The 576,716-nt window shown below is 40.2% G+C and overlaps 2 protein-coding genes and 1 non-coding gene across 4 annotated transcripts; 2 read left to right on the forward strand and 1 right to left on the reverse strand.

The window, feature by feature from the left end:
- Positions 1–84,840: 84,840 nt before the first annotated feature.
- On the forward strand, positions 84,841–387,641 carry dgkb (diacylglycerol kinase, beta). Its single transcript, XM_042332421.1, has 25 exons — positions 84,841–84,990; positions 115,323–115,399; positions 130,222–130,242; positions 136,871–137,003; positions 137,315–137,322; positions 140,763–140,910; positions 151,676–151,725; positions 152,722–152,796; positions 155,139–155,258; positions 158,407–158,524; positions 160,347–160,435; positions 160,533–160,649; positions 166,566–166,664; positions 176,107–176,223; positions 180,173–180,246; positions 182,079–182,153; positions 187,233–187,318; positions 194,198–194,287; positions 196,327–196,487; positions 260,224–260,288; positions 311,329–311,419; positions 319,777–319,972; positions 351,774–351,894; positions 353,391–353,451; positions 386,630–387,641. Exons 1-25 carry the CDS (start codon positions 84,903–84,905, stop codon positions 386,723–386,725), a joined length of 2,376 nt encoding a protein of 791 aa, XP_042188355.1. The 5' UTR covers positions 84,841–84,902; the 3' UTR covers positions 386,726–387,641.
- trnat-ugu lies at positions 199,777–199,848 on the reverse strand. The gene has a single exon. It is a non-coding gene; the product is annotated as a tRNA-Thr (tRNA).
- Positions 387,642–404,617: 16,976 nt separating the features above from the next.
- On the forward strand, positions 404,618–475,712 carry etv1 (ETS variant transcription factor 1). Of its 2 annotated transcripts, none has more exons than XM_007899712.2 (12): positions 404,618–404,873; positions 405,401–405,530; positions 406,690–406,777; positions 407,862–407,909; positions 416,178–416,231; positions 438,653–438,782; positions 440,521–440,709; positions 444,060–444,307; positions 461,774–461,842; positions 465,537–465,706; positions 470,732–470,833; positions 471,715–475,712. In XM_007899712.2, exons 2-12 carry the CDS (start codon positions 405,474–405,476, stop codon positions 471,934–471,936), a joined length of 1,377 nt encoding a protein of 458 aa, XP_007897903.1. In that variant the 5' UTR covers positions 404,618–404,873; positions 405,401–405,473; the 3' UTR covers positions 471,937–475,712. The 2 variants fall into 2 exon arrangements, with proteins under 2 accessions (XP_007897903.1, XP_007897904.1); XM_007899713.2 differs by having other exon boundaries at positions 405,401–405,521.
- The last annotated feature ends 101,004 nt before the right edge of the window (positions 475,713–576,716 follow it).

Consider the following 576,716-nt stretch of genomic DNA (forward strand, 5'->3'; position numbering starts at 1 on the left):
ATCTACATCCCCATCCTCCCTCCCAACCAACCCACTACCCCCTCCCATCCCACACATCCCCCTGCCAACTGTCCACTCCGCATTGAACTTCAAAATGGCAACTCCATCTCCATCAAGATCCTGGCCATCAATGAACTCATCCTCGATGAGAACATTGACATCATGGCATTAACGGAAACCTGGATCACCCCAGGTGACACCTTCCCCCACACTGAGGCCACACCAGCCGACTACATCTACCACCATGCCCTACGCCCCAACTGTCGTGGTGGTGGTGTGGCCCTCATACCCAGGGTGTCACTTGCCCTATCCCCCTACTCCACCGGCTCATTCGCCTCCTTCGAACACCTTACCTTCTGACATCCCTCCCACCTCTCTCTGAAAATTCTCTTACTTTACCGCCCCCCAAAATCCTCTCCCACCTTCATCTCTGACATCTCCACCCTCTGCCTCTCCTCCGACCGCCTCATCATCCTAGGCGACTTCAACCTCCACTTCACCCCCTCCTGCTCCACCTCTTCAGACTTCTCTTCTCCTCTCTCAACCTCTCCCTCCACATCCACTCTGCTACCCACACCCATGGACACCCGCTCGACCTGATGATCACCCGGGGCCTCAGCATCTCGGATGTCACCATCACTGACAAATCTCTGACCACCATTTCATCTCCCTCAACTCCCATATCCCTCTCCCCACTGCCTCCAAACCTACCACCATGTTCTACCACTCATGGAAGAAGATCTCCCAGTAATCCTTTCCGCTGCACTGGAGTGCTCTGAACTCCTCCCCCTCTGGCCCACCTCTCGCAACAACACACTCACTACACTCACTCTTCTTCACAGCACTCTCTTCACCACGCTCGACGTCCTTGATCCCCTCCCCTACCGAACTGCCTCCTATTCCCAACCCTCACCCTGGTTCTCCAGCCATCTCCGCTCGCTTAAGGGCCGGGTGCGGGCTGCCGAACGCTCTTGGCTCAAATCTGGCCTAACGATCCACTGCCATATCTGGCTGGACCTCATCCCGCTCCGCTCTCGCCTCAGCCAAATCATCCTTCTATCCTGGAGGCGAAGATTAATCCCAGGCTCCTCTTCTCCACCACCAACCGGCTCCTCCGCCCTCCCCGCCACGCCTCGCAGATATTTTCCTCTGACTCTCACTGCGAGAAAATGCTGGACTTCCTCGAGTCCAAAATTAAGGGAATCTGTTGAGCTGCCACTGCCCTCCCAATTTCCATCCCCTCCCTACCCCCACCCTTCACAATTACTCATCCGACAATTACCCATCCTCCTTCCACACCTTCGAACCTGTCACCCCCTCCTCTGTCTTCAACACGGTAACCTCCATGAAGCCCACTGCCTGCTCCCTCGAACCCATCCCCACCTCTCTCCTTAAATCCCTGCTCCACGTCCCCCATCTGGCCTGCCCCACCATCGGCCATCGGGCCTTCAGCCTCTCTGCCTTCACGCTTTGGAACTCCATCCCCCAGTCCCTTCACCTTGCTCCCTCCGTTGCCTCCTTCAAGGCATGTCTCAAAACCCTCCTCTTCGACTATGCCCTCGGCCACCCTCCCACCCTTGCCCTCTCTGCCCACCACCCTTCCTGATCCCAACCCGCTGCCTGTGTTCAACTCTCGGACTGTCCAGCGCCTTGGGACATCCTTACAACATGAAAGGCACTGTACAAATGCAATTTGTTGTTTTTAGTCTCACTTTCTAAGTCCATTTTATCTAAAAATGTAAGATCCCATAGATTTGTGAGCAATTATTAAACAACAACTTGGATTCATACAGTGCCGCTCACGCAGCATAACATCTCAGAATGCTTGACAGTGGCGAAGCCTTACATTTGAGCGAGGGTAATGGGGTTACCGTATACATGATCAAAGAAGAAGGTCTTCAGGCCTGAACATGGGGAAGGAGAGAGCAAGGTGGAGAGATTGAGGGCGAGTGTATCAGAGTTTTTCTTTGACTGTGCCTTCAGCTCCCCTCTCGACTCTCTACCCCCTCCTCGCTCCCTCCCTTCCAGGGGAAGGGACAAGAGATAAGCAGGAGGCCAGAGCCAGCCAAATGGAAGCGGCGGGTGGTGAAATGGGGAGCAAGCAGGTCAGACAGGTAGGGAGGTGCTAGAGTATGAAGGACTAAAAGAGAGGAGCAGAGGATCCAACAGCGTGAGGATGGAATTGATCGAATCGGAGAATTCTGTTAGGGAATTAGGTAAGAGTGGGAATTCGGTGCAGAGGGGGAAAGAGGTGCAAGTGAGAAATTGTTTTGATAACCTTAATAATAATAATAATAATAATCCTTGCATTTGATATAGCGCTTTTCACGTCGGGAGGACGTCCCAAAGCGCTTCACAGAACACACTGTAAAGTGAATTGACTCTATATATGTGGGCGAACGCGGCAGCCAATTGCGCACAGCAATGTCCCACAAACAATCGTAGATTGAAAATGACCAATTTAATTATTGTTTTTTGTTTTTTTGGAGTGATTATTATTAGGCGTGTGGAGTAAGGAAACTTGCCCAAGGTTTCGCCCTGCCTGGAATTGAACTCAGATCTCTCACTTGCAAAACGAGTGCTCTAACCACTGAGCTACAGAATTCCACGACCTTGTAAAGGAGAAACAGAACCAGCGAGAGAGCTCAGTGCGGGAGCCTTTTCGGGGCCTGCAGGAGATCGGAGAGCGAAGTCAGGTGTAGACAACGGGAATTTTGTTGGTCTAGACACAGGGGCGCCTAGACTAAGGGTATTATTCCTGGGAAGTAGGTGTTAAGAAGGTGTTAAGTATTAAGGTGTGTGAGCAAGGGACAAAAGGTGTGAAACAACTTGTTTACTTATATACCATAAAATTGTTAACAGTAAAATAGATTAAGGGAAAAATAACTAAAAACAAATAAAAGGCAAAGTTAAACCTTGCAAATTTAAAAAAATATATAAATAATTCTAAACAGCACAGAAACAGCCCTGGTCATAGTGACAGATGACATTCTGCCCATCTGTAACCAGGGCTCTCTCTAGCTCCTCGTCCTCCTTGACTTTTCTGCCGCCATTGACACCGTTGACAACTCTATCCTCATCCACCGCCTCTCCTCTCACCTCAACCTTCATAGTTCTGTCCTTGAATGGTTCAGATCATACCTATAACACTGTCTCCCCTTCATCTCCACAAATGGCTTCTCCTCTAGCCCCTGCACCATCTTGTGCGCTGTTCCTCAGGACTTTGTTCTTGGTCCCTTCCTCTTCAACATCTATATGCTCCCTCTTGGTGACATCATCCGCAGACATGGGGTCAACTTCCACATGTATGTGGATGACACTCAACTGTACCTCTCTGCCTCCACCCTTGGCTCCAGGACCACTGCTGTCCTGACAGAATGTTTGTCAGATATCAAGTGCTGGATGAGAAATAACTTTCTACAGTTGAACGTCAACAAGACCGAAGCCCTTCTGATTGGCTCCAGTCAACGCCTCCTCACCTCAGACGCTGACAGCATCACCATCCATGGATGCACATTCCACCTTCCTAAGCCAGTCCGGAACTTGGGGTCTTCTTTGACCCTCAACTATCCTTTCTATCCCACATTTGTGCCATGACTCGCTCTGCCTTAATAAGTTATTAATATGTAATAAGTTATCTTTTGCCCACAAAATATATAGTCAATTCACTTTAGAGTATATTCTGTGAGGCGCATTGAGATGTCTGTAAAATGTGATGAGGTGCTATATCAAATGCAAGGATTATTATGATTATTTTTATTTTTTTGCTAATTTCTTTTCAATATTTAGCAATAGTTATGAGAGTACAACATTTAAAGAAATTCAAGTATATTCACCAAGATTTCTCAACAACGCATTTTTACAATACATCCATGACCTACTCTGCCTTCCCCCACCTCCGAAACATCGCTCGATTCCGCCACTGTCTCACATCACCGAGACCCTCAAACACGCATTCATAACATCCAGGCTTGACTATGCAAACTCCCTGCTTGTTGGCCTCTCCAATTCTTCCCTCCACAGGCAGTAAATCATCCAGAAATTTGCAGCCTGTATCCTCTCCTGCACCAGCCTCCACGACCCTATCACCCCCAACCTCGCCCAACTATAATAATAATAATCCTTGCATTTGATATAGTGCTTTTCACGTCTTCTAGACATCTCAAATCGCTTCACAGAATATGCTGTAAAGTGAATTGACTGTATATTTGTGGGCGAAACACGGCAGCCAATTGCACACAGCAGTGTCCCACAAACAGTCGTGGACTGAAAATGACCAATTTATTATTGTTTTTGTTTTGGAGGGACTCCATTGGCTTCTCATCACTCAGAGGATACAGTTCAAGATTCTGGTCCTCACTATCAAAGTCCTCCATGGCCTTGCTCCTCCCTACCTCTGTGACCTTTACCATCCTGCCCGCTCCTTCCAGTCAGCAGGTTCCAGTCTGCTTCACATCCTCAGCCTCGCACACCCCACCATTGGTGGTGGACCTTCTGCCACTCTACCCCTACCTTCTGGAATTCCATCCCGCAGGCCCTCCACCTTGCCCGCTCCCTTGCCTCCTTCAAGACCCATCTCAAAACCTCCTCTTCGACCGTGCTTTTGATTTCCCTGCTTCACCTCCCACCCCACCCTCCCGAATCCCGAACCCCCCAGCTTGGGTCCAAAACACTGACTGTCCAGCACCTTGGGATGACCTCCCAACGTGAAAGGCGCTATACAAGGTAATTTTGCTGTAAGTGGACTACAAGCTAGAAAGGGATACTGGCAATACAGGTAGTTTGTCAAAGCTGCAGTATGTGGGAATTTGTGGACAGTAAGACTGTCCTTGATGGTCACATCTGTGAGAAGTGCAAGTGAGTTGAGTAACCACACCAGATAGAGAGGTACAGGAAGAGGATTGTGAGATTGATAGCTAGCAGGGTAGCATTTATTTAGTAGAGGCAGAGAAATAGGCACTGGTCCTGTCCAACAGCTGCAATGTACTTGCTACATTGGATGAGGGAGAAGTTTGTGGGGAAGGAGGCTTGAATGCAAACCAAAGCACCATAGAGCAGAAGGCAGTGCAAGCAGAAGAGTAACAGAATAGAAACATTGTAGTTATAGGGGATTAAATAATTAAGGGGATCGAGGGTATCCTCTACAGTTGAGATTGAGAGTCCAGGTAGGTTTGTTGCCTTCCTAGTACCAGGGTTAGGGATATTTCAAAGCAGCTGGAAAGGAACTTGGAAAGGGAGGGGAAAGAACCAGTTGTCATTATACATGCGGCAACCGATGACACAGGAAAGAGCAAGGGGGTCCTGCTAAGGGAGTATCAAGAGCTCGGGCTAAATTCAAAAACAGGACCTCGGAGGTGGTGAGCTCCAGATTGCTACCCGAGCCGTGTGCAAATTGGCATAGAGATAAAAAGATCAGGGAAATGAATGTGTGGCTGAAAGTATGGTGTGAGAAGGACGGGTTCCATTTCATGGAACACTTGCACCAGTACTGGGAACGGAATGAGCTGTACTGCTGGGATGGCTGCACCTGAACAGGGCTGGAACCAAGGTACAAAGATAAATAGGAGTGTAGAAAACACTTTAAACCAGTAAGGGTGGTGGGTGGGAGGAGTGGTCGGCTGGAAACAATAACCAAGACATAAGTCAAGGAGAGGATGAAAACAACGGTCAGAATACAAATAGTGATAAAGATAACAAATAATACAGGAAAAAAAGGTAAGAGGAAGTTATCACAAAACAACAACAATTTGGATTTATATAGCGCCCTCCATGCTGGTTGGCATCTCAGAGCGCTTCACAGTAATGGATCCTGGGGCCGAGCCAGGGGGAGGAAGATGACTAAAGGCGTGGTCGAAAACAAAGGTCTTCGGCCGAGACCTGAAAATAGGAAGAGAGGGGGAGAGGCGAAGGGAGTGAGGAAGGGAATTCCAGAGCCTCGGAGCATAGTGGCTGAAGGCACAGCCGCTGATGATGGAGCGGAGGATTCGGGGGACAAGGAGGAGGCCAGACTCGTAGGAGCGAAGGGAACAGGCATGGTTGTGAGGAGTGAGATGGTCAGAGAGGTAGGGGGATGCAGAGGAATGGAGGGCTTTGAAGATAAGAGTGAGGATCTTGAAATCGAAAGATGTAACAAGTCAAAAAGTGTGAGAATAACATTGTTAGGGTGTAAAGGCATGCTGGGGACAGCTACTCAAATAAGAATTATATATACAAATGGATGCAACATAAGAAATAAAACAAGTGAGTTAGAAGCACAAATTCAGCTTAAAGGGTAAGAAGTAGAGGAAAAGCTCCAATCGTATAGTTAAGCAACGATGGTGGACAAAGGAGGTTAGAGACTGTATCAAGCTAACAGAAAAGGCTTACCCAAATGCAAGGAAAAGTGGGAATGCAGAGGACTGGGAGAACTACAAAAGGCAACAAAGGAATACAAAGAAAGTAATAAGAGGAGCAAAAAGGGAGTATGACAAACAACTTGCAAGGGATATTAAAACCAATTGTAAAAGCTTTTATAAATATATTAAGAGAAAGAGAATGGTCAAGGGGAATGTGGGTCTATTAAAGACAGATGTAAGTGAGACTACAATGGAAAATACAAAAATGGCTGATTTGTTAAATAAATATTTTGCTACTGTTTTTACAGGAGAAAATTAGGACAAAATACTAGCCATACAAGGGAACCTGAAATAAGTCAAAGAGAAATCTTAATAAGATTAATACAAATAAAAAAATGGTAATGGAGAAAATAATGAGACTCAAGATAGATAAATCTCTAAGACTTGTTAGTTTCCACCCCAGGATGTTAAAGGAAATAGGAGAAGAAATTGCAGATGCATTCATCATAATTTTCCAAGCTCACTAGTTTCGGGAATTGTGTCCTTAGATTGGAAAATTGCAAATGTCACCACTTTATTTAAAAAGGGAGGGAGGGAGAAACCAGGAAACTACAGACCTGTAGCTTGACGTCAGTTGTAGGGAAAATACTGGAATCCATCATCAGGGAAAGAGTGACTGAACACTTGGACAAGTACGAGCTAGTCAAAGAGAGTCAGCATAGGTTTATGAAGGGTAAGTCGTGTCTGACTAATCTAGTTGGAGGTAACCTTGTGACGTGGCTTGGTAATTGTTTGGGAGGCAGGAAATAGAGAGTAGGGATAAAGGGAATGTTCTCTGATTGGCAGGACATGACAAGTGTTTGCCCCCCAGGGCTCTGTACTGGGACTCCATCTATTCACCATATATATATGACTTGGATGAAGGAATAGAAAGTTTTATATCCAAGTTTGCAGACAACACTAAGATAAGTTGTGTAGATGGGACTGGGAAGTTACAAAAGAACTTAGACAGATTAAGTGAGTGGGCAAACCTGTGGCAGATGGAGTTCAATGTAAGGAAGTGTGAGGTCAATCACTATAGACCGAAAAAAGATAAAGCGGAATATTTTCTTCAAGGGGAGAAATTAAGAAATGTGGAGGAGCAAAGAGATTTGGGTGTCCTTATCCAAAAATCACTAAAACCTAGTTCCAGGTGCAAAAAGTAATCAAAAGGTGAATGGAATGTTGGTCTTTACCTCAAGGGGCCTGGAATACAAAGGGGAAGAAATGAAACTTCAGCTGTATACAGCGGTAGTCAGACCCCATCTGCAGTACTGCATTCAGTTTTGGGCACCACATCTCAGGAAAGATATATTGGCCCTGAAGGGGGTGCAGTGCACCAGAATGTTACCAGGCCTAAAAGGGTTAAGTTATGAGGAAAGACTGCATAAACTTGGATTGTATTGCCTTGAGATTAGAAGATTGAGGGGTGATTTGAATGAGGTATTTTAGATGATAAAATTTTCGCCCACAAATATACAATCAATTCACTTTACAGTATATTCTGTGAAGCGCTTTGAGACGTCTAGAAGACGTAAAAAGCACGATATCAAATGCAAGGATTATTATTATTATAAAGGAATTCGATAGGGTAGATAAGGAGAAGTTATTTTCTCTGGTGGGAGAATCCAAAACAAAGGGGCATAGTTTTAAAATTAAAACCAGGCCATTTAAGAGTGAAATCAGGAAACATTTTTTCACTCAAGGGTGGTAGAAATCTGGAATTCTCTCCCCCAAAAGGCCGTCCACACCTTCAAGAGTCAGGTTGATAGATTGTTGGAAGGTCAGGGTATTAAGGGATATGGGGAGAAAGCGGGAAATTGGAATTGAAAGGATTAATTGAGGTACAGATCAGGCATGATGTAATTAAATGGCGGAACATGCTCGAAGGGCTGAATAGCCTACTCCTGTTCCTAAAAGGGTCAATGCGATCTGCCATATCAAAAAGATATAACCAGAGGTACAGAAGAAATGCAAAGATCTGGAAAGGATAGCCAAGGTACAGTTTTAACACAGGACAGAGAAGGAATAAGGAGTAAAGGGAGAGGGAGGAAGTTTAAGAGATTAGCTCTGTAGAACATGAGGTGGAAGAGAATAGAGGGGTATGAGAGAGGAGGTTTGGATGGGTGAAAGCTCATGTGAAGTATGAACACCAACACAGATTATTTAGGCTAATGGCTGGTTTGAGAACAAAAAGATGGCTGGCACATCCCAAGGTGTTGTGTAAAGGTCCTTCCACCACGCTGTAGGCAGATGTCCATCAAATAACTGTTGAGGGTATTTCGAGGCTTGAGGCAACAGATGCTTGAAGGTATGACCTGGAGTCTGAGATTGTGAACACACATTTGTACATCCAGCACTTGAGATCCACCTTGACTGACCTCCAGAGAGGTAAACAGCTGCTGTTTAAATTCCACATTTCTAATTGGTGGAACCTTTGCTCAATGGGAAGGGACATGTGGCTGAGCTGCGGACAGGAAGATGGTGGTAATCCTCTTACACATTTCATGCTGAGCTCGGAAGGAGTTCCTGATACCCGCCATCCACCTAGTGAGGGCACAAACCCACACTTGTCAGATGTCAAATGAACAACTAGTAATTAGTCTACTGGGGGGAGGGGTAAGGCAAGCGGGGTCTTGTTGAAGCAGAACTGGCTCCAAGGTGACAGATTTGGCAAAGGAATGTCGGAATCAAGCCAACCCTCTGTGGCCATCTTGGTAAGCCAGCTCCTGAGCCAGGTCAGACAGGTCCATAGTACTCTAAGGCACTGCTGATGACAGTACAGCCAGGCCAGTCACTGGGGAAAGGGACTCTTCCTACTCAGCTCCTGTTAACCCTGCAAGCCAAAGCCAAACAGTTAGGATGGTCCTAGCTAGACAAGCAGTGGGAAAGCTTGACAGGCAGTGCTCTCGATGACAAGCTTTTAGCTGGTTAGATTCCAGCAGTACCCCAATGCACACTCTTTGGTCCACAAGCCTTGGCTCTTGCCAACCTGCACTTATATTTTCTGAAATTTGGTAACGAGTGTGCATTTCATAAACATCTCTGGAATTTCCATATGGAAGTAAGATACATTGAACTCTCAGTTTGGTTTGGATTACCAAAAAATAATGGGCTGTTTTGATGCTGTAACAGTCTGGGAAATACTACATTTTTCCTCCAAAATTCCATTACTTTCAAAATATTACCTTTGAATCCAGCAAGGAATTTTGGGCCAAGAAAGCCTAATAGAAAGATTCAGATCTGCGTTACCAACACCACATGGTCAGGATGTTCCACACAGTTAGTGTTTGTGCTGTCTGATTATGACATAATCAATTGCATAGTTACTAAATGATAAACAGTTTTGAAAATAACATCATGTCTTCAGGATGCTTAAAATTGGCAATATCATGGCACTTAGATTATGTGTGAATATAATCAGGCTGAGAGGACAAATGAGACCATGGTAAGTACTGACACTCCATGCTTTTCTTATTGCATTGAATGAGCCAATATTCTCCAAGACTCGGCTCACTGGCAACAATACCACAGGCACAGATAGCCCTTCATTATCTTACCATAAGACCATAACACCATAAGACGTAGGAGCAGGAGTAGGTCATTCGGCCCCTCGAGCCTGCCCTGCCATTTAATAAGATCATGGCTGATCTTCTAACCTAATTCTATTTATCCGCCCTATCCCCATATCCCTTAATCCCTCTATCCTTTAGAAATCTATCAACCTCAGTCTTGAATATGTTCAAGTACTGAGCATCCACAGCCTTCAGGGGTAGAGAATTCCACAAAGTCACTACTCTCTAAGTGAAGAAATGTTTCCTCAACTCAGTTCGAAAAGGCTGACCCTTAATTTTGAGACTATGACCCCTAGCTTTAGATTCTCCAACCAGGGGAAACAGTCTCACAGCATTACCCTGTCATAGGTTTCTGTAAGATCACCTCTAATTCTTCTATATTCTAGAGACTATAGGCCTAGTTTACTCAACCTCTCCTCATAGGTCAACCCTCTCATCCCAGAAACCAACTTAGTGAATCTACGCTGCATCCCCTCTAAGGGGAGTATGTCCTTTCTTAAATAAGGAGACCAAAACTACACACAATATTCCAAGTGTGGTCTCACCAAAGGCCTTATACAACTGTAGCAAGACTTCCCTACTCTTGTACTCTAACCTTTTGCAACAATGCCAACATGGCATTAGCCTTCCTGGTTGCTTGTTGTACTTGCATGCTAACTTTTTATGACTGGTGTACAAGGAAATCCCCCAAACCCTTTGAACACTAACACCACCTAGCCTCTCTCCCTCTAGAAAATAATCCGCTTTTCTATTTTTACTACCCAGATGAATAACTTCACACTTCCCCATGTTATACTCCATCTGCTACCTTCTTACCCACTCACCTAGCCTGTCTATTTCTCTTTGCATTCTTTGTGTCATCCTCACAGATTACTCTCCCATCTATCTTCATATCATCCTCAAATTTAGATATGTTAAGTTCTATTTCCTCATCTAAATCATTGATATAGACTGTAAATAATTGAGGTCCAAGCACTGATTCTTGTGGCACTCCACTATCCCATCCTGCCAATCTGAGAAGGACCCGTTTATCCCTACTCTCTGTTTTCTTCCTGTTAGCCACTCTCCAATCCATGCTAATATATTACCTTTAATTCCATGGGCTCTAATCTTATGCAACAGCCTTTTATGTGGCACCTTGTCAAATGCCTTCTGGAAATTCAAATACACCCCATCTACTGGTTCCCCCCTATGTAACTTGCTAGTTACATCCTCAAAAAAGTCTAAAAGATTTGTTAAACATGTTTTCCTTTTCGTAAAGCCATGTTGATGCTGCCTAATCATGCTATGATTTTCTAAGTACCCCACGACGATGTCCCTAATTAAGGATTCTAGAATTTTCCCTACCAACGATGTCTGACTAACTGGACTATAGTTCCTCATTTTTTGTCTCCCACCCTTCTTAAATATCGGAGTTACATTTGCGACCTTCCAATTAATGGGAACCATTCCAGAATCCAGGAAATTTTGGAAGATCAAAAACAATGCATCCACTATGTCTGCAGCCACGTCTTTAAAACTCTAGGATGCAGGGCATCAGGTCCAGGGGATTTATAAGTTTTTAATCCTAGTAGTAGCTACTTACTCAAGTATTGATTACTTATCTAAATCTAACTTTTTGTTGGTCTCAATATTGCTAGTTACAATAAAGATATTGATCCTGTATATCTAATGGAGCAATCTCACTTACTCTGTGGGATAAACCTGCTTCTTAATAGCATCCATTTGCTTTCTCTCACTGGACAGCAGAGAAGAGAGATCAATGCTGCTTCCCAGCTCTGGTCATATTAGTCATCAATGCAGGCCCAGAAATGCGTAGATCAGCAAAAAGCAACAGGCGAAGGGAAGGTGGGTTGTAAGAGATGTTAAAATTCAATCTGATATAAAGATTCTCAACCCACAACACTGGTGTATTAGTTAATTCCTTTATTCTCAAGTGAAAACAATCCAATAATCCAACCACCCCCCCCCACACACCCCACCCACACTGCCCCCCACAGCAGGTTTCCCACTGCTTGTCCAGCTAGGAGCATGCCACCCATTAACAATTTGGCTTGTAAGTTAATGGGATCTCAGTAGGAAGAGTCCCTGTCCCCAGTGACTAGTGTGACCTTCCAAATCTTGCCAATAGGTCAGCCTGGCTGGGCTGTCATCAACAATGCCCTAAGAATACTGCAGACAAACCTGGCTCAGGAACTGGATGACCGAGACCTTCACAGATGTTTGGCTCAATTCTGGCATTCCTTGGCCAAATATGTCATCTTGGAGCCAGTTCAGCTCTAAGGAGACCCCACGTACCTCCCCCCTCCCCAGGAGAAAAATAATTTTGTAACTTAGTAACTTTGGAAATTGAAAACATTTTACTTGGAAAAAGTTGGATAAAGGGTACGGCAGGTTAAAGAAGATGTTGTAGACATTATTGGATGAAACTAGGTACAGTTTTTTGGAATAGCAATACAGTGCAATTCAATAGCTGGAGGTACTAGTCTTCAAATCCAATGATTTCAAATTGTCCTCTACTGCTCTCAGCTTCTGGTCCTTGAAAAGCAAACTCAGCAATTCCTCGCTTTCTGGGTGCTCTATAGCCAATGGAATATGGAGCAGGTTCAGTCTTTGCTCCAGCCAGCAGGTTCTCGACCTCAAAGCCCTTTTCAGAGTTACAGGAAAGTTTTTTTTTACAGTATCTTAATTGATCAGATATCTGGTATAATATAGCATTTAAATCTACTCTGTTTGAAACCATTCTATATATTTCTTTCTTTTCTTGGACCTATAAAGGTTAGAATTTTCACTGCAGTAGTTGTCAAACACCAAACTTTTCTTTTTCAAAAAAAACTTTTAAGGGCAGGATAGGGTGGATGATTTGCCTACAAACTACATTTCACAGTATATCCTGTGAAGTGCTTTGAGACATCCTCCTGATGTGAAAGGCGCTATATCTAATGTGAGGATTATTTTCATTATATCATCGCCATGCCCAATAATCTCATTGATAATTTATTTGTGGGACTTTGGACATCTGTTTACGAACTACTACATTCAAAATGTTACTCCAACACAAGTTAAGAAAAAAAAACTTAATTGCTTTATTTGATTAGAATTTCCTGCAAAGAATGGAACAGGTGCCTGTTTAATCACATTGAACATACGCCCTCTGATGGCTGTTCAGAAATGTGATCAGGATTCTGTGTTTTTCTCTCTCCCCCTCCCACATTCAAGCACTGCTTTGTCAGTAGGGACCAAGCTTCATTCATTGCGAGGTGCAAAGGAATCAAAGGTAAGTGGAGCATTATAAGATGTTTTTGAAGTGTGCTACATTCAATTGCAAATAAGGAAATTCTAAAAACATTTGTTCGCAAAACATCCTAAAAATATCTTGCTCTGCAATTGGTTATTAATAATAATAATCCTTGCATTTGATATAGCGCTTTTCACGTCGGGAGGATGTCCCAAAGCGCTTCACAGAACACACTGTACAGTGAATTGACTATATCTGTGGGTGAACGCGGCAGCCAATTGCGCACAGCAATGTCCCACAAACAGTCGTAGATTGAAAATGACCAATTTATTATTGTTTTTGGTTTTGGAGGGATTATTACTATTAAACTTGCCCAAGGTTTTGCCCTGCCTGGAATTGAACTCACGTCTCTCAATTGCAAAGCGAGTGCTCTAACCACTGAGCTACAGGACTCCACAGGACTCCATTACAACAACAACTTGCATTGATATAGCGCCATCTACGCCGGGTGGAGTCCCAGAGAATTTAACAATGATAGAGCCCAATGCCGAGCCTGGAGAAGGCTCCCTCCCTCGTCTCCCTCCACATCAACTCCACCACACACAGTCACGGCCACCCACTCGATTTGGTGATCACCCGGGGCCTCAGTGTCTCGGATGTCACCATTACCGACAAGGCCGTCTCCAATCACCACTTCATCTCCTTCACCACCTCCACCCCCCTCCCCACCTCCACTAGACCCACCACCATCTTCTACCGCCCCTGGAAGAAGTTACCCCCACAATCGCTAACTGCTGCCTTGGAGTTCTCTGAACTCCTCTCCCTCTGGCCTTCAACCCTCACTGACCCGTCTTCTCCTCTCACCCTCCTCCACAACACCCTCTCCTCCACACTTGACACTCTTGCCCCCATCACCTCCCATACTGTCTCCTACACTCGCTCCTCCCCCTGGTTCACCACCCACCTCCGCTCACTGAAGAGCCAGGTGCGGGCCGCTGAACGCACCTGCCTCAAATCTGGCCTAACGGTCCACCGACAAATCTGGCTGGACCTCCTCAAAATCTACCGCTCCACTCTAGCCTCGGCCAAATCGTCCTTCTACTCCAGGATAATCCTAGAGGCGAAGAACAACCCCAGGCTTCTGTTCTCTACCACATCCCAACTCCTCCGTCCCCCCCGCCACCCCGCGCAGGTCATCTCCTCCAACCTTCACTGTGAGGAAATGCTGGATTTCCTTGAATCCAAAATCAAGGGAATCCGCTCCACAGTCACTCCCCCTCCAAATTCCACCCACCCACCCCTTCCCTCCCACACTCCGACTCCTACCCATCCTCCCCTACACACCTTCGAACCCATTTTCCCTACCCTCTGTCACCAAACTCATCCTGTCCCTGAAACCCACCACCTGCTCGCTTGACCCCATTCCCACTCCACTCCTTATCTCTCAGCTCCACCTCCTTGCCCCACATATCACAGACATCATCAACCTGTCCCTCTCCTCTGGCTCTGTTCCCATTCCTCTAAAAACTGCCACCATCACTTCCACTTTGAAAAAACCCTCCCTTGATGCGTCGCAGCTATCAAGCTACCGGCCCATCTCCAACCTCCCCTTCCTGTCCAAGGTCCTTGAAAGAGTTGTCGCCTCCCAGCTGCGCTCTTTCCTCTCCACCCATTCATTATTCGAACCCCTTCAGTCGGGTTTCCGTGCTGCCCATAAAACAGAAACTGCCCTGGTCAAGGTCACCAATGACATCCTGACCATCTGCGACCATGGCTCCCTCTGACTCCTCGTCCTCCTCGACCTATCAGCAGCATTCGATACGGTCGACCATGCTATCCTCCTCCACCACTTCTTCTCCCACCTCAACCTTCAAGGTCCTGTCCTTGAGTGGTTTAGGTCGTACCTCTCCCACCATCTTCACTTTGTTTCCACGAATGGCTTTTCCTCCAGCCCCGGCACTGTCTCGTGGGGTGTCCCTCAGAGCTCTGTCCTCGGTCCCCTCCTCTTCACCCTCTATATGCTCCCCCTTGGTGACATCATCCGCAGACATGGGGTTAACTTCCACATGTATGCAGATGACACCCAACTCTACCTTTCCTCCTCTACCCTCAACACGACCACCGATGTCCTGACAGCCTGTCTGTCTGACATTCAGTCCTGGACGAGAGACAACTTTCTTCAGCTTAACGTGCGTAAAACGGAGGCCCTCCTGATTGGCTCACGTCAGTGCCTCCGCACCTCAGGCGCTGACAGCATCAGCATCCAAGGCTGCACTCTCCACCTCTCAAAGCCGGTCAGGAACCTCGGTGTTCTGTTCGACCCTGAGCTGTCCTTTCTTCCTCATATCCGCGCCACAACTGGCACCGCCTTCCATCACCTCCGGAACATCGCCAGACTACGGCACTACCTCACCCCTCACGCTGCTGAAACTCTGGTCCACGCCTTTATCACCTTAAGGCTGGACTATGGGAACTCTCTCCTCGCCGGCCGTCCCGGCACCTCTCTCCACAAGCTGCAGGTCATTCAAAACTCTTGCAGCTCGTGTACTGTCCCGCACCAGGGTTCGTGACCACATCACTCCCACCTTCACTCGCCTCCACTGGCTCCCCATCCCCAAGAGGATCGAATTCAAGATCCTCATCCTCACCTACAAGGCCATTCACCCCCTCGCTCCCTCCTACCTCTGTGACCTACTATCCCCCTACCTACCTGCCCATACCCTCCGTTCCTCTGGCTCCGGTCTGCTCCACATCCCCCGCCCCAACTGCCCTACCATCGGTGGCCGGGCCTTCAGTCTCTCAGCCCCAAGGCTCTGGAACTCTATCCCCCAGTGCCTTCGCCGCCTCCTCTCTTTCCTCCTTCAAGGCCGTTCTCAAGACCTTTCTCTTTGAACGTGCCTTCAGCTTGCCTCTCAACTCTCTACCCCCTCCTCGCTCCCTCCCTTCCTTCCCCTCACCCTGACCATTTACCCCCTGCTCGGGTCCTGACGCAACTGTACAGCGCCTTGGGACGTCCTCTCGACGTGAAAGGCGCTCTATAAATGGAATCTTGTTGTTGTTGTTGTTGAAGAGAAAGGTCTTCAGGTGCAATCTGAAAATGGGGAAAGAGGGGGCAAGGTGAAGGGATTGAGGGAGAGATTTCCATAGCTTCAGGGTGTAGTGGCTGAAGGCACGGCTGATGAGGATGGAACAGAGAATTCGAGGGACAAGGAGGAGGCCGGAGCTAGTAGAGTGGAGGCAGCAGGTAGTGCTGTAAGGAGAGAGAAGCTTGGAGAGATAAGGGGTTACAAAGGTGTGGAGGTATTTAAACACTAGAGTGAGGATCTTGAAGTCAATCTGCTCTGTAATAAGGAGCCAGTGGAGTTTGGCAAGGCCAGGGGTAATTGATGTGCGGAGTTTAGTGCGGGTGAGAATGCAGGGTGCGGAGTTTTGGATGAGTTGAATTTTGTGAATAGTGGAGGAGGGAGGGGAGACCAGCAAGGAAGGAGTTTGAGCAGTCCAGGTGAGTAGACGACTGGTGACGAAAGCGTGGCCAAGTATTTTTGCAGCTTGTGGAGTGAGGTATTGTCGGAGATGGCAATGTAGGAGAGGTGGAGGAAAGCATTCCTGGTCTGGAACTGGATGTGGGGGAGGAAGGACAACTGGGATCGAACCTAACACTTAAGTTGTGCACGGGTTCAGAGAGAGTCTTGTTGATGTTTAATTGTAAGAAGTTTGCGCTCATCCAGGCCTGGGGTCACAGCTGGAGGAGGAGAAGTAAAGTTGAGTTTCATCCGCATATTTGTGGAAGTTAACCTAGTCTGTGGATGACTATGAAAGGGAGCATATAAATGAGGAAGAGAAGGCGGCCAAGAATGGAGCCTTGGGGTAGCCCGCAAGTGACCAGGCAGAAGTGAGAAGAAAAATCATTTGCGGAAATGTAGGTCTGTAAGGTAGGACTCAAACCAAGTGAGCGGGGTGTGGGTGAAGGAAACAGAATGAAGGGGTGGTAGGCGACATGGAGCAGGAGAATGAGGCTGCCAGGCGGATGTTTTCTATTTTAGAGGTAAGGAACTCCATGACCTCTTCATACTTGCCGTTTGATGTAATGATTGAGAGTACTTGAGGGGGTGCACAGAGGAAGTGCTGGGTGGTGGAGAATAGGATTTTGGAGTTATTTTTGTCCTCCAGTATGATCTTTGAGTAATACTTTTGTAAGGTATTGTGGAAGGTGGAGGAGAGGCGATCATGGAGCAGCTTGAAGGCTGCATCAGGGTCGCTGCATGTGGAAGGCCAGAGGGAGAGGAGGTCTGAGATTGAGAGGGCATCTGTAGGGTCTCAGGGGAAACCTTTTCCATGGGCGGGAAAGAATAGTAGAGAGGCTGATGGAGGGGAGAGGGATACGAAAGGAGAGGGAGATGAAGAAATGGTCTGAGATGGCCTTGTTCATGTTTATAGAAGTACAGCCATAAGGATACATATTGGTATTGCACTTAATGTTGTTAATATTGATATATATTGATATCACACTTAATGCAGGATTACTGTCAGTTTCACAATCTTGATTGTAAAAGTCAAAGTCTGTAACTGATCAATTTAAATAATTGTCAACTTACTGGATGAAGATCTCCAGCACAAGATAGCTTATAGCAGTTTCCATTCCAGAAATTGTCAGAAAATCTACCATGAGGGATCTGGCTGTCTTATGACTTACTTGCTCAGGGAATATTCTTACAAATGTTGTTAACTGTTTTATCTAAGGCTGGTGTCATTTATATCTTTGTAATCTATAATATATGTTTTGTGTTCTGCAGCGACTGTTAGAGGGAATTACTGTCAGCAACAATGTCATCACAGTTATATTCCCTATGCTGTGAGGCAACAATACACTGTACTTGCACTGCAATATAAAGGTAAAACATACAGTAAACGGGACACTTCCAGGAGCAGAATGTCTTACGTTGTGACAATCACCAGGTTTCATTCACATGGTTTCACTGTTGCACCCAGTGAGGTGTCTGGCAGTGCCTTTGACCCTTTAAAAGTCAAACTGAACTGGTATTCCCAAACTGGCCCTGAAACGTTGGCATCTGTTTGGTGGCAGCTGCTGGTTGCAGTAACCGGCTTTGAACAAGACCATATCAAAGTTGGGGCGGGGGGCGAAAAGAAGTGTTTACCCGTGGTGATGATCTGTAACACCCCAGAAGTTGTATGTCCCACAATGTGATAATTATGAGTCTTGTCACACAATGAGCCTTTCACATCATAAGGAATGCTCCAATAACCATCCCACGAGCAGGTTTGACAGATACATCCTGGTCCACATTATCAGTGGCATTTTAAATTGCTGCAAAGAAGCTTTTAAGGGAAAACTAGATAGATATCTCTAATAGGAATATTCTACAGGGGTGTGGGAGAAAGTCAAGTAAATGACCTGACAGGATTGCTCTTTCAAAGAGCCAGCACAAACAATGAGCCAGACAATGCTATTCATTTCTATGGTTAAGTGTTCTTGAGATGTATTTTAGTTTGCGAGTGTCTTCATTTGGAAGCCATTTAAAAAAACATACCTTACAGTTTATATAGTACCTTTCACTTTGTGGGGATGCCTCCAAGTCTTTCACGCAGTAAGCTGGGAGGGGGAAAAGCGTGATGGTGTTGAAAAGCTAAGTATGAAGGTCAGCTTTAAAAGTGGGTGAGGCAGAGACAGAAAGGCTTCAGTTCACATTGAGTAAGTGGAAGGAGAATATACATCACCTAATAGGCAAACACCATTTGGCTACAGTTAAAGGAAACCTAGAAATTTGCTCAGTCTGGTCGAGGTGCCTATGTTTGGGTGGCCTAGAAGCCAATACATTGGGTTTAAATTCAATTCCATGTCCTTATTTAAATGCCTTTCTGAAACAGTTGTCAGTTAAAGTTCAATGAACATTAACAAAATAATAATCCTTACATTTGATATAGCACCTTATCATGTTTTCGAGACATCTCAAAGCTCTTCAAAGAATATACTATAAAGTGAATTGACTGTAAATTTTGTGGGTGAAACACAGCAACCAATTGCACATAGTGTCCAACAAACATTAATTGAATTGAAGAATTTATTATTATTTTGTTTTTGAAGAAATTATTACCCCCGGAAAAGTGATCTGCCAATTGACTAACAAACTATAGTTCCTGCTTAAAATAAGTTAATTAACAGATTATCACTGAGCAAACTGTGGGAAGTAATGAACTCCAGTTACTCATGTCATTTACACTGTCTTCACAGCCACCATTTGCCACATGTTAATTTAAATCATGTATTTGCAACTTGCAAGATTAAACCGTGTTGTTAATGTAAAATAGAAACAAATTTGAGTACATGCATACTCACAGTCTCATTCCAATGAAAAATAATTTGGTTTATGGTTTAGAAAGGCGCTGTAAGTATTGGTCCTTATATAATTAATACATCTTCAGCTATTTGATAATTGCCTGGCTCCCCTGTGCTGTTATATAACCTTAAGCAACAACAACTTGCATTTATATGGCATCCTTCACACAGAGTGGTATCTATAGTATACTAAATTGGACCACAGAGATGATGGATTCACTATGGAAAAAGTGAACCACAAAGATTATGGGAAGAAATTTCAGTGTTTCATATTAGATTTGAAGCAATAATCTGTTCTGAAATGACATTTTTGTATCCCTTACCAACAACTTACTTTCACTATTTTTTTATTTCTGTTCACAAGGCAAGCAAAATTTGTTTAACTATGATTCATCACAATTTTTTCAGCCTAAGGTAAGAAATTTGCAGAAATGATCATGGAGTGTGCATAACTCCATCTGTTCAGATCTGAATAATGAGTGAGCTCAACCGACTCAACTGACTCTTCTCAAATTCTATTTTGTTTTATTTTAGAACCATGCAAATAGCATTAATTTCCAAAAGAAAATCTTTATTGTTCAGTTCACACAGTTATCTGGCATCATTTCTGTAATATAGATTATTCATACTTTATTTTCCAAAACAATATTTAACAAGAAGGGTTTGAGAGCTGGATGCTGGATTCATTTAAAAAAAACAAGTTTATGTGTAACCCAGCCGGGGCAGTTGGCTGGGTAACGCAGTAGGATGAGAACAAATGGGCCAAAGGTCCTTCTTAATCCATACCTGTCTTCTCCTGATGTGTGAACATGAATGTATTGTAACATTCTGAAAGTTTATAAGAAGCAGACTGAATATGTATGATACACCATTCATCAGCATTTCGCCCACTGACATTATAAAAGGTTATTCAGTTCATCGTACCTGTGCTTGGTCTCTGAAAGTTATCTATTTATGGTTAGCAATAAATAATAATAATTGCACTGTAATTTCGCTTTACAGAATATCCTATGAAGAACTTTAGGACGTCCTTGTGACATGAAAAGTGGGCTGACAAATGCTAGATTATTATTATTAATAACAATAATCATCATAGCATTTGTTGTAGCTTTTTCACGTCGAGAGGGCATCTCAAAGTGCTTTACAGGATATATTGTAAAGTATAACGACAGTGTAATTTGTGGTCAAAAACAATAGCTAATTTGGTGCATGAACATTTAAACAAATGTTTGTGAGACTGGTTCCACATTCTGATTGTAGTGAGCAAGGTTGATAACATTAGTGATATCATCCTCGTCCTGCCAACTGCCCACCATTTTTAAAACATGAACCATTATAAGCAGGATCTGCTTTTGTGGACCTAAACTACTGCCTTATAAAGAGGTCTGGCAATAACTGCAAATTGTTGTGATGTTTTATTTTAGCATTTTGCAGGTGGAATTTCAGAAAGCGTGTTAATTGATGTATTAAAATAATGACTAAAACTGACCTGAAATGAGTGCATAAATATCCAGATATTCATGCTGTTGCTTTGAAGATTTTTTTGGTCAATCCCACATTTTTTTCCCATGGTATATGCACTTTTTTCAGCAGAAAAATTGCCGGACTCTGCAATCTTAAAACATTTTGGGTGAAGTCCCTCAGAGGCAAGGTTTATAGACTTGCAGCTAGAGTCAAATCTAAATTGAAAGCAACAATGTGCAGCAAAAAGATGTGCTAATGGGAGCGGCAGAACATATACTGATGTCATTGTAACCGTAGCAACAGTATGACATAAGGCAGTCATCTTGGACTGCTGTTGTGTACAGAACTGTCAATGATGTCTTTCCCAAGGTAGTATTATTTTGTATTCATGTACTATACAATCCCATTGCACTGATATTGTATAAATGAATCCAGAATTTCCCGAGTCTCAGGAGAGGTAAGGGCAAACATGTTTGGGACTGCGTGGTAGTTTTTTGCATTAGCATCAATGTTGCACTGTAAAGGACTGTAACTGGCCCAAAAATCACATACATTCATAATGATCAGCAGGGGATGAAGAAATAACTTACCATTCCTGGTTGCTGTCTGGTTTCATTAAACTAAATTAACTTCAACCAACTTTTTAGCCGACTCCAGCTAATACTCTCCCCATCACGCCTCTAATTCTATACAATCAATCACTTGTGTGTAAGTGATACTTTCCAGTCATCATTTTCTATCAAATTGTTGGAGTTGAGTCAAATGGTGTTGACTGTATCTTTGATCTTAAGCATCACTGAAAACATTCAGTTCAGCAGAACCTTCATATGTGTCCCAATATTAGTCAATACATGCATTGTGAAAAAAAAGTTGCTGCAATCTCTCTCCATTTCACAATTACAACTTTAGTAAAATTAGCTTTATTCCTGGGTGAGATATCACAGCAGTGCAGAATTATCCATAAAACAATGTACAGTAGCTACATTGGAAGCCTCCATAGAAGATATTGTTTTTCTTGTCATGTTGTGTCATGTTCTGAGCTCTACTAAGGAAGGTCAAAATGGTTAATATCTTGGATCTGCAGTTAGAATATACAATAAATGTTGTTTATACAATGTGGTCAAAGGGCGGATTTAATATCCCCTTAATACACCGTGACCAAAAAGTCATAACTACCCTATTATCTAAGAAAAAACAAAAATATAATATTTTCTTCAAGACTTGTTAGGTTACCCTAAATGGTATCACAACTTTTTGGTCACCCTGTATTACCAATGGAGCCTGAAAATGTGAAACAAAGGAAGAAGCTGCATTGTGTTTCAGAGCTCCAGAACATTAACCTTCTGTGTAAAAGTCAGTTTTTAAAGTACTCAATGGATAAGCTGTACACTTCTTTTAGCAGTCACACAAACAGCTGATCCAACTCCAAGAAAGTGTTGCCAGATCTGAAGTAGGGAAAAACGGTCTTTGTACAATGAATGATTATCTCCAGAGAGAAACTAGTAATGTAAAAGTGAATTGGACATGATAGAATCTCTATCTTTAACACCTGTCTGAAAACTTGTTTGCATTCTTGCGATTGAGGGAAGTCAAAATATTTCAAATTCAGTACTCTATGCATCACAAAATGGAAATTAGTTTGGAAGTGATGTTGTTGCTTTTCAGTTCTATACAGCTGGTCTGAGATAAAGGAAAGGTGTCCAAACATATAAAACAGTCATTTATATCCTCTAGTCACTGACTGTCAGCTTTTGAATGAAGAGACAACCATTCACACACACAATTATATCCTGAAAAGAAACATTACAAAAAAAAGTATTAATCAAAAGGTTGTAATTTTAGTTTTTAAGATATGCAGTTGCTATGTACATGAATTGTGTACTTATGCAATAATAATCCTTGCATTCCATATAACTCCTAATCACATCATTGAGATGTCTCTAAGCACTTCACCGAATATATTACAAAAGTGTATTTTGTGAGTGAAATAGGTTCCCACACAGTCGTGGATTGAATGGAATTTTTTTTTATTTTTTGGAGGGATTAGGGATACTTGCCACAATTTCAGAAAAGTTTCTTTTTTCAAGTTATAACTGTCCTTGATCTTATCATTAGGACGTGAGGTAGATGGGTGAGAATACGAACACACATGATACTGGCACACTTTGCAGTTCTTGCCCCTTCTCACATGCATAGTTTGATCCTCCAAATGTATTAGAAGTAATAGGCTCAATTTTAATAATCCTTGCATTTGTTATAAGTGATTATAATGTTGAAATCTCTCCAAGCGCTTCACAAAGTTTTTCAGTAAACTTTAGTGACACTGTATTTGTAGGCAAACATAGGAGTCAATTTGCACACAGCAATGCCCCACATTCCATAAAGTGATTGACCATTTTATCTGGGGATTTTTAGTCATGACTGTTGGGATTTCCGATCCCTGCGTTCGAAATATGATGCGACTAATCCAAAGTGGTGTAACAAAGTTTTATTGAACAATTAGTCAAATATAAGTATTTACAGAATCAAAGTATACTACCCGTTCCGATGACTCTGGGCAATGACCATCTGATCTCTATCCTTGTCTTTCCTCTGGCTGCTGCTGACCACTACTCTTTTCTCTTTCTTACTGGAAGTAAATTCCCTCACCCTTGTACATATACATAGATACAGTAGAATCAATATTAATTCTACTGGGAAGTGCGCTGACCCTCCACACAATTTCAACTATTTCAAAGTTACGTCTTTCTTTTATGTGTTTCTAACTCCACTTCCCCTTGTCACGGAGAGCCCCCATCTTCGCAGGCTGCTAGCGACCTTTAAGCAGGCTCTTTTCACATGGGAAAATATCTGATAAGGCGAAAGAGATATGGACAACTTCTGAGCAGCCTTCCACAGCCTGCTTGTTTCCCAGCCTTGAGATAGATAGGTATTGAGACTGTAGCTGTTTAATCAGAAGCTGACCTCAACTGGTCCAGCAAAGCTACTTTTAACCATTTAACTATGAAACCTTCTAGAACATTCGCTTGCTGTTTGAAATATACCAATGTATCGCAAGGTGATAGTCAATATATTTCAACACAACACTGGGAGAAACTCCTTTCTATTTTCAAATACAATACAATACTTAATGTTACTTGAACAGATAAACAGGACCTTGTTTTAAAATTTCATCTATAGGACAGCACCTCTGGTATTTTTTATTATTTATTAATAGATTTCTTATTAAAGAAATGTACTCTTTGCAGCAACTGGAAGTACGTCACAAACTTCATTCCGACTCAAGGGAACTCCTCCAAAAATAGAGTTAAAACAGTGCCGATTTCTTAATTAAGAAATAATGCAAAAATTGGCCCCAAATGTTTTTAGAGGGGTAATTTATATATCTAATGTCTTAGGCGTTTATAAGAATAGATGTGGTTTAGTCTTAGAAATAATAATGTTTCTCAATAAATCTGCCATGGTTTAGTGAAAATCAATAATCCTTTAGTGTGAACATCATCACACATCAACACGTTGACATCTGGTGTTGCCACAATTATCGTTTCAAATAATTTACAAGAAAATGTACAATTAACAGTAATTCCAGGCAGAAAGCTAATCTTGGAGTTCAGGTGACAGTTATAAATTATTCACATTTTGCTCTTGCAGTTTATGATTCAAACTGAATCCACAATTAAATATATTCAGAGTATGCAATTCCCCCATTACAAAGAGTAAAATAAATCCCATATTCTTTAGCTCAAGGCAAGACTATCTCTTGTAGTTTAAGCTATCACCTGAACCCTACAATTGTTCTCTGTGAGATACGTCAATCACTGAACACCAAATGATGTTTACGGCACAAAAGGAGGGCTTCTGACCCATTATGTCTGTGCTTGTGTGATCTAATACCATTCTCCTCCTCTTTCCCTGTATCTTTTAGTATTTTTGTTCATTTGTGCAACCAATTTCCGTATATAGACTCAGCTTCAACATACTGAGGACCCATCATTGATATTGTTAAGTTACTGATCAATAAGAGGCATCCTTCAAGAAGGGCAATCTATTTTATGCCATTCATTTTGCCTATTGCTGGGAATAACACTGTTATATTCCCCTTCTTCTCCTCCATGTTCAGTGCTTTATTGACAAGTGAAGCATAAGAATATAAGAATTACTAGATGAGAGAAGACCAAGGTTCATCCAGTTCACCTTCCACAATCCTGGCACTTATATGCACATGTCATGTCCTAAACTAAATACTGTATCACAAGATTTTTTTCGAAAATAAATCTAATTTGCATTTGAAAGAATCAACAATTTCTGCTTCTATCATTTCCCTAGGGAGTCTGTTCCATACATTTACCATTCGCTCACTGAAATAATGTTTCCACAGATTCTTTTAAAATTTACCCCCTTTTCAATTGCAGGCCATATTGTCTGCTTCTACTGTACTTTGAGAAATGTGTCCTGTATGAAAGGTATCAATTGTTGTTGCATGAGATCAGCATAGGCTATTTCAGTCATACAGTCCACCCAGAGGAATCTTGGAAGACAAGTAGCTCTGCATCCCTGCATACGTTTGCTGTGGGGACATCTACAAAGCGTCTTTGATGGTCATTACTGCTGTGTGGTCACAGGAAATAATGTGTGTGATGTAAACCAGAACTCGAAACCTTGCGATTTAAAAAAGGCTGTATCTAGGTTATCCCCTGAATGACATATGGCTGGCGAGACTTTGGCTTTGCTGAGAACTTGAGTCCTTCACAAAATCTTCTGAGTAAACTTGTTGCATGGGAGATTCCCTCGAGAAAACCCTGTTTACGTTGTTAGTATTTTTTCTGATGAGCATTGCAGCCATCATTTGGGCAGAACACTTGTTAACAACAACAACAAATTAGCGCTTTCACGAAGGATTGAGTCTCAAAGCTCGACACTGTGGCGCGGTTGTGTTCTGATGGAAGAATGAGGGAGGAGGCGAGGTGACATTAGACATGGCCCAAGAGGTCTTGAAGTGAAATTTAAAGGATATAGAGGGGTAAGGTGGTGGTATTGAGTCAGGGAGTTTCAGAGGTCAGGTGCGTAATGGCTGACGGTTCGGCCACTAATTGTGTTGTGGAGAAGTTGGGAGTTGTAGCCAGGGTTAGGGTTAGGGTTCGCCAGTTCAGCGAAAGGGCAGATAAAGGAGTGCTTTGTGTCAGCTCACTCTTTCAGCTTTTGCGAAACATTTGTGAGAACTCTGAATCAGGCAGTTGTACAGTTCACAGGCAGGAATGTCGAGACTAAATGCAAAGCTCTTAGAGAGGGCCAGCCCAGTTCACAATGAGTGCCCTCGAATGTGTCATAGCAAAGACAGAATACACTGAATATAAAACACTAAGTATGCACACACAATCCCAGAGGACATGGAGGCATTATTTGGCAGAAAGTAGCACTAATTTATGAGGTTTTATCACAAAATACTTGAAAGGATTTGTTTGTAGCAAACTCCAAATATGCCTGACCATCTCACTCTGAAACTGTATTCTTTATTACACATCTTTATGTGAATCTCACTATTTAAAGGAAGACTGATGCATTAGAGCAGAAATCTGGAGTTTGCCTGGAGTTTGGAAGCAAAGTGCGTTGGTTGGTTAAAGTAATGGGAGTTTTGGGGTTTGTATAATCATGATGTCAGTGTTCAGTGAGTGTTTGATTACATTAGCCTACTTACATAAAATGACATACAACATCACAGGACAGAAACAGACCATTCAGCCAACTGGTCTGTGCTGGACTTTATACTCCATATGAACCTTCATTCTTCCTCACTCCCTTTCCCAACCCCCCCTATTCCCTGCTCCTTCATGTATGCATCCTTTTAAATATGTTGTGCTTGTCGGATGTCACATGATCGTGTTTGAGCCCTCACCAGGTTGATGGCATAACCCAGGACCTTCCTGCGAGCTTCCTTGTCTGCAACACAGCTCAGCATGAAATTGCAAGAGCATTTCTACAATCTTCCTGCACACATCTCAGAAACACATCCGTTCCCACTGAGCAATGGTTCAAATAGTTTGAGGTGTGGAGCTTACGCAGCAGCTCCAAATATCCTATCCTCCTGGATGGTGGGGGAGGTATACGGGATCTTCTTGAAACTGAACTGAACTGGCTCCAAGGTGATATGTTTGGCAATGGAATGTTAGAATTGAGCCCACCCTCTATTGGTGGTCTCGGTAGTCCAGTTCCTGAGCCAGGAGGGTCTGTAGTTCTCCAGTGCACTACTGATGAAAGCACAGCCAGCCTTGCTCATTAGCAGGACTTGGAGGGCAGACAAGTTACTCAGGACAAGGACTCTTTTATCTCAGCTTCAGTTAACCCTCCAAGCCAAAGCCCCAATGGGTATGATATTACCCATACCCTACCCTAGCTGATACTTTTAAGCAAAATGATGGGTTTCCACGTGTGTCAACAAAATAATGCCTTAAATACGTTGATGCTTTCTACTCCAACTACAACTTCCACAGTGAATACCAAATTCTCACCATCCACTGCGTATAGAAGTTCCACTAATACCATCTTTTCAATTATCTTTTAGGAGTGGCCATCAAGTGTAAACAGCTTATTACCAGCCAACTTTAGGAGTAAAAAACTTGTAAAAAATTTATTCCTAAAAGTTGAAGAAGTTAATATTATCTCTGTAGTTACACCCACTACCTTCTGAAGAAGCAGTGAGCCCAACCCATGAATATTTATAAAGTGTTAAAAATATAAATTGCATCAGCCAACATAATAATTCTTCATTTTCTGCTCACACAACACATATTTTTGTTTGGGTTTCAAATGAAAGTGAGGCCAGGAAAAGGATTTATTTTTAATTAGAGGATTTGCAAATCCCTCTGCTACATATTGCAGTATTTCAAAAATATTGTAAATAAAAACAAGCCAAGCAAAAAAAAACTTCAGAATAAAATATAAATGAGCATGAAAATAAATTCCATGTTATAAAATTGCCAAAAAATGTAGAGAAATCCTCTGATTATAATTGATAATAATTCTCAGGTGTGAAAATAGAAATTTCCATTCCATGCATATGTGAAACTCACAGTAGTTTAGTTTGGAGACTCTTCAAGCACTGTGATGGGTTTCCACTCCCCCAAAACTGCTTTACCCCCATTATTCCCATTAAGTATCCCCAATGATCAATATGGTATCTGATGTTATAACCTATGCTCCTTGGAATGAGAAGGGGACAAGTGCTGGCTTCTGGTACTGCATATTGGCTGTAAGCCTTCTGTGCCAAGCTGCTTTCCACAAATTCCATCCAACCCTTTTTTCTTCAGTCAGCTGAGTATCTGACACATGCAGAAACCCATCACCATGATTAAGAGCATCAAAGGTCTTTCAAGGTGAGATTGTGGGGGCAGTGTCTAGATCCTCCATGGTTAATGATGCCACTTTAATGAAAAGCATAATCCTGAGGATCCTTCAAGAGATGAGCTCTTCCAAAGAACTTTGCAGGGAAATCTTTTTAAATGGAAATGTAAATTGTTTTAGACAATTGCATTCATTATTCAACTGGATTTGTTTGTTGTTTTACATTTGTAGATATTTATGGATTAGTGAGCACATATACTGATTTAATTCACAGAATTCAAATAAACATTATTTATTGCAGAAGTTTTTTGGGAAGTCTTACCTCCTACAATGCCAAAAGGTCTACAGAAACTATCTCTACCAACTAGCCAATCCTGCACATTTCCTGCTCATGGACTCTGCTACTGAGAAATTGGGGTGTAGAATGTGCCATTTCATAACAGATTCAAAGTGATATCACATCAAATCTGTTTTGAAATGCTGCAATTTTCATTCATTTCTAAAGACTGAATGTGGAACTGAATGCCTCATGACTTTGGCACAATGGTTTAGTCTGGTAATCATGTTTTTTAAAAAAATAAATCAGCTTACCTTGGCTCCCTTTAACAACCCAGGCTTTGTTTTATTAACCCTGGAGAAAGCTTTGGAGTACTTCTTCACAGGATACTGACAGAGGTAAGTCAGTATCCTATTTTTAGCTGCACTCAAATGGCAATCTCTGTGATTGGGAGCAACAGTGTGCCCTATGGGAGGAGGATAAAAGGAATGACAGTTATCACATCAAAGCTGTTACAAATCTATTATGAAATATTGTATTTTGCACCTTCATATTACAGCCCTAGTCACTGCAATAACACTACTGAACTATCATTGAATTGGAATTGAGATACAGATCAGCCATGATCTAATAGAATTGCAGAACAGGGGCTGAATGGCCTACTCTTGTTCCTATGTTCTTATATCAGAAGAAATTATTTTCTCTAATATTAAACAACACAAAAATAAGTACAATAACTTGCACTTATATAGTTATATATATATAGTGTCTCAGAGCACTCAACAGTGGTGTGGTTTGATACCGAGCGGGAAAGGGAAGGGAGTTGACCGAAACCACAATCAAAGAGGAAAGTCTTCAGGTATGATTTGAAAATGTAAAATGGAGGGATTGAGGCAGGAAGTTCCAGCGATTTGGGGCATTATAGCTGAAAGCACGGCCATTGATGGTGGAATGGAGGGGCCAAAGGAAGTGTAGAAGATCCAAGCCAGCTGAGTGAAGGAGGTAGCAGAATGGGGTGTGATCAGATCAATTAAGTAAAACATTTTTAAAAATGTTATCGGTGCTCACCTTTGTCTAAAACAGATGAATTTATGGCAGAAATGGAGAAGGAAATTTCTCATGGTATCCTGACCATCAATCTCCCACATAAAGATTGTTCATTCATGGCTATTTGTGAGACATTGCTTTGTACAAATTGGCTGCTGTGTTCCCTACAAATACAATGTCACCACTCTTTACAATAAATCCCATGAAGCACTTTGAGACATTTTGATGATGTGATAAGGTCCTATTTCAAATGCAAAAATTATTATGTAAATTACTGTAGATGAAAATAAGGTATTTTTAACTTAAAGGAACATGATCCCCTTCATACCCGCTGAACAATCCATCCCTTTCTACAGCAGCTTGTTGCAGGCCGACTTATCACAGCCATAAATCAGTGGTGAAATCAGCAGTGATCTTGAAACTATTTAATGTGACAGAGTTTGCAAGCTAAATTAAAGGTAGTTCTATACCTCATCCATTAATGAGGGCAATTTTTTTTACGGGGAAGAGGTTGAAACGTTTATGCCAAAAATAATGGCCTCTGATATTTCGCTAGGAATTTAACATTTGTGTTATTTTACTCTACAAATTCAGTCATTATATCTACAAATGTTTGAGCAGAATTTGGAACCTGATTTAAGATTTGTTTATCAAAATCTATAGGACTTGGATTTTGCTCACTTTCTTCTTTTGTGATGACCTGATGCAAATAATTAATTCAATACAGAACATTATCTCAGGAACATCTCAACAGCATGTGCACTTCTTTTTCAGCTAAAGTGCAGTGTCCTAGGATTGCTGCATTGTCAGAGTTGACATTCTTCAAGTGAGGCGTGAAATCCAGGCTTCTTCTGCTGTCTAGATGGATATTCAAGACGCTATTGCACGTTCGAAAAGAGAACATATTTTCTCCCAAATTCCCGGCCAACAATGCCCCTCATTAACATTTTTTTAATTCATTTTAGTACTGTTTATGGGACATTGCTGTGCTCAAATTGGCTTTAGCCTTTGCCCACTAAACACACAATCACTACACTTTACAGTATATCCTGTGAAGGGCTTTGACACGTTTTGACAAAGTGATAATAATAATAATAATAATAATCTTTGCATTTGATATATCGCCTTATCATGTCTTCAAGCACTTCACAGAATATACTGTACAGTGAATTGACTGTATATTTTGTGGTCAAAACACAGCAGCCAATTGTGCACAGCTGTGTCCCACAAACAGTCATGGATTCAGTGACCAACTTATTATTATATTTTATATAGTTTTGAAAGGATTATTCCCCCCTAGAAAAGCGAACCACCAATCGACTAACAACCAGGTTCCTAGTTACTGCTAAGAAAACAGAGGCATGTGAAGTAAGGAAACTTGCCTTCAGCTCCCCTCTCGACTCTCTACCCCCTCCTCGCTCCCTCCCCTCACCCTGACTATTTCCCCCCTGCTCGGGTCCCGACCCAACAGTCCAGCGCCTTGGGACGTCCTCCCGACGTGAAAGGCGCTCTATAAATGCAATTTTGTTGTTGTTGCTCAATGTTTTGCCATAGCCAGCAACCAAACCCAGGTCCTTTTGCTTGCAAGGTGAGTGCTCTAACCACTAAGCTACAGGACTCCACATGCTGCATCAAAAGGAAGAATTTATTATTATTATTATAATAAAAATGTCTACTTTTTTTTACTGGTATCTTCAATCCACTTTTCAATTGTCCTATTACACTGGGAAAGGTTAGCTATAGGAAAGAAGTTCAAAGGCACAAACTGGGCCAGTATTCCAAACTTCTGATAGTTCTAATCATAGAAGGCTGTATAAATAGGTACAATCTGCTTGAGTTGAGCTACTATTTAAGGATAGCACAGATCCATGTGCCCTTTGACTGAGAAGCTTGTTATTCTTCTGGATTCCCAACTCAACTTTTCTGTTTAAACAGAAAATTGTCTTTTATATGAAAATCCAAATTTTTGGGCATCAAGAAAAATGTTATAATGCAAATGAAAATCAATTCCATAGCCATTAAATGTGTATGAATGTAAAAACCCAATTATTCACAGAGGTGGTAAATTAACACTTATTCAATATTTCATCTAAAAATAATAGTAAAATGTTCAATGAACCAAGAATAGAATGCACTAAGGTAGATTGCTAAACAGTTCGATTGACCTAACAGTGTCATTTGAGGCTAAGTTTAGCAACATCCTGGAGTCTGAGTATTTCTGTTCATTCCATCAGCAACATCTTACTCACATGATATTTAACCTTGTTTTTATCCTTTAAATGAATTACAAATGATAGAATATTCACAAAGGTTTCTTAATTTTTATAATGAAAAATCAATAGATACATCCTATGGCGATTGGGTAGTTACCTCGTTGTTTTTCCACCCATTTAACTCCTATCTAAAGAGCCCGAGACCAACTGCAGTAATATACTTCCAGACCCATATTTGCCAGCTCATTTTGAAGAGGACTAGGTGCCAATTCTCCCCACTAAGCGAGGATTAAAGCTGGGTGACTGGCACAAATATATCTTTAAACCATACAATTGAACCTAGTCATCTATGGTGACCTTAAATCTTGAGTGTAAAATACACTGAAGTAGAAAGCGTTGCTTTGAAAAGTGTACGCCTCTTGATGAATGTTCCCAATTGGGATGATGGAAGTTGGGAAAGTGAAGGATATTCAAACACTCAAAGAGCATATATCATACTTATATATGGAGCAATTGGACAGGCAATCCCAGACAGTGTTGATGAATTAATTACACTCTTAAACACCTGGTGATTTGTGATAGATGACTCTTCAAGAAACAATTCTATCAAAGTAAGAAATTGATATCAGGTTTTGACGTTGGCATTGAGTATTTTGCAATGTAGGAAATTTCGAGCACAAATTATTCATCTCAATTTTTGCATGAAATGTATTTGTAATTCATTCCATTCCTTAAATATGCTTAAGTATTGCCTGAGATAGTTAATGAACAGAAAATGTGGATAAAAGGCATCCTTTCACCTGTCGTTAATGACTTTAATAACTAAACCCTCCTGACATTGAGCTAGTTTAGTTCCTCTTTCTTAGGTTCAGAAATGAATCACCAACATCTTTAATATAACAAAACAATAATAAATTGGTCATTTTCAATCCACGACTGTTTGTGGGACACTGCTGTGCGCAATTGGCTGCCTTATTTCGCCCACAAATATACAGTCAATTCATTTTACAGTCTATTCTGTCTAGAAAACGTGAAATGCGCTATATCAAATGCATGGATTATTATTCATTGTTGTTATTATTACAACACAGGAATTTTTGACTCTTGATCATAAGATAATAATAATATTAGTGACTAATAATAAGTACTACCCGATATAAAAATAAGATCTTAAAGAGAAACAGTGATCCAAAATGCTGATTATGCCCTTAAGCACCAGAAACGTTGATCAGATATTGTCATCACGTCCAGCCCTAGTGCAATCAGAGTAATAATAATAATCCTTGCATTTGATATAGCGTTTTTTACGTCTTCTCGACGTGTCAATGCTCTTCAAAGAATAGTCTGCAAAGTGAATTGACTGTATATTTGTGGGCGAAATGCAGCAGCCAATTGCGCACAGCAGTGTTGCACAAACAGTCGTGGATTGAAATGACCAATTTATTATTTTGTTTGAGGGATTATTATCAGGCGTGTGGAATAAGGAAACTTGCCCAAGGTTACACCCTGCAGGGAATCGAACCCAGGTCTCTCGCTGCAAAGTGAGTGCTCTAACCACTGAGCTACAGGAGTCTCTGATTTGACGTAACAATGTAGCTAAATATATTCACTGGCCAATTTATAAACACGTTTTGTTTGGTCAGCCGGGTGTCTGATGCATGCGGAAGTCCAAGAGTTGAAATCCAATTTGAAATTTCCATGCAGATGGAAATGTATGTACAGATAGAACTGTAATCTGTAACAAACCAGATATTATCATGAAGAAACAAATAGATTGTACATGCCATTTTATTGATGTGGTTATTCCAAGTAACCCATTCATTATTCGAACCCCTTCAGTCGGGTTTCCGTGCTGTCCATAGCACAGAAACTGCCCTGGTCAAGGTCACCAATGACATCCTGACCATCTGCGACCAGGGCTCCCTCTGCCTCCTTGACCTATCGGCAGCATTTGATACGGTTGACCACGCTATCCTCCTCCACCGCTTGTCCTCCCACTTCAACCTTCAAGGCACTGTCCTTGAGTGGTTTAGGTCGTACCTCTCCCACCGTCTTCACTTTGTTTCCACGAATGGCTTTTCCTCCACCCCCCGCACTGTCTCGTACGGTGTCCCTCAGGGCTCTGTCCTCGGTCCCCTCCTCTTCACCCTCTATATGCTCCCCCTTGGTGACATCATCCGCAGACATGGGGTTAACTTCCACATGTATGCGGATGACACCCAACTCTACCTTTACCCTCAACACCACGACTACCGATGTCCTGACAGCCTGTCTGTCTGACATTGAGTCCTGGACGAGAGACAACTTTCTTCAGCTCAACGTGCATAAAACTGAGGCTCTCCTGATTGGCTCACGTCAGTGCCTCCGCACCTCAGGCGCTGACAGCATCAGCATCCAAGGCTGCACTCTCCACCTCTCAAAGCCAATCAGGAACCTCGGCGTTTTGTTCGACCCTGAGCTGTCCTTTCTCCCTCATATCCGCCCCACAACTGGCACCGCCTTCCATCACCTCCGGAATATCGCCAGACTACGGCACTACCTCACCCCTCACGCTGCTGAAACTCTGGTCCACACCTTTATCACCTCAAGGCTGGACTATGGGAACTCTCTCCTCGCCGGCCTTCCCGGCACCTCCCTCCACAAGCTGCAGGTCATTCAGAACTCTGCAGCTCGTGTACTGTCCCGCACCAGGCTTCGCGACCACATCACTCCCACCCTCGCTCGCCTCCACTGGCTCCCCATCCCCCAGAGGATCGAATTCAAGATCCTCATCCTCACCTACAAGGCCATTCACGGCCTTGCTCCCTCCTACCTCTCCGACCTACTATCCCCCTACCTACCTGCCCGTACCCTCCGTTCCTCTGGCTCCGGTCTGCTCCACATCCCCGCCCCAACCGCCCTACCATCGGTGGCCGGGCCTTCAGCCTCTCAGCCCCGAGGCTCTGGAACTCCATCCCCCAGTGCCTTCGCCGCTTCCTCCCTTTCCTCCTTCAAGGCCGGTCTCAAGACCTTTCTCTTTGACCGTGCCTTCAGCTCCCCTCTCGACTCTCTACCCCCTCCTCGCTCCCTCCCTTCCCTCCCCTCACCCTGACCATTTCCCCCCGGCTTGGGTCCTGACCCAACTGTACAGCGCCTTGGGATGTCCTCCCAACGTGAAAGGCGCTCTATAAATGGAATCTAGTAGTAGTAGTAGTAGTAACTACAAAGTAAGAAATAAGGAACCAAAGATCAGAAAATATATCAATCTACAAATTGAATGCGGACGTAGGTGGCATGTTTTGTGGGCAAATGCAACAGCAAACCTGTGCATAGCATGCAGTGATTGATCAGTTTTATCGGGGGATTTTTCACCGAGAAACTCCTTTCACTTTTCGAATATTTCCATGGAATCTTTACTGTCCACTTGAACAGTAGACAGGACCTCGGTTTAACATCTCACCGGTAGGAGTATTAACTACTTTTATAGAGATTTTGTTCATTCACATGCAGAATTCTTATGATTAGGATAGATGTGCAGACATCAACATGGTATGCCGAATGAGAGGACAAAGCATCCTTTACCGACTTGTCTGGTAACCAGATGCAATGCTGGGCAGAACAGTATTCAGCATGACATACATTAAGATAATAACATTATTGGGCTGAAACTATGAAAAGTATTTCAATATAAAAATAGAAAAAGTGGATGATTTTGTTATATTTATAGTCTGTGCAACTGTAGAGAAATGTAACAACATTACACATGGAGCAAGAAAAGATTAATTGGTCTATCGAGCCCTCTGTCCAATAGGCCACATACAATTACCTTTATCACAGGCTTTCTATCGATTTACTTTATCTCCTGAAGGAGATGAATACCCACCTACACAATTGCCAAAGGTTTAGACTTTGACATTTTCCATGATTCTCCCCACCCCTCCGAGATGATATACTGAAAACTCAAGGATACGTCATTCAGCCCAATTAAGTGTAGCATTACCATTGCCATTACCCTGGTAAGACACAAATCGTAAGTCTGTAGAGTATTTTGAGACATTCCTACAACATTTAAAGCTATACATCAATTGTAATTGTTTTGTATTGTGTATATGCAGGCAAACATGACAGCTAATTTGCACATAGCAATGTACATTGAATGGGAATACAGCATGGAAAAAACAGGCCATTCAGCCCAACTAGTTTGTGCTGATGTTTATTCATCACAAGAACCTCCAACCCTTTTAATCCCCTCTCCCATAACTGCTATTCTCTTGTTCCTCTTATATGCATCAACAAAATGTTGGAATTGAGCCAGCTGTGGTGATCTTGGTAGTCTGGTTCCTGAGCCAGGCGAGTCCGCAGTATTCCAGGCCACCGCTGACGACAGTGGGGTCCCCAAGCCTTTGCTCTTGCCAACCTGCGCCTCATACATTCCGCAGTTAGGTAAACAGGATGCGTCCCTCCAGGGAGAGAGTGCGCATTCCATTTCAACAATCTATCTCTGGATTTTCCATGTGTAGGTGGGATGTATGGAATTCTCAGTTTGGTTTGGATACTCTTTCTTCAGCATGGTGATGGGATTCCACATGTGACACCCGGCTAATCAAAAACAAGCATAACATTGCCTCTTAAGAAGGAAAGTGAGGAACTATCTCGATATCCTATGAAGCAGCAATCACATGCCATCTATTGGGCTCAGATCAAAGCTGGACTCAGTTTTCAAAAGTCAAAAGTAATTTCTAAAAAAAAAACAGAGTGAGCCCACATCCAATGCACAGTATTATTGAATCACAGAAATCTCACAGCATTTCTGTATTTTAGGGGAATCTTAGATAAACGTTTTTAAGTTATTATGTTCTGTTTCTGGTGATGATTCTGGTGGTGATACATTTAAAATGCATCTATTTCTATTTAAATTGTACACTTGTCAAAGGTGATGAACGTAACACAATGGAATGAAAATTACGACATGTGATATGTTAATTGTCAACGATGATAATTAATATGTCACAAGTCACAATTTTCACCCCATTGTTGTTTTTCTTCCTTGTTGTGTCTTACAATTAGCTTGTCCATCATTCTAAAGAATCTCCAGGTGGTGTAGCTAAATCTCCCTTACATCCCACTGCTTTTAAAACCTTTCTAAAAATCTTCCTCTATCACCTCTCCTTTGTCATTTCCCTCCTACCTTCCTCTCTCCTTCCCCTCCCTATTTCCACCATTCCCTGCTCAGGCTCCCACTCTGTTTCTGTGAAGTTTTCCTAAATGAAATGCACAATTCGAAATGAGAATGGGGTGTCTCCTGACCAACAATTCTACAAACAAAATTGGTTTTCATTTCATGAGTTTTTGTGGGACCTTGCTATGGCAAATTGTCTTCCACGTTTGCTACAGATAAAGTCACTGCACTTTACGGTAAGTTCTGTGAAGCATTTTGAGACATTTGCCAACAACAATTTGCATTTATGTAGTGTCCTTTGCATAGGGTGGCATCTCAGAGGGCTTGAATTATTATTATTATATTCACAAGTTTTTTTTTGTATTGCTAAAACTGTAAACCACAGGATAACACACAAGAAATTAGGGCAATTTTGACTGGAGTCGTGTAAAAAGGAAAGCATTATTGCAATGATTTGTCCAGAGAATTAGAATGGTCATTTCATGCTTGTCTTCGACAATGATCCTCACTTTTTTTTAAAGAAAGTGTGAATTGTGAAGGTCTAATATTTCCCGCATACTTCTCCTTGACATCAGTTGGATCCCCAGCTGGCCTTCTTATGCCACATCCAGTTCCTGACCAGGAATACTTGACTTCACCTTTGCCACATCGTCCACCTCCAACCACACCTTAATGTAACTCAGCTGAAACCCTTTTCCATGCATTCGTCATCTCTCAGCTCAATTATTCCAATCCATTCCTCAGCAATCTCCCCAGCTCCATCACTCATAAACTCCAATTTATTCAAAACAGTTGCCCATACCCTTAATCATATTAAGTTGTTATTGTTGTTATTACTGTATCTTATATTTACGGGTATGCCTTTTCAACGCCCACAAGCAACAATTTGAACAGAATTTATTTAGAAATACTCTAATTTGACCCTTTGTTTGCTGGATAAATAAAGCCACTGCATAGTTTACACAATTAATGGTTTATTTATGAAGCAAGAGTATATTCTTCAAAGTTGATCCTCCCATACCATTCTACCCTGCTCATAAATCTCCATGTTGTTCAATAATATATGGTATGATTTACAAAATACAATGTCACACATAAAAGATAAGCTGAATAGAATACTTTGTTTTCAATTTAGCACAATATATCTTTAAATATTCATTGCAAAACCAAAATGTGTACCTTATCCCTGAAGAAGTATTTTGTAAATATTTGATGTTACTAGCGACAGGTTTCAACAGTGAATAGTGTTGTGTTACTAATAAGCATTATTGGTGTTAGAATTGTAGTGTTTATATTATGTGCATTATATGCATGATGACATACACACTGCCTGAGGTACACACTGCCAACACAACACTTATTGCGGTGAGTAAAGTTCAGATAACAAAGTAATCGGGGGTGGGGGGTATTCAGAAGAGGAGGAAATGAGTCAGGCCAATGCAGTATGTTAAGGTCAAAAGTTTGACTCACTTATATTAACTATGGCTGAATGCAATGAACCAAGTTGCATCAATCCATTTATGTCATAGCGTTTTCGTGTAAAGTGTCTCCTGGAATCAGAAACAATTTACATCTTGTTGTGGATGAACATGTTAGAATTGCCCTTTGCGAAGCCGGATAAAGTTGTTGTAGCTAAGATGTGATGTTCACAGTTTGCCAACTAGTGAATTCTACTCACAAGCCTCAACTTCTGTCACACCAATCCACAGGAACACTGTTCAAATCCAGAATATTTTGCTTCAGATTGGAGCTCCCGTGTGAGCCATTTCTGATAATCAAGCAGAGGTCACTGCTTGTGATTTAGAATTGTTTTTTTGTGAAAGCATAGACAATTTCAACACAGAAGGAGACCATTCAGCCCATCATGTCTATTTGAAGATATCACACGATGAAACCTACTTTTTGCTTTTTAAGTGTTTTAGGCAAAAGTGCCATGGGGCCACGTATTCAACATTTTTTTTTCATTTTTTATTTGTTTACAATAAAATAGTAAAATGAATTGAAATTGTAAACATACCTGTATTCATATAAAATAATATTCAATGTATTTGGTAAATCTTTGTGATAATAATAATCCTTACATATGAGAGAGCACCTTTCATATCAGAGGCCAGAACATGTCAAAAAGCTTTACAGGATATATTGGAAAGCATAGTGGCTGTGGGTTCTGTGGATTACCATGGCAGCCAATTTGCACAAAGCAGATGTCCCACATGCAGCCACAAAATAAAGTGAGTGACCAATTTTTATCTGGGGGATTGTTGGCCAGGACACCGGGAGAAACTCCCTTCTCTTTTTAAATTGTGTCATGGGAACTTTAAAGTTCACCTGAACAAGCCAATAGGGCTTTGGTTTAACGTCTCCATCAATGCAGCACATCCCTAGGACTGCACTGCAGTGTCATCTTAGACTATATGAGTTCCCGATGTGAGGCTTCAACCCACGGTCTTCTGACTCAGAATACTATAAACTGAGACAGGCTGGTTCAGCCACAGCAGGAATATTGTTTTATGGGTACCATACTCTGGAAAGAGCATTAGAATTATGGAGTCAATGTACCGTAGATTCATGAGGATCATACAAGAGAGAAAAGACTATGATGAAAGGCTGGATAGATTAGGACTCTATCTATTGGAGGAGCGAAGACTAAAGGTATTACGATAGAAATGTTTAAGATAATGAAAGAGATTTGAGAAGACATGATGAGAAATTATTTCCACTAGTTGATGATTCAAGGACAAGAGGGCATGAATTTTAAATTATAATGAGAACCTGAAAGGGGAAGTTAAGGAAAAAAAATGTTTTCCCAGAGGATTATCAGAAATAGAATTACTTGCTAGGGGTGGTTGTTGGAGCAGAGTTGATTGGGGACATTTAAAGTTATATTGGATAAGCACACGAGGAGGAATGGATTTACTGGGCAAAAAGGAAAAGTAAGGAATTTGGAATAGGACAGATTAATTTATTGGAGAAGTAAACATTATTAAATGGGTTGGATGGCCTTATACCAGGCTATGTAATATTTTCATAATAAATAATAATTATCCTTTCATCTGATATAGGACCTTCCTCAATGGGAGAACATCTCAAATAACTTAATGGGATTTACTTTTAATTGTAGTGACTGCATTTTGTAGGTGAACACAGCAAATTTCGACATAGCCATGTGCCACAACAATATCAACAACAACAACAAACAACAATGCATTTGAATAGTTCCCTTCACTGGGTGGCATCTTGGTGCACGTAACAGCAGTATGGTTTGGCACTGAACTGAAAAGGGAAGGGAGGCTACAGTTGAAGAGGAAAATCTTCAGGTGTGATTTGAAGATTGGCAAAGAGGGGGCAAGACAGAGGTATTGAGGCAAGAAGTTCCAGAGATTCGAGGTATAGTGGCTGAAAGCATAGACCCTAATTGTGGAGCAGAGAGGTCTAGTGACTTGCAGAATATCCGAGCCAGCTGAGTGAAGGCTAGCGGTTAGTGTGAGCAGATTGGAGAGGTAGGGAGGAGGTGCAAGGCATGAAGAGATTTTAAGGTAAGAGGTCAGATCTTGAAATTGATCCGTTCTGTAATGGAGAGCCAGTGGAGCCTGGCAAGAACTGGTGTGATTATGGTGCGAAGCCAGGCATGGGTGAGTGAATGGTAGAGTTTTGAATCAAACAACCATGCAGTGAATGAAAAATCTTTTCTGGAGACAAATGGGAACTTGGTTTAACATCTCATCCAAAGAGTGGCATCTCCGACAATGCTGCACATCCCCAGCGCTGTATTGGAGTGTCAGCCTAGACTGTGAGTTCAGAGTTCCAATATGGGGCTTGAACCAACAAACTTCTGACTCAGAGGCAAAAGTGCCACCAATTAAGCCAGACAGTGGGCCTATTAAGCTTCTTCCAGATAAACTCTTTCCTTTCTACATGAACGTTAACGGACATGACATTTTACACATAAATTCCACTGTCCACCTCAGAACTCTGATTATTACAGATTTCCTGTTCAGGGTTTACAGCTTCATCTCTGAGGGAAAGTCAAGGACTACAGAATAGTTTCCAAAAGCTCATTCACTTTGTTTCACACACTTGGATCACACTGCAGAAGAGGCCAAATACTATAATTGATCACCAGAATACTGGTTTGGTATTGCATGCCCTGAATCATTATCTATACAAGTCCATCACTATCTGAGCAGGTTCCACTGTAAATGCAGACATCTCATTACAAATATAGCAGTTAAGCATAGATTTATTCTCTTTTCTAAAAAAATAATGAGATGGGATGAAAATTCAATTTGCTGCCACATTCAATGTTCTTCCTTTATATTCTCTAAATTATTCAAAGTAATTGAATGCTAACCTGGCATATCTTTGTTGCATGTTCTAAACTTAAAAAAAACTGGAATGTGGATTATAACCACAGTGGTTATAATGCATTCTCTCTGTTCCACCCACACTGATGAAATAATAATGATAATAATAATCCTTGCATTTGATATAGCGTCTCCATGTCCATGTCTCCCGCCCAACCCGCCCTACCATCGGTGGCCGGGCTTTCAGCCTCTCTGCCCCCACACTCTGGAATTCCATCCCATGGTCCCTTCACCTCGCTTCCTCCCTTGCCTCCTTCAAAACCGGTCTTAAGATCCTCCTCTTCGATCGTGCCTTTGGTCACCCTCCCACTTCTTTGCCTTCCCTCACACCTACACCACCCCCCCTCCATGCTCGAGTCCCGACCCCTGACTGTTCAAGTGCTTTGGGAAGTCCTCCCAACGTGAAAGGCGCTCTATAAATGTAATTTTGTTGTTGTTGTTTTCTTATCATGTCTTTGGGATGTCTCAAAACACTTCACAACACGCTTTACTTTACAGTGAAATGAATTGATTGTATATTTTGTGGGCGAAAGTATTTTTATGCTTGTATTGACCACTTCTACTTGGTCCTTAATTTAAGGTGATGCCTTTTTTTTTAAAAGCAGGTTGAAGGTAGAAACAATTGTGGTTTCTGTTTTGCTTTCAAAACAGTTTTCTAATTATAAAAGAAGTATAATTGATACATTCCATTGGTATCATTAGTAAAAAATAATTTTTTGCTCATGAAATATACAGTCAATTCACTTTACAGTATATTCTGTGAAGCGCTTTGAGAAGTCTTGAAGATGTGACACGGAGCTACATCAAATGCAAGGATTATGATTATTTTTTGATAATTTCTTTTCAATATTTAGCAATATTTTCCCCTACAGTTATGAGAGTACAACATTTGAAGAAATTCAAGTTTATTCACCAAGATTTTTCAACAATGCATTTTTACAATACATCCATGCCATGACCCGCTCTGCCTTCCCCCACCTCCGCAACATCGCTCGGTTCCACCACTGTCTCACACCGCCGAGACCCTCATACACGCATTCGTAACATCCAGGCTTAACTACTCAAGCTCCATGCTTGTCGGCCTCCCCAACTCCTCCCTCCACAGGCTGCAGATCATCCAGAACTCTGTAGCCCATGTTCTCTTCTGAACCAGGCTCCACGATCCTATCACCCGCAACCTCATCCGACTCCACTGGTTTCCCATCACACAGAGGATACAGTTCAAGATTCTGGTCCTCCCCTTCAAAGCCCTCCATGGTCTTGCTACCCACAGCCTCTGCAACCTCCTAATCCACTGCCACCCTGCCCACTCCCTCCGTTCAGGAGTCTCTGGCCTGTTTCATGTCCCCCGCCTCGCCCGCCCCACCATTGGTGGGCGGTCCTTCAACCACTCTGTCCACACCCTCGAGAACTCCATCCCACAGTCCCTCCGCCTCGCCCCCTCCCTTGCCACCTTTAAGACTCTTCTCAAAACCCTCCTCTTCAACCTTGCCTTTGATTATTCTCCTTTACCCCTGTCCCCACCATCCCCAATCCCAATCCCCAGCTTGGGACCGAAACACTGATTGTCCAGCGCCTTGGGACATCCTCCCGACGTGAAAGGTGCTATACATATGTAATTTTGTTTTAGCATCTTGTAATTACTTAAAATTACAATACAAAAATTACATTTGTATAGTGCCTTTCATGTTGGGAGGATGTACCTAGGTGCTGGGAAGTAATTCTTAAATTCTGACTACATTTATATCCTGATTATTACTGCAGAAAGAAAAATAATTATGTGTTTGTAAAACCTCAATATAAATTTTTAAAAATTCTTATTCTAACTTTTTTAACACTACACTGAACCATAGAACTGTATGTTTTTTTGGGGTCAGTGTTCTCTCCACTATCCATTCCAATCTCAATTCTCTGCTCTTTCCCCATACCCTCTAATGTGCTTCCTCTCTGCCTGCGCTTCTTCAATCCTTCTCTAAATCTTGTTGTACATTTTGTTGTAAATTGTTCTGGGGTGGTCTACATTTTGGCATATGGTTGAGATGCATTTTTTTGTTTAAGAATTTTTTTCCAATTTTAAGAATTTGATATTCGATTTATTTGCTTTTTTGTCCTGCACATTTATATGACTCCTGAAGAACTTAGAATTGTTTCTTACTATCCAAGCCTTTGTAAGGAATTAATGACTGCAAAGCATCCATTCAGATGTTAGCTTTTACTGAACCGTGCGTTAATAGTAACCAATGAAGTATGGAAAGTGGCCCAATTCCAAATCTAGATTTTCAAACGATTACTGTTAATCAAATGATCTTACCTCAGGAAGTTTAAAGAGGGCCAAAAGCTTTGATTCCATTCTGCATGGTGGTAGCTTGAGTCCCCTCATGAGAGGCAGTGAGGACCTAAGGAAGATTTTTCATTGCAATGCTGTCAGACATAAATTTTAGTATAACAGGAATTGATGCCAAAGGTCATTATTCAGATTACTAAATCACAAGAGAGGTTTGGATAAAGAAGGCCCTTTGGGCCAATTTATCTAAATTCTTCAGATTACACAACTCTATTCTCTTCTCCATTAAAACATCAAGCAGTTTCTTAAATAAATGCAGGTTTCTAAGAAGCCTAATAAAACCAGAGGACACGCCCTGCAATTGAAGGCGGGGGTAAATTCAGAATGAATCTCTGTAAACACTATTTCAGTGAGTGAATAGTGAACCTGTGGAATAGGCTGCCTTAGGAGATAGTTGAAGCAGGAAGTGTTGATTCTTTCAAACACAGATTATAGTTTTCTTTTAGGAAATAACATTATGGGATATAGTACATAGGTAGTTTGGATATATGTGCATGCGACTGCCAGGAAAGTGGAAGGCAAACTAGATGGACTTTGGTCTTTTTTTGTCTAGCATTTCTTATGTTCTAATAAAAACCCTTCACAATCGTGAATTTATGCTATCTTGTCTGAATGGTGTGTCTGAAAGTAATATTCTGGATTTAATTTGTGGAATCCTATAGAGTATTGGTTAGAGCACTTGTCTCGCAAGCAAGAGGACCTGGTTCGATTCCAGGCAAGGCAAAACATTAGGGAAGTTTCCTTACTCCATATGTCTTTGTTTACCTTGCAGTAAGTATGAACCTGGTTGTTAGTTGATTGGTGGATCACTTTTCCAGGGGTAATAATTCTTTAAAAAATATTTTTTAAGTAAAACACATTTTGGTTACTCAATCCATGACTGCTCGTGGGGATACTGCTGTATTATACAGTCAAGTAAGACCGTAAGAAATACTAGATGAAAAAAGACCAAAGTCCTTCTAGTTTGCCATCCAGCTTCCTTGCGGTCACATGCACATATGTCCCAAGCTATTTACTATAAAGTAACTTTACAGTATACTCTGCAAAGCGCTGAAATGTCTTGAAGATGTGATAAGGCGCCATATCAAATTCTCTTTTCCCACTGTATTACTATAGGGAAATATTAAGCACAACAAAGAGAAATCAACTGATAGCTAGGTTTAGGCAACAGAGGTATGAGGAGAGTTAATAGAGCTGGCAGTCTACCAATTGGATAAAGGGGGCTTGAGGAGTATTCAAGATCCTTGGGGTATAGATAAATTGAACTGAATAATATTTTTTATCTTAACAAACATTGCAGTAAGAGGCAGGGATTCAAGATCAGAGGCCAGAAATGCTATCCAGTCTTTATTTTCTAATTTTCTCCCTAGCAATGGCAATTATGACTCTGCTCCTGTTCACCAGCCTTCTCTTGTTGGTGTGTTATTCCACAGATACTGGCTGCCCTCTGTTACCCTGTCCAAATGGCTATTGTTCAGTGTCGATGGGCCACTCGACAATAACTGAGCCTGATCTCTCCCCACCCAGCTGACACACAGACACACACGCACAGACAGCAGAGTGTTCTGAAGAGAGACAAGGGCCAGGAATTGAGTCTGATTTTACCTTCCTTAACCATGGATAGGCCAATTTAGCCTCACTATGGAGCCCAGGCTGAACCCAATAAAGTAATCACAGACAAGGAATTGAACCAGCAAATTCCTAGTCTGTAAGATACAGCACTATTTACCTTATGATCAGGCTGCCCCTGATATCTAACCTTTTTGGTAAGCCATTTAGTCTTAAAATTATAGAAAATTCTTTAATTCAGTTTGAAGCGCTACTCCTCATTGCTCCATATGTTAATCAGTGTTATTGGGCTAGCTAGAATTTTCACACAGGCGATAATATACGATCTGCATTGAGTTCTATGGAAACCAGCTGGGTACTGGAAGAGAAAAGTGTTATTGCGCCTACCATTCACACAGATTAACAGTAGGAAAGGGTAGAAGGGAATGAAACTTCATTTCTGAGTGTTGTATGAACCTGATTACTTTACAGACAGTTCTATAGGGACAGAAGACTGAAAGCAATGGATTTATGTCAGGTTACATCACTCCAGTTTTGCTTTCAAAGCAACCTCACACCTCTTCATTCCTTACAATAAAAGGAAACTCTTTTGATTTATTGTTCAGTAAGTTCCTGAGTAGGTTCCTAATCCATTTTATGTCTGGTGATAAATTAGCAACAGGCATTTGAAAAAGTAAAGAAAGCGATGGTTTGCACTTCTCAGACTTGGAACCCCAGCATTTTCAATATCTCTCGCTTCTAACCTCAAGAATATCAAAATTAAATGAACTGGACCACAATGAAGAGTCGCGGCAGAACATGGCAGATTAGGATGAAACTGATTTTATTACCATGGTTAAATATGTGGCTCACAATTACTTTGTCAATGTTTAAGAAAGTTAACAAAAGTGACCCAGGAAACTACAGGCCTTTAAATTTGACATCCATTGTGGGTTAAATTATGGAGACTTATTAAGTATAAAATCATGGAGCATCTAGACCAAAATAAAATCTTAAATGATAGCCAATGTGGGTTCATGAAGGGGAGGTCTTGCCAATTTAATTTACTGGTTTGCTTTGACAGTGTGATAAGGGAGCTTGATAAGGGTAAGGCTGTGGATGTTGTATATCTGGATTTCAGTAAGGCCTTTGATACAATTCCTCTTGAGTGGCTAGCACTGAATCGGTGGAAGTATATTATAATGGATACTTAACTGGTTGACCGGAAGAACCCAGAGGATGGTGGCACAGGGAATGTCATCAAACTGGGAAAGTGTCACCAGTGGAGTTCCACAAGGGTCTATCTTGGAACCTCTTTTGTTCAATATTTTTATAAATGATCTGAAACTAGGAGTTGCAAGCACAGTGGCTAATTTTTGCAGATGACACCAAGCTAATGAAGGTGGAGATTGCGAAGCTGAGCAAGATAGGCTACAGTAGAACTTGAACATACTGCAGATCGGTGGCAGATGAAATTCAATATGGAGAAATGCAAAGTACTTCACATGGAACAAAAAATCCTGGAAGGGACTATTATTTGAACGAAAGGAAAATAATATGTATGGAAAATGAAAAGGACCTGGGAGTTCTGATTGACAATAAATTGAAGTTCTCGCAACAATGCTCTGTGACAGTGAGTAAAGCAGACCAGATATTGGGATATATCAACAGATCAATAGCAAGCCGAAATAATGGGGTAATCCTGCCACTGAATAAATCATCGGTGAGACTGTATTGTGTACAGTTCTGGTCGCCGCAGTACAAAAAGGATATGGGAAATTCCAGAGTATTACCTGGGAACTAGGAAATAAAAGCCATTTAAGAGTGAAATCAGGAAGCATTTTTTCACTCAAATCTGGAATTCTGTACCCCAAAAGGGGATGGATGCTGGATCCATCCACACCTTCAAGAGTGAGCTTGATAGATTTTTGGTAGGTCAAGGTATTAAGGGATACAGGGAGAAAGCAGGAAATTGGAATTGAAAGATTAGGTGAGGTACAGATCAGCCATGATCCAATTAAATGACAGAACCAGGCTCGAAAGGCTGAATGGCCTACTGCTGTTCTTATGTTCCTATGTACCTAACTACAAAATGAATAAAAACAGAGAGACCTGGGAACACTCAGCAGGTCAGGCAGCATCTATGTAGAAAGGAGAGTGAGTCAACATTACAGATCCACGACCCTTCGTCAGACGTTCTGAAGAAGAGTCGTGGACCCGATACGTTGACTCACTTTCCTTTCTCCATAAATGTTGCCTGACCTGCTGAGTTTTCCTAGCTCTCTCTGTTTTTGTTTCAGATTCCAGCATCTGCAATATTTTGTGTTTAGTACAAAATGAATAAGTTCATCTCAAATTTACATCAAGCTTTAATTGATGAAATTGTTGCAAGCCACTGATTCCCATATTGATCCTCCTCGGCTCTCTGCTCAGGTGCCAAGCCAGGATTGTTATGTGCCTTGGGATGTTCTCTCGACGTGAAAGGCTATATAAATGTAAATTTGTGTTCTATATTGTGGTAAGGTCCTAGTTCCCCTGAAATTAACATTTCCTGGCACAATTTACCAATTTACATTTCAACCACTATAATGGGTTATGCTCAAGGTAAATCTATTTCATATTTATGTCTTATTTGCAGTCATCTACAAATGTAAACTTACCACGTTTAAGTCATGAAATCCAGCAGTCTGCTGACAGGCTTCTATTCTCTTAGTGTTCGCTGTATCCTACTACACACTGGGGTTCAGAGCAGAGTGAGCCCTGGGAACACAACAGCATTCCTCTTGACCCATTTACATTTTTATGTGGCACCGCGTATTTATCTGATTTGGATATGTCAGGAATCAGTTTTTTGCAGCACCACTTCACGGCATTTTAATTTCATATCTGCTGGATTAAAACAAAGCAGTGTTTGGTTAGAGTAAATGCTTAAGACATTGATGAAAATACATTCATTAAAAGATCAGGAAATCCCGCACTTATAAAGGTAACCCTAACCCTCTTCAGCTTTGTATCCTGCAGCTTTAACATGTGCATTGAGCTCTCCAGGTGGTCTAGTGACTGCCCTGGATAGCAATAAAGCATATAGGCCTGAATGTCTTAAATTCAATTTCCATGCACTGAACTAACTAATCTCACTCAAGGCTGCAGATGGGTTTGACAACTTTTCTCAGCAACCCTTGAGTTAGGACAGCTACCAGGATTCCTGAGTCTAATCACTGTCCAGAGGCTCTTCCTGGAAGCTTAACTTTGTGATGGAATTTTTTTTATCTAGTCTACAAAAGCTAACCTCTCACAGAGTGGATGGATGTGTGAGAGTGGAGGTGCGAGTCACTGAGAGTGGAGGAATATGTGAGTGAGCGAGAGTTGAGGTGTGAGTGAATGTGAGTGAGGCATGTGTGAATGAGACTGAGGTGTGAGTGAGATATGTGTGAATGAGAGTGAGGTATGTGTGAATGAGAATGAGTGAGAGTGAATGTGTATAATAATCCTTGCATTTGATATAGCGCTTTTCACGTCTTCTCGACATCTCAAAGCGCTTCACAGAATAGACTGTAAAGTGAATTGACAGTATATTTGTGGGCAAAACGCGGCAGCCAATTGCGCACAGCAGTGTCCCACAAACAGTCGTGGATTGAAAATGACTAATTTATTATTGTTTTGTTTTGGAGGGATTATTATTAGGCGTGTGGAGTAAGGAAACTTGCCCAAGGTTTCACCCTGCCTGGAATTGAACCCAGGTGTCTTGCTTGCAAGTCAAGTGCTCTAACCACTGAGCTACAGGACTCCACCTGTATGAGTGAGGGTGGAGAAGTGATTGAGAATGGAAGTGCGTCTTGCTCACCAACCATTTGTCAGACTTTCCAAGCTTTCAGGTTCCCCCCCCACCCACCAGCCCCAGTGGTGTGATGATCGAGCAGGAGACATGAAACAAGCCAGTGTTTGCTGAGCAAAGGGATCAGCAGGGACAGCTGGATTGCAGGAGGCTGCAGAGTTAGGGTGGACGAGACCATGGAGGGATTTGAAGAACAAGAACCTACTTTGTTGCGGTGATTATAATGATTATTAATTATATGTCATGAGTTCAAAGATAAATTTTGACCATAATTTAACACATTTAAGTGTGTAGAACATAGTATTTGTTTTAAAATAGGCTTGTGTTACGAGGTTAGAAAATAACAATGAGGGGAACAGCCACGCCGTTGTGGGTGGTGATGGGTCTTGTATAAAAGACATCAATACCTATATTAAATTTCAAATATGTCAATCATTACTATGTGTAGTTTCTCCCCTCTCCTTTTTATTCATGCAGTTAATTGAATAAATCTATTTATGGAGAATATAATTTATCGATTCCCCATTCTCCAATGGTATTAATCTGCTTCAGTAACAAAGCTTAGGTTTTGTAATAAAAATATTTAAAATTTTGTAATTCACTGACCTTTTGCGTGATTGCATTTTTTTGGTGTAAAAGGCTATGTTTCCATAAATAGACCAAACTCCAACACAAGGTATCATTATTCTGCTTCTTTCTTTTGAAAGCAACTGACATTTTCCCTCTCACAGTCATTCTCCACTAAATCTAATTCAAGCACATCTGCGATGTATGTAACACTCTGAGAGATCCAGGCCAACATCCTACTGCTGCATTGGTTCAGTCCTCTGGCACTATTGCTGGTATAGGTAGAGAAACTACTGTTGGGTTAAAAGAGCAGTAGGTAAGTGGCCAAGTGTGCTACCTGTGTTTTTTTTAAATGGAATAGAAATGATCTGATAGCAAAGCCCTGACTGACAATTTTGCTGTCTGCCTTGGATTGACTGCTCAATCATGAAGCACCTACTGTTGTAGTTAATGGGAAGCTGTGTGTTGCCAGGTCTATTCTATCTCTAGGGAGAGATTGCATTCCCCATTCCACATGAAGAGAGATTTTCATGCATATGTGGAACTCTCAGTAGTCTGGTTCACATATTTGTAAGCATGGTGATGGGTTACCATTAACTGGCTGCCCAAACAAAAAAATGGTTCAAAGCATCAGAGATTAAAAGAAATAAAAATAAGATTTATTTTTAGAAAAATCTAGCAAAGGGTTGCAGCACACCAGTAGCAAAATATAGCTTAATACCTGCAGTTCCACACATAAAGCATAATAATACAACTATTAATAATTCTATAGTGGCTTTCATGTCAGGAGGCTGTCTCAAAGCACTGACAGGATATATTCTGAAGTGCATTTTGTAAATGAACCACAGCCAATTGTGCTCTGCATTGTCCCACAAGCAGATGACCAATTTTATTAGAAGGGGATTATTAGCCAGGACAACAAAAGAAACTCCCTCCAATACTGCATTGTAGTGTCAACCTGCATTATATGAGTTAAAATTCCGACATGGGGCTTGAACCCACAACCTTCTGACTAACAGCTGACAGAGCTACCAACAGAGCCATACAGACATGTGTGCGGGTAATTTACTGTCCATAAGGAAGGAGGCACAATCACTGTTTGACCCTGGGATACGTTTGCAAATAATGATTGGTAATATTGGTACAGAGTTAGGAGCAAGCCACACCTCCCCCAGGATATGGCACAGGCCTGAGAAATAACCACATAGTATGAAAGCAATAATTATATTTAAAACTGTATGAATGCAATTTGTTATTTAAAAAAATCTTTTGTCTGAAAACTAATGTGGAACATGTACTCTATTCCAAAAGGTATGGGGTAAATTTGTGACATTTTCAAAGCAGATTTAACATAATAACTATGAAATGTCACAAATGTCCCTTTGTAGTTTTTGTCTTGGGTTCATAAGGGACTTTGCTTAGTCACCACCCATGGAAGAAGTCATGTCCAATGTCAAAAGTCTTATGGGTGCTTCCCAATATATCCCATTTAATCTGAATTATTATGTGATTGTTTCTTATGTGGATGTGCTAACTTCCGATTAAAGATAAATTACTGATGTGAAAAGGTCAAAAATGGCTTATTAATATTTTAAGTGGTAATTATACAGAGTTGTGGAAAACTTCTATATATTGATTTTAAAAATAATCCATTCTGTATATATTAGGAAGAGTAAAAAATGCTTACTAATGAATAAAAGCAGTAAGACCAGTTCAGTATTCTACTTGTATCTGTAGTCTCGTGTCATGGCTTGCATGGCTCATAATACCATCGGAACTGCTTGACTGAATTGTAACCCTCCTTTCAAATCTCTTTTGTTTTTTTTAAACCTCAGTCCATGACTGGAAATTCAAATATGAGAAGCAAAGATATGAATTTGAATGATATAGAAGCACTTTTTAAAAAGTTATGAATTGATAATATTGTAATGTGATGTTGAAATTCCAACATTCAAAGCTGCTGTCAGCATGGTTGAGAGTGCCACTGATATATGTATTTTTCCATAATCCTTGGATTTGATATAGCGCCTATATTGACGTGTCTCAAAGCACTTCACATGGAATTGCTGTCAAATATAATGCAATATCTGCAAGCAAATGTAGTAGTTAATTTGTGCATAGCAATGTCCAATGAACATCCATAAACTATAAGTCCTGTTTATCTGCTCCAAGATAACAGACAAAACTCCATTTTTAAAATTTTGAAGGAGACATATCTGACAATGCAGCATGTCCTTAATATTATCGTGTTAACCCTGATTTTGAACTCAAGTACTTACGTGGGATTTGATCCCACAACATTCACACAGAAGAAAGAGTGCTACAAGCTATGTCATGCTGACAAGTTGATCAATATATTTATATAAAGTCTCTATACACAGAGGAGCCGTTTTACTCCTACTGGCAGCGAAATGTTTCTTAAATAAGTCCAAAGTCCATTCCTTAACCACCCTTCCTGGAAACCTATTTCAGTTGTTAATTACCCTCTTAGTAAAGAAATATATCTTGGCGTGTGTCCTGAAATGGCCCTTTTTAACTCTAAACCTATGCCCTCTTATTTTATTGTCGTGTTGCATCCTAAAGTATTGTTCTGGGGTTACTTTTATCAATCCCATTTAAAATTGGCAACACCTCTATAAGATCCCATCTAAGATGTCACTTTTTAACGCTGAATAACCCTAGTTTAATAATAATAATTCTTATATTTGATATTGGCCTTCCCAATTCTTCCCTCCAAACGCTGCAGATCATCCAGAACTCTGCAGCTCATGTCCTCTCCTGCACCAGGCTCTATGACCCCATCACACCCACCCTTGGCCGGCTCCACTGACTCCCCATCCCTCAGATGAACGAGTTCAAAAATTCTCATCCTCAGCTTCAAGGCCCTCCTACCTCTCCAACCTGCTAACCCCTAATCAATCTGTCCACTCCCTCTGCTCAGCAGGCTCCGCCTTGCTCCATGTCTCCTGCCTGGCCCGCCCCACCATTGGCGGTCGAGCCTCAAGCCTCTCTGCCTCTGCCCTCTGGAACTCCATCTCACATTACCTTTGCCTCGCTCCTTCCCTTGCCTCCTTCAAGGCATGCCTCAACACCCTCTTCTTTGAACGTGCCTTTGGCCACCCTCTACCTTTCTGCCCTCCTTGATCCCAACCCCCCACTCGGGTCCTTATCCCTGTTCAGCATCTTGGGACGTCCTCCTGAAGTAAAAGGCGCTTTATAAATGTAATTTTGTAATGTATTGTAATAGTAATAAAAACCATTGCCATTGATATAGCACCCTATCATGTCACTGAGATGTCTCAAAACTCTTTGCAGGATATATTGTAAATTGGATTTACTGTGTATTTTGTGCATGAAATGTGGCAACTAGTTTGTGCACCGCAATGTTCCACAAACAGCCATGGTGTGAGTGACCTTTTCTATTTGGGGGATTTATTGACCAGGAAACCGCAAAAAACTCCCTTCTGTTTTTGAATGGTTCCATGGGATCCGTAATGTCCACCTGAATGGGCAGATGGAATTTCAGTTTAATGTCTCATCCAAAAGATGGCATCTCCAACAACAACAACAAATTACATTTGTACAACACCTTTCATGTCAGGAGGACCAACAATGCAACACTGCCCCAGCAATGCATTGGAATATCAGCACAGGCAATGTGATTCCAAATCTCAGTGTAGGAGTTTAACCCACAACCTTCTGACTTAGAGGAGAGAGTGCTACCACTGAGCCAGGCTGACGCACAGTGAGAAAGCAAGGGAATGAGAAATGAATTCAAAATGAACTTTGATTCTCTGTCTCTCATGCAATCTTTCTTTGATTTATTAAGTGTTTTAATGTGTGAAGTGTGACATCTATAATTGAAAGAAACAAACAATAAAGAAAACAAATGGCACTATTGCAAAGAAAAATGCTTGCGTTGTAAAATCCTGGTGAAAGGTAAGACATGAAACACTTCTGCATTATCCCATCCACTTGTACCAAATGTTTTTGTTTGTCCCATTTAAAATAGATAGTACTTCATCAACATGACTGTCCTGGATCATGTCCAGACTGGATGATACACTGTAAAACATCTCCCTTTCCTATTAACTTAATCTGAGACCAAAAACAAATAAGGATGACCTCACTGAACCTCCTTGAAACTGCAAATTTAGCTCACATAGCAGTAACTAATCCCATAATAATTGCTTAATTTGTTATACTTTGTTATTACGTGGAAAGCAGAGGTATCACAAATTATGTACCAGATTATTATAAAGTAGTTCAGTCCTTTTAAAACATGAATTTTCTTACAGATGTGGACAACTCTCTAGTTTAGTTTGGATGGTATTGAACATTGCCATGGGTTTTTTATGACAATAAAAAACAGTCATCAGTACTTAGAAACTCAATTGTATCTTAAACAGAATTTACAATAATCTCTTCAAAGTAGGGCCATCTGCAATATTGTCAAATTGTCTGCAGCTTTATATCAAAGAAATAAGAAAATACAAACATAGGAAAGAAGTAGATTAATCAGTCTATTCGAGCCTCCTCCACAAATTTATTGGATCACAGCTGAGCTTAATGTCATTTCGCTGCTCTGACACCCTTGATACCTTTGACTACCAAGTAGCTATCCACTTCTGTCTCAAATATTTCAATTGAACCAGCATCTACAACCTTTGAGGATGGTGAATTCCACATCTCCACAATGTCTGAGAGTTCAGCGTTTGCAAAGAAAGTCAACTCTGTGGATTGGCCTTGTTCAGTTCATTGCTCAGGTCTGGAAGTCACTGTAATTGCAACTCGAATCATTTGTGGTCATGCGGTGAATTCCTCAATCAATGCAATTATCCAAACAAATTATACAGGTGTGAATGAAATCAACTGGCTATCTTTCATGTTGTTAAGCAATTTACGCAATTATTTAATATGCATTTGAGTTGATTGAAGACAAATAGCAAAATATCGATACCAAGGAATTGCTATGCAATTAAATCAAATATTATCCTATATGCAATTAATTGGAGTGCACTGTAATTATAACATAATGTGCTCTTATTCTGGATTCCCCAAGCAGAGGAAAAGTTCCTCTTTAACTAGATTGTCAATTACCTTTAGCTTTTTAAGTCTTTCAACTATTTTAGTTCAAGGGAATATAACCCAAATTGTCCTAACTTCCCCATACAATTTAACTCCTCATTCTGGTAAATCTGCACTACAAAACCTCCAAGACCAGTACATCTTGATGTGACACCCAAAACTGAACATAATTTATGTGCCCTGCCTGCCCACCCAACCACCAGTTGTTGGGCTTTCTACACCATCCTCTGGAACTTCAGCCCTCTGCCTTGCCCTTTCCCTCTACTCCTTTAGGCCCATCTCAAGGCCTTCTCCTTTGACTGCATCTTGAGTCATCTTTCCCCCACTATCCTCAACTTCTTTACCCACCTCATGGAATATAACCCCAGCTCAGTTGCCCAGAACCTTAGGACTTTTCCTGATGTGAAAGGCAATATCAATGTAATTTGGAGTTACTACTCCATCCCCATCTCCTCCTCACACTCCTACCCCTACCCATCTCTACTTCCACACCTTCAAACCTGTCTTCATTGTCTCACTACCATCATAACCAATATGAAATCCACCACCGGCTCCCTTGACCCCATCCCTAACCCTCTGCTTACCTCTGAGCTCCTCCTCCTTTCCCCTTTACTCACAGACCTCATCAGCCTCTCCTTATCCACTGGCACCGTCCCATCCCCTTAAAAATTAGCTGTCATAACCAATATCCTCAAAAAACCTTCCCTGGACCCAATCCTGCTTTCAAATTACTGACCCATCTATATACTCCCTTTTTTTCCTTTCCAAGGTCCTGGAATGAATTGTTGCTTCATAGCTTTGTTCTTTCCTTTCCCGCCATTACCTCTACGAATCCCACCAATCAGGTTTCTGATTGTCACTTGTCACTTTGATATGACAAGTGACATTTTGTCAAACTGTGACCAGGGCTCATCTGTCTCCTTATCCTCTTTGTCCTCTCTGCTGCCTTTGATACCGTTGACCACTCTATCCTCCTCCCCACCTCTCGTCTCACCTCAACCTTCATGGTTATGGCCTTGACTGGTTCAGATCCTACCTTTCACACAATCTCCACTTTGTCTCCACAAACGGCTCCTCCTCCAGCCCCCACACGATTTTGTGGGGCGTTCCTCAGAGCTCTAATAATAATAATAATCCTTGCATTTGATACAGTGTTTTTCACGTCGGGAGGACGTCCCAAAGCGTACACAGAACACACTGTAAAGTGAACTGACTGTACATTTGTGGGCGAACGCGGCAGCCAATTGCGTACAGCAATGTCCCACAAACAGTCGTAGATTGAAAATGACCAATTTATTATTGTTTTGGGTTTTGGAGGGATTATTTGTCTGTCCTTGGCCCTCTCTTCTTCAATATCTACATGCTCCCTTTTGGTGAAATCATCCGCAGACATGGGGTCAACTTCCACATGTTTGCGGATGACACCCAACTCTACCTCTCCACCTCCACCCTCAACTCCAGAACCACCGCTGTCCTGACAGAATGTCTGACAAACATCAAGTCCTGAATGAGAGCTAATAATCTCCAGTTGAAGACTGAGGCTCTCCTAATTGGCTCCTGTTAATACCTCCACACCTCAGGCTTTGGCCGCATCTCCAACCATGGATGCACACTCCATCTCACTGAGCCAGTCCTGAACCTTGGCATCTTGTTTGACCCTCAACAGTCCTTTCGACCCCACATGGGTGCCATGACTTCCCTTCCCCATGTTCTGCCCACCCCCACCTGCGCAACATCTCACTAGCTCCACCACAGCCTCTCCCCTCAGACTGACGAAACCCTCATTCACGCATTTATTACATCTAGGATTGACCATGCCAACTCCCTGCTTGTCGGCCTTCCCTCCTCTCCACATCTGCAGATCATCCAGAACTTTCCAGTTCTAGGCTCTGTGACCATATTACTTCCACCCTCGCTCGGCTCCACTGGTTCCCCATCCCCCAGAGGATACAGTTGAAAATCTTCGTCCTCACATTTATGGTCCTCCATGACCTTGCTGCTTCCTACCTCTATGACCTGCTAACCCCATATCAATCTGTCCGCTCCCTCTGCTCAGCAGGATCCAGTCAGTTCCATGTCCACACCCAGTCTGCCCCACCATCAGCGGTTGGGCCTACACCTTCTCTGCCCCCACCTTTTTGAACTCCATCGGCCAATGCCTTCACCTCACTCTCTCCCTTTCCTCCTTCAAAGCACTTCTCAAGACTCGCCTCTTTGACCGCGCATCTGGCCACCCGTCTACCTCTACCCTCCCTGCCCTCCATCCTTCCTGGTCCCAAACCCCTGCTCGAGTCCAAATCCCTGACTGTCCATCGCCTTGGGATGTCCTCATGATGTGAAAGGTGCTTTACAAATATAATTTGTTGTTGTTCTTGCTGTTGAAGACAATATTCCAGATGAGGGAACAATGAATCTCCTCAGAGTATAAAGTATATGGTACACTAGCTTACAACTAACATACAATAATCGAGCATCCCTATGACTATGTACAACCTAAACCATGTTACTTAGGTTGGTTGGTTCAATAGCCAGTTCAACACTGGACTGCAACCAGCCCACTTTCCTCCTGCAGCTCATATCTCTTTTATATCTTCTATAGGCCACTCTGTGGTGATATCACAAATATTGTTGTGGCTGAAGAATAATTTCACTCAAAGATCAACCATACACAGAATCAGGTTTTCATTTCAATATTGATGTATTTGATAAAGTACAATAAACCTTCACTTTACAACATCATGGATTTATTTATCTTTTAATTTTATAGGAGTCATCAAATGAAAAAATTTTGTCATGATTTTTTTGCCTAATCCCTTTTTATCTCAAAGCATGGAACCAATTCCCATGCGATTGTAATAAAACACTCATTCTGCAAAATGGTGTCTACCTTAAAATTTTGGAATGTTCTACCAGTCTTTCACCATCTGGGTCCTGACGTTGTCTGTGTATGCCTGTTGAAAGATACTTGCCTGCTGCCAATTTATGTATTAAAATATTGCCCATTGTTAAATATTTATAATGAACCTTTAATTTCTCCAGTTTGTTCTCACGTATCAGTTGAGGTTTCTTACCGCACTTAATAATAATTACAATAATAATCCTTGCACTTTCACATGGGAGAATGTCTCAAAGCTGTTCACAATATGTACTGTAAAGTGTGGTGGTGTGAAGAGCTTTGAAACGGAAATAAGCCCATGAATCAGGGACTTCAGGAAATGCAGAAATTGGAGACATTTACGCAGAGTTATTAAGATATGGAATGGAGGCAGAATCCATATTAGCATTCAGAAGGAAAATAGATGGATATCTAAAAAGGAGTAAACTACATAGTTTATGGGAAAGAACAAGTAAATGAAAGGATTGCTCTTTAAAAGAGGCGGCACAGACACAATGGGCCCAATGGCTTTCTCCTGTGTTGTAAATTTCTCTGATTCTGTAGATATCACAGGTCACTGATTGCAGTACACCTGAATGATAGATAGCCAATAGAAACTGAGTTTATTTCTGTTTCAAACTGTTTCTGTTGGTAATCGCAAATGAATCACAATCCCCATTTATAATCATTTTTAAAATCCTGCATTTGTTAATATTTTTCATTTTGGGAGAACAATCTCAAAGAGCTTCACGGGATTTACTGTGAAGTGTATTGAATGTGTGTTTTGCATGTGAACACAGCAGATCGGCAGATTTGGAGTACTGTAGCTCAGTGATTAGAGCACTCGCCTTGCAAGCGAGAGTCCTGGTTTTTATTCCCAGCAGGACGAACTATTGGGCAGGTTTCCTTACTCCACATGCCTCTGTTTACCTAGCAGTAAGTAGGAACCCGGTTGTTAGTTGATTGGTGAATCACTTTTCTGGGGATAATAATCCCTCAAAAAAAGCACAATAATAATTTTTCATTCAATCCACAATTGTTTGTGGGACACTGCTGTGTGCAAATGGCTGCCGCGTTTCACCCACAAATATACAGTCAATTCACTTTATAGTATATTCTGTGTTTATTCTGTGGCGAGTGCTTTGAGACATCTAGAAAATGTGAAAAGCGCTATTTCAAATGCAAGGAGTATTATTATTATTATTACCAACATACCTTAGTCGGATACAGCACAGTACATAAAGTAAAGATCCATCTACTGTCTAATCTCAAAAGATCACCCTTAATGGACCAGTGTGACTCTTCTATTCCCCACATCAGTTATCCTATAAATTGGATCCCTGGTGAATTAGCGACTTTATGCAACACAATTTTTAACTGTAATGGCTATTATGGTCAAGGGCATTGAAATTCCACATGATAGACATTAGAAACTGAATGGGTGAGGCTTAGCCTCCTATAGCAGACAACCATTATTTTTTAGCTTGCCCTAAGATAATAAACAACAGTTACAATGTCAACTGGTTATTATTCGTAAATGCTGATAATTTCTTAAGAATACTTGTCCTTTTTCTACTCATTAGTTGCAATATGTTTTAGGAGTTCCAATCTAATCAAAGTTTGTTTATATACCAATTGTTATGATATCAGACTGGAGAGGAATAAATACTGATCAGCATTTTTATTAATAGACAAATAGCAAGTATACTCATCCTGTTCTGTAAATACTCCACCCTACATGTAGGACATCCCAAGATGCTGGACAGACAGTTACGGACCCAAGCTGAGGGTCGGGGTGGGGGAGGGGGGAGGGGAAGCAGGGAGATTGAAAGCGTGGTCGAAGAGGAGGGACTTGAGGTGGGTCTTGAAGGTGGCGAGGGAGGGAGCGAGACGTAGGGAATGTGGGATGGAGTTCCAGAGGGTGGGGATTGAGTGGCGGAAGGCCCATTCACCAATAGTGGGGCGAGCAAGGCGGGGGACGGGAAGCAGGCCAGAATCTGCTGAGCGGAGGGAGCGAACAGGGTGGTTGGGGGATAGGAAGTCGGAGAGGTGGGGGGATCAAGACTGTGGAGGGCTTTGAAGGAGTTTACCTGTTTAGATGGACATTAAAGATTCCATGACACTATTCAAAAATAGAGGGGAGTATCTCTTGGCCAGCCTTCTCTCGGATAAAAAAATATTCACTTTGTGGCTGTTTGTGGTGCATTACTGTTCATAAATTGACTGTTGTGTTTGCTTACAAAAATGCAGTTACCAGAAAAGCTCTCTTTGAGATGTTTCAATGGGCTAAGATCATAAATCAAACACAAGAGTTAGTATTTAGGATGTAGCCATATAGTAGACCTTTATAGGTGGGAGTTATTTAGAAAAAGTTAAAATAGAGAAATCAGATTCTGGGTTTCGTTTATAAGGACTTTGAAAAGAAATGCAAGGAATAGATATTACATGTTTAGAAAACATTGGGTAAGTGGCAATTGTAGTATTGAGCACAATTCTTATGTTTTATTTACTGTTCCCTTTCCAATGTTCCACTGTGCCATGTTTCAGTGCAGGGGATGTACATGTAAACAACCTCAAGGACTTTATTACTATGTAGCTGCTGTAGATCAGGTCCAGGACGATAGAAGGTTATTCAGTATTTTTATTTCTGCTCAAGAGATATGTATTTTGCTAATCAAAATTAATCTTCAGAATTCTCTGTCACATAATGATTTGAACACACACAACATTTGTAGCTAAGGGAAATAGCTGATTTTCTCTTAGCCCCCTCCTCCCCTCTCCACACCCACTGGGACAAAGAATTTCCTTGAAATAGCCCAGCTAATATCAGAAATAGTAAAGCAATTAATGCCAACTATTTTAAAATCAAGAGCATAAAACATTGAACAGAATAGAAGCCTCTCATCATCAAACCTTCTCCTTGCTAACGTATCACTGATGTCATACAACCACACTTGGGGAAAGCTCCATTCTAGCACATTAATCCAGCTTTGCCATTCAAACCTGGGCTCAATCCGTTCTTCTTATTTTTTATTATTATTATAATTTCTGTGCTGCAGGAGCTTTGAAGGAGAAGGGGTCGACAGAGTTCTTACAATTGGTTTAGTGCCTTTCAAGTCAGCAGGACATCTCAAAGTAGTTCACAGGATAAACAGAGTGATTGTGTATTTGAAGGTGAATGCAGTCAATTTGTGCACAGCAACGTCCCACAAACAGATGATTAGTATATGATCAATTATATCTGGAGAATTGTTTTCCAGGACACCATCATAAATTACTGTTCAATGCATCAAAGTATCTTGGCCTCCCATCAGAGGAAGGTGGAGTGTAGAAACCTAGCCACTAATTTTCTTATCAAATTTCCCCTCCAATCTTTCTCCTCTCTTGTGAATAATTGCCCTCTTTCTCTACTCTGGGTTTCACAAGTCCCAGTCATCCTCTGGTATCTCATTCAAGTAATCATTAACCACGTGTGAGCCTTTACAGTATGGCTAGAAGAATAATCAACATGTGCGAGCTTTACATCCAAGCTTAATACTGTACTAACTGACATCATGAATCAATGACCATCCACAACAATAATTTGCATTTATATATGCCCTTCAGGTCAGGCAACATCTCAGAGCACTGAACAATGGTTTAGTTTGACAGTTTAGTGCCTTGGGATGTCTTCCCTACTTGAAAGGCACTATGTAAATGCAATTTGTTGTTGTTGTTGACGCTGAGAAGAAAGGGGAGACGACCGTGTGCCCAGTGGAAGAGGGAAGTCATCAGGTGTAATCTGCATACGGGTGAAGAGAGGGCAAAGAAAAAGTATCGAGGCTGGGAATTCCAGAGGTTTGAGGTATAGTGGCCGAGGGATGCTCAGAAGGCCCAGGCCAGTTGAGAGAAGGGGCAGAGTAAAGGAATAGGGTGTGATCAAGTCAGAGAGGTAAGTAATTTGTAGTTGGGTATGAAAATTGATCCATTTTCTGAAGGAGCCAGTCTGGCCTAGCGAGGACTGGGATGAAAGAAGTGCAGTTTGGTATGGGTGAAGATACATGCAGTGGAATTGTCAATCAATTGAACTTAGTAAATGGTGGAGTTGGGGATTCTGGTGAGGAATGGGTTGGAGAAACCAAACCCAAATCGAGAAACTCAAGGACCGTTGATTGATTTTCCCCTTGTCAAACTCCTTGTGCTTCCTTGGCAGGTAGATGTTAGCTAACTTAATACAGACCAAGAACTGAACCTGAACCTTGCTGGTTTGTATGAGCCTGCTTCTCACTAAATAAACTCAGTGAGCCATCTGGGAGGGGCCATTTTACCCTTCGAGTTTACTAACCGAAGGAAGCTTTGTTCTCACCGAGATGAATAACAGCACAATTCAACTGCAGCATTTGACAGACCTTGTAACAATACTGACCCAGCCATTCCCTTTGCTCAATGAACTACTTCAAGACCCCCATCTTATCCACCTCATCATCATCAAACAGACTTTCAGGTATTCTGCTCCCGCTCTCTGGAAATCTATCCCAGTGCCCCACTGACTCGCTTCCTCCCTCCATTCATCCAAGACATACCTCTTTATGGTCATCTTTCTCCGCCCTACATCACTCCCACCCGCTCGGCTTCCACACCCAGCTGCAATTGTCAAGTGCTTTGAGATAACCTCCCAATGTGAAAGATGCTATAAAAGTGTAAATTGTATTGTACTATATTCTCACTGAATCATTTGTCAATAAGGCAATTAATTTTCGTGCCAAACAACCATAAGCACTGCTCTATTTAGGATATATATAAAGGAACTACACCGCTGCATTACATTGCACCAAGTCTTAGCCTGTAAGACCATTCTATCTTAAAATGTTTAATCTTTCGAACAAATAATCTTTTTTGGATTTCAAAAACTGGCTTCCAAATAAATTATCCATTAATCTGCCCAGTCTTACATTTCAGGACAAAATGGTCTTCTTGGGCTGAGACTGGATGGAAATTCTAGCATCAGATCCGTAGAAAAAACAATCCACCTGATGTAACACAGACCTTCACTTGAAAAGTAATTTAGTAAATGAAGCAATACTGGTGATTATCTTCTTGGGATCTCTTTATATGGACACCCAGTGTCTATTTGAATTGGAAGCCTGTCTAAAGGGGCTATTGTACCAGACAAAGGTAACCACTCATCTTTATTGCCAACTTGTCTGTTAGTAGCCTCTGGATAGTTACAAAAGCTCAATGATTCCACTGGCCGTACATTGTAGAATCAATTGTTTCACTATCTTGCTCGATAAATTACTTCACAAAGCCTTTGCATAAGAACAATCAATAAGATTAAAAGCGCAGCAGAGGTACAAAATGCAGAAAAGTAAACCTGCTCTGTGTGGACTGGCATCTTTCCCTTCCTTAAAGTCTGAGACATCAATCAAATGAATTCATTATAAGCTCCTGGAGGCCGAGTCTGACGTCAGTACTGTGGGAAATAATTACACACCCACAGTTCTTAGCACACGACTGCTTCTCTGTCTGCCAAGGTTTGACAGCGTTTTTTCACCCGTTTCGGAAGAGAAGTGGGTATCTGTCCTGCTTCTAAATTTTTCCCTAAAAGCGTGACTGTGGCTGATGCTAATGAGAGCAGAAATTTAAGGTGGTCGTGCGTCTCGCAATATAATTCAGGAACAACAGCTCTTCACGGTAGATGCTTTCTTCTGCAGCTTCTTGGAGCTCACATCAATAAGTTCTCCCGCACCTACCTACCAGATCATCTTGACAGGTAAACAAAATAATATATGGTAACAAGATTGCAATAAATGCTTAGCGAATAAACAGTTTGCTCAATATAATGCTGACATTTAAAATCCTGTGCCGATATAATTGAAATATCAAGTTATTTCTAATTGATTTTCAGAATTGCTATTTTAACTGTAGGATAGATAGAGCATGTTTTTAAAGCATTGAGAAAGGGATGGTGGCAAACATGATGTGTGTATGTGTGCTGGCTAGATACTGCAGATTAAACACGCAGGAACATTTGGGCTGATTTGAAAGAGTAGCTTAACATTCCACCCTATTTCACACATTGCCTAAAGTTTTTTTCCTCCAGAAGACAAAATGCATATCAAACTCAAATTGATTTTGTTGCAGTATGACAATTTCACAAAATTATAAGGATGTTAACTCTTTGCAATTGACAGTAAATCATTTTACGCTAGGACCTTTATTTTAATAATCATTTATATGGTAAGTTTCGAGAAGAGAAATATTTAACCCATTGAATTTAAACTCTTTCACTAATACTTTCATATAATTTGTAATGATACTTCAAACATAAATCGTTTCAGTTGCTAAATGTGTGCGTTTTCGGTTCAATAGTATTGAGATTGAAAATGTAGCACTAGCAACAGGATTTATTCAAATTGAATCATGCCTGTGATCAGATGCGCCTCATGCCTACATGCAGGACCTTCACCTTCATTTCAGTACAATTTTCTTCCCGAATAGTCTGAGTTCATACGGGTCAGAGTTACACCTACCCGGTTCCCTGGAAGAATCCATGTTTGCAAATTTCTGTTCTGAATGCTAACGCACTTCACCAAAAGTGTAAACTCAAGTTGAGTCCGCAGAGAAATTATTTTGGAAAGTTCCATTTTAAAACATGGCAAGTTGCATCAGCGTGTAGTAGTGACATGAAGCTCTGAGATTTTGTGTCCTGGAATGATACCACAATTGGCTCATACCAATAATTTTCTTGAGGTGGCTGAGCTTCTGACTTTAATTGTGTCATCATAATAATGTGCATCGACACAGTAATGAACTGAAGATCTGTCTATAACAACAATCTTCCTCTTTGACCATAGGCATTAAATTATATTATGAGAATGAGACTATGCAGGACTCTGGCACCCTATGCTGTGTGAAGGGAGCTACATAAAACAATTTGAGATGTTCCTCCATGAAGGGTGTTATATAAATGCAAGTTATGTTGTTATTCTTAATTTACAATTCATTCTTTGACATGATCTTAAGAATCTTAATGAAGAAAGTTCAAAATTAATTAACTAATTTCATATTCTTATGAAAATGTGATGATGACTTGTTTAAATAAGCTTATGGACATTATAGTAGAATAGTATTCATCTTTAAGACTGTTTGAGAAAGATTATCACATTTTTGTGGGGGTTACCATCAGAGATAGGTGCTGCTTATGTTTGCTGATAATTTTAAAATATATTCATGTGTTTAGTCTTGTGACATAAATGCAGGTCAATCTGTAAAGAACAGTTAACCTTACAACAAGTGATTGGTTTGTGGACCAAAAAACAACAGTGAATAATGAACAAAACACAAAATACTGCAGATACTGGAAATCTGAAACAAAAACAGAGAGAGCTGGGAAAACTCAGAAGGTCAGGCAGCATCTATGGAGAAAGAAAAGTAAGTCAATGTTTCGGGTCCACGATCCTTCGTCAGACGTTCTGAAGAAGAGTCGTGGATCCGAAACGTTGATTCACTTTCCTTTCTCCATAGATGCTGCCTGACCTGCTGAGTTTTCCCAGCTCTCTCAGTGAATAATGAATGTTGTCAGGTGTAAAATCATCTCACAACAAATCCAAATTGGCAATAAGTACCAATAATTATAGTCTGAGTTGTTTTCTTTTGAGAATCTCAATCAGCTTGCTTTGCAAATGTCATAAATCAAATGGCTTCTTGGGTTTATAAACTAAAAGTCGCATTTAGCAGAATAAATTACACCCCAATGTACTACTTATTACACATGGTACATGATAATGATATGACAAACTAAACAGAATACATAACACACAGATGATAGTTCTGAGATAAGCAAATTATTATAATAAAAATCATAGACCAGAACTGGCAGCAATGTATTGCATTTCTATTTGGGTTCTGTTTTAACTGGGGAAGGGGGTGCAAATCAGCTTTTTTTTATGTTGAGAAATCTGAGTTACTTGATTTAGAACAATGGCTGTACAGAGCCGGACATAAACCTCACAGATATTAGATGAGTTTTACTGCTGTGGTGTTCTTCCCACAGTCTTACTGAATCTCACTCCCATTTATAATTTGTAAGTTGCACATGGTTAAACCTTGACTTCTGAATTTGCATATTATATTTGCATCTGTTACATTTTTATCAGGTAACAAATGGGTCCCTGGAAGTACATTGTGCCAATCTATGGGAATTCTGCTCCAACACTACCTACTTCCGGAGCAGAGTTGCCATGGGTCAATGGAAATTCTAATGAGATTCCTTATTAAGTAATCCCATTGAGAAATATTGCAAATGAAATCCAATGTTCTTTGAAGGTACATTAAACTAATCAATCTCACTGCAGCATTTGCCTGATGTACAACATCAACTTGCAATTGCATATTATAGTGCCTTTCACGTGAAGGAAATGTGTCAAAATGGCTCACAAAGACTGAGAAACAATCTTGAGATGGGAGAGGAACAGGAAGGGTAGGGAGAGGTAAATGTAAGATTGAAAGACACTGACAGGAGCCGAGCAGGACAGCCTAGATTTGTGGATGTTGAGTTATATAATCAGTAAATGGCAACTTTTATAGCCTGATATCTAAGTATTTCTAGCAAGCTAAAGAGGAGTGGGGAAGAGGAGGAGGGGAGCTATATTTGGGCCAACAAGCCCATTCATTTCACAGATATTGATTAGTGGTACTTAAAATCTCCGAAGGTTTGAGCCATTGCAGAGTGGCATCTAAAAACTAGAACATAAATAACCATAATAAAATCAGAAAAGCTAGCATCTGAAAGAGAAAGGTAGATTAATGTTTGGATAAACTATCAAGGAGCATACTTGAAACATTAAATTGTCTGAAAGAATCAACCTAAATTGTCTGCTTTTATAATAGCTACACAGCAGGAACAAAAAAAACTATCAAGAAGGGAAATTAGGATCTGGAGTGTATAAATAATGCAATTGACTACAAAAAATTGGGCTACCAAGTTAGAATTGTATTGGACATTGGGGAGGGAACATCTGAAGTACTTTTGAAGTATGCACTCGATCCTGTGTGAAGCGTGTTATATAAGCAAATTGTTCTCCTATTGCAGTCTATTTTAGTGACTCAGTACAGCAAGGATGTCACCTCGATGGAGATTCATTAGAATGATAGCGAGTAAGAGAAAAAAATACATCTACATACATCTACATGAAGAAAAGCTGGCCAAATTTGGCATGTTTCCATGGAACAAAGGAAAACGAGAGGGGATACATGATAAGTGTTTTTTTTAATTCTGAGAAGGCACGATAAGGCAAATAGGTAAAACCAATTTCCTTTTATTGTGGAATTGGTGTCGAGAGGGAATGGTCTCAGGCTTGTTAGCAGTAGATTCACGGGCGAAGTTGGAAGAAGTTTTTTCACTCGGAGGGTTAGTGAGGGGTAGGATTCATTACCACAATAGCTTTCAAGTCTGAAGCAATATGGTCAATCAAAAGAGAATTGGATAAACTTTGAAAAGTAAAAATATAAAAGGATATTGTGAAAAATTTGAATGCAAGATTAATAAAAAAGGGCAGGTTAAACTGCAATACAGACACACTGGATCAAATGGTCTCTTTCTGAGCTGAAGAAGCTGTTTCTATCCTTCACAGTGATCTGACAGTTATATTATTTTCGAAAACACAGACTTACATATTCATTTGCAGGAAATTATTGTGACTTTTTAATAAACCTGCAGAGCTTCAATAAAGTGCACTGGGAATCCATTAAAATGTAATTGTTGCACAACAGAGCAACAGTCTAAATATTTTAAGAGATGCTGTTCCAATTCACAGCTGGTAAATTGCACGGAGTCTTCTACAACAACAGTATAATTATCTCGGGGCTATTAACCTCAGCAATTTATGTCCTTTATGTGCTCACCCTGCAAAATATTAGGGTGAAATTAAAATGAAGATCATTTTTTTAAAAAAAATTAAACATGTGACTGTTAAATATTTCAATGACATTCATGTAGCTCAGAACTACAGCAAATGCAGTTTGAAAATTATACTTTGGAGTAAATAAGGCTGTGAGCATGACGAGGTTTCCTGAGAGCAAGATGATCCCGCAAAGGGGTATAATAGACATGATTTCATTTTGTCCTATCTGTCCTATCAAAGCTGATCTGGAAATCATTTCACTCCTGCAGTTTTCCAAGTCAGCACTGAAATCAAAGGCTATCGTCACAGCTTATAAAAAGTATCAGTGAAATCACCTTTTTTTTATTGCATTTCAAAGAAACAGTTCAGAGAAGGTGTAATAATTCTCTGTACCGTCTCCTATTATCTGGTGTTTCCTGAGGCTGAAGATTATATTTGGCCTTTTCTGCAAACAATTTTATAAAAAAAAAAATTGCTGTCACAGACTGGGATAGGGAGCATCCATCAAAGGGTTGCCTGCCGATTTTTAGAGCACTTGCACAACTGAAAATAATGCGAAATGGTGTTGGGAGTGCTCAACACTTTCCTCATGAAATGCATAAAGTATTTCTCACTCAGTAGTTTTTACATGCACTCAAAGCTCAGTTCTGTGTTATTATCGGGTGGAGGGCATTAAACTCGGCATCTATCATTTCCAGAGGATCTCATGCAAATTTTTCAATCATCTTTCTCTCCATTCCCCCAGCTTGGGTGCTCATCCAGCTTGGTCAAGCACTTTAAGATGTCCTCCTGACATGAAAACGGCTCTATAAACCTTAATTGTATTGTATCATGAATGGACAATGAAAAATAATATTACAGGTTAGGTGGATCGACAGTGATAATAATAATAATCCTTGCATTTGATATAGCACCTTATCACGTCTTCTAGACGTCCCAAAGCGCATCACAGAATATACAGTAAAGTGAATTGACTGTATAATTGTGGACAAAACATGGCAGCTAATTGCGCACAGCAGTGTCTCACAAACAGTTGTGGCTTGAAGTGACCAATTTATTACTTTTTTTTGAAGGAATTATTATCCCCGGAAAAATGATCCGCCAATCGACTAATAGCTGGGTTCCTACTTACTTCTAGGTAAAACAGAGGTCTGTGAAATAAGAAAACTTGCCCAACATTTTGCCCTGCGCGAATTGAACCCAGGTCTCCCACTAGTGAGGTGAGTGCTCTAACCAGTGAGCTACAGGACTCAACAACAACAACAACTTGCATTTATATAGTGCCCTTCACCCGGGGTAGCGTCCCGGATCGCTTCACAGTGGTGTAGTGACAACGAGCCAAGGAGAGAGGTGACAGTAAGCATGATCAAAAATGAAGGTCTTTAGCAGGATTTGCAGGTGGGGATGGAGGAGGTCTGACTCACAGGAGAGAAGACGTTAACGGGAGTCAAAGAGTATGGCTTCCATCTTGCCGTCATTCGACTGCAAGAAATTTGCACTCATCTAGGCCTCGATGTCCATCGAACAAGCTGACAGGACATCAGCGAACTGAGAATTGCAGTTGGAGGAGAAGTAGATTTGGGTGCCATCCGCATAGATGTGGAAGTTGACCCCATGTCTGCAGATGACATCACTGAGAGGGAGCATGTAGATGAAGAAAAGAAGGTGGGCCAAGCATGGAGTCTTGGGGTACCCCGCAGGTGATGAGGTGCGGGGAAGAGGAAATACCATTGGCCAAGATGAAGTGCTAGCAATTGGTTAAGTAGGATTTGAACCATGTGAGTGTAGTCCCATTAAGGTGAATAAGGCAGGAAAGGCGGTGGAAGATTAGAATTAGAATATAAGATTAGAAAATATTTTTTTAAAAATCTTGAGGTAAATAAAATCTTAGCACATTGAAGTATCTCAAAGTCCCAAATAATTACTGTTAGGAGTATCATTTCTGGAGGCAAACACAACAACAAGATTACATTCGTATAGCGCCTTTCACCTTGGGAGGACGTCCCAAGGAGCTTGACTGTGTACAGCATTTCAGACCCGAGCTGGGGTCAAGGAGGGAGAAGGGAAGGGAGGGGAGGGGAAGGGGGGTGACCGATGGCGTGGTTGAAGAGGAGGGTATTGAGGCGGGATTTGAAGGAGGCTAAGGAGGGGATGAGGCGGAGTGATTGGGGTGTGGAATTCCAGAGGTTGGGGGCAGAGTGGCTGAAGGCTCTCCTGCCAATTTGACACAGCAAGATCCCACAAACAACCGTGAGGTGCATGAAGGATTGTTGTCGAGGACACCAAGTTAACTCCCTTCTCTTCTATTTTCAAAGAATAGCATGTTACCTTTAATGTCCAACAGCACAGGGAGACTGGATTCTGTTTTTATGTCTCATCTGAAACATGATATCTCTAACGATTTGTTTTTATGTATCATCTGTTGGCCTGGACTATGAATCCCAATGTAAGCTTTGAACTCACAATCTTCTGTCCCAGAGGCAAGAGAAAAAACAACTGAGCTAAACTGCAGGATTAAGCACTAGCACAATGTACTGAATGTCTTCCATCTGTGTTGTAAACATATTATATGATTCGACAAAGTATGGTCATTGGAAAACCAAAAATAACATTGCTTCTTCACCTCTGTTGAAATATTATTGCTATTGTTGAGAAAGATATTAGGAGAAAGCTCATAATATATTTACAAGAATCCCTTAATGTATTCCTTTAATATTTATAGTATAATAAATAGCTATAATAAAGTATGGAACTATCACAAACACACTCCAGTAGGCAACCAAGTAATGCAAACTATTCACTAGGAAGTCATCAAAGGATGAAGTGAACGACCAATTTTATCTGGTCAGGACACTGGGAGAAACTCCTGTTTCGAATAGTTTCACAGGATCTTTAATGTCCACTTGAACAGGCAGTCAGGACAGGACCTCAGTTTAGCATTTCATGTGTAGGGTGACACCTGTAGCAATGAGTTTTACGCCATCCTTCCCCCCAGCAGTGCATTGGAATGTTTGCATAGACTATATGAGTTCAAAGTAATGACGAGAGATTTGAACCCCCAACAATCTGACTCAAAGGTGAGAGTGCTACCAACTGAACTAAAGTGATACCTAAATCAGAGAAAAGCAAGAGGAAACTGAGATTGGTGCACTATTGTGAAATAGATCTATTATCTTCAAGAACTTCACATTTCAAATAGGCTTCTCCACATATGTTTGTTAGATTTATCAAAGATTCTCTTGCGTTGCTTTCATTACTATAGCACAGGCTGCACTTAGAAACATGATCACGTGACAATACTGACCCTGGAGACCTCCCATAGGGCTGTCACAAGATTTACATTCTACATCAAGTTTGTCATCCATGGATGAGTGGAACCTATGGCAACATTGCATAAATGGCCTAATGGTATCATTTGTTTCATGCAAAATCTGGAATATTTGTTTCCTCAATTGACTGACACAAAAAGAACACATGTAAAGACTAACAATAATAGATACTAATAAATAATCCTTACAATTGATATAGTGTCTTACAATCTCTTCAAAATGTTGTTCCTCTTAGTCCATATAGGGAGACAGTGTAGCCTGGAGAGGATGGCAATAATAGGATGCAAAGTTTTGTCTGGGTAGGGATATGAGTGAAAGAGGTTTGATTGAGCTGGGGCTTATGGACAGTGGAACAAGGAAGGTAGGCAACAAGAGCATTTGAAATTTTTTGATATGAATTGGGAATGAGAGAGTGACAGAGGTGGGTGATCCAACAAACATATCGTCTTGGTGAGCAAAAAAACAGCATTGTGAGTGAGAGAGTGACAGAGACGGGTGATCTAGCAAACATACAGTTTTGGTCAGAGACCGGATGTGGGGGTTGAATTAAATCAAATTCGAAGGTTGTACACGGAATCAGTGAGTTGGAGAGAGGCTAGGAAGGTTGAGAAAGTAGGAGCCAGATGCAAAGAGACATTGTTGGGAGTCGAGGAGAATAGTTCTGCCTTGTCCATGATAACGTGAAGAAAGTTAAGACTCATCCAGGACTTGACTTCAGGCAGACAGGCAGTCAAAACATCAGTAAATGTGGCTTCAAGGGTAGAAAGATAAAGGTAGATTTGGGTGTTATCCATGTACATGTAAAATCTAAACCCACGTTTGCAAATGATATCACCAAGGGGGAGCACGTAGATGAAGAAAACAATGGGACCCAGGATCGAGCCCTGAGTTACACCACAGGTGACAATGCAAAATTATGTCCTCATTTGAATCAATATACCTCAAGGCTAAACCAGCTCTGTTAGTGCTGCAATGGATGTTGTTCAAGTGCTAGAGGAGTCCTCTCCAGTCCCTGCTCTTGTTTCTTCAAGAACTGTGCATCTGATAGACCTTGTAAAGACAATCCACTTTACTGTATGCCTCACCAAACTGACCAAACAGAGGGCTAAATTCCACAGATGTCTCCAGACTGGCCCAGAGAATTCTGTGACATAGACATTGAGATCAGCAGTTACTCATAATGTGATTGGCAATGTTGTGGTCACCATAAAATCCTCAGATACATTCATGGCAACAGAGAACACAATTCTGTCTCTAGTAACAGTCATAACCTTCTAAGGCACTGTCGCTCAGTTAGCATTAGGTACGATATCTTCTTCTTATCTCTTATGACATCCTTTTATTAATAATAAGAATCACTGCATTTAATATAATGCCTTTCACATCAGGAGGTTTTTATTTTCAAGTATAGTGACTGTGTATTTTGTAGGCAAACATGACAGCCAATCTGCACCCAACAATGTCCCAGAAATTGCCTTGAAGTGAATGACCAATTTTATCAGGGAAATTGTTAGGCAGGATACCAGGAGAAACTCCCTTTAGCTTTTGAACCATGCCATGGGATTTTAACGTCCCCTTGAACAGGCAACTGGGACCTTGGTCTAACAGCACTGTGTTAGAGTGTGAGCTTAAATTGTAAATTCAAAATTCTGATGTTGGGCCTGAACCCACCACCTTATGACTCAGAGTGATACCAACTGAGCCAGGCTGATACCTCCTGCAAAGGATCTCTTCCTGCTCTCTGCTTTTTTTTTTAAATCAATTTGGATGAGAAACAACAATGGCCAAGATGATTATTTCCACCGTCACCACATGCAATCCAAATAATAATACTTGATATCGCACCTCATCACGCCATCGAGATGTCTCGAAGCGCTTCACGAAGCATACAGTAAAGTGGATTGTCTGTGAAGTTTGTGGGTGAATGCAGCAGCCACTTGCATACAGCAATATCCCACAAACGGGTGGGACCCTGGTGGGTGGGTCGCTAACCCGAGGACACAGGTTTAAATAGTTGTTAAAAGAAACAGAGGTGAGGGGAAATTTTTTCACAGCGAGTTGTTCAGATCTGGAATGCATTGCCTGAAAGGGTGATGGAAGCCAATTTGATAACTTTTATAATAGAGATAATTATTTCGGGAGGACACATTTGCAGTGCTATGGGGAGAGACCGGGGAGTGAGATTGATTCAGATAGCTCTTTTCAAAGTGCCAGCTCAGATACGATGGGCCGAATGGCCTCCCTCTATACAATTATAATTCTATGAAGCAGGCATGAAATGAGTGACCAATTTTATTTAGGGGATTTGTTGTCCAGGACAAAAGGAGAAACTCCCTTGTCTTTTCAAATAGTGCCATGTGAGTTCAGGTCTCGATATGGCATTTGAACCCAGAACCTTCTGAGTCAGAGGCAAGTGTGCTACAGTGAACCAAGCCTACACACAACTGACAAATTTATTGAAATAATTAACTGCCTTTGTATCAGTAATGAGCTACTCCAATATGGATAATTTACATAATTATAAATTTAAATCACTGCCAGCATTATGTTCTCAGAAATGTTCAGGCTTTGTTTTCTTATGCTCATTATGCTCATGCAAGTAATTTGTGAACGAGGCTCACTTTCTAAAATGCTAACAGATTAACTAAATAATTAACTAATTATTGATAATATATTACTGACCCATAATGATTATATTATGATGATTAATTATTACTAGAACCAATTTGCTTCTGTTTGAGAGGTTAATTGAGAGTTAACTACTTATTAGGGGTTCACTATTACATTTAAAGTAAAAATCTATCCGTTGGATGAGGTGTTAAACTGAGGTCATGTCTTCCTGTTACAAGGTAAACAAGTATCAAATATCTGTTTCTGATGTTGGAAACAGGCTGGTTAGATTGACAGTGAAACACCAATAATCTCATTCAAAGGTGGGAGGTTAATCTGAAGAAAAATATGTTGGATGCCTACTGCATGCTTAACAAGGGACATAACTCGGGATTGTGATTGAAGACTGAGGGGAGGATAGATGTATATTTATATTCATGTAAAGTGTTATTGAAATAGAGTGGTTTGCCACAAATGGATATTGACGCTAAAATCATAACAACATTTAAAAGAGATTTGGATAAACATTTGAAGAGGAACAAGAAAAAAGGGTAAGCCTGTCACCGATAAATCCAATTTAGCCTTGTTGTTAAAGCAATGGACTCATCCACAAACAGAGCAAGAGAAGAGAAAATTGATATTTTCCCCATATCAGTGAAACAATCAATTTGTCAAAAAGGAACGTATATATGATGCGTAATTTTCATTCAGTCCATTCCTTGTATATATGTATATTGTTAATATATATATACACAAATTTGTATCATTTTGTATTTATAGAAAAATGCATTTGGATTTCTTTTAGCCAAATGCTTAATTAGTCCAGACAGTCCCTATTTATCTTATGTCATCTTTAGGCAGCTCACATCAAAAAGAGTGTGCTTCATCACAACAATTTGGTGATATATTAGCTCAGGAAGCTGCCCTTTCATCTTTGGAAGCTAAGTTCAATGAAGCTCAGACTGCTGGAATGAAAGTATTCTCTTTGTCAACTATAAGGGCTTTAGAAAGCTGGGTTTTGGCAATCTTAACCCATTAATGGATGTTAATGTTAATGGATGTGCTCTTGAACCACATTACAAAACAATTTGACACTAAATTATTCCATTCTTACTCAGAGATGACAAGAATGGTTTATGTTCAAACTGGACAAATGCAAATTGTTTCAACAAAAGGGAAGGCTCTCTGTGTTTTGGAAAAGACATATTAGGGTGTAATGTATGGTTTCTCATTATGATTCCTCAATAAGGAATCCAGAGTCATACAAATTGAGACACCTTCCAGTCACCAGTTGTGCGTTGGGCCAACTCCCAAGAATACCACTCCAGTGAGATGAACGTCTGGAGCACAATTCCATTGTGTTCTCAGGAAATCTTACAAAATAGTATAACCATGAATACTGCAACTTAGACTCCATTGTTTTGGCAGAATAGAAGGTGCTTCAGTATAATGAGATAGCGGCAAACTTTCAAAAATTGCTTTATTGCTTTACTGAAGGAGTGCTAACAGGTACACACTGCTGCTGCCTCAGAATGATATCCTAGGCCTTGCAGTGGATCGTGCAACCTTTTACATTCCTGTGTGTTTGATCCATGCTATATCTGAGTTGAAAGTGGGTGATATTAATATTGTGTACATAAATTGAAAACAAGTTCCCTTCCATAGCACTGATATCTTTGTACTTGATAAGCTTGCAGGTTTGGCTGAGGTTTCCTGTCTGTTTTTCTTCCTAATGCTTGAGATAAAACTTTTACTGGTACACAGAATGAAATATATACTGTATATATAAAGGAACATGGCCCTACAACCAAATGGTTAACTGGCTTTCTGATGTTGTCCTAAAATTCAGTTCAAACACCAGCTGCTCAAAAAAGAAACCCATTCAACCCAGAAGCACAAGATTGACACATCTAGAACAAGTTTGTGCTACAGACTGATGTCTTTCACTTGTGCAGGATAAAAGGCACTGTAGTATTGAACAAAAAACATTTAACACTTGTCCGTTAGACAGAGTGTGAACTTGGCTTCATTTATCTTTGAACTCTGTGGCTGCTTTTGAACTACGTGCTCCAGTGGTAAAGATCATCTACTTTTATTATGTACTATACCTTCTGCATGGAGAGAGTAGCTAACAATCCTTCATAGAATCAGCGAGTCATACAGCACAGAAAGAGGCCATTCGGCCTATCACATCTGCGCCAGCTCCTAAAAGAGCAATCTAACTCAATCCCACTGGCCTGCTTTGTCTCCATAGCCCTGCAATCATGTCCTCCCCAAATACCGCAAGTAATTAGAGTTAGGTCAGAAGATCAGCCATGAAATGTGACATTTTTTTTTTTTTACTAATCTCTCCTCTGTTTCTTTTAACAACTACCTTAAATCGGTGTCCTCGGGGTTACTGACCCCATGCCAGTGGAAACAGTTTTTTCCGGTTCAACCTATAAAATCCTCTCATGATCTTGAAAACTTCTATTAAATCCCCTCTTAATCTTTTCTGCTCTAGGGAGAATAATCCTAGTTTCGCTAACCTCTCCTCATAACTAAAGTCTTTCATTCCTGGCAAGATCTAGTAAACCTCCTTTGCACCCTCTCCAATGCCCTAACATCTTTCCTCAAGTGTGGTGGCCAGATCTGAACGCAGTACTCCAACTGAGGCCTAACCAGCATTTTATAAATATTCAACATAGCCTCCTGACTTTTGAGTTCTATGACCCTATTTATAAAGCCTAGTATCCCATATGCTTTTTTAACAGCTTTATCTATCTGTCCTGCCACCTTCAGAGATTTGTTTATGTGGACCCCCAGATCTCTCTTTTCATTTGTCCCCTTTAAGATTGTACCATCTAGCTTATAATGCCTCTCCTCATTCTTCCTACCAAAATGCAACACTTTGCATTTCTCCACATTAAACCTCATCTGCAATGTTTCTGCCCATTTTACCAATCTGTCTAAGTCCTCTTGGAGTCTGGGCTATCCTTGTCACCATTAACTGCTTTCCTAGCTTAGTATTGTCTGCAAATTTGGAAATTGTGCTCCCTATATCCAGGTCCAGATCATTAATATAGATCAGAAAGAGCAGTGGTCCCAATCTGAGGGGCACCACTACACACTTCCCTCCAGTCAGAAAAGCAACTAATTTCTCCCACTCTCTGCTTTCTGTCTCCTAGCCAGCTGGATTCATGTTGCCACAGTCCCTTTAATACCATGGGCTTCTATTTTGTTTATAAGTCTCTTATGTGGCACTTTGTCAAATACCTTTTGAAAATCTAAATAACTTACATCTACTGCACTACCTTCATCCACCCTCTCAGTCACTTCATCAAAAAATTCTATTAGGTTTGTCAGACACGATCTGCCTTTAACAAATCTGTATTGACTGTCCTTTATTAAACCATATTTTTCTAAGTGAGAATTTATATTGGATTATAGTCTCCAGAAGTTTCCCTACTACTGATGTTAGGCTGATTGGCCTGTAGTTCTCAGGTTGGGAGTCCTGTAGCTCAGTGGTTAGAGCACTCGCTTTGCAAGCGAGAGACCTGAGTTCAATTCCAGGCAGGGCGAAACCTTGGGCAAGTTTCCTTACTCCACACGCCTAATAATAATCCCTCCAAAAAAAAAAAAAAAAAAACCAGAACAATAATAAATTGGTCATTTTCAACCTACGACTGTTTGTGGGACATTGCTGTGCGCAATTGGCTGCCGCGTTCGCCCACAAATATACAGTCAATTCACTTTACAGTGTGTTCTGTGAAGCGCTTTGGGACGTCCTCCCGACGTGAAAAGCGCTATATCAAATGCAAGGATTATTATTATTATTATCCTTCTGCCCCTTTTTGTACAGGGAAGTAACATTTGCAACCTTCCAGTCCTCTGGCACCACTCCAGTGTCCAAAGAGAATTGAAAGATTGTGACCAGAGCCTCCGCTATTTCCATCCTTGCTTCCCTCAGTAACCTAGGATGCATTCTGTTCAGACCAGGTGACTTATCTATGTTGAGCACCGACAGGCTTTTTAGTACCTCGCCTCTGTTGATTTTTATCCTTGAGGTACTTCCTCTTGAGCCAAAAGCAATACAATCTATGATAATCATCCTTCCGTTACTTGTGACACTGCCTTAACTCATTTGTGCTAAGACAGTTGGGATTTATTTGTTCTACTGACAGTACTGTATATATTCTGCACCCTATTATTTCTATTATCTCCCCAATTTTCTTAATACTCAAGCAGTCACTTCCATTTCACTCGTTAATTCTTAGACTGTTGACAGATCTGCAGTTTTCCTTTCTCTGTTGGCTGACCAGTTCTGTACATTTTCAGCTCATGTACTATTACTGTCTTAAGTGCAATTTTCAAATCTGAAATAAGGAAGTGGGAAATACAACTGTGTTAATGGGTTAACTTTTATTTCAAATTACATCAATTATGTAGGTGCTTTTCACCAAAGGAAAAAAGCAGCAGTAAGTCATCTCTGAATGAACTTTAATGGGACTGGTCATTTGCCAACTATGTCTGTGGTGAATAGTGCTTGCTAGAGAATAAAGCTAAAGGATGGATAAGAACATAATTAGAAAAATTGAAAAAAATCAGTTTTAAATGCACAAATGTCTTTCTCATCATTCCGCACATCTTTATATATTATGGTTGCAAATTAAGGCTGATAGATGGTTCAACCTCATTACAACAATCTGGTTTCTTTCTTAATAGCTTTATTTTTGCTACCACACAAAATTATACGGAACATTTAGCACAGCAAAATTATTCCTCAATATCCCATGATTTTCTAAGTCAAAAATGTGTTAGCACAAACACACATTGAAGTATTCTGGAATACACCAAGGCAAGAAACTATGGATGTGTTAAAATGTAATAATACGTCCATTTGATATAACATCCAAAACATAAGAATAACTCAAAGCTTGTCACAATGTTTTTGTAAAATATAATAATTGTGTATTTGTAGGCAACTCCACCAGCCAATTTACTGTATTGTCCCACACAACAGTCAGAAAGTGAATGACCAATGTATCTGGAACATTGTTGGTCGGGGCACCAGAGGAAACTTCCTTCTCGTACGAATAATGGAATGGAATTTTTAATGGCCAGCTGAACAAGCAAATAGGAACTTGTTTTAATATCATATCCAAAGTACTGCACCTATCGTCTGACAATACAGCACCTCGCCATCGCTGCACTAAGAGCTATAAGTCCTGGCATTGTGTTTGATCTCACAATTTTCTGACCAAGAGGCTGAAACCATGTTATATGGTCATTCATCTAATTACCTTTCATAAATTCTCAATGAGTCATATGTTTAATTTGAAATATGTTATTAAATTCATTTGAATCAGGTTATTTTAATGCTACATAATTCACTGGGGAAGCCACAATTAGAATGTTATTGGTAGCTTTGGGCATCTCACCTTCAAAAGGACATTGAAGCACAGAAAGATATCCAGAGAAGAGCAACGGAGATACTACAACACAAAGCTAATGATGTCAGGAAAGATTGGCAGAATCTAACTTCTTATGGAGGGGAGGAATATCAAGGGACAACTTGATTCAGGTTTGGAAAACAGTGAAATATATTAATGCTGTAGGCATGTAGACAATGTAAATGTAGGAAAAGTGTAAATTGTATTGTATATAGATATACAGAATCATACAATCATAGAATTTTACAGCACAGAAGGAGGCCATTTGGCCCATCATGTCTGTGCCAGAAAGAGCTACCAACTAGTCCCACTCCCCTGTTCTTACCCCATAGCCCCAAAATATGTACGTTATTTAATATAAATTATGAGTATCTCCCAGTATCCTGGCCAACATTCCTTCACACAAATTACACAGTCATTAAATGTTACAGTAAATCCTGTAAAGCGTTTTCAGTTGTCCTCAACATGAAAGGAGCAATACCAAATGCAAGGATTATTATTACAAGTGTAGTCCTGGCTGAACCAAATAATAAATGGAATACTGTGCAACTAATTCAATTCCCAAGATCATGGGAATGAGATGCATTAAGTCTATCTATTCATAGCAGACCAGGCAAAGAAAATTGTAATATTAAATTAGTAGTATGTAGTTTTTGTTCAATTACTTTTAAGACCAAGGGAAACATTCCACATTTCTACTTTATAGATAATTTTACTTGAAATAATACTTGCATTTGATACTGTGCTTTATTACATTGCTGAAACATCTCATGGTGCTTCACATGGTTGTACTGTAAAATGTAATGACTATTTGTAAGGGAACACGGCAGTGAATTTGCACACAATATCCCACAAACAGTCATGAAGTGAAACGACCAATTTTAGCTGGAGGATTGTTGAACAGGTCACCAGAAGAAATTCCCTCTCTCTTTGAATAGTGCATGGAGTCTTTAATGCTCATCCGAATAAGCAATTGGACTTTGTTTTAATACTCTTCAAAAGATGGTATCTCCAAACAATGCAGCACTCCCTCAAGCACTGCATTGGAGTGTCAGCTTTAATTATAGACAAAGTCTCAGCATAGGGCTTGAACCCACAACCTTTTAAGTCAGAAGCGAATGTGCTACCAACTGAGCGAGGCTGCCACATTTAAAGCAGAAATAACGAGGAGAAATCTCCTACCAATTGGTGTATTTATTTTTATTATTTAAATGTCCTCCTTCCTTTCCATAAGTAATTTGAATCAATTTACCTTATACTTAGCTATTAGCAACTCAACTGCTGCTCCAGCTGAGACCATCTACCACAAGCTGGGACTTGAACCTACTATTTTCATCTTATGGTGTAGTTTTGCATTATACAGTGCCTTTAATTGCTGCACCATCAGGGAAGCTAGTTACATCCAATTAGTGTCCTTGCCTTATAATGAATTTCCAAAATTGCTTCCATGTCCCTTTTTAACCTGTGGACATGAACCTTATGTCTTCCTGTTGCTAATCCACAAAACCGTTGCTTTTCTATCAACACTTTTAGTCAGTTTGGTTGCACTCCACCTTTTAGATCGGAAAGCACAAACAGTGGTCGTGGCGAAACTGGCGGTGGTTAATAAGATTTGTGCATATAAATTTAATAGGAAATTGAACAGAACCTGGATGGATATGCGATTTAGGTAATTATATGATTTATACATATCAGACTTATGCACGTTTTCCTCTTTCACTATGAAAGGAATTAAAAACAATTTTGAAGTGTGCTAACAAACTCTTGTTTGACCACATGGAGAATTTGATAATATGAATCCTTGCATTTGCACCAGTGCTTATAATGTTACTGTTTCAAAGTGTACTGATGATACATTTGTAGGTGATCACAGCAGCCTATCTGCATACAGCAAACGCCAGGAAATGAATGACCAATTTATCTGGAGGATTATTGGCGAGGATATAGGGAGAAACTCACTTCTCTTTTCAAATAACGTCATGGGATCTTTAATTTCCACCTGAATATACAGACAGATTCAATAAACCCAGATCGAAAATGTTAGTACAATTTATTTTTGCTTTTCAAGGAAACTGTGCTACAACCAATCGTAACTCTTAAGAGAACTGCAATAGAATCCTGACATTAAGTATTTTGTAGGAATATCTGAATTGAAATGACACTTATCTTGATTGAAAAAATCTTGAAACAAATTGTCAAAATGCACTATTTCTCACCTTCATGTACAATCAGATTAAAGATAGCATAGAAATACCTCCTTTTTCCTCCAGTGTTACAACATAGAATAATCGCCCACAAAACACACAGTATATCTGGTGAAGCGCTTTGAAACATTCTCCTGAATTGAAAGGCACAATGGCAACTGTAAGGATCATTATGATAGATTTGATAACATAGGTTATTTTGGCTCATCAAATTGTATCAATTTGTATCAATCACTGTATCAATCCCAATGGACATGATGAACCAAATGGCCTTCTGTAAGTGTTTAAAATTTAAATTTCTAAATTAATGCTGGTCCTTGCTTCTAAATTGGTCTGTCATTGTAATTTAAAATCCCTCTTGTGCGTTGTAACTTTATTTAATTTCTCTTAAAAATATTTATTTTTAAAATGTCTTTTTAATCTGGAGTATTTCAACTGATTATTCAAGATTGTTAATGTTATAGAACTGTACATTTTAATCTATCTTCCATTTTAGGGCTAGATGAGTAAAATGTAAATCTACCAATTTTTTCTCTCTACATAACTGTCCTTTAACGCAGTACAAAATTCCTTCTCTAACATAAAAGAAGCAATAGCAATTTACTGACAATCTTTTGGGGGAATATAATGATACAAAACTAATACTTGAATGTTTAAAAATAGCATTCAGTCAGATCCCCAGTGAAGACAATTTGAACACAGGGCTGTCTCAAAACATCTCCATCTGTAACAAAAGAGAAGTCAGTTGTAACCTAAACACAGAACCCATTTTAATCCACAATCACATTCACCAGGTTTGTACTTGAAATCCTTTATCACAACTACACTGGGCAACCAACTGAACCATCACATGAGCCTACTTCAATGGTATTGCTATTTGAGGTTCTGCAACACCTACATTTAACAGTTTAAGGTAAACACTGAAAAATAAATGTGTTAAGGTGAGCTTTTTGGAAAGCTCAGGAATAGTGAATGGATACTTTGCAAGTTTGGAACAAGAATGTATATACATGAAGCTAAAATGTTTATTGTAACCAAACCAGCTTCCCTAATAATGAATCTGCCGCACAGTCTGATTGACCTCCCTGATGCAAGCAACTTTACTGTGAGACATGGAATCCATCCCAATTGCCATGGGACTATTTTCTCGATAATTAACAGTGCAGAACTAATCCTGGATACAAAACTGACAACCCTTTGACATACTGAAAAACCAGTTCAGTCACTCCGGTAGCTCAGTTGGTTGAGAATAGACCCAGAAGGTTCTAGGTGTGAATTCTGGTGGATCCATTCAGCTCTTGGCCCTTTGAGGTCAATGACATTTTGAGTAGAAAGGCCCAAATTGGGGGCAGTCCCAATGCTGGAACCATCTCTTACAGAACAGGAGCTCCCTGATTTGAATCCTGGTCCTTGTGGTTTGCCAGGGCTGTGAAAAGGTAAACACAGAACAATACCTTCAGATGCATCAAGACAGTAGAAAAAGAGGACATGACTTTAGAGTTTTAAAGGGCAGTTTCAGGACAGATACCAAGAAGTTTTTCTAGTTTATTTTCCTTTTGGGCTCATCAATGATAATTTTAAATATGGACGTGCCCTCAAACATTCATGCCAAAGGTATGATGATTCTAGCTGGCAAACTACCATGAAACATGTCAATTTTTCCACTGAGGCAAAGTTACCATTTACCACACAGACACAAAATAGTAATTGATAGCCAATAGAATAAACCCACAATAATCCTAAACATTCAAGGACAACTCAGTGAACTCCATTTCCAAATTATTTCTAATCTTAAATAATTAGATCTTGTACCACACGACAAGAATCAGAAGAATTTTCTCAAACAGGAACATCAATTGAAACTGACTGAAATGTAAAAGAAAACAAGAGCAAGTTTATCGTGGAGGAATAAAATAATATTTATTTAAAAATTATATTTTGATGAGTTTGAGGACCATAGGCATGAAATCCCAAAGGTTCTTATGGTGAATTTACAATAATGGGGAAGTTGGGGGTGGGTGAGTGGAGGAGAAATCAGATGGACTCTGGGATGCCATTCCTGAGAACAGGGCAGAAACTTTGTTTTTCTACAGCCCCCGAAAAGCCTTAAGCTCAACCTTCTAACCCAACCACACAAGAAAGAATTGGTCATGCGGGCATCTTAAGAAAATTGTGTTCTTCAGCCATTGTTTATATATAAATATTTTTGAAAGAGGGTAGCATCACCATATTAACATAGAATTTAGGGAAGGTGAATCTAACCCAGGACAAAGACTCTATGCAATACTGGGTCAATCCACACACAATACTGGATGCAATTCACAAACAATGACACACTTTTAGTTAAGAAAGCAAAGAAAATTTCAACAAAAATAATTTATATTGATGTAGAGCCTTTTACATTGGGAGGACATCTCAAAGCGCATGGGGCACTGGGAGCTTGAAATTGGGGCTGGGGCAATAGTGGGAAAAGTGGCTAAAAGCATAGCCCAAACTTTAAAACAACAGGTCTTAAGAACGTTTTGAAGGCAGGGATAGGGCAAGACAAATGGACACTGGGGTGGCATTTCAGAGAATAAAGCAGAAAAGTCATCCGGCTGGTCAGAAAGGGCATGTCTGGAGACACAGGTCTTGTTTGCTTTAATATATTCCAAAGTAGTTAATATATTTTGCTCACAAAATACACAGTTGATCCATTTTACAGTGTATCCTGTGAGACGCTTGAGACATATTGACAACATGATAAATCAAATCAAATGCAAAGATTATTAAAACTAAAACCTACAGCGGCCTAAGAGATCAGCACCTGTTCCTGCCCCAACACTGTCAGGAATGGGCCTGTGAAATCCATCTTCCTCATTGCAGGGCACAAGCTTAAGAGGGTGACTGTTTTGCTGGACACTTTCCTGGGCTCGCGGTCACGGTGACAGCAAGTTTCCAACATTACATGGAAATAAAACACATGTGGCAAGTGGGAGGTGTTTGATTCAGCAGAACATACTATTCCAGGTAAAAAAAAAAAAACCTGCTTAAAATAACACTTCAACAATGAGGGAACAGCATCCCTTTAAAAATAGAGTGACATCATGTGTTATATTAGGAATGATCCTGGGGACTGAATAAAGAGCAGTTGTGGCCAGACCCAGACTGTTAGGGTAAAGGGTCCCATTCCAGATCAGTCAGGTGCAAGTCTGCTCTTCAACTCCAGCAAAACAGTCAATCCTCTTTGACAACGTGAATGACTGACTGACTGACTGACTGACTGCAAACGACCAGAAAAGTAACGGGTTTGGCTGTTCGATGGCAAACCCTCTGCTCGTGTGAGACCGACTTGCGGAGTGGTTTTAATCAGCAGTTTCTCTCTCTCTCTGTGTGTGTGTGTCTCTCTCTGTGCGAGTCTCGCACCGTTGAGATCCGACCCTGCGGGGCATCAGGTAAACTCTCAGCCGAGCGCTGCGTCTGCGGAAATAATTGCCACTCGTTCACTAAAAAAGCCATCGTTTGCTTTCATGTTTCAGGTACTTCGCTGGCGGTGCGGGAGAGGCGGGCAGGGCAGGGCAGGCAGGGCAGGGAGGGCAGGGAGGGCAGCCCGTGCTCTCGGCAGCCACTGCCCCGCAGACGAACAGCCACCGAGAGGGCTCCTCTCGTCGTCGCAGCTCATCCCGCGAAGGAAAAAAAAAAGCTTCGCGAAGCCCAGGCCGACCGGGGGGGGGGGGACACGCGGAGGGAGGACCTGTTAACCATCGGCTGCTCGGGAAAGGCTGAGCCGGGAATGCGGAGGAGATGAGCGTGAACGCCACCGCCACTGCCCGGGAGCAGTGGGTCACTCTGAGCCCCGCGGAGTTCTCCCAACTGCAGAAGTACGCGCAGTGTAAGTAACTGACGGTGTGAGCCCAGCGATGCTCTCTCTCCCTCTCCCTCTCCCTCTGTGTGTGTGTGTGTGTGTGAGGTCGGGTCTCCGGGTGTGGGTACCCGACCCGGTTTCGCTGTGAGAATCATCCACACTCCTGCGGTGCCGTCCCCGGGAGTGCGGCAGCAGAGAAGGGCGCACACACACCCACACCCACACCCACCCACCCACACACACTCACCCACACACACACACCCACACCCCCACCCCCACACACACACTCACCCACCCCCACTCACCCACCCCCACTCACCCACACACACACACCCACCCACACACACACACCCACCCACACCCCACACCCACACACACAGACCCCCACACCCCCACCCACACACCCACACACACACACCCCCACCCACCCACCCCCACCCACACACCCACACACACACAGTGGGGCCGTTTCCCGGTGTTATCTCATGGCCGTGGCATTGCTGTGAAGGCTGCAGGACGGCTGGACTGGGCTGGACTGGGCTGAAACAGGACAGTGCAATGTGTCAGCACAGCTTGTGTTGTTGGGGGGAGGGGGGGGAGGGCTGTCTTATCTATTCCTTAAATTCTTAAAGGCTAATTGCAAAACTCAGTGCTTTTCCTCTGGTATTAACGGTTTATGATTCACTTAATGTACAAACACACTACTTATTTTTTTTCCCATTTGAAACTCACCCCTCCCCTCCCTTCCCACCCATAAGCCTTTTTGCCTTTTGGTTTAGTGGTACATGTCCTAATGTCACTTGATTTGGGTATTGACTATCCGGGATCACCTGCTTCTTGTTCATGTGGCCGCGGTCTGGCTCCCTTTACCCATCTTTACTTGGCGCCAAGTGATTTGCTCTCTTGGTGCGAGTTTCACTTCTGACACCAAGTCTCCACAAATGCTGGGCTGTTGGATCAAGAAGGCCGGACGCTTTTTCTCATTTATTCCCCCAGTGAAACTGTAATAGTTCAGCAACTTGTCAGCCTCGAACCGAAGAATAGGTTGAATCCAAATTCTGCACAGAGTTAAACGACCCATAGCCTCATGAAAATCCTACCCCAGTTAATAATAGGAGACATCATTTTATATGCCGCATTTCATTGGATCTTGGTGTGGGACTTTTATAAATTGTGCCCTTCTTGCTAATATTTAATATTTAATGAGCGAGGCAGTAATATGTATGGTCAGCTTTTATGTGCCTTTACACCAAAATGTTATATAATGGGTTTAGTAGGGTCATTTTGTGACATGTTAGCATCCGTGTGCATATTTTTAATTTCCTGCTTAATAGGAGAAATCATGCCCATTTAATGACAAATGAAAGGAGATTAATATTGCTTAAAGGACAATGACTACCTTTAAATCCATTGGGCTGCTTGCAAAGCCAGTGCTATTTTTAACCTGTGCCTCAACATTTAGTGTGAATGAAAGAGAGAGAGTCTAGAGCACATGTGACATGCCCAAAGGGTACAAGCAAGGGTTTTTGCCTTTTCAGCTCATTAACTGAGTAAAGCTTTTTGACTGTTTGCTCCATTGGCTAAACAGTAATGAAGTAATGAAATGTTACTTTTAGTAGTATAGTATTCTCAATAGAGAAGAGGAAAATCAAGTCACTGCTTGCCTAAAAAAAATGACTTCTGCTGGATACATTAACTGACTGCAAATAATTCTTGAGAGGATTGGGCTAGATATTGGTCCTACTGAGTATTTTGCAGGGCTGTTCCATGATGATATGACAGTATTGTACAAGGGCAGATTACCTGCAGAACAGCAGGTACCAGCTTGGCATATTGAGATAATGAGATCTCGATTTTAATATTAATAAAAGATGCAGGGTATGTGATTAATTTACCTGAACCTCTCTTTTAATAATAATAATAATCCTTGCATTTGATATAGCGGTTTTCACGTCTTCCAGACGTCCCAAAGCGCTTCACAGATATGCTAAGCAGTGCTAATGAATCTAGTCTCTTAAATATTCCTATTGACACTTGCTGTGTTTAGTCAAATATTCAGGTCCAGAGCTTTATCAGAAATTGCCTGTCATGGAGGATACATTTAGTGCCTAATCACTTTGTCTGCCTCAAAACACTTCACATGGTTTATTATTATATTATTGATGGTTGTTCGTTGATTGGCTGATCATTTTTCTGGGGATAACAATTCCTTCAAACAAAATAATAAATTATTATGCTGTGTGCAATTGGCTGCTGCACAAAATATATACAGTCAATTCACTTTACAGTATAATCTGTGAACTGCTTTGAGAAGTCACGAAGACATGCGAAGGCGCTATATAAAATGCAAGGATTATTATTAGGATTTACTGTAAAATTTAGTAACTAAAAGTAGCTGAATTCAGCAGCCAATCTGCACACAACACAACAATATCTCACAAACTGCCATGAAGTCTATGACCAATTTTATTTGGGAAATTGTAAACTTGTTTTGGTGAATGGCAATCAATAAATGATTTTCCCAGGGGGAGAAATAAATGCTCAAGTTTTTCATTCTTGTCCACGTGCATTGCAGTCCTGCCAATTCATAGATGATTGGCTGCTCATAGATTAACTTTGAATCTGTGATGCTGCAGAGATAACCTTCTTGTCAGTAAGCTGCTTCAAGACACATTTTCAGTGTTGAGTAGTTTATTTGGCACCAGTATCCATCATATTTGATGCTGGCGATCTGGGAGCGAGTTATGCTGTGACATTTTGTGGATAGAAAGCACAAACCAATGTCAGATTTTACTGACTTTTAACCAGATTGGTCTGCTTTTTGTATCCATTTATTTCCCCTTCATTCCTCTTCCACCCCACCTGCCATTTTTGGTGCAGAAAAATAAACTGTATATATTTGCGGTTTTATTTTGTGGATTAAAAACACTTTTTCATAGTCCTGTAGGGTCCATTTTAAGTGATTACATTTCATCAAGGCAGAATGCAATAACTTAGAATGAGGCTTTGCTGAAATGCAGTCTGTTGTCTTATTTCACATTGTACAACTGCTGTGCAACAAGAAACCTTCACAGTCAGTCATTTCATTATTCTGAAAATCCTTTAGTGTCATAATTGAATAGATCATTAGTGATACAAAGGTATTTTTAGTTAATATACGTTGACTTTTTTTGTCTACGCTACCACAAAATAAATTCCTTATCTCTAAGTGTGGTACCAGGTTTTATGATTTGCCTCAAAATACACAGCCACTATAAAGGCATCTCAATTAAGTGGTAAGACACTACATCAAAATGAGATTATTATTTAATTAATCTTTGCATTCAATATTTGTAAAATGTAGTGACTATTTTGTGGACTTCATTCTAAACTTCTATTTAGACATGGGGCATTCATTTCCTTTCTGCTTTAGTCTGATTTAAAGTAGCTAAGCAATTGCATTAATAATCTTTCATTTGTTGGGTTGCAACAATTCGGAGTACTTCACACAAAACTAAGTGTGTATATTATGGGCAAATACATCAGTCAATCTGGGCAGAATCCCTCAAATGGCCAGTAAGTAAGTATTGGTGAGAATACTTAAGAGGAACTTCCGTTTGGAATAAATCCAAACTTTTTATTTAACATCAACATGATCAGGTGGATGGTCTGAAGAATGGTTCCTGGGTTTACTGTGGCACCTTTTAACCATGGCACTGCCCTGAACAGCACTCAAGTGTCAGCCTAATAATAAATCTTGCATTTGATACAGCATCTTATTACATCTCACTTGCTTCACAGAATATACTGTAACGCGTATAGTTACTGCATATACTGTTTATTTTGTGGGCAAAACACTCAATCCAATTGTGCACTACTATGCTACAGGACTCCACACCAAGCCTAGGTCAAGCTCAAGTCCTGACACGGGGCTACAATTTCCTGACCCACAGGCGAGAGTGCCATCAACCGAGCTAATTGGCATCTACCAACTACACACATATAACTCTAATTCAACAACAAAATTACATTTGTTTAGCACCTTTCACATCAGGAGGACGTCCCAAGGTGCTGGACAGTCAGTGTTTTGGCCCCGAACTGGGGGTCGGAATCGGTGTGGGTGGAGGGCAGGGGGGGAAGAAGGGTGATCAAAGGCACGGTGAAAGAGGAGGGTCTCGAGGTGGGTTTTGAAGGAGGCAAGTGAGGTGGCGAAGTGGAGGGACTGCGGATGGAGTTCCAGAGGGTGGGGGCAGAGTGGCTGAAGGCTCGCCCACCAATGACGGGGCAGGCGAGGCCAAGGACATGAAGCAAGCCAGAGACTGCTGAGCGGAGGGAGCAGGCAGAATAATAATAATAGTTATAATCCTTGCATTTGATATAGCGCTTTTCACGTCGGGAGGACGTCCCAAAGCGCTTCACAGAACACACTGCAAAGTGAATTGACTGTATATTTGTGGGCGCACGCGGGGATTAGGAGGTCACAGAAGTAGGGTGTAGCAAGGCCATGGAGGACTTTGAAGGTGAGGACCAGGATCTTGAACTGTATCCTCTGCGTGATGGGAAACCAGTGGAATCTGGTGAGGATGGGGGTGATGGGTTACGGGGACAATGAGGTCTTGTCGATGAAAACATAATAATGTGTCACATTCAAATTGGTTTCAATCCAATGTACTGGTAACTGACTAAAGCTCTTACCTTTCTTGCTGTAAAATGAGTGAGTATTTGCAACTAAATATCCATTTTGTATTTTTCTTATGCCTTAAATATACATTTAGAGTGGAATCAACTTCTGCTGCACTCCTGGGGCATTCTGTTAAAATGTGGTGGGATGTCAAGTAATGGTTATTGGAGCAGAAAGCTGTGGTTGTGTGTACAATTCTAAAGAATTATTAACTGTTGACTGAATGTATTCAGTTTGCAAGAAGCTCTTGAGCAGCAACTGAGCTGTACTTCAAACATATTATTTGAAGAATCAAATACCTCAATAATACCATTGTGAAAGAAGGGTGGCACAATGTAATATAGTAACAGAATAACTCATGATGGAACAATTTTTTGCTTTGCACTGTAGCAAGTTCATACTTTGGGTGATGTCTAATTATCACATGGTTTCCTTATCTGTGTTGCTTATGAAATCCCGTGTCCAGTTTTGGGTGCCACAATTTCAAGAGATACTGATCCATTGGATGGAGATCATCGAAAGCTAGAATTATAATTCTGGAAATGATGGTTGCAAGTTCGGAGTGGCTCTGAGTTGAATTTTTTTAAAAAAGAAAAACAACTTAGATCTTTGAGATACTAAGAGGCTTTGATGACCTCGATGGTAGTTGGGGATAGTAGCAATATATATTGATGATAAATGCTAACCCTTACCTTTCACATTGTGATAAAGTCTCAAAGTGTCCCAGGATATACTATAAAGTATAGTGACTGTAGGTAAACATGGCAGACCAAATCTAACACATCTTGGTCATGTATAGTACAGTACATAGTATAAAGATCTATCTACTCTCCAACCTCAAAACAATGTTCTTAGTGTGAAGAGGGAGATGAGCAGAATCTCCTTGGAGCTGAGGCAGCTGCTTGACTCAGTTCGAACATTCTATTGCCAATTTTCTGTGGTGGTCTCAGTAGTCCAGTATTTGGCCAGGCAGGTCCACAATACTCCAGCACTGTGCAGTAACAACCCTGCCAGCCTGGCTCATCAACAGGATTTTCTGAGGCAGTCTGGTCATTAGGAGGAAATATTCTATCTGCTCAGCTCTTGTTAACCTTAAAAGCTCAAATTGATATCTGGGCAGACAATGGGAAACTTTCCAGACAGTGCTCTCAATGGCAAACTATGAGGTTTTAGCTGATTAAACTCCAGTAGTACCACAATACACACTCTGGGGGCCCCCAAAGCCTTGTCATATATATCTGTATTCCTCCTAAATATGTAGTTGACCTGGTTTAATAATGGGATTGAATTTTACTGGATACTGGGATTATAAAAGTGGGATTAAAAACTTTGTGCAATATGATAATGCATGCACCACTTGGATTGGATGGTTGATTTGACATCTTAGACTGTCACTTGAATATTTTTTAAAAGTTGAGGAGGTACATCACAGTTAGGCTGTGATGAGTTTCCTCCCTGGGAAAGTCATTAAAAGTTTCCGCCCTTGGAAAATCACTCCCTACTGCACCCCCTCCCCCCACTCGGCACGACATTTCTGTTGGTACAAATTGTAAGCTTGTTAAACCAAGGGCTGTTTCTCAACCTTGGGGCATTCCTTGTTATTCTGAATCTAATAATGTGGCTGAGAGCAGCAGTCACTGTGCTAATTACTGTACCTCGAACATGTTTGCTGATGCCATGCCATTTGTCTAGTGGTGCTTTGTGTCACTAAGTCAAAGGTAGGTTCAAGCCCCACGCTGGTATTTCAACAACCCAGTCTAGGTTGGTACTCCAATGCAGTACTGGGGGTGTTACACTGTCAGTGATGCTGTCCAATGGATACAATATCAGGTCCCCTCTGTCTGTTCAGGTGACGCTAAGGATCCCATGGCAAAAGAGAAGGGAGATTCTCACAGAGGTTGAACAATAATTTCCCTTAAAAAATTGTTCAGTTGTTTCATGGCTGTTTCTGGGGCATTGCTATGTGCCTTTGGGGTATTATTTGCCTCTAAATACAATTAAACTATCTCGACCCTGGCTTAAAGTGCTACTACCACTTAATTCGATATCCAGCTGTATTTATACATATGCCTAACTGGATCCTCATCAATGATCTCTTTTCCCTTGGAGTGACAATTATCAGGAGTGTACTGTGGTCACTCCACTTCATGTTAAATCTCGTGAAGCATTTTAAGACACCCTCCCAATGTGAAAGATGCTATACCAAATGCAAATATTAGTATTTTTATTTTCTAGTGTGCTTTGTGCACATGTTTTGACCTACAGAGTGTGGAAAACACTAAGATATTTGAGTCAGTCCCTTAAGAGTTCTCTGAGAGCTGCCACAATTGCCTTTTAGTGAACATGGTGGAGGGGAGAGAAATTGATGTTGAGGATACCAGATGTAGTTACACTTGGTGAACAACTCCAACCAGGGTATAGATGATACTCTGTGTAAAGAATGTTCTTTTTGTAGGGGAGCCTGGATTATCCAAATAGGAGTATGCTCCTCTGGCAAATGGAGGCTTCTCGTGCTGAAGGTCTCTCTTGCCTCCCCTATCCCCAGGGTCATCTGTAGTTTGGAAACCTTTCTCCCCTTCCACTGGGCTCCAAGGCTTGCGGGCTCTGCTGACCCTCACACCCTGGGTGCACTCCTCATGCATTTTATGTTCCTGGGTTGGTAATGCAACCTGACTTGAGCTGCTCTCAAAGTGCACTCCACTGTTTCATCATTCATTTTATTCAATCAGGAAAACAGCTGTGTGAATGTCTCGTTGCACCAGGAAAAGGTACTTAAGGAAACAGCGAGTTTTTTGCATGCAGCATTATGTAAATTGCACCTGTCCTCCCTCATTCTTTTTTCTTCCTACCCATATAGAATAGAAAAAATGTGCCACGAAAGTTTGAATAACCTATCAATGTTTTGTATATTTAAACTTGTGAGTCGCAATCTCCCTAATTTTTGCAGTTTCTGCCAGTTGCCTTCTCATCTGTAATGCTTTGCATGCTACAGTCACCGTTCCTGCTGGAATGCTTGTCTACATCAATTTGATCATATTGCACCGATCAACTTAATGATGAGTCCAAATTTTGCTTCTGAGGCCCTTTCCACTATTCTAGCTATGCTATTGTTGCAATCTATAAATGTAAATTGCTTTTACAATAAAAGCTCATTATTATGCTTGCAGTGCTGCCAATTATTGTAAGATTATGTAACATTTTGGGGAGGGAGAATGGTTTAAAATGAATCATAGATTGAATATTACCAGGGAAGGGCATTGTAAAATGTATTGGCTGACTGTTAGCTTTCACAAGTAACGCACTGCTTGTTTGTTTCTATTGGTGCAACATTTGATGTTGTTGCTTTTTGCTCAGTCATTGACCCCAAAAAATGTTGTGGCTTTTTGCTCAATCATTGGCCCCAAAGGGAAACAGTTGCTGGGCAACATTTCTGGCTTAACCCAGCAAACTCTTTGTGAACGTATATATCAGCCCCCATTTTACTCACTAAGTCTTATTAACAGTGTTGAGTGACTGAGCACTGATTACCACTGTGTTCTTATTAAATGAGATGTTTGTTAAAGGAAATTAAGACTATCGACAGATCACACAAAGATTAGCAAGAGTTTTGTTTGGGTGCTTTGGCAAATTTTTACAATTTCTTAACTCATGGCTTGATTACTTCACCATATTAGATTTCATAAGAAAAGCATTTTTGGGGCAAGCTTACGAAGCATAACTACTTCACTGTAATAACATCATATCTATTATAAAATGTTACACATTTCTCCCTATTGTAACTAACTGGCACAATTTTAAACTAACTCAAATGCAAAAGGGTAATTTTGTACTAAGATAGGTTCAGTGTATATTGTGCCTAAATAATCCAATACTTTACTTTTCCCTCAACGTTTTTGGTAACCTTAGTATATTTTGTCTCCCCATTCAGCTTGGAACACACAATCAAAAGTTAACTGTACAGACGACTTGGGTGTGAGACAATGTTAAACCCTTGAGTGTGTAACTGCATGGGCAGAACAGTAATGAGCTTTACATTATTGGTCCCAGAGATAAGGATGTACTTGTGGGAATTGCTGTTTAAAAAGGTAATGGTCTTGAAAACTGCAACTGAACTCAGCTTCCCACACATTGCAGGTTGAACCCTACTCAATTCTGATGACATTCAGGTCGATTCTCTTTTTGCAACAACTTTGGTAATTTAATGAGACTATTTTTGAATCATTTTACCCACCATCTCAACCCTTTCCATTGCACTGAAACTCCTTACCTCAATCTTCCCTTCATTTTATAATCCACTGACTTCTAAAATGGTACCTAACCATTAATTCCTAAATGTTACGAATGGTCCTCTTGTTGAGTTTTACACCATTTGTGGTGTCCTCTATTATGGGTTTTCCTCTTTTAGCTAGGTTTCTTGATTTTTTTTAAATAAATATATTTTGGGTTGGAGAGATGGGTTTGGAACAAACATTCTATAACACATTATTTTCCAGGCTATTTTTCCATGGCTGAGTTCCATTTCAATAGCATTGTTTTGACAGTAGTGACAACTGTAAAATGGTAACCCTGGCTGATCCTGAATGGCTTGTGGTGTATGGCGGCACAATAACATTCTACATAACTTTTTTCTCAGGCTGCTTCTGTACAGCAATTGTAACAGTTAAAGCACCAGGAGCAACAGGATGATACTTTAGAATATTCAGGAATTGTGTGCCATTTCATCCCAAGCCAATTGCTTTTTAATAGCTGTAATTTGTCAGAAAATCTGAACAAAATTGTTACGGGTGTTGAGTGGGGTTGCTATGCACTAACTTTTTGCTGTAAGATTGCAATAGTCACTAAATCTTGAAATGGATGTGACATTAAAATTGAGGGGGAAATCAATTTAATGGGATTAATCTGGATGGATGCAATATCTTCTTTTGAAGTCTGCAATAAGAATTATTGCAATAACGTTTCCGTTATTTTGCCTGCAGTTGAGTTTATTCAATTTTTGAGTTTAATGTAGCTGCACATAATGTTAGAGGCCAGCCAAGCTCAATTTATTGTAAAAAGTGTGTATAGGCTGATCGAATCGCCGCTCCAACGATGGCTTAAATGATTTTTATTAATCGAGTCGTTGAATCACACACAGCAGGAACGGCCCCATGTTCCATCTCCGTACTGTGCTGAATTTGTTCCCATCCAAGCAGCAACAGGTGTGCTATAATTGATCTCAGTGACAGGAATAAGAATAATGTATCTTTTCAGGACTCCTGCATTTTAAACAGTTGGTGTGAATTGAATTCTGTTCAGCATTGGTTGGCCCAAGAATTTTAATGGGACTATTTTAAATGCAATCAACTCTTTTATTATAAACAATTTGTAGCTCTTTCTATGTGCAGAGCTCTAAAATTTGGTGTTGAATGTGATTTTACCATCTGGTTTGATGTGGATCATTGCATTCCTGCTTCTTGCTGAAGAAAGCAACCTCAAGTGGAGCTATATAACAGCATAAATGAGCTAAAAAAGCCAATTGGATGCATTTCTATGGTGAGATATCGAAAGTTGAGAATCAAAAATGGATCTAATTACTTTCTATTAAGTACTATTGAAGGATCACTGCTATATTAAAAAAAAGTTCCCAAAAGCGCAGTGGATAAGATAATCAAACTGTCTTTGCGACATCTCAAAGTGCTTCACAGAATATGATTGACTGCATATTATGTGGGCGAAACTTGGCAGCCAATTGCGTACAGCAGTGTCCCACAAACTGTCCTGGATTGGATGACCACATTTTGTTTTAAGGGATTATTACACCCGGAAAAGTGATCCGCCAATCGACTAACAGGCTGGGTTCCTACTTACTGCTAGGTGAACAGAGGTGTGGAGTAAGGAAACTCAGCCAACGTTTTGCCTTGCCCTGGAATAGAACCTAGGTCCTCTTGTTGCGAGGTGAGTGCTCTAACCACAAAGCTACAGGATGCTAGGTTGTATTTTAAGTGTGCATTTTTCTGTGAAATTAATATTCCTTGCATTTGGTAGAGCACTATTCACATCGGGAGGATGGCCCAAAGCACTACACAAGATTTACTGAGAAGTGGAGTCACTGTATACTTGTAGGCAAACACTGTAGCTCAGTTGTGCACAGTAATGTCCCACAAACAGCCATGAAACTATTTTTATTTTAGAGGGTGGTCGGCCAGGACACCATGAGAAACTCACTTCTCTTTCTGAATAATGCCATGGATTCTTTAACATCCACTTGAACTAGACCTCAGTTTAATGTCTCATCTGAAGTACTGTACTTCTGACAATGCAACACACCGCCAGCACTACATGGAGTGTTAACTTTGACTGTGAGTTCAAGTTCCGCCATTGGCCTTGAACCCAACCAACAATTGGTACGGGAGGAATGAGGGCAACGTTCAGTAACGTTTATACCAATGACCCATTCACAGAATCAGTGTTAAACAATAGATTGCTGAATATAACACTACAACAACAACAACAACAAGATTCCATTTATAAAGCGCCTTTCACGTCAGGAGGACGTCCCAAGGCGCTGAAAGGAATACAAGATTACACTGAAGCTAGATATAGATTTAACTTATATCTATAACATGTATTTCTTTGTATTTTGCCTCATTTTCTAATGTGTTTGTAGTTTCAAATTGTTCCTTTGCTTCAGTTAATAAGTCTTCATAATTTTCACACTTTGTTTTGATTTAGCTGGGTATCTGATGCATATGGAAATCCATCACCATGTATCCAAACTAGGCAGAGTTCTACCTATTCGTGAAAATATCATTGTGACCTGAATGGAATGTGCAATCTTCCCCCGGAGGGATGCAGCCTGCTTACCTATTTCCAGAATGTATTAGGTGAAGTTTGGAGTTAACAAAGGCTTTAGAGCACCAGAGTGCATGTGGCAGTAATACTGGAATTCAACCAGCTAAAGTCGAATTGAATACCTTTGTGTATGTTATCTGACGAGCTTCCTGCTATTCAGCCTACTTGTTAGAGATTTGGCTTGTGGGGTTAACAAAAAACAATTAGGAAGGATCCCTGCCTCCAATGACCTGCTGATGAGCCGGGCTGGCTGTCATAAGCAATGTTCGAGGACTGCGAGTGGAGCCTGCCTGGCTGTGGAGAATGTCACAGTGCATTGACTGACAGTTTTCTGTTGCCAATGAGCACTCTTTTGGAGCCAGATCATCTACTACTTAACTCCATTTTCTACCTCCAACCTCCAGCCCAGGAGGATGGTCATTAGTTACTCTACTCATATAATGTTTGTATAAACCTAAACTGCAGGTGGAGGGGGAGGAAAGAGGTCATTAATAACAATCCTTGGGCCATACTTGAATTGACCCACTATTAAATGCTCTATTTAATTCTTACAAGCTTTAAACAACCCAAACCAATTTCTTTCTACTGAACTGCCGCCTAATTTTTCCTATCATGGTTCAATTTTAACTTTATTTAGTTAATCTCTTAAGGGGAAAGTTCTGCACAATTATCTGAGGTATCAAATATTACTGATCTGCCCTTGTGTTCTAATGAATCCTATTCTCTACAGCTCCATGCTCCCAGAGGATTCCTGCTGTTATCCTTGATCATCTCAGCACTATTTTGTCATTCATCTTGGAAGTAAGGGCCACTTGTGCCAAATTATGTTCATCTCTGACTTGGATTCATAATTTTCTCTGTAATTAACAGCATAGATCATTGGTTGCTGTTTCTGATCAACCACGGACTTGGAACAATATGTAGACAATTCTTACAAGCAAATAATAAGGCTAGTGATTTGTATTTTTGAGCATTGATATTTCATCTCTGCTGGGATCCAATTCAATTCAGCCAAACTGATGGGTCTTGACTCTTGAGATTTACAAATGAAAGTTCAGCTAGTCTCGAGACAACTCCCAGTTGATTTTGTAGTTCTATAATAATGAATGGTAAATTCAACACTGATTGACCAACCTTCAGAATGGATTTGTAACAATATAATTCAATTAATAATGGCTGGAGAGGAAAATGGAAATACAACACAAGTGTAATAGACATTGAGTGCAATCAGTGTAAGATCTTATGTTGCTCATCTGAATGAGCAGAAAACCTATAATTTCCATGGTTCACCTGTAGGCCAATTGTAGTGCACCAGAGGGATGTCAATGCGAGTTATTTATATGCTTACATCATTATTGTCCTGTAGCTCAGTGGTTAGAGCACTCGCTTTGCAAGCGAGAGATCCAAGTTCAATTCCAGGCAGGGCGAAACCTTGGGCAAGTTTTTTACTCCACACGCCTAATAATAATCCCTCCAAAAATAATAATAAAAATTGGTCATTTTCAATCTACGACTGTTTGTGGGACATTGCTGTGCGCAATTGGCTGCCGCGTTCGCCTGAAAATATACAGTCAATTCACTTTACAGTGTATTCTGTGAAGCGCTTTGGGACGTCCTCCCGACGTGAAAAGCGCTATATCAAATGCAAGGATTATTATTATTGAGTGGTGTCCTTGTAGTTTGTTAAAGTATGAGTTGAGGATTTTTTGTTCCTCAGTCTCATGTGTTGATTGACTTTGGGAGATGCCCAAATTCAGGAATAAGAATGGTTGCTTTACATTAGTTTGTTTGTGCTATACTGTGTTCTGGAAAAACTTATTTTTATTGTTTCACAAATGGATGACTTCTTGAAATGGTATCTTGGTGCACTATTTTACAGTACTTTGCTCAAGTGAGATGTATTTGAGTCTGAAGTTACCATTCGTTGCGTTGCAATATATTACAGGCATTTGCTATGTTTATGTAGGAACCAATGATGTAGAAAAGAGTAAATGTTAGGTCCTACAGTGAGTACTGGTTTATCAATATTGCTGCTGACCAAATCTCAGCATTTGGACAAAAACTTGCATCAAACCCATCTTCACTTTTCTCTCAGTGAAAAAGCAGTTCAGCTTTCCTATTCTGTAATAACACTTGATAATTGCCCCTTTATTGAGTAAAGTCTCAAATCTCTTCACATAACTAGTTGCTTTGAAGTGTAATGCCAATCATGTAGCTGCTTCTCTATGCTGGTGACATTTCCCAAACTGAGATAAATAATGAAATTTCTTGGTTAAATGCTTTTGATTGTCACTTTTCTCTGTACTCAAACCATCTTGTGTCCTTTTGCAATTGCATACAATTATTTCAGTTGTGTCCTCTATGTATGATTAGAACATTTAGAAAATGTTCAGGTTTTTCATGAAATCATTTGAAATGTAACTCAGTATTTGATGTAACTTTTTTGATAGCTGCTTCATATTCCATGATAATTTGTTAACGGTTATTTCTTCATTAAGTATACATTTGCTATTTCTTATTTCAATATTCATTACCAAAACTGTTTCATCTTTCACTGGATTGACTATATATTCAATTATAGTACTTAACATGAATTCTTGGAGGTGTTGGAAACGGCTTCTCTTCTCCCCCTATAATTGCCCACCAAAAAAAAATTTCAGTTGAAGAGACGGTCTTGAGGTCAGTTTTAAAAGGAAGGGATGGATGGGGAACATGAAGCAGACCAGTGTTTGCTGAACTGGAGTGACCAGATCAGTAGGTTTGCAGGAGGTCTGAAATAGGGTGGGTAATGAATGTAGTGGATGGATTTAAGGACTAATAACTTAGAACAAAAGAACATAAGAATTTGCTAGTTGAAAGAAGACCAAGGTCCATTTAGTTCATCTTCCACTATCCTGACAGTCACTTGACATGTTTCCCAAACTATATACTGCATCCTAAAACATTATTTTCTAGAATTTTATATGCTGTGGGACAGAAGCCATCTTAGCTGTGAAGAGATCCCATTTCTCTACCCACACCCCAGTACAGTTGTGAATCTGATCCTTACTAATGAGACTCCCCAAACACAGTCTAAAGTAAGAAAACACAGGAATATGTGCATCTCACATATTTCTAATACCGGTTCTATTGCTGTTACTGTACACTTGTTCCTGTAATCTATTATGCAACAGCTTCCACAACTGGTGGTAGCTCAGATACTGAGGCTTTTTTCAGGTTTTTCAATTATCAGCATCCCCAGTCCCTGTGGGAACACTGCCTGTGCCCCTCTTCATCAGTAATTCATGGAATTGTCATGATTGCTTGTACAACCATGTTGTACATTATAATAGCCCTTGCTTATATTGCTAGATTGTGATAGTTCTTAACTGATTCCACTGCCCTTACTATCATTTTTACCTTTTCCGTTTTTCTGCTTGTTCTGTATTTGGACAATTCAGGGTGCCTTACTTGGGCTGTAATAACCTCTTTAAAAGGAAGAGTATATGAACTTGCAGCATCTTGGGTTCAATCCTAAAACATCAGCTGTTAGGGACAGACTCTTAGGATTTATCATAGTAATTGCAGTTTAGAAATAAGATGTTCAGCCAAGTAAACTGGTACTGGCCAACCACTGGAGCCACCCACTATAATTCTAATTTATTGGTTTTTCACCATTTATTTTTATATTCTTCATCTTTCCTATACCTGCTGTATCTTCCTTTTCAAAGCTTCTCATGGAAGATTTATGAATAATATGAAAATTAAAAATTGGGTTTCCTAAAGCCAGTGAAATTTCCCTAGATTCATCTAGTTTTGCTTGGTTGAATTGAAAATGTTCCTACCCCTTGATCAGAAATTTGAGGGTTCCAGCATTAGCCCTGCCATGTCTAAATGTGATCTTATTCTCGATTGATATTAAAGTTCAGTACTGGGCAACACTCATTTGTCTGAGAAGTGAACTTTAGGTGAAACATGGTCATTCACGTCAAGGTTGAATATGGGACTTTTCTGTGCACACATTCGCTGCTAAATTCATCTAAAATAGTCACATAGACTTCACAGAAACTCTGAATTGTTCAAGTGCTATACCAAATACATGGATTATTTATAAGGTTGTTTGAAGCAATATGTGGGTGCAAAATGGTGCGTTTCCTACAAAAAATGGTCATGGTGCTTCATAATAATTATCTGGCAAACACATTGAGACATTTAATGAAAGTTCAAGTTCTTTTTTTCTCTCTAATTGGTTGTGGTCTATGTTCCTAATGTCACAGTTATGTGGAAAAAAACTGCATTTTTTGAACAAATGAATATAATTCAAAGAAACTAGTCACTTAGCAACTGAGGTCAGGTCAAAATGTCATAAAATAGTGAAATATAAGGCATTGCATATCTATGCTAAGAATAGCGAATGGGAATAAAGCAAAGGATCTATAATTAAAGCGCAGCAGGATAAAGAGTTGATAAGATGTTGACAGCATTGGTAATTGCTGCCATACAATTGACAAGGCAAATAGAACGATAGAGTGCGGCATTTAAATTGTTCTGTTCAAAGTATTTTTAAGAAACATCAAGCCTTTAATAATCTACTGTTCATATTAATTATTTGTACCTTAAGGCAAAGGTGGTTGCAGAGTAGGATTGTTATAATAAATGGAACATGATCTGTACAATTTAATAGTGCTTTGTATTTTTGTGCATGATGGATACTTTTTTAAAGGCATAGTGGGGTGGGGGGGGTTGAATTGTACATTTGTATATGTTTTCGTCCACACGCATGCCCTTTCCATTGATATTTCTTTTGCTCAAATGTGAATTTGCCGATTTCAGTAGTTTTTTGTTGAATTCTTCCAAACTGTCATGTCTTTAATTTGTCATTGCCGCCCACTTCCCTTCTTGGGTTTTCTTCTGCATTGGATCAATGCTATATTTATCACCTAGACTGTTTGTTGAGAGAGTCTGTTCCACACATTTGCTTCTCTGGCATGGGGCAAACATCTTAAGCTTTGTTTATTTACTCCCTTCTCTTTTGAAATAGAACTATGGGATGTGTAGTCACTCAATGGGCAGACCAGATCTTGGCTCATCTGAGGGACAGCACCTCCAACAATGCAGCTCACCCTGAGCACTGCATTGGAGTGTCAGCATGAGCTATGAGTTCAAAGTTCCCATGTAGGGTGTGAACCTAAAATCCAACTCCTAGATGAGTGCTACAAACTGAGCCAGACTGACAACTAAATGCACACTAGTGAATCTGGCTGTGCTATTGTTCAAATTCCCATTTATTTATTTGTAGCTCCCTATTCTATCTGTTTTCATTAATGTAACTGATCAATTTTGCTCAAGTCATACTTTCCTTCTGCTATTCCTTCAAAACCCTTTACCTTGCCAGTTCTTAATTGGTAACTCTATTCCAAGTTTCTACCAACTCCCTACTGATTAACTTCTGAGCCATCTTCATGCTCTACATCCTGTTTGCCTGTTCTGCAGCTCCCCTCAGTCTATTCGTAAAAGCTTTGTTGATGTTCTCTGCCTTTCATCCTTTTTTCTATTTCCCACTAAACTCCTGCCTGAAGCACTGCTATTCACCTTAAGTACTAAGTGGTAGTATTGCAGGTCTGATAGTTGGCCTGCCCAGCACATAATAATAATCCTTGCATTTGATATATAGCGCCTTATCACATCTTCGCAACATCTCAAAGCACTTCACAGAATATATTCTAAAGTGAATAGACTATATATTTTGTGGGAAACACACATAAACAGTCGTGGATTGAGTGACCAATTTATTATTATTTCTTTCGAATAAATTATTACCTCCGTAAAAGCAATTGGCCAATCATCCAACAGCCGGGTTCCTACTTACTGCTAGGTAAACAGAGGCGTACAACATTTTGCCTTGCTGGGAATCGAACCCAAGTCTCTTGCTAGCAAGGCGAGCGCTCTACCCATTGAGCTACAGGACTCCACATGCGTTTTATGCTTCCCAGAAGCTGAAACTTTCATCAACTTCTTTGATTCATGGTTCACCAAACACTCTTCACTAACCTCCTCAACCACATTCACCACTTTCTTCCAAAGCTCCTTCATGTCACTTTCTACTTTCTTTGAAAATATTTTTGTTTGTCTTTCGTCAACACCCTTAAATTGTCTCCCTGAAGTGCATTGTAGATGTTCACTCTATGTGAAAGGTGTATTAGTTAATAGTTAATAACACAAAATTAGATTTCTAACGAACCTTTCATATCAGGAGGACATCCCAAGGCGCTGGACGGATAGAGTTACGGACCCGAGCTGGGGGTGGGGAAGGGTGCAGGGTAGGGGGGGAAGCATGGTTGAAGGGGCGGGTCTTGAGATGGGTCTTGAAGGTGGCGAGGGAGGGGGCGAGGCGGAGGGACTGCAGGATGGAGTTCCAGAGGGTGGGGGCAGAGTGGCGGAAGGCCTGCCTGCCAGTAATGGGGTGAGCAAGGCTGGATATGTGAAGCAGGCTGGAGCCCGCTGAGCAGAGGGAGCGAACAGGATGGTAGGGAGTTAGACGTCACAGAGGTAGGGAGGAGCAAGACTGTGGAGGTCTTTGAATGTGAGGACCAGGATCTTGAACTGTATCCTCTATGTGATGGGAAGCCAGTGGAGTCGGGTGAGGTTGGGGATGATAGGTCGCGGAGCCTAATGCGAAAGAGGACATGGGCTGCAGAGTTCTGGATGATTTGCAGCCTGTGGAGGGAGTAGTTGAGGAGGCCGACAAGCAATGAGTTTACATATTCGAGTCTCGATGTAATGAAACCATGTATGAGGGTTTCGGCAGCCTGTGGTGTAAGGCAGTGGTGGAGCTGGGCGACATTATGGAGGTGGGGGAAGGCAGAACGGGTCATGGCGCAGATGTGGAGTAGAAATGATAGTTGAGGGTCAAAGAAGACCCCAAGGTTCCGGACTGGTTTAGCAAGGTGGAGTGTGCAACCCTGGATGGTGATGTTGTCAGCGCCTGAGGTGAGGAGGCGCTGACGGAAGTAATCAGGAGAGCCTCGGTCTTGTTGTATACTATCAATAATGATAGTCATTAACATTTGGTGTAGTACCTTTCATGTCTGGAGGATATGCTGTAAAGTGCAGTGACTCTGTGTTTGTGAACGAGTGAAACAGCCAATTTGTGCACAAATATTCGTTAAATATGTTAATTATGATCCTCTGATAACTAGTCACCTTGGATATCTTGTAACTCATCAGGGTTTTACTTTAGACAGTGTTTCCGTGTAAGATACTTCTGATAACTAACGCAAAGCAAATCCCCAGTTGCAACAAAGCATAAACTGCTGAGCACTACAATTAATGATCGGATAACAAAATAATAATAATTTGGTCACTCAATCCATGACTGTTTGTGGGTCACTGCTGTGGCAATTGGCTGCCGTGTTTCGCCCACAAATTACAGTTAATTCCATTTACAGTATATTCTGTGAAGTGCTTTGGACGTCTCAAAGACGGGATAAGGCACTATATCAAATGCTAGGATTATTATTACAAGGATTAATATTAAAATATTTATCAGTGGCCACACTAATTACTAAATAAAGTACTGTTACAGAGTGGCCATGTAAAGTACAATTAATAGTGATACTTTGAATAACTTGTCAACTCTGATGAGTTGTCATTTGAGTTATTTCCCTTTGGGTGACAAGTTATCAGAGGTTCACTGTTCAATGATGGCTATTCCTTATGTTATGTCATTACTTCTGAGTCACTTCTTTTTAATTTTTTTTTATTTCTGCTGGTGCTGCCTTCCTCACTCTATCTGTCGTATTTCTGTTCAGTCAGTTATATCTCAACACTGCACAATTAATGTTGATTTGATGTGCTCAGAACAAATCAATGCTTAAAGTGCATTCGGTGAATCAAGTTTCAAATCACCAGTGTAACCTAGGGAATTGAATTGTGCATTGGCAGTGCAGTATAAAACAGATAATGCACTTATTTAAAAAATTATTTAAAATTATTATTTGACGTACTGGTGACTATACCTGAATGCAAAAGTCTAACATGATATCAACATCCAAGATAAACTCTATAGAGAGCTATGTTCACTGGAAACTTATTTTTGCCTAATCTGTTTGCCTGTTGCCTGCACTGTATGTTTGCACTTTGAGATGATCCATGATGCTGGTAACTTTTTCTAATGCATGTATTCTATATTCTTGGAAGTTTACACTCCATTGTCGCTCCCTAAAGTCTTCCCCTGCTGATTCATCTCTTACTGCTGCAAGTTGTTGTTGTGTTTGTTGGATGCAGTATTCAAACACAAAATACAGTCACAACATGTTGCAGTAAATCCAGAACAACTAGTTGGAGATGTATCTAAACAGATGAGTAATACCTTACAGCTGACTCAACATTAGCTAATTTCTGTAACAAAGCACAAACTGTTTTACTTCTCAATACGCTTTCAAATATGTTCTGCTTCGAGTAGGTTGCAACAGGTTGAACTGGTGGAAGGGGGAATAAAGGGTAATCCCTTTTATTTATTTATTCCTCCTTTCACTCAAATGAGTGAATAAATAGGAGGAATTACTTTTTATTCAAAATGCTCGTTTTAGAAAATACACTTTAAATATAATTCTACATCCAAAACACGTTATGGTTCAAAGAAGCTCCCTGTGACTATTCTCCTTCTTGATCAGAATTGTTGCAGCGGTGAATAAAGTTTGATGAGGGTGAGGTTTTTTGTGTGTGTGGTGTGTAAGAAGAAAGGGAGAGACAAAAAAAACAGCTGACTTTGGAACTGTGCAATCCCATGATCTGCCAAATATACAGGATTGCTCAGCCAGAGCGGCAAATTTCCCAGTGGGCGAACGGCTCCAGAAGGCCACTCAGCTGATCCAAAGTCATGTTACCAATAAACTCAATGGTGAGGTATGGCTCCTCCCTGCAATCTGCATTACTTAGGTGGCCTAGTGGAAGAGGAAGGTTCCAGGGAGCACCTTCAAGCATAATTTCTCACTTTTTGAGAAAATATTCTAAGTGCAATAATATACTCCAATTATACCCTCATTTCTCCCTCCTCCTTCTCAACCATCACCTGAACAAGCAGAGGACTTTGGTTTAATGCATCATCCAAAGGGCAGCATCTTCAACAATACCTTAATGCTTCCAAAGCACTGTATTGGAGTGCTATCTTATACTCTGGGTTCACCATCTCATCAAGCATCGTGAACCTACAACCCTCTGAGTAACCGGTGATAATGCTTTCAACTGAGCCAGACTGACGCACAAACTTGGCAACTGAAACACTTAGGTGTAGATGCTAATTAGGGCCTAGACCTAATGTGAGTGAAATTGGGTAATCAGGGTAAAAGTGAGAAAACTAGTGTTTTTTAAACAGTTTAAGAAATCAGTGATGAAATCAATGATTATGAAATAGCTCCTACCAAACTAGAATTGTTGTGCTAACTCACGTGCTAATTCTTGCTCTTCCATTTCCCCTGGCTTGTTTTACACATCACATCATTTCTAAAAGCTGCCAATGAAACATAGTTGCACTTGTTGGCTTAAATATTTATATAGCATAATTCAATTAGTGACAACTATACAATGCATCTTTTTTCCATTTTTAAGGGGTGGGAGAGAAAATCTTTTGAGTTTAGTTACTATTTCTTTGGTTCTAACGCCAGTAAATAAGAAATTGTTTGCTTAGATAATGTCTCACTCCATGCCAGTTTGGACTTGCTCATCCCTGAATCATTCCTGTGCACCAGCCCAGCTGAGTTAGCAGCACTGTTGCCTCTGAGTCAGAATGTGGGTTCAGGACCCCATTGGGACTTTGAACTCAGTCTCGACTGACACACCAGTGCAGTGTAAGGGGTATGCTGCATTATTGAAGGTGATGTCCTTCAGTTAAGATATTAAAAAGAAATTCTGTCAGCTTGTTCAGGTGGCTTTGGTAGATACCATGGCCCTATTTTAAAAAGGAAAATAAGTTTCTTCCGATGTCCTGGCCAACAATTCCTCCCAAAAAATTGGTCTTTCACTTCATGGCTGTTTGTGGGACATTGCTGTGCACAAATTGGCTGCCGCATTTGCCTACAAATATACAGTGACTACACTTTGAGATATTTCAATGATAAAAGACATTGTCACATGTAAGGATTATTATAATGACTAGAATTAGTGAGCTGGGGATGTTTCCCAGCCTTGCGTTACACATCAACTGTTGATTACAGTTCACACATTGATCATGTAGTATATTACGGTCCAGAGCAGGTGGCATGTTGCATGGTGGGATAGCTGCTGCTTCTTTGCCATCGATTTGAGACACTTGTACAGCCTCTCGCGGCATCAGTGCAAGTTTTCACACCTGTTACACCATCCATCCTGTATCTCTTGAGTGAACTTGTCAATTTTTAGTGTTGAATTTAGGGCAATTTAGTGCCCATGGCCAATTTGGCCTAATATCAGGCTGATCACTCACTTCACAGCTAGTAGACTTCCATCCCCTCACCATGGATTGAATCTGAGCCCAGGTCCTAACGGTTTGAGCTGCTGCTCTTGCCATTTCCCACTAACTTTGAAATTACAAAATAAATTGATTGTCCACATGCTGCAGGAGTGTAGTAAATTAAATATTCCAACTCTCTCCCCATGGCCTGGCAGGATGAGCTGCCATGCCCACAGGACCCATCGCATCTTTTGATCAGACCTCAACATGTGCAATTACCACACATAATAAATAAACATCACTATTATTACAATTGTAGTGTTCCACCTAGTTTCTTAATTTTTGCAAATTCATCTTTTTAAATTCAGTTTTTCACAGAGAACCTCTATGCAAACTGCTGAGTGGCTGGTGAGGCTGATTGACCATTCTATAATAATAATAATCCTTGCATTTGATATAGAGCCGTATCACATCTTTGAGACGTTTCAAAGAGCTTCACGGAATATACTGTATAGTGAATTTGCTGTAGTTTGTGAGCGAAATGCGGCAGCTAATTGCACGCAGCAGTGTCCCACAAACAGTCGTAGATTGACTACCAAATTATTACTCTTTTTTAACGGATTATTACCCCCGGAAAAGCAATCTGCCAATCGACTGACATTCGGGTTCCTACTTACCTTTAGGTAAGCAAAGGCATGTGGAGTAAGGAATCTTACCCAAAGTTTCACCCTACCCGGAAATCGAACACCGGTCCTCTTGCTTGCAATGCGCGTGTGCTATCCACTAAGCTACAGGACTCCATGAACTTCAGTAACCTATATTCTCTGCAATTTTAAAAAAATAATGTATTGGGAGGCAATCTACAAATTATAATCTTCAGGTTCAAAGTATTATTGCTATTTTGGTCAAGCTATATTCTCCTGAAAGAATAATGACTTTTTCTGCCTCCTGTGGATAGTCCAGTTACCCAGGTGTCACCGATGACCTCTCCAAATGGCCATTATTTTGTGTGAGCCTTGAAAGCAATTGTTACTACAGGAAAGCTCTGTCATACAACAGAAGTTTGGGGGAACCATGAGATCACAACCAATCCCCTTCTACAAATGTTGTGCATGTGAACAGCAAGATGGTTAACTTCAAAACATTGGTTGGCATTTTGCATTCTTTATTTAAAAAAANGGCTCTTCCATATAGGAAATGATAATAGCAGTGACGTGTTAACTCTGAAGTTGGCCAGTTCTTAAGTGTGCACGAAGCTGCCATTTTGAAGTGAGCCATCCAGATTTCTACATTCACTGTGGTTTTTGTGGTAAGTAAATAAATGTTGGATTCCCAAAAATGTGTATTATAACTGGTTCCAATGTAGTATATTCAATGTTGGGGGCATCACCTGTGAATGAATTTTCCATGCAACATGCCTTGTCTATCAAGGCTTTGTTGAATACTTACATAGCCAATAGTTAGAATGAGGCTGAGGTTTCTTGAAATTCCCGTTTCAAGACCTATTCAATATCTACTTGACATTTTACCTAATACAAGTCTCATTGACATTATCAGTTTGAGAAGCTGAATGTTTGTTACTAGAGATTACAAGATATACTGTAAAGTGGATTGAGGGTAATGTTCCAAGAGGTGGGGGGAAGCAGAACGGGTCATGGTATTTTATGGGTGAAACAAGGCAGCCAGATGCACACAACAATCTCCCACAAACAGCCATGGAAATAAAAAAAACTTATTTTATTTGGCCAGGACACCGGGAGAACTCCCTTCTCTTTTCGAATAGTGCCATGGTATCTTTAATATCCACCCGAACAGACAGATGGGACTTCAGTCTAAAGTCTCATCTGACAATGTTACATACACCCAGCACTGCATTGGATTGTCAGCTTAGACTATATGATTCCAAGTCCTGATGTAGGGCTTGATCCATACAAGACAATTTTTTTTAAGTTGCATTGAACCAACAAATCCAAAACCTAAGGAGTTTTTCCCAATATCCTGGCCAATAATTACCTAGATAAAATTAGTCATTCAGTTCATAGCTGTTTTTGTTACACTGTAGTGTGCAAATTAAGTGCTGAATTCACCTACAAATAGTCACTAAATAGTCACGACTTCGTAGTAAAATCCTGTGAAGCACTTCGAGACATTTTGATGATATAAGATGCTATAATCAAATGCATTATTGTTACATTAGGAATTGCAAATTATAGATTAAGACCCAGAGCTTCATTCTATTGGAAATTAAATCCATTCTTTTTATCTGTAGGTTTTGTAAAACCTGTAGGCAGATTTTATTATATTTATTGCAATTGTGGTTAAATAATACATTAACTGTTAATCTTTTGTACATTTAGAATGAGTGCTTGCAATTGATAAATTTAATAGTATCTAAATTTAAGGACCTATTGATTTTATTTATTAACGTTGCTAAGATATACAGTTCATATTTTGTATTTAGCAAATGAATGTACATTACTGTCCAATTAAGTTGTGGCCTAGTATGTTTTGCTCACGTTAAATTATCCAGCAATAATTTGAGCATTGTAGGTATAATCACATCACCTCAGGATCGCAAAACTTGTTCATTTCTGTATCTGAAAGAAGAGTTTATTTTTACATCGGGTTAAAACAGCACTCCTCAGGAAACTGGACCAACTAGTTCAGTTGATAGCACTCTTGCCATGCTATTGTCAGTTCAAACCCCACATCGGAAGTTTTGGGAGAATTGCTGGTATGAGCAAATTGGTTGCTGGATTTTGACTACAAATAGTCACTTTACAGTAAAATTCTGTGAAGCACTTTGTGGCATTTGAAATTGACAAGGTGCTATAACTATTAATATCATAAGAAATCTGGAAATATGCAATTTGTATCCACTTAGTGTCTTAAATTTGAGACTCTTATGCATCTAAGCATCCAACTCACTTTTTATGCTGTTTGTAGTGTATGGAAAAATACCTGGTCTGTCTGTTCAACATCTAACCAAAAACAGCAAAGTGTGATTGCAAAAATATGAAAGCATGCTTCAGGATGCTGAAGAACTTGTCAGCTGGGAATAGAAACATGTGGAGAATCTCAAATTCCAGCTATTGATGACTCTCGGAAGTAACTTGTCTACACCCTATGGACAGAAGAATCTATTATAGAAGCTGGGGCAGGAGAAAAGAAGAGGTTGGGTATTGTGTGTACAGTCTATTTGGGAGTTGGGGGAAGGAAGGAAACGATGTAATCTGTTGGAGGGGAGGCCTAAGAGATGAGAGGGAACATGCTGCTTACCTGTGCTTTAAGAACAGCACATACTATTCCATGTTCTCTGTTAAGTGGGATACAGTAATTGTGATCCTCTGCAGATTTGACAGGTTTGTATGAGAGAGTCTTGTTCTAAGAACTTCTGACTTCATTCAAACTTTTTAAAAAGAATATACAAGTTCTTGAGTATCGTGTTGGAGTGACATTGCAATATCATTCTCAGTGAGAACAGTTCATTCCAAGGCTTGATACGTGTGCCTGCTTTGATTCTACTTTGACCCTACTGCTGTTCGATGAACGTTGACATCAGAGGCTGCAAGCAAACGTTATTGACAGTTTTAATTTCATGGGTGTTGATCCCTTGTAGTACTCTGTCTGACTTATATTGCTTTGCACCAAAGTACATGCCATTTTGTCAAATGGTCCAGCCACTGCTATATTGAGGTACCCGAGTTAAATACATGAAGACCATATGCATTTGGCAATAAATTTTGTGGAGGTGCTGATGGATGGATGGATGGATGACTTGTGATAAAAGAACAGTTCAGGCTTTTGCAACAACATATTGCCTTGGAGCAGTAGCTATAACTGCAGCAGCCACAAAGAAACCAGAGATGTTGATCTAAGTTCTCCCTGTGCAGGAATCTTGATCACAGAATGTTATGGAAAATCATTTCTTAAAAGCAGTCAGGGTGGGATAAAGATTGAAAATGTACTGTGCACATTAAAATGATCATGTGAATGGGGGAATGAATAGTACAATAGCAGTAACAAAAAGTGAGTCTTGAGACGTCAGAAATCATTTATCGAAGATTATTTTGATTGCCTTTTTATTCAAGTGGTTTGAATTGACAGAACATGGGAATGTAAAGACCCCTGCAGTAATGATGGTTTAGCCTGGAGACAATTCAAGATTCTACTTCCAAGCAGACACACTGAATATTTGCAAAGGTGGGAAGTGCTTGTTTTGGCCGAGGTCCAGCCACTGGAATCAGTGGAATCAGTGGATACAATGGAATCATTGTAAAGTTAAAAATGAGGACAAGGATCTTAAACTCAATCCTCTGGGGGATGGGTACCTGTGAAGCCAGGCGAGGATAAGGATGATCAGCTCACGGAGCTTGATGTGGGAGAGGACACAAACTGCAGGGTTCTGAATAATCTGCAGCTTGTGTAAGAAGCTGAGAAAATAACCTCAGACCCAGAATAGGAATTAGTAAAAAAATACAGCAGGTGGAGTTGGCAGGGGAAGAGGAAAGCTAAAGAGAGCCTGGAGTGGATATGTTGATCTTCATTTAGAACCTGTAAAGTTAAAGCTGTTCTGAAAGATAAAATAAGGAATAACAAATTTAATGTTACATCACGGCTATCATTGTAACAATTCACAACTTGTGTAAGGAAGAACCCCTGAAACTGCAAATTTAATTTACCTCAGCGTGTAAATGTGTGTTCAGTTTAATGCCGGTGTCCATGTTGCGAAACTGTTCTTTTAGGAACAAAATTGACAAAAAAATTGTTATGCACCAGTAAAACAGTGACATATCAGATGTGTCGCTGTTTTGCGAATGCACAACGCACCTGCCTTGTCAGTTTTATTTCTATAAGAAGTTTCGCAATACGGAGTCTCAACAATTGCCTCATGGAGCATTCTTACTTTGGTTACACCTAACCCACTTCCGTCACCTATTGCCCCTTACTTTGGTTGCCACCCCATCCAGGTCCTTCTCCTACTGCGCAAGGTGGGGGGGGGGGGAAATCACTCCACTCCCTGCTGCCCCTTAGTCCTTCCTCCAGTAACTACCTTACTTTCTCAGTCCACCTCCTCAACAACTCCCTCTCTGTTATCTTTGCCACCTTGTCCCAATCAACTCCCGCACCACCTTCTACTACCACAAGTAGAAGGTACACCAGCCAACTCCACCCTATCACAGGTGTGTGTTGCTGAACGCACCTAACATAAATCCAATCTACTGATTTGTCTGGACTGCATCAAAATCCACCACTGATCGCAGCTAAATTGTGGTTCTATTCCAAGATCATACTGGAGGCCAAGGACCACCTCAGGCACCTCATCACCACAAACTAGCTTCTCGGCCCACCTTCCCATGTCTTGTCAATTCTCTCCTCCATCTGAGGAGGGATGATAGGACTTCCTCACGGGGAATCTGCTCTGCTCCCTCTGCCCTTGCTACCGCCACCCATCTCAACTAATCACGAGCTTCCACCTATCCCTTCTATCACATTTTTGATCCCCATCTCCCCCAACTTCCATCATTTTCTAAATGAAGCCCATCACCTGGTCCCTTGATCCTGTCCCTAACCTGCTACACCTCACTGAGCCAGTATGGAATCTTGGCAGCTTGTTCGACATAACTGTCCTTTAAACCCCACATTTATGCCCTGACCCATTCCGCCTTCCCCCACCTCTTGCAACTCCATGTCTCCGTCACTACGTCTCCCCTCAGTCTGGCAAGACTCATCTATACGTTCATCACATCCAGGCTTTACTATGCCAATCTCCTGCTCCCCGGACTTCCCAACTCTTCCTTGCACAAGCTGTAGATTGTTACAATGATAGCCATGATGTAATATTGGATTCACTATTCCTCATTTTATCATTCAGAGCAGCTTTAACTTTACAGGTTCTAAATGAAGATCAACATATCCACTCCAGGTTCTCTTTAGTTTTGCTCTTCCCCTGCCAACTCCACCTGCCCTGTATTTTGTTTACTAATTCCTATTCTGGGTCCGTGCTCGTTTTCTCTCTGGGTGCATGCTCAAGTTTATTTCTAGCCCCATCATATTTTTCTATCACCACCTATGTTCTCTCAATCTCTGCTTTGTTCTGCGGTCTCTCTACAAAACTCTCCTTCTCACACCTGAAATGTAATGTGTCTCTTGATCGAACTTTAATGCATGCACTTTTGAAGGGCACCTCTAATAAAATTTAGTTGTCTTTTTTTAAAAAAAAACTCACTGCAATGATATTTTCTACCTAATTTATAGATGACTGTCTTGATTCGTTCTTTTTACCTTTTCCCTGCAAAACTACCCAAATTCCATTACATTTGAATAGCGCCTTTCACATTGGGATGATGTCCTAAGGCGCTAGATACTCAAGGATTTGTTCCTGAGCTGGGGGGTCGGGATCGGGGAGAGTGGAGGGCAAGGAGGGTAGGATGGTGGGCAAAGGCTCGATCGAAGAAGAAGGTTTTTAGACATGCCTTGAAGCAGACAAGGAAGAGAGCGAGGCAAAGGGAATGTGGGATGAAGTTCCATATTTAAGGAAAGTGAGTGAATATTTCGGGTCCCTCGTGGACCCGAAACGTTGACTCACTTTCTTTTCTCCATAGATGCTGCCTGACCTGCTGAGTGTTCCCAAAGGCTTCTGTTTTCATTTCAGATTTCCAGTATTTGCAGTATTTTGCGTTTTGTTCCATATTTAAGTTTTCTTTACTCCTGGATAGTCAATTCCAGCCAGTGCATGTCCATAAAACTTCCTAGACCCTGGGAAAGGACTGAACAGCAAATTAGCTTTGTTCATAGAATCCGATAAGACTCTGCCGGTTACAGAAGTGCTTGGGGGAGGGTGAAAGCTAAAAAGGAAAATTCCTTTTCATCATATCAATTGGTTGCGGATAATGTTGCTAGCAGGTTGAGCTTTGAAGTGATCAGAGTTATAATAACATTACTAATAATAATTCTTGCATTTGATATAGCGCCTTATCACAAAAAAAATTATATTCGCATCGTGCCTTTCACATCTTCGAGGTGTTTCAAAGCGCTTCACTGAATATTCTGTAAAGTGAATTGACTGTATTTTGTGGGCAAAAGCCAATTGTGCACAGCAGTGTCCCACAAACAGTCATGGATTGAGTGACCAAATTATTATTTTTTTAAGGAAGTATTGCCCCGGGAAGAACGATCCGCCAACCGATTGACAGTCGGGTTCCTACTTACTGTTAGGTAAACAGAGACGTGTGGAGTAAGAACTTGCTCAACATTTTTCGCTGACCGGGAATCAAACCCAGGTCTCTAGCTTGCAAGGCGAATGTTCAACTGTTAAGCTACAGGACTCCTTCCATTTGATATAGCACCTTATCACATTGACGATATCTCAAAGTGCTTCCTGGATATACTGTAAAGTGCGATGACTGTATTTGTGGACAAAACTAGGTAGCCAATTGCGCACAACAATGTCCCACAAATGGCAATGGAGTAAGTGACCGATTTTATTTGGGGGATTGTTGGCCAGGACACTGTGAGAAACTCCCCTCTTCTTTGTTGAAGAGTGTTATGGGATCTTTAACATCTACCTGAACAGGCAGTTTAAAGTCCAAAGGTGGCACCTCCGAAAATGCAACCCCTCTCCAGGACTACATTGGAATGTCAACTTAGACTGTGATTCCAAGTCCTGATGTAGGGCTTGAACCTTCTACCTTCTGACTCGGAGGCAAGAATGCTAACACATGTTAAATTCATGTACATTTGAGATAAATGGACTGAAGTTCTCCAATGCTTGATGAAAATCCATGTACATTTTAAAGATTTACTGACTAAATTTGAAAAATTAAATTCGCAGGTCAAATTTAGCAGAATTAAGCTTGGTTGGTTTGAGCCTGTCATTCCCATCCTTGCTTTGCTGCACTGGCTCAGAATCCCCTGGAAGATCAGAATCAAGATTCTTGTTCTCACCTTCAAATCCTTTCATGGTTCTGAGCCACCCTACATCTGCGACCTCCTTAAACCCGACCAACCCTGCTGCTCCCTTTAGTGTAACAAACACTGTCCTGTTTCATATCCCCTGTCCTATCCAACCCATCATTGGACTTTCAGCAATTTTACCTCTGGTCTCAGGAATTCCATCCTGGAGTTCTTCTGAGGTGCTCCCTCCTGCCATTTGAGGTCTGTCTCAAGATATATGCTTTTCAACATGTTTTCATTCATCTTTTTCCTTCTCGCCTTTCAGCCCCCAGATCCCCCCCAGCTATATAAATGTACTGTTTCATTGACTTAAGGCCGTCGTTTTGGACAGCTCCCTCAGCCCTACCATCTTCCTTAAACCCCAGAGTTCAGGCTACCAGTCAGCTCTGAGAATCACTGTTTGCAATGTCCTCTCAATGTGAACGGCATAAATGTACAAATGTTGTCAATGACGACCCGGTCATTGTTATCTTGTTGAAGTTAAACCTAGTCTCTTTTCTTCAGATTCCACAAAGAAACTTAAAGATGTTCTGGAAGAATTCCATGGCTCTGGTGTGCTGGCAAAATACAATCCTGAGCAGGTAATCACATCCTTATCTTCCTTTAAAAAAAGTCAAATGTTTCTAATGTTCACTTTGCTGTCATTTATGTCTCTTGATCTGGCTCCTCTAGGTGGTACAGGTGATGGTTGTTCTTCAATACCCTGCTCAAGTGTAGTTTTTCATGTGAATGTTGGCAGTGAGTGTTGAAAGCCACTTAGCTATAGAGGGTGTCACAGGTGATCCTGTCCTCTTCCCACCTGCCTGTCACACATGCATGCAACCAGGAGATAGAGCTGTAGGGGGACCACAGCAAGAACTCTGGCTGTTTTTTCTCTGCCCAGCCATGGGAAGGTTGGAGCCAATCGAATCTCCCCATGCAACCCTGGCTGAGATTGGCAAACTTAGTATGGACCACGATTTGAACAAGTGAGATCCTATTCAATAAGCTGCAGCTCCATCCAGGGCATCATCAGGGCTTCACCCTACCCCCAATAGGCTATTGCTTCCATCCTCCCCAAGCCCCACTGGCTCACTCTCCTGCAGCAAATCAACTTTAGGACCCTCATCTTTACCCTGACCTTTAGGACCCTCATCTTTACCCTGATGCTTCCATAGCCCCACACCACCCTATTTTGGATATCTTATGACCCTAATTCCCCGGCCGTTTAGGTACTAGCTTAGTTCAATTGGTAGCACTCTTGTCTGATTTCAGAAGGTTCTGAGTTTGAGCTGTTCTCCCGGTATGAAAGATGCTCATTAGGTGTAGTTTAAATGGATGCTTTGGCAATTCAGATGGGTCTTTGTTTTCATTGCTTACAGTTGATACAAAGTGCTGAACCTAGTGGAAAATCTTTAGCTCAATCATTGTCACAGTAGCTTCATTATCTGTGAAATATTGGTGAAAATGAGCATTGTTCTCAGGGAAAACAGAACACGCCTAAGACTATATACTTTTTTACGGACGTGCAGAAATTTTTCTTTTTTTGGTGAGCGGTAGATAGAAAGAAGCATTGAATATCATTAGTGGTATTGCATACTGTATTTTTCCTCCAGTGAGTTTGAAATTGTTATGTAATGGGATGTTAAAATAAACTGTTGCTTTCATTACCATTTGTTGACCTGTGTTTTTTTTTTTGAAAAGTCAATACTGCCCAACAATCTCTTCAGTTTGCCAGCTTTTATATGAGCTAGGATATTGGAGTGATTAGATTAATTTCACAACATGTACTGGAAGGATAAAAAAGCTTCTGCTTCTGTCCCTGGAGTGAGTTCTGAACCCAGAGAACGGCATTGCATTTTGTGGAGTCTTTAGGCAAGAAGATTTATTGGAGCTGTCTGCTCTGCAAAGTCACTGGACCGTAATAATAAGATCCTTGCGTCTGATAGAGCACCTTATCATATCGTGAAGCTGTCTCATAGCGCTTCACGGGATTTTACTGTGAAGTGTAATGACTGTATTTGTAGGCAAATGTGAAAGACAACTGGCGCACAGCAATGTCCCACAAACAGCAATAAAGCGACTGACCACTTTTATTTTGGAGGATCATAAGCAAAGACACCAAAAGAAACTTCGCTTTTCGAATGGTGCAATGGGATCTGTGATGGTCACCTACGCAGGCAAGCGGGACCTCGGTATAACTCCTCATTTGAAGGACGCCACCTCCAACAATGCAGTGCACTGCCAGCACTGCATTGGAGTATCAGTCTAGACAATGAATTCAAAGACCCGATATGAGGCTTGAACCCGCAACCTTCAGACTTGGAGATGAAAATGGTCCCAACTGAGCCAGACTGCCGCTAGAACAATTTGTGTATAGCACCTTTCATATTGGGGGGATACATAGTTACTGACTTCTGCAGCAGTTGTTGGGCATGTTGGAATATCCACCTGTTTGACTTCCCCCTTCTCCCTCCCTTCTGTTACTGAAATTTTACGTCACTTGGCTTCTCCTCACCTACACACTGCCTGCTTCTGCAACTATCTCACCAGCCAGTCTGCCAAGATTCTCATCCGTAATTCACCAAGTCCAACACCCTGCTTACAGGACTCCCCGGCTCCTCCCTGCACAAGCTGCAGACATCAAGACCGCTGCAGCTCCTGTTCTCCCCTGTACCAGATCTGTGAGCCCATCACCGCTTGGGTCCACTGACTCCCCATCCCAGCAAAGACAGAATTTAACATCCTCGTCCTCAATTTTCAAATTCTTCCACAGCGTTGCCTCACCTACCCTGAGCCACCTACTGACACGGCTGCTCCCTTGGTTCTGTAAACACTGCCCATGGTGTCACCCTGCCCAATCAACCCCACCATTAGTCTTTGAGCTTTCAGCCATTTTACTCCACTCTCTGCAATTCTACCCCAGAATCCCTCCCTCTGGCTTTCTCCCCCGCTCCCCAATTTCAAAACTCATTTTGACCTAAATATTTAGTCACCATCGTTTCCCCCTCCATCGTTTTCTTAGATCACAGTTGACCAGTAACTCAATACCATTTGCTGACCTTTCCTCCCCACAAACACCCTGCTGAATTCATATTTTTCAATGTGCAACATTATGAAATTACCAGTCACTTTGCCATTAGATCCACCTTGCAGCATTGCTTGTCCTCTGGCTACCGACACCTGCCTTTTTCCTGCACCATGCAAGGGTCCCTGCTGTAGCTTGTGCGAGAAGGGAGAGAATGGCATTTGTTGTGATTTGGCAATTCTTCTGTGCAATGATTTTTTAATCCTTGAAATCCTTTACGTCAGCAATTAATTTTATATAATTGTCACTCAGAGGAGAGAGAATCATAGAATTTTATAGCACAGAAGGCCATTCGGCCCAACACGCCTGTGCCAGCTCTTTGAAAGAGCTAACAACTATTTCCAGTCCTCTGCTCTTATCCCATAGCCCTGTAAATTCTTCCTTTTTAAGTATCTATCCAATCCCCTTTTAAAAGCTATTATCGAATCTGCTTCCACCACCCTTTCAGGCAATGCATTCTAGACTGTAACAGCTCTCTGGGTTTAAAAAAAACTCCTCTTCTCCCATTTGGTTGGGAATTAGGGGGGAATGTAACAGGGTTTTGGGGTCTTTTATAGGGTTTTGGGGTCTTTTATAGGGTTTTGGGGTCTTTTATAGGGTTTTGGGGTCTTTTATAGGGTTTGGGGGTCTGTTATAGGGTTTTGGGGTCTTTATAGGGTTTTGGGGTCTTTTATAGGGTTTTGGGGTCTTTTATAGGGTTTTGGGGTCTTTTATAGGGTTTTGGGGTCTTTTATAGGGTTTGGGGGTCTTTTATAGGGTTTGGGGGTCTTTTATAGGGTTTTGGGGTCTTTTATAGGGTTTTGGGGTCTTTTATAGGGTTTTGGGGTCTTTTTAAGGTTTTGGAGTAAAAGATTTTACCGGAGGAAGAGACGTACAGACACAAATGGTTTAATCAATGGAAACACAGGATGCTGTGCTGAAGGAGGCTCAGGCACTGGCTCAGATCTTGGCATTGTCCAACCCCCAATTACCGCCAGCCACCCACCCTCAGCACACACAGTCAGCTCCTGGGGTAGGGCAACCAAGCCTGGAGACTGTTACAGCAGTTTCAGAACTTGCTAATGTTGAACCCATCTGAAAATCCACTCACTGTTCTCCTCGCTAGAGAGAGAAATCTGATTGTGGAGACAAGTGTGCAGCAAAGCAGAACTCCGAAACCCTTTCCGCTTAATAATGAGATTTTGATGCTTCTGGCAAAGCAACAGTTAGACGATGACTGGAGTAACAGCAAACTCTGTTGTGTGTGAGGAGCAAGAAGAAATCACTAAAGAACCAGATGGAAAAGGAGGAGTAGTAGCTGAAGGAGGAGATGGAGTTGGAGACATCGCAGTGTGAGGACAGACAGGATGATCAACAGAGATCATTCCACACCTTCAGCAAGAGCAGCTCCCTATTGAGGATAAAGACAGATATGGAGGAGTTGACGAGGAAGAAGGAACAATTGCTCACAGCCCTCAGCAACTTCCTGGATGAACATTACTCCCTCCCCAGCCTGGGGTGCAACAGCAGAAACTGTTCAAAGGTAGGGAGGAAAACTCACCCCCACTTCAGACGTTCCATGAGATTTTGGAGTTCCTCATGACCCAGACCTTAAAGATGCCCCAAGACCCCTACGTGGCGATGGACAATTCGTTCTGGCCTCCTTACATGGAAGCTCTACTCCGATATGGAATTGCCATCAGACATTATGAAAATCCAAACTGCATTCCGTCTCGAGGCAATCAATTAACTCATTTCCTCTCTCTCTCTCTCTCTCTCTCCCTTCCTCCCTCTCTCCCAATCTCTCTATCCCTCCCTCCCTCTCTCTCTTCCTCTATCCCCTACCCCTCCCGCCATCTCAGTGGTTAGAGCACTCGCCTTGTGAGCGAGAGACCTGGGTTTGATTCCCTGCAGGATGAAACATTGGCCAAATTTCCTTACTCCACACACCTGATAATTATCCCTCAAGAAAAAAAAATAAAATGATACTTTGGTCACTCAAACCACAACTCTTTGTGGGACAGTGCTGTGTGCAATTGGCTGCTGCATTTTGCCCACAAAATATACATTTTGTGAAGTGCTTTGAGATGTCTTGAAGACGTGAACAGCCCTATATCAAATGCAAGTATTATTATTGGTTCTTTTGCCAATTATCTTAAATCTGTGTCCTCTGGTTAGGAAACAGTTTCTTCCTATTTATGCTATCTAATCCCCTCATAAATTTGAACACCTCTATTAAATCTCTGCTCTAAGGAGAATAATCCCAACCTTTCTAATTTCTCCACGTAATTGTAGTCCCTCGTCTCTGGTATAAGATGAATTTCTTATTTTCCATTCTTGATTGAGGCTTAACCATGCAAGATATGATAGGTTAGAATTTCTACCAATGATTTCATTTCCTGAGAAAATATTAAAGTTTTCATGTTATCCCTTTTTTTAGAAAATGGGTCATGTTTTTAAACTGTAAAGTCCAGTTCAGTTCTGATGACACTCAACTCTACTTCTCCACCAGCTTTGAACCCCAGTCCTCTGATGTTCTGTCAACTTGTCTGACAGACATCAAGGCCTGGATGAGCGCAAACTTCTTACAGTTAAACGTCAATAAGACGGAAGCCATACTCTTTGGCTTCCGTCGACATCTTCTTTCTTGCAGTTTAGACAGCCTCAACCTAACCGACCTGTCCTTAAAACGCTTTCAACCTGTGCTCAACTTAGGCCTCGGGTTCAATCCCCAATTATCCTTCCTCCCCCATGTCCGGTCCCTGACCAGCACCGCTTTCCTCCATCTCCTCCACATTGTCCATCTCTGACAATACCTCACTCCACAATCTGCCGAAACCCTTGTCCATGCCTTTGGCACCTCTCGGCTGGACTACTCTAACACCCTCCTCACCAGTCTCCCCTTCTCCACTATTCACAAAATTCAGCTCATTCAAAACTCCGTTGCTCGCATTCTCACCCGCACCAAACTCTGCACCCCGATTACTCCAGTCCTTGACAAACTCCACTGGCTCCCTGTCACAGAGCGGATTGACTTCAAGATCCTCACTCTAGCGTTTAAATCCCCCAACTTATCTCTCCAATCTCCTCTCTCCTCACAGCACTACCCGCTGCCTCCACTTTACTGGCTCCGGCCTCCTACTTGACTCTCGAATTCTCCATTCCACCATTGGCGGCCATGCCTTCAGCCACTATGCCCCCGAAGCTGTGGAACTCCCTCCCTTGATCCCTTTGCCTGGTCTCCTCTTTCCCCATTTTCAGGTTGATCCTGAAGACCTTCCTCTTCAACCGGGCCTCTGGTCACCTTCCCCTTCTCCATGGCTCGGCATCGAGCTCCACCATTGTTAAGCGCCCTGGGACGCTGCCCAGCGTGGAGGGCGCAATAGAAGTGCAAGTTGTTGTTGTTGTGCCTAGGTATCAGGAAAAAGCTTATGGCATAAGTAGCATTTTCCTCCAGAGTGTCCCTTGCCTATATAATGCATGCTAGACTTGAACTCTAATATGAACTATGTTGCTCAGTGGTTAGAGCTTACTGACCCAGACCACACTCTGTACCCTCATCTCACCAGTTCTGGTCAGGGTCCACTGTCTCCCCATCACCAAATGGATCGACTTCAAGATCCTCACATTGGTTCAAATTCCTTCACTTTCTGGCACCTCCCTACCTCTTCGACCTCCTCACTCCCCAATCCACCAACCAGCGCCTCTGCTCGACTAACATTTGGTTCCTGCTCGTCCCTCGGCCCCGCCATTGGAGGTCGCACTTTCAGTCATTACGCCCCGAAACTCTGGAACACTCTCCCTTGATCCCTCCACCTTGCCCTCTCTCTCCCCTTTTTCAAGTTCCACCTGAAAACCTTCCTGATCGACTGTGCCTACGGTCACCTCTCCCCGGCTTGGGGTCAGGCTCCACCACTGTTAAGCGCTTTGAGACACTACCCAGTGTGGAGAACTCTATATAAGTGCAAGTTGTTGTTGTTGTAGAGCACTTGCCTCACAAGCGAGAGACCTGGGTTTGATTTCTGACAGGGTAGACTGTTGGGCATGTTTCCTTACTCCATATGCTTCTGTTTACCTAGCAGTAAGCAACCCAGTTGACAGTCAATTGGCGGATTGGTTTTCCGGGGGTAATAATTTCTTCAAAACAAATAATGAAAAAAATGGTCTCTCAATCCACAACTATTTGTAGGACACTGCTGTGCACAATTGGCTGTGAGTTTTGCCCACAAAATGTATCGTCAATTCACTTTACTGTGAAGCACTTTGAGACGTCTGAAGACCTGATAAGGTGCTGTGTCAAAATGCAAGGATTATTATTATTCTTCCATCCAAGCTTATCTCTCAAGAAACTAGGGGATTGCTTAGAGAAAGTTTTGTTTATGCTGCAGACTTTTCCCGGAGGGTGAAGAGTAGTTAGATGGCAATGTACAAATGTTGTTTCATCAATGATCTGAATGCTTTACAACTTAGAATTTTTTTCATATAGTGATGTACTATTTTCAGTGTTGCATATTCTGATTCAATACCAGGCAGTGGACTAGCTATTTAGAATTATATTTGGAAAGAGATTTTTCAGCTGAAAATATTATCTTGTGAAAGTCACTGCTCTGAAGTATTAGGCAAGTTTCCTGACTCCACACACCTCCGTTTACCTAGTAATAAGTAGTAATCCAGTTTTAGTCAATTGGCAGATTGCTTTTCCGAGGGTAATAATCCCTTTAAACAAAATAAATAATAACTTGGTCCCTCAATCCACGACTGTTTGGGGGACACTGCTGTGCACAATTGGCTCCTGTTTTGCCTGCAAAATATACAGTCAATTCACTTTAAGATATATTCTGTGAAGCGTTTTGAGACATCTCAAAGATGTGATAAGGTGCTGTATCAAATGCTATTATTATTATTAGTGAGCACCAAATTTCTGTAGCTTAACACAATCAAGACTGAAGCCCTACTTGGCTCCTACCAGTGTCCCCTCACCTCCACCTCCTCAACTTTTCCAGCCCATCTCTCAAATTTGACAAACCACTGTGCAACCTCAGCATCTGGTTCGATCCTCACTTGTCCTTCCTACAGTTTTGTCCTAAACAGGACTATTTTCCTCCACCACATTGCCCCTCTAACCCTACTTCACACCTAATGATACTGAACCCTTCAGCCACACATTTGTCACCTCCTGCCTTGATTTCTCAAAAACACTCCTTGCTGGTCTCTACAGTTCCATTATCCATAAGGTTCAAAACTCCACTGACCAGATCCTCACACACACCGAACTCTGCATACATCACTCCAATCTTCACCAGACTTCTTGTCTCCAAATAGATCGACTTCAAGATCCTCACCCTTGCATACAAATCCCTTCAATCCCTAGCCCTTCCTTAACTCTCTGATGTGCTCAAAACTATAGCTATAATTCTTGCATTTGCATTAGATACCTGCCCCCTTTGTTCAGCTAACACAGGCCTGCTACATGTCCCCTGAGTCAGGGGCCCTGACCTTCCACACCACCACTGGTTACTGTGCCTTTAGCCACTATAATCCTTTATCTCTCAAACTCCCTGCTTCAATCCCTACCCTCTATCTTGAAATCCCATCCAAAAACCTACTTCTTTGACCACAAATACGTCACCTCCCCTTTTACCTGACATCTAACCAGTGTATGATTCTGTATTCATGAAACTTCATTGATGGGTGTTGGCCATGAGTTAACTCCCCAGGTTAAAAATGAAAGGCATTTTTAATTAAAGATTATTTTTTGATAGTGCGGGACCTTACATTGTTCGACTGCTCTGGTCCATACAAACTTGTCAAAGTGCTGGTTGGATATCTATTAATGAATTTGTCAGCACACCACATAATAAACAATTCTATCCTAGTTGTTGGAGGTAAGTGGGGGTCACCTTAATAATAATAATAATAATCCTTGCATTTGATATAGCACCTTGGCAACAGAATAACAGAATTGAGTCCATCTTCTGTTGACTGTGGTAGTCTCGGTAATCTGGTTCCTGAGCCAGGCAGTTTTACACTCTAGACCATTGCTGATGATGGACCATACCTCTCTGAGGAATTGGTGGTAAACATTTGGTTTTGCCTGGTAATGGGTTGCTGCATGTGTTAGACACCCAGCTGACCAACCCCCAATCCCACAAATAACTCATTGTTATTAAAATAGAACATATTCAAGGGGAGGGAGAGGCAGCATAGATTAGAACTTCAAACACTTTTAGAAATATGCCTAGGATTGGTTAAACCGTTTCCTAACTGGAGGGCATTGGTAATGTTTTTATAGCTGTATTCTTTTAGAACAAGGTCAATACTGCAATGAAACAAACTTTTCCCTTTAAACATCTGTCTATCATCCAGACATCTGCCATTGTACAGTAATGGAGCTCTTTATGGAATTAAGCTTTAGAGTCGAGCTTCCAAAAATATTTGAAATATATTGTAGCTGAATGTTATACAATGTGCACTGTTTTCTCAATTTATTATACATATTCACAATACGAGATCAAGGTTTGCTTTCTTTTATGACAAAAGGAGGAGGGGAAGCTGTCTAATTTGACCGGAGCATAAAGAACCACTCAGATGATTACTGTGCTCTGCTCTGAATGCAGTCAGGTTTGATTGAATGATTGATGGCTATTTTCATGAGAGAAGGTGGCTAAGAGGAGCTATAATGCATGTATTTAAAACCAGGAGGTGTACTTACATCACATATTCATGAAACCATGAACAAAATATGCAATTTAGTTAGTTATTTTTCCGAAGAGTGCTGTGGGGTAAGGTGGAACGTGGTCTAATTTTTACAAAAATATATTTAATATATAGCAGTCAGAATAGAAGCTATAGACAAAAACGATTGGAGACATTATATCAATTTTTCCTTTGACACATTTTATAGCAGTTTTGGCAGTTTTTTTATGTGTCCGATTTGTTAGATGCAGATACAAGTTGCACTTGGTTATCGCACAGAATGAACATTTTATAGCACTTGATTGAGTGTAATGGTGGAACCGAGCAAGGATATGCAATAAACCCCCATCTTACCGAACTCTGGGTATCCAGGATTCGTATCCAGCTGGACCTGGGCAAAGTGTGGTTGATGAGGAGGGTTTTGAGACCTGCCTTGAAGGAGGCAAGGGAGGGAGGCAAAGGGAATGTGAGATGGATTTCCAAAAGTTGGGGGCAGAAAGCTTGAAGACCTGACCACTGATGGTGGAGCAGGCCGGAGCCTTCTGAGTGGAGGGAGTGGACAGGTTGATATGGGATCAGCATGGTGCAGAGGTAGAAAGGAGCGAAGTCATGGAACACATTGAAGGTGAGGATGAGGATTTTGAACTCTATCCGATGGGGAGCCTGTGGAACCGGGCGAGGGTGGGCGTGATGGGGTCACGGAGCCTGGTGCAGGAAAGGACACAAGTTGCAGAGTTCTAATCTGCAGCTTGTGGAGGGAAGAGTTGGGGAGACTGACAAGCAGTGAGTTGGTGTAGTCGAGCCTAGATGTGATGAATGTGTGGGTGAGGATTTCGGGGGCCTGAGGGTTGAGGCAGTGGCGGAGCCGGGCGATGTTGTGGAGGTGGGGTAAGGCAGAGCAGGTCATGGATGTGATATACAAAGGATAGTTGAAGGTCAAACAAAACCCCAAGGTTCTGGACTGGCTTAGCAAGGTGGAGTGTGCATCCCTGTGTGGTGATGCTGTTAGTGCCTGAGGTGTGGAAGTGCTAACGGGAGCCAATCAGGAGAGCTTCGGTCTTGTTGACATTCATCTGTAGAAAGTTAGCTCTCATCCAAGACTTGATCAACTTCAAGGACACAAATTATGCAGACTCATCCAAAACCTCTGATTGTCCAGTGCCCTGGAACATCTTTCCGACGTGAAGGGGATTATACAAATATTAGTTGTTGATGATGAAGATAATACTGTCTGACAGACATTCTGTCAGGACAGCAGTGGTCCTGGAGTCGAGGGTGGAGGCACAGAAATAGATTTGGGTTTCATCCGCGTACATGCGGAAGAAGATGTCATCCGCAGACATGGGGTAAATTTCCACATGTATGCAGATGACACTCAACTCTTCCTCTCTGCCTCCATCCTGAACTCCAGGACTGTTGGCGTCCTGACCGACTGCCTGTCCGACATCAAGTCCTGGACGAGGACCACCTTTCTCCAACTCAACGTCAGCAAGACCGAGGTCCTCCTGATTGGCTCGTGCCAGCACCTGCACACCTCAGGCGCTGGCAGCATCAGCCTCCACGGTTGCACACTCAACCTCACTAAACCAGTCAGGAACCTGGGTGTGTTGTTTGACCTTGAACTGTCCTTTCGCCCCCACATCCGCACCATGACTGGCACTGCCTACCATCACCTCCGCAACCCTCAGGCTGCTGAAACCCTCACCCATGCATTCTCACCTCAAGGCTTGATTACAGGAACTTCTTCCTCATCGGCCTTCCCAACTCATCCATTCACAAGCTGCAGATCATCCAAAACTCTGCAGCTCGTGTACTCTCACGTACCAGGCTCCGTGACCCAACACTCCCACTCTCGCTCGACCCCACTGACTCCCTATCCCCCAGAGGATCGAGTTCAAGATCCTCGCCCTCACTTTCAAGGCCATCCATGGCCTTGCCCCTCCTACCTCTCTAACCTGCTGACTCCCTACCAACCTGCCCGCTCCCTCCGTTCGGCGGGCTCCGTCCTGCTCCACGTCTCCTGCCCGACCCACCCTACCATCGGTGGCCGGGCTTTCAGCCTTTCTGCCCCCACACTCTGGAACTCCATCTCACAGTCCCTTCGCCTCGCTTCCTCCCTTGCGTCCTTCTAGGCTGGTCTTAAGACCCTTCTCTTTGACCGTGTCTTTGGTCTCCCTCCCACCTCTCTGCCTTCTCTCACCCCACACCACCCCTCCCCCATGCTCGGGCCCCGACACCTGACTGTTCAGTGCTTTGGGACGTCCTCCTGAGTGAAAGGCGCTCTATAAATGTAATTTTGTTGTTGTTGTACATGTGGAAGTTGACCCCATGTCTGTGGATTATGTCACCAAGATGGAGCATGTAGATATTGAAGAGGAGGAGACCAAGACAGAGCCCTGAGCTAGTACTGACTATGTCAGTACTAGAATTGTGATTATACTTAGCCAGAAATTACGGCTCGCCAGACTGGATCGGCCCCTCCCCTTCCCTTAGGCTGGCTAGCTGGTGTTTTAGTGTATTAAGGATACTGACCAAAGGCACGGTTTACGCGGGATTTTTATTTTTATTTTAAAAGCAGGAAGAAAGGAAATTAGATAAATAATATGGGAGAATGTTCCAGAAGACAGGGCCTGGCATGAGGAGAGTCTGATATTATTAACTAATTTGGGGTTAAGGAAAGTTTGATGGAGCTGAATTGGAAAAGCGGACGTTGTCAACATAAAATAAAGCAATCTGAAATGAGGACAATCTACACAGGACAGGAGTGGGTGAGAGGCTTGGAGAAGTGAGAAGGGGGTGAAGGAGACTGAGTAAAACAAGTCGAAGACTCAAATTCTGGAGACCAGGAAATCTTGGCTATAATTCAGCTGTACTATAAATTTGACCAGCACGCTGGCTCAAAACCGCCTGGCATCATTTTACTTGTGCAACCTTAATCTCCAGTGGTACAATGTGGAGCAATTGCTGTGTTCAATGAAGTCAGTCACCTTATCCACTTTCCTCTATGGTGTCAACATCAGTCGAGGCCTAGACCATTTAGATGCTGATCTTCTCATTCCTTTATTTACTAGATGAAATATACCAAACAATTACAATGTACAATTATAGAGCAGCTGAATGGGACCGGGAAGGGGGAAACTGAGGAGGGGTAGAAGACTGCTAAAAGTGGGGCCGAAAAGATAACTTTTAAGGTGGGAGAGGCAGAGAGACTCTGGAATGGAGTTCCAGAGAGTGGGGACAATGAAGCATTCCAGTTGGAAAGAATTTGTTTCTTACGGCCTACAAGATACTCCTTTAAAAACCTACCATGATGCTTTCAATCAACACCCTTCAAACACTTTCCCCACTCAGGGCTCCCACTCAAGATGTTCATCCTCTGTGAAAGGTGTTATGTACTTGCAGGGTCATTGTGGTTTCATTCCTTGTCCCTTCCTCCAGTTTGGGGTGTATGTACACAAATGGGTCGCACATCTCCAGATATGAAGGCTGCTGGGGAACCATTTACATGATACAACTGGATAGACCTGGTTAAAATGTGCCAAAAGGAAAATGCAGCAGCTTTATTTAGAATCATGGAAGCTTGCAGTGCAATTTTCATGAATTTTCCTGCAAGAAAATAAGCCAATTAAGTCTGGTGTTTCTTTAAACTAATCTGATGCTGGTTTAGAAAATAATTGTGTGGCTTAGAGCATGTTAAGCAGTTATAAAGGGAAATGTGGTCACTAGTGCTTTGTGCTGCATGTATTATTGGAAGGTACAACCAAAATACTGATTACCAAACACACATGCATGTCTCTGAGAAGTCACTGAGGAGTTTTGATGTGATCTTTCAAGGCAGAACCAACATGGAATCTCATCCATGCGGCTGCTAAATGGAAATGTACTGAATAATCTAGTCATATCAAACAGAGGAACAAGCTAAGAAGACTACATGGCTTTTTATAATATTTCCTTAGGCTTTTATTTTCCTTTGAACAGTAAACTAAATTTTGCATTACAATGGCAATGTTATGCTACCACAGAGCACAATCATAACCATCAGGATGGGTTATTAAATATTGAAACAGAATATTACAGCATGTTAATTATTGAAGCCAAGAGTCTCCAAGTAAACAAGGCTCTCTTTAGGTTCAGTGAGGTGCGATGATTACACCATAATCCATCAGGAATAAAACCGAGAAGAGAAACTAAATAACATCATCCTTGCCTTGCGCAGATGAGATTACAGACTAAATCCTTAGCAAAGTAGAAACTAATGATCTTTGAAAACCTCAAAATAGATGAGCATATTTTATTTAGAACTTGCCATTACTGAAATATGTTGGCCAAAAGGCTCATGTAAATGTAATAAAACACTCACAAGGAGAGATGTAAACAGTGGTGTCCCCAGGGTCAGTGTTAGGACCACTACTTTTTTTCTATTCATATGATTGATCTGATTCTGGTATAAGGGACACAATTTCTAAGTTTGTAGATGATGTGAAAATATGGTGTGTGTCTAACAATGAAAAAGATTTAAACAATTTCAGGAGGACATAGACAGATTAGTTGATTTGGCAGAGAAATGGCAAATGAAATTCAATGCAGACTAATATGAAGTTATACATTTTAGGAGGAAGAATAAGGAAACAAGTATATATGTTGGATGTAAAATATTAAGAGTGGAAGAGTAAAGAGATTTGGAAGTTAATGTACATAAATCCTTACAAGGTGGGAAGGCAGGTGGACAAAGCTGTGAAAAAAGCTAATGGAATCTTTGCATTTATATTCTATAAATTTATTTAGTAATCCTAAGCGATAATGCTAAACACATTTAAATAATTATGTTGGACTGCAGTTAGAATATTATGTCAGTATTGGTCACCCAACTTAAGAAGAGATGTCAAGGCAATAGAGGAATTGCAGAGGAGATTTATTAAGATGATACTGGATTGAGTGGTTCAGTCTATGAGGAGAGACTGGTTTTTTACTGAAACAAAGAAGGCCTGTAATACATGCTGACTTGATGGAGGTCCTTAAAATTATGAGGGTTTTTGATAGTCGGAAGAAATTATTTCCACTGGTTGGCGAATCAGTAATTGGAGGTCATCAATTTCAGATTGTTAGTAAACATGTAAAGGTAGGTTAAGAGAAATGTTTACACGCACTGCAGTTAGGATATGGAATGTACTGCCAGGAACTGTAGTTGAGCAAAATCATATTAGTATTCAAGCAGAACTAGACAGAAATTCAAAACAGTCAGCTACAAGGGTATGGAGAAATGGCAGGTACGTGGGACTGAAAGGTTTGCTCAAGGGAACTGGCAAAGACATGTTGGTGCTGAATAAAAATAATAATAATAATCCTTACATTTGGTATAGCGCTTTTTATGTCTTCTAGATGTCTCAAAGCGCTACTCAGAATATACTGTAAAGTGAATTGACTGTATATTTGTGGGCAAAACACTTAGCTCCCAGGTTTATGTGAGACAGTAGCAGGAAAGAGAAGAAAATACTATTAAAATGAATGCAGTTCTATAGGGACTATGCATATTTTTTAAATTCATTTTGTTAATGCATTGAGTGTAGGTGCATTTGTGTTCCTTGTTCTCTATCTAGTATGTTTTGCTATTTATCTCATCACTAATCTATTACCTTCTCTTGTGCCTCTTTTGCTACTCAGAAGCAGGATGTTCTCACTCAAGTAAGTAATGAAGCTTTATTTTATTTCCTAAATTCTAATCTCTTGTATGTGGTCTGTGACTGGTCTGTAAAATTTGCCATTCACGTCACGTTGGTTATTGATGTGTGCACATTGGCTGCACTTTACAGATTATCCTGTAATCTGTAAAATAATCCTGTAAAATAATTTTGAGATGACCTCCTGACATGAGAGGAGGAATAACAAATGTAAGTATTGTTGAATCTTTCTACAATTTCTTGTGCATTTCATATATGCACGTTTCAGTATGCCCATGTTTATATGCAGATACAGTTATAGCTACTTACAGTAAACCATTTGAGCTTTTTCAATCTTTTATGAATTTTTTTATTTAATGGAAAATTGATTTATAACCTTTCTTTCCTGATCTCCAGGTCTTTTGTTTCATAATCCTATCTTTTTGGTTTTCTTTCTGATTTTTCACTGCTCCTCTCCCTACTTGCTACATTTAAAGGCTCTGAGTTTGATCATTTTCTTGATATTTTGGACTCCCCATTAATCTGCAAGTGCTGGGAATTGCATAATTTTATTGTGAATGTATAAAAGTCTCTTGCTCTTTTGTGGTGTTTAATCATCTGCTTCTTCCTGTTGAGCACTTTCCTAATATCTGATTTGTTAATTGCTGGAAGTTGGATTTTAATCTCTGGGTTTATATGAAATCCATAAAACCTGTACTTTGCTTGTTGTCGTCCCAAAACAACTGAGTGACAGTCTCTTTGTTCCTGGTCAGCCCTACGAAGCTTCATATATCCAATAGATGTACTGTTTTGCAACAGCAATGACTTCTTCCCTGATGTAACTGAGCCAACGCTATATAATTGAAGACTAAAAAAAGTAAGACATAATCCTTCCTGAAATAGCTGATTGTGACACAGGAATGGGGTATTTATAGCCATGGTTGGCCTTTCATGCCATTAAATCAATGCAATTAAGCTTTTGTTATTTCTATTAAAGTCCTTTTCAAATCATCTCAGGAGTGGTGCAATAAAAAGAATCTAATTCCACACCTTATCTTGCCTGGAGTAAACCTAACTGATATATACTTCCAACAGACGAGGGATCAGCTCAGTACAAATAACCCCAACCATTTATAATCCTGCCACAATGGTCCTGAAACCAAGTGCAATATGAATAACGGCAGCCCAGTACCTTGTCACAACATCCTGACATGAATGTACCTTGTGTGGACATTCTTAAGCATGAATGAAAACTCCTCCCACACCTCATTCAAGGTCCATCTCAAGACCTACTTCTTTGACCGCACTTTCAGCCATCTTTCTCCTCACCCCCGTTGTCTCCCACCCTGAGCTTGGGTGCCAGGCTATTATTGTTAAGTGCCTTGGGACATCGTCCTGACTTGAAAGGCACTATAATAATGTGAATTGTTCTGTATTGACGCAGTGAGATATACGAATACAATAAAACTTGCATAAATCTTATCTTTATGAATTGTATAATCGTCCAACAAAAACAACAAATGACATTTGTGTAGAGCCTTGACGTCAGGAGGACGTCCCAAGGTGCTGGACAGTAAGGGATCTGCACCCCAAGTCATACATCCATCCGAGTCCCATTCAGTTTCCTATCAAAACTAGTTATTCCTTTGCACCAGTCATATTAATAATTTCCTAGCTCATAACATTGCTCCCTGTCTTCAATTACTCCCACACTTACTGGCTTCATTGAATCTCGGGAAAAGACCCCTGACTGTCACTGCATACCCAGCTACCGGTTGGCTGCATTGAGTTGCGGAAACATAGTCTTGATCCATCACCACGTGCACAGAAGAACGCTATTTCCCATGATTCAATGTAGTTACAATGCTTGCCAGTAAGTACCATGTGGTGACGGGTGGGTTAAGCTGCTTTGAATCGCAGGAAACATTCTTCGACCATCACCCTGTGCGCACTTACTGCTGCATTGAATTACACATGCGCAGTTTAAATTATTGATGAAATTAAATCAATTAAATGTAGATTATTGATTAAATTGTTTATGATTTATACACGTTTACCTGCAACTCAGACTTCGCTTAACTCACATTAAATATTATGATTTGGGCTGATACAATTTATGTGAGTTTTACTGTAGTGATGCTGTATAGTTGTGAAGTTTATACTAATTTTTTTTTGAAAGTGACACATTTGTTCAATATTGGACAATCCCCTAGCAGTAACAAGTGTGTTTTATGATGCACTGGATCTTTCTAATACAATATTTTGAGTTTGAGTTGATTTACTACCTATTAATGGACTGAACATCAGTAATCAATTATCACTGTCAATTATAAAAATGTCTCTAACATCTCTATTACCTATATCGTTTCTACCAGTTCAACAACTGTCTACATAAAGGAGGTGACATAGAAAGACTGTTTTATATCAATAATCACTGTGGGGAAGTACTTCCATAGAGCATTTGATGCCAAAGGCTAACTTTCTTGTGCTGTGTGTGCAAATGGCACCAACAAGCCTTTGTAAATCTTTGCAAAAAGCCCACGGCATCAGTTGCCAGGACCATCATAACTCTGGATCACGAGAGGCTTTTGGAATGTCATTTTTGCTACAGAGGCTGAACACCCAGCATATTCTCCCGTCAATCCAGCAATCAGCACCTTCATCCTCTGAAAGGCTTCATGGATAAGCAGATCCCAGGGGCTTTCATTCCCACCAACATCTTAATTTCAGATTCACAATAAAATTGTAGCCACTGCTCTTCTGCAGATAGTTGTGGTCATTAAACAGCACTTTCTTTCAATTTTTTCCTGCTTCAAACCCTAAATATTGATCTGTTGTAAATATTTCATTAATACTTTAGTGTATGATACCTGTTTTTTGGTCTCCAGTTTCTCACTGTCCTTTTCTCCCGAAGGTTTTCGACTCTTTATTCTACAGGGTTTCTACAGGGCCCAATTTCCTAGCCTGGAGTTCATTACTCATATGTGAGCCTCGACAGTTCATGATGGCAAACCTCTTCTTATCTGTTGATCACACTTGTACCTGTCCACCCTCTGACACCTTCCAGCAGAGTGCTTGGATAGCGAGGAAGAGTGGATGATGTATTGGAATATTTGATCTGCTGACTACTTTCTGAATTAAAATTATTCTTGACAGAGAGCTTTTTTTTCCCCTTGCTAAACCTTCCCTCTCCACCCCCCCATCTCAGCTTAGTTTGGATACTCTTAAGTATGGTGATGGGTTTCTCCATGTGTCAGACACCCAGTTATCCAAACCCTCACAAACTCTTCTCTGCTTCAGTTTATACATATTCATAAGCTTGAAGTGGTTTAGTTTGATAAGCAATAATTGGACGACCTAGGGCTCTTCAGGCTTGGGATGCGGGAGGAAAGAGACTTCTCAAAGGGGAACTGTCTGAAATAATCAAGGAGCATTGCTTTCAGATGCACTGAGATGTCAGAACAAGAACAAACAGGGTTAGGGTCACAAAGGACTGTTATAGGACAGATGCAGCTTTTATTTTCCCAGAGGAGGAAAAACCTGGAACAGGTTACCAGGCAGGTTTGTTGAGGAAAAATACTTGACTCGCTTTTTTAACAAAAAATACTTGTTCTGTGATGGGAGTACGGTGATATAGATATTGTAGAAGAATGAGATTAAATGGGCCGAAGGGTCTTCATTCGTCTGAAATTGTGATTTCATGCATTATGGAAGAAAAATGGTTACTGATTAAATTAAAACTATCTAGAAAGGTGTTTCTCTTTTTTCTTTGCCAATTTATTTTGGTCTCAGAAGGTGAATTATGGTAATGAGATTCAGAGTCCTAGACTGCCATGATATTGACTGCAGGCAAAATGTATTAGACCTCAACTTCAGATTGTGAATAGCATAACCAATGTTGAATCTGGAGAGAATGAACTGATGGGTTTGGCTGCTTGGGTTGAACGTCTTCATCTGTGAGAACAATTTTGACTTGCATTATTAATAATGGGTACAAATCATGAATGGGCAAAATAGACAATTTTATGTATTAAATGGTTATTTTTAAAAACAGTTTTGAATTTTAATAGAGAAGCTTCACAGATGCTCTTCCAACAAATTTTATGTCACAAATTTGTGCTTGCAGTTCTGTAAAAGCTTTTTTTTGCCTCTTGGGAGTGTGATTAAAATGGAAAGAATGTTTTAAGAAATGCTCTTATTCAGACTTGCAACTGAATCTTACTTTTTCTATTTAAGAAAGAGGAGCAAGTGAAACATCCATAGGGAATTACATGAAAAGAGCCATAAATGAACCATCTATATTCAAGTCCAGCGTACATTTGCACATTTCTAAGCTTCCAGAATTTAATATCATGAATAACTTCTTTGCTTTGAAAAGTACACTTAAAATAAGCAAATCTGGTGCAAATGCTAGGACAATGATTCCATCTGTTGCTGCTTATTGTAGGATTTACTGTAAAGTGTAGTGACAGTAATTCTGTAGGTGAAAGCAGCAGCTAATTTGCGCACGGCAATGTCCCACAAGCAGCCATGTGGGATCATTTTTTATCTGGGGGATTGCTGGCCAGGATGCTGGGAGAAACTCTCCTCTCTTACTGCAGTTGTGACATTGCCTTGAACAGGCAGATGGGATCATGAAAAACAAGCTATGGCTATCAGACGAATGAAAAATTTAGTTCAGTAACGAAAAACAGCACACAGAACTTAATGGGAGAAAACTGGCAAGATGCTGATAGTAGAAGAAAAATGTACTCGCCTTTAAATGAAACACCTGTTCAATATAAACATAACACAAGAAAAAGTAATTGTTAAACAATTTCATTACAAGGTGTGTTGGGGACACATAAGTGAGGAAGACTGCATAGCAGATATTGCCCATTTATGGAAGTGCTACATGGCTACATTTCCATTATTTGGAACATGTTTCAGTCAGAATTTGACTATCTTAAGCAATAGGAGTCACTTGATTTGGAGTCTCATCTTAATATTTCCAACTGTTTTGGATGAGACCTTAAACCAAGGTCAAGTCTTTCTGTTCAGGTAGACGTTAAAAATTCCATGGAATTTATCGAGAAAGGAGTTTCTCCCAATGTCCTGGCAAACAATGCTCCCAGATAAAATTGGTCATCACTTCCTGGATGTTCATGGGATGTTGCTGTGTGCAAAATTGGCAGCTGGATTCACCTACAAACGTCACTACACTTTACAGTGAAATCCGGTGAAGCGTTTTGAGACATTTGGACGATGTGGTAAGGCATAATATGCAAATGCAAGGGTTAAGAGTTATCTTTTATACAGTGGATAGAAAAGCTATTGGTCTCTTTCAATACACAATTTATTTTTATCTCAACCAAGTCATTCAGCAGCTATTGTGTTGCACTTGCTTCAGATGTCTGTTCTCTCCAGAATCTCTAACTTGGGGAATGTAGTTTCATTATTTACGTTTTCAAATGTTTTTTATGTGCTGATACTTAGGGAGTCTCGACTCAGCATTGCAAATGGTTCTGGATATTCCTCTTATAACTTGGCCACTGTCAAGGATGTGGCTTCACAGAGCAGAGGAATGCCTTTTATGTGTTTCATTCTCTCCTTTCAAGAGGAGCCTCTGCTAAAGTATAATGCTGTAACAAAAAATGGTGCTTCATAGCAGATATTATGTGATAATTCACATCAAATATTGTTAAATATTGTAATTCCAGTCTAATAATTCTCCCTTTCTCCCTCTTTTTCTCCCACCCCACATTAACTCAAATGTTACTTCCTTTTTTCAAAAAGGAATTTTTAAGCTCATCCTTGCTGAAACAGGGTATTTATATGATTAATAATAAAAACACCCAGAAAAATTGAAAGTGTTTGGCCGAATCAATTAATTCTGCGGTAGAGAAAGGAGTTCATACTAAAATTCCACTGTTTTGATAGATTTGATGTGAGAATTTATTGGATTGAAGGTGTTACGAAATGTCAAATCATCTTAATGATTCCTTAGCGAAAGTGATGGATCTGTAGAAGTTATTGTTTGTGGGATTTGGAACTAATTATGTAACCGCAGGGACGTGATCTGGTCCATCTCATTAAATGCACAAGCTATGAGTTTGTTCTCAGCAAGTGTCTCTCTGGGAGGTTTACTCTCCACCCCAGGAGAGAGAGTGCTGAAATGCCTGAGATATTGTCAGTCATCTCACTTCCAGCTGGCTTATTACTGATTTTTAGGACCAGATTTCTCGTTTTGGATTTAAACCTTGAGCATAGCAAGGAAAGGTGGTGTGCCATCCAGCTGAACAATTAATTCAAGCAACAGACCTCTTAAGTTAGTTTTCCTAAACACTGCTTATCTTAACCATAATATGTACAGTTTACCTTCTACTTTTTTAAAAGAAAAAGTTGACCAATTCACTTACAAATGATTTTATGTATTTTAGAAAAATCTCCTTTTTTTTAAGACTCAAAGTTCATGTGGCTTCATTTATTTGTTCCTTGAGTGATATAGCTCAGGTCCTCTATGGAACATGAAAAGATTGAAAGGTGCCATTGCAGCATTGCAAGTTCTGATTGATAGTTTAGAATAAAAATACAGATGGCTTGGCTTCAAAGACTCTGCATTTTCTTTTTAAAATTGGGAGTCTCATGTTCTTAAATTTGTTTTTAACTCACAGCCAATAGACTTTGAAGGCTTCAAGCTGTTTATGAAGACATTCTTGGAGGCAGAGTTGCCTGATGACTTCTGTCAGCATCTCTTCATGTCATTCAGGAACAAGTCCTCCCCAAGCCCTTCATCACAGGAGAGGAATTCCAACAGCTCTCAGCTCCCCGCTGGAGGTAAGCACATCAGCTCCTCTAAATCAGCACGTATCCAGGACTTCTGTTTCCAGACAGCATGAAGAGCTTGAACAATTCCTAAAGGGGCAAACTGTCCTCTTGATTTTAATGTTTTATGTGGTGCAAATGCTATGCTCTTCTGTAGGATGTATGCAAACTTATTTTAATGTGCTGGCAATGAGTTGGTGAGTCTTTGTTAATTTAATTGAGGCTCAATTTAACTTTTGCCTCAGTCAGAAAGTTGTGGATTCAAACCTCTTGTAACAACTTTGTACTTTGACCTCGCATAGTCTAGGCTGACCCTCCAATGCTGACCCTCCAGTCCTTTCAATGAGATACCAAGGTTTAGATGAATGTGAAAGATCCCATCGTACTATTGAAAAAGAAGAGAGTTTCTCCTGGTGTTCCAAATAAAATTGGCCATTCACTTCTTCATGGCTGTTTATGGGGCATTGCTAAGTGTGAACTGGCTGCTGTATTTGCCTACAATATACAATCCATGGATTTTACAGTAAATCCTGTGATCCACTTTGAGATCCACTAGCTCTTAGAGTGTCCATCAACTGTAATCTCAAGTGAGATTTGTTCAGGCTCTAGTTCCTATGCCCTTGGCACAATGGTAGAATGTGAAGTCCAAGGGAATCCCTGCTCTAAACATTTTTTTCCCCCTACCTGATAGTGGTATTTCAACATGAATGATCAGGAAGTCGACTAGATTTTCTCTACTTATTTGAAAGTGAAAATCTGCCGCCAAAACAAACTAAAAAATTTCAAGCGACCTCAGCAAGCAGGGCAGACCCACAGGTGAGCACAGCCGGGACTCACTTAGCCAATTCGAAGCAATTAGCACTCTTGATTTCTGCTTTCCCGCAGTTGATGGTTTAGTATGCTTGAGTTGCACAGCACTTCAATTGCTTCTTCATCGACACCCACCAAGTGGGCAATTTGGTATTGAGGAGTGCTCTGTTGGCTCCAGTAAAACAGCAAGAGGCAGCATGCCTTCAGTCCCATGGACAGGCTTCAGAAAAAAAACATAGAAACAGTTGTTTATGTGCTGGTGCAATATATATATATATGTGTATATATATGTGTGTGTATAATATATATACAACATTACATTGTATAGTGCCTTTCACGTCAGGAGGACGTCCTTATATATAATATCAAAAATATATATATTTCATGTTGGGATGACTTTCCAACGTTCTTCACAGTCCTGGTTTGACACCTCATCTGGAGACGGCAGCAGTAGTCAAAGAGGTAGGTCTCGAGATGGTCCTTGAAATATCCATATTCTGGTGCACATTTGTATCTGTAGAGGAGTCACCATATATAGAGGAAACTATGGCCTCGGTGGGATAAATGTTAAGATTTTAAGTGATCCAAGAATGGATGCATAGTCACCAGCCATGATCCAAACCTACTGAGTTTTGAACTTTGCAAAAGCTGGTACTTTAAGGAATGGTTTTCTTTTTCTGGATTGGAATCCGTTTTTTTTAAGCAGCCAAAACATTGCTCTTAGGGGTCTGAGCGAAGCACTGAAGCTCACAATTGATGCACCACTTTAAAAACAATTTATCAGGCTTTTTTTCTCCCAGTTTGTTTCCTTACAGCAACAAGCCTCCTTGTGCCGCGCTCTGAGCTATCTGCAGTTTGTGTGGCCTAAACTGTGCAGAGTAAACAGAAAGGTGTTTACTCAGCTGCACTTTGAGTAGAATTTGGAAAGAGAGGATATGTTCCATCTTCATTAATCACACAACACGCTGGCTACAAAAACACACTGATGCAGGGTGCTTGCTGGGATGGAAGGACCACGGGCTGTTTCTTATACAGATCTGGAACTGGTGCCCTTACAAACTGAACTTGGCCAGGTCAACATGAGGGGATTGTTTTGCCCTCCCATTGAGTTGGGTGGGAGCTGATTGATTTATAGTAGCAGAATGAAGGAGTGCTCCAGGATGACTCTCTACAAAGTGCTTATGTCTAAATCGAAAGTAAAGCAACTTATTTCACCAGTTCATTTTTTTAAAAAGAATCCAGTAAAGATGTTTTGGAAAACTCACTGTGTGCAGAGTTCTGATGTAGGCTGTCACATTTTGTCATTTTAACATGAGCTGCTGAAAGATAATGTAGTACGATGAGCATTTTTACTGTAATTAAATCTTTGATTGAAAGAGTGTCCTTTAGGACCACGCAAGGTGTGGAAGATTAGTTCATGATGTGCCTGCAAGGCACGCAAATACTGTGCTATTTTGGAAACTGTTAGTAAACCAAGTTTATGCTGCTACCAGGTGGTGGGACAGAGTATGGCATTTCTCTATCTTGTAGATTCGAGGATCAATGGGTATATAATACAAACCATTATAAACATCAATCTGTGAACTTTTTTCCATTTCTTTGTGTCAAATTTAATCTACAAGGGTAGCTACAGCAGCTTTGAGACATTTGGCTACTATTCACATTAGAAATCATCCTCTGTGGTTATGTGCAACCAAAGGTGTTGCTTTTAAATCAGGGTGGCTAAAGATTTGGGGACAAGTTCTTTGAAACAATTACAGTAAACGGTTAAACAATATCAGAATGTCCTGCAGATTTTGGGTTGTGCACATATGCACTGCGCAGTTACTTGAAAATGCCCTGGGACTCTAACCTGCGTGAGGGGAGCTATATAATACAAGTTATTATTGCTGTTGAATGAAATGGGATGCTTTAAAACAAACAACAGTGGGCTATTTGGCCTAAACCTTGTGCCCATTATGTCTGTGGAAGCATTAGGAGGGGTAGATAAGCAGAGAGATTGAGAAGTTCAAGTTCATGGATCCTAAAAATCTAATTCACAATGCAGAAAATAACAAAGCAGTGCAACCAAATGGGTTGTTGACATTTATTACAAGAAGACTGGAATATAAAAGTAAGGAGGTCCTTCACAAGCTATAGAGACAATGTTCAGACCTCATTTTGAGCAACGTATTCAGTTTTGAATATGTGATTTTAGTACGGAGATATTGGCCTTGGCGGGTGTCCAGCGACTATTCACCAGGTTAATACCTGAGTTGAATGGGCTCAGCTATGATGAGCAGGTAGATTGGTATTGTATTCTTTAAAGCTAAGAGAGTTAAGAGATGATTTGATTGAGGTATTCATAATAAATAAAGCTTTGACAGGTTAGATAGTAGACAGTTCTTCCCTTTCATGGAGCAATTAATTCCAAGGGGCAGAGCCTTAAAATGTTAACCAAGACGGACAGGTCAGGAAGCATTCCTTCCCACTGAGGGTTAGGAAAATATGGAATGTTCTGCCCGGAAACCTGTAGAGGTGGAATCAATAGGGATGTTTAAATTGGTGAAATAATTAAAGGATGGGGTACAGTGAAAAGATGGGGTATTGGGATTCAACTATCTGGCAAAATTTAACAAATTGGTGGAATGGCCTGAATAGCCTCTTCCTATTTCAATTTCCCATGTTGATAATCCATTTCCCTACTTTTTCTCCAAATAAATCTGCAGCTAACAAGTATCCTATAAAAAGCTCTTTCATGGTATTTCTGCCAAGATGCGTGTTGGAGTCTCTCTTGCCTGAGCTAAAGTTTTCCCCTCACCAATACCTACTCCCCACTCCATCGCCCGGCCAGAATTAGTGGAAGGGTCAAATAAAACTCCCAAAGACACTTGAAGAAATATAACTATGCACCATTTTTATTTTATAGGCCTCAAGAACTCTGACACAAAGAGTGGGCTTCAGGTGACTAAAGAAAGCTCGTCTCCGTCGGTAACCTCTTCGTTTACCAGCATCAATGAATCAGAAGTGGTCCAGCTGAAGGATATTGTCTGCTATCTGTCCCTACTGGAGGGAGGGCGACCTGAGGACAAGCTCGAGTGTACGTATAATGTGTACTCCGTTCCAATCAAATTCTATAGACATCTTTTGTACTTGGTCTATGCCTGCACTTTGTGACCATCAACTGAAATTATGTGACCGTCAACTGATATTATGTGACAGATCTTACATTGCAGTAAAGATTCATAACTGGAATCATTAATATTTTTGCCTCCCAATATACTGAGCTGTAATTTAACTCTCGCCTCCGAGTCAGAAGGTTATGGGTTCATGTCCCATGTCAACAAATTTGAACTAGGTCTTGAACGGCTAGCACTCCAGTGCAATGCAGAAGGTGCCTTGATTTGTTGGAGGTGCCGCCCTTTGGATGAACTGTTAAACTACATTCCGGTCTACTTGTTCAGGTAGATGTGAAAGATATTACATTTCTACATTTATGCAGTGCTTTTCATTATCGAGAGGATGTCCCAAGGTGCTTGACAGTCTTGGCTTGGAACTCAGTTGGGGTGGGAAGCCGAGGGGGTTGGGGAGCGGACAGATGATCAAAGACATGGTCAAAGAGGAAGATCTTGAGGCCAAACTTGAAAGAGGTGAGGGAGGAGTATTTGAAAGGATGAAGTTCCAGGGAGTGAGATTTTTTTTTGAATTTTTGTATTGAAAGAGAAATAGTATTTCTCCTGGTGTCTTGGCGATCCCGCAAATAACATTGGTCAATCATTTCATGGCTGTTTGTGTGATATTGCTGTATGCAAATTGGTTTCTGTGTTTGCCTCAAATACATGTACTATACAGTAAATTCTATGTAGTGCTTTGAGACTTCTTTTCAACATTAAAAATGCTATATCATATTATTTATGATTATCCCTCTCCTATTGCTTTTTAGCTGCATTGCATTCTCCCAGATGGTCCTCCTTTATATCAATGGCAACTTGAACAATATGTAGAACCAGATCAATGTAGAACTTCTGCATGAGTAGGCTACCATCCTTTTGTTGACAACTTTACTGTGATGCTCTAAGTCTATTATGGAGTCCCATAGCTCAGTTGTTAGAGCACTCGCCTCACAAGCGAGAGACCTGGGTTTGATTCCTGGGCAGGGCGAAATGGTAGGCACGTTCCTTACTCCACATGCCTCTGTTCACCTAGCAGGAAGTAGGAACCCAGTTGTTAGTTGATTGGTACATCGCTTTTCTGGAGGTAATAATTCCTTCAAAAAAAAATTTGATCCATTTCAATCCACGACTGCTTTGGAACACTACTGAGTGCATTTGGCTGGTGCCCACAAAATGTACAGTCAATTCACTTTACAGTATATTCCTTGTCCACCGGTTCAGTTCCCACCCCCCTAAAAACAGCCATCATCACTACCATCCTGATAAAAACCTTCCCTGGACCCATCCCTCTTCTCCAGCTACCGCCCCATCTCTAACCTCCCAGTCCTCTCCAAGATCCTGGAATCAGTTGTCGCGTCCCAGTTCTGCTCCTTTCTTTCTCACCATTTCCTCTTTGAACCCCTCCAATCCGGCTTCCGCGCTGCCCACAGCACGGAAACAGCTCTGGTCAAAGTCACTAATGACATTCTGAACATCTGTGATCAGGGCTCCCTCTGCCTCCTTGTCCTCCTCGACCTCTGTGCCGCCTTCGATACTGTCGACCACTCCATCCTCATACATTGCCTCTCCTCATTACTTAATCTTTGCGACCTGCCCTTGCCTGGTTTGATTCCTATCTTTCTCACCTTCTCCACTTTGTTGCCTCTAACGGTTTCTCCTCCAGCCTTCGCACTGTCACGTCTGGCATCCCCCAGGGCTTTGTCCTTGGCCCTCTCTTTAATATCTACATGCTCCCCCTTGGTGACATCATCCGCAGACATGGGGTCAACTTCCATATGTATGCGGATGACACCCAACTCTATCTTTCTGCCTCCACCCTCAACTCCAGGACCACTGCTGTCCTGACAGACCGCCTGTCGGACATCAAGTCCTGGATGAGGGCAAATTTCCTACAGTTGAATGTGAACAAGACTGAGGCCCTCCTGATTGACTCCCACCAGCGCCTCAGCACCTCAGGCTCTGGCAGCATCAACCTCCATGGTTGCACACTTCAACTCACCAAACCAGTCAGGAACCTACATGTCTTGTTCGATCCTCAACTTTTCTCCCACACATACAAGCCATAACCCGCTCCGCCTTCCCTCACCTCCATAACATCGCATGACTCCGCCACACTTCAGGCCACTGAAACTTGTTCATGCCTTCATCCAGGTTCGACTATGCAAAGGCCCTGCTTGTCAGCCTTCCCAACTCCTCCCTCCACAGGCTGCGGATAATCCAGAACTCTGCAGCCCTTGACCTCTCTCGCACTAAACTCCGTGACCCTATCTCCCCCATTCTTACCTGACTCCATTGGCTCCCTATCCTTCAGAGGATCCAGTTCAAGATCCTGGTCCTCACCTACAAAGCCCTCCATGACCTCGCCCCATCCTACCTCTGTGACCTCCTAAACCCCTCCCTCCACTCAGCCGGCTCTGGCCTGCTCCACATCCCCTGACCCACCCGTCCCACCATGGCGGGAGAGCCTTCAGCCATTCTGCCCCCAACGTCTGGAATTCCATCCCCCAGTCACTCCACCTTGTCCCCTCCTTAGCCTCCTTCAAGTCCCGCCTCAAGACCCTCCTCTTCAACCATGCCATCAGCCACTCCCCTCCCTTCTCCCCTCCTGATCCCAGCTCGGGTCCAAAATGCTGTACACTGTCCAGCGCCTTGGGACGGACGTCCTCCTGATGTGAAAGGCATTATACAAATGTAATCTTGTTGTTTATATTCTATGTGGCGCTTTGAGACATCTCAAAGATGTGATAAGGTTCTATATCAAAACGCAAGGATTATTATTTATATTAAAACTCAAGTAAGCAATTTTTTTTCCACTAATGGAATAATTGTGTACCTGATTTTTAGTCCTAATATCATTTGCTGAGAATTTGGGTAGTACATGGGCAGCATTGTAAACTACAGGCCAATCATATTTGAAGCCCCCTTTCCCCAAATAGAGTGTGGAGTCCACTTTGGACTCACAATAACTGGAAGTTGGATACACCTGACTTGCGTCATATCTAAAAAAGGCACATCAATTAAATCAATAAATTGAGATTATTGTATTTATTCAAAATATTTTACTTTTCAAACTAGGTATTTTTGTTGCTATTGCTATAAATACTCAAGACGATCATTTCAATGAAAGCTCTTCACATCAAAGTGAACATCTAAAGGGATGTGTATGTTTGAGAGGGTTCTGTTGCACAGTACAATTGAAACCCATGACAAAAGGCCAATTCCTGCTGCACCATTGCACTTACACGTGTAATTCTCATTGATGTGCCTATTTGTGAATCACCAGCTCAAAATAATACATCATTTCAGTAGGTGTGATCCATTTAGAAAATTTTAAATGCTTTCCATGAATTATGCATGTTTAGCTGGTAGTATTCATTTCTCTGGGTCAGTGGCTTGGAGTTCCAGGCTTACTTTCCAATGAAGTGCTGCACTGTCGGAGATGCTGTACGTTGAATAAGACGGATGGCACAATCGAAGAGGAAAGTCTTCAGATGTGATCTGAAGACGGCCAAGGAGGGGTCATGGCAGAGCAATTGAGGCAAAAAGTTCCATAGATTTGAGGTTTCGTTGCTGAAAGCACGGCTGCTGATGGTGGGGTGAGGGGACGAGAGACATACAGTGCTAGAGCTCAGCACTGCAAAGGCAGTGGGTAGAGGACTTAGTATAAACAGGATTTTGGGTGATGTGGAACCTCCTGAAATGTAATGGTTAGAGCACTCACCTCACAAGCGAGATGACCTAGGTTCGATTCCTGTGCTGGGCAAAACATTGGGCAAGTTTCCTTACTCTACACACCTCTGCTTACCTAGCAGTGAGTAAGAGCCCATCTGTTAGTCGATTGGCGATCGCTTTTCCGGATGTAATAATCCCTTCAATTTTTTTTAAAAAAATAATACTTTGGTCACTCAATCCACAATTGTTTGTTGGACACTGCTGTGCGTAATTGGCTGCTGTGCTTCACCCACAAAATATATAGTCAATTTATTTACAGTATATTCTGTAGCATTTTGAGATGTCTCAAAGATGTGATGAGGCTCTATATCAAAATGCAAGGATTATTATTGTATATTTATCATAAGTCGGGAGGTGCCAAGGCATGAAATAATTTGTACACGTGTGCGCATCTTGAAATCCTCCTGTTCTAAAATAGGGAGCCAGTGGAGCCTGGCAATGACTGGAGTTATGGGGTGCGGAGTTTGGTGCAAGTGAGGAAACAGGCAGAGAATTTTGAATTAACTGGATTTTGTGTATAGTGTTACTGGGGAAACGGGTGAGGAGGGAGAAAAATCGAGGTGGGAGGTGACTAATGGTGAATAAGGGTTTTGGCTGTGTATGACATATGGTTGGAGATGGGTGATGTGGTGAAGGTAGAGGAAAGTGTTCCTGGTTAGGGAATAGATATGGGAAAGGGAGGATAGCCGAGGGATTGAACTTGCTGCCTAGGTTGCAGACTGGTTCAGTGAATCTCAGGGATAAGCCAGGGAGTTTAAGGAGGTCAGAACCACAGAGAACCAAAGATGAGAAGACATTGACGGGAGCCAAGGATGATTGGCTTCCATTTCATCAACATTCAGCTGCAGAAAGTTGGCGCTCATCCAGGCCTTGATGTCTGACCAGCAAGAGGACAGAACAGCAGTGGAATTGGGATTGTGGCTCAAATGATACTATTTGAAAAGAGAAGTGAGTTTATTCTGGTGTCCTGGCCAACAATCTTCCAGATAGACTAAGTATTGCCTTCTTGGCTGTTTGTGGGACCTAGTGTGCAAAATTGGCTGCTGTTTACTGATAACTACAGCCATTATATGTGACAACACTTACACTATGAAGCACTTTAAGAAGTTATGTGATAAGAACTTTATCAATTGCAAAGCTTTATTATACGTTTTGATCTTGTTCCCATCCAAATGACCATGGAGTTTTTGTGCTGGGATTCTTTGATTATATTTAATACCTGAAAGTGAGCTAGAGATCTAATTAATCTCTTTCTAATCTTGAATATCCCTCCATGGGTATCTCTTTTTCTGTCACTCTCTCTACTTCACGCGCTCTTGCTCTCTGACTCTCGCACTCTTTTATTTCTTTTCTTCTCTTTCTCTCTGCTTTGCTATCATGTGTTACATTGGCTCTAATTCCACTTTCTATCTGCCTTTTCCAGTATTCAGAACTGGATTAAGAATTCTTGGGGCCCTCAGACCACCAATCACACCCCTCCCCTCCCCCAATCTATTGAAACACAAACATATAGTAAAATGCATGAAGAAATGGAATGTTTACACGCTGCATTAATAATCATGCAATCATTAAACAGTATGCTTAAATGAAAGTGTTTAATTTTGTCACTCACACAAAAATAAAATAACTGTTTGCTTTAGGAAAAACACACTGGTTGTGTGTGTGTCTGATAGAAATGGAAATTTTTAATAATACGATTATATTAAGTGTGTAACCAAATAGGAAAAAATACAGATGCACAAATAACATAAAAATGTATGTCTTGCCTTTTAAATGGTTGTTTTCTTCCGAGCTTCGTGCCAGAACTGTGATTTGAATGGAAGTGTGTGATTCGTGATTTTGTTCAAATCTGCACATTTGCATTTGTACACTTCCACTCAAATCGCAGTTCAGCACTGCCCATCCACATGCCCTCACCCAGGGAACAAAGTACATTTATATTTACAGGGAAGGCAGTACAAAAAACTATCAGGTCTCTTAAAAAGCGTCCAGGTGGCGACCCTAGGCCCATGGTGAGGACCTCATACTTGGCCAGGGTTCCTGGGCAACGGGCCCCATAGGCCCACGTGCTATTCCACTACTGCCAGTAATCCAGTTTTCCGTTTTTAAAAAATGGTTTGTCTCTGTGGATTTCTGTAATCACCTGTAGATGTATACTGCTGAGCTGCCAGCTGAATGCATACAGATATCCTTGTGCAACCTGCTGCTTTGGAAATGAAGTACTAAGTGTGGATTAGATCACTAGTCTTTTCATATGACTACAACAGTTGATGTACCACTCTATTCCAAACAGGGCAACTTTGACATTTACAACATCACTGCTGCAGTTTATTGATCAGTTTAATTTATGTTAAAGAAATTCATTTGGAAGAGCAGTGCTCAGAGCTGGATTGATTACCAAATATAGTTTCTGAATGTTCATCTCAATATGCAATCAGTATTGTGTGGGTCTTGGATCTGGTTTTCGGAGCCAGCCTGTTCTCAGTTGATGACGGTGAGCATAGGTTTGATTGTAAGATATACTGAGTGTGACAGCACATTGTGCAAATGACTCTTAACACGTCTGGAATGCTGTGGTTGTGGTATATGTTTTATTTGATATAAAATTAGAGCAAGTTTACAACACAAAAGTCATTCAGTCCATTCTTTGTGCCGTTGCTAACCTCCACGAATCCCATTTTTCTCTCAGTATTTCCCTTCAGTATTTCTTGAGTTAGTAGATAGATTGTGCAGAAATGCTGAACTAATCATTTAATTCCTCTTTTAAGTGCCATTGTGGATCCCGTTTCAACAACCATTTGGGGTAAAATGTTTCACATTCTGTCAACCCTCTGTGTAATTTTGGCAGCATTGTACCATCACGGGCCAGCAGGTGTCTTGTCTGCATGGATGATTATTCCATATTCTTCTGCAATCATTCTTTCCATTGCGGACCTGAAGCTCCTGACGTATGTGTTGCTGATGCAAAGCATGTCTTGTAGATCTAGTATGAGGGCTTTGTTCAACCCCAGAACATTGCTGCGTGGGTTGCTCATCATGAAACAGATCTGTAAGAATTTTGGCGACTCATTAGGCAAAGCGTTTAGAGATCCCGATAAGTGATACACTTGGCCTTGCACTTTAAATGTTGGCATATAGCCTGGCTCTTTAATTTCCTTAGTTGCGCCAAAAGAGGTCATCTGGAAGCATGAATTGTATTTCTTAAGGTTTGCTAGTAAATGCTTAGAATCACCTGATGTGCCAATCAGCAGATTTTTAAGCGGTTCAGGTGGCTCAGTGAGTCGCTCTGGTTTCACCTTGCCAAGCGAGCAACACATGGAAGGAACTTCTTTTGCTCATTTCATGGCTCCACAGTGGGCACACACGTTCGGCATATTCCCAATATGATGGGCGCCATTTGATTCGTAGTCTCTGCCTGGATCATAGTTGAGCGCAGCTAAATGGAGTGACTTCTGCTGCTGCGGGTCATTTTACCGTGTTCTTGCATGCCTTTCTTCATCCATGTCCAGCCGTGCTGTTCTTTGTTCTTCGATTTCATTTAATCGGCCTTCTCCCTTTAATCCGGCCTTTTTATTTGCCCTTGAAAGGCTTGATGTTCGTTTAGGCATCTTTATCTTGTTCCGGCTGCTTGGCTTTGTCTGAGTACATGCGTGCTGCGTGAGTACGTACGTGCTCTGTGACGCACGATGCCACAGTACCACTGGGAGTTGGTGCAACCATCAAGTGTAACTGCAGCGCAAAACTGCCATACATGTGTGATGAGTTTATTTAAGTCATCGCTCATGAATGATAAGCGTTCTCCCCCCAAATATATGCACATGACACTCTTACATGCGAGACCTTTCCGTTGAGGTATAAATAATGTCTCTACGTCAATGGTTATTGAGTTCTTGGCTGATACACAGACAGACATTATGTCTTTATCAGTAGAGAAGATTCCCATTCTGAAGAACAAATAATAATAATTCTTGATTTCTGTGTGGAGGACACATCCAAGCGCTTCACAGGATATAGTGTAAATTGTAGATAACATCCACTGCTGCCTCAACCCACTCCCCACCCAGCTTTTGGTCATTCATCTCCCCATCTGCTGCCCACTGCTGGCTGATGTCCTGTCTGATGGACATCAAGGCCTGGATTACCGCAGATTTTCCTGCAGCTGAATGTTGGCAAGATGGAAGACGTACTCTTTGGCTCCCGTCACCATCTTTACTCCTGTAGATCGGAACTTTTCAACCTCCCCGGGCCTTCCCTCAGACTAACTAAACCCGTGGGACTTAGGCATCAGGTTCAATCCCCAGCTTTCCTTTCTACCCCACATCTGTTTCCCTGACCAGCACCGCTTTATTCTACCTCCAAGACCTGGGTTTGATTCCCAGCAGGGCGAAACATTACTCCACACGCCACTGTTTACTTAGCAGTAAGTAAGAACCCGGTTGTTAGTCGATTGGCAGATCGCTTTTCTGTGGGTAATAATTCCTTTAAAAAATAGTAATAAAATGGTCATTCAATTCATAATTGTTTGTGGAACACTGCTGTGTGCAATTGGCTGCCGCATTTCGCCCATAAGATATACAGTCAATTCACTTAACAGTATATTCTGTGAAGCGCTTTGAGACGTCTCGAAGACATGATGAGGCGCTATACCAAATGCTAGGATTATTATCGTTAATTTTTTTAATATATATAAATATAATAATAATAATAATCCTTGCATTTGATATAGCGCTTTTCACGTCGGGAGGACGTCCCAAAGCGCTTCACAGAACACACTGTAAAGTGAATTGACTGTATATTTGTGGGCGAACGCGGCAGCCAATTGCGCACAGCAATGTCCCACAAACAGTTGTCGATCGAAAATGACCAATTTATTATTGTTTTTGGTTTTGGAGGGATTATTATTAGATGTGTGGAGTAAGGAAACTTGCCCAAGGTTTCGCCCTAACTGGAATTGAACTCGGGTCTCTCGCTTGCAAAGCGAGTGCTCTAACCACTGAGCTACAGGACTCCGCACCTTTCACATCATGAGGATGTCTGAAAGTGGTTTACTCACTAGGTGGCATCTAAGCCTGGGAGAGTGTGGAAGAGAGTGGGTGTGTGTGGGGAAAAAAAAATGTTCGAAAGAGTGGGAGTGTCAGATTAGTCGGAGAATATTTGTGTCTTTATTCTCTACATTTCCAGAATCAGACGGTGTATTGTACAGTGAATAGCTAAGGATCATTTGCTGCACTCTGATCAGAGGTCATGAGCAGCGACCAGAGTAATTGACACATGACTTGCTGTTGTTGGGAATGGGTTGATGAACAGAATACTGAATAACTGTGGCTAATTGATTAGTATATGAACAGGAGGAGGCCATTCAGTTCATTGAGCCCAATTATGATCCTTGTCATTAAAATAACGGTCTATGTGTCAAGTCACAATAAAAAAAATCTGCCACTATTGGCACCATTGCAGCTTTCAGCCAGTACTTGGATGAGCTCCATTATTTCCTATTCGTTTGCAACCACCTGTCAGCTGTGGGTCTGGTGCTGCATGCATGATGGAATACATAACTCAAGCAAAGAATCCTTCAGTGAAGTATGGTTGAGGTATGGTTGGAATTTTCTACCCAGATAAGTACTTCAATCCTCAATAAATCGAATGGATAAATATACCAAGAATAATAGAATTATTTTATTGCTATCATTTGCACATGTTGCAATCTAAGATACTGTTTGAAAAGTGAAATGGTTAGTGAAATTCCATTTTGTTCTATGCAAATTACATGAACTAAATAATTGCTGACAACAGAATGATTGCAAATATTGCACAATATTTTTTATAAGTCAAATGTACTAATGGTAAGGATATTTTATACATTTATAGATCAATTTATTAGTTTGGCAATAACTACCTGCATATTTGAGGCTAGTGTTAGAACATTGATTTAAATATGGAGATGTAGAACCATAAAAAATTTCAACCATTTGGCCCATTGTGTCTATGCTGGGCCTTTGGAAGAGCACTAAAATATAATGATCCTGGTAAGTGAGTGCAACAAGATAACTTTGGAGTGCTTGCAGAGAGAAGTGAGAAATGTATCTCCTGATTTTGATCGAAGTAACTTGCCCATTGCAACTATTCTCCATAGTTTGATTAAACCAAATATTCCCAGCATGTCTATTTTATTGTCAGCTATTCTCCTGATATATTGGACCCACCTTCTTTATAAAGCATACACCAACAATTGTTTATCTCTGACTTTGTCTGATGCCAGTAACAATGCTCTGTCATTTAAGAGCAAATATTAGTTATTTGATATTGACATTCAGGTTCTAGATGTTACATTTTTAGATGTGAAAGATACAATGCAAATTGACCTGCATGTATGTGGGATTTTACTTGGTGTGGTAACACAGAGCAGCAGGAAAGTGGCTCATGAGGTGTAATGTAACGGGTTTGTACAGACCCTGTTTCTACATTCAGACCAACATACTCCCAGTGCAGTCCAATTTGAATAGATGAACAATTGCCAAGTATGGCTCAGAGTTGCTTTCAAATGGAGTTTCAACAGCAATGATTTCTGGCCATTCTCACATCTTCTGGCTATCTCAATTGTAATGGTTTTTGATACCCATGAATGGAAATCTCAAATAGTGATTTGAATCTGGTTTAAAAATATTGCAAATTGGACACGATTATGGGAAAAGGTACTGACTGGAATGCCGTGATGCAAAATAAATGTGCATTCTGAAATGACATTTTTTAAGAGCAAACTCATTGAGCACACTTTGGTTCCAATGAATTAAATTTTCATGGACCATCATTTAGTTTGTTTGGATAACTAATAATTCAGACTGGACATTCTTTCTTAGCTCAAAATCAGAATGGACCCTTGAGTTGCATTGCAAGTGCAATCTTAGACTATTGTGTGGAGACAAATGACTTGATTTCTTTTTTTCTTTTTCCTTTTTTTAGTTATGTTCCGTCTTTACGACACAGATGGAAATGGGTCGTTGGATAGCTCGGTAAGAGGATTAGAAATCTAGCAGTGAATAAAAGAAAGTCGATCTTTTCTATTCTTAAACCCATTGTTTTACTATTCATATTATTTTTTTACACACTGCAGAAGGAAAAGTATGTTTGAAACTGTTTAGGCACTGCTACATGAAACCAGGACTGAAATCCTTTAGAACGGGGATTCTCAAACTTCGTCATAGTGAGCCTCCATAAACTAAGAAGAACCCCATAGCATCTCCCCTTAGTTTACAAAGGCAACACAACAGACTGTAAATTCTATACTTGGCAAGAATAAGAGCCCATTTAGAATTCTCCATAACTCAACATAACTCAATACTAATTAAGAAAATGCAGATTTACATTTATATAGCCCTTTTTATTTCGGGAGGGGATCCCAAGATGCTTAAAAATCCGAGCTGGCGGTGGGAGCCGAAGTGGGGAGAGGAGAAAGGTGATTGATGCATAAGCAGCTTGTGTAACATAGAGCCCTTAAATATTTAAGAGTTAATGGAGAAAGGGGTGAGGTTTGAAGAGAAAAGGAAAACCTGTGTTTGGAAAATTTTCATGTATGAAAGTCAATGTAGTTTATAGTGTGTGAATGTGCTGGAAAAATGTAAAAATAAAGCTACTGCCAAGAAATATCTGACCACAATCGTAAAGGTTCCAGGATCAGGAAAAAAGAATTTTCCAAATAAATATATTCATGTAATTTATTTTGACCAGTTTTGTTTCCTTTAAACCACAAAAGCTTTCCACACAGTATAAATTATGTTTATTGTGTCTGCTCTCTTGGCAATTGCTATCTTCTCCCCTACCATTGTCTTTCTTTCACCACCACCACTGCACCTCCCACCCACCCCCCCCACTCCACCTTTTGTGATTTTATTGTGATTGAAAAATGTCAGGATCAACCCTCTGGACACATTAATAAAGTAGTAAATACATTGCATTGTAATGGAAACAACAAAATAATTGTGTTTATTTTACAATTTCTCTTTTAACAGGAGCTTGAGCAGATCATAAGTCAGATGATGCACGTAGCTGAATATCTTCAATGGGATGTCACAGAACTAAAACCAGTATGTAATTCCAATAGTCTGTCACTTGGTGGTGCTATAAGAACACAGATTTTGTTGGGGGAATGTGAAAGCCATTTTTCTTGGCTATTAATAACTAACTGAAGGGATTTTTGAAAAGTTTTTTGAAGTGCTAGGTTACACATGTATTTTCTTTAAAATAAAGTCCTGACATTGGAGATGTCAATGATCATAACATTGACATTTGGAGTGCTGAATTCAAATCCGAAGAAATGAGTACAGAACCATGAAATAGAATTGAATTATTTAGTGATCTGTTTAGATAAACTGAGACACTTGGTGTAGGTTGCTCAGGGAGAGCTAAGCAGTACCCTGATGCTTAGTTAGATGTTAAAGGTGCACTGGGTCACATCTTCAGTAATTTAGGCTACAAATAATATCTGTCATAAAAACATTTTAGCTTTTTTTATTGTGTTTTCTGTAAATAGAATTTGCAGATAAATCCATGTTTTTTCCTGCCATTAAGAAGTTTAAGGGATGAACTGTACAGCGCCTTGGGACGTCCTCCCGACATGAAAGGTGCTCAATAAATGGAATCTTGTTGTTGTTGTTGAACTGGCGGAGAAGATTAAGAAGCGTCACAATAGGGTAAATAGTCACACAGTGAACCCCATTATGACTTGCTTGTGGGAGGTCCTATATCAGAGGGCATTAAACCAAAGTGTGAAAAAGTGGTTAACTTTTGGACCTGATGTCCTTAGGTTGGTTCCCCAATTCCTAAGTGAAGTGACATTAGCTGAGACATTAGACAACACTTTGGGGCAGCGAACCGAAGACCAACAAGTCAGCATTTTTTAGTCTGAAACTCTCAGAAAACCTGTCCTCAATTTTTAACTGCTTATGCCTTGTCACAGCATTAATGGATGGCTGTGTGTTTTGCCCATAAAACACACAGTCACTAAACTTTGCAGTGAAATCTTGTGAAGTGCTTTAAAACATCCTTCTAAAGTGAAAGATACTATGCCAAATCTAAAGATTATTATTATTATAATTATGATATTTTCTGTTGGTTGTTGAGTCAGTTATGACAAAGGGATTTAAAAGGGGGGGTTATAAAAAAAAATGTGTGTTCTATCTTGGCATCAGCTATCCTGCAATATGCTGAGCTACCCAGGGCACAAGTAAGGAGTAGTAGCTGAGGAAGCTTATTCTCACCTGCAGGGTTGTGACAGAGATGTGTCACTGGGCTTGCAAATGTCTGCAAACCATTCACCATTAAGCCTGAGGCAATATGTCCAATGAGAGACCAACTATTAGCCAATTGAGATGTCACACACACACAGATTTCCAATCAGGTTGCTCTGAAATCAGGTCACACAAAATGTGAGGCCACTACTCTATACTACCATCCCCAGCTTTGCTATCCACTGCTCCAATCTTTACCCTAAGCTTCTTTCTCATCAATATTTACATGCATCTGTGCTGGTGCTTTCTTCACTTGAGGTTGTTGACAGTTTGTACTTAGGTGTCTGGTGCTCCTCTGGTGTGGCAAGTGGTCTAACAGGTTCTTACATTCTGTAAAGAGAGCAGATGGTACATTATCAGTGCACTGCTCACATTTCTATTTGGTATTGTACAGCCCTCACACAACTGCAGCATTGACATTACATGTGCTTTGACACACTTGGGTACAAACAGTATGTATACATTCATGCATTGTTTCATGCAAATGTTATAATCGGTACAATACAATCTACTGCTAGTGTTTTATCCTCTTCCAAAGTACGTACTGATCTTATCAGTGTGAGCTGCATTTCCAATGACAGTCAAACTTCTAACATCAGTAAATTTACCATCAAGCAAATAATATATTCTACATTTCACTATTCCCTCCTCCTTGTTTTTCTGGTGATCAGAGATTTACCCAACTGTAACATCATTGTTGTGTCAGGGCAATGTTTTCAATGGAAGGCACAGGTATGTGCCTAGGCAAATTATTTCTGAACAGCTCTAATTTACATCACTTTGGCTGTTCCATTTGGTATTAACATGTAATCATTAAACAACACTGACAGTAAAAAGAAACCTATCTGCAGTATTCCCATGGTGGGAGTAAACTTTTGTCACTGCAATAAATGTAATGTGAAACTTGAGCAAAGGTATTCAAGTTTGTATATTTAGCAGAATCTAATAAGGTCGGATATGAAAGGATGGCAAATTGTTCAAATGTGAACTGGAATTTTTAATCCTTCAAATCTGGATTTCGGCATTTCCTCTTTGTCCTGAATTTGTTGATAAATGTAATTGTTATAAAACTGATCTTTAAGAGCTGCTTCACAATGTCTGGATGGGTGGTGCTGAAGCCTTTGCTTCTATTCTATCAGATCCTTCAGGAGATGATGGATGAGATAGATTATGATCATGATGGCACAGTGTCCCTGGAGGAATGGATTCAAGGAGGAATGACAACTATCCCCCTTCTTGTGCTCCTGGGGTTGGAAACGGTGAGTTCTTCTGCAGCTCTTGTGGTTCAGAGATGGTGAGGTAGGGCTGAAGAGATCTCATTTTGTCAAAATTGCTCCTAACTATGCATTGTTACTATATTTTGGCTTCTGAACTTTTAAAATTGAGGTAAGGCAATGTTTCCCCCAAATCATCGAAAATGCTGGGATCTGGGTGGTGTCTTTATGATGGTGTATTAACTGTGCTAATAACTGGATCAAATCTGGTGGTGGAAATGTCGGAGGATGCTCCTTCAGAGTAGTTATTATTCAGGACATTTCCAGGAGCATAATGTCTCAATATCAATTTCCCATTTTCGTATTCAGAATTATTAATACATTTCAGCCCATTTTTTTAAAACAATTCTGCTGAGTTAGAATGATCTATCCAATGAATGGAATGCATGAGCAGACTCTGAAGAAGGATTGGATGAGACGCACTTCCAAATCCAAGACATCATCTACGGTGTAAATTGAGGGCGACTCATTCAGGCTCTAGGGTTGTGAGTTCAGAAACAAGGATCCATCAGAATAATTACAAGGAATCAACTTTGCTTTCAGTCAAAATACTAAAACTGGTACCAAAGCTTTTTCATTGCTCACACTAAAATGGTCAATATCAATATATTCATCGATCTTCACTTCTGCTTGGCAAATCATTGATGCTGCTCTTCATGGAAGAATAAATTGGTGAATCATTCAATTCTAAGATGTGTACACAATATTCCAGACCTTAGAGCTCGCCTGTGGAAAATCTTATATAGCTTGCCTACTTGGTGTTGAGTTCGGGGTACCTGTTTTTTAGCAAGCAATAGTTAACGGATTGATTTCTGAGTGAAAATCCAGTTGTGCTTTTTTATGCAATAGATTTTGCTGATTTAGATTGCAAAGATAATTCAATGTTTCAAAGGTGTGTTCAATGATTTGTTAATAAAGCTAGCTATCTGGCATTAAAGATTAAAGAATATATTTTTGGAGAAAATTGTTGAAGCCCTGCTGCCGATAATTTCCTGATTTGTATTGCTACAGTAAAAATACATCAGTGTGGTTCACAGCAGTCTCAAAAGTTTCAAATGATCCCGTGCTCATTCAAAGAACAATGTTGTAATTATCTTAACAGCTCCTACTTGCATTAAAAGGCTAACTCCCAATTTTCAAGATTGGAAATCACAATTCGTGTTAGACTTTAAATTTAGGGGTGGTTATCTGGAATGCATTAACCAAGAGACAGTGGGGTAGATTTACACACCCAAGAGGGAATTGGGGAACTATCTGGCAAATTTTGAGGGTGAGAGTAATGCCTAAGTTTCATTTTGACTGGATTTTGTTAGGGCTTTTCCAGATCCTATACGTTCCCATGCTCCTATCTAAGAACTTGTGCTTTACTGCTTATAATAGATCAATTCAGGCTATCTTGATGAGTCTCATTCCTAGTTTACATAATAAGTTCAGGCTAAGTCACAGCCAGCAAAGTGCTTGAACCTAGAGAAAATTGGAGAAAATGGACAATACTGCATAATATTAGATAAATGTTTAGAGGGAACAAGAACAGTTTGAGTCTTTATAAATTGTACAGCAGCATGTGGATTATCATATAAAATGCTGTAATAACTTGTCATATCATTAGCAGGTGTTACTGTACATGATTTAATCAGACTAATTGGGATTTAACCAACCAGATCCAATCTGTAATTCATCTTTCTATGTCCCACCCGAGGGAAATGCCAACAATTGCATCTCTCGTGCCTCCTACTATCAAATATGATAAACAGAAGGTCTGGAAGCTGTGAAGAAGTCTGTAGCCTGTCTGCCTGTGCTCGCAGGTGGAACATCATTAACCAATGTAAACATCTGTATACACAGTAGAAGGGATTAAATGTGAAGGATTGAAATATTGGAAAATTCATATAGCGAGCTCCCATTTATTCTGTGCTACTTCATACAAGTTCTGTAAATGCTAGGCATGCAATACTATAAAGAATATTTTGCATTTATCCTTCCCTCTCCTGCTCTTCCCTCACCCTCTCCCCGCCCCAAAGCTCAGTTGCTATTGTCCTTATCCAGAGTCATGCAGACCAGGTTTGATCTGTGGCCTCTGCTGATTTAACATGGGCCATTAGCATGGATAAAGCTATTGTCCTTAGTTCTGGCCTTAGGGTGAAAAAATAGGCAGTGTTCCCTTGCTTTTCGTATGTCTTTTTAAGAAGCGTATGATCCTAAGTGAGAGAACCGTGCTCGTGTGCACATGTGTTACTTCAGCACAAAATTATGCTTGGCTACAAAGGTTCTTGGTGCTAGTGGAGGTTTATCCAGGTTTATATCATCCTATCAGTAAAAATCTGTCCAGTCTTGCTACACAGTAAACTTCAATTAGCAAGATTTATCTTTCTTTCTACGTCTGGAAATTATATCCCGACTGAAATCAGGGCCACATTATAATAATCAACTCTATGCCTCAGATATTTTGTTAGTGTTGCCAACTTTGCAAATATATCATTTCAAATATGGTAAACACAAAAAATGGTTATTACAGTAAAAATGTTCATGTGCAATAAAACTGAATAAGTATTTTATATCTTCCATCTGTTTATTCTTCTCTGTGGTGCCTCACTGAAGTGGCCAATCTTCATAAATGATGCCAGCGAGTAAGTGTTCAATAGCTATTTGAATGTGGGATTATGGCACAAAGCCCAGTCTGCCCTCGCATGTCGTCTACACATCCATACTTTCCATTAGGGGATCAATGGATAAGAGATGAGGAACGGGAACTCTAGTTGACTTTTATTCGGTTCAAAATACTGAACATTTGCAGCACCTTGACCGATATCAGCTCACGTGCAACATTATTTTTCTTGCAACTTCCAACCAACAAAGTCTGGCTTAACTCTCTCTTTTGATCAAATAATTTAAAATTGAGCAGGTCACGCTCCAGCATTGCTGAACTTTCAGCTCTTCTCATGAAGCATGAGAGAGCTTGGTCGGAGCCCAGTGGGGTTTTTTTTGGCTGAAAGAGGGTTATCTGCTCAGCAGCAGTGTGAAGGTTACATTGATTGGGACTCAGCCTCAGTCAGCAGTGATAACCGCGAGTGTGTGTGTGTGGTATTCAAATCACCAAAAATGCTCAAATTGTTGGATTTGTTGCCCCTTTTAGAATGTGAAAGATGATGGACAGCACGTGTGGAGGCTGAAGCACTTCAATAAACCTGCCTACTGCAATCTCTGTCTGAACATGTTGATTGGTCTTGGCAAGCAGGGCCTCTGTTGCTCATGTGAGTATTGTGATAATGTGAAGAAATAATGCTGTCAAACGCACTTCCAGTATGCAAATCTGATAGGGTATTATTGGAATAAGCATGCCTGATTATATAAAGAAATGTTCCTGCCAGCCCTGACCGACTGCATGGAACAGCGTTCTAAGGCATTTATTTTGTTAAGACCCAGCTAACATCTCATTGTTGACTAGGATGAAGCTTTTTTGTTCCACCCTCCCACGTGCACTCACACATACATGCCAACACACTCCTTATCTACTAAAATCCCAGGACTGCTTTACGTTTTGCGTAATCACCACAAACATTGCTGGATAAATGGTCATACCGTGGGTTTGAACTGTTCACTTTATTAGAAACCTTGTTAGGAAATGTGCTACAGTTTCCATTTCCCACATCAGCAATGCTTACTGGCACAACCAGGTGCTGCTAACCACGATCAATGTTAGAGCTTATCCCTCTATAATAAGACACCCACCCGGCTGATAAAAAAAATAACCTCCTCTTTAAGAGAATATTTCTGTTGAATAAATATATATTGCAAATTCTGAACAATTTTCCATCTATATTTAAGAGGAAACTTGATGCACATGTGAAGGAAAGATAATAGAGGAGATGAGGGGAGGGGATTATGATTATTATAAACAGCGGCACAGTCTTGCTGGGCTGAATGGCTGGCTTGTTTCTGTGTCATAACATTCTAAATTTTATACCTGAATAATGCTAGTTGCAAATGGAAACAGATAATAATCCTTACATTTGATGTAACGTCTTATCAAGTCTTTCAGACGTTTCAAAGCTCTTCAAAATGATAGCTAATATACTTGGTTCCAGTCAAAGAAATATTTAAAAATTTTCATTTATTAGAATTTGCATGTTCTTCAGACATAGCCTTTATCTTCTTTCTCTCCCCACCCCCCCACCATGGAAATTAATAAACTTACAGCAGGATCACCTTCAAAGCCCTCTATGGCCTTGCTCCCCCCTACCTCAGCGACCTCCTAACCCCCTACCAACTTGCCTGATCCCTCTGCTCAGGGGGCTCCGGCCTGCTTCACGTCCCCCACCTCGCCTGCCCAACCATTGGCAGGTGAGCCTCAGCCACTCTGCCCCCACCCTCTGGAACTCCATCCCGCAGACCCTCCGCCTCGCCACCTCCCTTGTCTCCTTCAATACCCGACTCAAGACCCTCCTGTTCGACTGTGCCTTCGATCACCCTCCTTCCTACCTCTCTTTTCCATCCAAGGTTCTACATTTTGTCTTTAGTTTTTTGCTCTGCATTGATTGGAAAGGTTAAGTTGGTTAATATATGTCAGTTGGTTTGAGTCAGAACTTTCTGGTTCTGGCCCCACAATGAGACTTTGAGCTTAGTCAAAGGCTGACACTCCAATCCAATGGTTCAGAGTGACCTGAACTGTCAGATGAAATGGCCCCTTCTGCCTGTTGAGTTGGATATTAAAGATCCCATGACACTGCTCAAAAGGAAAAAGGACTTTCTCTGCTGTCCTGGTCATCGACACTCCAGATAAAATTGGTCAAAATATACAATCCACTTTACAATATATTCTGTGAAGCACTTTGCGACACCTCAATGATTTGATAAGACAATATATTCTTATATTATGCATATTATATAATGCAAGTATTATTTACTTTGTGGCTGTTTATGGGCTATCGCTGTACACAAATTGGCTGTCACATTTGCCCCACAAATAGTCACAATACAGCAAGCTCTGAAGCGCTGAGATATTTTGATATCATCGGTGTTACATCACATGCAAAGATTCTTATTACTAACTTGTGATATTGTTTGTTCATGTAGTTTGCCATTATACAGTTCATGAACGCTGTGTGGCCAGGGCCCCTTCCTCCTGTATCAACACCTATGTCAAGTCAAAAAAGAATACAGCTGTGAGTTACCTTTGTTACTTACTTTTTGCCAAGATCTGCAATTTAAATTTAAATTGTGCATTTCCTCTAACATGTGTGACCTATGTGCCTCCCACAGATAATGCATCACTTTTGGGTGGAAGGAAACTGTCCAAAGAAATGTGACAAATGCCATAAAACCATCAAGTGCTATCAAGGTCTGACTGGTCTTCACTGTGTGTGGTGTCAAATTACTGTAAGTACTCTATGGCTTATCCAATCAAAGAATTCAAACGCTGAGACACTGGAGTTTAATGTGCGGAGATTTCTAATGGGAATTTTTAATGAGATATCCAAGTGGAGATTCCTTCTGGTGACTGGCAGCACGTCAGGTCGACCTAAGAGAACTCTGCTCTAAAAATAGATTTTTTTTCTATCAGAGTGGAATTCAAATCAGTCTCGTGACTTGCTCTCCAGTTTTCCCTCTTATTAAAGGAGGAACTTGCATTTTTATAGTGTCTTCTGAAATGTCTCAAAGCTCTTAATAATTGCCAACAAGTGTAGTGACTTTTTTGTAGAAGCAACAAAGGGATAAAATGACTAACCATAGGTCAATGAATTTAACATCAGTTATCAGCAAATTCCCAAAGCCAACAGGAACCAAGTAACTGAGTATCTGGTTAAAATGAACTGAGTAGGGAGAGATGGCATGTTATTTTTAAATGTTTTTTATATTGTATAGTTTAAAAGGAAAATGGCATTTTGCCCTGGAGAAAAATACTTTCCGATGTTTCCCACCATCTCTCTATCCTAAAGACATCTGATTTTTTGGGGTTACCCTCCAGTGTCTTGCCCAAGTGACTGTTTTTGTGGGCAATTTCAGCAATTTCCATATAGTGATATCCCACAGATGAAGCAAATGTTTTTTTTAATCTAGGATTATTGACTAATTCCTCCTCTTTTTGAAGATTCTCATGGAATCTTTAAATCCACTCGAACAAGGAGACAGCAGCTTGATTTAATATTTCATCTGAAGAATGGCATCTCCAATAATGCAGTGCTCCTTAGCCCTGGTATTGGAGTATTAGCCTAGACTATGATTTTAAAGTCCAGACATGGGGCTTGAACCCACGACTGAGGCGACAACTGACATCTCCAGCTATCAGTTATGAAACTGTGAAAACTGCCCTACTATGTAACTGGATATGTTCTACAGCATTGGGGAGCACAGTACACCACAGAAACAGATTGTTCAACTGATCAAGTCTATACTGTTGACGTTACCAAAGGGGCAGTGCATTCTCCTTTACAATTGATGCATATTTTCAAGTCGTTCTTCAATTTAAACACAGCATGTGATATTAAATAATACTCCTAACATTTGATGTAGTGCTTTTATATAAAAATGACTCAAAGTGCTTCACAGCTAATTGCTGTGAAGACTAGTGACGGTATTTGTAGACAATTCGCCCAAATTCCCCAAATACGACTGATATAATGCTGTCCTGGGCTTCTCTTTTAATGAACTGTCTCACTTTAAAGATTGCTGTTAACCTGTGATCTCTGAACACAGCAGAACTTCCCATATATTGTGTGGGGGACACTTTGGATTGATTATCATTACTCAGTGCTTTCTGCCACGTTTAAGCCCTGCATTCAAATTGTACGATTGCTGGATGCATCCCAACAATTGCAGCTCTGGAAATAATAAACTGCTAGCAAGTCGGAACGGGTGGTATTTACAGTGTGATGTGTATTCTTGCCTTGTAGTGACGCAGAATCACGTCATCCTTTTCACAGCGCATGCCAATCATTTCTGCTGCCTAACATCTGGTGCGGATCTTTTATCTGCGCTGTTTGATCTGCGTTACTTCCTGCCTTAGATGTCTTGTACCCAATGCAAGTGGGCTCCAGTTGAAAATAAGCAGTTCAAAGCAGCCTAGCTGATTTTTTTTAAAAAAAAGTTATTTTAGTGCCCTGCAGGTCTGAAGAAAGAAATTGAGAACCTGCTGTTAGATCTGTAACTAGTTTTTGATTCTCTCTATGTGGATAAGAACAAGACCCATTTCACGAATACAATCAGAGTTTTAATGGAGGGATTTGGTAATTTTTCTAGCTAAGCCTGCATGCTGCCGAGTTACTAATGCTAATTATGACTGCATTTCAATAGTTCAATGAGGCGCATTTATTTAATGCTGTATTGCCTGGTGAGCATTAATTAGTGTACAAGTAGCCGAGCCACTGGGGTTGGGAATTAGCGTGACAAATGTGTGAGATTACAATGCTACTGAATTGCACCACAATGAGGCCTTGCTGTCCTTGGCAAATTAACCCTAGTTGGATTGTAATTTTCTGTTGCTAAGTTACCCGTTGTGAGTGAACTTCTGTGCGTAGATGTCTGTGTGCACCAGTCAGAGGTCAGGCATTCAATTTGCGACTGAACCTTTAGTGCTAACTTGCTCCACAGTTAACAAGAACTCCTGATAAGACTGTGTTTAAGAAACTATTCAAATGCCCCTATGTTTGAGAGGTCAAATGCGTGCCCATCAATTTCCTGCAAAATTTCTGATCATTCTTGGTCATATTTATAACTGGAAATCTATAAAGACTTTAGCAAAAAAACTGATTGCTATTTTTGGAGATCAGAATATGTAAGCCTCTGTATGACTGCAGACGACTAACTTTATTTTTACGTCTGAGGAATTGTAATATCGATCATAATATTCTAAAGATCTTTAATTATTAAAAATGTTTCTCTTGCACTTTATCAATTTTTTATGCATTGGGACGTCCTCCCTATGTGAAAGGTACTAAGACGAATGCAATTTGTTGTTGTTGAGGGCATTATGTAGTTGAGCACCAAGTTTGAGACTCCCTCCTATATTAACTCACATATTGACCACTGGAAACCTATTGCTGTTTATCGTATGATAACCCCTAAATGCTCTTGAATATTTCTCAGGTCAGTCTTTAGCTTTCTCATGTTCTCACACTCATGAGGCTGAGCCCAGTTGCTTAGGAGGATACTCCTAGTTTGATAATTACCATAAAACTTGCTAATACTCGTAAGCAATGTGTTTAACATTTTATGTAAATAATTCTGACCAATTTGGAGCAGACTTTAAATCACAGACTTATCTCCACATCTACTTTTCAACAAAGGAAATGCACCACTTATCTCCATTTTTCTGGGTTGCTGAGCAACCTGCAGTTTTCTTTGCTTCCAAACTTGAGGTCATCATTTTGTTTTACTTTACTTGCATTATGTAGGAACTGGTGGCTGATAATTTTTAAAATATTTGTATTGAGACAAAGATGAATCAAGACATGTGGGGGGATTGTAGAGATTTCTAAAAGTATTCGGTTTAAGGATTTCCCCTTATCCCTTAATGCACTAGGGGGGCATTGTATTGTTACTGTTGCTTTTTGTCTTGGTTGTACGACCCAACATAAATCCTGGCTGCCCATAGGTCATTACAACTCTTGAGATCTTTACTGTGTCTCTGATCACCCCAAAGCTTAGGCTGGTCAAACATGCATGAGATTTTGTGCGACTACACTGGATTATGTGGAGTCCTGTAGTTTAATGGTTAAGGCACTTGCCTTGCAGCGAGAGGACCCGAGTTTGATTCCCAGGCAGGGCAACCTTAAGCAAGCTTCCTTACTTCACATGCCTCTGTTTACCCAGCAGTACGTAGGAATCCAGTTGTTAGTCAATTAGCAGATTGCTCCCCAGAGGTAATAATTCCTTAATAAATAAATAAAATAATAATTTGGTCACAATCCACGACTGTTTGTGGGACCCTGGCTGCTATGTTTTGCTCAGAAAATACACTCAATCCATTCACCAGTATATTCTGTAAAGCGCTTTGAGACATCTTGAATACATCAGACGGTATATCAAATGTAAGTATTAGGATTATTATTCCGTTAGATATTGTTTATGCCACAAGATGCTTTTTTTTAAAGTAGTGGTGAGGCATCAATATTATTACTTTTCTAAGATGTGCTTTCTTTTACCCACACTGTTCTCTCTTTCCAAAGGGTAACCTCTGATTTAGATATGTTAGTGTCACTGTAGAATAAGATTAACTGGTGTTCAAATGATTAAATATCTTAAAATTCAGGTTAATCACCTTCAAAGCCCTCCATGGCCTTGTTGCCCCCTACTCTGCAAATTGCTGACCCCCTACTAACTTGCCCGCGCTCTCCGCTCAGTGGGTTCCAGCTTGCTTCACGTCCCCTGCCTTGCCTGCCCCACCATTAATGGGCGAGCCTTCAGTCACTCGGCCCTTACCCTCTGGAACTCCATTCCGCAGTCCCCCTCCCTTGCCTCCTTCAAGACCCATCTCAAGAGGCTCATGTTTGACCGTTCCTTCGGGCACCCTCCTTCCCCCTCCTGCCCTCCACCCTCCCCGATCCCGACCCCAGCTCGTGTCTGAAACACTAATTGTTCAGCACCTTGGGACATCCTCCCGACGTGTAAGGTGCTATACAAATGTAATGCTGTTGTTGTATTGTATAGAATGTTACAGCACTGAAACAGACCGTTTGGACGAATATTCTGTGCTGCTGCTTATGCTCCATATTAGCCTCCACACCTCCTAATTCCCTTTTCCTATCTGTCTCCCATACTTCTCTGCTCCCTTCTTTCTCATACTTGGGGTTAGGCTATAAAAAGAAAATAATTCTTAACAATTTTTAAATATTGTCTATCAAATAGTGAAATATGGCATCGGAATATCATCTGTATCATGTAAAATGTGTAATTAATCTTGGAATACATGCTAATGTAGAACAGCAGCTCCTTGCTGTAGTGTTTTCAGATCTTTAATTGTTCATTTGAGGTTTATTTCATGGATTATGTAGTTGGAAGAGAGATTCATTCATCCAGTACTTGACACAGGAGACGTGCTTTGACAGCTTTAGCACAATTACATTACTCAAAAGGCTTGGATGAATACCTAAGGATCTGCAGTATTAGGATTGAAACGCTCATCTAGAAATGAGGGTTTTCATAACTTTAATAGGTATATGAGTGGGCTCTTACATTGGTTCAGTGAACCACAGTTCTGAGCTTTAGGTTAGCTGGGCTTGACTCTTTCTTCAGTAAAGTTAAATATGGCAATAAAGAGTTTTGCATATGCACTCTGAATGTGTATCGGCAGACTGAAAGCAAAAAAGATACGTGAGTTGGGTATTCCTCAAACCAGCGCTAAAATTCTGGGCATTAATTCCATTCACCTACAAATAACTTTACAACAAAATCATGTGAAGAGCTTTGAGATGTTTTGATAATGTGATAAGATGCTATATCAAATGCAAGGATTATTATGTTAACTATCTTATTAACAAATCTAAACTCTAAATAAAAACGGTAGGTGTGCTTGTAGGAATGGTGGAAAGCTTCTCTTTTAGTCTTGCTAAAATGCCACTAACAGAAACTCCTAAATTTGTGTTTGTGCTTTAAACTCCATTTGCCTTTTTAAGCTTTTCATCATTTATTCTTACACCATATTATTATTATTATTAGTCCAAGTTGTTCCATTTAATTCACTGTATGTTGCACTAAGCCAGGAATGTTGATCGCAATTATTCTAATATCAATGGAAACACGCGCATTGTATGCTTCAACTCTGAAGTAGAGGTTATTGCAGGACAATTTATATTTATATAGTGCTTTCATGTTGGAAAGATGTTCTCAAAGACCTTGACAGTGCTCAAAAGGCACCTGAGCTGGGGGTGGGAGCCGAGATTTGTGGGAGGGGAGAGATGTTGAAAGAGCTATAGTTTTGAGGTGCCTTGAACGAGAGGTGGTAGGGATGGAATTTCAGAGAGCGGGAGCAGAATGGCTGAAAGCCCAACAGCTGATTTGTGGGTGGAATAGGGAGGGGACATGAAGTAAACCAGGTTTAAGATTAATAATAATTAATCTTTGCATTTGATAGAGCATCTTATCACGTCATTGAGACATCTCAAAGCGCTTCACAGGATATACTGTAAAGTGTATTTTGTAGGTGAAACAGCCCAGTGCTCACAGCAATGTCCCACACAGCCAGGGTTTGAGTGATCAATTTTTGTTAGATTAATTTATTCAGTTAATAATTAGTTAGTTTAATTAATTATTTAGATAAATTAAGATTTTTTCCAATGTTATTCCTCTTTTTTACAGCTGCATAACAAATGTGCTTCCCACGTGAAACCTGAATGTGATTTGGGACCACTGATAGATCATATTTTACCACCGTCTTCCATCTGCCCGCTTGTACTGGTAAGTTGCTTGTGTTAACATCTCAGTGCTGGTCTAGCTTCCAATATCACACTGGTCAGTCCTGGATTTTCTTCATAGTAAAGAGATGGGAAAAAAATCTCAAGTTTTCACAGAAGACCAGTGCAGTAACTAACTGCGAGTTTATGGTGCAGAATTCACATCTGTCTATTGATTTGATTTAGAAGTGAAGTAAGCTTGAAGGCTGTTAACAGTTTCCCACGTCACTGAGCAGTCAGAGAGCGTCTATATATTATATTGAAATTTAATTATGAAGAAAGTAAATCTTTAAAACAATATTGACAGAGTAAAATATAACCTGTTGCTTGATCTTAATATTAATTGGTTCTTTCATCGAGGGCCATTTGTGCTGTAAACCATTGGAAAGTAACTGAACCCTTGTGCAGTTTTGATACGTGACCATGTCATTTGACATTTCCAGCAAGGTTTATTAAAGGTGGTTTCAGCTGTACAAGCACAGAGGAGGGAAGCAATTTTTTCCCACACATAAACGAGCAATGATTTAATATTTGTTTTAGTAACAAATTTGAGCTACGTATCTAACCCATTATTTGCTATAACATTGTCTGCTAATTCTAGTGAATTTTGCCTTCCACACTTGTAATGGAAAATGTTCCTGTTAACTAGGAAACTAAATGTGTGCTGACGCTAGTGAACAGTGATCATTGTGTGGGTTCATATAAGTTTTTAGGGTGGCAACAGTACTAGTGGTGATCAGCTTCCCCTCTCCTATATGTTGCCTGTTCTCCTAAAGACAGTTAGAAATACAGAATCCCAGCCAAATGTGGCTGTTGATTTTAAAACAATACAGTATTTTAATTGAATAGGAAGAATTTAAAAAAGGTGTGGGGGGAAAAAAAAAGTAGTGAATAAATTTAAATTAGATATATTCAGTGGAGGACCAGTGTAACTTCCAAAGGTTGAATGACCTTCTGTGCCGTAATTTCTACAAAGACATTGACTTCTACTGGGGGACCGTTTTACTCCCAAATTTCTATTTGCATGCGAGTCAGGATAATAAAGGTCTAAAACAAGCTATTCTTGACCTCATGGAAACCATCATCCTCTGATTTCCCCTTCCAACATTTCCTTGTTTCAGGCTTTGAATTGCTCAAGCTTCCAGGCCTCCCTCTCCAATTCAATGGTGCTCAGTTTGAGTCCTGGTGCTCAGTTTGACCCTCAGCTGTCCTTGTCCCCTCTTATCCTGTCCCTGAACAATAGCACTTTTCTTCATGTTCTCTACATCAACTCCTCCCATCCCTATGTCACCCCAAATGCAGTTGAAACTTTCATTCACCTTTTCATCATCTCCACACTCAACTTCTCAAATTCCCTGCTCGCTGGCTTCTCCAGTTCATCCCAAACTTTGCTGCCTAAATCCTTACACATATGAAACTTTGTCCCCTCCATCACTTCCATCCTCACAAGGCTTCACTAGGCTCAGAGGAGCTTTTTCAACTTTTCTATACCTGGGATTAAACCTTGAACCTTAGTTTTGAGCAGCTCATTTACACAGATGTTAGGTTTATTAACAATGATGTCTTGGAAGACCAACAGTTAATGATGAATAGTAATTAAAAATGAACAGCCCTTAAGTGCTCTGAGGTGTGGAAATGGCTCGAAGGGCTGAATTGTCTTTTTCCACGTTCTTTTACGTGCAAGAAATTATAAAAATATTCCAGTTATTTTCATGATCTTTTCAGAATATTTAATCAAAAAAATCACATTGACTTTTGTCAATCTTCGCTTTTCCCTTCCTCCCCCATCCACTTTCAGAATAACTTGCAGCACTCCACAGATGCCCGTGTGACAGAATTTGCGTTTCCGTTCCGGAGCCTGATTGAAACTTAAAGTAGAAGTAAAACCTTATCACACAGCCTTGCTGAAGTTTAATCTGCTCTGAACTCGATAGAAGAAAATATTTCTTTGCTAAAAAAGAAAATTGTTTCTGTGAATTCAGATGAAATATTAATCTCACATTTGATATAGCACCTTTCATGTCGTTGAGACATCTCAAGGCGCTTCACAGGATACACTGTAAAGTGGATTGACTATTTTGTGAGTGAAACACAGCAGCCAGTTGCACACAGAAATGTCCCACAAATAGTCATGGAGTAAGTGACTAATTTTATTTGGTGGATTATTAGCCAGAACACCAGGAAAAACTCCCTTCTCTTTTGAAATTATGCCATTGGAACTTTAATATCCACCTAAACACGCAGACAGGATCTTGGTTAAACGTATCAACCAAAAGAATGCACTTCCGATAATGCAGCACACCCCTAGCACTGTATTGAAGTGTTGGCTTAGATTATGTGATTCCAGGTCCTGACGTGGGCCTTGAACCGACAATCTTACTTTTTTTTAATGAATCTTTGAAATCCATAACAACATACATCTTCAAGGGCAGAAATATTTGTATACAATGTATTGCTATCGCCTTGTGATGTCTTTTTTTGTTGGAAATCTTTACTTGCACTGATACTAATCCATATTATAGAAGTGCACCTAGTGCACTGACCTATTAGTCCTGATTATAAATAATATCCCTACGCAAGTCACTACACTTTACGGTAAATACCATAAGCAATTTGAGTTGTGCTCCTGATGTAAAAGGTGCTGTATCAAGTACAAGGATTATTATTTTTAATATAACTGATCAAGATTCAGATATTGAATTATTGCAGAATGATTGTCAGATTTTTTTGAAAAAAGAAAACAACATGAAAGTGAGAAAAAGAAGTGGATTTTTGTAATGGTTGCATAACCTGGATATCTAATGATGATGATCATAAGTGCAGCCAGCTCAGGGGATTTCTGTAACTTTTTTTCAAAAACATTTCTGGCCATCTGCCTGTTCAGACCAGTATAAAACTGCATTGTTGTTGATCTTCCCCAGAGATTGCTTCTGTGTAACTGGCAATGTTTGTGGAATCCATTTTGTCATTTAAATTGAGTAAATAATAATAATCCTTGCAGTTGATATAGTGCTTTTCACGTCTTCTAGATGTCTCAAAATGCTTCACAGAATATACCGTAAAGTGAATTGACTGTAGATTTGTGAGCGAAATACAGCAGCCAATTGCACACAGTAGTGTACCACAAACAGTTTTCGATTGAAGTAACCGATTTATTTGTTTTTCTTGAGGGATTATTATCAGGCATGTGGAGTAAGGAAACTTGCCCAAGGTTACGCCCTGCTGGGAATCAAACCCAGATCTCTTGCTTGCGGGGCGAGTGCTCTAACCACTGAGCTACAGGACTGTATCAAATGTACCAATAACTTTGTATTTCAACATTCTTGAGGGCAACAAGAATGGTTTCAAGCAAAATCCAGAATAGCTTTTGAAGTGGAATTAGTCAAATATTTCAAAAAATATATATAAATAGGTTTGGGGGGAAAGGGCAGAGGTGTGGGCTAGGTCTTTCAGAAATACAGCATGTGCACGATGGACCGAATGGCCTCCTTCTGTGAGGTAAAATGTTAATGAATCTATTTCAATAGCTGCAGAGGCACTCCTCTTTCAAGCTGCTTAGTAATGTTGAAGGAAGTATAACTTGACCTGCCATTTAGATCAGCTTCTAATTAACTGAAAGGTCCAGACCACATGCATATTGGTGCATTTTTGGTGCTGTTCAAAAGGCTAAACACAACGTTGTTCGCTCACAGGTGAGGTGTGAAAAGGTTCTGAAATGTTTGCATTTTGAGCTAATCATGACTGGTTGCAATGCAGTCACTGAGATAAAATAATCTGTGACATTAAACTGCATCATGACCTGAAACATGATAAATTATATAGAAACGAATGGCTTGGTGTTTTCGAATTCTATGATAATGAGTGGATTTGGATGTAAAACATTATGATAATAAGCAGGTTTCACTGTAACATGAAACCCTAACTCCATAGAAATTACCAGGCCTCGGTATTTAATGTTACAACCATTAATGTAATAATGTTTCAATTAATTCAGGTTGACTGAATAATTGTGCGTTATAAGTTGATTTCTAATGAGGGCACATTTAGTAAAAAGGTTTTGTATAGTTCTGATATCCTGTGGGTAATTATATTGTAATTATATAGTAAAAAGAAAGTAACCATTATCTGCTGGTGCTGTTAGTTGGACTTAATTAACAATTGGAGACACCTAATCATAAATCCTAATGAGTATGACTGGCAGTTATTCAAACTCAATGGCTCTTACTCACAATGGGATACATGGTGAGAATACTAGTCATGAAAGTTTTTTATAAAAAGAGGTGGTGTGATTTTCAAAACCTCCACACTGTAGTATTCCCATTTAATTGGCTTCTTCACAGCTTTATCATGTCTGGAAAAGTGCTTCATCCATTCGGAAAGATGCCTCTTCCTGAAGGGTCTCATTGAAGAAGATGGTAGGTTCAGGGCAAGAGTAGGGGAATAAGATTAGAATTAAAAGCTCCAAACTGAACAGGATTTTGCAACCCGTAATACCTCCTGCATTAGACTCCGTGGATGCATCACTCTCGATCCACACCTAGCACAGCATCCCCCAGTGGATCAACTTCAAGATCTTTGTCCTCATCTGTAAATGCCTCCATGACCTTGCACCACCTGTCTTTAAAATCTCCTGTAACTCAACTCTACTGGCTATTTGCTCCGCTCTGCCAACTTTGGTCTGATCCATGCTTTCTACCCCAGGATCAGCAGATGAGCTTTCAGCCATTTTGCTCCCTTTAAATTCCTCTGGAACTCTTCAGATATCTCTTTGCCTCACTCATTCCCTCTCTACTTTAACCTACAAATCACTTCATGTTCTGGTTCTTTCCTACCTCTCCAACCTGCTCACAACCCCAATCCTCTACCAGTCCCCATTGTTACATGCCCTCATGTAGGGCACTATGTAAATTCAAGTTGTTATTGCTTTCAAATCCCACAGTAGATCTTACTCTTTGACCGTGCTTTTGGCTCCCTCCTAACTCAGGTTCCAGCTCAATCTCTATAAAGCACTTATGAGACATTTTCCCAATGTACTATTTTCCCAAGGTACTATACAAATGTGTTATTATTAATCATAGTCCTTTCTTTTAATATAGTACCTTTTACATCTTGAGGACCTCTCGTAATGCTTCATAGAATTTGCCTCAAAGTATAGTGGTTGTATTTTGTATGCGAAATGCAGCAGCCGATTTTCACATAGCAGCATTCCACAAACAGCCATGAAGTATGTTATTGAAGGAAAGTCACTTATCGATTGAGAGCCCTAGTGGGAGGGGGAATGAGATTAGAACCGAGTTATCATTGGGAAAAACCAACATCAGTAAACTCATGATAGGCCAAATAGCTCTCTTGTTATGATATGCAGAATTGTTTCGGGAATTTAACCCCTGATGCTATGGTACAAAGGGTTTGTATCTGATTTGATTTCCTTTGCGTGATCTCTCTCCTCTCTCTTTACTTCTCCCCCACCCCCATATTAACCATGAGTTGAGACAAATGCAATCAGGATGTGATTCAAAGTGTGCCAATTAATGCTGGAATCTGATCAATTAGAAGTTTATGCTTGAAGGCTTAGTTGAGGGAGGGCAGGAGGCTCATGTGGAGCATAAGCACCAGCATAGACAGTTGGGCCGAATGGCCTGTTTCTGTGCTGTATATTCTAATGTAATGTATTCTAATGTAATCCTTTGTGGTGGTCTTGGTAGTCCTGTTCTGAACTAACTCCATCCTGTGATCTTGCCATCCTGTGCCTAATTCTTTTCAGAATTGGGAAGTAGGGTGTGTCCCTTCAACATTCTAGATGTATAGAAATCTCGATATGTAAGTGGAACTGTCTGGTTTGGGTACTCTTGATCAAGGATGGCCAACTTGCCCACATGAAGATTCCACGCATGTCTAATGTACCCCACATGCGTCATGTTAACGTTTGCCATTTAGCTATCCATGCTTTCGAGTATGTTGATGGGCTTCTATGTGTTCGATACCCACCAGACCAAAGAAAATGTAACATGGATTTGAGGGCTTTTGCAGTATCAATAGTTAAGCTGATCAACTTCAAGATCCTCATTGTCACCAACAAATCTTAACATCCTCTTTCCCACCGACCTGCTCCCACACTCCCCCCAAACTCTGTCCATCTTTCCCAGTCTTAATCTCCTGCTCATCCAAATTTTGGGAGCTGTGCTGTTAATTAATACCTTCCATCCCCACTTGGCAGCTAACTCTTGGACAACTGTGCCTCTATCCTCTGGAACTCCTTCCCTAATCCCTCAGCCTAGACCCCTCTCTGTCCTTAAAATCCTCATGGAAAATCTTCTAGTTTGACCATGTCTAACATGTACACCATCTCTGCTCGAAGACCAGGGCTGTCCTTAGAAAGAACTTTGAGATGTTCTCCTAATTAAAAGTCATCGCATCAGTGTAGTCCTGAGACTGCGATAGAAAGTTTTTATGGTCAGGAGCATCAAGCAGAGGCAGAAATGATAAAACCAGACCTGGATTACATTGTTTCACATTTTCATCCAAGAGCTATCTGAGCTGAGTGTTATTCTTTGGAATCATGCCTAATGGGAGACCAGATTTGGTGGCAAAGCTATTTAATAGTCTGTGTAAAACATCACAGGAATATAGACTAGCAATAATGTTTGTTGTTGAGCTGGACTTGGAATTTCTTAATTTCTTTGAACATTTAACTTCTTCCAGTTAAGATCATTTATAGATGGAAACTGTTGCTGAGCTGAGAGTCATTTGCAGTATACTTCAATCATTTTATATTGATTGACATAAAGGTTCAATGTTAAATAGAAAACTAATAGCTATCATTAGAAAACATTATGTAAAGGGAATGAGAGGTGCAATCTTCTAAACTAAAGTATTAATGACATTTTAGTTTGGACCAGAAGCTTCATTCTTTATTCTATATATCTGTGTAAACCTGGCTCAGTTGGTAGGACTCTCACCGTGGAGTCAGAAGATTATGGGCTCAAACTCAATCTCGACTGACCCGTCAATGCAGTGCTGGGGACATGTTGCATTGCAGGAGGTGCTGTCTTTCGGATAAGACATTAAACCAAAATCACGCCTGCCTTTTCAGATCCCATGCACTATTTGAAAAGAAAGGGAGTTCTCCTGATGTCCTGGCCAATAGTTCCCTGAATAAAATTTGTTTCATGGCTGTTTATGGAACATTGCTGGGCACAATTGTGCTGCCGCATTTGTCTGTAAATACAAAGTCACTCAATTTCACAGTAAATCCTGTGAAGTGCTTTGAGAATCTTTCTGACTTGATAAGACATTATATCAAATGTAAGGATTATTATTAAATCAAGGACCCATCTGCCTATTCAGGTTGATGTTAAAGATCCCATGGCATTTTTGCTTTGCACATGTATTTTATCAGTAGCAAAGACTATAAACTGATGTAAATTTTATCTAACGTTTAATTATACCCTTTTGTAAACTCAAACACAACAGCCCAGTGCTTCCACTTCCTTTTGTAGTGAAGTCCAAATAAGCACAACATTTGCAATTCTTCCAGAAAAAGAAGCTTACAGTTCTTTTTCCGCAGGCTATTGCTGATCACCATTTAATGATGAGTTGGGTCTTGCATAATATCCCACTAGGATAAAAGAATACTGTTAAGCCAATTGGCTTAGTATATTCTTTGAACCTATCCAACAGACAAACTGTAAATCCTATACAATTAACTGGCTGTACGTGATGTGTTCTTGTGCCATATTAAAATGACCTTTCCCTTTGTTAATGACACACAACAGAAAATGTTTTTTGGGGGTTTTATTTCTTAAACCTGTCACAGGTCTAGGGAACTTAAAACCTCCCTGGACCAGGCACTTTTAAATGTTGACTAACTTTGCGTCCTGTGATATTTATCATTTACTACTAAAGTAATATGTATTTGCACACACAAATGTTTTTGCTTGCTTTGCCTTCTATTTTTTCTGACTTTTCACTCATTCCCTAATCTTTCTACCCTATTTTCATTTTACTTTTCCAAAAATAAAATCCTTTTTAAACATTTCAACATCTCAATGCACTTCACAAGGTTTACTGTAAAGTGTAGTGGTGTACACAACAGCTAATTTGAATAGAGCAATATCTCACAAACGGTCATGAAGTGAATGACTAATTTTATCAGGTTTTTTTGGGGGGATAGATCATTGGAAGAAACTTCCTTACTTTTTTGCACAATTCTTAATGTCCACTGAACAGTCAGATTGGACCTTGGTTTTCAGTCTCATCTGAAGCACATCACGTAAAGAGCTCATCCAGCAGTTAAATGGAGTGTCGACCTAGACTATGGGCTCAAAATGCACACAAAATGTCGTTGTAATACTTGCTGAAAAGGGCAGGAGAGAAGTGGAAGTAGGCCAATTATTTTGAGGGTTTTTTATTTGTGATTTGATAATTTCACACCAGCTGTCTTTTAGCATAACCATTTGCTGCACTGATGTGCTCTATTATGGTTGTTCTTGTCACATGGGTTAACCACACATCAGGTGGCTTGAACAGATGCTTGTTTGGGGACTTTTTCAACACCTTTAATTGCATTCACTGTTTAGGGATGCATATGACCTAATATTTCAAGACCAATGAGGCTTATAAAAATTGTACATTAGCTTTAAAAGGGCTGAAACAACTGAACTAGAACTTCCGGCAGTAATTTTCAATTAATTTTTGCCTCAGCCATTTGACACCCTGTGCAAATTTATTGTTTTGAAACCTCTTGATTTACCAGTCAGTTTCCACTGTGATATCCATTCGGAATAAATAGCTTTGTCCCATGCAGTGGGTAGGGTGAGGGGCTGAATGAAGGTAGTGGCCTTGGTGAAGTTTTGGGAGGTCACAGAGGTAGGCCGGGGGAAGATCATGGTGGGATTTGAAGGTGAGGACGAGGATCTTGAACTTGATTCACTAGACAAGACATATCGGGATTCAATACTTTTTGAGGATTCCTATAGATCAGTTCTGTAGTTTATCATGAGAATTAGTCACATTCACACACAAAATACATAGTCACTAAACTTTGTAGCAAACTCATGAGAAAATGTGTTAAGATGTCCTTTCAATATGAAAGATAATGTAAGGATTGTTCTTTTATAAGATACATATAATAGATCATTTTAGCTGAAATCTAACCAAACTGGGTAGAGGTTGATGTGGGTCCCATCTGATCATATCGCTCGTTTTGACCTTTTGTGTCAGGGCTGTTGTTGACCTTTGGGCTAATTTTACGTTTTGATTGTTTTGGGCATGATATGAATTCTGTAATTAAATGGATATAATAAATAAATTATTGGAGCGGGGATGAGGGGTGGGGGGTGTAAGAGATGGCATTTTTTTAGTTTTCAGAAAAACTAAAATTGCCCTTGAAAAATTGTAGAAATTAGATGCTTATATATCCTGCTTTTTGTTTTTAAATCATTCAGGATCGGCAATCCACTGTGAAAAGAAAAGACGGCACTTCTCTGCAAATAAAGAACTCAGAGGAGCGTAACAAAATGCAAAGAGCCAACTCGATCACTGTTGATGGACAGGGATTGCAGGTATTTTCAATTCCAAGATCCTTCTATTTCAATGGAATAAATAGAGGTGCCTTTGGATGTAAGAGCATACAGTGAAGTAGCCTAAAATGTAACCTCTGTACTAAATGCAATGGGCAAACTTGGCTGAGTGTCTATATTGAACTGCATTTAATCTACGTTGTGTGTGGCAATTATGAACATGTGTTTTCCAGTTTAGAGAAGATTAGACGAGTTTATGGCAGCTTGTTTCTTTTTCTGGGAGTTTGGTGTTGGGAGGTGGGGGAGAAGGAAGGAAGAAGAGCTTTGCTCTTATGTTATTAGCCTATATAGTCTAAATTGACACTCCAGTGCAATGCTGTGGAAGTGTTCTGCGTTGTTGGAGTTGCTGTCCTTCAGTTGAGATGTTAAACCAAGGTCCTGTCTGTGCCTGTTAAGGTGGACATTAAAGATCCCATTGCACTATTCAAAAAGAGAAAGCAATTTTTAGGGTGTCCTGATCATCATTCCCCCAGAGCAAATTGGTCATTTACTTCATGCCTGTTTGTGGGACATTGCTGTGTGCAAATTAGCTGCTGTGCTTGCCCACAAAATACACAAAGTCACAGCACTTTACAATATATCCTCTGAAGCACTTTGATATATCTTGATGAACTGATTTGTATCAAATAAAAGTATTATTATTATATTCCCACAAGTTGGCACTCTGTTAAGAACGTTTGTATTGTACTTAGAATTGAGTTTATTCCTATAGAAATTTCCTTCCAATATCGACCTGTTCTTGCAGAGATTCCTCCACCTCCTTCTATAGTTTCTACATATTTAGTATAGGAAGGCATCTCTCCATACATCCAGGAGTGTTTGGTGTTACTTAAGATGCAGCTTCTCAGCTGTTAACAGCATCACAAAGCTCCAGTGCTGCAGTGCTATAATACTTTAGCACTCCAGGTCAATAGTGCTATTTTATTTCAAATCCTGCATGTGCGGCACCATTGTCATTTCAAGATTTCTAAAGAACAATGCTGCTCTTTGGTTCTCTTTCCCCTGACCATAGGCTACTGTTTAGCAGAGCACAATCCAACGTGATGATAGATAATTATGAAAGTGCTGATGGAAGTAACAGCAATTTGCACTATTGCACACTCCATTACTGCTTCCTCATTTAAAACAATGGGAGGCCATGCCGCGCACACAAAAAAATAATTATACCCTTGAGCTGGAATCTTGAACATCACTGGTTAAAATACAGTCAAACCTCAGAAAGTCGTCTTCTGTTTCGCCTGCGGGCTCTCTTCTATAGGCACCAATCAAATTGTGAGTGACATTAGAGGTCATTGGTGCATAAATATTGACCATAGTTAATGTCTCTAACAGCAGCTCAAGACTTTCAGAAATAACCAGGAAGTGTATTGATGATGCCTGAAGCAGCTTTTGCTTTGCAGCTTACAGCTGTTGCTTCTGGAAAGTATTGGGTTAATTGGTATGTGACCAATTAAAGACTGAAACCTGCAACCTCAAAGAACTATAGTCTTATAATCGAGTTACAATTTTTATTATTGAAAACTTTTCTTTGGTCAAATGGCTATTGATCTGTCGGCTGAAACATGATCACAAAAACTTTATTTGCAACCCAGTTTTTTTAAAAAATAGTTTCTCCCAGGTGACTGCTTTAGGGGGTCATTATATTTGTGTTTCATTCCGAGGGGAAAAGCATATGGTCACTGATGGAACAAGCCATGATTGCTGTATTTTGACGTGTGCCGGCAGGCTAATGGTAGATCTGGTTCGTGTACAGTAAATTGAGTGTAGTTTGGTGTGTAATAAAGCAAGTGCCCTGTGCCAAACTCTTTGCATCCTGGTTTTGGAGGTAAGGCACAGACTCCAGGTTGAGCCATGAATCAACATGCTTGCAAGCAATTGGACATTGCCAATAATGGTCACGATTAAGTTATTTTCCACCTGCCAGGCTGTAGTTCAGCACCATTGCCCAAAATAACAATGTTCGTTTTATACAGCATTACTCCGGAAATGATTTTTAATTGCTTGGATTGTACAAATTGCATTTGGGTACTTTAACTCTTTGCAACGTTGTATTGAGAGGACCATTAAGCTCTCCCTGTTAAATCTGAGCTGATTAGCAAAGCCAATTCATATTTACCTCCCAAAGAATCGGAGCCTCTTCAGTGGAGGGGGAAAAAACCTAAAAGAATAAGTGCAGCACACTCTATAGATACCATGGCAACAAGAGAGACCTATACAGTTCATTGATGTCTATTAATCATGGTTAAGCACATTTATCTTAGTTCTTTATAGCTAACCAGCATAATGATCAGGATTATTATTTATAATTAGAGGAAGTAATAGATCATACATAACCTTTGGATGAGTCTCATTAATTTACCTGATTCCATCGGGACTTCATACTGAGGTAGTTAGGTACTTCATCTCTGTCATTCTGTGCTCCATTGGCATATAGTTAATGCTCTGGAAAGGACAGCAGCATGATCATGGAAAGGAAAATATTACACAATCCCAAGGGAATCTTCTGTCTGGTTTGTTCAAAAGTGGTGCGAAAAATGTAGGACATCCCTTTTGAAAGTTGAGGTGCAAAGTATCCAGCGACATAAGGGTTACCCATTATGTTAGCGGCTGATTCATTGCATTAGTTGATAACATTGTCAGTGTTAACATGAAATAAGAGCACAGTGCCAAGTGCCACTATGTCAATTATGATAACTATACTTAATGATCAGAGATTTACTTTCAATTAAATGTGCCGCTTAATTAACTGTGAAAGTTGGTAAGTCAATAAAAATTCAACAGCATATTTTATAGAATAAAACCTTGAGTTATGGGGTACTCATGGAAAATTGCTGGTTTTAAAATAATTCACAATGATGAGAGCATATTGTTTGGAAATACAACTACCCTGGTTTGAAAGGGTGTTGCTCTAAGGCCTTATACAGTCCCTCAGTTGGGTTTCCCAGAACGACTTGAGTTCCATTTTGTTCAATACTAACAACCAACTGTTATTAAATTTGAAACAATCCTTCCCCCATCAACCATATTTTTAAAAAATAAGAGTTGAACTGTATCTAGTTATTCCAAAGCTTGAACAGCCCTGAAACCTCTGTCATTGTGAAATTACCAGGCAAATGTAGTGGCATCAGAAACTGCACAGATCTGGACCTAAAGCTTCCCTTTGAATCAATTTTCATATGTTCTGTCTCCCCTGGAAATCTGGATGAGGAAAGTTTTTTTGAGTACTAGAATGCTTGTCCCATTTGAGATTGATGCACCTTAAGCCTGCTAAGACTCTAGGCAAGTGACGGTAAGAAATGTAATATGCCACTGTTTGCTGGACACCACTTTGAATGAACTTTTTTTGTTAAAGGAGAACAGTACTGACCCAACAAGTAACCCAGTAGGTCCTAATGTTTTGTCCTCTAAGAAATCCTGTGAATGTTAAACATGCGCTGTTTGAATCAGTCCAGACAATTGAATAAAACAAATCAGTTTTTGTTGCATGAATGATTCACTGATCTTTTGCATAAGGTTTCAGGATCTTCCTGTAAATGTTCTAAATACTGCGGACTGAAGGATAAGCAGTACAGAGGCAGTAATACCCCCAACATAGAAGGAAGTGGTACAGGTTCTAACCCCCAGATTCATTGCTTGGGGAGATATCAGGCAGAAACCAGACGTCTCGCTGCGGAGGTGAGGATTACAAAGGCTTGAAATGTGCTATTTGCACCTCTTCAGCAGCTTGTTTAAAGCAGCATCAGAAGCCTGGGAGTACATTGCTAACCAGCCCCCTAAGCATTGTGTGTCCTGGAGCAATAGAGGGAGGAGAGAGGAATAAATAGGGACATGATACCCTTGCTGAAATTGCACACAGCACATAAGCAAACTTCCACACTGATTGCTGAATATCTTATAGATGGGTTTCTCTGTTTATTTTTTTCTCTCCCAGATCACACCAGTTCCAGGTACACATCCACTTCTGGTGCTCGTCAATCCCAAAAGTGGTGGGAAGCAGGGAGAAAGGTGAGTGTCTGGTTTTGTCTACAAAATAAATGAAGTGACACGTGCAACTACAAACACGCATGATGACCATAAATCGTGACTTTCCACAGTCAGCTCATTGCTATAATTAGGAGCATGACATGCAGATGCTTTGAATGTAATTTCACTACATTACAATACTCAAATAGATTTCAGGTCAAAAATAAGTTCGAAAAAAAATCATTCCGTGAATTGGATCTTTGTGCAACACCTTTAGCACCAAATTTGCACACAAAATACCAATAAAATCGCTGTTATGGTTTTCTTTTTCTATTTGAAGGTTTGTCCCTGAAACTATCTTGATAAATTGAATATAAATCATTATTCAGTTTTATACTCCAGACAATTTTAAAGAGCCTAAAACAAAGTATTGGATTGCACCTTTTAAAATTTTTTGAAAGAAAGGTATACATTTGTTATTGGTTAACTGAAGTCTGAACATTATTAATCTTTCTTAAAACTTTCCCTTTTATCAGGCTACATATCTTCTTGTGGCAATTGCTCTTCAATACCCAGCCCAAATGGTCATTACTTATATGTAAGTTTTGACTCTGAGTGTGCACCAGCTATTTGACTGTGAGGCCCATCACTGCAGAGCTTGATTCTGCTCTCACCTAAGGTCCCAAATGCCTCATGTTCGAGGCCTTGAAAATATTATCTTAAAACTTATGCAGAATTTTGGAAGATGAAATGCTTAAATTCACTGAAAACTTGAAAGCTGATTCTCCTCTGTACCCTCCCTGGAGACCAGCTAATAGCACCACAGATTGGGAATTGAAGCTTGCGATCTTCCAGTCTGTATGACTCAGTATTATAGTCGGAATGGGGTAAAAATTTATAATTTTAAATTGCAAAGATTATTTATTACGAATTACCCAGATGTGGTGGAATTGCCCTCTCCCCCCACCACAGGCAAACATATTGACATCCAAAAGGTGGATTTGCACCTTTGTTTTTCAGAACATGGCCTCTGAGTGCCAGTTAGCAGCTTCAATACAATTCAGAGTAAAGCTGTGATTCCGCTAAATCAGTTGTAAGTTGTGATCCATGAACTGGAAAGCAAACTTCAGTATATTGGAATTCCCGATGGTATTAAATTCTACTTCCAGCTCATTTGGGTAGTTTACATTCAATAGTTGAGGAATTTCTTAATGCAATATAAGCTGCATTATCGATCACATTATTGAATTTATTTAGTGTGTTTGCATTTAAGATCCTTTAAAATTAGCAAAGGCTTTTAATCTTATCACCATTTTTTTGCCAATTTGGAAAAAGCAAACACGTGTTAAACACAGTTCTGAAATTGTATTTTGTCGCTACGAAACGCTGAATATTGTATGATTAGAGGTGCTACTCATTAAATGATTGAGGTGCTAGTCATTAATTTTGTGGTGAAAATAAAGTGTAGAAAACAAATGACCTGGTACAAGTGTCATGTCTAGTTAATATCTCCTGCAAGTGCCTCCATTTATCCTCCCATGTGACTCTGCAATGTTTCAGCATGTGATGCTGTTGAGAACGCTACGCCTGGGGACATTAATTAGGTGTGACACCAGTATCAACCTGACCCCATTGCTCCCTGGAAACGGCCTTCATTATAAATCATCATTAAAAAGCAAAATAATTACAATAAATACCACTCGCTTTCTTGCTATTAAGCGATAAGTCTGCACACATTACTTTGTATATCAAAAACTCATTTTTGCTTTATTAACTTTACCCTTCAGCAAACCCATGAAAACTTTAACATAAAACAGATTGCCTCGGAGGGAGTGGCAGAAAAATTAATATGATGTATTTGGAATCTTTTGCAGAATCTTCAGAAAGTTCCAGTTCCTTCTGAATCCGCGCCAGGTTTACAGTCTCGCCAATAGCGGGCCAATGCCAGGGTAAGTGTACCGCTAAAGTAGAAGCTGGGAATAATGTGCCGAAATGGGGAAAATAATCGGTTGCTACCGTAATTGATTCTTACAATATTCACTTGTTTGTAAAATAAAACAACCTGGTTCCACCCTATCTCTCTGTGAACCTACTGCCCTGGCTGCTCCTTCCATTTAGCAAACACAACCTGTTTTAGCCATTCTGCTCTTACTTTCTCTAAAACGTAATCCCGGAGGCCTCCCATCTTGCCCCTCTCTCTCCCTGCAAAACCAGCCAATCTCTTCAACCACACTTTCAGCTGCAGGTTACCTCCACAACCGCTATACCATTCAGCTGCATGAAGTGCTCTGAGCTGCTCTCCTGACTTAAAACATGCTGTGTAAATTATGCTAAAACCAGCTGGAGATCACCTTTGCTCTGCTGGTTAAGATACCACCAACTTAGACTCAATGGCATGACTATTGTACTTGATTTGAGGATTCAGAATATACAAGAAGTGTTGATTCATATTGATCGAACAACATATTGTACAAAGCTGCTGTTCTTCTGAAAAATAAACTTTTATGTTTTGCTGAGTATCAATAGCTCATTAAGAATAAAATGGGCACCATTGGGCTGAAAGTGCAGTCTGTGTTAAGTGTAGAAGAATTGACAAAGTCAGTACGAATGGGATTTTCCCCCATTATGATCTTGCTTTGGCCAAGTTAGTGGAGATCATTGCAACCGGAATATCAGTTCTTGACTTTCCCAAGGATTGGATTCATTGGAACTTAAGTAAGCATGAAATAAATGAACAATTGTGGTGATTTTGGTCATGGTGCTTTGTTCTTCACAGAGCATGGAAACAACAGCCCTGTCATGGATGACACTTTATCTCCATGGATATCTTTTTATAATCCATTCTTCTTGATCCAGAATGCTGGTGAGCAAAAGCTCCAGCATACACGTTCATTCCATCATTCAAAAGAAATTAAATTGGTCACTCACTTCATGTCTGTTTTGTGGGACATTGTGATGTGCAGATTTGGCTGCTGTTTTTACCTACAAAATAGCCACAATAGCTTGCATTTATATAGGACCTTCACAAGGGGTACTATATCCTGTAGAATTGTTTGAGATGCCCTCCTGACATGAAAGGTGCAATATCAAATACAAAGATTATTATTTTCAATCTTGCTCAGGTTGCTGTCTCTTCAGACCTTTATTCCCCAGTAAACTGCCACTACTTCCTTAACTACACAGAAACCATTGTCTTGTTTTTACATATTCAGCACAGATATCAACTGATCTGCCTCTATTTTCCAAAGCTACATAAGCAAATGCTTAAATTATTTGTAGGAATTTATAATTCCTCTTTCCTTCTCCTCCCACCCACCCACCCAATGAATTGGGCACTATTCTCATGTCTACTACTTTGTGGGGAAATCTTTCTTCTAATCTCTAAGCATAATTTTTTCTAAATCCATTTGTATGATGCTCTTGAGCTTTTTCCTTGTTCCAGTTGATAGTCTACCTGGGCTATCATTTCCAATCTAATGTAATTTCTTTGATCAAGGATATAATGTTGGCTCCAGACCTTGGGTACAGCTCTCTTTTTAGTGGAGCCCCTAAAATATGCTCATTTCTTCTTGCATTTTCTTGAGCCCCTATCTAATGGGGTGGGAGATGCTCTGCACTCAACACTAAACTAAAAATTGCAGCCTGTAAAATTGTATGTTGCATTAAGCGAATGGAAACCACAGTTGTTAATAGAATTTTCCTTTTAAAAAAAATCAATCATTTGGGCAATATAATTCAATATACCTTCATGGGCAATATGATCAGAAAAGTGGACTTCAGTTTGTGTGTTTCAGAGTTGCTACTATGTTAAAGTGAAGTAATTTAAATCTATGTAGAAACTATTGTGGTGCTCTAAGTTGACATATTTCATTACTGCTGAAGACAAATGGCAAAGAGCAGCCTTGTATGAATTATGTGCTGTGCAGCTTGTTATGATACCCTGTGTTCCCAGCAGGGTGGGATGTACAAGTTGATAAATCTTACCCTTACAGAAACATTACAAGATTGCAGGCAGCCTAAGGCTAGATAATCAGACACATCTGTTTCCTAATTCACAAACAACAGTATAATATCTTAAACGTCTGCTTTCCAATCAACCATAGAGGCTGCTTCCTGTAAAACAGAAACATGACTACAGTGAACAAATGCACTTTTACAAAAAAACTCCTTTCCAGTAAAATAATGATAGAAAAATTATATCGGATTAATAATTTGCCCAACATGCTGGAGGGTAAATTCTACCAATCCATCCTGCAATCTTTTTTTGGAAAGACATCCTGTTAGATATATAAATTGAGAAATAGTTATTTTAAAGTAACAGTGAAGTAACATAGAGCAAACTTTCAGAAAGGTTCTATGATTAATATCAATGTCCTGCAGTGATCTGAAGACTTCAAATGAGTACGGCCCTTGCTGATGTTCCCACTCAGTTGTACTTTGCCCTTTCCGTCAGTGAATACTAATTTAGGGATTTGTAAGGATCTGGATTGGGATTACCCTACACAGCATGTTTATTTCCAGCTTGGTTCCCAAAGTGATAGGACAGAGCACCAAACAGTCCTACTCAAAATAGGAATAAGAATATTTGAGTGAATTCACCTGTTATAGATATCTTTCCTTTCAACTACTGTTTGACTCTACTATACCTGATTCTCTTTTACAAGCAGGTTCAGTTTTGTCAAGATATCAGTTAGACTCTAGTTCAGAGTTGAATCCAGAAGATTTTAGGAGACTCACATTTCCAAGTATAATGTACTTTTAAAGGAAACACAAAGAGCAGGAAGATCCTGGATTCAACTCCCAACTGTCTTAGTTAGCTGACATTACACAGGTGAGAGAATGGATAATACAGTTGGTCTCAGTGCATTGAATAAAGGAGGAAAAATTTGAGTTTCTTGAAGTTTTACATCTCTCCTTCTCTGGATATAGTTCCATTTGTGCTGTTCATCATCCATTTATGTGTCAGCCTTTCTCAGCACTCTCACCTCTGAGTCAGAATGTTGTGGGTTCAATGTCAGGACTTGATCTTCCATAGTCTAAGCTGATACTCCAATGCGGTGCTGGGGGTGTGTTCCATTGTCGGAGTTGCCATCCTTCAGTTGGTGGATGTTAAAGATCCCATGGGACTGTTTGAAAAGAGAAGGGAGGTGCTCCTATTGCCCAGTGAAAAATCTGCAAGATAAAAGTAGTCATTTGTTTCATTGCTGTTTGTGGGACATTGCTGTGTGCAAATACAGTCTCTCCGCAGTAAATCCTGTGAAGTGCCTTGGGACATCCTCTGAAATGAAAGGCTCTATGCCAAATGCCAAATTATTATTGCATTGCCCAACTGGACAATATTCATGTGCAAGTTTTCAGAGTGAGGCATGGCAGGCTGTTCAAGTGGGGGCAGAGTGGGTGGTGTGCCACAGCTCAGCCTGATAATGTCGATACATGCAACTCTCAGAATCTCGAGATAGTGATCCACTAAACCAGTGGCTGCTTTTTAACCCTTGTCTAAACTTAAAGGTTTGAGACTGATTATAGCATTACAGCTAGACCGTTGAAATCAGTGAACTCTGTTAGGCCAGGGATTTGATCCTGCAATGTTAATCTACGGGAAATGCCTTTACTTGGGTGAACATAAAACATCTCCCACCCTCTTCAATTCCCCCATCTCCCAAAAATAGCCTAGCTTGGGTGCTCAGCAGGTTATGTAAAGTGTTTTAGGATGCCCTCCCTACATAAAAGGCATTATATAAATGCAAATTGTATTGTTTAATATCCCACTTCTGACCAAAAAATGTATACTGGCGTGGACTAGCTGGGGTGAATAGCTTGTTTCCGTTCTATATAAAAAGCTATTCCTGGGATGGTCCTACTTTTATTTTAATTCCAATAGAGCTGTTTTTTTGTGTGGCAAAAAGCATACTGAGGTATCCTACACTCTTAGCTCAATCCGATGAAAAATAGAAAGACTCCTTTTGAAGCCTGTGAAGATGTCCAGCAAGGTTTGGAGAGCAACATAAATGAATTGTGAGGTGTATCCCCTAATGAACCACTGCCATGGGACTGAGTATTACCGAAATTAATACATTTGTAAAGGTTATTTAAGTCGCATCTGTAGCAGACTCAGTGAGACCACTGGAAGCCGTTCAAACAGAAATAATGAATGCAGTTGTTTTGAATGTTTTTAACCCTTTTACTGTAGCAGATACTGATCATTGTGAAATTTATTTCTGCCTGGAGCTTTGCTCCCAATTTGTTAAGTATATTTTAGAGACTTGTTGGAGAAAAGGAAAAGGTCATTCTAATCCTAAATCAAAGTTCTACGCAGATTCCATCTCTAATCCTTAATTTAGCCCTAATGCTTGTAATCTTTAGTGTTGATAGATAATTCCCATTGCTCTATATTGAGGTTTCATCATTTGGACACAATTAGGCACAATTTAAGTGATTTTCACCTAGAACATTTGTTAAAGTTAACCACTTTTAATTCTGTTAAAATAAAGGTTGCTAGGTTGTTGGAATCATTACAGAAGTATGCATTTTTCAATTCATTTGAAGCATTTTAGGCACATTGTGATTATCGCCAATATGGGACTCCATATTTCCCAGCTCTGTTTTTCAAGTCACGAGCATGAGACAGCCAGTCACAAATCAAAAAGGGTGTTTAGGAAACGTCTTTTCACAGAGAGTGGTGAGAATGTGGAACTTGGTGTCATAAGCTGTGGTTGAAGCTAATAGTAGGAAGATATTTCAGAGGAAAATTGAAAATTCAGATAGCTTGAGTCCTTTTTTCACAGATTTCATGGCAGAACTGGTTCTGTAATTTTGTTTCTTCCATGCAACATTTTTCACCGAAATTGTGACTGACCTACATAGACATCCATACGACTGACTGATTGGTAAAATAATCCAATGGGGGTAGGGGCAATATTCATTCAAAAAAAGAGGGAGAAAAAAAGTGATTCCAATACTAGTTTGAAAACGCATTGTTTGGAACTCTTTATTTAAAATGATATATCTAAATATGTTTTCCTTTTTAGGTTAAATTTTTTTCGAGACGTCCCAAATTTTAGAGTTCTGGCCTGTGGTGGGGATGGAACTGTAGGATGGATCTTGGATTGTGTAGGTAAGGTCCTTGGCTATTGTGCTTCCCACAAATACACTCAGAAAATGGATGGTTGAGGAATATTTCTCAATCAATAAGAACTTTTCACCAAGAATTACACGTGGCTGAGAGTATAATTCGTGTCCATCCCATGGATTCACATGATATTAAACCACAAAAATGAAGCTCACATTACTTATTCGATGAAACACCAAGTATCATAGCTTGAACAATTCATAAATAACTCAATTTTTAAGTATATACTAATTTATCTCTTATCCCCATACCCTCCTCAATCTCTAACTGAGAGTGCTGACTGTAATGTTACTATTGTACATCCCTGTACCATTCCTATACCCTTTTACTCTCAGAATTTTTTTTCTCTCCCTCTATTCTCTCTCTTTCTATGACTTTAAATTGCTCTCTATTGCTTTCTTATCCCTTCCACAGCTCTAACCGTACACTGTACACTCCTGAAAAAACACCAGTCTCACATTGCCAGTTCACAGTTGCACTGGAACACTGAATCAAATGGCTGGGAGTCATGTGCAGTGCTTAGTTTGTTTTATTTGCTCTTCCCGACTCAGCCTAATGTGGATAAGGTGATGCATGGGTAGTCAGCGTGTAGTTACATGTACATTTGGCTATCAGAATTATATCCAGAATTAGATTATTGTATCTTATGTAGCTCAGTTGCTGCTTACCTATTATGCAATCAGTTCATCAAAATTGTAATTGGTTATGTTGGACTGTATTGGACAATTTAAATGCATGAGCTTGTCATGAATACAGGAGCAAGGAAGTAATGTTACAACAACAATCAACAACAATCCTTGCATTTGATATAGTGCTTTTCACGTCGGGAGGATGTCCCAAAGCGCTTCACAGAACCCACTGTAAAGTGAATTGACTGTATATTTGTGGGCGAACGCGGCAGCCAATTGCGCACAGCAGTGTCCCACAAACAGTCGTAGATTGAAAATGACCAATTTATTATTGTTTTTGGTTTTTGGAGGGATTATTATTAGGCGTGTGGATTAAGGAAACTTGCCCAAGGTTTCGCCCTCTGCCTGGAATTGAACTCAGGTCTCTCGCTTGCAAAGCGAGTGCTCTAACCACTGAGCTACAGGACTCCATGTTAAATTTGTACAAGAGATTGGTTAGGTCACTGTTGTCAGTGGAATACAGTAGAGCCCCATTATAACATAATTCGGGTCTTCTCCCAGTCTATGGTATAACTGGAAATGATTGCTAATTAGTGCTTCCCTGTTCATTGTGCATGTGTGCAGATAGCCAGCCCTGGCCTAGTTTTTGTGCGCTAAGAATGGCCAACTTCTGGGTAATCAGAGCACCACTGATCAATTCAACTGATATCAATTCCTGTGTTTTGTGAAAAGCCAGCTAGTATTTTGAAATTTACTGGCCAGCTTTCTGCACATATTTTAGATTTTCTGAAAAGTGAATGTCACGGTCCACAATCCAATAGTGCTATAATTGAACCCATGTTATGACAACACATGTTCTGCTCTGGACCAGTATTGAGCACCGAAAGAGGCATCACTATTGTGGGGAGAATGCAATAGAGGCTCAGCTCAATAAGATGAGCAGAGTGATGAGAGGTTATGTAGAAAGGTGAGAAAAGTTGAGCATATGTTCGCTGGAGTATGACAAGTTCAAAAAGGGTCTAAGTGAGGTCTTTCAAATTGTAAATGATTTTGGTTGGTAAATAAAAGGACAATTTCCATAAGTCAGAGAGTCTAACAAGAGTATAAATTGAGGGTTAAACAAATGATAGATGGAATTTTTTTGTGTGATAAGCTAGATGGTACAATCTTAAAGAGGGCAAAGGAACTGAGACACCTGGGGATTCATATAGATAAATCTTTGACGTTGGCAGGTCAGGTAGATAAAGCTGTTAAGAAAGCATACAGGATACTAGGCTTTATAAATAGGGGTATAGAATACAAAAGTCAGGAAGTTATGATAAACCTTTATAAAACATTGGTTAGGTCTTAGCTAGAGTATTGCGTTCAGTTCTGGGCATCACACTTTAGGAAGGATGTCAAGGCATTGTAGAGGGTACAAAGGAGATTTACCAGGATGGTACCAGGAATGAGGGCCTTCAATTATCAGAAGAGGCTAGAGAAGCTAGGATTATTCTCCGTGGAGCAGAGAAGGATAAGAAGAGATTTAATAGAAGTTTTCAAAATTATGAGGGGATTCGATAAGGTGAACAAGGAGAAACTATTTCCACTGGCGGGTGGGTCGGTAGCCCAAGGGCACCGATTTAAAATAGTTGTTAAAAGAAATAGAGGGGAGGTGAGGAGAATTTTTTCACAGCGTGTTGTTCGTATCTGGAATCCATTGCCTGAAAGGTTGGTGGAAGCCGATTCATTAACAACTTTTAAGAGAGAAATCGATAACCCTTTGGGGAGGACAAGTTTCCAGGGCTATAAGCAGAGAGAGTGGGAGTCAGATTAATTTGGGTAGCTCTTTTCAAAGAGCCGGCATAGACACGATGGGCCGAACGGCCTCCTTCTGAGCTGTATAATTCTATGCTTTTATGATTATTAGATTATGGAATGCTTTGCCTCAAATAGTGTTTGAAAGCAAGTATAGAACAACATGTAAAGGGTAGAAACACAGAAAGAAGCCTTTTTGCCCATAAAATCTGCACCAACTCTCAGATCAAGGAGATCAATTGAGTCTCACTGCCCCACTTTATCCGCATACACAACAACTTGCACTTATATAGCATCCTCCAGACAGGGTAGTGTCTCAGAACGATACCCCTTCAAGCTCTTCTCTTTCATATTGCCTGTCTACTTTCTTCTTGAAAGCTACACTATAATTGAATACATTCTTGAATAAAAATAATATTGAAGGATAAGGATAGAGTCAGAGATAGCAAAGGAAAGAGATTGGAGATAACTACACTTGCACATACAGGGACACCAGCAACTATATTTCGGTGGTTGGCCAATGTTGTGTATTATCACCAAAGTCTACGTCATTGAGGTTTGAATTAGATTTCATACATTTCCCACAATTGCCAAACTGAGGTGGCAATTACTATACGTTGGCCAGAGGGGGGCCGGGGTCCCGGGGATCAGGACCAGCGTTAGCCAGAGTCGGGGCGGATAACTGCCGGCTGGGCGGGAGTCTCGTGAACCTTGAAGTGGGGTGGGTGTCGCGGGGATCGAGCGGCGGCCATTACCGGTGAGGAGGGATGCCATTTTTGACTTCCAGTTTTTCCCCGCCATTCCACGTGACGTTACTTCCGCCCTCTAGGTTTGAATCCCTGGCAGCAGCTACAACACAGTACTGTACAGGACAGGATAGCCTGTACCAGTGTCTCCGTCCGTCCGTCCACCTGTCATTCCCCTGCAGGCTGCTTGTTGCTTTCCACAATGAGCACTCTTCCCCCCTCTGTGCCACCTCTAGCCCCCCCAGTCTCCTGCAGGCTGACAGTGTCCTGCTAAACCCACCGCCTCTTGTCCCAGCGTGCGCATCTTGACTGCCGTCCCCAACCCGAGCTGGCCCTCCCTCGAAATGCCCCCCTCCCTGCAACTTTCCCGCTCTGTCCTGCTCTATCTCTGCCCTCCCCGCCTCTTATCTCTGCTGGATCCCCCACACTGCCTCCCTCTGCTCCAGCTTGGGAATCCTCCGCCGGGCTCATCGCGGCACTCGGCGCTGGCTGTCCAGCAGCAGCCATACTGACTGCCCCATTCCCCACTACCGCCGCAAGTCACCCCGGACCCTGACCCGGGGGCTAACCTCTCCTCCCTCATCCGCGTCCCCACCCTCCCTCCCAACTAACCCACTACCCCCTCCCAACCCACACATCCCCCTGCCAACTGTCCACTCTGCATTGAACTTCAAAATGTCAGCTCCATCTCCAACAAGATCCTGGCCATCAATGAACTCATCCTCGATGAGAACATTGACATCATGGCATTAACAGAAACCTGGATCACCCCAGGTGACACCTTCCCCTCACTGAGGCCACACCATCCGGCTACACCTATCACCATGCCCCACTCCCCAACCATCGTGGTGGTGGTGCGGCTCTCATATCCAGGGCATCACTTGTCCTATTGCCCTACTCCACCAACTCATTCTCCTCCTTCGAACACCTTACCCTCTGCCATCCCTCCCACCTCTCTCTGAAAATTCTCTTACTTTACCGCCCCCCAAAATTCTCTCCCATCTTCATCTCTGACATCTCCACCCTTCCTGTTTCCCTCTGCCTCTGCTCCGACCGCCTCATCATCCTAGGCGACTTCAACCTCCACTTCACCCCCTCCTGCTCCACCTCCTCAGACTTCTCCTCTCTCAACCTCTTCCTCCACATCCACTCTGCTACCCATACCCACGGTCACCCGTTCGACCTGGTGATCACCCGGGGCCTCAGCATCTCGAATGTCACCATCACTGACAAGGCCATCTCTGACCACCATTTCATATCCCTCAACTCCCATATCCCTCTCCCCACTGCCTCCAAACATACCACCATCTTCTACCGCTTGTGGAAGATCTCCCAGCAATCCCTCTCTGTTTCCCTGGAGTCCTCTGATTTCCTCCCTCTCTGGCCCACCTCTTGCAACAATCCACTCACTGCACTCACTCTTCTCCACAGCACTCTCTCCACCACACTTGAGGTCCTTGCTCCCCTCACCTCCCGAACTGCCTCCTAGTCCCAATCCTCACGCTGGTTCTCCAGCCACCTTCGCTCGCCTAAGGGCCGGGTGTAGTCTGCCAAATGCACTTGGCTCAAATCCGGCCTAACGGTCCACCGCCACATCTGGCTGGACCTCATCCCGCTCCGCTCTCGCCTCAGCCAAATCATCCTTCTATTCCAGGTTAATCCTGGAGGCGAAAGGAAATCCCAGGCTCCTGTTCTCCACCGCTAACCGGCTCCTCCGCCCTCTCCGACATGCCTCGCAGATACTTTCCTCTGACTCTCACTGCAAAAAAATGCTGGACTGTCTCGAGTACAAAATCGAGGGAATCCGCTCAGCTGCTACTGCCCTCCAAATTTCCAACCCCTCCCTACCCCCACCCCTCACAATTACACATCCGACAATTACTCATCCCTCATTCCACACCTTTGAACCTGTCACTCCCTCCTCTGTCTTCAACACGGTAACCTCCATGAAGTCCACCACCTGCTCCCTCGACCCCATCCCCACCCCTCTCCTTAAATCCCAGCTCCACCTCCTTGCCCCACTCCTGGCCGACATCATCAACCTCTCCCTCTCATCTGTCACTGTTCCTACCCCCGTCAAAACAGCCATTATCAACCCCACCTTGAAAAAACCTTCCCTCGACCCATCACATCTATCCAGCTACCGGCCCATCTCAAATATTCCTTTCCTCTCCAAGGTCCTTGAGAGAGCCATTGCCTCCCAGCTTCGCTCTTTCCTCTCACTCCCTCCATGAACCCCTTCAATCGGGTTTCCGTGCTGTGGGTAGCACAGAAACTGCTCTGGTTAAGGTCACAACTGACATCCTGACCATGTGTGACCAGGGCTCCCTCTGCCTCCTCGACCTCTCTGCCGCCTTTGACACCGTGGTCCACTAAACCCTCCTCCACCGGCTCTCCTCCCACCTAAATCTTCAGGGTTCTGTCCTTGACCTACCTTTCACACCGCCTCCATTTCGTTATGACAAACGGTTTCTCCTCCAGCCCCCTCACTGTCTCGTGGGGTGTTCCTCAGGGCTCTGTCCTCAGTCCCCTCCTCTTCACCCTCTACGTGCTACCCCTTGATGATGTCATCCGCAGACATGGGGTAAGTTTCCACATGTATGCAGATGACACCCAATTCTACCTCTCTGCCTCCACCCTGAACTCCAGGACTACTGAGGTCATGACCAACTGCCTGTCTGACATCAAGTCCTGGATGAGGGCCAACTTTCTCCAACTCAACATCAGCAAGACCGAGTCCCTCCTGATTGGCTCACACCAGCGCTTCCGCACTTCAGGGAGGTGTCCATGGCTGCACACTCAACCTCACTCAGCCAGTCAGAAACCTGGGTATCTTGTTTGACACTGAACTGTCCTTTCTGCCCCACATCCGCGCCATGACCGGCACTGCCCACCACCACCTCCGCACATTGCCAGACTCCGCCACTGCCTCATCCCTCAGGCTGCCGAAACCCTCACCCACACATTTGTCACATCAAGACTCGATCACGGGAACTTCCTTCTCATCGAGCTTCCTGACTCTTCCCTTCACAAGCTGCAGATCATCCAAAACTCTGCAGCTTGTGTATTCTCACGCACTTGGCTCCGTGACCAATTCACTCCCATCCTCACCCGACTCCACTGGCTCCCCATCCCCCAGAGGATCGAATTCAAAATCCTCGTCCTCACCTTTAAGACCATGCATGGTCTTGCCCCCTCCTACCTCTCTGACCTGCTGACTCCCTAGCAGCCTGCCTGCTCCCTCCGTTCATCAGGCTCCGGCCTGCTCCATGTCTCCCGCCTGACTGTCGGTGGCCGGGCTTTCAGCCTCTCTGCCTCCACACTCTGGAACTCCATCCCACGGTCCCTTCACCTCGCTTCCTCCCTTGCCTCCTTCAAGGCCGGTCTCAAGACCCTTCTCTTCGACTGTGCCTTTGGTCTCACTCCCACCTCTCTGCCTTCCCTCACCCCTACATCACCCCTCCCCTATGCTCGGGCCCTGACATCTGACTGTTCAGCACTTTGGGATGTCCTCCAGACATGAAAGCCACTCTATAAATGTAATTTTGTTGTTGTTGTTTATTCTTCTAGTTATACAGTATTTTCAACCTAAAGTGAATTTAAAGGATTGATGTTTATTGGTTCAATTGCTAAGTATTCTAGTAGAAAAGCAGCTAAAATATTGTGATGCTTTTCTTTCATTTTGTTTGTAGACAAGGCGAATTTACTCCAACATCCTCCAGTTGCAGTTCTTCCACTTGGGACAGGCAATGACTTAGCGAGGTGTCTGAGATCAGGAGGAGGTGAGAGTAATTTTTCATCCATTGAAATGCATCGTGTCCACAGGCAATTGTGCTGAATTCCACAGCCATCAGTTGTATGACTGAGATCAATTCAACAATTCAAACACAGCTTTTTAGAGTCTTAAGTGTCGACATTTTCCCAGTGTGATGGCAACATTTAATCTGTAATTTTCTAATGTTTACTGAGGGAGTTCTATGTTGTTTGAAAAGGAATTGTTGTGCCTGTCACACAGTATTTGTTGACTGTAAATTGCTAGCTCAGCAGTTCTTGGAGAGAGCAGGATCTGTGCGATGATGCTGTCAAGAAGCAGAAAAATAATTAATCAGGTGGAGGGACTCCACTCGAAATGGTCCATGTGGCAAAAGTGTTTCTTTGGCAGCAAAAGTCACTACATTGGACAGTAAAAACTTGTGAATGGTTTGAGATGCTATAAGAATGCAGCTAATAGCTTCCTTTTTGCTTCTATCAAATATCGGCCTTGCTCAGTTAGAAGCACTCTTGGCTATAATAATAATAATAATCCTTGCATTTGATATAGCGTTTTCCACTTCTTCTAGACATCTCAAAGCACTTCACAGAATATACTGTAAAATGAATTGACAGTATATTTGTGGGCGAAACGCGGCAGCCAATTGCACACAGCAGTGTCCCACAAACAGTCGTGGATTGAAAATGACCAATTTATTATTGTTTTGTTTTGGAGGGATTATTATTAGGCGTGTGGAGTAAGGAATCTTACCCAAGGTTTCACCCTGCCTGGAATTGAACCCAGGTGTCTCGCTTGCAAGGCGAGTGCACTAACCACTGAGCTACAGGACTCCACAAGCTATGAATCCAAAGGCTGTAGGTTCAAGTGTTGCACAGTCCAAGCTGGTACTCCAATGTAGTCCTGGGAGAGCCTTTCATGTATAAACAAATGTCTCAGAAAAGTTTTGCAAAATGCACAGATGTAACCAGTTGTTAGGAGCCAAAAAGATTAAGCTTATTATAAATGAGAGCCCAAAAGAGAAAAGATGGTTCATTGAAACAGTATTCCTTTTAAATATTCTCATACCAGCAAGGTGTTGTATTCAAATGCATGGATTATAACAAATGCATGGATCGTTATTATATTATTATAATATATGCCCACAACCTCTAGAACTCCCTGCCTCTGTCCCCTCTCCGTCTCTAAAACCCTCTTTAAGACCTATCTCTTTGACTGCATGTATGATCACCTCCTCTATTCTGCTCCATGTACCCTACTTGTAGGTTTTACACTGCAGGATTCCGATCCCTTTAATTAATACTTGTGCGCTTATATATTTCTGTAATGCAACATTTAGCTAGGTAACAATCCAAGATGGCACGAGTTCCATCATATATCCGCTGAAGGAATAAAAATATTTTTTATGTAGTCAGCTACAAACTCGTTGTTAAATTACAAAACAAAATCTACAAGAAAAATCTATCCTTGCGGTGACTTTCTCTGTACATTTATCCCTACTGTGTCTTAACCGCATCTCAAATGAAAGCATTTGTGGTGCATCGATTCAATGGTGGATGCAAAATAGTTTGTTATAATGTATGCTTCACTCTACCATTCCTTTCCTGCAAGTTCCAAAGGGAGGACAGATACTTTCTCTATCAGCATTTTATCATAGGATGTTAGAACCTTTCAACCCATTGAGCCTGTTCACGAGTTTATTAGGTCATGGCAGATCTGTACTACCAATATCCTACCCTTTTACCATTTCCTTTAATACCTCTATTACTCAAGTATCTCTTTTTAAACACCCTTTTGATTCCGCCTTCAGAAATTTCTGAGGCCGCACATTCACATCTTTGCAATTCTTTGAAGAAAAATGCCCGATCTTGGTTTCCATCTTAATTCTGATTTTAAGAGAACAGTTAATAATAATAATTCTTGAATTTGATATAGCACCTTATCAGGTCATCAAGACATCTCAAAGTGCTTTACAGGATATACTGTAAAATGTCACCTCTGTCCTGGTGTTGGTTAGACACTAATGAACAGTTCAACTCTTTTTTTATGAAGGTTATGAAGGGGAGAGCCTGATGAAGATCCTCAAAGACATTGAGAACAGCACATTGGTCATGCTTGATAGATGGAACTTTGAGGTGATTCCAAGCAACAAAGAGGAAAAGGGGGATCCCGTGCCTTACAATATCATCAACAACTACTTTTCTATTGGAGTGGTAAGTCTATCAAAGGGGTAGGATATTATTCCATGAGCTCAGCTCCTGGAACAGCTGGGACACGATGGGATTCCACTGCTGGAGCTCCATATTGACAACATAGCAAACGGATGATCCCATTCTGATTTTACACCACGAGGATCAGTATATTTATCAACTCTGACCTAGATTTGAACACTAAGGTTGGTGAACTTGCTGATTCGCTGAGAACCGTTCCCTGTGCTCACAAGTAATCCCCAATTAAAACCGATGTAAAAGTTGTGTTTGAAATAAGGGTCTCTTTTTATCATTTGTGACTTTGTCATCTGAAAATTCTAAGCTCTGTCCCAAGAGTAGAGATGGGTATGATGTTCCAGTATTGACCTTTCAGTGTTGTAGGAGGTGCTGAATTCCTTTGTAATTTGTGACCTGAATAATCAGTGTGCTGGGAGATGTCATGCCATCTTTTACCCTTGCTACTCCAGAAGATCCAGAGTTATTGTGCATCCACCAAACCAGTAACGGAGGCTTAAACATATTTTAATTACACAACATAAAAAATACTGGTTTAATAGGGAAATATCTATCTCATTCTCAAGGTTCGGATCATAAATCACCATAAGACCTTTGCTGTCATATTTGTAAAGTGCTATCAGTAACTTTCAGTTTGAGTCCTGCTTGTAAACTGGTTCCTCCTATCTAGTGTTCGTTTTATTATAACTACTAAACCAATTCTTTGTGCTATGGAACCATAACCTCCCAATTTCTTGAAGTACTGCAGATGGTAACCTGGATATAAAAGCTAGTACAGCCTTATATATGCCCTGGAAATGAAGGCAGGTGTGTAAGCACAGGAGTAGACCAAAGTCAAATCTTGTTAATCTACATGATGTACAGGAGATTGAATGGAGAAATCAGTGTTTGTGTGTGGGAGACAACCTAGTAATGATTTTGCTGGAGTGATTTTAATTGTCCGTTTCCTATTTTGAAAAAACACTAACCACCTGTCTCTGTATACTCAGCTGGATTGAGTGACCAAATGTATTTCCCCGGAAAGCAATCCACCAATCAACTAACAACGGGTTTGCTACCTACTGCTAGATAAATCGAGGCGTGTGGAGTAAGAAAACTTGCCTGAGGTTACTAAATTTTAGCATTATGCATATATTATTATTATTAATCCTTGCATTTGGAGTCCTGTAGCTTAATGGTTAGTGCACTCGCCTCACAAGAGAGGGGATATGAGTTTGATTCCTGACAGAGCAAAACAAAACAACAACGACGAAATTACATGTATAGAGCGCCTTTCACGTCGGGAGAATGTCCCAAAGCGCTGAACAGTCAGCTGTTGGGGCCCGAGAATGGGGGAGTATATATATATATATACACATGTGGTGTAGGGGTGAGGGAAGGCAGAGCGGTGAGAGGTAGACCTAAGGCACGGTCGAAGAGAAAGGTTTTGAGACCGGCCTTGAAGGATGCGAGGGAGGAAGTGAGGTGAAGGGACCGTGGGATGCAGTTCCAGAGTGTGGGCACAGAGAGGCTGAAAACCCAGCCACCGATGGTAGGGTAGGTCAGACGGGAGACATGGAGTAGGCCGGAACCTCATGAACGGAGGGAGCAGGCAGGTTAGTAGGGAGTCAGCAGCGGCCAGAGAGGTAGGAGGGGGCAAGGCCAAAAAAAACGTTGGGTTTCCTTACTCCACACACCTCTGTTACCTAGCAGTAAGATGTGATAAGGTGCTATATTAAATGCAAGGATTATTGTTATTATACAAGCACTTTTCATATTGGGAGGACATCTCAAAGTACTTCACAGGATATACTGTGAAGTATAGTGACATAAAGCACCCTATTGCTGTATTAGGTGGATGATCTACAATTGATGGGACTATCCGGAGGTAGCAGGTCTTTCAAAAATCCTAAGCACTCACATCACAGCCCAAACCAATGAGTCTGAACTTCAGTGGTCTCTTTCAGTGTAGCTTGGGTCCCTGCAGTAGGGGATAGCCACAAATTGCAAAGTAAGTACAGTATGAGAGATTGCCAAGACATTATATAAAAAATTAACACCAATGTTTTTCCTCACCAGTGATATCAAATCAACTCATTACAGAAGTAACTGCTTGTTGAGCCTTGGCTTAATGAGGATTTCAAGATCTGATCACAGAGATGTAAGAATTTTTTTTCTCTGCTGAATTAAACTGCAGTTCAAAGTGAAATCTCATTTTGAATGCCAGTATAATTCAGGTTATGAGCCGGCCAGATGATGTGACAGAGTATGTAATGAGTTTGACTTGTGACATTGTTTTCTGGTGCCATTTCTATCGCTGCCTTCTCAACATATATTCGTGCTGGGAGTTCAGTTTGAATACTAATCCTTGAATTTGATATAGCACCGTTCACTTTGGGAGGATAGCTCACAGCACTCCACAGGATTTACTGCCAAGTAAAATGGCTGTGCACTGTGACAATGTATTTTTTGTAGGAAAAAGCAGCACCCAATCTGTGCACAGCAATATCCAACAAACAACCCATTAAATCACCCATTGCGAGCTATTACAGCCACTAAGCACTAAGATCTTTGTCAGTTTTCAAGCTGATCACTCCGAGTGGAGTGGGGGGATGAATATCGTATGTGACATCAAGAAGTTATTGGAGACATACTTAACTGCTGGAACACTCCATTGATGCTTGTGATCCTTTAATGTACTTTGGTTCAGTGACCCATATTTAATGCAATGAGAACAGTATAATAGGGTGAAAAATGTGACTTTCAATGTGTTATTCATCTTCAAAATACACAGTCATTCCTAACTTTACGATGGAGGGTAAATAATTGAAGCATTTGAAGATGGTTGGAACAATACCAACATCATGAGGGATTCTTTGGCCCCAGAGTTGCTTGTGACGTGCATCCTTTACACACTTGTTGGTGACTAGGCTCAACATCCTAATTTAATTGCTGCCAAAGCTATAACACGTCTAATAAATATCAACTGTTCTTGTCTGACCCAGGCAGATAGATCTCAGTAGCTTTGGAGGTCTTTCACAGGAGAAGATCAATGCAATGGAACACGTTGATCATCATATAATGATAATAATAATCCTTGCATTTGATATGGCGCTTTTCATGTCTTCTAGACGTCTCAAAGCGCTTCACAGAATAAACTGTAAAGTGAAACGTGGCAGCCTATTGCGCACAGCAGTGTCCCACAAACAGTCGCAGATTGAAAATGACCAATTTATTAATGTTTTGTTTTGGAGGAATTATTATTAGGAGTGTGGAGTAAGGAAACTTGCCCAAGGTTTCGCCCTGCCTGGAATTGAACTCAGGTCTCTCGCTTACAAAGCGAGTGCTCTAACCACTGAGCTACAGGACTCCATATATAAAGTCCTTTGGCTTGTTGGTGTGTTCAAATTCAGAGGAAAGTTTCCTGATCCGCTTGACCATTTGAAGCTTAAGTTGCGGATGTCTTGACCTGTACAGAAGCAAATGCAACTTTTGCACTAATTTTAAATTGAGAGCAAAGTCATGATGAGCTATTTGTAGAGCATTTCAGCAAATTCACGGTAGACTGGGATTAGTGCTAATTAATCAGTTTAGTCTGCCACAATCTTTGACCCAAGTTCACTGCAAAATAAGCCTTATTTTTGTTTGGTTTGTAGAAATTAAACTCAGTACAAACTGTGAGCACAGGCTCACATTGAACTAAGACTAGGCACACAAAAGCAAATGCCTTTTATGGTATGAAAATGAATGGGGATGTCATGGAGAGTCTTGCAACAAATCTCTGTGTACCATGGCTCAAGGTGGGACCTAAAATTGTGGATCTAAATTGTGACTTACACCAATCTGAATCTTCTCAATTGACCTGAAGTCAGATTTTCTGAAAGCTGATTGCCAGTGCCATTGAAGTTCATTTACTGCTAACAATTGTTTGGAACCTTAAATGTCCAAGAATTGCATCTACCTTTATCACTGTGGTGAATCTGAGATCAATAATACAATGTTTAACTCTTGATTGAAAATGTTCTTTGTGGTACAGGGGGAAATATATAGACAGTAATAAAACTACTCAAGTATCAGGATAGCTTTATCTCAGTGCAACATTAATCCTAGTCTGTTCAACTAAATGAGAAAAAAATTAAATTAACCTTTGTTGCCTCTTTTATTTCCTCTTTTTCACTATTCTCCGCCTGTCCTTCACTCATCAATTTTCTGCCCATTCTCAAACCTCCTGTTCTAACTTATTTCCTAACATTTCCTAATCTTTAAAAAGCTTTTTTCTTATCATTTCTGTCTTCCCTTCCTACTTTTTACAGGCTGGGTTTGCACTCAGTGTAAAATATGGCAGATTGAAGGTGACATAGATGATGCCCAGACATCATTTGGTCAGTCTGACATGAAGAAAATGCCGCACTGGGAAGAAGCCAGGAAATATGTCTGCGGAACTCTTAAGCCTTATGTTTCTAGGATTGCAAGAATTGGTTCATACTACAAGTAAACCAGCCATATATACGTATATATATATACACGCATACATCCTAAGGTCCTCAAAGATATTGTGTTTGTAGTCTTACTCAAGTAGTTTTGCATTGATTCTGAAGGCAAACTGGAGCTGAGTGGCAAGGCTTTTTTTTTTGCATTCATCAGAATTATTTTGCTGTTTTTATGAACCAAATGCAGAATAGTTGAATTGGTCCCGATGTCAGTCAAATCTATACAAGGAGTCAGTATCTCCTTTCCATACCAGAGAACAAACCATACATTTTCTCTGATACATATCTTGCCCCATCCCATTCCCTGCAGCTGGATGAGCAACTGATCACGTTCAGTGCAATGAGCAGCACTTATTGCTGTGAAAGGTTGAGGCTACCCACAGACAAACTCTGTGACCTGTCCACATTTGTGAATAATTATTAAGTGGCTCCATAGCTAATTTTAGAGCGAAATCTTGTATCTGTCCAGCTCTAGACATTATGCAGCATTGTTTTTTCATCTCATAGTTAGCAATAAAGAGAAGGTTCACCATTCCCAGTACTTTAATTTAAGAAATGAGTAAACTTAGAGAAATTGAACAGTGAATTTTCTAATAGTGAATAACTTGACTGCCTATTTTTTTCTCTCTTCTTTCTTTTACCCCCTCCCAACTTGGCATGATTGATCCCTATTAAAGACAACACAATCAATTCATCTTTATACTTTAGGGGAAATAAAATTCATCTTGTTTCAGTCATTTGGTAAAAATGCTGAATATCTGAAAAGCTCTATGTGAGATGCTACACCAATTGAAAACTGACAAAGTTTGAAGCGCAGCTGCAGCTAAGTGCTTTATGTCTATCTTAAAAGTGTTTGGCAGATCAACCTCTGGACAACAACAACAAGATTACATTTGTGTAGCGCCTTTCATGTCGGGAGGACGTCCCAAGGCGCTAGACAGAGTACAGCATTTCATACCTGAGCTGGGGAAGGGGAGGGAGGAGAAGGGGGAAGGCTGATGGCATGGTCGAAGAGGAGGGTCTTGAGGCGGGATTTGAAGGAGGGTAAGGAGGGGTCGAGGCAGAGTGACTGGGGGATGGAATGCCAGAGATTGGGGGCAGAGTGGCTGAAGGCTCTCCCGCCAATGGTGGGGCAGGTGGATCGGGGGATGTGGAGCACGTCAGAGCCGGAAGAGCGGAGGGAGCAGGTGGGTTGATAGGGGGTTAGGAGGTCGCACAGGTAGGGTGGGGCGAGGCCATGGAGGGCTTTGTATATGAGGACCAGAATCTTGAACTGGATCCTCTGAAGGATAGGGAGCCAATGGAGTTGGATGAGAGTGGGGGAGATGGGGTCACAGAGTTTGGTGTGGGAGAGGACACGGGCTGCAGAGTTCTGGATTATCTGCAGCTGTGGAGGGAGGAGTTGGGAAGGCCGACAAGCAGGGCGTTTGCATAGTCGAGCCTGGAGGTGATGAAGACATGAACAAGAGTTTCAGCGGCCTGAGGAGTGAGGTACTGGCAGAGTTGTGCAATGTTACGGAGGTGAGGGAAGGCAGAGCGGATCATGGCTTGAATGTGGGGGAGAAAAGACAGTTGAGGATCGAACAAGACACCTAGGTTCCTGACTGGCTTGGTGGGTTGTAGTGTGGACAGTTATTATATTCACCTTCAGGGGCAGTTGTGATTGGTGTTATGGGTCCAGGCGTGTAAATAGCACCCTTTGCATGCTGTCAACCAGAAATCCTATCAATCACCATTTTAATTAAAAAAAACAGTATTTCGCCTTACAAAAAGGCACAAATAGGACACCTGATATCTTTACAGGTTTGGAATTGTCGAAGCTTGCTGCCGTTTCCTCACATTAAGACAACCCTAGCAATAGCTACTAATCATGACACTGTTCTTTTCCGAGAGTTTGGTGCTTTGTATGTACAATCTTAGACAATAATTGGTGTATCCAATGGATTGAAAAACTGGGTTTAATTGCTTGCATTTTCAACAGTTTTTTTGTGAAGGTGTTGCTATCTTTCACCGGGGGGGGGGGGGGGGAATATTTCTCCATGAAAAATAATGGGGTGAAAATTGATGTGTTATCTATTCATTATCACATTGTTAAACACAGTGAATTAGGCCAGTCGCTAGCTATGCGCTTTGAACTTTAAGCCAGTTTCACACTCCAATGTTGTGCTCCCTGGGATGGCAACATAGTATGTCAAATGCAAGAATTATTATTATTAGCTCTTCCAGAGGCTTTGAGTCTGATCTTTATATGGGTGCAGGAGCATATCATTGAGCTTCTCGTGTTTTCTTTCTGAAAATCCATGTTTAATACCTCTAAATGTGAGGCTTGGCTCTGTTTCGTAGCACTTTTGTTGCTGAATCAAAAGGTTATGGGTCCAAGTCCCATGTCAGGCCTTTGAACTCAGGGTAGACTGACACTCCAGTACATTACTTAGAGAGTGCTGCATCTCCTCTTCCAGATGAGATGTTAAACCAAGGTCCTGTCTCCCTATTGTTAAAGATCCCATGACATGACTCATTAAAGAGAAGGGAATTTCTGCCGGTGTCCTGGCCAACAATCGCAAGACAAAATTGGACATTACTTCATAGCTTTTTTTGTGGGAAATTGCTATGCATCTACAAAATAAAATTGTGTATTTTCACTTTACACAAAATCTTGTGAAGTGTTTTGACATTCTCCTTGTGTGCGAGGCCTGTGCAGAGATTATTGAAAGAATGTTCAAAAACCTCAGCGGATTGCATATTTCTATACAGAAGCGAGCAGTTGCCACACATCTAGCGGTGATTAATTAATATGAGTAATATAATTCCTTACTAATCCATGATAAATTCAATGAAATGGGAAGAAAATCTCAAATAAATAGATATGTATAGCATTCAAATTTCAGATAGATTATCCTATTAAGCAGAGATTTAATGGCATTACGAAAGAACTACTAGATAGTTTTGAATCTAAAAGCCAAAGTTTTCCATCGAACCACAAAAGAAAGGAAAGGTGAAAGGAAGTGTGGCAAAGGAATCTGGAAAAGGGGATGATTATTTTCAATAGTTCAGCAAAATAATTGAACCTGGGAAATTCAGTGTTTGACAGGACAACCTCTACTTTATTATTATTAAACATGAATCACAAACATTTGACTACTTCAGTTAATTGATGCAGATGATTTATCCCATAAGCTAAATTTTTTTCTAAACTAATTGGGTGCACAGATAGGATACAGTCATTGTCATGTAATCCTTCCTATATGAGCTCTGGGTACTTAATTTGTGTATTAGTAATGGGGTCTTGAAGATCAAGATCTCTAGCGGGCAGGATTAGTACTGTGATATTGGTAAGTGCAATTATACCAGCTCTGTGATGAAAGCAAGTTTGCCATCTACTCGATTATTACTGCAGAAAGGTATTACAGTATTTGCAATCAAGATTTTTTTTAATGAAATTGTATTTCATCGGTCATCAAACAATGAATCAGGTGACCTTTGTTTATTGTGGTCCACTTGCCATCACTCTTGCACCCTTGATTCTCCATACAGTGGGCCTCTTGTTCAGGGATTTATTTTGTGAGAGCGTAACTCAATGGAAGCACTCTCACTTCTAAGTCAGAAGGTTGCGGGTTCAAGCCCCACGTTAGGACTTGGAATCATGTAGTCTGTGCTGACATACCAATGCAGTGCTGGGTGAGTGAGGGGCGGAGGTTACATTGTTGGAGGTGCTGTCCGTTAAATGAGAGGTTAAACCAAGGTCTCCTCTGCCAAAATCACATGGCACAATTTGAAAAGAGAAAGGAGTTTTTTCCAGTCACCTGGTCAGCAATCCCCCAAATAAAATTGGTCACTCACTCCGTAGCTGTTTGTGGGACATTACTGTGTGCAACTGACAGCTGTGTTGTGCCTGCAAAATACAGTCAATCCACTTTACAGTGTATCTTGTGAAGCACTTTGAAACATCTCAATAACATGATCAGGCTCTATATCAAAGGCAAGGATGATTATTATTATTAGAGGGAGGGAGAGAGAAATGAATTGGAGTCCAATTCAAATTGTGCAGCCCAAAACACCCTATAATACTCTTGATCCAGTAGTCTGCTTGGCTCCTAAATTAGTGAATTAGTGGGTTAATAATAATATAGCTAAATAAGAAATTAAAATAATAAAAGGGGGAAAAATTATTATTTAGGTAGCATTTAATAAGGCAAGCGTCCATTATTAAAATGGAGGATAACATGTTTGACTCAAAGATAATAGTCGTGCTTTGATTCAGTAAACGTGATCCTGAGCAAATTGAATAGTTACTATGAGTTGATTTTCGAGACATTTATGCTTTTGACAATAATACCTTTCTGCAGTAATAATCGAGTAGACGATAAACTTGCTTTCATCACAGCTGGTATAATTGCACTTACCAATATCACAGTACTAATCCTGCCCGCTAGAGATCTTGACCTTCAAGACCCCATTACTAATATACAAATTAAGTATCCAGAGCTCATATAGGAAGGATAAATGTTGACATAAATGTAGAAAAGAAACTGAGAACTTGGCAGTAATCTCGGTCATGCATTGTGAATCCCATGAGAACGCTTCACTCCGACTGGAGGGTTCCACATCAGTGAGGCAGAAAAACTGACCTGGGCATGGCTTCACTACCAATGCTGTTTGGAAAAAACAATTAAGGGTCCATCATTTTCTTGTTTCCTTTTCTTTCTCTCTCTCTCTCTTCCCTTCGCCCCCCCCACCCCCCCACCCCCCACCAACCCCCATCGAATAAAATGATTAGTTCAGTTCGCTCAGTTCCACCAGTTTAATTCCACCTTAAATTCTTTAAGCCGTGATTCTTGCTTTTTTTTCCGCATAGATTTCAGCAGAAATACCTGATAGGAAACGAGGTATTTGATAACGATATAACGATACAGTATTAACATTTTGCTTCCCATTGTAGGGGGAAGAATGCACTGCGTGGCAGCCAGTTTACGTGGGGAAAATTAGCCAAAAATGGCCTTCCGGGGAAAACACCAGACTTAATACAAAAATAACTGATACAATTTTGATATGATGGGCATTTAACATTTTATTACAAACGTTAACATTGAATATAATATCAGCATATCAGTTGATCTCGAGTATGAAGTTGAATATAAAACATGTCCACTTAAGACCATCCTAGTCCTTTGAGATTTTACCTTACATGGGATGATCTACTCCTCCAAGATTTATTGATCTGATTAACAGAAACTTTTTAAAAAGCCACTATCTGAAAAGAAGAGAACTTCACTTGATGCCCTGGAATTGGCCATTCAGTTCATGGCTGTTTGTAGGACATTGTTGTGCACAGATTAGCTACCATGTTCACCTACATTTCCTAATGAATTCTACGAGGCATCATCCTGACATGAAAGGATGTCAAATCCGAGGATTATTATTTAAGTGTGACTGAAAGATAACTATGTTTTTGGAAGCTTATAGCAGCTTTTCAGCAATTTTGAAAGGTTATTCATGGGCCAAATGTATATTGTGATATTGTTTGCCATATAGTGATGGCTTTATCAAACTGGTGGTATTTCCTAATTTGGCAATGAAAGCATGATCAGTGAGCCAACATTTGTCATAAAGGCACATGCTTGCTTAATGGCATTCAAATAAAAGTACTGACCAGATCAGGGATGCACACTTCCTGAATCAGCACAGACTACTCTTGTAATGAAAACATTAAAAGGCTCCAAACAGTCTCAACAACAACAACAACAAGATTCCATTTATAGAGCGCCTTTCACGTCAGGAGGACGTCCCAAGGCGCTGCACAGTTGGGTCATGACCCGAGCAGGGGGGAAATGGTCAGGGTGAGGGGAGGGAAGGGAGGGAGAGAGGAGGGGGAAATGGTCAGGGTGAGGGGAGGGAAGGGAGGGAGCGAGGAGGAGGAAGAGAGTCGAGAGGGGAGCTGAAGGCACGGTCAAAGAGAAAGATTTTGAGACCGGCCTTGAAGGAGGAAAGGGAGGAAGCAAGGCGAAGGCACTGGGGGATGGAGTTCCAGAGCCTCGGGGCTGAGAGGCTGAAGGCCCGACCACCGATAGTAGGGCGGTTGGGGCGGGGGACGTGGAGCAGACCGGAGCCAGAGGAACGGAGGGTACGGGCAGGTAGGTAGGGGGATAGTAGATTGGAGAGGTAGGAGGGAGCAAGGCCGTGAATGGCCTTGTAGGTGAGGATGAGGATCTTGAAATCAATCCTCTGGGGGATGGGGAGCCAGTGGAGGCGAGCGAGGGTGGGAGTGATGTGGTCCCGAAGCCTGGTGCGGGACAGTACACGAGCTGCAGAGTTCTGAATGACCTGCAGCTTGTGGAGGGAGGTGGCGGGAAGGCCGGCGAGGAGAGAGTTCCCATAGTCCAGCCTTGAGGTGACAAAGGCGTGAACCAGGGTTTCAGCAGCGTGAGGGGTGAGGTAGTCTCTCCTAAGTTAATGGATTGTAGTTTCATGAGCTCACTGTTCCATATGCTAGAATTCATGAATGTGTTAATTTCTCATCTAGAACAAGCCCCAATACAGTATTTTTATGTCATGTGCCTATATTTCCTGACACCTGCTCTCTGGTATCTAGTTATTGTCTTGCAGTTAGAGCATAAATGTTGTCACTGCAATGCACCTTATTTTAAGTGGCTTTACTCCTGTATTTGGCTACATCTGTTGTTTTCACCTTTCCCTGCTATGTATCAGTCAGAATGTCTTTGTTCTTATCCATGTATGTGTGTGCATATTGTGTGTGTTTGTTTGTGCAAATGTATCTGCTCATTTGTAAATCAGCATGCCCACTGGTACATTTCTTGTTATTCATTCAAGATTTCTGTATATTTTTGAGTGTATCTTTTTCTCTTCCCCCTAAGCCTTTATAAGATTACATCAGCAAAGCTAGAAAACCTTTTTAGAGATGTTAAAACCTTTGCCTCACTGACATCAGCCAATTCAGACATTGAACATGAGATCTTTCGATTTTGTGTGGCTTCCTTTCACACTCTTTATTGGCTTTGCTAACCAAGCATTGGGGCGAATCTCTGGCATTTTTGATTCATATTAACAAATACAAGACTTTGTAAAATTTCAGTGCAGCTGGGTCTAAATTTGATTCTGGAAAAATATTGTTATCATTACATTGTTGATCACCATAAATCATAGCTCTGCTTTGAATTGAATTTGCAACAGGAAATTCAACCATTCACATACTTTTTTTAGCGTAACTTCATATTGACCCACTTCATTGACCCATTATTTATTTTCAAAATAATTTTTAGACAGCTCGATCTGTTCCATGTTTTACTTTAAACAAACTGTGGATTGTTTAAAGAATACCACATCATTCAAAATTTGTCTAAGTTGCAAAACCATCCACTTCCTGCATTTAATGTGTTCAGGATAACAGTTGGAATGCAAAACCTATATATAGTAACAAGGGCTTATTTTATGTTTTCTATTAATGCATTATTTGCTAACCATTAATTTAGATCATAAAGTTTTCTTAAATGTTCCATCCTATAATAAGATATATTTGCAGTCTATGCTTGATAATTCAAACCTTTTAAAATTATGTTATAGTAGATTGTTCAATACGATTTACATTTATATACCATCTTTCCTGTTGGGAAGATGTCTCAAAGCGCTTGACACTTCTGGCTGGGCACTTGAGTTGGGGATGGGAGCCAAAGAGAGTGGGAAGGGAAAAGATGACGAATGGCACAGTTAAAAAGGTACGTTTTGATTGATTGTAGACATTCACTGCAAAATTAGCTACTACACTTTGCTACACTTAAATTATGTAAAGTGCATCGAGACATCCTCCTGATGTTAAAGGCACCATATCAAATGCAAGAATTACTATTATTTTTTATTGGCAGGGATTGTTATTGACAGGGCAACTACTCTATAGGATTCTGATAAGTAAAACAGACCAGCAAGTTTCCAGTCTTAATCCTTGGTCTGTGTTGTTACCTGAGCTCAGTTGCAAAAGAATATGGTGATGAAACATCAGGGAAGGTTCCAACTTTAGTCAAGAATCCACTTCCATGATCATTTGAGATAATACCTTCAAATCTTCTCACTGGTTTGCAGAGCTTGATGGCTGCCAACGTCTAGTTAGCAGCAATGTTTGATTTGTCAATGAGAATGACAGATGTCTACAACAACAACAAGATTACATTTGTATAGCGCCTTTCACGTTGGGAGGATGTCCCAAGGCGCTGGACAGTGTACAGCACTTCAGAACTGAGCTGGGGTCACGGGGGAAGAAGGGAGGGGAGGGGAAGGGGGGTGGCCGATGGCAAGGTCGAAGAGGAGGGTCTTGAGGTGGGACTTAAAGGAGGCTAAGGAGGGGGTGAGGCGGAGTGATTGGGGGATGGAATTCCAGAGGTTGGGGGCAGAGTGGCTGAAGGCTCTCCCACCAATGGTGGGGCGGGTTGGTCGGGGGACGTGGAGCAGGCTGGAGCCGGCTGAGCAGAGGGAGCAGGCGGGTTGATAGAGGGTTAGAAGGTCACAGAGGTAGAGTGGGGCGAGGCCATGGAGGGCTTTGTAGGTGAGGACCAGGATCTTGAAGGATAGGGAGCCAATGGAGTTGGGTAAGAATGGGCGAGATGGGGTCTCGGAGTTTGGTGCAGGAGAGGACATGGGCTGCAGAGTTCTGGATTATCTACAGCCTGTGGAGGGAGGAGTTGGGAAGGCCGACAAGCAGGGTGTTTGCATAGTCGAGCCTGGAGTGATGAAGGCATGAACAAGAGTTTCAGCGGCCGGAGGGGTGAGGTAGTGGCGGTGTCGGGCGATGTTACGAAGGTGAGGGAAGGCAGAGCGGGTCATGGCTTGGATGTGGGGAAGAAAAGACAGTTGAGGGTCGGACAAGACACCTGGGTTCCTGACTGGCGGTGAGTTGAAGTGTGTAACCACGGAGGTTGATGCTGCCAGAGCCTGAGGTGCAGAGGCGCCGGTGTGAGCCAATCAGGAGGGCCTGATCAGGGTCTAATGGAACAGTTTGATGGGAAAATGTCAATCAATCTGTAATAATTGACTAATTTGCTTTCATGTTCAGTGACACCTCCTGCTGGATCTTGAAGTGGTTCATTTTTGAAATTAGGCATTTCCAGATTTTGACACAAAGCTATCACCCATCTCCTTCCTCTCTGCAGCCAAAACCTCTTCCTACGTAATATCATACTGGAGGGCAAAAACATTCCCAATTTATTCTCCACTTACTAAGAACTAAACTACCTCCGATACCAACCCTCCCCATGACCGTTCCAACCTCTTTTCTGATTGAAAGGGGTGTGTTTCATTGTTGGAGATGCTGTCCTTCAGATAAGATGTTAAACCGAGGTCCCCATCTGCCTGTTCAAGCAAATGTTAAAAGATACTGTGGCAATAATTGGAGGGAAAAATAAGGGAGATTCTCCTCTTGTCCTGGCCAACAATCTCCCAATAAGAAAATGGTCATTTGTTTCATGGCTGCTTGTGGGATATTGTTATGTGCACTTGGGCTGCCGCATTTGCCTACAAGTACGGAGTCACTCCATTTCATTGTAAATCCTGTGAAACACTTGTCCTTCCGAGATGATAAGGTGCTATACCAAATGCAATGTAAAGTGTCCATGAATATTCTTGTCTTAAAAATCAGCCTCCTGCCCCTCTGCTCTCCCTACATTCCTCTTCTTCCCTTTGCCTTGCATATATTCTTCTATGTTTGCCTCATCTCTCACCGCACTCATCACTCACATGCAACCTACCTTTACTGATCACTAGACGTAGTCAACCAGAGATCGCACATAAATTATAACACCAATGAAACCTACTGTCCACAGATAATCAGATGCTATGTCCACCAATAACAACCCTATCTGTGATTTGAAATCAAGCATATAACTTGTGCTCTGTTGGTGTTCCTACTGTGTCTAGTGTTTCAGTCTTGTGGATTATAACATTTAAACATGATTAAGTAATTGCCTTGCAAGGTATTGCTAGCTATCAATTTTATCCTTTATATAAGTGGGAAGTTACTGAAGCTATGATCTATGGGCTTTACTTGTGGAGTCCTGTAGCTCAGTGGTTAGAGCACTCGCCTCGCAAGCGAGACACCTGGGTTCAATTCCAGGCAGGGCGGAACCTTGGGCAAGTTTCCTTACTCCACACACCTAATAATAATCCCTCCAAAACAAAACAATAATACATTGGTCATCTTCAATCCACGACTGTTTGTGGGACACTGTTGTGCGTAATTGGCTGCCGCGTTTCGCCCACAAATGCAATTGAAAAGCTATGTTATAATCCTTGCATTTAATGGAGTCCTGTAGCTCAGTGGTTAGAGCGCCTAATAAGGTCATTTTCAATCTACGACTCACAAATATACAGTCAATTCACTTTACAGGGGCATAGAGTACAAGAGTCAGGAGGTTATGATTAACCTGTATAAAACTGGTTCGGCCTCAGTTGGAATATTGTGCCCAGTTCTGGGCACCACACTATAGGAAGGATGTTAAGGTATTAGAATAGTGCAGAGGAGATTTACAAGAATGGTACCAGGAATGAGGGACCTTGATTATGAGGAAAGGCTAGAGAGGCTGGGATTATTCTCATTGGAGCAGAGACGGTTACAAGGAGACCGAATAGAGGACTTCAAAATCATGAGCGGATTTGATAGGTTAGAAAGGGAAAAACTGTTTCCACTGGTGGGTGTGTCGAGGTCACAGATTCAAAATCATATCTAAAAGAAGCAGAGGGGAGGTGAGAAGAAATTTTTTCATGCAGCGAGTTGTTCGAATCTGGAACGCATTGCCTGAAAGGGTGGTGGAGGCCGATTCGATAACTACTTTTAAAAATGCGGTGGACGGATATTTGAGGAGGATGAGTTTGCAGGGTTATGGGGAAAAGGCTGGGGAGTGGGATTGACATTACATTGCTCTTCTCAAAGAGCCGGCACAGACTCAATGGGCCGAATGGTCTCTTTTTGTGCTGTACGATTCTATGATTCTATGAAAGTGAATTGTCTGTATATTTTGTGGGCAAATGTTAGTGTGTTTGTATGGTTTTGTGGGGGAAATGATTATCCTGGCTAATATTCCTCACTCAAATTCATCCAAAGCAATTCAGGATTGTTGACTACTGGTCAGTTTGTTGAACATTGCTGGTGCAAGTTAGTTAATTTAGTTTGCCTATGTAGTATTCTCTTTATTTCTAATCATTCTCATTTTTTTAAGCATTTTGATGTGTCACTCAGCAAGAAAGGCATTGTATAAGCACGAGTTGTTTACTGCAGTACTTTGCTATTAGTAGCTAAGATACAACTCCACATCTCGTGGAAGAAAGCCACTGGGTGATATCAGCTGGCACAGGGATCACGCGGAGGTTGGTCATTTACTGTTGGGAGGAAGCTCAGCTGTTACCGAGACAAATCTGTGTTGCTACAGCTGTGAGAAAATGCAGTTATGAAACCAGTCGCTGAACCCTGGATATGCACCGTACCAGCTGATGCAAAGGGCATGCTTATCCTGGCCTAAATGGTTCTGATGACAGATTTGCTCTATTAAACTGAGATTTATTTGTAAAGAAGACAGTAAGTGCTTTGTCTCCTGTTAAAAATGATATCTCAATGATCGTACATCAGAAGCATTCAGTAACTTGAACAATTTGGTTACGTATGCCTCAAAATCCTGACCATAATGGTTCCCCAGAGTTCCAAACATTGATAAACAAAACTATTTTTAACTCCATGTGAAAACATAAAATTTAGGAAAAGACGCTCAAACATTTATTTTTTAAATTTACCTTTTTTAAAAGCAATCCCTCTATCAATTGTCATGTAATTTTTCCTTCATTCTTCTTCTGAAAGCTTTTAACTATTTTTTTCCTCCCATTAGGATACAGTTCCAGTGGCCTTTTTTTGTGCAACTTAAGTTTATACATCTCTTTGGGTCCCCTCTCAATCTTCTCTGCGCCAATGAAAATTGATCCTACTTTTCAATCTCTCATCGTAACTAAAGCCCCTCACCCCTGATATCACCGTTTAACCACTCTGTGATGCTATCCCACATCAAGGGTGCTATATAAATGCAAGTTGTTGTTCATTTCTGCATTTAAACACTTCTGTAATTTATTGTACTAAGGTTTGTGTAATTCTCCAAATATGATGTGCATGTGTTTCTTTGTGAAAGGATTTTTTTGACAATATGAGGTTTGTGTTATTTGGGAGCATTGCGCATTTTTCAAAATGAATGACATTCTGTTTGTGTATCGGGAAAGCGGGGGGGGAAGAGAGAGAAGAGAGGAAAGCAAACTATAATGTAAGTAGGAAATTGTCATCTGTTTTACATCCTATTTTTACCAAAGAGATATTTGATTCATCTGATGGAACCTGTTACATTACAAAGGGAGCTGCAGCCATTCAGTGTATATTTAAAAGGGTATTATTATCACAATGGGAATCAAAGGAGAGACTTTGTTCTGAGCAAAGGCAGGATCAAGTAGGTTTCCAAAAGTATTCTAATACAGAATAGTATTTGCTGCATTTGATGGGCTGTTTGCTGCACTGTGGAATATATCTGTAGCAGGTTTTGATTTTGTCCGTTTCACTCTTACATTTTCATCAATTGAAAGCTTACGGCGGTGGGAGGGATGGGTTGGCAGAGTGACATACTTGTTCTTTAATTATAAACTGGAGAAATTGTTTAGCAAGACCAATTTTATATACACATGTAATCCTTGCAATTCAGAGCACCTGAAGTTTAATCTTTCAGTTTTCTGTCTGTAAAGTGTCGTGACTGAATATGTGCATGTACACACATTACCTGTGCAGCATTAATTACAGGCTAACTGCTCCATTTATTTTCTGATTCATGGCACCACATGGGGTATGTGGCAAGGAAGATGAAAGCTAATGGTGGTGCTTTCCTTCAGGCTGATAGATAGCTCACTAAATTAGTGTGTCACTGCATGGGTTTTCAAGCGTGCAGATTTCCAAACATCATCCACTTTTCATGAAGCCTCTTTCTTTAAGATGCTCCATGTAGGTTAAGTAGGAGGATGCATTTTAAGTTTCAGCAACTCTGATCGCAAACAGTATACGCACCCTAAAGCTTGTCCATGGTAACAATCTTAAACTTCCTTGTTATGCAATTAGTGCACCAGAAACGGCTTCCCTTTCTCAATGGTTGACTGCCTCTCACAACAATGGTTCATTTGCCACATGATGGAATGGGTCTAATTGGGATATGCTGTAATTCTTTAGGTACAATTTACATTTATATAATGCCTTTCACAGCAGGGGCTGTCTCAAAGTGCCTACCAAGGGTGATGTGAAAATATAAATTCTTGCATTTGATACAGTCTCATATTAGGAGGATATCTCAAAGCTCTTCACAGGATTTACTGTAAAGTGTAGTGAACGTATTTGTGAGGGTGAATTGAGCAACTGTGTTCTGACCGATATGGCAAACGATAACCATGCTTAAAAGTGTCCAAACCAGAGTTCCATGCATGCCACCTACAATTTAATTTAATTAATTTAAGTATTAGGCACATGTTGGCAAGAGCCAAGGCCTAGAGTTTGCAATGGGGCCTTGCTGGAGATTAACCAGCTAAAACTACATGGCTTGCTATTCAAAGCACTGCCTGTCATGCTTTCCTGTTGCTTGTCCTACCAGGACCTCTCTACTCATTATGCCAGTGGCTTGCAGTGTTAACAGGACTTGAGCGAGAAGAATTCCTGTCCCCAGAGACTGGTCTGCCCTTCCAGGACCCCTTGACTGCCAATGAGTCAAGCTGGCTGTGCTGTCATCAGCAGTGCCCTGGAATTCTGGATTACTGAGGGACCGGATTACTGAGACCCCATAGAGGATTTGTTCCATTTCTAACATTTCATTGCCAAGTATGCCACCTTGGAGCCAGTTCAGCTCCAAGCGTCGTACAAGGTTTGAGCCTTCACTAGGTGGATGGCAGGTATCAGGAACTCACTGCGAGCTTTTTGGAGTGCAGTGCAGCTCAGCATGAAATGTGTGGGAGCATTGCCACCATCTTCCTGCCCACAGCTTGTACATACAACCCTACCCATTGAGGGTTGGTTCCATCATTTGGAAATGCAGATCTTGAGCAGCAGCCACTTGCCTCTGCGAGTTAATCAAGGTGGATACCAAGCCCTGGATACATTGCCACACCTTCCAGTAGCTGTCGCCCCAAGCCTCAGAGCTTCCTCATCAGCTATCTGGTGGACATCTGCCTTCAGTGTGGTGGGAGGATCTTTACAGGACAGCTTGTGATGTTCTTGGGTGCACGTCCAATGCGGTTCTTCAAGCTTACTGATTACCAGCTGCTTAACCCAGTCCTGATGTGAGAGGCCTTGGCAAATAGGTTTGCCCAGCATCAAGCCGTCTCCACCTCTAGGTGCTCAGTAACAGGTCAGGTTAGGTTGGAGCCAGCACTCCCTGCAGCTGCTTGTCACAGTACCGTAAGACAGTGTCAAAGTAAATATTGGTATCCACCCAGATACTGATGAGAATTGACAATTGGGACGGCTGCCACTTGTATCTTCCAATCCATACCCTCAAGATCACCTTATGAGCTGCTTAACAATAAGAACAACAACAACAACATTGCATTTATAGAGCGCCTTTCACGTCGGGAGAACGTCCCTCCTCAGTACTTCAGTGGAGCGTCAGCCTTGACAATGTTTAAAAATCAAATGCAATGTGAACCCAACCTTCTACCTGAGGTGAGTGCTGCTGGCTTAGCCAGGCTGAACACCAACTTGACATTACCATTGGAGTTTCTTTCTTATAATTAAATTGTGTTTTTCAGAAGTTGGGGGTAATTCCCTCAGAGCTTTGGCCTTGAGCAAGAAATTACTTGGATTCACTCTTGATATTCTTTTGAAGAAGCTTCCTTTGAATACAATTTGCGATCAGAAACTGTTTATATTTTATTTCAGTTAGCTTTGTGATTGTAAGCCATCAAAATTTTGTCAGCATTTGCTTCATTTTTGGTTGGTTGGTTTGCAAATCTAGAAGTGAGATAAAGTGATTTGTGGCAGTAAATCTGCAAATGGGACGTGCTTTGATTGTCATTGTGAGTTGCCTTCAATTTCTGAGATTGATAGCTTTGATCCGTTAGATGCAAAAACTTATATTTATACAGCACCCTTTATGTAGGATAATATTTTGGAGCACTTCACATTGTCCACATACATACTTAACCTTAATAATGATTTTTTTATTTCATTAGAAGAGTAAAGTCGGGGTTATGCGAAGTTGTACACCAATCGCATTTATATATGTTATCACGAGTCTTAGTATATCCTGTAGAAGTTGTAGAGCCTGATATTTACTTATGATATAAATGGGCACACATGCACAATGAATAAGGAAGTGCTGTGTGTTCCCATTTATATCATTGGCTGGAATTCTGTGCACCCCAAGCTACCACTTTATAATGATGCTCCTGTGTACTTAGTAATACCTTAAATCTCCGTGGCAAATATTTACAAAAGGTTAAAGTAATTGCTCTGTGTACAGAAAGACGAGAAAACTGTTCTGCATGAAGGATTACCATTTTCATGTATCCATGATTTTTCTGTAGATTTCTAACAATGGATATTATGAACCGGGATTGGAGAAGAGTACTGATTAATAGTTCTAAATACGAAAATTAACAAAAACTTTCCCTTTGTTAGATTCTTCTTGTGCATAATTGCAATAACTGTAAGAATGATCTCTTAAGGGAGATTTAATTCTTTCATCAATGTAGCAATTCAAAGAGCTGCTTTTCAATGTGTTATCCTCCCCAGCAAGATCAGCTTCATGTCAAATACAGTGACAACATCAATAAAGATGTATTACTAATAAGAATTCAGAATGGATGGATTGAATCTAGTCCTTTAAAACTGCATCTCCTTTGCTAAGGCTGTCCTTTCACTATGGTAAGAAATGCATGTATGTGTAGAGGGGCCAGATTTCATATCATTCAGATTCTGTCTGCATCATGCTGGGGCACTTGATGTAGTCACTGAGATGTGATGCTGTGCCCTAAGCTGTTGTCTTTGAGCCCTCCTCATTCATCGTAGTGATAAATACATTGAAGGTCTCTCTGACTGCCTTCATGCTGAACAGCTGAGTCATGATTCTAACAACTTCACAAACTGGCTGTAAATCACACCAGTCACAGAGTGAATGCTTGAATAACCGCAGTACATATATTTGAACGTGGGTTATGAATCAGAGGTTGAATTATAGTGCAACGTTTGGATCGTTGCTTAATTGAGGTGAATCTGTGTTTCTTTTAGGTATGGTGGTGTGGGGCAGTGTAAGAAGACTATAATTTTACAAAAACTATTTCATAAATTGTTGAACTTCTATACCAGCTGAGTTCTGTAAGTACCAGGAAATTGGATTAAATGTAGTTGTGATGTGATGCAAATGATTTTGTTTTTTAATCTTTGCTGAAAACATTCTTTATGTAAAGAGCATTATGTAACTGCAGGATTATCAGGTATGTGAATAAGTGAACATGAAGGATACCTGGATGTGATTACAGGGCAGTAATCCAATCGAGAGGCTCAGAGAACATAAATTGCAAGAAAATAAATTGATCAGTAACTAATTATCTGAAATCCAGTATTCAATTAGAGTGAAACCTTGAAATTGTCACAAAATGTGTATATAGATGAACAAGGATGCCTGGAAAATGTCCATGCGTACATGGTATGCATACATGGAACTCAGCCTGTTTTTTAAAAAAATGCATTTCAAGTCAGGAGGATCACAGGATTTACTGTAAAATGTAGTAACTGTTCGGAGGCAAACAGTGTGCCACAACAGCCATAAAGTGAATGATCAATTTTATTTGGGAAATTGTTGACCAAGGCATTGGCAAAAACTCCATACTCTGTTTGAATAGTGTCATGGGATCTTTAACGAAAGGCAGGTAGGACCTCGGTTTAACAGTTCATCCAAAGAAAAGCACCTCCAACAATGCAGCTTACCGAAGCACTGGATTGATAGCCCAGAAAATGAAATCCTGATGTGGGGTTTGAACCAACAGCCTTCTGACGCAGAGTAAAGAGTGCTACCGACTGAGACATGTTTGGGTACTCTTAAGCATGGTGAATGATTTCCACATAGCAAACACCAGACTGACTTAAAAAAAACACACATGCACAGTGTCTTTTTTTCGCAGTGTATATTTGTATGTTTCACAATATTTTTTAAGCTAATTTTTCACAATTGTGCAAGTGGTGGAAATGGCATTCACAATGTATAGTTGTGCCCTCATTACTTTTAAGTGCAATAAGAAACATCAACAATTATAGCCCCCTTCACGCGGAGCAACATCTCGGAGCGCTGAGAAATCTCGATTGCTTGGAAATTCTGTCTTTAAAGCAACGTTCAGAATTCTACCAACATAAAAACATAATATTCGCAAACTGGAACTGCTGATTTGTGTTTTCAGATTGAAATAGATTCATATTTTTTGAACAGGAATCACAACTGCCAAGCAGCAAAATATGGTAACAGCCAAGTAAACAAAACATTGTTTTCAGACTTTGCTAGCCTGACATTCATGGTTCATGAATAAAATTAACGCAATTGAATCTGAAGTTAACCAGTTAATTTATTTTCTGCTGTGTGCACAATACAAGGGGAATTAAAATTTGTGTATAGCTGTAGTGTGGGACCTGGGAACTGCGGAGGCTTGATGAATCAAATGGCCTCATCCACTGGTGTAATTTCTATAGCTTTATGGCTCTCCTGGTGTGGTAAACTTGTGCAAGAAAATGAAGTTGAGATTTTGGTCTCAATAGAGTCAATTTGAAGACCATTACATTGTTAATCTATTTTAGCAAATAGAATTGCATTTTGATTGAAAAAAACACCAATCTTTTGGATCTTTTGGAAAAAAACACCAATAATGGAATCAAAACTGATTTATCCAGACTTCAAACTGTACAGAGATGTTTTAGTTGTTGCTGTGTAATAGCTTAATAGGGCAAACTCCTTTTCTTTTCATTCCCTCCCAGGGGGGGTTCTAACTGATTCTATACACCAGTTTCGACAGCAAGTATTGGGAGTCCTTTAGAGTAGTGGTTAGCGCACTTGCCTCACAAGCGAGAGGCCCAAGATGGTTTCCCATCCAGGGCTAAACCTTAGACAAGTTTCCTTACTTCACAAACAGTAAGTAGGTCACTCAATCCACAACTATTTGTGGAACATTGCTGTGCACAATTGTCTGTGTCTTTCATCCATAAAGTATACAATCAATTCACATTACAGTATATTCTGTAAAACACTTTGAGATATCTCAATGGCATGATAAGGCACTATAACAAACATAAATATTATTATTAATGTACTGGATGAAGGGCAGAGCCCAGCCAATTTAACCTCATCCTAACATTCAGCATCCACATGAGCTCTGCTGAAGTGGTGTCCATAAATGATCAGCAGATTTCTTTTCTCTGGCCATGACATGATGGCTTATCTTAGCGTCTGTACTGCTCTTCTAGATCAGATGATTGATTAGTTGCAATGGTCATGTTTTATGAATCACAGTTTCACTTTGTTTAGAGACAATGGATGAGAAATGTGACACTTGAGGTTAACACCATTGGGCTTGTGTACATCAAACTGATGTCAAAGTAACAAATGAAGCCCTCTCTCTCTGTGACTGGGGTTCCCTCTGCCTCCTCATTTCTCTTAGACCTCGCCGATTGACACAGTCAATCACACCATCCTTCTCCACTGTCTCTACTCCCTTATCCACCTTAGTGGAACTGCACTCACATGGTTCGAGTTCTACTTAACAAACCATCAATACATCTTGGCAAATCTTTTTTTCCTCCCGCCCGGTCACTTGTGGGGTACCTCAAGTCCCCTTCCTTGGCCCCCTTCTTTTCCTTATCTATAATCTCCATTTCGGCAGTGTCATCCGCAGACATGGGGTCAACTTCCACATGTTTGGGGATGACACCTAAATCTACTTCTCTTCCTCCAGCTGCGACTCCCAGTCCACTGATGTCCTCTTAGCTTGTTTAATGAACATCAAGGCCTAGATGAGTGCAAATTTCCTGCAGCTGAATGTTGGCAAGATGAAAGCCATACTCTTTGGCTCCCATCAATGTTTTCTCTCCTGCGGACCTGAACTCCTCAACCTCCCCAGGCTCTCGCTCAGACTGACCGAACTTGTGTGCTTAGGCATCAAGTTCGATCCCCAGCTTTCCTTTCTACCCCACATCCGTTCTCTGACCAGGACCACTTTTTCCCATCTCTGTTTCATTGCCCCCCTCCATCTATACCACACAACCAAAGCAGCTGAAACCCTCGTCCACGCCATCGTCACTTCCCGGCTGGACTATTCTAATGCCCTCCTCGCTGGTCTCTTCAACTCCACACCACACACAAAATCCAATTAATTCAAGACTCTGTTGTGCAGATACTAAGCTGCACAAAACTCTACCCCTATCCACCAGTCCTTGTCAGGCTTCACTGGGTCCCAATGGCTGAATGGGTCGATTTAAGAATCTCTCACTTGTTTTCAAATCCCTTATGCCCTCACACATACCTACCTATCTAAATTGCTCATCCCCATTCTACCACCCACTGCCTCTGCTCAGCTAGCTCCAGCCTCCTGTTTTTCCCTTGTTCCCTCTGCTTCACCATCGGTGGCTGTGCCTTCAGCCACTACAACCCAAAACTCTAGAATTCTCTCCCACAACCCTTGCGCCTTGCCCCCTCCCACCCCACTTTCCCACCTAAGGAGAATGACAACAACAACTTGCACTTTTAAAGCGCCCTCCATGCAGGATAGTGTCTCAGAGCACTTAACAGTGGCGGAGACTGAAAAAGCCCTTACTTTGTGATCGTGCTTACTGTCACCTCCCCCCTCCCTCTTTCCCTGGCTCGGTGTCAGACTCTGCAACTGTCAAGCACTATGGGAAGCTACCCTGCATGCAGGGCGCAATATAAATGCATGTTGTTGTGTTGTTGTGCCTGACTGGGGATATTGACATCTATTTTATGCACCATGTGTAAACCATGAGTACAGACAGAATAGCAGATGCTCTTAATTAGATAATTAACCGACAATTACTAATTACATATTTAATAAATCGTATTCAAAAAAACATCAGGATGAAGGCATAAATTAAGATTAGATTAGCAAGATAGATTTGATTATACAGTACTAAGATAAAGGACAACAGTGTGAACTGAGTGGAAATTAATTTAATTTGAATCATATTTCAGGTGTGTTTGTGTTTTTATGGTTAACATTCCTGGAAAAGCTTGTCCTGATACTTGAATCACTTTATTTCTTTGTACTGGATTTTGTTTTTTTTTCTGTTTGCATTTTTTGTACTGTGTGTGAACTGAAACCCTAAGCAAATGTCTAGGCCAGGGTGAGTCTGACTTCTCTGGATCTGCTTGGAGGCTGAAATTAAAAAGGTGACCTAGAGCTACTTATATAAGGGCAAGCTCATGCTGTTCTCAGTCATGTTAACTGCTTAGTTGTGTAACTTTAGACTTCCATAGACAGTAAACATTGTGACTTTATACCAATGCACAGGTTATTCAACAAGAAGCTTGCACTTTTATACCACCTTTACAAAGGGTGTATGTTTCACCCACAAAATGCAGTCAATCCACTTTACAACTTGTGAAGCTCTTTGAGACATTTTGACGACATGATAAGCCGCTGTATCAAAGCAAGTATTATAATGTTGTTGTTATTATGTTCTCAAAGAGCTTTACAATGATGAGTGAGAGCCTGAGCTGGGGGGGGAATTATAGAGCTGTGTGGGGGGGGAGTGGGGGGGGAGAAGGTGACTGAAGGTGCAGTCAAAGAAAGGTCTTGAAAGCAGAGAGAGAGAGAGTGGGAGGGTGAGGCCTTGAGATTTCGTAAGAGTTTCAGAGGGTGGAAAGTAAAGTGGCTGTATGCTGATGGTGGGGTGAAACAGTCTAGTCCATGAAGCAGGCCAAAGTTGACTATATTAAGGGAGTCACCAGGTGAGTAGGGGGACGGGAGATTGTGGAGCAAGTTTGTGATGTGAGAAGGAGGATCTTAAAGTTGATTCATTTGGGATAAGGAGCCAGTGGAGCCAGACCAGGGTGTGTGTGTGTGTGTGTTTGGAGGGGGGTGGTGGTGGTGGGGATGGGGAGTGATAGGTTTGTGAAGCCTTATGAGGAAAATGATATAGACTGTGACGTTCTGAATGCCGTGCAATTTGTAAAGGGTGGAGCTGAGGCAGTGTCAGACTTGGTCAGAGCCAGGATGAAAGGTTTGAAGGACAGTTGACGGTCACAGTGATGCATCTATAAGTAAACCAGGGTAATCTATAAGTAAACCAGGGTAATTGGCCTTTGGAGATTGGTTATTGTTGGTCCTGTTGTCTTATGGATCACAGTTTGATGACTTTGTTTAGGGAAAGCAGGTGAGAAATGTGACATCTAAGGTCAGCACTATGGTGCTGAATTCCCAAAACTGATATTTGAACATGAAAAGCAGCATCCAGGAGCTGTGCACAGCTGATAACACACTTTAAGAATATGTAAATCACGGATAATTGAAGGGCATTTTCCCTCATCCTCGTACACAACCAGAAGTGGTCATTTAATTGATGTGTACACAAAGCCTTATAGCAGTGTTAGGATTTGTGAGAAAAAGTAAATAGTTTTCAAAAGTAAATCTCGCCTCATTGAGAATCGTCAAAAGTCCCTGACCACTGGAGGTTAATGTCAGTTGATCTATTGAGTGTTGGATACCCTTTGCAGCTTTACAAACCTTCTCCATCGATGGGTGGTATAACTTTTCAAAAGCTTATTTGTGTACTGGAAATGTCCTTCATAGAGCGAGGAAATGCTGAGAACATATTCCATTGGGACAGTGCATTCTAATCTGATTTTCTATACAGGTTTTATATTGTGGATAAACCATCGACAACATACAGTGTTTGTGCCACAGCATTAAAGTTGCACTGCAATGTCGATGCAAAATAAAGCAAAGAAAGTGAAATATAACACCTGTACAGAAAATCAGATTAGAATGCATTATCCCCAATGATGTAAATTCTCAGAATCTCTCAACCCTTTCCACTCTACACAAACTTTTTAAAAGTTATCCTTTCAACTGCGTGAGGAATGAACTTAGGAATTGAAATTAAAGGGAAAACAAATTGCATGATATGAATTTTATATATTTTAATATGAACTTCCAAAATATGAAATATTCTGCAGTGGACTATTGTATACTTTGATTTAAATTCATGCATGTGGGTTGATTTATTTTCATAAGTTGTCAATTGTCAGTTATCTGAACTAGCTTCAAAATTATTTTGTTCTCAAAGTGACTTGAAGTAGTACTTGGAACTAATTTTAAAATTAAAATATTTTCATATTTTATAAAAACGACCGATGGAAAGTGTCTTCTCTAGTTAAGATGGACTTAAGTTAAGCTTCTCTGAATGCATCATTATTTCTGTGTTAAAAGAGATCATCAGTGCCCATTTGTAGTGTGAGACTTCAGTGTTGGAGGATTAAAAAGACTGATGGCTAATAAATCATACTGACATAGTTAAAGATCTCCTGGGGCCAATAAGGACCATCAATAGATCCAGCGTAGATGTGTGCTTGGACTTTTCTCAGCTGAATGCATTATTGTAGGTGGGGAATCAGTAAAATGCCCTTGATACTGAGAATAAATGGACCTGTTAATTTGTTTTAAAGAAACAAATTTCTTGTAGCTGAACTAAAATCTATGGTAAAAAGAAAAGTTACGGATGCTAGAAATCAGAATAAACCAGCAAATGCTGGAAATCTACAGCAGCTCTCCAAAGATGTTAAAAATGTTTTGGTGTACAACCTCCATCAAAACTGAAACTGCGAGCCTGGAAGACAATAATAATCATTAATTATAATAATCTTTGCATTTGATGTAGATCCTTGTCACATCAATGTCTAAAAACACTAGAGTATCCTGTAAAGTGTAGCGATTGTGTATTAGTGAGCAAATACAGCAGCCAATTTGCATACACCAATGTGTTACAAACAGCTATGAAGTGAATGATGACTGTTGGCAAAGACACTGGGGGGAAAACTCCCTTCTTGTTTCAAAGAGTACCGTGATATCTATGACCTGAACTTCCAACACTGCACTAGAGTATCAATCTAGATTATGAACTGAAAATGCTGACATGGAAGGTGAGCCCCAAAACTTCCTTCCGTCTGCCTCATTTAGAAGAAGTTAAAAGACTTTTATCAATAAACAGCTGAATGTCTATGAACAGATTGTGAAATGCTGTTATTGGAAAGATGTAGTTGGGTAAACCAATGGTAAAAATGTTTAATACCAATACCTTAAAGGATTTGTTTTTTAATAAAATGATATAGGGCACAAACTTCCTTTTCTTTTCCTCCGGGACTCTTGTTCTCTGGCCTAAAGATATGTGTAAAATATCTTCAAACAATGGCCACACAACACCAAGAAGACAAAACTTAGGAGGAACATACATATTTGAGGTATCACTAGGTGAAAATAGTTACACATGACAATTGAAAAACATTTCAAGATGGGTATTAATTTGATATAACCAAACATGTCTGCTCAATCAACCCAAAGATTAGGCAAAGGTGAAATTCTTCCTGCTATTAAGAGTGATATTCTACAGTTATAAGGGGATCTTCCCTCATAATGTGTACATTATCAAAGTCAATATACAGTAACAGCTTTGCATTTATATAGGACTAGCTGTACCTGTTGCAGCTAAGTTTGCAACCAAAGGATCCAATATGGATCCCCTCACCCTGACCATTTCCCCCCCAATGCTCGGGTCCTGACCCAACTGTCCAGCGCCTTGGGACGTCCTCCCGACGTGAAAGGCGCTCTATAAATGAAATGTTGTTGTTGTGGAATGCAGATTGACACACAGACAGACATTTCATTTTTATACTCCTGTGGGAGGACTCCTGTGGGAGGACTTGATTCTTTAAAAATGTAATTTTATTGTTGTTGCCATGGCTTAACTTCGTCTGTGTTCTTTATTTTGTTCCCGCCGCTTGGCTCTGTGCATGCTCTGTGATGTAGGATGAGACAGCGCCACTTTGACTCAGTGGCCACCAGGTGTAATTGCAGCAAAAAATGGCAAACTAAAAATAACTCATGAACGATAGAAGATACCCAGAAACAAATATGCCCATGTCATTCCCAGAGGCAAGACCTTTCTGATGAGGTATAAATCTTGTATCTACGTCAATCTGTTATTGAGATCCTTCTTGAAGCACAGACAGACATGGTCGTTTTATAAGTATAAGAAGAAGATAAATCGAAGATAGATAATGTCTTGGAGTGCTTCACAGTGGATCAGACAATAAGCAAACGAGAGAGAGGAGATGAAAGAGGTAGGTTTTAAAGATAAATTTAAAGACTGATAGAGAAGCAAGGAGTTCCAGAGATTTTGGAGGGACGATGTATTTGGGGACAAGGAATGTAAAAGAAAGCCTCTAAATAATCCTATTCGGATTTTTGAAGTACTGCTCCGAGCTGATCAACAAGAAATAGCAGATTGACCTACGTAAAGGACTCTTGGAAAAGATGTCCAACTCATCATCGTTTCCTTAATGCAAATTTGTTAAACAGGTTTTAGTTTCATCAGCAGACAAATAATCAAGTTTATTACGTATAATTATGGGGCAATCAACGAAAAATCAAAGATCAAAGAGATGGGGAGAGATGAGTACATGAAGGGATTATAGGTAAGGGTGAGAACCTTAAAGTCAATCTAATGGGAGACAGTGGAGCTTGGTGAGATTTAGGGTGATGAGCGTGCGATGAGGATGCCAGAGTTTGGGAACTGAATCTTGTAGATGGTGGAAGTGGACTGCATTAGAGAAGTCGACGTGAAAAGTAACAAAATGTAGATGAGGGTTTCAGCAACATTCGCTGTGAGATGGGAGAGGTGGGCAATGTGGTGTAGGTGAACAATAGTGATCTCAGTCAGCTGATGTGAGGAAGATGGGAGAGCTGAGGATCGAACTAGATGTCGAGATTGTGCACTGATTTGATGCTTTTGAAAGAGAGGGTCTAGGAAGGTTGATAAGGTCAGAGCTGGATGTGAAGAGGCATCAGCGGGAGCCGAGGAGAATGATTTCTGTCTAATCTATGTTAAGCTGCAGCAAACTGATGCTTATTCAGATCTTGATGTCTGACAGGCAGCCGGGAAGAACAACAGTGGAACTGGAATCAAGAGAACCAAGTGTATGGAAACGTACACAGGCGAGCTCCAGCTGTGAGATTGAGGCTTCATGCCAATAGATGCTGCAGATATCTTGACATTTAAACTCTTACTGATTACAGTCTCTGGAGAAAAGCAACTTTAGACTCCAGCATTTTTAAAAATTAAATTTGGAGCTTTTGCACACGGATGGAACAAGCCAGCAAATCGTACAACACTGTATAAGTAATTTGCCTCAATTATATTTTGTCATATGGAGTAATTTTACTTCCCTGTCTTTAAAATTCATTAGATACAGAGCCTCAAGTCTAATAATCTCCAAGCCATGTGGGTCCTGGTCAGTGGTATATTTTACAGGTCATGCTTTAGTAGGACCCAGATTTAAAGCAGGATTCTGTAGTGACTGTAAAATAAATTCAAGTTTGGCATTTTACAATTTGTCAACCATCTTCTCTCATCACACGTGCCTATGGAACTCACACGGCTGGTGCCCTCTTGGGTCATTAACATAATTATGCAAACATTGACATTGTTTCAATTCTACAGCTATGCAGATGGCACTGAAACCGAAGACTGGAAAACTCAGCAGCTTTTTCAGCAACACCAAAGAAACTTGTGAAAGAGTTCCAGCAAGATGAACCTGCCAGATCTTAGCACAAGACGATTGCTAAAGTCTAGCTATAAATTAGAAGTGAATGGTGCCAGGTTTCCTCCTGTGTGATTGGCAAGTTGTGGAATACTCAATTTTGTCAACTTAATTTGGATACACATAAGGAATTCATTGTATTTAATATCTCATGAGCTGTAACATCAGAGGTTCAAAATTACAGAATCATAATTATACAGCACAGAAAGAGGCCATTCGGCCCATCGTGTCTGTGCCAGCTCTTTGAAAGGAGCTATCCAATTCAATCCCACTCTCCCAATGGCCCTGCAAAATTGTCCTCACTTTTCAAAATCGATCGGCTTCCATCACTCTTTCAGGCAAAGCATTCCAGATCTGAACAACTTGCTGTGTGAAACAAATTCTCCTCATCTCCCATTATTTTAATAATCCTTGCATTCTTACATCTTTGAGATGTCTCAAAGTGCTTTACAGAATATACTATAAAGTGGATTGACCATGTATTTTGTGAGCAAAACATAGCAGACAATTGTGCACAGCTGTGTCCCACAAACAGTCGTGGATTGAGTGACCAAATGTTTTTAAGAGATCCACCAATTGACTAACAATTGGGCTCTGACATACTGCTAAGTAAACAGAGGCATGTGGAATAAGGAAACTTGCCTAAGGTTTTGTCCTGCCATGGAATCGAACTCGAATCCTCTCGCTTGGGAGGCGAGTCCTCAAACTAATACATTACTGGACTCCACATTTATTAAATTCCACTGAGTCTTAATTTATAAGATAATGCAGATTTGTGGAAAATTCTTAAATTCAGTCTTAAATTTGGTAGACTACGTTATGGAGGTAGCAAAATGAACAGACTTCCAAATTGAGATTGAATTTGTCTGTAATTAAGTGATTTTGTTTTTATATATTGAAACAAAAGTCCTTTTTAAAAATAATTGTAGACCAAATAAAAAAATCAAATCCTCCAGTCTGATCTGTTTCTAAATAAGCATGCTGAAAAGGGCCCCATGAGTTTGGTTTTCATTTAAAATATGGGTCTGAAGGGGGGAAAAGAAGCAAATCTAAGAATTCTAGAAAGGAATTCGGTAAGAAAAAGGTGAGTAAAACAGCAAAGACTAGTTGAACTGAATGGCCTGTTTCTATGCTGTACAGTCTATGTAATTCTATTTACTTGATAATACTAATTATACTACTTATAATCTTTGCATTTGGTACAGCACATATAATTCCAAAAAGTCTCAAAGTGCTCATTGATATGTACTTTACAGAATTTCAATGCAATGTAGTCACTGTTATTTGTAGACAACAGCAACAACAAAATTACACTTGTATAGCGTCTTTCATGTTGGGAGGACTTCCCATGGCACTGAACTTACATGGGAGCCAATTTGTGACAGCAATGCATCCCAGAAACAGCCATGAAGTGTTCAACAATTTTTAGCTGACCTGTCAGGACACTGAGAGAAACTCCTTTCTCTTTTCAAAAAGTTTCATGGGATCTTTAACATCCACCTAACCAGGTAGGCAAGAACCCACCCCACTCCCCCGGCTCATCCAAAAAACAGTGTCTGACAGTGTAGTCCTCACTCCCTCAGTACTGGGGGGGTCAGCCTAGACTGTGAACTCAATCTGTTTAACACAGTTCTGAATGACAGTTAACTTGTACAAAGCATTGGCGTAACTGGGGTTACAAAGTGTTCTTACATGTTATTTCTCAACAGCTGGTTATTTAGACAGTAGAATAAACATTTGGCCATACAGAGCAGAAGTTGAGCATGCTTTAAAGTGCCTTGCGCAGGTGTCACACAAATACTTATCAGGCTTCCATTCAGGCAATCCACTGTTGTAACCTTGTGCAATTTTCTTTTACTTTGAATCGTTTTAAAAAATGCTCTTTTTAATCCATTGAATACATTTGCATTTGGTTAGTTAGGAGCTGTCATTTGTATTGGCCGCAGTAGCTGCAGCAACGGAAGATATTTCCCTTGTGGCTGAGTTTACACAGTCTCTCTGGGATATGGCTGGAGAGCAGAAAGTGTCTTATAGATGAAAGCTAGTAACCATGTAGGAGCTGGCCTAATAAAGGTGGTGAATAGGATTCTGTCAGATGCAAGCACATGCATACACATCATGAAGTGCTCAAATTGTTTCAGAATGTAACTGTGGTATTTATCCACAAGAATGGTGATCCTAACAAAACCAAGAACAACTGAGTAATTTCACTGATATGGCTTTTGAGGTAGTGCTTCGGGTCATCACTGCATGGTGTAATCAGAAAGGAACAGGTTGCATTCCATTATATTGAGGAGTGTCTGTGGCAAATAGTAGATTTGTTAATAAATAGGATTAATAAAAATCCTAATATCGGATATGATAATAATAATCCTTGCATTTGATATAACGCTTTTCAAATTGTGAGGACATCTTAAAGCACATCAAAGGATGTACCGTAAAGTAATAATATAATAATCCTTGCATTTGATATGAACATTTCATGTCAAGATGTGTATTTTATAGACACACTCATCAGACAATTTGCACACAGTAATGTTCCATAAACAGCTGTGAAGTGAACAACCAGATCTTTGACTGTATCTGGGTATTGTATTCCAGTGTAAAGATCCATATAAAGTTGATGAGACTCACTGAGCCTATCCCCTTTCAAAGATGGGTAAGGTAAGGATGTCCACTGTTACCCACCCTATTTGATATATTCATCATGACATGTTGGACGACATCATTAGATACAGGATTGGACAGTGTGTTCCAGGCACTTCCAGAAAAACTATAGAGCTTTACTCTGTTCAGAACAGTCAGTCTTGCATGTTGACAGAACTTGGAGGAAAATGCCAATCACTGGGGCAGGGATTCTTCCTTCTCTGCTCCTGATAACTCTAGAACCTAAAGCTCCAATGAGTATGGTGGATCCAGTTGAACAAACAGTGGGGAGCTTGCCAGTCATTGTTCACATTGGCTAGATGTATGGATTAGCTGACTCCAACACAACCCCAAACCAGACTCGGGGATCTGCAAGCCTTGGATCTTCCCAACCTGTGCCTGTGTGCATCCCTCTGAGAGGAGTACATGTTCCATGCCAGACAAATGGAAGGAGTATGTGGATGTGTGTTTGCTTTGGAGACTCTCGAGCATGATGATGGGTTTCTGCACATTTGACACTTTGATGACCTTTTTTGTTTGAACAAGTACATGTAGAATCCCAACATGTTGTTCAAAGCTGGATTGTCCCAGAAATCCTTGTTGAGAATGTTGTTTTGGTTTATGCCAATGTACATATAGCAAGGAAGCATTTACTGTGACCTGGTTTGGATCCAGACATCGTGTAAATCTCTCTGTGGGGATAAACTTATGCCTTCAGGGTTTACAGCACTTGGAATAGATTTTTTTAAGCTTTTCAATGTTGTATTGCAAAAGATTGTGACTCCACAAACAATTTGATGCCCTGCCAGCAATTACCACTTGATATACCCTCAAGCTCTTATTAGATCACCTTGAACGAAATTAACTGGGAGTTTATATTGTGCATGCAAGAATACAAGTGTTATCATGTATTGGCCTGCCAAAAGCAATTTGAAGAGCAATTATAACTCAGTTGTAGTTTGGATTAAATTTAGTGTCATCTTAAAATGGTCCAATCTGTATATTTCTATTAGAAATTTGTTGCTGAGGAAAGTTGCATTGGAGCAGATTTCCTTTTCCTGACATATTTTGGTTTGCAGAAGGAGTCCTCAACCTGGGCTTCTCCATTTCCTGATGGAGTCTAGTAAAAAGAAATAGAATACAATTTACATTTGTACAGCACCTTTCGTGTCAGGAGGATATCCTGAATTGTTTGAGCATTCTGGGTGGGTACCGAAGCTGAGGGGTTGAGAAGGGGAAAGATAACCGAAAATGGTCAAATAAAAATAATAATATTAATAATCTTTGCATTTAACATAGTGCCTTATCACGTCTTTGAGATAATAATAATCCTTGCATTTGATAGATCACCTTAGCACATTTTTGAGACATCTGAAAGATCTTCACAGAATATACTATAAAGTGTAGTGACTGTATATTTTGTGGGTGAAACACGGTGCCAATTGCACACAGCAGTGTCCCTCAAACAGTCGTGGATTAAGTGACCAAATAAATTTTTATTTATTTTGAAGGAATTATTACCCTCGGTAAAGCGATCTGCCAATTGACTAACAACTGGGTTCCTACTTACTGCTAGGTAAACAGAGGCATGTGGAGTAAAGAAATTTGCCAACCATTTCACCCTGCCCGGGAATCAAATCCAGGTCCTCTTACTTGCGAGGCGAGTGCTCTAAACACTACACTACATGACTGCAAAACGTCTTAAACTGCTTCACAGAATATATATTATAAAGTGAATTTACTCTATTTGTGGGTAAAAATAGGTCTGTTTGAAGACATACCTTGACAGAGGAGAGGGAAAAACAAAGCTTATGAAGATTTTATAGCCTTTTATGCCCATCACATTCATTTTCACTAATATTTCTCTACCTTCACTATTCCTGTATTCATTGAGTACGAATTTTGTCTTCATTTTTGACTGAAGGTGGCTTCCATAGTGCCAGAAAATTTATCAGAAAATTGCATATATTGGATTTAAACTCTGTGTCACATAATTATTCATTTAACTGGTGTATGCAAGCAGCTGTTGGCATCAATTTTCTTTTGCAATGGGCATAACTCATTGTTTGAGATTAGCAAAAGTTCAACAGACATGATGGCAGAGCAAAGTGGAAAGTAACCAAAAACTTTATATTGATGTAAACCATTTATTGCACTGCATCAGTATTTAATTATGTATCACGTGTCAGGATATTGGGGTAAAAGTACTTGAAAGGTAGCGTGCTTTTACACCAAAATCATTTTTATTCTAACAGCCCACGAGACAGTGTGGTTCGGGTACCTCTGGTAGGAAACGTTTGTGTGATCATGAGCTGTTCCTTGCTCACTTCTGCTTCAAAACAGGATACAGGTTTAAGGAAGGCATTGTCTTATATATTCACCTCACTTTCACACAGGATATCTGGAGCATTCCAGTGTGGGAGGAGTTTGTTTCCCCGACCATTATCTGGCACTGTGATCAGAGGCCAAAACGTTTTCTGCTGATACGGGAACGGGCTTCAAGACTCTCCAAGATAGTGGCCTAGTTTCAGGGACTATTAATTCAGATCCAGCCCAATGGTTCCTGGAGAGCTCCTTCCACCCAAATCTTGGCCAACCTCTTGGTCAGTCAGCTTCACCCCTGAAACCATGGCTAAAATGTACCAACTAAAAGAAATTAATTTGACAGGAGAAGCAGACATATATTTCCCGATGTGAAAACATATCTAGTGATTTGCTTGGAATTAGATGCAAATTAAATATACTTATTCAAATAAAAAGAATATACAGTAAACTAATGTGTAATTTACATGGAATCCACTGACTTTTTAAAAAGAAGCTCAATGCTGAACTTATTTCAAGAAAAATGAGGTCTTGCATAACAGTGAAGGATAATGTGACCCATGCCTAATAGCAAATTAATCTTTTTGCAGAAAAACCCTGGATGTAGATATTGGGGAGGGTATCAATATTTCAAATTTCACTTAAATAACACGTGCTTAATATCAAAAGGGATAATTTCACTCTGAGTTTAAGATCAGATCTGCCTGTTAATAATTGCCTTAATTGGTGGTTGAATTAACTTGTGCTTTTCAATGAATGTTATGTTTAATATTACATGGATGATGAAGAGCCGTGCCAATTATTGCTAATGTTGGATTATCACCCCCAATAATACTCTGTACTCCATGCCAATGGTTCAATAACTATGATGATTCAGCAGAACATTTTATCAAAAGTTGATGCACTTTCACCCGCCTACAAATGCAGTCACCGCACTTCATGGTAAATTCTGTAAAGTATTTTGAGACATCCTCCTGACATGAAATGCACTGTAGTAAATGCAAAAATTATTGTATTATTTGAAACAAAATATTCTGCAAGTTGCATTCTGTTTGATATAACTTTTTGGAATTGACATAAATTGGTTGATGCCGAGAGACTGAAACAATTAATACAAATTGCACACTTTGGTGGAGAGAGCCTCTGAAAAATCAATTGTTAAGCGTGTTGATTTGAGGATGTAGTAATGCTTTAAAGTGGGCACAGTAAATGATGGCAAGCACAATTTTCTTTTCAAAAAGTCAAACTGAATTAAAATGACCGAGAGTGACCTCAGATTGTCAGTAAATAGGTGATTTGCACTTTGGACTAAATCAATGGGGAGATGCAGCACAAAACTTGCAGATGCATTTTAAAAATAAATACCTGCTATGGTAACTGAAGGATGACCTGGCCATACAAAATGCTGGAGGTTGTGTTGCCAAGTAGTGATTAAGAAGTGTTGAGCAGTTGCTAAGGAAAGCAAAGTCAACAGCTTGTGGTTCGAGCTAAAACAACAATGTTTACAAAGTTGTAAACGATTCATGAGGAGTCATCAGTCTAAGTTAAGGACTAGGGTGCTTTATATCATAATGTTCATCAAATGAATGAAGAAATGATCATCAAATGAATAGTGCACAGAGACCAAAACACTTAATACAGATTCATTTAGGGGGAGGTTATAAAATGAGATGTTTGTTTTGTGCAGTTTTTGTGATTGTGAAGGTCGGAAGCAACCATATGGTACATTTTACCTTCTACATATTTTTAATGATTTAATTATTTCCATTTGATATTAAGTTTTACTTCTTTGATTCCAGTTAAAATGGTTTAACTATTAAGTGTTCATAATACATTGGTTTGTTTAAGGGTGGGGTTAGTTTGTCAATGTGGGTTATAAATGCAGGGATTATTAGGTCTTTTTGTTGTAGCACCATGGTTTGTACCCAGTATTGCTGAAATGTGACACTTTTATGGTGTAATTTTGCCTACAGCTCCTTGACTCTATTTAAGAAAAAGATGTCAGCCTGGCTCAGGCAGTAGCACTCTCACCTCTGAGTCAGAAGGTTGTGAGTTCTTGCTCCACATTGAGGCTTTGGCTGACACACTTCCAGTTCTGGGGGCGCACTGCATTTTAGGAGGTGCTTTCCTACAGCTGAATCATTGAGCCTAGGTCTCGTCTGCCTATTCAGGTGGATGTTAGATATTTTAGTGTCTTGAGATGGCCCCCCCAACACAAAAGGCACTATATAAATGTAAACTTGTTGTGGACATGAATAACTCACCTAGGCCTCCATCAAAATGTATCTTTCCAACTATTCTATTTCAACCTTTATTGCAGTTTAGTGTTAAAATAGTGTTGTCACGTTCTAGAGAAAAGCATTAAAATTGGCACTCTAAGTCTATAAACCTATAAATCCATATCATGCTGTTTAACCACTTATCAACATTTGTATTTTCTATCAATAGAAATATTTACTTGAACCTATTTTTAGGAAATATTAACAACAATTTAGAGGAAACCCCAGTGTGTTGAACTTTGTAAATGTCAAAATAAATATGGAAAATCTTTAACCACTTCCACTACAAAATTATCTAAACTTTATCATTTGGCATTCATGAACAATGCATATAAACATTTGTTACAAAACTGGATGAATGGTAATTACAGCACTGTTTTGTTAGCATGTCAAAATGCAACAAAATAATATACCAGCAATTGGAATGCCTGTTATGTTATGAAATGTTTTATGATATCTGCTACTCAAACTGATTTGCTTCCCAGGTGCTATCCTGAACACTGATTGTCAGTAGATCTTGAAGCACAACTATCCGAATTGTATGCAATTTCTCATGGTTTGTCCTCCAGTCTCTTGTGCAAACATTTTCAGTGATGGGTAAGGTAAGTTGAGGCCAGGCACCAGTAAGTATTTCTTTACATGAATCAACAACTGGAATGGGTGACCAGGTTAGGGGTGGAGGCCAGGGCACGGGCAGGATTCATTGAGAAAAAATGATGCAATGGAAAGATGATATAGCTGATATTCTGGAAAAATGAGGTCAAATTAACTGAACAGCTTCCAACTACTTTTTTTTGCAAATGGACCAAAGGCTTTATTTATATCTCTTGTGTTATGAAAATGGACATAAGAGCTGTTCAGAGAATAGCCTTTGGGAGTTTGCATGAATTAGAGAGTTCAGGTGACGAGTTGCTTCAACCATTTAGTGTGGATGTACGCTGGGTCATAAGATTGTGAAGAAGAAATGTTTATTCATTGATGGTGAATAAATGGTGATTTATTAAACATAGATTTACGTTTTCCAGGTGAAATTTAATTGATATAATGTTAAAAAAAGTCTCTTTCTGAGATGGCTTTTCCAGAGGATTTCAGCATGAGCACTGACTCATATTCTATTCAGTACTTTACTATTGTGGAGAAAAATATTCCATTCTTGACACCCTCCCCCACATTTTAATTAATACAAAAAGGAAGGAAGTCATTTGATCTTGTTCACACATGCAGTAAAGTGCTAAGATTCATTCATGTCAGAACCTGATAAGTACATGAAACTGGCAAGGTTTCAACTTCCAATGTGGGAGAATCTTTACTCATTGCCAAAACCATATTTTGAAATACATCTAACAACAACAACAAATTACATTTGTATAGTGCCTTTCACATCAGGAGGACACCCATTACTGATTCAGGCGATCAGTGGATTCAGAGGCAGCGTGATAGGTGATCTGTATTTGTATTTCCAGCAGCCTATTAAGTCCATAATCTATTTTTCATATAACTGAGTAGAGTGTTGATAATTTTGGCAATGAGTAAAGTTAAAGGGCATTGCTATTCTGGTAGACATCTTGGAAAAGAATTGACCTGCAAAATAGAGTATAACTAGAGGCCATTGAACCATATAATTTACAGCACAGAAGAAGACTATTCTTCTTTAGAGTCAATCATGTCTGTGCTAATAAGGATTGTGCTGGCTCTTTAAAAGAACATTCCATTCTGTCCCATTTATTTGGCTTTTCCCCAACCACTGCAAATAGTTGTCTTCTAGTTTTCTCTTGAAAGCTAATCACACCTGGTTGGGCATTCCACTCTCTGACGACTATGTGTAAACGTTTGTGTTAATGTTTCTACGTTGTTAAATGTCTTAAATTGGTGCCCTCTAGTTACTAATCCCTCCACTAGAGATACAAAATAAGGGATACAATTTTATTTAAAGCTACGTTGGTTGAAAGTAAAATTAGGGAATACCTCACATAAAGGCTTTTGAAAACATACAAAAGACATACAAAGACTATTTCGCAGTACGCAGTATGTATCCTGGATACCAGGTCAACTATTATAATAATAATAATCCTTGTATTTGATATAGCGCTTTTCATGTCGGGAGGACGTCCCAAAGCGCTTCACAGAACACCCAGTAAAGTGAATTGACTGTATATTTGTGGGCGAACGCGGCAGCCAATTGCGCACAGCAATGTCCCACAAACAGTCGTAGATTGAAAATGACCAATTTATTATTGGTTTTGGTTTTGGAGGGATTATTATTAGGGGTGTGGAGTAAGGAAACTTGCCCAAGGTTTCGCCCTGCCTGGAATTGAACTCAGGTCTCTCACTTGCAAAGCGAGTGCTCTAACCATTGAGCTGCAGGACTCCAAGCAGGAATAGTGAGGTAAACATGAACGGTCCAAAATATGTGCCGTCCCTCATGGTGGCTGTCAAAAAAAATTTAAGCCTTATGGGAGTAAAACTCAGTTAAAGGGTCAATCCCCTTTCAGACAGGCAACCCATTGGCTTGACTGACAGGTCCATCGGAGGGTGAGGATGCTGAACGAGCAGCCCACTGGACCAGAAGTGGGCTGGTGCTGCCAACACGTTGGGAGAGGGACAAGAAGAGGGCCTCAGGTTGGGGATGCTCAGAGGACTGGCTATGGTCCTCCTTAGAGCTCAGGACTTTCCCCTCCCAGCTCCCTTGTAATAATAATAATCCTTGCATTTGAAATAGCTCTTTATCACATCTTCCAGACATCTCAAAGCGCTTCACAGAATATATTGTAAAGTGAATTGACTGTAAATTTTATTATAGGCAAAACACGGCAGCCAATTGCGCACAGCAGTGTCCCACAAACAGTCATGGATTGAAGTGACCAATTTATTATTATTGTAAGAAAAAAGGCAAGTACTGCAGATGCTGGAAATCTGGTATAAGCACAGAAGTCCCTGGGAACATGCAGCTGGTCAGGCAGCATCTAGAGATGAAAATTATTATTATTGTACATAGATGTGGGAGAGAGGGCAGCCCTGTCTACGCCTAGCCACCTGCCATCTATAGTGTAAGGAAGCATCTATATCTGGTAGAGTGTGTACCTGTCCCTGGTGGTTTATCCAGTGTGATTTAGGTACAAATCATGAAATCTCTTCTCCCAGAAACTCTCCAGTTTAACTGTAGCACTTTTCCATTTTTTTTCCTTCCCCAATTTTATTCTTTCTACCTCCATTTCCATGTTCAAATTTGGGTTTTGATTTTATGACCTGTCTGTACAATTTATTTATTTTCTAAAGAAAAACATTTAGCTTTGGGCACTTTTGTGTACATATTAAAATTGCTAATATCAAAGACCTGAAATTCCACCTAATGTTAGCCTATGAGGCGGTTTTGTTTCAACATTTGACATTGATTTGTAGAATTGTGGAAAATTCTTAAATTTGACACAGGTTCTTTTAAGAACCGTATAAAACCGAAGACTTTTCGAAAATAATTTTGTACATTTCTGTTCAATGATAAAATAGCCTTCAATAAAACTGAGTTGAATTTGGGGTCTCTGACTTTACTTTAAACTACATTTGAGTAATTAAAGCAAGTTTTACATCAGGCAAGCTTTCACATGACCCAGTGGTTACATTGTCTGATGTAAAACTTGCTTTTGTCTGTTTTGACTAAGTTGTAAGCAATGAGTCAAATTAATAGAAATTGATTCCAAACTCCTGATTACATTTTGACTCCCAAGTATTTTGTGTATCATACTACTGAAGTTGTCTCTTATTTTCGCTCATACCCTATCGATGAAACCACCAAGGAGGTTGCAGCACTGCTCTGCTGTAAACTACCTGGTTTCAAAACCAAAACTGTGAGCAAATGATAATCTGACCTACTTTCATTGTGGCCACCCCACATGTGTTTGGTACTTAAGATGGGCCTTGTACCTCCTCCCTGTGTCCATTGTGTGAACAGTTTCACTTCTATTAAACATGCAGCACAGTTTCTTTCTGAACTCTGGTCAATTGGTATTAGATATTTTGTTTTTGCTCCTTTATCTGAATGATCGCTTAGCAGTTTGTCAAGTGCTGCAGAGGTTGATTGTGATTTAGCAGAGGTTAATCAGGCTGCAAATTGATGGTGTGTGGCATGATGGCCATGAGTCATAGGGCATGAGACCAAAATGTAACCAAGTGAGCAGATTTGTATTCCTTTAACTCTTTGATGATTCTTTAGTTCCATCCTCACTGTATAAACAAATAATTGATCACTTTTAGAGATTTTCCTCTTTCTGTAAATCCTTCTGCTTTCCTACTCGGTGCTGTCTAATGTTTAATCTCTTACTACATCTGGTTGACCTATAAATTACAAGTGTAGGTTCAGCAGTTTTCCTTCTGTTGCTTCTCCAGACCAGTCTCCTTAGTAGCAAGTCAAACAGTCCTCTGCTCATTTTACCTCCATCAGTGACATCTCATTTCATTTTTTTGTTCAGCCCACATGCATCCTTTGTTTCCACGTAACACTATCCCAATGTAATAATAATCCTTGTGTTTGATATAGCATGTTATCAAGTTGTAGAGATGGGTGAGGATGGAGTTGATAGAATCGTGGAGTCTAGTGGGGGAGAGAATGCAATTTGCAGAGTTCGGGATGATGAACCTGAGTGGTGGAGAAGGGAGCTTGGGAGGCTGACAAGCAAGGCATTAGGAAAGTTGAGTCTGAAGGTGGCAAAGTTTGGATGAGATTTTAGTTGTATGGGGTGGGTATTGAGGCAGGCAATGTTGCAGACATGGAGGAAAGTAATAATACTACCTACATTTGATTTGGTGCCTTATCACATCTCAAAGCGCTTCACAGAATATACTGTAAAGTCAATTGACTGTATATTCCGCGCCTTGGGACATCCTCTTGACGTGAAAGGTGCTCTATAAATGTAATTTTGCTGTTGTTGTATATTTTGTGGGTGCAACACGGCAGTCAATGTTACACAGCAGTGTCCTACGAACAGTTGTGGATTGAGTGACCAATTTATTATTATTTTTTAAAATAACTTTAAGGGATTATTATCGTCGGAAAAGATGTACTTGCCTTGGAGGGGGTGCAGCGTAGATTTACTAGGTTAGTACCAGGGATGAAGGGGATGAGTTACGAGGATAGGCTGACCAATTTGGGCCTATATTCTCTAGAATATAGAAGAATTAGAGGGGATCTTATAGAAACCTATAAGATCATCAAAGGGCATGATAGAGTAGATAGTGGGAGATTGTTTCCCCTGGTTGGAGAAACTAAAACCAGGGGTCACAACCTTAAAATCAGAGGCCAGCCCTTTCGTACTGAGTTGAGGAAGAACCTCTTCACTCAAAGGGTGGTGAATGTATGGAACTTGCTACCCCAAAGGGTTGTTGACACTCAGTCCTTGAACATATTCAAGACTGAGATAGATAGATTTCTTATTGCAGAAGGTATTACGGGATATGGGGATAAGGCAGGGTCAGGTTATTAGCTGAAGTTAGATTAGAAGATCAGCCGTGTTTGAATGGCGGGGCAGGCTCGAAGGGCCGAATGGCCTACTCCTGCTCCTACATGTTATGTTATGTTGTCCCCCAATCAATTAACAACCAGGTTCCTACTTACTGCTAGATAAGCAGAAGCATGTGGAGTAAGGAAATTTGCCCAAAGTTTTGCCCTGCCGATGGATGATATCAGAGAAATCTGAACATGGAGAACACTGAGGAACTCTGCCCTCAACAGTAACATTGTCCCACTTGTTACGCACCTTGAAATATTGATGCTCCTTAGACTAAAATACTCATCCTTAGATGATTCAGATCTAGGCCAGAATGGAAGCTTCAAAAGTTAATATTTACTCTTCAAAGTAAATGCATCTTCAGAGCCAAATGCTCCAAATTTCTATTCATCTCTGTTCTAGATCATGCCCTACATTGGTGCAAAAAAAAAGTAGGCCAAAGTCAACCAATTTTCACCTCAATCTAAAGGAAAGAAACTCCTTTAAAAGTTGAATCAAATTTAGAAAACATTTTCTGCCCTTTTTAAATATTTGATTACTGTTTGATCAGCTGTTTTTGAGAATGCATAAGAGAGAGAGATGGTCTTATACTTTGGGTAGTAGAGGTATTAAGGGGTATGCTGGTATGCTGAAAGGCCGGGGTATTAGGACTGAAGTCTGCCAATATCCACAAAATAGGTGGAACGGGCTTGATGGACTGGATGGCCTGATCCTGTTCGTGTTTTCCTACGTTACTTTGGCTGACAAAGCGCAGCAGTTAACTTATGTATTTAAGTGAGGTACCAACTATAGTTGCCGTTTGCATGCGGAATGGCAACCCACCACCTGCACACTGAGATTTACATGAATGAAGTTGCATTGCATTGAATTAAGTCACAAGCAGCCACAGACTTTATTTCTAGCCATCTGCACTGCTAGTCTATGTAAATGTCTGTGCATTGGTGATTCAGTATCATTGGTGTGTGCAAATCACATCCCAAGCTCTTTCAGCTGTTGCTTTGCTTCTATCTTTGCTTTTATATTTTGTAATTTCTTCCCCTCTCCCCTTTCTATATCTGCTTAAATGCTACATTATAAAAAAGAGCCAAGGACCCACTACCAGAGTTGTGCTTAATAACTGGATGTTAGTGAAGCCACAAGATAACTTTGAGATGAATATCTCTTACCCCACACCCCCTCCCCTTTCCTGTGGAAAATTGTCTGGCCTCTAACTGCTTCCATTTATTGCCCCCTTTATCCGAAATTGTCTGAAATTGATCTGTTCTTGCAAGTCCTTAATGGTGCATCCCATTGACCGCAGCAATGCTACGCCTCGACTCCATTTTCAACTGCCACCACTTTGGAAAAAATTTGGCTGACAACCAAAACAGATTGCTGTAAAAATCCCACTTGGGAATGACCATGCTTGCCCATCAGAGTAAGTTTGTTTCAGCAGATGGCATATCCAGTATACGCTTTAGGCAGTTTGGGCTTTTCCATTTATTTTGGGAAAAGTAGATTTGGATAAATATAATAATGAGAACAGGCGAATACAGTTGATTTTAAACCAATGGGAAAGTGTTGTTTAGTCCTTCATTAACAAGCTGTTAAAATGCTCTAGGAAAGAGTTTAAACTATCACCCCTGTAGCTGACTATTGGGTCAAAGGTACTTTTATCTGTGACTTGTCTTGCATCATATGACAACGTTTTACAGACATGATTCCTAGGCAATTGTACTAACACCTTACTCTTCAACTGCTCTTTGGCTTCCTTATGATTAAATGCATGAGAACTTAGCTTAGATCTTCATTGTATCATTGGGTTAGTTGTATGTCTGAAGCCATGTGGGAGAATTGCGGACAGTTCTGCAAGACATTTTGTGATGTCAAGATCTATCAGTCACATCCGTGATCAATGAGGTAACAGTTTCAAAAGAATGAAACAAAAGAAAAGCTGGCAAACTGGCTGTCAAAATACAGATGTTACACATTCCTACAACCAATGCATTGTTTAGGGGCAGCATTTGCGGATCACTGTGCTTTGTCTACAAATCGGTCCAGGCTCAAACAATCAATAATACACATCCCGAGATAAACAATGACATTAATGGCTTAAAAGTATTTTTTTTATGCCTTGATGCCAGGTTGCTCTGGCAACCAGTAATAGGAAAATAAGGGCACAGGGAAATTTTTACAAAGAGGTGAGTTGAGATGTAAAATAATTTAACATGCTATGGCACTTATCTGGCAGGATAGTAAAGAAGGCTGAAGGATCCCCAAGGAATGAAAGAAATGGAAGGTGACTCAGTCTGGCTGTGATGGGAAGGATGAGTGGCAAGTCTAGCACCCGTCCTTCTGCCCACAGATCTGAATGCGGTGTCGAAAGAGAGAATGAGAGTGAAAAATGCAACATGATGTGCTAATTCATACAGTGAGAATTATCACCTCACTGAAAATTGTGTTCAAGCCGGTCAGTAATTTATTGACTGACTGGCCTCAGGTGTGAACTCTCCTGACTTCAGCACAGTGGTTGGGCCCAAAGCCTCCGTCCACTACCATTGGCATTTCTGTGTGAAGTTTCAGTACTGCTTCATGGAAGGCCGTTCTTACTGCGATCTCACAAGGCGACAATCAAACACATACTTGGTGGGCAACACCTCTAGCAGGGGTGGCCAGAGATTTTGACTCCACTTTATTGTCTTAGTTATGAGGTGAAGAGGCAGTGGGGTTGTGGTGTTGGTGGGCATTCACAATCCAAATATTAATTGGCTTGATAAAGTTCCAAAGTCAGCAAAGATCACACCCGAGGCCAGTAGATCAATAAATTATCGACTGGCTTGAACACAATTTTCAGTCAGGTGATAATTCTTGCAGTATGAATATTAAGATTTATTTTTAACAGTGATTTAAGATCATGTGAACCTATTATATTAACATTGTATTATGTTAGCCCAATGTCATCACAAACATGAGTAATATTGACACAACAGAAAATCTGTTTTTGCTTTTTTTTTAAAATGTATTTTTAAATTCTGATCAGAATTTCTAATGCAAAGGGTGTTCTCGCACTGAATTCGCTCACATTGTCTGAGGTGCAGTTAATTGCCTGCAAGATGGACAGTAATGTGGGAGAAGGTGCACATTTGTCACAGCTTTTAGCACACGAGTGTCTGTTTCTGATACAAAGTGAATGCCAACTGCTCAATTGAATACTGATGCATGAAATCTAAGATCAGCTTCACGCTCATGATTACCATCATTGTTAAATCGGTCTTTGCAAACTGGGAGGTCTATGTGATTGCCATGTAGTGAATGTACTGTAAAATTTAAGGAGGCATGAAAGAGTGTTTAAACATTTCTTTGTTCATGAAGTGAGAAGAGGATGCCGAGCCCTGAGTCATTCCAACACGTTGGGATCTAAAATGTGCAAACTGGAAGTCACGTTATTTGTAAATGTATTTGTGATTCAAACCTCCCGCCAACCAAAAAAAATCTTGACTTTTGAATACCTAAAGTCAACAAAGTTCATAAGAAAAAGGCAAGTTCTTTATTTTCTGACTATTTGTCGCTTTTCAAGTCTTTTTTTCAGGCCAAAAGAACACATGAAAACAAAACATCAAACATGATTGTAAATCAGAATTCCTGCAGACTTTTGCCTTAGGACCTTTTCTCAGCCTTTGTTGACCATAGGGGTTTTATAATCGAAGTGCTTTTTGAATCTTAAAATTGAGAATTGGCAAAGTGGCTATTGCTAATAATAATAATGATTATTAATGATTGTATAATTATTAATAATAAACCTATCATTTTACAGCGCCTTATCACATTGCTGAAAAGTCTCAAAGCGCTTCACAGAATACAATATATTGTAAAGTGGATTGACTGTATTTTGTGGACAAAATTTATGTAACAAATCTGTTTTTTGAATATTGGATTTTACATCCTAATTTATGTGATCAAGTTATCCACTTCCAAACAAGTATAAAAAAAAGATTTTTCATATTTTCATAAAGATGTTAATTCTTTACTCCTTTTGTTGACTTGCAATTTTTGACTGGAGATTTCATTGTTAGAAAGCTGTTGGAGGATCGGTTTGATTTTTAAGTTCAAGCATTCAGAAAAGTTTTGAAAATTGTCAGCTCTCTCCAGGGTGGTTCATTGTTCACTAACATTTGCACATGCAAATGTGCACAAAGGATGCTGGTAACATCTGCTAAATGTACACAGTGTGCATGCCCTGGTACAAAATGCTGGCAACTTCTATGGCTGCAGTTCATTCTTTTTTTTGATCCAAATTCCAGACTGTCCAGCATCTTGTGACATCCTCCTGACAAATTGTAATTTTATATTGTATTGATTCATCTTTTCCTCTTTTTCCCCCTTCCTAACACTCATACTTTTTCGTTTTCCTTTTACTTGCTTTCTCCTTTTTTTCTTTCTGAGTGAGACAGTTATTTCTTGTTTGCATGACTTGGGCTAATTATATTTGGATCCGTAAATCGCGTCTAATTTTTGCCCTCTTCCTTATCTGGTAACTGCTGTGCAAATCCAGATTGCTGCCTGCCTCATTCCAGTCTCTGACCAAGGTTATCATTGCTCTTGACCTATACAGAGACTCCAAGGATGTGGGAGAAGTTTATGCATCTTTGTACTGTTGAGTCATCTCACCCACTGACTGATCTACCACCTTGTTGCTTCATATAAGTCAGTGTATGACTACCTAGTTTCTGCCCACAAAGAACACTAGGTTGGATCTGTTCTCTGACAATGGAAAATAAGAGATTTAGCACTTACAGATGAGGAAAATATTGTTGATTGGTGAGTCTGTAAGCTGCATATGCACAAGTAATTGAATCTGATGTGGTCAGTTCTGTAGAATACATGTGTAACCAAGTAGCTGTTGAAAGCATCAATAGCTTATTTCCCTGCAAAGCAGAAAGGGTCCATCAGGACAGCCTTTAAAGTGTTATACAGCAGAATGTATAACCTTTGTCACTTCCGCTCAAGACTTTTTACTGTAAGGGCAAACATCAGGGAAACAAACTTGTGCATAGCTCAAAGCAATTGAGTGGATCATGGAATGATGGCAACTCACACCAAGACTGAACTGTAGATTTTGTATAAGGCTCGCTCTAAATTTAACATTTAACTATGGTTTGACTGCCCATTTGTTTGTGCCACATCAATGATTAAAACTCAAGTCCAATCATAAGTAAATCGTGTTTGTGTGGTTGAATATGTAGCTCTATAGGAATGAGCCTGGGATTAGTTACATTGCTGCATTGTTTATTCAATATGCTGTAAAATATTTATGTGGGGAATTATTCATTATTTTGTAGCTAAATAAATGGTCTGTCACTGTTACTTCGAAAATGTGGGCAATTTAAATCTCAATTTATCACGACCACAGTGCTGAAATTGTACTGCCCAGAGGATCACATTGACAAAGTCTCGTTGTTTCTCTTGACATTTGACAGTTTCAACTATTTGTGGCTAGAGGCCAAAAACTTTTTTAGTGCAGATTTTAATTAATAAACAAAGCAGGACCAGCAGCAAGAAGGTTAATTCATCGAATTGATCCCATTGACTGAATACTTTGTGGAGAGTTTCCAAGCAACAGTTTATTATTATTATTATAACTTAATAATAATGGGACTTAATAATAATAATAAATAATAATCCCTGCATTTGATATAGTGCCTTCATGTTGTCGAAACATCTCAAAGTGCTTCAAACGATATACTGTAAAGCGGATTGACTGTATTTTGTGGGCGAATTAAAGAAATTGCAGGGCAGAAGAAGGCTGTTGTGCCATGTTACTTCCTCCTGAATCCAATTTATACTCTAATCCAATTTCCCTGCTCTTTCCCACATATCCCTTTCATCTTTAATGCACAACTGGCTGCTGCTTTTTGCCAACAAAATACAGTCAATCCATTTTATAGTATATCCTGTGAAGCACTTTGAGATGTCTCAACAATGTGATAGGGTGCTATATCAAATGCAACGATGATTATTATTATTATTGGTTAGGCTTATGAACAGTTGAGCAGCTCATAGATGTGTTTAATTAAGTGAACATAATTGTTTGCATTACTACCTAGTTCTGATGGGAAAGAAAATGAGTTTGGGTGTGATTATTAATCTGTCAATATTGAGGTGCTATTAACAGAGCTAAAAAGCCTTTGATGTTCAGGGCAATCTGGGGAACTCCCCAATATGCTTTCAGAGTTGATTCTCTCTGGCTGTTCAGTGTGGTTTCCTTGTGCATTCTGAGTCAGGTGAAGCACCAATGCATTCATGGATGATGTGAGAGAAGATGACCCAATTTGGATAACTTCCATGGAATAGTCTTCGTATCTTGCTATTGAAAATTACTGTTGACCATCTTGTCAATAGTAAAGGTTGTCTGTACTGTTACATTACTTGTCAAGTTTGAATTGTGCTACTACAGCTTTTACAGCTACACAGTAATTCACAGTTGCACATTAGCATATTTTTGAAGTGCCAATAATTCACAGAATTGAGCCCAACCAGCAGTTGTTTCCTTTAAATATGAAAAGTAACATAACATTGATAGTTATAAGTGAAATAAATGCTGATGTAAAGTTTGTCACATAACTACCCTTTCTTTTGAAAGAAAGTTGGTGCTTCACTTAGCAATAACTTGTAGACAAAGTGCACAAATAGTTGTTCAATACAAATAACACTTCATTAAAAATATCATGTTAGAAAGCAGGATGGGTAATTGCAAGCGCAAAATTAAGGATTACTTAGCAAATAAACTGTTCAAAACTGTAATCTTGGGAAAACAGGCATTTTTATTATGAGTAAGACATTTATTCAATATACATGGGACATCAGTTTCAACTTTGTCACCAACAGTGTAAAAAGTGCTTCAAAGTGTAGTTAATAATAATTGAATTTGCATTAAGTGGAGTGCTTCACATAATTTACTGTAAAGTGTAGTGAGTATTTATAGGCAAACATGGCAGCAATATCTACCAAACAGCTATGAAGTGAATGACCAATTCTATTTTGAGGGATTGTTAGCGAGGACACCAGGAGAAACACCTGTTTTATAAATTGTGTCACAGGATGTTTACTGAACTGGAGAGGCAGATGATTTCTGGGTTTAACATCTCGTCTGAAAGACAACACCTCCAACAATGCAGTGCACCCCAGCATTTCGTTGGAGTGTTAGTTAGACTATGTGTGATCAAAGTCCAGTGTCGGGCTTGAACCCACAGATTTTTGACTCAGAGGTAAAAGTGCCACCTGAACCAGGCTGACATAATAGTCAGATCGTGAGTAACAGTAGTTCCAGATCATGAGTAACAGTAGTTAGATGCAGAATAAAGCTTCATTTATTTATCCAGAGAATGTGCCTTAAATCCAGATTCAGGAGAGTGCCAATGGGTTGTGATTCAGACAAGCTGTCCTTGAGGTCTTTCTCTGTCATAATTCGAAAGGTTTCATTCTGCACACTTGTGGAAAACCAGAGTGGAACAATTCCTTTTAGAAACGTTACAGTTAGCAAAGTGAGAAACGTTTCATGCTATCAGTCTGAAATGGATTTGAATCCAGGTTGCAGAGTGAAAGTAGATTGTTGTAAATAATTAGAGTTCCCGCTCAGCTCCCTTTCCATTTGTCATTTACATGGGAAGTATAAAGAAGTTCCTTATACTTAGTTGTTCATATAAACTCAGTTGTTCATATCTTTCAACAAGGCTGCACTGTAACTACATTAGGCTATACTAATGTCAGCACAGAAATATTTTTTAAGGTTATTCTTTAATAATTAATGTTTTAGAGTTGCATAATTTCACTAGTCTGCTCTTATAAACTGTAGATAATTCCAGGTACAGTTGACTGCTTATTCAGTTTTTATGGATTTATTCCAGTAATATTGCATGTTTTAAGCAAGTTAGGGGCAGAGGTTGACCTGCAGTATTACCTAAGAGATTTGTACTTCATTATATTTTTTAAGTATTCTTTTTTTCCCCATCTATATTACTAGCATGAATTGCATACTGTATTTCAATGACATTAAGTGTTTAGCCTGCTTCAATTATGTCCATATAATAGTGTTCATTTGAAGAAATGTGAATTTTTTGCATTAAACCATTAGACCTGCTAAATCGCTCTTCCTGCTCTCCAGTTCCCAGTTACACTTCATTAGCTCATTTTAACAGGTTATTCTATCTTAGTAATAATCAACAGGACACCTGACTATGAGATGGTAAGTGTTCCAATCTTCCATGAAACCTGTATAAACCAGACCAAAACTTTTTTTTTCAAAATCAATTATGAATTTACTTTCTTCCTATTCAAACTTGAACAACTATGCTGTCCTTCAGTGAACATTTCTGCAATGAAGACACAAAATCCTGGGGTTAATGGTCCAAAATCCAGACAATCAGAACACTACTACCAGAAAAATAGATGGATTGCCGTTTATATAGGTTTCTGACAGTGGGATCAGTGTAGATTGATGATGTTTCAGAATAAAGCATTAAATAGAGCTCATGGCACTAAAGTTTGCTTTTGTCAGTAAAACCTTTTCATGCTCCTCGAAGGCATTTGTAACTTTTATTTTTTTTTCCCCGCAAGGGTTGCTTGGAGAGGAATTTGCCACTACAATATATTTCAACTATCGCTTTTTAGGCCTTGCAGAGAAACTTTTTTTTCTACAAATCTGGAGCCATTTGATTTGAAATCAGCTGCATCTCGTACTCTGGCAATGTTTTGTGGTTACTCCTCCCCTGGAAATAGTGAATTGTTTGGCTGTTTTGATTTATAAAATGGCAACATGTGTGCAAATTGACTCAGATTTTGTTGAACTCAAACTTTTGTGGCTACATGCCTTGCATATTTAATGTTTTTTTTGGTTTCATAACCAGTTGCCTCTTTTCACCCAGTGGTGTCCAAATTGCAGGAGTTGTAGAATTATTTTGTAATGAGTGAATCCCAGATGGATTGAGTCCGACCCTCTGGAACTCTGCTCAAGTGCCAACTTCAAACAGTTGAAAAACATCAACATCTAAGCAGAATTCCTGCAAGTTGATTGTAACCCATCCAGGGATTGCTAGCCACAAATTCATTTTGGAACTCCCACAATTTAGACTCCTTTCTTTTTTGGTCAGCCAGGTGTGTGACACAGGCAGAAATCTGTCATCATGCAATCCTCACACTCTGGGTCCCCAAGCCTTGTGTCTTGCCAATCTACACTTAATATTTTCCGGAATTAGGTAATTAGGATGCGTTCCTCCACGGGAGGTACATTCCGTTCCAATAAATATCTCTGGAATTTCCATGTAAAGGTGGGATGCATGGAATATGTTTCGTTTGTATACTCTTCAGATTTTTGAAAGGTTTCCACATGTACCAACCAAAACAAAGTCTATAAAGAAGGATGTTATAACAAGACTGCACTCCACTTGCATTTTTTTTTAAAAAAGGCAGCAATGGCACCAACACAAAGAGATGAATTATTTTGCCCTGTCCTGTTCTGAACATATCCATGTTTCAATGCCCAGGAAAATGTTCCTACCTGGCTAGTGAAAGATGCTTAAGAAAAAGTAAATTAAAAATAAAATGGTCAATACTTTATACCCAAACTTCTCTTGGCTCTTTTATCTGTCATACTATGTTTGCCCCAAACTCTGTCCTAATTTAACTTTACTTTTTCCCATTCATCATCTATTCTTTTTCTTTCCCTTTTTTGTTTCTTAAAGATTTTTTTGTAGTTTCTCCTTTCTTCAAGCTCTTACCAATAGAGGTGGAGCAGGATTTTATTTAACTGGCTGAAATCCAGCATTGCACACGGATAAACAAGTTCCAGACACTGTGATGAGCTAAGACTACCTCATGAAATAACATCTAATGGGTCACTCTGTACTCTCATTTTGTAAGCTGGCTACACAGAACAGCCCCTATCCCTTTACTAAATAAAGACGCTTTTTAAAAAAAACACACACACTGCATTAGTCCCAAAGACACGTAAATTGGAATGGTCTCAAACAGGAAGCAGCTACCTCTTTTGGAAGCCAATTTACAGAAGATCCAGACTATCTGGGCTCAGAACAAATAGATCATATTTAGTACTACAGAACCACATATTCAATCCAAGCAACTAAACATTGGCATCAGCTCACAGCTTAGTTCAGTGAACGACGTCCTGTTGCATTAGCCAAAAAGCAGTAATGTTTCAGTAAGTGGGAAAGATCAGCCAAGTGAAGAACAAGGAAGGCTGTTTCCATACAAATCCCGTCAGGAAAATACCCTGACAACAGCTTGCCAGAGGTACAAATCTGAAGTCTGCTCCAAAACTGTATGATTCAGACAGTCTTTAAGGACTAGGGGAATACAATCAAATCTGGTTCCAACATCAGATTCTTGCTTTTTGTGAATGATGATGTCTTGTCCCATTCCTCTGAATATTCTTGAAATTCATATCTGTCAAAAGATGTCTGAAATCAAAGTTCAGGCTCCAGGGGTTCTGTTAATGTGAAGCAGCTTAATCAACCAACTCAAAGTCAAGCATAAAGTTTAACATCTCTTTTTTGATGCTTGACAGAGTGTTCGGCCTCAAGCTATGGTTCACAAAGCCAGTATGAGGATTTAGTATCTTCCTTGACTTTTCTATTTAAATAATTCTTGACAACTAGTGTTGCTTCATCCAAGTAGCAACAGCAAATGTGCCTATTCACAAAAAGATCATAATCTGACCCTAATAAACTGCAGATAAACTGCCAATCTTGTCAGTGAATAAGAAGCTATTGCCCTATTTCAATCACAGAAACCTATTAACTGGTGGTTCAGTTCCTATCTCTCACACCATCTTTACTTTGTTTCTACAAACTGCGGTGTTACTCAGGGTTCTGTCCTCGGTCCTCCTCTTGGTGACATCATCCACAGACATGGGGTCAACTTCCACATGTATCCAGATGATACCCAACTCTATCTCTGCCTCCACCCCCGACTCCAGGACCACTGCTGTCCTGACAGACTCTCTGTCAGACATCAAGTCCTGGATGAGAGCTAACTTTCTACAGTTGAATGTCAACTAGACCGAGGCTCTCCTGATTGGCCCTCCTTCACCTCACTCCCTCCCTTGCCTCCTTCAAGGCACATCTCGAGACTCCTCTACGACTGCACTTTTGGCCACCCTGCCTTAATCCCAACCTCCCCCCACCTCCCACTCAGATCAAAATCTCTGACTGAGTCCCATTAAATCCTTCAGCAGGTGAAACTGCTGGAAAATCTGGAAAATCTCCAGCACCTTGGTCCGCCCTCCTGACATGAATGGAAATAATGTAATACTGTATTTATTATCCTTACCTCACTGTTTCAAGAACCCTCTTGGACCATAACTACTGAATTAAACACATAACCTCCTTCGAGAATGAAAATATCCAGCTACGTGGTTGTTTATCAGGAAAATCTCTTATTTATCATCTTCACTGGAGAACTCTTCAGATAGCAGCCCAATGGATGACAATTTCTCAGCTGCTGAGACTATTTTGGAGGTATTTTTTCAAAATATGATAAGGGAATGGATAGGGGATAAGGTCATATGAATATTAGAAATACACAGGACTGAAGAAATGATTGGATAATTTTCAAAGTATACCATATAGTGCTCTACATTTTATGCCCGTCACTCATTCAATACCTACTGTGTACATAACATGAGGCAATTCCATTATGCAGGACTTTGGTAGAGCACAAGTTTGCTTTTAACTCTGGTTTGCTGTGGAACTGCGAATACAGGAAAGCTGATGTGTTTATGGCATAGTCTTGCTTCCAACCTGGCTGGTTAGCTGTGGGATGGAGCATTTCTTGTGATATAAACATTTGACTGTGGTCATGGCTGACTGGATAACTTTATGAGTATGCGTGACCTGCTGCCTGGAATATTAGAAATGCACAGGACCAGAAGATTATTGGTTGATTTGATGGCCTGGAAGTGAGTCGAGTGCCTTATTTGTTTTTATTTTATTTGTATTTTTTTTGCAGACCATTTGAGGTCTAAAAACACCTAGTTTATCAATGTAAATTAACTCTAATCTGCTCATCTTCCACTATGTTTTACTGCTTGTTTCTGATGTTTGATGCACTCAGAACCCACTGTCTCATTTTAAGAATATCCAAATCAGATTACTGGGGTTTCCACATAGGCATAGAGATTTTTGTTTGTCTAGAATGGAGTGGGAACTCACTCTCCCCAAGGAATATAGTCTGTTTAGCTAATCCCCAAAAGTAGTAGATGTAGGTTGGCAAATGCCAAGACTTGGGGGGCCCCAGTGTTTGATTTCAGGCACTGTTGGAGTTTCACCTGCTGAAGGATTTAATGGATTGGGTGTAAATCCATCAAAACCCTGGCTGTGTAATGGACTTTTACTGAGAAATCTGGATGATCCAGGTGAATGTCAATTGTATAGTACAAACAAGATAAACCAAGAAGATGAAGCTGACCTTAAGGTGTGAAAGCATTGTTGATTGTAGGAAGAAGGAATGTTTGCTGGAGATGAGAGCCAAAAGTTTGCGCTCTGTGCTAATTAGCAGACGGTTCAAAAATTCTTGATTTCAACACAGAATGTGGGAGGAGGATGTAAGGTGGAATACGTGCATCTAGGGAGTAATCAGAACTGTACTGATAAAATAGGGAAAGTAAAGATGGGACCAATGGAAAGCAGATAAAGTTAAAGAGGTGATAGAAAAATGGGCTATCAAACCTTTGATAAATAAAGCCTTTGCTGTATTTGACCCAGGAATTTAAAGAAAGTTGGGGCCTTCCAAAATATGGAAGTTGCTATTACTTTTCAGATAGACTTCAATAGTGTAAAGAGATGAAAATCCAGACACTGTCTTTAGACAATGTCAAGAGATGTTAAGGATTTTTGTTGCATAAAAGAGGAAACTGAGCTTCCTTGCATTTGAGCATAGTCGCTGCTGGCTGAGAATGGGTGAAAATAGAACATATTCTCTTTCCTCAGCACTGGCCTCCTTTTCCTTGGGAAAAATTCTGTAATAAAATAGGATTCCTCAAATGAAACCCCACAGGACTAAAGCTAGTCTGACTTTGCAATCTTCTTGTGCACATGACTATATTGAACAACCTTGCAACTGTCTTTTGTTTTGAAACTACAAACCTGTTGACAGACTTATGTTCCATGGCCCTGGATATGTTCTTATTCTGACTTGTTAACCTCATGCAAATCATAGCCATCTGGTGTATTGTGCATCTATCCTTTTTGTATATTTACGATATGCAATTTCAATAGTGCTAGTTACTTGGCTTCTTTCTTCTGAACCTGTTTGAATTAGATTTTAATAACCATTGTTATGAAAAGCACACGAAAATATTTTGATCATAGTATTTGAGCATTTGCTACACATTTTTATTTAATTCTAAATCCTCTCTGATCAGATCTGAATCGAGAAAGAACTTACAATATGAATTATTCTTTTTCGATCAATGTTATGATCAGACTTGCAGTACAGAAAGAGGTTATTCTGCCCACCAACTTTCGCTGGTGTTTTTCTCCACATAAGCCACATAATTCAATCACACTTCAGTGCTTGCTCGTTATACCCTTTAATGTTTTTTTTAAATAAGTTATTTAATCAGACCCACAGTTTGGTGATGCCCTTCTTGAATGAATAGCCGTTTGTTGCTAATGATCAAGTTAATCAATAAACGGCATTGTTGAAGTTACTTCAGATCAGGATTTGATCCTGGTTGTTGATACAGCTATTGAATCTGATCAAACGCAGTCGTGCTTGAGAATGATCATACGAACAAAGGCAATTCAACCTTTTCCACCAGAGATCTCGCAGACCTCATTCCAGCATCATATTGTTCATAATGCTTTAAATAATAATTATTCTGGGTGCTTTTCACTGTTAAAATGGACAGGCACAATGCAACAATTTTACACTATTTTCCTCTATTGAAAATCTACTAAAATCTGAATTATTTTTAAGAAGTAAATTCATTTCATAAAGCAGAGGTGGAAAATATTAAAGGTAACTTCTTTAGTGTTTGTAAAGAATAATGGTCGCATTTATCCAACACTATCTATTTCATACTGCTACAGCTAAAAAACGCCAACTATCCAGTTCTGTAAAACAGAAGGCTTTCATAGCTATGTCAGAAATCCTTTCTCGTATCTCCCTGATGTGAACTGATGTAGCAGTGCTCCTTAATACACTTTCGGGTATCTGTCATTTTCCGACGTCTTCATCCATACAAAAAAAATTCAATTCCAAGCATTGTGGAAATAAAAACGGGTCTTAATATACAAACGGCAAAACCTCTCTGCAGCAAATCTAAATGTGAATAACTTATCAGTAATTCGGTGAATACATTACCATGTCAATAACACTGCCTATTGAAGTAATTCTTTCATCTTTTCCCACCTGTTTTGAAATATTTCTATAAATCTCTTTCACTTTGTTATTTTAACCTCTTTGTAGTAATTTTTCTCCCTTTTGCATTTCGTTTTCTCTTTTTTTCCCCCATTGGCTTTTATAATCTCTCTTTTAAGAGAATCTCAACCCAATGTGGTATGACAAGATTGAAATGTGTATTTGGCCCCATATACCCAGGTTCATTGTGTTTAGAAAAGAACTATTTCAGCATTTTACACTTCAATCAAATGAATCAGAATTCAAATGAATTAAATATAATATTGAATGGTACATGGGTTAGCATGTTGAAAGTGTGTCACCTGTAAGGTTAACGCATAAAATGAGTTTGGACCATCTCAATCAAGTTCTAAGTGAGAACAAATCCAGAGATCAAAACTGCCCATAATTTGCCACTAAATTTATGTCCCATTCAGTTGGGCCACAATTGTAGCTGATATAAAAATGTTGCTCTCGTACGCAGAAGGTATTTTACTGAGGCTGGAGAAGATACACTGTGATTGAAAATACGCCATTTGAAAATGCAAATTGGAATTTCTGGGTTGTGTTCGAAAGTAGTGTTTGGCTTTGTTGCTCTTTTCTTGAATGAAAAAAAAGCCTAGAATAAAAAAAAGCCTAGAGTGGGAAAGCAAAATACCAGCCACTAAATGGCCTTCACTAGCACTCAGGATTTTATTGTAACAAATTTGGTAATAAATTGCATAATTTTAGTAGTAAACTGGAAATGACATAAATTCAGGAACTTTGGTGTTGCAACGGTTGTATCTTTAACCCCATTTTTGAGGCAGAATAGACAAAACATTATATAGGGACTGTAAATAATTGGAACAAAATATTTAAAACATTAAATATACCCAGAATGTGCCTTGGGGTACTGCTAGAGCCCAAGCAGCTAAAACCACACAGCTTGCCCTGGATAGCACTGTCTAGCGAACTTTCTCACTGCTTGTCCAGCTAAGACCACCCTATCCGTTAAGGCTTTGGCTTGCAGGGTTAACAGGAGATGAGTGGGAGGATTCCCTGCCAACAATGAATCCTTGCCCAAGATGTGAATAGATTGTGTGCAAGTGTGCTACAGGTGAGGGAGGGGAAGAAGGAGATTGAAAACAACCACTTTGACCTGAAGGTCATTGACATTCAGAATAATAGTACTTGTACACAGAGGGAGCCTGAATGAGACCTACAAGAGGAACTAAAACATTTGGAGCCAAATATGGTTACTTAGCCAACATTCATACGGCTTTATTGCTTGATTAAATTACACCACTCCAGAACATTTAATCCTACAAAATTTTAAAATTATTGTGGTTATCAAGTGTAAAGATTTTGAGGGCCAAAAGGAAAGTGTTCTGTCTTAGGCTTATCACCTGCAGAATACTTTGTGCTATTTCATAAGCACATAAGAATTTGCTAGGCGAAAGAAAACCAAGGTCCATCTAGCTCAATTTCCACCATCACCACCACCTTCCAGTTATTTGACATTTTGTGTCCAAACCTATATACTGCAAACTCCTAATAGTGGGTATCTATACTTGGGTGACTTGTGGGGGGCCTAATTTGCAGTATTCACAGAACAGATTTGAAACATCATTTCCAACAGTTTGTCAGTGTGAAAATGGCTAGAGAGGGAAATACCACCTCTTCACAATTGTTACTGTAGGCATTTGCTCACAGCCCACAACCTCTGAAAATTGCAGACCCCATTTGCAGCCATACAAGCTGACCATAGAGGCTCCTACTGCAACAACTACTTGCATTTACACTTACACAGGGTAGCATCCCAGAGTGCTTTACAATGGCGGAGCATGACACCGAGGTAGGGGGAGGTGACTGTAAGCACGGTCGAAAAGGAAGGTCTTCAGGCCATGCCTGAAGATAGGGAAGGATCTTGAAATCAATCCATTCGGTGACAGGAAGTCGGTGGAACCTGGCAAGAACTTGTGTGATGGGGTACAGAGTTTGGTGCGGGTGAGTATTTGGGTGAAGGAGTTTGGGATTAACTGGATGGAGCTGCGGTGACCGTTGAGGAGGACATTTGAATAATCAAGGCAAAAGGTGATGAACGCAAAGTAGTTGGGCCTACACAAAACTTGTTGCGTTCCGTTCGTGGCTTTAACTGTTTTTCTTTCTGATCACCCCCTGTTGAATTAATACAGTAAAAGTAAGAACAGTGTAGATTGCAGTATAGCATTAGGCAACATAACCTCAGTGCTGAAGTAGTAAAAATAAATGTTTTGATTTGATTAATTTATGCTGTGGCATTTGTATGATTGTGTTCTGCACTCTTCACTTGGCTACGGTTACATAGTTAAAATAAATTTACTTCCACTGATTTACAGAAATTAAGATTGTAGGTCAATGGGGAATTTTGGGGGGGCAATGAGTGTCTGACAGTTGCGGAAACCCATCACTATAAATTGCTCATTCATTTCAAGGCTGTTTATTGGATACTGCTGTGCACAAAATTGGCGGCCCCATTCATCCACAAAATACAGTCGTTGCATTTCACAGTAAATGTTGTGAATTACTTTGGAACATCTTCCCATGTTTCACTGGAGTTACTGAGTTATTGTAAAGTGTAGTGACTGTAGTTGTAGGTAAATACAGCAGCCAATTTGTACGCAGTAATGTCCCACAAACAGGGAGTGGACGTGGGAGGGTGGCCAAAGGCACGGTCGAAGTGGAAGCTCTTTAGACAGGACTTTAAAAAGGCAAGAGAAGGGGTGAGGTGGAGGGATTGCAGGATAAAGTTCCAGAGAGTGGGGGCAGAGATGCTGAATGCCCGACTGCCAATTGGAGGGCGGGAAGTGTGGGGGACCTGAAGCAGGCTGGTGTCCACTGAGCAGAGGGAACGGACAGCCTGATACGGGGTTAGGAGGTCGCAGAGGTAGGTGGGAGCAAGACTGTGGAGGGCACTGTCTTGGAGTTTCAGACAAGATTATAAACTCAAAACCCCAATGTGAGGCTTTACCTACAACTGTCAGGCCAGAGTGTTACCAACTGATCAAGATTGACACCGCACTGCCCCATTGACTGATATGTCACTCCAAGTCCTGATGACAACCCAGGCTGGCACATGTGTCTTCAGCAGTGCCGTGGAATAGTGCGGCCTGACGTGGCTCAGGAACTGGACTAGTGACCGACCAAACAATTTCACTCGATTTGGAATCACATTGGAGCACGCTATACCTTCATCCTCTAGCCCTCCACCCTACCACTGGAAGATTTTTTTAATACTTAATATGTGCAGGTTTTAGGTCTTACTAACAAAATGGGTAAGTGATTCACTCACTGGGGAAATAAATGCAAGATATAAAAGAGCAAAAAATTTGTTAAAATTTGGTTTCTTCTGTTCCACTAAAAATAGAACCCGTTTATCTATCCGTTCCTTCTGGAAAATTAATATTGTACAAGATTATGCATGAAGATGGTTAGCTTCAACAATCAAATCTCTAAATAGTCTCTGGCAGACAAGGGTCATCTTGCTGCACTAATCCATTCTCATCCTGACCCATTTCCATTAAGGTACAAGGAATTAAAAGCTTTATAAAGTAGAACTCCCTGTATAACAGTTGCATCTGATGATGAAACTTTGATTAATGTGTGCTTGTCAATAGAGGTCATCATAACATACAACTATGACTTCCTCAGCAGTTCATACGGTGGACAGAACAGCTAGGATACTACCCATCCTGTGGTTGGTGGTGAAATCATGCTGTTGTGAGAAGTCTCAAAGCAGTTAACTTGGGTCTGGAAACAAAGCTTCAATTACCTTCAAATGTGTTCCCATATAAATGCCAAAGGAAATAAACATTTGGCTTTCCTAACTGAATTGAATAATGTTGACTTTCATGCATATTTCCAGTCAGTTATTAACACTTTTGCTTCTGAATCAAATAGTTGTGGGTTCAAGCCCCGTTTTTCAGGACTTGGAGTTCATTCTCTAGGCTGACACGCCATTGCTGGGGGTATACTGCATTGTCATTACGGTTAGACCATATGGTTTCCTTTTCCAACACCATATTTTGTGGTTGGAAATTCTGAGATTGATTCTCGTCATTGGAACAGTGTCCTTCTCTAATGTGTCGATGTCAAACACCTCACCTTATGGAAACTAGCATGGACAGGTGTCTACTCTTAATTGAGCCATTCAAAATGGGTATAGTTTAGAGCAATTTGGCACTGTAGGTGACAAGAGCAGTATTTTACTTTCCAAGGTAGAAGTAATGGAATACATCACAGTAGGTTTGGAGGAACTACAAAGGAACTAACACCATGAGCAAAAAAGATCCTTCATAAGGTGGTGCTCGCAGGGTCTTTGAAAATAATGGCTTGCTGGGGCAAAAGAGATAACTACAGATGCAAATGTTGATCAGCCAACAGATATCAAGGTGTATTCTTGCTGAACTCCTCAAGCCCAGCATATCACATGGTAGGGTGTCAAACCTGGAGTGGCACTGAAATGGTTAACTGCTAAATGATTCAGTGCTGGTAGAAGAAAAAACTGTTTTTCTTCAGATGAAGACATCCAAAAAATCTATAAACATGAAATCAGCCTAATTTGCAGGCAGCTTTGAGAAGTTGTTCTCTGTGAAGAGGGACTTTTCTGAATGTGGATTGTTTGCAAAATGTTTTTTAATCATTCTCTCAGCTTGTTTCACTTGCCTTCCCTGGTACTGCCAATGAACTCTGAAAATTTTATTTTTGTTTTTCAAACCTGAATGAAGGATCTTATTTGTAATTGTTTTCTTATCATTAAGAGTTACTTTGTGCTTCAAAGCTCTTCCATCCATTCCTTTGTCACAGCATTGATTGCTAGAGGGGATGTCAGCTCCCTCCCTATATTGTAAGCTTACCAACAGATAAGATTTTACAATTGGAGGTCTGTCACTGGGTGTTCTGAAACGGTGCAGACTGATGAATTTGTGTGTGAGCAGCAGTGGAACATTTGAGATAAAAAAGGCTATTGACAATTGTACTTTCTGCCTGAGATGCCCTGTGTGGTCCTTGCAAATAAACTTGTTTCCATGTCTAAGGCTCACCAAGAAGCAGTAAATAAACACTGGTGTTAAAACTTTTGAAAAGTACTGGCATCAGTGAGTAAACTAGCAGTCAGCCATCACCAAGCAGTTAATGTGGTGTAATTGATGGTTTTACAAGGAAGCTTTTTTAAAAAAAGGACCTTGGAATTTTACACCTAAATGAACACTTTTGCTCCCCATTTACACCATACATCTTGTTTAACATTAGTAATAGAGTGCTCTGAAATTGGACCCCACATTGTTAAAATTATGTAGGCCAGTCTGGATTTGATTTTAAAAATATTTGCTTTTTTACAAAGTTCCAATGTGACGCAAATATGTTGTATTGATTCAAAATAGTTTTATTTTGATAATGCCGGAAGCTGAAAAATCAAGAAAAATTAAAATATGTCATTGTGCTTTGAGAAATCCTCCTGACAGGTTTCTTGTTTTTTTATTATTATTATTGTTATTATTGAAACAGTGTGTAGTGTGACTAAAGGTGAGTGAGATGGAGGTGGAGGACCCTAAATACATGCTTGTAGTAAGAGACTCAGCAATGGGAGTCAAACAAGTGCTTTTACATGGGCAATAAGCATGGATAAATTATTATTACCATTGAAGATTTCTTTTGGGTTTGTGTCCTTCAAGTGCAAAAATTGTCGTAAGGGAAAAATATGAAAAATGAATCATCTATCTAGTGAAAATCGAGGGAAAAAAAATCGATCCATTTCTAGCATCGCTAATAGTATGCCAGGCTGTCTAGTCATGATTGTTGTTGACTTGCCCTGTTCTTGAAAAACACTGTGTGCATAGCATGAGGTTCCTCTGGAGTACCATAATTTTCCCACTCCCTTTACCTCCTCCCCCTCAATGCACAAATAACCGAACACTCACTGCTTAGGCTCATATTGTAAAGAATATCCTGAGCAGTTTGAGAATATACCTGAGCAGTTTACTGAAAATTATTCAGTGGAAATGTCTCCCAGTGGAAAGAAAAATTAGGGACTTTTAGGATCACTGTTTGCATTTAAAAAATAATTAAATTTGCAGATTAAACAAAATGTGTTATTGAAACAGCATGAAATATTAACCCAGGTCAGCACTTAGTCAATAGTGTTCTGTTGTATTGTATGTTTTACAGAAAACTGTTAATTTTACCATTCAGTTTAACATGTATTTTGTTTGCTCTTCTGCATTCAGGATGCCTCGATTGCCCACAAATTCCACATCATGCGAGAAAAACATCCTGAGAAGTTCAACAGCAGGTAAGAGAAGTTGAGACCTGGAGCACAGTGACATTCTTAATAACTTGGTATTTACCTGAAAATAGTTGAACTACTGTGTTTTGTTTGTTTCTTTGCCTTGTTAAAGTTGAATTTTGTGTGTAATTTTGTTGAGAATAAATATGGAGCTATGACATCCCTCTAACTCCTACTCTCCCTCCCCATGTTTAAAACTGACCTCACGACTTGCCTATTTTACCACACTTCCAGTCATCATTCCCCCTCCCTCTTCAGAACCCTTTCCAGCTCTACTCTCTTCCCCCCCGAACCTCCACCCCCAGCGTACAGCGCTTTGAGACATCTTCTTGATGTGAAAGGCACAGTGTGATTAGAAATAGTATAGTATTTATAAGCTGAATGTGCTCAGTGATTGCTGAGAGTGTTGGTAGGCTATTTAGCATATGAGGGTCATCATAACTCAAGCCCATTCTTTCTTTGCCTGAAGTTGATGGTCACATTTTCCAGCAATAGTTACTAGGTGGCAATGAGGAATAGGAATCTTGAATGAAATGTTTCCCTTCCCTCGGCCAGATCCCTGATGTTCATTGGTGTATTCTCAGTGAACCCCAGATGAAATGAACTAGTTCAGCACAAAGTAGAGAGCGAATCTGGGACCATCCAGAGCTGTATAGCTTACTTTCACACTATGCTGACAAAACCATTGGGGAACCTGAAAAGTGGCATTTTTAACTTGTGTAATTTTGTACAATGTAATTAATGTTTTGACTTTTTTGGGGGGTTTCATTTAAAGTATTTTATTTACAGCATCACGTTTCTAAAACACCACGTGCTGAAGAATTTATAAAGTAGTATCGAATGCATTCATCAGCACTTTTAATATCTTAGAAATCTGGGTTATCATACATTTTATTATACGCATTTGCCTCAGTTTAGACTCCTTATTTCATAATTAAGTGGAAGTACAAGGATGAGCATTGTTAGCTAAAAGCAGTGAAGTTTGAATTATAATTGTATTAGAGATTTGTATTAGAAGTTCAGTGAGGATTCCTTCAGAGTGTAATTATTCAAGGGTGACTCTAATTGTGAAAGCCTGAAGGTGCAGTTATCAATAATGCCAATATATGCTGGCGGAAAACAAGATTGATCACAACTGAATGCAGAGCAAATATGGAAATATCTGAATCATTCCAGGTTTGGATACAAATGTTGTACTCGACCTGAGGCAGTTTTTATTTAAATGACTGTCCTGGAGGATCATGAAAGATTTGCAGTGTTGTTTTGCTTGACTACAATAGCATGCCAGAGATTACTGAGGAAAACAGATTGTGTCTTTCATTACTGTTCTTACCTAGAAAAAGAGGCACTAAAGATCCTATCCACCAGTAAGGCAAATTGAGATAGATTGTAATCCCTTTGGGAAAGGTCTTTAGAGTTTAGCATCTAATCTAAATGGCAGTTCCAGTTAAAAATGCTGCAACAATTGTTTTTCACTTGGTTGGAAGAATTGCAATGTGGATAAGCAATTTTGACACAGGTTCAATACATTTTTATTGGCATTATCAAACACCTCAGCATTCATCAGGATGTCACCATCTTCTTCATTTGTGAAAAAGTGCAGACATTTATCAAACCCCCATTTAATATTGCTTGATTTGGATAATTCCAAATTACTTGGCAAGTGAACAGCAGCAGACCAATAATCATTACACGGTATTGATGTGTCGGAGAGGGGTCAGAGAAGAACAACATAAATGACTGATAGACTCAAGACTGCTATGCTATGTGGAGAGGCAATCAGATCTGCACTTGCTTTCATTGTAGAAAAGAAGATTGTGGGTTCTTTAAAATGCTCAAAGACATAGGATGATCCATTTGTAAGCAAATTATTTATCTTGGGCAGCAAGTGTGGAACTACAGGATATAGGTTAAAAATTAACCAGCCTCAAGCTACACAAAAGATTAGAAGGCTTTTTTGCCTTCTTAGTGGATCTGTGGGACTGACTTCCAACAAAAAACATTCACTACTGTGTCAATTAATTCCTTCAAAAAAAAGCACTGAACACATTTCCTGTTGGGAGTAGTATTGAAGACTATGGGGATATGTTCAGACTGAGGAAACCAAATGGTCTGGGGAATAAAATTGTGCTCTAGGGACAGGGAAGCAGAAATGTCTGTTGATGATGGCAGGTCAAACTAGAATAATGAATAGGTGAAATGTGGGGATGAATGAATGCAATCAAGTTTTTGTTCAATTATCCTCGAGAACCATAGAATGTTTCTGCAGAATTTTACATACAGAAGATTTGTGAGTGAGATGAAGGCCACAATGAGAAGTTTGCATGGTCTATGGAAGTTATGGTGTGGGATCAATTCATTGATCTTTGAGGGCTTTGTACCAATTCATACATTATTTTATTCAATATCTGCTAGCAATTACATAGCTTTGTTTGTAAATAATCCAGGAGGTTTATCCTATTCTTTGCTATCCAGACTACAATGCTCTATTGCTCAATGAAAGTGCTACAGGTTGTGAAAGCTGATAACAACAAAATCATCATCATTAATAATAAATCTCTAATAATACTTATATTTGATGTAGCGTCATTCACATTGGGACGACGTCTTTCGTTGTGTTTGTTGCATGTGAATGTGACAATAATGTCTCACAAACAGCCAGGAATTGAATGATCACTTTTTTTATTTGGGTGTTTGTTAGTCAGGATAATAATAATCCTTGCATTTGATATAGCGCCTTATATATCTTTTTTTTTCTTTGAGACATTCCCCTGACGTGAAAGGGATTATACAAATGTAATCTTGTTGCTGTTGTTATCACATCTTCAAGTCTCAAAGCGCTTCACAGGTATACTGTAAAGTGAATTGACTGTATATATTGTGGGTGAAACGAGGCAGCCAATTGCGCACAACAATTGCCTTGTCCCACAAACAGCAGTGTCCCACAAACAGTTGTGGATTGAAGTGACCAATTTATTATGATTTTTTTTAAAGGAATTAGTACCCCGGAAAAGCGATCCATCAGTCGACTAACAACCAAGTTCCTGCTCAGGCGTGTAGAGTAAAGAAATTTGCCCAATATTTCGCCCTGCCGGGAATCGAACCCAGGTCTCTCGCTTGCGAGGCAAATGCTCTAACAACTGAGCTACATTACGCCAACAACAACAATAAACTTATAGAGCGCCTTTCACATCAGGAGGACATCCTAAGGCACTGGACAGTCAGGGGTCAGGACCTGAGCATGGGGGAGGGGTGAGGGAAGACAGAGAGGTGGGAGGGCAACCAAAGGCATGATCGAAGAGAAGGGTCTTGAGACTGGCCTTGAAGAAGGCCTGGGAGGAAGCGAGGTGAAGGGACCATGGGATGGAGTTCCAGAGTGTGGAGGCAGAGAGGCTGAAAGCTCGGCCACTGATGGTAGGGTGGGTCGGGCGGGAGACATGGAGTAGGCCGGAGCCCGCTGAAGGGAGGAAGTGGGCAGGTTCGTAGGGAGTCAGCAGGTCAGAGAGGTAGGAGAGGGCAAGGCCATGGATGGCCTTGAAAGTGAGGATGCGGATCTTGAATTCAATCCTCTGAGGGATGGGGAGCCAGTGGAGTTGTGCAAGGGTGGGAGTGATGGAATCACGGAGCCTGGTACATGAGAGTAATAATAATAATAATAATAATCCTTGCATTTGATATAGCGCTTTTCACGTCGGGAGGATGTCCCAAAGCGCTTCACAGAACACACTGTAAAGTGAATTGACCGTATATTTGTGGGCGAATATTTGTATTTGTATTTGTGTACATGAGCTGCAGAGTTTTGGATTATCTGCAGCTTGCGAAGGGAAGAGTTGGGAAGGTCGATGAGGAGGTAATTTCTATAATCGAGCCTTGATATGATGAATGTGTGGATGAGAGTCTCAGCAGCCTGAGGGGTGAGGCAGTGGTGGCAATGTTGCGGAAGTGATGGTTGGCAGTTCCGATCATGGCGCAGATGTGCGGGAGAAAGGACAGTTCAGGGTCAAACAAGTTACCCAGGTTCCTGACTGGCTTAGTGAGGTTGAGTGTGCAGCCGTGGATGCTGATGCTGCCAATGCCCGAGGTGCGGAGGTGCTGGCGCGAGCCAATCAGGAGGGCCTCGGCTGATGTTCAGTTGGAGAAAGTTGTCCCTCGTCCAGGACTTGATGTCGGACAGGTCAGGACACCAGTAGTCCTGGAGTTGAGGGTGAAGGCAGAGAGATAGAGTTGGGTGTCATCCACATACATGTGGAAATTTACCCCATGTCTGCGGATGACTTCACGAAGGGGGAGCATGTAGAGTGTGAAGAGGAGGGGACCGAGGACAGAGCCCTGAGGAACGCTGCACGAGATGGTGCGGGGGCTGGAGGAAAAGCCGTTTGCTGTGATGAAGTGGAGGCGGTGTGAGAGTTAGGACCTGAACGAGTCAAGAACAGAACGTTGGAGGTTGAGTTGAGCAATAGGATACCAGGAGAAATTCCCTTCCCATTTTGAATCTTTAACGTGCATTTGAACAGGCAGATGGGACCTCAGGTTTTTTTCCCTGCTCTTTCACATTCTCTTTTGTACATTAGCCTGGCTTAGTAGGTAGCGCTCTCACCTCTGTGGTCAGGTAGTTAAAGGTTCAAGATCCACATTTGGACTTTGAACTCTGTGTAGCCCGATACTGCGATGCAGTTCTGAGGGTGTGTTCCATTGTCGGACATGCCATCCTTCAGATAAGCTGTTAAACCGAGATCCCACCTGTCTCAGGTGACATTAAAGATCCAAAGGCACTATTCGAAAAGAGTTGGGAATTTATCCCGGTGTCCTGGCCAACAATCCTCCAAAAATTTGGTCATGACTGTTTGTGGACATTGCTGTGTGCCAATTGACTGCCGCATTCACCTGGAAATACAGTCACTATACTTCACAGTAAAAGCCTGTGAACTTCACAGTGAAAACGCTTTCAGCTGTTTTGATGACACAAGGCACTTTATCATATGCAATTATTATTGTGGTAAAACTCGTATGTCTGATCTGTATTAATCGTATAATCGCCTAAGTCATCCATCTGCGTAACTGTCGTTGAATTTCCTATTAAAACCATTTAAATTTATCTGCAGTTGTCATATTAACAATCGCGCAACTCATAACACTGCCACTGTACTGCCTCTTGCTTTGAAGGGGACCCTTCACTGCATGTGCACTTACTTGCCTTGAAGCAGCTTACTCTGTGCTCCATGTGAGACAATCTTAGTAACCTATGCTGAAGGACCGCATTCCTAGTACAGAACAGTGAACAAGTACGGAAGACGAGGTTTTGACCAGCCATCATGGCATCAGACAATGCAGATAGCCCAACTTAACCAAATTAGTGACAAGGGCCTATCAGGAGAAGTGCAGCGTTCTCCAATTTTGCGAAGCAAATCCTGAAATAAAAAAGGGCATTGGCTCCAAATTTTATTTAAAGTCACAGACTTTGAATGATTGCCTTGTGGCAGAGTAATGTATATATAAACTACTTGCTTGTCATCCTCCCCAACTCTTCCCTCCGCAGGCCGCAGATCCCCAGAACTCTGCAGCCCGTGTCCTCTCCCACATCGGACCTCGCGACCCTCTCACTCCCATCCATGGCTCCTCTTACACAGAGGATACAGTTCAAGATCCTGGTCCCCACCTTCAAAGCCGTCCACGGCCTTTCTTCTCCTTACCTCTGTGACCTCCTAACCCCCACCAACCTGTCCGCTCCCTCTGCTCAACGGGCTCCGGCCTGACTGTTCAGCACCTTGGAATGTCCTCCTAACGTGAAAAGCACTATGCAAAATTTAATTTGTTGTTGTTGGAAAGTATGGACTACCATAGCTTTAACATGCATGGTTCAAACATGGTACAGAAACCTTGCCTTCAAGTCACCAGCCAGTTCAGAAATTGTGTATTTGTTATGCGTTAGTCATATAAAATCCAACTTATACATAAATTTAAATAAATCGTGTATGATATGACTTATACAAACTTCGTATAACTCATAGTTTGGATATTAAATGTATGGTCCCAACTGATGCATCTTGTGTGAGGTTTACTTACTATTCCTCTTAATATTTATCCAGTTACCTTTCAAACGTGGTTGGGCCTTTCCACATCATCCCAAACTCTAAGTCTTTTGACTGAAACAAATCACCTAACGTCTCACTCGACTCTTCCATGGACAACCATGAGCTTATGCCTTCTGTATGTACTTAAATGCCTTTTGCTATCACCCAGAAGCTCATGACCATCAACATAACTAAAAATTGTTCACGTCTCTGAAGTCAAATCATGTTTAATTTTACCACTTATTGGGGGTCAACTTTTGTACACCTCTCCATTTCCTGTGAATCATAGCTCTCCTCCACATATACTGAGGGTGGAGAGGGGTGCATTCAGCCTCCTGATGATCTCAATATGGATGCATTGCTGGGTCCATACCAGTTTCTTGGCACATGGGTAACTTCAGTGCCAGAAAGTCTAGATAGCGTTGATACATCAGAGGTTCTGTAAGTCTGTTCAGAGAGTCCAGCCCTGCCCTATCGGATCTGTCCCTCCTTATGTGCTAAATGTTCAGTTGAAAAATTAGCGAATCCAAATTTGGGGCTCTTGAAATCGTAACTCCAAATACTCATCTCTCCAGTGATTCCAGTGACACAAGTGCACAGTTTGTGATCCCTGTTACATCTTTACCAGCAGACTGACCTTGGATCTTATGAGGGTTGAGGCACATATCCTGATCCCAGTGGTCACTTCTGGATATCAGTGTATGTCTTTGCCTCCTGGCAGTAAGAAATCTAAAGGTAATGAACAGGTCTGAAGTTAATTGGCAGCCAGATTACAGCCTATCATTATCTAATCTACAGGAGGTCCTGGCTAACAGGATGAGAAGCTGAAAATTGTGTACTGTGCTCTGCCACATCATTAGCAAGTGATGAAATTTAACCAGAGTCCCAGCTCCTGTCTGTGTTCTGCCAGTGCAACAGTGTTATTCTTTGCAGATCAATCTGTTTGCTGCAGATCTCTATCCGGAGGTCAATGGAACCCAATTTTTTCTCTTAACTAATGTCAAGCTGGCAGACTCTTCATTTCAGATTGTTTTTCATTACCTGAAGTAGGTCAAATGCACATTTTCATGGATGTGTGAGCTACAGTATCTGAGCTTAATTAGAAGTTAGTCCAAGTATGGAGCTACATCTCTCAGCCGTGCTGGGCTTTAACTCCGTGAATACTCGTCAGATTTCTATCTTTAATGAATCTTTCGCTGAGAGTTCACTTTGAGATCGGATTCTATCAATAGGATCCACACCTAAATGGTCAGTGGGGTCGAATTTGACTTTGCAAATTGCAATTGTTAGTACTGTATTTGCAAGCTGTACTGTATTTGCAAGTTAGTACTCTATTGATGGGAGTTCTGCAACATATTGGTTAGAGCTCTCGCCAAACATGCGAGAAGACCCATGTTTGATTCCTGGGCAGGACAAAACCTTAGGCAAGTTTGTTTACTCCACACGCCACTGTTTACCAGCAATAAGTAGGAACCCAGTTGTTTGATTGGCAGATCGCTTTCCAGGGGTAATAATCCCTTCAAAATAAATAAAACAAAATTTGGTCTTTTAATTTGCAACTGTTTTGTCTTTCAATCCAAGAGCCAGAAAAACATGTCTTTATCTGGTTTAGTTTGCTAACTTTGGTTAGGCAAATACAAGCAAAAACTCCATCAGAATAAAAAGAGTTGTAAAATTGGATGAGGGACAAGAGGGATTCTGGCACCCACAGAACCATGAATTCTGTCCAGCATAAATTGTGGCTTTGAGAGTGAAGGCAAAAGATTTGGAGGCTCAGTTGGTAACACTCACTCTGAGTCAGAAGTGGGTTCAAGCTGAGGGAATTACTAGATGAGATATTAAACCAAGGAACAGAAACAGAAGTCGCTGGGAACATTCAGCAGGTCAGGCAGCATCTATGGAGAAAGGAAAGTGAGCCAACATTTCGGGTCCATGACCCATCATCAGAACTGGGGCATGTTAGGAGGGAGAGGCTTCTAAGGGCTAACAGAGAGGGGGGAGGCAAGCAAAGGACAAAATGGGGCAGAGGACAGGGGATGAAGGGTTAAAGAAGTGTTAATGATGCCAAACAAAGGGGGGGATTGCAACGAAACAGGGGAATAGAAGTGTTAATACTGCAGAACAAAAGGGGGAAAGATTGCAACAAAATAGGCAGACCAGAGAGAGAAGAGGTGTGTCTGGGACCCAGATGATGTGGTAATGGTCACAGAAGAGAGGGAGGGGGAAGGTGAGCTGTTATGGTCTGAAATTGTTGAAATCAATATTGAGGCCAGAGGGCTGTAAGGTCACTAGCAGATAGAAGAGGTGCTGTTCCTCGAGCTTGCAAAAGGACCTCTACCTAGCAGAGGCTGAATGCCAACTCTCTGACAACTCCTCCTACCTCCCCCTGCACCATGACCCCACAACTGAACACCCAGCCATCATCACCGAGACCTCTTCGCCTCTGGGGAGCTTCCTCCCATAGCCTCCAACCTCATAGCCCCCTGCCAGCCATGCACAGCCTACCTCTACCTCCTTCCCAAGATCCAGAAACAGGATTGTCCCGGGAGATCTATTGTTTCAGCCAGTTTCTGACCCACCGAACTGATTTTGTTATATCTGGACTCCATTTTTGCTCCTCTTGTCCAGGCCCTACCAACCTACATCTGTGACTCTTCTGACAACCTCCGCCACTTTAACAATTTCCAGTTCCCTGGCCCTGACTGTCTCCTATTTACAATGGACCTTCAGTCCCTCTACATCTCCAGGGCCAGGGCCCCAAATACAGTTTTCAAGTGAGACAGTGATTTACGTGTACTACCACCAATGTAATTTACTGCATTCACTGCTCACGATGTGGTCTCCTCTACACTGGGGAGACTAAACGCAGATTGGGTGACCGATTTGCCGAACACCTCTGTTCTGTCTGCAAGCACAACCCTGAGCTTCCAGTTCTTACCACTTCAACTCTCCCTTTCACTCGCACTCTGACCTCTCCATCCATGGTCTCCTACTCTGTTCCAATGAGCGCAAGCTCAAGGAATAGCACTTAATTTATCTGCCAGGGACCTTACAACCCTCTGACCTTCCCTCAGATGCTGCCTGACCTGCTGAGTGTTTCCAACGACTTCTGTTTTTGTTTCAGATTTCCAGCATCTATGGTATTTTGAGTTTTATTAAACCAACGTCTTGTTTGCCTATTCAGATAGGCTTCAAAAACCTCATAACTACTCAAAAGAGAAGGGAATTTCTCCTGGTGTCCTGACCAAAAATCCCCCAGATAAAATTGGTTATTCACTTCATTGCAATTCAGAACAAATTCAGAACTCTGCCGCCTTGTACTCACCGGCTCTAAACTTCATACATACATCACACCAGTTCTCGCCAGGCTCCACTATCACAGAACAGATCAACTTCAAGATCCTCACACAAATCTACAAATCCCTTCACGCCCTGGAACCTCTCTTCCCCACTCCACCACGTGACCCCTCCTCTCAGCTGGCTCCGGCCTCCTGCTTGTCCATTGTTCTCTCCGCTCCACCATCTGCGGCCATGCTTTCAGCTACTACACCCCAAAACTTTAGAACTCCCTCCCTCAATTCCTCCACCTTGTTCCCTACTTCACCTTTTTCAGATGACCCCTGAAGACCTCCCTGTGCATGCTTAAGGTCACCTCCTCCTTCCCACAGGCTCGGCGTCAAGCTTCATCTCTGTTAAGCGCTCCGAGACACTACTCAACATGAAGTGTGCTATATAAATGCAATTTTTTTTTACACACAGTGATTCAAATCTTATGTTGGCAGCACTCATTGGAAATTCTTGTAAAATAATAAAAGAATGACTTTACTGCATTGTTGGAGATGCCAACTTCATACAGTTTAAAAGACAGATGCATAAAAACAAGTGATCCACAAAAACGGAAAGCACTTGACAGAGCACATTAGGAAAACAGGACTGATGAATCAACACAGACTATAAAATGTATGAAAAGTCATTACATTTATTCAATCTAACTGTGAGACCAAAATAGAAAGGAACAGCAGTTAAAATTACAGTGAATAGACTTGGGAGTTGAATGAATCAAACTGACGATTTCAAAGTGGGTCTTTAGAGAAGTTCAAATGCTATATAAGTCTACCATAGTGTTTGAATAAACTTCTATCTTCATTACTTACAGTGAGGATATTTTTGAATTACCAGTTTGTGAATCAAATGCAGCATGGTTTGTTTCTCTAACCAGCAGGTTTTGATAAGTGCTTTTCTGGGATTGATCAGTTCCATTCTTTGACGGTCAAAACATCAGAACCTTGCATTTAAACTCGTCGCTACTAAGTGGTATGCTGCATTGTTTTTTAAGCACTCCGGGATGCAGCCTCGCGTGAGGGCGGTATATAAATGCAAGTTGTTGTTGTTTGGAGGTGCAGTCTTTCAGATGAGATGTTAACTGAAGGTCCTGTTTGCCTATTTAAGTGCAAGTTAAAGATTCCACGGCACTATTCGAAAAGAGAGGGGAATTGTTTCTGGTCAACAATTCCCACCCCCGAATAAAATTGGTTATTCACTTCATGACTGTTTGTGTGACATTACTCTACACAAATTAACTGCCTACAAAACACATAGGCACTCCAGTATATTCTGTGGAGTGCTCGAGATGGCCTACAAACATAAAAGGCACAATCGCTAATGCAATATTATGTATTGGCAACACTATTGTGATATATTCTGGTTGTAAATCTAACAATGTTTAACTTTAATCCCTGAAACACCTTGGGATGTCCTCTCGACGTGAAAGGCGCTATACAAATTTAATTTTGTTGTCGTTGTTGATGTTGAAACGGTACTGTCAAAGTGATAGATCAAGTCAAGGAAAAATTAAATCAGAGAGAGATAGGTAGAAAGGTTCTCTACATAGATATCGAAGCACCATTTCTATTTCTAAGCAATAAACTTTTCTAACAAACTAAACATATAATAATATAATATTGTTTCCTTTTATAAGCAAATGTACACTTGTAATATTAAAAAGAATGTTAATGTTTGGGAATCTATACAACTGATTGATTTTGTCGTGGAGAGGGAATGAGGAGTACATCTGATAGCTGAATGTCAAGTACAATGGAGAAAGCATTGTAAATTTACCCAATGGCAGCAGTGGTTTGTTTTGTTTTGGTATGGGCCAGGTGAAGGGAAGGGATGAAATGTATGATATTCTTGGTTATCAAGTAGATGAGTGATAATCATTAGCTCCTTGATGGTTCTATATGAAGAGGGGAATTATGAATCCAGCGCTTAGTCTATTGCTGAAAGATTTTTTCAGTGATAAGCAGGGGTCTATTAAATTGATATTCCTTGGCTTGTGGTCTGGCCTCATTATTAAAATCCAATTAGAGGATGTGAATATTTGGCTGTTAAAATGCAGAACAGAAGTCTAAACCTACCTTGGTTTACACCTATTTAGTTATTTTTCAGTCTGTTTTACATCTGAGGAGATTTTTTTTAACTTCCTTTCAGTAACTAGCTATTTTATGAAGAGAAATCTTCAATGAAGTTCATATCTTTTGTGAAAAATGTGGGTTTAATCCCTTTGAGCGAATTATTGACTTTAGAATATATTGCACTCTTGCGTAAGATCTACGTATTTAACCATTAATCAAAAGGAAAGGCATTTGAGGCCTGAAATTTCTAGTATTACCTGTAAGACCATTTATTAAGACCAAAAAATAAAATTGTGCAGAATTGTGAAAATTTCTTAAATTCAGTCCAAAGTTTCAAATAATACTAAGATGTTCCCATTAATATTGCATGACCTTAGCCTATAAGACAAATTTATCGTAAATGTTAAGACTAGGATCCCTATTAGTCTAGAAGGAAGGAGGAAAGGAGGGGAAGTACTGGATTGGAAATTCAAATCAAGGCAAAGTGTTTGTATGTTGGACAGCTGAATTTTTTTATTTGCTTCTCCAATTGTTTTGGTGGTGGTCTATTCTGTGGGTTTTGTCCCTTTGTTTAGTTTTTTCAGTAAAAGCTGGGCCGTTATCCTAAATACCATGGTGATCCACTTATGCCACACAACAAAGCTTTACCAAGAACAATTACCCCTTCCTGTGTAGTGGGGACAATCATTTTTTCATCACACTGAAAAGTTTTGCCTTATTCAGCCTCAGAGTTCATCCTTTAAACGATATACACTGTTGTTTAAAATGCCTTAGTTATACCTTTGTAAACATTGTCTCATGAGATCTACCACACAAACTTTCCAGGAAAGGAAAATAGTGACATAAACCCACATTAAAAATGCAGATAGAATTTAAATTGTCAGTATAATGGCACTACTCAGGGCTGGATTAGAAGAAAAAAAGTTGGTATTAAAACAATCCACATTGATGGAACGGTGGAGCTTCCACTTAGCCTTCATGGGCTATTTGAAATCATCAGTGTATAAATTAAGATCAATTTGGCAGAGGGAATAAAGTGGGATACTGCATGTGGAGTCCTGTAGCTCAGTGGTTAGAGCACTCGCTTTGCAAGTGAGAGACCTGAGTTCAATTCCAGGCAGAGGGTGAAACCTTGGGCAAGTTTCCTTACTCCACACGCCTAATAATAATCCCTCCAAAAAAACAAAACAATAATAAGTTGGTCATTTTCAATCCACGACTGTTTGTGGGACATTGCTGTGCGCAATTGGCTGCCGCATTCGCCCACAACTATACAGTCAATTCACTTTACAGTATATTCTGTGAAGCGCTTTAGGACGTCTAGAAGAAGTGAAAGGCGCTATATCAAATACAAGATTTTTATTATTATTGGGGTAATAATTCCTTCCAAAAAATATATACATATACAATAATAAATTGGTCACTCAATCCACGCTTGTTTGTGGGACGTTGCTGAGTTTCGCCCACAAAATATACAGTCAATTCACTTTACGGAATATTCTGTGTAGCACTTTGAGATGTCTCAAAGACGTGATAAGGCGCTATATCAAATGCAAGGATTATTATTATTAATATTATTATTATTATTATTGCCCTCAGTGGCAAAATCAAAGTTCTATATTTGTTTGCTGTTACCTTTACTTGTGGTCTCCCTAGCTCCACCATACACAAAATCCAATTAATTCAAAATTCCACAGCCGACATACTCATTCACCTTTATGAAACTCTGTACCCTAATTACACCAGTCCTTGTCAAGCTGCACTGGCTCCCAATTACCGAACAGATAATTTCAAGATCCTCTCACTCGTTTTCAAATTACTTAATTCCCTCAGTCCTCCCTATCTATCTGATCTGCTTACCCCCCATTCCACCACCATTACCTGCATTCAGTTGGCTCCGGCCTCCCATTGTCCCTTGTGCCCTTCATTCTACCATCGGTGGCTGACCCTTCAGCCACTTCGCCCCGAAACTCTGGAACCCTCTCCCTCAATCCCTCCGCCTTGCCCTCTCACTCCCCACCTTCAAATTCTGCTTAAAGACTTTCCTTTTTGATCATGCTTATGATCACCTCCCCCCTGGCTTATTGTCAGACAGACCCCACCAATGTAAAGCGTTCCGGGACACGACCCATATGAAGGGCGGTATATAAATGAAAGTTGTTGTTGTTGATGTTGTAGATGTAGAGTTGAGTCCAGGCTTTTCTTTCTAAGATACGCTTAACCCCTGCATTTTTATCACACCGCTGCTTCACTCTTTTTGTGTGTGTGATATCTCTCTCGGGGGCTGGCTAAGCATTGTTGTCTCCCTCCAGAGCCCAATGGACCACTGGGCTCAACTAAAATCAGTAGCTTTAATCTTATTTTCCCTTACAGCTGTAGCTAAAGCTATCTTGAGGAATGTGAGGTCAAATACAATATAAAATGCTGTACCTATCCCATCCCAGAGGATTTTGAGAATGAGCACATCTGAGTTCTCTGTTAATGTGTCTCTGGAGAAGTTGCTGTGGCCTGGAGAAGGGGACAGAAGCAGCTCCCAATTGCAGGAGAAAAGTCTGCACATCCCCTCCCCCCTTAATCGCACAATATAGCCAATAAGAACCTGTCTGGGACACTGATGTCAGAGTTTGCCCAGTGACTCTTCCAACCCAAAGGGGAGCCAGGTAAGAAAAGAAATGTACAAAGTAAAATGAAAACCCATGACAGAAATTCAGAACATGCATAAGAAGTGGTTTTTCAAAGGTCAAATTTATCCTAAACCTGAAAGAAGTCATCACCTTGTATGTCACAAATGTATGCGTTTTATTTGGGGAGAATATTTAAGGTTTCCTGCCTTGGGATGCTACTTCTGAATCATCCATTGGACAACAACAAAAAATTATATTTTGATTCAACTTAATTCGCATTTGATTAATGTAATTGAAGGAGCAAGGGAGGGAGCAAGACATAGGAACTGTGGATGGAGTTCCAAAGGGTGGGTAGTATCAGTTGAAAGTGAGAAGTTACACTATTTGTTTTCACCATTGTTGCAGAAGATTTTTTTTGTGTACTTTGAACTTTCCAAAGGGAATGTTTTGAAATTCTTACTCCTCTATAGAACATTTTGATAAGCTGCTTAAAAAAAATTGGGGTGAAACTGCAAAAGCAGAGAGGTTTTGAACTCTATTGAATAATCAGTTCTGGTTAGTTGAGGCGCTCTTAAAATTCTTTTCTTTCCCTTTCCTTCACAAATTGGAGTGGCTGTAATCTTTTGCATTCATCTTTTCTTTGACCATTCAAGTATTGGAAACAAAATACAGCAAAGAATTTATCTCTGATCCTCTTCATTGCAGTCTAGCATGTACTGTTGCTATCACCAGCAAAGCTTTTGTTCATTCCATATAATGTAATTTCCTAGCTTCAGTGAACATTTTAAGGTTAGACCCCCATTCACCCACAAAACATAGTCAATTCACTTTACAGTATATCCTGTGAAGAGCTTCGAAACATCTCAACGACGTAATAAGGCACTATATCAAATGCAAGGAATATTATTATATTCTCTCTGTTCTATGCATGTAAATGTTATTTACTGAAGTTCTCAGCAGCAAACATTTAACCAGATCAGGATTCTGCCTGCATTAAATTCCACCGTGCCTGATGCCGACACATTATATCACATTATTTATCGTGATAAATATCACATTAAGTCAGTTGTGAAAAATCAAGCTTTTCACTCATACATAAATGAAATATTTTAAGTTGCAGTTGAATTAAGTTGAATCATTTGCTTAACCATCTTCTTGACTATTAGTCACCTGTGATGTCAATCCCATGTGTGATCACAACTAGAACAGCAACGCATGAAATGTTAATACTTGGGGCCAACCCTCTGCTTTTATACCAGGAATGTGAGATACGGCTGATGGTCCAGTATCTCAGGATTCTGTCTCTCCAAGATCTGCAAGATCTTTCTACTCCCTAATCTGTGCCCATGCAGCACTTTCTGAGACAACATAATTCATCTGGAACTCTTTGTATCAATTGCTGAATCGGACTTGTTAGAACAGCACACATTCTTTAGGAGTTTGGGGCTGTCACAAACCATGAGGGCAATTTGTAAGACATTCCTTTGTAAAAGTTGCACGTACACTCTTATGTACCGAAATTATGTTTCTTATGTACCACTAAATTATCCTTTAAACCCCCCCACCCCCACCATAAGGAATTGAACATAAGCTCTGATTGGTAAAGTAGTTAAGCTCAACCTGTTAAAAGAGAAACATTTCACTTATCAGTTAAACTCAGTGGAGTGATACTTGCTGCACTATTACATGGAGCTTGACACTACATCCCTCAGTCATGTGAAGGAAACTAGGCTTGACATATTCAATCAGCAGTGCTTCAGAGGGATAAATTCATGGAATTAAGTGTCAACAGAGAATTAAGACCGACATTGTCAGAGAAAAAACTCATCTAGTTAAGGAAAGAAACTAACTTCTCAAAGAGATCCTGTCTTGAACTTCCAACAAGAAAAACAAAACCAGGAATGGATTCAATCAATGGGAAGATTGCCATAGAACCAAATTAATTGAGAATCCAGTTATATACATATGTTACATAACTGATAAGAACATAATATCCTGTGAATTGCAATGGAGTTTTGTGCCTTTGTCATAAAATGGTACAACAGTATACTGTTAAAGAAACTATCCCACTTGGGGTGGTGGGGAGGGGTGTGGAGGAGTTAAGCAGGGTTTCCTGGGAGCTGAGCTGGCTCTAAGGTGACTTGCTTGGAAATGGAATGTCAGAATTGAATCAACTCTCTGTGGCGGTTTCAGTAGTTTGGTTGCTGAGCAAGGTGATTCTGCAGTACTCCAGGACAGTGCTGATGTTGTTCAGCTAACAGGTCTAGTCAGCAGGATTTGGAAGGACAGAGTGGTCACTGGGAACAGGGAACACTCCCGCTTGTATGCTGTTAACCCTATAAGCTGAAACCATAACGGCTATATAGGATGGTCCTAGCTGAACAAGCTGCAGAAAAGCTTGCTTGTGATTTTAGCAAGTTAAACTGCAGAAATCACAAGCTGAGATCCCCAAGCTATGGCTCTTGCCAACCGGCAACTAAGACTCTCTGGAATTAGATAAGCAGTGTGAGTCCCTCAGTGAGAGAGTGTGCATTTAATTACAGACACATATTTCCATGAGTAGGCAGTATGCATATCTGGAACTTTATCTGCTTTGGATACTCTAGCAAGGTCTTCCATGAGCATCAAATACGTATCTCATCAGAAGAAAACGATACAAAAGGATACTGTCACCTTAACTCACTCTTGCTTCTCAGTCAAAGGTTAGTGGTTCTATGCCCATATTGGAACTTTAGCTCATGGTCTAAGCCAGCATGGTCCAATGGGGAACCGCGGGTTGCACCCAGCCCGGCAGGTGAATTTATCCAGCCCGAGACCATTTCCAAGACTCCAGCCTCCGATCCCTCCTTCCCTGGTGAATGTACTCCCTTGGAAGTGACAGGAACCGGCAGTTGGGAGGACACAGCGCAGTGAATGGAAATAATACGACTGTTACTGCAGTATGTACCCAAGCTGAGGGAAGGGCTCCCTGACAGGCAAGCGGGTCTCCTTATCCACCGCATCCTTGCTCCTGCTGATTGGGGGAGGGGGGTGGAGAGAAAGAGGAAGGGGGTGGGGGAGAGAGAGGTGGATGAGAGAGAGAGAGAGAGAGATTGAGCGAGTGAGAGGAGAGTGTGTATGTCTCTCCCCCTCTCTCACACAGTCTCTCTTGCTCCCCCTTTCTCACATCTCTGTCATGAGAAAGAGAGAGAGAGAGACTCTTTCAAGGCATGTCAAGTTAGGTAACTCTTTGACCACGCTTTCGGTCTTCTTTTTCCTTTCCCATTCCACCTCCCTTGGCTCCCATCTCCAGCTCAGGTACTCAGGCAGCAGTGTTTAGCACTTTGAGATGTCCTTCCAACATGAAAAAGGTGCTATGTAAATGTTATTACGTTTCTGGAAGGGAAACACAAAATATTGATTATGCAGCCCGCAGACCTTTCTCAAATAGGGAATCCAGCCCGCGGCAACAAAAATGTTGGACCATCCTGGGACTGGACTGATACTCAATGTCTGTCTGTGGTGCCATCATACTGGTAAGTAAGATACTAAACCAAGGTTCTGCCTGCCTGTTCTTCAGGTGGATACTAAAAGATCCCATGGGACTCTTTACAAAGTTTTTTTTAAGATATTCTGGTCAACAATCCAGATACATTTGTCATTTTGTGGGACCTTGCTGTGCATCAAATGACTACCTCTTGTCCCTGCATTTATTCCACTTGACTTCAAAAACAACTTGCATTTATATAGTGCTCTCCATGCAGTCAGCGCCTTGGAACCTTGACAGTAATTATCGTGAAGCTCCAACAATAATAATCCTTGTATTTGATGTAGCACTTTATCCCATTGCAATTTCTCAAAGCATTTCAGAATTTTCAGCAAAGTGTAGGGACTGTATTTGCATGGATTTGAATTTACACACAACAAAATAACACAAAAAGCCATGAAGTCAATGAGTTTTATTTTCTGGGAGTAATTTTTTTAGACAGGACACATGGAGACATTCCCTTCCTTTTGAAACATGCCATGGGATCTTTAATGTCCACTTGAATAGGCACTGTTGAGATTTCTCCCTTACTTTATGTTTCTTGTGTTTACTTTTACAATGCGTCTCTGACTTGTAATTATGTTTCCATCATTTCAGCATTGAAAGATTTCCTTTGAGACGCAGCAGCACCAAACTTTCAAACCTTCACTATTTTGTTCTGTTGGGTAGATTCTAGTTTCTCATATGTTTTCTTCTTTGCTGACCATTTGAACTTTTTCATTTGTAAAATTAAATGAAGATTTATAAGGTCCATCCCATTAGTTAGAGTATATGTTGTGCTCTCTTGCAACCTGGGAACTCCTGTATCTTAAATTGAGAGGATTTGCTCAATTATAATAATTATAATAATTATAATAATAGTTATTATTAAAGTCCCGAAACAGAAGCTCTCATTATATAGGCACAAGACTAGTCTATTACGACCCGATAATAGGAAATTGAACGGGACTTGAGCAGATGTACGACTAAGACGATTATACAATTTATGCAGATCAGACTTGTGCGAGGTTTACTGTATTTCTTAACAGGATTTCTCAACGTGGTATCCTATTGGCATTCTTATTAACCTGCAGAAACTCTGCTCTGGAAATAGATAGCTCTGCCTCAATCCCCCTGTCTTACCCTCTCCTTATCTGCCTTCGGATCACACCTGAAGACTTTCCTGTTTGACCGTGTCTTTGATCACCTCCCTCTCCCTGGTTTGGCATTTAGCTCCGCCACTATTAAGGGCTCTAAGATGCTACCCTACATATAACATGGTGCTATATAAATGAAAGTTGTTATAGATTTGTGGCAATTTTGCTCCAACCCAAACTGCTTTTGGAGAAAAGTTCCCACGAGTCAGGTTGCTGTGCTTCTGGTTACAGAATGAACTCCATTAGCTAGACTATTAAGAAATCCTATTTTGAAATATCACAAGTTAGATTTCATGAGGGCTCTGACTTTGCTTTAACAGTTAACATTCACCTGAAAAGGCAGATGGGATCCCAATTTAACTCCTCCAATAATACAACATTCCCCTAGCACTGCATTGAGATCAAAGTCCTGATCTCGGTCTTTAACCCATAAATTTCTGCTCCAGAGGCAAGAGTGTCAGCTGAGCCAGATTGAAAACTTTGAAATGTGAAGTGTTAGCACTGCACATTTAAAGACTCCTTTCTATCTAATCCATAAAATACCGCCACTCATCTTGAACAGCAGCAATGCGGCATTACTTTTTTTTAGCTCGGCACCCCAAGTGATGATCTCAATAACACAAGCTAAAATTTCACTGGGAAGTAAACCAAGCCATGCATTTGATTAATGGCATATTTTCTCTTTTAAAATGCAAATGTGTTCTATTTTAATAGCAAAGCCTGTTTCACATTTTCTTCTTCAAAACAGAACCTGAATTTTTCTAATGCCTCATTACATTGAAACAACTCCAAGCACTTCCAGTATTTACTGCCACGTGTAGTGACTGTTTTGAAAGCACACATGACAAACAAGTGGAAGAAAACGAGCAACGATGCACTTGTTTTTGAATCGTGTCATTTTAATGCCACCTGAAGACAGGCAGAAGGGACCTTGGTTTAAGAACTCACCTAAATGATGAAACCTCAAGCAAATCGGCACTACAGTGCTACACTGTGCTGTCAGCCTATAACCTTAAATATTAATGTGTGGCTTGAACCCACAAAATGCAGAGCCAGAGAAGAGTACTGACCCAAACTGACAAATTTTGTCTTAAATTGCTTGTATTTTAATGGACTTTAAAGAGATTGCCCCGTCCGTCTCGAATTTGCTTCTAAAGTCCCTCTGCCTTGTACTCCCCCCTCTCTGATTTCAAATCCTACCTGAAGGGCTAACTCTGCTTTTGGCTGCCTCCTCCTTTCCTTTCCGACCCACCTCCAGATCAGCTCCCCCTCAGTTTGTGTAAAACACTTTGTGATATTCTCCCAATGGGGCAGATGCTGTATATGTGTATATTGTTATTAATCATCTATTGCTTAATGTGAAAGGCTGGAGTACAAGCTATCCCCAGCTGTATCACAAATATGTGGCCAGTAGCCACCATGTGTCCTGACGTGTGCCCCGGGGCTGTGTGACCTCCACCACGTGACCGCTGCCATGTACTCTTCACCATCGTTAGATAATTTCATTGCTTTTCAATTTGTTCTGTGATTACTTTGAGTTCTCCCAGGTTATTTCTCACCACTGCTCCCTCTTTGATCTCCCTCCGATTCTCAGCAGCAGCCTCGCTGTTTGTTGTCCTGCAGTCGCTTGTAGCCAAAGCCTTCTGCAAATGGCAATTTGCCAGCGTCTTTCAGTTTGCAATTTATTACTGATGATGACATTCCCAATTGCTTTTGCTGATTACAGAGAATGTACCTCCACTTTGTTATGAAGACATGTGGAGCCCCTTTGCTGATCCCAGTACTATGGGAAGCAAATTGGTTTTACACCATCCAGCGTAGATAAATGCCCGTACTTGTACCCTGCTTACATACAGGGCTGTATTCACGCTGCGGCTCTGAGAACTCCGAGGCGTTGAATGCTGTTGGTAAAGATACCTGTGGAGCAGAGATAGAAGCTGCCAGCAGCCAAATTCATCCGCAACTCCAATTTGATTTATAAAACTTCTCAATCCTATTAGTTGGAACTTTAACTTCAAAAATATCCCTAAAAATGTGGTTTCATTGATTCAGACTTTTGTAAATTGGTGTGTTTAAGAGACAAATGAGAGTCACAATCTTTTTTAAATCAGCAATTCAACTCTTGTTTGGTACTATAAATGATGCATTGCTAAATGAAATGTTAGCCTGGCTCAGTTGGTAACACTCTTGCCTCTGAGTCAAAAGGTTGTGGGTTCAAACACCATGTTGGGATTTTGAATTCCTGTATTGTGGGCGGACACTTGAATATAGTGCTTCGGGTGTGCAGCATGTTTGGAGGTGCTGTCCTTTGGATGTGATATGAAACCAAGGTCCCGACTGCTTGTTCGGATAGACTTTAAAAATTTCATGGCCAGCAATCCCCAGATGAAATAGATCACTCACTTCATGATAGTTTGTGGAACTTTGCTGTGCTTCCATATTTGCCTACAAAATCCACAACAGTATATCCTCTGAAGCACTTTGAGACATTCTACTGATGTGAAGTGCTTTATATCAAATGTATTTTATTATTAGCAAAATAGCACACTTGGTTTATGTCTCAAATCAGAGTTCAGGTTGTTTGTGTTTTTCTCACTGTTTACTGACCACCTCTCCCTCAAACCTATGGTTTATTATATTATATCTTAGTTGTGTGCTGTTGTTATTGTTGTTGCTGTGGTGCAATGCCCGAGTCAAATTTATTCACTTCTTTCAATACCACAGTTAAACTAGCGTAAGCAAAGGAGATGATTTTATACCTCTGAACTAACATCAGAGTAGGCAGATTTGCACCATTTGCATGGTGGTTTCTACATTCAAAAGAGCTGTGAATTCAAATTCAAACTACATCCACATGTGTGGTTGCAATATAATTGAGGCAAGTCTCAAGAGGAGGTACACAGAATCATCTGACTATCACAGCGTATTTTTCCCCATGTACATGCAAAGCACCCCAGTGAATGAAGTGAAGAGTGGTTTTCTAACAATACAATACAAATCTTAGATTCAGCTAGTTTAAATAACTCTATTACCTGCTCTTTAGAAAAANTAATGCAGGTAACTGCTCCCCCTGGTGTGGTGCTGGGTGGTACAGACTAGCAATGTCCTAGGTTTGCCTGGTCTGAGCTGGGTTGACAGTGGTGCAGTTAGCCTCAGTGGCCTTGAGTATGGTGTGGAGAATAATAATTCAGGATTACTATTCATTGGTCCTTTGTGGAAAATCCTTGTGCCGTGGCTAACAGATGGGAGCAGAGTGAGGCTCGATTGCATTGTTCTCCATGATTGATTAGCTGCAAGACCTCGCGGTCTAAATCCATACACAACGCTTGGCTATTTAAGTGAGGCTGCACTGTTTATCCAATTGTCTCCAACAAGAGTCACTGGCTTCAATAGAGGTGGGAGAAAAGAACAAAGTAAAACGATGCCAGAGAAGGATGTAAGTTTGTTTCCAGAATGTATTAAACTGACTCTTTACTGTAATATACACTGGGATACAATTAACTTTTAGGATTGGATTCCTATGGATGCAAGGGAATTCTAACAGAGTTTCTTACCAAGAAACCTCATACAAATTACCACAGACTAGATTTTAATAATTGGTTTGATGATGGTAATAATCATCCAAATTGACTTTAGTTGCATATTTCGCAAGTATAAATTCAAATAGTGTGACTGTCCACTTTGCACCAACCTATGATACTCTTGTCTGAGGTTGATGCAAAGATTGATGCAGGTGAACAGTCAATGACTTATGAGATAGAAAAAGAAATGTGAAGCTAAGTCCCTGTCAAGATGCACATTCTTGTACTCTTACGACTGAGGAAAAAAAATCTCTGGAAGTACATTAATGCCCATTGTGGAAAAATAGTCACACTGGGTATCTAGTGTAAATAGGTTAAAGTAAATGTCTTTGGGCATTCTCCATCCTAGTCCCATTGGATATAAATCCACACACAAACCTGACTGCATATTATTCGGTATAATGCGCACTAATTAGGCCATCTCATTCAACTAAGAAGGAACAGATGAAAAAAAATGGAGAAGTCATGCTGGCAGATACACTGTGATATTTTCTAAGATGAGTTTTAAGCAAATTGTTAGGATAATCGAGTAATGCACTGTCTCTCATCTGGCAATGTTTGATGCTGCAAATGAGAGCACAGTTAGGAGCCTAGAAGCTGAAGGGCCTAGAATTTGGCTTCCTTGTAGGTGATTGAGTTTATGCTAAGGAATGTACAGTATACAAGTCCAAATGGCATTCAAAGCCACCCTGCTTATAATGGCACATAATAGCACAAGGGAACATGATTCAATTGCTGTTTTGCCAATACTGAACATTTAATTTTTAACTTGGCATTTTTCCCCTTGCCTCTCTTGAAAATATTGTTTTCTTCTTCCTCTGGATGGAAGATGGTATCAATGTTCTCATGCTATTGCATGCTGAGCTGTGTTGCCCACCTGGAAACTTGTAGGGAGTTCCTGGTACCTGCCATCCATCTAGTGAGGGCTCGAATCTGCACGTCGGATGTCAAAATGACCAAATAGTGACTATCCTCCTTTGGTCAACTTCCACATGTATGTGAATGACACCCAACTCTATCTCTCTGCCTCCACCCTCGACTCCAGGACTACTGCTGTTTTTAGAGAATGTATGTCAGACATCAAGTCCCAAATGAGAGCTAACTTTCTACAGTTGGACGTCAACAAGACCGAGGCTCTCCTGATTGGCTCCCGTCAGTGCCTCCAAGGATGTACACTCCACCTCACAGAACCAGTCCGGAACCTTGGCATCTTGTTTGACCATCAGCTATCATTTCTGCACTGGCATCATCAGCCTCCACGGCTGCTCACTCAACCTCACTAAGCCAGTCAGGAACCTGAGTATCTTGTTTGACCCTAAACTGTCCTTTCTCCTCCACATCCTCGCCATGACTGGCACTGTCTACCACCACCTCCGCAACATTGCCAGACTCCGCCACTGCCTCATCCCCTCAGGCTGCCAAAACCCTCACCCATGCATTCGTCACCTCAAGGCTTGATTACGGGAATTCCCTCACCCCCACACCACCCCTCCCCCATGCTCGGGCCCCGACACCTGACTGTTCAGAGCTTTGGGACGTCCTCCTAACGTGAAAAGTGCTCCATAAATGTAATTTTGTTGTTGTTATTTCTACCCCACATCCATGCCATGATCCAATCTGCTTTCCCCCACCTCTGCAACATCTCCCGGCACCGCCACTGTCTCTCCCCTCAGGCTGCCAAAACCCCCATCCATGCATTGATCACATCTAGGCTCGACTTCACTAACTCCCTGCTTGTTGGCCTTCCCGACTCTTCCCTTCACAAGCTGCAGATCATCCAGAACTTTGCAGCTCATGTCCTTTCCTGCAGCAGGCTCTGTGACCCTATCACCCCCACCGTGGCCTGGCTCCAAAATCCTTGTCCTCATCTTCAAAGTTTTCCATGGCCTTGCTCCTTCCTACTTCTGTGATCTGCCCCATATCAACCTGTCCGGTCCGTTTACTCAGCAGACTGTCGCGTGCTGCACGTCCCTCGCTCGGCCCGCCCCACCACCGCGGTCGGGCCTTCAGCCTCTCTACCACCACCCTTTGGAACTCCATCCCACAGACCCTGCGCTTTGCTCCCTGCATTGCCACCTTCAAGGCATGTCTCAAGACCCTCCTCTTTGATCGTGCTTTCAGCTACCCTCCTACCCTACCCTCCACCCCTGCTGACCCCAAACCCCTGCTCGGGTCCAAATTCCTGACTGCGCAGTGCCTTAGTGTATCCTCCCGATGTGAAAGGTGTTTTACAAATGAAGTCCTGTAGCTCAGTAGTTAGAGCACTCGCCTCACAAATGAGAGACCTGAGTTCAATTCCAGGCAGGGTGAAATGCTGGGCAAGTTCCTTACTCCACACTCCTCTGTTTACCTGGCAGTAAGTAGGAACCCGGTTGTTAGTTGGTTGATTATTGATTGGGTAATAATTCCTTCAAAGATAATAATATTAAATTGGTCACTTCAATCCACAACTCTTTGTGGGACAATGCTGTGTGCTATTGGCTGCCGCGATTTGCCCACAAAATATACAGTCAATTCACTTTACAGTATATTCTATGAAGAGCTTTGAGAAGTCTCAAGGATGTGATCAGGAGCTATATCAAATGAAAGGATTATTATTTATTATATTGTGCCTCATCGTGTTGTTGTCTCACAGCGCTTCATAGGATATATTGTAAAATGGTGTGACTGGCATATTTTATGCACAAATGCAGCAGTCAATTTGCACACAGCAAAATCCTACAAACAGCCATGAAGTGAATGACCATATTTATTTGGGGGATTATTGGCCAGATCACCAATTCAGTGAATAACATTCTGGAGCAGAAGCCTTTGGCTATGTTTCCTCTACCTCCCCCAACCTGGAAACCTGAGGCCAAGGTGATCCCACTGCTTGCCTAGATGTGATTAAAATAAATCGTGGATAATTAAACAGATCGGGCATGAACCTGTGAATTTACCTGAGTACATATCTCAGCTATTCAATGAACTAATTTGCCTAGGGAGTTGCAACACCTAATTTAAGGACGCTGACCTTTGAGCACGTCACTAAATGGTGATGGACAGCTTCTGACAACAGTCTCCTGATGCAGCAAATTTGTATGTGTGTATCTCTGTCTGTCTGTCTGCCTGCGTGTGTGCACAGGCACACACACACACACATATTTGCACATTGCTCTATTGTTCTCCCCAATGTCTCTCTGCCCTATTTATTTTTTTACTTTAAATTCAATTCAGCTTTTTTTTACTGATGTAAACTTGTGAGTCTAGTTAGAAATGTGATCCATGAATAGATGTTAAGGAGAGAGAGGGAGGTAGGGGCAGGCCACAGAGTAATGAAGTTCTAATGCATATATCTGTGGTCAGTGCTCTGAGGTTTAACCCTTCTCCTCCTGAGTAAACAAACTCCATATGGTTAGTTGTGCTCACCAGTTTTTAGAACTAAATAAAACAGGAAGAGTCAGTCAGTTGAATAAGTTGCTACATTACTTGTTTGCATACAGCGACAGATGGGAATTAATGAGGAAAAACCAGAGTGATCAATAAAAAGTTCAGAAGAAGTCAATCATTTGAATACTTTTCTACTCTGGCAAAAGAAAAAAAGATGTTTGTATTGGTAAACTATCTGTGTTAGATTAAGATTTGCTTAAACACTTCATACATTCTTGGAAACATTACTTGGCTGGTTTTCTAATTGTTGATAAAGTTTATGAGCTCGGTGGGCAAGCTTATCATACTCTTTACTGGTCAGTTAATTTGTTTACCTTGTGGAGCGTCCTTATGATAAAATCCCATTGAAAATAACAGGGCACTCGTTCAAGGAAACATGTTGAGCCACTAAGAGTCAAAAACAGTAGCATTTTAAAGGACCATTAGAGAATGTGACTGCTATTTAACCTGCCTTTTATCTCACAATTTAAGAGAGAATTTAACAGCAGGACTGCAGGAGTTGAGAATGTTGTTGGAAAACTGATTATTTGATATAAATATTAGAAAAGAAAAATGACTTTAAATTGATGTCATCTGACCTGTGTTGGTCTGGACCTTAGACCACTGAAGGAGGTTAGGATGAAATTGATGATTATATTCTATAATATAATGGACTAATATTCTAACTGCTTTGAAAACCCTAAATTTACCAAACGTGCCAAATGTTATACCCCTGCTCATTCACAAAGTGTCACGTCCTGTGCATGGCTTGCCTGTGCAACCCTGGACTCAGCCAATTTTGAGCTCACTGTACACCCGACTTATAAGAGAACTGGCAGTATAATGGGGTTCCACCTCATTAACTGGAGCAGAGAATGGTAAATGGGCATCTAACAGAAATGTGCACATTGTATGAAAAGTTTTGAGCGAGCAAAAAGTGAATTAATTTCTTCACTAGTTGTGGAATAAGCAATAACTCAATATTATTACCAGAAGCCTAAAGAGGAAGGTGAGAAGAATATTTTTTAATATGCCACTTTATTAGGATATAGAGCATGTTGCTACAAGTGTCTACTGAAGCTGGGTCAATAACAGCAGTTAAAAGAGAACTAGATAAACAATCAAATTAAAATACGAGTGTGAGGTAGGAGCAGGAAATAGGATTAAGTAAGCATCTGCAGTGAGGGTGTTAACATGACAATACAATTTACATTTACTGTATATGGCACCTTTCACATCAGGAGAATGTTTCAAAGCATTCGACATTGGTACTGGTAGAGTGGATCAAGATACCTCTTTCTGCTGAAATTTCTATTTTTAATTCAAATGCAAGTTTCTAAACAAAACATATGTCAAGTCTGCCCTCAAGATTTGTGGTATTTTGCTTTATGTATTAATTTGCCTAGCGCAGTGGTATCTTCTACGTTTATCTGTTTCTTTCAGTGTCATTATTGCTCTAACTAATCTTTAGACATATTCCGTGTTACTCAGTTTCAGTATTTGCTTTGTAGCTTTATTATTCTGCTGCTATTAATAGTACAGTATGTGTACAGGACACAGAAATTCCCAGTAACCATCTGCAGATTATTTCTCAGTAACCCTGCGGTAATTACATCAAACCCAGGCATTCTTTTGTGTGATTGTCAATGTACATCAAGGCCATGAAGCTACTGATGACATCTGTCAGAGCATAAAATCTGATCAAATGCATATGAATATTAAACCGTATATACCGTATTTGAATCAATATTAAGGCACGAATTTAACATAATCACAAAAGGAATCTAACAGAAGGTAAGAAAAATTTACATTGAGGGAGCTGGGAATATAGAATTTTTTGCCGCAAACTATTGTCGCAGAGTCCGTATATTCTTTTAAGAAATGTATTTAACAGATGAATATTGAAGACTCTAGAGAGTGAGCAGAAGAGTTTTATCAAAAAGTACTCATGTGGAGACACATCAGCGCAAACTTGAAGCACTCCAAGACACTACCCTGCGTGAAGGGCCCTATATAAATGCAAGTTGTTGTTTGTTTTTTGTTGAGCTAAATTGTCAGTTTCTGTGCTACCACTGGTCATGGGTCAAAGTTCGACCGAACCTTATTCTGTAAAATCATTTGGGCTTAAACTTTAATGTTACAAAAAATTGCATACGATACTTAAATTCAATCTCAAATTGGAAGTTGGTTTTCCACAGTCAATAAAAAGAACTGGCTTCCAAATTAAGACTTAATTTAAGATTTTTTCAAAATTCTGTACAGTATTAAATGAAAAAAAACAAAATGACCTTGCAGGTTAAAGACTTGGTGGAATTTTGTAGCTTATAATTCTATAATATTGGGGTATTATTTCCTGTTGAAGTCTAAACTTGGGATTCAAGTAATGGTTGTAAATCATTTCAGCATCATCTCATGGTTTACGATTGACATAAAATTCCTCCCAAGTATTTTTTAGTTTTTTTCTGCATAACTCTGAAGGAGGAAATGCATGGAATGAGAGCAGAAGTTGATCTAGGGGCAGAGAGGAAAGAAAAAAATGAAAGTGAGATCTGAAGGGGAAGGAAAGAAAATAATAATCATTCTCGTATTTGTTACAGTGCCTTATATGTCAACTTCTCAAAATGTTTTCTGCAAAGTGTAGTGACTGCGCATTTATAGGCGAATGTGGCAACCAATTTGTGTACAGGAATGCCCCAACCAGCATCCGTGAAATGAAATAAAAACTAATTTCATTTGGAGGATTGTTGGCCAGGACCCTAGAGAAATTCCCTACTCTTTTGAATAGTGCCATGGGATCTTTGAACAGTAAGAGGGCAGGCACTTGAACAGGCAGATGGCACCTCAGTTTGACATCTCAACCAAAGGACAGAACCTCCGACAATGTAATGCTTCCTAAAATTGCACTGAAGTGTCAGCCTAGATTGTAACCTCAAAGTCCTGACCTGGGCCTGAAGCCGCTATCTTCTGACCCAGAGGCAACTAAGCTAAACTAAGTATAGCTATTATCTTATTTTGGGCGAGATTTGACAATACCATTTAACCAATGATAAAAAATTATTAAAAATTTTAAAAATAATATTGTCCTTAATATAGCATTTATTTTAAAAGTGCATTGGCGTACCATTTAATGCATATTTCCTGGTAAAGACTTTCAGTCCAATAAAACCTATTAGTTATATAGAGTAACATAGAAACCATGTTATCACTGCCTGCACTAAATCAATTGAAGGCATGTGCTACAAAATGAAACATTGAACAATTTGGATTGAGTGACTGTAGCTCAAGCTGAACTGAATTTATTGCTGTAATCGCAATGAGGCTTAAGACTTATTTAAATCTCTTTTTTTAAGGGGGGGGAGAGGAGATGAAATATGAAAGTTTCAGGCTGTGGTAGGGTATAATAAGCTTGTTAAGGAATAATGTTTTAGCTAAGTTCTTCCGGTTAAGGGCTCTTATTCCAGCATTGAACTTGGGCTCCTACGGAGTTAGCTGTATTTTCCTTTTTTAAAAAAAATTGCTCAGTGCTTCACCAATTCAAGCAATGTCAGTGAATATCAAGAGCAAGAGATGGATTTTGTTTAGTAACTGCCTAGAGGAAAATATGTAGAGGGTAATTAGGGAACCTAGGTTGAAATGGGTCAAGGCAACTCTGTATTCGAGTCCCTCCTGTCTCTACTAGTGTACACATAAGCATTTAAAGGTAAGAGGCTTGCCTCGCAACACTGAACACCTTCCAGACTGCAAACCAAATGAACCAAATCTGAAAATGACTATTTTGAATTGTGAAAATATTATTCTTTCATGGTTGTGCTGCCAGGCGAGGTGACAAAACAAATTGCCTTTGATCACGCACACCAAATGTAGCAGAAAGATGATTGCGGATGACCTGCATGACAAATGCTTCACAGGCAGTGGAAGTGAAAGAGTTACATTGCTCCTCCCTGATACCCAATCTAAATTGTGTCATTACTGATAAAATAAATGCCAACATCTTCAACTCATTTCCTTTATCTTGGTCTGCCACAGCTGTGTTTAATTACCAGTGCCTCCTTCGTATTTTGATTTGCGGGAGGGGATCAAGGTTTTTGTCGGGAATCTGCATTTGTTGTTGTGCTAACAGCCGAAGCTCCTTCCATCACTTGTAGTTTTCCAAGTAATTGATTATATCGTGGCAGCTCTCCTGTGATGAAAGGCACCAGCAACGGTGGATAATAATAAGAATGAACGCAGGCTATTTTCAATAACAGTTGCTTGCAGCATTCTTTGTTTTCTTTGCTGGTTTGATCTTTACTTGACGACAAGTAACAAATTGACCCACTTATAGCATGGATTAAACCCTGAAGCCAATCCATTAAGAAAGTGTTAATTAAAGCAATGGATTAACGTGTAATTGGTGCCGTTCTATGGATGCTTCCTTGGAGCACAACTTCCTGTGAATCAGCTTTTAGGTTTTTCAGAGGATGAAAATCGGACTGCCTTGAAGGTGTAACATTTTGTATGTGTTGTTTAGAGTGTACAGGTCTACTTTTTTGTGGTTGTTCATTTTGGTCAGCCTGATGCATGCGGAAACCCATCACCATGCTTAATACTATCTAAACCAAACTTCGAATTGCATGCCCACTTACATACGGGAATCCCAGCGATAGATTGTTGGAATAGAAGGCACACTCTCTCCCTCGAGGGACACATCCTGCTTACCTAATTCTGAAAAGTATTTGTCAAGGATTGGCTACAGCCAAGGCTTGATGACCCCTGAGTGTGCATTGGGGTACTGCTGGAGTCTAAACAACTGAAATTGCATTGTTTGCCATTCATATCATTGTCTGGCAAGCTTTCCCACTGGTTGCCCAGCCCTACCCATTATGGCTTTGGGTTGTAGGGCTAACAGGAGCTGAATGGGAATCAGATTACAGAGACTGCCACAGAGGGTCGGCTCAATTCCAACATTCAGTTGCCAAACATGTTGCCTCGGAGCCAGTTCATCTGCAAGGAGGCCCCGCTTACCTCCCCCACCTCCTGAAGGTAGATTGTTGACATCAGGAACTTCCTGTGAGCTTCCTGGTAGGCAACACAACTCAGTATATGTGAGAGCATTGCTACTATCTTTCTGTCCACAGCCTGGGCACAGATTGCTTCCCCCAGTTGAAGGTCCATAGTTTTAGCTGCTTGCCTCTCTACAGGCCAATCAAAATGGATTCCAGGTCTGGACATACAAACGTGTGTTCACAAACTCGAACACCAGGCATCACCTTCCAGAAGCTGTCACCGCAAGCCTCAGGGTTTTCTTATCAGCTGATGAGACAGCTGCCTTAAGCGTGGTGGGTAGACCTTTACAGGACAGCTGGTGACGTGCCAGTCACCTTGAGTTTCTCGAGGTCGAAGTCCAATGCCGTGTACCAGGCTTACTCAGTACCAGTTGCTTAACCCAGGTCCTCACTTGAGCGGCCTTGGTAAGTAGACGTGCCCACTGTGAAGTCACCTCCACCTCCAGGGTGCTAAGCAACAGGTCAATGGAAGCTTGTGGCATATAAGACCTGTAGGCCTCTCTGTTGCATCCCCAGGAGCTCAGATCCATAAAAATGATTCTGCATATATTTCTGTATTCTTATTCAGGATGGCACTGGAATCGGGTTGAACCTATAACCTTCTGAGTGAGAGTGCTTCCAACTGAGTCACTGGTACCTTATCATTGTATTTGTAGTTGATAGTAAGTGAAATGGACAGTTCCACTGGAGTCCTGAGTGGCAACATCTGCTTTCAGTAAGCCTATTGTTAATTTCAGAATAACAACCCTGCTTTTATGCACATCACTTGGTGTGGATAACCAGTATTTAAACTGCTTTGTTTTAGCACCGACACTGTCTTTAAAAACTGCATTTAGACAGATTAGTTACTGTCTTTTACAAATAAAATGCACGTGAAGACACTCGCTGACATTTAGTTCTGTTTTCACACCCATGTGCACATTTGGATTTGTTTTCATAAACTTTTTTCATTTTAACTGACACACTGCACACACTAATAAGTAAGTTGCTTTAAGAAGCTATGATATTTGCCATCTAACTCTGAATTTTGACAGAATACGTGTGGATGATATATACCATAGGCAGCAGTGTGAACCTATAGATATCTGCACAATGACATTTCTTTTTTATATAAATTTAGTGAACAATTTTTTTCTAGTTTTCTTCCACTGGTATGCTGCTGCTCCTGGCCTCCTCCTACTGGAGTGTGGTCTATGTGAACTGGAGATTCTCCTACACCCTGTTCAGGTAACCATTGTTCATGTCCGAGTCCTGACGATGAGTGCTGGCAGAACACTCAGCTATGGAGGGCATCGCAACCAATTCTGTCCTCTCCCGACTTGGCTGTCACACACACACAGCCAGGGATTGGTACTGAAGAGGAAATGGAAGCAGGAATGCTGGCTGGTTTTCCCCTCCCTAACCCTAGGAAGACCAGGGTCAATTTAACCTCCATTTTGCAATCCTGAGTGAGTGCAACAAACTCAACCCAAACCTATGAACTCCTGGGCTATAATCTGCAGCTTCACTCATTGCACCACTGGGGCTAACCCTCAACTTGGATTCTTAGTGAAGAAATACCACAAATTTGACTCCATTGATGAAATATCTCCCAATGATATTGGCACCATTGGGTTGTAGCCAGTCTCATAAGTGGAAATAATTATCAAATCACAATGCTGCCAGATACATATCTGGTTGGAAACCAAACTGGAGTTTATAGGGATGAGAATAGATTGAGAAGATCTATTATTATACAGAATGGAATAGCTTCTGTGTTGGGGCAGGAGAGGAGTAATGTGGGGAGAGCAGATGGCTTTGGGCGAACAATGGAAACACAAGATTGATGAATTGTTGAGAGTTTTGCATGATAAGATGGGAAGTATTTATGGAGAACTTTCCTTTCGAAAATATCAGACGAGATGTAAAAGGACACAATAGGAAGAAAATTAACCCGAATCTCCCAGTGATTCAAATCTAAATCTCCCAGTGATTTAAAAAGCCACAGGGATGGTTTCAGTACAAAATAACTATACTGTGCTTTTTAAGCACTGATTGATTAAATACAGGACTATGGTATTTTGCAACCTTTCTCCAACTTTTTTGAAGTCTGATTTATTTTAAATGAGAGAGTGGGGTGATTCTGAAAAGGATTTTCCTATTTGGATTTGACAGAGATACAGTGAGCTAGCAATGAGATCTCGTGTGAATGAAGCTGATGCCTGTACAGCCACCGAACCAGGCAGGTCTTTGGCTTCTTCCTTTGCCAACACCCAGACTTTAAAATATGCTGTCTTAACCTTTCAAAAAGGCAGAGGGAAACCAGAACATTAAGAGATACTTAGCTTAATTATCTGTTTCTTCAAAGGACATGTCATATGACCCAACCCAGGCTGCCGCACTAGCTTTCATATTGCTGCGGGATACAACGCCTTGAGTTGCCTAATTGCTTGGTCCTAATTTGAGATAAAATAATTTCTCTAACTAGGCTGTCATCTATAATTCATGGCCACTTATGAGTGTAATTCATTGAAATATCACCTGTGGCCCAGCCTCTGCCACAGCAGGATCTCATTTAAATGCATTTTTTGTACTTTTTTTTAGCAAACCAAGCTTTTAATACATTGGTCTCTCCGTAACGGATTGTTCTATTATATATCAGTGGTGACTGCAAACCGTGTAATTTTTTTTCCTTTTTTTTCAGCATTGCTGGCTCTTCAGTCAACCTCCTATTCAATCATTTTCTAAAAAGTGCCAGATTTTATTCCTGTGGGTGTTTGGTGTTGCTTTTTCCTCCTTCTATTACCTTTTGAAAAGGTTGCTTCTTTCCTCCCACCCGTGCCCCCATTCTCGGCTGTAAATGTTCATGATGGTTTTTGAACCCTACAGAAGTACTGTGATTAATGAAGCGCTATTCACTTTCAGCAAGGTACTGGAACATAAAAACCCTTAATGGGCAGAAAGAAATCTTTAGAAAATTGGTAATCGCCAATCAGATGAAGTAGGTATTTTTATACCTCCTTTTGAGAAACTGCAGACTAGCTCCAGCTGCACTGCTTTCTGATGGAATCCAGTCCTATCACTTTGTCATAGAATGGGCAATGACTGCGCATTTTTCAGTCAACTCGTGATTATTTTTTCAGTCGGGCTTTCAAGAATCAACTTCAATGTGAAATTTTAGAAACCTATTTTAAATGAACGGTGACCCCCATTGTAAAAACTGTGTGTCACTCCTGGGTTGAAAGGGAGCGCAGTGCAATTCATGTTAACATATTATAGTGTGTTAATCTGATATTGATGTGATGACTTAAGTGCAGGTCTATCCATGACAGTGAAGTCCGATATGATCTTCAGAATGATGATGTGCCTAAAGAGTTTTAAACAGCTTTTATACAAGTGGTACCTTTCGCAACTCTTAAGCAACTTATTGTTGAAAATATTGAGGTAGCCTCGAATCTGGCTGTCACCTTGAATCTGCAAAGGTTTGTTTGCCAGCGAGCATTTGGCTAAAAGCCAATGCTTCCCAAAGTCTAGGACCATTTAAGAGTCATCTTAGATTAGGTGAGGGTCAGAGTCAAGAGTTGCAAATTGAGTTGCCCTCTGCTATCTAATAAGATTATCAGTTCAGTTTATTACAGACATTGAGGTGGAGATAATTCCTAATCGGTACTGGGCAGGAATTCTAACTAGGTCACTGCTACATTGTGAGCTTTGATACCAGGTGAGTCATAAGTATTCAGTAATGTGTTATACGTGAGCAAGAAAGTGATGGGTAAATTTCCAATACATTTTATATGTAGGTTTTTTAAAAAAAAATTAGGCAAAACAGTTATGATATGATCATTGTTTTCTGTGCTTCAGACATGATAATTTACGGCAGCATAATTAATAATAATTCACAATTAAACCTGCTGTGCCCCATAGTTACTGAATTACTAAATAATAGGATTTAAAAGTAGTCTACATGTTTTGGCGTATTGCCAAAAATTGTGTGTGCATCTCTTATTTTGTGTGTTTTATATAAGCTTAGCATTCGTAAGATGCACTTTTACCATTAACATATCAAAATTCTATTTTCACCAACATTAGTCATTGGAAATAATATGCGCTCTGAGATGCCACCCTGTGTGGAGGGCCTTATATAAGTGCAAGTTGTTGTTGTTGTCTTGATAATAATTCCTGCATTTGATATATATCAAGATGGACTTGTATATATATATCAAGATGGACTTATATCCTGTAGCTCAGTGGTTAGAGCACTCGCCTCGCAAGCAAGAGACCTGGGTTTGATTCCTGGCAGGGCGAAACCTTGGACAAGTTTCCTTACTCCACACGCCTCATAATAAACCCTCAAGAAAAAAAATAATAAATTGATCACTTCAATCCACGACTGTTTGTGCACACTGCTGTGAGCAATTGGCTGCTGCATTTCACCCACAAATACACAGTTAATTCACTTTACAGTATATTCTGGAAGAGCTTTGAAAAGAGGTGAAAAGCGCTATATCAAATGCAAGGATTATTATTATCACGTCAGTGAGATGTCTCAAAGAGCTTCACAGAATTTATTGTAAAGTGTAGTAAATGATTATTTTGTGGGCAACTGTATATTTTGCCCACAAAATATACCAGTTAATTACCATCCAGTTAATGGAAGCATCACGTAATGGGTAACCTTTTTTCATACATTCCACATATTTTCCTCTAAATGTAAATAATGTGATTGCACTTCCATTAAATGTCTGTGCTGTTACTAATATACAGGATAGTGGTTCACTTATCAAATACTGAAGTTCTCTAATCACCCATAATCATCTGTGCCCTGTGCTGAAAATTCTGGATTTGCACTGTAAATTAGTGACCAGAGTTGTGAACATTCCTTTTTTAAGATATCTTTTCTAATTGGGTGAGTTTATCCCATTAATTTGATGGATGGGATGGCTGTCAGAGGATGATGCTAACCTATTGTGTAAGGTATGCTGCTTGGCACATTCTAAACGTGGGTTTGCAAAATACTCGGAACAACCAGAAATCTGTGTCAACATCCTGTATCCTTATAACGCCTGTAGATATTTACATATCATTAAAAGCGCTAAGAACTTTAAGACCTCTAATAAGAACTTACTTTTGGATCAGCATCTGGTACTGTTTATCAAAGCCATGTGAAACATTACTCCTTCTGAAGCAACTGGTAAAAGAAATCGGATTGTCTTAGAATAATAATAATAAAAATAAAAGTAACATCCATTGATTTGTAAAGTGGCAGTGTTATTGGTCTGGTCGACTCATCACTGAAAATCATTGAGAAATTCCCTCATTAGAGTGATTTAAACTGTAATAAGATAATAATATTATACAAATAATTCCAGCACCTTGGGATGTCCTCCTGAGGTGAAAGGCATTATATAAATTCAATTTGTTATTGCAATAAAATAAAAGATTAGCAACTTCATTTGGAATGGGTAGTAAGTGCACTTTCTTTCACCAATGCAATCTGGGTTAAAATCTACCTCAATCTCTGACTGTCTATCTAGATCAATATCTTCTCTGTGATTTTTAAGGAATGCATTATGAGTATTCTATGAACTATTTAAGTAAAGATCATAAGAGACGTTCAGATCAAGAAGGTCCTTCAACCAGCCCATTTGATCTCATGCTTCCAAAAGGCACACCCTACCATACTGCATCATAACATCAAGCTGCATTTTAAATGAGTTCAGTTTCCTGACATCTGTCCTCCTTCTGGTAACCTGGTTCAGTTGTTAATTGGGTAAATAAATACTTCCTGGTACCTGTCCTGAAGTTGCCCTTTACTGTGTTAAACCTGTGCCCTCTTATCCTGCTGTCTTGGTGCCTTCAAAATTGTTGTTCAAAGTTTACTTTACTCAATCTCATTTAAAATCCAATTGAGCTCTGAGAAGCTTCCATCAAAGACTTAAGGTTTTGGTTGGTATCATATTTCTTAGTTTTTTTTCATTTGCGAATGTTTGCAATATTAAAATTGAATATTGACTGAGGTTTGTTTGGAGGAGTTATGTGAACTGAAATTCCAATTTACGGTTTCCCAAATGGTCGGTTCAAGATCTCAGTTTGACGATCAAGAAGAAGGTAGAGGGTGGGTTGAAAGGTCACAAGACACTTTATTTAACTCTGCTCACACACATCTCCTAGTGGCTTGTGATGGTACAGCACAAAAAGAAGCCTGATCTTCCCAAGAGAATGGAGCATGGGCAGAACAGGTGAATTGAGGGGAAGATAATTGCAAACATTTGAATTTTTTTAAAAAAGGGAAATTAAGTATAAAGCCATGTAATACATTGTAATTTTCATGCATATAATTTTTCAGGTGATTGCATAACATCAAACCCTGATTTAAAATTGCACTTTTAGATTATGTTGGTCAAGGGTTATTAAAGAGCTGTTTTCTGCTCTTCTTCCAGTCTATGACTGTGTATCTAATAGGGCTCATTTCCTTGAAGGTAATATAGATTGACTACCCATTCCTCAATATCTTGACAATGTGTTATAAATACTGCATGATCTCTAAAATATGCTCACCAGGTCAGCCAATATTAGCGGCAGGGAGTCAATATTAAGTGAACGTGGTAATTTTAAAGTTAACATTGATTTTTTTTAAGCATGAATTTCGGGTGCGATAATTTTCTCACAAATGTATATTAATTGGCCACATTCTATTTACAATGAAATAAATAGTCTGAGTGTTGCTTTAGTTGTGTTGTCCATGTTACAGACTATCTATCCATTCTTCCAGAAGACTGTCCATTGTTTTACCAACTCACAGATTATCTTTTGGTTGAGTTGCTGGTTAAGACTTTCTTGCTCTTAATTTCCAGATCTTTACTTACTGGTTTGGTACTACCCCACATGAAAAGCACTATATAAATGCATGTTATTAATGATCCTTACAATTGATATAGTGCTTTTCACGTAGAGGATATCCCAAAGCGTTTCACAGAATATACTGTAAAGTGGAGTGTTTGATATTGATGGTGGCTTTAGCTTTATAATTGAGATTGATACCTGAATTGTCTGGATTGTTTTCAATTATTCTGCCCACTGTTTTGCGAAGCTGGTTCCTTACCATCACAAAGCTAGAAAAAATGCACAGTCACTACACTTTACAGTAAATCCTCTGAAGTGCTTTCAGACACCCTCCTGACATGAAAGATGCAATATCAAATGCAAGGATTATTATTCAATTTGTGCATTGGGTTAACAATCCATGTGCAAAATTTGTACAAAATTTGTGATCACTCTTCAATTTGCGTCTGTAAATTCAAAAACGACTTGGATTAATTACTTGGGGAAGAATTCAATTCAGAGTCAAAGTAGTGTAGATTAATTTTTTGTTTTACTTAAAATCATCCAGGGGATCACAGTGGTCTTTTCTCATTTTGTAAAATCCTATGTTGCACTACATTCAGAATTTTTATATAAAATGTATGTGACTCGGAGAAATTGCAGGGATAATATTTATGATCATTTAGAGAACCATATATTGCAAACCCAATTACATTGGAAGTGGTGTTAATTTAAGAATGGTGTGCATCAAAAAAGAGTTCCTGCTTTAAACCAAAATAATTGATTGGTCACTCCTAATGAATGATACTTGCCAATCTGATGTCAGGCATTGCTGCTTTAAACGGAACCAGAGATCTAACGATTTTGAAAGCATTCCACTCATTGTTAATGATAAATCAAGAAATAGAGCTTTAATGTAGTGTAGAAGGATAGGTTTCCACTAATTACATATAATTTTTAGTGTCCACTTAATCATTACAGCATTAAACTGGAGAAGACAATAATATTAGTGGTATTGGGTTCTAATGGATATCAGCAGTAATTGCTGTCATCGTACTGCTTTAAGTGTAAAATAACTGCATACAAACTATTAAAATGAAAATGAAGACTAGAAGAAACAATGTTTATGTGCACAGTTATAATAACGTCAGCTGCTTATTGTATCTTAACATGTTTTTAAACATTTGCATTAACGAAGGAGAAGGAAATAGAGGGTTATGGGAGAGGGGATTAAAAGGGGTGATGTACTAGTTCCAATCTAATATTAAAAGATGACTTTTCCCTTTGGCCTGGTGTTGTTGGGTAATGTAGATTCCCTCAGAACTTCATAAAACGCGTATTGATGCATCTAAAATCTCATTTTTAATGATGTATTTGAATGATGCATATTTCTAATTTTTTTAAACACATATCTGTATGAATAAGAGGGGTTGATTGGCAGAACAGAATATCCCAGTTATAGTAGCATAGACGATATCAGCATTTATATTGTGTAGCAACTCGTAATAGAAACTCATGATGCAGGCTGGATTGCTTTATAATTTTCGTTATTGACTGAATCGTTTTAACTGGGATAGTCACTCATTAGACCTCGGCTCCAAAGCGGTCTTGAGAACTGAGATTTTACAAGTAAGTATGACATACATCTTTCTCTTTGTGAGATGATTACCATCATGAAGAGCTCTTTCAGACCATTTTTTTCCCTCTTCCCCCCCCCTTCTCGCTCGCAAATTGTGACTAATTTCTTCAAGGATAGAAACCAAGGATTTAACTGGCCTGTCTGCAGTTTTGCTCCTGTCTGCTTAGTGCGTAAAGCACAGATATGGTGAATTTGTTAAACATTTCTTTTGTGGCAGGAGTTGAACTCAATCTTAATTATACATATTTACTGAACAAAACTGTGTTGCAAAATTATTGGTGGGTGTACTTTAATCGACTCTGCTTCTTAATAATTTCTTTGATTGTAGATTTATTACTGGGGTGTCTCCTAATTAATTCACTGTATATAATATAATTTAGCAAAATTATGGCAGAAATAGTTTTCATGCCAATAATGCAATTTCACAATGAATGGAAAGTGGAGATGGTGAAGAGGTTACAAATAAAGCGTTGGGTCATCCTGCACAACGTGGTCCTGGAGTACGATGCTGCTATGTCATTGTTTCATTGACCCCCCCGCCCCACCATTGGCGGGAGAGCCTTCAGCCACTCTGCCCCCAACCTCTGGAATTCCATCACCCAGTCACTCCGGCTCGCCCTCTCCTTAGCCTCCTTCAAGTCCCGTCTCTTCGACCATGCCATCGGCCACCCCCCTTTCCTACTACTACTGTAGTCAACTTCATTATTTCAAAAGGCTCCAATATATATTAAACAGAGAAGCAGCAGAGAAGGACACTTCGGTGGTGGAACTCTCATCTAGGCAGTATTTTTCATTTGTCGTCTCATGCACAGAAGTTTAAAGATAGAATTTTTTTTAATTTTGAGGCAAATTCCTGGAGCTTGTATTAGAAAATGGATGACTTGCTGCTTGGTAACCTAGTGCAACATAAAGACTGTATCTGTTCTTGGCAAACACCATTCTTGTTGCTTGTCTCAAGCTGTAGTTGATTATATATGCTACTTGATAACCCCCCATAAAGTAATTTTGAAGTAAGCAGCAAATATCTTTCATTCTGTTGGCACTGCCAAGTTGGTATCTGCATATTCCACAAGTTACCATTTACTTTAGCTGGAATTAAATCTTTAAAATATTTAACATTACTAAAGAATATTTTCAGTTAATTTGCTGTGTATCCATGGAAATGTGAGAGTCATTCAGGGCCAATGTTTAGTGATAATTAACTGGAGATTAATTCCCCTTGAATGAATTATCACTTTGGAGTTCAGTGAAAATTCTCAAAGAATAACTGTGACCTTATCAAGTATTTTTAATGAGATTTTTTATGGATGCACAATAATACCTTGTAAACCAAAGTATCTGATATTGGTGCTTGAATTGAGTATTTGAGGTTTTCAGTATATGAAATCTGGAATATAGAAAGGAACAAATTGCATAAGTAATAACTTTATTTTAGGAAAAAAGTGGTTTCATAAATTTGCACTTAGCCACATTAATACATCTTCTGTGGTTTGCACCACATAGCATGAATTATTTGATCAATTGTCCTAGGGACTTCAAGTCTAAGGCTGTAATGAATAACTTAAATGTATTGTAACATATATTAATCAGATTTTTTTAACATTTTAACACATTTTTAAATCCTATATCATGAAATTGTTCAAACAAATGTGTCCCAGACAATAAAAGCAATTTCTGTTTAATGTAAATATAGTGTGACCATTTCTCTTTCTTTTTTTCTGCCTCTCTTCTGGTCCGGCTTCTTTTTGTTGGAAGGACAGTTCCACGAGTGCTGGTTCCCATCTGCCCAATCGATGACCATGGATCATTGTCAGTGATACTCTGCAGGCCAATTGACTGCACAGTCGAGCATGACATCTCCCCATCTCATTGCTACACATGCATGCAAACAATAGTGGGACCAGGAGCAGGAATCCTGGCAGGTTTCCTCCTCCAAATGTAGGAATGCATAAATCTGCATTTGAACCAGCAAACTTGAAGCCATGCAGCTCTATCCACTACACCACTGAAGGTGTCTCCCATCCCCTCCACGTATCGTGGCCATGCTTTCAATCACTGTGCCCCAAGACTCTGGAACTCTCTGCCTCAGCCCCTTCACCTTGTTCCCTCTCGCCTTCTTCGTAGCACACCTGAAGACTACCCTCATCAATTGTGCCTATAGTTACCTCCCTTCTCTCCCTGGCTCCACCTCAAGCTCTGCCACTGCTAAGCTCACCGAAACACTACCCTGTGTGAAGGACACTATTTACATCAAGTTATCTTCCCCTCCTCCCCGCCACCTCCAACCTACCCCCATCCCCCCCCCCCACCTACCGCATTGTGATAACAAATAAAGAAGCTTAGCATAAATTACCCACTTAATTTTAAGAAAAGTATATTTCTAAATTGTTGGCTCTGATAATTTGGAGAATGGCAACATGGTAGTTTGTGGAACATCTTCACCCCTGATGTGCTATACCCAAATAGCTGTATTTTTTGAGATAATAGGAAACTGCTCCAATTAGGGGGTGCATAAATTAGAGGCAAACTACTTTTTTATGGAAAAAAAATTGGCTCTTTTATTCAAGCTCCTTCTTAGGCTATTTAAAGTTCAGCAGTCAGGAGGGAATGGTCCTTTAATAAATTGTGGGTCATTTAAAAAAAAAGTTTGCATTTTGCTGAACATGCATTTTGGGGGGAAGTGGGGAGGAACATCTACTTGAGCTAACTGTAGCCTTAGCAGATTGTATTGAATTCACATCAAGCAATAGCAATGTTTGCTTCAAGGCTGCTCTCATATTTGTATTCCATTATAGACACAAAAAAAATCCAATCGGTAAACTGTAATGTTAAAAAAAACTATTTATACGTATGTGATATTTATCACCTATGATAGAGAAGAAATCAGTGCGAAAATAAGGCAGTAAATCATGCTGAAGGATGTATTAAGTGTCAAAAAAATCAATGTGGAACACTTTTTCGTGATTCTGTCAAAAACAGCTCACAGCCTCTTATACCAACAATCTGGTCGCAACTTATTGCAAGTATCCTTTTGACAGTTTATATGAAATGAAGTTCAGTTTGCTTTCCACCATCATGCACGAGGAAGAAGGGAATAGAGGGGTATATGGGAGGGGATTAGGAGGCTTTTGAAGGCTCATGTAGCGTATAAACACTGGCACGGACTAGTTTGGCCGAATGGTCTGTTTCCATGTTGCAACAGTCTGCGTAATTCTAGGTAATGTGGATCATTATCTGTGCTACATTCTGCCTACTTTGTTCTTAACAAAGATGTAATTACCAGAGATAACTGCCAAGATTTATATAACTTTTTTTCGAAGATACACTCTCACCATTATTGCTCTTTTTCAAAAAATAAATCCACAATTATCATTAATATTAACGTTCATGGCCTTTATCTGTTTCTGCAGGGCTTTTGTGTTAAATAGTGGTAGCTGGTAACATTTGAGAAGAGATCAAATTAGTTTCAGTTGAGTTGAACAGTATTGGGGAATTGCATAGAGAATACATAGAGGGGTGAAAATGCAATGTTTCACAACAGATTCAATAATAATCCTTATATTTGATAATATTTACTGTTTGATATCATGCCTTATTACATCATTGAGATGTCTCAAAGCGCTTCACAGGATATATTATAAAGTGGATTGACTATGTATTTTATGGGCAAAATGCAGCAGTCAGTTTTGCACACAGCAATCTCCCACAAATACCATGAAACGAATGAACAATTATATTTGGGCGATTTGTTGGTCAGAACACCAGGAGAAACTCCCTTCTCTTCAAATAGTTCCATGGGATCTTTAACATCTACCTGAACAAGCAGAACAGGTCCTCGGTTTAATGTATCAACCAAAGGATGGTACTTCCAACAATCTTTCATGTAGGAAGGACATCTCAAAGATTTTCAAGGAATTTCCTGTGATCTGTAGTGACAGTATATTTTATAGGAGTAGATTTAATGTCACATTGAAAAAGCAGTTGATAACTATTGTCTTTGTTTTAATATAAACCATGTCTTTGGCACATTGGCTGTGGGTCCAAAGTTTTAAACAATTGCCATTGTTTTGTTGCCTTCCATTATTCATCAGCCTTGAAAAGGATTTAAAAATGTGCATGTGATGAATGGGATAGGGAAAGTTAACCCACAATAACACTGTCTAATCCCCTTAAACAGTAGGTTGGTAAAGGAGATTTTTTCGGACAGATAACAACAAAAACAACAACAACTTGCATTTATATAGCGCCCTCCACACAATGGTGGAGCCCGAGCTGGAGCCAGGGAAACGGGGAAGGTGACCGTAGGCACGGTCGAAGGGGAAGGAGAGAGGCGAAGCGAGGAGGGAGTTCCAAAGTTTTGAGGCGTAGTGGCTGAAGGCACGGCTCTGTGACAAGGAGCTACTGTCGTTCACAGACACTATGAAGTATTTCTTTACACAGAAGGTAATCAAAGCTGGGGTTATGAGGAAGGGTGGTGGAGGACAGGATACTACTTCATGTTATTATGGGAAAAAGGTAGAGTGGGTACTTTAGAAAAAAATAAGATCAAATGGGCCCAAGGCTCTTCTTTATCCATACCTTCGCTTGCGAACGTTAATATGCAAAGATTTAGTTTAAAACTCAGTTTGCAAAGTATTGTGAATATGTGGAAACTCAGAGGTTGTAACAGCAGTGCGCTGAATCTGCTGATTTCAGTGTAGGATATTTGCAATGAAACAGCTGGTTTGTGAAATTAAACAAAAATAAATTAATTTGCCTGACAGTAGTAATTGTGCAAAACTCCATATATGGCTGGTGAGCCAGTGAAGCCTGTAATATACATCAGTAACTGGAAGATGATTTGATGCCAATAAAATTCCCATCAGGTGCTGGAAGTTGACGGGGCGTCCCAGTGTTCTGTCACCCGAAGCCATCATAAACAAGCACTGATGGGTCAATGACAATAATTAGCACAAGGCTAATGGGACATAGAAGATCACATTTTTCTTTTCAGCTGGAGAGAGTTGAATCTTTGCCAGTTTCTGCAAATTTGCTGTAACTTCCTAAGAGAAGTTTTTTTTAAAAATACTAAAAATGAACCAGTTCTGGGAATTAAAGGGGTCATATCCCACTACCAGATTTTTACATTTTTTTTAAAAAACTATAAAAATCACAGGTTTCATTTTAACAAAGGAACAAAGACAAGTTTATAATTTGGCTTGTACGAGTCATTCTCCCCTTGGCAGTAAATTTGTTTGGTGTTTGGCTGGAGTGATTTATTCTTCCCTTATCAGTATGTGGAGCTACAGTTGCCCCCAAACACTTGTGGGATTTCCCATTAATGGGAAGTGGAGAATAACCCTGATATAATGAAGGATTCAGTTTTTCTGATCTATTCAAAGCAATGACATAAGAATAATTAGACATTGAATTACATTTGAAATACATTCAGCATAGCACCAATTATTGTTACAACCTTTAGCAAGCAAATGTAGGTAGAAATCAGGGACAGGGATGATTGCTAGCAATGGGCAGGAGCTGTGAAAATGACAGGTCCGATAACTAAATGGATACAAAAAATTATATCCATGACGCTTATCAAGACTTAACAAGACATCAATTTTTACTTATTTTTAATTATTAATTATCAAAACTCGAACTCTGAACTTTTCATCTGTCGGTGTTAGCTTGACTGACTTTCTTTAACCTCTTCTACCCATTGAAAAATGAAATGCTGGAATATTCACTGTAAGTTTGGCTCAGTTGGTACAGCTCTTGCCTCAAGTTCAGAAGCTCTTGGGTTCAAGTCACATGTCACTACTTTGAGCTCATATGGTAGAATCCATGCTGATTTTACAATTCACTGCTGGGGGAAGTGCTATTTTATTATTAACCAAGGCCCTATCTGCTTGTTCCCAAAATGTTAATTGCAAAGCCACTATTTGAAAAGAGAAGCAAAATAAATCGCTTCCAAACCAAGTTTCCGTGTATTTACATGACGTACTGTTTGCTGCCAATGCGCAAAGGAAATTGCCTAATGACCCAGAAGTCAGTCTTGTAGCATGGAAAAATGGCCGACATGTGGGAGGTGAGCAGGCTGGCTGTGCATATGTGCTGTGAATGTGGTTAACAGGGCAACTGCATTGTAAACACATTTGTGCTCCAGTGAAGTGCTTCATAACAGCATTGTAGTTGTGCATGACAGGCTGCACTGTGGACTGCAATAAAATTGACAGAAGGACTGATTTTATTTAAAAAAACATTTACATGGTTTTTTTAAAAATACCAAAATGTCTCATTATTGTGGTCATCGATGATTTAGTAGAGAGAAGTAAATGAAATAAATTATAGGATTTTTTCCCCTCCTACATATAGATTAAAGAGGTCCATTTGGACAAAAAGTGCAATCGGCATGACAAATGTGTAATGAATCAATAGTCCATTCATTGGAACACGGTGACCAAAGCAAGATGCTTAGATGTTGAGATTGTGGTCTGCTAAGTAATTGCTATAAACTGAGGTCAGTTGAGTGATGGAGATTGTGTATTCAAACAGGTCAGAAACTTCTGCTCCGTTTGGATAATAGATTGCATAAGCTTTATGTCATTATTTCATTTGAGACGAGTATATTTTTAAAAAGATTTACTGTCCTATGATGTATCCAAAACATTAATCTGAATTAAACCACCTGAACCTCAATCGAAAGCTTCATTCATGGACTAGCGACTCCAAAGGCAGCCCCAGGCTAGCTTTGCGCCCAACCACTATACTACATCCAGGAGTCCCTCCAACTCAATCCCCTCTCACCTTGTTCAAGGTCCACCTCATGACCTATCTCTTTTACCATGCTTTTGGTCATCTTTCCCAACACGTCTCTGTGCACCTCGGACATCCTCCCAACATCAAATGTTGTATACATTTGTAAATTTGTTTTGTACTATACAACAACTTGAACTTATACAGCACGGTATCTTGGAACGCTGAAAATGTTGTGGGGAGGGTGGTAGTAGGGGTTTGGGGATACTCCTGCAGCTAGTTGATGATGATTTGCTGCACCTAATCCATATGGTTCATAATTGTGACTATCTCCAGTGATTGTTATCACATTTCACCTTGCAATTGTCACCCTGAAAGTGCACAGCAGTAATTTTCTTTATGAGAAGTAAAATAACCCTTTGTTAATATTAATAATAATAATAATAAATAGTAGCAAATAGTAACCTTGTGTTTGGTGTAGCACCATATATTACCATCTCACAGAGCTTCACAGGATTTATGGTATAGTATATACATATTTTACATAGCAGCCAATTTGCGCACAGTAATGTCCTACAAACGGTCATGAACTGAATGATCAATTTTATCTTGAGAAATGTTAGCCAGTACACCGGGAGATACTTACTTCTCTTTTCAAAAATTTCAAATTGTGCGATGGGATACTTAACGACCACCTGAACAGGCAGATGGGATTCTGTATAATATGTTATCTGAAGACTTCCTTAAGAAGATAACAGAGGAACAGGAGTAGATATTTAGTTTATCAAGCCTCATCCACCGTATTATTAGACCATGGCGGAGCTGTAACTTAATGCCATTTCCCTTCCCTCTCATCCTTGATACCTCTAACCAAATAGCCAAATATTTCAGTTAAACCATCATCTGCAACATTTTAGGACAGTGAATTCTACATTCCACTATTCTCTGTGTTTTCCGATTTCACCCTAAACTAGTTTGTCTCTAATTGTAAGATTATTTTCTTGTTCTGCATTCCCCTATCAGAGGAAAACTTTTGTATCTACTTCGTCAAATCCTTTCATTGTTTCAAACACCGCAATCACTTTACTGATGGTTTTATCAAAACAAGCTTTCTGTTTTTATACAAACATGAGAGCATGTGGGACTGTGAAAAGCATATCTCTGTATCTCACATAATCCCCAAACCACTTTGCCATCAACAATTTATCATATTCTTTCTTGAAAGTGCCGACATTATTTACCTCTACTACCTTGTTGGCAAGCTGTTCCCATGTTATCTACCCTATGCATAAAGTTAGTCTATTTTCCAGAATACAATAGTGCACATGTAGCTTTCTGAGAAATGTGACAGGTTCCGATAGGTGCACAGTTTGGACCTGTGGCATACAGATGAATAGCTTTCCATTCTACCATTTCTGACAATGGAACTAATTGTGGTGATTTGTAAAAGATTTCTAAATTTAGAATCTTACATGTACCTGAATGTGTTTTGTTCTGACCTATTGGAATAGAATGCATTTATATTTACTGTATACAAATTTATTTGTAAAAATAGAAACCGAGGTACCATCTGCATATCCAGGTGGATGTTAAAGATCCCATTAGAACTATTCAAAAACAGAAGGAAGTTTCTCCTGGTGTCCTGGCCAACAATCCCCCACCCCCCAAACAAAAATTGGTCACTCACTCCATGGGTGTTTGTGGGACATTGCAGTGTGCAAATTGGCTGAACTGAATGCAAAGCTATAGTTCACAATCTTTATACATATAGATACCAATAAATATTTCTCACACTTTAATTCAAATAAGTGTTCCTCATCTAATTGTGGTTACTAAGCTGAAGTAACTGCCTTGTAAATGCTATTGAGCATAGTCAATATAATATTGCTGTCTTTTTTCAAGTAGAGTACAGTATATTATAAAAAACTGAATCTACATTATCCTCAGTCTAACTCTGACTCAAATATTATTGTTTTGCTTATGAGCATATACACCTATTTTATAATTGGATACTTAATATTCTTCCAGTATTATATGTTGTAAAAGATTAACATAACCTTGTAAAACGAACATTTTTAAATTGTGAATTCAAATGTAATAAAATTGTGAAAGTTGCACACATTCATGAACATTGCAAAAAAAAAACACTTGTGCAAGAAGACGAACCTGCAGTGAGTGTAAACTAAAACAAATGCTGCCTCCAGGACCTAAAATCAAAGTTGAGTCGGGCATCTCAAGAAAAAAATTGACACATTTTGAAAAAAATAACAGCACAAAAATGCTTGCATCTTCCAGTCACAAATTGGAATTAATGGCAGACATAGTTAAAGAATGGGTTTAAACTTGTGGTCTTTAATAAATTCATTATAATAATCCCATCAAGTGTGGAATAGGACACTGCAAATGTTCACTCTACTAAATCCAGATGTTTTAACAATAATAATAAAAATAATCCAACAAATCATTAAAACATCTCAAAGAAGCTTCACAGGACTTTTCTTGTAAAGTGTAGTGACTGTGAATTAGTAGGTTGTATTTGTCCTGATTAAATTGTGGTCTAATTTGTAGATGGGTTAAGCATGAATACTGAGGAAATCACATGTAGCCTTAATCATTTATCCGATAACCAGTTAATGGACCATCTGCTTTGGACATTCCTTATCCATAGAGCTGTTTGGGTATCTTCTGATCTTTTATCGTTAAGGATTTATTTCAATTTTATACACTTACAGAAATCTTATTCTCCCTTTCTTGATTTGGTTTAATGACCCCCATCCCATCGCTTCCTTCCCCACCCTGACGTTGATTTACTTTCTTCACCAGATCCTGCCAGAGTGAAGCTGGAGATGTTTCTAGTCTTAATGATCTGGAGATGAAAATCCTGTTTCCCATACATTTAGTTCACAGTGAGAGATTGTATTGAGTTCTAGTCAAGTAAAACACGTGTGATCAAGTTCCATTTCCCTCCCCTATCTCCCACTACTTATACACATCGTCCAATGTTATCCCCAAGGTAATAGCTCACTCCTCTGCCTCCTTCCATTAGTGTTAATGGGCACTAACACCAGCATTTCTACCGTTCACTTTAAGGAACTCTAAAATATGAAGCCTAAAGTTGCTGAAAATATTATTCAGCTTAATTCCACTGTGACTGCAGTAAACAATTAAGATGCCATTGATTTGCCAAACATACAAGGCCACAGATTTGTTTTTATCCTCTATTACTTTTCCAGGAAAAAAAGCTGCATTGCCCCACTTGATTCATCTGGATATCTATAGGATATCAGTACACTGCTTGTGTTTTTTTAACTCCACAACTATTTCAGTTTGACTGTACCTTATCTAAGTAAACAAGAGTGACACCTCAGACTCTTTAAATCCTGTGTAGTGCCCAAAGGTTAAGTAGAATGTTGCTACCCTATAACAGCAGACTGATGACAAGTATAATCTGTAACACCAAGCACTGACGTGTACAATATCAACCACTTGAATGTTCAGCAGTGAGCTGGACTGTCCAGCTAACTCATTATTATCCTATGGGGGTTTCAGTACTCCCAAAGGAGCTCAGTAAGTCAAAGAAAATCCATACCTACTGGCTAAACAGTAGCCAGAAGGCTGACTAGAAATATTGATTTTCTTTCTAGGTCATTTAGATGGTATTTAATGGTGGAGCAATGCTGAAGTACTGTGCATTTTGTTGCCAAGATTTCCTTTTTTTATGGGAGGTTTAAGGATGCAAGCACCATAAACTGTCTTCTTACCTGCACATAATCACCACTTTGAAGGACCTGTGGCCATTTCTACAGCAGGTTACAAGTGGAAACTCCTGAATGGATTAGTTTATCTTTATTTGAAAATAGTAAGGCTCATACAGAGTCCAAGAGAAGTTGCAGTTTGTAAAGAATGTTGTAGAGAATGTTAAACTAAGAGGAGCTAATGGAGTAAGAGATTCTAACAGAGAGAGTGTCAAACTGAAGATGCTAGTTGGCACTGCATTTCAAAATTGGGCTCTACTCAGAATATTGGGGTAAAATAACGTTGCACGATGTGATCATTTCGTTGGGAGTTAAGCCACTATCTCAGGAATTGAGGCTCAAAACGCTATGCTCGGGCAAATTAAAAATTAAATTAAAAAGTGACGAGTAGCTTTAACCTTTTTGATATTAATGACGTTGGGGCAGAGGGGGTCCTGCAGCACAACTTGCAAGCTGATATTTCCTGTGATTAAATGACTAGTAATAATGATCACATCACATGTTACAATGTTTTATCCCATACAGCCCAAGGTAATGTTTCTGGAGAGGACTGGTCAGATCTGTACAGTCGTGTTGTGTCTGCTGCTGTGCCTAGGTCTGTTATTTCAGCTACCTCTATTTCTGCTGTTCTGGTCCCTCCTTCCTTATTGAGGAGATGCTATTGATAGCACTGTTCAACATTTTGCCAGGTGGACAATAATACTCCCCAACCATGTGACAGGAAATGTAAAGTGGACCATTGTCAACTGGCTGATTGAGAAATATTATACATTATGCCTTTTGCGTGTGATTTATGAAAGACATATCTTTAGTCTCAATTCTGGTTATTTTAATGGTTATACAAAGAACAGTCAATGATCCCCTCAACTTGTTATCTGAACAGTTTATCCAGCACTTTCGTCATTTTCCTAGATCGTTTTTTTTTGTACTGCGCAAGATTATCAACCATTTCTTCCCCTTCAGACATTACTCAAAATATATTTCCTACCTAGAAGGTATTGTGACTCCCTTCACAGCTCGGTTGGTAAAGGCACTATTTCATGTGACCTGAATTGTATAGAACATAAAAGTTACAGTTTTAATTCCCAGGGAGGGGGAGGAGATGAGGGTCAGGATTCCTTCCATTTATCATAGAGGTACCTCTGCCGGATTGTGTGAGTGTACCTGGTGAGGACAGTTTAGTATTAGCAATGATAACTCCATGGGTTTACTTACAAAAAACTGTTCCCTGTGGATCTGTACATTTAAACAGAAGAGGAGAGAAAGTGGAAAGAAGGAATTAATCAACTAATTTATATTCATTTCTTTCAGAATGAAGAACAAATTCTGGTATTTTGAATTTGGCACATCTGAAACCTTCTCTGCCACTTGCAAGAAACTGAACGAGTCTGTGGAGCTGGAGGTAAGATGGAGAAATGAGCAGTGTCTCAATCTTAACTGACCCTCAAACCTTACGCCATGGAAGACCTCATTCCCCATTTAGATTGAAGATTTAAAATGATAGCAATGAAAGAGTTCAGAGGCCTGCAATTTCACTAAGTATTAACTGTAGAACCATTGTGTCTTGACATTTCCGATCATGCTAAATCGTGAAGCTTTTTTTCAAAACTCCAGTCTTCATTTAGAAGCTAGTTTTGTACAGTTTTTTAAAAAAAGTTTCCAAATTATGATTGGATTTAAGAATCTGCCACAATTGTTTGTATTCTTAGATTTGAATCCAAAATATTCGTGCAGGCAAATACTGTGTAGAATTTTCTGCTTCATGAATGATACTTTGGTAATAGCAGTCTTCACTATTCAGTCATTGTAATTGCAATATATAAACTGTGTGATATATAGATAAATATATATTTATATATATATTGGAATATAGTTGGTAATTTAACCTACACTGACTGACATTTAATAAACAGCTTGAGCATGACCTTAAAACTGGCAAGGAAAAAAAAAAAATGCTTCATTTATAATAAAAAAAGGGGTATTTTTTAATCTGCCATAGCAGCAACAACAATAGCATCTTGCATATGCATAGAACCCTTCACATGGGGTAGTGTCTCGGAGCACTTATTCATCAGGAGAAACAAATAGTAAATATTATTTTGTGTAAAGATGTCAGTCTGGCACTGTTGATAGCACTCTAGCTGCAATTTTGCTGAGATTTAAGCTCCATGTCAGGATTTAAACTCACGTAGTCTCGGCTGATACACCAATACAATGCTGGGATGTATTGCATTGTTGGATGTGTCATCCTTCGGAACCTGACGCAACCTAGGCATCAGGTTCGTCCCCAATTATTCTTCTTCCCCACATCTGGTCCCTCACCAGCACTGCTTTCTTCCACCTCCGACACACAACATATCTGTGACCAGGGCTCCCTCTGCCTCCTTGTCCTCCTGGACCTCTCCGCTGCTTTCAACACAGTCGATCATGCCATCCTCCTCCACCGCGTTTCCTCTGTCATCCACCTCAGTGGGACCGCACTCGCCTGGTTCGAGTCCTACCTCAAAAACCGCCAGCAGTACATCTGCACAAACAGCTTCTCCTCCTGCTCTCACCCGGTTACCTGTGGGGTACCCCAAGGATCTATCCTTGGTCCCCTCCTCTTTCTGATCTACATGCTCCCTCTTGGGGATGTCAGCCGAAGACATGGGGTACATTTCTACATGTATGAGGACGACACCCAACTCTATTTTTCCTCACTTTGCCACCCCCAGTCCCCTGATGTTCTGTCAGCCTGCCTGTCAGACCACAGGAGCTGGATGAGTGCAAATTTTCTTCAGCTGAACATTGACAAGATGAAACCCATACTCTTTGGCTCTCGTCAACGTCTAAAATCTCACGGTTCTCACCTCCTCCACCTACCCGATCTCCGCCTAAAACTCTCCGAACCCGTACGCAAACTAGGCGTCAGGTTCAACCCCCAATTATCCTTCCTCCCCCACATCCGATCCCTCACCAGCACCGCTTTCTTCCACCTCCGACGCATTGCCCGTCTCCGCCAATAGCTCTCTCCAAAAGCTGTTGAAACCCTGGTCCATACCTTTGTCACCTCTCGGCTGGACTATTCAAATGCCCTCCTCGCCAGTCTCCCCTCCACTATCATCCATAAAATCCAGATTATTAAAACTCTGCCGCCCGCATTCTCACCACACCAAACCCCGCTCCCCGATTACCCCAGTCCTCGCCAGACTGCACTGGCTGCCTGTCCCAGAGAGGATCAACTTCAAGATCCTCACCCTTGTCTTCAAATACCTCCACTCCTCTGCACCCCCTCTACCTCTCTGGCCTCCTCTCTCCTCAAAATAGTGCCCGTTGCCTTCGTTCCTCTGGGTCTGGCCTTCTCCTCGTCCGCCGAGTCCTCCGCTCCACCCTCGGCGGCCGTGCCTTCAGCCACTATGCCCCGAAGCTCTGGAACTCCCTTCCTCCTACTTCGCCTCGCTTCCTCTCCTCCTATTTTCAGGTCTCTGCTGAAGACCTTTCTTTTCGACCACACCTTTGGTCACCTTCCTCCCCCTCCCCCTGGCTCGGCCCTGGGATCCGTTATTGTGAAGCGCTCTGAGACGCTGTCTGGTGTGGAGGGCGCTATATAAATCCAAGTTGTTGTTGTTGTTGTTGTTGAGACATTAAACCAATGTTCCATCTACATGTTCAGGGGGACGTTAAATATCCCATGGCACTGCTCTAGAAGAGAGGGCTTCTTCATTCCCCCAAATAAGATTGGTTATTCACGTTATGGCTGTTTGTCGGACATTGCTGTGCATAAATGGGCTGTTACATTCACCTACAAATAGAATCACTCCACTTCACAGTAAAATCCTGTGAAACACTCTGAAACATCTTCCCAACATGAAAGGCAATATACCAAATATCAATGCAAGGAAAGGAAGCGTTTGTTTTAAAAGCTAAAATAGTTTCAAAGATTTCAACTAGTTATTCACTAGTCTCATCAGGAGTGACCAATGCTTTAAATAGACTTCAAATAAAATGAACCAAACCTTACCACAAATGATGCACTCCAACAGAATCGAATGCTATTTTATAACAGCGGGGGGTGGTGGGTGGGGAAATAGAGATAATGTCTGCAGCACTGAATTGTTGTAAGGAAATTCCCAAGAATGAGTTGAAGGAAAATCTAGGGAAGAAAAGTAGGTATTATAGACTTGCTTTTTATTTTTCCAATATTCTCTTAGTGAATGTTATTAACAGTGCTGCTTCTTCAGCTGATAATGTGTCCAATACATCCTCAGTCTTCAAAGTGTGAAGGTAGGCTTAGTGAAATAATTACAGCAGAAACTACCTGCTGAGCCTAATATTGGGTGTTAATGGAAGTCCTACCCATCAACTTCTATTGTACAATACTCTTTTTATTTAAGTCATCACTGTTAGTTTAGGAGACTCCAGACCCTTTTAAATTAACCACAGGGAGACCTTGAAGGCGTTAGATTGCATATTTATTATACCTTGCATGAGACATGCTTAAATATGTATAAAGATGGCTCTGACATAAATTAGTTAGAATTCAAATGCTATTCACCATATTTTGCGATGGACCCCCTTCTGTTCGACAATTCTCCTCTGTCAAAGATCAAATTATTTTAATTTAGCTTGAAAATTATATGATAGTACGGCTGCTTTCTGGGAATTCCCTGCAGTTAATTGACTTTTGTTGTTCCTGCTACTTGTCAACGTAAAAGATATAATATGCATGCAAATAAGGTTAAAAATATATGTGTTGCCAATTATACAGTCTTTTCTAGCCTGACAAGCCCCAGACTAGGACAGTGGGAGTCCTGACATAGGTTACGCATATCATTTGTTGAGGCCACTGTGTATTTACCTAGGTGTGGTTCCCAGAATGAAATAATGCAGTTTTAATTGACCTTCAGCACATTTGTGAAATATTTAATTGAACCTAGAATAATGGTAAAATAAAGTATACCATGAAGGTGTTAAGCTTTTGCAGTATTATTTTTTTTATTTTGCGATGACTGAAAATTGATTGTATATTTTGCGATTTCACCCACAAATGACATTTTCAAAGAGAGATGCGCAATTGGCTGCAGCATTTTGTCCACAAAATCTACAGTTAATTCAGTTTACAGTATATTTTGTGAAATGCTTTGAGACGTCTCGACGATGTGATAAGGTGCTATATCAAATGCAAGGATTATTACTAGTAGTAGTAGTAATATTTTCTATCAAGGATTTTGTCCCATCAGATTCAGCCAGAAAATAAATCTGAGACCTTGTTGGCTGTACAAATATTGCCGTACCTTATTTAGTAAAGAGAACACTACTTTTTGATACTCAATTTAGTTATGATATTATTAGGAATTAATTCAGTTCTCACTTTGCTATTGAGTCAAAACAGCATTTGTGTTTTTTTAAAAAAAAGAAAAATGTTTTAGTGTAAAATGGATAGAGATTTAAAAGTTATCTGTTTGAAACCTTTCATTGCTTCTGCCTGAAGGCTGCTTCAATCGACCAACAAAACTGATGCAGCTTAAAAAAAAGCAACTGGAGACCTGTTTCCCAATGCTGCTCAATGATCAGCCCAGCAGGGATATGACAACAACAACAACAAGATTCCATTTATAAAGCGCCTTTCACGTCAGGAGGACGTCCCAAGGCGCTGCACAGTTGGGTCATGACCCGAGCAGGGGGGAAATGGTCAGGGTGAGGGGAGGGAAGGGAGGGAGCGAGGAGGGGGGAAATGGTCAGGGTGAGGGGAGGGAAGGGAGGGAGCGAGGAGGGGGAAGAGAGTCGAGAGGGGAGCTGAAGGCACGGTCAAAGAGAGACAATAGCTCATGTTACTAGTGCTTGTACTTTCCCCTATGGTAGGGTGACCATACATCCCCAATTTCTGGGAACAGTCCCCAGATGAGTTATTGTCTCTGGCTAAATTTGACCTGGCCCTGTCTTGAGTTCATTTAAAAACTGAGCAAGAACAACATAAAATTAGACTAAACGTTTAAAACTGATACTATATATCACAACATTTGGTCACCCTGCTCAAGGTTTAATGTGTGGGGAAATCTGAGAACAAACGTTTGTGCTGTGCCATGACTTCTCACACTGCTCTCCAGACTTGCTCTTTCTTAGTTATTTTTACTTTTTTTTAAGAAATCCTCTTTTATTTCCCCTCTACCGCTCTTGCTATAAGACTCATGCTGGACTATGGCTTCAAGGCATCAGCTTGGTATCAAGTGTACCACAACTGTTGACCATATCACTGGGAGAATAGTTACTCAATCAAATACATTGTGGGTTTTTTCAGGGGTTGACTTTTTGATTTCACTGATTTTCTACTCATCTGAATATGAACCAAATACAAGGAATATTCCCGTTCTCTGAAGGACTATATTCTTTGAACTAGGTATTAAGAAGTGTTTATGAAATGACTTTCAGTCCTATCTCCGCTTCTCTCCCCTCAACCCCCTCCTTTCCACAGGCACTACAACACTGGTTATATAGAATTCCTTTGCTTAAAAAAAGTTCAAATAAATTTGTTTTAGACACAATCCTTCAAAACAACTTTGCTTTTCAAAATTCACTTGATCTCAAGCTTCTAGAAATACCCACTCCAGCTTCTGCCGATTGAGAATCAAAGTTTTTCTTTCTTAAATAGCTTCTGAATTCTGGCCTCAGTCACCCTTCCTGGTAACACTTTCAAGACATTAATTGCCTTCTGAGTAAAGAAGTACTTCCTGGTGACTGTCCTAAAATTACCCATCTGAATCTGTTCCTCTTGTCCAGATGTCTCGTGTCTCCAAACCTATTGTTCCTGGGTTACTTCCTTCATCCCATTTAGCATCTTGAATGCCTCTCCAAGATTCTCACCAAAATATTCTCTCTGACAACTATAATTAACATTAATGTAGTGCTTTTCACATCAGAAGGATGCCTCAAAGTATTTCATACAGCCTGATTCGAAGCCTGAGTTGGGGAGGGAGTTAAGGGGGAGGGAAAAATGGCCAGTTAGCACTGCTGAAGGTAAATCTTGTCTTCACTCCATGAGACACTCTTGGAACAGCTTGGAAAAAGATAACACAGCTCTGTGTGTTCTGATCTGGACAGAATTCTAATTATAGTACCTTGCGTTTTCCTCTATCACCAAGCACTCTTTTATGTGCCGACTATACTTTTATTAAACAGCTGATTTGTTTTCTTGGATTCAAAAATAAAGCATGGGAAGTACAGTGTGCACAGAGGGCATTTGGCATAGGTGGAAACCAAATCCCTGCTATGATTATTACTGTAAACCAATAATCCTTGTAGGATTAGGGTTTACAAATTAACACTCAGCAGATACTCCATCATTGCTTGTTGGAAGCTTCAATCTTACACAAAGTACATTTAAAAAGAAATGACCGAGATATGCCCACTGCTTTATCCGCGAGCTCTACTGCAGTACAATTGTTTTGTTGCTCGCTCGCCTCCCAAATGCCACAGACTTTCTCTTTAACGTTTCTGTTCCTCTCCTGAAGATAAAGGAGTAGAAGCGCCTTGCCACAAGTCAAGTAGGTGTTACCCCTGGATGACACAACCAGAGAGTTTGCCAGAGTCGGTTGGAAATCATAGTGCTTGAGCTTCCTTCTGTCACTCGTCCATGATGGACCCCTGCAGAAGCAGTAAAGCAGGTGGAGAAATGACTTATTTTTGCCAAATGTTCAATATCTTGTGTGCATGATAATAATAACCTGCCAGCTGGTCAATTTTGTTGACTCATTCATGTGACAATTCTCGCTGATGATATATTTCAGCTCCAGAAAGCTCTGCTCTCTCTTTGTCTTGTTCTTGTGACCAGTCAATGGGTTACCCGTTCAGAAACTCTGGGACAAATGTTTATTTTATTGTGCCTCTTTTCATATTTCCTTTTAACATGTATGAATGGAAGTTGACAGGAAAAGAAAAGATTACTTCCCCTCTACCTACTTTTGCATCCAATAGATTTGGAGGCATTCCCTTGTAATTTGGCATTGCAGTGGCACATGCCCCAGTGCCAGCACAATAAAAATCCTGCTAAGACTTGGAGCTGGTAGGAGACCTGCCAACATATGCAGTTTGTGGCTTTTGTTCTGTTCTTGAATCTCTCAAAACAAGGGCATTCAATGACTCTACTGACCTGAAGTCACTGGTTTTGCTGGCGGAAAAGTATTGTAAAAATATAATAAATCAATATTGCTCCAGCACTTTGAGACATCCTCCCAATATACAAGGCAGTATATAAATGCAAATTGTATTGTATAATTTTTTTTTCTTCTGGGCCAAGCAGTTTGATCTCAGCTGAGAGCAATAGTTAAGGGTTCAGCAATTGCCCTTGAAGAGGCAACTTGGGCCTTCAAGATTCAGCTCCGGGGGTATAGCAAAAGAGCATGTAAATGGCACTGAAAAGATTGCTCTCGAGAGAACAGGCACAGACATGATGGGATGATCATTGAATATATTCAAGACTGAGATCGATAGATTTTTAAAACCTAAACGGATTAAGAGATATGGGGATAGAGCAGGTAAATGGAATTAGGTTAGAAGATCAGCCATGATCTTATTAAATGGCAGGGCAGGCTTGAGGGGCCGAATGGCCTACTCCTGCTCCTATTTCTTATGTTCTTATGAATGCCCTTTTTCTGTGCTGTAAATTTCTATGGTTCGAGCATCATCTTTGGGTTGGAAATGGTAAAATCAGTCTATGATCTCACTCCTTGATCTTTCTCCAGTGACCTCTGCTGGAAATGATGTCTGGGGATATGTCAGGTGAGGATAGGATTGGGCTGTGCCTGAGGTTCCCTTTGTGGTCAAATAATCTGGTAACACTAATGTGGCAGCCAATTTGTGCACAGCAAAGTCCCACAAACAGCTGTGAAGTGAATGACCAATTATATTTGCTGGATTGTTGGCAGGACTATGGGAAAAACACTCTTTTCGAATGATGCAATGTGAACTTTAATGCCCATCTAAAAAGGCAGATGGGGCCTTGGTTTAACATCTCATCTGAAGGACAGCACCTCCAACAGTGCAGTACACTGCAGCACTGCAATGGAGTGTCAGCTTACCCTATATGAGTTCCAAGTCCTGAAGTGGGGCTTGAATCTACAATCATCTGATTCGCAGGTGAAAGTGCCACCAACTGACACAGCATTAATGTGTGGAACGAGGAAAGGTCATTTCCCACATTAGATGAAGCAGACTTTGTGGAACTTGAACTGACCAAAGTTCTCTAGCACACTCAGTCTTCAAAGGAAACCGATTGTTCAGAGAGAAAACCTTCAAGAAGATAAAACTGAAACTATTCCTTATCTCCCAAAAATAAATCAAGACAAAATTCTTTCAGGCTAGAACCATGCATTATTCAACCCTTACCACCTGTACTCTATAGATGACATATCAATCATCCCAACAGGACCTGGACCACAGTATGTACTCTGTGTTCATCGATCTCTGTACTTGTGACTTAATCAGATATTTGTACCGTGCATTAATAAAGGAATCATTTAGCACAATGTAAACTATTCCTTCTTGCTTTTCCTTCAGTGCTAATTTTACATCCTCTCGAATGAAATTTGGAACTCAGGTCTTTTTAATAACCGCAGAAAATTGGGCTTCTAAGCTGAAACCATATTTAAGAACTTTTCACAATTCTGTGTGAATTTAATTTTTTTAGTGACCTAACAGGATAAGACTGAACATAATTTCAGTTGAGTTTTTATTCTATGTGTGCACCACTCTGTGAGGTCAAAATTTTTTTGATTCTTTTTCCAGGTTGATGGTATTTTGCTGGATTTGAGTAATATTTCCCTGGAAGGCATTGCTGTGTTGAACATACCAAGCATACATGGAGGATCAAACCTTTGGGGCGAGAGCAAAAAAAGACGGAGTTATCATCGAGCCAGTAAAAAGGCACCAGATAAACGGGGCACAGTTTTAGATGCTAAAGAGCTGAAGTTCTGTGCTCAAGGTAAGACTCTCTACAGTCTGTGCTATAAGAATATTTTAAAATCAATACATGAAGCCAGTTCTCTTGTACAATAGTAACATTCATTTATCTGTCCCCAAAACTCTGCGAACATATTGAACACAAATATGTTTCTTCAACAGAAGTAGTGACCTTGTCTTTAGCTTACCCCAGAATATTATGAATTAAGAAAAAAATCTGTTGGTTCATCCGTTACTCTTCATTAGTTCTTTGTTGCAACATTTTCCCATTAAAAGATGGGTGTTTTTGCAAAGCCAGAATTTTCTCTCAGTGCCAATGTATCGTGATACAAATAGTGCACGGCAGCATCAGAAATACAGCATTTGATCTGCAATGAGGTATTTTAACAGAATACAAATGCCAAGACACTGGACTCAAAAAGCAGCTTGATGCTGTGATGGGACAACGGTAGGATGTGTATTCTGAAGGGATGAGATGGACCAAAGGGCTACCTTCATTAAAGGTGCTAAATAAGTGTAAATTTGTGTCTTCTTCATAGAATTATACAGCACAAAAGGAGGCCATTCGGTGCATCGTGTCTTGTATTAGATGACGAGATAAATGTATTGAAGAAACCTTTTGGGAAATTGAGTAGATGGGTAGATGAGATGGATCAATGGTGGACTCTTATCTGAAATTGTTGGGACTATTCACATATCTTCTGCTCCATCAGTGTAGTCCTCTGTACTTGACATTTTAGCACCAGCAGAAATGTGGGCAAATATGGAGTAGATCTGGGTAATTTGTACATAATTGTATGTAACCAAGCTTCCAATGAACCTACTAAAAGGATCCAACCGGAAGGGACATGAATACTAATGCTTTCCTCATTTCAACATGTTCTCTGGGGAATTTGGATCTTTTTATCTTGATTAGAGACTTCCCATACTACATCTTCACTTGAAACACAATAGGTGAGTCTGCAGCTGGCTTCAAGAATGAATCCTTTGTTGCCTGAAGGATACTGGACAGCTTATCAAGTCGAAAAGGTGATTTTCACAAACAATCTTCATGGCAATCCACATAGGAGGAGGCAGTTGAAAACCTGCCACAGGCACTGGTCAATGATAGAATTCCTGCTGGGAATGACTTGTTTAGACAATTGCATCTGCAAATAAAAAGATACAGTTCATACGTTGTGTTTGTCAAAGGAAATATGCACTGAGTCAGGAGCACACCTTGAACAAGAGTTTTCTGCCTGAGGCAGCTGCTGGAAAGAGAGGCCCTTCTCTTAATTCCTCCTTTTCTTCATCTGGAAAGATGGAGAATTCTGCTTCAAAATCAATCACTCTCTCTGAGTGAATTGGCTGGAGTCTACATCCCTCAGGCACTGCATGAAACTGAAGCTGTGCAGGACTCTCTGACACTGACCAGAGTCAATACCCTGTGGCATGACTCAGTATGATTCAATGACTGGGGAAAAGCGACAATTGAAGATGATTAGCAAAGGGGAGGGGAGGGGGGGAATTAGGAGGAATGTATTTACACAGAGTTTAGGATGTGGCATGCCCTTCTGGGTATGGTGTTTGAGGCATATTTCATATTTCTTGTGGCGTCCTGGAGCTCAGTGCCTTCCAAGCGAGACACCTGGGTTCATTGCAGGCAGGGCGAAACCTTGGGCAAATTTCCTTACTCCACACGCCTAATAATAATCCCTCCAAAACAAAACAATAATAAATTGGTCATTTTCAATCCACGACTGTTTGTGGGACACTGCTGCGTGCAATTGGCTGCCGCGTTTCGCCCACAAATATACAGTCAATTCACTTTACAGTCTAGTTGAGACGTCGAGAAGACGTGAAAAGCTCTATATCAAATGCAAGGATTATTATTATTGTTAACTTTTGACAGGAGACAAGAAAGATATCTTAAAAAGCAATGTGCAGGAAAAAAGGATAGGTAAATGGGACTGAATGGGTTGCTTTTTCAAAGAACCAACACATACATGATGGGCTGAGTGGCTTTTATCTGTGCTATAATTTTCTATGCTACTAAGTATTGCGAAAGGAATCATGTGATTGCCTGTAGTGTCTCTCTGTAGGAGATGACTGACTGATCTTCAATTACGAGTAGTATTAATGTGACCCTTGCCTTCCAGGAATGGGAGGTTAACCAGGTTTGTAATTAATTGGACATTCAGAACAGACAGACAGGAAAATGAATAGGAGAAAATGTCAGAAAAAAAGGGTTAAACAAGTCATTTAAACCAAGCAACCCTTATCAGGTGAACATAGAGGAACGGTCCACTACTGTTGCCAAATTATTGCCAATATAATGTTGTATGTGTACAGGGTGGGTTGGGATGCGAAAAGTGAGTCAAATGTCTTCTTGCACACATGTGGCACTAAATGATTTTAAAAGCCAGCACAAGTGAATCCAAATTGTCTGAATCAGTAAAGAGCTCAGCAACAATGGACTTGACTGAGGCGCAATCCCTGAAGAGCTATTTAATGAGATCTGTGTGCTCAAGGCTTGCTCTGCTGCCAGTACTTGCACAGCTCCTCTTGAGCAGAAGGTGTGACTACATCGGCAGTGAGCTGTTGTGCGAGAGCCCAAGTCTGCTCAGCATGATCCCATCAGCAGGGACTCATCTGATCTCTATTCAAGCCACGTTCAGTTTTTCATGTGATAAAAGCACACTTCCTGCTTGTGTTTTTGCTTAATATGACAAATGTACAGTTAACAATATTGGAAAATATGTTTTCGTATAATTAACAGATAATAGTTGTGCATTACTGAAAAAAAATCACAAATGCTGTTTGAAGCATCTTTCAGTTCTGGCAGGGAAGGACTTTGCTATTCGTTTGCTAAGTTTAGCATATTTACTACTGTACTAATTCAGTGTTTACTGCACTAGGTGAGTCTATTCCACATACTAAGAACTTGAATCATAAAGAAGTTGAGCATAAATAAGTTAATTCCTGTTGTGAAGTTAAACTTGTGGCTTTCTCAGTGTATAATCACATTAGCTACTTTTATGCAATGTACCCCTTTTACATCCAACTTACTGCTTTATTTTTCTATTTGAAAAAACATGATATTTTTTGAGTTTTGATGTAGCACCGGGTGTCGGTGAAGGGCTGGAAATCCTGCTAAAATGTAAGTAGTGAATAAGACATTTTAAACCAAGAAAGTACTGTAGCATTTGTAATGGTAGAGTGTCCCAGGAGCAGAGCAAGTGAACCGTGTAAAAAGCGATGTCAGCACAGGCTAACCTGTACATTAACTCCACTACTGCTGGTATAGGTTCAGGTTCAGTACAGGCAACGATTGCACTGCTGCATGGTGTACGTCTCTGGCATTAGTTAATTTTTCCTCACTTTTCTCCTTCTCTTTCCTCTCCTGAAGTTAATAACTCCTGCTGGGTTCACAGTTCCATGCTCCCGGCAGTCATCCAGTACCTCATCACAGTGAGCCACAGCAGGATATTCTACCTCGTGGAGCATCTCGACTGAGCCCACACCTCCCTCCCCTGATGTCCACTCACATGCACATGGGAAGCAGGAGCCCTGATTCATGTGTTCACTCCTGGGCCAGGGACATTGATTGAGACCAATTATCGAGCTCCCACTGCTACCCCACTAAGCTCAGACAGCTCAATAGAGCACACGCTCTGATCGGTGCAGAAGCACATCAGACAGTGCAGTTACCCACTGAATCACTGGGTGAACTCCATAAGGTGATTATCCGTGGACTAGCAAACCCTGCATTGTCTGGGATCGTGGCACATTCTCCCAACCTGAAAGGTGCTATATGAATGCAAACTTGTTATCACACAGAGGCACAAACCATTAATGGTATTACATCAAATTAACCATGAAACACTAAAATCAATCCGATGGTAACTTCACGATTAGGTGGAATGAGAACATTTCGTCCAAAACGCTCAAGGGTTTGACCATGATAACCGTCATCTCTCCCCTCCCCACCCCCTTCGGCTCCCATGCCTAGCCAGCAGTGTGAAGCACTTTGAGACATCCTCCCGATGTGAAGGACACCGTATAAATGTACATAAATCAACATTTTGCTTTGATGTGATTGATATATTGACCTGCACCTCACTGGGATGTTGAGATGTGGGACCCCATTCCTTTGCATTGCAAAAACAGGGTAGGGCCGGGGCAGGTGATATCTATGCCATTGTTGTGATTTCAGTGTTCAATTGCTCCCCTTCATTTTATTTTGGTCCTCAACATTTGATTTCCAGTTTTGTTGCATGATTTGTACTCTTTGCCTACAAACTACACAGTCACTACACCTTATAGTAAAACCTGTGAAGTGCTTTAAGATAGTCCCCTGTTATAAGGTGCTATACCAAATATTATTTCTACTAGTGTGAGGGCTTTTACCCTAACTGTGACTCAATGTACCTTGTAAACTTTAGATCAACCAGTTTTTCCCTGAACGTACTCAGTTCTGAATATGGTCTTAAGGAATCCTGGTGAAGAAAGGGACAATACTATTTACATCTATCTAGCTTGACAGTACTGGATGGGCACCCAAGCTGTGGGTGGAAGCTGAGGGGGGATGGGAAGGAGAATGATGCCTCATAGTCATAGAGGTACATTTTGAGATGAGCCTTGAATGTGGGAAGAAAAGGGAACAAATCAGAGGGTCTCTGGGATAGAGTTCGAGAGAGTGAGGCAAAATTGTGGCAGAGGACACAAAGTAAGCCGATGTTCCCTGAACAAAAGGAGCAGCCAAAATGATCAATCTTTAGTGCCCACAATAGTTCACTCTTGTTTTACAATAGGATAAACATGGTAAAGATTTCTAGAAAGCGATCAAACCTTTTAGCCAAATAAAATCAGTTCATTGATTTCACTTTTATTAAAACCATTCTGTTTAATGCAGTGTTAAAGTTCTTTGACAGCTAGTACTGAAGTTAATTTTCATCGAAACTCTCCCTTTTCCCCAAACCCCACTCACACCCCGAATCTGTCTGGAACATCCAAGACCTTCCCATGTTCGAATGTTTCCTCCCTAGAGCCCTGAAGGGTTGCTTTTATTTTTAAAACCAAACTGTCTAGCAGTTTGCAATGATGTTTTCTTGGAAAAACAAAACAAAAGTAATGTGTAATGCCTTGGAGCTCTACCTTCTCTCAGTGACATGATCATTATTTGATAAGTGGTTTTAAAAAAAGTGCAGGTGAGAATTAGAATGGATTTTTTTTAATGGAACTTGCTGAGGCCAAGTCTGATATCCAGGTCAGCATAAACTGAAAGGAGTATTAATCTAAACAGGATTGTGCACGATGACACCTTACAGCCTTAAAGGTACAATCTGTTTTTTTCCTACAGTAAATTACATTTATAGTTTAAGCCGCACGTGTAATACGAGTTATTTCAAAAGTTTTGCCTTGGTTTCAGCTTGGCTCATTTGGAAGTATTCTCGACTGGATCGCAACCATTATAGGTTCAAGTCCAAGATTGGAACTTGTGCCCACAGTCAAGGCTTGTAGTGCTGGGTGGAATAATGTATCTCTTCCTTGTGAAGCACTCTGAGACGCCATTCACGTGCACAAAGTTATATAAATAGAAGATGTTGTATTGTTGGCGAGGATATGGTTCAGATGAGGCATCCTTGCCTGCCTGTTCACAAATGGATTCTAAAAGAGAAGGGAATTTTTTCTGGTATCTTGGCCAGAATTCTTCCATATAAAATTGGTCTTTCACTTCACAGCAGGTTGACAGAACTTGCTATATGCAAAATATCTCTATAAATCCTATAACCCTTGCATTTGATAGAGCGCCTTATCACATCTTCAAGATGTCTCAAAGCGCTTCACAGAATATACTGTAAAGTGAATTGACTGTATATTTTGTGGACAAAATGTGGCAACCAATTGTACATCTCTCTTTACCTGCAAGAAAATGTCATTATGCTTCACAATAACTGCTCTAAAGCCTTTGACGATGTTACTCCATAATAAGACATTATAGAAATGTAAGTTCCTTATGTATTGGTGAGTTATTATGTATTTTCACTTGTAACCTGAGATTAGTGTTGGCGTTAGCATTCTTGGCTCTAGTCAGAAGGTTGCAGGTTCAAGCCCCACATCAGGACCTGAGCTCATATTCTAGGCTGATATACTCCAATGCTGGGGGTGCACTGCATTTTTAGAGGTGCTGTCAGATAAGATGATAACCACAATCCCATCTGCCTATTAAAGATCCCATGACACTGTTCAAAAAGGATTTACTTCCAATGTCCTGGCCAGGAATTCTCCTAAAAAAAATCTGTCATTCACCTCATGGCTGTCTGTTGGGTGTTGCTGTAAGCTTTGAAATATTTCACTAATGATAATTACCACATCACAAGTTTATTTTTTTATCCACACTCTTATGACTCTTTGTTAAAGTGAGAATGAATATAGCCATGTAAATGCCAAATATGATCCGACAAATGAAGCATTTATATTCTTCATCTTTCCGATTTTCCAAATCAGCTTGCTTTAAAACAGCTGTAGAGGAAGATTGAGTGCACCACTGGAGATGATGTTCATATTTAGCTTACCTGAGGCCACAACTGGCATGATAGTGTGAAATAAGTGTTAGGGGTGCCAAGAATCTGCCATATTGAGGTGATGTGCCTATCGCTGTATTAATTGAACACATTCACTATAATCATAAATTATTTTGGTCTTTTCATACATTAACTATGTGTTAAAATATTCAGTGCAGTGCCAGGTTTAATGTACACATTATTTTGATTATAACACACATGCAAGTAAGCCAAATGTACAGTTGTGTAAAAACACAATATAACAACAACTTGCACTTATATAGCACCCTCCACACAGGGTAGTGTCTCAGAGCGCTTAACAGTTACTGTGAGGCCTTGTAAGAAAATAAAGAGATATAAATGTATTGGTTATGTTGAGGCCTCAAGAAAGAAAAAGGAGCAATGAATTATTAAATGAATATCTAACTTGTGGTATTTCTTAACAGATCCTTTAATAAGCAATTAGTTGCTAAATGAGAACTGTAGTAACTGGATGCCGACATGTAGGAATTCCAATTTGATGAGCTATACTCAATCAAAGGAATCTTATTAAGAAATGCCGCAAAATAGATCTCCAATTTAGTCATAATATTCACCTCGTCTGATATTGCACCTTATCACATTGTTGAAACATCTCAAAGAGTTTCATAAGATTTACTGTTAAGTAATTCATATTTGTGTATTAGTAGGTAAACAGCAGCCACTATGCACACAGCCATGTCCCACAAACAACCTCAAAGTGAGCAATTGATTTTATAAGGGGTTTGTTGGCGAGGATGTCAGAAGGAACTGCATTTTCTTTAAAAGTAGTTCCACTGAGTCTTTCATGCTACCTGAACAGACAGATGGGACCTTGGTTTAATGTTTCTTTCAAAGGATGGTTTTCAAGTTTACCATCTGTATCCAGCTACAGATTTGATTTTTACTTAGCGAAACACACAATAAACTCAATTAGATCTCTATTGCTGCCAATAACAACTTGCATTTATATAGTGCCCTTCACGCGGGGAAGAATCTCAGTGCGCTGATTCCTAACGAACAGAGAATTCACAGGTGATCACAGGTCTTTATTTGAATCAAGTTATATAACAGATAAGATATATATCTTCGCAAAGCTGGTGAAGATAATATTTAGCTTGAATCCTGAAATATATAGAAGGGGAGTAAATCAGTATACCTAAACACATTTCATGAATGAAGTTTATCAACAGAGACAGAAAATGTAATTAAATGTGTTCCTAAAACCAGATCTCAATGCCCATTTGGGGAGTGAACAGTCCAACTTCTGGACTGTTGTTTCCTCAGAAACCTCTGCAGATTCAGAATCAGCACCATGTTTATTTTAAATCTGATGAGGATCAGGAACTCATTTTATTGCTGAAGGTGCCAGTGTTTCAACACTGCTTCACCAGATCCAAGATTAAAATCAAGCCATTATATCCCAGATAGTACTTAATCATCTTTGTGTATCAACCAGGTGAGATCCATTTCTTTATATGTGGAATCTAAACTGGGTTAGCTGCTTGGAATAATTTGCTTTCAATCAAGCCATTTGCTCGGGTTCACTGTTGTATTGGGATCACATTTTTGCTTTTTTTTAAAAAACACATATATATAAAATCTGAAAGAAGTGACAATATTTTGAGATACAATGAGAAATTATCAGAACAAAGTATCTAATATAGTCAGTGTATTTTGCCTTTAATGTAACTGTAAATATGATCAAATTAATTGACGTGTATAATGACAAGGGCTGGGGAGAGCTATAGAACAGTCGGGGTTTGTGCAATTGCAGGTGATACTATGAAAGCATCCCATTTAGATGTTCTCACAAGTTGCCAAATTAATGTCGTCTGTGCTATTCTGTTAACAGGCAAGCAGAAGGAATTACACTTGGAGAAATTTTGTTTCCCTTTATAGTGGCACTTTCTAGCACCGTAACATCGCCAGACTGTGAGCTGATGGCTCATCACACTAAAGTGTGAAGAAAGCAATGTGCTACTGTACAATTGGGACATTACTGGCACATAAACCTCTTCATTACCATAATTATGGCACAGGATAGAACAAAGTATAATGGGCATTATCCTGATTTCCCTCAGTCAAAATTATAAAATAGCTTCATTAATATACTATCCACCAATGCTGTTTGATAGGGGTACACGGTTCATTTTGAAAGCTCAGTAGCTCATCAGTCAATGACCGTCTTTAGAAGTAATGATGGCTAATTGTACTCTATTGACATAGCCACATATCATGACATTTTATTGCTCTTTAGAAGTGGCAGGGACTGGCTGTGTATCATTACTCTGCAGGTATAAATAGTAACGTGCAGTCAGATGGAGGAATAAATGTGCAGCAGACTCTGATTTTTGATTCCCTGATCTTTACTAACTCTGTACCAGATTGCATACATTGATTATTGCGACTGCAATAAATTAACATTGCCACCTTTGGCAATAGAGCAGTCTCCAGTCAAAGGTTAGACTTTTTTTCTTTTGAGACTCGAGACAAAAAGGAAGAAAAGATCAAATTACATTGCTTACTGATTATTGCCTCCTGACTTGAATTCGTACTTCTACCAGACAGCTGCAACACCACAGCATTCACTTTACTGGTGTCTGCTGTGTGTTGAACAAGGTCATCATTCAGTGATTCTGATCTCTTGAACTTTACACACTCGGGAGAGGGGGAAAGAATTAGAAGCTGTTAGGGGGTGAATGCTTTTCAACTGCATTGCAATTGACTATAGTGCTGCAATTGGCCCAGTACCTCTGGGATAGGAAAGGGTTAATTCATTATAATAATAATCATGATCATAATCCTTGCATATAATATAGTGCCTTTCACATCAAGACTTCTCAAATCACTTTACAGGAATTAGTGTAGTGTATTTTATAGGTGAAAGCACCAGACAATTTGCATACAGCAAATGTTCCATAGATAGTCGTGAAGTGAATGACTATCCCACCTACATATGGAAATTCTAGAGATATTTATTGGAATGGAATGCCCACTCTCCCTGGAGGGATGAATCCTGCTGGCCTTCCGGAGAATATTAGGCACAGGTTAGAAAAAGCTTGGGGACCCCAGAGTGTGTGTTGGGGTACTGCTGGAGTCTAACCAGCTAAACTGAACAGCTTGCCTTCAGAAAATGAGGGTAGGATATTAAAAAGTTGAATAAATTCCTGACTAGATTCCTACAGAAAACATTCTGACTCAGTTTTGACAAATATCTACAATATTCTTTGAACAGTTCATTTAATTCAGAAAATAACAAAAACTGATTGGAGTTAATCAAATGTAATCACGAAATTAAGCAATGCCATTGCATATCCCAGGCATTTACACTGATGAAAATGACAATAATTTGTATTTATACGGCGTCCTTAATGCAAGATAGGGTCTTGGACCACTGAATAGGTCAAATGACAACCCGTAATGGCAGAGAAAGATTAAAATTATTAACAGTACAAAGCCTCCAGCAGCTAGTACACAGTCCTTTGACTTGCTTGTAGCTTCTTCAACTTCAAAATTTCAATATCTACTTTATATCTCTTCTAGTCATTAATTTACTGTATCCCATCGATTATTCTTTATCCTCAATGGTAGCAGTTTCTTACATCACAGTGTTGTAAAACTGGTCTTGGATGTCATACAGTCTGAAAGGTAGGGCAGGGAATTGTTGACTGAGTTTAGGATTGGCCATGGAAATTGTCTTATTCAACTTCCTATCTTACTGAGAGTTGTGCACAGCAGAATTCTATTTCATGCAAGTGGAACAATTGCCTTATGTGGCTTTTAAACTGTTCTTTCCTGTACTTTCATGTAATGTACCTTGAGCTGCAGAATAAGAATTTAGCTGCCATTGGACAGAAAATAATAAAGTTGGAGATAAATGTTTGATGGACAGACAATTGTAGAAGGGATAAGAAAAGAAGCCAGAGCAGATGAAAGATTAGTTAAATTAATTTACTTTCAAAGAGGTATTGTGTTTAATTGTCAAGCTGAGGTCCTGTCTGATCAGGTGGACGTTAAAGATCCCATGGCACTATTCAAAAAAAAGAGTTTCTCCCAGTGTCCTGGACAACAATTCCCCAGATAAAATTGATCATTCACACCATGGCTGTTTGTGGGACATTGCTCTGTGAATATTGGCAGCCGCATTCGCCTACAAAATGTACAGCCGCTTCACATTACTTTAATTCCTATGAATCACTTTGAGACATTTTGAGAGTTGTTACTGTTCAGTCCATTCTTTAAAAAAATCTCAAATAGTCTCATTTTGCTAATAATGTCTTTGATTGCAGTGCCAAGCTACAGTCAAAGGCACAGTATGATGCTACTGGTGCTTCCCTAATCTCAGAGATGCCACTGGCTGTGTCACCATCAAGTGTTGCAATCATCTCGATGAGTGCCAGACAATCTACACCTTTGATTGTAATTGTTTATGCCATAAATCAATAAATATTCAATCAAGAAAATTATTTTGTTGGCCAACCAAAAAGATTGGCCATCACTGGTCTAGACAGTGCAAGTGGAAACTCCTTCCATTAACCAGAAGAATGTTACATTATCTGATGGGAACACTGCTCTGAAAGCAGATCTCATCAGAGTAAAGTGTGATGTACCTCTAGTTTCTTTATTGAGGAATCGTGTTCGAAATTTCAAAATTACCTTGTATCAGATCGCAGAGTAACTTTGTGCTGATTTTCCCATCGGCTCTGAGAGTAATACGAATAGTAAAAAGATGGCATTAATGTCTCCACATTTATCATTTACTGTTGGAAATATTGGGCAGGTGGCCGGTATCTAGGTGGTCTATACCAATTCTGCAGAGGATTACCCAGAATTGGCACAAATTGCCTCTTCCCCTCTCCAAATCTCATTTCAAATGGGTTAAAAATAAAGGGCCAAAGTTTAATTAAATTTGTATTGAGTCTCAAAGTTACTCTGGTCCGTTTGAAAAGGGCATTGTCCCATTGCTATATGCAGACATTTCAGACAATCAAAGATGGAAAAGGGAATCCACATCTGCTGCAACTTTCACAATAGAGGCGACTTTGAACATTATCAAGCGTGCCATGTTCAGAGGCTAAAAAAGCTTCTCTTGTAAGCCAGAAATCCATGACGACAACATCCCTTTACACCCAAGCTCTTTCATTCAGATCTGCAGCTGATTCTGAGTGAATTAGAATTTACCATCTCCATGCAAACTGAGCCCCAGTTATCATGCATTTACCCTATGCATATTCCCCCAGCACGTTTAGCAATGTACAAAATAAATACAATGTGGGCAGTATGCATGCGCTGCTTGAGTTCTGGCCAATGGCCAGAGGAGTGTTGAATGCAGACATTTGAGTTAGTGTTCCAGTGGGAGCAGCTGCAGTAATAAAACAAGACATTCATTACAAACAGGAAAACTTGGAACCACAATGACAATGGCTTGACCTCCAAGAGTCAGTCTCCGAACCCTAGGAGAAACTAAAGGAATACATGGCTCTGCCGCATAACTTGAATGCAAAGTACTTTACTGTACGTTGGACAGTACCAATGAGAAACAACATTCGAAGATGGTCTTAGAATACAGTAGAAGATTTAGATCAGTTGAATCCAACCAAAACTGCTAAAGGTTTTTTTGCATTGCAATAGATTTTTTTAAAAATTTTACTCAGTAGGTTGTTAGAATGTGAAATGTCTGTCCACAAATTGAGGTTGAAATAGACTGCATTGTATTCAGAAGAAAATTATCTATTTAGTTAGGGAGTCCTGTCAATGTAGTGGTTAGTGCATTCATCCTGCAAGCGAGAGGACCTGAGTTTGATTCCCAGTAAGGGCGAAACCTTAGGCAAGTTTTTTTGCTCCACACAATTACCTTGCAGTAAGTAGAAACACAGTTGTTAGTTGATTGGCAGATCACTTTCCAGAGTTAATAATCACCTAACAAAAATAATAATAATTTGGTCACTCAATCCACAACTGTTTGTTGGACACTGCTGTCGGAATTGGCTGCAGCGTTTTGCCCATAAAATCTTCCATCAATTTACAGTATATTCTGCGTAGCAGTTTGAGATATCTTGAAGATGTGATAAGGTGCTATATCAAATGCAAGGATTATTATTATTAACAGTGAAAAAGCATTTTTAAAGAGGGCTTTATGTAAGAATTCAACTATTCCTCCAGGCCTGTATTATTCTATTTCATGTAATGGATAAAAATAGCTGGCATCTCACTGATGCAAATCTCTGCTAGAGCTGTGGTACAGATCTTGAATATAAGCATCTTCAAAGAACAGTATACAGAAACAAATAGACTTTATTTTCTAGGATTCATGGACACCTTTTTAAAAAAATTTAAACATAAGCACAAAAATCAAAGGTTAATTTACCATGTAAGTAAATAGTGCTAAGCATGGTCATTTTAAAATGATTATCATAATAGGTATGATCTGTCTTGAAATTTGCTCAAGTGCATTTGTATTCAAGAAATGATCTGAGCCTCTGGTGGAAGATCAGCCAGGAGCCATTGATGGATTGCCAGTTTACCCTGAATAAATAATGTAACCATTTAGTGAGGGCAAAAAATCCTTTAACCACTAACGCCAAAGGCAGGATTTGGGGACTAAGGAGTTGTAAGGCTGTGTAGCAAATAATTGACAGTATGCCTTTTGTAGGGTCTAGGTATGCATCCTGCACGTCAAAGCTATTTTCCTATAAATCATTACAATCGCTTCACAAATATTTAATCCCAAATCCTTGTTAGAGTTAGCCAGGCTCCATTGGCTCCCCATCACCGAATGGATCTACTTCAAGATCCTCACACTCATGTTCCAGTCCATTCACTCCCTGGTACCTTCCTACGTCTCTGACCTCCTCACTCCCCAATCCACCACCGGTTCCGCTCGATTGGCACCGGCCTCCTGCTTGTCACTCACACCCTCCACCCCACCATTGGAGGTCGCACTTTCAACCACTATTCCCCAAAACTTTAGAACACTCTCCCTCAATCCCTCTGCCTTGCCTTCTCTTTCCCCTTTATCAAGTCCTGCCTGAAAATCTTCCTTTTCGACCGTGCTTACGGTCACCTCGCCCCCTCCCCGGCTTGGAGTTAGGTTCCACTACTGTTAAGCACTCTGAAATGCTATATAAGTGCAGGTTGTTGTTCTTGTTATAGTGCATTTAATTGGATCCACCATTAAAAGAGCACAAAAAAAGTCTGACTCTAGATCGTCAGGTCACCGATAAAGCTATTGTGCTGGAGCAAGAGACTCCACTGATGATGATAATAATGATAATAATAAAATAATAATAATAATTCTTGCATTAATCCCTTCCTTCATGGTGTGCAGCATGCAGGAATGACATTAATACGTAACATGCAGGAAGGGATAATAATAATAATAATCCTTGCATTTGATATAGCGCTTTTCACGTCAGGAGGACGTCCCAAAGCGCTTCACAGAAGACACTGTAAAGTGAATTGACTGTATATTTTGTGGGCGAACGCGGCAGCCAATTGCGCACAGCAATGTCCCACAAACAGTCGTGGATTGAAAATGACCAATTTATTATTGTTTTTTGGTTTTGGAGGGATTATTATTAGGCGTGTGGAGTAAGGAAACTTGCCCAAGGTTTCGCCCTCTGCCTGGAATTGAACTCAGGTCTCTCGCTTGCAAAGCGAGTGCTCAACCACTGAGCTACAGGATGGTAGTTGCCTGACAACCTGAACGTCAAAGTCATTTCTTTAGCCAATTGGCCCACGTTAGATGCGGATTACATGTCGGGTATTTACAGGTCCACAGAGCACCTGCAATGAAAACAAACTCGTCTCTAGTGTGATGCTTGATAACAGGTTTGCCCTTTGCATATAAACCATACAACCAACTTAGAGGGGACCACATAGCAGTGTATAAAATTCTAAATGGGATTGAAAAAGCAAACCCAGAACAATATTTTTGTATGCACCAAGATGATAGAACAAGAGAACATAGGTTTAGAGTTACAAAGAGCAATTGCAGCATAGATACTGGAAAGTGTTTCTTTACACAGAGGGTAAACAATGACTGGAAAGGTTGCCAGGAAGGGTGGTTGAAGCCCGGACACTGGACTTATTTAAAAACAACTTGATACTGTGAGGGGTATAGTAGGCTGGGATAAGATTCGATGGGCTGAAGAACCTTCTTTACTCAAAGCAATGGATGCAGACAGGAAGATGATGGCTATGCTCTCACCCATTTCATGCTGAGATATGTTGCACACCGGCAAGCTCACAGGGAGTTCCTTGTACCTACCATCCATCTAGTAAGGGCTCAAACCCGTGCTTGTCAGATATCAAACATCCAACTAGTGACTATCCTCCTTGGCGGAAGGTAAGCGGGGTCTCCTTGAAGCTGAATGGATAATAATATGATTTTCTGATTCTATAAAGTGACATGCCTGGCAACGAAATGTCGGAATTGAGCCAGTCTCGATTGTCCGGATCCTGAGCCAGGCAGGTCCGTAGTATTCCAATGCAATGCTGATGACAGCACAGGATTGGCTCATCAGCACCTAGAAGGGCAGACTAGTCACTGTAGCAGGGAGTCATCCCACTCATCTCCTGTAAGCAGAGCCAAAGCCATAATGGGTAGGGTGTTCCTAGCTGGACAAGCAGCATAAAAGCTTGCCATACAGCAATATAAATGGCGAGATATTCAGTTTTAGCTAGTTAGACTTCAGCAGTGCCCCAAAACACACTCTGGAATTCCTAAGCCTTGGTTCTTGCCAACCTGCGCCTAGTACCTCTCACACTGCCTGCACTTCATCTCCTCAAATGGCTTCTCCTCTAGCCCCCGGACCATCTTGTGCGACGTTCCTCAGGGCTCTGTACTTGGTCCCCTCCTCTTCAACATCTATATGCTCCCCTTTGGTGACATCATCTGTAGACATGGGATCAACTTCCACAAGTATGCAGATGACACCCAACTGTACCTCTCTGCCTGCATCTTTGACTCCAAGACCACTGCTGTGCTGACAGAATGTCTGTCAGGCATCAGTCCTGGATGAGAGCTAACTTTCTTCAGTTGAACATCAAAAAGACCGAGGCTCTCCTGATTGGCTCCCATCAGCGCCTCCACACCTCAGGCGCTGAGAGCATCACCATCCATGGTTGCACACTCCACCTTGCTAAGCCAGTCCGGAAGCTTGGGGTCTTGTTCGACCCTCAACTATCCTTTCTACCACACCTTCACTCCATGACCTGTTCTGCCTTCCCCACCTCCACAACATCGCCCGGATCCGGCACTGTCTCACACTGCAGGTCGCTGAAACCCTCATACACTCCTTCATTACATCGAGGCTCGACTATACAAACTCATTGCTTGTTGGCCTCCCCAACTCCTCCCTCCAGAGGCTGCGGATCATCCAGAATTCTGCAGCCCGTGTCCTCTCTGCACTAGGCTCCGTGACCCTATCACCTCCATCCTTGCTCAACTCCACTGGCTTCCCATCACATAGAGGATACAGTTCAAGATCCTGGTCCTCACCTTCAAAGCCCTCCATGGTCTTGCTCCCCCCTACCTCTCCGACCTCTTAACCCCCTACCATCCTGTTCACTCGCTCCGCTCAGTGGGCTCCGGCCTGCTTCAGGTCCCCCTCCTTTCTCGCCCCACTATCGGCAGATTGGCCTTCCGCTACTCTGCACCCACCCTCTGGAACCTCATCCTGCAGTCCCTCCATCTCGGCCCCTCCTTCGCCACCTTCAAGACTCACCTCAAGACCCTCCTCTTTGACTGTGCTTTTGAAATCCCGGCGTCCCCCCCTGCCCTCCCCCCACCCTGACCCTCAGCTCAGACCCGAAACTCTGTCTGTCCAGCGCCTTGGGACGTCCTCCTGACGTGAAAGGCACTATACAAATGTAATTTTGTTGTAATACTTTTTGGAATTAGGTAAACAGGATGCGTCTCTCCAGAGAGAGAATGTGCATACCATTCTATCAATCTATCTCTGGGATTTCCATGTGTAGGTGGGATGCATGGAAATCGCAGCTTGGCTTGGATATTCTTAAACATGGTGATGGGATTCCACATGTGTCAGACACTCAACTGACCAAAAATATTTTTTTATGCAAAGCAATCTTGTGAATTAGCTTTTCTTTAATAATTCAGTTTTAGAAACTCCATGAGTTTAGCCAATAGGTAATCGAGTTTTACAGGCGAGGAATGTCACTGGTTCAATCACAGTCAATGTTGAGTGAACTGAGTTCAGTTGGGGCAGCAGTCACAGTTGAGAAAATCAACTAGGTTCATGCTTCCTTTATCTGGTGAACTCTGCTGGAAGGTGAGGGTGTCTTGCAAAGACAGTTAGGTTTGACTGTGGTGCTGTCTGCAGCGAAATAGCCTCTCGGCTATCATTGTCTAAGCTCACACATGAATAATGGCCACTTGGATAAGGTACTGGAGAGCGATCAGCACACATTAAACATTACCCCAGGAGATGAGGAAGGAAAATTGAGTCAAAATGCCTTTGGGGAGGCGAGGAAAAAAATTAAATACAAATTAACTTCCAGTGAAATGGTATGAATGAGAGTTAAAGGGTATGGAGCTTTCAGCTGTTCTCTGCCGTGTGCAACTGGGATTTTATTTGACTAAATGCATATTACAAAAAGCAGAAGAAAATGTGAAAGAACGCATTATGTAGATCCAGCCTATAGAGGCTAACAAAAACAATGCTGTCTCTCTAATAAGTATGTCTGTGCAGGCCAAAAGCAGCTCTTTAGTCCTTTAATACCTCTAAGTGATTTCTGCACTGCTGCAGGCCTGCGCAATGCTTTCCAAACTTAAAGAGGAAATGGGCTGGGTGTCTCCCTAGTGATTGCCATCCCACCATTAGCAATGAGTGTAACAGGTCAGCCCCCTCTGCGTGCCATTCACAAATTGCTGACATCAGCGTTCATTCATGAGACTGGGCCTTGTTTTCAGACTGCACTAATGCAAAGAGACGTGTGAAGCGGTTGAGTTTATAGAAAAGGGCAGGAGATGCTGGGTGCTGTGTACACATTCCCACACACTGCTAGCTCATTCACATAGAAAATAATCAGAGGAAACCAATTGCACTTTCCCAACATAGGCTCAAGGGTACTCAGTAGAAAGCATGCGGAAGTTTGCAACATCAGATTTCATTTTAATTTTTTAGGTTCCCTTGATAATTTTGAGACAAGATAAAGGGATAATTATTGTCTGAGGACTTAGATACATCCCTCTCTCCACCCTTAAAAACTCAGGAAGATTGTAAAGAAGCAAATATTTCTGTACCAGATATTTATCGTTTACCTGGGACGACAGACCATTGTTGTGGAATGTCTGCAAAATCAATTTTCACATTTTTCTTGTGTGGGGGGGAAACTGATCTTTCTATGTGGGGGAGAAGTGTTGACTGTTTGATGGAATTCAAGCCTGTGGAAATACATGTGTGTACGTGCACTTGTGTGTGGAGTGGGGAAGAAATGGAGGATCTGAACTCAGCATAAGATTTATAGTTCAGGACAGTGGAATTTCAGGATATCGGAAGATACCCTAGTCTTATCTGATTAGCATCATTGCTTTATTTTCATTCCTCCTATTCATAAATGCAGGTATACAAGCCAGCTGGGCTCAGTTCATTCCAAACAGAAGTATGCACAAGCACTCACCAAGTCTACAGTGGAGCATTGCCAGGAGACTGTGGGGAAGTCAGACTTCCTTGGTAAAACCAATATGTTTAACATATGGCATTGTTTCTCCGGAATCTTCCAACCTGCCTGTGCTTCCCTATTGTGTGGAGTTGCCAAATCCCAGACAATAGGGGAGTTTTAAACTCCTAAAATTCAGCTACGATTCATAAGAACAAAGAGAACAAGGGTTTATGGTTACGAGGATAAGTTTCAACAATTGGATTTCTTTCCACCAGAATGGAGAATGTTAAGAGTAGACCTAATAATCCCCTCTTTTCTGGGGATATAATCATTAAAAAAAAAATTTGGTCACTTAATCAACGGGTGTTTGTGGAACACTGCTGTGCGCAATTGGCTGACACGTCTCGGTCACAAATACACAGTCAATTCACTTTACAGTATATTCTGTGAAACGTTTTGAGATGTCTCGAAGACGTGAAAAGCACTATATTAAATGCAAGGATTACTCTGCACCCTCTCTAAGGTGAGTATGTCCTTTCTTAAATAAGGAAAAAACTGCACATAATATTCTAGGTGCGGTCTCACCAAGGCCTTATAGAACTACAGCAAAACTTCCCTACACTTGTACTCTAACCCTTTCACAATAAATGCCAATACAGTTGCTTGCTGTACCTGCATACTAACTTTGTGTGATTGGTGCACAAAGACACCCAAATCCTTCTGAACACTAACACTACCTAGTTTCTTCCCCTCTAGAAAATAATCCGCTTTTCTATTTTTACTACCCAGGTGAATAACTTCACACTTCTCCACATTATACTCCATCTTCTTGCCCACTCTCCTAGCCTGTCTATTTCTCTTTGCATTCTTTGTGTGTCATCCTCACAGCTTACTCTCTCACCTATCTTCATATTGTCTGCGAATTTAAATATGTTAAGTTCTATTTCCTCATCTAAATCATTGATATAGACTGTAAATAATTGAGGCCCAAGCACTGATCCTTGTGGCACTCCACTATCCCATCCTGCCAATCTGAGAAGGACCCGTTTATCCCTACTCTCTGTTTTCTTCCTGTTAGCCACTCTCCAATTCATGCTAATATATTACCTTTAATTCCATGGGCTCTAATCTTATGCAACAGCCTTTTAAGTGACACCTTGTCGAATGCCTTCTGGAAATCCAAATACACCACATCCACTGCTTCCCCCCTATCTAACCTGCTAGTTGCATCCTTAAAAATCTCTATAAGATTTGTTAAACATGATTTCCTTTTCGTAAAGCCATGTTGACGCTGCCTAATCATGTTATGATTTTCTAAGTACCCTAATTAAGAACTCTAGAATTTTCCCTACCACCGATATCAGACTAACTGGTCTACAGTTCCCCATTTTTTGTCTCCCAACCTTCTTAAATATCGGCCTTATGTTTGTGACCTTCAAATCACTGGGAACTATTCCAGAATCCAGGGAATTTTGGAAGATTAAAAAAAAGCATCCACTATCTTTGTAGCCACGTCTTTTAAAATCCTAGGATGCAGCCATCAGGTCCAGGGGATTTTTCGGTTTTTAATCCTATCAATTTCTCTAGTACTATTGCTTATGTTCATTTCTTTAAGTTCCTCACTAACATTAGCCTCCAGTTTCTCCTCTATTTTCGGTAAGTTTTCAGTGTCCTCTAATGTGAAGAAAGAAGCAAAATTATTGTTTAATGACTCTGTCATTTCTTTATTCCCCATTATAATTTCTCCTGTCTCTGCATGCAATGGACCCACATTCACTTTTGATAGTAAAATGGGAGGTTTCAAAATTCTGAAAGGTTTTTAGAGTTGACAATGCTTTACATTGGTTGGTAACTTAAAAGCATAAGACAAGGATCATTACTGAAAAAAAGGGCCAAGTTTGAAGAAACAACAGCTTATGTTGCCCTTCTTACAGGGTAGCATCTCGGAGCACAGAAATATTTTCACATTGAGATTTGTTAGAACACAATGCTTTGCCATAAGGAACTGTAGAGGCTGAGCCTATAACAATGTTTAGATACATTAAAAGAAATCCTTGCATTTAATATAGCCTCTTATCATAATATAATAATCCTTGCATTTGATATAGTGCCTTATCACACCTTTGAGAAGTCTCAAAGCTCTTCACAGAATATTACTGTAAAGTGAATTGACTGTATATTTTGTTGGCGAATGTGACAGCAGTGTCCCACAAACAGTTATGGATTGAATGACCAAATTATTATTTTTTTGGAAGGGATTACTAGCCGCGGAAATGTGATCGGCCAATCGATCCGCATGTCAATGTCTCAAAGCATTTCACAGCAGCATACTATTAAGCACAATGTAATATCTAGAATAGGAGAATATGAAAGATTATGGGGGTAAAGATGGGAATTGGAAATAGATTAGTTAGCTCCAAAAGACATGCCTGCATCGGCAAAGACTCTATAAGCCGAATGCCCATATTTTTGCTGTAAATTCTATGTTTCTGTAAGTAATAGAATAGAGCTCACTGAGTCCATATCAGAAGTACTTTGATGTTTCTTCGCTTTTCACTCTGGATGTGTTCTTTGGAGATGTGCACAAGTCCCTATCCATCATTCTCTGATCAACCAATTGTTCATTTCCAACACTCTGTTTTTACTTTAGATTTCCAGCATTTATAAAGTAACTATCCTTGCATTTGATATAGGGCCTTAACTCATTGAGACATCTCAAAACATTATATTTGGTAGCAACTTTCTCATGGGGAAGATGTTGCAAAGCACTTCAGAAGATGTACTGTGAAGTGCAGTGACTATTTTGTAGATGAAATGCACAGCAATGTCCCGCAAATGGCTATGAAATTAATAACCAACATTATTTTTAAAAATTTGGGGGGGGATTGTTAGCCAGGACACTAAAGGGTCTCCATTCTCTTAAGCAATATCACATATATGGCATCAGGGAGAGGAAATAGGGGCAATGCATTCCAAAATCATATTATTCTCAGGAAGAAAGAAAATATTTTCTCATGAATCCTAACCTTTTGCCTTCATTTTAAAGTTATGTTCCCGAGTAATTGATCAGTGTATGATGAAGAAAAGTCAACAAAATGTTGAACATCTCAGTTGAATCTTCTCTTGGCTTTCTAAGCTACAGAGAATCCATCCCAAATCTATCTCTCAAGTTCAGCACTGGTCCACAACCCTGGTCTTGTACTTTATCTGTAAATCTACGCTGCGCTCTTTCTCTTCCCATATATCTTTCTTGTGATGAGGTCCCAAGATCAAACACAATGCTCCAACTTGTGGGTCTTGTACAATTTTACAATACTTTCCTTCTTTTGTATTCTGTGCCTCTTACTATGAAACCCACCAGTCTGTTACAGCTTTTAATAGCTGGTGAACTAACCTGATGTTTTATTTACAATAGTAAATTCCCTTCGTGAATCAACTCCTTCCCTTGCCATATAACACATATGCGGCAGCCCCATTATAGCCCTTTCATAACAGTGCACTACCCTGGTTATATTGGATTTGAGCTCACAGAAAATGTGGTCCACCCAATTTTTGGCCCTGACTAATAATCGTTGTGTTTGATATAGTGTATAATCACGTCTTCGAGACATCTTAAAGCGTTTCACAGAATATACAATAAAGTGAATTGACTACTGTTTCTGGGTAAAACGCGGCAGCCAATTGCACACAGCAGTGTCCCACAAACAGTCGTGGATTTAATGACCAAATATATATATTTTTGAAGGAATTATTACCCCCGGAAAAGCGATCCGCCAATCGACTAATAACCGGGGTCCTACTTACTGCTAGGTAAACAGAAGCATTTGGAGTAAGGAAACTTGCCCAGTGTTTGGCCTTGCCGGGAATCAAACCCAGGTCTCTCGCTTGCGAGGCGAGTGTTCTAACCAACAACAACAACAAGATTCCATTTATTGAGCGCCTTTCACGTCGGGAGGACGTTCCAAGGCGCTGTACAGTTGGGTCAGGACCCAAGCAGGGGGGAAATGGTCAGGGTGAGGGGAGGGAAGGGAGGGAGCGAGGAGGAGGTAGAGAGTCGAGAGGGGAGCTGAAGGCACGGTCAAAGAGAAAGGTCTTGAGACCGGCCTTCAAGGAGAAAAGGGAGGAGGCGGCGAAGGCACTGGGGGATTGAGTTCCAGAGCCTCGGGGCTGAGAGGCTGAAGGCCCGGGCATCGATGGTAGGGCGGTTGGGGCGGGGGATGTGGAGCAGACCGGAGCCAGAGGAACGGAGGGTACGGGCGGGTAGGTAGGGGGATGGGACTAGCCTGCTTCCCCTACAAAAAAAAAGACAAATTTTGGGTTGTATGCTGCACATACGTGAGAAATATCTGTGGTACATCACACATATAACGTTTGTAATCAGTGCACAGGAAATTATGTTAGTGATGATTTTTAGTATCTTGCTTATAACACGGTCGATGAATCTTTGAGCACAGTCAATGTTTCCCTTTATTCCCAACTGCAATTTTTAGGTCCACACTGCAAACCTTGCATTTAGGCTACATTGACTGCATCTCCTATACTTCTACCCTCACATCTAATCTATCATTGCCTGTGATCACCAGCTCACTGTGTGGATATCTCTGGAGCATACCCCATTCACACCTTGCCACAAGAATGGCTTCTTTTGTACATTTCCACTCCTGAATATTCCACAAGATAAGACGTTAAAATGCTGATTTCTTTTGAAAAAATGCGTTGTACAAATTAATGGTGGGATCAGATTTGAAACTGACTCTGTGTCTAACAGATGATTAGCAAGGCATGTTTTTAGGTTTATTTTACTGCAAATCAACAATGAAAAGCTGTGAAGTGAAAGTTACAACCCAATTTTCTTCACTATTCAAAGCAGCATCACCCCACTGAGGGCCCACATCCGACCCATTTTATTTGATTAATATCATCCGAAAGCAAATTTCACCTCTGATCATTTGATAGCATACAGATGAACAGAGCTGCGATTTATTTGTTACTCAATGCTTTGTCTGTGTGCTCATCCCCTGCTGGCTTACATCTTTGTTTTGCACATTTGCATGCCACACATTTGTCCCAGATTTCACACTGATACAAGCAACTTACTTCTCTGTAACAACAGTCTATTTGAGTGACGTGAGCCATTATTTTATGGATTACACACTGCTTAACTGTGGAATAAGAAGGACCTCAGCCTCCAAAGTTTAGATTGTTTTAAAGAATTGTAAATCAAATACCACTGAATCCAAGACAGCTGGATTCGGGGATTGTAGAAGAGGTTTTTTGAACTGTGATGTCATTACTTTGGCCTCCACTGTGCATTGCTCTTCTGAATTGATACTCAGCAGCCAGCTGCAGCCTACTCCCACTCAGAGAACCTGATTCCATTGCCATCTGTAAACTGGTGTGAAGCTAATGTGGAGGTGTCCTCAGTGTTGGATGCACTGAGCACCAAACTGCCCAATTCACATTTGGATCATCAAAATTTCTCATGTTCAAGGTCTCATTTGTGGAATCTCTCATAGAGATCTCATAGAATCTCCACATAGAGTTCTTATTGATGCTCATTGATACAGTTCTCTTTTCCCACTACTGTTTGGTTTGTTTTGGGAGGGGCGTGGCGGGGGGGTAAAGACAAGGTCAGCCTGATGATATCAGTTGCAGTACCATGCTACAGTACCAGCTGAGATTGATTCTATGAAAGCAGAAGAAGGGTTGAGCATGCTGTTTTCATGATCTATATGGCTTTGTACAATGCCACTTGGTACATTTTTGTATTGACTATTACAGGAGCTAGATAGAGCTTTCAAAGCAACTCTTGAGTCCCATTAACCAGACTACCCTGAGTTAGATTTTGTTTAATTTTACCATTGCCAGGTGACAGAAAACTTTGGGTTTGAATTCATACCTGAATTAGATTTTCTCATGACCCTTTATGGTCATGTACATTTGACTTATGCTCAGAATTGAAGTCCCAAGAATGTTGACCATCAAAATACCTGAATTCAAAGATGTTGGATGTTGTAGTTGATAATGTAAATCATATGATCTTTATTTCCCATTCGTACGCTTCCAGAGATTACCAAAGATTCATCACTTTGTACACTTTAACAAACATTAGCAGCTTAGACCATAATGGGCAACAGAGGCTACCATGTAGGCTACCACTGCTGGCAATGGAAAAGTGGAACAAACTCATAAACTACAGTGGAATGCACTGTTTTCTCAAAAGACCTTAGAGGCAGAATTAATTTGGATATTTCAAAGGGAACAAGATTGAGCTGTAAAGGTATTAAAGGGTATGTTGAAAGAGGAAGAAATTGGATTACAAGATCTATTAAACTGTTGGATCAGGATCAATGAGTTTAGTTGTCTCCTCAGTTCCCGGTCTTATGCTTCATATGTTTTAATAATCTTTGCATTTGATATAGCTCCTTTTGTGCAGGAAGGATCCCTCAAAGTGGTTCACAGGATTCATTGTAAAGTGTAGTGACTGTATTTGGTTTGTGAATGTGTCAGATGATTTGCCCACAGCATTGTCCCACAAATAACCACAAAGTGAATGATCAATTTTATCTGGGGGATTGTTGGCCAGGACTAGAATGTAGCTGTTGTGATTTTTGACTCAGTGAGATTATTGTCTTAGAAATAGGTTTCTGGTAGTTGAGTGTAAATTATTTCTCGACAAAAATTTTTGAACAATAGCATCACAGACGGTAACCTTGAATGTGAATGCTGTCAAGCACGAATGACATGGCACACACCAGCAGTTGGCATTGGCATACCCAGCCACTCCTGGCACAGAAAGTGACCCAACTCTGTACAAATCCCATCTCTAAAATGAAAACTGCATCATACAAAATAACACATTTTCCAGAAAACTAGAGAGAGAGATCAGAAATATGTCTTTGTTTTGTAAAAAAAATGCACTTCATTATTTTGTAGTTTGCATTCTCTAAATACTTAGAAATAAACATATTTCCAAAAATTGTACTTTAGATCATGTCCACTTAATGACTAAGAAACGTCCAATGTAATTGGAATGTGGGTGGCAGGATGTATTTTGAGTCATGGATGGGTAAAAATTCCATTAAGTTTTGCATTATAATCCTGCATCGCCAAAGACAAAGTGTGTAATGTTCACTGGAATTTTTATACTAGTGAGTGCTCATTTTCATGTTCTTTTGAGTGGGGATGCACACCATGGCTATAAAAGGAAAGGGGTAGGAGAAGAATTGTAACTTAATTCAGAAAACTCATGGAACTACAGTAAAACTCATATAAGTTTGATTTGTATCAATCGTATAATTGCGTAAGTCGTATATCTTGCCAAGTCCCGTCAAGAGTTTATATTTTACGCAAATTTGACATAATTCATACTTCGCATAAATCATACTAAATGTATATCCCAACTGATACGACATGTGAGGTTTACTGTACTTGCATATGGTGCAAGTAAAATCAAATCAGAAGCCTTTTAAACAAGCATGATCTTTGTGTCCCCACATTACTTTCTGCACAACTTTGTAATGTGGTTGACATTGTTTTATAGTGTTGCTTCTGGAAAGAGCCTTGTATATTCCAGAGGATTTCTTGGCTGGTTACTATGTTTTATTCCTTGCAGCAAACATGGAATGAGATCCATTGGAAGGCTTGTCTGGGGTCAAGTTAAGATCCACGTTTATGTTATAAGTTTAGCTTCATGCTTTGCATTTACACCCGAATGAAAAGAAAAAGTGCCTGGGGGTGGGGCGGGAGGGGGTGGAAAACTAGGGTATGAAGACTCATTTATAGATGATCTCTGCCAGATACATACATTTACAAAAATGAGAGACACAGGACGTTTGATTTAAGATGGAAAAAAAACTCCATAATTCCACAGAATCCAAGACCAACAATGTGTCATTGTTTCTAATGGGATTCCTTAATGCTGAAACCAGAAAGTCTCTGAGAACGCTGCTCAGATTATAGTTCTTGCAGGTCAACGTTACGAGGTTGATGAACATCCGGTTACCAGGAGTTTCCATTCAGATTTCTCATTAAGGAAATTAATTGCTGCACATTTACCCAATGGGTGAAACTAGGGCAATCTGCACGTATAAGTTTGCTTGGAATAGAGTTTCCTTCCCCCCCATTTGTTTTTCAAACAGACAAATTTGGGAATGCTGAATGCAAATCTGCGGTTGGCAAATGTTGTAATTTATATTGTTTACTCTCTGCCTTAAATAATGGAGAGTCAATGTTTGCCAGGAGTGGGAACTGTCCAAACAGAAGACAGACAGAGGTTCATTCATTTCCACTGCTGACATTTATTTTGTATGTCTGCCTGAAATACTATGGAGTTCTGACATTCTGTATTATGTAAATGTTTTGAGAATACAGGCTCAGTTCATTGCCTCTTTCTATAAACTTGCCTATTGAATAATATAATAGAAGTGAAGAACAAAATTGGCTACTGGTGAAATACATTTCAAGAACTTGTAGCTGGACTTTTTTGGTGGATGCTGTTTTCAATTGAAAATGTTTGCATTTGATTCTAATGATGGCTTTTGCAGGTTCTAAATGAATCTCAGCACAGCAATACTGTAGATAAAATAGATTTTCAGCTTTTAATACTGAATTCATTTGACTCCTTAAAAAGAACTCAATGAATATCTGGCTAGCAATGCGATTTCAGTATTCTGCAGTTCTAGCCTGCATGAAGGGGGCTATATAAATGCAAGTTATTATTGAGAGTGAAAAGATAGCATGGCACTTTGTATTTTATAGTGTCTTTCATGTAAAAGAATTCTGACCTACACAAAATTAAATGAGAAATTAAATGAGAACAGTATGGACAAATAGATACCTAACCTTCACCATCAACGCGTCTATTAATATTGAACATTGAAAAGTGTGTCACAAAGTTTCTGGAAACTGTAATTGTAGGAAAATGTAGCAGCCAATTTAGATACAACAATATCTAACGAACAGCCATGAAGTGAATGATCATTCTTTTCTGGAAAATATTGGCCAGGCAAAACTCCTGAAAAGAGAAGGCTCTTTTCAAATAGTGCCATGGGGTCTTTAACGTCTACTGGAACAGGCAGACGGGACCTCAATTTAACATTTGAATAATGCAGCCAGTGTGATTTGACAGGCTTTCTCAATTGCCTTTCTTTCAAGGAACTAAGTGGGTTGAAAGAAAGTTATAGGGAAGTAGTTAGATTCTTGGCAGGAATAGGTTTTATGACTTGATGTTTCTCATTTCATGCTATAGTATGTACAGACTTGTATCTTGAGCAAAATATTCATTTAAAAAATAGCAACTTATCTCTCCTGATTTGAAAAAAGGTCCTATATTTCACAGGATCTTTGATTTCAATGGTTAGTTGTCAATGTTTGGAGTGAGAATTATATTCACTTGGTTCTTCCCCCCCACATCCGTTCCCTGACCAGGACCGCTTTCCTCCACCTCCGCCACATTGCCCGCCTCTGACCGTACCTTACCCCAAATGCAGCCGAAAACCTCGTGCATAAGTTTGTCACCTCCTGCCAGATTACTCAAACGCACTCCTTGCCAGTCTCCCCAGTTCCACTATTCAAAAAATGCAGCTCATTCACAACTCTGCTGCCCACACACTGATCCGGACCAAACTCTGCACCCCTATCTCACCAGTTCTGGCCAGGCTCCACTGGCTCTCCATCACCGAACGGATTCACTTCAAGATCCTCACATTGGGTTCAAATCCCTTCACTCCTTGGCACCTCCCTACCTCGCCGACCTCCTCACTCCCCAATCCACCACCCAGTGTATCCGCTGAACAGGCAACGGCCTCCTGCTTGTCCCTCGAGTCCTCCACTCCACCATTGGAGGATGCACATTCAGCCACTACTCCCAAAAACTCTGGAACGCTCTCCCTCAATCCCTCTGCCTTGCCCCCTCTCTCCCCTTTTTCAAAGTCCCGCCTGAAAACTTTCCTTTTTGACCATCCCCGAATTCATGGAGGCCATTATATAAGTACAAGTTGTTGTTGTTCTGGAAGAGCTGAGCATGATATAGCATTCAAGTGGAACATCAAGGTCTAATTTGAGGTACATGTCATACTTATCACATCAACAACAATAATGTATTACATTTATATAGCGCCTTTCACATCAGAAAGGTGTCCCAAAGTGCTGGACAATTGAGACTTTGCACCCAAGCTGGGGGTTGGATTTGTGAGGGATGGGAGTCAAGGGGGTGGTGGGAGAAAAATCTCAATATTTTGTTCGACCCTCACCTTTCTTTATTCAAACTTTAATCAAGTCCACTTTGTCCCTCTTCTGCAATATCATTCCACCTACCACACACACATCTCCCCACAATGCAGCCAAATCATTTGTCTAGCCTTTGTCACCTTTAGGCTTGACTTCTGCAACGTTCTGTTCATCAGCCTCCCAGTTATATGAGTGCAATTTGTTGTTAAATATAAAAAATCCTAGAATTTTGCTGCAGGTACTTCAGTATGTGAAGGAGCAAGATACCTGCCCACAGAGGAATTAGGATATGCAAATGCAAGATTGCTCTATAAATGCGAGTGTTGTTTTTAGCTTTCAAAACAGAATTAGATAAATATCCAAAAATAAGTCAACTACAAGGATATGGGGAAACGGCAGGTAATTGGGACTGAAAAAATTAGTCTTAAAATAGCTAGCTGCCTTCTGTACTGTGGATTTATTTGGTTATAAGGGTAATGATTTGGGTGCAGCCCTTAACTAGAAGTAAAAGAGACTTTAGGAACAAGTTAAAAGATGATTGCATAAATATAGTCGGTTAATGGACCATTATCAAATTTGAAATGCTATTAATGAGACATTTAGATAAAAAGTAAAGTGGATGATGAGCTTACAATTAAAATGGTTTGCAGCTCAATTTTTTAAACAAAATAAATAAAACCATTCTGTGAAATAGAATAAAACTCCATTCTAGTGAAACTCTGCATGCTTATCACCCCGATCTTCATTAGATTCCACTGGCTACCTGTCACCGAAATAATTCATTTCAAGATCATCACTCTCAAATAGAAATCCCTTCATGTGCTTGTACACCACTCACCCACAAAACACACAGTCACTTTACTTTATACCTGTGAAGCGCTTTGGGACGTCCTCCCGATATGAAAGGTGGTGTACCAAATGCAAGGATTATAATTTGCCCCACTCCTTTGCCTGCTCCTTTACCCAGCTGGCTCTTGCCTTCTATTCATCCCACAATAGCGCTGCTCCACCATCGGGGGCCGTGCCTTCAGCCACTAAGGCCCTAATTTCTGAAACTCCCTGCTTCAACCCCTCCACTTCCCCCCTCTTTATCTTTAAATCCTAATTTAACACCTAACTCTTTGACTGCACCTACGGTCATCTCCCACTTCTCCCTTGTTTGCCATCCAACCACCCTCTTCCCCACCCCCTTCCTTTGAGGTGCTTTGAGACATTAACCTGTTTAGAGAGCTTCTTGTTATGGTTTGTTGAAAAACGTGAGGTAAAAGCTGAGTTTTGAAGATGGTAAAAATTGATGTGCAAGGTTGAAGGTGTCCATCAAATTAAAAGGATCCTGAATCTGTCTTGGGCTTCATTGGAGGAGAGTAAGAATAGAGAATAGTGATGAGGAGTGGCAGTAATACAGAATATTTCACTAGGGAACCATAACAGTAAGGCTTTGGCTCAACCTTCTCCGATTTTGGCAGCAAATGGGGCCGGCAAATTCTAAGAAGGAATTAAATAGTTTTGATGACAGTCATAAGTCGTATAGGGGCTTTTTTTAAAAAAAAACAGCAATCTTTGGCACTTTCTCTCATCCTGCAGAATCCTATCTTCCCAATTCTGTTCGAATCTTTCACCCTCCATTTTGTTGTAAAATCAAATCTATTTTTTTCAAAAAGCACGAGCTATGACCCCAAGTGTTGGGATCAAAGTGATCATCAAGCTCTTCTCACATTAATAATAATTTGAATGGTTGTTCTTGATTTAGGAGTTTATTTAAGCAGTTATGGTTCTGTTAAAAAAAATTCTTGGATATGCAAAGGAATTGTCTCATGATTTACTAGAAACACAAGACATATTGGCTTACATTGTAAAGAGACCACAAGCTTTGACTCTTAAATGGTTATTTGGAAACACTGTCTTCAGATCAAAGCTGCACAACCACCTACATAACATTCCCTGGAATGCAATGAAGCAGTCTGACTCAGTAACAAAGTCTGCCACCGACCACAACAAAAGCATTCTACCCTGATTCTGAATGAAATGAAAACATTTGGTTTGCAAGTTCACATTTTTTGGCAGAATGTAAAGTTATACAGCTTCATCATTAACAAATTGTTCTTTGTCAGTTGCCTGCCCCAAAGTAATGAACTGAATTCCGTTTTATGGACTCGGAGTTGCTGTTGTCCCACAAGAGCGTGATTCTCTTCCACACATACCTAGAAACGTAGGGGCAAAAATTTGCATTATTTAACTCTTTCCTTGGCTTATTTAGCACAAAGGGAAACTGCTTGAGGAACAACGCAAATTTCTTCCTGTCCTTCAATTAACATTGTCCCTGGCTGTTTAAGACTTACCCTTACTTTTTGCTGTACTACTGACTGATGATTCCTTGAAGCTGTTACTCCCGGTCAGCCACTTGCCTGTTTCATAAGTAAAAAAACAGGAAACCCACTTTATAAACCTCCGAGCAACTCTGAATGTACATCATCTGGCATATGTTTTAGCTGGACAGAATCCATAGAACCATACAAATTTACAACAAAGAAGGAGGCTATTTTGCTACATTGTGTCTGTGCTGACTTTTAAAGAGCAGTCCTTTCAGTCCAGCCTGGCCAAGTGGTAGCACTCTCGCCTCTGAGTCAGAAGGTTGTGGGTTCAAGTCCCATGTCGGGACTTGGCATCACATAGCCTAAGTAGACACTGTAATGCAGCACTGGGGGTGTATTACTTTGTCAAAGGTGCCTTCCTTCGGATGAAACGTTTACACAACGTCCCTTTAGCCTGTTCAGGTGGAGTTAAAGATCCCATTTCATTATCCGAAAAGAGAAGGGAGTTTCTGTCGGTGCCCTGGCAAACAATCCCTCAAATAAAAAATTGGTCATTCACTTTATGGCTCTTTGTGGGTCTTTGCTGTGCGCAATTTGGTTGCACGTTTACTCATAAGGACATAGCCACTTTGCAGTAAATTGTGTGAAACGCTTTGGGGCCTCCTCCCGCCATGACCAGGTGCTATACAAAATGCAAGGATTATTATTATTATTTACCTGCCTTTCCTCCACAGCCCTGTGATTATTCTTCCTTGGATATCCATTTAGTTCCCTCTTGAAAGCATACCCCTATAATTTGCTCTTAATAATAAGAATCCTTGCTTTTGATATAATGCCTTTCGAGACTCTCAAAGCGCTTCACAGAATATACTGTAAAGTGAATTGACTGTATATTTTTGGGCAAAACGCGGCAGCCAATTGCACACAGCAATGTCCCACAAACAGTCGTGGATTCAGTGATCAAATTATTATTATATCCTTATATGATTGTCTGAATATTCAGTGTTTTTATGTTAAATCATTTGATCCATGTTTCATTTATGTTCCTGTGAATAAATGGATTAGTTGCTTATCATGTATTTTACAGATGTCACTGACCAGTTGTTTGAAGTGATTGGCCTCGAAGGTGCCATGGAAATGGGACAGATCTACACTGGACTAAAGAGTGCAGGAAAGCGGCTGGCTCAGTGCTCTTCCCTCATCATCAGGTACAAAGCAGTGTACCTCCTACACTATGTGATCACTCGTTGAGGATATTTGACTTTATTTTTTCCCAGAACAAACATTGTTCTGGAAAACATTTTACAGCACTGAAGAAGACCATTCAGCCCATCTGTGTCTTTGCTGCCTCTTTTGAAAGAGTAGTCCATTCAGTTCCAGTTATTTCCTTTTCCCCCATACCTGCGCAGATTATTTCTCTTTAGATATCTATCTAATTGCCTCTTCAAGGGCATTCCACATACTAGTAATTCACTGTGTAAAAAAAAGAATTCTCCTAATCTCCCACTTTTAGTCTTTTTATTATGTGGGAAAACAGGAATAGGAATAATGAAATCAGAGTTATTTAGAGTTGATTTTTATTTCCCTTCCATTTCTTCCACAAAGAAATTGGCCAGAATTAGTGTATTTACATGTATTTGACCCAAGCAGTGATGTGCCTTTCAGGTTCTGTACACAACATTAAAAGTACTATAGAACCGCAGAAATTTACAGCACAAAACACGACCATTCGGCCCATCGTGTCTGTGCCGGCTCCCACAAGAGCAATCCTTTCAGTCCCATTTATCTGCCATTTCCCTGTACTCCTGTAGCTGAATCTGCTTAAGATATTTGTCTAGTTCCCTCTTGAAGGCCACTTCCTGACATAAGAGTATCAATCATCAGATGCGAACAAATTGCTTGACAGTTAATTAACTATATCAAAATGTTGTTGAAATAATATATCAAAAGTAACAAAAAGAACAAGAAAATCTGTGATTTCTTCAACCCTTCCATTCCACTTGGGAGAGAAATTTTGAATAATATCCAGCCTGGGTTGAAGTGCTCATGTGACTGTCCTCGCGATGGGGAAAGGAACCAATGATGTTCTATCATATTATGTGGTCAATTGATCAAATTGACAGACTTTGCAAGTAATAGATTGGGGGTTAATAATATGAGGGCATAGGATGATATTCCAGCATTTTTAACTGAATTCCTTAGTAACCCAAGTGGGGATTCTTACTTAGAACTGGAGGTACATCCCTCATGTTCATGCTAAACAATGAGATCTCTGCTCCGAAAGTAAATTGCATTGTAACGGAGGTTAGCATGAACTTCTTCTGGTCCCTTATTAATGAATTGCACATCTCACAGCCCATAGAACAGGTGAAATAAAATGAGATGTTCATATTGTGATCTTATCTGTTACTGCTCTTATTCCTGCATGGGAATTGGCTGATGATTAAGTTAGGTAATTTCCTGACAAATGTATCTATCTTAATAAAGAATAAGAATTTCCTACCGGAGTAAAGAGCCTCTATTCTTTCTTTTTTTATTTTCAAGTTATATGACTTTACAGTTTTAGCAGGTCAAATTAATCTTAACTGTAATGAACTTTGTACATTGGCTCTGCTGAATGCACAATGAAAGTGTTACATTTATTTTGCAGCGAGTTTTAAAGTTCCTTGTGTTGTAGTGAATACCTTACATCTTTGCTCTCCAGAACCAGCAAGTTCCTGCCAATGCAGATTGATGGAGAGCCTTGGATGCAGACCCCTTGCACAGTGAGTGGATTTATTTTTTGATAACAGATTTTACAGGTCCAAGAAAAGTGTGTGTGGATGAAAGTTTCCAGTTCCCAGAACAAGTCCGCAATCGAATTTCTTGAGAAGGTATCCAAAAAGGTTGAGGCGATCACGGTCCATTTATCCTTCTAAAGTCTAATAACATGTGACTATGGGGGCACTTGGTCGACTTGAATCCTATAATCATCTGGACTGTTACCAGGAAATGTTGTATTGGGACAATGGTAAGGTTGACTTGTCATTACTGGAGACAAATAGCCTGCAGGCACTCATTGCCTCTGATCTTGCATGGAGAATGATTTTATCTAGGAGATTGTTTCTCAGAACACTGAGAAACTCCCTTCTCTTTCCAAATAGTTCTATGGGATCTTTAACATCCACATGAACAGGCAGATAAGAACTCAGTTTAACGTCTCATCCCAAGGATGCCACCTCTGACAATGCAGCCTTAGTAATTTGCAATGAAGTGTCATTTTGGATCTATGATCTCAAAGTCCCAATGTGGGGCTTCAACCCTCAGCTTTCGATCGAACTATCTTTGCTGATTTGCCAGTCTGAGGACTATAGAGTGAATGATTGGTTGAAGAGACAATAGTTCATGTGTTTTCTGTGCAGGTTATCTACAATTACATAACTTACACACCATCTGCCTTTACACAGCTGACTTCACCCGAATTCGCAAGCTGAATTAAAGGATGATTATACAGCATCTCACAAATTAGACCCTGTCTATTTATGACCTGCAAGAGTGCTTTGTGTCACTGATCTGCATCAATTGTTCAAAAAAAGTTTACGAAGAGCACCTTAATGAAACGGTTACTTTTTGATAAGGTTTCTATTCACCTCCAACAAAAAAATTAATTAAAAAGGCAGGATATTTTTCTGGTTTTCAATTATTTTCTCCAAGTGTTTTGTCTGTCTTTTGTGCGCTCTGTTTTGCTGTTTTTAAGATGATATCGCAAAACTGCCATGTTTCTCCAGATCCCAGAGGAATTTGAAATAGTGCTTTACAAATCATGTCAGCAAAGTGCATCTAATGGGATTGTTGCAAGGCTGAGACTCTTGAGAAATGTCAGCACTTTAATACCTCATAATCGACATGGTGCATTTAGATATTTAGTTTCTCTTGACTTCCAGGGCAGTGACAACTCAGGCAAGGGGCAGTGGAGTTTCTCTACTGGATTTCTGCCATCAGAATATTTTGGCTTGGAAAACAAAGTTGTCAGCTGGCCTGACTGGCAGCTATTTGATACTGATGCCTTAATTATGAAGGGCTTGGCAGACGTTAGATGCTGCTCTGGTGGAACACTGAAGCAAAGCCTCTATTTCTAATGTTTACTAAAATATGTTGGAGTTTTTTGTGACTGTCTCAAAGGGAGCTATTCTGCTCCATTCATTAAATGGAGCAAATTTGCCACTGTGCACTTATAAATAACTGATGACATTTTACATTTTTAATTTAATTTAATTTATAATTTAAAACTGTGTTACACTCATAAGTACATGGATTTGTTAAAGTTAAGCACAGAATAACCCATCAATATGTTTTTCATTTTTTAAAATAAAAATATAATTCATTGGATTTCAGCTTATAGCTTTAACTCTAAAAGATCTATCAGGCAATTCTGTTAGTTCCAGACAGTAACAAACTACACATAAATCAGTTCCTGCTGAATGTTTGTCAGATGTGCTGGGTATCTATAGTATATAATAGTTTGTTTGGTACTTTGTGCACAATGGAAGCATAATTGCAGTCCTGCAGACCCATAGAAATGTATGGCACAAAAGGAGGCCATATCATGCAAAACATGATCAAAAGTGATCAATAGTTAGCACTGGACAAAGGGGGTGTGATCGCAAATGACTGTTTTTTTGTTGTATTTTTGGTTGCTGTAATAATTATCATAAAATAATGATCCTTCCATTTGCTTATGGTGCAACACACGGGTATTTCATGCAAATTGGAATACATATTGTTATGAAGCTATATCATAATGATAATAATCCTTGCATTTGATATAGCACTTTTCACGTCTTCTACACCGATCAAAGCGTTTCACAGAATATATTGTAAAGTGAATTGACTATATTTGTGGGCGAAACGCGGCAGCCAATTGCACTCAACAGTGTCCCACAAACAATCGTGGATTGAAGTGACCAATTTATTGTTGTTTTTTTCTTCTTGAGAGGTTATTATCAGGCGTGTGGAGTAAAAAANTTTGCCCAAGGTTTTGCCTTGCTGGCAATCTAACCCAGGTCTCTCGCTTGCGAGGCGAGTGCTCTAATCACTGAGCTACAGGACTCCATGCTACAGAACTCATCTGCTAATATTACATGCTGTATTTCTCTTCCCCCCCCACCCACCCCCCTCACCCCATTTAATATTCTACACAGTTTTTATCTTTGGCTATTTTCTTCCCTGGGACAACATTCCTGTGGCCTCAACAGCTCAAGGGTTATAATGTTCCACACAGCATTAATATTCTGCCTTTGGAACATTCAGACCCACTAGCTTTCTCTCAATTCTAGTTCAAGATGTTAAAGACTGTTGTGCAGTTGCTTTAGCTGGGATTCTCTTTAATGTGTGTCCAACATAGAGCTCTAATCAACAATTACATAACATTGAAAGATCAGGAACTAAGTTACAAAACTAGAAAAATGAATAAGAAAGCTTCTGTAAATTATTATACTGATAACGATTGATTTCATGATTTGTTGAATACATTATTCTGAGGCTCTGCCTTTTGTCCTAATTGTTTTAAAACTGTTGTTTCCTCTCAGTGAAGAATGTGATTTTCATAATATTTGCTCCTCGTGCACACAGACTTTTGGCAATGGCTTGCCTACAGGAGTTTCCTTTTGGTCAGGATTAACCAATGTATAAAGACACAAACAGATCTAAATTAGATTTTAGGAAGAATTTCTTTAAACAGAGGGTTGTGAGAAGATGGAACTTGCTGACTTAAGCAAATGTATTTAAGAAGTAAATTGCAAAACATACATGAGGGAGAAGAGGAAAGAGGTGAATGGGCTAGGCTAGGGAAAGGACATTAGGATAGGTGGAGGCTCATGTGGAGCATTAATATCAGCACAGACTAGTTGGGCTGAATGGCCAGTTTTGGGGTGCTGTTGATTCTACGCAAGTCTAAACGATGAAACTTGGCAACAGCCTGAGGGCAGAAAATATTCATGTAACTTCTTCAGTATTTTGCAAAGTAAATGTATGAGGATTTGGGTATGGTTTTTCTTTTGATCGCTGTTGCTATTGCATCATTTTTTTTAAAAAAAGGCCTCGAAAATAGAGATTTTCAAATCAAAATCATTTGTGTTATAATTCTTGCAAGAAATCTAAGCGTTTCTTTATTCGGGGGCCCTTTAATTAGGTGTTTAGGGAATTGGTGTATGGTTCAAATAGCCGGGTGTGGTGACTTGTAGGATATGTAGAGTCTCACCTGATTTTAGAACAAGCCATTATCAGTAATGAGTCTCATGCGACTGTCTCATTTTAGACTTCCTTACGAGAGTTGGCAGATAATTTTGAAACAAACTTGTTGCCGAATGTTAGAGATCCAGTAGTTGGCTTGTAGCTGCCAATAATGTGGAGGAGACATTAACTCCAGTGTTGGTATGACAGATACCATCAGCGACAATTTATTCCACACAAAAAGTGATGGACTCACAGAATCCTGTTAAGCATGTAGGAAACGTGCTGGTGAAAAGTAGTTTAAAGTAGTATCTTCAGGGTGCTGTGGCAGAATACAATATACATTTATATAGTACCTTTCACATCAGGGCGATATCTGAAATTGCTTCACGTTGCTGTGTTGAAACTGAGCTTGGGGGATGTAGGGGATGAAGAGTGTGGGGAGGGGAAAGATGATTGAAAGTGGAGTCTCAAACGAGCTTTGATCGGGGAGGGGAAGATGGGGCAAACCTCATAATTCTCATATCCATTTGCCACCTATTTTTTTTCCTGCATAATGTGATTATTACCCAATCTTAAAAAAAGGAGGGAAAATGGGTTGGTTGTGTAGAAACGTGAAGACAAAATTGCTCAGTGAATTAAAATGGTAAATTGGATCAAGTTATTCAATGCATTGAAAACCGAAGGATTTCTTTAGCTGCTTTCATGAAACTGTCTGATTTCAGGTGGTTTAGAGTTTTGTGAATGAGCCCCTTTTAATATCAGTAAATGCACCGTTTACATAGAGCTTATTCTTGGGTGTGATCCTGTCTCGATTTCTTTTCTGCAGTTTCCTAGGACTTGAAATCTTAATTGAAATTTAGAAAATAAACTGATTAAAACCAGACTGCAAAGGTGATGACAGCCTGTGACTTATTACTATGTTAGTGTTAGGAAGCATATGTGCTTGGCTTGAGGCTGCTCAGTATAGTTGCTTCACTACAGTGTAGTGCCATGTGAAGAGGTTTTTATTTTCATTGCCCTGGCTAAAGAACTGTTGACTAGGACAATGGCCGATAACATTGGCCATTATTTCATGGCTGTTTGATGGATGTTGCTGTGGGCCAATTGTCTGTTGCACCTGCCAACAAATCCACAGTCACTACGCTTTACAGGAATGCTTTGAATTGTTTTGATATGACAGGTGCTTCGTCAAGTGCAAGGATTTGTTTTTAAGCAATAAAAGATATGCTATGAATTTGGGATCTCAGGACTAATTCCCCCGATTGGTATTACATTTACTGACTCTGCTAGCCCATCTCTATCAGCCAGACTGGTGTCAACAACAACAAAATTACATTTGTATAGTGCCTTTCGCTGCACAGACAGAGTTACGGACCTGAGCTGAGGGTCGGGGTGGGGGAGGGCAGGGGGGGAGGCAGGGAGATCAAAAGCATGGTCAAAGAGGAGGGTCTTGAGGTGGGTCTTGAAATGGCGAGGGAGGGGGCTAGGCTGAGAGATTGCAGGATGTAGTTTCAGAGGGTGGGGCAGAGTGGCGGAAGGCCCACCCGCCGATAGTGGGGCGAGCAAGGTGGGGGATGTGAAGCAGGCTGGAGACCGCTGAGTGGAGGGAGCAAACTGTGGTAGGGGGTTAAGAGGTCGGAGTGGTAGTGGGGAGCAAGACCGTGGAGGGCTTTGAAGGTGAAGATCATGATTTTGAACTGTATACTCTGTGTGATGGGAAGCCAGTGGAATTGGGCAAGGTTGGGGGTGATAGGGACACAGAGTATGGGAGAAGACATGGGCTGCAGAGTTCTGGATGATCTGCAGCCTATGGAGGGAGGAGTTGGGGAGGCGGACAACCAATGAGTTTGTAATGAAGGCGCATGTAATGAAGGGTGTATGAGGGTTTAGGCGGCCTGCAGTGTGAGACAGTGTCTGATCCAGGTGACGTTGCGGAGGTGGGGGAAGGCATAGTGGGTCGTGGCACAGATGTGGGTTAGAAAGGATAGTTGAGGGTCAAGCAAGACCACAAGATTCCGGACTGGCTTAGCAAGGTGGAGTGCGCAACCATGGATGGTGATGCTGTCAGCGCCTGAGGTGTGGAGGCGCTGACGGGAGCCAATCAGGAGAGCCTCGGTCTTGTTGACGTTCAACTGAAGAAAGTTAGCTCTCATCCAGGACTTGATGTCTAATAGACACTCTGTCAGGACAGCAGTGGGTGGAGGCAGAGAGGTACAGTTGCGTGTCATCCGCATACATGTGGAGGTTGACCCCATGTATGCGAATGATGTCACCAAGAGGGAGCATATAGATGTGTCTCTTTCTAATGCGATTGGAGTAAGGGAAGCCCAGGCTCAGAGAATGGAACTAAGAAAAATGAATATTGGTTGGGAGGAAGGTTTCACTGGTAGCTCACTGGGCTGCAAGCAGCAAAAGAGAATGGAAGCTGGAGGCCAGACAGTGTGTTTTTGTATGGAGTATTTTATTATATATATATATGTTTGTGTGTGTGATATATATATCAAATATAAGTTGCTTATATCAGTGTAAATCAGTCAGCTGAAGTATTGCAGTTTACCCACTCCTCCCAAAACAAGTTGCAGGTATTGCAAAAAGCAACTTCCAACGTCATGAGCTTGCTTCTCTCTTCTCAAGCCATTCTCAGTGTATTACGGGCTTAGTGTCAACTTGCGCTCCTTGGTGTTTCAGTGTAAAAGTAGCTGAAGGGGTGCAAATTCTTGTGGGAGATGTATCTGAACTAAAATACTGCTCTTAGGCTTAGTTGAGGAAGGGCAGGAGGAGGTTCATGTGCAACATAAACTCTGGCATAGACCAGTTGGGCTGAATGGCCTGTTTCTGTGCTGTATATTCTATGTAATTCTATGTAAGAACCAAATGTTAAAATGAATTTATTTGACTTATCATTAATTGTCATTCATGGCAAATGTTTTTAAAAGAAAAAACTGCAGAAGTACTAATCCATGTTAGTATCCTCATTAGCACTAATTTCTATATTTTAAAGTATTGACCCACTTGCTTGCAAAGCTATTGCTCTAAGGGCTACGTGGAGTGCTATTTACATTTATACAGTGCCTTTCACATCAGGAGGACATCTCAAAGCACTTTGCAGGAATATGAAACCCTGTCACTGCTGATTATATGAAATCCACACTTCAGTGTCATTTTGTTGCAATAAAATCTGAAGCACGAGGGCTAGATATTCCTTTACATCACAGATGCAGCATTTTTGGCTATTTTGTTTTCCAGTCGTTTTTTTTACTAAATTGAATTGGAATTTTGCACCTTTTATTGCTGTCTTGTCCATTTCTGTGTTATTCTCAAGTCGTCTTAAGTTTCCTATTAAGAGCATTTGACAATCTGTTAATGGTCCTTTCATTCACTGCCTCTTACAGTATCCCACTTTTTTTTAACTCTGTAATGGTCTGTGACTCCCCAGGCTCCAATCTAACCATTCCACGTTCATTGAAGGCTTACATTCAAACTGTTAACCAATTTTCCCTATTTTGCTGTAGATGTTGATCATTTTTATTTCACTATGGGCAGCGTTTTGTTTTAATTTGCTAGTATTTGCTTGAAATCTTCAGATATTTTGTGAGAAACTGCTTAATTTTCTTCTTTGTTATGATGAGATACTGCAACATCAAGTGGTGCTTCTCTGGAAATATAGAATGTGCAGCAGAGACATGTTGAATGTCATCATAAATAAGTGTAGGCTGACACTCTAATACATTGCTGAGGGTAAGCTGTATTGTCAGAGGTGCTATCCTTCGTATAGAGACATTAAACCGGCTCGTCTGACTGTTCAAGTAGATGTGAAAGATCCATGACAATGTGAAAAGAGAATGGAGTTTTTCTAAGTGTCTGTCCTGACCATCATGTTCCCAGCCAATTTGGACATAGCAATAACAGCTTACTTCATAGTGGTTTGTGGGACATTGCTGTGCACAAATTGGCTGCCATGATTGCCTACAAAATACACATTCACTACATTTTATGCACAAATCCTATGAAGCACTTTAAGATGTCCTCCTGATGTGAGAGGTGTTATGTCAAATGCAAGGATTATTATTATTACTGTAATTGTAATATCTTTAGTGAACGAGTAAGGTGACTGCAAAATACACCTTTGGCAAAATGCATGCATTCACCCACCTATTCTGCAACATAATCTGTTAAAAAGAAAGCAGATATTCATCCCTGTTGGTAGAACCACTATTCTTATATTGTGGGTAGATGTGACCAATTACAGTATTAAGATGCTTTATTGTCTTATGAATAATTTCATTCTCTCACCACAACCTTTGGGTATATGTATGTTTTTCACTCCTTTTTGCCATTAAAAAAAAGGAATCTTCTTTGATGCATCTTGGCTGATTACATTTGGGTTGTTGGGTGCTTATTTCACAGAATATTTTGTCACAGATTTGATATAATTAATAGATTTAAATTTTCACCCACAAAATACACGGTCACTGCACTTTGCAGTATATCCAGCTTTGAGAAGTCCTCTCGATGTGAAAGGCACTATCATATGTAAGGGAAGAGGTGAGGTGACAGTAGCCATGGTCAAGAAGAAAATGATCAGGTGTGATCTAAAGAGGGCAAAGGTGGAAGATGCCCAGACTAGAGCAGAGGGAGGCTATGGCCTGGCCAGAAGAGAGCGAAGACAGAGTGCATTTTGTTGTTGTTGTTGATACTTGCTGCCACAACCACAAAATGCCATGCTACCTTTCATTACTCCCAATTTTCTCCTACCTAATGGTGGGCTGGCAAGGTGGAGGACATGAAGCAGGCCAGAGCCCGCTAAGGAGAGGAGTGGGCAGGTTGGTAGGGGTTTAGGAGGTCACAGAGGTAGGGGGTAGAAAGGCCATGGAGGGCTTTGACAGTGAAGACCAGGATTTTGGACTGTATCCTCTGTGTGATGGGAAGCCAGTGGAGTCGGGCAAGGATGGGGGGTGATACGATCGCTGAGCCTGGTGCGAGAGAGAACACGGGCTGTAGAGTTCTGGATGATCTGCAGACTATGGAGGGAGGAGTTGGGGAGGCCGACAAGCAGTGAGTTTGCGTAGTCGAGCCTGGATATTTTGAATGCATGTATAAGGGTCTCGGTGACCTGCGGTCTGAGACAATGGCAGAGTCGGGCAATGTTGCGGAGGTGTGGGAAGGCAAAGCAGGATATGGCATGGATGTGGGGGAGAAAGGATAGTTGAGGGTCAAACAAGACACCAAGGTTCCGGACTGGTTCAGTGAGGTGGAGTGTGCATCCTTGGATGATGATGCTGTTAGCGCCTGAGGTGAGGAGGTGCTGACGGTAGCCATTCAGGAGAGCTTCGGTCTTATTGATATTCAACTGTAGAAAGTTGGCTCTCATCCAGGACTTGATGTTTGACAGGACAGTAGTGGTCCTGGAGTCAAGGGTTGATGCAGAAAGATACAGTTGGGTTTCATTCGCATGCATGTGGAGGTTTTAAGGGCGCCAAGACATAGTGGAAATTGTTAAAAGCACAATGATTTGCAGACAGATTAGCTTTTTAATAATGGCCTTTCAAGATTTTTTATGATAAGTAAATTAAAATATTTCATCAAAAGTAGTGTAGCTTCTATTTTATGTACTGTTGATATCTTTCTGGCTGTGTCTTATGATGACATGAAGAGTGTACTACAGGAGTTAGGAGTAGATTATCATAGTTGCCAGAATTTGGCCTATCCCAATGAAAATGAGTAAGAAGAACTTGAAAGAATTTGGATCTGTATAGTATCTTATGTTAGTGTCTCAAAGCACTTTCCAATAATTACTATTAAATTTAATGACTCTTTTTCTAGCCAAAGACAGCACCCATTATGCACACAGCAAGGTCCCCCAGTCATGAGGTGAATGATCAATTTATCTTTACTATTGTGGACCAGAGCACTGAATTAAAACTATTTTCTCTTCTTGCATATCATAAGATGGAATAATAATACAGTCCTTCAGATGAGATGTTAAACCAAGATCCCATCTACCAGTTTATGTTATATTCCACGACACTATTGAAAGATTGAAAGAGAAGGGAGTTTTCCTGGTGTCCAAGCCAACAATCGTCCAAATACAATTGGCCATTCATTTCATGGCTATTTGTGAGACATCGCTGTGCACAATCATGATGTGATAGGTAGTATATCAAATGCAAGATACATCCAAGTTCTACAATGTTCCAGTAATATCCAGCAGTGATCTAGTGGGTAGGGTATGGTCACAGCAGAGATCCTTAGCTGTTTGACGAAGAATGCATTCATGGTTTAAGGAGACTGTTTCTCATTTGTATTCCTTTTTGTTTTTGGTCATGACCATCTGAATTTTTTTATGAACCAGTGGAAGAGTTGATTCTAAAGGTGAAACCTAAATGTATCTGAATCATTATCATCTAAACTAAGGAACAACACTTTTGTTTTTTTATTTTACTTTTGAAATAAAATGCAGATTTCACTGTCCTACTCTGCATTGTAAAATCCTACACACAAGATAAGTTTAATGTTTTTAAACTTTTGACCTAATTTTTTGAGCAGCTTTTCTGTCTGTTTTAAGATCATATCTTAATCTGTCCACATCCTGAAGATAGCAAGAAAAGTCTTTGAAATGCTGAGATCAAAGTTTTAAAAAAATTACTACTTCAGTGAATTTATCCTGTAACTGTAATACTCAACTTAGGAAATCTAAATATGTGAAGAGTTTAACAATCACAATTGTCATTATATCATCATATCCATAGATGAAATTATTATTGGCCCTGCTTCCCTGTTGTTGATGAGCTACTATATAATTTGTCTATAATACATGAAGGAAGCTTTTGTTGGAATAAAACAAGGACTCGCGAATGCCTGTGCAATAGTCTGTGAAATCCTGTGAGTTTCCTCTGGCAACTAACCAGAGGAAAATAATATCTTCTGCAATTCTTCACATGAGGACTATATCCTCTTGATTTTGTTACTTCATAATGTGGCTGAGAATGAGCAAGCTTCTTCCTCAGAATAGAAGGAGAAAATGTTAGAAGGTTAGTCCGTGCACTCTGGTCTCATAAACCTGCTGAAGGACTCTAGAGAGACATTGGCAGATAATTGGCAATGACTTGCCTGGATACCTTCGTGCTCAATTGGATGCAAGTGGTACCCCAGCAGTAGATTCACACTGTGCTCCCTACTATTTTCACAGCATTGGTGGGTCAGCAGTTGTCATTGTGCCAGTTTGCTGGTGTGTTGCAATTCCATTTGGAGGAGCAGTATTTTTCCATTATAAAATGACTTTAACTTGCACTTAATCTGTTAATTGAGAAAATATAATACTATTCCTTCATCAAAATTGTTTCAAAAGTTTCAAAATTGATTTCTTAATAAAGTTCATTCTTCCAAGGTCTTCTCAATATAATCTGTTACTAAAAAGGCTAAATCAGCATTTGAGTGTGCAGAATTTAGCAATTGTCAAATTCATTTTTAACTTTAAGACTTTTTCTGTAGCTAAAAAGAATGTGGTGAAAACAGCTTCAAAATAAAGACTATTACGAAATTTACAAATTCTGGACACACTGAAATACTACATTAATAGAGTAAGTCTGGACCAGGTGGAATTTTTTCCTGCAGCTATTTAGATGGACTTGTAAAGTCTTAGAATTCATCGCCGATACAAATTTATTTAATTTATTTGGACCAATAGCGATTGGGCCAAATAACTATCAGTCAGTAGTTAAACAGACTCATTTTGCAAGATGGCTTTAGCCCAGTGTTGTCCATGAGATGTAGCTGATGCATATTAGTTGCCTAATTAATAGCTTACTACACATCAGAGTAACTCATTATGTGCAGTATGAAACATTTTAACCTGAAAGGCACTGTATCAAATCATATCTAATTTAATATTATCTCCAAAGGTTATTGTTCTTTTGAAGGTAGGGCACCCAAATCTGCAATGTGTGGGTACTATTTCTAAGATACATCATCTTCTGCATTGATCCTTCACCTGGATTTCTCATTGAATAGTTTTTTTTTTAAATGTTGTCCAATGTTTATCCACTTTCTTTTCTAGACAATTAAGTATCAGCAAGATAGAACTATGGGAATCATTTCAGGCAAGCCCCATCCTATCCCCAGTCATTGTGTGGGGTGGGGGGTAACATAAGTTGCACACAGGGAGAAAGTCAAAGGCAAAGAGCCTCAGACTCTGGGAGAGAGAGTTAGAGAGATGCGGTGAGATTAAAAAGTTAGGGAGCAGGAGGCTGGCACAGTTTGGTACTAAAATGACTTTATAACTGCTGATGGGGGAATATGTTAGAGCATATGTTAGAATATATGGTTAGAGCACTCGCTTTGCACGTGAGAAACCTGAGTTCAATTCCAGGGAGGGCGAAACCTTGGGCAAGTTTCCTTACTCCACACGCCTAATAATAATCCCTCCAAAACAAAACAATAATAAATTGGTCATTTTCAATCTACGACTGTTTGTGGGACATTGCTGTGCGCAATTGGCTGCCGCGTTCGCCCACAAATATACAGTCAATTCACTTTACAGTGTGTTCTGTGAAGCGCTTTGGGGCGTCCTCCCGACGTGAAAAGCGCGATATCAAATGCAAGGATTATTCATTATTTATTATTAATATTTTGGTTAGCACTGTAGTCAATTTGTATTTTGAGTGAATACCTATTATCCTCACTGTTTCAGTATCCACAATCAGTATGTACAATCAGCTCTCAGATTTCCTTGTTTCTCAACATTATGTTTCACCTTTTGCACTCAATTCAGGTAGTTAGTTACAATTTCTAAAATATAAAAGAGTTTGAGAAGAAACTAAGTGTAATGGTTACGAATTATTACCAGTAATTTTTACCATATAGTCAAACATTGTAGCTGAGGGCAGTAAATAATTAATAGGTTGGGGGAGGTGGTTGAGTCAGCAAGAATTGTGAAGTTCATTAATCCCACCTTCCAGAGAAGTGATTTTGAGTTTGTTTATCAGATGCTGTTCACCGTCAGCTGTGCAAAATTATTCCCCACGCGAAAGACGGTATATAAATGTCAATTTGTTGATGATGATGTGTGTGTTTGTTTGTTGTTTTGCTAAAAAGTAGCCAAAGTTGGCTAATTGTAAATGTTAGAAGCCACTTCCAATCATAATTGAGGAAGATAATATTGTACTTTTCACCAATATATTTTAAATTTGTAGAAGTGCACAGATGGCTGATTTAAAAACCCTGAAGGAATGAATAGGATAGAGATTATGAATCCAAAATAATATTTTCAGGTGCACCAAGCAAACAGCACAGGTTCAGGGTAGCCAACAACAACTTACATTTATACAGTGCCCTTCACATGGGGTAGCGTCTCAGAGCACTGAACAGTGGGCGAGTTTTATGGAGTTAGCAAACAGCAATTTTAAGACTGCCCCAAGGGAGTGATAAACTGTGCACCAGGTGGGGCGGCCGGACGGGGGACATGAAGCAGGCCGGTGCCTGCTGAGAAGAAGCAGCGGACAGGTTGATAAGGTGTTAGCAGGTTGGAGAGGTAGGAGGGGCCAAGGCCATGGAGAGCCTTGAAGGTGAGGACGACAACAACAATCCTACAAAATTACATTTATAGAGTGCCTTTCACGTCGGGAGGACGTCCCAAAGCACTGGACAAGAATTTTGAACTCGAGCCTTTGAGGGAGCCAGTGGAGCCGGATGAGGGTGGGTGTGATGTGGTCACAGAGGCTGGTGCAGGTGAGGACACGAGCTGCAGAGTTCTGGATGATCTGCATCTTGTGGAGGGAAGATTTGGGAAGGCTGACAAGCAGGGAATTGGCAGAGTCAAGCCTGGTTGTAATGAAGACATGTATGAGGGTTGCAGTTGCCAGTGGGGTGAAGCAATGGCATTGTTAGGCAATATGGCAGATTTGGGGTAAGGCAGAGCGGGTCATGGCACGAATGTGGAGGAGAAAGGACAGTTGAGGGTCAAACAAGACGCCCACGTTCCTGACTGACTTGGTGAAGTGGAATGTGCATTCTTGGATGGTGATGCCTACAGTGCGGGGGCATTGTCGCGAGCCAATCAGGAGCCAATAATGTCAGTGAAAAGGAGCTGTGGGTACCTAATAAAAACCTAGATGAAGATGTACATAATATAATGGAAGGAAGTTTTACAGTTCAACAGGCTCACAAGAAGATTCACACAGGTTTAATTGAAATTGTATTAAGCCTCACGTAAAATTTATATACATATTATATAGAAAATATAATATTTTTTCCCAAATGCATAGCTATTATTTGGTTTAATGTGTGATCATTACATCTACCGATTCATTATTTAATCAAATAAAGCATTGAACTGAATATTGCCAAATACAGTACTTTCCTGCCTTTTGCGGCCCCCATTATAAATTCTCCTATTAATTGTTTTCTACGTGTTTATACAAAGCCGTTGATGTGCTGAGAATTGACAAGTAAATTACTTTGTGTGCTTTTACACTTCGGACAAATTATGCAGATAAGTAACTTGGCATTCTTGAAAGTAGAAGAGAAAAAAAACTGTGACACAATTCCAATTAATTTGTAACATTTAAATTAGTGATAAAAGATAAAAATTCAGTAACTAGTAATTAAATTTAAAATATTCAAAAGTGTCGTGTCTCAGTGTCTGAAGAATATTTAATTTCCATTTTTGTTCAGTACTCCATCTATAACAACCTGAAGCTTGACAGGTCTATTAATTTCAAGGCTCAGGGATACCTATTAGTACAAAACATGGAAAAATACCATTAATCATTTATTTTAATTTTGCATTTCTGTCATTTTTGTAGCAGGTTATAGAATTGCAATGACACAATAATGTCCCTGGTCTAAATGTGTGAAAGAACACTTAGAACACAGCAATTAAGGCAGCCTCTGAAGTTCATTACTTCTGATTGCAATGATATAAAGTGATTAGATTTTGTACATTTTGATACAACTGTCCTTGAAAACAAATTAAAGTTATCATCTAATGGCTTTCTCACAAAGCAACATCTGCATTCGGCAGTATTGAAATGAACACAAGGCAGCAAATCCAAAGTAATGCTATCAATTTTCAAAAGGGGGGATGGGAGGAGAGAGTTTAGCCGCTGACATCCAATGCGTTCATTAGCCTTGCAGAGGTTGTTGGAACAGACACCATTGCACTTAGTAAACCAAAGATGTATGCATTGTTAATGCAAAAAGGAGTCATTTTAGATAAAAGGATGCAAACAAATTAAACTAAATTGCCCTTGAATGGCAATATTGGGGTCAGAAAGCAATGGTTTACAAACAGATTCACTATTCCCGGGAAATCCACAATCTACTTCCCCGCACTTCAGAGCCAGGATCCTGTGAGTCAGCAGTGATGTACTGCAGGTCAATAGCAGGTCTCCCTGGTAGTGACTCTGTCACTTTTATTCCATCCCGTTACAAGCCACTGCTTTTCCAACCACTTATGACAATTGTACATCGGTATTCCCTGTTGACCTTGAATCTGGTTTCTGGCAATCTTGAAATCTGATGTATTGAATTTGAAAAAGCATATGGTTCTTTAAAGGCTCAGTGTTCAGTATGCTGAATGCTACTGAAATCATCATTATCCTCAATAATACTTACAAATGTTCATTTTATTTTTAGATTGTGTCTCGGGCGATTTTCATTGTAGTTAGTGAAAATAAATTAATTCTCTTTGGATAAAGAATACTTAGAACAAACGTTTAATGTGCTTCCTAGATAATCGGTGGCCTATACAAGTTTTGATCAGTTTGCACAGATCACACCGAGCATTCGTACAAGCAATTTGCCAATAACATCCCAATAAGCTGTGTAAAGAGCTTTGAGGCACCCTGATGATCTGAAATCATACAATTTCATAGAATCATAGAATTATACAGAATAGAAGGAGGCCATTCGGTCCATCATTTCTGTGCTGGCTCTTTGAAAAGAGCCATCCAAATCAATCCCACTCCCCCGCTCTCTCGCCATAGCCCTGCAAACTTCCCAAAATAATTATCCCTAGGTTCCTTGCACCCTCTGCTCCAACATCGGAGGTCGTGCTTCCAGCCACTGCACCCCAAAACTCTGGAACACTCCCTCAATCGCTCCACCTTGCTCCTTCTCTCTCCTTTTTCAAGTCCCACCTGAAAACTTTCCTCTTTGACCGTGCTTACGGCCACCTCCCCCTCCTCCCGGCTTGGTGTTAAGCTCCGCCAGTGTTAAGCGCTCTGAGATGCTACCCTGCTTGGAGGGCGCTATATAAGTGCAAGTTGTTGTTGTTGCCTGGCTTGGTGAGGTGGAGTGTGTATCCGTGGATGCTGATGCTGCCAGGGTCAGTGCCTGCTGGTGAGAGCCAATCATGAGGGCCTCGGTCTTGCTGACGTTCAACTGTAGAAAGTTGGCTCTCATCCAGGACTTGATGTCTGACAGAGCTGATGTCTGACAGGCTACTGATTTCAGGACATCAGTGGTCCTGGAGTCACAGTTGGAGGAGAAAAAGTAGATTTGGATGTCGCCTGCATTCTGGTGGAAGTTGACCCCATGTTTGCAGACGACATCACTGAGAGGAAGCATGTAAATGAGAAAAAGGAGTGGAGCAAGGATAGAGCCTTGCGGTACACTGCAGGTGACTGTTTGGGGTGGGAGGAGAAACGGAGAAGTGATGGTGGTGGGTCAGGTTGAACTCAAAAAAGGAGGTTCTGCTGAAGTGGATGAGGGAGGAGAGGCAGTCAAGGAGGACGGAATGGCCGAGTATATTGAAGACAGCAGAGAGATACAGAAGGATAAGAAGCAGAGGGAGAAATGGTCACAGAAAAAGAATGTTATTTGTGACTGATGAGTGCTGTCTCAGTGCTGTGAGTCAGGTGGAAACTAGACTGGAGAGGCTTGAGTAGGGAGTGGAAAGAAAGGGGTGATCAAAGTTGGTTGAACTTTAGAAATAATTGCAAGTTTGAGATGGATCAATGGTTTGTGAAATCTGAAGGATCAAGGGTGGGCTTTTTGAGCAGGGGGTGATGACAGCGTTTTTTCAGAGGAAACAGAATGGTGCTGGATGGGAGGAACAGGTTGGCTGTGTCTGCCAGGAGGAGACAGAGATGAGGCAGTTGGATGATCAGCAGTTGGTGGGGTTCGAGATAACAGGTGAGTTTTATATGGATGGTGATGGTTGTGAGGGACAAGGGAGAAACGGGGGCAAAGGAATGTAGTACAGGGGCAGTGGTAGGAACAGGAGCAGAAGGGGATTGCATGAGACATGAAGGGGGGAACGGGGGAGGAAGAGGATCCAGTCATTATTGTGAGGTGTTAAGTCACTGCAGTTTACAATATATCTTGTGAAGAACTTCGAGACATCCTCCTGACATGAAACGTGTTATATCAAATGCAAAGATTTTTTTCATTAAGGTGTCATTCGCTCAAAAATATATAGTCAATTCACTTTGTAGTATATTCTGCGAAGCACTTTGAGACGTCTTGAAGACGTAATAAGGCGTTATATCAAAGAAAAGGATTATAATTCATTTTAGAATTATCTGCACTAAAATGTCACAACTATCAATCCTGCTATTCAAGATAATGGAAATGTCTTCTCTCTGACAGGCAAACAGTTAAATTGAGTCTCTCCGTTCACAAAAAAAAACTGTAGCCCATTTCTTTTGTTTGAAATGCCTGAGATCAGTTTACTTTGCTAATTAGAGTTGAACTTTGATATGATCACATTGCTGGGACAGGATGAAATTTGGATCTAAAACAATTTGCGATCTTATCTGTTTTGCTGCTCCAATGCACCAAATGGGCGGGGATAAAATGGGACTTGTTTCAATTATGATATAAAGTGATTTGTTGTAATAGCTATATGACCTTGTCAGATTTTGTTTGTTGGATACTCTAAACCTATTTAATTTGATGCCTACTTTTATCGTGGAATGGGCTTTGCTTCATATGCTATCACTAGGACTCCTGCTTCGTGGCCCTGTTTTTTATTTTTTATGGAACCACTAATTGTTACATTCATCCATCCCATTAAATTGAACGTAACTTTTCATTTATTTTTTGAGGCCATTAATTTGGCTCAAAAACTTCCAAGTGCAAATATAACACAATTAAATGGACCTCAGAAAATACTGGTTATATGATTATTCCTTTCTCCACATGCCTCTTTACCTAGCAGTAGTAAGTTGTCTGTTAGTCGGTTGGCGGATCATTTTACCGGGGATAATAGTCCTTCAAAAAAACAATAATAAATTGGTTACTTCAATCCACGACTGTTTGTGGGACACTGCTGTGTGCAATTGGCTGCTGCGTTTCTCCCACAAATATACAGTCAATTCACCTTACAGTATATTCTGTGAAGCGCTTTGAGACGTCTAGAAGATGTGAAAACAGCTATATCAAATGCAAGAATTATTATTATTATTTTATTATTACTGTTCTTTTCGGCCAATTTTCCTCATGCCTGAGAGATGTAGACTCTTTGCAAAAACTATCTTACCTAAGATTATACAGAACGGAAACAGGACATTCAGCCCAACTAACATATTAGACCTTCAATATGGGTTTGTTTTTCCACAAAACAGTCCATCTCAAATGGTTGATAGGTTGCTAGGCATTGATACAGGGTGACGTTCATACTGAAGGATTAGATTTATAACATTACTGCTACATATTTACTGAGAAGTAATTTTCAGTACATTAATCAGAACTTCTGTGGATGTCTATGTTGCACAGTATTTCTGTTTTCCCCCTTGGAATCTAACAGAAGTAGAGCTACAGTTAATTATCACTTAACCCCTTCACTAGTGCAAATCTATCAATAGATTTCAAGAAAATACACTCATCATATCATTAGCTTATATTTCTGTCTCCACGCCAGCTTCGTTTGCTTTTGTTTAAAGGAGAATGCTGATAATTTGTTACATCATCTGAAATGCAGGAAGTGTCTACATATGCTTTACTGCCTCTCAACTACACTTTACTAAGGTATATGTGCTTTGAAACTGCTATTTAGAGTGCAACATTTTGTTCCGAATTCCCCCTAAATTGTGCTGTACAGCTCACTGATAGCTCAGTTGAATTTGAGTTTTTGGAGCACCTTTTCTATCTCGCAGAATACCAATACAAACACGATTTGCTATCTGGTGTCTGCCCTGAAATCGCCCTTTGCAACCCTAAATTTGTATCCTCTTGTTCTGCAACAACTAGAAGTGTATCAGTACTCCAGGTGCTGCCCATCCAGAGCACTATATTGCTCACATATGATTTCTGGGAATCAACTGATTTGGTAATATAACCCAGCATCCTTTCTGCAGTGTCTATTGCTATCTCACATTGTTTTGATACGATGTACGTAGCCTGTTGAGCTCCCTTTGTAAAATCTTTGTTGCGTGACTGTTCTTTCTCTGCACCCCCCACCACCCCAACTTGGTGTTATCTGCAAATAGAATTACTTTATACTGGGTTTGTGCATCCAGCCCATTGACGTGTACAAGGAACAAGTGGGAGTCCTGGTTCAGGCTCCTGAAGTACCCTGATCAATACCTTCCCCATTTTGACCGAGTTCTCCTATCAACAACCCTCTGATTCATTCCCTTCAGAAAATTCAGAAACCATGTCCATGTTTTACAGTCGATACTTAGACTGCTTCAGTCTGTGACGGTTTCTTTCATGTGGCACTTTGTCAAACACCTTTTTGAAAGTCCAGATTTACTATGTGATATGGCTTCCCACAATCAATTTGAAATGTCATTTTCTCACAAAAACCCACAAAAATCCATTTTCTTTCTGGTGATTGACTCCATCATTTTTCTAATTATGGAGGTGAAGCTATTAGGTCTATAGTGGATAGTTATGATCCTGTCACCTTTCTTGAATATGGAAATATTTTGTTGCTTCCAGTCTGTTGAAACCTCACCAATAGTAAATGACTCTTTCACATTTCTGTCAGTGCTGCATAAGTCTCCTAGCTTATGTCTTATACCGGGTTCCCCGATTCTGCCTACCTGGTCAGTGCTGGTGTTTATACTACACACAAGTTCCCACCCCTCCTGTTCCCCTCTCCTACATCCCTCTATTCCCTTCCCCCTTATGCATGCACAAGCCTTTTTCATTTTTGATGCTATTTGTTTTAACTGTTAGCTCCTGTTAGTGAGTTCCAGATTCTCACTATCTTCTGTGTAAAGAAGTCTCTCCTAAACTCCCTGTTAGATCTACCACTGTCTAATACTTATGCCCTCTAGTTTTGGATTCACTTACGAGTGGAAACAGCCTATCAACATCCACCCACTGTAATCCTTTCATTACTTAAACTCGTCTATCAAGGCGCCTCTCAACTCCAGAGAGAAAAGCTCCAACCTGTCCAATCTTTCTTGATAGCTGTATCCACTCATCCCTGGTAACATCCTTGTAAATCTACGCTGTACTCTCTAATGCTTTAATATCTTTCCTGTAAAGTGACGACCAGAATTGTACACAGTACTCAAAATGTGGTCCAACCAAGGTTTTATATCAATTTAGCATTACTTCCCTCTCTAAGTACCCTGGGGTACTTGTCTTGCATGCTCTGCATAATATTTTTGATGGATGTCCATTTATCCTCAACTGATTTGTCCTTGAAAAGTGCCTTCCAGTCTGTCATTTAATTCAACCTGCATTCCACTGAAGTTTGCATGCCTTGAAGTTGTACACTAGAGTTTTGTTATGTGACATATTATGTCACTGAACTGTGGTCATTAGTGTCACCTAGTGTATCAACTACTTCTACTCCCTGAATAGTGTCTGGATGAAACTGACTAGAATTAGGAATTTAATTGTACCTGGTGGGCTTCCAGACACTGTGGCAGGAATTAGTCATGCACTACACCTGGTGCCTCCCTACCTCTCCGACCTGCTTACTCCCCACTCCACCACCTGCCCCCTCCGCTCAGCTGGCTCCAGCTTGTTTCTCTCTATCCCTCATCTCTACCATCAGTGGCCGAACTTTCAGTCACTTCACCTCTTCCCCCTTAATCCCTCTGCCATGTCCTCTCCTTCCCTTTTTTCAGATCACCCCTGAAGACCTCCCTACCCCATGCTCGGCATCAGCCTCAGCCTCGGCCATTGGTAAGCGCTCTGACCTACCCTGCATGAAGGGTGCTATATAAATGCAAGTTGAGTTTGTCGTCGTCGTACATTAATGAACAGAGTCCTTCCCACTTGGACTTTCCGAGTGTGTGTTGGGTTGTTGTGTTGAAGTCCCCCATCAATATTAAGTTTGTTTTCTCATATTTACTCCTATTATTCATAAAGTGACATATAATCTATCGTTCGGTTAGACATTGTACCAGTGTATGGTGACATTGAACAGTATGTTGTGGTAATGTCTAGGGAGTAAGACTTCACTGGTAATTATTGACCTTGACTGTGAATGCTTATAACATGTCAATACCATCATAAATGCACAGTGGTTGGTTACGTTTTTTAAAAAAACAGCAGAATGTTACCTTTCAAGAGTCTACAGCCCCCTTGATGTTGTCTTCTTCATCCAATCTTTTCTTGTGATCTGATGCCTTATCCTTAAAGATTGACCAAAGTGCAGGATTTTCTGTTTTAAACATTGCTTGTAATGGCACCAATATGAGCTATACAAATAAAATTTACCCACAAAAAATTATGTTCTTCTCTTTCTCCCACCTTCCTCCAAATAAAAGATCATCACATCTGCTGTGAGGAAATTCCACCCATTGGATTTAAGTTGCTTTCTAGTTTTGCAGAAGCTGAGAAGCAAAGCATCTCACCTGCTTTGTGGATGCTGCCAGCTGGCTTCTCTCTCTCTTCCTATGCCTCTGCTCTGTTCTTAAGCCTTCTTGTGTATGTCACCTCTTGAGAAATACCTGGCATTTACTATACAGTGCTTTGTAACATATTAATGAATAAAACAACAGTGCAGCTACAGAGAAACTATTTTTAACACTGAATATCAAAACAAGCCCTGAATATCATATTAAAAGATTGCTGGCTGTGATCATGCTTCCAACACCTTGGCCCTGCTATGGAAACCCCTTGTCTTTGCTCAGTCCTTGGGTTTGTATTGGTCACTCAGTGCTAGCACACTACAAAGGTCAGTACTCACTTGAATATTGCACATGACTCTCGTGCTTGGTTTCTTTCATTACAAATTTTACTGACAAGACATAGCAGATTTAGGCTAACGCTTTACTGCCAAGTGGTGCAGCACCAGATGGCGCTTGGGCAAGAGAAGAACATTTGAGCTTATAGCTTGCTGACAGTGGTTTTCTGTGTGACTTTTAGGCATGAAGAAGGATTGCTTAACAAACTGGAATGTCACCTTGCTAAGAGATTTCAGGGTGCTTGTTTTTGATGAAATTAACGCATCTCTTGAGAATCTAAATATAACATAGTGTTTGGCTGGTATTGTACTATCAAATACATTGAAAAACTAGTCTGATCTCATCAACATCAACTTTTCTTCTCGTGTTGGTGATAGTGAAAAGTAGATTGGTGATTTATGTGTAGTTAATATCTTTTGTTCAACTTAAGTCACAAACCAATGTGTTGAATTGTATTTGAAACAAACTGTCATTGCTTCTTTGGCTTAAGGCAAGATCTGACCTTTTTATTAAATAATGAGAATCATCTGTTACCTAAACCATTTCTAATGGTCATAGGGAAAATGCCAGCTTTTAATTAGCTTAAAGCATAACAAGCCCTTAAACTGTCTTGTTTGATTTAATTTTATGTTTGAGAAAATTGCTGTTATTAAGTGTGAAGCATAACACCACATATTATAGCAGAGGCATAATTTTAGTTTAAGACAATCAGTGGAAGAGCATGCATACTTAAAGAAGCTGTTGTTGTTATTGATAGCAGACATAAAATTATTACACTAATATTAAGACACCATGAGTATATTGGAGTGTTTTAAGTTAATTTAACAAAATAAGATAACAATTTCACTAACATTATTAATTTATTATTTGTTTTCTGCAGTATTTTTGCATTGCTGTTTTTATGTTTGCTTACATGGGTCCAGTTGGAGGTAACTATAAGCTGCCTCATGAAATGGACCTTAGTGATTGCTTGGAGCATAAAAAGTGCAACATTTATATTGAGTGTCAAGCCCACAGCCTTTCTGCAGCCAGAAACGTGCTCCAGTGAAGCTGGTTTAGTATTGATGGATAACTGTCTTAGGGGAGCGAGTTCTAGTAAGAAACAGTCTGCAAGACAGCATCACTAGTAAGAGAAGTGTGTAAAGCTTGGCCACTGGTACTCTGTAGTGCCGAGATGCAACTGTTGTGGCTTTTGTCTTCCTAACGTAAAGGGGAAGTCCTGCTGCACAGAGAGGGAACCTTATAGTCCTGCTTCAGTTGTCATCTTTACGACATCTAGGCAACAACCCTGATATATTGCAAGTGCGCTGATCATAACTGGATAACTTTGAGCATTTTATAAAGTGCTCTGGGATGCTACCCTGTGTGAGGGGCGCTATATAAATGCAAGTTGTTGTTGTGGCTATACTGAGGCAAAAGCTAGGTTTGCTCTAATTCCCTCAATGTAGTTTAGATACAATTATTGGATATTTGGAACTAAGGAAAGTTTAGTACTTTTTCAGGGAAAGTTAGGGTAGCTTGGTGTTGCATTTTTGACAGGTATCGATTTATTTTTCTCAACACTGACAATAACACACTGTTTGTCAGCCAGCCCAATCTCCAGTTCTGTCAGTCTGCCTACAGTGATTCAGCTGTTGCTTGCCTTTCAGGCAGAGAAATAAGAGCTCCAGAGGGTGGTATCATTCGGGTGATAATTCAAAAGAAATTGTGTTTACTTTTTACAAAGCTGTCATTCACTTTATTTTTTAAAACTAATGCTTAAAATTAATCTATTAAAATGTGATATCATCATGAATAACACCATATGTTAAGTAACGTTCTTGGGCATTGCCATGTTTTACTTAAATCTTTCTGGGACATTCACGGCACTTTATTAAATGCCAGCCAGGCTCAATTAGTAGCATTCTCACCTCTAGATCAGAAAATTGTGGGTTTAAGCCCCACATCAGGCTTTGAAGTCACCAGTCTTGGCTGACACTCCAGTCTAGTGCTGAGTGTGTGCTGCATTGTTGGAGATACTGTCCTTCAGGTGAGCTGTTAAACCAAGGTCCCAAATAACAATAGCCATCTACTTCATCACTTTTTGTGGAAGATTCCTGTGTGCAAATTGCCTTCTACGTTTGCCTACAAAATACACAGTCACTACACTTCACAGTAAATCCTATGAAGCTCTTTGAGACATCCTCCTTACGTGAAAGGTAATGCAAAGATTATTATAGAATTATTAAGATTTTGCATGATAATCTTTTGAATATCACCATGTGTAAGCAATATGGCATATAAATGAAAGTTTTGTTTTTAAAGGTGGACTACATTTTAAATGTAAAAATGATTTTGAGTGAGATCAAGCATGTTCCCATAAACCAATAATGCTGCTCTGTGGTTGCCTAATATCAGATCCATGTCTGCTGCCTAAGCTAGTCACATCGAGTCCTTGCTCTCCTTCTCATACCTCATATTATGGCCATTCTGCTACTGGGTGAGAATTTATAAGTTGTCCATCAAGGGAATCAAAATGTGAAGCCCAGTTTTAAAGCCCCCTTCTAAATCTAATACTGACCATAGTCTTCAGCCAGCTTCCATGGGATTTTATTTTAATAAGCTAGATCCTTTTTATTATTAATGGGAATAGTTTAAAATAATAAAATAATCCACCTGTATGAAAATCTAGACTGAATTTGTTCCTTCCTTCCTTCTTTTGTTTTCTCTCTTTCTCTATCTTCCTTTCTCTGTCTCTTTCTATCTCTCTGTCTTTCCCCTTTTTGATTCTAGATGCTAAGTTTTCTCTACCATGAAGGTTATCAATCAGCCTTCCTGTGAATCTATCAGTTTATCTCTAATATAATTCTGTACGCTGGATTTGAACCAACCCATAATAGGAACCAACTTGCCTTTCAAAGTCTTCTTTGTTGTTGTTTTTGTCTAGCAAGTAGACCTCCAGCACAATGGATCTTTGTGTGTCTTATGTCACATCTCTGTGTCATGTGCCCTATATAAAGTTCCATAAAACATAGTACAAATGAAAACAACCTATGCTGTTCACACACTGTTCACACAGTTCCAGCATCAAAAGAAATACCTATAATTAGCAAGAAGAGGCAATCTATATATTAATGCTTATAAAATGGCTTCTTTAAATATAAAAGGAAAAAAAGATTGCAATCTAATGAAATACAAAAAAAATCTTTTATGTAATATTCATTATGTGGTGTTGGACATATTGGATATTTGCAGTGATTTCCAATGGGATTCCTTATTAAAGCGATCAAGTGGGGACTCCTTCCGGTAACTGGAAATGCATCTTGCCTACTCTTCTACTCTTGGGAACTGTATTGCACAAGTAGGTCAGATGACAGTATCTGTGTGTCAGTGTTACAAGCTTTTTTGTAAAGGAAACTTATTAGAAATTGATGCTTATTAAAACACAGTGATGACTTGACTCATCAATTGTGTACATAGATGACATATTGCATCTTGGTTACTTAAGATGAGCTTTTGTTACTGAAGTCTTTCTCTTAAAAAAGAATGATAGGCAAACCAGATGGCTGGAAGATAGATCTGCCATATTTTTGACATATTCTTTAACCTTTAGCCCAATTCCACCATTTCAACTGATGTTGAAAATCATCACAGTTGTTATCCTCACCAGCGAAGACTTAAGAAGGAATAATGGAAAAGGTCTTTTGGTAAAGTGCCATTAGTGGAGGATCAGATACTTAAAACTAGCTTCAAGTTTAGTTCATTAGTTCATTAGCATTAGTTTAGCCTAATAGCATTAGTTTAGCCTAATAATAATCCCTCCAAAAAACAAAAACAATAATAAATTGGGCATTTTCAATCCACGCCTGTTTGTGGGACACTGCTGTGCACAATTGGCTGCCGCGTTTGCCCACAAATATACAGTCAATTCACTTTACAGTATATTCTGTGAAGCGCTTTGGGACGTCCTCCTGACGTGAAAAGCGCTATATCAAAATGCAAGGATTATTATTATTATTATTCTCCTTTCGAAAATAGTTTCCCTAATTCAGACAGAGCCCAGACAATGTGAGAGTGACTCTTCCAAGCATATAAATGCAATTCAAAGTATATAAACAGGTATGCTGGGGACTACTCAACTCTTTCAGCCTACAAGAGTGAATGGTGCATGAAAATACACTGGGATTCCTGTGTGCCATTATCAAGACCCAAAGTAGGTGGAAAGTAATTCAGTCTTTCTTTAGAATTTAGAAAACAAGAGATTTGTCATTATATATGCCATTGGAACGCAATATTGCTATCCCAACTGAAAGTGTCAGAAATGAAATCACCATTGCCTCGGCCTGCCCTATTTGCGAAACTGATTTATTGCACGAATTCCGATTTACGATTTGATTTGCAAAATTCCCATAAATCCCAAATCCCAAAACAATGAGCAAAACTGTGGAGGAAAACACTTGGGTGGTTTGTTCATTGGCCTTTATGTGGATTTTGAAATAAAAACAGACATCAGTAGGTTAGGCAGCATCTATGGATAGAAGAAAGTGAATTTACGTCTCAGGTTGATGACCTTTCATCAGATTTCCAGCATCTGCAGTATGTTGCCTTTTTGTTTGGATTTTGTCTGCTAGGAATTTGCTTTTCACAGCTTGTTTATTAAGTTTGTTCTCAGTATCAACAACAATTTACATTTATTAAGTACCTTTCATGTTGGGAGAATGTCCCAAAATGCTTCACATTGCTGACTTGGAGACTAAGATGGCAGCCAAGGAGAGCTGAGAAGGGTTGGGAGAAAAGTAATCAAATGCATGGTTGAAAATGTGTCCACCTCCACTCCTCAATTGCCATTCATGCTCTGAGAGGTGCTGAAATCTGTGTAAACAGTAGATTATCAGGAATACAAAACAAACTTTGTATTCCTGAAATTCAGTTAGAATACACTCAAAATGTAATAATAATCCTTCTTTTTGGTATAGCAGCTTTCACATTGAAGGATGTCTCAAAGCACTTCACATTATATGCAATACAGCAGAGTGAACGTGATTGTATGTTTTGTGGGTGAACCCGGTAGCCAGTTTGCATACAGCAATGTTACTGTAAACAGCCATTAGCATTTTTTTTATTTGGGTGATTTGATTTGGCCAAGACGCTGGAAGAAGCTCCTTTAATGGACAATCTTAAGAGAGGTTCAGTTGAAGAAAATCCTCTGGTCTATTTGATCTCATTCTTCCAAAATGCCAGTTCTACTGACTTCCTAACACAGCATTGAGCTATTTCTTAATTGAGCTGAGATATTTTTCTATTCCATTTTAACATCTCAAAAACAATTTGCTGCTAAATCAAAAACCAATATGATGCTCACTAAAAGGAGACATCTCAGAAGGGACCTTAGAAAGGTACATAAGAATTTAACTGGGATTGAGATACTTTCAGACGTGCCGAGACAGCAAAACAAGAGGACACATGTTCAGAGTTGTAAAGGGCAATTTCAGGAAATATTTATTTATGCAGCGAGCAATGAATGTCTAGACCAAGTTATCAGGAAGGGTGGTTAAAGCCATGATGCTGGACTGGTTTCAAAAACAGCTTTATGCTCTCATGGGGGGTATCCAGAACTCTGCAGCCCGTGTTCTCTCCCACACTAATCAAGGTGAGCCCATCACCCCTCACTTGGCTTCTTTAGTGTCCCATCTCCCAATGGATCAAGATTTCAAGATCCTTATCCTCGCATTCAAATCCCACCATTGCCTCGCCTGACCTACCTCTGCAATCTCCTGCAACCTACTGACCCAGCCGCTCCCTCCACTCAGCTTCATGTCCTCTAACTGTTCCATCCCACCATCGGTGGAGTCCTGTAGCTCAGTGGTGAGAGCACTTGCCTTGCAAGCGAGAAACCTGAGTTCAATTCCAGGCAGGGCGAAACCTTGGGCAAGGTTCCTTACTCCACACGCCTAATAATAATATCTCCAAAAACAAAAACGATAATAAATTGGTAATTTTCAATCTGTTTGTGGGACACTGCTGTGCAGAATTGGCTGCCGCGTTCGCCCACAAATATTTGGTCAATTCACTTTACAGCATATTCTGTGAAGAGTTTTGAGACATCTAGAAGACGTGAAAAGTGCTATATCAAATGCAAGGATTATTATTATCATCGATGGGTGAGCTTTCAGCCATTCTGCCCCTGCTTTCACTCCATCCTGGAGAACCTCCGCCTTCCCCAATTTAAAGCCACCCTATGACATTCTGTTCAACTGCACTTTCAGTCATCTTTCTCTTCTCCCCGCCCCCATCTCATATGCCCAATCAGCTATGTGAAGTACTTTGAGACATCCTTCCAATGTGAAAGGCACCGAATAAATGTATATTGTGTTGCATTCTAGAAGTATTGCATTCTAGTAGAGACCTGTAGCTCAGTGGTTAGAGCACTTGCCTCACAAGTGAGAGACCTGGGTTCGATTCCCAGCAGGGCGAAACCTTGGGCAAGTTTCCTTACTCAAAAAAAAGAATAATAATTTGGTCACTCAATCCACGACTGTTTGTGGGACACTGCTGTGCGCAATTGGCTGCCTCGTTTCGCCCTCAAATATACAATCAATTCACTTTACAGTATATTCTATGAAGCGCTTTAAGACGTAAAAAGCGCTATATCAAATGCAAGGATTATTATTATTAAGAATGAGATCAAATATGTCAAAGGCCCTTCTTTATCCAAACCTCTCTCATGAATGTTGTAAACATTGAAGTGATGCAGCCTAGAGCTGTGTTTATTGAAAGAGATGGATTAGCAAGACATCTAATGATTTAAATGGGCCAGTTTAACACAAACCGAAGGGTCAATCCTTTTTTTTAAGATGGTTGGCATATTAAAATTCATTTGGAGAGTACCTCTTGTGAAATATAAGAGGAAAATGTAATAAGTATCAAAGATCTGGATGAATGAAAAAAATAATCAACAATAATAATCATTGCTTTTTGTATAACGTCTTATCATGTTGGATGGACGTCTCAAAGTGCTTCAGAGGATTTAATGTAAAATTGAGTGACTGTGTAATTTGCAGGCAAATGTGGCAGCACCTTCAGGCACACCAATGTCCCATAAACAGCCATAAAATGAATGACCAATTCTATTTGGGGGATTGTTAGCCAGGACTCAGGTGAAGCTCCTTTCTCTTATTGAATAGTGCCGCAGGATATTTAATGTCCTCCTGAACAGGCAGACAGGACCTCAGTTTAACATCTCATCCGAAGGACAGCACCTCCAAAAGTGCAGCATATCCTCAGCACTCTATTGGCGTGTCTATGTTAGTTCAAGTCTCGATGTGGGACTTGAGCCAACAACCTTCTGACTCAGAGGCGAGAATGCTACCACTGAACCAGCCTGACACCACTGACTTATCTCGGCTAGTACAGAATAGCTGGTCTTACTCTGACACCTTCCCACAAGTTGAGTACAGAGTAGATTGGTTTGACTATTCTACTTCGACCACAATTCAGTTCCCAACAATATGTCAAAACATTGTTGCACAGGTAGAAAATGCTTCTTTTGACAAAGCAACAAGGTGCAATTAATCTCTGACCTAATTTTCCCGAGCTTGTTCCTGACTCACTCTATTACTGCTTTTATATTACATTGTGAGGCCAATGCCCAAGTGAAGGTGCTGACACTTAAGTGTCTCTTTTTTGTACAGCTGCAGCTTTTTTATTTTAAAACCCCGGGGTTCCCAGTTTTTCATTCCGCACACCCAGCAAACTCATGTTAAATCGAGCAGCAAAAATGTGATCTGATAACATGAGCAGAGTTATTAACTTGAGGTGATGGCATCAAAGAATATCTAAACACTGAACTGAGTACAATGACTTACCTCCTGTTTCTATGGGGCATCTCTATAATAAAAACAACTAACTCACTATTCAGGCTATTGTCAGCACTCAGAAGGGTACTATATAAATTCATATTGGTGGTTGTGATAGCACTGAAACCCCAAATTGATTTCTGCGTGCACTTCATTAATGTGCCAGTTTATTGACTGCTGCTAATGGGGAATTTCATTCTGTATGGACTTGTCTAATGATGGAACACATAATGACAATAATTTTACAATCCTTATCCTAAGGTACATTGAATTTCATGTCAGAAGAACATCTCAAAGCAATTCACAAGATTTTTACTCTAAAGTGGTAATAATGTATTTCTGTGCAAATTGCACCCAATTTGCCCGCAACATGTTCCACATGCAGCCATGAAGTGAATGAACAATTTTATTTAATGGCTAGAACATTGGAGAAACTCCCTTCTGTTTTTGAACAGTGCCACGGGATTTTTAATTTACTTCTTAATATGCAGGTAGGGCTTCGATTTAATGTCTCATCCAAAGGACAGCACCTCAAACTATGCACCACACCCCTAGTACAGCATTGGAGTGTCAGTTTAGAGTTTATAAGTTCCAAGCCCCAACATGGAGACTGAAACCACAACCTTCTGAATGAGTCAGGCTGACACACATTTTGTGTATACAGTACTGCAAAGGCATGCGCTTGATTTCACATAATGTTTTGTCACATTCTTTAATGCTCTTAACACCTGTGATGAAGAGCTGCCTGATTATTTGTTGTGTTCTTCATAGGTATTATACACACACACAGGTCTACGTAAAGGATATACATAAACTGTGAGTGTATGCAGAATTGTCTAGTAATGCCATTTGTAGCCTCAGGGACAGATTGTCACCTGATTCTGAGCTCAGTCACGTGCTAGGATTTCAGAATTAGCTATGCATTTATTTTTGGGTTCTTCTGCCATTTTGCAGCAAATTTCTTTCTGATAAACTAGGTGGCGTGCCTAAATGGTCTAGGTGAAAATTCAATCATTGTTGCCTCTGTGCACATAGTCCCATAGAGAGTATTCAATTTAAAGCTGATGTTTAGATGATTTTTCATCTCCTTAGGGGAGAGGTAAGCAGGGTCTCCTTGGGGCTGAGCTGACATCAAGGTGACGTGCTTGGCAACAGAATGTCAGAATCGAGTAAATCCTTTGTGACAGTCTCGGTAGTTCAGTTCCTAAGCCAGACGGGACTGCAGTACTCTATGGTACTGCTGAGGACAGACCAGCCAGCCTGGCTCATCAACCGGACTTGGAGAGGCAGGGCTTTCTCCCACTCAGCTCCTGTTAACTCTGCAAGCCGAAGCCCTAACGGCTAGGGTGGTCCTGGCTGGACAAGCAGTGGGAAGGTTGCCAGGCATTGCTCTCAATGGCAAGCTATGCGGTTTTAGCAGGTTAGGTTCCTGCAGTACCCCAATGCACACTCTAGGGTCCCCAAGCTTTTCTCTTGCCAACCAGAGCCTAATACTGTCTGGAATTAGATAAGCAGGATGTGTCTCTCCAAGGGAGAATGTGCATTCCATTCCAAATACTGGGATATTTCCAAGTGTCGATGACATCCATACGTGGAACTCTGTCTGGTTCAGATACTCTTTAGCACAGTGATGGGTTTGTGTATGTGTCAGACACCTGAATGATCAAAGCATAACTATATTAATTACCTAATTGTGATATCATGTCAAATAATGACAGAAAGCATGTCTTTAAAATATCCTGGATGCAGGCAATAAATAGTAAAGTATTATTCTTAGAATGGTGATAAATAATTCTTACTGGTTCATACATAATAATAAATAATCCTTGCATTTGATACAGTGCCCTGTCATATCATCAAGTCTCAAACCGTTTCACAGGACACCACGTGGCTATGTATTTTGGGGGCGAATGTGGCAGCCAATTTATACATAGCAATGTCCCAGAAGAGCCATGGAGTGAATGCCCAATTATAATAAGAATCCTCACATTTATTATTTTTAATTATCGATAACTGTGGAGTATATTATATATATTATATGGTTAAACTAGTGTCCTGCAAACCCTGCCTCCAGTGCAGGCAAGAAGTGCAATTGCTTCCACAAGTCAACTTCAGACCAAGCCATTCTGAAATACTTTGGGAGTCACACCCATTGCCAGTCTTGTTATGGACTGGCATTTATCAACAATGTGATAGTTAACGCATTACAACTTGTAACTTTTGCTTGGTTGATCCAAAACACTTGCATAACAAAAGAGTTTAATAATTTATTGCATTTTTTCAGCACAATTTCATTTTATGTTGGCTTGTATCATGTGATTTACTGACTTTATGCCGTAAATTAAACATGAGCCAGAAAACATCTCCCAAACCTGGTCTCTATAAAAGGAGATTTTGTTTTGTGGAGCACACACCTCGTCCAGAGTTATTGCTTGGTGAAATAAAGGTTAACAGGAGCTTTCCGATCTATTTTCCCAAGTTAAGACTGAAAACTTTTTTTAAAAACTGATTCAAAGGGACAAAGCCTACAAAATGCTCAGTCAAAACACATTGCAGTAAAATCCTGCAAAGCGCTTTGAGATATCCTTCTGACGTGAGAGACACTATATCAATTGCAAATACAAGGACAGTTTTCCTTATTTCTAAGCCCAGCTTAGGTTGATAGTATTCTCGCCTCTGAGTCAGAAGTTTATAGAGGTTCAAGCTCACATTGGGACTTGAAATTCATAACAGTCTAAGCTGACACAGCAATGCAGTGCTGGGGGAGTGTTGCATTGTTGGAGGTGGCGTCATTCGGATGAGATGTTAATCTAAGTCCCCATCTGCTTGTTCAAGTGGATGTTAAGAATCTCATGGCACTATTCGAAAAGAGAAGGGAGTTTCTCCCAATGTACCAGCCAACAATCAATCTCCTCCCAAAAATTGTTCATTCACTTTATGGCTATTTGTTGGAATTGCTGTGCGCAACTTGGCTATTGTGTTTGCCAACAAAACACACAATTACTTCACTTTACATTATATATCCTGTGAAGCATTTTGGGACATCCTCCTGCGTAAAAGACACTATATCAAGTGCAAAGATTACTATTATTTATATGGAAATGAGTATTCAGTTGGAGTATTCCAACTAACCGATTAGTTATCTTCTCTTTCAAATACAAAATGTCTGTGGATTTATACTCTTTTGGCAAAGTCAAGTCTGTCATTGGACATTGACCAGAATCCTCCATACCACAAATTGCAAGATCAATGATGATACAGTGTGGCTCGTTGTAATATGTTTATTTTTAATGCGGATTCTTCAGATACTTGCCCCACCTGATCACTGCGATCTTCTATGGCCCTGACAGCGCTCCCCCGTCCCCTCCCATCCCCTCCACTCAGCAAACACCAGTCTGCTTCATATCCCCAACACATTCCAACCAATCTTTGGCAGGTGAGCCTTCAGCTATTTAGCTCCCACTCTCTGTAACTAGAGTCTCTCTGCCTTGCTCCGGCAAGCTTCCTTATAAACCCAACTTAAAATAGTTTCAATGGTGTTTTCGGCCACTTTTCCCCTCTCCTGAATTCCCTTCCCCCCTCCCCCAACTCTGGCTCTTTGTCAGTTGTGTGAAGTGCTTTGAGATATATAATATATATTAGGAATATATATTACTTCAATTATAAAAGTATTGCAAAAGCAATATTGAAAGCTTACTCCTTTCTGATATGCAGAGTGAGTCTGGTCAATTTGTACTTCTTCATAGTAACTAAAATTATTGTACTTACGCACTAATTGTGAATTGTTTTGTTTTCCTCAGATTACTATAACCCACAAGAATCAGGCTCCGATGTTGACAGCTCCACCTCCCAAGACTGGCTTCTTTTCTTCAATCATCAAGCGAACTAGAAGCTAAAGGAAAAGCATAAAATAGGAGAAGAATTAAATCAGTTGAGCTGTGCAGTTTTCTCTCAGTCTTACATCAAGGACGAAGATGGGAGTAGAGGCAGAATTTAACTGCAGAATTGCACTATTCAAAATAAAGGGTACATCATTCAATCTCACAGTTGCTACACTGTGACTGAATGCCAGAATTAAACCATGAAGGTTACTGTTGGCACATGTAGTTTTGGTCTGCAGTTTACGCATGACGGCATTTATCTTTTATGGCATTGATTCAAGCTGCATGAATTGCATTTAGGATTTAGGAAGGTCTGCACTCCCAGTTTTTCACTTTTTGGCCTTAGTTGGGAGACTTTCTTGGCTCAAAACCATTAAATTCAATTGACGTTTTCTTGTGATTAGGGCGCAGGGTTAAAGAGACAATGATTCCTGTCATCAGCCTACAAAAACAAGTTACATGAAGCATCTTATTAAAATCTTACTACTAAAAAAAGTGTAAATACTCCATCTAAGTTAGTAATAGCATACCTTTGAAATTCTACAGTTACTGCATCCATTATTTAAACTTCTAAATGCATGAATTCACACTTTCACTGTTTTGGGCAAATTTATGTTTCTTCCACTTTCGATGGCTCCTTTTTGCTATTGGCGGCACGGATTGAATCTCAGCCATGTTGTTTTTGTTCAGCGCATGGCTTTTTGTTCACATGGAAAGAGGGTTAAGGGTTAACCCTAACCCAAACAGTTAGGCAAATTATAAAAATATGCTTTTAGTTTGTTGTCTTCTATTGATCAATGATGCTGCCCCCCTGCCCGATTCGGTCTTTTTGCAAGCAAGCTAACCTTACCTTTTTCACCTTGCAAATCGAATGCTATCAACTTTTTCTGATTGACTAGTGAAAAACATTGCTCAAATGTGGTGTATGCATCTTTTGCAGTCTGCATGGATTATTCCTGTGTTTATTGATGCCCACTGTATTTACTACAATTATTGGTCGCCAACTGGAATACGGAAATTAGGAGCAGGGTACATTAAACTGCACTGAAATTGAGTCAGTTTGTACTGTATTGAAGTGTCAGTTGTGCAACCTTTGATAACACATCAAAAATTCTATCTTAATTTTTTTATGCAGGCTAAGAGGTGGGATTTTTTGCATTTTAATTTTACTTGTGAATCCATGTGCTCAAGGTGATTTTGGCACCCAGGCTCAAGCATAACACACAGCCAACTCAAACTTAATTTACACTCTATTAGTGCATTGGTTCAATATAAATCTCAATGGAAAAATTCTGTATCAACTATTCTGTCTGAAAACTCATACCCATGCACGAAACTCTTATAAGACAGGTTGGCAGATCTGTACAAGTTCAGACCAAATTACCTTATGATGTGGAGACAATCAAATACTTAATCCACCAGAGCCTAAGAAAAGAAGTTTCCTTCGTACATGCCTTTATGAAGGAAACACAAATTTGAACACTTGTTCCCAGACCAGAGTCCCAAATTTAATTTAGTCTTTAAAGAGAATTTAACATTGTGCAGAATGGTGGAATATGTCTTAAATTCAGTCTATATTTTGGAGCTGTTTTTTGCTAAGGTTATTTAAAAGAACTGTCTTCCAAATTAAAACTGAGTTTAAAAATTTTCCACGATTCTAAGCGATCTTAGATTTCAAGGCATTATTGTCACATAGGCACTCTATTGTCACTCTGTGCAATTTCAGGCCTGAGATGCGTTGATTCCTGAGATGCTGTCACTTCAAGAAGCTTACCTTTTAGCGACAAGTTGTTACTGCTTTCAGTCAGTCATTGGATATAAGACTCTAGGAAGATATTCAGTTATTCACTGAGGGCCAGATTGATGTGCCCCATTCTAAACCATAGACCTTAGTCAGTACAAAAATGGGGGAAGTGGGGAGGAAGCAACTGAGTGAAACCTGCAATGTGTTTGATATTACCAGTGATAAATATCACATTTAATGAATGTGGTTGAGACTGTGGATGACCAAAACCTATCCACGGGTATGATTCCCCTCTCCACCCCGACTTCATGACAATGGTTCGTCCTGAAGCCAGGGAGTTGGAGTGGAAGAGGAAGAAGTGTAGACACAGAGCATTATTTCATTATCAAAGTGTCTGAACTGCATTGAACAATATAATAATTATTATTGCTGATTACCACTGATAATAATGAACAACTGACTAACGCTAGTTGCAAATCAATTTATGGCTCTCTTATATTAGACCTTTTGTGAACCCTTACACTTTCAGCACAACTTTTTCTCAAATACATATGTATTCCTTAATTCTGTTGCGGGCGATGGAAGTCAAGGATGTATACCTTAATTTTTCTGAAATGTTGACAGAATAGCATCAGTGGTTTGTTTTGAAGATAGAACACCCTTAACTAGAATAGCAGATGATATTTCAAAATGTGTTCTGTGATTATGCTAAACTTGGAGATTTTGTTGTAAGATATCTGCATGACATGTTGTGCAAAATATTCTTCGTGACTTGATATACTGTAAAATAATATGTCTTTCTCATTGGTTTTCCTTGACTTTGATTATTGATTTGAAGTCGTTGGGCACTTCTCTCATTTAAAAATGTAGAGTTCATTGCTGCGTTCTCCTGCCTGGAACCTTTTTTTTAATTCCTCGTGATGGGTATTGACCACATGTTATTGCACAACACAGCAAGTTTCATCAGGACTAGTCACTATTCATTTCTGCTAAGGAGAGCTGATGGATAAGGCATTCCAGATACATAAGTGAGCGCTTTGCCCAACTAGCTTCAGAGCAGTGAGAGTGACTTTCCCCTTTTATGTTATGACAACTGGTTCATCATCTGCTCAGAGAAGCAGCCCTTCCTTTCTGCAAATTTCCCTTTGAAGTCATCACAAACAGGCAACATTATTTATATTCTCTTGGGAAGAGTGAGGTGGGGGGGTACTTGGAGGGAAATCCATGCTGGACTAATGTACCATTACAGATATATTAGGTGCATGTTATAGAACTGTGTGATCAAAGTGTAGCCAAGGTTTTTTAAAAAAGAGTACCAATAAATTAAATTGTATGGTTAGTATTTCGGAAATGTATTTATTCATGGTTAGATTTATGGGTTGCACAATTATCAGTGTCTTTGATACATAGTAGGTAAGAATCAAAATGCAAGGTTTATATTATAATGATAATAACCCTTGTATTTGATACTGCACCTTATTGCGTCTTCAAAAAACATCTCAATAAACATGGCGGGAGGGTCATTCTCTGATCAATGATAAAACTTGCCAAACTTGGTGCGCAAGTGAATGCATCTTGTTCTGCAATGGTTGTCAAATAATTTATTGATTTTAACCATGTGAGTTTACAATGGAACAAATTGATTTATGTACGAAATTGCTTCCAAAAATGTAATTCTATTCAAGGGAATCTAACTTGCAAGATTCACAAAAATATTTTTAACTATCAAATTCTGTAGGAATCTGAATATGTGTCTCTCTGGAACTCTGCATGAATTGGACTCCATTGTGAATTGAACTTTCTGATCATGGTACAGGGAAGTTTCCGTTGCCTATCAGGAGATTGAAATTCTCTTTACAAATCTCACAGATTAGTGCATCAATGGGATAGAATTGCACTGTCAAAATGTCCCCAGTGAATTAGCTGATTTTGGTTGATTGATTCCTGATCACTGTTCAATAACCTCTCACCTATGTGTGTGTATGTATGTATGTGTGCGTGTGTGTGTATCTTGTCTGTCTGTATGTATGTATGCTGGTGAGAACTGGATACATGCCTCCCCTTTCCCCCGTCATTACAGACAAATTGCCTGCCAACAATCACTGTCTATTTATGCAAATGAAGAGTGGTTACTTGGTGAGGTATCAGTCGGGAAACCAAATTCTAGTGAGTTGCCTACAAGAAACACAGTTGGGTAGCAATTCCGCCTGGTTCTATATTTCCTCTATTTATGGGCGTGCAGACTTGACAAATTGTTGATTAAGTCCTAAGTAGGGTTGGTTTTCTATAGTTTTAAAAAGGTCAGAAATCCAGCTTTAAAATTAAGATTATGGATGATCTAAAATTCTTTGTCAATGGAGTGAAATTTCTCCCCAAGCATTTCTTATGCTTTGAGATTCATACTGGATTGGACATTAACCATCGAATAACATTTGAATATGTTGAAATACAACATAAGCTAGAAGAATGACCTTCACTATTGCTTTGAACACGCTTCTGATTACTGCACAAAGTTCTCAGTTGGTATATTCATTTATGGTTATTTTGTTTGGGAAATATGAAGGATCCCATCCCAAAAAGATCCAGTCCTGCCTTCACCTTGCCTACCATCTGCACAGCACAAAATGAAACATTCCTTCTCTCTCTTTCATAAGTCACTGAGTTCCTTAGTCTTGCTTCTTAGACACCATTGCTGGATAAACTTTACAATTATTGCTGCAGAGTGGACACATCCATGTTACTGTATAAATAACTCTGAAACCAAAGGTCTTAAGACAATATCCATTAAATTAGTATTTTTGGTGTTAGTTTCAGTTCCATTCATGTTGAATTGAGTCCAAGGTTTAAACATTTCAGTATGTGATCTAGTTATCACCTACCATATTTTTCATCCCAAAACATGTAATGCCAACTAGTTGGAATTTGCCAATTATGCGGTTGTAATACTACAAACATGGAACTCAATTCTTGGTAGATTTCTACTTTGATTAGAGGTGCCCAGTACCACGGAACCATCCCATAGAAGGAAAAGAAAGCTAAGAAAAGGTGAGAAGATAAAATTGGGGGGTGGGGGTGAGGGGGGTGGGGAGGAAGGATAGAATAAAAGGCTGGAATTGCTCCAGTATCCAGAACCAATAGATGAGCCAGAAATCAACGTTCTCCTCTGCACTTTTGCTGGTGGTTATCTCCAGAAATCACTGCTCAGAGATTGTCCTTAGGGACCTCTTTCCTTGTTTAGAATCCTAATAACTAGCATTGAGGAGAGTTTAATCCCACCAATCTGGGCTAGTTTTAAACCTGGGTTCCAGAGATGAAAGAACATTATGCTGACTTAACTACCAATTCCTCTATTGCTCCAGCTTCTATTATTTTTTCCATAATGGTGATAACATTTACCACACAATTAATGTGCTGATTGCTGATGCTTCTGTGGAACTAGGGGAAAAAATCCTACCAGGGTCTAAACTTAGACTTTCTTCTTACCAATTTGGAGCAATCAAATTTTGGTTCATTCTTAAATCCAGTCCTAATTTTGAAGCTGGGTAAAAAGAACCTAGAGAAAACTGGCTTCAAAATTGAGACTGAATTTAAGTGTTGTCCCACATTTTATGAAATACTAAGAAAAAGGATCTCTGAGTCTACACCCGGTGGAATTACTTCTCCTGGTATCTAGTTTTTATACATTTATGTTGTTGGCATATACTCTTCACTGTGACTCAGGCTTATTCTTTACAAAGATAAAATGAATCAGTCTTATAACAGGATTTCTAATTGTAAGAACACATACAAAAAAGGCTACAGGTAGCTAATAATGCATATTTTTTTCCATATGTTTCAGTTTAAGATATAGAACTGTAGTATACTACATTATTAACTACAGCCAAACGAGTGTGAAACACAGAGATTTCAAATGGTACTTCTTAATGGAGGAATGCAAGTTGGGAATCCTGATAACCAGAAGTATGTCACACCAACTCATGGGAACTTCACTCTGAAAATAGAGTTGGAGGGAGGGAGTTCTTATCAGTCCCCACAACTTATTTCCTTATTTAGAGAATTCTGTTTGAAATCCCTGTGTTTTAGAGCCATACTTGCACAAAATATTTTCCTAACTCCAGTGGGTGTTTAATGCAAGATAACGAAAACATGATAGTGTGAAAATGACATTAGATTGACAGCAATGTACAATATATACATATGCCTTCTTTATTTAGGGAATCCTGTTTGAAATCCCCATGTCTTGTTGCACAAACAATTAAAGTGTAGTCTTGTTGGTACACAATATCTCATAAATAGTCAATGAAAAATACAATGTTCAGATATGTATCTATATGAATATTGGAAACAGTAGTTCAGATTGCAAAGCTGTATTCCTTCTACAGCAAACTGCAAACCACTAGTGATATTAGAGATTTGCAGATCAAATGTTAGCTGTAAATATTCTTATGAACATGACCAAAGGTAGGTTTCTAAAGACATTGATCATGATCACAGTGCTATTTGAAGAATGCATTTTTCCACCAAATGGTTACCACCTTTAGCTTGTTCCAGCATGTTTTTCAACATGGAGGACCTTAAAAGATTTAAGGATTGTTTTAAAAATGTCATTAGGTAAGCCATTATTAAACAGTTGTAAACTCTTTCAGTCTTCTAATTATGACATTTTTCTTAAGACACTGGTATGGTGCAACATAAATACTATTCATGCATTAGTGTTTGGGAACAGTTTTTGCAGGATAAAATGATAGACTGACAGGCAGAAGATCTCTGTAGGATATCATGGTTTCGTTGCTGCTGAGCTGTGAGGGAGGGTAGGTAATGAGAGGATATATGTTATCTTTGCAGTGAAGGAGCCTAAATTCAATAGTGGAGATATGGGAATAAACTGATGTTCCAGAGTTTTACTTGGATTACTGTCAGGTTTCAAGTTGCATCTATACAATGACTTCTCCCAGGAAAAAGGCTGGGTTGAGGTAGAGTTAATGAACAGAAGGTTTTGAATTGACTTTGTGTGAAGCAGATTATATAGGCTGAACGGCTTTTTTCCATTCTGTGTTTTCTTATGGTTTTGTCACTTCACCATTTTAGAAATTACTGCAATTTTGTCCACAAAACTTTCCTGGTGATTTTTTTTTAAATTGTAAAATTTAAAATGTTTTCAACAATAAAATACTGTTCATTCTTCTTCGGATTTTTACACACGAACATTTTAGTCTTTTTGACACAGAACCTTTTTGTTGAACAGCTACTAAGCTATCAGCTGGAACGCCTTGTCCAATGCATTTGATATAATAAAATCTTTGTAACATACCAAATGCCACATCACAAGTTGTGCAAAAATAGATCCAAAAAATGCAAACCTAATGAGTTTAAATGTTATCAATTAAAGGTTGACATGATGTAGAATTTGATGCATTTTGTCAGCTCAGTATAAAAAGGCTATCAGACTTAATTTCAAGTTTAAAAACACTTCTGCTTCAAAGCCATTCCATCAAAACCCTCTGTCCTATGAAAGATGATGCTAAACATTTTGTGAAGTAAGGAGTTGATTGAATTGCTGGATTCCTGAGATGGGAAGATGGGACAATTGGAGAACACCTGACTTGTCTATGACCTTCATGTGTTAGCGTGTAATCTTTGGCTGATTACAGCCGTCTTTTCAAATAAGACACATATACTGTACGTTCTAATTTGTAAAACGCAGTGCTTCTGGTGTATTGCTGTGAGGTTTTAAGGAATGATGTATGTTAACTGAATAAAACTTTTTTTTCCCCCAATCAGGCTCATTGTTTGAACTTTATGCAAACACAAACTATAAAGGTCATACCTGTTTTCACATTAGTCATGCCTATAATTGTATAAACATTTAGAATACTAAAGCTCTAACGTGCATACTGAACAATTCTGAAATTATAGCTTGGGAGTTAAAAGGAATGCAACGTAGCTGCTGGGTTAACACACTCATGTCTCATAACTGCAAGCTGGATTGAATTTAACCCAAACTGATGGAATATAAGTGGACAAGTTCCAACATGACTGATGTCCTATCCATGATTGCATAGTCATTCACTGTTTGTACTTGGCTCACACCTGAAGAATGGCCAAGGAGATCATCAAGGTGACTTGTATTAGTCAAACTATAACTATAGTTCTGTTTTCATAGGATGAGAGAAGAAAATTGGCTTTTTTGCTAGAAAACTATGCTCTTTTCATTTTGTTAACCCATTGAGTACCTTTGTGATATGTCATTGGACTACAACATAGGAAAGTACCATTGCAACCCATCTGGCTGGTTAAAACATTTAGAAAGTGCAGAATTTTTCTCCAAATAGCTACTTAATGCACTCTTGAATTTACTGATGAATGTAATTTGCCTCCAGATTCTTCATTCTCTGTATATTTAAACTGTCTAGTCATCTCCCTATCCTGAGCTTGTGTCTGTGTCCCTTGTCATGGAGAGTAGCTCAAGACTTTGGATTATCAAAAGTTCCAAGGAATCAAATAGAATATTTTGCTCTTTTGCTTATTAAGACCTTTCTCCCCTTTACCAAAACCCAATTGTGCTAAGCAACAGCAATTAATTTACAACATAAGGAAAGACATAAGGTTAATTACATGCTTTGCAGCAAGTGCCATATGTTGTACCATCATCCCATCATGAAACACCTTTACTAATATTGCACAGTCTCATGTCTGTCTCATTATCTCTACCAGGGTATACATAATTTCACTTCAATACAATTTATATTTATATAGTGCATTTCACATCAGGAGGACATCTCAAGGCAATTCACTTCAATCCTTGCATGTAGGTACATCATTGCCAGCAAAGCACTAACAGCTGCCAATCATAGCTTCTTATTTATACCAATTTACATATTGTTACATGTGCTTTAATGTTAGTCTGTTTAAAAGCAGAGGCTGAAATGCTCCCTTGAGTATATTGGTATCACACACAGGAACACTCAAGCTGTGCCATTCTCTACCCATTAACAATGGCATAATTCAAATAATGGAGGAAAATTCCTCAGGTTGATAAATGCAGTGACATTGATATGTGTAATGGAGCAGAATGCCAGGTGTTAATAATATTTTAATACTGTACCTGACATTTATCCACCTGCAAAATTGGCCTTAAAAACATTTGGATGAGTAGGCTTGCAGAAAGTGTTGCTGTTACTCCTACTCTTGTTCAGGACTGCTCAATTCCTTCTCACACGGCATTTTCCTAAAGTTTTAGGGCTAGTTTTGAGGATGGAGGAACACTCAATATAATGTTTGAACTATCACTAACACCCAGCCTTCTGCCCCAATTAGCACACTTCATCATTGTCACATGTAGTGACAGGAAAAATTTTCATCTGTGAAGTTAGCAGGCATCATGTCCATTTTTACTAACCTAAGACATTTCTCACCTTGTACTGGTAATCACTCATTAATGAATGGCTTCCTGTGATACAAGCAGATACAACAGTACCACAATACGATAGATACACAGCTCAAACATTTTTTTCTTGTTCATGTTCATACTTAGGATTATAGCCAGCATATTCTCTTGCTTTGGACTCACATAGCCATGAGTTTAAAAGAGCTGTCTGGAACTTTTCAGTCACTGCTGTCTCCCTCTGCTCAGCTGGTCTGCATCACTTCCCTTGACTAAACTGGTGCACTCTGGAACACTACCCTGCGTGAAGGGCGCTATATGAATGCAACTATCTCCTTCATAGTCTACCTCAAGACCTTCCTCTTTAACCATGCCTTCGGTCATCTTTCTACCCCACCTCCTCCCTCATTACCCTCCACTGCCCTCAGCTCCCACTCCAAGCACAGGTGGAAGACCCAGTCTATGAAAGGTACTATATAAATGCAACTTGTTTTTGTCTGAAAGAGAGCTGGAGCTAGAAGTTCACTCACTCTTATAGCAGTCTTGGTTTCTCCCCGAAGGCTCGGGATGAACCGAAGACCCTCCCCTCCCACATTGAGTCTCCCAATCATAACCGACAGATTGTCAATTGACCTACCTACCTCCTGGACTGTGTTTATGGTCACCTCTCCCTCTGCCTTCTCACTTGTTTGGGGTCCAACCCCATCACTCCAAGATGCTATCCTGCATGAAGGGCACTATATAAAAGTTGTTGTTGTTCACTGCTGTCTATTAAGAATGGAAAAGGTCTTAATATGATCTTCAATACATTTTCTTGATTTCAGAGCATTCCCTAGGTTTATAGAAGAGCAAGAAAGAGGAAACTACAAACATCCAAAACTGCCTAGGCCATTCTATGTCCTGACCCCTACCAACTGTTCCACCGGCTAGCAACAAAGTCAGAAACCAGAAAGAGGTACTGGAAATGTTAGGCTCCCCAAATGGCATCATGGTAAATTCACTGCTCAACACAGCACTGAGCTATGCAGCCCAACAACAACAAGAAGATTTCATTTATTGAGCGCCTTTCACATTGGGAGGACGTCCCAAGGCGCTGGACAATTGGGTCGGGACCCGAGCAGGGGGGGAAATGGTCAGGGTGAGGGGAGGGAAGGAAGGGAGCGAGGAGAGGGGGTCTCCTACCTACCTCACTATCTCAAACAGGTCTCCAGTTTGTGCGCAGTGAATTGTCTTGGCTTGGGTGGCGATTAGGGACATTACAGTTATCTTTGTCTGAGAGCTAGTGAGAAGGAAAACCAGCCAGGGTTCACATTGCTCAGTTGAGTGACTCCTGATAGATTAGATGAGGTAGATTGGTTGAGAACACAAGCAGCTTTAGATGTGACAAAGTGGTTTCATGGCCTCAAGAAAGACACTGCTGTCTAGGCTCATGCACAAATAATTGCTACTGGTGTGACCTAATGGAGTAATAATCATGGAGCAAAATAAGATGGTGAGTTTGTATATGCCCTGCCATTAAAAATAGCAATCTTTTTATTATGACTTTATAATAGGATTTTCCATTAGAAAGTCACAATAAATGATGGTCATTTTAGGGATGACATATAAAGACAAGAGTTTTAGAAAGTGAGAGAAAGTTGAGGGAGAAAAAGATTTGGTCAACATTCTAAGTAAATGCAGTTATTTCCTGAGAGCAGTTTACATTTTGCAATGCAGTCATTAAGCTGCACATAGATGATACAGTTAGAAGATGTTATCAGGAGGTGCAAGATAGTATCTGTTGTTTTTTGACATAAACGGCCAGTATTATCAAAAAGAGAATGTAGTTTCTGATTTCGTTTATTCACAGTTAAGAATTGAAAATGGTTTGTTTCCAACATTCTCTGCAGTTAACTTTTCCTCTCTCTCCCCCTCCCAAAGCCTCCAAAACATCCCTGACTCTTAGACTGGGTCCAGGTTAGCCACGGCCTGTTTTAATACTGAAAGGAGTCTGTGAATGAACACAGGAAAGTTTGCCTCATTGTTTATGGTACAGAACACTGGCTCCACCCTGTCTCAGTCTCATGCAACCTATGCTTTGTGGTTACGTTTTGTGAATGGAACTCTCCCACTGTAGCCTGAGGGGAGAGCCACATGACCATGATTTATGCTTCAACTTTGAACAAACACATCATGTTTTTGTATCTTTGACGGGCAACTAAGCGTTTTTGCAAATGTTTTGGAAGTGGACGGGCACTGTCGATAAGAGTCTTGCAGTGAAGCCTGATCTGTGATGGGTTTCACACACAAGCTGGCAATGTCAGGGTTGGTGTGCGCATGTGGGGGGAAGGGAGGATGCATTGCAAACACTAGGCTGAACAGTCCAAACATCTGTTCCACTTCCAAACGCAGGGTGCTGTGCTTAAGCAGCTATAATTACCTCACCAAAGAATAGTGGTCGACGCTGTGTTTAGTATGTTTATTCTCAAAATGGCAATTTTTTTAAAGAGGTCAATTCTTATTGACCGCCATCTGAAAGTAATTTGCCACTGATGGCAGAAGTAAAAGTATCATTCTAAGATGTCTCCAAAAGATTGTTTTTATTTCAAAATGAATTCAAGTTGACAAAGAACATTTTCGTGCCAGAAGGGGAAGGACTGTCTTATTCCTTACTGGCACTGTCTCTCTTACCTGACCTGCTTATCCTTGCACTTGATAAAGTGCCATATCACGTCAAGATGTTTCAAAGTGCTTCACAGGAATTACTGTAACGTAGTGGAGTCCTGTAGCACTTGGTTAGCGCACTAGACCTTGCAAGCGAGAGGACCCGGGTTCGATGTCTGGACAGGCAAATCGTTGGACAAGTTTCCTTACTCCACACGTCTCTATTTACCGAGCAGTAAGTAGGAACTCAATTGTTAGTTGATTGGCTGATCTCTTTCCTGGGGTAATATTCCTTAGAAAAAAATCTGGTTACTCAATCCACGACTGCTTGTGGGACAGCCAATTGTGCGCAATTGGCTTCTGCGTTTCGCCCACAAAATATACAGTCAATTCGCTTAACAGTATATTTTGTAAAGCGCTATGAGACATCTAATGCAAGGATTATTACTATTATTATTATTATAGTGTCTCTGTTTTTTTGGTGAATGCCAAATATAAAATAAAATGTATAATAGCTGGCTGCCCGTGATCTCTGGGCAGCAGAGAACTTCTGAGTTAAAGCGTAAGAGTTCCCCAACAATGTAGTGCATCAATGATTGTCCTTAAGCAGAAGACTTAAACAAACTACAAACTAGTCAAAGCCATTGCAATTACTTTGCATATTGTTGTCTTCAATCATGTCATGGTATCACTTTGTACACCCTGTATGTACACTATGTACCAATCCGCCCGTTCCCTCCGCTCAGCCGGCTCTGGCCTGCTCCACGTCCTCCGACCCACCCCCCCACCATTGGCGGGAGAGGCTTCAGCCACTCTGCCCCCAACCTCTGGAATTCCATCCCCCAGTCACTCCGCCTCGCCCCCTCCTTAGCCTCCTTCAAGTCCCACCTGAAGACCCTCCTCTTCGACCATGCCATCGGCCACCCCCCTTCCTCTCCCTTCCCTTCCCCCCCAACTCCAGCTCAGGTCTAAAATGCTGTATGCTGTCCAATGCCTTGGGACATCCTCCTGACGTGAAAGGCGCTGTACAAATGTAATCTTGTTGTTGTTATCTTCACTACTGGTAATTCTGCTGTCAGTTTTACTTAAGCAGCAATTCTGGATCAGGCCATTTGCATTTAGAAGTACCTCCCAATATGGTATATAAGTTTATTTTTTTAAAATGTAACCATGACTTCTCGACCACGCACCATTATTGCCAAGGCTCACAATTTCACAACAAAAAAGTTGCATGTAAAAAAGATTTTTGACGACTAATTTGTATTTTGATCAATTTTCCAGACAGCATGTCGAATTCCAAGAGTTGTATAAACAAAAGTAAAAAGTAAGATCAGTATAGCAAACAAAAACAGGTCTAATTTCGCTGATTTGATGATACACGAAGCCCGTTCTCATGTGATTGTAAAGCAGTTGACGATGGAATCCCAGTTTACAGTCAGATTTCAATGGGAGTGCAATAATGCTCTAGGTGCTGGGCAAAGCCCTTCACAGAGAAGGTTTGAGTCAGGCAGCAGAATTTCCCCTCTTCCCCCTCCCTCAGCAGTACAAGCAGTAACTAATTCTGTGCTGCTGGAAGTCAATCTCTACTGGGACTTCTACTGCTGTCTCTATTCTATTAACACAGCAGTCAAGTTGTTACAAATAAATACATAGAAATAAAATGTGTCACCCATCAGAAAAGGCACAGATCTTACTTACTCTGACAATATATCACTAGGCCTGGTTATAAATAGAGTCTTTGCTGTCAAATTAAATTGTTATTTCATAGCGTGAAGCACTGGGACGCTTGAGATTAAAAACACAAAGTGAAATGATTTTTCTTTTCCCAGATAAGGAATGTAGTGGTTTTTTTGTGAGCGTTTTTCCTTCGCTGTATCTTGTGCTGTAGAGTTGAGGAAAGTAATCACAAAGCCAAGCTGAGTGGTTTTCAGCAACATCGTAGTGAAAGCAGGTGACGCTCACTGCAGACGAGCAACAGCAGATAAAAGGAGCAGGTTTTTTTCTTTTTTAAAAAAAATCAAATCAGAGTCTGCCCAGAGTGTGAGAGACTTATTGGAGGTGGTTTGAAAAGTTCAGAGTCCATTAAAAGACTGATAGCAGTGACTTATGCAGGTCACAGAATGAGCAAAAGCTTTGACGTGCCCTTTTAAGCTGTTTAGCGCTGTACAGCACACTTTAATCTTCTTCCCCACTATTAGGCGCAATGCAGGAATTCTATGTTGCTTCAGAGGGATTGGAGATGGGGAAACTACACATTAATGTAAAGTGGGAAGCACCACCAATGTAATTTTAAAGATAATATAATTGGGTGCCGGCCTTAAATCAGCCGTATGATAATGGGACTTCTGACCAGCCAAAAAGTGATATGATCAATCTAATTTACAATGAAACAAAATTACGGACACCAATGGGACAGGCATTCCAAGCGGCCTTTAGGAAGATTTAACTTTATAATAAAACCAAATCTTGATTGAATGGGGGAAAAGCTGCTTTAACTCTAGTGCTGTTTACTAGCAAGTCTCTCTGGCCAAAGTTGATTACTATAGCAGCATGAGGTTACACTACAAATATACGCAAATTCAGGGCAGTAATTTGGTGATGTACCTCAGTGTGCTTCAAAGTTTCAAATCCCATTATCAAGTGTTAGCACCAATCCACACACGTCTGCAAATAAACTCTTATCCACATTGGGGTGAAAAAGAACATTTTAAAGCAATACTATATAACGGCAACTTTTGTCAAAGTAGCACCATGCAAACAACAACTTACATTTGTATAGCCTCTTTCACGTAGGGAGCATGTCCCAAGGCACTGGACAGTCAGGGATTTAGACCCGAGTAGAGGGTTGTAAAGTTTCACATCTGGGAAAAAAAATTGCTTCAAAATATATTTACCCAATGACGTGGATTTTATAGTCTGAATTTCAGATCGCTCAGAGTTTTAGATATTTTCTAAGTTAGTGAGTGAGTGATGCAAGAATTACTTTGGACTTGGCTTATATATGTCCACTGATGTTTTAGTAAAATAATATCATGTCTCTTGGTTTCACTAGCTCCTTTACTCCCAAGATTATGCCCATCTAATATTTTATTCCATGATTAAATATATAATAGAGCCCTCCAGCATGGCTATGTAGTTCAAGTGTCTTTGCTGAATTCTGTTTTTAGGATTTCAGCTGTCTGTAGGATCAGTTGCCTCACCTCAGAGTCAGAAGATTGTTGGTTCAAGCCCCATGTCGGGACTTTAACCTCAAGGTCTAGGCAAGTGTTTCAATGTAGTGTTGAGGATCTGTTACATTGTTGGAGATGCCGTACTTCAGGTGAGATGGTAAACTGAGGTCCCATCTGCCTGTTCAAGTGGTGATAAAAGTCTCATGGTGTCCTGATCAAGAATCCACCAGATAAAAATGGTCATTCATTTCACAGCTGTTTGCAGGACATGGCTGTGTGCAAATTGGCTGCCAAGTTCACCATCAAAATAGACAGTTTCTCCACTTTACAGTAAAATCCTATGAAGCACTTTAAAATGTTCCAAAGGCGCAACTGTATATAAAATGCAAGGATTTTTTTAAAAAAATTATCTTTTCTTGCATCTCTCTTTCTTTCACATATAAATGTTCGATATAATGTATTCCTTTCCCTCAGTCTCACCATTTTCACATGAATTTCCTCTCCAGTGCCCCCATGATCGCAATGCTCCATTCTGGTATCAGTCGTGGTCACAATGCATAGATGCTGCATACCTTCGACTGGTGATTCACATATGAGGTGCAGCAATGAAAGAACTTGGTAACACTTCCAAATGGGGACCAAGCTGTGGGAAGCATTCTGCCTCAAAACAAGAGCTTCAATTGAGGTGGGTTTGTAAATGGGTAAATGATGTGCTGAGGATCAGGAAGATACTAAGTTTAATTCTTGGTCTTTGCTAAGGTGGGGTAGCCAGGGTGGCGATTGGGATGCTATAATTGGCCTCAATGCCTCTTTGGCAAGAGAGAGAGAGAACTGACTTAGATTCAGCTTAAACGGTCTTACAAAGAGTTCTAGAGTTGCAACTCTGATGCATCTACTTCGATCATACTTTTAGGTAAAACTATTCAAAGAGTTATTTCCATGTACTAATACCACTCTGCAGTTTACCAGAACTTTATACTGGTAGGATTACAATTACCATTAACATAGGCTTCAGGTGAAGAAAAAACTAACACTTAGATGGAAGGTAGACAGCACTGCTGTGCCCTGTGATGGTGCTGATGTACTGCGTGGACTAAATGCTTGCACTGGTCTTATATCAGTGTGACAGGTTTACATTGCCATGGGAGGGCAGGGGAGGGCTTGGTTCTCATGTTCCTCTTCTAAGCTGGTAGTCTGTTAGGGTTAATTTGGGTGAGCTACCAAAGAGCTTGTTGGCACCTTTAGAAGAGTACCCCAGCATGACACGCCACCTTCAGGAGAGAAGCGGTATCAACAGAAAACTCGAAAGACAAAATTATATCTACTTATTTTGTGCTGTAAATAATGTTCATCACACTGTTGAATAATGAATAACGTTCAAATGCGTTAGCTTCATGCAAATACTGTACTGCGTGTAGAGATGTACATATTTGTACATGGAGAGTAAATAACCATCAATACATTAACCATTAATAAATGGTTAAGTTTCAACTTTTTCGATTTTGTTCACAAACTATCTCAAGTTTTCCTTCCTCTCAGTTTGAAATACGGTATAATTTTGCTTGGATTGGATGCAGCCGCTTTTTATAGCAGCAGCAGAGAAAGAAAAACTCTCTGCAAACTTTGTGTCGCTTTGCTTTCATTTTTTTTTGGAAATGAAAAAAAAGAAAATGAGTTTTCTTCCTTTTCAATCTCTCTAAACTTTTTTTTAAAAAAAAACGACCTCTGTGTTTTGCTTCTTTTAACATGTTTTTTTTTTGGAACAACAGTTTTTTTTTTGTGAATGAACTTTCCTTCCAGTTTGTTCTCAGTTTGGGATAATTTTTTTGTGAATGAATGAAACTCCCCTCCCTCTCAGTCTGTCAATTACACCCTCTCCAACTCTGACCCCCCCTTTATTTTTGTGAATGAACTTTCCCTCCAGTCTCTGCCTGTCTTGCTCGCTTGTCTCTAAATCTGGACTTTTTTTTTGTGAATGAACCTCCCTCCCCTCGATCTCTGTGTTGACCTTTTTATATATTAAAAAAAAACAACTTCCCCTCTGTCTGTCTTTCTCTCTCTCTCTCTCTCTGTGGCTCACTCTTGCCTGGAGGGGAAACTGTTGCTCTATGAATAAACACATCAATCAGATGAAACACGACTGAGGTTATTGGCTGCCTCACCAAAACCCATGCAAATCCAACTGGTCATGCAAAAAGCACCACCCCTTGTTGCTGCGGTAACCATCTTCCCTGCCTGATCAGGCAGTCTTAAAACTGTTGCTCGGATTATGTTAAAGAAACACTGGGAAAGAGAAAGAGAGAGAGAGAGAGAAAGAGAGAGAAAGAGAGGAGGGGGAGGGATTTATGAAGTTAAAAAGCAAACTTCTAAGTGACTGCACCTTTTTGATGCTGTGTTATTTTTGGAGGATGATCTTTCGCCACACGAGCTTTGCATTTGCTAAATAAACGTCTGTAAATTGCCCTTTTCTCTCTTTTTTTTTAAAAAAACCTTACGGTGACTGGGTGGATCAGAGCATTTCACAATCGTTGCATTTTCATTAGCTTTTGGAACATGTAATAACAATAACACGCGTTTACTCTTAAAAGTTCTTGCAGGGCAGATGCACTGAATGCACATTGTTGGAGGAGTTTTAATGAGAGTTCGTGATCTATCGGTTATTGCACAAGAGATTTTTGAATACAGCTTTTCTTTGGGGGAAAAATAAAGGATACAGTAACTACATTGTGTAACAGGAGAGGAAAGTAAACACGCACTGCACACACCGCTCACTGTTAAGTTAAATCTGGGAAGGAAAGCGATCTTTGTGTTGGGAATCCTTGTCTTGTAAACTTGCATTAAGCATTTTTTTTTTGCTGACTTTCTTTTCCCTCTCTCTTTCTTTCCCGGACAATTCCGATTTGCAGATCGGTTTAGATTTTGAACAGAAAAGGAGTGGTGTGGGGGGGGAGTGGTGGTGGTGGGGGGGGAGCTGCAGCTTTAATCAAGTGAAGGGCTGAGTGATTGACAGCCAGAAATTGGAGCCGAAACAGACAGGCGACCAATGGGAGAGTTGCATTAGGAGACACTGGAGGCCCCTGGAGGAGAAGCGAAGGAAAAGCGAGTGAATTGAGCACAATCATAGGTCTGGGCTGTCTTGAAAGGACTCTCCATCAACTAATTCATGCTATTTACCAAATCTGACGGGGGATATTTATAGGCGATCGCATTGCACCCATTCAGGTGAGACCCTGTTCAACTTTTGCAAGACTCGAGAGCATTTGCGTGGTTTACAATATTGCAGCGAGAGAAGAGAAATTCTAATAATGATAACCAATAAAAAAAAAACGCTCCCCATTCTGGTCCCGTTATCTGCCTGTGGGGAAAATATTTGGGAATACCACGGTAATCGCCATTACGAGTTTGCTGTGTAGTCTCGAGGTTTGCATAAACGCTCCCGAAACGATGCGAAAACGTACAACGAACGCACTGACAGCCCCGAATTGCTGGGATGGGATCAGCCGATTCCCCCCCTGTAGTTTGCAGGCTGAGCCTTATCTGCAGGGCAGGTTGGGGCGACAGTCGTGTCTTCTCTCTTTTTTTTTGTGAATGGGGCGCTCAAGGCTAATTAGTTATGCAAGTTCAGGCAGTTCATTCATGATTTTGTTTTGGCCATCTTGTCTCTCTCTCTCTCTCTCTCTCACCCTCCCTCCCACTCTCCCACTCTCCCCCTCTCTCTCTCTCTCTCTCTCCCTGTCTGTCGTTTTTAGGCCGTTTGAGTCCGTCAAAGACAACCGTCTCCATCTAAATGCAGAGAAATAAGACAACCTAAGAGTTTTCCAAATGAGCTGCAGAATGGACGGATTCTACGATCAGCAAGTGCCTTACATGGTAACTTCTGTGAGTGAAGTCGCAAGTGGATGGATTGGAAGTTGGCAGGCGCTGTGATTTGGGTTCTTCTCTCTTTTTTTTTTGCTATTCACTTGTGCGTTATTCATATTATTTTTTTTTTGGGTGGGGGGGTGGTCGGGGGTGGGGGGGTGGTCGGGGGTGGGGGGGGGTGGGGGGGGGGGGTGTCGGTTGGAAATCATCACTCAGCAACTCATTTGATCTGTTGCAGCGAGTAAAAGAGAGCAGGGCTGGTAGATGCTTTGGTGGGTGCCTGACCCCCACCCACCCACTCCCCCAACTCCCCTTTTTCTCGCAATTGCATCAAGTTTTCAGTGGTGTTGGGGGGTGAGAGGAATAAACGCACAAGTGCAAAGTGCTGTATCTCAACCACCTCTCCCTCTCCCTCTCCCCCCCACACACACACACACATAAAACAAGTAAGAAATAAACACGACTGATCGCAAAGCGTGGCTCAAGATAAGCAGACACCCCCCCCCCACTCCCCCTCTCAGCAGCAAAAAGGCTGCAGAATCATTGAATATAACACAGTTCCTTAATAAGCGAACGGGACCGTCTGTGGTGGACGCACTGCCCCACATACAGCGCCGGAGCAGAGGAGGAAACGCAGCGCGCACTTTGCTTCCTCAGCTGTTTCTGTTCGATCACTCTTCTCCCTTTTGCACACACACACACACACACACACGAGCCACAGATTTGAAGATCCGCTCCTTCCACTTAAGTGTTGTGAATTATACATTGAGCGGTTTTGGAGATCCCGCAGTTTATGCTCTTTCTCTCTCTCTCTCACTCACACACACACACTCACACACACACACACACTCTCTGCCTATTCAGTGCATTTCAGTCTGATCAGTAACAAGTACTTTGTAAGAGATTGGGGGGTGAAAGCCACACTGCTGACTCTGGACACTTTTTTGTTTCTTTACGATTACATTTACTGCTCTGGGGTGGGGTGGGGGTCAGACACCGGGCAGATAGAGTTGTCTGCACACGACAGGTTGATGTTAGGAGTCTTATCCATCCCTGTCTCAGTCCCCCCCATCCACCCATCCATCCATCCATCCTCCCCAAAATTGCCTTATTTTAATGTGCTTTCCCGGAGCAGGTGCGCGCGTCTTATTTTAACAAACTCTTCTGTTTTCTGTAGAAACCGCAAGGAGGGAAAGGTAGTGAAAGATCCACAAGTGAGAGGAAAAGGAAATTCATTGACACAGACTTAGCTCAAGATTCGGAAGGTAACGTTATCCCCCACACACACACCCCCCACACACACACACACCCCCACACACCCCCACACACACCACACCCCACACCACCCCCCCCCCCACACACACCAACCCACACCACCCCCCCCCCCCCACACCACCCCACACACACCCCCCACCACACACCCCCCCCACACACACACACCCCCACACACACCCCACCACACCCCACACACACCCCACACACCAACCCCCAGAGGAAAAAAAAAGGTTAAAAAGATTCATTGCAAAAAAAAAAACTCTTTGATTTCGTCTGTTCCCTTTATCTTTCCCTCACCCACTACTTTGATTCTATAGTTAGTACTTTGACTATTCATATAAAAAACACGTTTCCTCTGTCACTGGTATTTGTATTCCCAAATCTCTCCTTTGCAGTTGGACTACACACAAGAAAAAAAATATGCCAACTAATGCCTTTCAGGACAAGGGTTTTAAACACAAATCCGCCTGCATGATATTTTCCCTTTATCCTGCAAACGATAAAGGAGGCTTTATGGGGCATTTTGGCACAATTTGCTGCATGTTGGAGATCTGTTACTCCTGCTTGGGTTCTGTTTTCTTTAAGATCTGTTGTAGTTTAGGCATTGCTGCAGAATAAGCAAATGGGATCCCCCTCCACCCCTCCTAAACACCCCACAGTGGCCGCTTAAATCTGCTGCTGTGACATTCATACCATGATACTTGTGTTTGATTCCGGACTGATAGGATCACATGCTGCCCAGAAATCTCTCCCTGTGTGTGTGTGTGTGTGTGTTATGTGCTTCAGAGGGGGAAAGAGTTTTAAAATCCGATTGCAAGCGATTTAGATCTGCTCATTTTTATGACTGGTTTAGGACAGTGATTCGATTGCTGTACATTGCACCAGAAACATAGTTCCTGGATGTTTTAATGCCAAGTAGCTGAGAAGCCCTTTTTTTAAAAAAAAATGTGTGTGTATATATATATATATAGAGAGAGAGAGAGAGAGAGACAGAGAGAAAGACGTATCTTTTGTTCTGTGTAAGAAAATAGTTTGCTCATGTTGCAAATGACTCTCACTCCTCTTATCTTGCAGAACTCTTTCAGGATTTGAGCCAGCTTCAGGAAACTTGGCTTGCAGAAGGTAAGAATATGCTATCCCCTGACACAACACAACAAAAAAAAATCTGCAGGAGGGAGGGAGGGAGAGAGAGAGAGAGAGAGAGTGAGTTGGGTATGGGGGGGTGGTGGTGGTGGTGGTGGGGGGGACAATTGCAACGCCTAAAGTTGCGTTCCTAACGTGAAGCCCAATTAATTGAGCTCTAAAAGAGCCACCTCATGTGTCATGCATACATTAGAGGCTGTGATTAGTCTGCCTTGGGGAACTCAGGGTTGATCTTCCCAGTGTCATCACAGATTACCAGGAGAAATTGCTTCCAGCTTACAATCACATCTGCTTTTGGGGAACGATCTACAGCACCGAGCCTGCGAGACTTGAAGTTTGAAAGCACCGTCCAGTTTGACTGGCGATGGTCGTTCTTGATCGGTTTTCACTGCTGCAGGATTTTTTTTAGAGCGTGAATTATTAAGAAACCAGGCTGTCTCTTGAGCTCGAATGGTGCCAACAAGGAGCTTTGATGTTCTTTAGGTGTTGTTTTCTGATGGCAAATAGTGTTTATATTCCTCGATTCATCGCGACGGGATGCTTCAGGATTTGAGTGCAAGTGTCTTTTATCCAGCTTGCTCACAGCACAGAAGTTTAGGTTTGTAGTTGACCTGTATTCTCAGACTATTGTGTGTGCTTTTCTCTCTTTTTTTAAAAAAAAGAACAGAGAGATGGGCCAGTCATTTTATTTTTGTTCAAATGTTTTGGTAGACCTAAAATGATCAAGTTTGAAAATATTTTCAAAGTGCTTTTGCAGTGATCTGAGCAAGTCTTCCGATCTGCCCAAAGCTGCTTTAAAATGTTTCAGTGCAATTGAAGGAGCACCAACCTGCTTTGTGTAAGGAAATATCAGTGCTTTATTTTTGGAGGTGGCTGTAAAAGTATCTCTAATGTAACAGTCAGTGTATATTATTCATTGGATAAAAGTATTGTTGCAATGAATAAGAGGATTCATTTGGTTTTTTTTCTGTTTTAGCTATGATTTGCATAGCTCTCGATGTGAAAGGTGTTATATGAATGCAATTTGTGGTTGTATTTTATTATGATTTGAACCACTATTTCCATTTTCAGTGTAGTGTACTAATATTACTTCAAATTGCTGCAGAGACTATGTGCTTACGATAGCGTGTTCCAGTTTTATTGATCATTTGTTCGAAATTAACTTAATTTTACTATTTGATCTGCTTAAACTGATCCTTATATGTACGCTGGGCATCAAGTGGGATAAGATTTATAGCAGCATTGTATGTGCGCATATCACACACAGGTATAATGATAATATTTGAAAACTATTCTAAAATGTAATGACTGACAGCAATATTCAAACTCTAGTTAAAAAAGTTTATTTTTGCTTTTTTCTCACAAAATCAAGTGTAATGTTTACCTTAAATGTTAAGCGATCATTTAATTTTAATGGACCTGTTTTGCTAAGTATATTTGTTTCCACTAAATGTGATGGATAGCTTTAGAAGTCTATTTCGACCAGCACTTGGACAGTGACATGTAAATGCTTGAGTACCAAAAGCTCAGGCGACTTGCTTCAAATAGACATTTTTTTCTGCCTTTCCATAGGTCTGTGTAGCTTGACCAGGTATTTGAAAGTGTCTAATATATTTCAAAACACAAGTTTTGCAAACAGCGGAATGCATTACATTTCCGCAATCTTAATGATAAGTTAAATGTGCCAAGCTTGTCTCTCTCTGTGTTCTAGTACTAAGTGAATCTTTATTAATGCTTAGCTGAACTAAAATGAGATAATAGGTTTGCAAGGTTCCTGTTTATTTCTTTTTGTTACTAAGGCAGCTGGGAATGTGATAGCTTTTTCTTTCCTTAGTAAGAAAATACTACAAAAAAATCCAAATTGCCTTTAATTCAGATTTGGATAATTTCTGCCACTGTATGATGTCTAGAATTGTGTTGTGGAATAGACAATCGCATGGTTAATACGCAGGAAGTAGCCTTATTTTACTCTTCTAAATTTCAGGCACTTTCAAAATAGTTATATAGAAAGCTCTCTTAATTACCATTTTCACAACAAAAAATGCAATAAATTGTGGGAGGGAAATCATGTTATCTATGTTTATACAAAGTATTAAAAATCAAGATTAAAATTTGTTTTGTTGACAAGGCTGTAATGGAATGCAGATATTGTGGGAGGTATGATTTGTTTCGATAAGAAAATTATCATTGTTTTAACACTGACACTGTTTAATACTCATTGCTTTCTACAACCTGCCCTTCCAACAGATTCGATTTAGAAAGTATCTGTATTTCTGAATATCATATTCCTAATATGTAATGTTATCTGTGCACTATTTGTTCTTCAAGTAAAGTTAGTAAACAGTGCAGGGATTGCCATGGATCACTGTACTGGAGATAGATAGGAAGTAACTAAATATGCACAATAATTTGAGAACCGGGGCATGAATTTTGCACAGCCCAAGGAATAAATCCATTTTAAGAACAACCAAAAGAAACAGTTGAGATCATGTGAGAACTTGTACCATTATTGTAAGAAAAGAGAACCATATGTGACTTCTCCATTGTTTGCTTCCTTTTGTAAAATGCGCAGATGTTTATTTGGAAAAAATGTTGTGGAAACTTTAGAAAGTGTGTTTTTGTGGGGAAGAGAAGGGGAATTGTAAGTTTCACTGCTGAAAAATAACCTATCTCCTTAGGAATTCATGTGATCTGTGTTTGAGTTTAGCATAGCCGTGTGCATTGGTATAAATGGTCCATTTATTGGTTCCTGGCAAATAACAGTAACAAAACTAAGACAAATTCCACTACTTCTGAATCATTTTAGTAATGTTGTACTTTGTTTTAAAAACAAATGAAAAATCTCACCTTCTGGTTGTTTTCCCATCTCTACACTGTCTTCCTTCAGCCAGTTATATCAGGACAGATTGTACCATGCACTCTCTACTCCTGCTATCAATTTCCATTTTGTATCAGCTGACCAGAAGATATGCTTAAGTGCTTTACAGAAAGTGTCTGACTGATGCTTTTATGGGAGACCTGGGATTGAATGCAACTCAGACTGAATGAATGAAAGTTTCTATGTTCTGCTAGTTACAAGAAGAGTTGTACAGGATGTAAATATATAGTTTGAAATCAGTTTCTTGTGGTCGTATAGTCCCATAGCACAAAGTTACCAATACATTGGCTTTTATTTAGGAGTACTATTAAAAAAAACTTAGAAGCTGTTTCTGAACACCGATAGCTGACACCTCGGTGAGCCCAAAAATTCACCAACATAAATGTTTTAAAAATATCGATTCTTGTATTGTCACTGAGTTACACCTTGGGTTAGAACTGTCAAACCATGTCCTTACTGAACGACCAAATTCACATATGGTTGTGATTCAACTATGAGCTATCTGATTCCGAGGCGAACCTCTGATCTGCAAAATCTATTATACAAATAACCACTTTCAATTATTTGAATATTCACCAGGCTCACAACATAGTGGGTCGCAACGCTGCACTTTTTTCACACGCACAAAGATAGTTTTTTTATTTTTCAACAGTACTTTTTCAAATAGTTTATGGAGCGCATGATGCAAAGTTCTGATAGGCCTAAGCAAGTATGTAATTGCTACAGAGGGTGATTGTTCAAGGTAAATAAATGTAAAATGGTGAGTTCATGTTTACACAGATAGTTCAAGTTTACTTCCCTTTTTCTTCCTCCACCTCAGTCTAAAGGGTGTGACGTGGTCTTTGTGGTTTGACCACGGACTTGAGAGTGGCCATTTTTTTAAGGGAGGTGGGGCTTAGCTTTGACTGTGTAATTGTTGTGAGGATCAGTTTGCTCGCTCGCTCACTCACTCGCTCACTGTCAGTGCGAATGACTCACAGATTGTTTTTCTTAAAATTTGACTGTTAAATTGCTCCCTGTGCACATTTGTAGATTCATAACCTTTATGGTGTGTTTTCCATTTATTCAAATTACTCCTTTCTCCTTTTAAACAGAGATACCAGTTGGCACAAGCTTCAATTAACCCTTTCCTGCTTGATTTAATCTGTAGGGAGTTAACAAGATCATTTTTGCACATCCAATTGCAGTCATTGCCATTTATTGTTTTCAACTGGCTGTAATTGTGTGAAAACTGCCCTTATTGCGGCACTGAATGGGTATTCAGCACACCAGCACTGTGTTAAGTTTTCACCTATGATTTCACAAGATTGACAAGACAAGAGTAAACCAAGTCCTAAATCGCTGAAATGTGTATAAGCTCATTTGAGCAATAATAATCTGATCCAGCATCTTTCACATTGGGAGGATGTCTCAAAGCTGTTCACAGGATTTACTGTGAAGTGTGGTGACTGTATATTGGTTGGTAAATTTGTAATTAAAAGAAACTCCACAAACTGATCTGTCCATTTAGGGTTTCAGTTTTTTTGATATAGAATTTTCCTTCCGCAAACTAACCTGAACAGATATGATTGAAGTTTGTTTTTGGTTCAGCCAGATTTAATGAACACGGGTTTAATTTTCGCTCCACGTCCTTTTTAAAGTTGATGCGTAAATCGTGCTAGTTTTTTTTGAGCATTTAAAGCATTTAACTTACTCAAAACTAAAAGAGTAAATGGGCTTTATTTGTGCAACAGCATTGGTAACATCGCTTTAAAAAGTTACTTTCAATGATATGGCAGCCCTGAATTGTATAAAATATAATTAGAGAGAATTCTGTAAACCATTTCATAATTCGTAGCGTTGTTCCGAATGGATTTAAATCTTGGAACATTTTCTGTGTTATTTGTCTGTTGAAATTCTGCTGACATTCATATAATTGGGGTTGCACGAGGGTTCAATCATGGTGGAATGGGCAAAGACACAACTCGGAGTAGCATTAAGCCATAGAAACCGCATGGATATAGTCTTGAATCTTGGTCATTGCTGAGTTATCTGATTTTAGCTGGAATGGCAATAGAAGCTTTACAATTGGTCTTATGCCACTGGGCTAAAGGAAGATATAATTTAGCCTGTATTCCTGTTCCTGATCTCTACCCTGTGACCGTGCTGTAAACTGTGCGTGGATATTGGCTGTGATGGATTTCACAGTCAAACAGCGTGCCAATGCTTGCTATCTAGGCTCACCCATTTTGGCAGGGTAATGGAGGGCAGCCGGCACCCGTGGAACAGTATCCCAGCATGATTCGCCACCTTCAGTAGGAGAGAAAAAGTGGTGTAAATTGGCAACAAAAAAAATCTTAAGCGGTGACATATTCTCTCCTATCTTATTTCAATTTTATAGACATCAGTGCAATAGATGAAGCAACAACCATTTATTCAAAGCAAGGAGGGCTATTCATATTAAGTACTCTGCGCTTATTAAAAATTTTCAATTGAACCAGACCCTGGGCTAATCCAGTGTATAATGGTTGCAAAAATGTGTACAGTCTTTGATGTTGAAAATATTCCAGTATTTCTATGAATTTTTCAAAAAGAAATGATAGTACAAATTTGCAGTTCTATAAGCAAACGCCTAACAACATTAATTTATCAGTCTAGGCATCAAACTTTTTAGTAATGGACTAAAGGATTTGTAACTGTTGAATCCTTCAGTAAATAGCGTTCTCATACTGACTGACTAGATCGACTTCGATCACTGCTGATTGTTGCCAGACTCCTTTAGCCGCAAATACACCCGTGTTTCACTTCATAGAATGTCATAATGAGATTGGTGTCCAAGACATATTCCGATGAGTTACTGTAAGATTCCTTTTTTTTGTATATGCAAGTACCTGTGAATTAAATCCGCGTGGTTAGAATTGTAAATTTCATGTTGTAATACACAGTGGTAATGTCAGTAAATGTACTGACGAGTGTAGAATCACTCTTGTTTGTCTTCAAGTTTTTCCCCCCAAATATTAGGTCCGAACCTGGATCTGAAGGCCATATTTTATCATTATTAATGATACCTGATAATAACCCTTGCACTTTTGATATAGCGCCTTTTCATCTCAACAACAACAAAATTACATTTATAGAACGCCTTTCACATCGGGAGGACGTCCGACGTGAAAGGCAGGAAGATTTCTCAATACCGGGAAGATATCGGCAAGATTTCTCAATACGCTTCACAGAATTTACTGTAAAATGTAGTAACCGTATTTGTATGCAGATAATTTGACCAAAACAGCCATATTGAACCACTTATGCATTAATCCGTGACTAAATTTGTGCTCTCACACTGAATGCTGCATTCCCATAAATTATTTAGCATTTTGTCTGTGCACAGGTTCTGTAAAAGTCAGGAATTTTTTAAAAAACATTTGAAGCATTATAGAATCTACTATTGAACTAAATTTACACGGCTTAAAAATCAATCCATTCAAGAAAGAACACATATTCACTTTAAGATAGAATCATTACTTACAATATGTTTAGCTGCTTATTTTGCCCCTCTGTGATATTGGTCTGAATGACTAAAATTAATGCAAGACACAGGAGCACAATTAAATTTCATTAAGTTAATGGGGAATCTCAGTGATGGTCTGTCTGAGTTTCCCAACTTTTCCTCATTTTAGCGGCATTTGCTGCTGATATCCTTAAACATATTGTTCAATCCACTGAGGAATGTATATTATTGCACATATTGCAATATGTGAATCTTCGTATTGCTTGAGAATCCGCAACATAAACCATTAGTGTGGAATTAAGACTTTGAAGGGTTTGCGAATATGAGATGCTATTGGACTTTTCAGCGATGCTACACAAAATGGCTAGATATTTAGAACTGGTTCTAAGTCTGCTGTTTGTATACCCCTTATTACGACTTTATGTATACCCTCAAAGAGATGATAATGGAGCAGCAGCTCCCATTAATCTTCCCCATCTTTAGAGAAGGGAATTTCTTCTGGTATCCTGGCCAACAATTGCCTAAAATGAAAAATTGTCATTAATTTCATTACTGTTTGTGGAATATTGCTATGTGCAATTTGGCTGCCACGTTTTCTTGCAAAATACTCAGTCACTACAATCCACAGTAAAATCCTGTAAAGTGCTTTGAGGCCTTCTCCCAACATGAAAGGCGCTAGACCAAACACAATTATTATTATTATTACTATTTCCTTTCAAATGGCAATTTTGACCAGTTCCAATAAATGGAAACTGGAAAAAATCCCACCTATGCAGCAGAACTTTACATTTCTGCTACATAGATTCTATACAAATGTAATTTTGTATTGTATTTTTGTATGTGACATGGCTTGGCTACAATCCACAAAGTTTGGGAATTAGTGTGGATTGTGGCTTATTTTAAGGTTCTTCTGCAGCATACTCAGAATTACATGTGATAGTCTTTTTACACTACTTGTTAACATCCATACGGAGTATCATTGTGTCCCAAAAGGGTGGGTTTCATGTCCCTTCATCCTTTTATACAGTAAATACAGTATTTTTTTTTTAAACCCCTCTCCTTTTGAGCTTCGTCACACAGGTTCAAAGCCCATAACTGGCTTCATGTTTTCCATTTTTTTTTACAACGCTAATATTTACGAATCAACCATCAAGCTAGTAAACTGTTGCCGAAAATCGACCTCGGTGTATCAATATATCTGCCACCGAATGCTGTCTCCTAAGTTGAATGTTGCAGTAAGTATCAGTAGCTGGGGTCCTGTGTTATAATCTCGATCCCGTAGTCCATGTATAATGAGCCCCACTGAAAGTGACAAGAAAATCAAAATAATTTGCCCTTTATAACCCTCCCTGTTTCACAGCCTCTTGACTTGTATTGCGCAAAGTCGCACATTAATGCATGAGATTAGTTATAGGCTGTGTTTCTTCCTTACGGCTTCAGGTTATATTTACAGTATCATTTCTAATGCAATTTGAATCCGTTAGTTAAATCAATCCTCTGTGTAAGTTTACAAATGACACTTGTGATGATTCTTTCGCTAGGAAAACCAACATTTCTACACTAAACATATTAAAAGTTGGATTTTATGTGGTCAAAGGCATTTTCTTACATAACAAGGGTGTATTTGATAAAGCATCTTAACATGTCAAAACATCTGAAAGCACCTCACACATTGAGTGTTATTTAATGCAATACTTTTCGTTATTGAGACACTGCTGCCCTAACAGGCAGTCTTGGTGCATTGAATATCCAGCTAGTCAGCAGCTAGTTATTCAAAAATAAAAACAGCTTTTTGTTTCTGTGAAAAAAAGTTTGCCATTGAAACATCAAATTATTTTGTTAAAATTCCATCTCTTTACGTTTTATTTTCTTTTCTCAACAGCTCAGGTCCCTGACAATGATGAACAGTTTGTGCCAGACTTCCAGTCTGAAAACTGTAAGTACAGTATGACTCATCTGTTGCCTTTTACGGTTTTCTTTCACATTTGAGGAATACTATGCCTTATGGCCATGTCAGGCCACCTTCTTACCCTGACTGTGACATCAGCAAAGCAGAGACTCAGGCTTCATGTTATGAATGAGGCTGTTGTGGCTGCAGGCAGCTTCTAGGAAATACCAACTGGATCAAGGTGTTAGACACAGAGGGATCTGTCATTCATATGTTTTTTGGACTGGAGACAGATGGGGAAGCAATTGCACACAGTTTGCATAGCCCAAGCCAACCTTATTACAGTGACATGAATTTGCTATCCACACTACTAAATGGACTGGACAGTGAATCAGTCAGTCTGACACACAGATATTAGAGCTTTCTATTGAACAAAAACCCAATGCGTTATTTCACATTGTGTGTCAATGTAAACTATTTGTGCAATTTTTGTGAGGACAGAGTTGCCAATATTTGATTAAATAATCGCAATTAGAATTTTTCAACTGTCTCACAGTTAAGGGAAGGATATGACTTGCACACAAGCAAAATCTGCTTCTTTCAAGAGAAATATTTCAGCTACGGTATGGTCAGGATATATTGTAACCACAAGCAACGTTTTTTAAAAAAAGTAAATTTTGCTACAACTTCTTGTTGTGTATTTGGGATGGATGGACGGTAAGGAACAAGGATTTCCCCTCTCATTTGTACCCAATAGACAATGTTATTTAATTATTTATCATTTTTGTCCCTTAACAAATTCCATTTTTATTTCCTCTCTTCCCTGCTTATTGTCAGGATACCATATTTCCCATAATAGGGACTCTATGAAATGAATGGTGGTTCATGATGAGTGGGAACATTTACTGGAAGGATAGGCCACTATTCACTGTTTACATCTTTTATGCCATTTCACTGTTTAAGAATATGGCTTAAAGCAGGCCTTTTCATCCCTGCCTCACTTTTTACCTTGTAATTCTATTTAGGAGACCCTATTTTTTCTTGGGAGGGTAAATTAGATAAATGGGATCTTCTGTCATAGCTGTAGTTACCTCGCCCTGCTTCATTTCTGAACATGGCTGGTGTTTCATTGCAAGACTTCCCTTTTAAAGATAACCAAAATTGCCAATGAGGTAAGAATGTGCAACTGTCCAAAGGAGATGGGATGCGTTCTTGTTGTGTTCCTGCTTACAAAAATCTCCTGTTTCCTATGGAATATGCAAAATGATACAGTTTCATTGCAATAACCTTTGTCTGAAGGTTATCATCACCACCTTTTGTACTGTGCTCCACTGTGCAGATTTGAACAGTGTATAGCATATTCAATACATAGATCTTAATATAAAAAGTTCAGTGTCAATGATACATCTCCCGTTGTTTGTACAAATGTACTGATCTTGTCATCATATTTTTTTTGAAACAAAATCATGTCTTGTTAAAACAGACTCCGTTACCATTAAAAGATAAATGCTGTTGCATTCAGTGACAGATGTCTGGGAGCTAGTTTGGCAAACTGCGTTGACAATGAACCTGTTAGCATTTCAATACTATTTGCAGCTTTTAGTAGAAAGCTGCAGTTGACAGTTGCTGAGGGGAAAGGTTTCATTCAGTTCTGTCCTCTTCTCAAGGAGAAAGGGGATGGAGGTATGGGATTACATCTAGAGGGCAAGACATCTGAGCACTGTCATTGTCAGAATGACTCTACAGGAATGCTACCTTGCAGTAAAGTAAATATATTAAAATGCACATCCAATTTTTTTTGAAAACAAGTTCTTTATCAGCGTTTTGTTCAACGTTGCAGTTTACTTCAGTATCAAAGTTGTTGATAAGCGTGTTGATAATTGTAACTTCTCATTCTCAGCATTAATCATCGCTATGTGTTCATGTAAATATTGCTCAGCATTTTCAACGTGCCATTTATAATGTCAAAAAAATCTAGAACACGATTGCTAGTGGAACAGATAGTAGAACAATCTCTGTTCAACTAGATTAGGTGCTTCTGCTGTTGTCAGAGTGCTTAGCTCCCGTGGAACATTATCTTGGGTTAATACTTATCTGAAAAAATTGGAAAGAATATTTATTTAATTAAGTGGAACATGATTTATAAAGATTTTGCCTTGATGAATTTGCGATCTTTCTTGATGGGATTCCTCAATAAGAAATCCGGATTTTTGCAAATGGAGGTTCGTTCTCCGCTCCACTTGAGATCCCATTCCGTCTCTGTGAAGTGCTTCGTGATGTTTTCCTATGGGAAAGGCACAATGTAAGTGCAAGTTATTGTTGTGGCTCCATGGATTGGAGCTGTATCTTGACGACTCACATGGATCTCCACTCAGATGCAATCTAATTTTAGGTCGGATTTCCTTCTTGTCTTCCGGAATTTAGGATCCTATTAAGAAATACCACAAATCAGATGTACTTTGGAAATTATAAGAAAAATCAACAATTACTGACCTAAATAATTGAAGCTTGAACGAGTTACGCAGGTAACCTGAGTGAAAATTAATCATCGATTTGGTGTTTGGTAAAAGATTTTCAAAGTTATTAAATGTGAATATTTTGTAAAGTAGAACCAGGGGAATTTACATAACCAAAGTACAAGCTGAATTAGGAGTATTTTTGGACTATAAAATATAAGAATTGCCTTTATGCTTTTATGTGTGCAAAGCTACTGCTAGCCTCTACGTCAGTGTAGATTTAACAAATATGGGCTCCCTGTGGAGAATTCATGTATTGTGTTAAGAGAAGCAATAAAAACGTAATGCTACAGTATAAATAATCTTTGCATTTGATAATGTTCCAGTTGTCCATGAGTAATGAAGCTTTGTTTCTCAAAGTATGTTGTATCTATATTTTAAGATCATCTATTTTGAATTTAGAGGCATTACAACAGCAACAACAACAAGATTCCATTTATAGAGCGTCTTTCACGTCGGGAGGACGTCCCAAGGCGCTGTACAGTTGGGTCAGGACCCGAGCAGGGGGGAAATGGTCAGGGTGAGGGGAAGGGAGGGAGCGAGGAGGGGGAATAGAGTCGAAAGGGGAGCTGAATGCACGGTCAAAGAGAAAGGTCTTGAGACCGGCCTTGAAGGAGGAAAGGGAGGAGGCGGCGAAGGCACTGGGGAATAGAGTTCCAGAGCCATTAACGTGTATAGTGTGAGTAGTATAATCTACCCACTCTCTAAGGGGTACTATATGGAAAAATTAAACATGCTTGGTGAGATGAGGTGCAGGAGAGGATCTATTTGAAAAGTGAGGGGAATTCTTTCCAGTATTTTGACCAACAATACAAAACAATCGCTAAATTAAAAATATAGTCATTGACTTCATGGTTTGTAGGTCATTGCTGTGTCTACTTTGGCTGCTGGTTTGACACATTTCAATGTGATAAGGCGTTATATCAAATGCAAGGACTATTATTTATGTAATAGTTTTGAATTCTATATTGTTTGGTTCATAAATACTATGTGTAGGCTTCAGTGGATTTAAATTGGCATTTTTGTTAAAAAAAACAAAATATATGTATCATCTTTAAACAATATGTAAAGGCTGTTTCCAGGTTGCCTTTTCATCATGCACAGAAAATACAGTAAAATGCCCAAAGATGTAGCAGCGTCGGGGGCTCAAAGCAGAATTCTCAGAACGTTTACAGAAAAGGAATTAAAAAATTTTTTATTTCATATGAATTGCCTTTTCCTAGGTAATACTCACTTGCTTAACCACCAGCCCTACATAATCTGTATTTAGAAAATATCAGATAAGAAAATAATGACTTTTTATGTGGAACATCATTCAAAAGAAAACAGAAGTAAGTGTATTTTTTTAAAAAATAATACACGGAGTTACAGCCATTGTGGACCTACAAAAAGGGTTAGTGTTTCCCTCTAGAGAACATTGATCAGGCAACTGCAGGCACTGGCATTGATAATTGGATGCCATTTAACTCTGCAGTTGTCCTTTCTTTTTTTCTTTCCACGCTGTGAATTAAACTTTTACTTGTATTCGGGCCATCTTTCAAAACCCAAACTGAAATAGCAGTTCCTTTATGCTGCAGTTGTCAGTCTGTGTAGATATTGGCACTCAGGCCTCAGTACAGAGCCGTCTGATTGTCCTTCACTAGCTGTATTGGATCATATACTTTGTTGACAGTCTTTCAGTGTAATGCTGTGCTTTTTTGGCTGCCTCTTCATCCTGGATTCCTTCCATTCATTTGTCCTTTCTGAATGTACCAACTGCAGCTGGCTATCATCGGGACTTTTGTTGAGTTGTGGTGCTGTGTTGCAGCTGACAGACATGGTATTGCATCAGAAGGTTAGCAGCTAATCAATAAGCCAAACCCTCCTCCAGTGTTAAAAACCGACGGATTGATCGCAGATTAAACGCCTGCATTTTACTCCCTGGATCCCTTAAGCTTCGTCATTGTGATTCCGGCAGCTTTTCTCTCCCGTTTCATTTAAAGCGACATGCCCCCCTAAGGCCAGACCAGTTGCACTTGGGAAGTCTGCTTTTAAAAGAGATGAGGTCATATCAAAATCATCATTCCCACACACCCCCCTCCCCCACTGTGCCACTTTGTAACCTTGTCACTAATTTCAGCAAGGTTCAATTTCAATTAAGTAAATAATTAATAAGCAACTTTTTTCACTGAATGAACAGGGCTAAACACACTGAACCATTTTGTACCTAGATTTGCTTTTCAGACCTTTTTCTAATAACCATGTCTGCCACCATTACACCCCAGACAGCACTGAAGGGGTTTTACAGCCATTGACATTGCGTTTGAATCGTTCATCTATTACATAATCTATTAGCATACTGATCCCCTGCTGGTTTTCGGGTAACTAACTTAAAGTTCAGCCATCCCTCTCCCACCCCTGCCCCCATGAATTAGGACATGTGTAATTTGCACACTTGCACACTTATATAGCACCTACCACCACAGAATGAAGTCACACACAGTTGACTGTGTAAACACAGATTGGCTGTATTCTAGTTTATGTTACTCTGTAATAATCAGACCAGTACAAAGACTGACGTTTCCCTTTGAGGAAGGTAATCTGGTCACTTTATGTTCTAATCCTATCCAAAAGTGCTACGATTCTGAATTGTGCTGAATTATCATTTCAATTTGTTGTTTGCTGTTGTTGTATTACTATATTCAGTAATAAATACTGAGAAAAGCTCCCAGTGAATGGTTCCAGTGCTCCAAACTCAAAATTGTTCTTTACTACACCATGACATTTCCTGGAGGGACTCATCCTGTTTACCTAATGTCATAGAATATTAGGCATGAGCTTGCAAGAGCCAAAGCTTGGAGGTTGGTTTTGGTACCGCTGGTGTTTCACCAGCTAAAACCGTATAACTTGCCATTGAAAGGACTGACTTGCAAGCTTTCCCTCTGCTTGCCCAGCTCGGACCACCCTGTCAGTTAGGGCTTTTTCTTACAGAGTTAACAGAAGTGAGTCATAAGATTCTCTGCCCCAAGTGACTGGTCTGCCCTTCCACGTCCTCCCGATGAGCAAGGCTGGCTGGGCTGTTATCAGCAGTGCCTTGGAGTCCTGTGGACCCACCTGGCTCAGGAACTGAACCACCGAGACCGCCACAGAGGACTAACTTGATTTCGACATTCCATTGCCAAACTATGTCACTTTGGGGGCAGTTGAACTCCAAGGAGACAACAACAACAACAACAAGAAGATTCCATTTATTGAGCGCCTTTCACGTCGGGAGGACGTCCCAAGGCGCTGAGACCCCGTTTACAAGAGGATAGTATTCATCCCTTCAGTCAATCAAAGACACTGGATGTAATGGAAGAATGAGTACTCTGGGACTGGTTTTCAATGAATTTTGTTTAATTCTAGGTTACTGAAATGCCTCTATACCTTCAGAAAAGTCATCGTTCGATAGCGCACCATAGATATGCCTCCATATTAATAAAAACACATTTGGCAGCTGTTATATATTGGCAGTAATTCACCAAGTGTGTGGTTTCAGCTTTATGGGCTATTAAACAGCTTTACTTGATAGACTGGTGCTAATAAGGTGTTTACTGTCACTCATTTAAACTTTCTCACTGTAATTCCATTGAATTTATTGTGTTGGCAGCAATTTAAGTTTTATTGGCATTTTGTTCAAGGCCATCTGCAGCTGACTTTCTGTCCACGAGATTGAGGAATATCCTGTTCTTTGTGCTAAAACTGAAAAATAAAGGTGCGCTGCTCGCAGCCGTTTAGTATAGATTTTTCTATTGTTGCATAGTACAATAGTAAGATTTTGTCCACTTGTGCAATAGGTCGAAAGTGTGTTGAAGCTAATTTTTCTCTCTCTTTCTCCCTTTTTCCTAAACCACCTAGATTAAACAAATGTTAGGGGAGTAAAGTGATCATAACACTGTATGATGCAAGGTAGCTCACTGCTACCCCAGGACACTACCCCGCATGAAAGGCGCAAGTTGTTGTTGTTGCTAGGTGGCAGGGGACTTGATATAAAATTACAATGCTATAATGATTTTGAAGGAAAACAGTAACAGTATCATCACAAACTTGCATTGAAATGCCTTCCTGACATGAAAGGCACTAGACCAAATGTTATCATTATAATACCCACAACACATCAATAGCACAGCAAACCCCTACCTCACAATTGTGAATTTTTCTGTTCACATATTGCTGTGTGTCAGAGTGTGTTTGCCTGTTTAGTGCATGTTTTGTGCTGTAGGCACACAACAATACAACACTAAATTGCATTCATATTGTGCTTTTCAAGTCGACACACTGAAAGTTAGGCTGAATCTGGCCACTCTCATTTCACAAAGGAACCATATGGCCAATGAGAGGGAGTCTTTCTTGACAGAATATAACCTGGCAAACGGTTTCTAAATTGCCCTGATAATGGAACGTAACATTTTTCAAAATGTTCTTGCACTTCAGCTTATTTTGTGACCTGTACTTGCCAGCGATAAATGTATGATCATCTCCACACAGAGAAGAGTGCACTTCAAAGGCTTCAGGGGCACTGCATTAACATCCCTTTCATATAAAGCGTGCCTGTTACCAACATTAGAATCCTGAAAACAACCTCAGTAAAACACCGGATTCTGCCGAATTAAACTTTTCATCACTAGTAAATAATTTGTGAATTCACACAGTCCTCTGCACTGGGTTTGGAGACTTCTGTGTTGCGCTACATGTTGATGTTGAGGATGGAGTGCACATAAAGTGAATTGCCTTGAAAGTTCAGACTCAAGGAAAACTTAAAATAATTGAAAATCCGAAAATTGTCTCAGCGGTTCAGAATTTCGACTTTTTTATTAAAAAAGGACGTGGATCACTATCTCAATCATTAATCTCCTGGTGTAACATTTTGGAACTGAGCCAGGTTTTTACCTGTACTGTTGACTTAGGCTCATTAGAGAATTGAATGGAAAATTAAATCAGCTTTGATTCCCTGCAGGAACAGGGGAGTCCTACACTTGTGTGTTGTGTTGCATTAGTGCCCATTTGACTTTGACCTACAGCTTTTTGCTATGTACAAGGTAGATTATTTATCAGTCTGGCTCAGTTTGTCGCACTCTCGCCTTTGAGTCAAAAGGTTGTGGGTTCAAGCCCCACGTCAGGACTTTGAACTCACATAGTCTAGGCTGACACTCCAATCTAGTGCTGGGCGTGTGTTACATTATTGGAAGTGCCGTCCTTCGGATGAGATGTTAAACTGAGGTCCCGTCTGCCTGACAGGTGGACAGTAAGGAATCCATGGCACTATTCATAAAGGGAAGGCAGTTTCTCCTGGTGTCCTGGCCAACAATCCCCCAAATAGAATTGATCATTCTCTTCCTTACTGGGATAATGCTATGTGCCAATGGGCTGCTGTGTTGTTCGCCTACAAAATACACAGTCCCTCCACCTTATAGCATATCCTTTGAAGCATTTTGAGACATCCTCCTGTCAGCATTATTAAATTGAAGTGAATGAGAATGGAGCTGCTTGCAATGGTCTTCTGATGTTGAACTTGTAACTGAGGGAGCGCACTGGGAAAACACGTATGATGTCCCAGCCTTCAAATTCATTTCAGTTGTGTTTTAATTGCATTTAAGTGATGCTGACATACTGCCACAGATATAATTCATTGCCATTTCAGTCATTGTAAACAAGCAAGACGGTTTAATGGTTCCATAAAAGACTGCTGATCTGATAGCTTAGATTAAGCCCCTTGGTAATGGGTTTGGGGGAGTACTTAGCTGGGGTAAATGTACTGGAAGAGAGCTATTGAGAGGCTATGGTGTATCTCAAGTACTTACTGCTGTACTGATCCGGAAAAATGGATTTAAAGAGGAAGTGATATGTTTTCTTTATCAAAGGGCGGGTCTGGCCTTTGCTTCTGGAATTTACTGGGGATTAAGCACTTATTAAGGTCTAAATGTCTGACATGCCTTTGACTGTCAGATGGAAAAATCAGCTTCGGCCTATTATTGTGGAGCAACATTATCCATAGGTTTGTAGAGTATCTCGTATTGTGTTTATTATGCCAAGCCTACTGACATCAGTACCTACTCTCCAATCTTGTGAGATTCACGGTGAAGAATCCACAGCTTACATTAGCGTACATCATAAAAAAGGGAGTTTGTCCTGGTGTCCTGCCCAACAATCCCCAGACATTACTGTGTGCAAATCGGCTGGAGTGTACACCTACAAAATACACAGTCACTGCACGTTACTGTAAATCTTCTGAAGCACTTTGAGTCGACCTCTTGACATGAATGGAACTATATCAAAAGCAAGGAGTATTACTATTATAAAATTGCACCTGCAAATTGAGGCTTTGGGAGATGGGATTAACAGTTCTGGCGTGGCTCTTTGCCAAAACATGTCTCATGGCGGTGATTGACCTGCTGTGGATTTCCAGCATTGGTTTAAGCTTATTTCAGATTTCAAACATCTGCAGTTCTTTTCCTCTTTTTATTGGATCCATTTATCCTGCATTTGCCCCAGCTAAATACTCCCCCAAAGTACAAATCCTGCCTACAGATTCTGGATTGGAAAAGCACTTTCTGAAACAGTAGCAGGCAAGTTTTTAGCCACTTTGCCCCATCCCTCTGGAACTCTTGAAATCCCTCCACTTTACCCCTTCCCTCCAATCCCTCCTAGATCTATCTTTGCACTATTGCCTCTCACACCCCAACTCCCTCGCCCCACAAGCTCCCTCCCAGCTCAAGCTCCCACTCAGTTTTTGAAAAACACTTTTTTTGAGACGTTCTCCCAACATAAAAGGCACAATGTAAGTGCAAATTGTTGCTTTTGTTGTCATTTCATAATTAATAAGCTCATAATGTACATCTGGTGGGAACGACGATTTATCACTATGGAGAGATTTACAGTGAACTCTTTGCTGATTTCTTTTAAAAATATATTTCTCGCACACAACCTTGTAAATGGAACATAAAGGTAAGGGCCTATTCTTAAGCCATCTTTGATTTTCAAGTGTTAACTTGTGTTTGAACAGGTGCAATAGTTGCTTTGCATTGGACCAAACATTGTAAAGTGTGGGGGTGTGTGGTGGGGGTTCGAGTAAAAACACACTTTGGATATAAACAAGGAGTGCAATCTGGTCATTTTAGCCAGTGGGTGGCTGCCTAGAAGAAAAGTGATGAATTTACATGTGAGTAAGCATAAAGCTATATTCTGCTGTCATATGACAATTACATTGCTTTATATTTGATATTCCATTAAAGCGCCTGCACGACTCAATTGAAGCCACTGCCTACTGTAAAACTGAGCTCAATAGACCGAGAGCTCAATAGACCTAGAATATTGTAGATTTGATCTCCAGCTGTACTGATGTAGCTGATCCTAACTACTGTAGCAGGGGACAACCCAGTGATCTACAAGCAGAGATTAGAGTAACTGGGACTATTTTCAGTGAAACACTGAAGGCTGAAGGGACACCTGATAGAGGTCTTTAAAATTATACGGGATTTTGATAGAGTCAATGGGGAGAAATTATTTCCACTTGTCAGTGAGTCAGTGACTAGGAGGCTATCAATTTAACTATCAATTTAAGATTGTTAGCAAGGAAGCCAAGAGGGAGTTGATGAGGAATTTGTTTACACACAGAGTTGTTGGAATGTGGAAGGCGGAGTGCAATGGGAAGCAGACTCCTGGGGAGAGACAGGTAAATGGAGTGAATAAGCCAGAAGAAACACAATTGGCCAAACGGCCTTCTTCTGTAATGTAAATTTCAAGGGTTAATAATAATCATAATAATCCTTGCATTAATATCCTTCAGAGGACGCCTGAAAGAGCTTCACTGGCTATAATGTAAAGTGTAGTGACTGTGTTTTAGGCAACCTCTTGTTCTATGGGAGGTGAGGGCAGAACAAATGACCTCAGGCCTGTGGGCGAGGGATTCCTGCTCCTGATTGCTGACTGTAGCTGGGAATTGCTCAAGTATGGACAGCAGGTGAGGACAGGATAGTGCTGTGGTTGGTAACATTCACCGTCCGGCCTCACACATGAAAAACTGCAGCTAGGGTGAGATACTGGAGGGTGTCCGTCACTCTTGGAACCGTAGTCCAGGATTGAGGAGCAGAACTTAACTAATGTGTCTGTCATGGCCTTAAATCATCACAAGTCCTAAAATCATTTGCATTTTAAAGATTACATATATGCCATCACTCTTTCTAAAGTGGCCCTTTAATGACCTTGTGTTGGATTCCCCTGCAGTGAATGACATTCCAATGCCTGACCCTGAATGGGCGAGTCTCCAATAACAAACTGGTTTGTTTCGTTTTCTTTTGTTTCAAACATCAGGTCTGTGGGCAATTACAGTTTTGTTTTCTTCAAAGGGGATGAAATAAAATGACTGAATGAAGCCACCAGAGTTACTGGTGAATGAGCTGTGCAGAACGAATTTATGAATGAAACTGTGTCCAGATCTTGGAAACAGCTCTGCTATTTTTTTTGATGTTCTATCTCTTTTGAGTTTTGATGTGACTGTTGCAAATTACCAGAAAATAATCCTTCTATTTTTATCAGGATGTAATATTGCTTTCTTGATTATGAAGGAAATGATTGTATACTTCACTGAATCAATAAATACATCACATGCACTTAGTGGTATTGTATCTGCAAACCTGATGCAGTGTAAGAAGATCCTTAGCAGACTCCTGATCTAAGCACATTTTTACTTGTTTCTTCTCAACATCATCTGCACAACTGAACTAACTGAATACAGTCATGGTTCTAGCCAACACATTTTACCTTATTGGGTATAGTCGACAAACATATATTCTAACACCCTTTAGTTATTTAATTTTTTTTGTTAATCTCCTTTCATAACTCAGTCAATAAAGATAATGCCGAGCCAAGGAGACGGGCAGGGTCCCAGGTTAGATTTCCCAGTTTTTGTAGTTTGTTGAACTTATTTGGCGAAGCAGTAGAGCAGCTGCACCCGACCTCATTGTCACTCAATTTACCTCATAGAGAAAGGAGTTTTTCCTGTTGTCCTGACCAACAATCTCACAGATAAAATAAGTAATTCACTTTCTGGGACATTCCTGTGCTCACACTGACTGCTGAGTTTACCTAAAAATACAGCCGCTACACTTAACATAAATCCTGTGAAGTGCTTTGAATGCTCATGATAAAGTACTATATCAAATGCAAAGTGCATTATTATTTTATTGGCCCTGGGCAAGGAAGGGTATGCCAGCAGTTAATTACTAATGCAATGATCACAGTGAATGTAGTAGACCAGCAATGCACTGGTCTACCTCTCCCAAGTGTTACTGATGGACAAGGCTAGCTGGGTTGTCATCACCCTGGAGTGCTGCAGATCTGCCTGTTTCAGAAACTGGGCTACAGAGATTGACTCAGTTCCAGTAATCTGTTGCCAAGCATGTCACCTTGGAATTAATTCAGATCCAAGGAGACCCTGCTTATTCTCCCCCCAAGAGGAGGGGAGAATAAAACCACAAATAAGACACACACATAAAGTACCTCAGTGAGGTATTTCAGGTTGCTGATGCCAATGGAACAAGCGCTCTGAGATGCTATCCTGCGTGGAGAGTTATATATAACTGCAAGTTGTTGTTGTTGGAACAATGTCCTGACAAGAGTCAGTTCCTTCTAGAGGAGAGGGAAGAAAAAATACAATTCTTAATCAATTTTGAATACCGTTAATTTATAGATTTCCATTGGTAAACATTCCTCTTTAAATTGAGTGTTCTAGGAGCTTTGAAAATTCTCTGACATTATTTGCTCAATAACCGTTGCTGAAAGATTTGGTAGAAGAGTATGTCTCTGGTCAATGCCAGGAACTTATTGGGAAACTTGGAGCTGCATCTGACCACTTCATCAAACAGCGAGAGCACTGAATTAGAGTACTGCCAAGCAACTCAAGTAGATGGACCAGCAATAGACATCAAATGGTATTTGAGGAAAAACAATATTAGAGTGTGGGGAAACAGCAAAAGAATGGAATTAAAGTCACTCGCTCCAATGGGAGCTTGCGCCAGAATAGAAACAATGGGCAGAAGGGCAGCTTCTGTACTGTAAAATTCCTATGATTCTGTAAGTTATTTAGAAAGCATTGTTGGTTTGCATTACTGATCAAATGATTAGTTACACAAACCGTTATGCTCTCTGAATAAATAATTAAATGATTAGAAGTCTGGCTTCTGATTGCAGAGCCTCTAATCCAAGTACAATGGCTCCAAATAAATAATGATTTTCTTTTCCTCTGGCCTTTCCTACATTACCGACTAAAGTATTTTGTTTCTATTCTCCTTTCAATTTGACAACGTAAGCATGAAATTACAATGAAATTACAATGAAATTACAAAAGGTTATTTGGCCCATCAAGCTGCTCTTTTACAGACCACGCAAAAAAACACCCCAGCATAGACTCCACCCCACCCACTGTGTCACTAGTGCAAAAGCTCTGCACACAAACTGCCTGAACCCAAAGTCAAACAAGCAAAAACTCCACAACCCACATCACTATTTGAACTGGCTTCCTTCCCATTATAGATAACATTCAGCCCATGTTTCTTCCTAAACTATCTCTGACATTATTTGTGGTTTGCCGCTGGCTCTTAACTCAGTTGGTAAATCCTGAAACTGAGCCAGCTCCTGTTGCTCCAGTCTCCTTGAAGTCCTTCCTCTCGGCTCCCATCCCCAGCTCAGGTGCCCATATATCATTGTGTCGAGCGCCTTTGGACGACCTCCCAGCATGAAAGGCACTATACAAAAGTAATTTGAAGTTGTTGTTGCTAGCGCTGTGAGACCAACTCCTGATGTGACAAGCACCATATAAATGTAAATTATAATGCATCACTTTCAAATAGAAAGTTTAAATTTTTTTGAAAAAGATATGCTGTATATTAAATTCATTATAGCTTTGTCTTTTTTTCCAAATGAACATTTAATCCTTTATCCAGAGCATTCCTTTCATTTTATTTCTGTGGCATACACTCTGCTTGTGTATAATTACAGGGAGTGGATTCCCCAGCTCAGACCATTGGAAATGCCTGTACACGTCTCCTTTAGTGCCGTGTATATGTACTGTGTGTGTCAGCCCAGGAGAGCGGGTGGGACACACATATTTGTTGTAGACGCTGGTGTATCTTGGCAGGAAAATACTAAGCCTTTCCACTAGCAACTGGAGAGCTTGTTTGTGAGTAGCCCGGGTCTGCCTGTGTGTTCCTTCCTTCTGTTTGAATAATGCATCCTGGAATATCGTAACTGCATCATCTTCCACCAACAACACCACAAGGATGAGGCAATTGAGTCTCAGTGTTAAATTTACCGCAGATTACAAGGCCATGCCAAATGTTTCATTTATAGAATGTGACACCACCGCTCGTCCATTCAAGATTGTCTTTTTGTACTGTTTTCTTTTATGAACAGGGAAGGGAGGGAACAAAATGAATACAGCACTCAATTGCAGGATTTAAAGCCAGGTTACTTGTGACAAGTTCGCTCCACAAAAGAAAAGAACAACTTTCAGAAAGGAAATTAAGATGATTTTAACAAAATATGATACCTTGGCATATTCTGAAACAGATGTGAGAAATGTTCTTCAGTTTTCTACATTACAAGAATTGTTGAATAAACCAAAAGTGTAGTCAAATCAGAGATATTACTTTGCACAATTAGCTGCCGAGTTGGCCTACAAAATACAGTCAACACAATTTATGGTAAATCCTGTGAAGCTCTTTGTGACGTCCACCCGATCTGAAAGCACTAAACTGCAGAGGTTATTACTATAATTTCCTTCCAGAGAATTGTAGCACCAATTTAGCACCAAAATTAGAAAGCTGACTTGATAACTGCTTTATTCAGATACTGAATATTTTGATAAGTAAAGTAAAGACCTATTTAGCAGCAGTCAAAAGATTAATGGAGACATATTGCATGCATATGATGTTTTGCACTTAAACAATTATGTTGACTCATTTACTATTAATGCATAGAGTGAGCTGGTTTGTTTTTCATAACTGGTGCTAAAATGGGCTGATCAGCATATCTATTAAATCTATCTGAGTTCATTAGTCAGTCCATTAAATACATGGATGCCACAATGCCTTCTTTACTAGATAAACCCACTGAAAATCTAGTTCACCACATGAAGCCAGTGCAGGCATTAGTAATTGACAAACTGGCGAGTGGCCAGAGTAATGTAGCGGGCGCCTGTATATCATAGTACAGTAGAGTCCGATAACTGCACAAATTGGGACTAACCTATTACAGATTTGAAAACAGCGGGGATGTCTGATCTCTGTGTTTGTGAAATACCCCTCTCTTTTTCTTTCTCCACCTACTAACTATCTTTGTGTCTTTGAGTGCGCGAGTGATTGTGTGCGCGTGTGTGTCTGCCTTCCCTCTCTGTCGCTCTTAACTGTTTGTGTCTTGGTGTGTGTGCTCCCCCTCTCTTTCTTTCTGACTATCTGTGTCTAGGTGTGTGTGTGTGTATGTATGTATGTATGCATGTGCTTGCCTCCCTCTCTGTCTCTCTAACTATCTGTGTCTTTGTGTATATGTGTGTGTGTGTTCCACTCTCTCTCTGCCTGACTAACTATCTGTGTGTTTTCCTCTCTCTCTCTCTCTCTGCTTTCAATTTATGTTTATGAATCTCTAATACTGTACTACTTGGATCAGATCTCTCCACATCACACTGCTTGGGATAAGTCACATACATGGTAATATTTCTTGTATACACTCAATTTAAACATTTTCACTGACTTCACAGCCCGATATTACTTCAAATGCAGAGAAGCGGCATGTGGATGAGTAATGTTTGGATGAGGGATGTAGTGTTGTATTCATGTTTCCAGGGGTTAGTCCCCCTTCCTCCCACCCCTGCCACACACACACACATAAACACATGCACTGTGGTAATGCTAACTACCAATAACCATGAAAACATCCAGGTTAAATATTTTGTGCATTAGACTCTATGGAAGTTCATATGAGCAGTAAATACACCAGACTGAGGGAAAGGTGACGCAAAGCCTATTCACGGCGCATGACAGCATTCATGACTTATAGAACAGATCAGAGTCGAAGGTCAATTATGAACTGATCGATCCATACTTCAGAAATGTGATCCTCTCCAGTAGCACTGAGTCATGCAGTTGATCAATGCCAGCTCTAAATAATAGTACATGTTTCTGTAGTGTGGGTTGGTCTGGACAAAAACTGTTTGTGTGGGATTTTAGCTCTGCATCCTTACTGGATATAAATCTATTTACATGCATTTTGAATCAAAAGTCTCTGCGATTAATGTCTTGATACATAAATAATCTTCATTTTCAGGTTTAATTGTTTTTAATCCATATGAAAATCAAAGTGGCAACGTTAATATTTTCTGTGTGACTATCTGGGAGAGGGGGTGGAGAAAAGGATTCACTAATGCAAATCGAATGCAAAACTATGCACTTTATTTACTTTCTCCAGTCAATTATCTCAGCAGTTTTATTTATTTTATTTAAGTTCAAAGAAATAGTTTTACATTTTCTTGATATTCTTGAGCAGAAATATGTGAGAAAAGTGTACTGATTTAATCTTGTGAGAAAGACATTCACGTCACTTGGGGGAGATTGCATTCATTGTCAAGTCATTGCCAAGGGTTTTGAGGTGAATAGTTTGTTTCGCAACTTTTATTTTATTTGAGATTTGTTGAATATAGAATACAAAATTCACAACATTTGTAAATATTGTAACATACAAGTCCCCAAAATGGATAAAGGGGATTATTACATAGGGAGAAATTCAAAAGGTTACGCAACAAATGTTCATCTGATCTGGACCCTCAATCCCTCTGCCTTGCCGCCCCTCTTGTCCGGCTTCAGATCATACCTGAAGCCCTTTCTCTTCAACTGTGCCTACAGTCACCTCCACCCCTCCCTCGCTTGGCACCAAGCTCTGCCACTGTTAAGTGCTCTGAGATTCTACCCCTTAGTATCCCCTTGCACCCCTTGTCTCCCCATTGGCAAACTGGGGCCTGCTGCAGATCCCATGCTCCCTCGGCCACCCCACCATCAGTGGCCAAGCCTTCCAGCCATTATGCCCACACTCCCTGGAACTCCCTCTTTCAACCTCTTTCATAGGTGGAGAGGGCTCTGTCTTTGCCCTCTCCACCTATCCTCAAAATCTCTTCAACCATTCCAATGGTTTGTTCCCTCCTCTACCAGCCCCCTGTTTGAGGTCCAGCACTGCCTCTGTAGAAGTGCTCTGAGTTGTTGTGTTGAATGAACGGTGCTGCAGACATGCAAGTTATTGTTGCTGCAGGTTTCTTTCTATGGGTAGTTAATATTCAGATTATCAGTACATAAAACATGTTTTGAAACCAGCCTCACATAGGAGTCAGACACTCTCAGATTTTGTTTGGAACCCAGTTTTTATTGCCCCGGGTTCAATCTTTGTTCATTGTTTAGTTTGCTGTTCAAAACTTGACACTACAACCATAGAACCATAGAAGTTTAGAGCACAAAGAAAGGCCATTTGGCTTATCATGTCTGATTCTTTTAAGAGCAATCCATTTTGTCCAATTTATCTGCCTTTTCATACCCCTGTAGTTTACTCCTTTGTAGGTATTTATCTACTTCCCTTTTGAAAACTCATATGGATTCTGCCTAACCACCATTCCTGGCAGGGCATTCCATATCCTAACTACTCTGTGTGTTAAACGTTGTTTCCTAATCTCACCATTTTTTGTTTATTGGCACAATCTAGCTACAATCAGCTTCAACGACCTTGGGCTACATTCATCAGCAAATGTGACATAAAGTGCTTATATGACAACTTTCCTTATTCCACATGCCTCTTGTTTATTGAGCAGTAACTAGGAACCTGGTTGTTAGTCGGTTGGCAAATAGCTTTCCAGGGGTAATAATCCCTTGAAAAAAACATGTGGTTACTCAATCCACTACTGTTTGTGAGTCAGTAGTATGCACAATCGGCTGCTGCGCTTTGCCCACAAAATATACAGTCAGTTCACTTTACAGTATATTCTGTAAAGTGTTTTGAGACGTCTCGATGACGCGATAAGGCGCTATATCAAATGCAAGGATTATTATTATTATATCCATTCCTCATCGCAGACCTTTATTACTTGTGATAGCAGTCAGTAAAGAGCAATCGTATTTGTAAGTGGACTGGAACTCTGGCAGAAGAGCTGAGCTCCAAATCTTTGTCCAGAATCAAATGACCAGATTTTTTAGTTAATTTTGACTTCAGAAGCAACACTACTTGCAACACCTGCTGAGAAGTTGGGCGAAGGTGGTGAATCCTTTATTTAGAAAAAATGAATGCAGCACCCAGAATAATTAGCCCGGGAAGAAATCTCACACCGACCTTCATGTTTACGAATGCTGTGAAGGAAAAAATATGGAATCAAATATGGAGCTCATCCTGATTTTCTGTTATTAACCAGTGGAAACGCAGGAGCTAAACTAGCACAGAGTTTTAAGAGAAATGGATAGAGGTAACGGTGCAAAAAGCAGCACAGACAGGAACAGTCTGGAGCCATGTAGAGCAAATGTAATTTAATTAGTGTTGATCGTGACTCCAGATCATTGTGATTTGATCAGGAATAATTTAGTACTTAACAGCCTCTTACATGCACTGAGTACATCTGGGAAGGTAAAGTAAATTGCATAAATTAAGGTCCCGCATTCATGTTCATTTGTGATTATTTGAGATCCCTGCCAGTCCTGTTTCAGATAACCTCTGAGCAGTCAGCTAGATCAACTCCTGAAGGATTGTGCAATAAACTTTATTTTTATTTTGAAATCCACAACCCAATAATTCTTGTGTCATTAGGGATGACTGGGCAGATGAATGGATTATTGATCCTCTTATCATCCAGGAACAGCAGCTCCAGCTCATACAGCTGGTTTATACCAATGGTCATCTTAACAAAATGCTCCTTTCAGTTTTATCTGTGCAATGTTCATCTTGATCTTTTTAGTGAACACCGGAAGAAATTGTCCTTTATTATTGAACAGAAGGTTAAAACTGAATTCTGCACTTTATAAAAATAGGTTATTTTGCTTCATCCCCTGCCCCCAATTGCTATCACAGACAGGGTCCAGATGGTTTGTGCCCAGCCTTTTTAATAGATCTGCACTTATTCACTGGAGATGCACAGAGGCAAGCTTGGATTGAGGTACACTATTCACCTCTCTACAAAGAAATTCCTGGACATCACCCATTCCCCCCCACCCCCCCACCCCCCTCCCCAACCAGCTGCCCAGCTGCGATCAGCAATTATCCATGTAGAAATCGCTTGTATAGGCTTATTTCACTATGCACCAATATACCCAATATGTTGTTTCACTGGCACTTAGCAGCCTACAATATTGTGAACCATCTGACTAAGGCCATGTGCAGCACTTGCAGGATATGGTCAGTTGCAAGTTGGTCTTCAGGAATGTCACTTCAAATAGGGTGGGAATCAAAACACTGGGGTTGCCTTCTCCCAAGCCACATCTCCTTCAGATTAATGCGCTTTACATTAAAATCCCGAGTACAGACAATTTACTTACCCCTATTATTGAGTGTCTGGTACAATCAAACTTCTCGAACAGAAGGAATTGAACTTTATCCCTTAACAAGCATGTGGGAAATGATTGTGAGCCTTGTTTTGGGTTCAGTTTGTACTCAAGCATACCTATACATAAAATAACAACAACTTGCACTTATATAGCACCCTCCAAGCAGGGTAGCGTCTCAGAGCGCTTAACAGTGGCGGAGCCTGACTCCGAGTGGGGAGGTGGCCGTAAGCAAGGTCGAAGAGGAAAGGTTTCAGGTGGGACTTGAAAGAGGGGAGAGGGGCCAAGGCAGAGGGATTGAGGAAGAGTGTTCCAGAATTAAACACTCTTCATACCTAAAGAAGACAAGGCATTCATTAAAATATGCCCCACACCCAAATCCTAATACACAAATCTAAGGCATACATTTCTGTTGGTCAGTAAAGTTAACAATTTTGGCAATGTGCTTGTGTTTGGCATTTCCTCATTCTAAATCCATCTCAGCAAAGCTGATAATTTTAACAACCAACATCCTTCCTACTTTTCATATTGTATATCGTTCTACTTGTGACACTTTTTAAATGACTTGTTAGTTGGTTGGACTGACAATGTCTTAACAATAGGAAGCAGAGGTGATTGTAAATGTTCCTTCTGAGAGTCAGTGGTTAGTTATCGTGTTCTGCGAGGCTCTGTTCTGATTTCTCTGCTCGTCAGATCATGCGTAACTGACGTGATAGGCACAACTTTTAGTAGTTATATCATTGTAATATTTGCTTTTAATACTAATCTCTAGGCAGGCTGCACTGGCTCCCTATCGCCGAACGGATCGATTTCAAGATCCTCACACTCGTTTTAAATCCCTTCATTCCCTGGCACCATCCTACCTCTCCAACCTTCTTAACCCCCCAATCCACAACCCGCTGCCTCCCTGGAGGGACAAGCTCTGACTACCTAATTCCAGAGAGCATTATATGCAGGATTTGGGTGTGATTATTCATCAGTCACTAAAGGTTTCCCATTGATGTGAAGTTGTGACCAACAAAACTAATCAAATACTATTTTGCATCTCAAGGACATTTGACTTAAATTGAGAATAGTTACTGCAATTTTAAATTAGATCACTGATGAGGCTACATTTGTAATATACTGTGCCATTTTGTGCATTCAAGAGGAATTAAAGCTTCGGAAAGGTTTAGAGAGAGTAGCAAGCTTGACTCTGGAGCTTAGAGTCTAAGGAGAGGCTTGCAAAGCTGAATTTGTTTTCAAAAACAAGGAAAAAATGAGGAGGGACATGATCCAGGTTTTTAAATCCCTGGAGGAATAGATGATGTAGATGTTAGTGAGCTATTTGACCTTTACAGTACAAATGAACATAATGGATATTATCTTAGAATTAAGAATAATTAAAGAGAACTGTGATTAGAAGACTTACTTCATTGATTATGTGAATAGATTCTATAATCCAGATAAAAGACACATCCAGGTCAAATAATCAATATTTACCTCTGTTATTTTTAGTTCCTAAGATATATATATTTTTGGCTGCTGTGCAATAAGGATCATAGAATCATGAATATTTAAGTAATTTACGCTAAATATTTAGCATTAAATCACTTGACAGCAGTGGTTTCATCAGCCTTGCTTCACTCTAGCTCCCCTACCTACCTGCCCGTACCCTCCGTTCCTCTGGCTCTGGTCTGCTTCACGTCCCCCGCCCCAACCGCCCTACCATCGGTGGTCGGGCCTTCAGCCTCTCAGCCCCCAGGCTCTGGAACTCCATCCCCCAGTGCCTTCGCCGCCTCCTCCCTTTCCTCCTTCAAGGCCGGTCTCAAAACCTTTCTCTTTGACCGTGCCTTCAGCTCCCCTCTTGACTCTCTTCCCCCTCCTCGCTCCCTCCCTTCCCTCACCCTGACCATTTCCCCCCTGCTCGGGTCATGACCCAACTGTGCAGCGCCTTGGGACGTCCTCCTGACGTGAAAGGCGCTCTATAAATGGAATCTTATTGTTGTTGTTGTTGTTGTGACCTCCCTAACTCATATTGACCTGTCTGCTCCGTCCACTCAGCGGACTCCGGCCTGCTCCATGTCCCCCACCATATCCACCCCACATCAGCGGCCGGGCCTTCAGCCTTTCTTCCCCCACGCTTAGGAACTCCATCCCACAGTCACTTCACCTCGGTCTCTCCCTTTCCGCCTTCAAGGCCTGTCTCAAGACCTTCCTTGTGCCTTCAATCACTCTCCTGCCTTCCACACCTCCTGATTCCAACTCCCAGCTTGGGTCCACATCCTTGACTGTCCAGCGCCTTGGGATGTTCTCCTGACATGAAAGGCGATTACAAATGTAGTTTCTTATTGCTGTTGTTTGCTATGAAATGTAAATCTCAGAAGAATTAACTATTTTGATGCTTCACATTTTCACCTCATGACCATTTGACCATGGCATTTAACTATTCATTGAGCTTTTGACTATTCATTGGCATTTTGCCTGAAAGCACAGAGCCGCTGTGGGTAAACATTGAGCTATCTTTTATTACCATTCATTTGCACTTGTCCTATCACGTCACCATTTCAAATGCAAACCATATTTATCCTATAGTACATTGTAACTATAATACAACCCAGAGACCACTTACCTCCCTTTCACTGGTGGCTTTTGGCAGACCTTATGCTCCATGTGTTTCTAGGCCTATTCATGGACTGCCCGGTCACGGGTCATTACCAGAACTAGGATTTGGCACTGTTTGTTCTTCTCTGATGCCCAGTGAAAGAAACAGCAGCGTTTTCCCCTCATCCAAAGACCAAATTAAATTGCTGCATTAAAACCATGGGACCTGGAGTTACAATAGAATTATTGACCCTGTTGGCTTTCACCCAACACACCCCCCATCCACCCCCCCCCTCCCCAATCCCAAATGGGGACTGCTTAACCTTCTCTGTACTTTACCGTTATGATTGAAATATGGATAGGGGAATTATGTGCATCAGTTCCATCACTTGGTGGTTCAACATGGCACAGAACAACGCCCTTGAATAGAAACACACTGCGTGGGATTGTGGAACTGGATGGAAAGATAGTGAATAACTGATGTATAGCAATACTGTTTTAAAATAACTGATCACAGAGTGAAGAGCTGGTGAATTCCTAAATTAGAAAGATTTTCCTTTTGGATCCTCGCATTTGATATCAAGCCTTATCACGTCATTGAGACATCTCAAAGGGCTTCACAGAATGAATATACTGTAAAGTGAATTGATTGTAGATTTTGTGGGTGAAACGAGGCAGCCAATTGGGCACAGCAGTGTCCCACAAACAGTTGTGGATTGAGTTACCAAATTTGCATTTTAAAGAGAATAGATATTAGTACTGACTGGGTTCTTGCTCTCTCTTTCTCTCATTTCAGTGGCTTTCCATGGCCTTCCTCTAAAAATCAAGAAGGAACCGCAGAGCCCCTGTTCCGAGCTGAGCTCTGCTTGCAGCCATGAACCACCTTTTAAATTCAGTTATGGGGAAAAGTGCCTGTATAATGTCAGGTAAGAGAACACGTCAGCAAGTAACTCTGATAAAGTTTCACACTATGGCATGTAGCTTTTGTAAATCAAACTATGTAAAATGTTGCTTCATTTGGGGTGAAAAATTGTGATCTTTGGTTTGTTAATTATCCCTGTTGTTAATTATCACATCGCTGATAAATGTGGGCAGTGAGACCAGACAATAACTGAAGACCATTGATACCCAAAGGCTGGCAGTGGACATGCCTCCTCCCAGCCAAGTCACACTGTTGGACCAGAAGCCATCTGTACAACCATTGGACTTACAAATTTTGGAGCGTTGGCTGGTGTGATCATTCAGTTTTTTTATTGAATTTAGCCACTGACTGACAAAACTCTAACACGAGCCCATAAGTCCAAGGGTTAGAGCAGTTTCGGGCCCAACCACTGCAAAGAAGTCAGGATGAGGCACCAATAATTTATTCAAATGACATTTTCCAAATTTCAGAGGAAAACCAAAGCCCTAGCAATCCTCATGGTCTGTGCCTTTAAACCAGTGTTAATTAAACCATCACAGGTTACAATTCTAACCCTATAGTTATCTTGTATAGCGAGCCAGCCAGCTGCTTACCTCAAGGACGTTTTCCCCTCAGAAGGTAAACTCATGTGCGATTCTCGCAGTTGTGTATGACATGATTTCTTGGTATGAGGTCACTTGGTTAGCATTTGTTTTTCCCTTAATGAAAATTATAGCCAGAGCAGTTTCCTCATCCTCAGTAGCAGCCACGTGTCCTGACACACTTTGGTTCCAGCTGCGCTGTACCTTGTGTGGCCCTTTTGTTTTGCAGATCAAAGATTTTGGCGTCAGCATTAATCTTAGGTGATCCTGGCCTGTACAGTAACTGTGTTTAATTGGGCCCTACGGTCCTTCCATCGCATTCTAATTAGAGCAAATCTTCCCGTTGGTACAGGTTTTAAACATTGGGGAGTCACAGAGACTCACGGTTAAATTTAATAGCACTATTGATTTTGTTGGGGATATTTTTCTTTGAGTGGTGATGGGGAAACTGAATTGGAGGAATTATAATTGTACAACTGAAAAAAGTCCTCGTATTTTTCGCTTAATTTTTAAAAAGTGTGGGAGGGTGGGTGGGAGGGGGTCCTTGATGGTGTTTTATTTTGAGGAAACAATAGCTTTAATTCAGTGTGCGTTACCAGTGCGCTGAGAATGGGTGGGTGAACAAGACTAGGTTGAGCCTTTCCATTTGTCTATTATCCTGAGCTATTTGTTCTGCTGCATTATAGCTTTTAAATTTTGCTGCCACATCTGAAACAGTACAGTACACAGCTTGGAGAGTATTTTTTAAGCATGCAACTGGGAGAATACTCTACACTGTACATGCTGGGTGAGCACTCTACTCAATACATAACAGGGAGATAACAACAACAGCATCTTGCATTTGGATAGCACCCTTCACTTAGTAGTGTGTTGGAATGCTTAAAGAGTATTCCACTCGGTACACAACGGGAAGAGTACTCTACAGAATAATTAAAGTTATAATGGCAGAATGTGAAGTTTGATGCTCTGCCAGTTCAACATAACCTTATTACAAGATACATTTAGCTTTCACGATAAAGAGTTGCATGAGAAGCACTTAAGTAATCTTAGATATTACTGATCTCCAGAGGACAAGACAGAAAAAGATATCGGGTTTTGTATTGGTTCTACTATCTGCAGTTTATCTCTTGTTTTATTTGCGGACTTATTTTGTTTCTCCAGTGCCTATGATCACAAGCCACCTGTAGGATTGAAGCCCTCTAACCCGCCAACCCCCTCCAGTACGCCGGTCTCTCCTTTGCACCACGGGTCACCGAATCCTGCTGCAACTCCCAAACCGGATCGAAGTTTTCCAGCACACCTGTCTGCCACCCAGGCCATCCCAGAGAATGGCTACCCAATGGACCATAGGTCAGGAAGTACACTGAGTCTTTTCCAATAATTATTTAGGTTTGTTAAGAATTCCCAGCTGCTATGTGTGCAGCTTGCTCAAAATAGAATTTTTTTTTCCCCTTACACCATTGTGTTTGGAAATCCTATTATAGTATAGCCCAATGGTTTGGGTGCATAAAACGATACCCTGTGTTATCATGAGGCACAATGTAAATTGGTTTCTCCTGATATCATTTCCTGTGTTGTACAGTGTACAATACAAAAATACAACGGAAAATGACATTTGTAAAGCGCCTTTCACGTCGGGAGGATGTCCCAAGGCGCTGTACAGTCAGGGAGCGGTCCCGAGCGGGAAGAAGTGGGTGGGGGATGGGATCAGGGAGGATGGAGGGCAGAGAGGGTAGGAGGCTGGCCGAAGGCACGATCAAAGAGATCTTGAGGCATGCCTTGAAAGAGGCAAGGGAGGGAGCGAGGCAAAGGGAATGTGGGATGGAGTTCCAAAGGGTGGGGGCAGAGAGGCTGAAGGCCCGAGGTGCCCCAGGCAGGGGACATGGAGCAGGCTGGAGCCTGCTGAGCGGAGGTACCGGACAGGTTGATAAGGGGTTAGTAGGTCGGAGAGGCGGGGGCAAGGCCAGTGGGGTATCACACAAGAAGTGCTACTGGTGTCACTTCCTGTGCAATGCCCATGCACTCTATGCACAGGAAGTATCACTAATGTTGCCTCCTGTGTGTTCTAACATGCAAGCTGTCAGAAAACCGTCCAGTCGAGACCAGAAGCCAAAGGTGTACCACATAGTACACCCATGCTATAAACAAGCTTGCACTATACAGGGGTGCATTCTAAATAGTAGGACTGCTAAAAGACTGTGAAAAAGCCTGCAATCTTTAGTGATCATCGTTTATTAAATCTAAATGTGTGAGTATTCTCTATATTCAGATGAGAACTCCTGCAACTTCATAAAAAGTATGAGAATGATCTACTAGTCATTTTCCTTTCTGGATGAGCACCATTGTGAGTTAACGTGAGCAGCCTAATCTTTGCTGCCTGCTTTTATCGCCACCGTCATCACAAAACATAAAGCTAGACTGAGAAATGGTCTGTCAGAGGGGTCTAATTAGCAGTGCAGTGTTTCTTAACAGATTTCTATATCAGATTCTAAAGCAAATAAGTTCGACAATTCCATACTTAATATTTAGGAATCCTGCTCAAGAAGTAATGTTGGGGTTGACCTGATGAATTGGAAGTTGGCCATTTTTTTGTATGGGAAGCTAGCCAGCTTTCTGTGTACGTGCAGTGCACAGTGAATGCAGAAGTTATTTGATAACTGGCAATTACGTCCTGATATGAGGTGAGTTGGGATTTTATGAACCCCAAAGACTCTTAAAAAATAATCCTTGCATTTGCTATAGTGTCTGTTATGTCAGGAAGATGTCTCAAAGTGTTTCAGAGGATATGCTATGAAATGGAGTGACTATATTTTTGTGGGCGAATGCAACAATCAATATCCTGTGAACAGCTATGAAGTCAATATCCTTATGTGAATATGGATAACTGAATGTAACTGGAAGGCGGTCATCTAATTGAGTTCAGGTGATGTCCGTAACATGTGAGTGCAAAGCTTGAACATATTTGAACTGTATTCAGAAGATTAGATTATTACCGAGAAATTATTGAGTTTTTTTTTGCAATTAGTTATTCTAAAGTTTAGAGGAAGTATTTAATCAGAATTGAGCCTGTATCTCTGCTGGCAGACTCTCAGTGTGAATATATCATCTGATATTTACATGGAACAATTAAAGGTTGTGGGATCATTTACTGAACATTTATCAAACCTTAATTTACAGTTCATTGAGAAGAAATTGAAGGAGTGGGGGGTAAGCAGGTCGGATGGGTAGGGAGATTCGAGGGCATGAAGGGATTTGAAAACGAGTAAGAGGATCTTGAAATCGATCCATTCGGTAATTGGGAACCAGTGGAGCCTAGCAAAGACTGGTGTTTTGTGCGGGAATAAAATGTTATGGCCTTTGAATTGTTCCCAGATATCCATCAGTCCATATATAATATTGTGTTACCAGTACTGTTGCCTCCTGTTAATTGGATTCCCCATTTCTCAAATTGCACTTTTATTCTACAAATATGCTTCAAATATGGACCCACTTTAATTTGTGTTCTGAATCGTAAAACGCTAGCAGTCATGTAATAATTTTAAAGTATCACAGTATGTACTCACCGAATCCCAGTAGTTACATGCACAATTTGATATGGTACTCAGCCAATGAAAATGGTAAAGTCCCAGACTTGATGCCTAATCTGTACCGAGTTTCTCAGCTAATGTTTTCTGAGTGTCTCTGGGACAGTAAGGTGGGGGACAACAGACAAAGGTTTCTGCTGGAAAGTATCTTGCATACCTTTGAGGTGAAGACAGGATTGGGCTTGCTTGCTATGCCCACATGCTTGAACTGTTTTGGTTAGTGTTTGAATTGCAGTGCTGCAGATCCAAAGAGGTCTTCCTTCCAAATTGCATTGCCTCTCCATGGTGAATCATCTTTTTCCCCCAACCCCTTTCACTCTGCATTATGGCACTTTGCATCACTAAAGTAGTGTACCACCCAAAAGATTCATTTGTGTTCTTTCTGCTTCAGGTCCCCTGCACTTCCCACCCCACCATTCGCGGTCGGGCATTCAGCATCACTGTGGAAACTCTATCCCGGAATCCCTCCGTCTCTCCCCTCTCTTCGATCGTGCTTTCGGTCATCTTCCCAGCGCAGCCCCCTCCCTCCTCCCCTTCTGACCCCAACTCGAGTCCAAAATCCCTGATTGTATAGCGCCCTGGGACGTCTTTTCGACATGAAGGGCACTATGCAAGTGTAATTTATTGTTGTTCTCTAAAGATGAAGCTTTATGAATTGTCTTGTAAGATGCCAGTGATGTGATGATGGCAGATGCTGATAGTAGCGATCTTTACCTGTTTATAATTCTGCTGTACATTTAACCCTAGGATCAACCACAGAGATTAGATTTTTAGAACCAACTGTTCCGTGAACTGAATTCTTTCCTTTAAGATGAGATTAAACAATGAGCAAACCTAGAAAGCAACAGTGTTAAGTTTACTCACTTTTAAAGCTGTATAGATTGCAGGTCCTAGTATTTTGCTAACAAAAAAAAGGGTACTCTACTCTTACATGACTCTTGTTCACAGTGACTGAAGTGTTGGCCTGTATTTTATATTCAGAGTACAAGTTCTGTTCCGTACAGTAATTGGGACATCCACTATGGCGTCCACTTTGCTGGGGCTCTCAGAGATGCCTTAATAAGAGGGTAAGATGTGCTTCATTCTTAACTGTGCTTTCCTGCTTCATGTCAACAGATTCCGGCGCCAGCTCTCGGAGCCATGCCATTCATTCCCTCCTCCTCATGGACTGCCAAGGGAGGGCCGTCCAATGTACCAGCGGCAGATGTCCGAGCCCAATATTCCCTTCCCCCCTCAGGGCTTCAAACAGGAGTACCATGATCCTGTCTATGAACACGCCGCTATGATCGGTGGCCCGACCAACCAGAGTTTCCCGCAGCCGATGATGATTAAGCAGGAGCCACGGGACTATGCCTATGATTCAGGTTGGTAGTGTTGCAGAACAAATGCAGAACATAGGATCCCATAGTAGCATTAGGGCATGAGCGGGGAGGAAGGGGAGCCCTCAGCTAGAGTTTATTGAACAACTGGCTGCTACTGTTACACATAAGGGATTGTTACCAGTCGTTTTCGGTCCCAGTGGAGCCTCAGCCTAAATCCATTATCTTGATGTGTTAACATTAGAAAAGTGCTCTGGCCTCGCATTTCTGCTCCTCCCTGTGCAGAAATGGCCAGAGATAGTGTGGTTATCAAAGCTAAATCCATTCATCAGCAGACTGTTTGTGGCTGTTATAGAGCTGCTGGAAGGAGTGGCTAACTCTTAATGTGACCAGGGAGTTGATTTCTACTAGTGCTGGCTGAATTCAGCTCTCCATTGAAGTCTTATTTTAAAAAGCGGAACCGTCCAAAGAAAATCCCCCGTCAACATGTGTGTGTGTCTTCACTGAAGGTTAAAAGTTTCATGGTATAAAGAGAATCTCAACGATGGGTAAATGATTATATCACCAGGTCATATAGAGGGAGGGTTGCACTTTTACTTTGTGACGGTGCTATGGTAGCTGATTTTAGCTGGGAGTGTTTGGAACATTGTAATTAACCTCAGTGCCTCTAAGTTAAAGAGAACATCAGATAGAATTCCCACTCCTGATCACTAGTGGATGGTGTGTGGATGTTTGGTGAGGTGAGGACCAGCTTGGCTTTGATTTCCCCCCCCATGCCACCCGAGTAATAAGTTACTTAGATGAGTTATTGGAGGGTGGCTGTCACAAGTTGGGTGCCTTCGTAAGAGGAGAAGAATAGGATAGGTGTAAAATTATACAAAGTGTACATCCTTTTTAAAAATCAAAACATTAAAATTGTTTATTTCTGTGAATTGCTTATTTAACATAGAATGCTGGCAACCTGCACCCAATGAGTTACTGAATGCATCTTGACAGATGTCAATTCAGCTCCCTCTCTCTGACCGTTGGATTCAGGAGTTCACTTGCTAAGCCACTTCTCAGTGGCACTTTGGTAACCTCACGCCTCCCCAATAGTGGTAACATTTTTGCTTTTTTCACGAACCTTTGACCATCATCAGAGTCTTGCTTTGACTGAGACCCTTGGCTGGGAGGAATGTGTGAAATGTGTTAAATTTCATATGATCAGTGTTTTATATGAATTTAAACTGCAAAAAGAATGTACACACAGAAAGTAATGCAATAGGCTGTAGGACCATAATACAATGATCAGATGACAAAATGGTTGTGGACTGGACAGCCTTCCCCAAACCCTAATGGTAGCATTAGACAATGAGACAAGATTCAGCCAGTGCCAGTTCTTTCATTAGCTGTTACGAAGGGATCTAGCAATTTGTTTGATCTGCTACAAGTGACTCGGATATCAAGCATTACTGGCAATAAAGGCTACTTTTATAAAAATAAGCTTACCTTCACAGCAGTTAAAAGAGGATTTGTCTCTGTATAAGCACATATTAAACTTTAACACTAATTTGCATAGTTCTGAAAATCCTCACAGCGGTGGATAGTTCTGAAGGTAAGTGGAACACTTTAAGCAAACATTACCAGGCACTATATCTATCCATTTTTGCAGTTGAGTGCCAAATTCATAATTTCACAAGAAAGTGTTTGAAGCAACAATTAAATTAGTTAAAAGCTGTCCTTCAAAATAGTGCACTTCTTTTCATTTTTGTGCATTTATAAACCACATTTTGCACATGTTTCTGAAAAGGGCAGGCTTTATCTAAAGTGGTGTTATTTAAACCTCTGTTTATCTTTGTTTGTAGTGCAATTGACAGGCTATATGTGTTGTTGCATATTTGCAGGGATATTCTGCTAACTGAAGGGAACTATAAATACAAGTTGCTGTTGTTACTGCAAATTCACAGAATTCCACTTCGCAGAATTGTATTTCTAAGAGTAGTGATTATGTATTTGTAGGCAAACACAACAATGCCTCACAAACAGCCATGAAGTGAATGACCAGGTTTATCTGGGGGAATGTTGGCAAGGACACCAGGAGAAACTCCCTTCTCTATTTGAATATGACATGAGATATTTAATATCTGCCTGAACAGGCTTATTGTCTCAGAAAGACAGCATCTCTGGCAAGGCAACACACCCAACATTGCACTTGAGTAGCAACCTAAACTCTGAGCTCCCAGTCCCAACATGGGCTTGAACCCACAATCCTCTGATTCAGAGGCAAGAGTGCTATAAACTGAATCAGACTGACGTCTCAAATATGCATTTGTTAACTTTGTCAAAAACAGCCAAAATATAGCAGATTTGATATCTCCACAAAACCATGTTTAATCTGATTTATATCAGTATATATTTTAAAAAGACGCAATGAAGCAATTGTGATGCTCCTCTGATGATTTATTGGTAAAGGCATTACTGATAAGGCACCAGATCATGGAAATTTTAGAACCGTAGAAATTTACAACACAGAAGAAGGCCATTCAGCCATCGTCTCGCTTGCGAGGCGAGCGTGCTAACTGCTGCACTGCAGGATTCCACTGATCTCATTATCAAATATTTCACTGATCTCATTATCTTGGTGAGTCAGATGATCAACTTGATGCCTGCTTACACCAAAGATTGTACTTTGCCCTCAGGTGCCATGCTGTGCTCTGTGTCAGCCCAAAAATGCAAGCACCAAAGTCGGGAAGTGTACACACGTCACAGGGCGCTGTAATTGTACCAGCTCAGGGAGAAAGATAAAAAAGATCAAGTGAGTCCCAGTGTGGGTACTCCTATTTGGGTCACATTTAATCTTCGTGTTTCAAAATAATTAGGCTTGAAAGCCAAAGTAGTGTTAGTATTGCTGATATGTAAGGCACTTATGTAACTTCTTAGTATATTTTCCTGGAATTTTGTTGCATTCCTGAGAACTGCATCTTTCTAACCCCTTTGAAGTACCTGTGTAATGAGGAATTTATTGTAGGAAGTATACTCTCAAGTTTAATACACATGTAGATACGTACGTCTGTACATGTTTTTTTTATGCTATCATCCTAACTGCTCTGGTGTCACTGAATTGTAGGGTGATTGCACAGCATTTTGATTTGAGAACATGTTTGACATTGTAATCCGGATTTATTCTCCAGTTCCAGTGTTATGGGGTCAAATGGACACTGGCTGGCTTCCTAAACCAGTAATGGAAGGCTGAAGCACGCATTAGACCAATCATGCCAGCACTACTCAAGAGTGATTGATTCAATCTATCCCTTTGGGGCGTCGTCACAGAAACTCAGCTCCGGCATGAATGGAGCTTAGCAGCATTGAGTTTCATTCATAAAATGGAGGGAAGGGAAAAACTAGAATTCCCAGTTAGATTGGGCAGGGTGTGCAATTCTAGCAGCTGCTTCCTTTGCCAGATTACTTGATATGATCATTACTGCAACATGCATGCCCAGTGTAAACTGACACCATTCCCCTGCCTTTGTGCATAGCTAAAGCCTGCTGAATGAAGACGTCCCATTCACATTGTGAGGAGCTAACAGGAACTGGCTGGTCTGAATTCCATTCAAATATTTCTCCGAGCCACACCATTCTTCTGTAGGTTTCAGATTTCTCAGCCGAGCAACATTGAGGGAACAAGAGCAACCTCACATGGCAATGCAGGGAACTCTTTTACAAGTTGTCCACATAGAGATATTCAAGCTCCTTAAACAGCACCTTCCTAACAACACAACATTGCACACATATACATAGTGCCATTAAGTGCACTATATTATACTTCACGTTATTATAACCTCGTCTCTCCCTGTTTGAGCATCTCACCTTTCCCTTCATAAGAAAAAAATCATCAGATTTTATTGGCTGCAAAAACGTTCAGCAAAAAAAGCCTGTTGGTCTGCAGAAGACAGTAGGACCAGTGCCTTGAGACGTCCTCCCAACGTGAAAGGCGCATACAAATGTAATTTTGTTGTTGTTGTAGGACAGACACAGGGACTGTTTTCTTGGTCTGAATAGTTTTGACAGGAACAGACTCCTTGACTGAGGAGGTCATGTCCTCTCAGGCCCATTTCTTCCTCTGTATTGTGGGGGAGAGGGGGAAAAGCACACACAGTATTGATCCCTCCAGTTTATGCCCCAGTTTCACTTTGCTGCTCTTGTCATTTTGCTGTTAAATTTTGTGCCCCCAGTCATCAACCTTACACCAATTTTACTACTTAACTCATAAAGGTACACATACTTTCAAAGGCTTTTAATAGGGCCTCCTCAATGTTTGCTAGTTGTTAGCTTTATTATTGGGCATTAAAGACCTCCAGTAAAAGTGCTTTGTCTTGTTACCTGATCTCAGTCAGGGTAGCAGTGAAGGTAACAGCTATAGTGGTCTGAGTATCCCTGGGCTTTTGGTGGGGAAATCAGATGATTATAGTCCATCCCCATTCAATGACAACAGAAAGTTAGCACTTTCACGTTGGGACAATGTCTCAAAGTGCAGAAGCCTGAACTGCGAAGGAGCTGGGGAGGGGGAAGAGGTGCCCGAAAGCACAGCCAAAGAGGTAGGTTTTCAGGTGGGATTTGAAAGAAGATTTAATTGAGGCAGAGGGACTCCGAGAGAGAGTTCCAAAAGGAGGGGGCAAAGTGGCCGAAGGCTCATCTGCCAATAGTAAGGTGAAATAGACAGAGTGCATGAAGCAGGCTGGAGTCGGCAGCGCGGTGGGAGTGGCAGGTAGTTACAGGAAATCTCACAGTTAGGATGGTGCAAGGCCGTGGAGGACTTTGAAGGTGAGGATGAGGTTACATTTAAACAGCTGTGGAATAGGGAGCCAGTTGAGGATAGGGGCTAGCAGACCCTGGTGCAGGAGAAGTTACTGGATTCACTACTGTTTGTTTTACTCAGTTGGGGATGTAACACATGTGGAAACCCATCACCATACTCCAAACTAAATAGGAAGCATATATATGTGGATCACTCAGTATTTTGGTTTGAGCTGATCAAAATCAAAGCAAATTATTGAGCGTTCTACCTACATGTGGTTTCCATTTGTCTAATTTGGAGTCTGCACTCTTTCCCCAGAGGGATGCCTCCTGCTTAAACTAATCCCAGAGAATTTAGGTGCAGATCATCTCACCAGACAGTGGCACCATTTTGAAAACAAACAAGGGAAGTAGAGGTCAATCAGACTGAAAGGAGTGCTCTTAAAATAGTCAGTGCAGAGACGGAAGGCCAAAAAGTCTTCTGTGTGCTAAATTTCTCGACTTGATAAGGCGCAAGGATTATTATGGTTCTATTCTCGCTGGGAAAAAAATATTCATCATCAACAGGACAAAATGTAGAGATCCCTGGCTAGTTTTACAGGCTCACTTGATACCTTCCTGCTTTTTATAGCCTAGTACCACACCATTTATCCATTCAGGCATTGGAGGCGCTGACATGTTTTTTAAAGAAAAAAATGAGATTCGGTTAGAAAAATGGACAGAAATCAAGCTCTGAAATAGAACTTCGATAAGGGAGCATGCTGAGAGGTCTCAATTGCCTTTGATAGTTGCTCTGTCCTTATGCGCTTATTTTAACATCCAAAAAAATCATATCTGCCACATTGCATACTGTACTTTGTATACTTTCAGATTTCAATGTTTTTGTCCTGGTAACAGGGTGTGTCACTGCGTGCCAGTGCAGTATTAAGAGGTGACTAAATGCTGAGAGCAAGTAGAATCCATACTGTTTAGAGAAGGCTTTAGAGTCTGAATTTAATTTTTCACTGCATAGCCATTCCTTGCATGGTTTTGCACACACACTGAAGGCCTCTGAGTACAGCATTTAGCGTAATTTATTACTGTAAATGCTAAATCACATATGTTTGCCTATTATTAGATCTGGACAAAATAGAGATGCCAGGCAATTTAATTAGAAGTAATGTTATTAGGTCAGCCATTACTTTGATGAAGTTCAGAATGACACTGATGTTCCAAATTAACCATGTTACTTATTTTATTGGATAATCATTTGTGGAGATGTTTTTTCAAATTTAATTGTACTTGCCATCTATGCACTAGTTATAAATATTAGAACAGTGATATATTGGGGTTATTATATTTTACTAAGCTTCTAAAAGGGATGTTCTTTTTTGGTGGGGCAATATTTCATTATGCTATTTTTTTAAACAAAAAGAATACCATAGACTTTAACTGGGGAGACCTGTAACGCGGGCTTAAAACTCATGATTTGGAGCCTGAGGGTCACTGAGAGCACAGAAAGGCTTAATTATTCTGGGAGGATGAGGCAAGTCACAGATTTCCTTATGCCTGGTGTGAGCACCTAACAAATGGGCAAAGTGCGTAAAGTGACGCACATCAAATCATAGCTGTCTGTTTCTGTAAATATCCATGACTTTTCTCAAGCCTCAGAATAGGACATAAAGCAAACCTAATTGTAGGGTCTAATTTTCAATCTAATTTTACATGAAATCAACATATTCGTCAACAGTTTGAAGCAATGGAAAGGACGCGTCAGTCAGTTCCATATGTTTTCAGTGTTCTCACTGATTTTGCCCCTAGAACTAAAAGTCTTCTCTCCTCAGTCTGCCTGTCTCTGCATGTTTATCTCTGTGTGTCTGTCTTTCTATCTACTTGTCTATCTATCTTTTTGTCTAACTCTGTCAGTCTGCTAGTCTCTGTCTGTCTGTGTCTTTCTGTCTCTGACTGTCTTTCACTTTATCTGTTTATCTGTCTGTTTGTCTAGTTATTTGTTTCTCTGTCGTTCTCTAAAGTTCTTCTCTGATGCTTTACTCCTGCTGCCGAGACTCTGATCCACGTTTTCATTACGTCGCGGCTTGACTACATCAACTGCCTGCTTGCTGGACTTCCCAATTCTTCTCTCCACAAGCTGCAAATTATTCAAAACTCTACAACTTGTGTCCTTTCCCGCACCAGGCTCCGCGAATCTATCACCCCCATTCTTGTCTGGCTTCACTGGCTCCCCATCTCACAGAGAATTTAGTACAAAACCCTTGTTCTCACCTTCAAAGCCCTCCACGGTCTTGCTCCCCACTACATCTCCGACCTCCTAACCCCATATAAGCCTGTCCACTCCCTCCATTTGGCAGACACCAGCCTGCTTCAGGTCCCCGACACTTCCCGCCCCACCATTGGCAATCGGGCATTCAGCATCTCTACCACCACTCTCTGGGACTCTATCCTGCAATCTGTCCGCCTCACCTCCTCTCTTGCCTCCTTCAAGTCCCATCTAAAGATCTATCTTTTCGACCGTGCCTTCGGCGACCCTCCCACCCCCACCCCTCCTGATCCCAATTCCCAGCTCAGTTCCAAAAAACCCTGACTGCCCAGCGCTCTGGGATGTCTTTCCGAAGTGAAGGGTGCTATACAAGTGTAATTTGTTGTTGCTGCTGCTGCTGCTGCCAGTCCATGATCTGTTCCTGTTGCTCTGGTGGTACTGACAAGCAGTTGCTCCTGCCACCCTTCTCACTTACGCTGTCTTGCTGCTTTTTTCAGAAGTGCCTAGCTGCCCTTCCATGTACTTGAGGCAAGAGGGTTTCCTGACTTACTCCAACACAACAGAAGTTGAGTTTTTAATTCTTCTCAATGTATTGCTTTGTGTCGATCTTTAAAACCTCACACAGATATTTTGATGTATTTCTTATCAGATTGAAGTGTTGGAAAGAGGTTAGCTGCATTGTTCCCCATCTCTCTTTAGATTATTTCAGCACCTTGGGACATCCTCCCGACGTGAAAGTTGCTCTATAAATGTAATTTTGTTGTTGTTGTTGATTATATCAGTCATTCAACTCATAGCTGTTTGTGGGATAGTCTGAGCACAATTTGTCTGGCGGGTTCACCTACAAATATACACTGTCACAAAACTTCACAGTAAAATCACTTTGAGACTATCGACAAAGTGGCACTATATCAAATGCAAGGACTATCAAATCAAGGATTATTATCAATGAATATCATTGTTAGTCCCTCTCCTATACACACACATAGTTTAAAATCTTTCTTTGTTGGGGAAGAGCAATCTGATGTCAGGCCTCTGCTGATAATATTGTATAACCATCCACTATGAAATCAATCATAGGGTGACTCTAATTTCCCCTCCCTCCTCATACTCTGACATCCCACAACAACAACAAATTGGATTTATATAACAGTGTTACGAGTGGTTACTAAGCTGCATCCATCGTTAACAATGCAATTTTAATTCTGAACAAATAATTCCCATACTTTTAATATGACTTGGATTTCAGTGGTGACTGTTTGATAGTACAGGCATGATAGATCATGATAGTCTACAGTGCTGTGTTCTCTATAATAAATTCCAAATCATACTATAGTTTGCATATGGTTTGTTGGTCTAAAAGTGATAAATAACAATTAATCCAGTTGTATGATAATTTTCTAATCAATTTGACTTAAGTCTGTTTCCTGGTGCTTAGTGCCTTTCTACCTCAGAATAATTCTCCCAGCACCTCCCCAGAGGACACCAGTTGATAGCCATGTGGTAATACAGCTTCAAACATGCTACCTGAATACTGGCATTGAACTAGGTCTAGATCATTCCTTGAATTCAGCAGGTCCTTTAGCAGCTTTCAAATTACCCTTTACAATCATATAATCTCTGAGGCTCGATGCTTAAATGCTGCTACCATTGTGTTACACACCAGAAATAGGGAAATCTATATCGCTATCAACTTGTTCTCAATACAGGCACAGGTCCACTTATACCACGGATAAACCATGATGGACATGCTCACGAGAGGGGTTGCTGGCTTCCTGTGTGCTGGAAGATAACTTTATCCCCATTCTTACAGGAGTTCTGTGGACCTCCCAATGCCTCATCCAACTCCAATAGTCATTGTTTTCATCTGTGAGCATATCCGGCAAGTGTCAGACTGTTAGCAGGTTAGGCAACCACAGCGGATTAGGGTCACCGTGGCTGCCCTCACCTGCCTAAGCTTACAAAGGATTAGAAATTGGTTCACATTGAAGGCCCATTTGATCTTATTCTTCCCAAATACCACTGTATCATCCTCCTATTGCCGTTTCTTGAATGAGTCTAGTGTCCTGGCTTCAACAACCTTTCCTGACAATGTGATTCAATTGTTAATTACACTCTGGGTAAATAAATACTTCCTGGTCTCTGGCATGAACCTGCTCTTTGCAACTCTTAGCCCTCTTGTTCTGTTGCCCTGGCACATATGAAAGTATTGTACTGGGTTTACTTCTTCAATTCCATTTAAAATCTTAAATACTGTATAAAGTCTTGTCTCAGATGTCTCTTTTCAAGTACGAAAACTTCTAGTAAGAATCACTGGATAGTCAGCGGAAGCAGGAAGCCTGGCTGATTTCATGGGATTTCTTAATCAAAAATTCCAGAAGTGAATCCCTTCAGGTAACCAAACACATTTGATGTAAATGGTGCCAGCTCAAGAAAAAACACTCCAAAATCGATTAGGTTGGAGCAGCATTCCTGGGTTTCTCTTACATATTTCTGGATTTCTTATTTAGGAAATCCCATTAAATGCACTGAAAAATTCACTGCTGCGTTTTAAATACTGATGCCCCAGAAATGAAGAGTACAACATTATCAGAGCTGGACTCAAGGACATTCCTTTATTTATACTGAAACTGTGTGTTACTGTGGGAACAATGTATGCAAAAAAAAATACATTTAGGAAGTAGTTCCAAGAAATCTATATTTGTTCTTTCTTCTGAAACCGTGTTCCACTTAACTCCTCACTGGGATCTATTATACATGGTGTATAATAGACATATCATTATGCACCATGTGTAAATCAAGTGTTTATACATTATGAAAAGAAAATTGTAGTGTTCTTAATTCAGGAATCAACAAGGTGTCAGCCACCTAATTAGGTGCCGGCCTGTCTCAGTTGGTAGCATCCTGAGTCAGAAGGTTCTCCTGGTGAGATCCACTATCCAAAATCCAAGAATTGTTATTAAAAAGAGTGAGAAGAATTGGTGTAATAAATCCTATTCATTGGTTCTTAATGCAATGAATAAGATAATTAACTCTTTGTTTACTGTAATTCACTCTGTAAACTTTGTTTGGCATTTATTACATCCATCATATTAGTCTGGGTGTTTGCTCCTCCAATGAATCCATCTACTCCTAATCCCAATTTCCTGCTGTTTCCCCATACCCACTAACAACTTTCACCCACATATGAGTTTAAAGTTCTCCAATTCAGTCTGCTCCAATAGTTATCCCTGGTTATTCATTCCACACTCGAATAACCCTCTGGGAGAATAATAATCCTAATCATAATATTAAATTAATGTCCGCTTGCCCTGGAATCACTTGCCATCTGAAATAGTTCCTCACCATTTATTCTCTCAAACCTTTTTATTATCGTGAACAGCTATATCATATCACCTGTTAATCTCTGCTCCAATGATAAGACTGATAAACTCACCAGTTTCTCCTTATAGCTATATGTCCTCACCTCCAGCGACATCTTTGTGAATCTGCACTGTACACCTCCCCATAGCTCTGATGCCCTTGCTATAGTGTGGTTCCCAAAACTGCACCTAATATTTCAGCTGTAGCCTAGCCAATATCTTAGAAAGATTCATCATCACTTCCTTACTTTGCAGTGGTGCACAACTTACATATATTTACACATGACACATAATAAACCCCACTGTTAAAGTAAATGGGATTCAAACAGTTATAGAAGTTGAAATTGCACTGCATAAAATCAGTGAATTCTTTCCGATCCAAATACTGTATCAAACTTGCAGCATTCCCAGCACAAGCCTTTAGAATACATCATTCTTGAATCTATTAACACGGAAATGTATTTTAGAATTGGCTATAAAAAAATAGGGCTTCTAATCTCATTCAGAAATGAAATTTATTTCTACAAAAGTTCTTTGCAGACATTATTGAGTGAAAATGTAATCTGTATCAGAGGACCACATTTGGCTAAATTGTTTCTTTTGTTGAATTTACCTTTGTGAAGTTCATTTTTATTTCTGCAAGTGAAGAGAATTGTTGAAATTGCCAGAACATCTATTCATGCCTTTATCGTGCTTCATATTTTTATCTATTTGAAACCTTTTTATAGCCCTCCCGTCAATGGCTCAGTTGCTGAGTACAATGCCCAGTATGTAACTAAGCATAGACCATGAAAGTCCCAGGTTCAATCCCTCTCTATGGTGAATTAGTTAATCTAACCTGAGAAGGGGATAATGCCTCAATGTATCCTGAGTTAGAAAATAGAAATATCAGACAAGATTCCTTATGCAAACCACTTCTGCTGATCCCGGTATTCAGCTGGATCTCCGCTGACCTTATTTGGGTAGCGAAGATCCCCAAATCAATTTCTATCAACATTTTGCAAAGTTAATAAGAAAATAATCCTTGCATTTGATATAGCGTCTTTCACATCCCAAAGCTTTTCAAGATTTTACTCTTAAATTGTAGTGATTGTATTTTGTAGGTGAATGCAGGCATCAATTTACACACAGCAATGTCTAACAAACAGTCATGTGGTGAATGACAATTTTTTCTGGGGGATTATTGACCAGCAAACCAGAAGAAATTGCCTTCTCTTTTCAAAAGATACTATGGGATCTTTAAAGTCAACTTAAAAAGACAGGATCTGAGTTTAACGTCTCATCCAAAGGACGGCATCTTTGACAATGCAGTGGACCTCCAGGCACTGCACTGGTATGTAAACCTCGACTATATAAGCTGAAAGTCTTGACGTGGAGCATGAACCTACAATCTTCTGACTCAGAGATGAGCGTGCTTCCAACTGAGCCAGGCTGACTCCCAGTTCTGCACTATCTTATACTTTTATGATAAAATGGTCTCTCAAGCTAAGACTGGGTGCAATGTTGGGTCTTTGAAGAGAGAACCAGTAAGATTTCACCCACCCCATTGCAAAATGGGGAAGTACATTTTTCATTCAGATATTTTTTGTACATTTCAAAGATGTTTGTATGGAATGGATCTGATAGTTGGTGAATCTCCATCCTCAGTAGGAAGTGCTACATGGGCTTGCAGTATTTAAAATTTCAAAGTTATAAACAGTGCGTGTGATGTGGGTGTCACGGTGGACATTTGCCACACATTTGCATGTTGTTTTTCAAAACTAATCTGAGTGCGTAGGTCAACACAGCCCTGGTAAACAGATGGATATTTTGTTTTATAAAAAAACACATTACAGTATCTTTGAAAAATATATTTTACTATTTTTGTTCAGAGTTTAAATGCCTCTTAGTTTAATACATACTGTAGATAATAGTGTGATAAATGATCCCCCATTGTAAATCTAAAACTGAGGATAGAAATGCTATTAATAACTATAAATGCAGGTGCTACACCTTGTAGGGAGTGATTTTTCAACTGTTAGTAATATATACGCATGAATGACGAAAGAAGGAAAACCAGAGTTTCAGCAGTTACTGGTATTTCGTCCATTCTCAAATAGAAATCACAAGGTCGTTCTCACTGGAAACAGTGTTCAATCAAAACAGAAATTCCTGCACTTGGGGAGTTTGTCTTGGCTTAAGTTCTGATAGTGTGAATTGGGCAAAAATGATCATGAAGGAAAGAGAAGAGAAAAGAAACAAGTTTTGGAATTTGCATGGAGATGACGAGATATCATCTCTGGCAATGAGTCCACAGAGAAAGGGCATTTCACCTTGGCTTGTGTGAGAAGCAAAGGGTTTGGATTGATGACTGGCTCATGCCTCTTTGCCTGGATTCTTTTGTCTTGTGACTGAGAAATCTTTGTTGAACATTGGCTAACAAGCCAGTATACGGTAGTGCTTGTGCACTGCTTGCAACTTCATTTTTACAGGATTGTTCCAGGCAGTATCAGGAGACATTTGTGGTATAAGCCTGGCCCTCAGTGGTCAGATGCATTGAGCAGGTCACAATTGCTAACTTTAATATATACCTGAAGAGCAAACAGACAGGACCTCAGTTTAAAGTCTCATCTGGAGTTCAGCACATCCAACAACACAACACTCCCTTGGCAAGGTAGTAGTCTCAGGCTGTACTATGAGCTGAAATCCTGAAGTGAGTTTAAACCCACAACCTTTTGTCCCAGATGTGAGAGCATTACCGTCTTAGCCAAATGAATGTATATCAAATTGTATCCTTAAGGACAAACTGTCTTTAATCTATTGGAGCGGTGGAATATCATCCCCAAATCAGACTAGGTTCAAGACATTTTGTATTTAATTTTGATGCTCGCTTTATGATGCTTTCTTTCACAGCATACTTCTCTGGTAAAAGCAAACCATAAAAATGGCAACATATTGGGTTACAAATGTGATATTCAAAATGTGGAACTTGGAAGAGTTATTTGTGACTTCCAGGTTGTGATTGTGACTGGCATTTTACTTTCAGGCCTTTTCTTGATCAAGAAACTTTCGGAGAAGTCCTTGGAATATAAAACATCAGCTGTAGAACACACTTTCCAATTTCAGGATTGATCGTGCTTTTTAAAGTAAATCTGTTATCACATTGAAAAAAGAAGTTTGTTTCTCCCAGTGTCTTGGCCAACAATCCCCAGATGAAATTGTTCATTCACTTTTCGGCTGTTTGTGGGGCATTGCGGTGTGGAAATTGGTTCCTGTATTCACCTACAAAATACACAGTCACTATACTTTACTATATATCCTGTAAAGCCCTTGAAACTATCCTCCTGATATGAAAGGTGCTATATCAAGTGCAGAGATTACTATATTATATATCTAGTTGCAATTATTGCAGCGACTTCCAGTGTGCCAATGCTGCATTTTCAATCCCACTTCATCCATTTGAAGGTTAATCTATTAATGAGAAATTCACAATTGGAGCTATTTACATTTAAGCAATACTGTCAATTACATTGACAGCTAGATTGAATTTAGTCAACAAAATAAGGGATTATAATGGATGCTGAATGTAGAGTGGTGGGTGCAATTTATATACCACAAGAGTTCTGAACTGCAAACTCATCACAAGTTGTGATCAATATCATAACATAGGCATACATTGTATCCCACTGTTCCTTCTCGTGTATTTTACTGGATAAATAATTGAAATTATATGTCAACCCTATGATTTTCTGATTCCAGCTCACGTTGATTCTTAAATGATGCCAGTGTCTTTGCCTCAAGTATGACTCTCTATTCCAGTGTTTGCTTATCCTCTGTATAAAGAAATACTTCCTGATGTTTGGCTGAAATTGCCCATCACAACTCTGACACAATGCTCTCTTGCCCTGAATTTACATTCTCCATCTCATTAAACAGCTGATATATCTCTGAGATCCCCTCTTGAGACATCTTTTTTTCAAGATTGAAGAACCTCATCCCTTCAACGCTGGGGGGATCATCCTTGTGGTTCTCATCTGCATTATTTCTAGAGCCTGATTGCCCTCCCACCCCATCCTTAAGCTCCTCCGACCAGAACTGTATAGAAGGAATTGATATAAATTTTAATTTAAATCGGAACTGAAGTGATTCACTCTGGCTTGGTTCCATTCAAATGTCAGCTTTGAATCAGGTCATGGCTTTTTTCGCAAAATGTTGTGAACCCTTCATTATAATATAATTTTCATGAAATATAAAAGCTATTTTGTGTAGGTGGTGGCCTGTTTTATTCTGGATTGACTCGCTGCTTTATTTTTGCATCATTGGAAGATGGATCAGTTAGTGACTTTGATGTGGAATTTCTCAGCATGGTGTCCCCATGAATCGAGAATTTCTAGTCACTAGAATCTGCAGCAAAATCAAAATTCTGACCATTCACTTCCATTCATCCCGGTTCTTCGGTGAGTGAACAACATTTCCTCACAGAATTACTTGTTGGAATCCCAAACTAGCAGGTAGGCAAATACGTCGACTTGGAATTTTGCTTCACAATCCTATGTATAAAGCTTTCCTGTTTCCCTCTATTTACACGCAGGCCAGAAATCTGCCTTTTTAAGCAGCAAAGTAAACCGTGGAATGTTATAATTTTAGCGCCATAGGACGACCAGAAAAGAAACGATTGCAGGCTTCTAGAATTCCTCGATTCATCAATGACTGGATTCATTTCAGTCTGTGTGGGCTCTATCTGTGTGCAAGAATGTGTCCGGGGATCGGGAGAATATGGGCAAGTCCAGAGTGTAAATGTTGCACTAGGGTAAATATTTTGTGATCGCAACATTTTTCGGAAATACACTGTTTACATACAGGAAGACTTCAACGTGCCCTACATGGCGCCAAGCTGCTCTCAGTTTATTTTACCCACATGTTGTTGAACAGTTCGGGCAAGAGTCAGCAGAGTTTCGCAAATTATATTCTTTGTTAACTTTTTGTGGATTCCTCCAGAGACCTGGGAGCGTCCTTTTTATCACCACTGTATGAACAGTATTGAAGTGGAAGATGCGATTTTTGCTCCACGTGTATATTTTTTGATGTCCTGACACAGTGATGTAACAAGGCCCCAGGGAGCCCTGGTTCAAGAATATGTTAGGGGCCCCATTTCCAAAATCTAAAATTTTGTGACGGAGCCTCTGAATTAAAAAAAAATCTGCCGGTACACTGTACCGATGTGTACTCACCCACCTCGATCCCAAGAGACAGGTACGTATTTCCGAAACAGCTCAAATATTTTGTTGTGTGGGTGAGGGAGGGAACGAGGTATGTTTCCACTCCCACAACATTCCGCCATAACATGGGCCCTGGCGTGACTGCACCACTTGCACTATTGCAGTTACTCCACTATATTCACATATATTTAGACAGGATGCTTAGCAAACAGGAAGACAAAATAATTTTACACTGTAATGATTCTGGTTCCCTAACAAGGTTCTTTTTGAATTGTTTTCACTACGAAATGTCACTTTTGATTGACTGACTGACTGACTGACAGAAAGAAAGAAATACAGTGTATAACAAGCAGGTTATTGTAGATATTAATAGAATGAAGAACTGTTTTTACTTAGAATTACATATAGCATTACAGAACAGAACAGGCCTTTTGGCCCAACTGATGCATGCAGGTGTTTATTCATCACACGAGCCTCCACCCCACCAAATCCCCTCTGACATATCCATCTATTCCCTTTTCCCTCATGTATTGCATGTAAGTTAATAGTACAGCTCTCTATAGAATGAACTCACTTATATCACAAGCAGGTTAATAATAGAAGTAGAGATAGAAAGAAATAGTTCATGCTACACTAGATTAATGATGTCGATCTTTGTTTACTCAGTTTTCATCAGAAAGAGGCTGATAGATTTGTGGAATTAATAAATAACTAATATATAGAATCATAGAAATTATAACACCAAAGGAGGTTATTCGGTCCATTGAGTCACTGTTGTTGCCAAAAACTTTACTGGAGTTAACTGCAGTACCTCTAATTCCTTTTTTCCTGCCCGCCCCATATGTATAATTTGATATCATTAATTATTTAATTAACTGGGTTAATTATTAAAAAACACAATTTTCTTTATTTTCTATGTTACAGTGGAATTTCTATTATAAAAAACATAGTGAAGGAGATTGCTATTTTTAGTGGTAAGCATACACTGTACCCCAATGATTTATTACCTTGGCTTAGGATTGGCAGAACTCCACGACTGAGGATACTTAGTGGCCTTTGGGAGCACAGGGGGAAATTGGTGACTCCTTATTTGGCACTGCCACATAGTTGAGTTTAAGTTTAATATCTCTGATCTACCAATTATGCAAAGTTTGTCTAAATCTTTGGTTAAGCTGCAATGCATCCAGTTCTGGGCATCTCATTTCAGGAAAGATGTTGGAGCCTTGGAGGGGTTGCAGAGGAGGTGGCACAGCATTCAAGGTGGATTAGCAGTGCAATGACATTGAAACAACAGCATACTGTCTGAAAGCACCAGATGTTATCCTCTCTGTTACTGAGCTGCCTCTGCGAGTGAACTGCTGTCATGCCAGGGTGTCCCAACATGCACCACCCAGGGGATAGCTCCATTGATATTGGCATGATACCTCGGAGTTGGTTGGCCACTTGACCATGGGGAGCACATAAGCGTGGACCAGACTTCCCAGGAGGAAAACTCCCCAGAAGCGCCTGATAATTTCACAAAATAATTATAAAACTTTACCATCATTTGTGGTTAGTGGGGGATGGGGCAGATGTGGGAATAATCATCACAAGTGAGAATTATCACTTCACATATTGGGTTTTTGACTCCAGGATCACAGATTTCACATTTTAAAGGAAAATTGATAATAAAATGGAAACTTGAGAAAATGGTGGAAGTACTGTACATATGGTATGAGATATATGTGTAACAGCTTTGTAAATCTCCATAAAATTATCAGTGGGAAATAATGAACCAAATATTCGCGAAATACAGTGTCAGGTTTGTTTTTATGCCACCTATTTAAGGCTTAGCGATGCTAAATGTAATGTTGCATATTTTAATATTTAAACGGCTTGTTAAAAAACATGCAGTAAATCTCCTCTTTTCTTATTCCCACAGGTTGCATGTACGAAAAGGGTCCCAGACATTTCTATGATGACACCTGCGTTGTTCCTGAAAAGTTTGACTGTAAGTGGATCTGTTTTTCTTGTTTTAATAGCTCAAGATTTGGCAAAAAGTGTCAGAATGAGTCATACAGGTTTACAAGATTCCAGGTTCAAACCCTGGTCATTGTTGGCAGTCGAGACATCACAATCGGCTCATGCCCCAGGCAAGGGAGCAGTCAAACCAGCCTATGCTACTGATAATCATGGAGTGCCCCCTGTTGAAAAGTGTGCATGTCCAGAAGTTGGGTGAGAATCATACATGGTTCCACTGTAATGTTTCTTTTTTCTACCCCCCTCACTATTGAATATATCTTCCCAACACTTGCTAAGCTAAGCTCAAAGTTGAAGAATGATTACTTAACAAAATCCGGGGAGCTGTTGATGTCAGTGAAACGTCAGCACTTGTTAGCGGCTTCAAGAGAAAAATGCAGAAAACTAAAGGTGGTGAAAACAAAAGATAAAGAATGTGAATGGGATTTACAATAGGAATGAGCATTATTCTATCCCTCCTCCAGACCTATCAGATAGATTTTAAATCTTCACGACTTTCTTGAGGTTCTTGAATGTTTCAATCAATCTTTCAAGGTCTATCTCAAGACCTACACTGTATTTTCAATTACCTTTTCCCCTTCCCACCCATCTTGGCTCCCATCCCTGCATGGATGCCTAGCTAGTACTGTTAATTACTTTGGGACGTCTTTCTGATATGAAAGGCACTATATAAATGTAAATGTATATTGTTTTGATTGAAATAAATCAAAAGTAAAAATAAAATTGCATTTGGTTTAGTGGAATCCTGTAGCTCAGTAATTAGAGCACTCAACTCACAAGTGTGAGGACCTGGATTCGATTCCCAGGTAGGGCAAAACGTTAGGCAAATTTCCATACTCCATCCGCAGTTTGCCTAGTAGTAAATAGGAACCCGGTTGTTAGTCGATTGGCGAATCATTTGTCCAGGGGTAATAATCCCTTCAAAAAAATAATAATAATTTGGTCATTTAATCCATGACGGTTTGAGGGACACTGCTGTGTGCAATTGGCTGCTGCATTTTGCCCATAAAATATATAGTCAATTCACTTTACAGCATAGTTCTGTGAAGCGCTTTGAGACGTCCTCCCGACGTGAAAAGCGCTATATCAAATGCAAGGATTATTATTATTATTATTATTATAGTCAAATTCACTTTACAGCATATTCTGTGAAGCGCTTTGAGATGTCTCAGGGACGTAAGGCATCAAATCAAATGCAAGGATGATTATTGTTATATTAGTGGCTTTCGGGTCAGGAGGATGGCTGAAACTTCTTGACAGGATTTACTGTAAAATGTAGTGACTGTATAACTTATCAGCAAATGTGACAGACTATTTATGAACAGCAATATCCCACAAACAGACCTGAAGTGAATGACCAATTTTATCTGAGGTATTGTGAGCCAGGACATTGGGAGAAACTCCCTCATCAATTTGAGTAGTGTCATGGGATCTTTAACATCTAACAGAACAAGCAGCTGGGACTTTGGACCTTGGTTTAACGTTTCACTCAAAGGACAGCACCTCCAACAATGTAGCATCCATTCCCACCCCCCGGCCACCACCAATGTTGCGGAGTGTCAGCCTGGACTTTGTGAGTTCATTCTTTGAAAATAGAAGATTATAGGTCTGGAAAGAAACTACTCCAGCCTAGCTGGTCTGTCTATTTAAAAAAATCACTAATTTCTCTACATATCCTTCAATCAATTACTTCACTAAATAACTATATAATTCTCTTCTAAATTTACTGACACAATCTGCTTCCATCCAATCGCTGGAAAGTCTATTCTATACATTCACCACTTTCTGTGTAAAGCAATAATAATCATCCTTTCATTCGATATAGAGCCTTATTTTGTCTCAAAGCCCTTCACAAAATATATTGTAAAGTGACTTGAGCGAAAGTAGTAATGTGAAAAAGGTTACACAATTATTATGCCTATACTATAGAATTTACAACACAAAAGGAGGCCATTCAGACCATAAATCCTTTGCTGATGTTGCCTTCTCTACTCTTTATATTTATATAGTATTTTTCATGTCAGGAGTCCTATACTCTAATCCGAACTCCATGCGTAATAATCCTGTGTGTGAAAATATTTCTTCCTTAACTCTTTCAGTGACAATCCTCACTGAATGTCTTGCAGTTACTGATTCACCAGCCTGTTGGAATATTCTATCATTATGTCTCCTCTCAAAATCTTTCAGTATTTTAAAACTTCAGTGGGTTCTTATCTCAATCGACAATTTTTGGAGCCTGTCCTAATAATTAAAATGCCTTATCCCTGTTATCGTCTAAATTAATCTATACTCTAGAGTTTTCTATGGCTATGATGTGCTTTCTTTAACGGGATAGCCCAAAATGAACTCCTTACTCCAACTGTAGCCTAATCATTCTTGTATAAATTTAACATGAATTTGTGGCTTTTGCATTCAATTGCCTTAAGAATTCTGGAAAGAATATTCTTTTGCTGGTCTCCATTGAAGTGAGGGCTGTCATTAAAAGAAGTGCTTGGTATTTGATTATTTTTTTACCAGAGATGCTGACATTGCTGAGGATGAAACAAATGAGAAGAATATTATGTAGAAAAGCTTGCTGACCATGATTAAATCTAACCTGTCATCCTCTCCTTGATTTATGCCTATTCAGACATGTTCTTAGACGAATGCCCACCATATTGTGTTTGACCTAACAGTAAAATAATTTTTGCTTCTATGATGAATTGCACACTTGAATAATAAAAAGAGTGCGGTCTGAATTTGTTACACAGAAACCTGCGGTGTCAGTGAAATCTGGTCACTTTCCTTTTGTCGACTCAGTAATTTTATTTCAGAATTGGTTTTATTCAGGTCAGATCTATATCTCCTGATTACACTTTATTGCATGTTCGTGATTGTATAAATATTTATTAAACTTGAAATAAGTTAATTTCCTTTTGTGAATCTGCAGAATGTAAAATTGCCTCAAATCATGTTGCATCCCTGAAATCTTTTAAAGTTAAACACAAGAACCTTTTTGAAAGAAAATAATTACCGAAGTACATTTTTAAAACCATTCAGTAACAGAATGGTGCAAACAGCAGTATTGAGAACGAAATGTGCCCATGTTGTAACCCATTGCTAAACTCGGCTCCATTGGGAAATTACATTGTGTCACACTGTACATGTTCATATTAATAAAATTTCATCTGTAACCATGAAACATGTTATTTCAGTCAGGAATTTGCCATTGTTGATTTGTATTAGCACTAGTGACCCTTTGAAGCTGTCCCAAGTGGTACCCACGCTATTGTTGGTTTCAGTAGATCAGTGAGGATACATACATGTAAGGTCAAAATAATCTGTTTGTGCAGGCATTTGGACTCAGAAAGGTTGGATGGATTTGCTCCTGAAACATCCTAGGTAGCTCAATTGATTGAACACTGGATTTGGGACCAGCAGGTTCTGGATTCTAATCCTGGTGAATCTATTGACTCCTTCACCTTTTTTGAGGTGAGTGGGGTAAAGTAAGGTTGAAATACCTCAAGGAAGACTAACACGCATCTTTAAACAAAGTCATTGGTCCATTCAGTCTCTCTTCGGTCCTTCTGTCGATTTAACTTCCAGCATCTCCAAGGCCTGAATTCTGAAAGACACAAAGTTCTGCTCTTGTTATTGAACCAATGATGTATATTTTCTTTCCGCAGGTGACATAAAGCAGGAGCCAGGTATATATCGTGAAGGTCCCACTTACCAGCGCAGGGGCTCCCTCCAGCTCTGGCAATTCCTAGTGGCTCTGCTGGATGATCCAGCGAACTCGCACTTTATTGCATGGACGGGTCGTGGCATGGAGTTCAAACTCATTGAGCCGGAGGAGGTGGGTTTCTAGCATTCTTGTATTCTTGTAACTAAGAACATAAACAGTAAAGGGTAGGGGCAATGTACTTGTATCTTTCTCCCAACCAAACCAACATATTTCTTAATAAGAAATTGAATACATTATAAAATGTAATGGTTTTGTATTTTGTAGGCGAATACAGCGTACAATTTGCACCCAACAATGACCCACAAACAGCCAGGAAGTGAATGACCTATTTTTATTTGGGGAATTGTTGGCCAGGACATTGGGAGAAATTACCCCTCCTTTTTAAATAAATATCTAATGCTGTTTTGTTTGTACACAAATATTTGATTGTGCTATTTGCAAAAATGACATCAAATTCTCCTGTGGGCACTGAACAACACTGGGTTACGTGGCTCTGGACCCAATCCTTGTCGGGTCCCCCCTCTGCAGAAGTGACAGAAGGTCTGACTCCAAATAGCATTCTCTTAAATATGGTGCTTGGGAAAACCAGCTGCTTTTCGTTACGACTTAACTCGAGAGGTAAGCTTGCCTTAGGCTTTAAAACCATTTAGAAGGCTGCAGATGTGTAAATGTGATGCTTTCTCACCATTAACACCTAATGGAGTGAGACCGGGGAACAAAAAGTTTTGACTTGTCTTCAAGCACAACTAGGACACTTCCTACATTAGTGCTGCAATATTATTGAGTGTGAACTGCTGTGGGTATGGGTGTTAAAACAGGATTTTCTGCATTGCAAGAGATTGTTCCTTCAAGCCTTTTACACCAATTTCTTTGGCAAATTGATAGTTTGTCACTTGCCTTTAGCAGATGTGACTCGAGTCATATTGGGCAAGGATATTGAATTCCACTCTCATTGCAGAACATAGGCCAAAGAAAGCAGGAAAGAAGAAAATAGTTTCACTGAGAACAAGGGAACAGGAGTAGGTCATTTGGCCAAATCTGCTTCGTCATTGTACATTCATCATTACACACACTCTCCCTCCCCTCATTCAAGATATATTTCAAACTGTACTGCATTAATCATGCTTCAGCCCATCTCCCCCCACCCCTTCAGCTCCCTCCCCATCTAGCTTTGTCAAGCACTTTGAGACATTCTCCTGCAGTGAAAGACACTGTATAAATGTAAATTATATTACTGTATATCAGTTGTACGGCTGAAATTCTTTCACCGCTTTCGAACGTCCTCTCAACGTGAAAGGCGTGATACAAATGTAATTTGTTTTTTCTTGTTCTTAAAATTCTATTGCAAGGAAGTCTCAGACAGGTGGGATGTGTCACTACTACAATCCAGTGTTGTCTGTTGTCTGAGAAAAGTAAAACTAAGGATAGAAGTGTCTTGTTTACTTGCAATTTTAGCCTCATAGAAACATATGGGATACTGAGACACTGCTGTGCGCAATTGGCTGCCGCGTTTCGCCCACACATATACAGCCAATTCACTTTACAATATATTCTGTGAAGCATTTTGAGACATCTAGAAGACGTGAAAAGCACTATATCAAATGCAAGGATTATTATTTATCATATATTTATGGCTATATTGAAAAAAATTATTGAAAAGAAACTGGAAAAAAATAAATGCTACACTTAAAGGAATTGTTGCCTTTCAAGCATAGAATTTTTTTTTAAATGGCAAAACAAGTTATTTCAAAACCGAAACATTTAGTCCATCTAAAGATTTGTAAGAGCTATTAAAGGCTGTCTTAATACTGATTAAGGGAAGAATTTGTAGAGTAACATAATAATGGTAGCTAAGTAAGCAGTTAAACAGGAACAATTAGATTTCATTGGAGCTACCTTACAATTTTTACGCAAAAAAAGTGACAGAATTTCTTACATTCTTAAAAGAACATGTTGTTGATCTCTTAAAATACTGTCATTCCACTTTCGTCCTGGTGGAATCTTGCTCAAATGCCCCTTAATTCTGTTTCAAGCTGGTTGAACTTCCACTTGATCATTTATTTTATTTCAAGATATGTTCACACATAATATGTATGTGTGTGTTTTCTCAGAGTGTCTGTGTACATACCCATATTTATTATTTATCTTGTAATGGGCTGCAATGTCAGGATTCTGGTTCTCACTCTCAACTCAAACTAAATGGGTGAGCTGCACCAAACGGGAGTCCTATCCCTGTTAGAGGGTTTTCACACCAGCACCATTTCTGAATACAGATCATTCATTCGGATTCTTGACTTCCTTTTTGGCACTGGGAATAGGGTGTTTACACAGTGGCTGAATCTGAATATTTGCACCAGGCAGCTCCACTTTGTAGCCAGGCATATGGATAAAGTGGAGTGAATCAATGTGCTTATCCATGCTGCTGTGATTTTCTCTACAAACAGACAATATGATTATGTCAGAGTCTTATGATGTGTGCATATATCCCCATCACTTTTAATGCACCAGATGTTTAAAAATGAAACGTTCAGTAGGAAACACAATTAAAGTTGGCAGATTTGTATGTTATGAAAGGGCAATAGAGGCTTCAGTCTAAGCTATACGGCTTTACATTTGAGCAAAATCCTTATGCGAACTGACAAGGTAGTTTACAAGAAGATTTTGCAGTAAAGCAATTTCAGGGTAGGTTAATCAAAAGGGTCATGCTGGCTTTTGAATTTCTGCTGAACTAGAAATTAGTTTTTTTTAGGAAAATGTGTTTGATTTGTGTGAATACGCACTTTGTTCTGCTTTCATTGATTATTCAAAAGGAATAAGTAATGAGACATTAAACTAACGTCAAGTCTGGCATTTCAGGTGGACATTAAAGATCCAATGGCGTTATTTTGAAGAAAAGCAGGGAGCTTTCCTTGTATTTTTTTGGGTTACTTTGGAACCAGATCTAAGGCAACCCCGTTTAACCCACTCCCCTTCCCCTTTTTTACTAGCTGGTCTTCTTATATCCAGACCAATTCTTCCCTCATCCTGATGCACAGATTAATTTGTCATTTTATCTGACTAATGTTTGTGGGATGTTCCTGATGCAGATTAGCTCTGTAGCTCAGTGATTAGAGCACTCGCTTTGCAAGTGATACACCTGGGTTCGATTCCGGGCAGGGTGAAACCTTGGGCAAGTTTCCTTACTCCACACGCCCAATAATAATCCCTCAAAAAAAAACAATAAAGAATTGGGCATTTCAATCCATGGCTGTTTGTGGGACATGGTTGTGTGCAATTGGCTGCCGCGTTTCGCCCACAAATATACAGTCAATTCACTTTACAGTATATTCTGTGAAGCGCTTTGAGACGTCTAGAAGATGTGAGAAGCGCTATATCAAATGCAAGGATTATTATTATATTCCCGGTGTTTGGTACACAACAATCACTATACTTGAAACTAATAGATTGTGTGTATCCCTTTGACATGTTATGTGCTGCATCAAATCCAAGTAGGTTTTTTGGGGCAGTAGAATGTTACCTCACTTCTTTGAAATAAGCTTATAAATATTAGATTTAAATCTAATTTACAATACAGTACTATATAAATGTAAATACAGTTTACATTTATATAGCCCCTTTCACATTGGGAGGACATCTCAAAGTGCTTTAAGCATTGTTCTAGAGATACAGTTTGACATTGGCAGCTCTTTTTAGAGAAGGGAGAGAGGAATGGATTGAATTATGCAGCTCTAGTCAGGGAGAATAAAGCTCTGTACATAGATACTTTCTATGGAGATATCTATATTCCCTTCACCTTGCATTTCTAGTTGAAGCGCAAAGCATGGACGTGATTTACATGATAGAGATTCATTTGCGCTCAGAAATGCAATAGAGAGTCATGAATATTACATCATTGTAATATTGCTCAACTGCTTTGAACTCACTTGCAGACAACTGTTCTTTGTATAACTTCAGGTTTATTTTTAAAAATATAATAATAAATAATCCTTGGATTTGATGAAACCATTCTCATTGGGGGATGTCTCAAGGTGCTTGACAGGATTTACTGTAAAGTGTCTCAGCCTGGCTCAGTTGATACTAGTCTCACCTGTGTGTCAGAGGTTGTGGGTTTAAGTCCCATGTTGAGACTTGGAAGTCATACAGTTGATGCTGACACTCCAAAGCAGTGCAGGGTGTGTGTTTTGTTGCCGCAGGTCTCATCCTTTGGGTGAGAGGTAAAAACTCAGTTCCCATCTGCCTGTTCAGGTGGAAGTTGGAGATCCCCTAGCACTACTCAAAATGCAATGGGAGTTTTTCTCAGTGTCCTGACCAACAATCCCCCAAATAAAATTGGTCACTCACTTCATGGTTGTTTGTGGGACATTGCTGAGTGCAAATTGTCTGGTTGTCTTTCTCTCTAAAATACCCTGTCCAAAAATATACACTTTACAGTATGTCCTTTGAAGACATCTCAACAATATGATAAAGTGTTTCATCAAATGTAAGGATTATAAAGTGTAGTGACTGTGTAATTTGTAGGCAAATTGAAATTGTTTTGGTCACTTTTTTATTGTACTGTGGTAGGTGTAGTAATTAAGGTTCACCCACAAAATATACAGTGAATTCACTTTATAGTATATTCTGTGAAGCGGTTTGAGACGTCTCGAAGACTTGATAAGGTGCTATATCAAATATTATTATTTTAGTATAAGGTGGTATGCCACAGATTTCTGCCTAACAATATCATACACTTGTTATACTGCACATTATTGAGGTCCCGTCTGCCTATTTAGATGTAAAGATTCCAAGGCACTTTTGAAAAGAGAGGGGAGTTTCTCCTAATGATCTGCCCAGCAGTCCCTTAGATAAAATTGGTCTTTCACTTCATAGCTGTTTATGAGACATTGCAGTACACAAATTCGCTATTGCTTTTACCTACTTCACAGAAAATCCTCCTGATGTGAAAGGCGCAATATGAAATGCAAAGGTTATTATTATAATTTATTTGGATTGAAGATCCAACTCAGGTTGCCTAAAATCAGGAATACAAGTGTCATGATAGGTGATGCAATGCTTGGGTTTTAAAAGCTTGTACAATTTTAATGTGGTTCACTAGTGAGAGCCTCAGTAATAAGTTGCTGTCACTTTATGTCTCAGGTGGCACGGCGCTGGGGAATCCAGAAGAATCGACCTGCCATGAACTATGACAAGCTGAGCCGTTCACTCCGCTATTACTATGAGAAGGGCATCATGCAAAAGGTAAGTTCAATGCAGTCTTTCTGATGCTGGTGAGTTATCTATGCACTGAATCCCATTTACACTTTGAAAACATGCATTCCACTCCCCCAGTGGCTAACTGCTTGCTCAGTGTGATACAATGATTATTATAACCTTTATAACCAGCGCAGAGAGTAGACTTTCATCCCATTAGGTTCGGTTTGCTTCAAACCCAGGTCCCAGAGGTGAAAGGACAGCATGCTAAATCACTGTGCTGTCCAAAAGCATTGGCTGAATTCACAGCAATACCAAACTAGTACTGAATTTTCCTGACTCATACACTTTCCGATTGGCATCAAGGGACAGAAATGTTGCCTAAATGTGGGATTTCTTATGGATCCACACAGTGACACTCCAGCAGGAGATCTCTGTTGAGCTGCTTTCTCAGTAAGGGACTGAGCCAAAATGGCAGATCTCTTCAGGGAAGAAAAATATCGGTGAACTTGTGAATACCTCTTATGAGGTAAAGATGAGTTTTTCTTCATATGACTCAGACAAGGGAGTGCTTACACTTTACTTTCGCTTTGAGTGGAACAGACTGCAAGACAATTATATTAACTATTTGGAGTAATAGCACATTGTATATTCAAATATCCTTATATTGAATAAGCAGTAGATATGCATATTTATCTGTCTTTAAATCTCACCTAAAAACCTACCTATTCAACTGTGCCTATAGTTAATTCCGCCCCCTCCTCCCCCTTCTCCATGGCTTGGCATTTGTCCCTGTCTTAAATGCAAGTTGCTGCGTAAAAGGCAAGGATTATTATTGTTGTTACTTAATTATTCTGGTTTGAGAGCAGTCGCCTGTATATTGAAGGAAAAATTAATGTTTTAAAAAAATGTTATTTTCCTTTTCCCAGGTCGCTGGAGAAAGATATGTGTATAAATTTGTATGTGACCCGGAGGCCCTCTTCTCAATGGCGTTCCCAGATAACCAGAGGCCAGTGCTGAAAACTGACATGGAGCGCCACATTAACGAGGAAGACACGGTCCCTCTCTCTCACTTTGATGAGAACATAGCCTTCATTCAAGATAACGGCTGTTGCAATTCCCATCCATACAATGAAGCCTATGTGTACTGATGCAGCCACGTTGGGGGCCATCGCTTTCCTTTTCCCTTTCTTTTATTTTCCGTAGACCATGACCCAAGCAGGATTTACTCATCTCTTCAGCATCTTTGACATCAAGCAGAGGGTCCAGAGTTTCTGTCGCATTACCCCCATGGTTGACCACCAGGGACAGTGCACTTTATGAAAAGACTCATTGGAGTTCTACATGTGATTTTTGTTTCATTTGGGGGTGGGAGTGGTTTACATTTTTTGCCTAAATGTTCTTTTTTGGAGGAGGGGGTTTGGAAATTTACAGATGTTTCAATAGATTATGCTATCTTATAGATTTTTGTTTCATATCAGCTAAAAAAACTTACTAAGTCAAACTTAAAGGAATTCTGCTAATGTCAGTAATAAGAGAAATTGCATATCTAATATTGCTGTGTTAATGCAGCCAGCACTCTTTAAGAATCTATATCTAAGTAGGTACATAGTACATTTTTGTCAGGGTACACATTAATATACAGTCAAGCCTTTTACTGCTGTGTTATATTTGTTAAAAATATATGAATACTAGAGTATGCTGAGGCTTCTGCTGCAGTCTCCTTTTCTGTAAATTCTTTTAAACGCAGGGTTTATTAAAGCAATTTGGAGCATTACTGTAAGTACAGGTAGTTTTTCAGGACAAAATAGATGACTTGAAACATTTACTGCTTAGAATGTAGTTTATGCTGTAGTTATACAATAAGCAACTGTATGCTTTAGCCATTGGTAAATGATTATCCACCGACAAGTTGCTAAGGGAAGTTTTTATGTGGAAGGTTTTTTCTGGATAAATGGAAACTCACCTGATATGACCTGTCAATAGCAACATTTCATTAGCATGCACTTACTTCAGATTTAGAGCCCAGGTATTGAAGCAGTCCTGTCTTGTTACACTTAGCATCTTCATCTAATCTGGCGAATTAGGGCAGGTCACATTTTTATAGTTTGTTAAACATTTTTTACAATGACTATCTTACTTCAGAAGATTACATTGAAGATACTGTTCTAGCAGAAACCTTGTCTCTCAACCCCCAAAAAGCTTTGCTCTCACCCCTCCCCAAAATCTCCCCCCTCCGCGGGGAGAAAATTTATTGTGAAATTGAATTAAGGATCACACTTGTATATAGAACGTTTTTGTCTCTTACCCACCCTCCATTTTTATCATTGCTGTTTTGTTTAAAATAAAATGTATCTAGATATATATCTAGAAGTTGCAGCTGGTGTATAAGTTGCTCCCCTATTTTTAGAAGACGTGAAGCTGTAGTATACATCACCAGATTTGATGGCACTTGTATTCTCTAATTTCAAGTAGAGTAACAAATTTGAAGACAGTAACGCCACAGGAGATCCAAGGGATTAGTTTCACTAAGCTAAAAAGGGAGGTGTTTCTAATCAATGTACTGTGTATATAATATATATATAAAATATGTTTCCTGGAGCTTGACCTTTTCTTCTATTTAGTAACAATTTTTACTGCCACCTTTAGCTTTTAAAGAACTCTTCAATAACCGTGTACAGCCCTTCTCTGAACAAAGGTGATCAGTCCATAATATTCTGGCAGTGTGGTCCAAAGACCTTTGTCAGCCAACTACCTTTAATAATCCCTAGTATCATTTCGGTTCTATTTGTTTCCTTTGTGCATCTGAAATGGTTTGTGAGTTTCAGTAGAAGCTGCAACCCGGAGATTTATGTAACCCTTTCTATTCACTGCGATGCTCTGTAAGTGAAAGTTACAGTGACATATTTTTAGAACATTGATCCAGGTCCATTTAAAGTATAAACTAGAAGCATGTTTTCTGCTAGCTAGACACCTCTTCTTTACTGGGTGTGTTTACTGGATACTGGATGTATTTACATCATGTAGCTTTGGACTCATGAATCACCACAAAAATGTGTTGTAATCCTGTTGTGTGTCCAAATTACATTTGAAGTGAGCAAGTTCATCCTAAAGTGAGACAGTGCTAAATAGATGTTGTAATTGACAGTCCACTTGCATCCACTCCTGTCTTAGAGATTTTATTAAAGGGCCAATCTTCAACTATAATCTGAATTTCAATGGTGATGATTTTAGGATATTAATATAACCTGTTGTCCTACTCTTTTTGATTCTCAATTATATTCTTGGTAATTCTTGTTAAGGTCAATCATTGCCTGATTCACCTGGCACAAGTGCTGAATAAGTGTAGATCTGGCCCATGTTGCCCTTAGTGTCCATTGCCTTCAAATGGTACTTTCTGGGGCTTGTTTGGGGCATATTGTTTTTATGTAAAACCGATGGCAGAGATTTCACATGAAATTCATTTGAAAGCTACAAGCTTCTCTGATTCAACACATCAAAGGTAATCCTTGCAGTGCAGTGCAAAAAATATTCCTATTCAAAGCTTTATACAAAGTAGGGCAGTGTCCTTCTGAGGATGATGGTTAAGGCACATGTTGGTGTGGAGTACAAAGAGCTTTATTCAATATCTGGTCCATGTCGGCACTGGCATCCCTCATTTTGAGGATCACATCATAAAATTATCCATTTTACAGCCTCTTTTGATGGCTTGGTGAGTAAATGGATTGTTTGCCGGGAAAGATAGCCATGCACAGCGGGAGGCTTTCTGGTTCGCTCTCTGATCTGTGGTGAGTCAGCCAGTCCCATTCAGAACAGTGGTGAGTGGTGTGCCCCTTGGATATCAGTCAGGATCCTCATTTCTTATCACTATCCAGCAACTTCTGCTGGAAGCATCTGCTACATTTCAATAAATTTCCAGGAGCACTTTTGAATCTCAGCTGGTTGCTAAATTATAGAACACTTACTGCCAATATAAGGACAGAATGGGGCTGGAGTGTGATGGCTTCGATAGCCATGTTTTAAGAATGTTCAGTTGTGCGAGGTGTAAGAAAGCGCTGGTTTATGTGGAACTGTAGCACAAACCAGTCCCCTCAGGAGAGGAAGAGTAAAGGGAGCCGGTTTGGTAGTATTATAGCCTGACTTATTTTCTCTTTTGCTTGCTCATCTCCTAAGCCTCTTTTGGTTACTCTTTCCCACTCTATCTTGCTCACCGATGATTCTCAATTTTCGTAGACAATAACATTTCCAGAAACGTTCTGGTAGTGAAACAATCAATTACACTTTAATGTAAAAGTACTGAACCTTTCTTCAATTACATTTGCTCTACTTTGTCCAGGAAATTGTTTTCTTTGTAAAGGTTTACTGCATGAACACGTCCCTGATGCACGAATGACTTTTAAGACATTAGCGCATTTGTTTTTGAAACTGTTCCCTTATTGTTGCATGATGTGCCCCTTGTGCCAGCTCTGTCCTGTGTCTGGAGCCCCTTTGCCTCCAGGTTTGTGCTGGGTGAAGCAGGTTTTGCATTGAGGAAATCTCAAAATAAAGTGGAGGCAAAAGACACAGCCTGAAGAAAGTCACTTGGAAACCTAATGTAGCAAAAAAAAGAAAAAAAACACAACGTTGAGGGACATCTGTAAATGATGGACAGTATTTTTTCTGCTGTTTCTGAGAAATTTTCTAAATTTTTGTAATTTTGTATTTATCATGTATGTTTTGGTTTTATATGGCCAAAAAGTAGCATCTGGATTAATAATGTAAACCTCATTGTTGTTTAATTTTCCTCAGCTATGGCTTAGAGCTGTTTGAAGGGTCCATGGTTTTCCTGTTGTATTGCTTTTGGATTTTTTTTTGCTTTGAAGAAAAAAATGTAATAGTATAATAAACTGTTCAATTCTTAAGGAAATCTGAGCTATATTGTTTCAAACAGAGCATTCTGGGAATGTGTTATTTCAATATTTTCCACATTTGGCTTCTGTGTGTGAAATTTCACCTACACTGAATGGTTCAAAGGTTCTGCCAAATGGTTCTGCTTTATGTCCTTATGTTTATTTCCAGCACAGATGTAAAAAGAATCTCGTGATTTTATAGTATGAATTATTATTACTATTATTATGATCACTTGCTGCCATCCAGGTTTTGCAACTTTTAGTGGTCAACATATAATAACACTTAAAGCAGTCAATAAATGAATGTGACATAAAGTCAGCAGGTTTGGTAGACAGATGCTTAGCACCACAAAACCTTACAGCACACAAGAAAGCCATTTAGACCATTGTGTCTGTACTGGCTCTTTGAAAGAGCAATCCATTCAGTCCTATTTATCTGCCTTTTCTCCATACCCCTGCAAATTACTCCTTTTTAGATATCTAATTCCCTCTTGAAAGCTAATATGGATTCTGACTTCACCACCACACCTGGCAGAGCATCCTACATTGTAACAACTCTGTGTAAAAAATGGTCCTAATCTTCTCCTTTGCTCCTTTGTTAATGATCTTAAATTGATGTCTTCTGGTCACTGACCCAGAGACCAGTGGAAATAATTTCTCCTAATTGACTCTTATCAAAAGACTTCATAAATTAAGGACATAGAACCAGTTTCCACACATAAGTCAAACTGCTTATCCCGGGTATCATCCTAGTAAATCAATGCACCCTCCTTGCAGCCCTAACATCCTTCCTAAACTGGGATGCCCCAAACTGGACAACACTGTAACTGCAATCTAACAAACAATTTGAATATGACATACGTTGCACAAATATAAGAATGCGACCTTCAATTCCTAATTCAGTGAGCGGGAGGGGCTAGTGGAAGAGAGAGTACATTTTTTTCATATATGTACTATAAGGAATGCTGAAGAATGAAAACCATTGAAGCAGAATCCATTACAGCTTTTTAAAAGGGAAGTTGACAATATTTAAAAGATGAATATTAAGGGGGATGGAGAAAGGTCAAAGTAATGAGAATAAATGGGTAGCTCTTTCAGGGAGCTGGCATGGACACACTGGGCCGAATAGCCTCCTTCTGTGATGAAAATACTGTAAGATTGTAGAGATATTCGTATCATGTTTCACAGTTCACAAGATATTGCAAACACTCACATGTGAAAATATTAGCGGTGGAAAGCTTTCTTGTTTATATAAAGATTTTTTTTAAAAAAATGAAATGTTTTTAATTGCACAGCTGCATAGAGTTTTATTTGTCTTTGACTAAACACAGACCTCATCTAACATAGCTCCTGGTTGCTCTCTTTTAAGCAGGACAGTTTTGCTGTTGATAGAGAGCGACATGTGAAAGGTACAGCTGGGAGAAATTCCATCTGGGCTGAGATTTACTCTCATTTAGGTATCGTTTTAGTGTGTGCAGAGGTATAGAAAAGCAGTTTCGAAGAAAAGACTGAATTCAACAATTTGTCAAATGCTGTAGGCTCTCGGATCCTACATGAATAAATAGGGTGAAAATAGGGAGTATTTCCCCCCTTCAACCCAGAATCGGTAGAGCCCATCTGAAGGAGAGCGAAGACAGCTATTGTATTCATAAAACTGAACGCAGAGAGCAGAATGAACAGGTTTATCTGCCAGAGTTCCTTTAACAGCTGCAAAAATAAACGCAAAGAAAAAGTATCAGGCCTGATTTTTTCCAGTTTATGATATATCATAGCAAAAGAAAATCTGAATGGATTTACATCCATATTTACCATGGTAAACATTAATTTCAGCAAAAGCTGGATTTCTTCAGCATCAAAATCCAACTTAGATTGTACTCAAAGAGGAAACTTGCTTTCAATATAGACTAACAATGTGATTAATTATTTTCAGTTATCTGCCAAGCTTCAGAGTATTTGGATGAATAGCCTCTCCTTGGATAGACTGCCAAATGTTAACACATTTGTGTGATCTACCTGGCAGGATCATGATGTTACGAAAAACCTGCCCCAATATCTCTGCTACACACCGCAGTCTGCTTCGACATTCTCCTCTATACTTCACAAAAAACGCCTCTCAGTATTTATTCTTTGGTTTAAGATTTAGAGCTCTCTGACCTTCTCGCTCCCCAATCTACCACCCGGCGCCTCCGCTCAACTGGCACTGGCCTCCTGCTTGTCCCTCGCATCCTCCGCTCCACCATTGCAGGTCTTGCTTTCAGCCACTACTCCCCAAAACTGTGGAACACTCTTCCTCAATCCCTCTGCCTTATCCCCCTAATTCCCCTTTTGAAGTCCCGCCTGAAAACCTTTCTTTTCAACCGTGCTTATGGTCACCACCCCACCCCTCCCGGTTTGGAATCAGGCTACACCACTGTTAAGCGCTCTGAGACGTTACCCTGCGAGGAGGGCGCCATATAAGTGCATGTTGTTGTAGAGCCTAGAGTGGAAACAAAGATAGTTTTTCACTAATACCTTCCCTCCATTCAAATGATGTTGCAGATGATTTTTTTTTTAACAAAGAAAATAAATTCACTTCGGCAAATGAACTGAATGCAGTTTAGACCATAATAAAACTGAAAGATAATTAAAATAAAAGATAAACTTTCCACCTCAAATAGCACCTTTGATGTCGCGGGATTTACTGTGAAGCGCAGTGACTATTTTGTAAGTGAAAGTGGCAGTCAATTTGCACATAGCATTGGCCAACAAACAGTCATGAAGTGAATGAAGAAGATGGAGCTCATAATAATAATAATAATAATAATAATCCTTGCATTTGATATAGCGGCTTATCATGTCTTCGAGATGTCACAAAGCACTTTACAGAATATACTGTAAAGTGAATTGACTGCATATTTTGTGGGCGAAACATAATTCTATTGAAATCTCACAGTAATGTCACCTGTAATAAGTATGTTGGCCCACTAGCCCCTTTATTACACTTTAAAGCTGTAAGGATTAAATGTAAGGATCATTATCTCAGCTCACATAAATGAGGCTTTAATTGTTTCAGAGTTGAGTTTTAACACACTACCCAGCTCTGCAATGTGTTCAAGTCTTGCTGTGTGGTTTGAAACACAACCTTATGATTCAGCAACAAGACTACTACCAAATGAGCCAGGTTGACACCCTTTCTACTTTGAAAGACTTCCTCTTTTCAAACAATTATCCGTCAACAATGGTGATATTTCCCAACTCGTGATAGTGGTTATACTGGTGGCTGTAACTATTCATGTTACATCATGCAGTTGTTGCTTGAATATGATTAAAAATCAGCTTCATAATTAGGATGGATTTCCCTCCCAAAGTAGTGGACTCCCAGCAAATAGATGTCTCATTTGAAGGACTGTATCATTATTCAGATGATGTCTTTCCTCCAGATGAAATGTTAATGTGGAGCTCTGAGTTTATGGATCCACTTTTACTGCACTTTGGATATGTTCCAAATCTATGGGGCACTCTTGTGAACAATGAACCTGCACTAAACCAGAGTGCCTTATAATGGGGTCACACTGTTTTGGTATTGGTGCAGATTAGCTACCTACATACAAGTTCAATAGTTGATAACTCTATGTCCTGTGGTGGTGAGGGCCGTCATATTCTCCGTTTCTCTGTAAAATTATGAACCTGACTGATGTGAAATTACAATAGGAAAACACTTTATTTGTTGTAACCCAATATCAGCATTACATTTTCCCAAGTCGAATATAATGCAACCAGCTGCAAAGTAAAACTCTTTTAGTACTGTTCCTTAACCAACCTCAGAAGACTACTTATTTCTGCGTATGAATCTTTCCCAGAACTCAGCCACTACGCCCCAAGACTGTGGAACTGTCTGCCTCAATCCCGCCCCTTCCTTTTCCATCTTCAGATCACACCTGAAGACTTTCCTCTTTGACCATGCCTACCATCATCTCCCCTCTCTCCCTGGCTCAGCGTCAAGCTCCACCACTGTTAAAGGCTTTATCCTGCATAAAGACGCTATATAAATGCAAGTTGTTGTTTTTATAATTATGCTATCATTTCATTTTTCCAGGGATCTTATCAAACTTTATATTCCACTGGTTAGGCATTCAGTGGTCATGGCTGACTTAGATCTCTGAAGTTGTCACTTCATCATTGTTTTAATAAGAATGATAAATAGATGATGTGGGGGAATTCTTTTTAATCAGCTACTTTCATTCTGAAACCAAAATCCTAACAGGTAGGATTGTTGCAAGCAGCAGAAAACTTGCTGACAGTGGCAAGCTATATGGTTTAGTTGGTTAAACTCTCATCCATCTATATCTTTTATGCTCTGAATTTCAGAAAGCAGGGTGTGTTCCTCCATAGAGAGTAGGCATTCCATTCCAAACACAGGAAAATTTACCTAGTCGGGAAATAGAGATAGCATAAAGTATAGATAGCATAAATATGTGGAAATCTTAGTCTGGTTGAAACTATTTTTTTCCATGCTGGGATTAGAAACATCATCAGCATTATATAATTTGTAACAGGAAAGAAAATGGAGGCAAATAAGTAATGCAATGAAAAAGCCAGGACCTCCACCTGAGTTTAATTTTCTATTAAAGACGACAGTCAACAAAATCAGGAGGTTCGCTCTGCATAAATATCTGCTGTGCAAATCCATTTCACAAGTAAATCTACCAAATATAAAAGTGTGAAGTTTGTTTGAAAGTTCAGGTTTCACAAGTGACTGATTGAAGTGTGTCAATGTAAAGGAGGAGTTAAAAGTGGTTGTTTGTTTTTGTAGTTCCAAATGAACAAGGCCTTTAATTCAAACTGGTGTTTGTGCATTGCCAGAATAGCCCTGCACTTCAGGGTGTTAAACAGGAAATCTGGAATAATTTATTCTGGCATTTGGTAACTGAATCCAGCTGGTTTTAACCGGCTGTATTGCTCAACTTGCCGGGTGAGAGCTCAGAAGCTCATGCCAGCAACACCACATCAGATGATTTATTTCGAGCCTAAGATTGAAAGACTAAGATATAAGTTTAACACTTACATTTACGTAAACAAGTACAAATATTGTTTTTGGTATTTTATTTCTCTGTATATAATACAAGTTTTCGTGAAGATTTGTTAAAGGAGTTCATAACCTCTCAGGCTTTCATAGGGCCCCATATTTGACCAGATTTGTCATTGAATAAATACATTTCTCTGTGCAAATCAGATATGGGGAAAATATGTGATGCTGTGGTCTCCTGGTAACCAGCAGACCAACCAAGCTGTGGTTTTCTATATGATTGTATTTCAAGCAGGCATTATTTTGCCATAATAAATACAAGCAAATAAAATCTCGAAGCTTGCTGCCGACACCCAGCAAAATAGGAGGAGATTTTAGTTTTCTTTATTCAAGTTATTAATCACCCTGTAAGGGTACTTTACCCTCAAGATTCTGTTGTTCTCTTTGCCAGGCACACCTTTCCGGCATATAGGGATATTGGAGGAGTGGGATGTAAAATCTCTTATGCTGGTCTTGGCTGGTCACCAGGTGAGAGTGGACAAGTGGAGATATGCCATTTAAAATATGCTTTATCCGCGAACTGCATACCTGAGAGTGGGAACTCAGTGCAGTTCCTGTGCTTGTGCCTCAATACTCTGTGGTGCCATGCATTGGTGCTCTACACATTATACTGGTTATAGACATTTTTTTTAAAAATTATTTTGATATAAGAATAAGCTAAGAAACACAAGGCAGACAAGATTGCTATGTCTCCTTTCACATCTTTCAGTTTTCCCTTGCCACTAAATTTTCTTCCATTTTTTACAACATTCTCCTAATTGCTCCCTTCCGTGTTGTAGACTCACAAAAAACACCTCGTCACTCCACTTTCCTCTTTGAGTGTGCCATCTCCCCTTTTCTACTCAGCTCGGAGTCAAACTCCACCATTGTTCAGTGCTTGGAGTCCAACCCTGTGTGAAGCGTGCTAAATAAAGTTTTTGATGATGTTACATTGTGAAGCACTTTGACTTGTCCTCCCTACATGAGAGGTACTATATCAAATATAAGGATGATCAGACTGTGTGACCTCACCAAAGAACTTCTTTCTTACCATCTCTATTGATTGTGCCAGACTTAACCTAACCTCACACACAGCATTGTTGGAAAATAAACTTGCGTTGAACCACTATGGAGTTATCGGTAATTTTTCCACATACATAAAAGCAATGAACCTACGTTCTGTGGCAGAGAAATAAAGAAGAAGGCACAAGATCAGTCCTTACTCTATGAAAGCCTGAACGAACATTATTTTAATTGTCTCTGTGTTTTTGGAGGAACTATGTCTTCAGAGGTTCCTGCTCGGTAGGGATGCAATGCCAGAGCCATGTCATATAGAGACACCTGATTTGGAGGGGGCCTCAGTGACTGTCTGTTCTGCCTCTGGCTGTGAAATTGACAGCAATCATCAGTCACTTGGCTGAGGGTTGTTCCAAGCTCCAAAGGTAGTAATGCTGGTGTTAGCCAGGGTAACAGATAAAATCTGAATTTAGGGAATAAAGTCTTTCTGTTATTGAATCAGATTTTTAAAAAAAAATGGAATTAGATATTTTAAAAAAAGAATAATATTAAAAGGTATAAAGTGTGAGCAGAAGAGTGGAATAAACTAGGTGACTCATGTGGAGAAAAAACACCAGCACAGAATTGAAGGGCTAAATGATCTATTTCTGTGTAGCATTCTATGATTCTAAGAACAGCTATAGTGCTTATCAAATGGAAGGATTGTTGTTATTATTAAGTCCTTGCCCTGTCAATGGAGAAGCAGGAGAAATGAGAGTGAGACCAACCTCATTAAACAGAAGTTCAATTTAAGGTATCTTGAATTTCAAGTTATCTGCAAGGCGTCACTGCAATATCACTCCAGATGGTACATTAGCCCTACTGCCATTATATCTGTACATGCCTATGAAGGGGTGACCCAAACTGTACCAACCACTGTCCATTAACAAAGGATGAGTCAGTTTAGCTGCTGACATTTACAGATGAATAAGGTTAGTGTCAATTAATGTCACTCAAGCACAGACGTAAATGAAACATCATATTCTCTATTAGTTGAATGTGTTCACATTCCTATTAACTACATCCACTGCTCATTTAGTTTTCCAGTGCAGGCACTTTCATGACAATCTATGCCCAGCTATTACATTGTTAGGAACATTTAATATCTCATCGAATCAACCATGGGGAATGACAAGTCTCTGACTGACTATATTCTGAAATTGTAAAATAAAAATCACATTACATATATATTATACCATGGTACTTCAACACCATGTCTTCATGAAAGACCCACTGATATCTCTACTAACCTGCTCCTCCATTTGTGATTAAGGGCAGCCTACTCTCCAATTCACCTTCCTGCACCACTGGTGCTGCATTCTCTGTATCAAGTGAGTTCTCATGGGGTGGAAATATATTAAGTTGTACTGGAGCAGGTGCCTGAATGTCTGTGTTGGTGTGTGCTGACATGGCGCTTGTGTAGTATGCTGTGCAGTGCATGCTGTCACTCCAGATGGTCGGGGTTCGTTTGCGAAGAGGCAGAAGTATACATTAGAAGTGTGTGACAAGACCCTCAACATCATGTCAGCAAATATTACCACAGGTTTACTGCAAAGTCTTAATGTTCTACATGTGGCAGAGCAAATGTGGGAGTAGGATTTCGATATTGTCTGACATTTTACATTCTGCAGGGTCTGAACGTGCAAACACTGACTGGTACCAGATTCAACAATTCTGAAAGTGGCCTCTGCAACTGCAACCATCATTTCTAAATCTGAGCGGTTGGAGACTTCGCCATTGTCAGGGTTCTTCCTCTGTCTTAGTTATTAAACACAGCCGTTTTCATTGTTTCCTTCACATCAACTCATCATTCCTGATCATGTGGCAGGCTACCTTATTTCTGTAGATTACATTCTGCAGCTTCACAGGCAAATCTTCTTGTTGTGGGTTTGGGTGGATTCAGCCCTGTGTTAAATCTGGCTGCACTTAGTGTCATTGTCATTTCTACCTCTGCTTGGTGTCTGAGATTGTTTAGTTGTGTCTCTTCCGATCAGCTATGAGAGCTGTATTATGGCTCCAAAACATACTGGATTCAAGCATCTCTTTTCATTCTTATTGATGTTTTCACCAGTAATCGTTGTTGTACTACCTGAATGAATGTCTTAGCTTACTACCACCACCAGTGAAACAAAACCATGGAGAGATGAAAGCTGTGAGCAATCAACATGGCAATGGTTGTGTGAGGTTCACCATTAAAAATCTGTCTAACAAGCATCAATTCAAAACCAGGACCCATTATTACCAATGCTTCTATTGATAGATTTTTGTAGCTCAGTGGTTAGAGCACTCACTCCACAAGCAAGAGACATGGATTCAATTTGTGGCAGAGCGAAACGTTGGCCAAGTTTCTTTACTCCACACACCTCTGTTTACCTAGCATTAAGTAGGAACCCAATTGTTAGTCGATTGTCGGATCATTTTTCTGGGGGTAATAATTCCTTCAAAAAAATATCAATTGATCACTCAATCCACGACTGATTGTGGGACACTGCTGTCTGCAATTAGCTACCAAGATTCGCCCACAAAATATCCAGTCAATTCACTTCACAGTATATTCTGTGAAGCGCTTTGAGACATATCGAAGATGTGATAAGGTACTATATCGAATGCAAGGATTATTATTATTTCAATCTCTTTCTGCAATGTATAGGTGAATGAGTGCAATGGGCTTCACAGAGCCAGCAAAGACCCGGCCCAATTTGAACAAAGTGGACGATAGTTCTCATGGATTGAAATGACTGCCTCTGACACTCGACTAAGAGTGTACTGTGCTGTAAAATAGACAAAGCTTGGAGTTTGAATTATATCCAATAATTCATTATTGATAGGTTACCTCATTTCTCAAAAGGAAAATCGCTTGAGAACAATAACACGAGAAGGCAAAGGTGCTGTGGTGGCAATGATTGCAGCTAATAGCACAGAAATACATGTTAGGCAAGCTGTGAAATTAGATACTGAGCAGGTCCATTGCTTCAGGTTGTAGATGTTTGAATTGCTTTCTCTCTGTGCTTCCAAAAGCCAACATGAAATACGTTACATCAGGCATCACGTAAATAACTGGCGAAACTCTCAAAGAAACCCCAGATGGCTGAGGCGTGAATTAATTTATAGGATTACCCTATTGACAAGACAGCAAAAGCACTCACAAACCAGAAAATTAATGAAACTTCAGCAGCATGTCATAACAATGGCTTGTTCTGGGCTGAACACCATTTGTGGTCTAAGCACAAGAGAAAGATTTCTCCCACTGACTTGGAGGCACATATAGTGTGCAGAGTCATTAATTCTAGTGCTACATCAAAATGGTTATTTAGCACCATTTCAGGCAATACATGGTTCCCTTAAAGAGACAGAATCTTATGATTTAGATGCAATATTTCTAGAAAAAAGGTAAAACAAGGGGGAAAATAAACTGGTTGATCAAACCAACTGCTTGTTGTCAGTAAATGATCTTCAAAGGGATTCATTCCTGTTGTTTTCTACACCAAAATGCTTCCTAAATGTCAACAGGTTTATGATCTTACAATAAATAACCAAGTATCTTGTAACTCATTTTTGTCCTACGGATATCAGTATGCATTGAATATCCAGAAGGCAATACCTTTATAAAGTAATTTGAAACACCTGCAGTAGTGTTCTCACTTTAGCTTACATTTCTCCTTTTATACAGGTGGATGCACCTCCACTTTTACAATCTTTCCAATTCTATTTAATATTGGAGTCAAATAGCTATATTACAACTACAAACAATATTTATATAGCGCCTTTCATGAAGGATAACATCTCGGAGCACTGAATATATTATAGTTCAGTATAGCATCATAGAAAATGTGCATCCATTTGTCATATCATGTGTGAACATAGTTTTTTAAACTTGAATGAAGATGGTCAGCAATAGCAATGAATGGGCTTGTCTGCTGGAGTTGCTCTAAGATGGGACCAATTTCCCTGTTCCGCAGTCATGGAGAATAACTCCTGTTTGAGGCTGTGCAATGGAATTGTGGAAAGGAGCAGAAAAATCAAGGTAGTCATTCAAATAGCGATTGAAATTGTGATCAAATAGTGTCAGGAAATTGAAGATAGGAAGCTGATCAATGAATCAGACCTGTGGACTTCCACATTCAATTCCACAAAAACATATAGGCACTGGCCAATTATTAGTTGTTATAACTTGGAGAGCAGGTTTGCTTATAGTCACTCAAAAAACAAAGTGAACTTTTCTGTTAGAAGCAGTCATGAATCTGAAGTTCACATCGGGAGGACAACCCAAAGCGCTTTACACTGCTGGCTGGGCACCTGAGCTGGGGGTGGGAGTCAAGGGGAGTGGGGAGGGGAAAGATAACCGAAGAGGTATATCTTGAGCTGGATCTTGAACAATGTGAGGAAGGGAGTGATATTTTTTGGAATTGCAATAAAATGAAAGGTTAAAAGTTTTGGAGGATTTGTGCCTGGACTTTCCAATTGGTAAAAGTTAGTTTGATAAAATGAGGAGAAAAATAGATAATTTCCAATGTTATCAATGAGAAGATTCAAATTCCAGCAGCAGCTCTGGTCAAACTCCTACACACTAAAAAATGTAGTCACTCAATCTATGACTGTTTGTAGGACACTGCTGTGGCAATTGGCTGCCATGTTTTGCCCACAAAATACAGTCAATTCATGTTACAATACATTTTGTGAAGCATTTTGAGATGTCTCAACAACGTGATAAGGCGATATATCAAATGCAATTATTATTATTATAAACAGTCCAATTACAATGTATCAGGATGTGATTTTTCAGAAGGAAATACTGAAACTTTCTCCTTTTCAGAACTTTCTCTTTCAAGGACTTCTGTAACACTTTTAGAGAAGGCATTATTCTTCAGGTACAATATCAAATTTAAAATCTGGTACTATAATAATAATAATAATCCTTACATTTGCTGTAGTGCTTTTCACGTCTTCTAAAGCACTTCACAGAATATATTGTGAAATGAATTGACTGTACGTTTGTGGGCGAAATGCGGCAGCCAATTGCACACAGCAGTGCCCCACAAGCCGTCATGGATTGAATGACCAAATAAGGGATTATTACTCCGGGAAAGTGAACTGCGAATCGACTAACCACCAGGTTCCTACTTAGTGCTAGGTAAACAGAGACGTGTGGAGTAAGGAAACTTGACCAACGTTTTGCCGTGCGGTGGTGGTGGGTTTGGGTGTGGGGTAGTGAGGAAGTGAAGGGATGATGAGCTGTTGAATCACACAGAATAAGGCAATTCGGCCCGTCGTGCCTGTGCTGTGAAAGTACTCCCATCACCCTGAAGACAGATGTCCATCGAATATCTGATAAGGCATTACTTAGAGTCTGGGGTTGTGAGCACACCTCACACAGAGACCCTCCCTCATCTCCCAACCCCCTTTCCAGGCTGGGAGGGCAGGGTGTGTGTGGCACAGGGGAAAGTGCTGGTGGCTGTGGCCCAGGTGCGGACCAGCCTGTGGGGTTGAAGCGCACGTCAAGTGGAGCAGATATTACATGCGCACAGCTTGTCTTATTAATAATTACTTATTACAGTTCGGCTTATTAGAAGTACTGACTTTTAACAGAGAAAAAAAATCTTTTTCAGCATCTACTGGCCTGTCTACTGTCCTATAATAACTTATGGGTCACATCATTCCAGCAAAGGCACTTTCTATTCGTTTGGAGGCAGTTTTGTCAAGGGAGATTTGCCTAGTCTTCAATCAAATGAGTATCAGAATTGATACAAGAATTTGGATGATAGAGAAATTATCTGATGTATTACTTATAAGGAGGGATATCTTTTGACCAAGTAAGGACCTTGAACCAAGGTTGATTTCTTCCTCTTTACCAGCAGAGCATTTTGATCCAGACTCATTGTTAAACAAAATAAGTCTATAATTATGTAAGTTCACATAATTTGAATAAACCAATTGAATGTTGGCAGATATTATTGGGTGCTGCTTGGCAAGAACCAAGGCTTGGGGACTCCAGAACATGTCTGGGGCTAATATTAAAGTTTAACAGTGTTACAGAAGTCTTGGCTGCTTGTCCAGTTAGGATCAGCCTATCTGTTCGGGCTTTGGTTTACAAGAGCCAAATGTGAGGAATCCCTACCCAACCAAGTTCTGCCAATGAGCTAGGCTGGCTCGTCTGTTATGAACAGTATCCTGGAGATCTGTGGATCTGCTTAGCTCAGCATCTGAGACCACCACAGAAGATGACTCAACTCTGACTCTCCATTGCCAGGTCACCTTGGAATGAGGTCAACTCCAAGGAGACCCCACTTAGCACCAGTTCTCCCCCTCCCCCCCTACCCCCAAAATGAAGTGTTGACAAACAATCCACCAGGTGAATTCACTCCATGGCTGCTTGTGAAATGTTGCAGTGTGCCAAATCATTGAAAAATTTCCCTATAAATGCCTAGTCACTGCAATTGACAGCAATTTTTTGTGAAGAGTTTTGAGGCATTTCAATGTTATAGGCACTATATCAAATGAAAGGATTATTATATTGTTAAGAGTTGACAAGCAATTGGATCGGCATGGAATTATTTGATCCTTGAGACTTGTGTGGCTATGGACCACGTATCAACTGATCTTTTGACCAGGGTATGGCTGGCTCAGCCTATATGTTTTGACTATTCATTGGTTCTGAAATATTCCATTTGATCAAATAGAAATTGTGACAACAACAGGAAATACAAGAAATGTTAGAACCTTTGTAGATTAATTTGCAGTGAACATTGAATACCCCACAAAAGGTCCAACAGTCTTGCAGCAGAGCTCCAGTTCAATTCACCAGTCTAATACATGAACATCTGTAACTGGTCAATATCTTCCCAATGAATTGGGCCATAGAGTCTCAATTGAAATTGTACAGGAAATATATCCAGATGGGTAAATCTCATCATATTCCTTTCCAGACCCAAATGAGGTGATGTAGTTTGGAAATCTTACATATAGCAAAAAAAATATTTCAAATCAGTATCATGTCACAAGGGGTGTCTCAGCTGGGAAATGCGACATGGCACAATAAATGCTAGAGCACCATCAATCAACCTTGTTATCATCTATATTACTTGTCCTGTATCTGTCTGTCTTGCAAAAGCCAGTCGGACCAAAGATCATCCTTTCAAGCAAGAAAATGCTTAGTTTATTGGACAGGCTTGTGAATGCTGACAATAGATTAAGATATTGTGCTTAACTTTAAATGAGCAGGTAAGGTAATGGGATTAATGCTCCTCCTGCATTTTATACTCACCAATACGAAATGTTTTAAATGTTTCTATTCATCATATTATTAAAACCTGCAACTCAGTAGGTAACTTTGGCATCAAATTAATTATATTTTAATTGCAAGTTTTATTGATCTCTGATTTCTGTTTATGGGGATGTGTTCCATACAAAATAGCAGATTGCTACATTTGAGCTACGCAATTTATCACCAAATTCATCACCATATATTCATCTATCTCGTTTTATAATGGTAACACTATATGTATAGATTTGGAAAGTACAGCAGAGATAAAGGCCATTCAGTCATTGAACCTATGTTGGCACTAGCACTTCCACTGGAGCTATATACTGAGAAAACTTGCAATATATTGCAATGGTAATAAACTGATAAGGAGATTAATAAAAGCACTCAGATCAAAGATCTATTAATTTTGACAACCTATTGAATTTGCAAGATTCATTATCCTACCAACACTTTCTCAGAATAGAATCTCCAGGTGGAAAGGAAGGATCCCTGTTATTCACAAGACACACATATTTCTGAGAGTTGATCTTGCTTTGTTTGAAAGCCATGACTGTTGATTGTTGAAAGGTACACACTGAAAAGTTGCAGACAGTTCCTTACCACAACAACAACGTCAACTGTTATGCATAAATGGTTTATCTTGCAGGTTCCAATTAGTCTTTTATTCTATTATTCAACAACAACTTGCTTGGAGTGCTTGAAATTGTCAAGCAAGAGAGAAGGGGAAGGGGGTGGTGACCCTCAATGTGGTAGGTTGTAAGGTGCAATTTGAAGATAGAAAAAGAGGGGATGTGGCGGAAGGATAGAAGCAGGGTGTTCCACAGGTTAGTGACAGAGTGACATAGTAGCAAAGGCTTGGCCATGGATGGTGGTGTGGAGGGGACAGGGGACGCACAGCATGCGTATGTTAGGCTTGTGCATCTTTCTGTGTTCTTTTCTTATGTGCTGTTGAGAACTGAATGCGGCATTAAACTGTGGGAAAGTATTGAAATTGTAGGGTTTCTTTTCTGAATGTTGAATCAATATTTTATAGCTGGTTATTGTTTGCACTTGAATTCTATATTTTCAAAAAACTTCAAGCTGGATTCCATACAACCCATGGATCCTAAATTGTAATCTTTATGCTTTCCAAAAAAGGATTGACGTATGCAGGGTATTATTGAGGAGAGACTGAAATTGTCCCTCGGCAGGACACACTAAAAGGCATTTTCTTTTGGTTAAATAAATCTCTTGAAGATCTGAGACTACAGTGTGTAAAAAGGCCAGAGCCATCTGTCTTTACATTATCTACCACATGTCTGTCATTTTTCATTGTTCTAGTAAAGGATAAAAAAAATCCCCAGAACAATAAAAGTTTTAAGGATGACATTTACTGTAGGGCAAACAACAAGTAACAAACACATTAAGCAATCTTTGACATCCACCATGCTATTCAATGTTGACCTACCCCCAGAAATGTGCCATCTAGTGGTCAAAATAAAGATTATTGCATACTTCCTTAGTGCTATAGTTTCATTATTTCTTTACATTTAAACTATATTGATTATCCTTTTTGTCAGCACGATGCTCTATTATTAGTGCTTAATTATATTAATGCACAAAGTTATTAATGCTGCTATCAAGACTTAAAATAAAATTATTTGGGATCAGTTGTTAAGGCTCAGATTATTCGATCAATTTGGTTCATTAAATCAATAAGGCAAAAACAAGAAGGTGGCTGTTTTGTATTCAATCTACCTACAGCCATTTAATACTTCAATCCGAAAATTTCTAAAATATCGGAATATGCAAGATCAGAAAAGATTATTATAAACTGCCAGGCCCATTCTTATTTTCAAATTATTCTCTCTCTTTCTCTCCCACTCAGACATACACATATCCCTGAATGTCTTTTGTCATTATTAATCTTTCTAATTCCTTCTTGAAACCATTCACACTCATCTAACTCCCTGACCTGCTTTCATGGTCAAACTATTCCCCACACTCGCAAGCAGTTGAATTCTAAACCTTCTTTCTGCTCACCTTCCTCTCTCTGAGTAAAATGATGTCAAGGGAGATAATGAATCTGAACGTCTGTATAATTCAGACACCTTGTTCAATTGTGAACATACATGAGAAATGATGCAACATCTTCATCAGACGCTGTGAGATAGAGAGCATGTTCAGCAACTCAGCAGCCTTGTGACTCTGATCCATTGCTGAGCTGTTTGAATCAATTGGAGTCCTGTATCTCAGTGGTTAGAGCACTTGCCTTACAACTGAGGGACCTGGGTTCGATTGCCAGAAGGGCGAAACGTTAGGCAAGTTTCCTTACTCCACACACCTCTGTTTACCTAGCAGTAAGTAGGAACCTGGTTATTAGTCGATCAGTGGATCACTTTTCCTTCAAAGAAAATAATAATAATTTGGTCACTTATTCCATGACTGTTTGTGGGACACTGCTGTGCGCAATTGACTGCCACATTTTTCCCACAAATATACAGTCAATTCACTTTACAGTATATTCTGTGAAATGTTTTGAGACGTCTAGAAGACATGATAAGGTGCTATATCAAATGCAAGGATTATTTATTATAATTGAAAAATCATTTTAAGTTATGCTTTTTTGCTCTTACATAGTCAGGCATGACATTGTGCATAGCTTAGTTAGTGGACCCTCTGCTGTATTATTTGTTTAAATAAGAAAATATCCATAAAGTTTGGAGTGGCAGTTAAAAAGCATAATAATTTTACTGAATACTAATTTTACTCTTTCTTGCATTGAGATAGAGATTGGTATAACCAGAGTACTAACTTTCTACTAAGTGTATATTGCAATGTGAAACGTTCTTAGATATATTGAGTGCACATTCCTTATGGAAGAATTTAGGAATCATAGGGTGAAAACTGTGATGAATTTTTCATTCCTGTTATTCCATTTGACAAAATTACCTTTTTTTGTTTGAGTCTTTCAAATCTTTGAGTTAAAATGTAATTTTAAATATTGAGATAGTAGATTACCTGGGCTACCCTGATGGCTGATGACCATGCTTAAGAGTCCAAACCAGACAGAATTCCATACATGCCACATACATATGGAAATTTCCATACCTGAATGGTAGGTACATTGTATTGTGTAATACTGACTCATACTGACCAGGAAAGGTCTTTGATCTGAGCTGAGGTAGCTGCTCTACTTGGGGCAATGAAGGGGCCAAGCTACAATTAGCTTTCAATCTATGAAGCAGAATAACTTTCCTTTGTCCTTGTTCTCAGAAAGGGGAAGGTGAACAGACAGTTTTCATGAACTGGTGACCCCTGCAAAAAAGTGAATGTGTGTGGAAATCAAGTAAAGATAATAATTCTTGCATTTGATGTAGCACCTTTTCACATTGTCAAAATATCTCAAAGCACCTCACAGAATTTTATTGTAAAGTGTAGTGACTGTGCTTTTGAACGTGACAGCCAATTTGTGCACAGCCAATGTCTCATAAACAGCCATGATATGAATGAACGATTTTATGTGCAGGATTGTTGACCAGGACACCTAGAGAAACTCCCTTCTCATTTCAAATAGTGTCATGTCTTTAATGTCCACATCACCAGGTAGTCTAGACTATAGTTTAATGTTCCATCCTAAGGATGACACCTCTGACAAATCAACGCTCCTTTGGAATTGCATTGGCATATCAGCCTAAACCATGAGCTCAAAGTCCCAACATGGGGCATGAACCCACAACTTTCTGACTTTTTTTTTGGTCTGCAGGGTGTCTGACACATGTGGAAACCCATCACCGTGCTTGAGAGACCAAACCAGACTGAGTTCCACACATGCCACCTAAATATAGAAATTCCCATGTCTGGAATGGAATACACATTTTTTCTCCAGAGGGATACATCCTGTTTACCTAATTCCAGAGAGTATTAGGTGCAGTTTGGGAAGATCCAGTGCTTGAGGATCCCAGAGCATACACTGGGGTATGCCAGGCTGGTTGATCTGTCATCAGTATTGTGGACCCGACTGGCTCAGGTGCTGGACTAACAAGATTGTCACAGAGGATTGATTCGATCACAGCATCCCATTGCCAAGCATGTCACCTTGGAAGCAATTCAACTCCTACATGACCCCTGCTTACCTCTCCCCCAAGTAGAATAGTTAACCTTTTGGCTCAGAGGTAAGAGTGCTTCCAGCTGAGCCGGACTGACACCTAATAGTGTTGGATGGGATTCAGTTGTGATGCCCCACCACAGTTGAATAACTTGTCAAGTCACACTGGTTAGCTTTGCACATGACTTAGGCAACGTGCTGGCAAGCAGCCAATGCAACTTAACCCATCATGCTTCACTGCTTTTAGTCAGAAATTTGATGGAATATTTAAGTGTAACTAAAACTCCTAAACCAAGCACTTTTCAGTGTTCTGTCGAGCAGAACCACAATTATTTGATTAACTGTTTGCATATTTATTATTCTCAAGCTAATACTTGATTTTAATCAGTATGAAAACTACTGTTATTTTATCATTTCATCAAGGGATTGAGTTCTACATTGCAGAACAGTTCCAGCAGCCCTGATCTTTTGTTTACGATGTGCATGGATTTATGATGTTTAAGAATTGTTTAAATATGCCTTCTCACCTTATTCTGACAATTCAAACTAACACACTCAGTATTTAGACTAAAGACCAAACTTGCAAATCGTTGCATAGCCATAATAGGATGGATCATGCTTGGGTGACAGAAAGGAAAATGAATTTATTCACACAACTTAAGTCTGATAATTGAGCAAGGTTGACTAATTTTACCATTTATTTTCCCCAGAAAATGTTGCAGGAGCTGGAAATCAATGTTCAAGTAAACCCTTTCACCAATAGGTACCCATACATAAGACTGAATAAACTACTCTTCATGCGATGTCCACCTAGTTTTCTGTTTTGTATGTAGCAAAATGTCACTGTTGCAATATTGTGAACAAAATCAAATCTGAAGGAAAAAAAAATCAGCAACTACTCAGCGACCAACTCCTACCATCAGGTTACTTTGCCACTGAATGTAATAATAACAATAAACTGTGCATTTACTATAGCCTGTCACATTAGAAGGACAAAGTGCTTCACAGGATTTACTGTAACATTTAGTAACTTTGTGGAGAATGATGATGCAGCATAAATTGATTGAGGGGTATAATAGACATAGTATTGTAGGATCATTTACAGTTTGGGATCAACTAGAGTGGATCACAATGGTGGTTCTTGTTCCTGTGCATTCTTCTGGAGTGACATCTATATCCAGTACTGGCAGGTGATGGGAGCAGGTCAATTTTCCAGACTGGTTGGAGAAGAGTTTCAGGTAACCAGTAAAACACATATTCAATCACAAAAAAAAAAAAAATTTGCAATTTTGTTTAACATTTTCAGAAATTTATAGAAATAAGTCAGACTATAAGGAACACTTCTCACAAGGAGTTAATGCTTCATGGATGCAGTCCTTAGCCCTTGTTGCATTTTATTATCACCCTCTGCTTGTGCTATTGTTTGAACAAATTTTGCCTGACCTTGATTTCTTACTGTACAATGTGTTCAATCATATTGAGCTCCATCAGGTAGTTTCAAACCCCTGTCATCACCCATTACAACAAAACTACTGCTAATGGCATGTTGATGATTTCAGTTCCTAGGCACATAAAAAATGCGTCATTACCTGTCGAGTTGAAATCACATACATTTAATGGTGTTTGCTCAACACAAACGATTAAACATGTTTGGTTGCCATTAATGGGTTTACATTAAGAATCCTGCAGTCTAATCATTCAGTAAGGGTTGCACTAGAGCACTCATAAAAATCCATTATCACTCTGTTAAGTGAATGATCTAATAAAAATAATCCTTGCATTTGATATAGCACTTTATCATGTCTTCTAGACATCTCAAAGTGCTTCACAAAATATACTGTAAAGTGAATTGACTATATTTGTGGGTGAAACGTGGCAACCAATTCCGCACAGCAGTGTCCTACAAACAGTTGTGGATAGAATGACCAAATTATTTTTTTTGAGGGATTATTATCCCCGGAAAAACAATCCGCCAATTGATTAACAACTGGGTTCCTACTTGCTGCTAGGTAAACAGAGGCAAATGGAATAAGTAAGCTTGCCCAAAGTTTCGCCCAGCTGGGAATTGAACCCAGGTGCTCTCGCTTGCGAGGCAAGTGCTCGAACCACTAAAAGCTACAGAACATCTACCTTGCTTTTGCTTTTACATTGCCCAATATCAAACCCAGACGTATCAATTTCTACTTACCTGTTACATTCGCTTCTATAACTATCAACTTTGATATGCTTTTGGCCCATTTGTTTATTTTATGCATTTGCTATTGACTGCACATTTGAAGTTAGCAACCAGGGTTCAATGTCACCACTGTGATGTAATTGTCCTCAGAGACCAAGAAGCATCATCGGCTTAGTTTGCTTTCATTCACACTCCTGGAATCTAAGCCTTCATTTGCCCCCCTGGAGGCTCAGCCTGCAGTGTAAATACAACAATTTGCATTTATATAATAATAATAATAATAATAATAATCCTTGCATTTGATATAGCGCTTTTCACGTCAGGAGGACGTCCCAAAGCGCTTCACAGAACACACTGTAAAGTGAATTGACTGTATATTTGTGGGCGAACGCGGCAGCCAATTGCACACAGCAATGTCCCACAAACAGTTGTAGATTGAAAATGACCAATTTAATTATTGTTTTTTAGTTTTGGAGGGATTATTATTAGGCTCTGTGTGGAGTAAGGAAACTTGCCCAAGGTTTCGCCCTGCCTGGAATTGAACTCAGGTCTCTCACTTGCAAAGCGAGTGCTCTAACCACTGAGCTACAGGACTCCATAGTGCCCTTTACATAGGGTAGAGTCTCGGAGCACTTAATACCAGGATAGGCTTTTCATTAAGGACAGGGCAGATAAAACTATGCCTGCAGATGAGCGAAGCTGGATTCATCTCCACGCAGACAGTGAAATAAACGGCGGGTACTGGTCTAAACTGACCTGTTGAAGTCACTTAGGAAGATACCAGCACTGATAGTTAAACATTGACATGAAAATAAATGAATACATCAGCTCACCTGTGCGGCTGTTTTCTGTTGGGTTTATATTAGAGATTTGCTGTCACAGAGAAAGCCATGGGGAACATTGAGACACCCATGACTGAAAACCTTTGCCTGTTTCGTAACAGCTAACGGCCAACAATGGTATTTTTTCTATTAATTGTGTTTGCAAAACCTTTCATAATATTCCCCTGATTAACTTTACCTAAATAACAGTAGCAGAACTGCGGAAACTAGACTGGCAGCAAGATTGTCTGTTCTTCGGGCAGTTTTGTTTTTTGTCAGCCAGGTGGCTGACACACGCAGAAACAGTATCCAAAACAGACTGAGAATTCCATGTATGCCACCTACACATTGAAATTTTCCTATGTCTGGAATGGAATGCACATTCTCTCTCTCTCCCTGCTTACCTTCTGAAGAGTGCTTAGAGCAAGTTGTCAAGAGCCAAGGCTTGGGGACCCAAGCTAAAACCACATGGTTAAACTCCAGTAGTACCCCACCATACATTTTGCTGCCTCTGCTGTTTAACAAATAAATGTACGATATTAGGAAAAAAATTGGGAAAGGGAATGTGTACAAAGTCATTTCATTGTGTACACAATGACATCCATGGACGTATCACCCCATTGTGTAAAAGGAGTAATTTGTTTTGTGAATGTGTAAACACAAATTTTGAAAACACTATGATTTTAATGGTAAATGCTTAGGATGCCCAGAGTGGTATTAAAGTCAATTTAGGTGATCTGGAATTTAAAGAGGTGGTTTCTAGAAAGATTGGAAATTGCTAATGAAAACCATCCCCCAATGTAAGTGGGGCATTTGGGCCTGCTACTCAACATGCACAATATTAGGAAAATAGTTGTGAAGCATGACAATGATATAGCACCTCTAATAGAATTAGTTTCACATTTTCCACTTACTTTCACATTCTGTTTATTACACAGCCTCAAGGGCTAGAAATGTCATTAATTGCTCTTAAAAAATATTTCCATTACCAATTATTATATTGTTTAAGGAATTTGTTAAGAGATGCCTGGGAGTCATTGCTATCATACAGAGCAATTACATGTCTGACATGGGGTTAGTCAGTGTATGCTACAATACGTAGGGCTCTGCCCTAGTGGAGGCACTGATATCAGGAGTCTTACTTTACATTAGAAAATATTTGTTCCGTTCTAGCTTAGTATTTGCAAAGTCCCGTCATTGTGTTCTTTGTGTGAAGCCTCACAAGTGTAAATAAGGGAGAAGGGAATAGAGACGTATGGGAGAGGGAATGAAGATGGGTGGAGCCTTTGGTGAAGTTTAAACACTGGCATGGAATAGTTGGTCAGAATGGCCTATTTCCATGTCGTTCTCTGTAATTCTGTGAGTGTGCAGATGACATTGAGTATGTATGGCGTCCGGTGGGGTAAGCAATAAAATGAGACAGCAACTAAATCATGGTAGCAGAGACTGTGAGCTGTATTTGGATCTCAGGTAATGTCTCCATCAATGTGCTTTCCATTGTTCACTATCATTATTTAGAGAGTCTTCGTGTGTCAATGGTCAATTGTCAGCCGGCATAGGCACGATGTGCCGAATCGCCTCCTTCTGTGCTGTAATATAATAACAATAATCCTTGCATTTGATATAGTGCCTTATCACTCTATGATTCCATGGGTGTGGTGGTGGTGTTGCGTGGTGATAGGAGAGGAAGAATCCTGTGGCAAAACAGCTACAGCCAAGGCATCTGAAGCCTGACTTGCTTTGTTGGAGTGGTTGTGCCGGCCAGCATGGAGCCTAAACCAGATGGACAGTGTTGTGTTTGGATTGTAGCTTCTCTTTTATTTTGCCACCGTTTTCTCCTCAAATCCTCTCCTGCTTTATTAGAGGCGTTTTGGCTCCTTTGTCCTGACTACTATTCATGTGTGAGCCTTGGCCCTGGGTGGGCTGGCCCGAGGCTCGGTGTGGGCCAGCAGCATCATGGCTCCTTAACTGTGTTATTGATCATCAAGTGAGCTGTGCTCATTTCAGCCAATACATTAATTATAAGATAGCTAGCAGCAGATCTAAAAGGGAGTTAGGAGGAACTTCTTTACGCAAAGTATGGTGGGGATATTGAATTCACTGCTGGAAGCTGTGTTTGAAGCAGAAAACATCGATGTACCTTATTTAAAAGAAAATGATGTGGGGATAAGGGAGGAAGGAATACTTGGGTTAGGAGATGTAGTATGTTGGAGTCAGGGCAGGTGTAGTTTTAGTTAAGTTCTCTTTTATTGATTTGGAGAAAATTAATAAATATGAACCAGTCTCCATGTTAGTTCTCCCTGTCTACCTTAAACTCTGTGTTATGCGACAACAATTTGCATTGATATAATGCCCTTCACGCGAGGTAACATCTCAGAGTGCTTAATAATAATAGAGATTGCTGCTGAACCAGGGAGACAGGGACAGTAATCATAGGCACGGTCAAAGAGGAAGGTCTTCAGGTATGATCTGAGGATGGACAAGGAGGGAATAAGTTGAAGGGAGTGAGGCAGACAGTTCCAGAGACTAGGGATAAAGTAGCTGAAAGCACAGCCACTGATGGTGGAGTGGAGAGGACGAGGGACGTGCAGAAGGCTGGAGCCAGAAGGGAGTTGGTAGAGATGTGGTACTTAAGCAGGTCGAAGAGGTAAGGAGATGCCAGGACATGAAATGACTTGTACATGAGTGGGAGGATCTTGAAATTAATTTGTTTTGCCATATGGGGCCAGCGGAGCCTGGCAAGGACCCGGGTGATGAGATAGGGTGTTTAGTACAGGTGAAGAAATAGATGGAGGAGTTTTTAATTAATTGGATTCTATGAATGGTGGAGCTGGGGAGACCAGTCAGGAGGGTAGCTGGTCGAGGAGGGAGGTGACGACTGCATAGATAAAGGTTTCAACAGTGTTAGGTGTAAGGTTTGGAGGCAGACGATGTGCTGCCAATGGAGGAAAGTTGTCCTGGTCAAGGACCGGATGTAGGGTAGGGAGGACAGCTAGGGATTGAACCTACCACATGGTTTCACGCAGGTTCTGTTAGTCTGTGGGATATGCCAAGGAACTTTTGGTGTCCTTGCTTTTGTTTGATTGTACTATTCCAAAGAATATAACAGGAAGGGGAAAGGCTTGTGTGGAGTATAAACACTGGCTTGGACGAGTAATGCAAATTACCTGTTTCTGTTGTGGGTTCACGTGTTTCACTTTGAGAAGCAGAGTCTATGGTGTCGAGACAGTGAGTATGTGTTATATGCAGTTTTACAAGGTAATAAATGAGGGTTCGAGGAGGCTACCTTTTGTACCTATTTGATCTCATCCTTTCAAAATATCTTCCTTACCATATTTCCATTACAGCTTCAAGCTGTTTGTTAAATGAATCCAGCATCCTGACCTATACTGTTTCCAAGTCGTGAATCGTGACTTTTTCTGGCAGTGGACCTTCCCGCTGTGGGGAGAACATTTTGGTAGACTCGCGATGCAGGTTTTGTAATGAGGGTTTAAACCTGATGCCAAATGCACAGCAAGAAACCGTTTACCCTGTTGTCTCCAGAAGCCTTAAGAGGACCCCAGGTTGAAGAATAGTAAGTGCATTCTGAGCAACAGTACTCATTTGTATAGAAAACCAAATACAAACTATACCAAAAGTAAGTTTTACAAACAATTTCCTAGTCTGAGGTGCCACTGCACAACAACAACAAGATTACATTCATATAGTGCCTTTCACATCAGGAGGACAGCCCAAGGCGCTGGACAGAGTACAGTATTTCAGACCCGAGCTGGGGTTGGGGGGGGGGGTAAGGGAGGGGAGGGGAAGGGGGGTGGCCGATGGCATGGTCGAAAAAGAGGGTCTTGAGGCGGGACTTGAAGGAGGCTAAGGAGGGGGTGAGGCGGAGTGACTGGGGATGGAATTCCAGAGGTTGGGGGGAGAGTGGCTGAAGGCTCTCCCGCCAATGGTGGGTCGGGTGGGTCGGGGGATGTGGAGCAGGCTGGAGCTGGCTGAGCGGAGGGAACGGGCAGATTGGTAGGAGGTCATAAGGTAGGGTGGGGCGAGGCCATAGAGGGCTTTGTATGTGAGGACCAGGATCTTGAACTGGATCCTCTGAAGGATAGGGAGCCAATGGAGTCGGGCAAGAGTGGGGGAGATGGGGTCACGGAGTTTGGTGCAGGAAAGGACACGGGCTGCAGAGTTCTGGATTATCTGCAACCTGTGGAGGGAGGAGTTGGGAAGGCCGACAAGCAGGGCATTTTCATAGTCGAGCCTGGAGGTGATGAAGGCATGAACAAGAGTTTCAGCGGCCTGAAGGGTGAGGTAGTTGAGGAGTCGAGCGATGTTACGGAGGTGAGGGAAGGCAGAGTGGATCATGGCTTGAATGTGGGGGAGAAAAGACAGTTGAGGGTCGAACAAGACACCTAGGTTCCTGACTGGCTTGGTGGGTTGTAGTGTGCAACCATGGAGGTCCATCGGCACAGTGATCAGTCTTCAACAAATTCAACTTAGGAAAGACACAGTGGACTTGGGAGAAATCCAGTGATGATTTAATAGGATGGTACCTGGGATAAAGGAACAATGACTGGTCTGGACTGGTCTGTACAGGCAAGACTGAATGCTCTGCCTAGACATGGCTGAATGCTCCACCCAGTCAGCATTCTGTTATGCCTGCAGACACCATTGGAAAAAATGGTAGCCGCTCCAACCAAAAATATATTGTCTCAACTGATGCTGCTGCTTCCAATAATGTTAGTGAAAATCACCTCTTTAGGAGGTTGTTGACACCTCAGGGGGCAACAGTAACATTTCATTTACCTTGCATCACACATCACTCCTGCCAAAAGCAAGGCTGCTGGCGATGGCAGGGCTGTGAGATAAACATGGCAGGTTTATACAGGACTGGGGGCAGTGCACAGGCTGGTACACATTGTTACACTGTAACTCTTTCACAACCAATTTCTGCTTTACAATCGTGACCCCTACAGAGCATCAACTGGTCCTTTGTCGAACTAGTTGGAGCTCGTCAAAATACAATGGGACCCAACTGAGCTCCATACACGTGACCATGGGAAAACCCAAGACAATCTCTGTTGAACATCTTTAATAATAATGCTAATCATCCTTGCATTTATCATATTGTTGAGATTTCTCGAAAAACTTCACAGAATATACCTTAAGTGGGTTGACTGTATATTTTATGGGTGAAACGCGGGAGCCAATTGTGCGATGTCAACAGTGTAAGTTGGTCAGTGGCTTCAATTTTGAAAAATGATGTTAAATGAAAGAGCAAATGAAAGAGCAAAAGTGGAATGAGAATTGAATTATGTTCTTTATGTCTCTGCAGTATCCTGCCGTTCTCTCATTCCAAATCCCAGTCGATCTGGGAGTCAAGTGCCTTACAAACATTAAACGGTGTGAGAAACACTAAACAGACGAGAAAAGGCAATTAGTTCACCAAGCCTGTTCAGTCCACAACTACACAAAGTTTACTTTATGGTGATTTTATTTGTCTCTCCCCCGCCTTTATCTCTTGAGGGATATTATTGTATAGATCCTGAATCTTCAACATAATTCCAGCAATAAACTCCAGAATAACAATTAATTTGCACATTTGTCTATTCAAGTGTGGCCTCACTCCCTCTACAAACATCTCACTCGCATTGTGTTTTCTGGACCATAGAACCATTGCACATTTACAACACACGTGGAGTCTTGTAGCTCTGTGGTTAGAGCACTAGCTTTGCAAGCGAGAGACCTGGGTTCAATTCCTGGCAGGGTGAAACCTTGGGTAAGTTTCCTTACTCCATAAGCCTAATAATAATCCCTCAAAAAAACCAATAATAAATTGGTCATGTCAATCCACGACTGTTTGTGGGACACTGCTGTGCGGAATTGGCCGCCGCATTTCGGCCACAAATATACGGTCAATTCACTTTACAGTCTATTCTGTGAAGCACTTTGAGATGTCTAGAAGACATGAAAAGTGCTAGATTAAATGCAAGGATTATTTTTATTATTACAAAAGGAAGGCTATTCACCCTGTTGTGTTTACGCTGGTATTCTAACCCCATTCCCCTGCTCTTTTCCTATATCTTTTCCAAGTGCTTTCATATGTCCTCCTGACGTGAAAGGTGGTGTATAAGTGTAAATTGTATTGTATATTATTTGTCTTCAATTATTTACCTAATTCCCTTTCAAACAATGTTAAGGAATTGTCTTCAACAACCCCCCCGGTAAGCATTCAATATTCTAAGAACCCTCTGTGTAAGAGTCTAAAGTGTTTCCTTCTGGCGATAAATCTTAATTTAAACCCTATTATTACTGAGTCACTGCTCAGTGGAAATAGTATCTCTCTATTTACCCTATTAAAACCATGAATTACTTTGAAAACCTCTATTAGATCCACCCCTTAACCTTTTCTGCTCCAGTGAAAACAGTCCCAGTTAGTCAATATAACCCCACCATCCACGATATCATGAGTGAATCTCTGCTGTAATCAAATTCTGTACTCTCCCCATTTCTGCGATATGAAACTTTATAATTTGTCCTAAAATAACAACTGCGTTAATGATCCACAAGCCTATATTAAACTCTGTTTCTTATAACTACAATATTCCAAATAAAGATTTAAGTCAGAAACAAAATCCAACTAGTCACAATCCTTATTTTGTTGAATTTACTCGGGTGATTGGGATATTGAAGTTCTTTTTGAGTTTTTTGGGAGAGTTTGAAACCCTACCACTATTAGATATGAAATAATAATGAAATCCTTGCATTTGATGTAGCGCCTTCCAAATTAAGACATCTCAGAGTACTTCACAGGATTCTTGATAATTATATTTTATTTGATAACGCACCTTTCACAACCGGAGGATATTTCGAAGTGCATCATAAGATATACTGTAAAGTGTAGTGACTGTGCATTTTTTAAGGCAAGTATGGCAGCCAATTTATGCATGGCAATTTCCCCCTAAATGGCTGTGAAGTGAATGATCAGTTTTATTTGGGGGATTCTTGGCTTGGACCTGGGGACAAAATCGTTTCTCTTTTCAAATAGTGCCATTGGAACTTTAACGTCCACCTGAACAGGTAAATGGGACCTTGTTTTAATGTCCCCGAAGGACAGCACCTCCATCAATGCAGCACATCCCCTGAACCGCATTACAGTATCAGTCTAAATTGCAGATTCAAAGCCCTCATGTGATCCACTATCTAACTTAGAGGGGAGAGTGCTACTAACTGAGTCAGGTCGACACATGCTCTGTAAAGTGTGACGACTGTAAATTGTAGGCAAATGAATGAAGCTTAGTTACAAGCCTTCCATAATAATAATCCTACATTTGATATAGTGTCTTTCCTTGTCAGCAGTTTGTTTGAAAAAAACCCACACAGGATCTAATGCAAAGTGGAGTGACTGTGTATGTCATGAGCGAATGTGACAGACAGTTTTTGAGTAAGGAATTCCACTTAGCAGGGAATTGTAGATGTGCTGCGGTAGGCGCGAGAGGGTTAACTTCTGATGTTGTTTTGGAGGTTCCGATGACTTGGCTGCTTGGATGTGTCACACAGTGATACTGGCTGTCAAGGTGCTGCTTCACCTTCTGCAGTGTCGCTTGATCTCTAGACTTCCTGTGAAGCACAATGAATCTTACATTAGCCTGATTGGAGTCAGGTGGCGTGCCATCTGTCACCAGGCCTGAAAAAAGTCCTGGAGATTACCGAAATGCAACAGCTTCAACAATTTTCCAATACATTCATATTCATATTCCAACTGTGCTCGATAATTCTTTGCGCACTTTAAAAAAACATTTTCGCACCCAACCATTAAATGTGATAAATTACATTTTTTGGGTTTATTGAGAAAAAACTACATTAATTATACGCTGATCCGATGTTTAACATTTCAACAAGTATGATCATTTTATAATGTAAAACATGCTGTTTGCATAACAGATACAGAGCAGTGAAACTTAAGACTCACAGTAATATAGCCTCAAAACTGATATGAATAGGTAATGACACTCCAAACATTTTACTGTGGAAACACTATTAGTATCAGTAATTATTGGATGTATAATAATTAGTCCTGTATAAGACTAATATTTCACAGCCAAAATAGTTACCCTTTTGCTCTGTAAATAATTATTTGAATTACCTAAGTTGTGTTATATGCACAGCCAAAATGTGCTTGTAACCTCCCAAATTTTAGGATATTTGAACTATAACCTCAGAATTGCCCTGCATTTATTGCCTTTTTTAAATCTGCATGTGAGCACTGAAACAATATATGGGATGGGAACACTACTTCCCAGAAGCTAAGGCATACATTTGGGGCTTCTTGTGGTGAATAATAATAATCCCTGCATTTCATATGGTGCCTTTTCATTTCAGTTGGATGTCTCTCCAAGTGCTTCACTGGATATGTTGTAAAGTGCAGTGACTGGATATTTTGTGGGTGAACACAGCAACCAATTTATGCACAACAATATCCCACAAACAGCCATGAAGTGAATGACTAATTTTATCTGGGGCATTGTTGGCCAAAATACCAAGAGTAACTCCCTTCTCTTTTCAAATAGTACATATTAATTAACTAATCAAACGTAATTTTGATTACAAAGTGAACCTATTTTCCCATGCGGAGAAGAGTAAGCAGAACCTTCTTTTACTTACAAGTCACAATAGAGGTGAAAATTTTGGCACTATCTGATAATTATAACTGATCTGATATTACTGACTTCAAGCCAATGGGGGTGGGGAGGTGGCCGTAAGCACGGTTGAAGAGGAAGGTCTTCAGCCGGGACTTGAAAAAGGGGAGAGAGGGGGCAAGATGGAGGGATTGAGAGAGCGTGTTCCAGAGTTTCAGGGCATAGTGGCTGAAAGCGCGACCTCCGATGGTGGGGCGGAGGGTGCGAGGACGGGCAGGCGGCCGGTGCCAGTCGAGCGGAGGCGCCGGCTGGTGGATTGAGGAGTGAGGAGGTCGGAAAGGTAGGGAGGTGTCAGAGAGAGAAGGAATTTGAACACAAGTCCAAGGATCTTGAAATTGATCCGTTTGTTTCTGATATTAGCAGCAAAAATATGGCCAAAATATGTCAATACTCATTTGACCATTGACTTTGGATGGGGCGGGGGGTGCTGTGGAACAAACTTCCTGTATTCAACACAATTGCTGCTTGTGAAATCATCTCAAAGGTGTTATTAATCTCTATCTTCATTGTCACTGATTGAAGAGCAAGCACCCTTATTGCTGACAGCAAAGCACAGTGTTTCAGCAAAAATATGGCCAAAATATGTCAATACTCTTTTTCTCAAAATAAAGAATTCTCTCAACCCAAGTCTGTATTTGTAGCGACACTGCGGGTCATGTAACTTACCTCTGGCGACCAGAATAATTTTGTTTTGTTCGACCTGGATTCCCTATTAAGAAAAGCCTGTAGCATTTACAGTTTAAACCCCACATGTTTAAGCACATGATTCAGTCTCAGGAGGCTTCTGGTAATCACTGACCACTAGAACTGAAAACAGTAAAAATTTACTATATTTTCTGAATATACATTCTAACAAATAACTCATTCTGTAATGTGTTGCAAGCCAAGAACATATCTCAGGCTTGAGATGACATTCATATGCTGGTTGAGCTTCAATTTCATGGTTTAAAAGAAAACGAGTTTTCAGAAATTGTGTTCTCATGAAAGATCACTCCCAAACCTTAACCTATCTTTCTCTGACAGATGCTGATCTACTTGCTGTGCATTTCCAGAGGACTTTCTGTTTGCATTTGAACCTCTCAATTCTTATTGCCTTCCAGTGTATGTAGACAGCCTGTTGTCCGAACTACAATAATTGGATTTGACTGTAAAAAGGAAGGCAGTACTTTTTGTCAGACATAAAGTTAATTATGGGTAATGAAGTGCAATTTGGTTATAATTCGCAGCTCAACGAGGCAGCATAAAGTAATTGTAGAATGTAAATGTCTAATTATGTAAAATGATTTGTAACAATGTTTTGGTGGTTTAATAATGTATGACTCACTTTATTAAGAATTATAACAATGATGGTAATATAGAATCAATAATGTTCCTTTCCCAGGCAAGTTAATTCAAAATTTTCTTCATTCGTTAGTTTTCTTGCTTTAAAATACAAGTTTTACAACTAAGGACTAGATCAAGTTTATCAGTTTAACAAAAGGAAAATTAAAATTTTGAGTATGCCAGTATTTTGCAGATGATAGATTCTGCTCATGGTTTTGTTTTTGCCAATATTTTGAAGGTACTCTTTCTAGAATACAGTTTCACATTAACTGACCCAAGTAATCTATTCATGTGTGAGATTAGACATTTAAGTGCTGTTTTTCTCTATTCAACTAAACCCAATCATGTTCTCACCATCCATTTCATCTCCTCTAATTCCTGCCCATCTGAAATCAGATAAACCATCTAGACTAAGGATTATGTCTGAAACAATCTTGGTCTTTATAAATTAGTTTTATACCACATAGTGGCTTTACCAAGTGAGTGGAGTGGATTTTTTTGAGTATTATCAAAGCACATTATCTTTATAACCTTTAATCCAGTTCTTAAAGTTATGTTTAATTTGAATAAGAAACAAAATATATTGATAACTCATGTTTACCGATAAACAATGATAGCTTGAACAGATGGTTCCATTGGGGATTAAATGATGCATGATAGATTCGATCTTCATTAAGTCAGTTATTCAAAATGTTCATGTTGTAAAATAAAATTTTACTCAGCTAGTTTTCACCAGTAAGAGATGGTAAAGCGAATCGATATTGATTCCACCAACACCATAACTTTCAGAAATTCCATGAAATAAATGTCTGCCAGTGATTCCAATTCAAGGGTCAAGTCTAAATTGCTCTTTGAAATGGACGGTGAAACATTTTCTTCACATCAGTAATCTTCTACCAGATATCCATGCAGGATCTCCTAGTTCAAAAGATTGGGTGACAAATTATCATCTGCGATAACTGTCACATATTACATTTTTTCCACCCCATTGTGCTTATTTGCTTTGTAACTTTTTCCTGTGTCCTTGTGCTGTACCTTTTGACTCAGTGGTGCAGGAGCATCACTTTATAAACTCTTCCACAGAAATCCCTATGTTTCTCAGGTACCAGAAGTTCATGGATCACTTTGCTAAAGCTAAAATTTTCCAAGTTGTGGGCCCAGACCACTTTCTGCTTTGTTCGCTGCTGCAATTGCTGTCTGGTATTGATAAGAGTCAAAGATTTCATTTCATATTATCTGTCTGGGTCAAAACAAATGTTAGATACTTACATTTGCTGGCACATGCAAGTCACCTAAAATTTCTCAAAACACCTGTGCATAAAAATATATATCCTGAAATAGCTAAAGATTTAGTAATTTGAACTACAAAATACAATTTCTCTGCAATTGAAGGCCTTGGGGATTGTATCTATTGATTATGAGATGATAAACACAAAGATCCATTTTTAAGTATTTTAAGGATTCTTGTCCCATGTACCAGTGAAAAGGTAAGTTATCCAGCAGAGAAGTGATATTCACTCACCATCACTGCCTGGCAACACTTCACCAACAAGTTCAGTGTGTGTTGCATTCAGTCTGTCAGTGCCAGCTGGTTGTATAATCACAATGCAGATTAAAAGCAAACACTACTTCAGACAATGAAGATTTATAAGAATGTATTTTTTCCGCTCCTGCAATGTTAGTCAGTTTGGATTGCGAACGCTCTGAAGTGACTTAAAGATTTGAAAACTCCAAATGTTATATGTTAGTCCATCTTTAGAAAAGAAGCATGTTTCTGCACTTTTTGGTGAATATAGGCTAATAAGGCAGCCAATTGCTGCCAAGTGTAGTGACTTTATATTTGTAGGCAAATGCACCAGCCATTTGCACAGAGCAAGGTGCCACAAACAGCCATAAAGCAAATGAAAAATTAATCTGAAGGATTGTTATCCAGGACACTAGACAAACATTAGACAAAGTTTTATTTTGAACAGCGTCATTGAATATGTTCACACAATATTTACACAACATATAATGTAGCACACAGATCTCAGTTTAACATTTAACCCAAATAACAGCATCTCTGACAATATATGGGTCTCTCAGTACTGCACTGGAGTGACAGCCTGCAGTATGAGCTGAACTCTCAATGTGAGGCTTCAACCCACAATCCTCTGGCCCAGAGATGAGAGTGCTACACTGTGCACATGATGACAGAAGTCAATCTTATGTTACTGAGACAATTTCAATTTGGAGATTTTAAGGGACACATCGGCAAAACAAACACTGTGTAGGGAAAGCACTGATAGCAATCATATCTGTAGAACATCATTGTTGTCAGCATTTGTAATTCACTCGTTAAATCTTGCAGCTGTATTTTATAATAGCAGAAATAATAATAATCTCTGCTTTGATATATAGTGCCCATAACTTCAAAAATGTCTCAAAATTTCTGTTAGTTGCAGTTGACTGTGTATTTGTAGGCAAAGGCCACAGCCAACTTGCACACAGGAATGTTTCCCAAACCACTGTGAAGTGAATAGCCAATTTTACTGTTAACCGCGAGACTGGGTAGAAATTCCCTTTTTCCAAATAGTGCCAAAGGATCTTTAATATCCACTTAAATGATGAGACACAAGGTCAGGTCAAATTCTCAATCAAAGAGCAGCATCTCCAGCCTTTACTGTGAGCTCAAAGTCTCGATGCGGGTTGAACCTACAACCTTCAAATGCAGAAGCAAGAGTGCTATTTTGATCGTACTTACGGTCACCTTCCCACTCCCTTTCCCCCTAGCTCATTGTCTCAGGACGCTACCTCGCGTGCAAGGCGCTATATAAATGCAAGTTGTTGTCGTCGTTGTTAATTACTCTCTGAGTAAAAGAAAAAACTTCCTGTTAAGTGTCCTAAAGTTGCCCTTTACAGCTCTAAACCTATATCCTCTTGTGCTTCATCCCATTGGTTTGAGTTTACTTTTTCAATCCCAAGTACAATGTTGGACCTCTATGAGGTCCACTCTGAGTCATGACTGAGTGGTTCAGAATTTAAGGATTTTAAGGATTCCTGATTGCTACATATAAACTGAGGTAAACTAGAGAAAAAAAATGGCCTTTACATGTTACCCAAGAGTAGCCTAAGCCACTGTATTTGTATGTTTGGACTGTGTTGTCAGGCGTGTCAGTAAGTGTGTACTGTATTAATAGTTTTAGAGCTGATTATGCACATGAGGTTCATTATAATTCAGAAAAATGATATGAAGGATCCCTTAATGGACTGCCTTGTATTGACCAAGGCTAGCAGTGACCCGAGGAATTTCCTTCTCTCTAACATTCAAAAGACTATTTGTACAGTGTTTACTTATTCATTACCAGCTGCTTCCCATTTCTTTGCATCATAGTAATTGTATCTTCAGTAATGTGGAACCTATATTTAAACAACCTTTAGCCAAACGCTTCCTTTAGATGAAAGAATATATATTTTTGTAATGCTTTATCACGCCTCAAATAGATTTACAGTAATTACTGCCAAGTGTAGTGACTGTTTTTTGTAGGCAAACAGCTTATCCGTTTTACACACAATAAATTCCTACAGAAAGCCATAAGGTGACTAACCGATTAATCCAGAGGTTTGTTGGCCAAGAGTCAAGGAGAGACTTTGGGGATAAATTTGTGTTAGCAACTGAACCATGCATGTATCAGTCCTGAATGGGTTTCACACACCAAGAGAGGTGGGTGGAAAAACCTACTGTGACATTTATCTTCTTTCTGCTTTCAGACCAAATCAATTGTATGTTGCCCTAGGTTCCCTCCATTGGTCACTGAGTGAACTCTTTTGACTTCAGCCATTTGTTCAATGGCACACGGTCAGCTTTAGTAAATATGGAATGACCTTCCTCACATCCCCTGCCACTCATTTGTATTGAACAGCCAACCTGGTCACTTCCTGCAGAGACCCATATCTCTGTCCTTTTGGTTTCCACCTTGAAAGAGAGCTCAGTTTCTATGTGCAGCTTTCCCCATGTAAGCCTCTGGGATATTCCAATTCTCTGCTGACTCTATACCTTTTCACTGAAATCGGGATCTGGGCAGCATTCGCAGTCTCTGCTGCTGCATTGACAAACAGCAGTATTGGATAGGTCCTAAACCCATACCTCACTCACTCCACCACTGAGAATTCTATGATGACCAACATTTTAAGTGCAGACATCCAAATGGACCAAGACGTTTGATTTTAACCATCATCTTGAATTTTGTTTCTGAATCAAAACACCTGATAGTCAAGAAATATCTGATAAATGATCAATACTAGTTTAATTTAAATACCACATTAACTTCACATTTTGCTGTTTACCCAATATATGACAAGCTGTATCACCTTTCAATTAGAGATTGATGGACAGGCCTCTTTCATATGTTTTGACTACAGACGAATATAAACAAGCACTAAAAGTTCAGATTTTCAGTTTTCGACAGATGGTTCTGTTCCTCATATCAGGAAGTGTCAGATCTATGAGTTGGCTGCAGATTGATGGAGAGCATCCAAGCTCAATCACACAAATGAGAAGGGTGGCAGTGCAGTGCAGTTTGGGATTTTCCAATGATATATGAGTTGAAGGAATAATGGTTGAAACTCTCCCCCCCCCAACACACACCCTCTGTCACTTAATTCTGGTGTACAAACACCTCATGATCTATCAAGCACTGTGGCAGCAGGATCCATCACAGATTGTTATCAACATATTTTTCATTTTTGCATCTTTTACTCTTTGCTAATAATCCATGCATAATATTTTCAATGGATGCTCTCTTTATAATATATAATGGGGCCTAATTTGCAATATTGTTTACCTGGATTCCTTATTTAAGTTATCTCATTCAGATTCCTGTTGACCTCCGGAAGCTGTACTCCAAAATACATAGTGTCTGGGAGTGAAGCATCCGGGATGCTACCCCATGTGACAGTCGCTACATAAATGCAAGCTGTTGTTGTACTGTCAGAGTGAGGCTCTCTTAGGTCAGTGTCATATTTCTGATCACTAGAAGAAGTCCTCCTGTGTACAACTACAATTTCATTATTAAGGAATCCCATTAGTACTCAAATCAGACTTCATATTGTATAGCAAATGTTCATGCATTCTTAGAGGAGAATAGAAGGGAGAGGAGGAAGTGGTGAAAACTTGTATGGAGTATAAACATCGGCTTGGACTGGTTGAGGCGAGTGCCTGCTTTTGTGCATACATTTTTTGTAACTCTTTGTCCAAACAAGCATGTTATTTCTATATTTGAAAAAAGGTCATACATCTTCATCTTTGCTCTAGGCAAAATTGTTCACTTTGCCCAAAGGATTCAGACACCACAAGTTTTTTTTTAAAATGAAGAGTTAGGAGTAAGAAGGAATTGCAGGCAGAACTCTTTCACACAAAGGGTAAATGGTGGAGTGAGTTGACAGCGAAGGCTATTGAAATGTTGGACAATACAAATGGGTTCAAGAGACAACTAGATGTGTTACAAGAGAAGGAAGAGACTGAGCAATACAGTGAGAAGAGAGATTGTTGGGGCTGATACCCAAGGCATGAACAAAGGCTTGTTTTTTGGATCTAATGGCCTTTCCTGTTCTTAGAAATATTTAGGTTCTTGGTGCTTGTCTCTCACTCATTGCTAGCTTGTTTAGGTATCTATCAATAAGATAAGCCATGATCTTATCGAATGGCGGGGCAGGCTCTAGGGGCCGAATGGCCTACTCCTGCTCCTAATTCTTATGTTCTTATGTTCTATACAAAAATCTGCGTTTTTGTTTCATTTTTATTGTAATGGGGGAGGGTTCACAGACAGGACATATGTCTGTTGCCATTATTGTGAATGAATAAGATTTAAAATTCAGAGCTTCACATTTGCTGCCTTGTGACTCACAATATCTTATTTGTTTCATGTATGGTGTCACAGTTCATAGGAAAAAGAGAAATTAATCCATACGGTCAGGGTGTGTGGATGTGGAAAACCTTTGTATACTGCATGGGAACTTCTGTACTTTATGGGCTTATTTATTTCATGTACACTATGACAGCATGAAACACACCAAATAAGCTATGTGTTTTGATTAATCATTTATTTTTGTGACGGAGGTTCACAGACAAGTCATATGGTTTGTTGGCACAGTCTTAGTGAAATTGGATTTAAAATTCATAATTTCACATTTGAATCACAAAATGATGGGCTCATAGGAAACATAAAAGAGAGAATGAGGAATCTGTGTCTGATAATTTTGAAATGTTGCACCACACACATCATCGCAGATGGAATTTGAAGCGGGTTTTATTAGGCTTTACTGGTAGAAAATAGAAAGCTTCGTAGTTAGATTTTATTGCGGCACAAGTGGGAACCAGGTGTCTGATACGTGTGGAAACCCATCACCATGCTAATCCTGGGCTAATGGGCACCATGTTAACCAAGGTACTGGACAGTCAAGTGAGGGTCCAAATCCATAACTGTCCAGGGCCTTGGGATGTCCTCCTGATATGAAAAGTGCTATACAAATTTAATTTGTTGTTGCTGTAGCTAAGGAGTATCCAAACTAGACCGGGAGTTCACATTGTTAGCTGTAATATGCACCCTGCTTACCTAATTTGGAGAATGTTAGGTGCATATGAATGAAAGTCAAAGCTTATGGACCCCAAAGTGAGTTTGGAATGCTGAAGGAGTTTAACTAGCTAAATCCCATAGCTAGCTATCGCGAGCACTGTCTGGCAAGCTTACCTCTGCTTGTTCACCCTATCCATTGGCTTGCAGGGTTAATGGGAGCTCAGTGGCAAAAAATCCCTGCTCCTGGTATTGTAAAAATTGTAATGCAGAAATCGAATGAAACACAATGCAAATTTCCATTTATATATAATCTTTTACATTGGGAGGACATCCCAAGGCACTGGACAATCCAAGGTTTGCCCTGAGCAAACTTGGTTTGCTTGGTGGGGACCAACGGTGTAGGGGAGAGGGATGGAGAGATGGTCAAAAACGCAGTTGAAGATGAAGATCTTAAGGCAGATCTTGAAAGAGACGAGGGAAGGAGTGAGCCAAAGGAACTCCGGGATGGAGTGCCAGAGAGTGGGGGCAGATCCACTGAAAGCCTGACCGTAGATAGTGGACAGGGCACGTGAAGCCCGCTGAGTGGACGGAACGAATTTGAGGAGGTTGTAGAAGTACAGTGGGGCAAGGGCATGGGGGGAATTAAAGGGTGGGATGAAATTTTTGAATCCAGTTCAGTGGGGGATTTGTAGTCAGTGGAACCCAGCAAGAATTGAGATGATAGGCTTGGGGAGCCTCATGCGTGATATGTTGGAAAGGTGCAGAGATTGGGAAGTGCTACAGGTCCTTGCACTTTTGGGACCTGGGATTTATTCCAACAAACTGATGAAAATAAAAATAACTTCTCTGTCTTTTGGCTGTAAGGGTTTTATGTCATCAGTCCATGCAGTCTTGATCCAGTTCCAAGCTGGCAAGAAGCAGTAACATAAAATTGTCTCTGACTTTGGCACTAAATTAACAATTTCATTCATAGAGGCCACCAGGATGGCTGGTTTGAGAAATGGCAATAGTATTCAGGTTGGACGCTAAATACTACTACTAATAATAATAATCCTTGCATTTGATGTCGTACTTTATCATGCCTTCAAGCCGTTTCAAATTTCGTCGCGGTTTAAATGACCTATTTATTTATTTATTTGTTTATTAGAATGAATTATTTACCCCCAGAAAAGTGATCCGCCAATCAACTGACAACCGGTTCTTACTTACTGTTAATTAATCAGAGGCGTATGGAGTAAAGAAACTTGCCCAACATTTCACACTGCCCGGGAATTGAGCCCAGGTCCTCTCGCTTGCGAGGCAAATGCTCTAACCACTGAGAGACAGAACTCCACAAAAGCTCATTATTGTAGGACAAAATAAGCAAACGTTTATTCATGTCTAAAGTATGTTGACACAGGGACCAAAGATGGGATATTGTGTAATTCCCCAGCACAGATATCTGTGATCTTGATGAGCAGAAAATATTGAAGTGCCACAAAATAAGTCCAAAATTCGAGTTCCATATTATATTTATCACAGAATGGGCCAGAGGTGGACCCCTTTATACTGCACATGTCGGATCTCTGACTTCACCTTTGAGAACAATCCTGGGCAGACGTCAGGGTGCGCTCCAGTCATTCCATGTCATAATGTCACATGGACCACAAATTGTGCCCCTACTGGACAAAACCTTTCAGCATTGGTATCAAAAACTCTAAATGAGAGAAAGTATAAAAAGATTTGAAATTTTCAGGAAATAAGTTGGGTGGAAAATAGATAAAATTCACTTGAACAACTAAAATAATAATTGCATTTCATTTATGCCTATTGTGTAGAAACATCACAAGGTGCTTTATAAATAGTTGCTGTCAAGTGCAATGAATGTGTATTTAAAGGTAAATTTGCAGCCAATTTGTGCACACAATGTCCCACAAACACCCTTGAGATAAATGACCAATTTATCTGGAAAATTGTTGGCCAGGATACTGAGAGAAACTCCCTTCTCTTTTTGAATCAGGCCATCAAATCTTTATGTCTAGCTGAACAGGCAGACTGCATGTCAGTTTAATGTCTTCTCTGAAAGTTGGATGTGAAATAAGATAGAATAAAAAATGTATCACTAGCAATTGTGAGGGAAACTTAAGTTCAATAAATTCAGGTCTTTATTTGGATGTGTTTGTAATATGTAAAATATTAAGGAGCAAGTGGAATCCCCTTTAAATAAAGAGAAGCAAACTATCGGATGGAAGAGATTGCACAATAGAAATTCTAAAAACATCGTAAATTTATATAGCGCTCTTTATGCATGGTGTCTTGGAGTGCTGGACAGTGGTTGGATGCAAGCAAGGGAGAGGGAGGTGACTATAGGTAAGGGCAATGAGGTAGGGCTTCACGTGGGATTTAAAGATCGATAATGAGGGGCGAGGCGGAGGGATGGAGGCAGGGAGTTCCGGAGGTAAAGGGAGTAGTGGCTGAAGGCACGACCAACATTAATGGCACAGATGGGTCGGAATGCACACAGCAGGCCTGTGTTAGCTAAGTGAAGATGACGGGCACATAAATGGGGTACAGCAGGTCAGAGAGATAAATAGTTTTAATACTAGATTTTAAATGTATTTTCACAACAATTTTCATGATAGAAAGTGTGGGTATGCCCTTTTCAATAGTTGGAGTGATAGGCAATGCATCCTAGTTCTTGGAGAAAATAGAGATTAATAATGAAATGTTGCACTTGAATATTCATAAGGAAATGGGACCAGATGGAATGCGTCCAAGAGTACTTAAGGAAATGAGGGTAGAAGTAGGGGGAGCTGTGGCTGAAATTTCTTACAGCTCATTAAATACAGCAATAGTATAGAATATGGAAAATAGATAATGTTGTTCCAATTTTTAGGAATGTCAGAAATATGATCCGGGAATTATAGGCTGTTAACTTGATGTCTATAGTCAGAAAAGCATTGAAGTCTGTTATAAAAGAATCAATTCAACATCATTTAACAAGAACAAAAGCAATAATTTGAAGTCAGCATGGGTTTGTAAAAGGCAAGCCATGCCTAACAAATTTATTGGAATTCTTTGAGGATGCAACAGATTTGGTGGAGGATGGTGATGTGATGGATAGGATATTTTCTGGATGTCAGAAAGAGAGGTGATAAAGTGATCTACAAAAGTTTTGTGGGTGAAATTAATGCTTTGGGGAAATATAAATGTTAGAATGAATTGGTAAAAAGGAAGACTAGGAAACAATGGGTGGAGATCAATTGCAGTGGACATCAGTGACCAGTGGTGCGGTGTGTCCTGCAGTGGTATGGTGGGCTCTGCAATAAAGCAATGAACGTCTTATCTCAATGCAGAGCAGCAGTTACAGAGACAACAACAGTAACTTGCATTTATATAGTGCCTTTGTGCGGGATAAGGCTCAGAGCACCTAATAGTGGTGGAGCTTAATGCTCAGCCGGGAGATGAGGGAGGTTGAGGAAAGTTTTAATGTGCGACCTGAAGGTTGGCAAGGAGGGGTCAATGCGGAAGCGATTGAGGCAGAGAGGTCAGATTCTCTGGGTGTGGCTGGAGGCACGGCTGCTGATGGTGGAGTGCAGGAAACGAGGATGTCTCATCCCTAAAGACAAATACAACATTGGAATGTCCAAGTAAATCTATGTGATACAAGTCCAAGAAATAAATAATGCAAGTCGACAAAGCATTATTAAAATCAGTAACATATTATATTGCGCCATGTTTACTTACTGTACTTCTGAAAAGATATAGAGGCAATGGAAAACATTCAAAGAAGGGCAAAGAAGTGACATGAGGTTTCAGATCATTGAGCTATGACAAAAGTAATAACAATAATCCTTACATTTCATACAGCGCCTTTCACATGAGGAAGACATCTCAAAGCACTTCAGAGGATTTACTGTACATTGTAGTGACTGCATTTGTTCAGGTGAATGTGGCACCCAATTAGCACATAACAATGTTAACGTATAACCAATGTCATCTGGTGGGATTGTTGTATAGGACACCAAGTGAAACAACATTTAAGAAAGGTTTTGGAAACATTAAATTAATAATATTTGCGTTTGATAAAACACCTTATAATGTTGTCAAAATGTCTCCAAGTGTTTCATGGGATTTTGCTGTGAAGATTATAGGGGGATTTGGTCCAAGTTTTCATGGTAATGAATGAAAATTCTAATTTATTTACTACAAAACTACGTTAGAAGAAAATATATTGTTATAAAGTGAGGGAGCCAGATGTTGAATTTGGTTCAAGCAACAGCATTTTTGTATTTAAAATTCTTGGCTTTCACAACAGATTCTTACCTTGTCCAGAAAATACTGACTCAACTGATTTAGTTGAACATGAATTGTTTTGATTCAGTATCAACCTGGGAGTGGATGGATGTGGGATTGTGGGTCTGCATAAAAATGGAAAATAGATTCTGAATAGGACCTGGGACAGGGTGCTCTGGACTAGGCCTTGAACAAGACCTAGCCTAGGATCAATGTGTTGAAGTAAGCTCAGTCAACTCGGTCGCCTTTCCTTGTTTCTCCACACTCCACAGTTTTGATTCAGGCTGTGAGAGGAAAGTGGGAAAGGATGAATTGTGACAATTCTTACTGTTGCTCCTCAGTGTAGTGAAACCACTTCTATGAAGTGGAAAATAACCATTGCTGGAGTGTGAAGTTATGGCGTCCAAGTCATGTGCTTGACACCACAAGTGAAATATCATTTTTATTTTCACACTTTTAGTGCAAGTTGCCGGCGTGTTAAAATGAAACAACATTTGAGAACTGATGGTATAAGTCTCACTGAAGTCCAAATACATGTAAATACACAACACATGTGCTGGATGGTGCAGTGTGTCGACCAACATTCTGTGCTCTGATGACTGTTGAAAGTCACACAAATGAAACAAACTCAATCTGTTCTCACTGGGCAAGAGTAACTGTGTGAAGGTGTCCTGAATGTGACATTCAGTTGGGCAGCCTCATCTCTTAGAGATCCAGGCTGGTTAGTATGGAAAGGAGAATAGAAACAGCAAACTGGTAGGAGAACTAAGCTCTACATCTTATATAATTCAATTGAAATGGGATCCTTAGTGTGATTTGGATAATTCTGATTCAGGTGACCTCTCCTGCTAAGGGTACGTACAATGGCGCATATTGTTTATTTTTTCCATTCGGTGTGTGTGGGGTGAGTACGGTGTGTGAGAGAGATATTGTTTATCTGCAGTAAACCACAGAGAGAGGTGGGTTCTGTGTGTGTGCGTGTGTGTCTCTCTCTCATTTTCTTCGGGAGATACTTGATAATAAATTATATTACATTTTTTAAGAATTAATTAAAAACTCTGTGATGATAGATTTTCATGTATGGTGTATGTTTTCTGTACTCGTCATGGAGGGTTTTGTATCTGAAATATGTTTCTATCAGTCGGGATGTGTAGGGATGTTATGCATCCAAATATCATTTGGTTAGTGGATTAAGAAGTGGGGACTGTATATTGCTGAAAGACATCCTAGTTGAATTACAATTCCCTTGTGTATGGTCAGTACTTTATAACAAGTGGTTCTGTTTTCTTGGTGTGCTTTGTATTCAGGGTCCAAACACTGTGCCATTTCAATGTAAAACTGCTCCTTATTAACCTGGGCACTTGACTCCAACCAAAGATTGCTGTATTTTGAGTAGGATTGAGTTTCATTACCAGAGCAGAGTAGGGGCTTTGGCATGGTGCTTTGCTTAGTACTGACCTTAAACTAGGGTGACCATATGTTTGTAAACCAAATCCGAAGACAAATATTAAAAAAAAGATTAACTCATCAGAATTCCTGATGCTAGCAGTATTGGAGAAGCTTTGTTGAATTAATGGCTGTATTTCTCTGATCTGTTTTAGAACGTTTTTGTTCTGGTTCAGTTTGTTGCTGAACTCAAGACAGGGTACATTTGGCCAGGGACAAAACCTCATCTGGGGACTGTCACCGGAAATCGGGGATGTATGGTCACCCTAGCTTGAACTGATTAGTGGACAAGCTGGATAATTTTTACTATGGAAATGTAGAGAGGACAAAAAAATGTGGGGTTTGATTTGATATGTATCATAGGACAGGAAACATGGTTGTTTTATGTCTTACGCTTAATGACAGATTTGGGACTGCACAATCTGCCTCACTCTGCCCCCCAGATTCTAGAGAATGGGTTCTCCCTCTAGCAATGTATTTCCACCATATTTGTTTGTAACCTAGAGAGCTTCCCCCCACCTGCTGATTCTAAGCTGCAACAATTGATTTTTAACTTGAATTTTTCAAGTTTTTTAATTTTTAAATCGTCTTTTAGGTCCACTGACAGATGCAAAGATATTCTGTGTGGGTTTGGAAGCTATTGACTACTGTGATAATTATATAATTTGATAATGACCTTCCATTTGATATAGCACCTTTCATGTCGGAAAGATGTTCCAAAGCACTTCATAGGATATTCTGTGAAATGTAGTGACTGTGTTCTGTGGACAAATGCAAAAACAACAGAACTTGCATTTATATAGCGCCCTTCTTGTCGGAAGGTGTCTCGGAGCACTTAATGCAACAACAACAGCAACAACAAAATTACATTTATAGAGCTCCTTTCACGTCGGGAGGACATCCCAAAGCGCTGAACATTCAGGTATCGGGGCAGCAGCAAAGCTGCACACAGCATTTTCTCATAAGCAGCCAACTGGCCAATTTTATTTGGGGGCTTGTTGGCCAGGATACCGGGAGAAACTCGCTTCTCTTTTTGAATAGTGCCAGGGGATCTTTAATGTCCACCTGAACAAGCAGACTGGGCCTTGATTTAAATGTCTCCTGTTAAATGTCTCCAACAATGAAGCACAGTCCCTCACTGCACTGGAGTGTCATCTTAGATTATCTGAGATCCAGGTCTCAGCAAAGGGCTTGAACTACATACATCCTCTGACTTGGAGGCAAGAGTGCTACCAACTGAGCTAAGCTGACACATTATTTATCACTTCAAATGCCACATACCCCCACCCGCCATTTTTCATCTATTTTAAGGAGTCTGGATTATTTTTTACAAGTATATATTTTAGTAATAATTCTCTGACAAGTTTCAAAAGCTAATTCCTATTAGTCCTATTGTGGAGTCCTGTAGCTCAGTGGTTAGAGTGCTCGCCTCGCTAGCAAGAGACCTGGGTTTGATTCCCGGCAGGGCGAAACCTTAGGCAAGTTTCCTTACTGCACATGCCTGATAATAATCCCTCAAGAAAAAAATAAGAATAAATTGGTCACTTCAATCCATGATGGTTTGTGGGACACTGCTGTGCGCATTTGGCTGCTGTGTTTCATCTACAAAGCCCTCCATGGCATCGCCCCTCACCTACAAAGCCCTCCAGGCCTCGCCCCACCCCACCTCTGCGACCTCCTAACCCCCTACCAACCCGCCTGCTTTTTCTACTCAGCCGGCTCTGCCCTGCTCCACGTCCCCGATCCACCCACCCCACCATTGGCGGGAGAGCCTTCAGCCACTTTGCCCCCAACCTCTGGAATTCCATCCCCAGTCACTCCACCTCACCCCCTCCTTAGCCTCCTTCAAGTTCCGCTTCAAAACCTTCCTCTTCGACCATGCCATTGGTCACCCCCCTTCCCCTCTCCTCCCTTACCCCCTCCAACCCCAGCTCGGGTCTGAAATGCTGTACTCTGTCCAGCGCCTTGGGACGTCCCCCCGACGTGAAAGGAGCTATACAAGTGTAATGTTGTTGTTGTTTCGCCCACAAATATACAGTTGATTCATTTTACAGTATATTCTGTGAAGCGTTTTCAGATGTCTAGAAAATGTGAAAAGTGTTATATCAAATGCAAGGATTATTATTGATTCATATATAGTGCCAGCCTGGCTCAATTTACCCCTCAATGACAACCCTCTGAGTCAGAAGATAGTGGGTTCAAGCCCCACGGGGACTTTTAACCATATAATCTAAACTGACACTCCAATACATTGCCTGATCTGGCAGTGGTTCTTACTTTTGGATGAGATAAGTTTCTTTCGGTGTCCTGGCCAACAGTCCCCAAATAAAATTGACTCATTCACTCTGGTTGTTTGTGGGAAGTTGTCGTGCACAATTTGGCTGCTGCGTTTGTCCACAAAATACACACATGCACACCACTTTACAATATATCTATGAAGCTCTTTGAGACGTCTCAATGACGTGATAAGGCGCTATATTGAATGCAAAGATTTTTATGATTATTGTTATCAGAGTTACACTACAGGTTTTACAGCTCATTACATATTAATACCAGCTGAAATATTTTCTGAGTCATCTGGATGTTGATGAGTGCAGAAGGCTATCACCATGCTTAGGAGAATCCATAGCAGACTGAGAATTCCACAAATGTATCCACCTATGCCTGGAAATTTAATAATAGCAGACATCCTTCCATTTAATATAGCACCTTATCATATCGTTGAGACGTCTCAAAGCGCGTCACAGGATATACTGTAAAGTGAATTGACTGTACTTTGTATGCAAAATGCGGCAGCCAATTGCGCACAGCATCCCTGCATCTGAAATGGAAAGCACACTCTCTCCCTGGAGGGATTCACTCATTTTACCTCATTCCAGAATGATTTAATCGCTGTTTGGTGAGAGCCAAAGCTTGGGGACCGAAGAGTATGACTTGCGAAATTTCTGGATTTTAACCAACAAAACCTTGCAGCTTATCACGAAGAGCACAGTACTGATATGTTCATGACACACAATTATCTTTTACCCTTATGGATACTGCAAAGGGCACACAATTGCCAAATTGGTTCAACCATTGTACAGTTACATTAACAATTTACATTTATATGGCGCCCTTCATACAAGGTAGCGTCCCGGAGCTCTGCACAGTGGTAGGGGTTTGGACGCCGAATAAGGGCGAAGGGAAATTGCTACATTGCAGTGTAGCAATCATGATTCACAGATTTAAAATGCTTTGCTTCAATTAAATAAAGTATTAACTAAGGGAATTAAATACAATTGTGGTCACGTTATTTGAATAACTTTACAAGCATCATTGTCATTCTATATTATGCTTTAAGGCAAAGTGCAATGCTATCACCCGGCACTCGTCCATATGGGATGATCACTGACACTGAAACACGTCACCTTTTTCTTCCTATTTCCACATCACTCGACTATCATCTTGTTACCAGAAAACACAACAAGTATGAAATCCTTTGCAAAACCTCGCATGAAAGCAGAGCCAAAAAACTAGGAGAAATCCTGTTCATCCATATGGTTTTATTTGTGTTCATCTGGCACAGTTAGAATCATACAGTAACCAACATAAATTTCCAGTTTTATTATCACCTTTAAAAAGAGACAGAAAAGTGAAAATTGAAGCCAGAAGGTTTGTATCACAGGATTAATTAGGCAGGGCCAAGTGGAGTCACACTCCTCCTGGCTGTGCATGTTTCGTGAAGCAGTCTGTCTGCAATTAGGCTGCACACGAAGCAATTAAAGCCCCATCTCTTTTTCTCTGGTGCTACTTGTTATTAAGTAAAACTTAACATTGAACACACACTAACAGCCTGAATTGGTTTGAGGGTGCACCCCTAGAATGCATGTTAATTTGTTTGTAATCGAGTCTTGTGGCAGTTACAGGGTGGACCTTTCCTAAAACCTTTCTCCTTCTATTCATCCCTCAGGCATAATCTGAATCAAACTAGGCCTTGATTCATCTTCTTCTTGGGAAGATTAAACAATCAGAAGAAATTTAGTGTGGAGTGTAAAGATGTTGACAACATTATGTGTGTGTGTTTATGTAGGTGATATGATGAGTTATTTATAGATTTATGTACAAAGCTTGTTCAGTGACCTATGAAAATGCTGTCCGATTAGAGGATAATAATAATAAATAATAATCCTTGCATTTGATATAGCGCCTTATGATGTCTTCGAGACATCTCGAAGCGATTCAAGGAATATACTGTAAAGTCAATTGATTGTATATTTTGTGGGCAAAATATATGACAGAAAACCCCATATTGTGGCATATAGAATATAGTTTGTACTTGAGCTCAAACCTGTAACCTGACCCAATTGACTGCGATAGATGCCTTCTGCAGAGCATTTCTTATTTGCTAGAGAAAATAAATGAGTTGATTTAAAGAGCAATTCCTAAGGTAGAAATGTCTCTCTTTCACTTGTAATGTACAATATTATTATTTTCAAAATATATGTTACAAATATTTTCAGGTAAGATATTTTCTGGTAGGATTTAGTTTGTAAAAGTCAAATGTGTGAATATGGTATTGTTAGTTAAGTATATTCTCAGTTATTCTGCACCAATGTAAATGTTGATGTGACAGCAACACAAAAGACTAGCCTTGTTGAAGACATTGTAACTGAACCTGTTTTGCCTTAAGCTACCTTCTCTGTTTGTCCTGGCTGCTGTCTCTTCTGGTTGCTAACAAGTAAGTGTCATTGAATCATAGAAATTGCAGCATAGATTAAGATCATTCAGCTCATTGTGCCCAAGATGGTGCTAAATCATCCACTGGAGTTAACTACTCTGATCTCTCGTTCGAAGATATGATAAGGCACTATATCAAATGTAAGGATTATTATTACCTCAATTCCTTTTTCTTCTCCATATTCTTATGTTCTTTCTCTAATGTTTATCTGATTTCCTTTTAAATATAGATATGATCTCAGTCTCTAAAGCTACTTGTGGAAAATCATTCCATGTTTTAAAACGAATATTTAGTTGTTCTTAAATTTTGTTTTAACATCCCCCTTAACTCTTTCAGTAAACATTTGAAACTTATGCTTCTTATTATTGATTGAAACAGCAGCAGAAATAATCTTTCCTCTATTATCTATTCTCTCAAAGTCCTTCAGATTTTCAGGGAGTTTTATTAGCCCTTCTCTTAACGTTACATGTTCCAATGGTCCAACAGATCCAAGTTTATCATCATAATTGTAATCTCCTGCCTCCAATCCCTCGTATTATTTGTGTGAATCTACTCTTTCCCCTCTCAAAAGCTCCATTGTCTTTTCTGCAAGGGGGCCACCCAAAACTGTACATAGGTTTCCATGGATTCTATACGTTCAACCTAATTGAGATCTATGCTGAGCAGATCATATATGTTCATTCCTGAACTATTTAGAGTTTTCCATAATATCTGTTACTGTGATGTTGTAATGTCAACCAGGCTGGGAATGTACAGAAACGTGATGAAATATTTATCTAGCATTTCCTCTCCTTAAACAGCTACGCTAGAAGCAGGAAAAGGAAGAACATGAAGTCTTCTGACATTTAGATGCAACTAATAAGATCATGAGAGATTCAGGTGAAGAAGGTCCTCTGGCCCTTTTGATTTCATCCTTCCAGAAAACGCCCTAGCGCCTCCCATCATCATGTTGAACTGCTTTTTAACAAGTCCAGGTCCTAGCTTTAACAATTCTTGGTGAAACCTGTTCCATTTGTTAATTACCCCTTGGGTAAAGAAATATTTCCTAGTGGCTGACCTGAAATTACCCTTTGCATGTGTTCTCTTGTTCTGTTCTCGTGATCTTGACTGTCAAGGTTTAGGCTGAGAGGAGATCCTCTGAAGACTGGCTCTAGCTGTTTCCATCAATAATAATAATCCTGGCATTTGATATAGCATCTTATCGCATCTTCGAGATGTCTCAAAGTGCTTCACTGTAAAGTGAATGGACTGCATATTTTGTGGGCAAAACGTGGCAGCCAATTGCGCACAGCTGTGTCCCACAAACAGTCGTGAATTGACTGACAAAATTATCATTTTTTCATTTGTTATTCATGTTAGGATTTACATGTAGAATAATGCACACCTAGAGTGAGTTACAGGCGGTAATCTTATCCAGAGGGTTTGGGGATTATATATAGAGTAACGTAATACATGTATACGTATAATTAATATATAGAGTAATTAATGTGATGCTTTTGCACGTACAATGCAATGACATTGTGTAGAACTAAATCCATAAGAAATAGAACATTAAAAACAAGTGCTGAATGAAGAGTGACACAAATCTCTCAGCACCTCCACAGGAGGCGTTGGTTACACCTGGTAATACTTGAACAGAATGCATTTCTTTGCTTTTTTAATTTCACCAACATATTGTGGAGTCCTAAAGCTCAGTGGTTAGAGCGCTCGCCTTGCAAGAGAGAGACCTGGGTTTGATTCCCAGCAGGGCAAAATCTTGAGCAAGTTTTCTTACTCCATATGTGTGATGATAATCCCTCAAGACAAAAACCCAATAATAAATTGGTCATTTCAATCCACGACTGTTTGTGGGACACTGCAGTACGCAATTGGCTGCTGCATTTCGCCCACAAATAAACAAATAATTCACTTTACAGTATATTCTGTGAAACACTTTGAGACGTCTAGAAGATGTGAAAAGTGTTATATCAGATGCAAGGATTATTATTATAATAATAATAATTATTATTGTGAACACACGTTACGAGGCCAACATTTCCATAGTTTGTGTTTTCAAATGAGTAAATAAATGGAAGCATTCATGGTCAAACACTCTTCAGAGCTGTTGGCTTTGTTTTGCCTCTCGTAAACCAAATGAAAACAACATCAAACAATGTACATTTTAATGTTAAAGGTGATTTAGCGACACATCATATTGTAATACATTTTGCACACAAAACACAGTTACTCCACTTTACAATATATCATGTGTACACTTCTGAGACCTCCTCCCGATGTGAAAGGCACGATACCAGATGTAAAGATTGTTATTATTATTGCTAACTTGCTGAGCCATTGAGTGAGAAGATGTCATTGCTACCTGCAGCACTTGCTGTGCTGTTGCCAATCTCAGGCAGCCCACTACAGCCAAAACAATAACTAGCATGTTTTTCATTCCCCTCTCATTGATGGATCAGGAGAATGATCAGAAATTTTACCAATCCCACTTAAAGCCACAAAGATCTTTTAATCATAATAATTTCATTGAAAATCTATTGTATAATTCAAAGGAGAGAGAGCAGGGACTTTGAGTTGAAACCATTGTGGAATTAAATTATGGTTAAAATGTTAATCTTCTCTTGGATTGAAGTTTTATTTGGAATTGTAATTAATTAAGATCTTTTACATTTTTGTGAATGAAATAGGCTTTGTGCATGGAAACTGTTTTATTCTAAACAGGATTTATCCTCTCAACAATAAGGATCTTGAATGGGTTACATTGTACAGAATTCAGGGATCATTGTCATTTGCAGTATTATGATTGTTAAAACACATGGTGACGTATTTGGAAGTTGATTCCTGTGTCATTTTCTTTTTTTTCTGGTCAGCCGGGTGTCTTACACATGCGGAAACCCATCGTCATGTTTAAGAATGTCCAAGCCGGACTGAAAGTCATCCACACCGCCAAGACCGCCAAGTAGGATTGATTTGATTTCGACATTCCAAGGCCAACCATGTCACCTTGGAACCAGTTCAGCTCCAAGGAGACCCCAGGGAGGATAGCCATCAGTTGGCCAGTTGACCTCTGACTTTCTCTTTCATTCACAAGCATGGATAATATTTCAAGCATTAATAATAATTAACTGTAATAGCTAGTAAAACATTGCCCAATTGACCACTTTATCCCAAAATAAACCACTTTTCTTGGAATAGTGATAGCAACATACTGAACATTCTTCACAAAATAGAATCACAATGACTAAATCGTCTAGGATTGACTGAGAAGTGATTTTACAGGATAATAGATGATGGTAAGGTACAAGTTATCACTGACTGAATTCAATCTTCAAGCGTGTCATTCCATAATAGCTTATAAAAGGGACTTGAATAAGTATTTGTAAGTATAAGTATTTGTAATTGAAAAAATAAATAGAAGTGTTCTGGGAAAGAGCAGGAGTGTAACTGAATGGAATGCTTTCAAAGAGCACGATAAATAATAATAGTAAAAATAATAATCCTTGCATTTGATATAGAGCCTTATCACATCTTCGAGACGTCGCAAAGCGTTTCACAGAATATATTGTAAAGTGAATTAACTGTATGTTTTGTGGGTGAAATAGGCTGATGGCCTTCCTCTTAACTGTAATATTCTATGGTTCTAATCTCTGCTGAATGTGCTTTGGTAGCTTTGTATTCTGAGACCTAACTGGGACGAGAAAAGGTCTCGAGAACAAATTTCATATGAGTACTGTAACTGTTAAAAAGCAATCTCTTTGACCCTGTCTGATGAGGATGTAATAATAGCAATCCTTTCAACAACAACAACTAGTATTTACATAGCACGCTTCATGTGGGGCAGTGTCTCAGAGCACTTGAAAATGGTGGAGCCTGATGCCGTCAGGCAGAGAGGGAAGGTGACTGTATGCACAGTCAAAGAGGGGATTCTTAAGGTGTAATCTGAAGACTGACAAAGACAGGGCAAGGTGGAACGATTCAGGCATAGCGATCCAGAATCTGAGGCATAGTAGCTAAAAGCATGACTGCTGATGGTGAAGCAGAAGGGACTAGGGACATGCAGGAGGCCAGAGCCAGCTGAGCGAAGGGCGTGGGTATTGGAGTGGGTCAGAGAAATGGGGAGTAGCCAGAACATTTGTATATGAGTATGGAGATATTGAAATCTATCTATTCTGCAATAGGGAGCCAGGTGAGTACTGGGGTGATGGGGGTATGGAGTTTAGTATGGGTAGCAGATTTTTTAATTAATTGGATTTTATGAATAGAGGAGCTGGGGAGACCATCGAGGACAGCACTGGAATCCTTACATTTCATATAGCACTTTTCACATGGGGGCAGAGTGGGTCGGGGGAATGCCTTGGAATTCTTTGTAGGATTCATTTAAGATGTAGTGAATGTATATTTTTTGTAGGTGAAAATAGCAGCCAATTTTTGTAGGTGAACATTGCACAGAGGAATGTTCCACAAATAGCCATGAAGTGAGTGACCAATTTTTTTCTCTCTGTTGTATAGGTGTGAGTCTTGGCTGCAGAAATAAGGGGCGTGAAGTAATGACAGCTTCTGGAGTCACTGAGACCGGTTCTTGGAATTGCAAATAGATAAGAACGAGGATATTGGAATACATTGCAACAGTTACTTCAACAATGCCTTACATGGTGGAAATCTGCCTGAAGAACAAATCTAACTGAGCTACATAAAGGTGGTTGATAAGAACCTCATCTATTGTCAGAGCTCCATTGCAGTTAAGGGAAATTCTGCTGAGGATCATAAATCTGGCTGATTTTGTTCGTGGGCAGGTTTAAATGAATGTGGAAATTGATAATCTCAACTGGACTTATCCAGATGACTTGTCCACTTGACCTGATGGCTGAGAATGAGCCAAATTAAATCACAACATTAAAAAAAACTTCACAGTGAGTGCAAAAGATACAAGTGCCAAACCCTGGTTTGTTTCACCTATACAATCATTGTTTTACTCTAGGATTTCAGAGATTATTCCACAGCAATGGTGGGTGGGAAGAAATGTATAAGCAACATTGCCAAAACCTGCTGGTTCATAGTTTGGGAATTATTTTTCAAACCTGGTTCCTGATGAGTATCAGATCATAAAAATGTGACAAAGCCAAACTGACACAAGACATGGAAAGGTTCTAAAAATAGAAATATATATGACTAGAAAACAAGGTAATCTCCCCCTAAATGCACATCATTGTAAGCTTGACTGAAATATTGTCATTTTATGTTCTGGTGATTGTCTCTGTTTACTGAAATCATTATTGTAATTTTTCAAAATGAACAGCAGGCAAGGATGCGCATTAAGCCACAGGCTAATGTTCAATTAACCAATATCCCATTTATCAGCGTTAATACTTTGCTTATACAGAGCCTCTTTTGCTGTGTTTTCTTCCCTCTACGATTTAGTTTGCCAACACTTAGCAACCAAATGACAAATGGAAGCCCTGGTTTCCCTTTTCCAGTATCAATTTTGTTGATTTCAAGCACATTTTATTAATTCAAAATCAACCAACCAGATCACTCAGAAGCAGGACCAGAAGTTTAAAGCATACAACGATGAAATGTGCATAACTTGTAGTAGAGAAAATAAAATAAATTGCAGCCAAATTGCTTTGCATCACATATGTTTTAAAGTGCAGTTTTACCCCTTCCCCCCAATCCACTATGAATATAATGAGAGGTGCAAAACTAACCAGCCACTATGTGGCATTTTATTAGAATGTCATTCTGTACTGAGGAAGTGAGGATATCAATGTAGTTTTACAAAAAAAAGAAAATTGACATTAATAATAATAATCCTTACATTTGATAACACCTTTCTCCTCTGGAGGACATCTCAAAGCACTTCACATAATACAATGTAAAATGTAATGACTGTGTATTTTGTAGGTAAACAGTTTACTACTTGATCAGGTGACAATATATTTGATGCCAGCTTCTACCACAATAACTATCAGCAAAACAAGTTTCCCAAGTGGGCTACGGAAAGTTTTATGGAAGAAGTGAAGGAGTATAAAATGATCAAGAATTTGAGGAAAAAAATAGGATACATGGAGACCTACAAAGACAGTTTCTGGAATTCACAAAAAAAAGGATAAGAAACGCAAAGAGGGGATATGAGGAAAATAAAAATTCAAAGGTAAAGAACGGAAAAGCTTTCTCTCAATATGCTCGATGCAAACAAAGGCACAGAGGGGCACGAGGTCACTAAGAATTGACAAGCGATAAGTGCATAGGGCATAGGGATGCTGTTTGAATACTAAGTAGGATGTTTTGAAGGAGGAGGAGGAAGTGGGAGAAATCAAGCTAGGTAAAGCTCCTGGTAACTATCATCCCAGAGTTCAAAAGGTATTGGCTCAGGAAATTGTGTGTCCGCTCATAGATGTTTTTCAAAGCTCACTTAAACTTAGAGGTCAGAGAATAAAAGGGGCTAGGGATGATCTGTTTAACGACAGATATGGAAACCTCATGTCAATTGTGGGAAAATTGCTTCAATGATGATGGACAATGGTATAAGTCAGTGGTGAGCAACCCCGCAGCCTAGAAGTGGCCCGTCAAGAATCAGGCCCCACCCTCCAAACATTTGCACGAGTCTAGGTAAGTCTGTGTAAAAAACAGTAGTGTGTTTTCCGTTTTTTTCTTGATTGAACATTTCTTGATTTATGGTATTAATCAAGTAATATTCAATCAATAAAAATTAAGCTGTTGGCTGACCATAAAGGTTGGCCACCACAGATATAAGAGATTATCTTGAGGGGTATATGTTCTCCAGAGATATGCCTTTAGGAGATGGAGGTCATGCTTAACAAACATATTAGATATGTTTAAGAAGAATACAGACTAATGGATAGAGGTCAGGGGGTGGATATATTTTACCTGGATTTGGAAAGACAATCTGTATACTAGATTACTCCAGGGGATAGATGACAATTTATTAATCTACATTTGTAAATGGCTAGCAGCTAGAAAGTAAAGGAAATGATATACAAAGGAGGTATACAGCTGGGATTTGGTTGCTAGTAGTGTACTATGAGGATCAGCATTGGGTTGATAGTTGTTTATAGTTTTGTAAATAATTTGGAGACTGGAATTATATCAAAGTTGTTCCAATTTGCAGATGAAGTAAAATGAGCCTGGTGACAAACGATGAAATACAATGTGCACAAATTCAGAAGGTTGACGACAACAACAATAATAATTTACATTTACATGAGCACCTTTTATGTCAGGAAGACATCTCTAAATGTTTCTCACAGCTGACTGGGAAAGCTGCGTGTATACTCTGGCTAGAAATCATAGAAATCCAAGCAGCAAAAGATATTCGGTAAATCAAGCCTAACTTGGTGTTAGTTCATCCACTGGAACCTATATCTATAATGGAAACCTGTTGTTATAATGTGGGTTTGTTTATAGCATAAATGGGGTGTAAATACTGACATATTAAATGCAATAATTGTTATTATTATTTACATATTTAGCAAAAAAAAACAAAATGAGCGCAGAAAGCCAGCTCCATTAAAGATTATTGCGGTTCAAATTATCACTAAACAGTCATCACACACTGGTTGGAACTTTGTGAACCCCAAATAATGCATTCAAACAGAGTTCTATTGTATAATATCAATTTCTTGCTGTTTTCTGTACACATTATGATTTGTCAAATGTTCAAATGTTTATCCAATTCATTGTTAAATTTTGTCATAGTCTTAGCCTCAATAGTCACTTCTAGTAAAATATTTCACGCTCCAATAACCTCTATATGAGAAGGTTTCTCCTTTTCTCTCCTTTGATTTTTCCTCTTATTAAGGATTTTCCAAGAAATTGGAATAATCTTTCTTTATCTATTCACTGGCGTCAGTAAGTAATTCTCTGCATAACTTATGTAATAATTCTTGGTGTGCAACTGTTGTGTAGCATGTGCCAATTTGCTTCTTGTTTCAACTGGAAATGATTGTATTCTAATTGCTGTTTGTAGTGGCTGAAGAGGAATATAAGAATATAGGGGATTAGCAGTTTGCAAAATAAATACAAAGTCAGAGAATTGTAAAGGAATTTTTTGCTATGTTTCTATTGATAACACATTATAGCATTTCAAAGAGTATATTGTGCCAATAACAACAAATTGCATTTATATAATGTCCTTCATATAAGATAATGTCTTGGAATGCTTAACAATGATGGGGTCAAATGCAGAGCAAGAGAAAAGAGATAAGGAGAGATGACTACAGGCACAATCAAAGACATAGGTTATAAAGTGGAAATTGAAGACAGAGGGTAGCGAAGCAGTTCCCAATGTTAGAGGCTCAGTGGCTGAAGGCTTAGCCATCAATGGTGGCATGGAAGGGGTATCATCAATGAGTTTCAACAAGGTTCAGTATAGAAATGCTGCCTTCAGCATTTAAGCAGTTAATTGAAAAGTTTGTTGAAACCTGTATATTAATTCTGGGCGTAATATCAAATTAGAGAGATTCAGCAGTGAAATTACCACCATGTATAAAATGGTGAGTTTTCCATTTTGATAATGTACTATTAATGTATTCATCTCTTCCTGTAATATTCAGGCATGTTGTCTGCTGGTAATTCAATTATTGTTAGCAGTTCAATGACTGTCCGTTAAGCCTGTTAAAACACTTCTTGTCTTAATTCGAAATAGGGCTATTATCTTAGGAAATCAGTCCACTTAAAAGACAGAATGAGGAATCACAGGTCCGCTCTTCCACTTGCTTCCATTGACATTCATTTCTAGTAATTGATATTAAACATGCTTTAAAAATCTAAATTAGTTCTGATGTTTGTTCATTTCTATGCTTTGGCCAATTTATCTAAACTGTTTTGAAATTAAAACACTATTTAATGTAGTGTGAGATTTGTAATCTAGTTTGTGAAAATCACTCCCATTTGTGTTCCATTAAAGAATGATCAAAAACAATATTTCTCAGAAAAAGCAGAGATTCAGTTGCTTTTTGGTTCTAAGATACAGAGACTCAGAGAAAACAGCACATGGAGTAAGTAGGTTTTGACTGGAAGTAATAGCAATCCTTGCATTTGAAGTAGCATCTTATCATGTCATTGAAACATCTCAAAGTGCTTCACAGTGCTGAATTTTGTATGCAAACATTTGCAACAGCAATGTCCCAAAAACGGCTTTGAAGCAAAAGATTGGTGGTTAGATTCATCGGTAGAATATCCTTTGCTTTTTGAAAATTGCCACGGGATCTTTAATGTCTTTGGTTTAAAATCTCGTTCAAAGGATTGCACTTTTGTCAAAGTAGTGATTCCCCCAGCATCGCATTGTGAATTCACTTCCAAGTCCAGATGTGCGACTTGAACTCACAGCCTTTTAACTCAGGCAACAGTGGTACGTCCTCCTGAAGTGAAAGACGCTATACAAATGTAATTTTGTGTTGTATTGTACCAACTGAGTCAGACTGACAACTCTAAACTGAGTCAGCATAACACCAGGCAGAAAACAACAACAACAAAATTACATTTGTATAGCACCTTTCATGTCGGAAGGATGTCCTAAGGCGCTGGAAAGACAGTTATGGACTCAAGATGAGGGTCGGGGTGGGGGGAGGGCAGGGGGAAAGCAGGGAGATCGAAAGCACGGTCAATGAGGAGGGTATTGAGGTGGGTCTTGGCAAGGGAGGGAGCGAGGTAGAGGGACTGTGGGATGGCGTTCTAGAGGGTGGGTGCAGAGTGGCAGACGGCTCACCTGCCGATAGTGGGGCGAGCAAGGCGGGAGACATGAAACAGGCCAGAGCCCGCTGAGCAGAGGGAGCGAACAGGATGGTAGGGAGTTAGGAGGTCTGAGAGGTAGGGGGAGCAAGACCGTGGAGGGCTTGGAAGGTGAGGACCAGGATCTTGAACTGTATCCTCTGTGTGATGGGAAGTCAGTGGAGTTGGGCAAGGATGGGGGTGATAGGGTCACAGAGCCTAGTGCAGGAGGGTACATGGGCTGCAGATCTGCAGCCTGTGGAGGGAAGAGTTGGGGAGACCGACAAGCAGTGAGTTTGCATAGTTGAGCCTCGATGTAATGAAGGTGTGTATGAGGGTAAAATATACAATTGCATTGGTATGGAGCCTTTCACATTGGAAGGACGACCCAGAAAAGTTACTAAAGCAGAAATGAACAGGGCCAATTAATTTAATACATCGGTACCAATAAATGTGTTTCATTCCTGCAACAACAACTTACATTTAAATAGCATCCTTCATGTGCGGTAGTGGCTCAGAGCGCTCAACAGTGGTAGAGATTGACGCCAAGCCTTGGAGAGATGGGTGGTGACCATAGGTATGGTCGAAGGGGAAAGCATTCAGATGTGATCTAAAGACAGACAAGGAGAAGGCAAAGGGATTGAAGCAGAGAGTTTCGGAGTATTGGGGTGTAGTGGCTGATGGTGGAGAGGACGAGGGATGTGCAGATAGTTGGATGACAGAATAATGTTTATACTTTATCATCACCCCATGTTGAGCTTTGGTGGGGAGAGGGGAAAACAACTTGGAACTGGTGATCCAGTGGTGCTCAGTGATGGTCTGTGGCACCCAATTCATAATGCTAACCTTTACCTGTGAACTTAGGTCAGAACACTAACGTGTATCACATGCCAGTCCCTATGAATAGCAATCATTGTTTTTCACCCTTGCAGTGGGTTACCACATAAAAAAGCAGGGTAATGACAATGAGTAAAACAGCAGGTTAGCTAAGATAACAATGGTTTATGGAGCAGGAGAGAGAGATCATGAAATCACTTTTTCACTCACAACACCCTTTAGAAAACCTTGGTTCAGGACCAAGATGGCTGACTCGTTCATTAAATAAACTGAACCAGTATGTCAGAAAATGATTTAATGGTATTCAACGCACGGTTTAAATGTAGAACTTCTTAAAATATTGAATAGAATTTCCTGGATATGCCAGAGATAACCCTCACTGTCCCAAAACTGATGCTGGTGAAACCAGGTTTCATATTTGACTAGTGGTTTGGGCATCATGGTTTTAACTGTTGGTTAGCAGGATAGTGTATTTTTGCTGAAAAAAATACTCGAGTAAACTATGATCCCACTAGTCAAAAGTTGGGGCAAATTTGGGTCTTGGGCTTTATATTCAGACGGATAGAATATAAAAGTAATGAGGAAGGTGATGTTGAATTTATACAAAACCTTGCTTTAACCACAGTTCTGGAGACCATATTTCTCCTCTTGTTGGAAAATATACCAATCAGTGCGGGTAAATGAACAGTGTGGGTAAATGAACAGTGTGGGTATCTGCTTTAAGATAATTTTATCAACTTTGCCAATGTGAAAAAACAACCTGTGGAGAGAAAAAAAAAGCTGTGTCCCCCACCAAAGCTGACAAATGTATCAATAAAAAAAATACCCACAACTTCTGCAAAGTGACAATAAAACTGAAATTTCACTGCAGACTGGAGAATATATTATGCCACCTTGAGTTATTGTCACTACAATTCACTGTGAAATGTCACCTCTTTATCATGTTGTACAGAGGGCTTTTCATTATGTTGGACAAGGTGGATAAATGGCTATACAATGTAAGGAAAATGGATGGGACGCATTAAATCGTGAAAGGATATCAAGGCCTTGGAGAGGGTGTAGAGGAGATTTACCAGAATGGTACCAGGGATGAGGGATTTTAGTCATTTGGAGAGATGAGAGAAGCTGGGATTATTCTCCTTAGAGCAGAGAAGGTTAAGGGGAAATTTAATAGAGGTGTTCAAAATTATGAGGGGTTTTCATAAGAATAGATAGGAAGAAACTGTTGCCACTGGCAGGTAGGTCGGTAATCAGGAGACATAACTTTAAAATAATTGGTAAAAGAACTGGAGGGGAGATGAGGAAAATTGATTTACACAGAGAGTTGCTACAGTCTGAAATGCATGCCTGAAAGGGTGGTGGAAACAGATTCAATAACAACTTTCAAAAGGGAATTGGATAGGTTCTTGAAAAGGAAACATTTGCAAAGATATGGGTAAAGCGCGGGGGAGTGGGACTGATTGGTTAGCTCTTCCAAAGAGCCGGCACAGGCACAATGGGCCGAATGGCCTCCTTCTGTGCTGTAATATTCTATGATTCTAGGATTCTGTCAGCAATATTTTGCAACATTCGTAAAATAGCTAAGTGCTATATTTGAATACTGGCAATGTGCAAATAAACATTAGAGAGCAAAATGGTCCAAATGGTGACTATTTTGCTCTGAGGCTTCTCTTTTTACATTTTGTGCCGCTCAGATATCACAATTAGCAATTTTGTAAATGTCACATATTCAACTCATTTTGCAAGTCATAAACGGAAGTTGCAATTAACACATCAAATCCCGTTTGGAAATATCATGATAGCAACTTGCAATTTCAATAGAGACCGACATTAAGCAAATGACGATGATGCAGCATTGCATTAAATTAAAACGTGAAATGCAGCAAAAAGAAAACAGCATGTATCGTTATGTCTGACAGTCTGTTGTGGTTTTAATTTTCAAAAAACTAACAATTATTTCACCAACGTCAACTCAAGACAGGTGTTACCAACACTATCAATGATGTGCTTCATCACCTGTATAATTTTGGATGAAATTATACAGGATGCCTCCTTAATGGTCTTAACAAGACATTAATACAATAAATTATTGATAAATTATTGTGAATTCCATGTTTAACTTTATGCTTTTGTTTGGGAGGTGGGGAGGGAAAAGGATCTTTAATTAACCCGCCCCCCCCACCCTGTTCATGTACTGCAAACTGCTCATCTTAAGTTTCTGTGTTTGATGGAAAGCCTTCAATAAAGTAGAAAGAAATGAGAAAATCGTAATTGAAAATGAGAACTTGCTCTCAAGCAAAAGGTTTGATCATTTCTACAATAAGGCATTTAATGAACAATTGTAGAATAATATAATATTTACAGTCAGTACTGCATATTGTTTTTCATTAGGAACTTCCATTCCCTTGTCTTCTGTTTGCGCAGGAAAACATTCCATACACTGCAAAATACTGCCCTTATAAATGATTTGGTTCTTCCTTTCATTTGTCACTAACCAGCTACTCCAGGTAACAGTATGAAACTGAGTATTTTGAATATTTTGTGTTCTAATGTGATAAATAGCTTGCATGAACTCAGCAAATCTCTTTATCCACTATAATCAATATGCAGCACTGATACTGGTTTGGAAAGGCTTTAGGACTTGACAATAATACAATTGATCTGCATCTATATCAGTTTTAAAATAAAAAANTATTAAAAATGTTTTTACAAACTGATAGAGCTTGTAAATGATATTACAACAACAACAAGATTACATTTGTATAGCGCCTTTCACGTTGGGAGGACGTCCCAAGGCACAAAATGTAGTGGTTTTTTTGGTCACTTTTTTCTTGTGTAATCCATCCTTCTGTCCATTTACTACTTCTGTTGGAGATTGGTAAACCAGAGATTTTCACGATTAACCAACTGAAGCCAACTGGCTTATCTCCCAGAAGTACAATTCGAGCCAAACCAATAAAACAACAAGGAAAGAATGTATTTTTAGCAAATGCCAAGTGTACACCTTGTATTGGCCAAATTGGAAATTAAGTGTTAAATAAAATCCTTGCATTTCATTTACAGTGCCTTTCATGTCAGGATATTTCAAAGCACTTCACATGATCTCCTGTAAAATGTATACAGTAGACTGCGTATTTGTAGGTGAGTAGTGGCAACTAATTTGTGCACGAAAATGTCCCGGAAACATGAAATGAATGACCAATTTTATTTGGGGATTTGTTGATCAGTTACCATGAGAAACTTTCTTATCTTTTACAATAATGGCATCTTTCATGTCCACCTGAACAGTCAGACACAACCTCGGTTTAATGTCTCATCCAAAGCACTTGATGAATCTTCAACAGTGCAGCACATCTCCATTGTTGAAGATGGAGAATGTGGATTCAAGTCCCATATTGGGACTTTGAACTCACATAGTATTAAAACACATAGTGAGTTCAAACTCCCAACATGGGACTTGAATCTACAAACTTTTGACTCGGAGATCAGTGTACTAGCAACTGAACAAGGGTGTCACCTAAACAAATCTGATTCATGTTAAAATAGCAGTACACTACAGTATTCTCCCAGATTTAAGCCAATCATCTAATTGCCTACTTTTATTGCTATTGTGTTGAGATGCTATCCTGAGTGAAGCACTAATATAAATGGACATTGTTGCTATTGAGTTACATAGAATGATAAGGCACAGACACAGGCCATCTGGCCCAACTAGTCTATACTGATATGTATACATTTGATCTTGTGTTGATCATGGGATCTTTATGGGATCTGAACAGGCAGATGGGACCTCAGTTTAATGTCTCATCTGAAGGATTGTGTAACATAATAATAATAATAATAATAATCCTTGCATTTGATATAGCGCTTTTCACGTCGGGAGGACGTCCCAAAGCGCTTCACAGAACACACTGCAAAGTGAATTGACTGTATATTTGTGGGCGAACGCGGCAGCCAATTGCGCACAGCAATGTCCCACAAACAGTCGTAGATTGAAAATGACCAATTTATTATTGTTTTTGGTTTTGGAGGATTATTATTAGGCGTGTGAAGTAAGGAAACTTGCCCAAGGTTTCGCCCTGCCTGGAATTGAACTCAGGTCTCTCACTTGCAAAGCGAGTGCTCTAACCACTGAGCTACAGGACTCCACATAACTCGATCCAAATCAAGGTTGTGTTAGTAGCTTCTCCGTTTGTCAAGCCAAACACTCAAAAACCCACCACTGTAAACCACACACCTTGTCCCAGTGTCCTTTGTACTTCCTGCCCTTCTTCTTATTGGGCCTTTTGTTAATTGTCAATTTACTCTTAAAGGAGTATCCAAAAGACTGCCCCTCCAACAATGCAAAGCCCCCACCCCTCCAACCGTACAATGGAATGTCAGTTTAGTTTACGTGAGTTCAGGTTTCAAGATGGGATTTGGAGCCACAACCTTTGACTCAAAGAAAGAGTGCTACCAACTAAGCAAATCTGAGGTCCAAAGCATACCAAGCTGACACACAGGCAAACATAGCAGCTACTCTGTACCAGCAACATCCCATAAACAACAATGAGATGAGTAGCTAATTCATTTGAATTTGGGAAGTGGATTTCAATGAGGATAGAGTATAATGCAGAATAATCAGGGGATAGACTTTCTTTCAAATAGTGTGGTTAGGGATATCTCTTGACATCCACTTGAATCAAAAGATAGACTGAATTAGAATAAGTGCCAATAAAAATAAAATAAAAAGCATAAAGCAATTAATATGGAATAATGCTGGGTAGGTAAACAACTATTACATTATTATTGAATTACAAAGGTAATTTGCCTTGATTGCTGCATGATCGCCTGCACCACAAATGTTTACTAATAAAACAATATTAATAAATATTAATCCTTGCATTTGATATAGTGCTTTATCACATCATTGAGATGTCTCAAAGCGTTTCACAGATTATATTGTAAATTATTTGGGGGCGAAACATGGCAGCTAATTGCACACAGCAATGTCCCACAAATAGTTGTGAATTGAGTGACTACATTTTTTTGAATGGATTATTACCCCTGGAAAGTGATCCGGCAATTGAATAACAACCAGGTTCCTACTGACTGTGAAGTAAACAGAGGCATATGGAGTAAGGAAACTTGCGTAAGGTTTTGCCCCACTTGGGATTCAAACCAAGCGGTCCTCTTGCTTGTGAGGTGAGCTCACTAACCACTATGCTATGGGGCTCCACTGTGCTCGACACCTTCAGTAAAATACACACAAAATTGCAGGATCTGATATTACAGTATAGCAGTGTGATTCATTGAGTATTGTGGAGTACTCTATCTTTCTTTCTGGTTTATATCTAAACCAGCACAGTGAGCTTTGTTGTGCTATTAGTCACAGGAATGTACAAGACTGAATGGGACTGCTGTATTGTGGTTCATTTCACCCATTCCAAAGTTAAATAAAAACAATTTTTATCTCTAATATCCTTTAATAGATTCATGGGCCAAATAAACACATAATTCCTTATAATATAATTTGCTAACACTATCCATAGAAAACATCATGGCCAAACACAATCCTATTTAGATTATATAGCTTCAGGTACCTAAGTTTTCCCTCAGTGAAATAACAAATGGTCACTGAATAAAGTTTACGAGTGCAAATGATGGGATTGGTGCAAATACTGTCAAGTGATTACAATTTACTCGATTATTGAACAGAAATTAAATGCTCAATCCTATTACGGTGCTCTGTGCATTTTGTGCTCAATGGGCCTTGAGGGCTGGCAGTTAACTTTGGGAAGGATTAGAAAGCTGTGGCCCATTCCTAAAATGTCATTCCTTATTATCATTGAAATTTCTAGCTTTGTTTTAATGGATCCCTGCCTCGGGAAGACAACAAATCTTGTAAAATGAGAATATAATAATAATAATAATAATCATTGCATTTGATATCGCACTTTATCACATCATCGAGCCATCTCAAAGCACTTCACAGAAATATACTGTAAAGATGATTGACTATATTTTGTGGGAAAAATGCTGTAGCCAATTGCACACAGCAGTGACCCACAAACAGCAGTGGATAGGTTGACCAATTTTTTTAAAAAAACAGCCTTATTACCCCCAGATAGCGATCTGCCAATCGACTAACAACCGGGTATCTACTTACTGCTGGGAAACAGAAGTGTGTGGAATAAGGAAACTTGACTAATGGTTTGCCCTGCCCGGGAATCGAACCTGGGTCCTCTTGCTTGCAAGTGAGTATTGCAATTGCAAATGCAGTTTGAGTATTGATTATTGCTCTAACCAATACATTACAGACTTTAGTCACAAGCAGTGACAAGTTGCAAGAATCCAGCCACAAGCACACTACCATACATTGAAAGTTTTCTCATACGTTAGCTGCTCACCTTATCAACAATGAGCAAAACAAATGTTAAGAACGAAGGGGTAAGTATAAATGGTGAGAAAATTTTATTCTCAGAAGTTGCAGTAAGATTTTACAACATCAAGTCTTGATTTTTCTAGACTGTGATTGATCAAGGGCGTACTATCAATGCTATAATAATATGATAATAATAATATAACAATATAATATAGTGTTGAACAGAATTCAGTCTATTCATTCATGTTGCCAATTGAATTTTAACTTTGCTGTAACCAAGCAAGGCCAATGAAATGGTGCTGGCATGTTTCCTGTCTAATAATATTAATGATGCTTACATTTGATAAAGTGCTGTTCATGTCAGGAGGATCTCTCAAAGCACTTCACAAGATATACTGTAAATTGTAGTGACTGTGTATTTTGTAGTTGAAGTCAGCAGCCAAGTTGCACACAGCAATGTCCCACAAACAGTCTTGAAGTGAATGACCAATGTTGCTCGGGGATTGTTGGCAAGAACACTGGGAAAAATTCCCTTCTCTTTTCAAACAATACAATGTGAACAGGAGATAGGATCCCAGTTTAATATCTCATCTGAAGGACAAGGCACTGGTGTCAAGCTGGCTCAGTTGGTAGTACTCTCACCTTTGAGCTAGAAGGTTGTAGAAGCTCCATGGGCATTTTGAGCTCCTAGTCTAGCTGACACTCCAGTGCAGTCATGGGGGAGTGCTGCGTTGTTGGAGGTGCCATCCTTTGATTGAGATTTTTAACCAATGCCCAATAAGCCTGTTCAAGTAGACATTAAAGATCCCATGACACCATTTGAAAAGAATAGGGAGTTTCTCCTGATGTCTTTGCTAAAAGTTCTCCACATAAAAAAAGGTTATTCAAGTCATTGACAGCTTGTGGGGTATTGCTGTGTGTACATTGTCTGTTCATAGCAAATTAGTCCTACACTTTACAGAAAACTGTGAAACGCTTTGAGATGGTTCAGTGGGATAAGGTGCTGCATCAAATCAAGGATTATTTTTATTATTATTGTGTGTTCATGTGGATTTTTCAATATATTTAAATTTCCTTATTAACACCACAATACAATATCTGTGGCAAACAACAAATTAGTAAATTCTATAGCTATTCAGAATTGTATGAAACAGATGACTGGCATGGGTTGCCAAAAAAAAGGCATTTGAGGCCAGGACATTGGTCCCATTTGAAAAGCAGCTTGATGCTGTGATGGGCTGGATGGTGTTTTGGAAGAATGAGATTGAATGGACCGAAGGGCCTTCTTAATTCAAACCAATCTTGTAATTTTGTGAGGTCACTGAACGCTGAATCAAACTCTACACAAAAAGAGAGTTATTGGAGAAAGACTGAAGACCAAAACCAGAACAGACTGTATCTAAAGTACAATCATGTTGATTTTCCAATTCTGATTTTTCAATTGGCTAAAAAAAAACAAATGGAAGATTGGTATGAAGAATTAATTTCTTGGTTCCTTTTTTACTACCCATCTTATTCCAACACTAAGCTCAATTGCACTGATTTATTTGTATGAAAGACCATCATATGTGACATGGCTACACTTATGATGGTGAGACCTGAGTTCAATTCCAGGCAGGGCGAAACCTTGGGCAAGTTTCCTTACTCCACATGTCTAATAATAATCCCTCCAAAAACCAAAAACAATAATAAATCGGTCATTTTCAATCTACGACTGTTTGTGGGACATTGCTGTGCGCAATTGGCTGCCGCGTTCGTCCACAAATATACAGTCAATTAACTTTACAGTGTGTTCTGTGAAGCGCTTTGGGACGTCCTCCCGACGTGAAAAGCGTGATATCAAATGCAAGGATTATTATTATTATTATTACTTATGGCATGTGAATCACTGCCACTAAAATCCTAAAAAGGTCCACAAGCCCGAAACCTTGTTTTGCTGATAGTAACGCTTGTGCTCATTTGATATCAGCACAGTCACTAAATTGTCTTTCACTGCTGTCACATCGCAAGGTATATTATCATAAGGAGAATCTTTCCTAATCATATTGGTTCATAATATATCCGGAATACATTCCACAATGTAAATTGACCATACATAACCTCCGTTTTGAGATTAATGTTCTTGGTGTGGGCACTGAGTGGGTAGTTTCAATCCAGAGCATCATTTAATCACACAATTACACCTCATGGGAGGACAAGAGTAGGAGCAGACTTCACCATAAATGGTTTAAATACGTTGCCAACATCATGATTGAGTAACCAAGGAATGCTAACAGTCAATTTTTTGCTGTTAATTTCTGAAAATCGCACTTGGCAACGAAGGTCTTGTTTTTGGCAACAGGTCAAGTGAAAGAGATGGACAGAAAGTTAAAGAGAAATTCATGTCATTGAGCTGAAAAATGTGCTGGCATCAAAGAGCCTCTCATTTATTGTTGGGGAGGGAGAATGACTGAAAAAAGGGGAGAATTTTTAATCACAATGCCCAAGTGCTGGGAATCAAAAATCTTTACAAACCTCTGATGGACAATACTGTGCTTTTCTATAAACAACATATCAGACTTGCATCTCATATTGTCTAGGCTGACACTCCAGTGCAATGGTGGAAGTGTGCTGCATTGTTGGAGGTGCTATCCTTCTGATAAGCCATGAAATTGAGGTCACATCTGCCTGTTCAGGCAGATGTTAAACATCCCATAGCTTTATTCAAAAAGAAAAGGGAGTTTGTCCTGGCTTCCTGGCCAACAATCCCCCAAATAAAAATGAACATTCACTTCATTTGCACAAATTAGCTGCCGCATTGCCTACAAATTATACAGACTACACTTTATAATATATCCTGTGAAGCACTTTGAGATTTTCTCCTGATATGAAAAGGAGCTATGTTAATTGCAAGGATAATAATTATTATTATAAATCAACAGATAGTGTTGAGGGTAAATAAGAAACCAACCAGCAATGAGACAATAGAAGTTGAGAATATATTTTGTCACATGCCATGCTAATAGGAATCGGTATTTTAAATGAAACCTCATCTTATGCCACTTTTACAATATTCTCATTCATAAGAAAAGCTACTTTATTGATTTATTTCGGACTATAGGTTTGATCATTCCCATAACAGACAGAAAATCTTTCTTCATCTGAATTTGTCTTGTGGTAATCTGGGTGTCTGACACCTGCAGAAATCCATCACAATGCTTAAAAATATCCAAATCACATAAGTTTACTACATACACATGGAAATGTCCCTGTGTCTGTAATCGAATACACTCTTCTTGAAAAAAATATACCCTGCAGAGCTAGTTCCAGAGAGTTTTTGGCACAGATTGGCAAGAGCCAAGGCTTGGGGCCCCAAAACTTGTATTGGGGTACTACTGGAGTTTAACCAGATAAAACCGAATATCTTATTTTGAATATAATCTAATCTTATACCACTTTTTTTGTCCACTCATTTAAAAAATAGTTACTTTAATTAAAACACAATGCTGAAACAGTGGACTTAGTGAATGCTATTGTGCTATTGTGAATGAGAATAATAATAATAATAAATAATAATCCTTGCGTTTGATATAGCGCCTTATCACGTCTTCTAGACGTCTCAAAGCGCTTCACAGAATAGACTGTGAAGTGAATGATTGTATATTTATGGGCGAAATGCGACAGCCAATTGCGCACAGCAGTGTCCCTAAAGAGCATTTTCACTTCCCCTCTCACCTCATTTGTCTCAAAATATACCTGTTTGACCACGATTTCACTCATCTTTCCCTTTCCCACTTGGCTGACAACCCCCAGCTCGGAGGCCCAGCCAACAGTGCCAACCGCTTTGGATCTTCTTCCTGAGGTGAAAGGCACAGAATAAATGTAAATGGCATTATATCCTTACCATATGTATATTAGTTTGAAAGAAGACAAACAGAGGGAGGCGTGTGAACCTAGGTAGTGCGTTGGAAGGAACAGAGTTAGTTTCCTTGACCGGACAATGTGTCCGCCAGTGGCTGCAATTTCCCAGGGAAGGAAATTGGCAGTGAACTTCTTCCAACAAGACTTGGAGCCAAGATTTGACAATCAACCCATGATGCCTGTGCCTGTTAAGATAATGGCTGCTCTCAATGTCTCTTCTTGGAGCTCTTTTAAGCTCCATTGGAGGATGCGATAGAAGAGCAAGGCTGTTTACAGGCTGACGGTACTGATTCGCTGCTCGACAGACTTCCCAACTAGTCCCTTCACAAGTTGCAGATTGTTCAGAAATCTGCAGCTCATGCCCTTTCATGAGCTGATCACTCCCATCCTCGCCTGGCTTCACTGACTCCCCATCTGCTAAAGGATCGAGTTCAAGATTCTTATCCTCAACTTTAAAGCTCCCTACCTCTGTGACCTACTAAACCTTTACCAACCTCTACTCCCTGTCCGGTGGCAGGTACTCGCCTACTCCAAGTCCCCACCCTGCCTGCTCCACTTTTGGCAATCTGGCTTTCAGACTTTCTGCCACAACCCTATGAAACTCCATTCCAGAGCCCCTTCATCATACCCCCTCCCTTGACTCCTTCAAGGCCCATCTCAAGATCCTCTTTATGATCATGCATTCACTCATCCTCTCACCCCCACCCGCTTTCCCTCTTGACTCCAGCCCGCAGCTCGGGTGCAAATCCTTCACTATGCAGTGCCTTAGGACATTCTCCTGATGTGAAAGGCACAATACAAATGCATTATTGCTGTTGTTACAGATTTAAATACCATGACTGTGTTGTTAGCATGGTTAGAAAGTGGACTTCATTACTCCTATATCCTTATTGGACCTTTCCCATTTGTGAAGAGGAATAAGTTTGCTAAAGGCAACAACAGCAGCAACAACAAGTTGCATCTATTTATATAGTGTCCTGCACGCAGGATAGTGTCTCAGAGTGCTGGCGATGTTGGCTGTTGAGGAAGGGAGAAGGGGGAGGTGACAATAGGTCAAATAGATATGTCTTAAGATGGGATTTAAAGATAAAAAAAGGGCAAAAGAAAGACAAGTCCTGAATATGACACTATGCCCCATTCACTGACTACATCAGTAAAAATTATTAGTAAAATTCATGCTGTACCTATGTTTTTAAACAACTAGAGGAGGTTAGCCCTTCTGTGATTCTCTGGCTGCTCAGGTTGTTCTGAGGCTCTAACCAGCACCTCTTTTGTTTCATAAACTCTCGATGTGTCTTTTTCTAAGCCTGCTATGTTTGGAAAATTGCCAGCACAAACTACTCAATCTAGTCTCCGTTAAAAGCTCAAAGAAAGTCATTCAAAATATTGGTTCTCATCTTCACCATTAAATATGTCCTGGATCCAGGACTTAGACAGTTCTGGCCCATAAACTCTACACAATTCTCAAATCTCAGTAGCTCATGTTGCAAACAGAAAAATAAAAGCTTCCATGTGTCTTTGCCCATGGAATCCTGTAGCTTAGTGGCTGCTGCATTTCGTCCACAAAATATACAGTCAATTCATTTTACAGTATATTCTGTGAAGCGCTTGGAGACGTCTCGAAGACGTAAAGCTCTATATCAAATGTAAGGATTATTATTATTATTATAAACCATAACATGGCATTTTTATTCCAGTGTTTCAGGTAGGTCTGTGGTGTGTTCTTTCCTCAGAGAGTTGCTCATATTCACTCACATACCTCTGATGATTCTGTTTCCAATTTAATTATCCTTCCCATTCATCTCTGTAGTTAGGAGCTTTTTTTCCTGTCTGCTCCTAAAATAATCCACAAGAACACAAGAGAGCTGCAGCTGAAGGAGGCCTTTCGGGCCATTTAATCTCATTCTTCCAGAATATAATAATAATAATCCTTGTATTTGATACAGTGTCTTTCATATTTGGAGAATGTCTCAAAGTGCTTCACAGGATTTATTATATTTACTGTATTTTGTATTCAAGTCAGGCAATCAGTTTGTCTATTTGTCCCATCATGCCATGAAGTGAGTAACCAATTTTACTTGGGGGACTCTGTTGGCCAGACTCTTGGAGAATCTCTGTTCTCTTTTCAAAGAATGCCACACAGAGGTTGTTTTAGCTATAGGCCAATTAAGAAACAGCCTAAGGTGACAGATTTCTGAGAGAAATAATGTTTTGTTGAAGGCTTGACTGGGGATACAGTGAGAGGCACATCCTTTTGCCAGCAACAGCCTGAGGGGTTTTAAAGTAAACTCATCTCTCTTGCTAAGGCTATCAAAACATCTAAGTGGGGTTGAAGAGAGCCAACACACTGGGGTTTTGCCGAGGACGGCAGATTGTTTTGAGCGGCTTCTGGTGCTATGGTGTACTATCTTAATCCTATACTATATTCTTTAGTATAGCAGACTTATCCAGCAGTCAGCAGGGTCTAATTTGAGGTACAGATCAACCATGATCTAATAGAATGATCTAATAGAATGGCACAACAGGCTTGAGGCACCAAATGGCCTACTCCTTTTCTAGGGCAAGGCTATCCCTGTCAGGGTGGTGCTATTCCTGTCAGGTAGAGCTCCAGTGTGATCCAGGAAGCCTGATGCCTATTTATGCTCCCCTTATGGCAGGGAATCACTGTCAAAATCACCAAGGTTCATCTCCAACTATGCAATATGATTACAGCTTAAAATAGAAACCAATGTAACAAGTTTGGGATTCATCATGATTTAAATTAAGACTTAATGTACAACTGCCACATATTTGCTTTAGTTTTGAATGACAACGTTTTTAAAATTGTTCGCTCTATCTTTCCATTTTTTATTTTTTTCCTCCGACAGTCATACCTCATGCTGATTTAAGCACAAGTTTCATTTATTTCGGTGCCATTCTGTTGTAGTCACATCTCTGTGGTTTTAAAATCTTTCGGAGGAATATAAAACCAACCAACAAGAAATGCCTGTGAGAAGAACTATGACCGAGTTAAATGTTACAAGTTAAGTTTTATTTTCTTTTACTGTGGAAACATCTTCATTGAAAATGCTAAATAATGTTAAATCTGACCTAAAATGTGGGACGTTTCCTGTCTGGAAAGATTGCTGTTGGTGATGAAGTGGGAGGAAGAGGGAAGGAGATGCCTTTCCTCAAGAGATGGTTTCACACATGCCATTAGGAGAGTTATGATTGTTGCTGGGGAAACATATTCAATTCATGAGACTATCCTACTTGGGGAGGAGGTAAACAGGATCTTCTTAGGGCTGAACTGACTCCAAGGTGATGTACCTTGCCAGATGGGTGCTCAATACTCCAGGGCACTGCCGATTGCAAATCAACCAGCATGGCTCATTGGCAGGACTTGGAGGGACAGACACTGATAGCAGGGATTGTTCGGTGGCATTGGCTCCTGTTAATCCTGCCAGCCAAAGTCATAAAGGGTAAGGTGGTCTTAGCTGGACAAGCAATTGAATTCACCCAGTTCAATCTGAAAATGATGGGTTATTTTTAAGAAGAATGTTAGCCTGGTTCAGCTAGTAGCGCTCTCACCTTTAAATCAGAAAGTTGTGGGTTGAAGCCCCATGTTGGGAATGGAATTCAAATTGAGTCACTCCTCTTTACAAAATATCCTAAGGTGCTATAACAAATATAAGGATTATTATTATGAAATATTCAACAGTATTTTGACTCCGACAAAGGGGCACATGAAAAAATTAATCTGAGTCACCAAGCGAAAAACAAGCAAAACCTACACAAACTCTCTTGTCTCAATGATAGTTTCAAAGCTATCAATTTACCAATGTGGCTTCTATAGTTTCTTGGACAGCATCGCAGATTTAGTGCAGTCTTACGTCATTGCCAACTGCTCTTGACAATAGCTTAAATTTGAAATTGCTACATGATTAGTTATAAAATTAGAAGATTTCAGTGTCTGCTGGAAGCCATCTGCAGCTGCTTCATGGAGCTGCATGATATTGATTTTCAGCTGGTGTGAGTGGGAGGAGGTTAAGAGCAAGCCTTTTGAAACCTCTCTCTTGATCTTCTTATTCTTTTGCGTGCTGCTCACTTAAGTGAAATTCACTGGAAAGGCATAACCTCATGGCACATTTATTGTACACATGTTAAAGCATAGTCCTCACGAGACCTAATAAATTCCAAGTCTTTGTTGACAATTTTTTTTTCAATTCCAATAGATATTCATCCACAAAACACACACAGTCACACCACATCACCACACCAGTATGTACTGTGAAGCACTTTAAGACGTCTTGACGACATGAAAAGATGCTGTATCAGATGCAAGGATTATTATGGTATATATTTGGACTCTTACTCTAAGTCTAAAGTAACAAGTAACCATGAGTAAACTGAGGGTATTCTGATCGTAACCAACAATAAAAATAATAATTTAGATTAATCTTTTCATTTGATATAGTGCCTTATCACATCATCGAAATGTCTCAATGCGCTGCACAGAATTTACTGTAAAATGCCCATATTTTGTAAGTAAACAAAGTAGCCAATTTACACACAACAATGTCCCACAACAGCTATGAAGTCATTGACCAACATTTTTTTATTTCGGGGATTATTGGCCTGGTCACTGGAGAAACTCCTTTCTCTTTTCGAATAATACATTGAAATCTTTAACTTCCACCTGAACAGGCAAACGGGTCCTCAGTTTAACATCTGATCCGAAAGACAGCACCCTCAGCAATGCAAAAAGCCCCAGCACTGCACTGGAGTGTCAGCTTAGACAATGTGAATTAAAATTCCCAATATCAGGCTTCAACTGGAAACCTTCTGACTCAGAAGTGACAATCCTACCAACTGAGCCAGGCTGACACACACAATCACAGGTTATGTAATTTAGAAGTTTTGACCCTAGTTGTATCGATGGTACAGGGAGCAACTGAAAAGTGGAGGTGTAGCCTCTTCCAACATTATATACACACATATATATAGAGAGAGATAGCGAGAGAGATTGTGCTGAGCTGGTTGATCTGTTCCAGCACATTGCTGTATATGCATTTCACCTGTGGAAAAATGGCGCACAATTGGAGAATTCAGCTGGATGCACGTGGCATCATCATCTGTACTCTTTATCTTTGGGCGAGAGGTAGTCTATAGCATTTTCACAGTTTAAAATAATGCTCTGTTTATGGCATGCCAGTTACCTTTTGCACATATCATGTTCTGGATTTACTTTAGTAGAACACTCCAGAGAAGTTGCAGAATGCTTGGGTTAGCTCAGCACTCTGAGATGCCATTGTGCATAAAGGGGGCTATATAAATACAAGTTGTTGTTGTTGTTGACAGAGCCTAGGATTTATATGGTAGATGTGCTGCTCTGGCATTCTATCGTGATAACTAGCAGAAACAGAATGGTGGAGGCTTAGCGTCCCTCAGCTCCAATGATGGGCTGCCATTGAGGGTAATAGAATTAGAGAAGGGAGCACCAGAGGGCAAGTGATTACTACAAGATAATAACAATAATCCTTGCATTTCATATAATATATCTCCTCATCACTTCATTCAATTCATTCAATTCTGAATCCATGGCTGTGTCCTGTCCTTGATACCCAGTGACCACAGTTTCCTATCCAAGGTCCTTGAGAGAGCCGTCGCCTCCCAGCTTCGCTCTTTCCTCTCCTCTCACTCCCTCCATGAGCCCCTCCAATCAGATTTTAGTGCTTCCCACAGCACGGAAACTGCTCTGGTCAAGGACACAAATGACATCCTGACCATGTGTGACCAGGGCTCCCTCTGGCTCCTTGTTCTCCTCGACTTCTCCACTGCCTTTGACACTGTGGACCACTCAATCCTCCTCCACTGCCTCTCCTCCCACCTCAACCTTCAGAGTTCTGTCCTTGACTGGTTCAGGTCCTACCTTTCACACTGCCTCCACTTCGTCGTGGCAAACGGCTTCTCCTCCAGCCCCCGCACCGTCTCATCGGTGTTCCTCAGGGCTCTGTCCTCGGTCCCCTCCTCTTCACACTCTACATGCTCCCCCTTGGTGACATCATCTGCAGACATGAGGTAAATTTCCACATGTATGCGGATGATACCCAACTCTACCTCTCTGCCTCCACCCTCAACTCCAGGACTATTATTTATTATTATTGGCATCTTGACTGACTGCCTGTCCGACATCAAGTCCTGGATGAGGGACAACTTACTCCAATTCAATGTCAGCAAGACCGAGGCCCTCTTGATTGGCTCACGCCAGCGCCTCCACACCTCAGGCGCTGACAGCATCAGCATCCATGGCTGCACACTCAACCTCACTAAGCCAGTCAGGAACCTGGGTGTCTTGTTTGACCCTGAACTGTCCTTTCTCCCCCACATCCACACCATGACTGGCACTGCCTACCACCACCTCCGCATATTGCCAGACTCCGCCACTGCTTCACCCCTCAGGCTGCCGAAACCCTCACCTGTGCATTCGTCACCTCAAGGCTCGATTATGAAAACTCCCTCCTCATTGGCCTTCCCAACTCTTCCATTCACAAGCTGCAGATCATCCAAAACTCTGCAGCTCGTGTACTCTCGCGCACCAGGCTCCGTGACCCCATCACTCCACCCCCATCACTCCCACCCTCGCACAACTCCACTGGCTCCCCATCCCCCAGAGGATTGAATTCAAGATCCTTGTCCTCACCTTTAAGGCCATCCGTGGCCTGGTCCCCTCCTAACTCTCTGACCTGCTGACTCCCTGCCAACCTGCTTACTCCCTCCGTTCATTGGGCTCCGGCCTGCTCCATGTCTCCCGCCCGACCCTCCCTACCATAGGTGGCCGGGCTTTCAGCCTCTCTGCCCCCACACTCTAGAACTCCATCCCACGGTCCCTTCACCTCACTTCCTCCCTTGCATTCTTCAAGGCCATTCTCAAGACCCTTCTCTTCGACTGTGCCTTTGGTCTCCCTCCCACCTCTCCGCCTTTCCTCACCCCTATACAACCCCTCCCCCAAGCTCGGGCCCTGACACCTGACTGTTCAGTGCTTTGGGACGTCCTCCTGATGTCAAAGACGCTCTATAAATGTAATTTTGTTGTTGTTGTGGTAGTTGTTGTTGAAGGAGTTTTTCATGTTCTCCTGATGTCCTGCCCAAGAATTCCCTGAATAAAAAAATATTGGTCACTTACTGTTTGTGGGACATTGCTGAATGCAACTAGCTGCCGCATTTTGCTCACAAAATTACACAGTCAATCCACTTTACTATGAAGCATTTTGAGACATCCCAATGACATGATAAGGCAAGAACAACAACAACTTGCACTTATATAGTGCCCTCCACGCAGGGTAGTGTCTCAGAGCGCTTAACAGTGGCGGAGCAGAAATCAGAAAGAGAATTCTGACTCCACCACTATATCAAATGCAAGGATTATTATTATTATTTTTATTGTTATTATTATTACTTTGTCAAATATCTTCTGGAAGTCTAGATATACTGCATCATGTGACTTCCCAAAGTAAATTTGGCCTGCCACGTCCTCATAAAAAGTCATGAGATTGGTCAGATAGGATCTACCCTTTCTGAACACACGTTAGCTGTTAGATTATTTATTAGATTATATTTTATGTAGGTGACCTTCCACTTTCTTGCTGAGGACTCACTCCACTATTTTTCCAATTATATTATTGAGGTCTACCAGCACAGATAAATTGGTTCAAATGGCCTTTTCCGGTGTTGTAAACATTCTATGATTCTATTAAGTGAGCCCACAATGTTCCTAGTTGATACTTGAAGGCTGCAGAAGTCTAAAGTTTCAAAATTTCAAAAACGTTTGGCCTGTCACCATTTTTTTTCCACAAATGTTGTCTAAAGGACTTACAAAAAGAATCAGCTTCTGTATGTTTCTCTCTTTGCTTCTGTCTTTAACTTGCTTCCCAGCGTATTCACAGAACACACTGGATGTGTAATTTTCCATTCATTCTTTTGCTGGAAATTATTACACAATACAATGTTTGAGGCCTCATGAACAGTTCATTCATGCATCAGGCATGTATATCTGTTGCACCCCTTTCAGAAAAATTAATATGACTGTCAAGAAACCAAGATGAATTCAATTGATGACAATTGAATGAGGCCTGACTTTAATTCCAAATTCAACTGGTTATGATTCTGTCATGTCATTTTTGCTCTATTTTCTTTATTTTTGAATACTGGAAATGAAACAGAATCCCAAATTCACGAACAGATAAAACTGGAAGTGATGGTAAACACAGCGACACAATCCATCTCACAGCTATTTCCATTTGTTCTGAGAGGCATAAATGCATTTTTAGTTGTACTCTAAACCTCAGAGTTCAAGTAAACAGCAGCTGGTCGCACTTGAATTGAACTATATCACATGGCACACCCTGCATTTGGACTCACAGCGAAAGCAAATTTACCCTTTGGTCTTCCTGCTGATTTACATTGCCCAAAATACCAGTCGTACAATAGAAGGAGCCTTGCAATTTTAACCACAAGAGTCAATTTACAACCTATTGTAGGAAAGCACACCAGTTAATGGCCTGGAAATTGTGCTTATTATGTGTTAATTATTACATTGTTGAAAATTATGCGAAGTTGATAACTAAAGACATTGCCCTGCTCCCAACTCTGTCATGATGGCTGAGCAAACCTGCTCACACCTCCCATTGCTATACTGAATTGCTGGTTTGAGGGATACCATACTTTTGGTTGAGTTAAGCCAATATCCAGCAGCTCGCTGACTCTCCAATGTGCTCCAGCAGTCAGGCAGAGTCCAATAGAGTTATTCCATTGGAGATACATTTATTTAAAGATTGTGCAAAAATGAAAGTGTCATCTTCAATTTTGTTTAACCATGCATATTTTTGAAGCAATCAACATTGGTCAAATATTGCCTGGTAAAGAAGCCTTGTGGTAATGGCATGATTAATTTCTCTTGAGTTAGGCAAAATTTGCAACATCCACAATTCAATTTATTATTTGCTTGATATGGTCTTATACGCTGATGTCTTCTTTGAGTCAGAATTGACTAACCAGATTCCCGAGGGTCTAAGGGTGAACCCATCCCAGGATGCTAATCATCTCTTGAGGTTTTGATAGAGTTTAATGGCCTTCCCCTCAACGAGCAAAACCATGCATCACATAATTCACATCATGAACCACACACAACAAGGACTAGAAACTTGCGAACCTTGAGCGAAGAAACATTGAAATACCAATACAAACCAAACAACAGTAAATACTGGACACACTATGAACATGTGTCCACACTCAAGCAAAACAGTAATCGTTTTGCACCCAATTCCTATGACAAAAATAGACCTCCAAATGAAAGGTACGCATTTACATTTTATTCGACTTTAACTATGACAGTCATTGAACGTTAATGAGCCGCTTTGCATTTTGTGTGGCTGTTCATGTGCATTTATTAATGCTTCACAAAGACGTTGGCTCCAAAAGAAAGAAGTATTTCAAATGAAGAAAATCAATTTTCAATGTGTTTACAATGAAACCTCCCACACATGTCCTATTTTCGCACAGAGGATAATAATCTATGCATAATGAACAATTTACAATTTGTACAACACAGTGGAAGAATTATGTTCAGGAATAGATAACAACACAATGCCTCTGTTATTTGTGCAATATTTAGAAAGGTCATATGGCTTGTTGAAGGAAACAGAGAACACAATGCTTTTACTTATTTTCATTTTACTCCAATGTGATATTTGTGGTCTGTAAGTTTTGCTGTTGGTTCCAACTATGTTGTGCAATTGGTGCTAAAGGCCCGTTATAATGAAAAAGAGCAAACAAAACATCTCAAAGTGCTTCAGAAGTAATTACCGTCAAGTGACTGTTTTGTGGGCAATCTTCTGCACAAATCCAGGTGCCTATCCAACATTAATACATGTTTTGAGATGTCCTCCTGAGGTGAAATATAAATGGAAAGTGTATTGTATGAATGAATTTTTGAAAATGATAGTTGCTAATGTTATGTTTATCCTGCACGTTAGGAGCAAATTGCTGGGATTATGATGGATATTCATTGCATATTCATGCAGTATAACTGGAGATTAAATCAGTATAAATCACACTGAAGGTACATGTCAGCGTTGGTCTCAGTGGTGTAAAACAGAATAAAATGATCAGCTGCCGCATATATGATACACTTTACAAAAATTATCAGCTTGAAAAGCACTTGCAATGGGGAGCATGTTCCTTTAATTGTGGAATTTATTTTTCATCAAGTCCATGAATTTATGTCTCTTCGAGATCGATGTACACACATTCTACTAACATTTATCTCTGACATGCTCAGATGGTAGATTTAATAATAATAATCCTTGCATTTGATATAGCGCTTTTCACGTCGGGAGGACGTCCCAAAGCGCTTCACAGAACACACTGTAAAGTGAATTGACTGTATATTTGTGGGCGAACGTGGCAGCCAATTGCGCACAGCAATGTCCCACAAACAGTCGTAGATTGAAAATGACCAATTTATTATTGTTTTTGGTTTTGGAGGGATTATTATTAGGTGTGTGGAGTAAGGAAACTTGCCCAAGGTTTCGCCCGGCCTGGAATTGAACTCAGGTCTCTCGCTTGCAAAGCGAGTGCTCTGAGCTACGGGACTCCACAGATTTGTTGCAGTGGCACATCACACGAGAGTTGTGACATTGTGTGGGACACACAACAACTTCAGAATTTCCTTCAACAAGTTTGGAACAAGTTTGTAACTATTTGGGTGAAAATAGATATATTGATATTCTTGTTTTGATTCCATACCTTGTGTTGTGCTGGATTTGTTGAGTGAGTTTGAATGGAATAAAAATAATCCTTGCGTTCAATGTCGTATCCTATCATGCCGTTCAAACATCTAAAAGTGTTTGACTATTTATTTGCTAGTAAATATAATGGACAATTTGCTCAAGCAACATTCCATAAAGAATTCAGAGGATTTTTTTTAATGCAGAATGCCCTGCCAGGTGTGGTGGTCGAGGCAGAATCCATATTAGTTTTCAAGAGGAAACTAGAAAGAGCCAGCATAGACACGACCTTCTTCTGTGCTATAAGTTTCTATAGTTTTATGGAGAAAACTATTTGAGACCACATGCAACATTGTGCAGTTCATGAGTTACATTGAACGTTAAAATATTTTACTCCAAGTTAGATATGGCGTGGATTTAATGAACGGAACGTCTCACGGAATTGGAATAAATCTCCCTCATTAGGAACAGGAAATAGAATAATGTTTACATATTTCAATCCACCTAACAACTATGTGAACAATAAGATATTACTTTAATATGTGATTCATTATCTTGATGTCTACTTCTGAAGAATCAGTCCTTATTATACATTCTCTACATAATTTAGCGTTGTGAACATTGTTTAGTGATATTTGCTACATTTGAGGCTAAAATACTTTTTACAACTACAGTTGTATGACGATTCACAGAATCAACAATAATAATAACTTGCATTTAAATAGCGCCTTTCATCAGGTAGGTTTGATGACAAGCCGGAAAAAGAGGAGAGGTGACTGAAGATATGGTTGAAGAGGAAAATCTTGATTGAAGATGTGCAGAGAGAAGTTCAGTTAGAGGGAATGAGGCAAGGAGTTCCAGAGATTTAGACATGGTGACTGTGAATTACTCTTTCTTGATCTAAAAATACTGAGGCTAATAGTAGCAACAAGAAAAGCAACAACTTGCATTTATATAGTGCCCTTCATGGTAGGATAATGATTCAGAGTGCTGAGATATGCTGAGTTTTAGTGCTGTTCGCTGCCCAGCATCAGTTATCTCAACAAATCCAGAGAGTTAATCTGAGACTTTTCTTAGTATACATGCCTCAGTAACAGCCCTAACTGCCCACTGAAACATCCATTGGAGGTGTCCTGAAAAGATGTTATTCAGACGCAAAGCCAGCAGATTAACTTATGGTAAACTCTGACAGCTGAAGGATCTGAGAGTAGCAAAATACATATTTCAGTCATTTTTTCTAGAAACCTTGGAGCATCAAGTCCACAGAGCATTTAAGTGGAGTTTTGTTTTAAAATCGAAAAGTGCGGTGTGAGAAATTGTATTGATTTTTTATTTGATATTTATGTTTTCAATCCATGATTGTTTGTGGGACATTGCTGTGAGCAATTGGCTGCCATGATTCACCTACAAAATGTAGAGTCAATTCACTTGATATTATGTTCTGTAAGATGTCTCGAAGACTTGATAAGATGCTATATCAAATGCAAGGATTATTATTATATGATCTACCCTACACCTGCGTCCTTCTACAATACTACAGACCTGGCTACTCAGCAAACACTGGCCTGCTTCTTATCCCCACTCTATCCAATCCACCATCAATGGGTGAGGTTTTAGCCAATCTGCCCCTGTTTCCTTGAACTCCGTTCCCCTGTCCTCCCACTTTCAAGATCCACCTCAAGATCTACCTTATTGACCTAACTCAATCATTCTTCCCATCCCCACCCTGGTCACTCCTATTCCTGGCTCAGGTGCCCAGTCAAATTGTATTCTACGTCATAAATCAATAATTTGATCTAACACTATGAAACTTATCTCAATCAGGGTCAATTTATACATTAAATATTATTACATAAGTCAGCACATATATGTGATTTCTACAGATACCAAGTTCATTCTAAAGCAGCATAAGCAAGGGCATTATGCTAAGGGCCTAGGATACCCCAGATTTGTTTTTTTAAAACTATAGTGATCACCCCAACTTGGTTGGGTTCCTCAAACTTTAATCTGCCTGTGTGAATAATAAAGTATGTATCAAATCCCTAACTTAATTATTAATTAAACAGACTCTCAACGCAGTCCTGACAATTTCACCAGAGCGAGATGTAAGTGCAGAAAATTAACACTTTGAGCACTGAAAGGCCATTTGGTGCAATTTAAAACTCCATTCTATTTTGGAGCCCATGTTGTGAATTACAGATACCTAATGCTTTGTGTTAGACCTGCCCACAATACTTTCTAACTGCACTTTTGACTCTGGCACTGAAACAATAATTGCCAGTTAACTACAAGAATAGTCAAGAGTGTGACTTTACCGCCCCCACCAAGTCCATTACAATGACCAGGCCAGAAGCCATCTGTGGCAGACAGTTTCCCAGCTTGTGAATTGTATTCTAAAACTATAGTGATCACCCCAACTTGGTTGGGTTCCTCAAACTTTAATCTGCCTGTGTGAATAATAAAGTATGTATCAAATCCCTAACTTAATTATTAGGGCTCTGTGTCAACAGTTACATATGCTGCTCAGTCAGAAAAAGGTGTACAGTGGAGAAATTATCTTTAACTGCAGCCGAGAGGAATCTCCTTTTATAATAAAAAACAGCAATTTAAAGTTTGAAAGATACCAATGTTCGTCAGGGAAAGTTCTTCCACTTCTTGAGACTAAGCATTTTGATTCCATAATGCACTGGAGAATGACTTAGGCCAATGCCTTGCAGTTCTCCAGGATGGGAGGAAGTCTCAAGTAAATTCCGAGAAAGGGAACAAACTCCCCAGCTACCATTATAAATTTATAAATCAGGCAAGCACATTTTTCTCTTTGGTATGAACGACTTTCCTCTGTTTTGAAGGGCAATATCTACAGTGTTGAATTAAGAATGTGGACAGAGCTTTTCTTTATTCACTGCTTTGATGGAAATAAAGTTTAAAAAAACTATGTTTTGTATTCGGAACTGCCGACCCCTGAGGGTTAACCTATTTTAGAATCATTTTTGTTAACTGCCAAATGTATGTATGCATAAATTCCCTTTCTTCAAAGAAATTGCTAATCACTGCCTTATTTCTTCATAAATTAATCAATAAATCCACGATAGAGCAATCCACCATGGAGCTGAATATGTAAGTGAAGTAGACCTTGTAATCATATTTAAAAGAGAGCTAAATATCTCCATGGGTATCTTACAAGCGCAGGAGCTTTTAGGCAGTTTCTTAATTTAGCACGCCTTTTTTATATGACAAAGAAAAAAGAGCTTGGCCTATTTATGTAATATTTATCAGTAAATTAATATTTTAATTTGATTTTCTTTATAGTTAAAGAGCTTGTGGCATATCCATTTTACCTCCATATGTGCACTGATGTTAAATGGTATTAATTACCATATTGTGCCTCCAGGTTGTGAGATAACAGGCACCAGTGATAGCTTATTTCTTGAGAGACTGGACAGCAAAGGTGACACTGGCACATTTTTTATTGAGAACCGAGGTGAAGCGACATGGACGAAGGTTGAAAGCAAGGTGTCAAGAAGGAATGGTTAGATGATGGCAAGCTTGGGTTTTAAAAGTCTACAACTTGCAAGAGGACGAGGAACATTATGGGAAGTAAGGAGTTCTACAGTCGTGAAGTAATCGGAAAGAATAGCAGATAGTTGGATGAGTTTACAACAGTGAGGATATACATGGGAGGAAATGTGTGCAGACTTTATATTTGGAAGAATAAGAAAGGAATGTTTGAAGGAAAAATTACTATGTATAGCGTATTGCTAAGATTGAGGAAGACAAGAAAGAACATGATGGAGGGGAAGGGTAAAGAGGCAAGAGGTGACAAAAAAAAATCACCTACCAGAAAATAAGCCTTTTTCTTGCATTGTGTCCAGGAGTGCAAGCGAGCTACTGGAGCCTCCACCAACAATTTTGGAGCCTGCTTTACCAATGGAGCCGATGTAAGCATTGCATTTGTGCCAATAGTGAGGCGAAGAATTTAACCAAATGCAAAATAATGTGATCTTACCACAATAAGGTACTGAGCAGTTTCACAGTACTAGAACTTCCCCCACCTTTCCCTATCTTAACAGGTCGGATTGTCCATACTTTACAGTCTCAATAATTAGGCTGAGTGGTTGACTAACAATCAACAATGCCTTGTGTAACTGTAGTCCTTTCTGGGTTTACCAGATGTGTCTCTTCTAAGTCAGTTAAACACAAGGAAATAAATGTCACTTAAACCTGTCTCTGATTTATCTTTTAAACCTGGAACTCATTTTTACTACTCTCAAAGGTGTGAACAGCAGATTCCAGGTTTGCTGAACTAATTGATCTACCAGCAATAATTTTAGACGGATGAAGAAAGACTGAAAGTGTAACAAATATGAGTAAGAGATATCGGACTTGAGATGAGTTTAGTAATACTGTAAATTTTAGGATAAGAACAGCACAATAGTAGTTTCACAATAAAACTCTATTTCATTTACAGGCTTTGTTTTATTTTAATCTTAAATTTCATAGACGTTAAGATGAACGTTTCAGTATGTGATAGAATTTTTATTCTTTCATTGCTATATTTGGAAAATAAATCCTATTGCACATTGATGAAAATATTTTTAAAAAAGCTTTACTTTCCGGGTCCTTGACTTATCTCATGGTTGGTTGAAAAAACAAAATGAGGAACTTCTTTACCTTGTTATGCTCCCAGTTTATTTTGGAAGGCGATTGTATTATGATCCGATGTTGCAGGCTTATGCCAATTAAACTAAAATATTTACGGACTGTGATTTAGATAACCAGCAAGAAAAAATGACTGACTTTGATGTGACAAAGCAAGTTTGTTCTTTCTTACAGAGAAGCAAGCACAAATCCTATGAAGTCAAATTAAAAAGTCTCTGAATGATTCAAGAGAGTCCAAAAGCTCGACTGAAGAGAAGAACGATTTCTATGAAGTAGAAATGTTTCAAATTGTGCACAATATCTTATAACTGGTAGCTTGAGAATCAGTGATTTTCCAAACAATTACTAACAGAATGAAAGAACATCCTTTCCTGTGTTCTATTCTAAAATAAATCCTTCTTGATCTCGAGACACAATATCCTGAAATTCAAATGTGTTTTGTATTAAGAACATCTGAATTCTCCTCAGCAATTCAAGATCTCAAACAACGTCCAGTGAGAAGTTTCTCATTTTATTTTTAACATCTACCTTTAAATGCTTTCTTAAAAATGCCAGGTGCATCCTGAATTCAACTTGTCTAATGTTAAACATTGAGATTGCTATCAGAGGAGCTCAGACACATTGACAAAAAATCTGTGTCTCTGATTAATCCTTTGCACACCCAACTTCATATTTGTGATAAAACCCAAAAATACTGCAGATGCTTGAAATCTGAAACAAAAACAGAGATCGCTGATAACACTCAGCAGGTCAGGCAGCATCTTTGGAGAAAGGAAAGTGGGTCAACGTTTCGGGTTCACAGCCCTTTGTTAGAACTGGGAGATGTTGGGAGGGAAAGGTTTTAAGGACTAACAGAGAGGGGAGGCGGGACAAGAAAGACAGAGCAGAAAATGGGGTGGAAGACAGGAGATGATGGGTTAAATGGGTGGTAAAGATGCAAAACAAAGGAGGGCAGTAGAGGCAGATCAGAGAGAGAAAAGGTGTGTCTGGGACCCAGAAGATGTGCTGATAGTCACAGAAGAGGGGGGAGGTAAAGGTGAGCTGTTATGTGAGATGGAAGATGGGAGCTTTTCTTATGGTCTGAAGTGATTAAAAATTACATATTAGCTTACTGTATATTCTTTTTATTTGAATAAATATATTTAATTTGCATCTCGTTCCAATCAAGTCACTGGATATTTTTCACATTATGAAAATATATGTCTGCTTCTCCTGTCAAATGAATTCCTTTTAATTGGTGTCTTTCTTGTTACAGTGCATTTCATCCATGGCTTCGGGGGGTGAAGCTGACTGGCCAAGAGCTTGGTCAAGATTTGGGTGGAAGGAGCTCTCCAGGAACTATAGGGCTGGATCTGAATCACACGACAGTCACTAAAACTAGGCCACCATCTTGGAGAGCCTAGGAAGAGTCTTGAAGCCCGGGTGTTCAGTGAAAACCTTTTTGGCCTCTGACCACAGTGCCAGGTAATGGTCGGAGAAACATACACCTCCCACTTTGAAGTGCTCCAGACATTATGTGTGAAAGTAAGGTGAATAGATAAGACAATGCTTTACTTAAACCTGTGTCTTGTTTTGGAGCAACAAAAGAGCTCAAGATCATACAAACATTCCCTGTCAGCGGTACCTAAGCACACCGTCTCGTGGGCTGTAAGAATAATAATTGTTGGTTCAAAAGAATGTTGCCTTTCAAGTACTTTTACCCCAATATCCTGACATGTGATACATAATTAAATACTGATGCAGTGCAATAAATGGTTTACATCAATATAACAGTTTTTGGTTACTTTCCACTTTGCTCCGTCATCATGTCTGTTGAACTTTTGCTAATCACAAACAATGAGTTATGCCCATTGAAAAAGAAAATCAATGCCAACAGCTATTTGCATACACCAGTTAAATAAATAAATATCTAACAGAGCTGATAAACAAGAAATAGCAGATTGACCTATGCTTTACAAATGTAATTTTGTTGTTGTTGTTGCAAAGGACTCTTGGGAAAGATGTCTGCCTCATCATTGGTTCCTTAAGGCAAGTTTGTTAAACAGGTTTTAGTTTTATTGGCAGACAAATCACCAAGTTCATTCCATGTAATTATGGGGCAATCAAAGAAAAATCTTTCTCGCTTGACAGATCTAGTTGTTATACTTCAATCTTAGTTTAGTTGTTCAGCTTTCTGCGACTCCTCTTCATTGAGTTTATGAGGCTTCTGTTGAGAGAATGAGAACACCTCTTTTTCACCCGTTTGCTGACGCCTTGTAACAGAAAGAAAAACGATGATGAATTGATCCTATGTCGATGATAAGATCAATTTAACAATCATTACAAAGTGCACCAAGGGCAACCTGCACGTTTAGCAAAAGGATCTCTACTTGGCGGAGGCTGAAGGCCAACTCTCTGATAAATCCTCCTACCTCCCCCTGGTCTATGACCCCATAACTGAACACCAAGCCATTACACCGAGTCCATCAATGACCTCATCTCCTCTGGAGAACTTCTCTCCACAGCCTCCAACATCATAATCCTCCGACAACAACAAGATTTCATTTATAGAGCGCCTTTCACGTCGGGAGGAAGTCCCAAGGCGCTGCACAGTTGAGTCGGGACCCGAGCCTTGGGGGGAAATGGTCAGGGTGAGGGGAGGGAAGGGAGGGAGCGAGGAGGGGGGTAGAGAGTCGAGAGGGGAGCTGAAGGCCGGTCAAAGAGAAAGGTCTTGAGACCGGCGTTGAAGGAGGAAAGGGAGGAAGCAAGGCGAAGGCACTGGGGGCTGGAGTTCCAGAGCCTCGGGGCTGAGAGGCTGAAGGCCCGGCCACCGATGGTAGGGCGGTTGAGTCGGGGGATGTGGAGCAGACCGGAGCCAGAGGAATGGAGGGTATGGGCAGGTAAGTAGGTCGGAGAGGTAGGAGGGAGCAAGGCCGTGAATGGCCTTATAGGTGAGGATGAGGATCTTGAATTCGATCCTCTGGGGAATGGGGAGCCAGTGGAGGCGAGTGAGGGTGGGAGTGATGTGGTCGCGAAGCCTGGTGCGGGACAGTACACGAGCTGCAGAGTTCTGAATGACCTGCAGCTTGTGGAGGGAGGTGCCGGGAAGACCGGTGAGGAGAGAGTTCCCATAATCCAGCCTTGAGGTGATAAAGGTGTGGACCAGTGTTTCAGCAGCGTGAGGGGTGAAGTAGTGCCGTAGTCTGGCGATATTCCGGAGGTGATGGAAGGCGGTGCCAGTTGTGGCGCGGACATGAGGAAGAAAGGACAGCTCAGGTTCAAACAGAACAACGAGGTTCCTGACTGGTTTTGAGAGGTGGAGAGTGCAGCCTTGGATGTTGATGCTGTCAGCGCCCTACCCATACAGCCCGCCTCTACCTCCTCCCCAAGACCCACAAACAGGACTATCCTGGTAGACCTATCATTTCAGCCTGTTCCTGTCCCACTGAACTAATCTCCTCATATGTGGACTCCCTTTTAGGTCCCGTTGTGCAGGCCCTACCAACCTATATCTGACACACTCCGCCACTTTAACAATTTCCAGTTCCCTGGCCCTGACTGTCTCCTATTTACAATGGACATTCAGTCCCTCTACACCTCCATCCCCAGTAGGATGGCCTGCAGGCCCTCCTCTTCCACCTCAAACAGCGGCCAAACCGGTTCCTCAGATACATTGACAACTGTGTTGGGGCTGCTTCCTGGTCATGCACTTAGCTGGAAAAATTAGAAGAATTAGAAAAATTATTATTATTGTTGCTGTTTGCAAATTGGCTGTTACATTTATCTACATAATCACTACACTTTACAGAAAAATGTATGAAGCGCTTTGAAATGCTTTAATATGATAAAGTGCTATATAAAATGCTAGCAACAATTATAAATATTGCTGCTCATACATTAGTGTACATCAGAATCATTCTGCAAGGACAATTTGCCAGTAATATCATAATCGTTTTGCATAGATTTCACCAAACCTTGAAAATGCTATTTCATTCATTTCTCATGGTAATATATGTCCAATGGAATGTAATTGTGCAAATTTATCAGTTTAATAGCCAAAATGACTGAACCTTTGTTAACGTATCTGATCTTTCCTGCTGGTGGAAAATATAAGGAAATAAGGAACTGAACTAAAGCAAAAATGCAAGCCACTAAAGGCATCTCATTGAAAAAATGAAAAGATTGATGGGTTCCAAAAATAGGTTGCTTATGATTATTTGGGTTATCTGCTGATGCCTATCATACCATTATGCAATAAGATTTACTGCCTTTTGGAGTTCAAGAGAGAAAATGAAGGGAGAACACTCCTCCCACGTATAAAACATTGCACAATCCACGACAGTTGGTTTCATTTCACAAGGATTCTTACACCAGTTCATGGAATTTATAACAATTAGAATCATTTTATTTAAGATGTTCACATTCATTAAAGAACAAATATTTGTCTGGGTTAATTGATACTTACATCAAAGATGAAAGGCCAGTGTCCCATTAGCCATCTAATAACCTGACACAATAACTTTGAGCCATAGTGCAAAAGATTTCTTATTCCTTGTAAAGTTTACTTTGTATCATGATTTTTATGAAAACGTGTATGTAAAAGAAGAAACATAAGTATTGCAATGTAAGATAATTGTTTACAGAATATTCTACAGCATATAGAACATCTTTTAATGATGAAGAGAAAGAGAATGATATATTAAAGACAAGGTAAAAAAAATACTGATATTTGTAATATTCAGGATGTATTTTTAGATTGCCTTGTTTTCAATTCAAAATAGACACAACTATTATATTCTTGTATTTTTTTTACTCGGGTTAGACTACTAATACTACCATCTGTGCATTGAAATTTATTGCAACTTCTTAAAACAATGATTTTTAACTGTACAACATTCAAAACCAGGTTGATGTTTTGTCTTCCTTTCTCAAACATTGGATGTCAATTTCACAACAAGAACAATAACTGCATTTATATAGCACCCTTCATACAGGGTAGCGTCTTGGAGTGGTTAAAGGTTAGAAATGCATGTTCAAAACAATCAGGAATGGGTTACCAGAAGAATTCCTTTAGGGATTTGTTCAAAGGGCTTCAAAAATGGCAGCTGAAACCTCACCCAGCAATAATCGGGTGGGACACATGAACCGGGCTGGTGCTTGTTGAATGGAGGGACTGGCCACGTGGTTGGGGTTCAGTAAGTCACCGAGGTAGGATGGGGCTTGGCTGTGGAAGGATTCAAACATGAGGGCAAGGATCTTGAATCTGATCCACGGGTAGATGGAGAGCTAGGGGTACCAAGCAAGGATAGGTGTGATAACCCAAACCCACTCCTCGTCAATCTCCCCACCTCCACTATTCAAAAAATCCACCTCTGCTGCCCACATATTTACCTGGACCAAACTCTGTACCCACATTTCACCAGTTCCGGCCAGGCTCCACTGGCTCTCCATCACTGAACGGATTGACTTCAAGATCCTCAGACTCATGTTCAAATCCCTTCATTCTCTGGCACTTTCTTGCCTCTGCCAGCTCCTCACTCCTCAATCCACCACCCGGTGCCTCCGCTCGACTGGCACCACCTCCTGCTCGTCCCTCGCACCTTCCGTCCCACCATCGGAGGTTGCGCTTTGCCATTATGCCCCGAAAATCTGGAAGACTCTCCATCAGTCCCTCCATCTTACCCCCTCTCTTCCCTTTTTCAAGCCCCGCCTGAAAACCTTCCTCTTCGACCATGCTTAAGGCACCTCCCCGCACCTGGCTCGGAGTCAGGCTCCGCCACTGTTAAGCACCCTGAGATATTACCCTGCATGGAGTGCACTGTATAAGTGCGAGTTGTTGTTGTTGATAACCATATGGATGATTTGCAGCTTGTGTAGAGGGTAGCTGGGGAGGTTGTAGCAAAGGTGGGTGGTGTTGTGGAGGTGGAGAAAAGCTGACTGATGGAGAACCCTGGTGGTTAAAGGACAGTCTGAGGTTTTTCACTGGCTCTGTGAGATGGAGTGTGAATCCATGCAGATGGATGTGGTCAGTAGCTGAGGTGAGAAGGCACTGAAGGAGCCAAGGAAGAGATCCTTATGAGCCTCGTAGGTTTCATGAGCCATAAAATGGAAAAATAAATACAATAATCAGTAAGGTTGTTGATACTGTTAAAACAGTAGCATTTGAAACACATAATCATGAGGGAAACGATACCAGATGTGTTTTAACATGTAATAGTAGAACAGGTTGCTGCTAGCACTCGACCACAGCTTACATTTTTATATTTAATTGAAAGATGACAGAATTCAGTAGCTGGAGTAGTTCTGCAGGAGTGTGAATAGATTTATACTGGGAAAATTTAAATTGGTAGTTAGATGTGCAGAGACAAACTTATCTTTGGGAAACCCCAGGGCAGATTGGTCATAGAAATGAATCCGTACATCTATTGCTACATTCTCCCATGTGGCTGAAATCTCAAGTGTCTATTTTTTATTGACTTAAAATAAAATACATTTGGAAAACTGGGAGAATGAAAATAAAATTGTTGTCATGGGTCATTTTCATTTCACGAATAACAGGGATGCATCCCATTTAGATTCTTAACAGTTCACTCAGTGAGTAAAGATATTAAACAAATGACACAGGCAGCAAATATTACACCGCTTCCTAAACTCAATGTTACGGATGAGAATTTGCATAATAATAAAATAATACTAATCCTTGCATTTGATATAGCTCCTTATCACATTTTAAAGATATCTCAAAACATTTCACAGAATATACTGTAAAGTGAATTGACTGATATTTTGTGGGCGAAACGTGGCAGCCAATTGCGCACATCAGTGTCCCACAAACAGTCATGGATTGAAGTGACAAATTTTTTTTTAAGGAATTATTACCCCCGGAAAAGCGATCCATCAATCAACTAACAACCGGGTTCCTACTTATTACTAGGTAAACAGAGGCGTGTGCAGTAAGGAAATTTGCCCAACATTTTGCCCGCCAGGAATCGAACCCAGGTATCTCTCTTGCAAGGTAATTGCGCTAACCACTGTGCTACAGGACTCCACTACAAACTACAAGTTGTAATTCTTGACATAGATGCAGCAGGTGCCAGTCTGGCTCAGTTGGTAAAACTCTCATGCATTTGAGTCAGGAAGTTATAGGTTTAAGCCCCACATCTGGATGCTGAACGCATAATCTAGCATGACATTTGAATACAGTGATTGGAGAAGGTTGTATTGTTAGAGATGCAATCGTTATAGGATGAGATGTTGAACTTATTCAAGTCCCATCTATTTGTTCAGATGGCTGTTAAAGATCTCATGATTTTGATCCCATCAAAAGAGATGTGAGATTCTGACCAACATCTCCTTGATTAAAAATAAACCGTCATTCACTTCTTGGCTGATTGCGAAACATTGCTGTGCACAAATTGGCTGCTGCATTTGCCTACAATAAAATGAGTCACTCTGCTTAACAGTATAGCGTGTGAAGCGATTTGAGACATCCTTCCAACATGACCAAGTACTACACCAAATGTGAGGATTATTATTATTCATGCTCTCTTTGTAAACATGGCATACATTGAGCACTAGGTAAAGCAATGAGTTAGCATAATTTTCTTTCATGTTCTTGGTTTGAATCTCAATGAATTGAGAGTCTGTCTCTGTCAGCCTGCAATAGATGTAAGGCTTCTGTGTCAAATGTGATAGAGTGTTAGTGGATGAGAGCCCCCACAGGGCACAATTTGACCCCATTTGGAACATATTGGTAATTCTGCTCACAGAGACCACAAGGATAGTTGGTATGGGAAATGGAACTAACATTTTTTTTGTGTAGTAGTCTGCACTTCACAGAGTGCAGCTAAGGCATGTTATTACAGTAGGCCAGATGGAGCTTTACTCTACATCTCTTCATTCTACATCTAATCTGGGAGTCCTTGCCAGTGAAAATCAATCCTTGAAATGGCATTGTATTCCAGTCCCCAATGCCACCATCCCTTGCCTCGATGAGGGCATTGATTCAAGATCTATACTTTTTATTCACATTTACTAGTGCTAAATGCTAGCAAGTGTCATGGGCAAAGAGAAGGGTTCCCTGTTCACATGTTGAAACAAAGCAATTTGAAAGCACCTTTAGGAAGTGATTTAATCCTTCCAATTAATTCACTACTGTGCACTCATAAACTAACTCGCCTTTTACTTCTTGCTTTAAGATTTGTTTTCCTCATTAATGTTATATTTTATGCTGTCAGTTACACTACAAACAGTTATTATTAATAATAATAGTAATCCTTGCATTTGATAGAGAATATTTTGCCGTAAAGTGTAGTGACTGTGTTTTGTGGTGAATTTTACCTTATTGCAGGAAAACAAATCAGACTATGGGTAAGAATGCCAATGGTTTAGCTTCACTGAATATCATGTGGGTGCAGTATAATAAAATACTCAGCCGAGTGCAGAAGTCACACAATCTCTTGATTCCACCTCTTCAGCTTTCTGAGCAGAATATTTCACACCTACACAACCTCTAGGTGAAGAAATGCTTGCTGACCTCAGTTCTGACTGTCTTATTTTAGAATTATGTCCCTTGAAATAGTTCTCTCTAACTGGGGGAAGAGTCGTTCACCATCTAACCCGTTAATTCCTTTCATTACTTTAAATACTTCAATCAAATCTCCTCTGCTCTAAGGAATGTAATGTTGGTTTACCCAGTCTCTCATCAATAGCTGAGATCTTTCAACCAAAGAATTAATCTAGTAAATAGTTGCTAGACACCCTCCAAGCCTGATATATCCTGCCTCAGATTAGTTGCCCAAAACTAAAGATAATATTTCAAATGAGGTCTGAGCATCACTCAATATAACTTGATTTTATATTCCAGACAACACAACAACAAAATTACATTTATAGAGCACCTTTCACGTCGGGAGGAAGTCCCAAAGTGCTGGACATTCAGGGGTCAGGACCCGAGCATGGGGGAGGGGTGGGGGAGAGGTGAGGGAAGGCAGAGAGGTAGGAGGGCGACTGAAGGCACGATCAAAGAGGAAGGTCTTGAGACCGGCCTTGAAGGAGGCAAGGGAGGAAGCGAGGCAAAGGGACTGTGGGATGGAGTTCCAGATTGCGGGGGCAGAGAGGCTGAAAACCCGGCCACCGATGGTAGGGCGGGTCGGGCAGGAGACATGAAGCAGACCGGAGCCTGCTGAATGGAGGGAGCGGGCAGGTTTTTGTAGGGAGTCAGCAGGTCAGAGAGGTAGGAGGGGGCAAGGCCACAGATGGCCTTGAAAATGAGGACGAGGATCTTGAATTCAATCCACTGAGGAATGGGGAGCCAGTGGAGTCGGGCGAGGGTGGGAGTGATGGGGTCACGGAGCCTGGTGCGCAAGAGTACACAAGCTGCAGACTTTTGGATGATCTGCAGCTTGTGAAAGGAAGAATTGGGAAGACCGATGAGGAGGGAGTTTTCATAATCGAGCCTTGATGTGACGAATGTGTGGGTGAGTGTCTCAGTAGCCTGAGGGATGAGGCAGTGGCGGAGTCTGGTAATGTTGCGGAGGTGGTGGTAGGCATTGCCGGTCATGGTGTGGATGTGGGGGAGAAAGGATAGTTCAGGGTCAAACAAGATACCCATGTTCCTGACTGGCTTAGTAAGGTTGAGTGTGCAGCCGTGGATGCTGATGCTGCCAGTGCCCGAGGTGCGGAGGTGCTGGCGCGAGCCAATCAGGAGGGCCTCGGTCTGGCTGATGTTCAGTTGGAGAAAGTTGTCCCTTGTCCAGGACCTGATGTCGGACAGGTCAGGACACCAGTAGTCCTGGAGTTGAGGGTGGAGGCAGAGAGATAGAGTTGGGTGTCATCTGCATACATGTGGAAATTTACCCCATGTTTGCAGATGATGTCACCAAGGGGGAGCATGTAGAGTGTGAAGAGGAGGGGACTGAGGACAGAGCCCTGAGGAACGCCGCATGAGACAGTGCGGGGGCTGGAGGAGAAGCCGTTTGCAGAGACGAAATGGAGGCAGTGTGAAAGTTAGTACCTGAAACGTGTCAAGGACAGAACCTTGAAGGTTGAGATGGGAGGAGAGGCAGTGGAGGAGGATTGATTGGTCCACAGTATCAAAGGCGGTGGAGTGGTCGAGGAGGACGAGGAGGAAGAGGGAGCCGTGGTCAGCACAGAAACCCGATTGGAAGGATTCAGAGAGGGAGTGGGAGGAGCGGAAAGAGCAAAGCTGGGAGGTGATGACTCTCTCAAGGACCTTAGACAGAAAAGGGAGGTTGGAGATAGGCCGGTAGCTGGATAGCTGTGATGGGTCAAGGGAAGGTTTCTTCAAGGTGGGGGTGATAGTTGCTGTTTTGAGTGGGCTAGGAACAGTGCCAGATGACAGGGAGAGTTTGGGATGTCAGCAAGCAGTGAGGCAAGGAGGTGGAGCTGGGATTTAAGGAAAGGGTTGGGGATGGTGTCCAGGGAGCAGGTGGTGAGTTTCATGGAGGATATGGTGGTGATGACAGAAGAGGGGTGACAGGTTCAAAAGTGTACAAGGAGGGATGAGTAGTGGTCGGAGTGTGTGGGGGGGGGGTGGTTGGGAGGAGGTGGAAGTTGGGAGGGCAGTGGCAGCTTAGCGGATTTCCTCAATTTTGGACTTGAGGGAACAGACCTGTGTTATGAAGACCTGCATTCCATTTATCTTTTTGACTGCTGTCTGCACCTGCAAACTCGATTTTAATGATCTATGGATTTGGCTTCCTTGATGGCTTTGTTTCTTTATCCCTCCAAAATGTACTCCCTCATACTTTACAATGTTGAACTTAATTTGCCATAATTCTGCCCATTTGTTTAATCTGTCTCGGTGTCTCTGCAAATTTGCCTGTCTTCCACAATTTAAAGCATCTCCTAGATTTGAGTTAAGATAGAGACTGTAGACATAGTTTTTTCTATACCCCTATCCAGATCATTGATATATAGAGTGAAAACTGGGACCCAGCTCTAAATCCTGGAGATCACCACTTGTCACTGCCCAGCAATCAGCTAACATCTCTTTTATACTAAACCGCTGACTCCTGTCTCCCAAGCAATTTCCTATCAATGACATAATATTGCCTCCAACTCCATCTAGTGCCTTAAATTTAGCTAATAATATTTCATGCAGCACTTTATCACATCCTTACTTAAAATCAATGTAAGTGACAGCCATCGATTTTCCCCTTTAACTATCGCCTCGGTAGTGCTGTTAAACAGCTCTCTTATAGTTGCAAGACATGATGTACCCTTCATAAACCCACGTTGATCTTCCTGATCTGTGCGTATTTATCTAGATGCTCTGTTACTCTGTCCCTGATAATAGTTTCCAATAATATGCCGATCACAGATGTTAAACTCCCAGGCCCACAGTTGCTTGTTTTGTCTCCTCTTCTCTTCCTTAAATTATATTTATGGTACAGTATTCCAAATTGTAACAACATTCTGTGTAAAAACTTTTTTTCTAACCTCTCCCCTTATTCTTCCAGTGATAATCCTTAACTCTCTTATTACTGAAAAGTGGAAATAATTTCTCTCTATTTACAGTGTCAAAGCCATTCATAATTTTGAAAACCTCTAATAGATTCCATCAACATTTTTCAAACCTCTCCATGTTACAATAACCTCTCATTTCTCATATCCTATAGATGTGTTGAATCCCCACTGTACCTTCCCCATGGCTGTAATGTTCTTTCTAAACTCTGATGTCCATAAATAGCCTGAATGCTCCAACTGCAGCCTAACCCAAGTCATGTACAAATTGAATATTGCCTGTATATCATAGCCACTGAATGCATAACAGAAACTTTACGATAAACCATCTAACATGCAGCAGAATGTCCATACAGTACTCTTCTTGGGAGGGCAGAAGTGTTGGGAGTGTAACTGAAGAATGGAACGATCACACACTTCTAGTATTCCCAGTATAAAAAGTGGTCCCCATCTGTAGTGAACCTGTGCTTGTTATTTAACTGATAGTGTTGTTTCCATTTTCAACAAGTCTGATAAATTCCCTCCTTGGACAAACATCTCTTGATATATGACGACAGCAAGATTGGCAATGCACTGTGCTTTAATTCCTCTCCCCAGTGATGACTATTTGGCTTTGAGGCAATGTTAAAGGAGATGGTAACTCCAATTATTTTGTTTATTAACAGGTTCCTTTCTTCTCAAGATGCTTCCCTTGAAGGTGCATCTCGCAGTGAGTTGACGTCAGCAGTGCAATATGCTGATGTCAAGACGGAGGTCTCAGTGGCACATGTCTGCTCCCTGGGATCGATTGTGCGATGGTTTGTTTTCAGACTCATTGTAAATCATCTCTTAAAAAAACAAGTATTTAATTCTTTCACCATTCTATTCAATCTTCCCATGCTATTCATTATCCCCAGGTAGCGAGCTGCTCCAAATGTTCCTGCATAATTGGATAGCAGGAAATACGTTAAAAGTAGCCCGGGGAGACAGTCCCTTTAATTGTCCCTCTCTTCCTGTGGGGAAGCACCTGGTTTCTGCTCAGAACCTCTTCTAAAGGCACAGCTAATACTGGGCACTCTGCATGGTGAATAAGCATAGCTTAGTTGCTACTTGGCATGACCCATTGCAGTTTCAACATACCTGCTGCCCACGGCCTTTTCATTTGAGCGCTGTAGCACAGCGATATGTGTGATTGAACTCAGCTATTCCTTTTCCTAAGCTATATCAACTATGGTGAAATTACTTCTCATGATATCAATGGTCAATTTTTGTAGTGTTTTTCTTTTATTAGTTTCCGCATATCAAGCTCATCTTGACAAAACATAGATGACTACAAATTGCTGAATGCAGTGTCCTAAGCTCCTTTCTACATCCTCAATGAAGTATAATCAAAACTCATTGTACAGTATCATACTTTAATTTATCCTTTCGTAGGACCCCCTAATACGGTGAAAGTGTTAGACTTCCTCGCTCTTCTCTCCCTTCAAGATTTACAGGCAATTAAAGCAAAAATTGATGTTACATAACCACTGCTTGTTAACTGATATAATTTCCTCTCCTATTCCTGAAGACCTATGTTCTGATTTTGGTCAGAATTCCCCTACCCTGACCTCGTTGTGTGAAGTGCTTTGAAACATTCTCCTAATATTAAAATCTATGAATGTAAATTGTTGTTTTTCCCTTCGAGTGACTCACCATTTCTTAAAAAAAATCCGAAATGAACTACATAATCACATAGTGTAAAGTATTTGGGGTCTGTTTTCCATTTTTTTGCCCACAGATTGTTAATGCATAACCTGATTTCCAGCGTCAGGGGCAATTGCAGCCATTCACGAAAGTATATTCACCCCAAATAAAATTGTGCAATATGAATATTCAAATTACATTCAAATCACCATCCATCGTATTGGAGCTCCCTCAATGGCCAGCTTGAGAATCGCAGGTGTGAGAAATGGCCATAGGGAATGAATGCCCAGCAATTTAAGAGATGATTCTGAATGACTCAGAATAATTCAAGGAAAAATGGTGGTAACTAGAAGCAAGTCACTCTGTTTCTGTTTTCATTTTGGATTCTGTTTCTGTTTTTTTTAAATTCTTGAATTGCTTTCTTTGGTTATCTCTATCAATGCAGCATTCCTGGCTAATGGGGAGGGTATCTAACTCTGTGGCCTCTGTGAACATCACTTGAAATCCCAGGGGGACTCATAGAATCATTTTCCTTGCTTCACTGTGTGAGAAGTGCTTGGCATCCATTCACCATTTCCCCCATGGTTGTAAAACTGAGACTGGTGGCACCTCAGCATGTGGGAGAATCACGGAGGCTGTCTCATGCTGCAGATGAGCCTATTCAATGGTATTATACAAAGATCAGATGTGTTTCCTTTGAGAGTATATTGTGCATTAGAACAACAATACTCCTTTAATATCTGCTCCCCATTGCTCAATACACCATCCCCCAGTCAACAGGGCACACAAGCTACTCCAATGCTTCTTGTCAATGTCACTCTATAATCTATCATTGAGAGGGGTGAAAGAGCAGCCCCAGGTAAATTTGCTGGCAATTTTCCTTCTGTTAAAGGGCGAAGGCCAGTTAGGGCTCTGATTAGTGACCCCACCCCACAAACTGACCAAAATTGGTAAAACTCCAATAAGGAAGCCTTATTCTGTGTTGCAATGGTTCACCAACTCTCGACATCCTCAGGCCACATGACATTGTCATCTTAACCGAATTTAAATCATCAATTTCAAGATAAATTTCTTAACAAAAATAAGATTTCAACATATTATCTCTGATCTTGTTCTCAAGAGTCTTTTCCAGTACATGAAAATTATTTCAACACCTGAACGCAGTTCAATATCTTGAAACAGCATTCAATGCAAAACGCAGAACATGTGCTGTAATGTTAAACCCAGTATATAAAAGCATGATTGTATCAGTTCAGCGAGTTAATTTAGACTTACAAACTGTAGAAAACCAATGACAGGGCTGCTTATCAGTGTGTATGTGAATAGATAATTCAGCTGTAACAGCTCTAATTGGGCTTAATTCACTGACTGACCTCTTGCCACTTTATTCACCATTGCAACTGAGCTCTGATAAACCTTTAATGGTAAATTGCACCCAGCTGCACGCTGCTTATCATGCAAGCAAAAACACTATCATCAACTACTTCATCTCTGTGACCTGCTAATTTGGAGCATATGTAACTGTTTTTAAAGCTGAGGCTTGACATACCACAAACAGCAGATGTTACAGCTGCCCTTAAAACGCTTTATTTAGTTCAATTACATCTTTTCGAAACATGATGTGGGGTTGGGGGGAGTAGAGTGAAAGCCAAGCCAAAACGAGAGGCCAGCGTTAAAAAGATGGTCTAGTTGAGGCCCAGGTGCCTGGATGGGCAAATGATTGGGTGAATATCTAAATGATTCTTTTAATTGAGCAGATTGACAGATAATCAGGGTCATGTAGTGTTATCACACTGATGAGCTGAGTGCAGCCTCAGGCTTCTCTGCAATTAATGCTGCTTTGCCAGAGAGAAAGATAATGCACACCATCTGGCAGGGATTTTTTTTTAAACAGCCTGTGGTTTCCAACACATCCGAGTTTAAAACAATTCAAAATATTATTGCTGCCGAGGAGTGTGAAGCTAAGAGCTCTGCCCTCCAGTTGAACTCCGACTGCTGTCCGAGAGCCATTCCATTCATCTCGCAGACCAGCACCGCTCGTCTTTCGCATTCCTCCTTCCGACTGTCACAAGAATTGGGTTGCAAATTAAAACGCCTGATCGTTAATGTGAAATAGAAGCCAAAATGCTGTACATACATTCTGAGGGGGATTGCAGACACCATGGCCTGGTAGCTACATTGCACATTGCATTGCAGTTCCAGCACATCTCATCCCTTCATGGCTCAGGGCGTTTTTCTGTTCAGCCCTGTGTCATCTGAGCTATGTCAACTATGATGAAATCATTGACACCTTTTCATAGCACAAATGGTTGGTTTTCATAGTGTTGTGTATATTTTAGTTTATGTGGTAACCTTACGTGTGAATATTGTTGTTAGCTAAAATGTGTAGCAGGGTGGCAGGGCTGGATGTTGCAGGAGATTAGAAACGGCACTTTCACCTTTCAGACCCTAGTTCCAATTAATCCATCCAAGATTAATTGTTTCCTTTGTATGTTTGGCTGTAAGCATCCTGTATAAAATAAATTTGGAAAGATTCAACCCAGTTCCTTGTATGTGTGTGTGTGGACTCAGAGCACAACATTAGCTGAAACTGCCACACCCTCACTCACAGAGGACATAGACTATGGGAAAAGGTAATTGTGACATTGGCGCACTTCAGAGGTTAGGACTGAGACGTGTTATTGGGGCAGAGAGAGGTTTGCAGTTAGAGGATTGCAATGCCAGCATTCTGTGGAAGTCTTACCAGAGAGTAAAGTGAGGGATGGTAATAAATGGTCTGCAGTTAACTTTTAATGCCATATCTTGATGTGACAGTGGCATTAAAACGTCTGCTATATAGTTTTTGAAGGTAGCCTGCATTTGGCACTTCATCGGATCACATTCAGGGACCAAGATAAAATTCTGATTGAAAACAAGGTTTTGTTTCACTTATTGCACGGCATGGATGATTTAAAATAGGATTGTTTTTGAATAAATTGGAATTTATTCATTGAAATGTTAAAAAGTCACAGAAAATGTTTGGTGAGCAATTTATTTTGGAGAGAGAAAAGCCACATAAAATTGCATAATGGGAGTACCTTATTCAAGTGATGGCATTTACATTGTTGTGTTTGTAAACAGGCAAGCAGGAGATTTATGGAACATTTTTTCTTGAAAAGATTTCCCCCTTTAATCTTCAGGAGGTGTATAGAATGAATGGAGTGGCTTTTAGGACTTTTACTATGCTGATGCCTCTTGATACGTACTTTTGGATGAAATTTGGGGCTTTCCAGAACTGAGCTAAACATCACATTGAATGCATTAGGAAACTGCTTATTTTGAGCATTCCAAAGAATGGCTGTGAAATTCAACACCCCTGAGGTTCACACAATGAACTGATCTGTCTCTGCGCCATGAAAAAAGCATTTGCCATCTTGAATTTCGTTATGTGGCTGGAGCAAGTTCGTTTTTGCTTCTGGAGGTAGCATCTGAGTGCTGCTTCACATGATATCAACTGAAATACTGACTGCAGGGGGGGGAAGCATTTGATGTAATAATTATCCACTGCATCTTGAGCTCTTCAGGTGCTCTGCATCACAACTCTCTTTACCTTTGTACACCTCATGTTTGATTTTGACATCCATTTGGTGCTATTTTTACAGCAAATTGCAAGGCACAGACGAGCATCAGAATATAGTTTTACAGGACCGTGCTAAGTGTCCTTGTCCAATATTTTTAAAACACATAAATTATGCCATCACATGACTGATGAGTTGACTTGGAGTCCTGTGTATCTAAGCAGTGCTGAAAACATTTGCTGCCTATTTTTTAGCACACATACATCATCTGTCATTTTGCATGTATTTTTCATCCTAATGCAAATCAGCTGAAAAACGAAGCCACCAGCAAGTATAATTTTAGTAGGGAGCCTGTTGTCATAAATTTATGCAACCCTGCTGTTCCACTCTGGTACATGCAAACTGGCTGGCCTGTTGACGTAGAGGAAGGAATACTAGGATTTTTGTCTCAGTTTCAAGTGAGCTATGAAGATTGGCTAAATAAACCAGGGATCTTATAATAATATAATAATAATAATCCTTGCATTTGATATAGCGCTTTTCACGTCGGGAGGACAACCCAAAGCGCTTCACAGAACACACTGTAAAGTGAATTGGCTGTGTATTTCTGGACTGTATATCTTGAAAACAAATGACACTGAGGGAACCTACT

The sequence above is a fragment of the Callorhinchus milii genome, unplaced genomic scaffold (genome assembly GCF_018977255.1).
Source record: "Callorhinchus milii isolate IMCB2004 unplaced genomic scaffold, IMCB_Cmil_1.0 Scaffold2, whole genome shotgun sequence".
Classification (NCBI taxonomy): domain Eukaryota; kingdom Metazoa; phylum Chordata; class Chondrichthyes; order Chimaeriformes; family Callorhinchidae; genus Callorhinchus; species Callorhinchus milii.

Coding starts and splice junctions, on each gene's coding strand:
- dgkb (XM_042332421.1), top strand. CDS start 84,903: ATGAGCGTGAACGCCACCGCCACTGCCCGGGAGCAGTGGGTCACTCTG. Junction 155,259..158,406: donor TGCTCCTGGGGTTGGAAACG/GTGAGTTCTTCT, acceptor TGCCCCTTTTAG/AATGTGAAAGATGATGGACA. Junction 187,319..194,197: donor ATGGATCTTGGATTGTGTAG/GTAAGGTCCTTG, acceptor TTTTGTTTGTAG/ACAAGGCGAATTTACTCCAA.
- etv1 (XM_007899712.2), top strand. CDS start 405,474: ATGAGCTGCAGAATGGACGGATTCTACGATCAGCAAGTGCCTTACATG. Junction 407,910..416,177: donor GGAAACTTGGCTTGCAGAAG/GTAAGAATATGC, acceptor TTTTCTCAACAG/CTCAGGTCCCTGACAATGAT. Junction 461,843..465,536: donor TGTTCCTGAAAAGTTTGACT/GTAAGTGGATCT, acceptor TTCTTTCCGCAG/GTGACATAAAGCAGGAGCCA.